This window comes from Gymnogyps californianus, chromosome 17 (assembly GCF_018139145.2).
Source record: "Gymnogyps californianus isolate 813 chromosome 17, ASM1813914v2, whole genome shotgun sequence".
Lineage (NCBI taxonomy): Eukaryota > Metazoa > Chordata > Aves > Accipitriformes > Cathartidae > Gymnogyps > Gymnogyps californianus.
In genome coordinates, this window is record NC_059487.1 from 3,537,629 (window position 1) to 4,114,344 (window position 576,716).

At 40.8% G+C, this 576,716-nt stretch overlaps 1 protein-coding gene across 1 annotated transcript; it reads left to right on the forward strand.

The window, feature by feature from the left end:
- Positions 1-11,203: 11,203 nt before the first annotated feature.
- Positions 11,204-473,444, forward strand: PTPRT (protein tyrosine phosphatase receptor type T). Its single transcript, XM_050907140.1, is given in 36 exon segments — positions 11,204-11,273; positions 136,344-136,469; positions 190,509-190,780; positions 196,394-196,475; positions 199,697-199,768; positions 199,771-199,811; positions 202,102-202,276; positions 246,828-247,121; positions 319,379-319,675; positions 321,033-321,142; positions 355,961-356,162; positions 359,588-359,690; positions 378,486-378,759; positions 387,540-387,576; positions 392,242-392,298; positions 402,246-402,381; positions 409,991-410,020; positions 417,342-417,389; positions 419,611-419,759; positions 426,089-426,166; positions 426,365-426,400; positions 435,701-435,888; positions 441,841-441,928; positions 449,652-449,728; positions 450,636-450,672; positions 452,017-452,114; positions 453,888-454,004; positions 455,325-455,479; positions 457,939-458,074; positions 459,073-459,222; positions 462,174-462,347; positions 465,913-466,044; positions 470,012-470,137; positions 471,555-471,718; positions 472,293-472,428; positions 473,163-473,444. Coding segments are annotated over 36 exon segments (4,521 nt in total). The 3' UTR covers positions 473,217-473,444.
- The last annotated feature ends 103,272 nt before the right edge of the window (positions 473,445-576,716 follow it).

A 576,716-nucleotide genomic window follows, 5' to 3' on the forward strand; every position in this document is an offset into this window, starting at 1 on the left:
GGCTGAAAATGAGGTTAGATGCTTTTATAGAGAACTCTGTAAAATTTTCTTTTCTATTAGGTGGTAAAGCTGATGCTTTTGGGTACAGAGATCCTTGCCATGTTCCCGGTAGGGGACTGATTCTTCACACATCTCTCTGAGTGCATAGCCACTTAGTAACTTCCTAGGCTAAAATGTTTTCTCCAATCAAAAGCTTAGAGCTCTTGTGTTGTTGGTTGTTTTTTATTTTTTTTTTTTTTAAGAGACCCTGTGTAAGTGAGCTGGAAATATCACCAGTAGCTGTTATTCAAGTGAAATTCCTGCTGCTAATTCCACAGGCTTTTTGCTAAAGGTAGTAAATAGAAATCATTCATGGGTCCTTAGAGGCCTCAAAATCATTCAGTATTCATGGTAAATATATTGGGGAGCTTCATAAGAGAATCACTTTAAAACAAAGCCTGGTCAGCTGTTTAATAATTTACTGATAGTGATAGCAAGGAGAATATCTAATAACTAGCAAGATTGGCTTTCAAGTAGAAAATAAATTAGTGTTAGAGGAGTGTTTTTTCAAAGAATCATAATTACTATTAAAGAAACATTTGGTTATTGTGTCAGTTCTTGATTGCTTTACAAGCACTTACCGAGGCAAAGACACTTTATTTGATTATTTAGGAAGCTGCAAAGCCAAATTTATTCACGTGACACTTATCTGAAATGGGCAGCTCTCAACAGTTTTATGAAGTCTAGTCTCAAAATATAAAAATCTTTCATTGGACTGGGTGCAATATCTGATGCCAGTCCATATTCACTGGTCTGCCACGTGAAGGGACGCTCCTTGACTTCGGCCAGCTGTATACAGCTATTTAGCTTTATTTTTAAAAGCTAAATCTAGAATAGCTACAGGAATTCAGCGGGCACTACAGACTTGCACAGAAAGGCAAGTCCTCTCGGTAGGATATCTTGCACCTGCTGATGGTGGTGACTATGGGAAACCCAGATTACAGCCTGCGGAAGAACATTAAGGGGGGAAAAAAAAAAAAAGAAGGAAATGTGAGCAGTCCTTGCCGGCATCCTTCAGGCCTTGGGTCTGTTTTGGTCCAAGTGGCCAAAGCAAGTTGACCACTGAAACGGCAAGACCAGGGTGTTTTGGTAAATTTGGTTGTTACGGAGGGTTTCAGGCCCTCAGATAGGGGAGATCAAGAACCATAATGTAGGGAGGTGGGGGCTTGTGCCCTTGTGCTAGTCTTGAGGATTCCTCTACAATGGTTGGTTGTGTTCATCTAAACAGCTTTAGATGGATTGTGCCGAGGGATAGGATTGTCAAGGAGGAGGTAAAGTGGAATTAATTAGTAAAGGAAAGGGTGGGTGGGGTTTTTGAGTTTCCTACAGGTCTTTTGTCTCTAGCACCATACTGGCACGAGGAAGAAATGGTTCCTTTGTTTCCAAAGCTAATAAAGCTCTGCTGTGTGATACTGTGTTGCTGCCTCTTCTACTAATGACGGCTAATGACGCAGTGCTGTAGCATTGAGAGGAAAATATGGTATTAATGAACCCTGATGAATACTTGTGTCTTATAAAGGGATTAAGTGATATTTTTTGAGGGGGGAAGAGTGAAGATACGGTAATTCTGATTATTTTTTTTATGGTGCTCTATATTTTCCAAATACTTGATAAAGTTTATGCTTAGCTGTGGTGCTGTAGTAAATTCCTAACAAAAAATATTTTCTATCATTATGTTAGCTTATAAATTTCTCTGTAGATTTTATTAGCTGAGCTCCATGAGCAATCCATTAAACATGGGTGCTCTAGAATTTGCAAGTTTTCTGTGTAGTTTTCTGTACACTTCTATGCTTTCCTGAATGAGTGCACAATGGATGCGACTCTTTAGTCACAATTCATTGGCATATTGCTGGGGCTGGTGTTTAGCATGCTGTGCAGGAGGAAAGGCTTACACCTCCTGCAAATACTCAGCTGCTTTCTTTGTGTGGGCTCAAATCCCTCAGGTACAGCTCATAGTTGTATGTGATTAAGTGAACAACTTGTGGTTAACTGTGAGCTAATGCACATAGTCATAAATTTTAACATAACTGGTTTACTTTTAAAATAATTTCTACCTTTCACTAATGTTCTAGGCCTCTTTCTCCTCCTAGAGAAATTCTTACATTGATTGCTTCTGGGGTACGTCCACATAGCGATAGAGATGCTGCTTTTATCTGCAAAATGGAAGTGAAAAACCTGCTGTAGGTTCACATGCATGAAGTGCTGAAGGTTTCTTGCTTTTCTGTTCTGACAAACTGCTTTTGTAAATTTGACGAGTTGGAGCTGTTGAGAGCAGTCTTCGCTGACCTCCATTCTTCACTGATTAACGTAAATGGCCTTTACTGATGTTTGTTTGTTTGTTTTTATCCGAGTCGGGAATTTGTGAAATGTGCCTTGTGGAATCTTAACTTTCAAATTAGGATTCTGCAATTTCTTGGAGGGAAGACAGAGTGAGGCAGTGAAAGAACTGGCTGTGACTTGTCGTACTGAGTTTGACGTATTGGGGGGGGAAATGACTTTCAGATATGCTAGCTAGAGTTAAACTTGCCGTAGTTGTTGATTCTTCCTTCTACCCCTAAAAATCAAGGGAAGACGAGGAAAGGATACCACAGAAGTAGAATTTGTATCAAGATAACTGGAAAATATACATGTACACTGAAGATTAATGGTTACTTTAGTAGTCACAAATTAAACAGACTTGCCTCTGAGTTTGGTGTGATGCAATAAGTCAAGTATTCTTAAGATCATGCTTCATATTTCTGCTTGAGCCTCTCTTGCTTCTGAATAAGCTTTGCCTGCAAAAGCACATAATTTTCTTACTAATCAATTATTTGGCTTGTAAGGAGAAGCTGTTTGGCTTTATTGGTGCAGCAGGATGTGATTTAGAACTGCTAAAGTGAATGCTCGGTAAATTGGGGACACAGGAGATGGTGTTGGTTATGCTGCTCTGTCACCTTCTAGACAGGCCTCACTGTTTAATTATTAATCACATTTATTATAGTCGTTTCTGATGGTCCCATTGCTCTAGGCATTGTATACACAGGGTCTCTGTGCCTGAGAGGTTTCCTTTTCCAGGGCAGGTCTGTGATGAGGTGTAACGAGCATTGTGGCTTGGTTTACCCCAGCCCATCTCCCCATGCCTAATTCGGATGTCATTAGGAGACTGAAACTCCAAGGGTCAATGTGTGGTTGGTGGAGAGGGGGAGAGGCTCTTCCATGGGACAAATCAGTTTGCTTTAAGATCAAAATCATCCCCCATGGGTACTTTTGTTTTCACCAACTTTCCAGTTAGTATGGGGCAACAAGGCTCTTAATTTAGTTGCTTGAACTGGGATGAGCCCTGGTAAGAGTGAACTACAAGATGGCAGTAAGTAGTACGTGAGTTCCCTTATTTTAATTTCCCATTAAAATTCCCAAACTTTAATGAATTTACTTGGGACAGAAAAAATAAAAAGGAGGGGAGAAGGCAGAAGAGTGTATTGAAATGGTGTGGAGGAGCAAAGGAAGAGAGAAATTAGGTAAAGGAACAGGGCTGAGGAAAGAAAATCAGGTTGAAATTCTAGAAAGGGCTCCAAATACTTGGGGTTTTTGTTTCTGTTTTCTGAGGTACTTCTGCTGGCTTCTCTTCTCTTTGCTGAATTGGGTACTTATGTTCAGATACTCAGCTCTTGGAGACCACGGTTTATTCTTTCCCTTATTTACAAGCAGAATACACTTCAGTAGAGAGACAACTTCTTCCTATATTTAGATGTGAAGCTGAAGCACAAGGTCTAGGTTGAGTTTCTACTTTCCTCAAAGAAAAAGATTAATGACAAAGGATAAATCCTATACAGTGTAGAGGGGAAAAAAGACTTTCATCCAGAGGTACTAATGCAGTCACCCTTGTTCTGTCACTTCCTTCTGTTATGGCAGTAAGTGTGCTCTGTCATTACACCTAGAGATGGGGGAAAGCTCCCAAAAGCTGGAAAGTTGTAGCTGAAATTCTCTTTGTGTGTGATCGTTTGCCTGAGTGTAAGTGACCCTGAAGTGCCTTGACCACAAACTTTTAGAAATATTCATTAAAGCAGAGCTCATGCTACTGCCTGCTCCGGAAACTGGCCTTGGAGTAATCTCTAACTGGAATGCAACTACTTGGCCTCTTTTCTTTATAGTTGACAGATTTGATAGCTATTTCTATCCCAAGAGATTGAAATCTACAATGATATAGTATCACTTTCAGATGCTTTTCTGAGGCTTCTTATTGCAATCGGAATCTGTGAGCTGTCTGAGGTAGATAGCAACAAGTTTTCGTCCCCTACCTGGAGAAGCTGTTCCTGTTTCTTGTGACTAATGAAAAGGCCCCTGCTTCCCCATTTAATGGCAGCATCCTTTGGGAAGTTGTGCAGAACACAGGTAACCACCTGCTTGATAATACATATGTAATCCAGATCCCCATTTCGTAGTGTTAATTTAAGAAAATTTTATATCGAGCAAAACTTGCACGGAAGCTTTTAATGAGAAAAGTGAGCAGCATCAAGGGCTAGTGCTTGGAATGTATCATGGTACATAAGTGATGAAACCCAGGTAAAACATGAGTTATACCTGTTCAGTGCTTTGGAAACAGCTAAAAATAATAGAATTAGTGGGAAAATATTCCACGCAGAGAAATGCTCAAGGTACTACTTTAATCAGAAGATGGCAGTAATGACACCAATATCCCTTGTCTTTGTTCTTTACCTTGAAAATAAGTTACAGCTAGCACTGTTAGAATTGCAAACTTTCTAAAATAGTAAAAGCCTAGAGTGGTCTGGAAAATATTGAATAAAAATAAAAGGTTGGCTAAGCAAGTCTCCCCCTGCCCACCCTGTTCCTTCAGGGTCAGCCTTGTCCTTCGGGTTTGCTTCTGTCAAACACCACAGTGGCTTCCTGCAAACGCTGCAGCATCTGTTCTGGGTGCTTAGGAAAAGCCTCTCCTTGTTGCCTCCGAGGCCTGGCTGTGTATCTGCTCCCGCTCTTCTTTGCAGTCTCCCTAGCTGTGCTGCTGCTGCAGGCTCCCTCTTGGCTGGGTCTTTCTCCACTGGGAGAAAGGAGGAGCTTTCTCCACTCGGCATGTTCAGGTGTTTTCCGAAGGGAATATCCTCTCTCCCAGTATGGGGTTTCATCCACCTCGAGTCAGCAGCCAGCATGAAGAGCCAGGTGCTGCCTCTTCTGCTGTTCAGCCTTTTAAAAGTACGATGTATAGACAGGCAAACTAAATATTGTGTATCACAGCTGTCTCTGCAGTTTCATTAGTTTTTATCTATAAATTGAGCTACAACCATGAAAAACTGTGTTTTGTTTTAGAAAGACTCTTATCAGAGTACTCTGACCCTTATTCTATTATACAGGAAGATGAAGCGTTTAAGTTCAAAATTCACTGCTGATGGAGAAGAACTGTCGGGCTGTTTGACATTTTCAGACTACTTCAATGTTGCCACCTTGCTGTACCTCTCTACTTGCTTGTGTCTGCCTACAGTATTAATATATTGCTTTTTGGTGATACAGCGTTGTCAAGGAAAAACTCCTAGATCCCAGGCCTTTTTTTGGCATTTCCTGGAAAGTGTCACTGTGTTCGTGTATAAAGGTGAACTTGTATTTCTAAATAACTGATGGCTGGCAGTTAGGTTTTTTTATTTTCAGAAAAGAAGCAGCTTATTAATGAGGGTGATGCATGAGAGATCAATGCCAATGTGTCTGACATCGATTAATGATTTCATTGTGTAATCAGATTTAAAAAAGCAGCTGGTATCTGTATTTGCGCACAGTTATCTGCAAATGTGCTGATAACGTGGTGGGAGTGGAAAAACAGACAAGGTACCACTTAAAGGGTACAGGCAACTGGGCAGAGGTTTTCTCCCTGATAGTCCCTGAGTTGGCCTACTATTAACTCCTCAGTGTTTAAGGTGATGCGCAGCTGTGGTAAGGGTTTCTTTTTTCTGTAGTCGTGGAGTGTCTGTATGTGCACGTGTACACATGTAAATATGGGTGAGCCCATGTAGAGAATTGAAGCCAATGCTGGAGACAGTTTTATTTTTAATAATAAAAATTGAAATCAGGAAGACCGATGGGTGCAGTTGCAAGTGGTATCAGGAGAATGGCACAAGCTGTTAAGTTTCCTTTCTTTAACCCCCATCTGCCCATCCATGACAACAAAAACTTAACAGATCACATTTTAGACCCAAATTTACAGTGCACGATATAAGGAAGTGGAAACTTTAATCTGTCCTTTGAACTTTGCCTACAACTTTCACCCATGAATCCTGCTAACTAATTTGTAAGGAAGATACTACATAACAGGCAGCTCTGTAATGAAAGCTGCAAACTGTGTGTGTATTTATGTGTAAGTATATACATACTGCTTGCCTGGGGGTGGGGAGGAAATAGTTTACCGTACTGGATTAGACTGATCTTGATGTGTACTGAGCTTCTCAAAGAAAGATGAGGTTCTCTTTATGCACACGTTGGGTGTGTGATGCTGTGTACATGGAACGAAGTTTCTCCTGTATCTCTAGGAATCTGCCTATACCCAGGTCGTTGAGTGGCAGTCATGTTTTGGTGACCTGTGCAACACCAAGGAAGTCTGTAGAACTGCAAAAAGATGTTTTTTCTATCCTTTAAAAAAAGCATATGGGTTGTGGAGTATTCCTCTTATTTTTAAGAAGAGGAACTGTGTTGTTACAGGGGACAGAGGTAGCCTGGCTGCCATCTGTGAGCTGGCTTTCTGCTGGAGGTATGAGAGATGTTGTACACGCTATAGGGGACTGGACGAGTTCTTCCAAGTTTCTGCTCTAGCCTGGCAGCAGGCTTGGATATTTAGAGACTAACTTGTTTGTTAAATACTTCAAAAACATACGTATTGATTCAAGTCCATGAGCTGATTTTTTTTTTTTTTTTTGATAGGTGTTCTTGGTTAAATGCATTTAGTGTCGTAATGTGACAGTGCTTTCAGTTGTTTAGCACTTTGTTTTCCAGGGGCAAGCTGTATCATTTGCGGGTGAGTAAAACTAAGAATTAAATTTTTGTCTCTCATCTGACACAGTGAGGGAACGTTTTTATGGAGTCAAGAAGCCTTAAGCGACAGGCTCAAGAAAACTTCAGAACTTATGTTAATGTTTTCTCTTTTTAAGCCACTTGAGACCTTGCTTGGGTTATTAGTAGCAGCAAAATAAGCTATGATGATATACACCAGGATGGGATCAGACTTAGAACTTTTCTTTTGCCATTTTTATAAAATAATGTTGTATAGGACACACTAGTCCAGAAAGGTAGAGATCTAGCAAGATCATTTTGTAGGGGTTTTAGTTCTTTGTGCTTGCTCAAAGGCCACAGATTATATAAAAGCATATAGTCATGTGTTACTTCTCAGTTAGTGGCAGAGTTTTGGAGCGCAGCTTATCCCTGTCTTGCTCGATGGTTTGTCACTGAACCAATATTACGGCCCTGTTTTGAATTTCAGGGGTTCCCTTGGCTGTAAATGAGTTATACTGATAGTGTGTCTGTTTTTTTAAATTATACATTCCTGATCTGCAGCACGTTTTCTCATTGCCCTTCTCCAGTGGTGCAACTTTTTTAATAGTTGGACTTCATCCCACTGCTATACATCCAGTCCTCAAAGACGTTGTCATTGTCTGGAAGACTATTTCAATCCTCTTGTTATTACAAGTATCTGTTGACTTTGTCATCAGTATATTCCATTAGAAGCCAACCAGTGGCATTAATGTAAAAATTAAACTTTACCAAGACTCTAAAAGTACCTGACTGTTAACCTCATGCCCCTGTGATCTCTGCTTGCAGCCCAGTCTTGTTGCTTTTTTCTTTTTGAGCAGTTCCTTGCTGCGTGTGTTTTCCATAATATTGCCTATTTTCCTGTGCACTGTCAATTGGATGTTCTGGTAAAACATTGGCAGACATGACCTGATCATATTTGTTTCATTTACAAAACTACCTATGTCTTGTGGGGTGGTGGTGGTGTGGTTTTTTGTGTTTTTTTTTTTTTTTAAAAGGTTGGATCTGCTTAATTTCCATTTGAATATCCATGTTGTATTTTAAACTTTTTTTTTTGTTTAGCTCTACAACTTTATTCCTTCATAGTTTCTTCTACCAAAGGCCTTGTACACTGTGGGAAGATAAGTGGCTCCAAAGTTGATACTATGCTTGTTGTTCAGCAGTCAGATTATTACCAGCTCAGTGTTATCATTAACTGAAACATTCACTTCAGGGTTTGGTGTTTTTGTGCTAATATCTGCCTAATTTTAGTTTATCCTGTCCTCACTGCAGTCATCCTGCATCGTATCTTATTCTTTGTTTTCCTTTCTCACAAGAAAGTGTTTTTGAGTTCAGACAATCCTTTATAAGGCTTTAGCCTGATTTAGTTCGGCCTAATGTTTGGCTTTACACTATTTGATGTCTAAGACATAGTTGTCTCTTCTGATCAGTCCTTTTTGCAGATAGTTTGTTTCTAACCTCTTTATCCAGTTAGAGGTAAGGATCTTCTCTTCTACCCTTCTTTGCCTTGCTTACCATGCAGATTTTTTTCTTAGGTTGACACCTTTCCTTGGAAGAAGTATTAAGCTTCTCTGCTTTCTGCTCCCTAAGCTCCTTGGACCTCAGTAAATCACTTAGTTTTTCAAATTTTTGTCATTCTGAACACGAATTCCAGACTTGCTTTTGTTTCTTCCTTTTTATTTAGTTTACACGGAAACAACTGGTGATCACTTGATTTAGGGTTGTTTTTTTACAGCTTGTTCTTTGCTACTGTTTTCTTCACTTCTTACCAGCACCGTCTCTGTGTTTCAAGGCTCTGTGTTATTATTGTCCAAGCAATTTGCATTGATGCAGAATTATTCCAGCAGTTTCTGACTGTGCCTACTGTGCGGGCTGGATCCTTTCTACTACCTAGCAGACTACTTGGTGCTATTTTCTTTCTCCTTGCTGTTCTGTTCTCTGCTTTCCCTTTTTCTCTAACTGTATACTTTTTTGTGACTGTCCTTTTACTCAACAAAAGACAGTGGCATGCCATAATTTTTGAAGTGATGCTGACACTTGAAGAAAGGACCACGTTTCATTGACTGGAGGGCTTTTTTGGACTGGGGGGTGGGGGGTGGTTTTTGAGGGAGATATGTGGACCTCTCAAACTCAGCTCTGGATAGGGATGCTGAATACTACTGAGGGGCGAGTATCAGCTGCAAACTGATGTTGTCTCCATTGGCTAGCAGGGTAGTGCTCACACTTTGCCAGACAAGGGTTGCAATGTGAAATTCTTCAATGGTGACTTCAAAATGTCAAGCTTGGCCCTTCAGTGCCCAAGCCTCCTCACCTGACGAACACCATAGCTTTTTTGGTCTTTTCTACTCATGGAACATGAGCTGGTGAGGGGAGCAGCTAAACCTGCGCTTTGTTTCCAAGCAAATACTCTCCCTCTGCTCCCAGCTGATTGCCCTCTCCCTGCTGCCTTCAGGGTGGCATGGCCGCTGCACAGCCTCCCTCTGCCTGTGCAGTGGCACAGGAGTGGGCCGCTGCGCTTCCACCCGAGGTGCCTTCACAGCGGCAGGAATCTGTCCCAGGTAAGACAGCGTGTCAGGATCGGTCCTGAAGACATCCAGAGCCCTAAAAGAAAACCATCTTCATACTTTGTGTGTGACTATTTTTTTTTTTTAAAGTCTCTGGAGCTCTCACGTATGTCATGTGAAATGCAAACCAGTAGTTTTAAATGCAAATTGGTGTTAATGGTATAGTTCCTCTCCTGGTTTGGGACAGGGCCAAAACAAAACGAGAATTAAAGGCACAGGGGGAGAGCTCTGCCTGCTGGTGAAGAGCTGGTCAGAACTCCGCTAGCCGGGTCCTGCAGTCAGGTCGCCTCAGGGAGGCACCCCCCTCCATTTCCCTCCCTCCCCAAAAGCGGCGGGAGCGGGGCCGTGGAGCCACCGCCGGTGCAACACCCCCCCTGCGGGCCGGCCCCGCTGGTGCCGTCCTCGGCCCGGGCGGGGCGGGAGCGAGCGGGAAACGGGCTGGGGCGGGGGGGGGGGAACTGGAAAGAACCACAGGGAGGGGAGGAGGGGAGGTTAAGTGACACTGAGAGCAGGATTAGATTTAATGAGGAAAGAGCGTTCCATTAAATCTGAAGTACTTCTGAGTAAAAGCGTGCCCAGCGCCGCTGGAATTTCTTTTGGAAGTTGAGCTACTGTCTAAAATAATCCCCTGTTGTGTTGGCGATTGAACAGGTGCTTTATCCGGGTCGTCATCGCTTTCCTTTTCCTGGGCAAATTCGAGCTCAGATGGTTGATCGCTATTGATATGTCTCCTATTTTGTGCCCTTTTTTTTTTTCTTATGAGGCATGCTTTTTTGGTAAAGAAGTTGCCAGTGGAAAGCAATTTTTAGAATTTTGTTCAAGACTGTGTCTCTGCCTGTGTATAAAGCCTAGGAGTGCAGCAGTACACGGTGTGATGAGGTATTTAGCAGTGAACTCTCTCGAAAGTAAAGTGAATAATCATGAAAATTACTATTTTCAGCTGTCAATGCCCGTAAGCTGTCCGTAACGGCCGCCCGAACAAAGGACCCTCTGAAACCTGCCGTTTCTCACCCGCCTGGCTCTAGCAGAGGGTCGCTTCTTCCCTCCCCGTCCCCCTGCCGCGCTCAGCCACGATTCCAGTCCTCCGGTTAACGCAATACCCTGCATTTACTCTCCATCCCCGCTGGAAACAGGGCAGGAGCAGGAAACCTAGATTTGCTGGCAAGATGCTGTACTTCAGCCGCTACCGATAGGAGATTTTTCCGTGTGTGCAGCTGGGCTTGAAGAGGGATTTAAAAAAAAAAAACAAACCAAAAAAACCCAACCCAAAACCCACCCCAAACCAACCCACAGCGCAGCCACTGAGGAAGCCTTTTAATCCGTGGGAGGGGGCGACGCGGGGTGGCTGCCCCTCGCCGCGGCGGGGCAGCGGGGCCGGCTCTGCGCGGGCGCGGCCGGCGCTGGGCTCGGGGGGAGCCTCCCGCCCGCCTCCCGCCCGCTCCCCGCGCCTCCCGCCGCCACTCCGGCGGCTCCTCCGAGCAGCACCGCGGCTCCGGCTGCCGGGGCCGCCGCCGCGCCCGAGCCACCAATGCGGGGGATATTTGCAGGGAGGCAGCGGCACCGCGGCAGCGGGGAGGGCAGGTGAACTCCGGGGAAGGATGACCGGCGTCGCCGCGATCGTCTTTCTCCTGCAGCTCTTGCCCAAGGCGGAGGGACAGGTCTTCGCAGGTGAGTGCCGCCCAGCCCGCCCGCAGCCCCGCCGAGGCTGCCCGCTCCCCCGCGGCGCGGCTCTCCCCTCGCCCGGCTCCCCCTGCTCCCCTCGCCCGGCTTCCCCGGGGCATTCCCCCCCCCCCCCCCCGCTGCGGGGCGTGCGAGCCCCGGGGCAGGCAGCTCTCCCCGGCAGCCTGAACTCCTCGCCTCATCCCTTCCTCCGGCCCCTCGGCCTCGCAGGGGAGCTCCCTGTGCAAGCCCCGGAGCGGGCAGGGATGGAAGCGTCCCTCGGAGGGCGGCTGGTCGGCGAGGGAAGGAGCGGTTTTATTAAAAGTCGGTTTCTAAAGCGAGGCGTGCGAGCTGCCGGAGCCCCGGCAACGCCTCGGTGCCAGGGCTGGGCTGTGGAAGGTTTTGCCGTGGGTGCTCGGCTCTGCGGGGGATCCTACTGGGGCTAATAGCAGTATCTGTATTTCGGACTGGGGAGGCTCGCTCCTCGGAAAGTTGCGTGTGGTGGGAGATGAAAGCATCGCCTTTATTCTTGGCTTCGCGACATTTGAGTCCTTTTTGTAGTAAACTGTCTTTCCGAGTCCAAGGCAGGAGTTAGGTGCTGAAGGATGTGCAGCTCGGGAGGAGTCGCTGCCTTTCTCCTCCAGTCAGGCAAAGGGGTTTGGGGTTGTTCTCAGAAGTTTACTGGCAGCTTTTTCTCCCCTTGCATCTCGCAGCTCAAGTAACTTTCTCGGGGGGCTCAGCTGCTCGGACTGGCTCCTTCCCAGTTGTCCCTTTCTCTGTCACTCTGATGTTAAGGAATACTTTGCTCCCTGGCATGTGTACATTAATAGTAGCCAGCTATTTTCCCCCTCCTACAAGTTCCTTTAGGCATAGTTTGAATTACTTGAAGATGACGGGTGCTCATAGAGCTAGTTTTCTCCTCTTGTGCTATTTTGTAGGTAAACCAAACCGTATGTGTGGTCTTGTTTTTCTCTTGGATCTTGTAATATGACATTAATTTTCTCACTGCAGTTCATATTAAAAAAGAAACAGTTGTAACTTTCTTCTCTCCTGACTTCATGTATCTAGCTTTCTAAGTTTTTTTTTTTAATCAATTTTTTCCCCCTATCTGTATATTTAAGACAAGTAAAAATTCCCTGTGCAACGTTGCTCAGGGTAGGGCTAAATCTCAGTGCTTGTGACTTGGTTTCATACCTTCAACATGCCTAAGTTTAGTTCCTCTCCAACAGTGGAAGATTCTTCTTAGTTAAGAATGAGAGCTCGAGCGACTTTGTCTCGCTTCTTTAAAACAGAAATAATGCGGAGTGTAGGAGATGCTGAGCGTGCAGCCAGAGCACTGTCTATACCTCTAACTGATCTCTTCAGTGCAGTATGGCTCCAAAGAAAGTTTGGGGTGTTGAAGGGCCAGGCGGGCACAGGAGACCCCCGGTCAGCTCGGTGAAGTAGATGTTGTAATCAATCCCGCACGGTTTGACACCACCATGGTATCTTGTTTATATTGCTAGGCAACTGCACAGATCCGCAGATTTATTAGAAAGGCTGGGAAATCTAACCTAGTTAAATAGCTGCTTCGTTGAGTAAGCAAGATGTGGAGCTCTTTCTTTTTTTTTTCTTCTCTCTCTCTTCCAACTGTGTTTTTGTGTTCATCGCCACTTGTCATATCAATTGAGATTAGATCCTCGGCTTTTGATGAATCGCTTAGCCAGGTGCTTAGAAAGAAGTGTGTTCTGTGAAAATGGCGAACTTTTAAGGGGGCAGAAAACACTTTGTATTTGAGGGAAATAACAATATAATATGAGCTAGACACATGCAAATTTAGGGATTAGCCAGATGTTTTCATTATTTTCAGAAAGCCATGAAATATTCTGTTCTAATCAGCAGTTCAGTCAGAATAGTGACCGTGAGATTTTCTAAGCATTAGTATTGCCTTCCACCTCCTTATTTTAATGTGCTTCTTGCCATTCAAGGTAAGAGGAGCTGATCTGAATAATGTTTTCTGAGCTGCTTCTATTATTGAAGTTAAAAGAAAGTTTTCTTCTCTTAAACTATATAGCTGGTGTGAAGTGTAGTGGTCTGGACTCTGTCCACGGAGCTGATATTTTTATGGTAAAAAGCAAAGTTTTTCGGATGCACTTTGTCTCTAGAATTTCAGTGAAGTTTGGAGAGACCAGTTAATGCCTTCGGTGCATTTTCGCATCTTCCATCAGGTGGTGCTGTCTCCATAACTATTAGGATGCAAATACCTCCTGTCTCTTTCCGATTGAATTATTTTTTCAAATCCTAATGCGTTTATTTAGCAGCCTTTTGTTAAACGTCCCGAAAAATCGCTGTGCAAGAAGTTGGCCGGGTTTTTTGATTTATTTTCTTATTATGATAGTTGGGCTAAGAAGTAGAAAGACACCAGACAAAATGGTATTCAGTTCCTACCCAACTTGCCCAGCTGCTGCTGCTTCATATTATCCACAACATAAAATTAGGAATACTACTAAGCGACAGCAGAACGCTGATGGCTTCTTCCTGGAATACCTAGTTTCATATTGTGAGGGAGCTGGTTAACACTTATTTCTTTATGTAATTTCTGTATTGCTCTATTTATAATTCTTCTCCCCAGCAATTACTTTGTTGCCTGCAGTCTCTGTATTTATTTATAACCAGAGGTACGCTTCTGAGGTTCTAAACTTTTTGTTAGCTTTAGGGTCAGCTGCTAATTTAATTCCTCTGCTTTCCCATAACAGAGACAGAAGTGACACCAGGTAATTCTGGTAACTGCCAATTCTTTCAGGATTTCAGAAATTAAGGAACTTTGCTGACGGGGAAGTTTTTTTCCTTGAAGCACATGTGCAATTTTTCTCCCACCAAATATGTGGAGTATTCTTGCAGTTGCTGTGCACTTTGCTACGGTCTGTTTTGCGTGCGTTTTTAGCACAACAGAGCGGAGAATAGAGAGATTAAAGTCATTTGCAGCTGTGAAAAAGCATTCGGGGGAAGTAGGACAGTGGGTTTACATTGGGACTGTTCACCTGAACACCAGATTACTTTGACACTTGTTTTTCTTCCGATGTCAGTGTTTGCTTTAATTTTTTCCCCTACACTGCTGCTTGTTTCAGTATGGCAGAGCTCCTGAATGTCTGGACATGTAGCTGGCTGCTTTCAAAGACTGCTGCCACATCATAAAGTTATGGCAACTGATAGTTCATTACACAGGGTTTCTCCAGGGAAGAGGGAAGATGAAAGGGGAGCAAGGAAGCAAACTGCAAGGAATTTTTGGGGGAAGATTAATTCATTTACTAGGAGTTCATTTACAGATTTTGCTGTCAGTAAATTGGCAAAGAAAAATGGATCATTCTGAGCAAGCTACTCTGTATGGCAATTGTTAACAATGCAGCCATTTAACTCAATAATCACTTTTCACTCCCTCTGGGGAGCTGTTAGCACTACAATTCAACTTTATTTTTCATTCCTGGCTGGCTTGATTTGTTTTCTAATACATAAACAATTAATATTAAAAAGGTGATGTTGTGAAGCTGCCCATTTTGACAGTGGCAAGGAAAGGTCACTGTGTGTATGATGGCATTTGTGAATCTGAGTGATAATCCTTCTCTTTTTTACAAATGCAGAGCCCTTTTTTACCATCCATCCTTCTGAAAGTCCCTTAGCTCTGTTTTCTTGTTTAATTGTACTTTTTAGTCTGTTATGCTCTCTGTGCAGGCCCACGTGCTCTAGTTTTCATTAATATTATGGGAATGATTTGGGACGCTTACTGTAGAATATTATAGTATTTTTTAGAAGGCACCATCATCTGTTACCATGGAAACCCGAATAGTGGTAAAGATGTAGGTCTGAGGCTTTGTGAACCTCGAAAAATATGGACAAGGGTTTTTTCTTATAGGAACAATTACTTTTGTATATAAAATCCAGTTAAGTGGAGAGAAGAAAAGGAAATAAACTGATCTGTTCAGCATTGCACTGACAATCCTTCCTTTGAATAACACTCAGCATAGAAGGATCAGTGTCTCTCCGATTCTATCTCTGTATGTGTATGGGGTTTTTTTAAGCTCATTATTTATCATAACAGTTGTTTTATGCATCTGGTAATTTTAATTGTAATTTTATAAATGAGGTAAACGAACATGTATTGGCAGGTATTGTTCTTTGCTTGAATGGAAAGTGCTGAATATAGAATGGAGAGGAGTGCAACATTAGCACCGGAGCTTAAGTATTTTGGCAATGAACAAATCTGAGACTGACTTAACATGGCCCTAATAAAAAAAAAAAAAAAAAAAGCAGATGTCTGAAATCCACATACCAAAATCTGATTGAGATATATATGGGTTTGCTCACTAATGTGAGCAATAAGAGCAATACACCTATCTGTTTTGCCATAGAAATACTGAAGCCTAGTTAACATTCATAAAAACTCATGATGTTTGGGTGACGAGCAGCAGGAGTGCGTGTGTGTATTGCTATATAAAGCATATGTCCTTTAGAGAGAGATTTCTTAATTTTTTATGGAAACTGCTTCAGTCTGTTTCCTCAGTGTCTTGTAATGCATAGATAAAATATGTAATGAAGCTTCTAAAATGTGCTTGTAGGTACATTCATAGATGAGGCTTTCCTTGCAGATGTTTTAAACAGCAGCAGCATATAGAGGTCACCTGCTGGTATAAACTGACCCAAGTTTGTAGTCCAGATTTCCCACTGCAATGCAAGAAACCTCCTGTGCCTCCCATTGCCTCAGTACCAGAGGGCTCCACTTCCACAAAGAACGGCTTGTGGGTTGATATTTCTTGGCTCTGTTTGTCATTCTTGAGAAGAATATGGTATGCTTGGCTTTTATGGTATTTCTTGAACATTTTATGGAACAGTATTACTTGGCTTATTTAAGCCAGCGTATTTGGCCAAGAGTCACTCTTTTCTGGTACCACTCATGTTTCCTAGTTCTCTAACTTTTCTTCTGATGGTTGTCTCTCTGTTTGTGCTGGCTAGCACTGCTTGGATATCATTTCATTTAGATGATATCTGCTTTTTTGCGGAAATCCTTACCCATCTCTTGACCTATCACCTTCCTGGCCCTGTGTTGCCTCTTACTTTTAAATGCCACTTGCCTCCCATCACCCTGCTCTTTCCAGGCAAACCTGGAGGAAAAGAGCAACCCTACGCACCCCAAAGCAGACACACAAAGAAGGTGAATGTTGTTGATGGCATCAGTAAGGACTTCTTACAGCCTGGCCCTATCTTTCTGTGCACTTGTAGTTACGTAACAAGCAATTGCTTCTAGTGTTCATTATTGCAAGCTCTAAAGATCATATATTTTCATGGTAGAGAAGACAATTACTATGTCTTAATCAGACTATACATCATTTAATCAGACCCACTTGTTTTTTAATATCCGATAAATACATCCTATCTATCATACCATGGTTCAGAGATGTCGGATACTTTGCAAGCAGGATGGCAGGGCATTGCACGTTCCAGAAGAAAATGCTGATAAGTCAGTTAAAGAAAACAAGGACCTCTGGAGAAAGAAGATTGTAAGTGTTGTTTAATGCCACAGTTAAAGATTATGTAATTCTGGGGAGCGCAAGCATATCCACCTGTGAACGAGACCTGGTAAATAGGACAAGAAAGCCCAGGAAGAGTGAGCCTACTTAGTCCTTGGGTCTCCTCTGGCATTCTTGTTTTATTTTAACTAGTGCTTGTAAATCAATCCAAGGCCAGCCACTTGATTTCTTCTTTTCTCCAGCTAGATCTCTCTGGGACTGTGGACTTGGGAATTCAAGCCCACTTGGTGAATTCTGCTGCGGTTTGAAGTGGTACAGCTCATGTAGCTAAGGAATGATTGAGCTGCTTATGAATCTTGGGAGGATGGGACCTGGCTCTTGTTCCTTGATATTTTTGAGTTCATCTTGCAGCAAGGCTGTGGGGTTTGACAGCTGATGATGTTGTGTGGGCACAGATCAGTGCTGCAGCCTGAGCAACCTACAGTTACACAAACCTCTTTATTCAGCTACACTGCTTCCTTTGTACTGGATGGACTCACAGTATCCCATATCTCGTGTTTCGTTAGCTGAAACGTCTTCAGATCCGATGTAACAGAGGAAACGGAGCTTACCATGGGTTTTTTTCACATACATCCTCGTCATAATCTCAGCTTCATTTCTGGGTAGTGACTATGTTAAATCACTGGGAAGCAGCTCTTGGCTGCTAATTCAGCTGTACATTGAGCAAAGGAGGGCTGTTCCACTACTTGTCCTCTGCAATGTTGTAAAGAACAACAATATCAAGAGTATTACAACTTAATCCAGGGTTTAGCCATTTTTATGTTGGGGATCAATCCTTCTCTCTTTGAATTTGAAGAAAATATCATTACCTGCTTGAGCAGAAATAGGGCTTCACGCTGTACTGGGGATGAAATTCTTGAAATGTTGTGCTTTTGACTCCAGTACTGCTGCATTTGTCGCTGTTACTGGAATGACCTTAATCTCTGTGCGTGTGAATCTTCATTCCCTTTGTATCGACTCAAAGGTCAGCCCCTTAATAATGGAGGGGGGAAAAAAAAAGGCCTAAATAGGCAAATACAGCAATTGTGTGCAGTGTGCTTTCAGGTTCTTTTTTTAATGAAAAAGTATGGAGTTGAGAATGGTATTGGTGCCATGTGGTTTTGTTTATTTAAGAAGATAATGAAGATTGGTAAAAGTATTGCTTGGCAGAAAGCGTGTGTGGTTGTGACCACCTAGTAGAAGTAGGGCGTGAAGATGAAGCGGGGGAGGAAGAAGGGAATTAAAGCAATTTGACTGCTATATATAGATGGGTCTTTCTTCCTTTAGAAATACACTTATTGGAATTGCAGCAGTATTTGCAGGATAAGCAGAAGAGCACTTCTGTCAGCAAGATGGGAAGCTGCTGCACTTGATGGTTCATTTCTCCAGAATAGGGATTTTTCTGTCAATGTGCACCCATTTATGTGCTGGCAGCCCAAATCTTGTTCTGCGTTTCTAGGTGTGAATTCAGTGCTCTACTAGAAACAGTTGTTGATGAAACTGTAAAGTGTAATGTATTTCCACCACAACCAGTTGTTTCCCAGGGAAATATTTCACATTTTGATATTTATTTTTTTCAGAGGTGTGTGGCTGAAAGAGGTATAGTTAAAAAAAACAACCAAACAAAAACCCCAAAAACATACACTAAGCCAAGAGGCTGTGTACATGTAACTCCATGCTTGACTGCATTGCGTTGGTGTCAAGAATTTTTACTACTTTTGTTCTCTCTCTTTGTTCTGAAAAACTGAAAAGCACCGATATAAACATTCACGAGCTATTTCTAGTGTTTTCCATGCAAGTCTGCCTGTTTGCAAGAGGTGTATGTACCTGCATTTCTGTTCTAGCAGGGGACCCACTGTCGCTAGCCTTTAGCTTGGGTGTGTTTGTAAGCTGGCTGAGCAGAAGAGCTTGTTACCTTCCTTCTCATTCTGGACTTGATAGGCAATTGTCAGTTTGCAATGGTATCAAGTCATCTCTCCTAGTGAGCATCTTTAATAGAAAGTCTTTTTTCTCTTTATTGTTTATTAAACCTAATGTGATAGCTTTATTGTATAGTAACTTTGAAACATCTGAAGAGCCAACTGTGTTAAATGCTTCAGAGGCACAAATGACTCATTTTTGTACCCTGAAGAACGTTTTCATCTTGCAGTTGTACAAGAGAGAAACAACAGAAGAAACGGGAGCAGCATCGCAGCCAAGCAGCGAGGGTGTCAGCTGACAAGATGCTGGCGTGTTTGGGGGGGTGGGGGGGTTAGTTACGGAGAAGGTGATGGGAAGGCGCGTATGATGAGATTACAGCAGTAGGAAGAGGGAGGGAGCAAGTATGAAAAGAAACATGAAAAGTAAGAGGAGCCTGACAGGATAGAAACAGTGAGGATGCAGACATAAAATAAAGCTCGGAAATTGGCTGCTGTTCCTGACGCTTGCAGACTGGGAGGATGGCTGGCGCTGCCATCATCTGTCATCTCCCTTCCTGCAAGTTAACTGTCAACCAAAGTTATTGCGAGATCGCTTGTTGCTGCAAATTTTGGTCCTTAGGCCAAAGCACGGGCTGCAGTGCCTAGTTTTTATTGTCCCTCCTTAATTTCACAGTGACATTCCCTCAAACTGGTTGAGTGTATCTCTTCGCAAACCAAACTGACAGGAATACTTTGAATTTACTAGCAGCCTATTCTAGGTTTGTTTAGAAAAGTGTCAGAGATTTATATGTTAAATTTGCCAGTCGCTAATATTTTAAGAGCCTAAAACATGATAGAACAACAACAGGGAAAACTGCTTCTAGCTCAAATGATATTTCAGAGATCTGTTCCTGTATTCACACTACAGTTGCACAGTTTATTTTAGTAATGAAAAAGAATAAGTATGTAAAAGGAAAAGACTCTGATATATTTGCCCTTGGAAAAACACTGCTATCCATCCGTGTCCATACCAGAGTAGCTCATCAGGATAGCAACTGTGTCTGGGTACCTTAGTGCATCGCTGGGCCTGGTTCATAGCCTGTGCCAGGCAGCCCAGATGTAGTGCACGGTTTTGCGCAGCAGCCAAACAAAACTAAATGTCCAGAAGTCATTATGTGCATCAGCAAGCTAAAGCCAATTACTCATCTTTTGCTCCTTCCCTTCAAAAAAATTTTTTTTGAACTTCAGTGTTGGTTTGAGGCAGACCTTTTTTGTTGCATTATTGGCTCTGACTAAACAGGGCGTAATCTTTCTGATAAATTTGACTTTCAGATTGGTGGCTTGCAGCTCTCTGTGCTCCTGTGGTCTGGCTGTTCGTGTCCAGCACGGACTCATTCCCTTTAGAGCAAACGGAGCTCTGGGAGGCACCCTGCAGCGCTCTGCTTGCAGACGTCCTGCCTGCAAAAGGCAGGTAAAGAGGCAGCGACGGCCGGTTTGCTTGCCAGCGATCCAGAGAGTTATTTCACGTTACTCCTGCGTACAAACACGTGCGGGTAGTTATTGCCAGGGGTGGTGCTGCCTAGTTGAATTGGACCCGCTATTTAATTTCGGGGGGAGGATGGGGTTTCATTAAGTCTAGGACCAGTTGAAAAGTTTCCACAAACATGGTCTGAAAATCGACTTGTAGGGAAACAGCTGTTCTAAAACAAGCAGTTCCCCTGCAGTTCTTGAGATTCAAACGTTCCAGCATGAATCGGAAAAAAATCCTTATAATCTAGTACAAAATAATAGGTTTCAATAAATCTTGTAGGGAGTCTTATGTGTACTTTTTCAAGGGATTTCTACTATGAAAATGGTAGTCAAAACACTGCTCCGGCTTCCTGAATAAATTATTTTTGTTAGCAATAGGGTCTCCTAGACAAACAGTAAATATATTTTTATGATTAAAAAATGGGAGATGGTGTATATACTAACAGATAGCAGCACGTGGTAGCAATAATCAGAGAAGTGGAAAGCCTGGAAATAAACAAACACACTGTCTCTGTTGGCACAGGGATAACCCTGGAAACTGCCGAGGCCAGAGCCTGCAAAAATAAGAAAGCGTAATTGTCCTTAAATGAACCTACCAAGTAAAAATAACCCTTTTAAAGTAAACTCTCAACTTTGCATCTTTTATTATAAAGCTTTTCCATGTGCTGAAGATTTTAATGTTCTATAATGTGCTTATTAACACTTTTGTGCATGTTTAGTGTAAAGAATTAGCATATGGAGTATAGCTGCATTGGACATCTGTTTTACTCTTGCACTTTGCTTTTCTAGCAATAGTACAAAACTATTTCTCAAAATGGCTGAGAAGTAATGTTTTGGATCAAAGTCTTGGTGGTGTTTGAAGGTCACTCAGCAGCTATCTGTATTAAATCACTCCCTTGGGTTTTTTGAGAGGTTTTCTCTTCCTTCCAGTGGTTCCTATGCCCGTGTTGATGTGAAGAGCTCTCATGGCAAGAAAGCAGAAAAGTGTGATTTCCCCTCACCCTCCTAAAAAGCTCTGTGCTGATGAGCTTCCGTTGCTAAGAGAACGCTCAATAAATGAGAGACTTTCATTAAAAAAGTACTAAATTTCCTTGTGTCACTTAGTATAATTCCCAGTGGTTACTGACTTCAGGGTGACTTGCAGATGTTTGGGATGCAGAACATACAGGAAGCAAAAGAAGCATTATCAATACATGATACAAGTTTGGAGTGTATCCTGCTTGCTAAGTGTAATTCATGTCAAAATTTCTGAAGAGAGTATAGAATGAGCGTTTGGATTATATAGTGTATATATAACAATTTACCCATAACGTGCTTCCTCGTAGTATAGGGGATGGCAGAAAGATTACTCATCGGGATCAGATTTCAGATACAATTTCTGTTAAAGTTCAGGAGAAATTTAGAAGTAGTTCCTTTGTGAGTTTTTCTTAGTGAAGGTAAACTTTAAAGAACTGCGAATTGGAGAAATAATGTCAGAGTTAAGTATCACAGGCAGAAATTTAGCCCCAATCTTGGGAAGTATTGCAATATAGATCCAGAGTAAATGTATACAAAGTTATTTTGAGCGGATGAGAGAAATCTGGGAGCGATTAATGCTGAGATTTTGAGAAGACTGACAATTGACAGCACATTGGCATGCAACTGAATATGAATTTGAAAAGAAGCAAGTACACTAAAGGCAGAGTGTGCCACCTGCTGTGTACGTAGTTTAAAAAAGTGTATGTCTGGGATTTTTTTTTCTGTCTGGAATATTCCCCTCGGCCCTGAACATCATCTTATTCCTGAGAGTGACAAATTAAAGTATTGAGAGTACCTACAAGTGACAGCAGTTTCTTCACTTTTGAACGAAGATTTACAATATCTAAATACATTTAGCTTCTGGACCTGTAACTGAGAATGGAGCTGTGAAAGGGAGAGCAGTTCAGAGGAAAGGAAGGGGAAGAAGGGAGAATTATTTAATGTGCACCAAGAGTAATAGAACGAGATTAAAACAAGAGAATAATTTACTTTGGGCATTAGGAAAATCTTATTGCAGATCAATGAGGTTGTGGAATTGCGTCCCAAAGGAAATGGTGGAAACTCTGTTGCCTGAGTCATTTTAATTTAGACAGGACAAAATAATTGACTGTCTTCTGCAGAGGAAAAAAAAGTACTGCACTCTATGAGAAAACAAATTGAATAATCCACTGCAGGCTTTCTTTCCTCTAAATTTCTAACTTTCTTATAATGCTGTTGAAGAGGGAAGAGAGGAGGAGGTATAGTGAGGAAAAATAGAGGATGCTGTATTTAGCATATAATAAGTGTAAGTGATGTTAACACATGCTAATGCTTCTCAACTGTGTTTTTAAGTCATCTGATTATTAGTTGCTTATCTGTTAAGTATCAGCAGCATTACAGTGAAATCAAGATTGCATGATTGCATCATGTCCCCCTCCAAATTCCTCCTGCGCCGTGCCCCCCCATCTGTATTTAGACTTGACCTAACCTGGGGGCAAACTGGGAGCATAGTGTTTAAAAAAAAACCAACCCAACTATAAGTGCCATGTATGACTTGTAGGTGCTAAAAAAGTACATAATGTACAAGTCGGAGAGAGGAGGAGTGTTAAGCGTGTGATGTCTTATTTCTGCATCAAAGTTCCCAAATGATTCTGGGTGAGTTGTTCAAGCCAAGCTTTGGTGGGTGAGCACTAGCTGTTACCCCGGTGGGCCCTGAGTTGAGGCCCCGGATGTAACATCTGAAAGGGCTTTAGAAGTCACATCTGCAGCTGAAATCAGTGCTGCTGAGTTTCCCATGCGTGGGATTAATGCCGATTTCTGAGGACCCTGAAAATCCCTGGGTGCTTCAGATGGGGAACATGGAGTTAACGTGGGCATCTTCCCTTAATCTCTCCGAGTGCCTAAAATGGGAAAGGTTGAATACAGTGGTGTGAGGTGGGGTGGTGAGTGCATCCGTGAATGTTTGTGAAGGAACAGAAATTCTACAGCTGTAGAGAAATCTGAGAGGAAATTAATAATCCTCTCTGTGGAGATCAGTTTGCATAGCGTGCAGTAAATAATGCATGGGGCCACAGAGCTAACAATAAGAATAAAACAAAATATTGAATAGCTGCTCACTCAGTGAGTACCCTCCATCTTTTGCATGGAACAACAAAACGTCCCATGGCAGAAAAGAGTATGTCATCAGGTAACTTTTTTTTTTAAAGTCAAATCTACAAGAGGATTGATACAGGGTGTCCTGGTTTCAACTGGGACAGAGGGTTGTGGACAACTGCCTGCTAGGGCAATTAATACCCTTCAGAAAGCTTGATTTTTATTGACATTAACAATATTACTTTTTTCTTAGTCTCCATTTGTGATAGGGAAGCCCATCACCAGTAAGAGCTGGACAGTAATTTGGGGGCTTCTCTTTTTGACTGCATGAGTGTACTGGTGGGGGCTTTTGTCTGCTGCTTTGCAATCATGAGCTGGTCTGTGTGTAACTGCAATACCCTGCCTCTTCCCCCCCCCCCCCCCCCCTTCTTGTACAGTATCACCCCAGAATTGATAAAGTAGGCATATGAGCAAAAGTTTGGATACTTGGGCAGAGTGAGCTGTGCAAACAGCTCCTCTGTAAGGTGATTGTGGAGGGTTACAAGGAATTGTATTGTGCCTTAGACTTGACCTGCAAGCAGGTAGTTGGACTATAATGAATTGGGATTTGAGGTTTTATGATTGTTTCTTTATAAATGTGTTTACTATGGGATGTTTCATGGTGCACTCCTACTTCTTGTTTGAATCAAAGTCAGCATTGTGTATGCAATTAAGGTCATCCTGTACTTTGTTCACTTTAACCGAAATAGTAGAAAGCTGGGTGGGGAAACCAGTGCTGTTGCAATTAAATTGAATAACTGATTATTTGAATCCCATTAAAGAAAAAAAAGGAAGTGAGAAAATAGACTGTTATTTATCAGTCAACTTGAGGGAATTCATGCCTTCTGAAAATTAATGTCAATTCTATTCTTTCGTTGTTGTTCTCAGTACTTACATTATTGCAGTGTTAAAGAGAATAAATAATGAGTTTCTTCAAAACTTTCTCCTCTTTCTATATACCCTCAGGACTCCAATTCATTTTCCCCACTCTGCTCTTCCCTTTTGCAAGCCATATATAGTGGCTATTCATTTCTCCTGTGTCCAGTGTTTCCTGTAATGCCCATCAGTGTTGTTAGGTGATGTTCTAGGAATTTATTGTGGTACAACAGCAGGTGTGTGTGCCTGTGTGCTTGCAACATATGCATAATAAATATGCAGATCAGTTTCTGTTCTGAGCTGTAAAGGGGAACGGATTTATTTAGGAATCCTCTCTAAATTCTCCTCTTCACTGCAACAACTCTCTGCTAAGAAGAGTAAAAAGGTAAGAAAAATTCAGCTATTGAAAATGTTTTAGCAGAGCTTTTTCCAAGAGGATTTTTCTTAAAGTCGTGTTTGATAGAGGGAAGACAGCACTGTGGTGGCTTTATGCCATGCTGTTGGTACAAGGAGGGAAGTCCTAGCAAAGGGGATCTTCTAGTGTCATTGGGCTACTATCAGCTCATGGGTTTTGTTTTCCCAAGGCTGGTACTTAAGCTCATCCCAACCAGCCATGAGTGCCTCGCAGACCTGCCAGCTGCTGCTGCGTGTTAAAGCATCTTCTGCTGAGAATGCATGCCAAGGATCTTGAAATATAAAAAATCAGAAATAGTGTGGCCAGCAGGACTAGGGCAGTGATCGTCCCCCTGTACTCAGCACTGGTGAGGCCGCACCTCGAATACTGTGTTCAGTTTTGGGCCTCTTGCTACAAGAAAGACATTGAGGTGCTGGAGCGTGTCCAGAGAAGAGCAACGAAGCTGATGAAGGGTCTAGAGCACAAGTCTTATGAGGAGCAATGAGGGAACTGGGGTTGTTCAGCCCGGAGAAAAGGAGGCTGAGGGGAGACCTTATCGCTCTCTACAACTACCTGAAAGGAGGTTGTAGCGAGGTGGGGGTCGGTCTCTTTTCCCAAGTAGCAAGTGATAGGATGAAAGGAAATGGCCTCAAGTTGCAGCAGGGGAGGTTTAGATTGGATATTAGGAAAAATTTCTTCACTGAAAGGGTTGTCAAGCACTGGAACAGGCTGCCGAGGGAAGTGGTGGAGTCACCATCCCTGGAGGGATTTAAAAGACGTGCAGATGTGGTGCTTAGGCACATGGTTTAGTGGTGGACTTCACAGTGTTAGGTTTATGGTTGGACTTGGTGATCTTAAAGATCTTTTCTAACCCAAAAGATTCTATGATTCTATGTTGTGGAAGAAACTTGTGACTGGTCACAAAAATTTGGGAGAAGCGTGGTGGGATTAATAGATTTCCTTTTTACTGTCATGGATTTAGATTCCCCTGGCACCTAATTCATGCAGGAAGGAAAGGCTGTCATTTTTCAGGATATCTGTCTGTGTCAGAACGGTGACTTAGTTAATTGTTCAGAAATAGATGGCACTTACAGTTTTTCTTTTATGGGAACTCAGGACAAAACAGAAGCCTGGAAACTTAAACTGCAGTTTATTGATAGTACATGTCCATAGGACATAGTAATGAAATAGCACAAGGTAATGGGAGCGGGAATCACATATTCAGGCTGGTATTTATGTAGGACTTGACCTTGACTCTTTCTGCTCCCTTCCACTTTAATGTTTTAAAGAGAAAGTAAATACAGATGAAGAATTATTTGTTGTATTGACTACTGTTCCCCAGGATACCTCTCTTCGGATAATAACTTTGATTCCAAAGATATTAAGGAGGAGGAAAATGTTTACATTGCCATTTTATAGCAAGGCGAATCGAGTACAAGAACATTATCTGTAATGTATGTATAATTACACAAGGGAAATGATTTAAAGAAAATGTATTCTAAGATAAACATGAATCAAGGTCTTCCCCTCCCCCAGTCCTTTATGATACTTTGCTGTTAATTAACTCTTTTAGAAGTAAGTATATTGCAGCCCTCTGCACTCTCTCTGCTCCTGGTTTTCTAGGAGAATTGAAGAGCTCTGACTCACCATGCTTGCATTTTGTGATCTCACAGGTGAAAATGAAACCTTGCCCTTTTCAGCTAACTTTAGCTTTCCTTGATGACAAAGCAGCCTATTGAATGTTGTACTGAAATCATGCAGATTGTGTGAGAAGCACACTCCCTCCATAATACTTTTTATACTCGCAGGAATTTCTGTGTTGAGAGACACTCAGGCGGGGAATAGATGAATATTTTGTAATGTGCTTAGATCAGGGATTTGGGATTTGGAGGCTCAGGTCTTCTGTTCCAAGCTCTGTCCCCATCTTGTTTTATAACCCTGGGCAAGTTAATTTTTCCATGTCTCAAGTCTATTGTAAATGGCATATATGTTCCTTTTCTATCTCACAGGAGTCTGGGGAAGCTTAATTAGCACTTGTGAAATACTTCAAGATCTCCTGATGAAAGGCAATATTGAGTGCAGTGTGTTTTCAGGCTGGCTCCCCTCTCACTCCCAATATTATCAAATGATATCTTCTCTAGAAGGTTTGATAAGATCTTGACTGTCATCCATGAACATGCATTGAATGAAATCAGTAGAGCTACATATTGTTTACCTTCCAAAAGTTTCTTATGAATACTAAGGGGTACACAGCTCTTCCTTGCAGGAAGAGACACCAGTCCTCTACTAATCAGTTGAAATGAGAACTGGTGGTCCCACCACTGTCTGTAAAAAAAACAACAACAAAAAAACCAAACAAAAAACCCACCAAAAAAAAAACCCCAACCCACCACACTGTCAGAACTTGTACACTGAGGCTTGTGTCTTCCAGAATTTGTTTCAGACTCTGGCAGTTTTGTATCTTACTCTTCTGCCCTTGTTGCCTTTCGTAGCCGAAGTGTAGAGGTCAGGGTTAGAAACGAAACTGTGCTTTCTTTGTAGAGGCCTGTGTGCAAGATAGGCAAGGTAAATAATGTTTTACTTTGGGGTTGTTGGGGAAGGCAGTTGTCACTATCTTTGTGGAGCTCCTCTAGGTTAGGGACTGTGTGCAACCTCTTTAACAAAAGAAATTGAAGAAGTTTACTGGAGGATATGGATATCTTGCTCCCCCAGAATGAGTTTTGTTCTTCCTCAGGCAAAAGCAAACTCCTGTGAGTGAGCCCCTGACCCAAGCGCATGCCTGTGTGTGCTTATGCTCCTTTTCTTGTTGCAGCTGGTCAGACTTGTATTATAAACAGCCTTGCATATCGGACTAGCGCCTGAATGAGCAGTGGAGCACAGTCATGTTGCTTTTGCAAGGTAGATGCCTGGGGATGTCTCCATCATAAATGGATTCTGGAACTTGCCTTTTTGGAGGTGCTCTGTGGCAGGTGACAGATGCATTGAGGCAGGGTAGACATTGATTTTCACACAGCTGACAAGTATTCTTTTTAAGAAAGATGGTGTGATAGTAAATACACAAATGCTAGGAAGTGAAAGAGGTTTATTTTTTCATTTGAGAGGTTGTTAAGAATTGATTTTGAGGTGAGACCATCTTTTTCATTTGTGACTGATTTATGTCTATATTGTAGTAAAGAAGAAGTTTAATGCATTTCTTTTGGGCATTGGGGGCACTTGTAATGGACCCAGGTCATTCTTTTTGATTTTGTCATACAATGACAAGTTTGTGAGTGGTGAAGCACAACGCTATTCAGATATGCTGTTGGTTTTTCCTCCTGAGTAAACAAAGCATTTAATCTGACTTCTGAACCTCTCTCCCCACCCCCAAATCAGCAAGAAGTAGTTCCTCTTATCCTTATCGTGTGTTTTATGTGAACAGTGAAGCTGCCTCCAGTTTAAAATGGCCTAAAATGGTACTTTCCACTTTCTTGATCTGTAGTTGCTCAAGTATATGTAGAGAGCTATGCAACTGTTACATTAAATGGCATTGATATTGGAATTGAATTGCAGAATGGTTGAGGTGAGATGGGACCTCTGGAGATGGTCTAGTCCAACCTCCTGCTCCTTGCAGGATCACCACCTCCAGCAGGTTGCTTAGAGCTGAGTCCAGATGGGTTTTGAATATATCTAAAGATGGAGACCCACAGCCTCTCTGGGCAACCTGTTCCAGTGTTTGACCACCTTCACAGTAGAAAGGCTTTTTATTTTCATGTTTAAATGGAATTTCTTGTATTTCAATTAATGCCTTTTGCATCCTGTCCTTTCACTGGATGCCACTGAGAGGAGTCTGGCTCAATCTTCTTTACTCCTTCCCATCAGGTATTTATAGACACTGGTAAGATCCCCATGAGCCTTCCTGAGGCTGAGCTATCTCAGCTTTCCCAGCCTCTCCTTGTATGTCGGGTGCTCCAGTCCCTTAATCGTCTTCATGGCCCTTTGCTGGATTTGCACCAGTACATCCATGTCTGTCTTGTAATACTTGTGTCTGTGCGTGTGCATGCACACACATTTTAACTCTCTCCACACAGAGCGGTGCAACCCTAATGCAATACCTGTTCGGATTTACACATTTTGTCTGCCTGTGTATTTTTACACATATATATATATTTTAGGATTTTCTTTGGAGATAGCTGATACGTAGGGCAGGATTTCCCAGGTGGTTCTTGTTTGATTAAATTTCAATGTGTGCTTCATCAAATATTTGGCTTTGCTGAATAAATTGGTATATTATCTTAGCTCGTCCTGATTTACTGTCTCAGTGCTGTCCACTAGGTACAGAAAGGTAATAATCAGTGTGTCAGTAGCTGTTGTATTTTCATTTAAGGGAAAACATACTAATTCTTTTTTGAGATAATATACCAGAGGGGAGAGAGACTTGCTGGTGAAATACTGACTTATCTAGAATGCTTTCTGCTAGAAGCTGAGACTTTTTCTAAGACATCTTGAACAATTTATTTGGCTCTTTTGGAGACCTGAAAAGGCTTCTAGTGCTTGGACCTCCTTAAGGTCTGGAGGTATCCCTGCTGTCCAGGTGGCTTGGCTTCATAGAACTAAGCTTAGAGTGTCTTTTGAGTTCTGTAAATTGAAAAAACAAAGTCAATTTATTCTCTTTCATGGTATGTTGAATGAGTTGGGGCTGTTCGTGGTTTAACTTATTCACTAAACCCTTTTATTGGGAGTGGCGCTACAAAGCGTAGTGTTGCATATTTGATACCTCCAAAATCCTTTTTCTGCCAGCACTGTTTTTTAAAACCTGTTTTTTGCATTTGTTCACATCTTAAAATAGCATAGCAGTCTTTGCAGGAAAAGGGGAGGGCTTTTTCATTGATGGATTTAAACTTGACTAGAGAAAACTCTCTGTGGAATTAGATTCCTGCTCTGTATTGTGGATACGGGCTGTCTGCCCAAATCCGTCTCAGCTTAATCTGGCCTATGGTTGTTCACTCTTGTAGGTTCATGCCTGGCTCTATTGGTACTTCTAGTTCCCATTACAGGACTGATAGTACTGCTGCTCTGCCTGCTCGGACCAATCTTATTAAATTTAATGATTTGCAAAATATGACTCTGACTACCTGCTTGCAGTAGCCTGTAAACTGCAAGCGCTGCGAGTAGGTCTTGGAAACACATTTAATAGTATTTTAAATGCATGCATTAAATAGGGTAAGAGAAAGCTCCTCAGGGCAGGCCAGGCCTCTGCTCTAAGCTCCTGCTGCTTTAGTGAAGAAAGACACAGGCATTTATGTAGACTTGTACGTGTAACACACAATCAATGGTGTGACTAGTTTAGTACTCTTTTTTCCATGAGTCTGAATGAACTCCTGGTTTAGGATGATTCTTCTCTGGATCAGCTGATTGCCAAGGTTGTACACAGGCTCCTCTCTGGCTGTAGAGAGGCTTTGGTTAGTATCCAAGTGCTCACAAGGTAACAGCCACCACCAGACCAGAGTTGGCCTCAGTAGTGTCTTTAACAGATTGTCTTCTCTTATGTCTCTGATGTCGTCTTTTACGAGAGATCATCTTCTCTTACGTCGTCTTCTCAGATGACAGATGTTCCCCAGTCATAATGTCCCATCTTCTACTCAAAACTGGAGAACTCCACATCATTAGCACCAGCCCTGGGGACTTTGTACCACTCTAGGCAGAGAAGGAAGCAAATCCCCTGTGTTGGCGTAAGATGTGATCCTGGCTAGCATAAGGATCTATAAATGTGTCAACATCTTGCTTCTTCCTTATGGCCCATCACACACCCATCTTGGGGAGCGGGTAACCTATTGGTGCAGGCAGCAGACCTCGTGCCTGAAACCTAGTTTGCTTTTATAGCAGTGATCTTTTGTAGACTTGCACAACTGAGCCTGCTTGTGCTCCGAGCTGGCTGTAAGGCGGCTGGGCAGGCTGCTCAGTATGGCCTTGAGCACAAGGGAACTGGCCGTGTTGCAAAATGCTGAGCTCAGCAGCCTGTTAATGTAGCTGTAGCACTTCAAATTTGACTCGTGGATGGAGCAAACTGTCTCCAGTTTGGGCCATAGACTGAGTTTCCTTCTATATAAGAAAACCTGCAAATGTCTGCATAATGTTATCCTCGCATTAAATTACCAGTAATATTAGCCATTAGTCTTGTTTAGGAGTGATAAAAGGGAAGGAGAGTAGCAAAGAAGTACAAGTTGTAAAGTGCAAGGGAACTTGAGAAGCTCAGGAGGAGGAAGGAGCAAGCAAAGCAAGCCATGAGAGAAATGAGCTGTACTGAGCTCAGGCACTATGCAAGTGGGTGTAAAAAAGGGGTCATATGCCTCCTCTTCAGAGCATCCCAGGCCGTATTCTGTTCTGTATGTGTTCCAAAAAGACCTGTTACCAGCTAGAGGAAGGCGAGGATTTCTTAATCCCTAAGAAACTGTGGGAGGACCTGGGCTGCTGTTAGTCTGCTCAGTGACTTGCTGTTCCACAGATGATTTAAGAGTTCTCCTTGCAAAGACTGCTGCAAGAAGCGTTTTCTCTAGACTTGAAAGAAAATTCCTTTCCTCCGTGGAAGATAGGAGGGGGGGACAAAGGTAGTGCTGAGTAAGTCTCTTTTCTGAACGTGTGTTAAAAGCTACCCTGGTTTTGTACCTTCTGTTTTGAGCACTGTTTGGATGGGAGGTGGATGTCAGTCAGGCTGATAAACAGCCGAGACTGAATTACTTTGTAAAGCCTCTTCAGGGAGTCCTTAGATGTGATGGTTGGTAAGAGGAAGGAGGCAGAAGGAAAATTGGGGCGTTGTAAAAATGACAGGAGTAGGATATGAATGGGAGGAAAACACAATGTGGGGGATGTTTTGGGCTAGCTAAGAATTGGTAACTTTTATTCCTGCCTTTTCTGTGATTCTGGGTATTCTGAGTCATTTGGAGCAAGCCCAGTTCCCTTGGCCCCTACTCCTAGGGCAAGTGTTCCAGTCCTGACCATCCCGACGGCCCTCCACTGGGCTCGCTTTCTCCTGTCCTCTGGTTCATCCCTTACCTGAAGCTGTAATCTCCATTCTAGTTCGGATGGATCCCTGTCAGGATGGCAGATCTGCTGGCAGAGATGCTCTTACCTGCTCTGTCAGATGGATGCTGTCCCTGGCTCATGGTCCTCAGCCCTTGGAGGGTCCTGGGGGCATAAGAGCCAAAGCTTTGCCTGGGACACCAGCCGTGCAGCTCTGTGTTAAATGCAACCTCAACCAATATTTCTGCTCACTGAGATGCTGAAATCTCATTTATGACACTATTCTTGAAAACTAAACACTAAAAAGGAGCTGTGATACCAGGTAATTACAAAAGGCTGTAATTTGTCTTCTCATAAGTTGGTGTTTCAGGGTTCTAGTTGCAAAACCCCTTAAGATACTTTTTTCTGGGTTTTTTCTGTTTTTTTTAATGAGGAATCCAGAGGTGCATTGCCTTGTTTAATGTCCCTACTATAATTTCCCACCACTGAATTTTTAACTAAATATATTTTAAAACTGATTGTTAAATAAGTGCATCCTTCTTTCTTGTCTGCTTTGAAGAATCTTAACAGCTGACCAGGAGCTCTTGGACAGAGCCGTATTCCCTCAGACATGTGGTTATGGTGACAATGAGGTTGATAAACTAGAAACTTTTTGGAGGGAGTGGGAAGAGAGGAAAAAACTGTGACAGTTTTCACTGTATTCTTGGAGCATTGCTTAATTTTTCTGTTGGAAACTTTCAAGTCTTATAGGAGATTGAAATTGAGTTTGTTTTACTGATGAGAAAAATCTTGATCAATACTCAATAAACACTTGTTGAGGAGCTTTCTTTAGCAGAGAATGTGGAAACTTTTTGCTTCGATTCAGAACAAAACATTACTTTGCACTCAACAATTAAAATCTATTGATTTTTAACTTGGAGGTATTAAAGTAAGGAAGTTAATGTCAGCTGCCAAATTGCTTTTTCTTAGTGCTGTTTTGTCATACAGATAAAGCCTTGCATATATAGCGGACTACTTCCCCCCGGCACCTTCCTCCAAGTATCTTAAAATGTCTGTGCTTAGCTGCAGATATGCACAGACTGTTGCTTGTCAGAATTACTAACGGGTGTCTGCATATGCAGAAATATTTCTGAATTTGATAGTAAAAGAAGTGCTTTTGTGAAGCCTCTGCTGGCTTTGGGAATCTGATGAACTTTGAAAGTAAGTCTTGTCATGTTTCTCTGCTCCATATGCATCCCATCCCTGCCATGTGTATTTTCTACCGTGGTGAAAAATACTACGTTGTAAGTTTTATCCCAAATCAGAGGTTGAGTCAAATGATGCTCTTGGGGTTTCTCTTTTAGGTAAAGGATATTAATCTGCACAAAAACTCTCCACACAAGCTAGTGATCCCTGCTGAGCAAACAAAGCTGGGAATAACCCCCCTGCTCCCACAAAGCCATGTGGCCTTCTGCAAATATGTTCTTTTACCATCTCAAAATAAGAAACTATGTGAACAAGTTTTTGGGTTTGGGGTTGATTTTACACACACACACATTTTTAGGGTTTAAAACTTAAAATAATGTAGCTGCTTGTAATTCAAACAGTCTGCACTCTTTTATTTTGATTCTTAACACTGCAGGATTTTCTGTATCTTCATGTTGCAACTACAAAGGTTCAAGAGTGTGTGTGTATACATTTCTGCACGTAGTCCAATGCAGAAGAGGGGACAGAGGCTTATGGGGAGGTCTTGAAGAGAGTTCTTTTAATTCTAACGAAGCTGGGAAGTTGATTAGCAATCCCATAAGTAAACGCTCTGATTTTGTTTTGAATTTCTTTGCTATTAATTATTAAAGGTAAGTTACAGTGCTAAAAAAAAGAGTCTGTAGAAAGATTGTAATTTACATATATGGGCCAAACTGTCTTTTCAGGTATGGTAATTTCCAGTAAAGAGAGAAGGATGCTTAAGAAAAAGCTTGGGGGGGGAGAGTTGGTAGATTAATTTTTAGATTGAAAAATCTGTGTTTCTGATCTATCTTGCTTTCATTGATGCTGCTCACAGATAAAGCATAAGCAGCTGAATTTTGGATATGACTTCAGCCATATAGAGGAGACATGAAGGCGTTCTTTGAATTTATTTAAAGGTTTGCATATTAACGACTGAGCAGCTGTGCTCAAGGGTCTGCTTCAAAGCCCATCAAAATATGTGGAAAAGCTCCTGCTGACTTGTTGGAGTTGACCCACAACCATTCCCTACTTGCAGCTTTGTTGAAACAGATGAGTCCCAGCAATTTTTAAGCCGTCTTTCTTCTTGTGATCTTCTCTTGTGAGCGTGATATCTCTGTTTGCAGACCTTAGACAGGATTATTACCAACGGTTCAGCTGCTAGACCAAGCACTTCTAGGAGGTGAAGGTGCTTAGTTCAAGTTCCAACAGGGACAGAGACCTTATGCTGCTTTGATTGCTAATCCTCACACTCTGTCAATATTTGGTGGTTCTACTGCTCATCTGTTGGAATATTGCCTTTCTCAGAAAAACAAACATTTGCTCTTCCCTCCTTTCAATATTGGGCTGAGAGAGAAAGGTGGTGATTACTACTTCATACCAAGTGCCTAAAATGTGTCTAACTGCTGCTGTTTTTCTTAAATGCCAACTTGTTTTTCTGCTTGAATTACTAAAAATAATGTGTGTGTGTGTGTGTGTAACTGCTCTGTAACATACGCAGATGGAGGCCCTGACTAACTGTGAGGTTTTGGGAGCAGCTTGGCCCAGTATTAAAAGGATTAATCATATATGTGAAGTTATGCATGTAGTTTCACTTTTGCCAAACGTAAAGCTTATCTGGCACCTACAGTATCATATTTGGGCCAATGTCCAAAAATAAAAAATGGTCAATAACGATGGCCAGCTACTCTGGCAAGGAACCAATTATCCCATTCTGTTTCCATCCCTCTATGCACATGTCAATAAATAATCACTCAGCCGTGATCCCAATCAACTCTCTCTGATTAAACATATGTGTCCTGAAAGCTTCTAAACTGTAAGTGGTGGCAAACATCAAAACGCCTTTACTCATTTCTATTTCTTTCGATCTGTTAAAATACCTATTGAGGCCTTAAGTTGTTTGACTACACTTAGAATAGACTATGGAAAAAAAGTTGCACATTGCAGGGACTGATCCATATTGACACAGAAATACCCATGCACTGTATGAACTGTGTAATAGCGCTAGGAAAGTGTGTCAGTACTGGATAATGGGATACTGTGCTGCAAGTAACTGGATTTCTGTCTATTTTAGAGCTGTTCAACTTTGAAAGTTGTACAAAGTGACTTTGTAGTTGTTCTTGTTTGTGAGAAGATTTTATAATAAGCTGTTCTACATGCAAATCATGCATCCTCAAGACTTCAAGATAAATTCAAGATTAAAAGAATTACTTTATAAACGTTAGATACAGTTAGTAGTAGATGTTGATAGAGATAAGTGATTTTCAAGACTGTGGGATGCTTTTTAGTGGTAGTTGTGAAGGCAGCATGTTCCCAGCATTGCCTGTAGATTCCCCAGCCCACGACCATGCTGTGCTCGAAAATAACGATCACTTCAGCACTTTGGTCCATATCAGAACTGCAGCACGCAGCATCAAATTGGTTCTTGGGTTCTGGAAAAGAGAGCGGTTGTGGCTGTGTGACTTCAAAACAAAGGTGGTATTTGTGCTTCTCCATGTGCATGCCCTGTACTGTAGGAAAAAAGCAGTTGTAGAGAAAACGGGAGCGACAACAGTGTGGGTGTTTCTAGGGGCCCCTTGTGTGTTCACCATTGCTGTAAATATCGTGTTATGATGTCAAGTATTGTGCGATGCATCTTTAATTTTGATGACGTGTTTTCCTTTGAGTGTTCAAGAGCAGATGTCCTTTTAGTTTAGGAGCTAACATGTGGATGTTGGAAGAGCTGCTAGAGTAAGAAGCTGAGGTTTTGTAGGCAGAGAATGAAGTTTGCCAGAAGCACAATTTAATGTTAAATGTAAATGTGGGGCTATAGATGGCATCCTCGGGTTTTAAGCATGTGAATTTAAGCTGCTGCTGAGATAGTTTTGACTTGTCTTCCAATGTGGAAAAGCTGAAGCTGCATGAATTGGACCTTGGGTTTTCCTTTGTTTTGAGGAGAACAGATTGCTCATTTTATAACTGACAGCATTTTGCACTGGAAGAAAACAGTTCTCGCAAAGTTACAGGTGCAAGGTGCCTAGGCTGTGACAGATTTTTCTTGTCTTACTGCTTTGTTTATCTAATTCCAGCAATGTTGTATTTCATGCATCAATAATCATTTAATTTGTAACGATCCTCACTTTCATGAACTTTGTGCCTGGTTTTCTACCAAATAAAATTTGTTGGTGTTTTTTTAAAGTGCTGCGTTCTATTGATTCTCCCAGAAAAAAATAAAAAGGGCTACATAGTAGTATTCTACCTATTTGCATTTTAGTTCTTTCAGTTGGATGTGTCTTTTTTTCAGTCCTTGCTCCAAATTGTTGCTGTGCAGTGTTAGCAACCGGTTCACCCCGTCCCATCTGCATTTTAGTACAGTATGAGTTATAACACCATCAATTTTGTAAACCTTTTCTTGGGATGAATAAAAATGTTAACTATAAAAGTTATGACATTTTAATTTGACAATGTCTTGACTCCAGTAAAATCCTTTTCTGTGCTGCACCAAAACCTTAGCTGTTGACGTTTATTTTGCTGTCTTTCCTGGTGCTTATATAAATGAGGTACATCCATATAAATCAATTATTTGAGATTCTGTAATGTAGTAACTACCATGGTTTAAAAACAGAGGAGAAAAAAAAAGATAAGGTTTCTATTGCAGACTTTCTAGCCTAACACCCTTGGATCTACATTGTGCTGTTATTTTGGAAAACATTTGTTTCAATATACAGTTGTGTTTCGACCCTGATCTCAATTTTAAGGTAGTTCAGCTCTTAATAAGATCAGCCTGCTCGACTTCCATAGGAGTGAACTTGAATATATAAATTTTATGCAAAGAAAGTAGTATTTATCAAATGGTTCATTCAGAGATGTTTCTGTGTATAGTGCTTCCTCTGATGCTCTGTTTTGGGGACTTCCCTGTTTCTTCCTCTCTCAATTCACCTGCAGCTCCTGCCTGTGGTAGAATTTGAGGTTATTTGGGCATAATCTGGCTATTTCCAGATGCTCTGCAGACTGGTCAGATCAATAGCTTTAACTGAGTTGCAAGACTTCTTGACCATATATTATACACACAAAATGAGCGTTACCTAGAGCTGCTCAGATACCTTAAACATGTGGCAAAGGTGCTGTTCAAGTAGCATGCCAGTGCACTTGTGAGGCTCTGAACATACTGTTTGTGCACGACACAGCCCAGGTCATGACACACTTGCCTGCTCTTCTGGGAAGCTGCATAACATCAACTTCCATAAAACTTGCATTACTGTGCTGAGAGGATTTTGGAAGGAACCACCTGCTGGATCCATATGAAGGAACCATATTTCCAGCATCTTTGTGCAGTCAAGGCACAGCGGAATTCCATTGAGGAAGAAAGAATGCATTTAAAATATATACTCTTCTAAAGAGTAATGCATTTTCTGCGCCTGAAATCTGAGAACTGGTGTACAAGTTCGACTTCATCACAGTGCACAGTTGTTTCCCCTCTCGTAGAAGGGATGTGTAAGGGCACAGATGTCACGTGACAAGTATTAATGTCTTAATAGACCAAGAACCTATTTAGTTACTATTGTGTCGCTTCCATAGTAGAGAACTTCTATGTAACAGAATTTGAGAAAAATAATTTGTAGAAGTAATTTTTATGGAAGAAGCTAGAGGGGGAGTTGTTTTTGTGGTTTTGTTGTTTAACTCCCTGAAAATAGTTTCATAGATCAACAGGAGTTGTTTTCAAATCAAGGTTGTCTTTGGTTAAGTGAGATGTGTAAATGGTTTTTAAAGCTCTCTCTGTGCTTTATAAAAGCTTAAAGCATCTTTATATATTGTCTGTCAGATCCTGAATTTTGCAAACCAGCTGCTCTTTTTGACTGCTGTGTTTGGGATAGAGTTCACTGGCCATCCTATGAGATTGGGGAAATCTTGTCAACTGCAGTAACTTGTCCCATCTAAATAGGCAGAGGCCACACTAAAAGTGATTCCTGTGTGTAAGAATGCGTGTGTCCAGGGGGTTATGTACAAAATATTCCGGAAGCTTAACTTTTGTTACTTTGGGGCAAGTTAATAGCAGTTGTCACTACACTGAACATGGAAAATTCCATAATGTGAACATACTCTGTGCCAAAGGAAACTTGATGGTGCTGTAGATGACATGATCAATAGAAAAAGAAATATGAACAGATCAATAATTTCAGATGGCTCTTCTGATTTGGAGAGAGGCACAGCATTGATTTGTAAAATAAGAGTATGGATGCAGCAGTTAAAATACGCTGTGTATACATGTATTAGATAATAAAATAATGTGAAATGCCCTCAGCCTCAAAGGCAGATAGTAAATCATTGAACAGTAGCATGCGTCCCCTCTGAAGCAGGAGGCTATGAAGCACGCAAATGAACACTGGAGCCGTGCAGAATGAACTGCCTGTGAGAGAGAAAATAAAACCCAAAGATGATGTTCATCAATCAGGAAGATGAACAGTTCTTGCTCCATATTGTATAGTTGTCCTGCATGATGCCACGTGAGAATTAAAAGTGCCAGAGGATCATAGCAAAGCAAAAAGCAGCATCTGATTTGATTTGCTGCTGTGGACATCTCAAAAGCTTTAGCAAGCAAATTCAGACAACTGTTCTGGGAACTACTTTGATATATCAAAATCAGGAAAATTCAGCTTTCTCTCCTACTGTGTCCTGCTTCTTGCCAACATAGACATACAGAGAGAAGAGCTGCCTTTAACTGGGACTCATTGATGTGCCAGAATTTTTTTGTTTATTTTGTTCTTAGACTCAATTCTGTTTATAGCCTAGGTGGTGCACCCTTTCCTAGCCTCAGTTCCCTAAAATGGGTACCAGTGTTATGGGGACAGATGTTGCATATGATGATTCCACTATTAGTAGTGTATGAAGTGGGGAAATCCAACAAGATTGCAGAAATAGGTAAGGTCCAAATGATGTGTCTGTAGTAAACAGCAGCAAGCCCCTATATCTGGATGAGAAAAAGATGTTGACATTAATCAAATGTTAGTGTTAGAAGAATTGTATTATTAAAAAAAAACAAACCCCAAAACAACCAATCCTGTGTTCTAAGGCACGTCAGTGCCCCTTCCTCACATCCTTGTCCCGCTGTGACTTTCACCATTGCTGTGTTTCTAGATAAGCACATCAGTTTTAACGTGCCATAGGTTATACTACTTCAGGTTTGGGTACATATTAAGCTAAGCTAGATGGGTTTTGTGTGTGATGTGGATGAATATGTGCAAAGGCAAGTTATGAACTGCCTTTAAATTTTCTGCTCTGAACACGTGATTGAAATTGGGTATCTGGGACCCATGTGACAGGGCACATTGTAGAATTGCTCAGAATTGAATATTGATCTGCAGGTTTTCTGGCAGTTTTCATTTCAGGTAGGCAGTGGCAATTAATTATTAAGAACCATACATGCAGTTGTGATGTTTAGTATTAAAGTTTCTTTCTTTCATTTGTGGTTTTGGAAAGTGGGATTTTGTCTTCCTGAACGCCCCTCTGTGTTTTGAGCTGCGTGTATTCATCGCTTGCTTTTGGGAAATTTTATAATATTAGTGAGAATCAAAAGCTGCAACTTTCTAGTTGTCAGATGCCTTTGCTGCAGCAGTGGAGAGAATGACTGTCCTTTAAAGAGCAGATTTTGGGAGTTCTTTATTCTCTGCCAGAAAAGGTGAGTCTAGGTAGCGACTGCAAGTGCGTACACTACGCAGGCGTATGTTCTCTTATGTCTGTGTATTAGAGAGGGTGGGAAAAAAACCTCCAGGTGCCAAAATCATATGGATATGAAGTCTTTCTTGTCCAACCATGTAAGATCAGCCCATACTTAGGTTTAGAAGCTGTACAAGATAAGCACTGTCGTCATGGTTATAACTTAACAAGATAAGCCCCACATTGGGCTGCTGAGTGAGCTCCTCCGTGCAGACAGAGGAGACTTCATAACACTTTGAAAAGGTAGTAAGCAGCCTATTGCTGCAGCCTTTGCAAAGCAGATACCTGTGTGAAGTCCCTGTGAGACTTACCTGAACAGAAACTGTACTTTTGAGGATTTGGAACCTTCTATGCCTATGTTGATATGATTGGGAAAGCTAAAAACAAAATAATCCCTCCAAAACAACTTCCAAATAAGCAGTTTTAGTTTTTCAGCCTTGCTTTGCATCTAAATGATATGTTGTCAAAGATAATGTTGTAGAGAGATGTTGAAGTATTATAAAAATGTTATTGAATTAAAATGCAAGCAAGATCCAGCCCAAGCCATTCTATAAATATCTTATTATGAAAGGCTCAGAGATGTTTCTCTTAGCAAATTTAAAATAATCATTAGAATCCTTCAGCAGATTGCTGTTAATTGGATTGAGAATTAAACAGCTTTGTATGAGTGCAAAGTTAATTAATAGCTCATTACTTTTTAATAAGGCAAATTCATTTGGAAATAAAAGAGAGGCTATGGAGTTTACCACAGATTTGATAGGAGATTGGGAATATCAGCCATTCTTTTTGTGGGAGAAAAGATTTATAATTAAGTTGCAAAGTTTGGCTGGTGGTGGAGGAAATGGAAAGGAATAGAATTGATTTCCAAATCCTCAAAGGGCTCAAGCCCCTGAGATCCCTCGGTGTGCCTTGTGCCGCTGTGGAGCGGCAGGCACTGTCTCCTAACCCCCTCTGCTGCTGGGGACTTTGGTGCTCTAGAAAGGTGAGGCACTGCAGAGCAACAATGGGAATCTCAGAAGCCTGAAAGCATTGCGTAGTTAAGTTAAACATTTGGAAAAAAGGCATTCTTTTTCAAAAATGCCTCCTACATATCAAAATGTTTGTGGTTTTTTTTCCTTTCCTTGGCAAGTATTTACCTTTCCCAATCTCTTCACCAGAACGAGCTCACTTTCTCTATTGCTTCCTCCTTTCTCATCTCCTACATCCTCTGCCTGCTTCTATCTACAGACAGGCTCTTGCTTCTATGACTTTTCCTAGTCCATTCAGTTGTCCATATATCTCTCATGCCTCAATGTACTGGTTTAGCTGTATACCAGCAAACTGGGGAAAAAGGACCTGCACCTCAATCTTTGTTGGGTCTCTAGCTGCTTTTATTTATGCCTCGTAAGCTGTACTGAGGAAACATTTTGTGGCAACAATCCTGAAGGAGGCTTGGAAAGCATCCAGGCTGGCCCTGGTTCCTGAATATCAGCGATTGAGAGGACGTCTTCACCGTGTAGTAGATCTGGAAATGATGCAGTAGCCAGTTCTTGCTCCGTTAGTGTGTGCCATGTTCTTGCAGCAGGCTGGTTGAGCAAGATGTCAAATCACACCAAGTGAAATGCCTTCTGAAAGTTTGAAGTATCTTTTTCAACACTTACCCTTACTTGTATTCAGTAAGTTTTTATGGAAGAGCACATGTTAATCCGTCAAGGCCTGTTATTTCACTCAACATGGGTTTATGGATGAATTGTATTAGTTTTCTTTAATTCTTGCTTGAGTTCTGTATCGGCTGTTCAATTATTTTACCTGAGATTGATGCCAAGTTGACAACTCTATAGTTGCTCAGGTCATTTAATTTGCCCTTTTAAAATATATCAATTAAAAAAACCCCAACTCCACTGCACATCTCTAGGCTGTCATAGTTTTTCCTTTTTACTCAGGAAATAAAAGTAATTCACATAATTTCTTTATCCTATCACCACCCTTCCCCCCCCCACACACACCAGGGGCATTTCTGAACTTCTTGTGTTCTAGAGCTATATTTCTTCTGTTTCCCCATTTGCAGGGGTGACCGTACGTGGTGTAGGTATCTTCCTGTGCAGGAGAAGAATTTAAAAAGGGTCAGTTCTGTGTATGCACAGATCCAGAAATCTGTTTTCTTTCATGTTCTTCTTTTTCTTCCTTGGCTGCAGTTAGCGAAGTGGTTTCCAGTCATATTGAAATATGATTAACACTTTGTACCATTTATTAAAATTGCTTGTTTTTAAAAATGAATTTTTCCCTTTTTTCCCCTCGCAAGTGAAGTCAGGATACGATCACCATCTGCTTTCCTCTCCACCCCTTTTCTCACCTATAAAATACAACTGATGTAAAACTTAGCCAAGTGAAAAGTCTATTACGATGGCTATAAAGAAATCTTTATTGCTTCTTGCTACCTTTGAGGGGAAGGAAATCCCCTTTGTGTTACCTTGCCACAGCCGGCCCTCCCGGCTCGTGCTGAGCAGGATTTGGCCATGCAGCAAGACCAGCCAGTTGGTTAACAAGTTGCTTTTACAAGCAATAACTGGAAATGAATAAAGAGTGCAAGCTCATTAATTTTATGGCTTCTTGAACTATGACTTTTGGGAAGAGGTAGGAGGCTTGAGAACTGGATTAAAATAAAAACAAGATGGTACCAAGTCTGAAAGCTGGGGGGGCCTCACCCAGTATCTTTAGGGAGTGTTACAACTCCAGATAGCTGAGCATTAGCAGTAGCTATTTTTACAGTAAGAACAGGGAAAGTAATTTTAAACATTAAGCAGTTTTGTTCCTGAATCAAATAAAGCTTCATTAGAATCTCCCTGCAAATTGGTGTGTCAGTTAAGGAGCTCCATGAACTGATAAATACCCGACCATGCATTTTTGACTGCCTCCATTGTTTCTAATCCTCAGGACTCGCTGCGCCATGGATATACCTTGCAGATGGACCCATCTGTGCACTGACCTCAGAGGTCTCCAGTGATCAGTGGTTTGTCATTTGAAATCTCTGCTTAAAAAAATTTTCAGATAACACTTAAAGACATATAGCATCCCACCCCTCAGCTTATCTGTTACTAATATTTTGAGAAGCGTATAGAAATCATTGGGTTAGAAGTATAGTTAAGGATTTCAAGTATTACCTGGAGAGAGGGGAGGGGGGAAATACCCCAAACCCCTCTAGGCTCATTTAGAAATAATTAGGTCAGAACAAATGCCTGAACTACCCAGCTGATTTTTCAGCTGTTTCTAGGCTATGTGGACTTATTTCCAGGACAGAGCGCTCTGTTCCTAGGAGTTTTCTAAACTGATTTGGAGCATGCGGGTGAAGTGATGGTCACTGTATCAGTGATCCCAGCCAAAACTTTGTGTTATTAAATGCTTTGAATGGAGGCGTTCCCTAATTGAACCTGCATTGTTGTAGGCAGCTAATCAACTTGACTTAGATGGCAGCAGGATTGGGGGTTTTGCCTTTTAATATCGGGATTTCATCAGCCTGTGCTTGATCTTAGTTTACTCACCAGGGTAAATGCTGTGTGCCTTTACCGTGTAGCACTCTGCAGTACTCATCGCTGCCCGCTTTACAGCTAGAAGAGTTATGCTAAATCCTGCTATGATAATCCACAGGTCTGTAATTGTCATCTAATGCAGTCACTCTTTTACCTATTAACATGTTGTTTTGCTCTGGTGGTAGGGAGAGATGACAGTTCAGAGATCTAGGATTTGCCTTCAGGTATGATTGTGTAATTGGCGCAGGAAGGAGTTGAGGGGTTGAATCTTGGGATTAAAAAAGCAAATGCGACCCTGATTAGCACTGCAGGCAACGGCAGCAGTGCAGGCCCTGAGAAGTTGGTTAATGCAGCTCTTACTGCTTGGGGAAAATAAAAAAGACACTGACTGGGCATCAGTGTCACTTTAGGCTCTCTGAGGCATCAAACCTGGGCTTCCTCTAAGCATATTTTTTTTTTATTTCAAGATATTTTAAAATAAGCTGAAGATGAACTGATATTTTTAATTTGGAGGTTACATTCCAAGTTTCAGTGAAGGAGTGGATTTAAAAGAGCTTGAAATAAGAATGTTTGTATTCTTGTAATATGGCAAACAAAATCACTGGATCTTTAAGTGTACTGAAACAGTTGCCTTAAAGAGCAAGGAAATTTGCTCCATGTAAGAAAACTATTTATTAAATAAAAGCTCATGAAAACTATTCATTTCTGAAGCTATTTGTTATCACTTATTTCTGACTAGTCAGACAAAAATCTTTGTCGACCACTAAGTCATTGTAGAGATTATCTTGCGAATAAAAGGGCTAACAGGGTGGATATTTTCTGTTCTTCTCTGGGTCATATATGACTTGCCTTAAATATCATAGACATTCCCAAATTTTGCCTGACTTTGTGTAGATGCAGTTTAGAGGAGAACTTCGTTACTGTTAGTCTGCTTCGTGCTATCTCAAGTGCTTGGTGTATCCCGGCTGTTTTTTGGAGCACCTTCTCCAACTGGCATGTCTGGGGAGGAGCAGCACTGACCTGGAGAGTGGGGTGAGGGAAGTAGGATGCTGCAGACTTCATCTTCTTGTGGCTAAAATTTCAGAACATTACTTCTGCTGCTCTGGGGAAGCAGTCTTTAATCAAGAATCAGCAAAATAGTTGCGGGTCTTAGTGTTTTCCCTATTAATGGGTTCAACATCTTCACAAAACTGGTGTTTCCTGAAGTCTGCTTGCTCTTTCTTACCTGCTCGCTTGGTGGCATTGGGTGGCTGCAGCCGGCAGGTCAAGCTCTCTGGGTGTTGGCTGAATGGCCCTGTGCAGCTCAGCAGGGCAGCAGGCATCTAGCTAGGACCACCAGAAGCATCACCGCCTCTAACCAAGTCAGGGGTGTGAATGGAGCGGTCATGGGGGCAACAGTGATCCTACTTGCTGTATCACCCCTTTTTTCAGAGAGAAGGTGGCGATGAGGTATGGTCTGTGCTTTGTTTCATGCTCTTTGCTGAGACCTGGAGGGAAGAAGTAGAGGCAGCAAGCTGGCTTTTACCTTAGATAAAAGTTAATTGTGTGTGATCATCAGGAGTGGTGAAAAATAGACATACAGGTGTGAAGCAGTCTGCTCCTGTGCATTGTCTTTGGCAGAACAGCCTGTGATTAAAAAATCCGGGTTGTTATCCAAATCATCTCTCAATTTAGGGGTTGACAAGATCCTTTCCTTGGTGACGTGTTTAAAAACCTGGTAAAAACCCAAACGACTAAAAAGTTGTTTCTTCTCCTTACATGTAGAGTATCTAGTATTTGCTGTAGGATTGGGATTTTCTTGGTTTGTTTTGAAGATGTTTCGTTTCTTTTGTGGTTTTGTGACTTGTTATAAATGTTAAGCTAATGATAAAATTGGGCTTATCTTTGTGCTTCTCAACTTCTTCATTGCAACTCCTACTAATTACAGTAGGAACTTAACCTATGCAAGCTCTCTGAAGAACTTGAGTTGTGTTATTGTAAACTAAAACATTGATCATCCTACAAGCAAATGAATGGAAATTGAAATATCTGATGTTTCTGACAAGGCTGTGGAAGATGATGGCTGAGAGTTGTTTTGATTTTTTTTTAAAGCTCCTATTATTTTTTTATTATATTTTTAAAACATACACAAACCACGAGTTGTGCATGTAAAATGTATTTTGCATTGGTGTGCAGATAGCAACACTGCTTTTATTTACTTTGGTTTTGGAAAATTAAATTCTCTTGAAATGTTTTTCAAGAGGAATCAGTAACAAATTTGTAATATGTCTCTCTGCCCAAAGCAAGTGTCTCTTCAGGTGATGAATAGCTGGAAAGATGAAATTTGCACCTTCTGCAGACTGTTTTCCACCACTTACCTCCAGACACGTATAAATCTTCCAATATTTTCCCCTCCAGCATTGCTGTGAGATGTCTCGGTCTTTTATCTGGCATTTTCACTATGTTTCAGGAATGTTCTAGAGCAATTGTACTTTATATCAGTGAATTTAGCCAGAAGACAGGCATGGTCACTGGTTTCCTCATAAGTTAGCCTTGTCTGCTCTGTATTTCTGATCTTTTTCATAAAATGCCAGCTCTTACTCATTTTAAGACATTTAAATCTGTATTAAGGAAAACTAATTTTCATAGATCCACAGGTCAAACTTCTGCTTATGTTATACGTGGTCAGTCCTAAAGTGATATACCTTGTTGCAAGACCCAGTTATCTCTAGGGAGAGAGATGCAGGTGATGTTGGATGTCAGTTTGACTTGCCCATAGTTTTGGTGGGTTTCGTATCATGGTGCCCCAGTATGTGTGTCATTTCCTACAACTTTTTTTCTTTTTCAGCTTAAAGAAGGTAAAGAATAATAATTAGTGATGAGTGATAATAATGATTGAAGTTGGCACTTAATATGAATTAGAAAACAGGAATTCAAAGGCATAAATGGCTCTTCTGCGCTATAGGAGCCTCGCGGTCAAAGGAAAGCCAAATCTGTGGACATAAGCTGCCGTCTTCCCCTTAGAGCCGAGCAAGTGACCACAAATACCGTGTGGTTGGTATCCAGCTGACGGCCCCTTATAAATCCCATACTGTTCAGGATTGAGCCGCAAGGTGACGTGTAGGGCAAGGCTGAGGAACGATGTAGAGTCAGGAAGTTAAATGAATACTTCTTAAGATCTGTTCTAGCTTCCTATCAACCCCCCTTTCCAGAAGGGGTAAATAAGATGAATGCTGCTTTCAAAGAGAATGATGATACTGAGGAAGAGACGTTTTGCCTCAAGGAAATACATTTGAATAGGTGCTAGCTTAAACAACTGAATAATTTATTTTGAGAATAAGGCATAATTTTATGTATTTCAAGTGTATATTTTTGGTCCTTTTCTTATTTACCCAAATAGTCATAAGGTTTTTTTAAGGAATTAAAGGAAATGTTAGGTTTTGTCCATGTCAGGTAGTTCAGTGCTAGCTCTGTCAAAAGGCTTAATTTATTTCTCCTATATATTTATCAGCTAAGCTTGTTTTCAGACATGGGCGTTTAAAGAAGAAAATATAGCATAGGTACCTACATGCAGTATGAGACTTCAATCCCTGATTTAACCATTTGGCCCAGCCAATGTGACCTTCCTGGCCGGAGTATCGCACCGCTGATGCGGGCGGCTGAATGCTCTCCAGCCATGTGTGTACCTGGAAGTCTTTGTGGGGCTGTCCTCCGACAGCGACGGCTTTCAGTAAGTGCTTGGCTGCCCCGGGCATCTGCTTTTGGGGGAGAAAGGCTCCGTATGTTGTTGTTAATATTCTGACAGTAGCCTTAAGAATGCTTTTTTCTGGTTTGAGAAACTTGTGTCAAACACTTGTGCTTGTGTGTGAAATCTTGGTGTGTTTGGTTTTTGTTTTGGTTTTTTTTTAAAGATGTGCTTTTAAATAAAGTAATAGTTTTCTTGGGTGTGGTTTTTCTTTTTTTGGTGTATATGGAAGGGGCAGAATGCCGGTGATTTGAAAGCTGCACCCAAAGACAAAGAGCAACAGAATCCAGACAACTAGTCAGATTTAAAATCACTGTTTCTTGACATCTCCTGTGCCCTGGGATTTTGGGTGATGCACAGTAGGTGCTTGTGGTTAGCTTTTGTAGGACAGGGGAGGTGTTCAAGTCCCAAGCTGAATAGCTTTGTGAACTAAATTTTGTACAACTAAGTGTTTTTTGTGATGCTTGCAACTGCCACAGGTGCATTTGGTCTCCAGCAGGAACAGAGACAGATTTTTGGGGGAGAATTCTAGGTGGAAATGAACTTTACTTGCGTGCTCGCAGAGCTACCCCTCTGCTGTGTGGCGGCTGTTCGGCTGAGCGGGGCTTCTCGCACTTCGCTTCTGGAACGTGAGCTGTGCGGCGAGCAGCAGCAGCTGCGATACGGGGATGCTTCAGACGGAGCAGCTGTTATTTCTTTTTTATTTTGCTGGGCAGGGCAGATAATTGGTGATTCATGGAATAGAAATGTTGCTCTGAAATTTTAAGGCAGAAATAACGGGAGTCAAGGGGCTTATTGAATTTTGCACCCTTATTGAGTAGAGATGGCTTATAAGAAACTTGCATAACTAAGTTGCTTTTATAAAATAAGGGTTTGCATTCAAAACGTGCAAGGACAAAACAAATGACGTTGCCCAAGTCGTGAAGGATTACCAGTCCTTTCCTGTCTGAATGCATTGTCCAAAATGTGTGCTGACTGATTTAACAAGTCCTTCTGCCTTTCAGTCTCGTAGTCCTCTGCCTCTGTGTGGTGACTTTTTTTCAAGATGCATTTAGGCATTCAAAGCTGAGAACAAAACAGATGCTGATTTATCCCATCTGGAAGGGGAGCTGCCTCCCTCCTCCTCCTCCCTCATTGAGCTCCCCACAGTGCTGGCTCTGCCTGACTGAACATGTCCATTTATACCTATTTAGCACCACTGACAAGATAGCTAACCTGTGTTTGATGGATTTTTGGCACTCCCCGCTCCACAGCATCTTATTTCTTCTCTGTTGAAGCCTTTTGATGGTTTAAGGATTTGATCTACCTTTTCTTTCCACATGGAGCAACTTTATTGCAATTCAGAGCAGGCACAGCTGATGCTCTCTGTGTTCTTCCAAATGGGAACTATGGTGCCAAATGCCACAAATACGCCAGCTGATGCAAGGCATGGGTGGCTGCAGTGGGTTGTGTTTGATAACAGCATCTTACAGAAACACTACTCTATAATAGCAGGCTTGATGATCTCATAATTTTTAAACAGACTGCCTTGGACATACTGCTGCTATGAATCCTCTTGCGTCAGCTTTGTAGCTGCTTTGGGGAGAGGAGCTCTGATGCCAGCTCTGATCTTGCCCTGCAACCCCCCCAAATGCCTCATGTGCTGTGTGCTGGAGGTCACCAAGAAAAGGAGCTGCTGGGCCCTCTCCAGTGGGTGAAGTGGAAGAGACGAGGCCTGCGAGCTGAGCGGGACCTCCAGAAGGGAGGCTCTGGTGTCTGTGGGAGAGTGGGACAGATGCACTGGGCTGCTGGTTTCAGCTGCTCAGGGGCAACAACCACTCTCTTCTCCATCTTAACCTTTAATTATTCTTGGGAACAAAACAAAAGCTCTGCCAGAAGAAACATTTCATCACCGTTTGCTATGGATAATTCGGGAGGGATACTCTGCTGAATGGGCTTGTAATGTTCCTTCCCAAATGCCATTTACTGATTTTTGCTTGCTCTTGGTAAAAGAATCATGAAAAGATTTAACATAGAAAGCTGGCTGGTGTGTATTGGGGGTGGGGATTAAATTAATGATCCCGAATTTAAGGATGTTACTTATCTTTCTGCTTCTATTGCAGTCTTCAAATACATGAAATTCATGAAGTTTATTGGCTTGTAGTTATAAAGCATCAATAACGTTCCCCTTGGCAGGCTTTTGTGTGTGTGTCTGAGTGTGTGTGCGTAGTGAATAGAGGGAAATGTAATCTCCAAGTTATCAAACTGTTTTACAGTGTTCTTCTGAACTGCAGAAACCCTTGGGAATATTTATGCCTCTCCTGGGTCTTATTACCACAAAAATTATATGTGTATTTTATGGGATAGGAAATATATTGTATTTCTTTCTGATAATAAACAAAACAGAAATATGAGCTCTTACCAAAAAAAAAAAATTGTAGTGGATGCTTCTGGGCTTGTTTCAGTTGTTACATCTCTTAGTGGTGTTTTTCCCTTGATTCTTGACACTGCCACCCCTGAGATGGTTCTTGGGTTCATTTGCTTTCTTCCCCTTTGATTACATCGCATGAGCTGGATGCTCCTGCTCATCATAGCTCACCATCCCTCATCAGAGCTGCTCCCTAGGCTGTGCAAGGGCAGGCAGCTGCCCAGGGCCCTCAAAGAAAACTCGTGGGTGAAGGGATAGACAGGGCTGAATGCTGACTTTAATATTTTTCCCCAGATAAATTGGTACAGCACCGTGAGAAGAGTCTGCAGATCACATAGACTTCACTGGGAAGTGAATAGCTTATTGGATTGCAAGATCAAGCACTTCTGCCACGTATTTTTGCTCTGGGCTCTTCCTCAGGTTGTGTATATCCTGCCTCTGCGTATGAAAGGATTGTTTAATGATGTGAGGCTGAACTGTGGACCAGGGTTCACTTGCCTTTTCACAGACTTTTTGCCTAATCTTGGATAACCGAGGTCTCTTGGAGCTATCAGAAATGCATGCCAAGGCACTCTGTGTTTAGGCACCTGCTTATCTTGAAAAATCTGAGCTGTGGTTCTTGTGATTTATTTACAGGTTTACTATCAGAATAAAAGTGTTTTCATGTCCAAGGATCTAGGCAAATTAATAAAAAGACTTGATGTGCCCAGATGCTATGGCCATGGGGGACTACATAATTAATGTAGATGTAACTTACTGTTGGTAAGTGGCTATACACCAGATAATACGTGTTCCCTGTCCCAGACAGTATCCAGTCACAGAGTGACTCTGAGGACTAGAGTTTAGAAGTTTCAATGATGCCAGCATCTCTGAATTTTACCCATGTGAGAGAGTTAAATCAGGTGCAAGGAATAAAGGGCAGTGTGGAATAAACCTATTGGTTCCCCTTAATCTGCTGCAGGTCTTGTTAGGCGTGTGACCATAAAAAGCAGTTTGCTCCACAAGTGACAAATACATGAGCATGTGAAAGGAGTGTTCAAAAACAGTATGCTCTTTTTCATTGTATTTGACATAAAAATCTGCCTTTTATGAAACTTACAGAAATATTTTCTCTTTATTTAAGATCATAATTATCACTTGCTTTCAAGACCATTACATTCACTTGAGGGTTAGGGGGAAGAGAAACATCCTCTACTAGACTATTACTATTTGGGGGACAGAGTTGGGGGAGCAGGAAACTTTAGCTTTTTAGGTGCATGAGCGTGGCCTCTTGTGTTTTGGTTATATATGTAATGCCTGACTTATAAAAACAAAAGTGAGAGTGCCCTGTCCTTAGCTTAAAAATGGAAAGCTGCTACATACCAGATCAGGGAATATAGTGTATTCACCTGCTAGATGTGCTGATGAGTAAGTCTTACTACTGCACCTCGTTGTTGATGTTTCTTCCAATTGACTCTATCTTTTTAAACTGTTTTTTATGGATGCTGAAATCAAAAGGGGGGGGGGGGGGGAGGAACCCAACCCAACAAAAACTGGACCATTCCTTACCAGAATACAAGAACAGCTGAGGGAATTACTTTCTAGCCTGGCCTGTGGCCCTGAGGTCCACTGGTAACACGCATGCACCATTGTGTTTGCTGTAGTGTTGCTAGTGAGGAAGTTGGGATGAGCCCCTTTAGGATGAGGCAAGCTGGCTTTAGATAAACTTTTTATTAAGAAGTTTACTTAGTTTCTGCTATAATATTGTGCTATCACCAGGACTTAAAGGACTGTTCTGGGAGTAGGGGCTGCTCCTTTTTTTTTTTTCCTAGCTCAGGTTCTCTATGAATATTGTTCGAAGGCCTTTCTTCCCAAGAGACCCTAATTATTTTTAGAAATTGCTCAGTATTTTCCGCACTTTTACTATGGAAGTGCAGCTACCCAGAGAGTGAAATACAGTTCTTGCTCTGTCAGTATAGAGCTACTCTGCTTTTGTAGTTCTCACTGGTTTCAGGCTCGCAAGCCAGCTCTGGATTGTTACTTCTGATGTTGAAAGGCGTTGTGCTAGCAATCCTAATTAGGAGTGCCACGAACCGCAGTTAAGAACAGAGCAGCTAACTAGGACAAACAAATGTGCAAGTGACAGTATAATTGAAACTGCAGGGAAACGTAGCAGGAATAGTTTGCAAATGTCAATGAGAAATTCAGCAAGGGCATTGAGGAAAACTATTACTCTTAAAATTTGCAGTAGGAGTTTTCTCAATGACCATAGGCAGTCAGGATGTCTGCTGAGTCTTTCAACCACTTTTAATTAGCGGTTCCCTTCTGATTGATGCCTGCCTCTTGCAACCTCTTCTAACAATCTTCATCCGTCCCAGCTGCTGTATTGGCTGAACTGACCCTTTGGTGTCCCCAGCTGTCCCCATGGCTGCTCTTGCATAGATGCCCTTCTTCTGCAGTCTTGCGAGCTGTGTGGCCCATACATAGTTGTTAGTGTGGGTGAGGTAGATGCAAGTTCTGGAATTCAGTACTAATTAACTTCCTGGACACGAGCTGCTTCACAAACTCCACTTAGAGGATTTGTCTAATTGACTGAGGAAATAGTTTGAAGTGGAAGAACATTTCTTTCCATTAATGTTCAAATGAACTGCAAATTACAGAACTTTGAAGCCTCCATATTTCCTTAAGATAAAAGCTTTTTAAAAAATGGGAATTGAACTTTGTTTTAAATCAGAAACAGATGCATTTATGTGTGGTGGGGGGGATGGGTTTTAAGTAATTTTCTGCATGAATAATTTGAAAGCTGCTGATGACTAGTGAAGATGGGCTGTAACGTTTCTCAGTCTTAGACTGGAGAATTTTTTTTTTTCTTTTTATAGAATGGGAACTGATGAGAGAGAGAAAAGAAATTCCCTAGGCTTAGCAAATGTCTCAGGATCTGAGCTGACTCTGGTGCAGAGTTGTTCCCTTTATGCAGTTGTGGATATTAACTGTATCTAAGATCTACCTTGCTATGATGGTATAGTAGCAGAATTAAGGTGTGGATTGCAGAACACAGATGTGTTCCTTATGTGATGAAATATTGGGGGGGGGTATACAGAGAGGGGGTACTAAGCTCAAAATGGGAAAGAAGGCGCAGGGCTACTAGACAGATGTCTGCTTTCCCTATGACTCTTTGGAGAAGCATACAAGGTCTTCAAAAGTCTTATATGGTCTGTGCAGTTAATTCAAGGTCTGACACCAGTTAAATTAGTGTATGTCACTTGAACTGTGGTGACTGACTCATAGCAAATTCAGGATACTGTTGTATGTCTCTCCTGTGGTAGATCATTAAGCCATGTTTTATCAACTTACATTCTTTGTGAGCTGAGAGTGTTCACACACATCATTACTGTGTGATAGCCAGGTAGGGTAGAATCATAGAATGGTTTGGGTTGAAAGGGACCTTAAAGATCATCTAGTTCCAGCTCCCCTGCCATGGGCAGGAACACCTTCCACTAGACCAGGTTGCTCAAAGCCCCATCCAACCTGGCCTTGAACACTTCCAGGGATGGGGCATCCACAGCCTCTCTGGGCAACCTGTGCCAGTGCCTCACCACCCTCACAGTGAAGATTTTCTTCCTTACATCTAATCTAAATCTACCCTCTTTCAGTTTAAAGCCATTACCCCTTGTCCTATCACTATATGCCCTTATAAAAAGTCCCTCTCTGGCTTTCTTGGAGGCCCCCTTTAGGTACTGGAAGGCTGCTATAAGGCGTCCCCGGAGCCTTCTCTTCTCTAGGCTGAACAACCCCAGCTCTCTCAGCCTGTCTTCACAGGAGAGGTACTCCAGGCCTCTGATCATCTTCATGGCCCTTCTCTGGACTTGCTCCAAGAGGTCCATGTCCTTATGTTGGAGGCCCCAGAGCTGAACACAGTGCTCCAGGTGGCCACTGTGGAGTAGAGGGGGAGAATCACCTCCCTCAACCTGCTGGTCACACTTCTTTTGATGCAGCCCAGGATACAGTTGGCTTTCTGGGCTGCAAATGCATATTGCTCGGTCATGTTGAGCTGCTCATCAACCAACACCCCCAAGTCCTTCTCTGCAGGGCTGCTCTCAATCCATTCTCTGCCCAGCCTGTATTTGTGCTTGGGATTGCCCTGACCCATGTGTAGGACCTTGCACTTGGCCTTGTTGAACTTAACAGGTAAAACAGCTGCCTAGAAATAGATGTGGATGATTCTTTCCTTTCATCTCCTCCAAATCTTTCCCCTGCTAATGTAGACTAATACAAAAATCAGGAAACCGGCAAGTCTCCTGAATGTGAATACTAGCTCTTCTGCTTTTGGGATATGTTGTGTCCACTCTGCACTAATGGCATAGCCATGGGTAAGAGGTAGTGGTCTAAACCTAGTTTGCATATTGTTACCTACTTTTCTTAGGATTCTGCCATTACACATAGCTGGCTGTTTGTGGCCTACAGTGTCTATATGCCACAATATTGTTAGACATTATTAGGCAAGAAAATAAATATTTCACTTAATGGGTTGTCTTGTTAAAGTGTGGTATATATTAATTATCCTGCATATTTAATAGCAACGGACCTTGTACCAACACTTCCACTACACTAGCTATAACAAAGAAAAAAGGGCTTTGGATCAAAGGAACTGTATAAACATATACATGCTTGCAGTAAAAAAAAAAGTGGAGTCAGTACATTAAGGTGGTAACTTGTTTTCTAGAAATATCATTTAAACTGATATTAAGCTGTACATTAGACTTCCGAAAATAGTCTTTGGTCTTGCACTTTTGTGTGTTCCACACTGATGGAAACTAAGAGGTGGTTTTAGTACTAAGAAATTTGTCAGATGTTTCTTCTCTGTGGAGAACTAAACCTTGCTTGTAGAGGGCTGGTTGGTGGTTTGGTTTTTTTTTTTTTTTTTTTTAAAGCTCCTGGGGACTAGATTTTACCAATGTTGATTACAATAGTTGAGCAGTAGGACCTTTAAACAGAAAACTGAGTAGAAGGTGTATGTTTTTGTGGCAGAGACAATGCCAGAGATCATCTCTTGGATAAAACAAGTATTTCTTTTTAAGAGCATCTGTGATGATTAACTTATCTGATGAAAGAGATTGAGGAATGTGTGGATATCTCTCTCCTCCTCTGATCAGCTAGGAGCTCAAGAGGTAATGACGCTTCACTTTTAAGCATTTGGCATGAAAGAACAGGCCAGTGGGTGCTGTAGAAGCACAGTCATGGACTGATGCAAGAGGAGACCGCCATCAGAATGGACTCACTTTTCTGTTCCATGACCCTATTGCATAGTGATGGAGTAACTCTTGAAAAAGGCCACAAAAACTGCTACTATTTTACCATATTCCCTTTTCCTTTTTTATCTAGATTACATATGGAACATTTTAAGTGTAAATGCTGCTGTTCTACTATGAATGATAATTACTAAGATCTAATCTATGTAATTTTTAAATTTCCAGAAACTGCAGTATACTTCTACAATTCACTCCCTACCCTTGTGTAATTATATAAGGAATAGAACTGTTCCATATAATATGGTTTTGTCCTAGTATCATCCTTGTATTGTTTTCCCCCATCTGTTCTGCAGCCATTATATTTTTGTGCAGAGTCGTATATAGGGAAGAGTCTTTACCTACAGCTAATGTGGATAGTCTCAGGGGATATAAATATCATGACACTTTTTCTGGAAAGGGTAACAGATGGCACCTAGCCACTTACACGCTTTGATTTTCTGCGGGCTGTTTTGATGCTATCTCAGGGAAAAAGTTTAGCATGCAACCATTCTTGCTACCCTCAGCAGCCAAAAGTCTTGAGTGAGCCGACCTCTGGTGAACAATGTCAGCGCAGTGAGCAAAGATGACAGGGAAATCTTTGCACATGCTTGTATTTTATGGAAAGAGGATACCCTCAGAGTTCTGGTTCTCAGATGTAAAAGGTTGATGGGTTCTCACAACTACATCAGCTTACCCACATCCTTAAAACAAAGATGAAAGATGTTTCCCAGGGAGAACAATGATGCAATATTTACTCAGAAGATAGAGAGGCAGATAAAAGGAGCCGCTTTGTTCTTTCCCTACACTGTATGATGCTGCTTTGTCTTGAAGAATGTTAAAGGAAACTAGCTGTTCAAAACAAAGCCTAAAGAAAAAAAGGTAATAGGGATTGACTTCTATGAGGCTTATTTAGCTTCATAGCTCTGCATCTCCTTTTTACTATGGAGAAATGATCCCTGGTTTGTGTTAATGTAGATCTATACTGTGTTAGCTTAATTCTATCTATAGCATGTATCTTATCTATCTTTCAAAGTATTTCAGTTCTCTAACTTTTAGAGATTTAGCTTTGTGCTAACAGTTTAGGTTTATAAATTATTTTTAACCCTGGGCCTGGATGTGATGATCATCAATCTTTGACCTAACAGCATTGCTGGGGTGAGCTGTTGCAGCTCTGTTGGTGTCAGTGGAATTGAATACCTGTGTACCATCACTCAGGGAGATTATTGTGTTTACAGAGAAATACAGGCTGTGAGTGTGCATACATAAACTGTATTGCACATGTTAAAGAAATTCTGCACATACCAAAGAAATTCACTCTTTTGGAATATATTTTGAGCATTCCAAGCACCAAGTAATTCCAGGTAACTGCTATTAGTAAAGTTAATTCTCTTTTTCTGTTTCAGTGCCCTTTTGACCATTTCCTACAACAAGCTCTGCCTTCATGCTCAAGACAAGTTCTGTTCAGTTATGTGGCAATTGCAAAGACTTTCAAAAAAGTGCTAGACTCTATAATTAGAACTTGGGATCTCAGAGCCTCAGGAGAAGCCCATCTTCACAACAGCACAGGTTTACTACGGTTAGATTTTATGTATATAGTGTTTAGCAGAGGTAGTTTTAGAGGCTTTCGTCATTTGTCACAGAAGAGTTAGGAAGAAAAAAAAAATCAAGATGAATGGATACTCTCAGAAATTTCTCTGGCTCTGTATAGTGAAGAGGATACATGCAGTGTTCCCTACCACATAGGTTAAACACTTTCTGGAATGTTTCTCCCCAGGGCAAAAATGATCCCAGAATTATGTGGTGGTCTGAGAGAAGTATGTTATTGGCTGTAGTCTGTAGGGCAGAAGCTGTGTGTGAGCAGTGCCTTGTCAAACTGAGTTTCTGAACAGACCCCAAATCGTACACTGGGATCTACAGAGAAGATGCAGCCAGCTTTGGGCACTGGGACAGTGCTTTAGTAGCATCCTGTGCTCCAGCAGCTTTGTGTTGTGTGTTTCAAATCAGTTGTTCCTTAATGCAAACCAGTGTCTAACTCTGCTGAAGACTTTGAATTATGATTTTTTTAGTGCATGCCTGAGGCTTTCTACCAATGCTGTTTCCCCTTCTCTCTGTAAGAGCATTACTTAGTGAAGAACGGATGGCCAAATTTTTTGGTGGTATGAGCTGTGAATGAAAACCCTTGTATGGCTGGGATTTGCAAGAAAATTGCTGTGTGTATCAGAGTGAGGAGGAAAGCAAGATCCTTGAGCCAGAAGCAGACAGTTTCAGCTTGAGGAGGGGATCCTGCCTCTGCACGCTGGGATGGGGCTGAAGTAGATGTACAGCTAACACCCTCAGTGGGGTCAGACCTGGTCCTTGTCAGAGATGGAGAATATCCATCAGCTGGATGAGGTGCTATAGCTCTGGCGTGGAAACTTTTCTTGAAGGCTTTTGGGCAGTTCATACAGCTCCAAAGGTTAGCCATCCAGCTGTAACATAATGTATAGGTAGCATCCTATAGAAAATTAGTTTTCTTCATGTCTAATGTCGCCAGTTCATTCATCTGTTGAAAGGAAATGATTATAATAATAGCTCTAAATGCCTTTAAGAGACTTTTCTTAGTTCCTGTGCAGTCACACACATCTCTCATTTTCCCCTCAAGGCTGCTAAGGAAAAGCCTAAATGATAAATCTGTGGAGACAACTAATGGGAAATGATATTGATTGTTCTTTCAGAGTGTTAACTTTTTATGCAAATGGCCTGTATGTCAGCTGTTCATATTCAGGTTGGGGTTTTTATTTTTTATTTTTATATAAGTTCTGTTATGGGGCCCTAGGGATGTTTGGAGTGATGGCAGGTGGTGCAGGGAGTTGGTAGGAGCTTGTTTTAATTGACTTTAAATTCTGGGTTTCTGAGAAATAGCAGATGATATCCAATTCCTGAGTGTGTCATTTCTATCTATTAAGTACCCTCAGTGTAAGGGCTTTTTCTAGCCCTATGAGGACAACTGTTTAGCACTCCTTATTTCAGCCTTTTATGTTGATGGAAGGAATGTTTTACTGATGAACACCACATAACTGTGGATGCTCCTGCACAGACAAAGCTGTGATATCTATTCATACAGTATAACTGTGCTATGGATTCTGCTGATTTTTCATATCATTGTCTTTTGCATAGTATTGACTCCCGCAGGGTGGAACCAAGTCCCTGTGTGATATTTAGCCTTTGTCAACATTGCCACAGTTCTCTGTGTGCATAATTGGTGTCCAGGACAATTGTAAATGCTGGAAATTGGGCTTTAATGATAGCAAACTTCTGGCTTGCTTATTTGCCAAGGAATGAAAATAAGAGCATATTAAGCCTTTAAAAACCCACTAGATTCCTCCTTAGGATTTTCCAGCTATCACAGCGAGTTTACATTGCCATCTCCAGCAACTATCACGAGCAGTAGGGTACGTTTCTGATGAGAGTAAGCAGCTAAGGTTGACCGCAAGCCTGGCTTGTTTGCAGCAGTGTCGATAAGTAAGTGCAGATGCAGCACTATTACATTGCCCTTACAGCCTCTCCTGAGTGTCTGTTAGGTATTGCCTTCCTCTAAATTCATGTTCAGCAGCCTTGATCTACTTTGGATGCAACCACAATACCAGCAGTAAACGACCCTCTGCTATCTTTTTGTTGCTGCCAATGTTACCAGAAAATCCCTGCTTTTCTCAGCCCTTTATCAGACAGCTTTCTAAACTGTTCAAGAAAACATTGTGCTATTGCACAATTAGCAAAAATGTATATAGATCTCCTGGAATGTAAATGCTATGTCTACTTTCAATGGAATAAAAATGGCTGTTTGTCATGGGCTGCCCAGAAAGAATAAATCTCTTACTGGAACTCCTGAGAAGAGATTGAGTAGCACTTTTTTGTCTCCTTGAAATGTCATCTTTAAAAAATACTGTCACATAACTCTGGATGATGTGCTGTATAGCCACTAACATTGAAAAGTTGGTACTTTTTTGCAATCTCAGATGTTTATCTAGAATGTATGTTGTGAGACTGGAAGAAAAGCCATTGTAGAGAAGAAATAGTCGAGGCTGTTCTGGGTGGGCTGAAGATGTCATCTTGGCTTCACATTTGAAAATGTCGGAAGCGTTGCCTTAGTGTGGGAGAAGTCACAATATTTGGTACAGGGTTTTAAGGGTTTTTATTCCCCTTCAAATCTTTACTCTCTTCACCATATGTTTTTGTGAAAGTGTCAACTGATGTTATTACAGTTGGCATCCTGAACCCTAAGGTTTCTAAAAAAGAAATTTCAAGTGTACAGTTGCTTTCTCTTCAATAAAGCAGACTTTTTGATGTTGTAAGATCTTTAGGGCAGGTACAGCTATGTTTGCACACTGCCTAAACAGGGAGCAGGATACTGCAGCCTTTTCTCAGCTACCACAATATAAATATACCACCACCAGATTATTTTGAAGGGGGAAAAAACCAAAAGAAACTCAGTCCAATCTCATGGCTTTTGATGCACTTGACCTCTGCAGCAGCAGTTTAATCTCCGAGTTTCAGCTTTTTCTTATACTTTGAGATATGGACTCACAGTTTATTCTACTATACACAGCAGTCAGGATGAGGGCTCAGGATTTACATTCACAGTAGCCCTGGGTTTCTGGGACCCTGTTCTCTTGCCTCATACAGGAGATGTTCCCTTTGTGCTGGAATAGGCCAGAATACTCGGTGCAGGTAGTTGAGTGGGGTGGGAAAATGAAATATGAGGCTATAGATATCCATAACCTGTACAAACATAACATGTACAATTTGTGTGCATGTGTATCTCAGTCTTTGCTCATTTACGGCAAAAACTCTGATGTAAAGGCAGAATAGGTTTCAGGGCAACAAATCAGTGAATGTTGAACGTTTGGGGGAAAAAAAAAAAGCAAATAAATCTAATTACCTTAAAATCCAGTGTCTTGAACCCAGGAAATTAAAAGCAAAAGGTGCCCTCAAAGAATTGCGGCATGCAGATGTTATAGGGTGCAATTGCTGCGCTGTAATCTTTAGCCTGCAATTGTCTAGCTTGGAGTTGAGTCTTGCATCAGTATGAAGTGGGATGTGAGCAAGCATGAGAGCCCCAGTGTTTCCTCACCGCGCTGCCCGGACAGTCACGCTGTGTTTCCAGCTCCGGCCGGTGAATGCCAGGATTGTTGCGGAGGAGCGCTGGCAGTGGCAGCTCCCGCTTGCGGGGTGGCACAGGAAACCCGCCCGGGGCTGCGAGAAATACTGGGGGGGCTCCTTTCAGTCCTGTGCATGCAGCTGGAGGGTATTAGGTGCTTCATGCTCTGCCCCGGGGATCGTGTGTGCAGTTTCCACATGCTATTATGTGTTTGTAGGTATACGTACCCATTCTGATTAGATGCAACCTTTGTATTACCAAGGTTTAAGTGTACACTGCGTTTGCTTATGGCCGTTTGGCAGGGATTAGTTTCCTTTTCTCTTGTCTTAAAACCTCATAACCTTGCTTTTTATGGTATGTAGTATCAAAAAATCCTCTTTCATTCAAAACTATAAACATAATAAAGTAATTATAATCTGTGTTTTTCCCATTATAGATTTGTGATTGTTATGGTAATGGTGCAGAATGTACTTTTAATCTCTTGTTTAAAGTTTGAGTTAATCTTTTATTTATACATGTGTAGACTCAAAAACCCTGAACTACTTCCAAAATCACTCTCTCTATAGCAAGTACTATTGCACTTCTTTTTGCATGCGGTGTGTGTAGCTGCATATCTATGTGATCCGATCTGCAAAGCTGCTAAATTACTCAAAGGGGATTTTCTACTTCAGAAACACGAGCTTACCTTGTGTACTAATAGAGAGTGCCTGCCAGTCCTTTCAATTTTTTATGGCTTCTTTGTATAACTGTGGTCACTGAATGTGAGCTAGGTGTTAAACAGTGTTAAACCAATGATAGTGTTAAAACTCGGGCTTTAACTGGTACTTCTCTGTCTGCAAAGGACCAGGTGGTGTGTGCCGTGCCCTTGGGTGAAGGGATTGTTTCAGAAGTTTGGGCTCTGGGGTGCTGTTCTACCTCCTGCTGGGGGATCACTGTGTCACTGTTTCTGTTTATTTCTAGGGGAAACTACGTAAAATAAGAAAGGAAAAAATATATTCAGAATATGTTGGGGAGGGGGAGAGACAAGGAGGGAAGCTTTGAAAGCAAGGAGAGCTTGCAGGGGAGAGAAGTCCAAAAGATTTCCTCCAAAAACTTGGAAGTTAGCAGAGGAATGAGCACTTATGCTGTTGTACATCTATTGCGTTTCTCAGTGAAGTTCAAGAAGAATTAGCGAGCAGGGAAACTGTAGGTGATATTTTTTAGCTGGCTTGTGCAGTCACTGCTTTTATACCCAGGAAAATTTTGGAACCATGAGAGCGCCATGTGACACAAGAATTCATAGCAGAGACTTGAGCCCATGGATGGTTAATCTCGTATCCTTTTAAACTTGAACTTTAAAATTGAAACAAACCATAATAATGCTGAGATTGGGCTCTGCTGAGTTTATAGCCAAAGCAACTTAACGATGTAGTCCTTTTCTGCTTCCTCACCACTGCCCTCATTCCCAGAACACTATAAGTGCCTGTTTTGATTTTTCTTTCAAAATCAAAGACATCCATATCGGGAAGCAGTATGAAGTCTCCATAATAAACAACCACTAATGGATGACATAAAGTCGTTTTCTTTAGTAAGAAAAGTCAAGGTCTATAGTAGCCTTGTGACAAAAGCAAATCTAGCATCAGCTATTCAATTTAGCATCAGCCAGCAAATTGGAAATGTGTAACAAAAAAAGGTGACTAGCTCTGCCAAAGTGTGTTGGGAGTAAAAGAATAAATGGCAAGCGTTATGAATTGCCATATTGACAAGCATACGACGATCTCAGTGTCCGCTGGGGACTGCTTGTGGCAAAGCAGCATGGCTTTGTCCTTGGGTTGCTTTGGAAAGTGATGTTTTCCAAAACTGACTGTCGAGTTGTGGCCAGGATTCATTCCTGGTGGGATCACCAAGTCGGAGGAGGAAAGGAGATGAGAAAGGGGTATTCTGTAGAGTTACCTGACAGAGAAGACTATAGGGATCGGGTTGTTTCCTGATACATTGAGATAGCTCCTGGTTGAAATATTGGTTTGAGTGGAAGTAAATATTTCTGAACAAGAAAATCTTCCTGTCTCAGGGGAATTTATAAAGAGACTTCTCCACTGTAATCAGGTTATTAACATTCGGTGGATCCTGACACATCAAAGGGACTTGTGTGTCTGAATGCATCTTATTGGAAAGCAAAGCCATTCTGAGGAAAACTTAACAGAGGAGTTCTTCAAAAGGGGTAACATAAATCCTGGTCAGCCTGTCAAAAAGCAGACGAGCGCATTACAGCTTTTCCACTTGAGTCTTGGGCTCAAATTTTAAGAACTCCATTTCTCCTCTGGTTCAGTCCCCAGCGATGCTGTCACAAGAGGATAAGTCTGTAATATTAATGATGTCTCCTTAAAAAGTGATTACGCTTTTTTCCCCTCTTTTTTTGGAGCGATTGTGTTGGTTATCTTGGGGTGGCCTGTGTGGGAGCATGCCAGGAGCTGCCCTGGGCTGGCTGCAGCCGACCCCGAGGTGGAGGCTGACCCTCACAGTTGCTGTGTTGGTCTGGAGTCCACCTATTGCAGGCTTTTCCACAAGTTATTTTGTGAGTCTCAGGTGGGAACACTTCATAAGAAGGTTTAATGAGACAAGGGTGGGTGGACAAATGGCCGCTTTTCTGGAAGCGGCTTCTTGGCCGGCCCTGCGCTGCTAGGGAAGGCTTTCCCTGGGGAGCTTGGGAAGTTGGGGGCCAGCGTCTTGCAAAAAATTTTCTTATGATGACTCTGGAGTGGGGAATTGGGGGGAATATCTCACTTTAAGAATGGCTTTATGGTCTTTAGGATAGAAAAAACGGGGCTACAGTCCTTGTGTGGTGGAGTGGGTTTTTGGGGTTTTTTTTGGTGGTTTGTTTTTTTTTTTTTTTAAACAGATGGCATTTCTAGGAGAGTGGTTAACAGAAGATAACGTGATCTTTTTTCTAAGCCAGAGAAATCTCATGTCCCATGCAGAACAAGAGCAAGGAGGATGGACAGAAAGATTTAGAAAAGCTTTCATAGTATTAATGTCTGCTACATCTATTTATTACGCTTATTACCCAAACTTGTCAAATGGCAAACACAGTAAAAATTCTTTATCAAGCATTTACAGCACACCATTAAGTTCTTTAGACCTTGTGAGTATTGTACAGCACCTATAGCAGAGACACTCTGTAAATTACCATAAAAAGAATACATAGTGTTGAGACGGATAATCATGATTATTTAAACAGGAAATAATTTTGGTCAAGTAAAATGCTAACTACTTCTTTTTTTCTTTTAAAGACCACTCTAGAGAATATTCTGTAAAATAACTTGTCTCCTGTATAAATTTAGCGTAGAAGATTATCAGTTAATTTGCCTCTGCTTCATACTCAAGTATGCAAAGCTGCTGAAGACTTTTTGTCTTAAACATCCTTGGGCTTCTTTGTCCTAATTTATTCTGTATTTCCAATTAAGCTGTATGTTGTAAAAAAAAAAAAAAAAAAAGTTACTACTTTTTCCTTTTTTTTTCCTGAAAAATGAATTCCTCTCCTAGTTGAATAAATCCCCAGTGGAAGCCTTCTGCAGCCTTTATTAAGGCAAAATTACAACAGTTTTTCTGGAAGATCAAGATCCACTCCAGAGTAAGAAATACAAGATGGCCCCTGCAGAAGCCAGTCACAGATGAAGACTTGATGTGAATATTATAGCATTCTTTGGCCTGAAAATTCAAATGTGGAACATTTGAAAAGAGGGGAAGCAAAAGAAAATAGCATATTTAGGCTTTAACATTTTGGGGATAATTTCACTGCAGTTAAGCGCAGCTGCAACCATGGATCCTAGTATCAAGTCATTGCAACCATGTGGTCATGATATAGGAGTTCCTCTCATTGGAAATCACAAAGAAGTAATGCCCGTGCACTGTAAGGACAAACTGAAGGGTTGTTTTTAGGCACAGGGTCAGTGCTGGCCCTCAGGTATGATGCTACCGTGCATTATTTCAAGCTCTCGGTTCATTTGGTTTTGGTTGGTTGGTTGGTTTGTTTGTTTTTCTCAACCTGCCATTTACATCACAACTGTGGGAGCTGAGAAGTCACCTTTGAAATATCTTTATTGCTGATCTCTATAGCTGAAGCAGGTGAATGTAAGAGTTAATCCTACATCCATATGATGGAGGAGAACTTTGTGTTGTTCAGGGCTAGGATACCTAGGAGATGGCAGTGGGTGAAGGATAAGGGACGTAGCCATACAAGATCCAGTCGAACACAACACTGGGTCCTCCAGCAGAATGTGTTATGCTTAAACTGAGTAGGTTTACAATACCAGATAATGATGTATTAATGTTCCCCTCTAGGTATAGAGCTTCTTTGATTCCCAGTTATGGGTATTTCCCATAAACCTGTAGTTTTTGATATATATCTAGGAATGGTAAAGCCAAGAAGCTAATCTCTTGCAAGGAAGGAGGAAAATGGCTCTTGTCCTGATTTCAGCTAGGACAGAGTTAATTTTCTTCCTAGTAGCTGGTATAATGCAGTGTTTTGGATTTAGTAGGAAAATAATGTCAATAATACACTGATGTTTTCAGTTGTTGCTAAGTAGTGTTTACACTAAGTCAAGGATTTTTCAGCTTCTCATGCCCAGCCAGCGAGAAGGCTGGAGGGGCACAAGAAGTGGGGAGGGGACACCGCCAGGACAGCTGACCCAAACTGGCCCCAAGAACATTCCATACCATATGACGTCACACCCAGTATACAAACTGGGGGGAGCTGGCCGGGAGGGGTGGATCGCTGCTCAGGAACTAACTGGGCATTGGTCAGCAAGTGGTGAGCAATTGCATTGTGCATCACTGGTTTTGTATATTCTAATTCATCTAGGATTTTTATTGTCATATTATTATCATTATTATTTTCCCTTCCTTTCTGTCCTATTAAACTGTCTTTATCTCAACCCACGAGTTTTACTTTTCTTTGATTCTCTCCCCATCCCACTGGGTGGGGGGAGTGAGCGAGCGGCTGCGTGGTGCCTAGTTGCCGGCTGGGGTTAAACCACGACAGCTCTTTTTTAAGGCAAATTCTGAGGTGGGCCTGTGCTGCCTGGGATGGGAGAAGGCGAGATTGAACCCTTTGCTTCAAGGACTCTGCCACAGAATATTTTCTCGCTTTGGGACTACTCTCTGCTCTGTCCTGATCGCTGTGTAGCCGTGGCAGAAAGCTGTATCGTTCTCAGTATTACCACCCGTACGTGGATGCACGTGGTACTGTGGGGAGCACAGACACAAGAATTTCCCGAGGTAACCAGTACTCCCCTGTGACCGATGACTAAGTACTCGGGTTTTGACACTCTCAGGCTGTGGCTTTTGAGCCTCTTGGCTGTGATGAGAAGTTATTGGGAATAAAATCATTGGAAAACCAGGGCTGCAGTTTCAAGATGTTTGTCAACACTAGCAGACTTTTTTCCTAAAGCCTAGTTCAAAGATGTATAACAAGACATTTTATTTCTGTGTTCATGTGACTTTTTAATGTCGTTGTAAGATGCTGTCAAGAGTGTGACAGTGGATATCTTTTTTTAAATATAGGTAGCAAATACCTTGTGATTTACATAATACTATCAAACATCTATATATACAGAAGAAAATTAATTGCTGCACATAGTACTTACCAGGCAAAGGCAGGGCACTTTCTTGATAATTACAGTATCACTGCAGAGTAAATATATCGGTCTTCAGCTGACAGTGTAATTAATGACATCTATTGAGTGGTTTGACTGCTGTACTTAGTTACTGTTACAAGAACGATTTTTTTTTTCAGTGGTGCTGAGCAGCTGTAGATCCTCATAGCTGCAACTGGAGCTGTTTGCTCAGTGCCCCTGGAAATCACACCAGCTATACCTACAGTTTATGTATTTCTCTTTCTGATTGAGCTATTGAATTCTGAGAGTTGGGATTAAAGCAGACTTTTTTGTAACCCCCCCTGCTTAATCTGAGAGAGAGAAAGAGGGAGAAATCCAGAAATAGAAATCTCTAGTGTGAACTTTTGGTGCCAGATTTTTTTGACAGTTTAGTCATGGAAGTTGTAAATTTGAGCATTCTGGTGAAACCTCTGCTGAGAACCCAGAATTTTAGCCTTTCTGTTCTGACAGGATGTGCTGTGCAGATCAAATTTTGAACGTGTCACTGAAGGAACAAAGACTCTCTCTCCGTTTTGCTCTCCCACCCTCTGTTTTCTGACTGCTGTAATGTCCAGTTTTGCAGCTCCTGAAGCCTTTACTATCTCTGTCCCATTCGTGGTCATTGGCCTTTGGCCGTTAAAATCATGTCAGGACATAGCTTGCTGATTGCCTCTATGCTTAGAACACAAGAAAGGAAGGAGGTGGGGGGGAAATCTAAACAAATAAGACCTTACTGTTGTCTTTCCAGTGGCTCATATGTCTCTGCATTGTTGTCTTCACTGACAAAAGCACTGAGAGTGTCTTGGACAAACTGCCATGTTTCATAATGGTGATGCTTAGGGGGAGTTATTTTGTTTTTAATTTAATTCTCTGCTTTTATAGTCTCCATCTTTCTGCTCCTGTTTGTTGTCAGGGGCATTACTTAAAAAAAAAAAACAACCCACCCCAAAACAAACAAACAAAAAACCCCTAAAAAAACCCCACAACCAAACCCCAAACTAAAAAAACCCCAAAACACACTTTACATGCTTTGTTGGCCAGATCTGTGAAACTTTAAGGCCATGGTAGTATTAATTAATACCATTAAGAGTATATTGCCTCATCATTTTTAACGTTAAGCCTCAGGTAATAGTTAATGGTGCTGCAAAGTATATTAATAAAACTACTGGTAGTAATTAAGGAAGAAATGAGGAGTGTGTAAGGAGCTCAGAGTGGTAGGCTGGGAAGAAATGGGAACGCAGCCCAAGGGGCTTCTGGCTGCTTGTCTCCATCCTCACCACTGCGTGTGGCTGATCATGGGTGGACACGCAGCTTCCAGAGCTGTGTGAGAACATCCTCTGCCCCTCATTCACTGTGATGGGGGACTAGCATTTACAAAAAGGTAACTGAACGATGGATTGACCTGTGAGTGTTAAGTAAGAACAGGATAGATTTAATTCTCTCTTCGTTTACTCCGAAGAATTAGTCATGGATCATTTGCAGTGTTTTTGCTGCTGTAGTGAAGCAGTGTAAAGACTTGAAGATTGATTCCCACTGCTGCTTTGCAGGAAGCATCTCAAGCAGTTGTATTGTCAAAGTATCCTCCAGCTTTGGACAATGGCTGTTATCAACAACTTCTGGCATATAAAGTAACACATGTATGAGCTGAGATGCAAGAGCAAATGAAATTCTGATTTTGAGCAAAGCTGACTACCACTGGTTTATTTTGCTTCCATTCTTCCTTCTGTTCATGTAACTGGGTGCTTGTTTACAGCTAATGGTTAAACTCAAAGGGCTTTTGTTGACCTTATAAAGATTGCCCATCTTGCCAGTCTGTTTGTTTGTTTTCTAGTAGGTGGTTGTAATTGCTTTGCCTATTGCCAAGCTGATCAGCGTGAACCAAGCGTGGGATTTTGCAAAGTAGAGATCAAAAGACACATCTTCTGTCCCATGCTGCTTCCCCTTAGTAAAGCCCAGAGCATTCATTCCCAGCCCTGTGATCATCTCTGCCCGTACAAACACTACTGCATCTGATCATTGTTCATGTCACCTACTTCAACAATTAGAGAGAAGAAAAGGTGATCTCTGTATTTTGCTTTTCTTTCCCTGACTTCAAACTGTGGCACGAACCAGCTTCCTTCAATTAAATGTTATGGTGTAATAGCTGCCAATATTGCATGCTAGAGTGCGTTGTTTGTCAGCAGATCTTTCCTTCAAGGAATAACGTATGCTCAGGGTAAGAGCGTACCGTTGGAGGTGAAGAGGGAGAAGGTGGTTGCCACAAGAAATAGAAAAGGTAAAATATTGCCTTTGGGTCTCTCTTTTGAGAGAAAGAGAGAATTGAATGGTAGTTAATGGCTCGAGATGCTACATGGCCTTTTTTCAATCCCGTGCTATGCATAGTATTGGGCTAATTACCAGAACATCCATGACTGCGATATTTCATGGTCATTCTGGAAGCTTCCTCTCTGTATTTAAATGAATTTGATCTTTCCTCCTGATACAATAGGAAAAGTGAATAAAAGCAGATCTTCCAGACGTTACATGCTTGCTGAATTTCCAAACCATGTTTCTCTGCTCTGGTATTGCTTGTTGGTATTTGTAGCTTCCTCAGATGTTTTTGCTGGCTGCTTCAGAACAGGTAGAAAAGACAAAAAAAAGGCAGTTGGAAGACTAATGACAATTGGAATTAATTGCAGGGGGTGCTTGTGGCCCATCAACCAGTACCCAGCCGTAAAGGAACATTGAGGGGAAGAGAAGCTGCAATGAACAGTTCAAATATGAGTTAATTTACAGGTTTACATAGAAACTGGGAATTATTCATCATAATTATTTTATGGTAGAAAGCGCAATATCTTCAAAGTCAGTTTCTCTGTGGAAGTTTTAAGCCTAGAGTCTTGAAAACAAGTAAGCAACTCTTCCTTCCCCTTTAAAGAAAATAAAAACAAGAATATTTTTTTTATGGCCAGTACAAAAATATTAGTACTTGGACCAAAGCGTCTGAACTGTCTTCCACTGTTTTCCTTTTGAATCGGAAAAATTGTTTGTGGCTTTATTTTGCTGTGAACTCCTTACTGTCTAGGAGTTGTGAAGCTGCCGAGAGCCCAGCTTACAGATAAAAGGCTTGAGCTTCATCTCCTGCAATAATGTTCCAGACTTCTGACGGATCACCAGAGTGCTGTAACGGGGCGTCCATGAAGAGATGGTCCTGCCAGCCTGTAAGGAGATGTGAGCTCTGTGTTGCAGTAGGAAAACATTACTTGATATCAAGCTGACTTGCAGCTTTGAGAACTGAATGAAGTGTTTCAGAAATATCAAAATGTGTCATTCTGATTAAAAAGACTATCAAAACAGAATTTGACAAGTCTTATTTTAGGGGTTAAAAGAAATTCAACTCCTTACTCTGATTTGGGATGCAGAGAAATATTTTCATGTTTGAATTTTTTTCTGGCCCAGAAATTTTGAATTTAATTCAACTTCTTTTATAGCCTGGCAAAAAACTCTAGTGTCTTTGATCCTTCTGTTCATTACAGAGAAATGTTAAATTAAGATGAGAATGTTTTTGGTTTATCCAAATGAGAAATTCTTCATCTAATTTGGGACTAAGAGCAAGCAATCAATGTGAGTGTTTTCCACTATAGATCTATTTCCTCTTCGAAAATGTAGCAAGACCAAAAAAAAAAAAAAAAATCCATGTTGCGTTATCCTTTCACTGGTAGTAGCCTAAAAGAGTATTGTTGTTTAGCAGACAGGAGAGCACCAGATGGAGAGGCTGTGGGCTGTGTATTCAGTTGAGTCCTTGTCTGTCTTGTGGCTTTTGGGCAAATCACTTCTACTTTCTTCATTTGTAAAGTGTGAGTAATTGTACTTAATTCCCAAGAATGCTTAACGTACTAATCTTTCTGCAGACATTTTCTTCTATTGTAGAAATAGAAAAGACAGTAATGCAGAAAGCCAGATTTCATCTTGTTTTCCTTAAGCCTGTCAGTTTAGGGTGAAATTTAAAAAGTACTTGACATGGTCTTAGTTTTTATTCCCTCACGAAAGCCTGTAGCAGTGCTCGTGCCAGCTTCATCCCGACTGGAACTGAACTTTGCTTGTTAAAAATCTCCCACTCTTAATTTTCCCTAGTTACATAAGAAAAAATGGCATTTACCAAGTAAAAAGTAGAAATTAGTTTTCTTTCAATGTTTCTCGTAGTATTATGTAATAGATTTTAAACAATTATTTCTCTAATTTTTTGGGGCTGACTTGGGCAGTAAGTAACAGAGGACGGTCAGTGTGGGTCAGGAGATTGCTGTCCAGGCGTTTTAGGAGCTGATATAATATTCATTGCACTGGTAGCAACATCATACTTCCTGCAGTTAATGCAAGGTAGATGAGAAATCTGGCCCAGACGGTTTCCTCAGAGTCTCTGAGTTAACAGGAATTTGTCAGACTTGTACTTGATGAGATCAGCAGAGATGAATAAAATGATAGGTGTAGCGAATACTGGGATGCTCTCTTGCTCTCTGCTCTGCCCACATCTTGTGACACTGCCACTTACTGGGTATAATAAAGTTTGGGACAAGGCCTTTATTAGGAAGGTTAGAAAAGATGCCAATTAGCTCGGTCTCTCCGAAGTGACAGATACGGATCATAAAGGATGTAAATTAAAAGCATGCTGCTACTGTTCCTGCTGCCACAGCTGCTTTATGTGCAGTATCACTCCGGATGGGAGGTACAGGCTTTTGTCTTTTAAATTCAAAGTTGCAGTTTTGATCCTAGGCTTGATTGGTAACCTCTGAAAGTTACTGCCATCTGACAGCTCTCTTGTGGCCTATGTGGAAATGATTTATCGACTCCTATATTCTGATTTAAAAATAAACGCACCTGTTTAGTGTAATGCTGTTCTGGCTTGCATTCAGTTCAGAGCTGACCTGTGATTTTACCTCTATGTATGGGTTTCTCTGCTTTTTCAAGTATGGGTTGCACCTTAATTTTCTCTTGTTCCTGTTGCTACAGATGGACAGCCGTTTTCAGTCGCAGGCACATTATGCTTTTTTTAACTTCTTGGAAGTGTGTGCCTCTGGTTGCATTCTGTGCCTGCTGCACAGCAGGTGAAAGTCTATTAAAGCTCTGGCCAGGGAGTTTCAGATGACTTTTTGTTGCTGTTTTTCCTTCAGGTAAAACAAAAGCCAGTTCAAGCAGCGAGAAAAGCATTTTTCCTTGTGTACGGAAACCTAATGCAAACAAGTGGCCGTGTCCTAACAGCTAGCAGAAATCATCAGTCTCGGGGAAGAGGTAGTAAGCTGAATGAACCCTGTAGCGTGAACTATGCTGTACATATAGCTTAGATGTGGTTCAAAGTTGAAATATGTCTGCAGTGCACCATAGGAAGCTTCTTGTTGGCAATTTTCAGTTTGTAACTTTTTTCATGGATTGTTTGGAAGAGGACTAGGCCAGTCCCTGCTATTTGCAGCAACTTCTGAGCTCTGAATTCCCCTCAGGAAGAGAAGAGCCTGATACAACCTTGTGTTTGCTTGATAGCACTGTCATGTGCTGAATTCCCCACTCCTCTCCATTACTAGCATCTCACCAGCTGCCATCATGAAAATCAAAGTTTTAGATAAAGGCATGCCAGCTCTATATTCTAAGAACTTCCCTTTTAATGGCCAGTGTGGGCATTGTAAAAGCCATATGCTTATGTAGACTGTCTAAAAGCTTTTGGAGATGTGAGGCGACACTAGTGCGCTAAATTTGGAGCCATTAAACGACGGCTCTTCTCCTGAGAGAAATTTTCTTGAAACAAAAATTATGTTTGATAAAGATGTTCATGTTTGCATTGTGGCTTTCATTCTCTGGAGGGTTATTTCATTAACATGTGACATTCACCGTGGATTTGGAAAGGTGATATTGAAAATGGAGCTAAAGGAAAAATGAAGTTGGGTGGATATAACACTCCCATATCCAATGGGAAGGAATTGGGCATCAAAAGGATGGGATGGAGAGGAGCTTGGGGTTATGGTGAAAGAGAGGTAGCAGTTCATATTTGGAGCCTTCTACATCTTAAAGGCATCTTGAGTCCTTTCCTCTGATTTTGAGAGATTGAGTTGGGAGGAGCTGGTTCCTGAGGGGTCCAAGGTCCTCTCCCTTACTTCCTAGATGGTATTGAATAACAGAACTGTTGAGGTTAGAAGGTGTCTCTAGAGATTCTTCAGTCTAACCACCTTCCTCAAAGCAGAGTCAATTAGAGCAGGTTACCCTGGGCCTTGTCTAGTTTTAAATATCTCCAAGGATGGAAACTCCATAGCTCTTCTGGGCAACCTGTTTTGGTGTTCAATCAGGTTTATTATAAAAGTAAACTAATTCTTAGGTTTAAATGGAAGTTACTGTATTTCAACTTGTTCCTGTTACCTCTTGTCCTTTCACTGGATACCAGTGAGAAGAGGCTGCCCTCCATCGTCTTTATTCCTTCCTACGCATGAGTCAGCTGGAGCAGTTGTACCTGATAAGAACACAACCCTGAAGCTGCTTGTCACAACAGTCCCTTTAGCAGAACTTCACGGTGTCTTCATCCTCTCTTGCCATTCTGCCTAAATCTGGGCTTTTACTTCTCTGTTGTCAAATTCACGGGCTTTCAGGCTTTCTCTCACCACTAGCTGATCTTTGATTTCTTTTACCCTGCTGTTGGCACAGGGTTGAGGTGAGACTCCTGTATCTCCACCATGTGTGTTTGCTTCTTTCCTTTGCGTTAGGCTGCCCAAACCCTCCGAGAGATGCAGGACCCCTTATCGCTTTAAACTGCTATGCGTGGTCTGCAGAGCTGCTCTGACAGTTTGTCCGTGGGTCAGTACAATCACCTAATACCCTTAATGCTGCTGTGTTCTTGCAGCTCCTTCCTGGTGATTATTGCCTTGCTCCTTGTCTTAATTTTCTGTCTTGCAGAAGTGCTGGATGAGCTATGATTTTTGTCAAATTGGTGGTCAAATCTGAAAACAGATTTAAGTAAATCTATGGTAATTGGTATGCTAACAAATTAAAGTGTAGGTATCTGAGGATCGCTGTCACATCTAGGTGAAAATCTTGAGGCAATTTATAGCGTGAATCAAAGGCTATTTAAGTGCTGTAGCAGTAATCAGAGTGATTGTGATACTAAAGCTCATACTTCAGGGAGATAGGAGAAAGTTCCCACAGAACAATTTCTGCTTTATCTTCTCCGCCCTTCCCCAAGATATTTCCCAGATTTTTTTATTAGCATTTATATAAAAAGATTAAAATTACATTTTAAATAATCAAAATTTAAATCTTTATCTCCTTTAAAAGCACTGTCTAAATAAACCTGAGTATTTTAGAGCTGTGACATTACTTAAGAGATTTGGGTGCATTATCCTGGTAACGTTTGTGAGCTGTTATTAACGGAGCTGCAGAGATTCCCAAAGCAGCATTTGCAGTTTGTGGGGGGAGGGTTAGGATGAGGACACAAAATCCAACCAATCTAAACAAATTATAGAGCTCCAACCTCTTAGTCAAAATATGTGGAGATATTTAAAGAGAAATTAGTAAATAAACGCTCAGAATTATTGGGGGTTGGGGGGGAAGCTCTCCAATCCCTATTTTCATTACAAGGTGCAAGATAGGGGGTTTCTTGCATATCACAGCATATCCAAAGCATCTGAGAAAGGGGCATTAACCCTTGCTGTCCCCGGCAGGTCAGAAAGCTAGGATTGTCTTTTGCAGCTTGCAAAGGCAGGTTCACAGCTCTGACCTCCCGGATTTAACCTGAGAAAATGTCCACAAATGGCAGAAGTGACACGCATCTTTAGATCCCTGCCCATGCATTATATAGCTACTTCCTGCAAAATCAGCTTCTGGTCTTCTGTCCTTCACTAGGAGAAATAAGTTGGTGGTAGAGTCATTTTTATTGGCCAGATATGCCCAAACAGCTGGAACTGCCTTGCTGCTGCTATGTCAATGTCTTTCCCACTGGTTCCTCTCCCCGCCCCCCCGCCTTTATTATTTCCATGGTGGCATATTTTTACCTTAATTAGTGGTGGCAGTGCTAATCTGCTGCCTATTGTTTAGTTGGTTGGGTTTTTTTTTTCTTTTTCCTGTCTTGGCATTTAAAGGCTGCAGTACAGATACTGGGAAAGTAATGGGTCTCTTACCAACTTCAGTACAGTTGGCAGTAGGAGAAGATAGCAACCATTTTGAGGAAGGCTGGTAAAATGGGAATCTTCAAGAATCTCAGAATAACATGATAAAAGAAAAAAATCCTCTAAAATAATTTTGAATGTTATATTGAAATCCAAAGAATCAGTAATCCAGGGCATATTTCCACTGCAGAAAAACATTTATATTTGATACAGGTACTAAAGAAACATTGAAACTAACTCTGTAAATCATGCCCCTTGCCTCTCGGGGCAGACTCTTCCTTATATTTTCCAGGTATTGTCTCAGTTGCACATAACCTGTGTGCTTCTGGAGTCAGGAATAGCAAAGTCAGCAGAGTCTAGCTTTAGTAAAATAGGCCTAAATCAAAGACATTGCATTTGCCGTAATGGTTTATAGCAGTTATCTGTCATCTTTAGTGTCTTATTTCTAGCTATGTCCAACACTTGATCCTTAAGAGAAAGGCAATGCTCCTCCCAACAAACACCAAGGTAACCCTTTTGGTAAAATAATCCTGTTGTGATCTGCTTCCTCCAAGAGCAAATCTGAGTGTGATTCTGTACTTTTCTGTCTATATACTATGGGGAAAAAAAATGACATTTATACCATTCTACTTTGTCACAGTGTTAGATGCGACCAATTATTTCAGCTGATGGAGCCACTTGTTATCCAGAAGCTATAGCTAGCTCTTTGATATCTAGTGAAAGTAGTTGCCACTTTCAGTACTTTTACATCTTCAAAGCCCTGTATAAACATTTAATTTAATACAAAACCCACTAGGGATGGTAAATGAATGAAGTTATGTACAAACCTGCACTTACAGGACTAAAAGGCCTTTCACAGAATTGATGGAACGTTATGCTTGCTTTACAGGGCATGTTATTTATGCCAGTGCTGACTTGTCCCTTGCAGGCAATATGTAGGTACATCTTCCCTGATCAGATAAGCATAGATTAAAACCTCTTCCCCCCTCCTTGGCATTATTTGCAGCTATTCCTTTTATCACTGTAAAACACCAAACTTGTTTCCCCATCAAATAAAGCGGATATTCTAGGAAGGAACTTTGCTGGCCCATAAACTGCCAGCTGAACCAAGCAAAAGCCGGAGCTTCATCTTTAAAAAATTTTACTGCAGATCTCGTACCCCATTTCAGCATCCTGAGCAACCGTTACCTTTTGTTTGACAGTACCAAGGTTTCTGGCTCACGACATGCGTGTTTTGTTATCATGCTGAAGGGATCTAATGAAAGGTCTTAGAAGGAGCCTGTGACTTAGTTCCAGTGGATTCCCAGTGTAGAGCAAATACTTTTTCAGAGAGTCTTAGATGTGAGTGCAAGTCCAGGCATCTGTAACAACAGTTGCTTCTCTCCTATGCCTGCTTGCCTCTCCTCTGCGTTAAGTCAATGATGTTAGCCTTTTCTCAACATTGAGTCTGATCTACCCACAAAAGTGTTCTTATTTCAGCTGTTGCTATTGTAACTTCAGCTTCCCGGATTAATCATCGTCATCTGCCTTGCCTGTGAGCAGCACACAGCTACTGTGTGGGGTTTTGGTTAGAGCAGGCTTAGGTGTGGGATGCACGATGCTGCAGCAGTAGCGTGCAGTCGGGCTCACGCAGGCAGCAGGGACTACTGGGGGTTGGTGATAGTCCTGCTGTGTTAATTGCCACTGATTGAAATGCTGGGTTCATTCTTTTTGCCACTGCTGCCGCCCAGTACCATGCTATGTAAAAAGGCGCCGAGTGTTTTGGTGTTACCGAATAAACTGCAGAGCCTAATGAAGTGGAGGGTGATGAGTGAGCTCAATATGTTGCAATTAAAACTGCTGATTTCCAGCCAGTCATGGAGATTGGAAGTGTTAAACTATTTACAAAAGTCATACCACTGACCAACTTTCAAAGTTTCTTTTATCTTAAACCAACCAGAGACGTGGAGAATGCGGTCCGTCCTCCAAGGCATAGGACGTCTTTTTGTGCGGCACTCTTAGCTGTGTTTTACGGCTGGTAATTTGGTGAGCTATTTCTCTTCTATAGCTTCTGGTAAATAGCTATCTATAGAGACACAATTAAAGATGGGGCTTTATGAAGTGTGGTCACTGCTGGCTACCAAAGCTTCAGCACAGATTTCGGTGTGACCTGGGCTGCCCAAGGCGGCACCCAGGGTCCTGCGAGCTGGAACTTGTATCAGTGCTTCTCCATCACTGTCGATGCCCAAAGGCAGCATGCTCTGCCAGCTGCCATTCAAATTTAACTCCCAATAACACAGATGTACTTTAAATCAATGAAAGAGGGTCAAAGCAGGCAACTTTGAGCACATGCCTAACAGACATGATACACGGTATTATATACTTTTTGCTTTATGACATTTGATTCTCAGAGGTGTTTCCATCCTCCTGAAGGTGTTAGATTTGATGTGGTCTAGTAATTAATGCCTCCAGGTAGCTGTTTCCTTGCACTGTGTTGTGAATACCTCATGGGTTTGTTAGTAAAAAATCTAACACAAATTACCTTACTAATCTATCTTTTGTAAATACCACTGCAAAAGAAGCAAACTTTATATTCATGCATCCTTTCATTATTATGGTAATTAATTTCAATTTGTAACTAATTAATGCTGTTCAACATCTAACCTGCCCCTTATTAGCAGTAGTAAGTGGGAATCAGTGAGTGTATGAATTGCAGATGCTGGTCCGTACATTGACAGGAAAGCTACCTGGCAGCAGCTGCTTTGTAAGGAGTCAATCCTGCAACGAGCTGCCACTTCGAGACTGTCACGTTTCCTGCTGCTGTAAACCATGATGGAGATATTGAGCTTTGCATTGCTGTGATGTGTGAGGAGGAAGGTGAGAAGTGGGAATGTCTCGCAATTAAAAGTAACAATTTAGCTGACAGAGTGATCAGAAATACAAACCTGTCTTGTGGAGCAAAGAGAGGGGAGGAGGAAATACAATAATGCTATGCACAGATGCTCTTTGATCTTGGCTATAATTCAGAGCAGCACAGTCCTGCTGCAGGTGGCATTAGATAAGAGGATGTACTCCCTGGATAGATTTTGCTGGCACTCTGAAGCAATTAGCTTTTGCTTGTTTGTAAAGTGAACATAACCAGGTGCTCCCCCCCGCCTGCCCAAAAAAGTATGTTTGAGAGATCCTCATCTCCCGAATGGATTAATTATGGTTTCATTTCCCTCCTGGATCAATTACAGAAGTCTATGCTACTGGGTTTGCTAAGGGGGTTTCTTGTTCCCTTTCTCTCCTTTCCTGGCTGTGCCCCCCCCCACCCCCCCCAAAGGTGCTCTTGAACTGAAATATCTCTTAATGGGTGTAAAGCAAAAGTTCAGAAGCTCTGTAACATTAAAATGAGACCCAGATAGCTTTAGTTCAAGGGCCAGAAAGTTCCTTGTTGGCATGCCCCATGCACTAGCATTTTGAAGGTGGAGAAGGAATGGGGTGAGATGCAAGAGAGAGAGAGAGTACCTTGGGGAAGGAGAGCTGTTCTTCAGGGCAGAGATGCTGCACATCCTGCTTCAGTGATATACCATTATTTTCCAGGCTACCTTTGTTATAGAATACAAACCTGTGTGGCTGCTTTTCTGCTTTGTCTGAACTTTGTGCTAGATGACCCTTGCCAGAAATAACGATGTGCATTAGGAACTGCAGCTGGGCCCACATGGCAGCAGCAGGAGCAGAAAGCTGCTCTGGCTTTGTAGAGCAGGAGAGGCAGGTATGATACTGCTCTGGAAGGTAAACCTGCAGCCCTACAACCCGAGACTAAAGCCTCACCTTAACGGGTATTTTCTTGCTTGCAGTCTATAGATGCCTGGCACTGGGGCTCGGCTGAACACAGCTTTAGAGGTAGACGAGAGCTGCCAGTCAGGAGAGGTGTGCTCATCAGCTGTTAGAGCTGGAGGCAAGCTCCTACTGCAGCTTATAAAATGCACATTTTAAATAAATCTCCTTTCTCCTGTGAAGAAATTCATAGGCAAAGAGATGAGATGGCTCAGGTTACTTTCGTCACCCAGTCCTTACTTTGTATCTTTTTCATCTCAAGGAAGATCCAAGGATCCTTCTGTAGCATCCCCTAGGAAGTGTTGAGATTGCATTTTTAGCCATCGCTTACCCAAGTTCTTACCTCCAGCAATTAGTCTAACAAATCAGCTTTCTCAAGATCCTTAGCCATTTGCTGCCTTACAGCGTAATTGTGCGTGACTGTTCCTCATTAGACAGCAATATTTACCTCTAGGGAATGGGGCTTTTCAGCCTCGGATGAATTAAACTGAAACTTTGGCAAACATCGCTGCTTTTGCCAGGACTGAAATAAATGAGCTGGCTTTGAGCACATGTAACTTCCAGCACCTGGCTATTGTCTTGCTGGATGCTAGTGGGGCAGGTAGTGAAGCTTTGACAAAGCTGCTGCTCTTAAACGCCGCTCCTTTCCCATGGAGCGGGGATACAGAACCTGAGCAATGTTGGAAGGTGTTTTATTGTGCACATTTGGGTCGCACTAGAGACCAATTGGCAGGGAAGCCTTATTCATACCAATGCTGCACAGGCTGCCAAACGTGTTAGCAGTTGTGTTTTAGGATATACACATCTGTGCTTCTGACTTGGATCCAGACTATTAGCCTATTTGTGCATGGATGCAAGAGGTAAATTCCAGCTTTAAGCCTGAAGGTCGTAGTTCTCCCCTGCATTCAGCTCTGCGGGGGCACGATGGGAATTCCCCTTTGTTTAGGGTTTTGACAGAAGCGGGGGGGGAAGTCCTGCTTTGCTCACTTTATCATGTATTATTTTTTCATTTTATTTATCTTTTTTTTTGCCTTCATACAATTCTGCTCCAGACAGTGGATTCTTATCTCCAGGGTCCAAGCACAAGAAGTTAATGAACCGTTTGAACTCCAGTAACACTGATCTCTGTTTAAGCTGAATAATGCAGGCTGCAGCTGTCTGTACTGCTGTAATCGGTGCAGAAGGGGTAGTGATAGCATGGGGGTGGTGGGAGGGAAAGGAGGGATAGGTGAGTTCATAGAAGCGAACTGGCCTGAGATTTTAATTTATTTTCTTTTACCAGTAGTTCATTCTTTAGGGTTGCTGCCTTCCATCAAAGCAGAAAAAAGTAAAAGGAGAAGGGCTCTGCATGAGTTCTTTGCCCCTACAAAATGAATTCGCTTCCTTTGAGCCTGGAGTGAATTTATAAGGAGATGTTAGAATATAGTTGATGCTGCCTGGTGACTGCTTTTACATTTTTCTCTGAAACTGTGGATGCGTCTACATGGATAGGCGAAGGGTCCGAGTTCCCATGCCTCAGCCTGAACGCTCCCTGCCCCTCTGGCACTCGGGCACTCCTGGGAACGCCTGGTGTTGGTGTCTGGCAAACAGAATCGCCATCTTCTAATGGCATAACTTTTTTCAGAGATTACTGTAATTCTCATCTCATTCTCTACTGTCCACTTTTCACTTATCAATATTAAACAGTATATGGATTTTGCCTCACGGACTGTAGGTTTCCAAACATAAAATAGAGCAGACAGATATTTTTGTTCGGATGTCAGGTAGTTCAGCCCATCCTCCCCAGTGGTGGCACTCAGTTCAATGAGGAGCATTTAATCTGGTGTTATGAACTAAATTCATGTGAGGGTTAGATCTTTTGTTTTTTAAAAAAAAAACAAAACAAAAAAAAACCCAAACAAAAAAAAAAACCAACTAAACAACAAACCCAAAAAGTACTGAAGCTAACAGAGCTATGTCAGTTCAGGACGGCTGAGCGAAGGTCTGGTTGTGCAAGAATATGGCTGTTCTAAGAACTGAGCTGGTACTTTTAATGTCTTGGTCAAATTTCAGTGGATGGATAGGGTACGTTGGGCTTCTGAACTGTGAAACATGAAGGGTGAGATTCATCTCGCTTACTTTTAGATGTCTGTATTGTAGACAGCTGCACTGGAGTGAGTCTTCAGCTCCCTTTAGAGCCTGTGGAGAGGAACAGGTGGTTCTCAAGGACGATTCATCTCACCTAGACATCGACATGAGGATGAGATGACATTCAGAATAAAAGTACCAGTTTCTCTTCACTAACTGTAAAGAGAGCAGAGATGATATGGGTGTCTGTTACAAACATCTAAGATCTAGAGAAATTCCACCTGATGTGCTTTCTGTTCCTCTCTGAAGTTGGTAGGATTTCAAAGCATTCGGTTTGATGCAAGGGATGTTCAACATTCACAAAATCAAGCTTGAACTGCTTGTGTGAGACGTGAAAGTTGTTCCACGTTTGTCCTAAACTTCTGTGGGTGGCAAATGTGTTGCTTTTACTTGTCAGGTGGAAAACCATTACTGTTGGATACTGTGATAGTAAGAAAAAAAATAGATGTATTCTTTTGATCTCTGCAATAAAATGTAATATGGAGATTTGGAATGAGCCACTGTCCAGTGACATTTGAGCATAGCTCAGTGTATCAGCTTAAAAGTTGAATATATCCAGATATTCAGAATTTTCAAAGATCTTGCTTTGTTATATTCATTTTAATGCTTTTCTAGGGCAACATAGTTCATTCTCTTCCTCGCATTTCACATGCAAAGCATCCAGTTTAAATACAAATTAGTCTGAAAACAATCCTCTTTTTACTTTAAATTTTTAAAGCTTGGATTTAGCTTTTAGGCTCATTAATATTCACAAATACTGCTTAGTTAAGCTTGCTTTAATTTCTGTGTGTGCTTTGTTAACAGGGATTATAGCGATGTTTGCATTTGCATGTGAGACTTACTATTGTGTAAATTTTGGTCATTATTATGGAAAAAAGAAATGAAAAAAATGTTGAAAATCTACCTCGGTCCCTCCAGTACTTTCTCTAACTCTTGTACTTCTTGATAGCTTTGTGAGAGTGTTTCTTTCCATATTTATTAGGTGGATTTTTCATCTCTCTTTGAAAGATGTTTGAGTGTCTTGGAACCCCAGAGGAGAAGGCAGGCTTTTGGTCTCCAGGTATGCCTTTGGCACACGGCATCGACAAGGGAACATACCCTTTCAAATTCGGAAAGCAAAGACAGCCTTGGAAGACTCCCACAGTTGTACAGTCTTTCACTCAACTGAGACAGTTGTAGGCATTAGTTACCAGCCTCCGTTACCCCGGCCAAATGAGCTGGAAAGCCCAGCAGCATTTTCCTAATGATGTTCCGGAGCCAAAGTCTGCTCACAGCAAAACACCTGTATTTGCAGCCAACGGCTGGCTGGCTGCAGAGGCTGTGAAGTGTTTACAGAAGGATAATCCATAGCTTCTTTTTTTCTGTTTAATTCTAAACGTGTTCAGTGTTCTTGAAAAGTGGCAGATTAATAATTCTGGAAGCTACAGCCTGCTATCTGTCCTGAGAGAACATACAACTTGAACAGCCGCCGGGCTGGTCCAGCATGTAACTCTGAGGCTGTACCACAGATCTGCCCTGCTGAAGATACCAGCATGGCAGAGCTCTTCAGCCTCTGCGTACAGAGGCAGTGAGTGCCCCGTCAGCGGGGCACTGGATTGCTAGAACCAAGACTGATGCTACAAGCTCATCTTAGATGAGCAACCATTGCTGCTGTTGAGTTGGGACGGTTGGGATCACCTTCTGAACAGTGAGATGACTTGACTTAATTTCATTTATTTTTTTCTGAGTCACAGCTTTAATGTAGAAACTTTGGGGGATTTTTTTGTTTAAGTATATCTCAACATTTCCAAGACAGTCATATATAGGTCATTATAGTGACATTTTAATGCTTAGTTTTAAGCTCATTTCAGTTCCCTAAGCCAAGTCTTCCCTTTTGCTAGGTGCCACTGGCACCTTGATCCTGTACTCTTGGTGGGAAGAACAGCTCAAACCAGCTGTTATTTCCTGGGAACCGGATGACAGATAATAGTTTGCAACTGAGGCAGGATCCTGCAACTTCTTGTCCACAGAGTGTGTATTACGCCTGCCCAGGCTGCTAGATGTGACAACCTCGTGACCTGGGGAAAATTCCACCAGTTCTTCGTTAAAATTGTGTCTTTGAGAGTGTCAGTCGGTGAGAGGGAAGACATGTTATACAGAGGGTATGGAGTAATGAATAGATTTGATCTTAAGGCATAAACTTGCTCTTCTGAATCTTGTAGGGTTCTTTGTGTGCATTTTCTTGCATCATAGAACAGTTTATAATTTTCTTCCCCCTGTCTTGCCAGCCTGACTTACAGAAGTACTGTAGCATGGCTTTCATAACTTCCAACCTGTATCTTGTAAAGAAGCAGTTTTTGACAGCAGTTGTCCATAGAGACCTCTACTGCATGTGTTAATGGTATAGACAACTCCTTCAGTCTTTGGAAGACCTCGGGTTATGGGTTTCTTTGTCATGTATTTGCTGGCAGGTATATTTAGGTGCGTGACTGACTAGCATTAACACAGGCTGCTTCTGTCTTGAGCCATAGAGGAAAACAAGTGCCTGTGCAGAGGCTGTGTCCGTGCACCAAGGCAAAGCTTGAGCTGAGCAAATGTGCTCTGCCTCTCAGCTGGGCTTTTTAGCTCGGACTTAGTGCACGTAGCTTCTGGCAAACATGGAAGATGGGGGAAGAAAGAGAGAATAAATGGCCACGTCATATAGGCAACCTCCCTTGCAGATCAAGAGTGAGCAGGATAGAGATCGCTGCACGATGCCATAGATGATCAAGAGGAACAGTTCTTCAGTGTGTGTAACGCAGGATAACTCTGCAAAGGGAGCAGAGGTCTGCTGAGGCATACCAGGAGATAATCTTGCTTCAAATGTTACTGATGCTTGTCTGAACCCTAGATCCAGCGTAGGAGCTCAGAGTGAGTATGCCCTTTCCTCTCCTCCTTCTCTCCCTCCCTAGAATCTCCCAACTCACAAATCAGCAGCCAAAGGAAATTCGTACATCTAGGAACTTCCCATGCAAAGAGAGAGCTTCCTTTTCCCTGACTGTTTTGAATGCATGCATATTGCACCTTCCTTTGGCGTCTTTGACAACATGTCCCCTGTAGTCTGTAACTTCATGCATCCCTGTAATTTATCACTCATACAGTTTTGGCTTATGTAGTGAGAGATGCAGCAGGATCTATAAATCAGATAAAATATTAATGTGCTTGCATAAGAAGTACCACCTATATTTATTTCATGTTATGTCTTCAAAAAATGGTTCTTGGGTGGGTCTTTTGGGGGTGGGGCATGTTAAGGGCCAAAAAATACAATGGAATTCTCTGGTGAACCACCTTTTGCATTTGGACTTGGCAGGAAATTATTCATTAGCTGAGTACCTATTTCAGAGCAAGGGTCTGCCCAGTCCACTTTTCTTCTACTGAGAATGTCTGTTGTCAGGTGCATCACAGGAGCACGTAAGAAACATAGGAGGAAAGTCATGGTGTAACTCTTAAGGATATTCTCTTTCCCACTTCAGCTAGAAAGGTGCAGAGAATTAATACGCCTTAGGATTTGTTTATTTATTTATTGAAGTTCGATCTGATGGATTTAGGGGTTTCCATTATCCATGTTGGTACCCTTTGTTGAATCAGTAGCAGGATGCGGTCTTTGTTTGCTCCCATTTAATAAATCATGGGAAAGGTTGGGGGGGTATAATAGTTCCTGTATTTTGTTGTATTACGGAGTGCTTCATCCAAAGTGCCATTAAACTAACCTGTCCTGCTCAAAAAGAGGTGAGAGCCTGAAGGTAGCCTATGATAAAATCTAAGATAGAAATCAAATAATCCCTTTGTTTATTTAATACATGTACCAATTAAAACTTAGGTTGCATGACAGTTCCGTACATAGTTTTGGGCATCTTTCTGCATTCGTGAAGGAGATGCGCGTATGTTTTTCTTGCTCGTGGCTATTCAACTGCTTTATATAGTCAAGTTGTGATGGCTATTACTCTGGAGAGTCTTGTAAATTTGTGTAATATCTGTCCATGTAAGCGAAGATTGTAGGCTTGGGAAGTGTAGCTTGAAAGCAATATTATCAGTTGTTCTCTGTTAAACTTCTTCACAAGGATTCACTTTTCTACTTTTATTCCATAAAATAATTGTCACTTTTTTCACTGCAGTTAGTGCTGTACCCTGACCCCCAACACTGGTCACAGACACACTGCATTAGGTCTCTGCAGAGCCCTATCAAATGTACTTGTGCAGATGTGCCACATGGAGTGGATTTTGGGTTGGGATTTGTGTATTAAAGAGAATAAACAGATGCAAAACCTGGTTCTCTTCTTGTAGTTCAAATGGTCAGAACTTTTGGGGACAATATTGCACTAAAAATCAATGTTGGCTTTGGCTTTCATGTTACACGTTCTGGCTTTCTGATACTGATTCATTTTGGGTTTTTTTTTTGTTTAGTTTTGTTATTTGAGTAGGTTCCAGCAGAGCAGTGTTTAGAGATCAGTGCTCTAAGAGGTAAAATACTTTATCCTGTCAAACACGCACACATGCGTTGCTTGAGTCCTGTTGATTCAGATCAGAGTGCTTTAGATTACGTAAATGAGTATCAATATAATTTGAAAGATTTGGAATTAAAATAGAGAATTTGCCATAGTTTGCAGAATCTATCACTCCAAGATAAAGTAAAACTGCCACAAAACGATGAAATTTTGAGACTTAGTTTTAAAGTTTAGGAAAATAAGGTTGTTAGAACTGCAAAATCATACAGCATCGCCAACATGGAAGTAATAGCAGAGACAGAATCATTAGATCTTCCACAATTTGCTTTGGTGGCAGTAAGCACTGCCTTACTGAATCCCACTGAAATGAAGGATGTTCTGAGAAAGAGCTGCTGAGGCTATAAAAAGACCCTCTTCAGACGTGCTTCCTTCTCTCTCACTGCACATCTATAAAAGCTGTTGATACACCTTACCTAAATAGAAATTAATCATTAAATAATTGACAGTAATTCTAACTATCATTTATCTAGGACCAGCTAGTATTTACTGTGTATAGCTCTTGTTGTGGTATTTCAGGGTGAAAAAAACACACATAGTCCCAATATTAAGGGATTAATTACCTGAAATTTTACTGCTACAAATATTTTCTTTGTTTTGATTTAAGTGTGTAGGTTGTATCACGGCTTCAAGGTATTATTTGCATCCACAATCTGAGCATGTGAATGACTTTGAGCCTGAGGCTTAAGGTGTGTTTGTGTTTCTGTGTGAAGCTTAATGTAACATCAAGGTTTAAGAATTCTTGTGTATGTGACACATGCATTTATTATTGTGAAAGAAAAGAAGGAATATAAGAAAAAGTGACCAAAGATCCTATAAGAGCCATGCAAACATCCAGTTGCACGGATCTGTAAACTGTAAAGCTTAGCACTGGTAAAGATGAGATTATTGTTTCTGAAAGCATGCTGAAATAATGCACTCTTTGCTTTTGAGACCATGATAATTCCCTTCATATGCTTTCTCATTTTAAGGGATGAAAACTGCTAAGCAACAGAAGATTTTAGCTGTGTACTAGCAAGATTTTTCTGATTACGTAGGAAGGTAATTGCAAAATCACTTCTTTTTTTTTAAAGAAGCAACAGCAAAACATGCTTCCAAAGCAAAATCACCATTTTCTCTACCTAAAAAAAAATAATAATAAAGTTCCAAAGTATTTGTTGAGATAAACCTGAAATAGTTCTCTCTAGCCAAATCTTTCATTGTTTTTTCTGTCTTCAAATTTATAGTGTCCTGTGAAGGGATCAGTGTTGCCAGACCTGTTCTTCTGAACATATTGTAACTGCCTATGAGTTGGTTTTCTCGAGGAAGCTGGGAAAGGTGGCTAGGTTAGGAATATAAACCTTCAAGGCTGGCTGAACTGGAAATGAGACTTGTCTGGATGGTGGTGAAATCAGGAGCTGTGAGATTGAAATTCAGGACATTTGAACCGGTGTACAGAAGACAGAACAGATTAACTAGTTTATTGAATCCTCTTTGCTTTCATGCTCAAGCCATAGCAGCCACTTTTATTTGAAACAAAGGAATAGTTCAAACTCAAGCTATGGCTTATCATGCTATGATAAGAAAATGCTTGTTAAGAATGAAAGAATTATGTTATCTAAAATAAGACTATTTTAACATCCTATGGCTCCATAGGCTTGAAGTCTCAAGTTATTGCCTTAAAATTCTCTCTCTCATAATCCATAAGCTCACTAAAAATGGTTCTTGTTTCAGTTCTCTCAAAAGTGGATGCTCTCTTCTGGTCCACTGAAGCATGTCTCTATCCTAAGGAAAACCTTGTAAAGTATATTATGGAATATGCTATGTCAAACCTCTAGGACCTAATATTTCTAAGGGGTATCAACCCAGCCTTTAAATTTATGCTGTCAGATTTGTACTTCTTGGTTTTTTGGGGGGTGGTGGCAGGGTTATTTTCAGCTTTAAGTCATTTGCACATTTCCCTTCCCCACTCCTCCTTTTGTCATGCATACCAGTTTTGATTTTGGTTTTTTTTTTTTCTGTATTAACCTTTCCAGTTCCTACCCTTCCAAAACTACACTTAAAAACTGTATCTAGGTCATAGACCAGTCCCAGAGAGAATCTCATTGTTAACACCTCATTTTTCCAGCTGATCTTTCTTGGAAACTTTGCCCATACTCTAGAGGTAGAGCATCCTTTTTGTCAGATCTTGCCATTCTTTCAAGGCTATCTCTTCTTACTCTTGCAGTTCTGTTGCTGCTACTCCAATGGTATAAAGGAAGTAGCAGGCACAACAATGTAATAGAATCAATGGGGTTTTGTTTAGTTTTCCTCTAGAAAAAAAACCCTTGGCATGCTAGCATGTAAACAATATTAGCATACGTTTTGGCTAGATTATTCCCAACAATGGTAGTGTTTATTCTCAATAGTGAAGTTATGTTTTCAGCAGCAACTTCACTAGAATATTTTTTTTTTTTTTAAGCCTGCTTGTTACATCTCTGGGGTTTCCTTTTTACCTATTTCTTTAAATCAAAGGGTTGGTTTTTTTCCCTATCAGTCATCTGAAGAATTACTAGTCTGTCTCCTGCTCCTTTCCTTTGCTCTACTGTTTGCCTATTAATTCTCATTGAGCTTCTGCCTTGAATTTTAAAGCTCTTCATCTAACCAATAGACTTCAGTAAATATCTTCCTGTATGAGTTTTCCTAAACTTAGAGTGGCTGCCTCGATTTTTATTGAAATAGTCTTTCCCAGGATGTTTGGCTTCTCTATTATTTTCCGCAAGACAGCAAACTTATTACTTTCCTCCAGTCTGCTATTTTTAAATCGAGGGGCTTTACGTTTTTATTAAGAGTAAAATCACCCAAGGACTTCTCAGTCTCAGCAGTTTCTTCTTGTTCTGTTAAGGTATAGAAAGTTCAGAAGTTTGCAAAATTGTGTGTGAGAATAATCATTAAAACTCATAGATTCACAGGAATTAGGCACAGGAGGGACCATCTAGCAGTACCACATCTTCTGGTAGTCAGGTTACTCATTTTCACTTATTTTCTCTCGCTCAGAGAAACGAACTGTAACTGTTACCAAAGCCTACCTTATATTTTGGCTTCCATGTGTCTTGCAGAACTTTTTCATCTCGTACGTGAAGATATGGAGGATACAGCCCTTCTCTTTGCAGTTTGCAGTAGTGGTTAATCACCCTTACTGTTAAAAATGTGTCCCTTCTTTCTAATTTGAAATTGTCTGAAATCCCTTGCAACAGCAGCTGCGAATCTGACAGAGCAGTGTTTCATGATCTTTCCCTGAAGTGATCTAATAGTATTTAACATCTGTGGACCACTCGGGTTGCCAAGATTTTACAAGCCTGCAGTGAGAAAGTTTGCATTATAAAGGACACCCCACTCTTGTACTGTTTTCATACATGCAATTTTGATGACTTTTTAGAAATCGGCTAACGTCTTGATATCCAGGTAGGTGTGCAGTAGGTTTATTGTGCTTTAGAGTGTTAGTGTAAATGCGCATTTGCCATGTTCCTCATCTTCCATCCCTGCATCCGTTCTGACTCCACGTTCTCTGTGCTGTCCTAGAAAAAAGTATCTTGGACAGAAATAGTAACTAGATTTAGGCAAATGTTGCAAGCGTTTGTCAATCCTAGAAAAGTAAAAATTAAAACCTGGAGTGTGCATGGGTTTGTGCTTGAACTTCAAGGCTGGTTTAAAACAAACAAATCAAATCAAAATAAAACACTATCTTTTGTCACTCTGAAAAAAGATTTGCTTCAAGTATGTTTGTGCTGCTTTATATTGCTTATCATAAATGAGGGGTTTGGTGGTACTCGAAGAAAGAGCTTGTTGTTTACTGAGGGACATGTTATTTGGAGGCAGAATGGAGGATCTGTGCCTGAAGGTTACATGTTGTCTCTTCCTGGGTTTGTGAGGTGCCCCAAAGGGCCTCTGAGGCAGGGATGGCGTGGTGCAGCAAAGCTCCTTCTAGAGGAGAGCAGCTGAGTAGCTCTGGGGAGGCTACGAGAGATGTGAACAGTGTCTGAACTCATCAGGAGGGAAAAAAAAATGTGAGCCCCAGAGGGCTGTCAGTTGTCTGACTGCTTGGAAAAAGACGGGGCCGGGGGAGCAGAAGGGTGTGAGGGGACGCGAGCCGGGTACCTGTGCCTGGTGCAAAGGCAGAACGGATCTGCTGGTTTGCAGTATGTATTAACCATTGTGGTGCTTAGTTCTACTTTTGCAAAGTATTAGATATCAAGGGGGTTTTTTTGGATGACAGCACAGACTGCTTCAGAATGCCCTAAAAAACTAAGAGAGGACAATGTTGCTTGCACTGCAAGCTGCTTAGGGCGAGCACTGTGCTCTCTACTTGCATGTTAAGACTATCTTAAGGTACTGGGATGGTGTTGCAGTCATTCGGGTCTATTGTAGTAAGTGTAGAAATACAGTGAGAAATGGAAATAAGAGAAGGATCCCGGTCCCAGAATTTTACTACTTGAGAAATACAGTATCTTTGCTACTCTTATGATTTCTACTTTCAAATTAATTTCTCCTTAAGCTAACCTCTACACACTTAACTTCTCTAGAGCTTTTGGATCAGTGGCACAGAAACGCTGAGTATTTGTACTGAGATACTAGCGTGTGTGGAGTTGTTGAGTCATTTTTGTCCGACTGGGTGTTGAAGCTACAATCCAGCACTCATCATCTCTTGGCTTCTCCAGGCTTACTGGGAGAAGAACAAATGACCTGGTGGCAGGTAGATGGGTGCCTGAGTGTTGGGTATCTGGATTCAGGTCTTTGATGTCCTCCAGAGGTTTTGTGCAAATTTGATAAAAATTTCAAAGGTGTTAAGGACACAGGAGGTATATAGGAACTCAATGCCAGTTTTAGAAAGGTGTTAAGTGATTAGTTCCTACTGGTTTTCAGTAGGAGTTATATGCCTGGCTGCTGCTTTAAACCTTGCTAATTACCATCATGTAGCTTTAGGTACATTACTACATCTAAAAGCGTGTCCTGTGGTCTTTGTATGACAGTTTCTCTCTCATACAATAGGGATAATGTTTCTTCGTTTCACAATAATGAAAAGGGTGAGCGTATGAAAAATTGTTAGGCTCTCGAATTCTGTGGAATCATGGACTACACGTTTAAACTAATCCTTTGAACAGCACTTGATCATAAGCAGTTCACTGCTCATAACTTTAGTTGCTTGGTTTTCTCAGCAACACCTGAAAGATTTTGTCTTTCATTTGAAAGCTGAGTTTTGTATGACAAAAAAAAGTTTTGTCTTTATCCTGCCTCTGGAGCAATGCCCTATGAGCATAAAACGCTGGGGCAGAGGACATTTTGGAGAACTACAGTTGACACAGAGGATATTGAGAGGGGAGGGGATGCTTGAATTAATTTCATCTTGTTACGGGGTACTTAACAGACTGTGTTCTGCATCACTGCAACCTCACTCTGCTTCCAGTGGCTTTGGAAGGGATGGGATTAGAGGAATAGTGATTAAGATTATCCTTTCTTTTTAATGCTTGTGTTATGTTTATATTGGAATAGTCACTGTGATTATCTGTATACCCTGAGATTGATTTCTTCTTGTCCTCCTAAGATGATGGAGTAGGAGTGTGGCTTTTATGCAAACATGTTGCGAGTGTCGGACAAACTCATTATTGGTTATGAGCTGAGAGGATCTTTCTTTAGGCATTAGTGTGAGATGCAATCTTTTTGTATTTTGCTTTTACATGAAAGATCTGCCTCTGGCCTTCAAACGAAATATTTTGGTCCATTCCTGCTCTTGATCTCCCGTAATGTTTCTCGAAGTGGAATTAGTTTTTTCAGATTTGGAAGTGCTGTTTTGTTGGACACCAGACCATAATGCATTTAACTTCAAATTATGTTATACTAAAGTTCAGTGAAGCTGAATCTCTGGTTTTATTTCTGTGGTGGGTTGACCCTGGCTGGAGGCCAGGTGCCCACCAAAGCCTCTCTATCACTCCCCTTCCACAGCTGGACAGGGGAGAGAAAATATAATGAAAGGCTCGTGGGTCGAGATAAGGACAGGGAGATCACTCAGCAATTACCGTCATGGGCAAAACAGACTCGACTTGGGGAAAATTAATTTAATTTATTACCAATCAAATCTGAGTAGGATAATGAGAAATAAAACCAAATCTTAAAAACACTTCCCCCGACCCCTTCCTTCTTCCTGGGCTCAGCTTTGCTCCCTATTTTCTCTACCTCCTCCCCCCCAGCAGCACAGGGGGACGGGGAATGGGGGCTGCGGTCAGTTCATCACACGTTGTTTCTGCCGCTCCTTCCTCCTCAGGGGGAGGACTCCTCACACTCTTCCCCTGCTCCAGCGTGGGGTCCCTCCCACGGGAGACAGTCCTCCACGAACTTCTCCAATGTGAGTCCTTCCCATGGGCTGCAGTTCTTCACGAACTGCTGCAGTGTGGGTCCCTTCCCCGGGGTGCAGTCCTTCAGGAACAGACTGCTCCAGCGTGGGTCCCCCGTGGGGTCACAAGCCCTGCCAGCAAACCTGCTCCAGCCTGGGCTTCCCACAGGGTCACAGCATCCTTTGGGCATCCCCCTGCTCCGGCGTGGGGTCCTCTATGGGCTGCAGGTGGCTATCTGCTCCACCGTGGACCTCCATGGGCTGCAGGGGAATCTCTGCTCTGGTGCCTGGAGCACCTCCTCCCCCTCCTTCTTCACTGACCTCGGTGTCTGCAGAGTTGTTCCTCTCACATCTTCTCACTCCTCTGTCCGGCTGTAATTGCTGCTGTGCAGTAACTTTTTCCCCTTCTTAAATCTGTTATCCCAGAGGTGCTACCACCGTTGCGGATGGGCTCGGCCTTGGCCAGCGGCGGGTCTGTCTTGGAGCCGGCTGGCATCGGCTCTATCGGACATAGGGGAAGCTTCTGGCAGCTTCTCACAGAAGCCCCCCCTGTAGCCCCCCCGCTACCAAAAGCTTGCGACGCTAAACCCAATACAATTTCTTTGCCAGTAAAATAAATCTCTTTCATCTATTTGTCAATGGGAGGCAGAAGAAGAGAATGGTTTGTGTAGGTGGCAGTGACTTGATTGGCACACATGATAGGAACAAACAGGAGGAGACAAGTTGTTTTCTTTTTTTCATGTTTCTTTGTTTTCAAAGTTCCAGGTTTTCCAGTAGGGTCTTAAGCAGTTCTCAAAATGATGCAATTTCATCTTCTGAGGAACACATGCTCTGTCAATGTATAATTTGTTGTCAGCTACAACAGAAGGCTCTTCCCTAGTGAAATCATTTAGGACCAGTTGCTGCTGCAGGTGTCTGTCTTCCTCATATCATCCCAGTCAGACACAGTTGATTTCTCTGACGACACCTGGATACACACTAAAAAGATAAGTCTTCTTGGAAAGGAAAGCACGAATATGACCAACTACTTAAATCTATTCCTGCTTATAAGAAATGCTAAGAAAGCCTCTTAAATTCTTAAAATGATAGAGTTGTAGGATTTTATTATTGCTCTTTTTGAGTCAATTAAAGCTGAAATACCTCTTTGATAGGCTGTGGAACAGAGAGTAGAAACTAGGATAAAACTGTAAGATAAGTGATGACTACAGTCATAGCACCCAGTGGAAATATTAGTGGAGGTTAAGATTTTCAAAAATGTGCTCCGCGGTGCCCTAACTCTGCTTCCATCAAGGTCAGTGGTGAAAATCTCCCTGGCGTCATTTAGAGCAAATGTAAGCTAATGAAGAACACTTTGACAACTCCACGCTGTAAAGGTTGGCCACCGTAAAACTGCAGGCTGCTTTTTAAGCCCGTCATCTCTACAGTGCTTGTGCTCAACCAGCTCTGGAGTGGCCTGATCTTTAAATTTTAATTTAACATTTCAGTTTCTAATTATGATTGTAAAATGGCAAGCAGGAGGTAGTCTTGCTTTGCTTTTCTACCTGGTTATTTTCCCAGGTAAGATTCTCAATGTATGATAAATCCATTTAAAGGTTAATGCAGGATACATTCTTGGAGATGAGTGTTTTAGTGCTAAGACTGCAATGTAGATATAAGCACTTATTTAAGCAGGTTTACAGGTTAACGTGGATATGCGTTCTTGGTTTTCTGTATGTTTCTATCTGGGTGAATCGCGTGTTGTTTTCATTAGATTTGGTTGTTACTTTTGATTTGTCTATGTGTATTTGAATTGAAATTGGGAAAAAATGGTGTTTCAAGATAATCAGATACATAAAACAATCTTAAACATACTGTCTACAGAAGAAGAAAATAAGTTTTATAAGAATGTTTTACATGAAAATTGATTTATTAAAGTAACTTATTAATATAAAGTTGAATTAGATGTAATATGAGCCACGCAGAAACTTCCACTTACTTGCCTTGAGTGTGACTTACAAGAATTGGGGAGGTTGCTCGCTCTGTGCTTTTGCAGTGTGAGTGGGGGGAAAAGGTCAAGGCATGCAGAAATGAATGAGCAGGGGACTGAAGATTCCTGCGCTGGTGACAGTCCTGCCCAAATGGGTGCAAATCATTACTCTGAATTGAGGAGCTTTATCATGCCCTAAGATCAAGGGCTATTTTCCTTTCAAATTCTTTCTCAAGTTAGTAAGCTTTTTCCTAGCAAACTGTAATACCTTGCTAGTCTTCTTTAAAATGTTCTTTTGGATGAATCCACGCTCCAAATTTTTACTTAATTCCCACATTTGCACTTCTGCTGGCCTCCTGATCACCACAAATCCTCTTTATCCTAGTGAATTGTGAATATGGAAAACTTCTTTTAAGTAATGCTCTGTATGAGCACAAGATAATTATGTTATCTATTTCACGCAAACCCAGCTTTCACATCACATTAAGTCTGAGAAGTCAAGCATTTAGAAAAAGCGGTATTACAGCTGAACAGCAAATCTATGTGCTGTTTTTATTGCCACTTCAGAAGTCTGCTTCTGCCAGTTCTCCCTTTACCTTGTTTCTTCCTGTGATTTTGGTCAGGTTAACCCAAAAGGGCTGGCCCTGAAGACAGTATTTCTTCTACTGGAAATCCGTTTCCTCCACTTGTCCCTTTTCCAGTGCTGCAGAGTAACTTTTGTAGTGGAGAAAGCAATGACCTCTGTAGCTGGTTCCTGTCAAGCAAAGGGAAACCGACTGACGGAGGGAGGAGTGCTGATTTTCACAGCGCAGGAAGTCTGCGCCTATGAAGCTTCCTGCACGGCTGGGATGAAAACTGGTAACTCTCTTTGCTAGCAGTAGCCAAGTTTCTTTCACTTCAGTGTCCAGGAAGGTTGAAAAGTGACTCTTCACATTAGTCGTTGGATTCGCCTGTTGGGGCTTTTTAAGAGCTGAGGAGTGGGGCTTGCTAGCACTTTACTTTCCAAATACGTATTTCTGTCTGACTTAGTTGAAGTTACAGTTGTTCTTTCATTCTGGATAAGTGTAGAGCTTCAGCAGACTTTCAAATAAAACAAAAGTCATCTATTGGTGAACTCAACTACTGATCAGGAACAATAAAGGTGGTATGCATACACTGAAGAAAAAATTAAGATGTAAAGGCCAGACATGTTTTTCAGACAGATACAGCACTATTGATAAACCACTATCGATTCACAAACAGGGGTGCCTTCAAGTTCTGAGATGAGCATCTGGCCTAGGTGTAGCTGTGCCTGACAAAGAGCAGAAGGGTTTTGCCCTTTCGTTGACAAAATATGTCATTAATAACTCAGGCTCACTTCTGTTTCAGAAATCAATCATAAGGCTTTTACTCAGCCCTTTGGTAACTGCCTACTCCTTAACAAGATAGCTAATGCCAGGATTATAAATCTGGATGAGCATCCCTCTGTAACAATGGTCGGTTTCCACCTGCTCCGTGTCATGGTAACTCGTAAAAGTAAATTTTGCTGTGTGTAATACAAACACAAAGTAAAGAGGATCTGTGCCCCACAGTGTTCACAGCATAAACGTAAGGTGAGAGAGAGTACATGGATATAGATGATAGGCAGATGGATATCATGAACCCGTGCTGCTTTTGTGTTATCTTGGAGGGAGGAGTGTGAGGGCAGACACACTGGGTTGCCATCAACAGGTCAAGTTTCTCCTGTTGTCAAGCAAATGCTGTTCTGTGATGAAATGCCTTCAGCAAATGATGCTATGGGGTGCTGTGCAAGAATTCTCCACAAATGGTAACTTTACTATGCACTGGGCAAAAATTTGTGCCTTCTAGAAATTTTTCCCTGTTTTGTACAGATGTTCTTTTAACTGCCAATACTTACTACTTCAGGTTTACGGTCAATTGTAAAATTACAATGAAAACTCTAGGGCTGCTTGTCCTGATGGAATATGTCATTGCTTGCTGTATAGTATATATCTTCACTTGTTGGAACAAACCTGTACAGTATTGGACAGTTTTACCGTACAGTAAGCTTCAAACTTATACTGACAGAAGGACAGAAAACCAATTCCAAGGGAATTCTCATACTTCCCTTAACAAAAGATCTCCTTACTGGGGAGGATAGTCTGTTTGTAACTGCAGCGTTTGTATTCTCTGCCTCGCTGCTGCTTTGTGACTGAAATGTTAGCTCACTGGCTGACGTTCTCTTTGACTCATCGTAGAAATAGAGTTATTTTTTGTCAGCTGCATCTGACGTATCAGTTGAAGCTGACTCAAATCGCTTGGGCAGATTTGTCTCATCTATGAGCTCTCTGGGTCAGATCCATTCTTTAACCAATTTATTATGAAGTTTGAGGCATCAAGGGAAATAGTGTGTTTGCATACCTAGAAAAGAAAGAGTAAGAAGACAGCCAATTAATTATGTTTGGTTTTCTCAACCTTTTCCTTTTTTTGTGTGTGTGCTCTGTTTCCCACTAATGGTTTTTAGATATACTGGCCAACTGAGCCATTTGAAACTGATTTTAAATTCAGTCACTGTGAAAGAGTTGAAGCCTTTTTTTTTTTTTTGTCAGCTCAAGTGCTGTTAGTTAGTAGCTGGGAGAAGACAGAGACCGAAATTTGTGGGTAGCTGCAAGAAAATGCAATGTTGAGCGGTTCTGTATTAGATGGCTGCTGCCTGGCCAGTCCATACGTGCAGAGCTCCAGACTAACCCCGTACGCTGTCCCTGCTGCAGGGAACAGGGCAGGAATGGGAGCTACTGAGAGGAGGATGGAGAGGGAAACAGATCCAGTGAAAACCAGGTTTCATTACAGCTTCTGCAACTTGTTTGGCGCTGCCTTTGCACACCTTTCTCTCCCAAATCATTAAAGCCTCAAGGTTGGCAGCACTACAAAAACATCTGTGATAAAAGTATTTCAGGAACCGGACAAAACTTCTTCTCATGAAATAACCAGCCAAAGTTTAAAACCAGGGCTACGAAAGAGTGGCAGCTGCTGATCCCATCCCGAGAGCTGTAACGCTGCAGAGCTGCGCCCAGTTGAGTTTGTCCAGATCACAGCAGCTGAGGCTGTAGCTCTGCATTCTGCTCTTTGCTCTCTAGGAGAGAGGTGTTGAAGATAGCATCAGTTTTGTGGGTTTGGGACTATAGGCACTAGGGAGACAGGGGATATCCAGCTGGTGTCTTATTTTAGCAGAAAAAAAACCCTTCTGATTACTATGGGCATAGGAGGATCACTGCTGACAGCATGCGTTGGAGCCAAATCCTGCTCTGAAATGTGTTAGTACAGATGTAGAGTTGCTGCTTAGAATAAATGAAGACATCTGGATTTGTGCTGCTGTAACAAAGCAGAATGTTGTCCTCTGGGTATAGTTTCTACATACTGAACAGATAGAGGTTCAAACATTTTAAATATTGAAATCTTATGATTTTTTTTTCAAGGTGCTCATTTAGCAAAAACTAAGCAGGAAAATATGAAGGTAGCTACTGCCTTTTCATGTGCCTCCAAGGGATAGAATCCATTCTCATGCCAGGAGAGCACTCAACACCTCACCTGGAGACTTAGGAGCTCTCTAATGTAGTATGTCCCTTCCCAAGGACTGTATCACACAACTGGGGGAAAAGACTTCCTCTGGACTGGCAGCATGTTTGTAACTCATACTCGTGGAGTTCCAAGGTCTAGGGACTGAGAGCTGTCGGTATTTCTGTGACCTGAAATCTTGCCTCACATTTTGGTTTGATCTGATGCACTTAGTTCTCTTCTCCTCACATATATTGCATTATCAACAAATAAGTAGAGCAGAGTTTGCATAAGTGTTCTTTGTTTGTCTGCTGTTGGGTTTATTGGAATTCATAATGTAAATTGAGTATTAAAAATAATGCTCAATGTTGACACAGCATCTCCTTTTTTAATTTCCTGCCTTTTCCCAGCAACCTCAGCATCAAATAGTTGTTTTTTTCAACCACTGCCACACTAGACTTGACCTGAAGACTATTCCAAATGATGTTCTCTCTGTTCTGCCAAGTCAATATTTTCTGTCTGCTATTCTGTACATACCTCACATTATTAAGTCCCTTCCCTTTATTACACCTCACTGTGCCCTACCTCCTGGGATAGGGCAAATATTTGCCTCCCTGGGATTGCAGTGAGACTCAAATACTAAGAGGCACCACCTAAGTGATTTTTTTCGTGTGCCTAGTTAAGGTGGATATTTGTACATGTTTTTTTTTAAAGCAGCCTAATTAGCCATATCATTCTACACTACTTAAGCCTTCCTCTGTCTAATTGCCTGGCTCATTCCTTTGCTGTTGTGGAGGTGTCCTATTTGTCAGTGCATTCTTTCTGGGTCTTCTCAGTGATATACGTTTCTTGGTTGTGTCTGAGTATTTTAGAAGTATAGCAGCCCTAGAGATAGCACTTTGTCTCAGTTTTTGAGAACGTATGTTTTGTGTGGCACTCCTGGGGTGTATTCCTGTCCTGAAGATGCTGTGAGGATCAGCATGTTCTAGATCATATGATTAAAGTTTGTCGCCTTATATTTCATATGTAGTTTGTGAAGTCAAGGACTTGGACTGTGGTTTTTATTGTATTTCTCAGCCTGTGTTGGTATGTCTGTTGGTAAGTTTAGTTTGATTAAGTTTGTTTGCTTTGTTTGATTTGAAACAATACTTGGGTTACAGGCCTGAACCTTTGGCAGTATCCTAAAGCAGAGATGCTCAGAGCACATCTATGTAATCAAAGCTATAGGATTTCCCTGTGTCTGCTGACATGGAGCTGAGGTCAGGCAACTAGCTTAGAACGGGAAAATGACTTTTTGCTAAGTATTCCATTGATTTTTCTGGAGACTTAGCACTTACGATTTCCTTTAGAATTTTTATTTTTTTTTAAGTGGCAGACAGGGCACCTCTGACAAAATAGCACTGTTCATGAGGCGGACAGCAGGAGAAAAGCAAAGTGTGTTCATGTGGCATTGAATCAGCACGGAGAGAAAAGAACTGCAGGGGAGTTCTGCCGTGCCTTTGTGTTACGGGGATAAGAGTCTGACAAAGGGAAGGTGAATGTGGAGAAACATTAATGAATAAAATGTCACCTATGAAAGTCAGCATTGTCTTCCTTTTCTCTGTATCAAAGAACACACAAGAGTGTTGGATGGATAGCAACACTCCTGTTAAGTGGAGTAGGGAATGGAGGGTTTGTCCTGGCCTTTTATTTATACATAAGAGAGAAAAGTTGTATTGTTACCACTAACTAGAGAAGAGCTTGGGGTTTTGTTTTTTTTTTTTTTCCTCCTTGTTCTTTCTCCAGTGAGGTTGCAGACATCTGTAACTCATAGGTCAATTCTCGTACCTTTTGCTTTTGACTTAAAATCATCTCTTTCTTGCCTGGGCCTGTTCTTGCCATCTTTTTATTACAAATTACTTGAATTAGATAGTCTGTGAGTTTAAAACTCAGAAGACATTGTGTATTTCTTTCAGATATCCATCCTATTTATAGTTACCATTACTCTTATTGTTTTTCCCTTGCTTGAGTACTGGGTATTAGCTGCAGATGTAAACTCCAGCAACAGACCTTCTCCATCCTGAGCCAGTGTGAGGGCTGTTCTTGGTCAGCTCTTCAATACTGAGTTTTAATTAACTTGAGCAATGGGGCTTCTAAACTTTCACTTTAATGGTCTCACATTAAAATATGTATTGTTTGCCTTCTTTAGCTCTCTGGCTCTTTCCTGATACTTATATAAAAAAAAAATGCTGTCCTGCACATAACACACTCCAAGGAGAAGATGAGAAAACAAAGCTCAAGTAACAGATGTTAATCACAGTACTTAATGCTCTCCTGGAAACGCAACACTGATGAGGTCTGGATAAGAACCCACAACTGCTGATGCTCCCCTTTGCATACAGGGACGAATATGTGTACAAGGTAATTAATGTCAGCGGAGTGGCTCTAGGTTTATGCTGATGTTACAGAGTAAAAAACCATGCCCTTGATCATATTTGAAGTCTGGCAAACTGAAAACTTTTCTTCTCACTGATTGCAGTTGCAACATTTAAAGTAAAATTATAAAGCTTTATTACCCCTGCTGCTCTTACTGCCCTGTCCTTTCAGGTTTCTAGGGACCTGAGGGGGCCCCTTTCATCTCCTAATTGAGGTAAAGGGGGATACTTTTTCTGCTGAATTCTGGTTTTGCTTGCTTAAACGCTCTTCCTTCAGGCAAAAGTCTGTGCAACACTCCATTAACACCAAGTGGCCGGGTTTTTCTCCCCCTTCACTTGGGAGAAATCACAGAAAAAAGGGAATTAGCAACTTCTGTAAAACTCTGGAAGTGGATGATAACTTTTCTGTCTTCATCTAAGCATAGTATGTATGTATGAATTTCAGAAAAGCTGGTATTTCTTGTCTAAGTTACAGAGCATGTAACACAGGAGAAAATAAAAGAGATTGAGTTAAACCAATCTTTTACATTTTAGTGAGGTGCACCACCAAGTCTCCTTTAAATTCCTTTGTGAATCTTCCCTTTAACCTTTGGGATTTACGTACCTCACAAAGAATGTAGAATAAACTTAGTAGCTTCTTCTGGAGAAACTGTTTTCCTCTTAAAATCTTTGCCGTTCAGTGAAAGGATGCTGCACTTGTACAGTTAAATTTCTACGTGTTTATATTATAAATACATCTTGTGTCTGTGTTTATGCAACCCATGGCCATCAGCAGTTGGGGAAGAACTTCTCCCTTCCTGCACACCCTCCCTCCGAAGCAACCCCTCCTGCCCCGTTCAGGCAGATGGATCATCAAGGCTCAGCCTTGCAGCGTGCCGTCAGCCTAACAAGAGCCAAGGAAAGTGAATTCTGGAGCTTGAGGCCATCCCCAGGGAGTGGATTGCATTGTGCCCTCGCGTATACATCTGTTTCTCTCCGCTGCTGTGTCTCAGGGCATCAGCAGAGAAACTAAGCAATTTTAGCTATTCCCAGGAGATATCTCTAGTTTTCCTTTTAGCAGACAAAATGCTTCGTTTTTCCTAAAACCCTGGAGCACTGCAGACTTTAATTTACAGAAATTAGTTTCTTAAACTAAAATTAGTTTAAATCCATGAATTTTGCAGAACTTGAGGAAGCCATAGTGCATAAATAAAACAGCACTGAGTTGAAAGAGGTTGAATGTACAGGACCAGCGAGCAGGTTTTCTGCAGAATTGTTTGGGGCTGGTCTTTTTCAAATGGAATAATTTAGCAGCACATAATGCATTTATATTCAGTGCCTTGCACATGTTCCAAGTTACTCCCTGCCAAACCCTTTTGCATTGCTTTGGGAAAGTGCAGAAAACTCTTCTGATGTTATAGATGGGGGAACTGGGTTGCAAAGTGACTTGTTTAAAGCAGTAAGGAACATCTGTACCAGAGATGGTACTAGTATTTGAGAATTCATTGATCTTTGCTTAGATTTCCTGAAACCAAGTCCAATCTGAAGAGACACTGGGCATCCTGTCTTGAATTTTGTTCCAAATGCTATTGTTGATGTCAATGAGTTTTGCATCAGGTCCAAATGACCATGTGATATAATGCATTGAATTTTCATTGGTTTGGGTTTTTTAAACTTATATTTCTGGAGATGCATAAGTGATTTGCGCCTCTATACACAGGAATTTTTATATGTAATATCTTTTTGGAAGTTACCTCAGGTAACATTTGTATTAAGAAACAGCTTGGCTTTGCAGTGCTGATTTTGAAAGCTGTCTGTGCATTTTCTAGCAATTGTAAATGCCTTGGAAACTTATCAATCCTATTTATAAAGGCAAGGAAGATAGAAACGTTGTATATGCCAAGTCTGAAGTGGTAATCAAAAAAATGTATGTAGCTATAGCAAGTGTCGCTTTCCTATTTTTGTGGTATAGTATTGGTTTGTAAATGTAAATGAGTGCCTCTTTCTAATTTATAATGTTTTACTCTTTAATTAAAAGTAAAACTACTAGTGCTAAGCATATAATGTGAATGCTCCATTGCTCTTTGCTGTTGCAGTGGCATAGGCTTTGGTGGGCACCACCCTGTTCCTTTACGCTCAAAGGCATGAACACACTGCAAATAAAAACAGTGGAGTGCAGCAACAGAGATTGTCCTTCGGCTTTGCAAGAAAGGGCGCTTTCCTGAGGATGCTACCTCTGGTCCATCTCTTAGTTCTGCCTGTAAATGAAACAGATGCTATAGGAGCTTTAGTTGTAGTTCTAGTTTTCAGGAATATCTCTCTTTCTTGGTCGTTCACAGCTGAAGTTCTGGCCAATCCTTCCCCATTGTGTGCTGTTTCTGATAAAGCTTAACCAAAACTGTCTCCTAATTCCTTACATTAACTTTGAAGCAGCCTTATCAAAGAAGTGAACTTAACACTAAAATAAGAGTCCGCTGTGCATTTGTAGGATGTTTTTCTATTTCCCCTATATGTGTCTAATAATTGTTTGGAAGATGTGCAAGACAGCAATGGGAGACTATTCACCCTGTGATGAGCACTGCATGTCATTTAAGGTTTTAGTAGCCAGGACATGCTTTTCTGTTTTCTGGTTACAGTTGAAGCAAACTAAATGTATATAAATATAATGAGGAAACTTAGCAGCGGGGTAGGTCACTGAATGAGGCTGGGGTGTAAGTGCAGAGAAGATGGTATACGAGTGGAGACATTTGACAGTCAGCAAATTGCACAGATCAAACCTTGGACATTCATTGTAAGTTGGTTGTTTCCTATTGCCTAAATGTGGGAAATAAGCCAAGGATTTTTTTTTTTTTTTCTGGATGATACTGTGGTGGTGAGCTTTTTCAAACTCCCGAACAATAAAAGCATCTTAGCGCTCTGATATCTTCTTATAACACTGTCTTCATAACTAAACTGAAGATTTCCAGTTGTGTACTACAGATCGTTGTATTTGTTTACTTTTACTGCCTGTTCTGCTGTTCATCATTGTTGGGTTCTGTTCTCATTCTCAGAAAAAGAACTTTTTCATTGTGTCATTTTACGATCCAGTAGAAGGGTCCTTGAATGTTCGGTTCTCTTCAGCATCGCAGCCTTCCTCCGCCCCGGTCTCCCTGCCTACCTCCCCTTGCTCCTTGTGTTCACCGAGCATCCTCTCTACCCTAGTTCTCCTTTCCAAACTAATTTCTTCTGTGTGTTTTTCACTGTGCATTCCATTGATTAACTAATCCAGAATGAAAATACAAATCAGTAATGTTTATTTTTTGTGTATCTTGCTTATAATGCACAAAAATCCATCAGAGAGGAGGCAACATCTGTGCAGTTCTTTGTTAGCAGCTATTTGCCGCTCTTGTAATGTGGGAACAAAGGGACAGCCAAGAAATTTGGAAGGTAGTGTATTTAAAACTGATAAAAAAAGAGCTCACATTTTACTTGTGTCATTCTGTCTTGAGGCATTTCAGGAAAACAACTTAGTAGGCTTGGCAAAAGATTAGACATTTACTTGAAAATCCACAGTTAAATTATGTAGGATGAAGTTCTAGAAGAGATATAAAGCTGCCTGCTTTAGGCCATCAGCCAAGCAGGGTTAGGCACTGCCTTCCTCCCCATGAGCCTTGTTACTGCATATAATGATCTTTTGCCGGTTGCTTATACCTTCCTCCGTAGCTAGCTCCTGTTGGAGGCTGAGTACTGGACAAGATGCTCCATTGTTTTAATCCAATATGTTACTCTTACTTTAGTTTACCTAAGTACACCAATTAATGGGTCATAAAGTTGTTCAGCCTTTTCATTAATAGGGAACGTGAGTGATTTACAACCCACGGGAATAATATATCACATGAACTGTAGAGTTTGGTCTAGCTTCTTTCTGAAAGACTCGGTATAGTTATGCCACTTGCATAGCAAAGAGCTGTGCTGCAGCTATTGGTATTCAAGGACTGCTATCCAAAGTGAATTTTTTAAAAAATAATTATGGTGTTTTATCCTTTTCTTCCCCTCTTTCCTTAGCACTTTGCCTACCTGATGACTTTGACGGAGATGTACGCAGCACAGGGCTCCTTCCCCCTTCTCGATGTACTTAGGCTTATTGTTACTGCAGTGAAGGGAGGCTGTTGCCTTGAAAAGGAAGGAGGTTACCAGATCACAGCCCTCATAAATATCAGATGAAACCAGCGGGAAGGAATTTAGGTTGGGAGTAAATGACACAGAGCCCTGTGTTGGTTTTACACGTGTGTGGGGAAACCTAAACAATCAATCTTTCTGTGCTGACAATTGAATATTTCTTCCCTTTGCTTTACTACGGTATTTCTGTTTCTATGGCAACCAGGGATTTTTGCAGGCTGGCAAACTCTCCCACAGCAAACCCAGGGAAAGAGGTTTTGGCCAAGGCTTTTAGTTTTGCCAGGGATGCTGCAGCTATAGTCTCCAGAGGAGGATTTGGCCCCAAGTCTGTAAGATCCTCCTTGCGAGCGATGCTCTGCCATTGCATCCCATGGGTCAGTGCAGCCCACGATTAGTGTGTTGTCTGTTAAGGATTTAGGCTGAAAATTGAAACAAAGTTATCAGGACTCCAGTTTCAGTGTATAAGTTAAACATACAGAAGGGCTCAGAAAGCCACGACTTATCTTTCATACACACAATTTTGTGGCGGTGCGGTATTTTAAGAAGGTATTGTTTTTTCTTTCACATTAAGTGTGAGTCACTGTGGTTGCAAGCTCGGACACCTCATTACCTTATGTCCTCCAGATTGTTTCATCGATCCAAGTTGTTTCTAATAAGCTGCAGTAATACCCAGCACACATTATCTTTGGATGCTAAGGAGTGTAAAAATTAGTTGGGCTTAATAATTTAGATCCATGAATTGCCACTGGAATAAACAGCATGGGCAAGTAAACTCAGAACTGTGCTATTCTGTTTTTATATATCCTCTGTTAAGAAAGGAAAAGAACTGCAAGCTTTTCTTAATCCTGTCTCTGTAGGCAGCCAGTGAGATGTCTTGCTGACGGTTGTACCAAGGGGAGAGGGAAAACTTCCCATAGGCATGACTTTGTCAGTGCTTGGATGGGTGTAGCGGTCCTGGCAGCTCTGGGCTGACAGTGGGGAGATGTGCTGTCAGATTGGGCTCCCTTTTCCATCCCCCGCGTGGTCTCGGCATCACAGCCGTGTCCTGATGGTTGCTTTTACCGTGAGACGGTATGTTTTTCAGACCATAAAATCAGGCCTGTGAACTTGTATAGCAAAAGGACTTTGGGGTTTCTTTATCTGTGTAGAGAAGGGCTTCCACATTGCTACAACCCACCAGTCACATTGGTAAGGAATTACATTGCGCTTACGCTGTCATTGTAGTATTCTGCTCTCCACATAATTTCCCTACTGCTGGACATGTTGCTGAATGAGGGGGAGGAAGATGGTTGTCTTTCTAAGTGTGTCTGCTTCATTGGTAGCAATGAACAAAGCGTAAAATAGTCACTAAAGAAAAAAGCTGTTTTGGTACAAAATGATATACCCTGTTTTCTTGCTGAGGAAAGAAGGTAAAATAAAACAACTAGAGATTAAAATGAATTGTTTTTATCTGAGCACAACATTCAGTAATATGAAGATGTGAACTGTAAAATATGAACTGGTGTTTGTAATATTCAGGAAAAGCTGGCTACTTGACAGCAGCATGGACTTGCCTCCTCCCATGTGCTATCCAGTCTAATGTGGTTTTGTAAGAGACAGGTGAAATAAAGAAATATTGATACTTAGCAAAGTGCTCAAATTCTTAATGTATACCCAAGTCTCTTCAGACTTGTTCTAGAAATGTCACTGGATATCAGACTACCATGCCGTGGCAGGATTGAAAATGCTCTGAGCAACCCTAATTGCTGAATTTGGATATATCTGTTTCTGCTCCCACGTAGAGTCTGGAGGCAGAGACCAATGTTGGATTTTTGGGGTTTTTTTTGTTGTTGTTTTTGGGGTTTTTTTTAAAGAAAGAAATTGAAGAAATTGGAGCTCTAAGGTGCTTGGTAGCAGCTTAGATGTGAGTGTTCTTCTGTTTCTTCTGTGTTCCTATCTGACTGACAGGAGCCAAATCTTAGAGGTCTCAAAATACCCAAATATAAATGAGCTTTCACTGACAAGCACGTGTAACTGGGGTCTTTATTCAACCCCTGGTAAAATACTTTTTTCTCTCAGTACAGTTCCGGTTTTGAATAGTTTGTATGTTCTGCAGGTCATACTCAGAAAAGCATCCATCTGCAAATAATTCCTTTAAAGCAGTGCATCTATCTATTCACCGTGGTGTCGAAGCAGCATTTATTTCTGCTAGACCTGGAGGACTCCTCTGGGTGAAGTGGCAGGGTAGAAACCACGGTGCTGGGAGCTGAGTTCTTTTAAGCAGAGATGATTTGATTATGATCCTTCTGGATGTTCTCACTCTGCCCGTGCCAGTGAGACAAGGATGAGAACTGAGGGGATGGACGTGGTATTTGTCTGAAACAAGCTCTCAGTGAAGTCCGCATGCCAGCTGAACAAATCAGTAGGGCCTATGATTTCTCCCTACTGAGTAGAAAAGAGATGGATTCAGGTACCGTGCCAGCCACTTATCCTCCTCTTCCAGTCACAAATGTAAAGAAATGGTATTTTGCTCCTTGTACCCCTGCAGAGATTAGAGAGCCCAAGAATTAACCCAGTCTGAGGGCTCAGAGTTGCAGGAGGATTCAGTGCTTGTTTTTGCTGACAAAACCTTGAACTAATCATATAATCACTTGTTGTCTCACTTAGCCATCTGTACAGGGAGGTACTAGGGGTGTTACTAGCACTGAAAACATTTTCAAGTGATCGGGAAAATTAAAGCTGGAAGTTCAGCAAGGCATTTTGTCAGGAACACATTATCCTTCTCTAATTATTGCAGCATTGCTTAATATCTCACTTTTCAGGGGGGCATACAGCAAGCTACAGAGTACTCGGGGCTTTGAGTTTAGGTTGAAAAAGAACATCCTTATTCTCAAGAGCGTAGAGCTCTCTGTGCCTTCTCAAGGCACAGAAGGGATAGAGGCAGAAAAATTTAGAGTTAAATGAAGAATACTTCAGACTGATTCAGAAGATCACAGGTATTCAGCTCTGTTTTCACCTTTTCCTTCACATAACGGGCCTGGTGTGCTCTTTGATCCTCTGGTAGCTAGGAAGTGCAGCCATTGCTGCCTGTTAAAAGTGACATGTTAGTGGAATTACAGGAATTTCATTTCAGTTCTTGGCTGAGAAATAATGAACAGTGAGTTTAGGGAAAACCTGACTACTAAGAGACCTTAAGCAATGTGGGTTTTTAAAGCTATGTTAGGTACCTTTACTCTTTCTGAAGATTATAGGGTGACAGGATTTTCTAGAAATGGGCAGGATTTTTAAAACAGTGTGTGGAGATCAGCTGTGAAATGACTACTTTTATCATAACCCCTCAAAGAGACCTCTCTTTGTGCTCTTGGGAGATAAGCGTAGGTTGTACCTGGGAAGTTATAATAAATGCTAATTGTGTTTAAGAATTACTTCTAAATCTGCTGCTTTTTCTATTTCTAGGGAGGAAAGAAGGGGAAGAGGGTAGAATTTGTGACTCCTTTGAATGGTGACTGAGCTAGTTGACAAAACACGTTATTTGTGTGTGTAAAAATATTTTTCTGTGCTTTGTAATAGATTAGTTTACAGAAAACTCCCTTTGTTTAGAAACAGCCATGGTTGCATGAGAACTTGCCTTGCTCACCCACATGGTTGAAAACACAAATATATTAAGACTGAGGAAAAATGCTACTGTTAATTTTTAGCTGCTTTCGTAATACCTGCTGAGGTACATTTCCTTTGCTTGCAGCAGATAGCAAAAAGCAAACGTGTATCCTGCTGTCGCCCAATATGCACAGATTTTCTTGGTTTATGTAGTGAGTGACACTGCTCTGGCAGTGGGTTGAGATGTTTTCTCACAACTGACAGTGCAGGTTTGCAGGTCTCTCGTGATGGCATCTCATAATTTTCCTGCTTTTTAATCTGGGTCATGGGCAACAAATGTGACTATTCTGGCTGACCAGTTAAGGTTTGGTACCTGCGTAGGTGTGATGAATGGGATATGTAGGATATGTAGACAGCCTTTAAAAAAAGGCACTATAAAGAATAAAAGGTTGGGTCACCTTGTGGCATAGGAGATCAAGGATTAAGAAAATGGCTTGTTCACAAATTCTACCTGTCTAAAAGCTTTACGAGACAGTAGCCTGGCAGACTGGCCTAACTGAGCTGCTTTCTTTCAGCCTGATGTCTTGAACTAGACTTGCCAACACAGTGCCTTTGCTCTCTAGAGAAATGTTTGCTGGTCTTCTGTCTCAGGTTCTTAGCTGTGACAGACTACATCCTGACTTTCCTAGAAGCAAGGCAGGTTTGCCCTTCCCAATAAGTAACAGAGTCTATTCCATCTTTGTGACCCTTGACGTGTTTTGTTGGAGGCATAATCTTTTTGCTCTCTTTTGCTTCCTGTACCTTGTAATTAATTCTGGTCATGAGATATCCAGTGCCACAACAGAGCATGCAAAATGTAGGTTAGTATTAAGCTATTGGGAAATTGGCCCCCCTCCTCTGCTTTTGCAGTCTGGGTGGATGTGATTGCTAGGAACTCTGTGCAAATTCTTTCCTTTGGATTTTGTGTGTGTCCCAGGAGCAGGTTTCACTCCTGTTTGGGCTCTCCCGTCCTGGGCAGAGGGAAGGAAACTGCATACTGAAGCCTACTTTTGATGAAAGGAGCGGTGTCTACAATAGCTAAAAGTTCCCTGTGGGTCTTTACAACTGTCAGGGAAAAAAAGAGTGTGTTTTCTTGTGAAAATTCTGCTTCAGGTATGTGCAACATAAACAGTGCTCCTGCTCCCGTCCCTCCCTTATGTCGTCATGCCATCTGAAGAGCTTAATGAGGCTCAAGTAAGCAGGAGGCTGAGAGATGCGGCTGTCAGTATCCCCATAGGCGGAGCGAGCTCTTCTGCCAGCAGTGACAGCAGGAAAGGAGTGCATTGCCTATTTAACTACCTATTTGATGGTTTAGATGCACATATACTGGGACCAGTAATTTTTTTTTTACTGTAAGTTGCCCATGACACCTTTACTGCAAACATTGTGTAAATGCTGCGAACCTCTCTGCGAGTCTCAGTGTCTCTCCAGGAGCAGCATCGCCTGCTAAAGGTGAGAGCTGGTGCCTGCCTTTGACCTACTTCTGAAACTTGTGTTTATAAATCCATCCCATAGTATTCATTCCCCTGGAGCAGACTTCAAGTAGAACGTCATTACACATGAAACAGCTACTAGGGAAGGGAGAAAATATCGAATAGCTGATGTTAACGCATGATGCAAAGTGCCATGTGCCACAGAAATTTAAGTATTCTGTGTGGGGACTGAACTTTGTGCTTCCAGGCACCCAGTACTCAGGCTGGAGGAGCTAGATTAGTTTGTAAAGAATAATACAGTCTAACCTGTATAGGTAGACTGGAAACTATAAAGAAAAAGCTGATAGTGTTGCAGAGGTTGCAGACTCCTGCTAGTTGGGGAAAGCTTGAATTATGTTTTGTGGGAACAAAGAAAGAACTTCTTAATCCAACAACTTCATTGACCGAAAAATACAGAGGAGGGAAAATGAGAGTCCTGGTCACTTCAGGCCGTGGTGGGGGGAGGAAGAACATTCAAATTGTAGGACAACTTAAAATTGTACCTTTTGAATTTCTGTCATGCAAGGCAGAAGGGTATCTGAAACCCTGCACCAATGACTACTGTTAGTCTGTATACAGGAATGTTGTTTTGATGGGGTCCTCCTTCGTGCAGTTATACCTACTGATTGTCAGCAGTGTCATCAGTTAATTACTACCATGGTATCAAAAGTTTTTACACTTTAAAAAAAGCCATGAAAACCATAACTATTAACCAGTATCTGTTGCAACTTGCAAGTTCTTTGGCGCAGGGAGATTAACCCTGCATGATCCTTTTGGGTTCCATCTTCTGTAGTAAGGTCTCCTTTAAAAAAAAAAAAAAAAAAAGACAGGAGAAAGTTGCAGTCACATGGCATGATGAAACAGCTATGTTTAACTGTTTTTCCCAGTGCAAACTGCTGAAAGAAAAAAAGATTGGAGGTTGTTCACAAGGTGTAATAAACACTTTCTCTTGATGCACTGGGTTAGAGTTTATTTGAGCTTTTTCGTGTCGTTACAATAGAAATCCTGATCAGCCACGTCTCTACAACAGGAAACTACTCATTACAAGCAGGAAAGTACAAATATAGAAGGTAATTTCTCTCAGGTCTTGAGAGAAAGATAAGTGGCTTGCAGGGAATCGGGAGAGAGAGGGCAGTCTATTGGAGGTACAGGTAGGGAGATCTGGCATTCAAAACCTATCTGGTTGATTAAAGAAATATTTTCCTGTTTTTCTTTCCTCCCTGTTCATGTGAAGAAAATAATAGGGCAAAATTCTTCAAATGTAATTGTAGGCAGCTGAGTATGCTCTGTTATACAGAGGACAGTGGCAACTATGGGACCAGAAATGTCATGCTCTTTGAAGCTTATAAACCCTCCAACAGAACTGTTGAGCACAAAAGAAAATTTGAGACCTGTACATACTTGTTTTGGATGCAAGATGTAGAAACAATTTGTAATTTCACACTTTAAAATTCCATACATTTCAAATCACAAGACAATGAGAACCATACCTATATTTTGTACTTACAGCAAACACATGTGAGATCGTATACCAACTCCCACGCTAGGACAGGCAGAACGAGCGGGGAGCTATGCACTGCTTTTCGGTACTTTTTCAGGTTTTAGAGAACTTAGAGCGGCTCTACAGACATTTTTAGCTGGCCAAATCGGTCGTTATCTGTGACCTACTTCTCATCAAGTAAGAAAAGGTTCTTATCTACACGGGTAATAGCCTGTGATCTACACTTATGTTTTCAATATAGCTGCTGCTGCTGAAGCATGGCTGACAGTAATAACGTAAAGTATTTTAAGCCTGAGATTCCTAAACTTCACTTCCATGGCAAGTTACCCTTACCAATGTCGCTCTGTCCCTTTTCCCTGGTAATTTTTGAAGCAAATAACCAGCTTCAGCCAAATTCAAAATAGGAGTTAGTCTTGGGGAAAATTTTGCAAGGCTGGGGTGGAGGGGACAGTAGGTAGGAAGGAGACCCCCAAATTAGCTGGTACTCAGCTCTGTTGGGTTCTGCTCCAGCTGGCTCAGGTCAACAAGCTGCTGTTTTGGGAGGGAGGGGACAGGGAGGTGCTGTAATTAAGTTGCGGGAATGTAAGGAGGTAAAAGGGACAACACTTCAGAAAGCTTACTTCTGCTGAATATCACATCACGGTTTTGGTGATTGGTTGTTCCTGTTGTTGGCATGTTTTAATGATGCTATTAATTCCCTATTAATTAACTTTGCTTCAGACTATTACTTCTAACAGCCCTTTCACTGTGAACCTTTTTGAGAAGCAGTCTCCTGGTTCAGCAGCTGTAGGTGTGTTTGTGCTCTTCTACTGCTGTACGTGTACCATGCTAAAAAGTGGGATGGTATTTGCCCTGTTCTGGTTTGCAGCCTTATGTGGCAAATGCTTTTTTTGCTGCGCTCCAAAAGGTTAAATCTAGCTCTAAAACTACTTTTATGGTTCCTTTCAAATTAGCTCTGTATTTAAGTGCTAAGTTGCACCACACTAAAAATTCAGATATTTGACTTCATCCATGGAGAGGGTTTGAGCAGAGTATACTCATCCTCATGAGGACTGCTACACAAGTGCTCCGAAAGAAGTTCATTTTGGCTGGCACACTTCAGGCTGAAATTGCTGGTTGCGAGTGTGTGGAACCAGCAATTTATAACTGAAGGGCTTTTGAAATCTTCCCAACAGTGGAGACCTCCAGCCTGTCTCTGGCTTCCTGATGAAGTAACGCTTGTCTTGAGGTATGATTCCTTATTTAAGGTCATCAAAGCTAATGCTATGGCTGAATCTTTCATTGCTGCTCTTTCTCTGAAGTCCACTTGGCTCACCTTATTATTTGGCCTCAACCAAATAGGGAAAAAAGGCAATGAAGTCACTGGAGACTTCTGCTTTGGATTATGCTGTGCTATTCAACTCTGATCTTCAACCTGGTGAAGTCGGGTTGAATGTGATATTCTTCCACTGGCTTCAATGAACTGTTGCAAAGGGATTTTCTCTCTCTCTCTTTCTCGTGAGTAGAACTTTTACCTGCTCTTTTAATATTTTTGGGTTTGTATCTCTGTTAGAATGCAGGTCTGCTAATGCTGCTTTTTCTGAGGTATGGCTAGACATGACTCCTTTCTGTGTAAGCCTCTAATAACATTATATGTTTAACCCCCCCCCCCCCCCCCCCCCCCCCCCCCCCCCCCCCCCCCCCCCCCCCCAATCAAACCCCCAAGGCTCTCCTGTTTCCCCTCCAAAAAACCCAAAGAAAGAGTTCCAGGTTGAGTCGAGTGTTATTTGGGTCTCGTTAGCCTTTTGCCTATACGTCTTTTGGGTGTCTGTGGTTAGAGACATTTAAATGAGGAGAGAAGAGCTCTGCTTTGACAGCCATATGCTTTGGAACAAATCTAGTTGTTACTTTTGCCTTTTTAGCCGGAGTTGTCTACAGCCATTGTACTGCTCAGTATTTTTGCTTCAGAATATGTGTATCTGTTTCAAAGCTTGTGCTTATTTGCAATCCTAGATTTGTATACAGTTGATTATTTCCTACCTGAATGAAAATCATCTGAGGCAGTATTACAGATGCAATTTTTATTGCATGACAGCGTGCATCTGTAAACATATTTTCAGTGAATATTTGCACACAGAGTTTAATGTTTTCTTTTTGTGAAGAGAGTGTGCCAGAAATGAATTGTACACCTGGTATCAGTGTGCTTCCTAGTTTTAGAAAGAGTTTTTGCTGTTTGCTAACTTGTTGCTGTGGTGGCATGAGATTTGTTTCTGTAAATTTAGACTGTGCCGCCTTTGTTGTTAAGGCCCTATCAGTACTATATTGGCCACTTAGAGTACAGATTGCTTGAATTGTCATTGTTTAAATAAGCAAGTCTGAAGATCTCGCACATAGAATTGGCAGATAAACGTTTAAGTGGCTTACCAGAAAACTGCTATAGCCATATCCCCAAAACCCAGGAGTTTTAAGTTATTGGTTCCAAATTGTGTTCTTTTTTTTTTATTCACTTTTTTTTTTTTCCCTCCTTCAAACGAGCGAGGGTAACAACCGAAGGTCCTGTCATCCTCTGAAGAGCAGAGACCTGGCTGCAGTATGCTTTCTTCTTATTCTGGGCAAGTGGTAGGCATTAAAGAAAGCAAGAAAGTATTCTCTCCATCCTTTCTATCCTCATCATTTCAGGAGCTGGATCATTTGACTGAAATGGGGCATGTATTTCATGGAGCCCAATCTTCTTCTGGTTATAGCTATTATGGATGAGGTGATGGGGCAACTGAGAAGTTTTGGATGAATTGAACAGCGTGGAATCACAGCAGCGTGAAGCAAACCTGCGCATCTCTGCTTAGCCCTCTGATAAGACATTTAGGCAATTGGATTTGTGACAATGGATGAGGAATGGAAGAGTTTGGCTTTGTGTAAATACTCCAAATGAAGAGTGCTAATTTCTGCATCATTTTTGATGTGCTAATGATAGCTGTGCTTTTTGCTCCATTCTGCTGTTGGTTAAGTCAGGCAATCAAGGTTACTTGGGTTGTCTGGGTGTTCTGCAGTGTTGGAAAAAATTTTCTCCTACCTACTGGCTGTGCCTCGGGGTCTGTTCAGGTCTACAAAACTTGAGGACTTGGGGTTTGGTTTGCTGTTTGGAAAACAGATCAGGAAAATAGCTGATGATACCTGTATGTGGTTGTTGCACTGTTGAATAAAAGACTGACATTTTTAATGAGACCTCCTCTCCTGTGAAGGATGTCTAAACAATACAGCTCACATGAAAGAAATTAATTTTCTTTGCTCAACTGAGGTTGCTTCTTCTTCTCATGTTTGTCTACATGGAGAATGCTACACAGGTGAAAAGGAAAAGATCCAAAGTAACACCTCAGGATTTTTTTGAGCTGCTAGAAGTACCTGGCGCTTCCAGTAAGAGCACTTTTCTAACATTAAGGCTTGCAGCACCCATTTTATAAGTGGGAAAGGAAGGCACAGAAGTCGCAAATGTCATAAGCACCAGAATACTCTTTCTTTCCAAGAGTTAATCCTGCAAATACATATAGTTTGCCTTGTTGATTTAAGACAAACTTCAGGTTTCTCACCTGAGTGTTATATTTTCATTGTCACTCCCCTTCAGCACCTGAACCAGCTGATCCCAATTCCTTCCCTTTGGTTTCCCAATTACTTGCAGCTGCAGGAGGCTTGATGATTTTCTGAATATTGACAAATTCTGCAAGTGTTTCAGGGCAGGGAAACAATAGATTTTGTGACTCGAGTTTAGCAAAGCTTTACTGGCTTAAAGGCTTTGTAAAAATCACTAAGAATTAGGATTTGATCTGCACTTCCATTTGTAGTATGTGTAGGGTTACAGCTGTGAGTACAAAATTGTCAAAGAATGTTCAACGTGTAAAATTTCAGAGCATTCAGCAGCATTATTTACTGTTTGCTGGTTGTTTCTCTCTTGCACTGTTGCTACTTTGTGCATAGTAACAGGATCTCAAGTTGTACTGGGGAGGTCTAAATTGAATGTTAAGAAAAATTTCTTCACCAAAAGGGTTGTCAAGCACTGGAACAGGCTGCCGAGGGAAGTGGTGGAGTCACCATCCCTGAAGGGATTTAAAAGACCTGCAGATGTGGTGCTTAGGGACATGGTTTAGTGGTGGACTTGGCAGTGTTAGGTTTACGGTTGGACTTGGTGATCTTAAGGGTCTCTTCCAACCCAAAAGATTCTATGATTGTCTTTACTACTGGCAATCCCAGCAGCTGGAGAAAGGGCTAAAACCGCAATGGTGCAAGTCAGTGGCGTGTCGGGGCAGTGTGTGCTTCTTGGAGGCAGCTGCTCTGGTGGGGTATGAATCTATCCGCTCCTAGGATACCCCTAGCCCTGACCAACCCTGGCCCTTCATAATCTGCGAAGGGTGTGTGCTGCTCCACAGTCCTGGTGAAGGACATGCCATATTGATACCACAGCTTTTCTTAACCCCTGGGAGAGCAAAGAAGTTTCTTTGCAGAACATGTGTTGTGCAGCTTTGCTCCAAGAGACAATGAAGTTTCCTTATAGTGCTCTGGCACAAGTTACCTATCTGTAAAGCAGAATTTACGTATCCTAAAAACTGAAGTGAATTGACCTGGGCTCTACAAACCAAAAAAAGTACATTACTGGAGATTTTTAGAGATGGAACATAGCATTGCATTTCAAAATGATGACACTGATTTGTGGGAAGCGTTAGAAAAATGGAGACTTTTCCATTTCCATATGATTTGTGGAATTTCTCTGTTCAGCCTGGGAAACAGTGGCTACAGCAGTCACTTTCTGTGATGTAAAGCAGACACATGTCTATCTTAACCTCTGGGGGAACTGAAGCTGTTTAATTTGAAAGACAGTTTAAAATCACTTGTATTCCTCTAGAACAATCAAATCCTCTCTGAGGAATTCTTGAATTGCAAGATCAAGTCATTGCTTGAATGCACTGAGCATGACGACATTCCTTGTGAAGCAAATCTACTTGTATTCCTGCATTGTGTGAAGATAGAAGAAATCCTGGCTCTCCTAATTGCAGCTCAGATAACAGGGGAAGATGACTTGCGTTCCTGACGGCCACAGCTTTTCTGTGCATGTGGCGGCAGGGAAGAGTGCACCAGGCAGGAATGGCTGTGGTTATTTCCCCACGTAGCTTTCTTTTCCAGATGACACTCAAAGCTGCAGGTGGTGGTGGCATGCGGTAAGCTCCTCTGGCAACTGCAACAAACCAAATGACTGTGTTGCTGTCATGCTGTTTCTTTTCCTCCCAGTACCCCACGATGGTCTGTCTCCAGAGTGCTTCTTGCTAACAGCAGCTGCTGGCTGAAATTTTTATCAGGCCTTTGGTATTTTAAATTCAAGAATCTTCAGATATTTAAGATCTGTTTATTAAAAAAAAAAAAAAAAAAGTAGCAGATTCTTAGTGTGGGGTGGGACATGGAGAAAAGAGCATAGCAATTTTAAGTAAGGAAATGCTGTGTATTTAACAAAGGATGGCTCCATCTGAGACACAGCAGTATGAGGCATCTTCAGGAAATTCATGTTTTTTCTGTGTGTTATGTTCCCCTGTAGCCCCAAATGTTTCTATAGTCAGTCCTTAAATGCACAGTAAAGAGGTCTTTGTGGAGTAACTGTGTTCTCAGTAGCTGCTTTGTATTTGTTACTACCAAGTAGGATCAATGTAAGCTTTTGTGGGCAGGTGCACAAGCAAAAAATTTCCAAGTCTGTTCAGGTTTTTGCACTAAAATGAGCTCTGCCATTCTAACTGTGTTGGTGTGAAAGGGTATGGCTGCTCTACCGCGTGCCAAAATCGTGAAAGTGATAAAAATGCCAGGAGATTGCGTAACACTTGCAGAATGGGATGAAATTGAGTTTGGCGCTTCTGGGTTCTGTTTCGTGGAGTTGGCAATTGTCTAATATCTTATTTAGAATGCTGGAAAGCTCTCCATACTTAGCAATTGTTTTTAAAAGCAATGTACAAAGGGATTAAGTGACACTTCTGCTTGTGAAACTGTATTAAAGCTGGGGACTTGCAGGAACTCTTGTGCAAGGCCACAACAGGTTCGAGTCCCAACATCTTACCTACTCTGCTGTATGACAGTAGTTGGAACCAGGAGTCATTTTCTTACACGGTCATGAAAAAAATCACTGTTGTTAGGTTTATTTTGTTTTAGTTTTTTCCCTCCTAAGTTTTTATCATCTCTCAGGAAGATCAGAGTTTTGCTCATCAAAGAAGAAATAGAAGGGAAGGATCTGCACAGGAAAGAGCAGCAAGTGAGCTTTTGGGTCCATGCACAAGCCCACATGAACGCTTGAATGGAACAGCAGCGTAGGTGGGAAGGGTGTTAAAGATGGTAAGAGCTCTGAGATGCTTTGATACGAGTAAGTAGGAAGGGAGGAAGAGGGGAAGCTCACACTGTAGCATGTATTTTGCTTTTTAAATACCAGCTGTCCTTTCCACAGCCCTAGAAGATTTATCAAATTAACTCCTCTCTCTCCCCATGCATAGTTTTAATATATCCACTTGTATTGCAGAAAAAACGCAATTAAACCCTTGCTTTCACTAAGGTGTCTGTACAGTGAGAACATTTGTTCATTTACAGCGGGGGCAAGGCCACTAGCTGCAAACTTATTTCAGTCTAATTTTTCTCTATTCCTGATTCTATAGTTGACTTTTTAACTGAAATTTTCAGCTCTATAAATTAAATTTAAAAGGTGATTTTTTTTTTTTAATTTTTTTTCCCCACATGGGATTGTCAGTTAAAAGGGGAACTGAGGGGGAAAAGCTCAAACATTGCTTTCTGCTACTATTTCTTGATTTGAACTCTGTGTGATGCTGTTAGTATTAGAAAAAAACATGGAAGAGTCTGGAAGGTGAAACCTAGAGCTGTCACTGCTGGTGACAGGTGAAGAGAGGGGGGATGATATAGGTTGTGGTCAGTTTAGCATAGCAGAGAGGGAAAGGAGAGACAATACGCTTGTTTTAGTGGTAGACAGTCCCTTCAAGCAGTATTAATTCAACTCAGAGTTTTAGAAAGTTGTATTAAAATCACTCTTCAGAAAATCCAGTATCAGAGGCCACTTCGGAAGCTAACCCACATTTTCCTAATACACTGTGCAGTTGTCAAAGGAGGTCTTCAAACTGTCTTTTCTCTTCATGTGTATGTCCTGCTCCTAATGTCCTTTGCTACTTTTATTCACTTATTTGTCTAGTTAACTCTTCCTGGTATGTAGTGCTAGGGAGGTTTGCAAACAAGCCCAAATGAAAAGTCTGTCAGTGTTTAAGTTTCTCACAGTTAAGTGAAAAGCACTGCTTTTATTGCAGCATTATCCTTAATGCCAGATAATTCTATGAAAAGGTCTAAAAAGTAACACTTAGAAGACTTGTTCACATAATCTAAACTGATGGCAAGTATTGACCAAAAAACATTGCCTTTTCCAGAAATACTGCTTTTCCCTCTGGAAGACAAATCTGGTTATTCTTCTATTTAGACTTCTCTTCTAAGATAGAATTTGAAGGGGAAATGACTGACCTGCTAATTCATAGATCTTATCCATTATTTTTATGTAGTCACCTAAGGATGCATTTGAATTGTCTGTAGACACGTCTACCCCAGAATTCCACATTATGAAAGTCCTTCCAACATCATTTGGCTTTCAGGAAATTTTAAACCTAAATTATAAGTGAAAGCTTTATAGTCACAGGCACTAAAAGTTTGCCTACTTGTGAATGCAAACATGACAGCAAAGCGTGCATGTGAACACAATCTTACATCAGAAAATAAACTGCCACGTTCTGCAGTTGTACTCTGTATATTAAGTGTAAGCAGAGCTGCATGTTCTACCAAACTGAAGGCTTATCGTTGCCTTGCTGCTGAGCTGTAGAGCAAGGGGGGCATCAAATAAGTTTGGTGCATTAACTGCTAGGAGCTTTTGAGTTTGCAAAAACCCAGAAATGGACAAGGGAACATGTACAGATGGAAATCTATGCTTTCTTTTCTGGTGCAAATGAACCTGTCTGAAGTAAAAGTAAATGAATGATACAGGATCATAGCATTTGATTTATTTGAACACAGTGTTTCATACCTTCGGGAGAAAAAAAAGAAACAATAACTCTTTCCTCAAAAGCAGTATTTGTCTTGAAAATTCCTGTTTGCTGTTGTATGGTGAACATTTGAGATCTCAGAGGAAGTTAGTGTATCCGTTACTTTCTAGTTTTCCAGGAGTAGCAGCGCAGAAAATAGAACATCACTCCTATAACCTGTCTCCCTTCATAGATGGAAAGGTAAAGGTGGTGGTGGTATGAACTTTGTCAGTCAAGCTTTTGCTAAGGCTTTTGAATCTTTCAGGCAGAGCAAGTGTGTTACTTGGGTGAGAACAATACCATGACTGTTTTGAAGTGTAATTAAAATACCTAATGACCTAAATTAGGTAAAGTCTGCATATTTCTATGTGGAGAAAGGAGATACCCAAGTATTAAGACTTGAAGTTAATTTCTTTTTTTTTTCCTAATCTGGAGCTGTCAGTGTCTAGTCTGCCTCCCTGTGCCATGAAATAGTCAAGTCAGAAGCAATCAAAGCAAACACTTGGAGCCTTGTATTTAAAAAACTGTGACACCTTTGTGAATGAGACTGGCTTGCTGATGGGCAGGCAAATTTAAATTGAGTGAATTGATAGCAACTGCTTTTTTACTTGTCTAGAAAGTAGTAGGTATAAACTCGGTGGGTCAGTATTCTAAAATGGGGAATTAAGGTACTAGCCAGGGACTTTGTTGGTAAAAGTATAGTATGCATTACCCCTCTGAATGTATTCCACCAACCTAAATACTACATGTTGGGATTACATATTGGGATGTAACTGCAGAGAAGAGGTGCTCTAGCATTTGCACATAATGCCTGACTGGTTACCAGAGACCTCTTGTCCCGTGGTGCCCTACTGCTGCCTGTATCACCAGGACAGGAATGTAACCTACAAGGGAAATCAAAGATACATTCAAATGGCTTGGGCATCATTTTTGGCCAGTGCAGCTTCTAAACCATGTTTTAGAAACCAAATTATACCAAAAGTAAGATGGTCTATAATCCTTCAACTTTCCTTCTCCAAAGCGTACCTTTCTCATGAGGGCTCCCTGCAGTGGCCCTCTGGTCAGGCACAGGAAACCCAAGTTTTCGCAGGTAAATTAGTGTTATGCCAGCAAAAAATCTTAGACTAGTATTTGGACTCCTAGCATTAATCCTAAACTCTCAGCCTCCCAGCGCATTGCCAGAATCTCATTCATCTAGGGAATCCATTACTGATTCTCACTGTGGACTTCATAGTGTACAGTGTAATACAAATTCCAAAGAAATGAAGGGGTTTAGCACAATAACGTGAATTTGTTCAGATTCTGGCCATCATTTAGGTCTCTGGGGTGCTAAGATAATACAAGTACATAGCAAGTTGCATATTCAGCTGGGTATAGTTTTCATCTCTGGCAAAAAGGAAAAGGATGAATATACATTCTAGGTGACGTTTTTGGAAAAGACCTGTGATTGATTTAGCCAAAAAGATTTAAGACTCTTGGAAAACACTTTATACTTGCCCAAAAAGGCTGGTGCTGAAAGGCAGCAATTTTAATAATTTAAAGATTAAAATAATAATCATTTATAATCTAATGATGTCTCTTTACATGCCTGTGGTGTGGGGGGTTTCAAGCAGATCACACTTCTTTAAAAGTCATACAGAAAAGGAACATAACTTAATTAAAAAAATCTCAATAATAATAAAAAAAGGTAAAGAATGGGTAGTCCAGTAAACTGTTTTGTGTATCTCCTGGCAACCTTTTCAACATATCCTGTGTTAGACAGTGGTTAGTATATATAATAGCTTAAGAGTTCACGGAGGCCACAAAGCTCATTAAAACCAGATGAAGGCTTTTTGGTCTGTTTTAGAAAAATCACATGTTAATGGATAGAATTATGTGACCTTTGTAGGAGCCTAGAAATATTCTAAGCTAACTGAAAAATCATATACTATATTAAATAAACAAAGTAAATCCCCTGGTAGACACTTATTTTCAGGTATGCAAATCTCTTCTTTTTAAGAAAATCTTAAATGACTAAAGGTAACAAAATGATGCGGGTTGGTTTTGGCTGTTTTTCTGAGCAGTCTTATAGGGGGTTTTAAGTTTGCTATCTGGAGTGACAGCTCTCCAGAGCTCAAATATAAACGTGCTGTGGACCAGCAGAGGGAAACAATCATCATGCATGATTTATGTTTCTCATTGACACATCACTGTTCAATTAAGAATAAGTAATTGAAGTCTTGCTTGCACTAGTATAAGTAAATCATATGAAGAAACCTGCAATGTTTTAGTTGTAAGGAGGAAAAGATTGAACTTTTGAGCAGAAGGCTTCATTTCCGATAACAGTTCCCCAAAGATGAGTGTTCTCAGACTTCTGTCTCAAGAATTTAAGTGTAACTCTTTAACTTGGGTGGATCTGCAGTGAAGGATTGTAGGGAAGAAAAAAAAAAAAAGTATTATGATAGTGTGGTCCACTGGGATTTAGCAAAATAATCTTAAAAAGGACTTCAGTTATTTTTCTGTGCTTTACCATTTCTGTTACAGCATATCCCAAAGACCATATAGTGCCACATTATTGTCCTATAAAACAAGGTATATACCTAATGTTTTCAACAAGTTTCTGTGGCTTGCTTCCTAACCAAGCACTCACTTGCTGTCTTCAGTAACTCATCTATTGCCTGCCTTGCATGAAAAACAGAGCAGCAGCTGCTATTTGTATACATGTTTTTTCACACCGTGAAGGAAATGCAACAGCTACTACCAATCCAGGTGTAATGTAGATCAACTTCCTGAATTTTACAGTTGGCAGAAAGAGGATAGGATCTCTTTTACTAGCTATGTGTATGAATATACTTATTTTTATACGTATATAAAAACGTAAACTTTCAAAGCCAGGGTAAGAACCAGCATGCTTTCTACGCATAGTGTGCATCAGCAATATTGTGAAATTCTACCAAGATTCAATGAGGGGAAAAATCTAAGCTTGTAGTAACTAGTAAAGGTACTTACGAGTTACTAATTCTAGATTATTGATGCTTCATGTCAAAACAGTAACTGCAAATTTGAGAAAGTCGAGTGGAAGCTTGTTAAATGAAGGGTTTTAGAGCAAGTATACTTGTTCTTATGTTTCTCATCGTCACTTTCCTATCTGTTAAATACTGTATCAATTTGACAGTACTGGAAATAAGATTCTATTTAATAATTGCCCAATTTAATCAGTACCAGCATGCTAGTCCACTGACTTTATGATATTAAATCACAGTCAACACTTTTAATATCACAAAGTATGGAACTGGATGGATGGAAGATTGGTCCAAGTGGGTACAAATTTTTTCATTTGCTACTGAATCTTGCAATGTTGATTGCTAAAGCTAGAGAGGATTAATTTAAAGTCTAGTTTTTTTTGGAAATGCACTCGCATTGATCCTAAAAGATAGACTTTACAAGGGAATCAGTACCTGGATATGCTTTTTGACTGGATGTTACTGAAAAATTATTTGTGGGTTTGAGATGCAGTGCTAGGGATGGACTGGTTCGGAAAAGGTAGTGTAGCAGATCTAACTCAGGTTTTATAACACTACTATAGAAGAAATGCGTTAAATGGGTAAGTCTAGGAGTAACCTGGGTGCCATTAGCTTTTTTTATACCTTTCTACTGTATCAGACTGGTGGCAGGTTAACTAAAGTTAAAGGATAGTTCTTGAGATCTAAGGCTTTTTTCACTGATGCTCCCAACATAAAAACAAGGAATGTGCTAATATAGGTAGTCAATCACACACAGTTGGAGGAGGATAAAATTATCAGACTGGAGGAATTAGGACTTTGAAATGTGATGACATGAAAAAAATGGGATGTAATTTAGCGTTAGAGTGCAAGGTCATGCATCTCAGGACTAATTAGTTTTTTGCTTTAAGATTAGAAATCAGTTGGAAGTGACAAGAAGCTGTTGGAGCATTAATACTAGGAGATTGAGATCAGTCTCTGAAATTTGCTGCTGAAAAGAGAATGTGTTTCTGTAAGGTGAGATGGTGAAATAAGAATGCTATTATATAGATCAAATATTATTTCATCTGGAGCATTCTGTACAACACAGGTATTCCTTCAGAAGAAAGATTACTTCAGCACATCACAGATGCAAAGAAGGGCTATAAGGATTACTGGCAAAATTGAGAACTGTTCCTATGAGGAGACCGCGAGTGTGTGGCTTGCTTAATCCAGCAAAACAGAGGCTAGGAAGTGCTCCTTACAAAAATACATAGAGATAAGGAAAGGAAAGCAGAGAATGCTGCAGCTACTCCAGGTTAGAAAAAGAATGAATTGGCCAGCCCTTCACTGTCTGTGAAGATCCAGAAATGTCACCATAGGACTTCGTTTCAAAAGAACAAATAATAGAGAGGTGCTGAGGAACAAGAGACAACGGTTTACCTGGCTTGGCACTTTCCACTGGCTAAGGCAACTCAGTATTTTACTTTCTCTTATTGCATAGGTATACGTAAACTTCTTTCTTGCATCCCCAGCGCTCGTGTTCAGCAGAAAACAGTCTGTTGCGTGTTTGCAAGGACCATCCTCACAAATGTGTGTTTTAGATGAGATTTTTCTTTGGTGTGGGAACCTCACTCCAGGACAGTCAAACTTTTGCTAAAGTGAAACTGTGGTTTGCACAAACTCCTTCAGGGTTTTGAAGTATTTTCTTTTCCTAAACAGTAACAAACAGTGTTTCACTTTTACACTATTCTGTCCTCGCCATGGTGTCTTCTAGCCCTCCCAAGCAAGCTGTGATAAGATGATCCCTGGTGATACTGGCAAGAAAATGGCATGTTACCAAGGGATGCCATGTCATTGGTCATAGCTCTCTCGAGTATGCCTAGCTATTTTCTTCATCATTCAATGTAGGTTAAAAGAAAAAAAAAAACAACAGATCATTTAGCTGATTATCTGCTAATAAATGCTGTAATTTTTACTTCAGGCATACAGCTCATGCTGTCATCATGAGTACAGTGTTCCCAGTGGCTGCTGTCAACTCTAAGGAAAGGGAAGGTCACTTTTTAATAGCTCATATTTTCATTTTCTTGTTTTCAGAGTTGAGTGTACTCAAATTCCATGTTTGTGATAATAGTCCATTAAAGAAGTGTTGTGGCAATTAGCTCTACATATATGAGAAACCTCACTGCGAAGATTGCAATGAACTTCTGTGATTTTTGTGAGGAGTGGGATTACTGAAGTGTAACTGTTTTAAAAGTTGTTAGTGTAGCTAAAAGTCAGGTCAAATGTCTTCAATAAGTCAGTGTTCACACCTGTCCTGGAGCTGAATGCTGCCAATGGTTGTATAATCTTTCTTTCTCTGAGGAAAGACTGGAGAGGAAAGGGGAAAGATTTCATTAAAACAAAACCTGACCTATGCAACTCTGGTATAATCTTTATATTTGAAACCAAGTCCACTCACCTTGATTCTTTTTAGTCTTCATGCTAATAAAATTATAACTGCTGGTTAAATACTGCTTTTTTTAAGTCCATATTAATTGTAGTCTCTGTTCTGGGAAATTCTATTAGTTTTTGCCACAGATGAGTGTGTTCAGATGTAGTTAAGTAACCTCTTTATTCCAGCTGGGACCTCATCATCAAGTTTCTATTAATTATCTAATCTCAAAATAATCTTAAACTGCTAGAAATGCTGCAATACAGTCAAGTATGACTATTTTTTTCCTCCTGGTGAGACAGTGCCTTAGAAGAAAAAAAATACTGTTGGTTGATAGCCTAGTGAGAAGTCTGTCTTGTCCCAAAGTGCAGCATGTGATTTAAAGCAGTTCGCCTCCTGGGTACAGCCTGACAGGCACAGTCACTTCCATGGGAAAACAATATCCTGCAATCCCTTTCTCATCACTGGAGTGTCAGTTCAGCACATGTGGCAAATGCTACCTCTGCAAACATTGTGCCCCGTCCTACGTTTGTATGGCCTTGCATAAGGGCAAAAACACCCCCGCCCCCTCTCTGTTTCTAGCTAACCCCGTGAAGGTAATAGCCAGAAGCTCTCAGAGTATGGCTAAGATGCAGAAGTCATCACAGGAGTTTACAGATTCCAGAAGTGCATGTAGATTCTGAAAATGGTTGGGCAGATTAATTGAAAAAGAGCAATGAGTGAGGCTTGTTGGAGGCTGGGAAGGTGTTTCAGGGAAGATTGAATGTGTGCTTGTCCTGCTCTTGCATCTTTTCAAAGTAACATCTAGCAGATGTCCGACATGCTTCAGCCATTCTTCTGTTTTTAAGCTGGCTGTGTGAAATGCTCTGTTGTCTTTTCCTTTGCCAATCCCAGATATGTGCTGGTCAGGTGACTGAGAGGACTCTGGGGTAAAAAAGATGGTCTGATGCCATAATTGTTCTAATAGGCTACAAAGTGTGTAGATAACAAATGGAGATGCCTGACTAGCCTGTCTTATTGTTTTTACCTTACTTCATGCAGCGTGCTAAGGCTTGCACCTGAAGGATTAAAGATTTTTAGATTGCCTCAGCTTAAGAGAAGGACCATAGGGCAAATGCCAAGAAAACATTGTGTTCACTCCATCTCTCTTACATTTTTGGCTGCAGTACCTAATGTGTATTTAACTGAAATATCAATATAATTGCAGTATGGTTCTAATTGGGTAAGTATATTTAATACCTATTCAGTTGATCAGAAACTGAATCTAATTTCTGAATTACTTAATATCATAATCTTTTGAAGCATCATATATTTAATGAATCAGATTCTCGCACAGATATCTTAAAATTACAATGACCTGTATAAAAATGAACAATGAATTTATTAGAAACTTTACACTCAGTTGAACTGCATAGCTGAAATCTTTAGGAGGACACTTGTTTTAAAATCTTTGCTTCTGAGTATCTGCACTTTCACCTGGGGGCTCTGGGAATGCATTACATTTTAATGAAGTTTCCTGTGCTGTTAAATACTGTATGCAGCTATACTCACAAATGCCCTTCCATCTACCAAAATCAAGTGGAAAGGTATTTTATAGGGCTTGATGAGGATGTGGATAAAGCAATATCATACAGAAGGTATTTGTCTAATTTATGGAGACAGTGTCATTCAATTTCTAGTGTAAAGAGAAATCTTTTAAGCAAAGACAATTATCATCTTAAATTGGTGGTAAGACTTTATTTCCAGAAGTAAATGTCCAGCAAATGAGCTTTTTGTGCATCTGAATTGCACTTATGAGCCTAGACTATTTGGGTGTAGGAACAGCAATAGAGAGTTTGTCTACAGTGCTTCCAAAGCGTCTTGTGTTACACTTACGTAGAAGGTGTTAACACAATCCTCCTAGGTTACTAAAAGGAAATATTGTCAGTTAAACTATTTCAAAGCATGTTTCAGATTTAGATTTTTAGAATCTGTCCTTCACTGGGCCATCTCAGCTGCATGTCCGTTTGGACTGCAACATGAAGTGCAGGTGTGTTTGAGGATAAAAAGCTCAGAGTACCTAGTTCACATGTCTTGATGAACCAAGGATTAAATGATGACTGAAACTGTGGCTTATATGACAGACAAGGGTTTCTTGTTAGAATCTGGTCATTCAGTATCCTGAAAAGTGATTGCATTTAAATTCCTTCACCTTGTGCCTTTCAAGTCGTAGGAAGACATGCTTTAAGCATTTAATGCTTCCTGGCAGAGTTCAGGCTTGATGCTATTTTAAAGGCATAAGAACTGGGGAATTCAGAAAATCTTTCTTTGAAAATATTTTCTGTTGGAAATATATTATTCTAAGCTTCAGCCTCAAGCTGGAGATGATCTATCCCAGAGACAGGAAAAAGGCCTTGGATGATGGAAGAGGAATCTTTTTCTGTATGTTTGTTACCAAGCAAGTTTTGTATAACAAAGATAGTACAGCCCAAAACTGTTTTGAAATGAAGTGCACAGTGAACATAAAATGTTGAAAATTAGTCCAGTTTACAGTTTGGAATTCCTCTAAAATCAAGAACCTCAGCAGATATTGAACTGTTCACAACCTGTTATTAGCAAATAATTTCCCTCCATCAGAGGATGGAGGCAAGCTGCCTTGTAGTCACTAAGTGGGACTGCCTCAGCGAAATGTGGCTGATGGTCGTTTTTTGAGATTACCTGTGATTTGTCACTGGCTGCAGGTGGCTAAGGATGTGTCAGAATAACACACTGGGTAGTGAGATGTGCTGTGATGGCCTCCTTTTTAGCAAAATCTGAGCTGTCTTTAGAGATAACTGCATTTGTGTAAATGTTGCCCTAAATTTTCTCTCCTTTCCCCTGCTGTCCCTCTGTAATACAGAGTTTAGAACACTGCAGCTACAGCTCTGCTAAATGCATGTTCTGGGTCAGATATTGTAAGTGGAAGATTCATAGCTGTAATTAGAGAGGCACTTTTGCACATACGCTTACATGCCATAGTAGGAAATTTGGTTAAACAGAAAAGGGAGCTCTCTATATTTTCAAGAACTCACACGTGCTATTAGGCAGGGATCTATTTATTTCTGGCACGTATTTACTATATGTTTTGCTCTTTGGGCAAAGAATTTACACAGAGGAGTCTGGAGGCTAAAAGCAAGCAAATCTTCCCATCATTCCCATGTTTACAATGTGCTGCAGAGGGCAGCAGGGCTTCCAGTGCTCTGTGTTTGCCCCACTTTACTGTGATTCTGAAAAGCATCCTGGATATTGCAATGCAAATGGTACACCCAGGAACATCAAGGGAGAAAATGTGTATGAAAAATGCAGAGATAGAATAAATGAACTAAAAAAAAAAACCAAACCAAAAAACAAAAACCAACAAACTCCTCAGGTAACAGATTATTAAAATATGAATCTCTGGCTGATTGTTAGTGCCTCAACCATCAGTTAACTAATCAAACTTTGCAAGGTCTTTTGCATAGTCCAGCGTTTGCCCGCCTGCCCCCAGTCTGACTCCAGGGCACCTGAAGGCAGCGCAGCTGGCTAACCACTGTCATTGCTGGGGTTGACTTGCTCCTGACACATTGAATGAAGATCACGGTTTAACTGAAAACAATTTAAAATACATATCTTCAGATATCCTTGACAATTGCGCTTTATACGTAATTTGAAACAGTAACTGTCAGCAACAAGTAAAAGGATATTTTGTAAGAGAGAACCTCAATCTGAGAAACGTACAAACTTGTAGCTATAAGAATTGTTAGACCTCAATAAAAGTTATTTATACCGCCACTCCCTGGGAGTAGCTTCCAATAACCACGTTATTAAATTTAACAAGATATACCAATTGCAACACTCATTGCAAGTTATTACCATTGTATTAGCCAATTAGATTTTATTTGTTGATACTCAGTAACAGATGATATCTATTTTTTCAGATAAATTTCTGATATTTAACCAGTATACAGTTGAGCTAGTACATATTAAGTATGCTAGCTCAAATATCAAGGAGCAGTCTTTGGAGACCTGCACAATGCTGGAGCTTTAATTGCATGTGTTCTTCAGAAGAAATTTAAACAAAATATCAGTATTTTTCACCAAGAATCAACCCACCATATTAGTGCCTTCTACAAGAAAACATGTAAACTATTGGTATTTCTTTTTGGAACCGCTTAGAATACAGATGGGGGGTGCGTGTGTATACACACGTATCTCTTTGTCCTTATGCATACTGTGGGTAGTTTTCTGTGAGTGCAAAAGAAACACGTAGTCACTAGACCATGCTAGGTGTTAGTGGGGGGTTAGCTTTGCTAACGTGGTGGTGAAGCTTCAGAGACTGCCAAGTGCAAAGAGCTTTAGAGGCCTTTGCAGACTGCATGGTGGGAACTTCCAAAGAGAACAGGGGACTTTCTGAAGTTCAGCACTAATTTAATTTACTTACTTTGGCTTCATTTGGGAAGACTGTTGAGCTAATGGAATGATTATGAAAATGCCAGCCCAATAAGCGCTTAATTTCTTCTCTAAGAACGATATAAGTCTGTTCTAGTTACGTTTGATGGCAACAAGATCGTGTTTCATTTTATGCCGTGTTCACTGGTGTGGCAATAAACCAGACTTCCTACCCTTATTTAAGCTAGTCTTCATGTTTTCTGACCATGAACTTCAAAGAAAACATCTCAGCTACAAGGAGACCTTGCTCCAAAACAGGAGCCCCAGCAGCACTAAAGGAACAGCAGTATAGGGGAAGGAGAAAAATTAGAAGACTGGTAGATGGTATTGGAATTCCTGAGATTTTATCTTTTGAGACAATATTCATCACCAAGGACAATATGAGTCAGTCAATGACTGCTTCTTGCTTAAAGTTCAAACACATTAATTTGAAGTTTATATAAAAGCTTATTGAGAAAGATAGGCTTACTAGTGGAATATAAAATAAGTGAGAAACAGCTATCTCCAGACAGTTTTTTGCTGCCTTGGTGGATGGTAAAATAAGCACGTAATTTAAATGACTGTGCAGCTTGAATAGGTATTCCATGTGACAGTACAAAATGCTGAAATGAAGCCAGTCAATAGAGAGTTCTGACTGATCAAGACTCCAGTGCAATAGTTGATGTAGAATTTGGTGAATATGCAGCATAAATACAATGTTAGATAATCCTGTTAAGGTACACCGAATAATTAGACCCAAGAATTTTCAGATGCTGGAAGGCAAGAAAAGCAATGTTACTTTTTTTGCAGAAACAATGAATACCCACAAATGGTTTTTACTGACAAATATAGCTAAGCCCATCTTCAACAAACACGGCTAATCATTTAAGATGGATTTCTGGAATACAGAAAGGCATTATTTTAGGAAAAAATTTGGTCCTGTAACTTAAGAAACAAATTCAAGCAAAGTAAGGCTTATCTTACTACTACACGTAGTACAAGAATAAAAGCAGGTAAGTGCTACAAATTTGCATTTTTAAAAAGGAACCTTCATTTCATCATACTATGAATAAAGCAGGAGCCTGTTTCAAAGGTGGAAAGCCACTAAACTAATGAATTAAAAAGATTATTAGCTAGAACCATAAGAAAAGATGATGGGGAATGTCTGTTTAAGCATATTCTATGGTTCTGAAAACCCATGTTAATTTTACAAGTTTCATTACATTGGGATAGGCAAGTCTGCAAACTCTTCACGTAAATCTTGGTGTGTTTCAGGAGACTGAAACTAAACTGAACTTGCAAAGTTAGGGTTCTTTGAAAAGGTGCAGTGTATTAATTGACTTTGTTCCATAGCTTAAAAAAAAAAATCCAGTAAGATTATAGATATGTATATACTTACGCTTAAATAAAGCAATAAAATGTTACTATTGAGCTATTGAAATAGTGATAGCTAAGCTGTCAGAAGAAAAAAAGATATTCTTGGTATTAAATAAAGGACATACATTCTGGCAAGTGAAGTTAGATGAGTCATCCTAGATTTGGACATAAAAATTTAAACAAATGACATTTAGTGTTAGTTTTACTCCTAGGATACTTCAAAGCAATTTCACTGATCCTTGGTGGATTATGAAGTACAGAATTAGTAATGAATATATGAGCTGGTCTAGGGCTCAAATTATGAGACAGGTATGCAAGCTTTTACAAAGAGAAACCTATAATAATGAATTTAAGAACAAAAACTTAGCTTAACCTGACAAGTTCAGGAAATACAGCTTAAATACTTGTTCCATATATATCAGGATCGTAGTCACCATGCTTGTTCTGCGGCAGAGTGGCTCCATGGGATTAGGAGGAAAACAGATAAACTTTGTCAGGCTCTATTGCACATTTGGGACCAATAATTTCTGCAGAGAAGTGCTGGAAGAAAAACTTCTTAGTACTGGGAGGATGCTTTGTCTTCAGGTGTTTCACTAGACAATGCTAGACCTATTTGATCTGTCCCTTTCATAACATTAAGCTATGTTATTGGTGACGTTCATCATGAAGACCATGCATGATCCCTTATGCAGTGTCAGCAATATTTTGATTATAGTAAGGTTTCTGTGCAATGAACATGCAACCATTGATTGTATTCATGCATGTTGTGTGTGTGCGTGCACGCACATGGAAACTGTGCTCATAAGCTGCTTCAAAATATATGGAAATAGATGTGTAATGTTGAACCTGCAAAGATAGCAATTTGACGTGGCATACAAATTTGGAAAAGACTTTCAAAAAATGTATACCTATAGTATGACAGTCTTCCTTTAATAGGCTGATAGCACTTGAAATCACTGTGATACAAAAAATTCTAATCTTGAGCCTACTTTGGGACCATTACAGTTTCCAGTTGAAATGAAGAGCTTTTCTAAGCTGCATTCAGTTTTTTCAAGGATTAACTTGATTTAGGAAAAAAACCCCAAACCTATATTGTATATATTTTAATCCTAAAGTGAAGTGATTTTTATTGCTGCAGTTAAAAACAAACACACACTTTCTGTCCCTCCTCCCCCCCAATCTGAAAGATCTGATTGCCAGGACAGGGAACATGCAAAAGGAATGAAATCTAGTCAAATCTAACAAGAATGATCCATACCTAAGCCAGGCACTTGTTACCAATATCTCAAAGGACTAGCACCTTCCAGTGTAGATAAAACCTTCTCTGCTTACATGTAAATCTAATAATACTATGTTAAGAGTAAGATGGAAAGAAAAGAAATGGAGCTGTCCTGTGGCAGATGAATCATGCCTTGACAATGAGGACTGATACTTGCAGCAGAAACCAAATCACATACAGGAATATGTTTGAGGCACTAGAGAAATCACTGATGTTTACTTCTAAAACCCAGAACATCTGGATACCTTGAGAGAAGCACTTTTGTGAGCATCAGAAGTAGAGAAGCCTGGTTTTCAGTGGATTTGTGTTTCATGGTCGAGTGACTTATCTGAATTTACGCTAGGTCTAAGCTCAGTTCTTAAACAATTGACATCAGAAAAAGACACTATGAATGCTTTACTTTAGAGTTTATACCTTATTACACACTGGGGAATCTATTCCTCAGTTTCTCCTGGTATAGATCCTCTGTTAACTAACAAGGCACAAAAATTGATCAAAGCTTTCTCTGCAGTTTTGAGGAGTCATAGCATCTTTCTCTCCCTTGTAGAGTCTGAGTTTAAATACACAGTGAACGTGTGGTGCCCTTTGACTCAGTAAAGATAAGTCTTTTCTCTTTACAGAAACTATTTCCTTGAAAAGTCTGGGAATATAGAACAAACAGGTGAGTAAGATAATAAAGTACTGATTGAAATTGGCCAGTTACAACAGCAGGTTGGTAATGAGATGGCAGAGGGATGATTTTCTGACAAATGAGATACCCAGTTACCACTGGCCCTTCTGAAGCTTCCTATCCTGTGCTGTGCAGGTACCTAAGGCTACACAAAATGTATTGCTTGTAGGGTGTTACGGTTGAAATTAATGACATCTCAAGTGACAAGTGCCCTCCTCCAATCCCTCCATACTTGTCCTTCTCTTTGGCATGATGTCTGTTGAGAGCGGAGGCTGTTGGACAGTGCTCGTTAGAAATAGGTCTGGTCTTGCAGAATTTGGATCTGCTTTCTTGTTCAGCTTAGCATTTTGGGTTGCTTGTATGCATGTTTCTGATGTCTTCTGTCTTAATCTTTCTGGAAGGAGTAGAAAGCACATAAAGCACAAACTAATCTTCCGGGGCAAGGAAACCCCAATATCCCTTGATTTTATCCCATCTTAAACGAAGCAACTCAGCACAAGCTTTACATGCACATTTTTATTCTCCTCTCCCTCCCACCTCCATAAGAATACATAATAAGATTTCTCAAGGATATACTATGTGAAGTCTACAGTCTGAAAAATTAAGTTATAAATGGAGTTTTATACAATAAATCCCATAACAGAAGTTATCCTAATGAGCTAAATGCATCTGTTACAGCCCTTGTAAACAAGAATGTCTTTGGAAGAGATGAGAATGAATGATCAGAAACAGTGGTGTGTTAATTTCTGGAGTTTTATAGTTCATAAGTACGACCTCATCATAATAGCACTTGTTTCTTCCTCTACTTGCCTCATATTTTGTGAGGCTAAGGTCTAAATTGATGGAGTAAATCTCAGCTCTCAGAGTTTCAAAAGGGATGTTCCACAGAGAAGTATTGCATGCTTGTTTAATTTCTGCCCCCCCCCTTTTTTTTTTAAATAAATAAGGGAGAAAATTAACTACTTATGCCCCAGAAGAAAGGCCTGGAGTGGGACGAATGAGACTGATGCTCTTGCTGTCTCTACCCCCTCCCCACCTTGGGAATGCTGTAAATGCTCGATCAAATTATGTCTGCTGTGCTGTTTTCTGTGTGTATTTAGAAACACAGGATAACCGATGAGGTTTCTCACATCAGTATGTTTCTTTATCCCTCTTAGAAGTATTATGTTTTTTTTAATTTGGTGAGTCCGTGAGAGTTTGACATTGGATGACTTTATAAAACATTCTACTAATTGGATTTGTTAAAATAAATAAATCAAACACTAATTGGAATGTGCCCTGCCATTATTTTTGCTTACTGAATTAGATATAATGGCGTGAAGTTCTTTTTATCATATTTGTGCACTTATTTAAACACCCCCCGGCGCACACTTCTGCAAATTCAATTATGTATTCAAAGGAGGCATTCAATTTATGCAAGGCTGGTTTACATTTAATCCGGGGGCAAGTCTCAGTAACTGATGATAGGTCTGCTCAAGATTAATTAGCATCACTCAGATGAGCAGTGGCATTGTTACAAGCCTGCAGTGTAAAACAAGGGATATTTTATCCTTCCTATGTGAGCCGTTATTTGCCTCAATATGACCCTTTTCAGGAAGGGAAAAGCTTCTTTCTTGTTTAGGTTTCATTTTGTGAAAAAGAGTCAACACCACATGCGTTATCTAACGATATCAAAGTCATCTCCATTTCCTTTTCTTTTGCCCCGCTTAGCAACGGCATTTGTCACTGTTTAATTTTCATCCAACCAGGGGAAAGACTCCAAGATCCCAATTTGCTTCCTAAAAATCCTCATTCTTGTTAACAATTTATGAAGACGTAGAACCCCATTTTGGTGAATGTGTAAATGTTTTCATTTTCCTCAAACAGCTTTGTGATACGGTGGCTAAAATTATAACGTGCAAACCTGGTATCTAAATTCATTGAGTGGTATCTTTTTCTTTCAATTTGAGGATTTTTTTTTCTATGTTCATGAATAGCCCTGCGCTGCTGCCAAGCAGTTATATTTCAACAATGGATGATTTTGTATTAGGATGGATATAATCTCTTTTTCCCCCCCCTCTTTATGTTCCAGCATATTTAGGTGTAGTTCATATTTAGGTATCCACAGAGGTAGCGTGTCTTAGGAAACACTGAGTATTAAGCTTATGCTGACATCAGTGAAAATAATACATCTGCTCATTTTAGCCTGTTGGCCCATTTTGGAATTACTATCCTTACCTAAGAGGATACTTAAAATCTATTAATAAATTTTTAGTTTAAACTGAAATTCATTAGTGGGGAGTAATTGAATTTCTAAGGATCTTGCAGCGAGGCACTTGTGTGGCGAAGTGGATCACTCGATCCCATTAGGTGAGCACGAGGAGCATCTGTGCAAGCGCAATCGGACATCGAGCGTACCTTTTGCCCTGTGTTTCCTCGCTAGCTTGTTTAGGAGCTTGCTGTCCTGAACACACACTTGAACATACGAGCACTTTCATCTCCTGGGTCAACAATATTCCACAGAAAAGGTATTACGCCACGCTTTTTCTCAAACTCTTCCTCCTCGTCCCAGTTTATCCTCCTTCAACAGGGACTAGAGCTTGCAGGGTGTGCTCCGTTCAGCAGGGCCCACCTGAGGACCCCTGACTGCGGTGAGTTCCTGGGGTTCCCAGGTCTGGCACGCTGGCCTCAGCGAGGCTGTGGGCCCCAAAGATGGATGGAGCCCACTCGGTTTGTCTGGCGTGGTGGCAAAGCTGTCGCTGAGGTGGATCCGAGCGTGGCGATGCGGAGTGTCCCTCAGCCCGCCCGGCTCCTCTTCCACGAGAGGGTAGGGGAAACAGAGCCCGCCTCGACCCCGAGGCTGGGTTTGCATTTAGAAGCGGATGTTTTTGTTTGTAAGAGCTGTGTTGGCGCTCCGTGTGCTGGCAGCGGGGGGGGCGGGAGGGGCGGCCTCTGTGAAGAGAGGCCGGGGCTGCCCCGCGCCGGACAGGGCCGGCTCCGGCCGCTTCCTCAAAGGCCGCAGCGTGGGAGGCAGCCGAGCCCCTCTGCGAGGCGGGTGGCGGCTCTGGGAAACGTGTGTAAGAAAGGGCAAAACACCCAGGAAGGGGGGAGAGGAATTGTGTGAGAAGCCGTCCTGCAGACAGCAAGGTCAGTGAAGGAGGAAGAGCGTGGTGGGTCTTGAATTCCTGAGGTGAAGCTGGGTGGAAATTTTACAGCTGCTTTTCTGAATGTGGCTGCCTGTAACTGAGGCTGTAATGCCATGTTTGCCATGTTCTGCGAAAAAGGTAGGACAAAGACCACCTGTGATATACTTGTTTGGCAGGTATGAACACAAACTACTGTGACTATTAGAGTAACCCCAAAATCTGTGATATCCTGGATGTTGTGATTCTTTCCTTCCACTTTCTGAAGTTTCTTTCCCATTCCATAATAAAGTGTACACTGTAATAGTGCGAACAGAGGAGTTGCTGACTCTTCAGCTCACAAGTTAATATGGCTCTGGCTCCCAGCTGAGTGTTTACTTCACTTGTAATTCTGCTCTCTTTTGACACACTACAGCAAGAAGCGGATGGAGGCTTCCCTCCTCTTGGTACCTGAGATTCATGCAGCCAGCCTGCTTGTCTGAGCCCTTAAAATTGACTCCATTTTTTTTCTCCTTGTCCTCATTCCTCGCAAATTCACATCTCCAAATTCCAATTCTGTTGCTTCTAGTAAATTAATCCTTCTGGCTTATTGCCTTGTCACTCTGCGTTTGGGGGTTTCTCCGCTAACCTTTTCATTTGTTAAAATATAGATGTCTTGCTGCTACTTTTAAGGCTCTCCACGGTTTATCCTTTCCTTTCTTATCCAATTGTACTACAAGGTTAGCTTTGACTTTCAGACAAGGCACTTTAAAGCTTCCTCAGGTATTGTCTCTTATCAGTGGAAACTCCCAATTAATTTCCAGAAGTTCTCACTGTATCTGCTTTTCAGCTCCTCTTCCAACTTTACCTACCTCAGCATGTATAAAATAACCTGTTTAGCTGATTATACCAAGATATTGACAATTACATTCCCTGTTAAATGAGGATTGCTACCCTATATTTTGCTACTATCACTTGTTTTGCTTCTGGGACTTTGTAGCAGCACCTGTGCAATTTTCTCTGTGTACATGAGGCCTCGTACAATTGTCTGGCTTGATCAGAGAATTTGTTTACAATCCCTTCAAAGTAATAGCTCAGAGACAGCACTGTTATTGTGCACTGCAGCATGCTGAACAGAGGTTGTGTGGAAAATGGTGTATGTCTGAAGTTGTACTATTAAAGTGAATCTATCAAAATTAGAATGCCCCGCTTGGAGACAGAGAGCAGAGTATTTGATACCGTCTCTCATATGCACTCACTGTGAAAAAGGTGACTTTCAATTGCATTGCATACTCCCACACAATCCAGAACACCTTTATTTTCCCTTAGATGTTTTAATGAGCATGTTTAATATTTTAAATTTGAACTTTTTCACCTAAATTAAATTTTAAAAAATAGGGAAACAGTTTAAGTGTAATCCTGCTCATTTTGACAGCTGGGAAAGCTTCACAAGTACAGTAAATTTAAAGCAAGAATTATTAAAATATTGTAAAATAATGACACTTCAGAAATATTTGCAGAGACTCTGCTGAAAGAGACAGGCAAGCTTGCAAGGGTCACAAAATCTGCTGTAGTCAGATCTATTTATAATGAAAATATAGAATATATCAAATTAAGTGTGGGGTTTTTTTAGGACAAGCTTGATCTTTAAACTTTTCTTTAGCAACGGAGTGTTTTGGGGTGTCAGGTACTCTACCCAACAAATCCTTCTAGTATATACTTAAATAGAAATAATATGTGAGGTTTTGTAGAACAACATAGAAAACCAGTTGCAGTTGGAGTGCACGTAAAGTCCTTTAACAGAATAAAGATTTAATAAGTATTAATGACATGGTATATATTTGTGTTTGTCATTTATGAGGAGTTCCATAGGAACTGAGACAAGTTTGGGCTTTCTTGGGAGCTAGAGAATAGAAAATATAGGTGAAAACTAAAGAAGGCCTTGATGTCCCCAGTGTTGGATAATCCTTATTGCAAAGGAACCACAGATCACTCACGTACCAGCTATTTATTGTGTGTGTGTAGGCAATGCAGCCTGTGGGAAGGAGTAAAGAGTCAGGAACATCTCTGTGCATATAACTCTGATTAGTGTCAAGAGCAATTGGCAGTTTGGCTGGCAGAGCAAGCTAGTGTTGCCTTGAGCATTGCTCAGTCCTTGCAGCTCTGAAGTGTTAGATGTGTCCAGTTGACTTTGGAGGACTAGTGTCTGCAGAGAAAAATTACCCTTGCTTCCCTAAGAGAGAAAACCAAAGCAGTACAGAGACACTGTTGGCATGAACAAGGTCTGACCTCAAGGACCCAGGCTGCCTGATCTAATGGATCCGGTACTGAAATACGTTTGGCAGACTAAGTTGGGTGGATATGAAGAGGAATTTGCCTGAGGTAAGGGACACCAGCGTAGGAATATCCTACCAGGGAATAAACTAGCTTGATTTGTCTGTGTGACGCAAGTTTCAAAGATCTGTGTTGGAATACAAAATTTCATTCCACTGTTCGTGCGTTTCCCTTGATTCACAAGCATTCAGGCAGCTGCCAGGTTATTTATGAAAGTTAACTACTTGCAAGTATTTTAGGAATTGCAGTAGGAAAGATCACTTAGTCAACAGTCTGGACGGTGTGAATGCTAGTTGCTATCTACTTCTTGTTGTCCTCTTGTTGTCAAGAAACCAGGGGGTTGTACTCAAAAGTATTGACTCAGAAGACCTTGAGGAATGGTCATGTGCCACACAGGGCTTCATGTCGTTATGTATAAGAGATGGTTAAAAGGAAGGTTGCACTTTCTGTAGGTGTAACCCAACCTTGTGTAATTCAAGGCTTAAAAGCAGAAAGAAGTGAGGATTCACTGTAGGAACAGTGATGCTGTGCTTGTTTACCACTTGTGTTCCTTCCCCCCCCCTTTTTTTTTTGGATATCTGACTTAGAGGTTTATGTAATTAAGTATCAGTTACTGGGACCCAAACACAAATATTCCTGCACGTGTGCATCATGTGCAATTGTCCTTGAAAATGTAAAGACAATAGGTTGAAATAAAGGGAACTGATCTAAGAAACAGTGGCATGGAGGGAAGAAAACAAAGGCTGCCAATGGATACAAAGTGTGGAAAGTACAAAAATATTTTCTGGATACCTTCTCTGCTGCCTGAAATCTAATATGCCGGAAATTAATTTTATTTTTCCTTTTTTTTTTTCCCCTGTGTAAACTTGGGTACAAAATATTTAAGTAAATGACCTACCATGAAGAGACATAAAGAATTAATACAGAAATTTATTCATTTTTCTTGTTTTTAGGTGGTTGTTCATTTGATGAGCACTACAGTAATTGTGGTTATAGTGTGGCCTTGGGAACCAATGGATTTACCTGGGAGCAAATCAATACCTGGGAAAAGCCAACAATGGATCCTGCTGTCCCAACTGGTAAGTAAGAAGCCTTAGTAACAGTGGGGAGATGATATTCTTTGAGAGAATCAGCTGTTAGCCCTATATGGGTGTGTACTGGGTCTGGTTACCCACAACAATGGGGGTAGGATTTTATTAGTGGTAAAAAGATTACTTTTGTGTTAAAAATAATCTGACAACAGAATTCATAAATGTGAGATGGCTTTTTACAACATTTGCCATTTGATACACTTGCTGAATTGTTTTACATTCCTTATTCCTATTTTATTCCTGCATTTAACAGAGAGGATATGTTTCAGATATAATATTCTAAGGTTTGGCCAGCTTTTTACATGTTTTAGGATCAGAGAGCTGTCTTGTCTGAGGAGATGCATGTTTGAGAGGCGAGAAAAAGTAAAGCTTTGTAATGTCTGGGAATATCGGACCTTCCAGTTACCATTTAGCTCTTAACTGACTGCTTTAAATTCTAATTCTGAGAAAGACAAGAATATTTCTAAAGAATTAACTGTAGTAGCTAGTGCTTGATTGGGCTGGGATTTCAGACAATAAAGTTCTTGTACACAAGAAAAATGTTACCAACAGAGAGAGTTACCAGAATACCTAATTTGCTAACATATTTTGAGCACATCCAATAATAGCATAGTCTTCCATGTGATACTTGGAATATTCTCTGAAGAGCTCACAGTAATGGTAATTTCCAATAGTTTTGTTTCTCATTGGAAGTTACCATTATGGTGTATATGGGAATAAGTTCTCTAGCCTTAATAAAAGTGCTGTGGAATGCTTTGTTCACATTGAAAAAGAACTTGTTTTAAGAAAGCACACTAAAATTTTCTAAAAATCATAGTTTGTCTGTGTTTCTTGCCACCTAAAATAGCAGTGCAAGCCCCTTTAACGGACACAATGGCAAACAGATCTGACCAGCCAGTTAAGACTTTGATTTCCGTCCTAAGAAAGAAGTATTTGTTCTGGTTAGTGCATTGCACTTTGAGAAGCATGAGCTGCATGGCAGAACCAGAATACGATGTTGTTCAAGAGGTATTCTTATGCCTGTAATTATTGGGGTAAGAGACTTGTAATTGCTAGCTGCCTGTTAAGGATACCGTGTAGAGCTGATACAATAGCTCCCTGCCGTACCCATTGATAGACAGCCCAGACTTCATCCCTGTGTGCTTGTTGTCAGTAGAAAACAAGTGCACAAGATACCAGCCTAGCTGTGGTTTCTCCATCACCAAAGGCTAGTTAAGTTGTAGGTTTTTTTATTATTTTATTATTGGAAATTGTTCGGAACAGGATCTTTCAAAGTGTGTAACACCTAGTACCACTTGATTTGGCTGTGGCATCCCCAAAGAAGTTAATTGTGAAAGTTGCAGTTTTCTGGTCTTGTCTGCAAGAATGTATTTCATCATTCTAGATGCTGTTGCTTTTTTATTGATGGCAGTTTTATCTCTACGTTCCTCAGCTTCTACCCTCTTATGTCCTATTTCCTGTCCCTGGTAAAGACCTAGCTAGAGAGACATGACAGATTTTTGAATTAACTGATCCCAGAGCTATCTTAAGGAATAGGAACATCACGGTTTTGATGCAATTTTGAAAGCAAGGAATAAATGGGAGGGATTACGTGGCTTGGACTGGATGAATTCAATATTTTGTCAACTCTAAACTTTAAGGTAAACTTATCTTCCTGGCCTCCATATGAAAGGTGTATTGTCATCTGAAATATGCTGGAACTATGGAGAAATCAATAGACAAACAACAGTCTGGAATGGCATGGTAAAAAAAAAAAAAAAAAACAAAACCAAAAAACAAAAAACAAAAAACCAGAAACAAACCATAAAACCAACCCCAAAACACTACAATGTAATTTTTAACAAGGCTTTCAGAATTATTTCTTTTAAAACTAAATAGAGGTGTGTGTTTTCCCCCTTAGTACATCATTCCATGGTATCTAGTAGCACTAATAAATATATAAAGATATTAGAGCTGCTGCAAATTTAATGAAGGTTAGACATCAAATAAGAAGTGTAGAAAGATGCAAAGGTAAAGCAGCCATCAACTTGGAATGTGCTGATAAATATTATCTAAAGAGATTTTAAGGAGCATAAGGGGAAATTACTCAGTTCCTCATGTTACTAATTGATGACTTAGGACTATTCACACAGAACAAAAGGTAGAATCAGTAGGTAGGAAAAGAAGATCGACCACAGCAAATGTGTACAGAAGGCTCTAGTAACAAAAACATGTTTTCAAGAGCTGTCCAAATCATGCTAACCTTGAAGTAAATTATAGTGGTCAATTAGACTCCCCGAAGCTAGCAGAGACGTTCAGAGCTATTATTGAGAGTCTGTATTGCTGGATAGAATTGTAATGCATGTTGTTTGTATTGGTTACTCATTGAAAATCTGTTTTGTGAGAATAAAAGATGTTTACTTAAAATTCATCTAGTGGCAAAGCCAGGCGAATAAACTGATGAACAGCACGTTCCACTCCTACAAGCAGGGACATCTTTAAAACCAGAGTACTAGAACATTTGGTGATTGACTTTCCATTCCATTTAATTTCTCTACAGCAGCTGAAAGCAGCAGGGTGTAAATCCACTGAGCTGCAGGGTGTAAGAGGTGGTAAGAAAGAGACGTTCGTGGAATAAGCATCTTCTGGTGGCCAGCAGTAGCCAGGAAAGCTCCCTAGCACGAAGAGCGGCAACAGGAGTGCCAGAATGCATAGGGTTCTGAGAACGCAAGCAGTAATGTAGATGTTCTTTATCAGGATGGTATTTTAGACACTGTTTTTGTAGCTGGAAATAGATTAAAATACTACGTTATGGAAATGGTAAAAACAAAACGTGAGCAGGCATTAAGTTGGTTCAATGATAATAAGTGTGGAGCGCAGCTTGCTGGGAGATGTTGGCAAAAAGCGTGGCCTGCCCCCCCCCTCGTCAGCCAGCCTACATTAACATTGCTGTCAGAGCTATTTTCTTCTGTAAAATGTATTGGCTTTCATAAGTACCAGCAGATCCCTTTGAATTCAACCAAGCCACAGAATTCTGTCCTCCTGAATACTAATGATAATATCTAGCACTTCTTACAGTCCTTTTCATCGTTAGATCTCAGAGTGCTCTTCAAAGGAGGTCAGTACCATGAATGAGAGCCTGAGTCTATAGTGCTGTGTAATTCTCTGCTGACACACTGCTGCAAAGGTCTCTGCGCAGGGATGACTTTCTGTTCTTTATTTTTTGAATTAAAATGTCAAAAAAAAAAAAAAAAGGGAGGGGGCAATTAAACTGCTGTATTAGCAATGTAGAAGTTTGTAGGCAATTTGTTTTACTCTATTGCTAGCAAATAAACTGTTTTCCATGAATTCTATGATTAATTCCTTAGGGCTGGAAACAGTGTTAATTGAGGGATTAAGAACCAGATGTTTGTTGTTCTGAATAAATGTTTCAAAAACATGAAAGAAATGAATTGTAGGTATCCAATCCTCAGACTTTGGTGGGACTCTCATTCCATGTCCTTGCATAATAGCAGGAGTGATTATAACAAAGTATTCTTTAACAGATGGGTGTTTACTTAAGCCTGAATACCCTCAGTGATAAGTATTCTACAGCCTTTGGGCTGCTTGTTCCACTCTGAGTTATAAAGGTTCTCAGTCCTTCATTTTCCTTTTTATGGCTTCATCTCATTATTTTTTGTTCCATCTTTGACTAGGGAGAATAATCAGTTGTTGCTCTCTTTTATAACCTCTTTTATATAGTTGCGTGCAGTTAAGTCTTTGTTTTGCAGGACTAAACATGACCCAGTCCTTTTATCCTTTCTTAATTCAGTGTCTCATTTCCTTCCCTCTAACCCTATGCCTTCAGTCATTGCTTTCTTATCTTTTTTGGGTGTTTGCCTAAAGCTGTGTTACCAAGCAGGGATTCAATACTCTGTATGACAGTGCTGGAGGGGCACAAGACTTTAATTCTGTTATAGAAGTTCAAAGTACAGCAAGTAGATTTCTCCTGCTCCTCTTTATTTCCATCTTGTGCAGTTTTCACTCCCATTTTTCTGTAAACATTCAGTCTTTATGTGCTGGCATTAGATGATGTGAAGTGGACATGGCCCTTTAGTTTGTGTTGGATCACAGAAGTTATTTCCTTGGTGGTAAAGTAGGGCCTGAGCTTTTCTGTATTTTTGAGGCAGATACTTCATTAGTACAACAAGGAAATGTGTTGTGTTTAAACTAGCCAGACAAAAGTGCTAGCCTTATTTTTCATGTTACGACACTGTAGTATTCCCAGGACCTTGGACCTGCCTGCTTTTGCAGCAGTTGCAAGAATAATATTAATAATGAAAGTATTTCATGTTTGCATGTTCAAAATATTTTACCATCATTTGCTAACTAACTCCAATGGAGACTTAACCAGGGCTGACTAGACTGAAGTAATTACTTTAATTGTATTAAATAAGATTCTACTCTGAATACAAAGCCATCATGCCATGTGCCTTTCTACAGCAGCATTCCTTGGTATTAGATTTACTGTTCATCTCAAGCTTGCTTTTCTGAAGTTTCCCTGTTCCAAGTTAGCAGATAAGCAATGAGCACACAGAGGCTGAAGATCTGACCCCATCTGCCTGACTGCTCACTTCCTTTCATGTATGTAAATTGACTCTTAGTGTAAGTGTTACTTTACTTTGTGTGTATGTCTGTGTATATATACATAGATATGTATCTAGACACATACTCCATATCACTGCTGTTTCTTGCTGAATTGCTTTCTAAGTAAACATCCTGTTTGTCTAGGAGACAGGAGTTTAGATATAAATTTAGGGATGAACAAAATGTTTGGAACAAATTATCGTATTTAGGTGTATATGTATGTAGAATTAGAGTTTCAACACTTGTATGTTACTTAGCAAGTGCAAATTGCCTCACTTTGCTTGCTTATTCCACAGAGTCCGCAAACTTTCTGCAAAGAGAAATAGGACCTGTTATTGACCAAAGGTGTTTTTCTGGTAGAAATAGATGCATTTTTATTTTTCTAAGAGCTAAGCTTGCTTGCGATGTCTAACTCATGGTTTGGAAAATGCAAAATAGTTGTGGAAAATGCCATTGATACGTAGTTTTACAGATTTTGTGTGTGTATTTCTGTAAAGCTTATCAAGTAGCAGACAACTAGCGTTGCACCAGTGGCACAAGTACACGCATAGTGTCTTTGTGCTTCCTCTGTTTACAGTTGAGCTAAAGGATTCAAACTACTTTATGGTGCTTCAGAAGACTATGGGCAGATTAGTACCAAATGGCTGCTAACTACCCCGTTAGTGTTTATGGCAGTTGCAGCACTGACAGGTCTGGTTCACCCTTCAGAGATGCAGTCAGCATTTGCTCTATGATCTTCCCTCATGAACTTGGAGGAGGAGCCTGTGCTGAATCCTCTTAATGGTGGATATTTTGAGGTAATAGTTGGCAAAGTTAAGGCACAAATGGGTTCTGAGTGCTTTCTTATGTGAGTCTGCATTGTGTGGCCCGATTAAGTGAACACAGCTCGAGAGCTGCTCAGTGTGTGCAACTCATCACTTCCCTTGAATGCGTTGCACCACCTCACTGAAAATTTGTAGCAGAATTTCCTTCTTTTCTCTTGGAGCAGAGATAAGGGATGGGGACTCTTCCCACATCTAACTGGGTGTGTGCTTTTGTTCCAGTAACTGGAGGGCTCTCTGAGCTTCTCACTGAAAGAACAGAAGGGTTATCATCATTAGTGTTGCTTCGTGAACTACTCATTTAGCGGGTGAACATCATAGACATGATGTATATATGAATACCAGATGGCTAAATTCTACTTGGACTCCACTGAACTGAGTAAAGTTTTATGTTAGTCTAATAGGCCAACTGCTTTCCTATGTCACCTTCCTCTTTTTGTTGAGTGGCACCATGGAGTTATAGTGTGAATGAATAATTATGAAACAGCTTTCCTTGAGGAAGGTGATAACTGACCATCTATGCCCACATTGAAGACGGGCAGGATCCTTTAATTTCTTTCAGGAGATTACTGATGTGAAGTTATGTTAACCTCTACAAAGAACAGAGAACCTCTGTGCATAGGTCAGACAATTGTCTTTTTTTTCTTCAGGCTAGAATGAATGCCAGCAGGAGTTAGACTCAACATATGTAAATTTGAAAGGCAATGCAAGAAAATTAACATTTTCCCGTGTCTAAGTGTATTAATTCTTGCTTACAAGAAAATACACAAACTTGTTAAAGGAATAAATTAAAATTCAGCTGTATATACGAGATGAATCATGACTCAATTTTGTCTGAGAGGGAGAAAGAAATTTGGTTTAGCTGGAGCCAGTGTATTTTTTGCAGGGGAAATTACTAAGAATGAGTCAAATATGTTTCTCCCTACTCTTTCTCTTCCATACAAGTAAATAGATTAGTCTGGGGCTAGGTAATGAACTCAAAGTCATTTCTCAGCTTTTAAGGTCTAAGCAGAAAGGGATCTCTGGAAGCTTTCCCCAGTGCATTTTTATTTTGCTGTTTACTATGCAGCTTCATGTCTGTGTGTTGGGGTTCTTTTTTCTAGTTGCAGTTGTAAATAGTTCTTCCCCATTTCCAGAATTTCATCCCTATTTTACGCTAACCTGAGTTTTGGGGGTTGATTGCTTAGTTTGCTGGATTTATTTTAGTGGATGTGCATGAGAATGTTTAGACTATTGGGGAAGTGTACTCTTTTGGCCTATTTATGAATACAGCTTTGGGAGGAATGTAACCTTGCAGGCAACTAAAGAGAACGTTTTCTGCACTGTGGCCTTTAATTGCTCTATTTTACTCTATCCAGTAAGGCCCCCAAAAGCCATTACTATAACTGATGCTGTAATGGCCGCTTGGAGCCCAGCATTCGGATTTAGCTGTCCCTCAGAGCAATGTATTGTCACCCATATTTTTTGACTATCTCCTATCAGGTCTGGATTGTCAGTAACTAAGTCATACCTGCATTAGTATACAATTTTGTGTCTTCAGGCAGGGAAAGCCAGCAATGAAGACCATGAGCAATTGCTCCTTTTACACAGAACTGATTTCAGAAAGGTAATAACTTAAAGCAATTAGTCTTAAGAGCAATTCTTACCAAATATTTGCTTTCTGTCTTATGTTCCTGTGTGCTAACACCAAGTAGAACCTTTCTTTTGCGATTAGGCGTACTGGTTTTGGATGAAATAGTCAGGGACCATTTGACCTAAGTACATGTGAAATTGCAGACCTGTAAATTAAGAATATCACACTTAAAAGCTAAGTAGTTAGCTATTCCATGATGCAAGATGCAAGAAGAGTTGATTTAATTAAGAACATTTACCCCTCTAGAGGCCTTCTGCTGAAGGGAAAATTACATCTCAGTTTTTAATACTTTGTCATTCATATTGTAAATGTGAGATAGAATTTCTTCTTATGTGCCATTGAGAGGGGTCAGCAGAAGCATACTTCTGCTTAGATGTAGATGGTACTTTGGTACTGAAATCAAGCTTAGCAAGGATGTGTAGCCTTCTCTGAACATGCATGGTATAAAGAAATGTTATCAAAGGAATCTGAAAGAATGACTTCTAGGAAGGCCTTTTAATGACCCTGAAGGGATTGCTGTCTGTAGGGAATACATGTAGTTACTGCACCTTGATGTGTTAAATGGTACATTTGAACTGTTGTCAGTCTATTTCTGATCCTTTTCTGTGAAAGCTGTCAGAAACAGAGCTGTTTGTGAACGTCAGGACCTTTCCATTATCACCATTAGTTGAGACCATGACACTTTTAAAGCACTGCCGTAACATCGTTCAGCATCACACTATGAAGAAGGACAAGAAAGCTATTGTACGTGTTTTTCCTCTATGGTTTCAGTACTGAAACATGTTAATTTTTCTCAGCACCTGTTGACTCTAGCAGGAACTGATGCCTTTCAGTGTCTTAGCACACAGTCTGCGTTTTTTGTAATCCGTTATTTTGAGCTCTGTTAGGACATGCTGTCCAGATGCCAGGTAGGTTAAAACTGTTTTTTGTTTGAGAGCCAAGTTAGGGAATTGTTATAGCCACAGCGATGGAAAAACATTTCCATGAAAAACTTTAAAAGCTTCAGGAGTTGGGGGATAGAAGGAAGAGAGGTTTCTTCCAAAAATATGATATCTAGTTTAAATTCTGTTGAAATAAATATGGTTGCATTGAAATAAGGCTAGAATACAAGCTTTGACTAAGATCTTTTGTTTTAAATACTTATTTCTGTAGAAATTCTTTCTATAGCAAGGATCAGATTGATAATTTAATACCCCTTTGCTCATATTAGAAAATTCAGAGCAAGAAGAGAAGCATGCTTAAGGAAGAACAGGAGTAAACAAGGTGCATAGGTAGAATGATGGATGGGGAAGGTCTTTCTGGCGAAGATGGGATGCCAGAATTGACAAATGTGAAGCTAGTGGATATTAAGGAAGAGAGGAAAAGCAGTGACTAAAGCAGGAACAAATGTTTCAGAAGGAATAGGTAGATTCTAGTGATATTGAAGGAACTGACAGGATTAGGGAATATTGCAGGTCTAGTGAGAGCTAAAGCATTTGTCACAACCTTTCAGCAGTGAATTTTTAAGTATACAGAATTCTGAATTTTTTTTCCAAACTGTGAACCTCCTCTCCATGGGGTATTTCTTCTTTATCCTGGAACGTTGGTTAGCAAGCTAGAGATGGAAAAATCTAACAGGAAATAAGTTCCAAGAGAAGAATGACCTGAAAAATCTGCATGGGGCAGATGGCCAAAGTCAAGACAGACCACATTTGAAAAAAGGAAGGAGAAGGTTTTGAACGAACAGACAGATGCTGACAGATGAGGATTTACAAAAGGAAACGCTGAGGAAATCATAGGCAAAGTTAGTCCTCGGAATTGATCCAAGGAAGCAACTGAGGCATTAAATAGGCATTCAAAGCAGAGGCTGGGCAGAATACAGGAAAGGCAAAAAGTATAGTTAAGGTGGTTGCTTAGTCCCTCATGTGCTTTAATAGCAAAGCCTTCCTAAGTCTGTCTGTATGAATTTTCAGCTTTTTGCAGTTGCTTAACATAGTCAGTGGAATTCTCCTGAAGTCCCTTAAGTTCAGTGGGAACTGGGTGTAATCTCTTACAGAGACTGTATACTGCAGTGGATTGTCTGGCTAACACACTACTTTTTTTCCCATTTGTCTTGTTTTTCCCAGTGAACTCTCATTTTTCTCCTTTCTTTCTTTTTTCTTTTTTTCACTTCTATCACAGAACCATTACGCTACTTAACAGGCTCTCAGCATCTGAGTACAAAGCTATGGTACAGTAGCTAAGATTCTATTGTTAAGAATTATTTAACTAATGCTGTTTCTTTACCATAGGCCAGATTCAGTGTATAGTGAAATACCTGGAAGTCTTTCCACCAGCTTCAAAATAAACAGGATGGGGATTCATAATGAGCAGTGTACCCGGTCTAGATTTTCAAATACTTCACTATGTAGTTAGAAGGATACAGATTGTTTGGATGGAATAGTAATAACAATCTCTGTTCACTGCTTCCACTGAGAACTGTTGCTAGTGAGAATTTGTGGGGGGAAAAAAGAGCTCATTTTTTATGCTTAGGAAATATTAGCATTTGCTATTCCCAGTATTAGATATTTAGTGCACGTAATTTGGCACATGAAGAATACTGGCTTTAAATAAGTCTATTTTCCAAAAGTCATTTATACATGCACAAAAGGAAGTTGATGGCAACAATATTAATATATTCTCATGGGGAAAATAATGTATGCATCTCCTGCATAGGCAATCCAACCTCCTCCATATCATTCACCTCTTAGAAGGGAGTGGAAACTGTTGTGGTTGTATTCCTTTGAGATGAAAGTTGTAATATTACAAATTATCACTTGTTTTCAGTATTGACCAGAAAAATAAATGCAATTATGTTTATGAATGTTGAAAATTAAGCAAAATAAAGCAATTGTGTGTGTTTGAGGATCTTTTCAAATGAAAAGCTGTATTCACTGAATTCTCATCGGCTCTTTTTCTCACTGTCATGTTTCATGACGTGAACTCTCAATTGAATGAACAGCTGCAGTAAAAATGGTACCAGCCAAGTCACAGGAATTCACAGGAAATTGAGACATTTCAGGCTGTAACACAAGCCCTTTTGGGCCCTCATTTACCTTGAGAAGTGCTTGCTTTTTATTAGTATAATGTCTATAAATACAGAGAGGTGTCAAGCCCTTATTTTGCAGTACTTACACTTGGTACTTTGGGGTAGGCCTTGTACAAACAGAACAAAGATGCTTCACTGCCACTATAGACAGGGTTTATACTTCTAATTGTGGAAACAGTTTTTTCTTCTGGTTGTCTACTTACAGTGCAAGCATGAAGGTAATATGAAGGAAACGTCAGTGTTGATCAGAAGGATATTTTAAGGAAAGTAGAATAGGAAACCTGCAACATGGCTCAGGTGTCTAAGAGCCTCCTTGGTTCACCTAATTCTTCTAAAACAAGACTATCCTTAACACTAAAGATCTGACCACATCCCTTTGATCTTTGCAAATACCATCTATTGCCTTGTATGGATGTTGGCTGAGTCAGGTGGTAATCTAAATGGATGTGCGATCCAATCTTCCCGCTGTGTCTCTGGCGCACACAGCAGCGTAAGCTGTGTGTGGAAGCATGCTGAAAGAAGAAACTTAGAGGCAGTAAGTGGCCTGCTGTCTTCAAAACCATGAAATAGCAGAGCTGTTTCTCTGATTAATTTTAAGATGCTTTAACAAATGTTTTATGTACTGAAAGTTTATGCCATGCTTCCATGTTTTAATTTACTTCTTTACCACACATCTTTAACGCCCAAGTTGTTACTGACGTTGCTTAAAGGGTTACTGTTTTCACAGGATAACTTAGTGATACCTCCTTATGAGTCACTCTGCCCCATAAACTCAGGCTTAGCTACTCACCATTCAGATACCACAGGAAAATGTAAACCCTTCAGAAGTTCCCTTTCACTCCATCCTTCTTTTGTTTTCCATGTGTATGAGACTTTTCTTGTATTTCTTTTTTCCCGCAATACCATCTCCATCTTATAATCTGCTTCAGTTATGGTAGTGAAGATCAAGCTGTGAAGAATCTTGGCAATAAAACCCAAATCATCTTCTCCCTTACCTCCAGCCTAACTAGGATATAATCAAGGTATTTAAAAAAACAAAACAAAGCAAAACAAAACACCACAAAAAACCCCCACCCCAAACTATAAGCTAAATTAACTTCTTGCTAAATTTGATGCAGTCTAGGGTGACTGAGTGAAGATGTACCATGGATATCACTGTGCGTTCTCATGGCTAGTTTTACTACTCCATCTGTCCATAGCAGACAAATGTCTTTCCCCCTTTCGGTTTTATAGGTTTAAGTTGTTTAGCAGCATAGTTATGGGAATATTCAAAGGAGGAATCATAACCAGAAAAAAGTGTTTTAGCTTAGTTCTCATTAGCTGTTCATCTAGAACAGATTGCATAGGATGGTCTTCTGGAGTGTGTCTAATTGCTGCAGCATGGTAATTTAATGGGGACACATTTTTATAAGCTTGTTTAAGTGCATCTTTGCCAACTGACCTCGCAGCTTGGCGTGCCGTGATTCAGCTCTAGAAACTAGAGTTTAAATATAGGCTCTCATTTGTATGGCTCCCTTTGAACTTCATTCACTGTTATGTATTTGTTTGATTTTTATATGGCATCTGGCATCACTGTGATATCTGAACTAAAACTCTTCACCCTCTATCCCATTTGCAGTCCATAAATGTTTGTTGTTCTTCAGTCCAGCTTTTGAGTCCAAACAAGCCTGTTCCCTACATTTTTACTTTTTTTACTTTTTTCCTTATGTTCTGAGCTTTTCTTCTCATATAACATTTGTGTTCCTTATCTCACTTGGCCTACGAACTTAGTTTTCCTCTTTTACTCAGAAGTGTTTTTACATAGCAACAAACCAAGAAGCTTTCAAAATTCTCTACTCCTGTAGCTCTTACCACACCATTTCCATGTGTCTTTTCTCAAGACCTTGTGTCCGTTTGCTTTTCTCCTTTGTTCCCTTCTTTGGCCTCATTCCTCAGGATTCTCTGTTACTTACAGCCTCAAGTCCAGTGAGACACAGATCTGTAAAACTGTTTCCTTCAGGCTGCCAGGAAAACAGGACATGCACACTCTGTTGCAACTCCGCCGAATTGGTACAGAAAGCATTCCTCAGCCTTGTAGCCTTTAAGTGAGAAACAGGATTTCAAAAGCTAATTTGCTTGTTTTCATAGCACGATCTTAATTCTACAAGGGAGAGAAGATGATCTAATCTAATTTAATTTTGCTCTTTCAGAAGAAGGGAGATCACTTGGCCAGCTGCTGCTCTGAGCAAACACGGAGCATGCAGGCTACAAGATAAGCTTTGAACTTTACCAAGTCTCTTGGCAGTATATGCTAATGTGTGCTGTTGGGAGATTTCTGAAACTTTTGCCTCTGATTGTATTAATTAGTGTGCTGCTCCAAATGAGCTGTAACTCACTGTAAAATAAGTAAGAGTTGTTACACATAGGGCTTTCTCTATCCCTGATGCTTTAGTATTTGGGCACGGTGAACTGTGAGGAGGCGTATTTGGCCTGACTTGTGAAATCACAGTACTGCTGTCTATTTTGATTTCTTTTTAAAACTTTAAGCATAATCTCTTCTATTGAAGCTGTTCATTTGTTAGAAGAGGAAAAAGCGTGTGCTCCAATCCTGTGTTTGAAGAGGAAGCCTTTTTCTCCCCAAATATTTGAACTTCTAACACATAAGGTAAGGAGGCATCTCAGAGCCTCAGTGGTCATACTAAATTTCCCTCTAGATGGTGACAAACTCCCTTGAAAATCAAATCCAATATAATTTATAACCTCAGGGCTTTTAAACGAATATTCCCCTGAGGTGGATTTGTGGTATTCTTAAACCTGAAGTTTCCAGGTGGATTAAGTTTGCTAGTATGTTAAGATGTGGTTTCATGTCTATCACTTTTACAACAGTCTGCAACCTTTCTTCTGCAGGCAGTACCTCAGACCCTCCAAACCTTCAATTAACTGGAGTTTGCCATCTCTGCTTCCATCCATGTTGTTCATCCCCAGTGTGAGATCTGGCTTCCCATGAAATCTATAGAGATGTACTACAAGGTGCATAGTGTTGGCAGATGTATGTTTTGGCCGTGTACAATAATATAGAAGTCATACATATTTTGGAAAAACTTGGAGCTTTGTAGTGATTACTATCTTAGCTCATCTTGCTGATAAGCGCATCAAGCTAAGCTAGTATCTGTGGAATAAGTAGTATGCCCCGTCTCTTTACGTTTCCTGATCTTCTTCCATGCAGTAGGGGTCCAGGCTGCTTGGCGGTGACATGCCTGTCTTCAGAAAAATAAAACTAACTAGGGGTTAAGTTACAGGAATTCTGTACTATATTCTTACATGTACGGTAGAAGTCCATGACCGTTCCAAGAGAAGAGTCAGTGTTACAGTGCTTGAGAGACTTCACTGCTGCCCTGTACTGCAACCTGAATAAGATACAGGGTGAGAACCAATAACCTATAAGATAATACAGAGTGGGGGTCACAGTGTACAGTACATTAAAACTGCTTATCCTGGTTGGGAGGTTATGAATGTATGAAGTTGGTAACTTTAGTCTGTCTCACTCCCTGCATTCCAGACTTTCTTCTGTCTTCACATTTTTGCAAATTTGCAGTCTGTTAGGACAAAAAGCTTAACTTTTTCGTCATTATAGAATCTTAAAGATATTATAATTTCATACATGTGGTTTAAATCAAATAGGTATCTTTCTCATCACCTATTGTGAGATCCTGGCAAGCACAGGTCCAGACTACAGCTTCACATCGAGTTTGTCCCATTGCTAAACTTGATACATCACATGCCTGCAGAGTTTAGGTTCTATTTAGCCCCCTTAGACATCTCTATAAGCAAAGAGATCAAAACATTTAGCTAAAATCTTGGTATTGGCTCAAAGGGAAGTGTGAACTGCTCAGAAATTCTAATTTGGATCCAGACACTGCTCTGAGAGTGCCTTTCCAATACAGGTAATACAGTGAGAATTATTTTGGCTTTCTTATTCTATCAGCTATCTCTTTCGATTTCTTTTTCCCTTTGTCTGAGAGAGACTTAAGAAATAGATGAATCGCCAGCATCCTCCTTCCAAAATAAAGAGTTCATACCTTCCGTATTAAAAACAAAGCATTGCTTCAAGTCCTTCATAAGGACTCCACTCAGTCTCTATCTTTTGTGGAAAAAGAGAAGCCACCAACATTTCTATCTGAAATTAACTGTTTGCACAAATTGAAATCAGCCTAATGATTCTCCCCTACTACTTTTAATTAAAGGAATGTGACCAACACTAGGGTTTTTTTTTTTAGTCACCCTACAGCTCTATGCTCACCTTTTTTTTTTTTTTTTTTTTTTTTTTTTGGTTCTTGAGATAGCAGACTTAATCCTCCCACCTGCTTTTCCTGAATACTTTTTCGTTATTCCAAAAGTAAAGGCAATAAGTATTATCTCACTTGATGATAAATACATTTAAAGCTTTCTTAAATTAAGTTCAGATGTGAAATCTGAGAAGCGTGCATCAGGGTCATAATGTACAAAGTAATGGCCTATACAGAATTCAGTGGGCTGTGGCAAATTTTCTACAAGCACGAATACTATGTTGTGTATTTTATACGTGTACTCCCATACATCTGCTTGAACTTAGAGAAAGTGATAAAAACCTGTCAACCCTAGAGCCTATTCCATGCTTTATTTAATAGGTGTTTTTAGGGCATTGACTTAAGTCTTTTAATTCAGTTTACATACATTTACTCCTGGAAATTCATTGACTGTGTAGGGGTCTCCTTGTTTGAGTTGAGAGATGTAGCTCTTCCCTTTTGTTCCTCTGTCTACCAGGCATGCTTGGACCACAGCTGAGCCTTCTTGTGCATCTATGGTAGAAGTGTAATTCTGTGGTAGAATGATTATAGGGCTGTAGAATGTGTACGCAATTTACAATTAAATGTGTTTTCTGCTATTACCTCATCCGGCAACCTGAGATCCAAACACCAGTCTACATTTCTTCCTTGCTATTTACATCACCATAAATAATAATGTTTTTACAAACCGATTATGTTTTCAAAAATACATGCATAATCACTGTTGCCTTCACTTATTGTCTCTAATTGAAAGTTTGCTACAAAAACTCCAGGACAGTGTAACGATTTCTGTTGTGTTTATTACTTTTAGCTTATATTGTTAAGGCAGTACAACAGTACTGCGGTGGCCACTGCTACACTGATATTGAAGTGACATCAAGAAATCCCTGTACACAATAAGCTATGCAGTCACTTCATACCAACACAGCTGCAGCTGTGCTAAGAGAGGGCAAGTGTTCAGGTGCGTAAGTGAAAGACTGTAGGTTTGGTAGACATCTTTAGTAATTAGTTCAGGCATGTAAGAGAATTCGGCTGATTTTTTGATTAGCTAAAAGTAAATGGAGAGTTTGGTGCAGAAGTGAGGGAAATGGTTCCAGCTTCAGTAAACACACAGTAAATTATCTTTTCTGTAGTCTCTTCACTGTAGCTCTTTACTTCAGAATACTTAACAGTTCAAAGTACTTAACTCTAAAAATCCCGTAATAAACATGAAAACTGTTTTTTTCAGGATACTGGTATAACCGCAGCAAGCAGTCAATCAACACTACAGTAGTGCAATCTTATTGAATTTCTGCCAGGAATGTAAATGAGAAGCCCTTTTTTTTTTTTTTTTTTTTTTTTTTTTAAAAAGCTTCAGCTAATGTAATTAATTGCATTCATTTTCAAGGTGATGTCTTGCTTGTTTGGGGGAATGAGCAATAGGGGATAAAAAAACCGGAAATTTCATCAGTGCTTACAAAAGAGATAGTGATGTACTAATTGCCTTTTGCTGTTTCCTGACAGTTTGTATCTCTTACCAGCGAAACAATCTGCCTCAAGTCACTGAAAACATTTGTGTGTTGCGAGATTAGGATAAATACACTACAAGTAATTGTGAAGTTGTAAATTTGTTGTTAGCTTTCATGGGGAACTAGATTTGTCTCCTGTGTTTTGTAGCAAGAGCAGCCATTTACCCTGTGACCCCTGTCCTTTAGATTAAAATAGGTTCTGAAGACCTTAAGTGAGATTTCAGCAGAGCACAATGTAGTTGGGAGCTATCCTCTCTTGCTGGGTGTGGTGGAACAGAGCCCTGTTGGCACCTGTGCCTGCATGGTTTCAGCTCCAGGAAACATTAAAAAAAGTAGTGATTTACATCAGTTGAACAAAAGGGACTATGGGCTGCTGCAGATTCTGTGTATTTCCCCATGTTGCTGCCTTGTCAAAACTCGGTCTCCCACAAATTAAATGAATGGAATCAGACTTTGTAGTCTCATTCACCTGCTTGATATCTAGTAGGGCAGCAGCTCACCTACTGGGATGACTCCTGGTTCCTTTATTTCTTTACTGCATGAAATTTCATTGCTCAATGACCTGTGCTGGAGACAACATATGATCTGTTCACAGGTGTATAGGCTAAGATTGTGAAGAAGCAGATGTTTACCTTGAAATTAAGGATTATAGAGTGCTGAGCATTTAAGGGAAACACTCCTTTTATATGAATGTAAATGCAGCTGGATCTTCTCCCCTCCAGTTCAAAGCTAGGAACCTAGTTTAAGTTTTACAAGGCAAATTTTTAAAAGAAAAAGCTTCAGAATCAGAGAACCCTGAGAACAGATGTGATAGGACATTCAGGAACGTTTTTTAAAGCTATTTGAGCTTTGATACGAAATATATTTGTACTTCTGACAGTTACACTTATTACTCTTACATTTAAGTGTTATGCATTTCATATCTACAGCAAACTACCTGTGATGTGGCAGACGAAAAGGAAGCCGTGGGATGCTCCAGCAAATCCTCTGTTGCTGAAGCAGAACTGGGGAACCCTTGACTAGAGGGCCAGAGCTGCCAGGCATGCTTAAATGCATACGGATCTCTTAGCAGAAATACAGCTTCTGTGACCAACTACTTCACAATAATTTTAGTTATCTTTCCGCTTATTCTGCAGCAGCAGAAAGATTAAAACTTATCAATTAGAATTTGGAATGATTTTTCCAATCTTTTTGACTTTTTGATTTTTAGGTATTCTAAAAGCAAGTTCACGTGAACTAGAGATAAGCAACTTCTGAGAGTTTTAGCATAGTTAGGAGGGCCTCCTAATGCTTCACCCTTACTAATTAAGAGGGAATAAAAGGTTAGGAAGATTTCTTTAGTTTATCTAAATTAAGTTTTTTGAGAGACAGGAATCAGTTTCCTATTTAAGATCTCATTGCTAATATAGGCCAATTAAAGCAAGTAAATGAGCAATATAAGTCGTTCCTGTTATAGCTGGTAACTGAGGTAAGAAATAAAGTAACTTGCCTTTTACAATTTGTCAGTGTCCTTGACAAAAAATTGTTTGAGAACTGGGGTCAGAACCTACTGCTGAACCTTAAGCACAAAATATTTCCTCCTAACATCCTGAGAGCAAAGCTAAAAAGATGGAGCTCCCCTTCCCCCTTGTACTTCACAGGTGTATTTATTGAGTTTCATGGGTTGCCTGTAATATCAATGTACCATTTGTAAGGTTTAAACAAGTATTAAAGGAAAAGGAAATAAATAACATGTGACAAGAATCTAATCCTCCGTATGTACATGTGAAATTAGTGTCTCTGTTATGATGGGCCTTTCATTCCAGAGCTCTGTGCGCCTGAGCTGGTAGTGGGAAGACAACGATAATCAGTTACGTGACTGCAACTGCACCAATCAGGGCAATAGTTTCTGCAATCTTTCTTCTTGCATTCTGGTATATCCTCACTGACAGCAGGGGAATAACTTGTTAAATTAATCTGTACAATGAGATCTGTTTGATTCTGTTGAATTCTGTAGAAAAACATACTGAATGTATATTGAATCATGGAAGTGAAGGCTCAGACAAGTGTCTGACACGTATGGGTTCCTTCAGGCATTTCTAAATTTCACATACAAATAGAAAAGGTGTCGACTTTGTGATCTGAATGAATTGGCAGATTTGGATCCAGTGAGACAGAGACCCTGCTGATGCGAGCAGTAACCCAGTTCCAGGGTGCTTAACAAACCACAATAGGAGCCTCTAAAAAATCTCAGTAGATAAACAGAAGATATCAGAAGCTGAATAAGCAATAAAGGATTGGACAGCGTATGGAAAAGGATCACAAATGACGCTTGCTGGTTCACTGAGGCTTAAATTATTTCCCTGTAGCCAATTCTATTTGGGAATGAATAAGTAAATACTTTCCTGCAAGACTGGTTGCCTCTCTAGTAAAAACAAGTTGACAGTTGTTATTTTTTCCCTCAAATAGTTTTTTCTAAGTAAAATCAACACAAAAGAGCAGATGAGTCTATAAGTAACAAAGTGTTAAATGAAGTTGCCCTGGACAACTGTATGCCAGGTCTACCTCTCTCACTGTTGTAAAAGTAATATGATTCGACATTTCTGTGATGATTTTGAAATTATCCCGCAGTACTTTGCAAGCTGGCTCTGTTGTAAATTTGCTTCGTCTTCCTTTGGGTTCGTCTGCTATTCTTCTTGAGGGAAAAGTGGGGCAGGAGGGAGTGAAATGGAAGTACTACTTCTGCTTCTTGTGGAGGATCCTTCTCCCTTCCGTTACAAGCTTGTGTGTTGCCTGTGTCACTGTAAGTGGTGGCAGAAATCTGAAACTACTTAGGACACCCGTTAAGCTCTGAATTCAGCACTTACTCTTTTTAATCCCAGTAGTTGTTACTAGCATTTAAAGCCCTTGAGCCCAGTTGAGTTAGCTGTTGTGACTGTCACCCAGTTGTTTTTCTTTCCTGCCCAAATGAGATGTCTCCCCTGAAAATAACATGAGTCTCAGATGCAGGAAGCACAGCTTTCAAATGTTAAACCAGATGGCAATTATCTTGAATTAGTCTCTCATTTGCAATACTCTCAGTTTTTGGAGAGTGGTTTGGGTTTTTTTTGTTGTTGTTGTTTTTTTTTTTTTTTTTTTAAAAGCACTTGTGATTACTGTGGTTTGACATTTAAAGACTTGTTTGCTTTTTAACTGGTTGCTAAAGTCATGTACTGTTTCTTGTACCTTGGAAAGGCAATGGAGTCCTCCTGGGGACAGCACAGTGGCACAGATGTACAGGAGGAACCTGGCTTGCTTCTCATCTGTATGGAGCATTAACGGTCCACTGCATAACAGGAGACTATATGACCTGTTTTCCCATTCAGACAATCTACATTATTTCCCTTTAAATGCCATAGTTGCTATATACCATATTTTTCTGGTTTTGGAGCTTTTTTTTTTTTAAATTGCACTTAGAGCTATAACCTAGAATACAAGTCAGAAAGCAAGAGACTTTCTTAAAGCTTATTTAACTTCCAGTTAATAAAGAAGTTAAGATGGGTTGTGGAGTCTCTAGGCTCTGAAAATGTCCATCAGAAAGCTTTGACCTCTCTCCCTCCTTCTGACAGGAGATACTGTTCTCATAGTAAATTTGAAGATGCAGAACAATTTTGTTCTCATTTTGTAGTGTTTTAAAACAAAATTGTTGTTTGATCAATGAGAAGAGTAATGTGGATTTTTAAAATGTGAATACTGATTTCTGAAATACAAAAATCTGAGGTATTCTTGTATAAGTTCTCTGCAAGGAAGGAAGTCAGCTTGACTGGGTCAGGAAAATGTGGAAGAAAGTTGCTGCCTCCCCAGAATCATTCTGTCTTTCATAGTTGCTTTGTGATCAGCTTGGGGTTTGGACTGCAAAGTGGAAAATAAGCGATGAGGATTGTTTCATTGCAACACCTTCAGGATGATTTTTCCAGTTTGTAAAACTCTCACATATTTCTACGTACGTTCTGATTTGTAAACTCACTTTACTTTTCACGTCCTGGCACAACCCCTGAGAAGATGTTTGAAGAGTAGGGTGGTATCAAGTGATCGTTATTCTGAGAATGTCTGAGGAAGTGGGAGTTTTGTTGCATAGATCCAGGTTTGCTATTCAGATGACTGTTTTGGGGTTTTGGGTTTTTTGGGGTTTTTTTGTTTGTTTGTTTTTAAATCTTCCTAAGAAAAGCTTCCACTATCTCCATTGATTGCCAGGGGTAACTATATTGAGTTTCTTGTTCTATGCAAGGAAATAATCTCTGAAAATTTTGGGACCCACATCTGGCAGGGGAACATTTAAAGTGAGCATTGCCATTTATTATTCAAGGTGATGAGAAATTCTCAGCTTCCTTTTAGTGTCTTGCTAAAAGAAAGGCTGTCAAGCAAAAAAAAGAAAAAAAAAAAAAGTAGCTCCTGAAATAGGAGAACTTGTCTCCATGGTTCATCTAATCTTGTTCCTTTTGAGGACTGGCAAAACTCTCATTTGCTGAAGTAACGTGGGCATCAAACCCAAATTTTTGTAGCTACCACTCCAGAGAGATCTTAGTATCTCTGAGATGTATGTTATCTATCAGGGAGATAAAATATATTTCTTCTTTATCTACCAAAGTGCACTTGATTGTTATTTATATGTTTGCAAAAGAAATCTTGAATAAAAGAATTCTTAAATTAAGAACCCTGTTTCTACCTTCCACCCTTAATTATTTCTTTTAATGATAGACTCAACATTTGCTTTGACTTATGGTGAGGAAAAGGAGATGATAAATAGGAGGGAACAAAATTCCTTTTCAGCTGATATGGAAGCCCACCTCATATATCAGAAATTATTAAAGGACTGATGATAAACATTTGATATTTTTTAAACCTGCATTCCAGTGCTGAATATGCTGAATATATAATAAACAGTTTTGTTTAATGTTTTGAGGCAGTTATGATAATTTTTTCTTTATCAATTTAAAAATCTCATAGTAGAAATTTACAGAGAACTTTCAGCAAGTGCTCAAGGGATTCAGTTACTTAAATCCCGTTTTCACAGATGACTCAATGTTTTGAAATGTAAGTCCTGTTGGTATGCTTTCTTTATATCTCTTAGGTACTTTGGAGAATGTTACATTTAAAGTATTTGTAGCCATAGACTGTTCTAAGTATGTGCAATAAGATACTGCATATTTCTAATATAATTCCTAATCATATCATAAAAGGCCACTGACAGGTTTCCAGGGTCACAATGAATGAGTTGATAACAGGATCAAAATGTTCAAAGATTCAGATCAAAATTTTAAAACAGGAGATTGGAAGTTGTGAAAAGTTTGTACTCTTCTTCCAAATTCTATCCTTATCCAGATGTAAAGTGAGATACTAAGTGCGAGAGGAAATCAGCTGTTGAATTTGCTCTTGAATCTAGTTGGATTGAGTAGGTAACAGAAATAAAAAGTGGAGTAGTTCTTGTGTAAAAGTGGTGATAGAAGAATAATGAGCATAATCTGAAGCAGGGGAAGGAACTGTATCATCCTGTGGAATTGTCATAGGGATTAGAGTAGCTGCAGTAGCGGTCGCCAGAGTTTGAGTAGTCACACTGCTTGTCACTGGGGTTTGAGTAGCTGCAGTGCCTGTTGCCAGAGTTGGAGTAGCTGCAGTTGTGGGAGCTGATCTCTGGGTGGTATTTTTAAATGGTTGTTCAACCCTAGACAATGAATCACATTCAGGAACAGGCTGATTCCTAGCAATAGGACCATACTAAGTTCAACATACTAAGTTCAACATCCCAAGGATATTCAAAATTTACAAACTCCTTCAATGCCATTGCAATTAACCGGGCAGAGAAAGGGAAGATGTGGGAAGATGTCTCTCCAATAGGTTGGCTCCCCGAGGAGAAAAGGTAGAAAGTGCAGTTATTAATATTCTCTAGGAGGTAGCACCCGAAGTACGGAGATCTCTCCTCCATAGATTGGCTCCCAGAGGAGAAAAGGTAAAAGGTACAATTATTAATAGTCTCCCACAGGCAGCTCCCGAAGTATGGAGGTGATAACAATGCCGAGTACAAACACCCGATTAGTTTCACGGCTTGCACTTCTATCATATCATAAACCAGTGTTACAAACAACAACAACGTGATAACTCTAGCCCGGTTCCCACAGATGATAAACAGCACAACAGGGAGCATATACTGCAAGTAGGGCATTGCATAACGCAATTTCAAGAACCACAACACCGACTTGGAGAGCAAAAGAACCCACATTGTAACCAGTAACTATCAAACCAATACAATGAATACTTATAACAAGTTTGTTTTAACACACTCTGATCAGATCTGTCGTTATCTCAACCCTTTGTGCCTCACGTTGGGCGCCAAAAAGGCTGTCGTGGTTTAACCCCAGTCAGCAACTAAGCACCACGCAGTCGCTTCCCCCTCCCCCTCCCAGTGGGGTGAGGAGGAGGAAAGCAAAGGAAAAAAAAAAGTAAAACTCGTGGGTTGAGATAAGAACAGTTTAATAACTAAAGTAAAATGTAATACTAACAATAATAATAATGAAATATAATAATAATAGTAATGAAAAGGAATATAACAAAAAAAGGAAGGGGGAGGGAAGGAAAAAAAAACAGTGATGCACAATGCAGTTGCTCACCACCCGCTGACCGATGCCCAGTTAGTTCCCGAGCCGCGATCCGCACCTCCTGGCCAACTCCCCCCTGTTCATATACTGGGCATGACGTTCCATGGTATGGAATACCCCTTTGGCTAGTTCAGGTCAGCTGCCCTGGCTATGCTCCCTCCCAGCTCCTTGCACACCGGCTTGCTGGCAGAGCATGGGAAACTGAAAAGTCCTTGGCTTAGGATAAGCACTACTTAGCAACTACTAAAACCTCAGAGTGTTATCAACATTATTCTCACACTAAATCCAAAACACAGCACTGTACCAGCTACTAAAAAGAAAGTTAACTCTGTCCCAGCCGGAACCAGGACAGGAATGAAGGCTGATATTTGAATACATTAAAGAAACTAGTTAGAAATATTTATGGAGGAAGAATCCATTGAAGATCTGAAATTGGTGTGTGAGCTGGGCTTAAGTGTGTATTTTACCCCTTTGCTATATAGCAAATTGTGAAAATAACTCCTAGAATTGGCCTGTGGAATTTCTTACAGGGATGTGACTGGGAAGTCTGTAGCAAGATGCTGAAAATACAAATTTAAGGTTTTGTATAAAGGTTATATATAATCAAAGGAATAAAAAAGATTAGAACGTGTTCCAGCCCAGAGGTTAGGACAATATATGATTTGGGAGTTCTACATAAATGTAAGGCAATGAAGCTGTAAAAGCTGAAAACAAAGGGAATATAAGTAATCATACAGTTTTAAAAAAAAAAAAAGATAGTAATAGAAAAAAGGGTTATAAAGGATAAAGCTGATGCCAATAACGCATTACTCGGCAGCATTAAAAGCACAATAAAAAGCAAACAAATTCTGGAATGCATGAGCAGAATGAGTGAAAATTCTAGCTATCTCTTCAGGGCTCCTGGGGTGACTGCATTAAGTGGAGCTCACCCTATTATAGAAAGGCTGTTAGAAAGGAGATGAGGATACAGTAAAGGTCAAACTGGAATGGTCTGGGGTCCTGAGGATCTAAAAGTATTAAGGGAGGTTGGAAAAATATAGGCTTAATAGCCTTTAGAAAATAGAGGTGGGAAAAGCGATTAACAGGGGGTCTCATTGAATTATAAAGACGTTCTGCTGGGAATAAAATGGGCAGATGCTGCAGGAATATCTGAGCTGGTGATACATTTAAGAGCAAGGCATTGTGAACTAGAAGTGAGAAAGGGCTATGCACATTAATCACAATTCCTTGGAATAAAGGGAAATACATCAAATGGAGACTTTCAAGGAGAAGATGGGTAAATGCTCTAAGTACTTCTAAAACATTAGTTAAGCTGTAACTCTCAGTGTGGGGAGGTAGAGGGAAGTGGCTTTCCACCAGCCCTTTACTCTGTAAAAATTTCCTAGACTTTCTTTTCAAAAGTGTTTTACACATCTAAAATCTTCTCACTTAGTTGGGATAGTGTTGGAGAGTGGAGATTTTAAGGTTCCTGTAGCTACTGGGATTGTTAATGAAAATCCAGGCTAAAGAGTAGAAGAAGAGTGGAGAAAGACTCTGAAGTTATACTGAAAAATGAGCATTGCTTTGATGTTGCTGTTAAACTGGACCTTCCCCCGAAAGTTTCGGTGTGGTAGTTCTAGAGATGTAGCATTCTTTACATTTTCTTAGTAGAAGCTTTTCTGAAGACATAGGCATCCCAGTCAAAGTGCTTCATGAACACTCCAGATTGATTGAGCCTTGTTCAATATCTGCAATAAGCACTGGACTTCTGTAACAACTATATGTCATCTTTCTAAAAAGGCTACAGAAGGATTCATTCTCCAGTAGAATAAAAGTGTCTAGAGAAACACACTCCTTTTAATTTAAGATTAATGAGGTTAAAACTGAAACTTTATTGCCTGAAGTTAATTTCCAGCTGTCCTACTCATCAGTCCCAGCTCTTCAGTGAATACGGGTTCACTTGGTGTAGTGACAGTGCTCCAGTATGTGCTTCAGTCCTGTTGTTCTGCTCAACCTTTCCCAGCTACAGAACTTAATTGAGTTTGTTGCTTACATTTCTTTATTAAGGAAATATGATATGCAACACTGCACTAGTGACAAAAATAATATACAGTAGGGCTGAAGGTAAAGAACTGAAACCAAGTTTCCTTTTTGTATGAGTTTACTTCAGTATATATGGTATCATCTGTGGTACTATTGTGTTTTTCTATTCTCTGTTATCTTTTTAATTGACTGCTTTAATTATATATTAAGTGTCCATTTAGACTGCAGTCATAGTCAAAACAATGCGTTTGGTACATTCTGTATATCCTAAACATTATATTTGGCCAGTCTGTGTGTTCTTTCTGAAGTGGAGGAGTATTTCATGGATTTTTGGTGCTAGTTTGACTAAGAGGCATTCTGCTCATTCGCTTGTCTAGATGCTTATTGTTTATATGTCAAATTTTTCAACACTTCACTTGTACAGATGATGTTTTTCAGGCTGTGAAGACATTGCTCTGTCCTGAAGAAATGATAGTTGTTTGTCTTGGATAAGAATTAACATAAGTATCTTGATAAATAGTAAATAGAACAAAGTCATAAATATGGATTCCTTCATTAAAAAACAACTTTATTTTTTAACATGCTTCTAAACTAATTCTTGCAGGCAAAAAGTAAACACTTAAGCATTATTTTTGTTCATGAAACTGTCAGTTTTCCCAGAATGTGTGCTTCAGATTCCCAGGTTGGTTTTGACATCTGTACACAAGAATATAATTACTATACTGTAAAATTGTCTGGTAATATTTGAGAGCAGAGAAAAACCAGTACTGTCTATGACCCTGTTCTTTGTTGGACACTAGTGGCAGGAACGTCCCTCCTTTTCCATCTGTTTGTCCTGACTCACCTGTGTATGTTTGAATATTTTACCAGTTCCCTTGAAATGACTCCAGTGGCAAGTATTGCATCATTTCTCACAGGTGACTCTTTCACAGATTAAGTTGTCTTTGCTTTGAGACAACATTGTGCAATATCCAACATAAATGTTTCTTTGATTAGTTGTATCTCTTTGGAGGATTGTTCTGCTGTAGGAAGAAATGTTAAATTTCCTATAACAGGTGATTTTTTTTCTTAATAATATTGACAAATGTGAGGGATGGCTACCATTATCTAGAGCTGTGTCGTTAACATAAAGTAGTTCTACTGCAGCTAGTTGTACTGCTGTAAAACCCTAGGCTGAAGGACTGTGCTGTTCACCAGTACAATAATAGTAATAGAACATGTATCTCTTCTGAAAGGAATTTGTATGCTCACTGTGGTCCTGCCTGTGGTGAAAACTGAAGTGCTTCCACCCCAGTTTTCGTTTTGGGAAGTCCCTCAGTTTGGGGATGCCTCTTAATCTTTCAGTGTGTTTTCATCTCACCTCCAAAATTGTGTTGTGAGGAGTAATTTGCAGACTGGCCCCATGGAGAGCTGGTTACCGTGGTCCGTTTCATCTTCCAGTAGGAAGTGCTGTTAGGAAAAGTAGAGATGATCATTCAGAAACTCTCAGTCATTGGTAAAGTACTGGCTTTGGTAGGCTTTTGGTGAAATCCAACGTGAATCAAAGTGTGGGTCTTTGGAATAATTTTTAGGGAAGAGATGGGTTGTTTACTGCCATAGGGCAATCTTATCACAAACTTTGTTGTGTCTCTTTGCCAGTTGAGGTCTACCACTTAGGATGAGGTCTTAAATCCTATTAGCAAGGAAAGAACTGCACTTGAGAAATGTTGAAGATGTGTGCTTACTTTATGGTCTTTGCAAGTAACAAAGGCATATGCTAAAATGAAACTAAATGGAGCTTTGTGGGCTTTTCTGGTTGTATGAGGGTTTTGTTTTATGGGTTTCTTGGTTGGTGTGTCATCCCCCCCCCCCTTTCTTTCTCATTCTTAAATTTACCTCTTAAACAACAGGCCACATTCTCACATGGTGGTTTCAGTGTATCTCTTGCATCTCTTGGCTTTCTTGGAGCCTAGCCAGTTTGCAGCAGTTGAGGATTTAATTTTTTTCTTGAAGGGCATGCCTCTATCAACTGCAGTTGTTTTCCCAAGAAAAGAACAGTCATTTTTCCCATTCTGCAACCTGCCTTTCTCATTCATGGTGCCTTTCAAAGGTCATAATATCTTAGCACATTCTAAATGTCACAAAGGATTTGAATAACTTCAACATATGGTATGTATCGTCAGTGAACTCCGCTACAAATACTGAGAGCTGAAAGCAAACTGCATGAGGGAGTCTAGGCAGAAAGTAAATAAGGTAGGGAAAAATTAAAAATGTGGTATTAATGGAACAGTGAGATAAATCAATAAACCTATTTTAAATATTTGGATAAAATAATATGTTTGAAATGCCCAGGAGAAATTACTGGCTTATGTTAAGTCCATGCCCTACATTTATTTAATTTTATGTCTTCTGCCTGTTTGTAATGTACTTAAAAAAAAAAAAAAAAATTAATAACTGTGCACATTTGAGGTAATTTTAAGTAATGACAGAAATGGATACTTGCAATTTAAAAGTAATTGTCTTTATTAATTAAAAGCCAGAAGGCAAGACAGGTTAAACTTGTTTGTGGTCAGAGAAGGTCTGTAGACAACTAGAGAAGGAAGGAGCATTTCATTCATGTCCCCAGAAAACCGTGTCTAAACACAAATTATTTATCAAGAGCACGCAGGTCAGAGAGTTACTTGGTATTTAATGGTATTTTGTGGAATTTGTTTCTTTTCATTGTGGTTATTTCCAGTCGTTGAAGTACTTCATTATGCATGAGTGTACTATGACTTATATATATCAGCATTTTCTGCCAAGGAGGGATGGAACAGGTAGGACTGTATGGGAACTTAATGAATTTCCATGTAGGTTGTTTTGAATTCCGGTTTAACTGTTGACTCTTCCTGTGGGAATGTCTGACTCTAGCTCCCTCAACTGAACTGGTATAATTGGATCGCCAAAATCTACAGTGGCACTCTTAAGGGTGCGGTTGTGCTTCCCCAGTCTGCCTTGGCAAATAGCTGAATGCCTTTTCAGAGTTGGCAAGGAGATTGTTTTGAACACTTGCCCATACCTCAAAAAATGGAAAAAAATAGCTCAAGTGCCCTGGAATGGCATTGAAACTACTTGTGGAGGTAAATGAGTAACTTGTAAGAGGCCAATTCTTCTGTACTTGCAACTTATTCTGCATAGCTAGTTGAGAAATTGATGCTTATTTTACTGTGCCACCTGGCCTCTTTCACTTCATGTGTTCAGTGGAAAAACACTGCACTGTTTGGGGCTTTGTTATCTCATTGTGTGCTTTCTGATGCAGCAGCTCGTGGAGAAAAGATAATGGTAGGGAGTTGTTGTACGGGATTTTTACATTCCAGTGAAAACGCTTTCATTTAACTTGTGACTTTTTCTGTCACTCTGGTCTGAGCAATGTTCACTTGTTCAGTTTTGCGCAAAAGGTAGAAATACTGCATGTAGTCTGTCTTAATCACCTCAGTCTTTGACTTCAGCCCGTTGAAGCAGACCGTCAGAGGCTGAATTTCTCTGACAGCAGCAGGAATTTAGGACCCTTTAGAGGATCATAATTTATCACATGCGTATACAATATATCTTGCTTCACTCAAACTGGACTTTCATAGATTTAATTGAACCATGTTGCTGTTGGGGGGGGGGTTGCTGCTGTTTGGTCTCACTTTACTGGGTATCCAAAACATAGCTGTTAAAAAGCAAAATTAAAGCTGAGTGAAAAACAAAACTGCAGGAGAACAAAATGCTACAGGAGGCACATATCCCTATATGTTTTACAGAAATAGGACTTAATTTGCCAGAGGCATTGTTTGTGACTTTATAGCTGAAGTTGAATTCTCTAGAGCATGTAAAAAACTAAAAAAATGACACAGTATAATGCAAGATTTCGAGATGTAGACAAGCACAGAGCTGTTTGTTTTGTCTGGAAGGGTAGACAGGATCTGTGGTATTTTCGAAAGAAATCACCTTGGATGAGTGACATACATAACTCTAATAGCCTAGTTTTTTTACTCTTCCTCAGCTGTGTTCTCTGTCGAGGCACAGGCTACATCACAGCTCTTAAAATTTAAACAGCTATTTAGAAGTGTGTTAGAATTACAAAAAGTTTCTTGAGAAACTTATGTGTGTTTTAAAACAGCATCTGTAATATATGCTGGCACTTGTTTTCAAATAGCTATTACAGAAAACTTTTGTAAGTGTCTCCATGCTTGGTTGCTCTTTTGTGAGCTGACAACATAAATGTTTTTCATGTCATTATGAGAATGGTGATGGTGGAGACACTTGCAATGTAGACATGCTGTTGTCCAAAATCCCGAAGGATAGCAAGGTGCAGCTACTTGTGATTGTCCCCGTTAGATCTGTTAGAAATAGAGATACTTGTTTTGATGACTTGCAAGCGTATTTGTGTAGGATCTTAGGTTGTTGTAAGCTATTATGTATTACTGCAATGATATTGGGCAACCTTCTTTTCTGTTCATATTCCAGTAAGTAGCAAGAACATGTCTCCTTGGGGGAAAAAATGTGGAGGGTCTTAGCCATCAGGACACTTGTACACCTTTGAGTGATGACATGGGCTACACTGGTGCAAAAGGGTCAGAATAGAATGCAAGGCTAAAGGAGTACTTGAGATGAGCAGCGTGCTCAATAGTATGCTTGAGGCTCCCTGCTAAAACATTCCTTAAAATAAGTTTGGCATTGAGCACTAAATTAAAGATTTGCTATCAGTATTTCAGACCCAAAATCCATTAAAATACAAATACTTTTAAGGTGATTGATAATGTATCTTCCAAATGCAGAACATTTAAAAGCAAAATAAAGCATTAATTTTATTACAATGTTTTTTAATTAAAATTCTTCAAAGGTGTTGTTCACCTAGTACGTTGGAAATATGGGTGCTGTGTCTTTCTTCCCTGTGCATCAGTAGTTATATGTTTTTTCCCAGATTAGGTCTATCGGTAAGACGAAGTCAGTGGTTTTTTTCTGCCACTAAAGGAAGAGATTGGTTCAGAAGTTGGAAAAACAGGTCTTTTCTGCAAATACTGCTCCGGCTCCCAAAGCTGCTACAGTCCATTCAAAATCTGCTGGGGTGCTCTCTCTGGCACTCTTATCAGACCCTGCCTGGGCTGATGATTCTCATGCATTTCTAAGGATGTTCATCTTATTCTCTTGATCAAGGCTAAATATTAGAGAGAGCAAGAGAAATATTGGGAAATTAGTCATAATGTGAGTGGGTTTGGGTTTTTAGGGGATGGGAAGCTCAGAAATTCGGGCAAATGGCTGTTACTGAGAATTCCAGAGCCTGCCTGAAGAAATCGGTATGATATTTGCTATTTGTTGTGGAAGCAGTTGTTCCTTGCTTGTAAAAGGCTCAGTGATCCAATCCAGGAATAGAAACAGTGCTTTTGTTGCTTAGAGGCACGTGTTGTGATGAACAGAAATGAACAGTGAGTAACCCATCAGCTGAAAAATGCCACATACAGGATTCAGACTATTAGAGAGCCCAAACAAATTCATAGGTGTCAAGATAGGTTGGTGAATAATTCATAAATAAGAAAAAGTGTCCATGTTACCAGGTAGACCACTCATACAAGGTTTTGCTCAGCCCCTGCTCATGGTGGTGACTTACGAGCTTGTGTCATTCCCCCCAGGTCCCCACAACAACCTTTTTTGTTTCATTTAACTGAATAGCTGTGTCAGGAATTCAACTGGCATCCATACCCCTCTGCCAGAATTTCACGAGGAGCTGAGGCGCAGACCTCCGTGATCTTTTCTCCAACAGATGGCCTAGCGGGGAAAAAAGAATCTAGTCAATGCTAGGATGGCCACTTACATTACTTCCCCAAGATCCTGCTTCCATATGAGCGGAAAAAGAATAATGCAAAGCGTTTGCTGTCACATTCATTACAAGGGTTTGTAGAGCAGTATGGCATGGAAAGCTGATGCCGCACAGAATGCTGGTGTGAAGGGCTAGGTATTTCTAGCGCTTATACATCTCTCTGTGTTGTTGGTTTTTTTTTTTTTTTTCCCCCTCCCTCTCAGAGATACTTCATACAGGGAAAGTATAAGAATATCAGTGTTTTATTCATTTTGCCGAGCATAGGATCACCCTTGCTGAGATTAAATTTTCCAGGGAGTTACATTTTCATGTTTGTTTGTTTTTTGATGTTGCGGTAGTAAGCAGAAAGACTCTGGCCTTAAGGGGCGAGGAAGGCAGCTGGCATACGAGAGACAGAAGCAGCTGAACCACTCAGATGTTTGAATAATTTCTAATGTATTATCACCTCCTTTTTCATTATTGTATTAGAGTTCATTAAAAAGACTTGGTTCTTTGAACTGGTTGACACAATATTCACTGAAATGTTTTGCTCAGCTCCTGAAACTAGCTTGCATTTTAATAAGTGAAGCTCCAAGTCTGACCCTTGGTTTTGAAATCCTCTGCATCCTCTGGTAGCATGTCAGTACTGGGGAATAAGATTGTAATTGGATTTTTAACAGATATGACTGTGTTTTAAGTCCTCCTAGAACTCTGAATGATACTGATTGAACATACCAGTAAGTAGGGAAGAGGCACGTAAACACAGAATTTGGAGCATAGTGATCACTCTGTATCCCCTAATTTCTGAAGGAATCTCTGGGACGTTCTTCCAGCAAGCACAAATTAGCAAGGTCAGACAGCTGCTGTAAATAATACTGCTGGCCACTTTGAATGAAGAGTCAAGTGAGGCATAAAGATATTCTGGATTTTTTCTATTTCATTATTCAGCATAGAAAATCAATGTGTATGCGTATGCTGCATGCATTACAAGGCATCCAGATGCTACAAATAACACCTTGTTGAGGCAAAAGGCCCAAAGTAAATCACAAATAAAACTTAGGAGTTAGTATGTTGAGATCAGACAATATCAGCCTTCAAAGGCCTTGTTGTGAATGTAAGTAATAGGACTTGGCTATTGTTATCCTAATGACTTATTCATTAAATAGAAGAAAATCTATAAGGACAGAACAAGATAAATCCATGTTTCTTCACAAACATATGCATCAGCACATACTTCAACAAGTACTATAAAAGTATGTACTCTTCCCTAAGCCTGTCATAAAGGACTAAATTATGCTGCTACACTATGTGGTAGGGTAATATATTTGAGCAATTCTGACTTTAGAACACTAAGGATGCATCTCTCCATTAATTAGGGAACTTATTCTGTTGCATCTGCATTTAGTCAGGGAAACTGCACTGGTCGGACACTGAGGAAGAAGGACGACTTGTTTTCCTTGCGCACCTTTTGTATCTGCTTTTGATTTTGGGACATTTGCGGGGTGGGAAGGGGCAAATCCCCGATGAAGTTGAGGTATCAGGACAATAAAACATCAGGAAAGTGTCTCTACTGATTTGTGAAAGAAAGGAAATTCTGAATTTTATGGTGTTGGAGGTGGCCTTAGCTTATTTAAAACTTGTCTTACCAACAAATTTTCTGGTGGCATATCTTCAAGAAGTAGCAAATGTGATTCTCAGTAGCTGAATAGAATTGATTTTTCTTGTGATTTTTCCCTGTATAATAATCCTCAAACATCTTAAGTTTGAAGGTTTCAAAGTTGATAACTAATTACCTAGCCTTAGAAGAATTTCTGTAAATGGTGTTATTCTGCAACTGTTCACTATAAGATTTCTTGTACTATTTTATTTGAAGGCATTACAGGCTAGCTGATTCTAAAAAGAAAATACCAGACTAGTTGCTTATCAATGTGGTATGTCGGTTTCTATATTCTTTATCTGAAGTAAAAAACAGAGTCTAACACTGATGAAATATAAACTAGTAGGACTAATTTCAGGTTGACCTTAATGTTCACTCTGTCTTTGCTTTGAAGGAATGACTGTTCTCTCAATATTTATGTTTATTAGGAAAGTGTTGATTTTTAAGGAGCTGGTGGGAGATTTGCATGAGGAAGCAGCAACAGAATTGATTTCATTGCTTCACTCCTGCATGACCTGTTGGAGTCGCTCCTGGTTGTGGACTGATAGGCTTGAAGCCAAAACCAGTTTGTGGTTTCTTCTGTGGCTACCTTAGCTGTTTTGTCAGCCTGAGCAACGTGAGTGTCGCTTCACATACTCTTGCTGGCTCTGATAACTAAACAGCCATGGCACGAGGAATGAGTCCTAGAAACCCTGCCCTGCCACTGCTACCACCTTGGCATAGGGTGCCTTGGCTCTGGCTTCACTGCAACTTCACATACTGAAAGCTGTGAGTTTTAACAAGGTGCTGGGCATGGTCTGAGCTGTAACAGCTGAGAACAGGCAAATTCAATGTAAAATGTGTTGTTTAAATGCTTGTGAAGACTTTGGGGTTTTTTGGGTGTGTTTGCTGTGGGAAAGATGAGCGAGTGGGCTGAACGGGGATGTTTGCTGACTGCCCAGCAGCTCCTGTGGTAACTTGGTGTCCAGCCCTGCCTTTCCTTGTGTGGATATTCCCATGTCACACTGCACATGATGCTTGATCACACCATGCTGAGGAGGGAAAACTGAAGATTGTAGCTTGACTTTATCTGTAGAACATCTTAGACATCAAAGTACTAATAACATCAAGAGCTTGATGAGTAACTAAAATTCACACTTATTTCAAAGTTGCAAATATGTAGTGCTTCACATTTTAATGCATACTATAAGCATGCTTGAGACTTTTGCTGTAAAATTGTGTGGTTGAGTACGTGAAATCCTCCCATGCAGCAAGCATACACGCTTGAGAATGCAGAAACGGACAAGCAGCAGGCGCTTGAAAACTGTACCTGTAGGGCTGTCGTGGTTTAGGCCCAGCCGGCAACAAAGCACCACGCAGCCGCTCGCTCACTGCTCCCCGGCGGGATGGGGAGGAGAAAATACAACGAAAGGCTCCTGGGTCGAGACAAGGACAGGGAGGGATCACTCACCAATTACAGTCACAGGCAAAACAGACTCGATGTGGGGAAAAAGAAATAAATTTAATTTGCTACCAATCAAATCAGAGTAGAATGATGAGAAATAGAACCATATCTTAAAAACACACCTTCCCCCCTCCCCTCCCTTCTTCCCGGGCTCAGCTTTGCTCCCGATTCCTCTGCCTCCTCCCCCCCAGCGGCACAGGGGGACGGGAATGGGGGCTGTGGTCAGTTCATCACACGCTGTCTCTGCTGCTCCTTCCTCCTCAGGGGGAGGGCTCCTCACACTCTTCCCCTGCTCCAGTGTGGGGTCCCTCTCACAGGGGTCAGTCCTCCATGAGCTTCTCCGACACAAGTCCTTTCCACGGGCTGCAGTCCTCCACGAACTGCTCCAGCGTGGGTTCTCCCACAGAGTCACGGCCCTGTCTGGGCCCAGCCACCTGCCCTGGCGTGGGGTCCTCCATGGGCTGCAGGGGAATCTCTGCTCCACCATTAACCTCCATGGGCTGCAGGGGGACAGCCTGCCCTCTTACCACGGGCTGCAGGGGAATCTCTGCTCCCCCGCACCTCCTCCCTCTCCTTCCTCACTGACCTTGGTGTGTGCATGGTTGTTTCTCTCCTGTCCCACTCCTGGTTGTTTCTCTCGCATCCCACTCCTCTCTCTGCTGCTGCTCTCAGCAGTCTTTTTTTCCCCTTCTTAAATATGTTATCACGGAGGAGGTACCACCATTGCTGATTGACTCGGCCTTGGCCAGAGGCAGGTCCGAGTTGGAGCCAGGGAAGCTTCTAGCAGCTTCTCACAGGAGCCACCCCTGTAGCCCCTGCCCCGCTACCAAACTCCTGCCACACCAAACCCAACCCAAGTACGAAACGTAGTTTAAAGGTGCCTGGAGTTGTAGGGAGTGTGGATGCTGTATCGAAGGAGAGTTAGTGTTTTGCTTTCATTGACATTGCTGCAGTTTGTGGTCAGTGTCCTTAGCCAGTTTTCAGAACTGTCAGAGTGTTGGTCAAAATACTTGGAAACATGCTGTGCTGCTGTTAATGGGGCAGTTTAGCTGTCTAGACTTTTGTTTTACGTTTCTGAAAAACAACAAAATATTTCACAACTTGGTGAAATATGGAATTTTAGCTGCTTCTTGATGTTGGATTTCTAGCATCATTGTGTATGAGAGAGATTTGTTTGATAGTTTCCTAAATAGCAAGTGGTTAAAACAGTCTTGTACACTGATGCATAATGGAAATATATTAGGGAAGAATTAAGTATGTTAATGACCCAGAGAATTCCAGGAAGATTAAGGATATACTCTTTGGAAACACAGCTCTCAGAAAACTGATAGGGAAATGGTTGCATGCTGAGTCTAACCAATTCTGTGAACAGGAAGAAATTACACTCCGCTGTTCTTCCAAATTAGTCCCCTTGATAGAGGCTGTGTGAATACAAAATAGAAACAGATCCAAATGGGGCAAATTATCTTAATTCTTGTTAATTCATTTATGCATTGTCACGAATACACTGACTAAAGAAATCTTGAACTGTTTAAAATTAAAATGGTCTAATACTGGATCAGCTATTGTAAAAGAAAAGAAAAAGAGGATATAATTCTTAAAGATTTTTTTTTTATGGAGGAAGGGTTACACTTAGCATGTGGTATCTACAGCACTGTGAAATCAAAATTTCATAGATATCTATATTGCAAATGTAAACCTAGGGCATGTTACCAGTTTTCTGTGGAATATGCTGAGTCTTTGCCTTACGAGGATGAAACATAATTGCATGTCCTCAGAACACAAGCTGAAGGTGGTATGTGTTCAAAATGGAAAGATGTGTTTTAAGTGGACTGCCTGTAGGTTTGGAAATTGGATTCTTTCTTACAGTATAAGGAAGCAAACCTGCAAAGGAAATTGTCAGGCGGGAGGACTGCTCAAACTCCATTCCTCTGGTGGCTCACATCATGGTGCTCTGTATACTGAAAGTAACAGGGAAGACTAAAAAAAATGGAAAAGAGCTTTGTTTTTTTAAATGTAGTTTTTACATTTGTATGACAATTGGCAGTGGTCCGTCTCAGGAACATTTCTTACTCAGCCACTGAAAATGGTATGTTTATAGAGCCATTTTGAGCAGAGCATTAAGAGGGACTATGTCTTAAGCTATTAACATTTTTACTGTTCTTTTAGACAAAATGTTTGTTTTAATGTAGCATATTCTTCTCTGTGCCTTACAGTCCAGAGCTGGGAAGGGAATAGTTCTGTGTGCGGAACACCACTGGATTTTTCGTGTGTGGTTACAGCACTGCTGTCCTCTGAGTTATCACAGATCACTGACACGAGTAAGATGCTGAACTTGAAGGATTAGTGACATACACAGTATTCAGGTTCTGTGTTCCAGTGCATCTCAGTGCTTTATCAAATGTCACTAGAGAAGGCAGTCTAAATGCCCTTATGTTTTTGTTGTGGGGTTTTTTGGGTTTTTTTGTTTGGGGTTTTTTTTTGTTTGTTTTTAGAAATTTTGATAGCTTGAGAAATACTCAAGCTATCCAGCATCCGATACCATTGTTCTTGATAAATTGATTATCTAGCAATACAGTAGGCTACCTGTACATACACTCTCATGTAAAGGAAAATATTATGGGTTTCATGAGATTACTCAACACAATGAGTTTAATATGGCAGTGTTCCATGTGAATGACAGTCATAAGCAAGTTATGCAAGTTACTCTGATTAAGTGTCAGTAGAAGCTCCGAAGTAAAACATACTGTTGCCTACCTGTCAAAAAGGTTGAGATTGTTTCAACAGTTGTTTTTCAGAGGTATAAACTTTCTAATTTAGTCCTTATTACTCTTCACCTGTGAGTGGAGTGCCATTCTAGTACCTGTGGACGGAGTATGTATGCTGGCCCCGCTGTAGTGCACATGGAGTTAACGCTAGTAGTAGTCGATCAAAGTGAAAGTGTCCTCTAGAAGGGGAGAAGTTGCATAAGATCCATCAGATGTTTTTACTGTTAACACTGCTACATGTTTAAGTAACTGCCTATTTTTTTGACTGTGGTGCAAGCTTAAGTAATGTTAATAAATAAGATTTTGTAGTGATACATTTTATGTTGTATACAATTATTGGAAGAAATATTATTTAATTATGCATTTTGAGACATTTTCTTTTTCCTATGATTTTGTCTCCAAAGCTGTCTGGATGAGTACAATCTGGAAAACAAAAGTGGCACTCAAGTTTTCATTTTGATTTGCCTTTTTAAGCAAAGATGGTTTAGGTTAAAGTATCCTGCTGATTCTTGTGCTACCTGTCTTCTGCACAGATCAGAAAATAGTTCTGAACAGTTATTTGACAAATACTTTAGAGATTTGGGGGATGTATCTGCAAAAGATAAAGTTTTCAGGGTAGTTTTCTTGCATGAAGACATCTGAAAGCTTTAATCACTTTAGGGAAATATCAGCAACTCATAACTGTATGACATGCATAGACACACATGTTTTTCAAGAGAATATGCTGAACTATTTTCTTACAAGCAAGGCATCTCTTTAATACTTAGTTTGATCTTGTGAAGACAGCTGAAGGAGTAAGGGAATAAGTGACACCAAGCAGCGTTTCTAGTGGCAATAGAAGTACAATGAATATCTGTCACAGTGTATGATTTTGATAAAACTAATATACATCTGGAATTGCAATATTATTGTCAGTGGATTAAAAATTCTTGTATCCAGAGCCAGATGGGAACCTGGGGTGTGCGTTTGTGTGCATGCGTATGTGGAGGATGGGATCCAAATTCTCTTCAACTCTTGGTTGGAATTCACAAGTGAAAAGTCAAATGAAAATCATCGCAGTTTGCCAGGAACTCACCTGGCCATTTAAACTGGGTTCTGAAAATGAACAGGATGTGGATGCTAGGGAAATCTCTATCCCAAAATCTGTGTCAGAACAATGTTGACTCTTGGAGCTGTCTACAACACAAATAACTCTTGCAGTAAGAGCAGAATTTGATCTATTAAACTAGGAGGAATAGAAGTGTGATCCTGGACTAGATTTCTGTAGTAGAGTGTCGTGGTTTAACCCCAGCCGGCAGCTAAGCACCACGCAGCCCCCCCACCCCTGGGATGGGGGAGAGAATCAGGAAAAAAACCCTCGTGAGTTGAGATAAAGACAGTTTAATAGGACAGAAAGGAATGAAAAACAATGATAATGATAATAATAATATGACAATAGCAATACTAAAAGAATTAAACTATGCAAAGCAAGTGGTGCACAACGCAATTGCTCACCACTCGTTGACGGATGCCCAGTTAGTTCCTGAGCCACGATCCCCCCTCCCAGCCAGCTCCCCCAGTTTATATACTGGGCATAATGTCATATGGTATGGAATGGCAGTTTGGGTCAGCTGTCCTGGCTGTGTCCCCTCCCAGCTTCTTGTGCCCCTCCAGCCTTCTTGCTGGCTGGGCATGAGAAGCTGAAAAATCCTTGACTTTAATATAAACACTACTTAGCAACAACTAAAAACATCAGTGTGTTATCAACATTATTTTCCTACTAAATCCAAAACACTGCATTATACCAGCTACTAGGAAGAAAATTAACTCTGTCCTAGCCGAAACCAGGACATAGAGATTAATGGGAAAACTGAAAGCTTAATTGCATCCACATGCTTAGAAGGTTAGCCTGTTTTCATGAATTTGTGAAAATTCTAGTTAACTCAGTGTAAATCCTACATAAATGGCTTGTTTGGTTGCAAGGCTGTGAGGAGCAATTATTTTTCAGAGATAGATAATCCTACTGAGAAAATGCTTGTTAATGGTTGGGCACTGATCCTGATCATGCTGAGTTCAGGGAGGAGGTTCATTTGTCTGGTTCATTTAGAACAGGATCAGAACCTGAGAGAACTGCTCAAGTATCTTTTGAGTTCCTTCTACCCAAGGTATTTACAACCTGTTTCAACTGCGAACTCTTGGAATAGTAGGGATAAGCCTTGCCTGTGGAAAAATCTCTGTTCCCTTTTGAGGTTGTGCCAGTACTGAAAACTTCATTCAGGTTCTAATGGGACTGAAGTTTTCACTTTACCTCTTGGCCATCTGAAATGCTCTGCTGTAATTGCCCAACTCTCCAATCAAGTCTCAATACTTTATATTGTTCCAAGACATTTAATTTAGAATTTTAATTTTTATTCCTATTTTATGCCAGGAACATCTCCCAGTATTCGTTGTCTGTTAATGACTAAAATGTGTAATCCCCCCAAAATGTTTCATACCTGCTTAAATTACAACAATTTTAATAAGCAGAATTAGTGAATTGAAAGTGTGTTAGAGCTGCCCTTTTACTGAAGTACATGCATATCTTGCCGTTGGTTTCAGTGGAAGAATTAAGATTGAGGCTGCATGCAGGAAACTATACTGCCATTTGTACTTTAGATCAGGAAGTGTAGCTCATATATTGGAGCAAGTCATTCAACCATTCCTACATTTGGTGGCATATTTGAAGACTGAAAGTATCAACTGAGAGAGACTGCTGGGACTGTGATGACTAGTAAATAAGCGTAAACTTTGAGGATAAAAATGGCATTCTACTTTAAAAAAATGAAAAGGAACCTACTAAGAATAATTTCAAACTGTAGTGTAGACACTTGAAACTGGGGTGAAGAGATAACTTCAGAATAAGATAATAGGAGATACTAGGTTTATTTAAATCTCCTAGTTGCAGGAAACAAGAACTGGTGAGTCAGCTAGAATATCGGTAATTAGCTTCTTCACTTGGTGAAAAATGTACACTTCAGATGGTCTAAATGACTACTTTGCACTAGTCTTAGTTCTAGAAATTATCGTGTCTTTTTTTGGACCTTTCTGCATGGATGTCAGACTAAGGTACTGTTGGGCAAACGACTGGTCGTGGAACAAGTCTTTTTGATAATCTGAGGAAATTGTGGTTGGTTTGCTAATGTGTTTTTTCATAGCTGTTTAATTAGCCACTAAAAAGAAGAGCAGGGAGATTTTCTTTCTTTAAAGAAAAGAAAAAGGGATGATCCTAGAAAGCTTGGAGGTAAAACAATTGAAACAATAACAAATAGATGAATCCACTTAGGGTGAATCCAGCATGGAAGACTAACCAGCAGAGAGTTTGCAGAGGAAAGCTATGACTTTCTTCTGTACAGAAATTACTTCTATGCCAGTGTAATAATGGATTAAAACTGGATTTACCAGGGATTTCAAAGCTTTTGAAATACCTCCAGAGAGTTTATTATATAAAGTAATCCTTGGGGGAACAAAATTCTATGTGGGATTTGAAGACTAGTAGAGACAGAAAATAGTCAAATGTGGCAGAAGGTTAACAGCTGATGGCCCAAAAGTCTTTTCCTAATGATATATTAAATTGCATTCTGTAAGAGGAAATGAGCAATTAAATAAGTAGCGTGGCACTGACAGAAAATTTTGTTGAGAGCTGTGGGGAACTTGAGACGAACTAACAGCTGGCATACTTGGGATAGGTTAGGGGCTGTGTCCCATGTGTAACTTATGATTTCTGGTTAACATTATGAACTCTGTTTACTCTGCAAACTAAAAATCTTTGTGTAAACTCAGTCCTGTATTGTCTGTAATTTTTAGCTCCATCCATTTAAAAAAAGTGCCAAGAGCTGGTGCAAAGTTTGTAAAGTAGTTATATTTACCTTTTATTTATATTAAATGCTCCTAGTCGGTTCAATGCATTTATGACAATATAAACCAGTCATTTTGGTGTGGCAGGTACTACATGCAAGTTACCTAGTGGGGAAGAAGGTAGATTTAGATTGGATCAAGGAACTCACCAGGTACAATATTTGAAGCTTCCATCCAAGCAGTGGTATCAAGTCAGTCTGCCATCACCTGCAGAGCTCAGAATGGGTGTTGTCGTACGCAGCCCTGTTGGTTTTCAGCAGGAAAATCTTGACCAGAAAATGTGATTCAATAGATATCATTAATTTCTAATAAAAATTTAACATGATGCGTATAACATCGTTAGGTTCTAAATGAGCTGCAGTCCACAGGAAATAAATCTATATGTACTTTTGGACAATTTAGTAAAAAATATTTACACAGGCGTCCAACCGGGCTCAAAAAAGCACACAGGAATAATAGCCTTTGTAGATACTGGTAATCCTGTTACTGCCTAATATCAAAAAGACCAAGCAATGAGTCATGATAAAATATTACAAATTATGTGTACGTTAAGTGTACTGAGCATATTTGATTAAAACACGGGGACGTATACAGCAGCTCAAAGGCAACATATTTCAAGCTACTCAAAGAAATGCTTTTATTATTGAGCACAGCTGTCAAGTTATTTGAGTAAAAATATTTGTCAAGTTTCAGTAACTATCAGATGTTTACTTAAATAATGATTAGACTTTTGTGTAATGATGGATCTAGTTTAATAATCTTGAATTGCAACTGCATGGTTTGGGATTTTTTTTAAGCACAAATACTGTCTTGCGTCATGAGCCAGTCACCAAATTAATCATGTTATGGAGAAATATCTTCTATTTGGATTAAATTAGTATTTTAGCATGGAGGCTTAGGCACCTTCTCTGAACGCTAGCACTAGCCACTGTTGGCAACTGAGCTGCTTCAAGGTGGCATTTCCTTTTCTCTTCTTGAAATATAAGTCAGTAACATTCAGCTGGGAAGTGTCCACCCGAACAGTACAATACCCCTGAAAAAGAGGATGCTGGTAGTAACTCCCCTGTTTAGGTTGCTGTAATTATAACAGCAGTTAAGATAGGCAAACAAACATTGCCCGTTTAAAAGAAAAATCTGGTCTAATTTAGTTCCCATGGGAATGAGCAAATGATAGTGCTCACAGCTGGTAAAGATGTGGGTTGGAATGACTGAGGCTCCTTTCTCCTGTGCCAATACGCCTCCACAGTGGTCTGCATCAGCCTCTGCTTTTGCAGTTTTGAGCTGCTCCTTTTGAGAAATTGTTGTGCTGCCATACTGTGTGGTGGCTTGTGAGATGGCCTTAATTATTTTCTGAATTCACTGTGCCAAATTCCATCCTTGGCTATACTGCAGTACATCCTGAATAGCATCACTAACTTCCACAGCACCCAACACTTTGTTGAAACTGAGCTCAGCGAAGTTGAAAATTTGATGCAAAAATAGCTCAGCATATAACCTTTAACATATTCTGCGTTTAGAGCTGAAGTGTTGATTTCTTAAATGTGCAAATAAGTGACCATATGGTTAGAACACAGTTATGTAAAAACAAACTGTTTAAGAAACAATTCCTCTTCCGACATAATTTGCTAAAGTTGCCTTTTGGTGTTTAATATGTGTTTTCTGTCACAAATATAAAAGGTAATAATCCCTCTGCAGTTTCCTAGAAAATGTTACATGTACAAAACATATGGAAGTTTTACACAAGTTGCAGAGATCATAAATGTTGGCTAGTAATGTAGCTGCATGCCTACTAATGAGATATTTAATTCTGGCTGACATGCAAACCACTTCTAATACTCTACAATTATGTAATAAAAAGTATTCAGCTATTTGTCTTTAATGATTAAGCAAACAAAGAGTCCACTATATTGAAAATAAGTATGTGCTTGAACTACATGGAGTTCAGTACTTCCCAGTAAAGTAATGTTTTCACGAAAATACTTCTGGCAGCTGTCTTGCTGATACCAAAGGTGATTCTAGAGTGTCTTTCAGAAAGTCCTCATTGGTTCAACCTTTAGGGTCCAACTGGCCCAGCAATTTAGATTTTATGTCAGTTTTAATTAAACACAACAGCAAGAAGATAAGCATCGTTTATTAACTTATCAAGAACAGGAAGCTACGGATACAGCTGTCTCAACTGATGATCTCATGAGGCATTGGAGACACGCAGTAGGCTTTGTCTGACGCACGCTGTTAGACACAGTAGACTAGTGTCTGAGAACTTTGAACAACACCAGGGTAACTACTTGATAGCGTTCAATCTCAGTGGCCTTAGAGTAACCAAATTAAAACAAGTTAAACTGAACCTTGAGCCATCCATCCACACACCTCTGATAAACGAGGCTGCATCCAGCAGATATCTGTTGCATCCTTGGAAAGGGAGAGGAAAGCATAATGGAGTTTGTAGTCTGTCCCTTTCATCTTTTAAAATGTTGTTAGAGGAGAGAATTAGGCAAAAATGAAAAAATGTGTTCAGAGACAAACCAGAATTGGAAAACAAGATCAACACAAAATAAAAGTAGAGAGCAAAGGATACCCTGGAAAAGGACTGTTGTTAAGTTTTTAATGTTATAATTGGTCAACCATTGTATCTGGATGGTGCAGAATAGTTTATGAGGATAATCATGTGTTACTAGGTTTTTTTGTGTTGACCATTACATATATCAGACGTTCATGGGAAACATAGCTTTTCAAAACAGAAATAAATTTTAATCCTAATTTTGTGCATGCCATGTACACTTAGGCATATCAAATCATGTTTCTGTTCACAGTTTTGATACTGAGAGGTAGCAGACTTTTGACCTTTGTCTTGCTGCCCCCTCCAAGGACAGTTGATGTTGCAGTAGCTGAGCTGTAGTGATTTAATTATTTCATTGCTTGTAGTCCCTAACCTAAAACATGCTTTCCTTGAATCTGGTTCTACCTTGTTGGAGAGATTTTTATTTTTAGCCATTGGGTTTATCAAGATACAGAATTTTATTTTTAAAATAAGTACCATATTTGAACAAAAAGCTGAGGCATGCATAATAAGTAACAATCGCTTTTTCAGGAAAGTCTTTACTGACCACTACCTCTGAACTCCTTTATTGTTGGTATTTCGTCCTAAGAGAGTTCTTTAGCATCTCATTATAAATTATGCTCATTATACACGTAGTTACATGTCTTGAACTTAAAAATTTGATGAGGTTTTTTCCAGAGGGTGTATACAGAGGCTGCGTACTGAAATACTGCCATTTCCATGAGAGAGGCAGGCATTTGGCAGCAGTTTGTGCCACAGGTTAAATCAGGTGAGGAAGATATTTGGTATTCTGCTGAATCCTGAGCCTTCTTGGAATGGCGTTTGCGAGAGGCTTTGAACAGAGACTTACTCATGTCCCTACAACTCATTTCTGTGGGCCTTCTCTTTCAAGACTTAGCTGTAATAAAGCTCTTGGGTGCTAAGAACAAGATCTGCAATGTCTTTAAATGAAGATATTATTTTGAATTATGGCCATTCCCCCTATTTTGTTTATTTGCCCATTTAATAACCTAAACTTTATTAAGTGTTTAAATCAATTGCCTGCATATTTACCGAAGTGTTAAGGTAGTGATTGATAGGATAAATAGTTGTCAGGCTACTGGAATTAAAAAGCAACAAAACCTGTTCAGCCTTCAGGGTTTAGTGTACATTTTCATCAGTTTTAGAAGATGACGATGTAACAAAGAAGGTATAATTAAAATTATAGAGAATTCTCGTCTATTGTTTATAGAGAATTATGTTTATTATTACAAGATTCCTTTACGTGATAGACGGGAGTAGCTCCATTGCTAATGGACCCTTTTTTTTTTTGTAGCACTGCCAAACAATTTATACCATATTTATATATAAGGGAATAAGGACACTCTTGAAGTATAGTACAGTAGTGACCTTAGCAACATTGAATGCTGGCAATGAAGCTATTAAAAAGTTTTTCACTTTTGAGATTTATAGAATTGTTTTTGATACTACAGCGCACACCGTTTTTTGTTTCTCGGTGAACCTAGGCTTACAACTGTGGCAATCAGTCTTTTATTAAAGAAATGGTTATGAAATATGGGAAGAAAATTCTAGAAATAACTGTGGAGCCTAGAGATAAGCATGAGATAGGCAGAGCAGTTGCCAGATGGCTGTAACATTAGAGCAATGGCTCTCTTCTGAGATTTGACGAACAATGATTTCTGCTTTGTAAATAAAAATTTGAGTTGGTTGGTGAAGAGGAAAAGGTGGTTTGACCACTGATGCTCTTCCAGCAGCCATCAGTTGCAAATGTTCTTCAGCTGATTTGTGAGGAGGGAAGGACTGTGCTCTAGAGATACAGGTGGAAAGCAATGCTGGACATCACCTTGCACCACTGAAGTGAGAAATTTTGTCACGAATCTGCATGATAAACTGTGCAGTCCTTATTATAGACTAGAATTGTTAGATGTCAGTGCTTTCAGGAACTGTCTGATCCAACGTTTAGAACAAGCTTTTGGGGCATCTTGAAGCGTAGTTAAGTATCACTGCTGTGTTTGTGTCTATACAGATGTGTATTAACCTTTATGTGCTGATTTTCCACACTGAATCTAACAGGTTCCCATATTGAATACAGGCTTCCAGAGACTGCTCTGGCCTGTAGCTGAGGCCAGAAACTAGCAATACAGAAAAGGCTTTTTTTTTCTTTTCTTTTTTTTTCCTGCCTTGTCATTTCTGTAGTGTTACAGTCAGTTGTCTTGCAGTGCCAGGATTTCTAGCTCAGTGACCATGCCTATGCGAGAAATTTAGACAGTGAGAAGTCCCTCCTGTGCTTAAAAATTTCCTCTTGCCTCTACTGTGTTGGATACTATTGCTTTCCCAAGTGTTTCTTTTCATTGCTATTTTTGTAAGAGTTCTGCATTCACTTTTCAGTTTAATTTTCTTTGGGCCAATGAAAAAAATCCCCATTTGTCACTGAGGAAGTTGTGAAGTCAGAACCTGCATCCTGCATGTTCGCTTTATATTGCAAATATGTCCATCTCTATCATTGACTGTCCTTGGTAAATGCCACAGAATTGTGTGACCAAGAGCTGTACATACATGTTATATTATAAGAAGAATGCTTTTAACAATAGAACAGGGAAGTAGCTATTTTCACTGGATTATTTAAATATTCTTGTAAGGTTAAAAGAGCACTCCTTTAACAAATAGGGTCCTTCCCTATGCATGAAGTGAAAAAAGCAGCATACAGAAGTAACAAAAATGGGCAAACGAATTTTGGGTGGATCGCAATATATGTTGCTGAGACAGCTATAACCCAAAGTGGACCACAAAGCTACTAGACTCTGAATCCCATCTCTTAATGAGACCATCTCTCTGCTGTTAAGAGAACTGGGGTTCTGAAACTTTTGACAAAACATTTAATCCCCAAGTCCCTGCTTCACAGCCTCTTGCAGAAATCCCGTTATCCACCTCAAAGCCCCCTGCTAATTAGGCCCTTGTTGGCTTCCTCAGTCATTTGGTCTGTTCCCATCTGGATTTCGTAGTTGAAGAGGGCTTGTTGACTCTGATCCACCAGCGTGTAAAGTGGCAAGCCACTACAATGTTGTTTTTTTTTTCTTTGTAATCCTTGATATATTTTCATCTTGTTTCTTCTGTCAGGGATAGTTTAATGTTTCCCATTTTGGATGGTAAAGCCCCTGCAGTAGATGCCGCTTACTTCAGCATTTACTTCAGGAGTGAATAAAGGGAAGCTGTCATTTGGCTGGAGGCCATTCCTGGGTTGTTAGAATCTTTCAGTGTCTGTGGGTCACCATGATTCAGACCTTGGAAAACATTTGTAAGAGGAGTGTAGTTTGATAACACCCGTGGTTTACTGGTAACAGTGTCTGGATGCCACTGAAAATGCCAGCAGTCATTTATGGCTCAATCAGTGGAATCAATGAAAAGGTCTGCAGTTTGCAATTATGAAACTGTGGGAAACCTCGTTTCCCTAGTTCTGAGTATTGTCCTATAATTATTTGGTTTTATATAAAGCAAAAGAGTTGCAAACTTCTCCCAAGGACATTTGGAAATGTGCAAACCAGACCCGCTTTTGTTACACACCTAGTCTTTCAGGGAAGATTGGTAAAGCATTTATGCCATAGTCTTCACTTTCTTTAAATAATTACAGCAAATATTTACAGTCACTTAAGTAATATGGGATCAGTCTTGTTCCCAGAGAAGATTTTTCTTACAAAAAGCCCCCGACAACATAATTCTTTTCATGACATTAATTTCCAGAAGAAAAGCTCTTTACAAATAGTAGACTGTCTCTTTAAAAAATACTTTCCTATTATCCGACAATTTCCCAAGTGAATGAATTGTACTCATGAATTATACTGAACTCAACTTGCAGTTTATAGTCATATTTATCTGTGAATCAAACTCTTTTTATTTCACTAGTAGATTAATTCAGTATGACCCACATTTGAGAAACAAAACCCATGAGTCAGATTTTGTCCTAGTACTTGAAAAAGGGATAGCAGCTATGAGATACACCTTGTTTAATTTTGAGTTTGTACAAATGCTGTTGTCTGTAGTACATCAGTCAGAGGGAAGAGATTTCTGAGCCTCGTTCAGTTGTTATACACAAGTATGAAGATTAGGGATATAAAAATGTGGGAAGTGTGAAGCAGGTAGGTAATCATAACTTTTCATAAAATAAGAACTACAGATTAAGTAGCAGTAGCTTAAAGCAAATGCACGGAAATATTTATTTATTTTCCCCAGCACAATTTAGAATTAAACTATAGAGCTTGTTGACAGAGTCTTATTCCTGACTGACTCAACAAAAATTATGGGAGGAAGATCAATCTCTGGCTAATCAATGAAAGGGGTAGATGCAGCTTTTGACTTTAAAAATCTTGATGTAGCTGACTGTCAGAAGCTTGAAATGGTAAATTCTGCCTGACGGTACCCTGACTCTTATGTTCCGTTTAAAGTGGCCACTTTGTCACTGCTGGAAACCAAGTGTTGAGGTAGATGGACTTTTTTCTTACATTGTCCTTAAACATATTTTTTCATACTTAGTGTAGATGCTTTTCAATATCTGTTCTATGGCATTCAGATTGACTTGGCAGTATTATAAATATGTGCTTTACCAGAAGATATGCAAAAACATGGTATGTGGAAACTTTACTAGGAAAGGCGTGAGCTTGCTTAGCTGGCTGACATAGGTGCCTTTTGCTTGATCTGTCCTTCTGTAAAAATACCTGTGGTAAAGGACTTCCAGGTCAGTATATGAGATAGTGAACTGGCTCTGAGCCTACTCCTAGTCCACTGGGAATGAAATACTGGGAAAGAGTCAAAGCACTCTTGCAAAGGAAAGTCACACCTCACAAATCTATTGGAATACTTTGACATTTTAAAAAAAAAAAAAAAAGGCGTAAATTGGATTTTGTTGTTAAACTGACTTTCAAAAACAATACAGTGGATTTCCAAAAGATGTTTGAGAGGCCTCTTCCTTAAGAGAAGTGAGACTGCAGTAGAAGAGACAAGGTGCTTAAAAGGTGAACAGATAAGAGGCAAAGACCAGCAGTAAACTCTCAGTAGGGGAGGTTACCAGAGGGGTCCCCCTAAGATCTGTGCTCTGTAACATACTCATAATAACCTTGAAAGGATGGTGAAAAGTATGGTGAGAAATCATGCCTGTAAGGCTGCCAATGTAATTAATGTTCTGAATAACTTTGTTCTCCTTGACCGTGAACTATCCTTTGTTTTGATATCCATCTGCACAGCCTGCGTGGCAGGTTTTTTGTGTGTATTGGGGATTCATAGTAGTAGACTTTTCTTCTCACGAATCATTTAAAACTGCAAAGATGTATACTCATTCACTTGCATATATAGGTTAAAATTACTGTGGTAAATACTGTGGTTTACTATTCTAATAAGCATCCTTCTTAGAACATTTTGGTTTTGCATGCAATTAGAACAGCTTAATTTCGCCCATATTTTTGATTAAATGTAAAGTTATCAGAGCTCTCTTGGTACTGTATTTGAACTGCAGAAGGGTAAGTCCTATGCGGCTGCTGATATCAGAGGCAGGACAGAGCTTCACGCATTTCCAAGTTAGGGTGTTACGGTCTGGATGGGTGGTGGCAGTTAGATGGGTCAAAGCTGCTTGCATGGCAGCTGTTGATGGTAGCTCTTGTTTGCAGATGGCATCAAACTGGGGGGAACAGTTGATACAATGGGGGCAAGGCCACCATTTAGAGGGACGGACAGCGGCTGGAGGACTGGGCCGATAGGAACATTATGAAATTTGATATGGACCAATACAGCAATACCTGGGAAGACAGCTTGGGGCCTAACTGGCTGGGCAACATCTCTGCCGAGTAGGACCTGAGGATCTTGGCAGATGGCAAGTTGAACATGAGCCAGTGGTGTGCTCTGAAGCAGAGGAGGCTAATGGCATCCTGGGTTGTTTTGACAGGGTCATAGCCAGTAGACAAATGGAAGTGGTCCCCCTTTTATTGTCACTCATTGGATTTCATTGAGCATACTGTGCCCAATTTTGGGTGTCATAATATCAGAGAGACTGATGCACTGGAGCAAGTTCAACGAAGGCCACCAAGTCTGTGGGGCTGGAGCACTTGCCTTGTAAGAAGAGGCTGAGGAGTTACCAGGGATTGTTCAGCCTGGGGCAGGGAAGGCTTTGGGGGGGACCTAGAAGTGGCCCCCAAGTACTTACAAGGAGATTATCAGGAATACCAAGTTAGGATCTTTACTGCAGCGAGTGTCTGGAGGATGAGAGACAAAGGGTATGAGTTGAAACAAGAAGTTTTGGACTAAATATAAGGAAAAACTATGAAGGCAGGCAAGCAATGGAGCAGATTTCCCAGAGGGGATGGTCAGTCCTCCTGGGAGGTTTGTAGGACTTGGTAGGTAAAAGCTCTGAGAAACCTGGTATGGCCTCATAGCTGACCCTGCTTTGAGCAGGAGCTTGGCCTGAGGCCCCTTTCAACCCCGATCATTCTGTGTTGCTTTGTTCTACCTTAACAAGGACAGATGTCAGACTTACTTTCTTGGAGATAGAGTTGTTCTTTGGAAATAAGCAAAACTGTGTCTAAAACATGCTCATGCACCTGATGGAGCTGCTGGAAAACCCATTCCTTTATTTTGGGAAGGAGTTTGCTCTTTAAAAGAACGTTCTGTACCTGATTCTGGTTTTCAAGGTTTTAGAAGTCTCGTTTTGCAGTTGAGCATTTTGACAGCTTTCTTTTCAAGTTTACATTCAGTCTTTAATGGTTGCTGTAATTTCACTTTTAAACAGCACGGTTCTTCAAAGCCAACAGTGAAACAGCGTCGACTCAGGTCTGTCTGGTGATCACGAGGGGTTCTCAGTGGCTCATTTCTTCAGCTGTCATTTGTCAGAACACACTCATGTAATCTTAATGAACAATGTGCAAAGCCATTAAAAACTCAATTACGGCTTTCTTTTTACTGCAGACGTGAGAAAATGCAATCATAAAGTGCTGATGTGTAAACACAATAGCCACCATCTGCTACGGAGTAGCATTTCAGCTCCAAAAAGAGGATATATGTTGCAGATGCATCAATAATAGGACGCTTATCAAGGCATCATTATGCACCAAGCAGGGGAAAAATTGAAATTTATGGCCAGCTAGAGAGCACTTCACGGTTTAATTCCTCAATTTTCAGTGGTATGTTTAATAACTATGAGAGAGTGCCGTTTTATGTTCCTGTTGTTTGAACAGATTTTTAAAAATGAATTTATTTACCATCTTCCCATCCTCCTTGCTTCTGACTGATCCAAACATAACACATTCATTTTTGGTTATTCAGGACAAAACCAGCAAGATAGTAATTAATCTAACCTGTTGATCCAAGAGCACTAAATCTAATTGACCTGATATTAAATCTGCTTTAATGAGCATATACTTCTGTGTCCAAGAAATACAAAAAAGAACTTTTACACAGTATAGGTAATTTTTTTCCCCCAAACTAATTTTTTCAGTTCAGTGTTGACTTTATGGCATTTGAAGTTTCTGGATGGAGGTAAACAAAACGATGAGGCTAAATGATTTTTTTTTTTTTCCTACTGTTATTATTCAAAATTGGATATGCAGTGGTCTAAATAAGAGTTTCTCCAAGATACCTTTTGTTTTATTCAGATTCTTGCCTGGAGACGTCTAAGTGGCTTTTAGTCATCCATTGATCAATAATTTCCATTTGTGACATGTTAATTCATTCCGTAGTTCATTATATGGGTGGAAAATGTGACAAGTGGTTTGTTGGTGCCGACCAGATTGTATCTCTTTTATTTGCACATATAGGCCTATAAATTGAGAATAACTCGCATCAGCTTCAATTCTGTGTTCAGTCTAAAGAAGGCTGTCAGACTCTGAATCACAATATGTCAATTTTTATTAAGGATAATAAGGAAAACCACACTTGTCCTTAAAAGGCAGTCTTGAATTTATTTTTTCTTTTCTGGTGGGAGCAATTTTCATGATCTCTCACCTATCTCTAAGTGATGTATCCTGCCCAGACAAGCTTCACTGGGCATGGGCATTTATAATAGGACAGTGGATCTCAGCTGTTGATCTTGGAGCATGCGGAGCAACCTTTTGAAGGACCTAGAGGACAGGGGACAGGATACCCATTCAAGTTCACACTGTGAAAAGAAAAATGAAAACGTGTACAGATGGGTATATTTGGAGGCTGGTTTATAGAATACAGGGTATAATTTATTCACAGCTGAATTTTATAGATCGGTGTATTCTTGTGTCCAATGTCAATTATAGTCTTGATGAAACTATAAGTTTACACCCCCTACGATGGCCAGGCTTGAGGTGGGGTGCGCTATGCCTTGACTAGTCAGGGGAAGGGTTTGTTGTGGAAGCTGCCACACTAAATCTCTGCAGAAATAAGGAATGTGGTATAGTTAGTAGATGACAAACTGATTTAAACAAGGTATGAGTACTTTCAGAGATGGCACTATAAGTGGAGATTTTTCATCTTTTCCACTGTCATATAAAATAATACCTTTTATCAGGACTTTACTGGAGACAGTTACGTTTTTATAGTGTTTTCTCCTGTATCTCTAGGCATACTGTATTAAAAAAAAAAGCTATAAATAAGAAGCTATGAATAATTTGCATATGACAGTTGTTTGTAAGGCTATTCTTTTAGTAACTAAGACTAATTATTTTGCTAAGTGCTTTTGGTGGATGGATATTTTACTTGCTCATGTTGTCAGTCGGTAGATTCAGGCTCCATACTCTCTCTGGAATTGTCAGTAGTTGCACAAAAGGCCATTGTCATACTGCGAATAGCTTGTGATTCATTTTTTTGTGGGTGGCAAAAAATAAAATTGTAATTACTGCTTTGAACTTTTTATAAAAGCTGATGTTTTTCCTCCCAGAGGAAAGCTCGTTATTTTTATACATGAATCTGTAAAAGTGAAATATTCCCTAACTTTTTCTATCATTGAAACACCTACCCCAGTGCAGTTCAAGACACAGTACAGCTTCAGAGTAGTTTTTTAGGGTAGGAATCCATGTATTATCCAAATTTAAAAAAGATAAAAGTTGAGAAAGATGCCCAGAAGTGAAATGATGTGCCCTACGATCCAATCAATGATGGTACAAAAATCAGTTTTCCTGGGTTCCTACCCAGTGTAGCAGGCATTTGGTTGAAAACCTTGTGGATGCACAGGAGCTCTGCTTTTCTTTACCGAGTGTTTTAATTGACTGTACCATCATCCTCAGGTATGAGATCTGGCAAATGTAGAACTTGTCTTTGTTGTATCTTGTACTGTTTCTCAAAATGGCATTGAAATGCTGCAGGCAGTGTGTTTCACAGCAGCTGCTATACTCCTGTATACTATACTACTGTTACTCAGCAGTTTTACAGTGGCTTTCCTCCCAGATTCTCAGTAGAAGAGTGGTTCTTGCGACTATTCTTGCTTTATTTGTAAGGGAAGGTAAGGCAGACTATGTGTACTGACAGAGATCATGGAAGTGAGTGTCATAACTAGTCTTAGAAACCAGGCTGTCAGGTTTCCAGCCTGCTGTCTTAACTACCAGGCTGTGCTGCCTCTTCAAACCTGTTGGCCGTTGTGCTTTCTGATAATAAATTATCTTGGGTCATAGAAACAGAATCCAAATCTCAGTTTCTCAAACCTTTAGTTTATTTGGGTGGATTTTTGCGAATAGCATATATACAGTACTTGCTGAAGAAGGGGATTTTGTGGTTGACTGGGAGCAGAATTAGATCAACAGTGAACATTTGTCAGGATCCCATCTTACGGACTTTGATTATTAGAGAGAAATTAAAAAGTTTGGATTCAGCTCTTACGTTTCTCAAAGTCCTTGCTGTGAATCTGGAATTTCTTGATTTGGGGCCATTTTGATTTTCAGCATATCAAAATGAAAGATAGGATTGCCAGAGAGCATCTTGCCTATAAATTTTCATATTTCTTAGTACAGCCTCTCCCCCAGCTGTGCTTGCATTGTGCTTGAATTTTCCAAGGTCTCCAGAGTGTGTGATTTTTTTTTTTTTTTTTTTTTTTTTAAAGATTGACTTCCTTCTGCATCCGTGCTTTTCAATCCTTTACAAAATGCATATATATCATATAAACACAGGGGAAAAAATGTTTTTGTGGGAGAAAGTTGCTGGTATCTGTTGATATAAATTTAGAATATATGGCTGTTCACTGCACAGAATTGATCAAAATGTTTATCTGGCTCATCTGAGTGTTACACTGCTACGGCATGGAATAGGGAAAGTCAATAGGTTAGAAGTGAGGCAGGGCTTTTCAGACTCAATCTTCTGTGAACTGCAAGAGGCCAGCAGAGAAATACATTTGTAGCATGCCTTGGCAGCAGCATCAGAACCGAGAGTGTCAGGAGGGCTGCATTTGATTAAAAATTATCATGCCTGGCTGCTGACACACAGATTTCCCCCCCTGCCCCAGTCTTGGTATTTTCTTCAGCTTTTTCTGAGTGTGAGTGTCTGTACACACATAAAGGAGATCCCTTAAACAGAATTGAATCAAATAACTCTCATAATGTTTTTCCTTATTGCTAACATTTGTCACCTTGATGCATCTGTGAAGAGATGAGTCGAGACACAATGTGCTGTAAAATAACTGCTTGATGAATCAAAATACGAGTTCAACATCAAGTGCCACGGTTAATATGATGCAAGCTTGCAGGTTAACAAACTCATAAATTGCCTTAGTATATATTTCCCTTCCTAAATTCAGCCTGTCCTTCCCTCCTAGAAGAATAATTGTCCTTCTTGCATTATTTCTAGTCGAGATGTTGCTGTTATGCTAACAAGCCTAATTCATTTGGGCTCTGAAAATTGGATTTTTCTTAACACATTACAACCTTCAAGAGTTTATAGTGCCAAGATGCAGGGTTCACAGGTATAGATTGGCATGAAGTGGGTAGGGGCCATGTAGGCAAACACCAGCTGAGAATTTGGTCCATTGTTGTAGTTTTTGTATGGAATGTGCCTTTGGGCGACTGTACGTGGTAGGAGAGCCTCGTTGCTGCTTGAAGTGTGAATATGCTTTTGTTTAGAGTGACTGTTTTATCACAAGGTTATAAAATAATAAAAACAAAATAGTGTTTTTACTTTGATTTTTAAGTTATCTAATTGAAGTGGTTCTCGTTGGCCCTGAATCTATTTGTGTATATACCCTGCAATTTTAATATCCTTTCTTTCTGTTACCTAACAACTAGCATAAAATAGCTAGTTTGAGTTCTTCAGATGAATGTTTTGTTTTCTGGCTTCTAAGGGAATCACTGACTTTTCTAGTGGAACTGTTTTTACTGAAAAAGCCAAGCAAAACCACTCTTTTTTTCTCTTTTTGCTTTCCTCTGTAGGCTCCTTCATGATGGTGAACAGCTCTGGGCGGGCATCTGGGCAGAAAGCTCACTTGCTGTTGCCTACGCTGAAGGAAAATGACACACATTGCATCGATTTCCACTATTACTTATCCAGCAGAGACCGTTCGAGTCCTGGCTCTCTGAACGTCTACGTGAAGGTGAATGGAGGACCACAGGGCAATCCCATATGGAACGTCTCGGGGGTTGTTACAGAAGGATGGGTGAAAGCAGAACTTGCCATCAGTACATTCTGGCCACATTTTTATCAGGTATGAGTTTGTAATATTTTTCTCTCTTTTTCCTTTCAAAATTTGGCTACGTGTGAGCTAAGCTACTGTTAACAATAGGTATTCTGAAAATCAAATCCCTGTGTGCCTCCCCCCCCCGACTTTTTCCTATCAGAATGAATTTACATATCGCAGTTTTATAGCAAAAGGGCATCTTGACATATTTCTTCCCGCTTCACCCTTTTTCTTCAGTTGTTAGGTCACAGAGCGATGGATGGATTGCTGGGAGTCAAATTATTGGCAAGTTAAGACCCACTTGTTTATCATGAAATTGGCACATAAACAGACTTGTATTGGCACTTTCCGTGGCACTATGTAAATGTAAATACAAATGAGTGTCTAGATGTGTAGCTGTATCTCTGCATAAATTTGCCTGAACTATTTTTGGACTCACAGACTTCTCGTTAGGTGTTGAAGGCGTGTTTTTGTCTTGTTTTATATTCAAGACAAAAAAAAAAAAGCCTGGGAGGTAATTGCACCCTAAACCTTGCAGGAAAAGCTGATGTACATATGATACTAATAAAAGACATGAGTGAGATAGGAATTACGATAGAATAAACTATGAAAAGGCAGCAGATAGTCTGTGGATAGAAAACAGCAGGTAGAGAAGCTTGCTTTTTTTTATTTTTTTGCTTCTAATAACTGGGCGGGAGGACTATAAAATCTGAGCTGAAATAGAATGCTTTAATGTTCTGCCTCTGAAAAAGAGTTGGGGATATCAGCAGAATACGTAGAGCACATTATGCAGCGTCAGAGGAAGGGATAAAGAGATGCAAATGCGTGGAACGTGGTGTTTTAAGGGCTGTGCGCAACTTACCGCTTGTTCTGAAGTCATACTAAAGTGCTTATACTCCATTCATATTAACATGAACCTGAATTTGCTTCATAGTAGGTGCTCCACAGAGATGATAGAAATGATCTTTCACCCAGATAATCAGTGCTTGAAAAACCTGGAAAAGACAGTCTGATCTCACACTAAGAGAGATCCTACTCTTAGATATACCAATAGTAGACTTCCTGAGCCTGCCTTACTTCTTTTGCAAGTCCTTTTGCAGGTCAAGTTTGCTTTTCCTGAGCAAAAAATCCTTTAAATCAAACAAGAATTTTTCACTGCAGCACAAAAATGAACAGATTGGAACCCAGCAGTAACTGCCTAGGAGTAGTTCCTTCCTAGAAAATGCAAGGGTTTTCTTTTTTACTTTTTGATGAATGGGAGTGATGTTTCCTTCTGTTTATATTTGTATTCTTATTCCTTAAGTGTGGCTTTTAAAATGTGAGATCTGCCCTACTATTATGGGGGTTCTAATAGACTAATCTATCATCAGTCCCTGATTTTATAAACCATCTTTTCTCGATGGTCTGCAATCCTGTGAGTTTCTACATTTAATCAGGGTTAAAAAAAAAAAAGGGAAAAAAAAAGAAAAAAGAAAACTTTAAGCTTGCAAAAGTGAAGAGGAAAATACAATGAAGGACTTAGTCAAAATTATTGTTATTTGGCAGCCTAAAGTAACACTTCTGGCTAAAGGAGTCCAGAGGTGGCAGGATGACAAAAGCTTGGGTGTACTGTTGCCTAGGGAGTGTCTCATTTCACACTCACAATCTAGGATGTGCCATCGGAGTGTTATTTGTCAGCTTTAAATCAAAATGGTATGCCTGGAGAAAGCTTTGTGCGCAAGAGGCCTGAAAGCATGTTCTGTATTTCAAAAGCACCAGATAACACAGGGAAAAATAGCATTTTTCCTAAATAGTGAAATCTGTGTCAGGCAAAATGTGGATTATTCTCTTAATGCACAGAAACCACACCATCTTGGATTGCAATGTGCATCAAAAATTCAGTCAGGCAAAAACTTTGAAACTGTCTGCCATGGGTCTGAGGCTTCGACAAGTACTTTGAGCTTTGGAGATGTGACTAGTGGAAAACTAGTAACCAAGCCAATTGCCAAAGGTCGTGTTTTAGGTCTGGCAGTTCTGTGCAAGGGTCATATGAGTCATCTGGATCCAAAAGCACTCTGCTGAGATATAAACATGGGATGGTGGAGATTTATAATGTCTACCCTAAAGTTACTCGTACTTGGATTCCCAGCCTGCAGATGTTTTTAGTGTAGTGAGAAAAAGCTGTAATACTTCTTGGATAAAGGTAATACATGTAATCTTGAATTACTGCTTGCCATAAGGATGAACTTAGTCCCAGAATGCACCAAGGGCAGCACTAGAGTCTGCCAGGAAGAGTTTTTTTGATGTATAGCAAGGAACATTATTGATCCATGCCTGAAGAAAACTGTTGTACCACAACAGATGAGCCAGACTACGTTGCTAACACAGACATTGTTGGTATATAGCAGCAGTGAAATGTAGGATTGTTTATTGGTAAGGAAACATGAAATGACTTAGTATTTGCAGTTCTCAGGAGCATTTAAGAGTGTTTTTTAAGAGTAAAGCTTTTGTCATCTATATTAATTTCTGAGAAGTTCCTTAAATGTAAAGCATTGTTAAATGCCTATGTCTCAACCATCATACTACATTTCTGACTGAGATTAAAAGGACATGAGAGATATTCAGTGTGAAATTTGCAGAACTGGGCCCCATAAGCATTTATTCCTGCCTTTTCCTCATGTTGGGTCTCAATTCCCTGTTTTCAGGAAAACCTAGGTGCTTCCGTGCTTCTCGCTTTGATAGGGCTGAGATGCTGCAAAATACAGAAAAAGACAACAATGTGGACGTTTGAACTGGGAAATAACAAGAATATCTGAGTGTAAAGCGGAACATATAATAAAATAGTCTGTCAAAACAATATTGTGTGAATTGAGAGGATTCCTCTACTCTTTTCAGTGGATTCTACACCAGTGTGCATGGGTTTTTTAGGAGTTGACTTAAGCCAGTTGTTACTGGCTTAAGTTATATTTTGCTGTATTAAAGACTGTACATGTCAGTAATTAACAGAAGACAGTTCTCTCTGTATCGGTGCTTACTTTTGACACATGCTAATAGCTAATGCCAATCCCTTGGAGAACTTCTGTTTCCGAGTTCTTGGCTTGCAGAAAATTGAGAATTAGTTCATTGTGGCTTATAGCTTCTCACAAATGCAAAACTAAAATAAGATTTTTGTAGCTGTAATATTGCACTTCAGTTCAAGTCTGAAGGGAGCTCCTTACATGACCTTCCCAGTAAGTGTAATTTTTATTGTGAATGACATTTCATTTCTAAGATAATTATAATTTCCATAATAAGGACTTGCATTATACTCTTATTTTATACAGTCCCTAAAAAGTGTATCAAGAACCTTGATAACACAAAACACTTGTTGATGTTTTTTGGATTATTTTATCTTCCAGAGACTTGCTTCCTCCTGTTGCTCCTTGGACAGCCTATTTTTTTGTCCACCCTCCTGGAGTAGAACTTTGTTTTTACATATTGTTAGCACTTGAGCTTTTCTCCATTTATATCTTTGCCTATTAATTTTTGTGTTCTACCTGTTTTTATCATGTCTTTTTTCTAATGAACGTATTTCAGAAGATCTCACATTTGGATGCGTTTTGAATTGAGGGAGCAGATCTTAGGAAATCATGGAAACATGAGTAGAAACTATGTTCTGGAAGCCCAAATGCAAAGGAAAATGATTAACAGTAATTCTGTACTTATGAAGGACACATTGGTTTACTTTCATAGCCAGGGCATGCAGTGATCAGCATTTGGACAGTTGAATCTTTTACTGTATTAGATCTTCTGATGAAGGAGATGAAGAAAAGGCTAAACAGTGGGAGGCTGGGAATACCAGTTTTTATTTAGAATGAAAATAAGTGTTGAAAACTGGCTTTAAGTAGTTAACTTTGTTCTAGTAATGAATTTTAGAGGTTACAAATTACTGAAATACTTTCTCCTATGAAACGAGTAGCTGCACTAGAATACTGCTGTAATAGTAATAACTGTGCCAGCTGAACATGTTAATTAACTCTGTCCTTGAAAACATTATTGTATACTCATGCAAAAATGAGCAATTTAGTACAGTGTGAACATTACTTTAGTAAGAGGGAATGAAACTGGGGACATCCCTTTCAAATACAGAGGACAGCATCCATTACATCTCCACCCATTCATTTTTTTTTTTTTTTTTTTAAGTAGTAAAGAAGGGTAGCACTTCATTCCTTTGGGAAAAGAATCACTAACTTGAGAGGTAGCATTACCAAGATGTTAAATAAGCAGTCTGCTTTTTTCTTTTTTCTGTGGCAGTTTAACATTTCTGAGCTTCCTGTTCCTCATAGAATCATAGAATATCTCGAGTTGGAAGGAACCCATAAGGATCATCAAGTCCAATTCCCTGCTCCTTGCAGGACTACCTAAAACTAAACCATATGGCGAAGAGCATTGTCCAGATGCTTCGTGAACTCTGACAGGCTTGGTGCCCTGACCACTTCCCTGGGGAGCCTGTTCCAGGGACTGACTGCCCTCTCAGTGAAGAACCTTTTCCTAATGTCCAGTCTGAACTTGCCCTGGCGCAGCCTCATTCCATTTTCTCGCGTCCTATTGCTGGTCACCAGAGGGAGGAGATCAGCACCACCCCTCCGCTGCCCGCCTTGAGCAATGTGTAGACTGCGATGAGGTCACAGTCTACAACTCATGTCCTTTAATTGTTGGGCAAACTGCACTGTATTTAATACTATTTTCTTCTGAATTTTTAGGTAGCTTATTTGGCAATAGTTAACTTGGTTATAATGATCTCTCTATCAGTTTTTTAGGTTTTTTTTGGCAGCACTGATTTTCAGATAGCCTGTATATTTTTAGTAACCGGATACTTCGGATTGGGGCAGTTTTCCAGCTAAAATCACAAAGCCATGGGGAAGAATGAGATTTTTTGTTATCTGTAATTGAATATCTGTCTATTCAGACCCAAATTAGTGAAACACTAATTATCCAGATACATAAATAAAATAGAAAGTGCTAGTTAGTGTACCATTAATGTAGAGAAATACTACCTGTGGTTTTTAAGAATGTTCATTCTCAGACCATGTTAGTTCAACCCAGGGAAAGGCAGAAACAACTTTATTATATCTAGGAGAATCTTATTTCAGTCCAGTAACTAGAATCTGGGGTCATCCGTTGCTCATAATTTGCTCTCTAATACTGCAGTGGCATGCATGCCAAATCAAGATTTTCTCCAGATGAATCCATGCAGGGTTATTGATTCAATAAGAGAATTTTATGTCATGTACAGCATTCTCCAACTTTCCCAGGCATACTAAGAACAAGATGTTAAATGACTATCCACTTAATGTTCAAAGTGAACATTGAATGATTATTCACTTAATGTGAATATAGGTGTGTATATACACAGGGTATTTTTTGCTCTTCCAAATGAAAGAAGCACATAGTTGTCTCTAATCCTAATGGATGTTGCTCTAACTTTTTGTTTTCCATATTAAACAGATTTTCAATCTTTGGTATGCATGTACATACTGAATTGCCTTGGTATCCCTTCATTATTAATGATGAAATGCCTTTCATTGGCAGTCATTGGAATAAGAGCAGAATATGGTGACTGGCCAAATGCCTGGTGTATTTATTCTTTTTAAGAAAACTTTTTCTTATTTTGTATTTCAGGTGATATTTGAATCTGTCTCTTTGAAAGGACATCCAGGGTACATAGCTGTGGATGAAGTCAGAGTTCTCGCCCATCCGTGCAGTGAGCATTCTTTGTTTTTCTAACTGTATCAGTGTGTTATATAGCAGGCTTTACAGTCTAAAGGAGTGATTTACCCAATTTGGTCAGCACTAAAATGTCTTCTTGTATCCCTCTGAGACACCTGAAGACAATCAGCCTTGCATAATTATATAACTTTGCAAGTTGTGCAAAAACGCAAAACTGCTCTCAGTCTATAGCTAGTGCCAGGACATCTGTGGAAGTCTCTCTTCCTCTCTTGTTATGAGAACATAAAACTGATTGTTTTATTATTTCTGAATCATATCGCTGTAGAAAATCTAAAAAGCTTCTGATACTATCCTGTGTGGTTAACTTAAGAAGAAACAAACAAATTGTTTCAGTATTTCCTTGGTAAAGGACATATCCCAAAAGTGTGTGTGTCTCAACAAATGTTAAACCCACTCAGCACCCCTGTAAAGATACTAAAAGTCTCATTCAGATAATGCACTTGCACAGGAGTAGAAACTAACACAGGTTCATGATGCTGTTCAAAAATCTTAGTGTTGCATTTCTTCTGTCACAGCCATAATAATAAGCTTAGATGATTTTTTTTTCCCTTTTATTTAAAGAAACCTTGAGCCTCAATCTTTGAGTCTGAACTTATTTGGTTTCTCTATGCATCTACAGTGTGGCTTGAGGACTTTGTGTGTCTATATTGTGTATGTAGTATACAGTTTCTTCTAAAGATCTTTTTTTTTTTTTTAACAGCCTTTAACAGCCCCTCTCACTAGTTCATAGTTTTAGTGAGTGACAGCTGCTCACAAAAAAATCATGGATCACATCGATGGAGTGAAATCAACTGGTTTTCTTGCAATAAGAATTTCAAAGAACAGCTGCCATTCAGTGTGACAGACATGGTTCTGCTCAAGTTTAACAGGACATTTCTGATAACTGCAGTATGGTTAATTGCTGTTTAACTAAATTATATTTGTATTTACCATGTGCTCATTGCGCAGGCCTTTGGGTGCATTTGCTTCATTAAGGAATACTTACAATCTGTATTAACCAGATGTTGCTGATAACTGGCAGCATCCAAACAAATCCCCCAAATGGTCTGCGTGCGTTCCACAGCATGTTGAGTGGTGACTGATCCCTTTACTGGGAAAGAGGCCACTGAACAAACTATGGGGCAAAGCCTAGACAAGAAAGTTACGGGATTTAAAAAAAAAACAAAAGAGACAGGATGCTGTGTTACACCCCTACTTAATGAAGTATTTAAACTGATTTTAAATCTGTTTCTCGAAGTGTATGCAGGTCCCTCTTCAAAATTAAGTGCATTCTTGGTGACTCAAAACTGAAATGATTCAGTTAACTACTCCATTTTGAATCAGTTTGCAACGTGCAGTATAGAGAACTCATTACAAGCTGCAAGTTCTCTACAGTCTTTGTAAATGCTTCTCCTGTCTGATTCCCAGTGTTGCTTTTGTTGTTCAGCAATGACAGCCACCAGGGTAAATGTCACCAGAGTGTGTTCCATTGACTTGTACAGGCTTTGCCCCTCATTCGTTTTACAATTGTTATAACTCAAAACACAGGGACCATGAGGCTCCTGATGACCCTGGAGGTTACTGAAATTATTGATGTTATTTCTTCATTTCTGCTTTACCTTCATAGATGACAGTATAGCAGATAAACCTAAGTATCAGCAAAGACGCAGTGAAATGCCCCTAATGACACAGTAATGGAGAAAAATAATGGAGAAAAATAAATACCTTGCTGGTGTTGCCTTTTTTTTTTTTGTCCTGTGAAGGAATGCGCTGCAGTATCAATTTTCACTATGCTAAAAGCTCATTGACTATGTGTGCACGAGCACTTGCGATCATAGGACAGCCCTATGCTCCAGAAGCTGGGCAGACCTGAGGACTGGGAGTTTTGGGGTTGGTGTGACTGCACTCACCCAGGCTACGCAGCTTCATATTTGGAACTGGCTTATATCTGCCCACCTTAGACTGCAGGCAGAAATTACTAGTATTAGCCTGCAAATATTGTGTAGTATATTCTGACTGTCACCCAGAGGTAGTTTTCCAGTAAACTGTGATGCAAATTGCTGATCCCCAGAAAGCACGATGGTACAGAGTCACTGTCTTTCAGGAGCTGTCAGCAAACTGAGCGTGTGGTGAATGGAATACAGAAGCTAGATAAAAACATTTGGCATAGTGTATAGGCATGCGTTCTCTGCTCATGTGTCTATAGTAGACAAATACTTATATGTCGAGCTTCGTGCACGCACAGATACAGATGCCCGCATCCTTTTGAAGCTATTTGATTCTGATAGAAAAAGATGGGTTGGTATGTCCTCTGAAATTATGTATTTCATTGGTGTCTAATCGTACTAGAAAATGTAAAGATGAAGTTGAAAAAATCTGACCTTTAGAGTCTCATAAGGCTGTTCAGTGTGTCCTACTAAAAGTTTTCAAATGGTGCACAAACTTTCTTCTGAAGCCCAGCAAGAACTAAGTTCATTTAAAAGTGTCAGATTCAGTACTGTAATCTTTTTTATTTTCTTGTACCGAGGTAAATGAGTCTGGTATTTAGTCAAAAGATAATCCTCTGATCTAGTTCCTTTGTGAATAAATGCGATGCCTGCATTTTAATATCAGTGGTTTAATATTGAATTAATACTGAATTTAGTATCAGCAAAACAGATATCAGTGATCTTAAACTAATACAGTGATACAATACTGTCAGTTATATGAATATTTCATTTAATATCTGATTTGATATTAATGACACATTATTATTCTAAAGGTCTAGCAAGTATTTGATGGTCAATAAAATAAAACAGAAAAAAGACCCTTGTGAAAATTTGCTTTGGGTCAGTCATGCTTGACAAGCTCAGAAGCATTTGATTTTTTTTTTGACCTTTTTAGAAACACAGTTTTCTGAAGAAAAGAAATTACTCAATTATTCTTTATAGCAAGCAGTAAGAAATTGTGCTGATGACCATGAACTTGTGTTGTGATTTGATCTAAGTTTTTAGATGTACCAGAGCTCTGTATGATCCCTTAGGCCATCCTCTGTCAGATCGATAATCCACCTCACTCCGCAGTGAGTAGTTAAATACTGAAGGACAGCTTTATTTTGCAAAATCATTTTGTCAAGGATAGGCCCTAATGCTTTGCTGAGTGTTTATATCTGTGTTGGTGTAACACAGTCAATTACTGCCTTGCTCTACCCTTGCAATACTTTTCATCTTTTGTTAGGAAAAGCACCTCATTTCCTACGACTTCAGAACGTGGAGGTTAATGTGGGACAGAATGCGACATTCCAGTGCATTGCGGGGGGAAGTGGTCGCAGCATGACAAACTCTGGCTCCAGGTAAAGTAATGCACTTTTTTTTGTGGTGTTTTTTTTTGTTTGGTTGGTTTTGGTTTGGTTTGTTTACTTTTTAAAGTGAAATAAGTAGATAGAGAAAGACTGGGTGGTGGAGCAAAATCTTTTCATCAAGATCCTTTGAGAACTGCCTTAAATTGTTTCTAGGTGAGAGTTTAAGGTGACAAAGTACAGAGTTATGATACAGAAGATGGAAAAAATGGCCATGGTGACAGCAAAATTTTGATTTCAAACAAATGCCCATGTACCTGTAAGCACTCAGTCGTAAAGCAGAAGAGACAGAACAAGTGGAATAGTTCTTCACTTCTGCTTTATTATGCAATCTGTTTTCCTCTCACCCTCCAAAAATGTCCTCAGCCCAGAGTCAGTGACAGTATGTTAAGAAGGAAACCTACTCTAAGGTCTGAGATTACTACCTGGATGGTGAAAACAGGCAAAACCAGTTTGTACCCACTGTTTTTTTTCCTCCCAGTTTCCCTTGGCTGCATTTGATAGCAGATTGTTCCTTTTAGTCACTCACTAAAAGACCAAAACATTCCCTCTCTTAATATCCATATTTTCACCCTGTTGGTTGGACTTGAAAGACTGGGTCGTGCTATTCAGGTGGGTGTAGTAACAACCTTAAGAATGCATTTTCAGTTCTAGAGTTAGAAAGGGAACATATATCAAACTGAAGATGTGGAGTGCATGTTTCCCGGTGAAGGACAAAATTATTTCTTCTGCCCTTTGAAGTGCTCTAATATGTGGAGTCCCAACATTACCATGCGCTATACATAGAGCTCTTCTAGAAGCCTTTAAAATAGTTGAGCTCTTCGCTTCTTCTGAACTTTTGTGCCATTAAACACCTAACGTCCCAAACAAGTCAAGAGGATTCTCTTGCTGTATGTACTGTGCGTGTACATAGGGCAAACGTAAACTTTCAGAGCGCTTAAGCCAGTCAACAGTTTTTATTCTCAGCTTGGACTGATGTGACTGAGGGCCTGACCACCCCTGAACTTGTAACATCTGAGGCAGACAAGATTGGCCTTTGTCATGGTTGCTATGGCATTTGCAGTCAAGTAATTAACAGATTTACTCAAACTTTTTTATTGACTTCAGACATTTTAATAAACTTTAAAAATAACAGTTTCAAATCTAGTTTAAATACTAGGGGAGGAATCAGTTCACCTAATCATAAAAATGAAAATTAATACTGGGAGAAAGGCTTGAGTTGGTGAGAGAGGTAGTCGGCATTATGTAAAAATGACTTGACGGTCACTTCAATTGTAGTCTCATCACAGCTGTTCTCCTAAAAATTACATTTTTATCTGAAATTTGTTAACCTGTGATGTACTTCTAGCATCCACTAAGATATGTTTTTGGCTTATTCTTTATCTTTTTTGTGTTCTTTCAGTGAAATCTTTCCACAGTTATGACTTAGATGTGTGTAAAAACACTTCTGACCTGAAGCAGTATGAACCTTTTCCTGTGAGAAGCAGGGGTTTGGGAGGAAATCGTTATTGTTGCTAGTAGAAACCTGTTTTCCATTCTCTAAAATTGAAACATTTAATGAAAATAGCCTTGGAAACACCCCCAAAAACTGATTACTGGAAATTGGCAAAACAGCAGTGTGTTTTCCTTTGAAACTCCTAATAAATGAGACCAACTGAGCAAGTTCAGGTGTTTATGCTGTGGAGAACTTCTATTTCTAGCAAATTCTTCATCTGTCCCTTTTCCAGTTGGGAAGATGTAGTCTGGCATTGGTGGAGAGGTTTATTGAGGAATGTTGGACGTATAAGGATGTCTGCTCATCCAACTGGTTTATTTAAATTGGTCCAGAATCAAAGTTTTACATCTGAAAATGCCAAGTTTATAAAATCTGTTCATTTGTAGCGTTTTCCCAGGTGTATACAAACCAGTCAGTTGTCGTATTTTCATATCCTAGCCAGGCCTCTAAATATACTGTGTACAATTGCATAGTCTGAGCTGTCACTCTCTAGCCTTTTCGGTAAATATAACACATCAAATGCCCAAATATGTTTCAAAAATTAAATACAGGTGAAAACTTAAATATATGTGTAAGAATATTTAAGCCCTAGTTCATACAACCCTGTAAATTTTTCAAGGGTATGGCTAGCAGTCTTCTCTTGAGAAATTGTGCTTGTATAAAATCTAGCCTAGTGATGTGAACACGAAGGTCTGAACAATGTTAAGAAGCATAACAAAGAATGAATTACACATGGGTGCATAATCTGTGTGTCTTCATAACTTGCATTATTTTTGTCTGCCTTTACAGCAGTGGAATGGAAGGGACACAGCATTAATGGTCACTCGAGTGGTCAACCATAGACGTTTTTCTGCTACTGTCAGTGTAGCTGACACCTCTCAACGCAGTATCAGCAAGTACCGATGTGTCATTCGTTCAGATGGTGGATCTGGAGTTTCAAATTATGCAGAATTAATAGTGAAAGGTAGGTTGCATTAAAACAGCAGTTTATGCAAGATGAGTATTTCGTCCCAGATGGCAACTACGTATAAAACATGACATCCTATTGGACCTTCTCCTTTCATTCATATTAAGTAAGAAAAAAGGGTAAAAATGACATGAATTTCAATCATTTTCTTAAAACAAATGTTTGAATCAAAACTTTGGATAAAGCCCTCTTCATAAGCTTTTGTAGTAATGCATGGTAGCTATGGATACTTTTACTGTAGTCAGCTAAACAGTTTGGCTGTCAGTCAGCTTCATCTGCCTTCCTTTACGATATTTTTATCAGGCATAAATAATCTTGTGATAGAGCATTTTATGTCAGAAGAGTCTGCTCAAGGCTGCTGGGAGTAAATGATGGGATTGAGTCTGCTGATGTCCTGAAGTACGCAGTAGAAACATCAGTAGTTCTTGAAGGATGCTAGGGTTTTAGCCCTGTTATTTACTGTGATTCAAGAGCTGATACTGTGCCTGACACATGCAAGATGTGTCTTAATCTTGCCTTCATGAGGCATGCGGTAAAGTGCTATTTACTGTGCTGCTACTTTTTTTTTTTTTTTTTTTAAAACTTACCTTGAGCTGCACCACAGGAATGCTCACTGACTCTTAGGTGGAGAGATCAGTGGGTGACTAAGTGGCTCCTGAGACGTTCTGTGTTTAGGGTGGGAGTGATGTGAGGTGGGAGGAATTTGAAGTATGGGTCTGCTCACAGAGTATAATTTTATTGATCTAAATGTTTCACTTTTCTGTGAAAATGGAGGGCTGCTGTAGAAACGAGATCGCTTTTGTCCACTGTCCTAGTTTCTGCCAACTTACTCTGTCATTTGATGATCAGTATACTGATGCCGTTACAATGCCTTAAATATAGTGTTGCGTGGTGCAGATATTCAGACTACACAGATTGTGAAGAGAATGCTCCTATTGCATGCCAAGTGCTTTTAATTCCCACTTGGTGATCTTGCATCTTGTTCAAATTCAGAGGAGTTAATTCATGATTAAAATGGAATTGAGTTGCCAGGAGTAGCATATCTAGTATTGTATCATAGCTAAATAGAGGGAAGGCAATCTTCCAGAGCAACCACATATCAGAATATGCAAAGTTGAGTAGGTGCCTGACACTTTCATGTTCATTGATGTAAAAAGGGAAAAAATAGAAGAATAAGTTATAACCATGAATGGTTGGATGTCCACCAGGAGAGATGTTGATAGATTCATTCCTGGATTACTCAAGCAGACACCTAGCTAGAAGAAATTCTAGGAGAGTAATATTGTTATGGGAAGGTACACTCCTCTGCTCCTTGCTCCTGTTTAGTAAGCAGGTAAGGTTAAGTGGTTCATTTGAGGTTAGTTTGATGCAGCACTGTGACACACTGGGATTGCATGGATGAGTGCTTTCAAACAGTCTGACTAATTTTAGTGTGGATAATAGCAAATCTGTTATGCATGCACACAGGCTGAAATGAAAGCAAATTGGAATTGTTTAATTCTGAAGAGATGTTTATTGAATTGCAATAATGTACTTGGGTATACATTAAATTAGTCTGTAATTGAAGTTTTGCTCAATTGATAGTCCTGCCCCTAAACCCACTAAATCCAAGCTAATACTCTGCTTCTCACATGCTTTCTCTTGATCAGTTGAACATAAAATCATAGGGGATTTCTTCAACAAAGATTAAGGTTTAAAAGTGTATCTTTGTATCTTTTTAATGTAAGGATTCATTTGCTTCCCTATGCATAAGATGTTTTATTGTAATATTGAGAAAGGCAAGAGTAATTTACATTTCTCAATATTGAATGATAATATTTGGCAGATACAGAAAGAGAGGTTTTGCTTTGAAATGCACGTACTTCTTCTACACCCTAAATTGGAACAATAGATACCTATTTCAGCAAATGAAATGATCAATGAAATTAAACACTCACCACCTTCTGCTGCCCCCCCAAGTCCTCCCCTTGCTTGTCTATGTGGACATCTTTACTAAGAAGAGTGTATTATTGTAAAGTAATTACTGGAAATCTTATACAAAAGATCATAACTTTATTAGTTTCAAATTATTACAGTATATTTAGTGGCAGGAGATACCTTTGTAGTACTGTGAAAATGCTATTCTGTAGACAGCTATTTGCTGTATATGCTAATGCTTTTCTGTCTTCTGGCTCTGTTGCAAGGCTTGTATAAATGACAATACGTTTATTCTTCTCTTTGCACTCTAGAATCATCATAGTCAAGCCAGAGAAACCTATCATTTCCGTCTGTACACCTTACCATCCTTTGGTGCTCCAGTGGAAATAGCTCTTCTCTGTTTCTTATCTCTCACTGTTGCACATACAGTAATTTAATACAATTTTGTACAGTGCAGTTTTCAAAAAACCCAGAGATTCTACGTCTTGCTATACTGATCACATATGAATGGAATGCTTGTTGTCTGTAATTTTCTTTTAAGTAAAAGCTGCGTGGCAGTTACTCATATTCTGATCTAAATGTTGGTTTTGCTTGTGTAAAGATTGTTTAAAATACTGTGGAAATTGGCTGGAATCTTATCATTTAAGGTCTGTATTAATGATCGTGTCCTTCCAGGACACCTGTCACATTATGTAAGGTTGTGAATAATGTTTTAAACTCTGTGTGTGTGTGTGTGTATGGAGCTTTGTTTGCAATTGTTTTTTTTTTTTTCCGATCCCTTTCAGATATTCTGGCTGCCTAAATTAATTACTCAGTACATGGTGGGAATCTGTGGAGAGCTGTTAAAGAGGGAATATTACAGCATCTATAACCTATTTTTCATGAGCCAATTTTTCTGATATTTTTCACTCTCCAGGAAGTCCCTCAAAATTATTTTGTTGCTACCTGATGCAAATACTTTTAAAGCTCATGACATTTTCTTAGGGTCTGTTCTGCTGCTACAGAGGTAGGAGTACTCAACAGAGCCCCTCTACAGACCTCCAAGGGTATGTTCTAGTTCTCTTCAGTTTTGTCTTAGTTGATTTTCAAAGTGTTCAGTTAGCCAGCACAGACGAAAAACAGTCTGTCTCTTAACTGAGTGGCTTTCTGTCATCCTTGTGATACTGTGGGACAGTCACTCTTTTCTTGAGGTTTTTAGACGTGAGAAGCTGATGCCTTCAGTGACACCAGAGGGAGAGGTGGTTTCTTTTTCAGAGTTGCTTACTATTTTTTCTCTAGGTCTTTTCTGATGTGATGCTTGTTACTGTAATTGCACCCTCTGTTTATTAACTTACCAGGTACACAGTGGAAACTACTCTTGTGATCTGAGTCTTTTCCTAATAAGTAGGCACTGGAATTTAAAAAAAACCAAAACACAAGCCCCCCCCCCCCGCCCCAAACCACATACACAAACACCAAACAAAAAAACACAACAAAAAAAAACCCTGTCAGGTTATCAGAGTTGAGATACTCAAGCGTGAAAAGCATGCAAAATAATTAGACATTTAAATAAATCTGTATATTTAAGCTTCTCCAGTATTAAATATACTGTTCAAATTCCAGATTCACAAATATAAGGGAGATTCATCAAGGAAAACTTCTACAGGTGTTTTGACTATCTCAGTATTTATTATTGGAGCTGTGTCCAGAATAGTTTCGGTTAATTATTAAATAGCAGGAAGTTCTATTAGAAGACAGAGCTTTCTGGAGCTTAAAAGTAGTAAGAAATAAAACCACTTCTATTCTACAGCTGAGCCTGACCTTGGGCTGGAGCTGGCCCTAGAAATGTTGCATCAGGCCGTCCATAGGTTTCCTTGAATAAAACAAGGGCAGTGTAGGTATGAAAGTACATAATATGGCGTTACACATGTACTCTAGAGTAGAGCTTGTTCCTGGGATGAAAATATAGTTGTCTTCAATGTAATTGTTTAGGATGCCCACAAACTCCAAAGTCTTTCACTTCATATAAAGCAATTACTAAGAGAGGTGGTGGATACGAAAAAGATCCTTTAAAGTTTTTGTTTGTTGGTTTGGTGTGTTTTTTTTTTTTTTTTTTTTTTTTTTTTTTTTTTAAATTTATTTTCATGCCTGATGCACAGATAGTTCTATACCCCAGGATATTCATGCCAAATGTACTCATTAAAACTGGCATAATATATTACCCCATGATGGCAAGGATAACTACTGTTTCCGTGGTGGTACTCAAGTCCCCAGATTTCACTCAGGAGATTGGCGGTGTTGATGTGAAAAGTAGACACTGTGCTGCAACTATCCTCTTTTGCCATCAGGGTGGCTGGAAGACTGAGTCCATTCCCTCCCTTGGAACCATTTAGGAGATAAGCTCAGCTGTGGTATATGTGCGTTTTAGATTTTACTGTTAAAAAAGTATTTTTTCTAGTATGCATTAATAAGTTCAGATAGGAATTTTCATACCTTCCAGCTACTTATCAGACTCATCCAGATTGCAGAAGTTGCTGGGTAGATTTGAATTCATCTGCCTGAGTAATGCACATTAATCAAGGTCCTCGAAGTTATCACCTTGTGAACAGGAGAAAGTCTCTTGCTGGCGCTACCAACAGTGTCAGTAAAGCTGTGATAATGAGGGTTCCCCTCGGGCTGCGTGCTCTCTCTTTCTCTATTTTTTCCAGTTTACACAAATAGATTCAGTCTGCAGAATTTACATGTACTGTACCATGAGAAGTTAAGTATAGGTTTGATAAAGCATGTAATGATGTTGCTCTTTCGAACACTATACCAGCACAGAATGGGTTTTGTGTGTGTGTGCGCATGCGAACCGTTTATGAAGGTTATGCTGCCTTTGAAATTACTGAACAAGGGAGAATGGCTTTGTGATTGTAGGGTGTCTGAAAAAGCCACTTACATTCTTTTTTTTTTTTTTTTTTTTTTTTTTTTTTGCAGTCACAGTGGTGTAGGGAATGTAATACTTCCTTCCTTGGTGTTTGCATCTGGCTGGTAATTACTTGAACTTGTCGTTGCTCTGTTTAATCGTCTAGTTCGGTGTAGTCCAATAGCAGTTGCTTTAACTCAGTTTTAATCATTAGGTGGGTGTGTGGTGAGAAAAGAGGAGGCAAAGAGATTACAAACGCTCATTCACTCTCACCAAGAGCTTTAACTCCACTTTCTTTTCTTTCAGTCCAACTTAGTAGCTTTCCGTGAAGTGGATGGGAGAGATATGAAGACAAAGAGAGTGTTTCATAGAAATCGGCAGTTAGTATGAACCATATGTGTTCTTTCAAAAGGAAACATTTCCTTCTCCTTCTGTTTAACCTCCGAAATAGAACTGGGAAATGAAGCCATTTCCTTGAGAACTGATTAATGTATACTTTATATACAGGATCCAATTTTCAGAATTGCACCGTGCTACACAGACTTGCAGTCATGTTCTAGCATGTGCATTCCTTGTTTCTTATATTTACATTAGTCAACAGGGTATAAATTAGAGTAAGCATATCCAGGAAGAATACAAAGCTACAGCTGGGCTACAAGGAAAGTTCATAAACTAATGGTATATTGACAATTCAATCTTTATTTTTTCCCCAACTTTTTATATCTCTTTCTTCAGTAGCCTCTCTGTTTCTGTGTAAAATGAGCAGGGAGTACTGTCTTAAAACTTTATCTTGATTGTAGCCACTTGGGAAATTATAATGGCTTTCCCATCACACCACTGAGTTGGGTTTCAGGAATTTCTTGAAAGATTAATGGTGTGCATAATTTGTGGGTTTTTGTTTGTTTGTTTTGGGGTTTTTGTTTGTTTGTTTTGGGGTTTTTGTTTGTTTGTTTTGGGGTTTTTGTTTGTTTGTTTTGGGGTTTTTGTTTGTTTGTTTTGGGGTTTTTGTTTGTTTGTTTTGGGGTTTTTGTTTGTTTGTTTTGGGGTTTTTGTTTGTTTGTTTTGGGGTTTTTGTTTGTTTTTCTTTGAGGCAAATGTAAGTCCAAGAGTTCTGGTTTTATTCTGACTGAAATGTCACTTGAGACTGGTAGAGAGGTAGGCATGGGATGAATTTGCTTGGACTTGTTTTTAATGTAGAGATTTCTAAGTCTGATATTGCTGATGTATAAAGGTCTTGACTAAATACAAGATATAAATGCAATAATAAATGGAGAAAGACTGAGGAACAATCTTTTTGAAGCAGAAGGGACTCGAGTAAATATCCTTTAATTTTCCAAGGATGAAGAGTGTTATGGAAAGCTCTTCCTTCCTTCCTTGTCTGTGAAATTGTCTCCAGCCTCCCTGATGCATCTTGGGTACCAGTTGTTGCTGTGGCGTGGTGAGCAGACAGCTCATGTCAACTGCGGTTCTGCTGACTGGAAGTCATGGGGGAAGGAGTCCTCACTGGTCTTACAGAAAGCTCTGATAGCTCACTCTGATAGTAGTGAGGAGGTATCTCAGGGTTATTTTCTTCTCTCTCAAGACTATAAGAAATAGCTTTTCCTTACATGAAGCTGTGATTAACTTGGTAAAAGATGTGCGTTTTTTATTTATCTTTAATTGCAGTTACTTGAACAGAGTTAACTGCAAGATTCCTTGTGGGGAGAAGGGAGCTTTCTTGCTGCTTTGGTTAGTAACTGTCTTTCGTACTTTATGTCATTTTCCTTCTTACCTCCATTCAAAGGGAACAGAGAGAATCTCCAAAGAACAAAAATACTGAAAGGGAAAGCATCACTGGGTGGTAGACCTTCTCCTTTCTCTAGACTCTCTCTGCTTTCCTTGACTTTTCCACGAGTTGATCTTGTAGGCTAGACCTCTATAGAAAAGGATGGTAAGCCTTGTTCTCTCATCTGCAGTTCTGAGGTGCCTTATCCCATCAGACAATATAAAGGAGAAAATGGGCATCAAAGTCTAAATAAGCTGTCTTGTCATAGCATCCTCAATCCTAAAATGTTAAAAATGCTTCAATAATTTATATTAAATTTTGGTCTTCAGATAAAAGACAGGGTCCAAAAATTAGTGGAAATAGAATGTTATTTACTGGTGTGTATTCCAGTAAACCATACCTACCTATTAACTTCCTAGTTAAGAGGAGGCTCCCAACGAACAGTGCAGCTGGCGGAAGCAGGGATTCTGGCAAAACACAAATGAATGTGTTTCAGCCTACCTAGGATTACGCTTGTGTTTGAAAAGTATGGACAAGGTAATTTCACATATTTCATGCTGCCTTACATCTTGCAGAAAGCAGTGATGCGACTTTCTAGTATATTGCTGCTGGGTGTAAAGAGTGTTAACTATTAACTCAAGTTCTTGGGTTTTCAATGCTGGAGGCTTCCATTGTGCTGTAGTATCCATTTGTCAGTCTACAGAGTCTTGCAACTACCAGTACTCATTTATTTATTTTTAAAAGGAAGGGAAGAGTAGCAGTTACTTGGCCAGTATTATTTCTCCTCCCCCTTAGCTTTCTAGCATGTTTTCCAAGTGTAGTCAGAATGCAGAATTAACACTTTATATCACTTTTTCTCCAACCTATGCTGCTGTTTCTAGTAAGGTGTTTTCCTGCTAGATTATCCCTATGGTTTACGTCCTGTAGTTGGAACTCTCAGCCTTCTCTGTTTCTAGTTAAAATTATCAAGAAGGTTTAAGGCAACTGCATGGAAATTAATTCAGGACTGTCGATGCTCAGAAAAGAGCATCAAATGCTAAGGACATATCCCAAATGCCTTTGCTAACTGGAAACTTTCTTGTAGTGGATCGGTTGGTAACTCAGACCACCACGTGTGCCATTGTAAAATGTGTCTGGCAGCTTTTCATTGTTCTTTGTTTCTTTTTAATGTACAAATTTTCATGCAGGTTTATTGCTAATGATGCCTATGTGATGTTACAGTTCAAAATTACACTTTTTTTTGCTTATACCTTAGCTAAAAGATTTAGCAGAAAAGATGACTCGCATTCATTGTTAACTCTCTTCTGCTCATCTTTCTCCTGCCTGTTTAATTGTAGCAAAGTTATTAATGGGCTTCTCCTGGAAAATAGAATCTAAGGCTGTTCTTAATTTATCCACCCTGTGGTTACAATCCTGTTAAATGCTTTTAATTCAAGAGATGTCCCTTGAAGTATCATCTGTCACCGTACTTGGATGTTGGTGAAGAGTCTGGTATGATTTAGGCATACTTGGACACTTGTGAGATACAGTTGTTGGGTATGAGCTGTTATCTCAGCAGGAAAGATTTCCTTTTCACATCAAAATATTACTTCTGTTGCAGCAGAAAAAAACAACCTAAAAAAAGTAGTGCTTAATATGAAATGCAGGCGAGGATGCATCAGATTTCTTAGTATGAAAGGATGAATAAACCGGCAAAACAAAGAGTATATTTACAATACAGAGAGACCTATAAATCCCGTCTGTATCGGAGAAACAAATTGATTTCCAGTGAAGGGATTAGACTGCTTCTGTAGATGCAAATGCCTCAGACCAATGTGATTATTGGAACTTTTAAAGTTTTTGCAGCGCTAGACACAGCGTAAGGAAGCGTAGTTACTGATCTCTTTCAGAAATGCAGTAGTTACTGCAGCTAATAGGGTTTCTGCAAAGGTATTGTATTTGTTTTAGGAAGACTGAACTAAGAAGTTCAAAATCACCTGTGGAAGGGACAATTTCTGTCCTGAGCAAGGTGCTAATGAATTCCCCAGCCATCTTTGCCTTGATTTAAGCTTTACTCTTTGTTGGCAGTTTACTGTGAATCTGCTTAGAGCATGGTTGGGTTTCTTAGGATATGTGAAATGGGTGCCCAGCTTTTATATTTATTTTTATTGTTAAAAAAAAAATACTGCAAAGCAAGATATAGAACAGTTAAAAGCAATATGTTGGTTCCCAGTGATCTGTGCTAAAGACCACCTTACCTTCATTTATTTTACTTAGCTTTTTTCCCTTTGTACATCTTGAACCACCTTTGATTGTGTTGAGGTCTAACCCTTTCTTAAACAATCTCTCTTCATGTACGTACTCAGCCTTCTTACAGACTTCCAGGTCTGTGTGTTATACACACACTTCTACCTCCTTTTCTTTTGAGTGTACCACTACATGTGCTGCAACTGATCTACTGTATGGGCACTTGTTAAACTACTCTGCTGTGTTTGGATGTTGGCATTTACAAGCTGAAGCTCCAATCCTAACATGAAGAAGATTGCAGGTTTCAGAGGAAAGAATGATGGAGCCTTGTAAACACAGAACGGTTGAGTTCAGAGCTAAGGATATTAGGGCAGCTCCAGAATCTTTTTAGCTTCAAAGCTAGGAGATGACAAAAGTCTTTTAAAGTCTGTTAGCGGTGCTGAATGGAGGCCGTTCAGCAAGCTTGTGTTAGGTATTCAGGTGAATGGGATTTTTAAAGTTTGCATAGCATTTACCTCTGAATGATGGGGCTGAACTGCTTTGCTTTCAAAGCCAGTATAACTGAACTCCAGGGAGAAGCTGGGCGTTGGTATGTTTGCATTTGTCCTATCTGAATGAAGAGATTAAAGGGCATGTTTCTGTGTTAAGGAAAGAATGATCATTTTGAAGGTAGTTCCCCATTCAACTGTGAGATTATTTGAGACAAGAAAATAGGCAAAATTGTAGTTTTGAACTGAGATTTTGCAGTCGTCTTCCACTTCTACTCAATTGAAGAATGCTTCCTTTTTCTGAGCAAATAAATACACTTCTCATAGAATCACCACCGTAAAATTTGTTGTGCTGTTTTTTAGCTTTGATCTGATGTGTTAAATACCACCACTTGTTCCCCCCTTTTACTGGTGCTGGGACACTGGTTCAGATCACATCCTCACTGTTACCCCTGTCTTGCTGTGACTTTTAAAAAACGCTTTAGATCTAAGAGCAGAAACCTGCTGAGCAGCAGTTAAATAGGGTGATGATTACAGCAAGCCCTGCCACTATTGTAATCATTAGCCTATGAATTTGAGAAGAAAAAAACATAAGATGACGTTTCCTAGCTCTCTACAGTCCATACTGCCTGCTGAACAGCTATGGTATAACACCTTCAAGGTGGACCTTGTAAAACTCTGGCTTGGCTTCTTCATAGACGTCTCCTAGTGTTGCTGATTTTTCTAACTTTCCTTTTATTATGAATGATTTCAGCTGCAGCATTGTGCTCTGCTATGCTGCACAAATATGTAAAAATCCCTTTCTGAAGAAGTTATTACAGTCCTCTTTCTTCTTTTTTTTTAACCAGCTTTCTCTCCAGTGCATCTCTTGCCTCTCTCTCTTTCTCAGCAGGAAACTTTCCATCAGTACTTGTTTGTATGTGAGGAAGATGCAAATAGCTGCAAGACTTAGGCTCTCTCTCTTTGGATCTTATAAATCAGTCTTTGCATATGCTTTACTGTTCTATTTATTAGCCTGCAGCTAATACTGAATTACATGACAGACTACAGCTTACGAACTGTTTGTTCCCTCAGCAGGATACAGACACAAATTAAAATGGAACAGGTTTGGATTGCTTACTTCCTTAATTTTCTCTTTTCTTTCCTTCATGTTATGCCAAATCCTTCTTTTGTTGCTGCTGCTGCTTGTGAGTTTTTGACTGATCCTTGTGAACACTGCTGACCATATATTTCCTTTTAATCAGCAGTATGGTATTATTCAGTCTTCTGACCCAGGTTGCTCACTAAATAGTGATCTGTCAGTATTTTCCATGATGTTGAGGTTGAAACTCTTAAATATAAGCACTTCTGTGCTTGCTCTTACATTGTTTTCTACCATCTCCCTTCTACTTAACCTTATGTCTGTTAGATACCTTTGCTCTACTTGATGAGTCTTGCAAATGATTTACTTTTGTTTGCCTTGTGTCAAGAATATGGTACTTTAGGGATGATCAAGAATTTTGGTACATTGGTTTTGTTGCCTATTGGTTAGGCCAGTCAGAGCATGCAGCAATCACTTAGCTTGTGGAAAGTTTTATGATTATTGTTGTAGTCACAAACTCATATGCTCTTGACAATTGAAATCTTGTAGTGGACAAGCATTTTGTGTGAATTTCTGTATATCTAACTATGAGAAGTCCTAAGTGTAATACTTTTTCAGTAATTTCTTTTTCAGGATTTAAAATGGGGGATGTTCACTTGATGCCAATATTAAATTATGTATTCAAAGCTCTGAGAGCCTGAGTCTTGATTTTGTAAATGGCCTCTGACAATTGGGTGCTCTGTTTATTTTCTATTACCTACTAAGAAAGGACAGGACTACGTTAAGAGCTGTATGGATCAGGTGACACATGTTGAAGGCAGACAAGGCTTAACTCTGCTATCTAGAATTGAACTGCACACTGACAGTAATTAGGGAAAATACATTCTTTGTCTCCAAGATACAACCTTTTCACCATACGCATGGTCCTCTCCAAAGCTCTGCCAATTGGATATAATTTAGCATTAGTTAATAGTGCGTTTAGTCAAGGAGTCTGAGGAAACTCATTCTGTTATAGAATTATCCTCAAATTCACCGTAATTCCTTTTTATGTCATCTTCTTGGAATCACAGTACTGTTATAGTCTTTGCAGTAGGATTATTGGTTTTTCCTGAGCAAAAAGGAAATTTTAATACTCTTCATTAAAGCTGTGATAGTTTCAGTAGGAACTAGACTATTGTCTCTTCCAAGATTTACATGCAAATTAGAGGATCTGAATTTTCTGCATGCCTCAGCTCCAGGTGTAGCACTTCTATACTCATAAGGAAGTTTTATTGTTTTTCATATATCTCATCTCACTTACAGATGTAATGACAGAAAGAAAAAATGTTTAATCTAATTTGACCTTTTGCAATATGCAAGCCATGGAATTTACAAGTCATTCTTGCATCATGTGCAATACCATATGAATAAAGCAGAATAGTTTTCAAGAGAGATTGATCGTGATTAAAAGTTTTTGAATTATAGAAAATCTCAACAGCCTTAGCTAAGCTCTTTAAATACTTAATTATCTTCACTGCTTAGCGTCTATACCTTATTCCAGTCAAACGTTTCCAGCTTTTGCATCTAACAGTCAGATCTTAAGTCTTTCTGCTAAATATAACAAATCTTGAAGTATTGAATGTTTTGTTGTTCTGTAGGAACTTGTATTGACCACGATCTTGGCTTTGTTTGGTTATCTTATGTAAGTGTCTTAAGTATCTTTGCAAGGTCCCTTATTCTGTTGAAGCGCTGCTATCAGTTCTGGGGAAAGTATCCCAAACTGGACTTTCACATATATTTGTGAAACATTCTCTTTTGTTTCTGCAATGAACGCTTTTACTTACCATGTTTGTTCTCTTTTCTTGCTATGGAATAGGAAACTTCTAAGCACATAGATTTTTATTGTTTTGGGTTTTTTTCCCCCAATTCTAACACAAGCCTTTTCAGCAGTGACAAAGAAAGGAACTATAAACATGTACTACATGCTTAAGAAAAATCACTTTTTCCACACAGAATGTTTCAGATTGTTTCATGTGGCAGGAGATGGTCATTGCCTACGTGATGAATTTCTGGACTCAATACAGTAACAAACAATAAATGTATTAATAAGAAAGTGTAGTGGATGCCTTAAGGAATGGCTAATGGAGACTTGATGGAAGCTGTTGGTTTTCAGTTCAGGTGTGGTAAAACTTAACATTATTTTTTTTATCAGACATCCTTTTGGTGTCAGTCACAAAAAGAAAAAAGAAATGTCTTGAGCCTCCCCCCTCCCCCCCACCAAGGCATTTGTGTCACAGAAAAGCTTTCGTAATTGGGACATGCAAGTATTTGTGTGCACTTGCACCACATTTCTAACGCTGCCTACGTACCATGAAGGCTAAACTTGTTCCATAGTATCAAGATGTGTTCTCTGGCATGTTAGATTTTGGATATTTTGAAGGAATATGGGGGCTCTCGCACGCCTCCTGTCCCTAGCCTTTGGATCAGTGCATGAGTGCCTTGGGAACCGTGTGCTGTTTTATCAACGTTGAACTGGCTAGCAAAAATGTGAGCAAAAGGATAAATGAAGTGATACTGTCTGTGGCCTTCTTGCTCTGATAGCTATGAACTACGTCACTGTCATCTTTGTTTCTCAGCTCCGTAGCATGTGCTGTGGCGATCAGTACCTCATCTAGGAGGTAAATTTTCCAGATTTTTAGTTGGATTTTAGGAAACGTTTTTCAGAATTGCTTGTGTTTCTCTCTGTATTTATGTGCTTTAACCCTGATAGGAATAAAGCACAGAAAGTGTTTTGTGAGCATTGGCAACCAGTCTGTCATCAGCAACTAGGTGAACTGGGTGAACTTGGCCATAATGGAAAATGAAATGCATATGATTCTGGAGTAAATGAGACTCAAATCTTGTTTGGTGCTGGGTCTCCCACCCTTTTCCTTTTTTGCAGGAGTACTGTGTGGTAGTTTCAATCTTCCCCAATTTCTTGCAGGCTCTGGAATGTTTTTTGTGGAAATACCAAGACCTATCACCCATCATTACAGCTATCGTAGTGAACAGCACACCATGCAGCATATTGGAATTTCTAGCATTTATTACTGCGTCAAAATGCATTTTGTGAGAAAAGAGAAAGAATTGATCTTTCAGTGTAATACTTTGGAGTCTCTCATAGGGAACAACCTAAATCAAGAAGTATGTTTCAAGGCTGAGGTTTAAACTGAAAATAAGCAGATATACAGCCGAGGAGAGGTGAAAGGTGGAAGGAGTGTTGTGATCTGCAAGGTATTCTGAAACTCTATGTATAATAAAAACCAAAACCAAAAAGATAACTATTGCGTGTTAAAGAAAGATTCACCTAGTTTTCATGTAACTTAGCAGGTGTTAGCAGATGCTTCTGGTGTGTCTGTGTATTACATCCGTGACATCACCTTACCCGGGGTGGTGATAACGCTATTTGTTGCACTTAATATGGGAGGTGAGGTGGGATTTTTGACACAAATCCTGAAGTTTGCTTCAGCCAAGGTTTGGGGGTATTTTAGGTGGGAAGGGAGAGGGAGAGTTCCCAGCCAGAGTAATACCTTCCTGGTTATCACAGACGTCGTAAGGAGGTCTGCGTTGACTGAATGGTCAGACTAATGGGCTAAAGGTAGTATGATTATGTTCACCTGTCCGAACTAATACAAGGGTTTGACTGCACCACAAACATGTAGGAAAATCTTTATTAAGGTTCATAGTAAGCTTAAAGGGCTTCTGTTGCTAACTACTTAGGGTAAAACTGAGACATATAAGATAGGCAGAATCCAGCCTTGGGTTAGTCTTGGAAAACTTCGGGTTTATATGAAGACTTAAGATGCCGCTTGCTCACTGTAACAGTTAATGGCTAGATTTCTTTACATCTAAAACTTACTGGTGCTTAGCAAAGGTTTTGTTTTTACCAATTAAGTTTTATTTTTGCTGCTCAAATCTCAGTAGGTTGGCAGCCTTAGCTGTGGTTTTTTTTTTTCTTTCAAGTTTGACTTGAAAATTTCAGATAAGTAGACCTACAACCTGACCTTAAATGTGAGGCTTTTTTCTGTGGCTTGCAACGCTACTTGCTGTTAGTTGAGCTAGAACCTTCCTAGCCATTATAGCTAGAAGATAGTCAAATGGAGCGAAACTGGGGGCGAAAAACTGAACATATGTATTTACTTGAAAAATACAACTTGGTGCTCACTATCCAAGCTGGCTTGTCTAGTGAATGGCTTGAATTTTCTGTGGAAACAGCATATGAATTGGCATATGCACGATGTGGAATGCCTGTGACCTCTAAAGGCATGCAAAACACTCCAGAATATTTTTATACGATATACTCATATGATTTGCTTAACTCTATAAAGTCTAAGTAACCTCAGTACCATCTTTATTCAGTGACAGCTGAACTTTCTTTAGGAGCTTGCACCTAACTCCTGGGCTTTTTGGGGTGGGGATTGTTCCTGAGTTTTGGCAGAGGATTGTGTCTCTGCTTCAGAAGCGCTGCAGCAGTAATGAACAGCAGTGATGGATCAGGTTTCTCTGAGATGGAGAAATCAGCATGGAAAAGTCAGCATGGAAAAATAAATAGCGTAGAGGCAAGTACATCAGCAATGGACTAGCTGCTTACCTGAGAAAGGGCTTCTGCAATGACACTGCCAGGAACTACAGGAAAGCAAATTCTCCTACTCAAAGTATGATCTGAAGATCACTTAAGAGCATGAAGAAAATACCCTTCTAAAGTTTAATGCTGTGCAGTTGGTGAGGTACGCTAGATGAAAATTATTTCAGGTGGCTTGTGTACACGAAATTAGCAACTTCCAGTATTTGCTGCATTCACTGGTATATGCTGTATTACCTGCTTCAAAAACTAAAAAAGGGAGGTTTCTGTCCTAGGTAAAAACATTGTACATCTTTGTGTCAGTTCTTACATTTTTGTATGCACCCGTTACTTCTCTTTCTCATTAGCTGCTCTCTAGAGCAGCAATTCAAGTGACAGGCCATAATGTTATCCACTCATCGACATGTCTGTCCACATCAAAATGTTTTGTTGCAGGTGAGGTGATAATTTTCCTTACATAAATCAAAATTTTGTCAGTAAGATCAGACAAATGGCCCTCTGGTTTCTGCAACATATATTTATCCTGTTTCCAATTTGAACAAAGAAGAATACAGTAGGTAATTCTGTTAGAAGTGGATGGAGAAAAGAACTAATAATTGGCCAGTAAGACATTTGAGTTGCTAGGGTTACTCCAAAACAGTAGAGGTTTATTTACAATTACAGCAGTGCAGTTGCTTGTATGGGGACTGCACTATTGATACCCGTTGCTTTATATGTGTTTTTGTAAAAAGCAAAAGAGGAAAGCCAGTTTATTTCAAAACAAGTAATGAGAATATTGTACGCAAAATGTCACTTTTTGAATTTTTGTGTCTCCATTAAACCAGAATTGCTTGGGCATTGCTAAGCAGAATTTGGTGTCAGATACATACAAGTTACAGTCTCTAACGTGTTCTTTCTCTTACCATTGGTGTCTATTGAACAAACTAATATTCCAGGCAGTCGTATCACAAATTGAGAGTAAAAAGAAGTTCAGCTTGTTACTGGATATGTGAGATACTATGTTTCTATCCATGGGGAGAAATGAGCCAACTTTTATGATCCAACTATGATTCAGAAGTGGTTTGCGACAAAACGTATTTGAGTAACAAAAAATTGAAACAAACCCCAAAACTCTATTAGTACAAAGCACAAAAGAATCTAACTTGCAGCACAACTGTTGACTACCTCCATGTTTTCTTCTTGTTCCATTGACCATTGCAGACCCCATCATGACTTGCTCATCTTAGAAGTTCCTTTTAGGGGAAAAAGTCATCTATACCTGCCAAATCTGGACTATGTGGTATACAGATTGGCCAGTGGAGCTATATGCTTGTAAGAGAACAGAACACTTAGCTCTTCTGCTGTTTTCTCCCCAGGTATTACCTACTGGTTATTCGAAAAAGGCATGTAATACTTAGAGATCTAGGTAGTTTTTTGTTTGTTTGTTTTTAACTGTATTTTTTTGATACTTAGCATTCCCTGTCTGGCCTGGGTAGTAGCTCTGATTACAGATATTACTCAAACATTGCTTCAGCGTCACAGTAGTATATGCACCACACGTCAAGAACCTTCTGTGCTTTAAGGCTCCTTAAAGGAAAAAGTCATTCTACAGGCACAGCAGAGAATCAAATTGGGTATTTGCTAGACCTTTGTAAATCGATGGAGACAGGAGACAAAACTCAAAGGCAGTAATTCTGGTGATGTTTGTAATTTTTTGAAGCTTTTGAACAGAAATTTGGTGGTTAGTTTACGATACATGGCATCCAATCTGCCAGAGCTTCAGTACCTAAACCTGAGCAGACCAGATCTTCCTCTTGAGAACTTCAAAGGCATCTGCTTTTCTCAATTAACTGTATAAGCGACTGAGGCACTTGTTCTCTGAGGCCATTTCATTAAACCACTGAAATGAATGCTCAAAATAGCTGTACTAGGTATCACTTAATGTGCATATTACTTCTTATTATTTCTAAAGTGTCTGTAACTGTATGTCATGGTAAGCTTAAAATAGTCTATGTAGTTAGGACAGTGGATGTAGTCATCCAGGAGTACAAGCATAGGTACAGATCTTGCTATGCACTGTATCACATGCGTGAAAGTAAGCATTTACTCTACTGCAAATTTAAGTCTGTATTTGTTAACATTTGTGAAAAACTGAACCCAGGGGACTTAACATGGTATCTAACTAAATGGCTGTGCTTGGGGCCCTGAGGCTAATGGCATAAAATGTGGCAGAGCATTGGGATCACTTACCTGAAATAACACCTCAAACAATTTACATGTTAAATGACTTGTCACATATCTTGGTGTAGGGTCTGCAGCCCGCTTTTCATGATAGATGATGTTATATTCCTGTTTGGAACTATCACTTGGAGAGGAAGAAAAAAGTATTCAGTAAAACCCCGCTGGGTTCAATTTTCAGGAAAATTAACAAATGCAAACTTAATTATAGTAATAAAATCATGAAGGATGGGGTGTGGTTAATATTGCATGAAATACATAACCAAGAAGGAAAGAAAAACAAAATTTTGTAGGACTTAAGGATAACAAATGCACATCCCTAACAAGTGTGCTGTTTGAATCTATGCATGTTGCTCTGCGGTCGTAGAAGTTAATCCAGTGTAGCAGGTATACACATTGACTTTTTGTATGAATACTGCTTAGGCATGCCCCGCCCGTGATAGCACGAAAATTCCCTTTTTCATTTAGTTATATGTGGTTCATTTGCACTGAGGGTTGTTTTGGGATGAGATCTAGATGGATGTCAGAGGACTTGATTGGAGCTTCTCAAACTTCGTTGATAGTGGTCAGCTTCCACCATCTGTAGGAGCATTGGCCATCCCTAGCTCTGTGCAGGACTATATATGCACTTAAATCCACTCCTTGCGTTCTTTTGCATGTCCATCAGAACCAGAGCTTTCCACATTACTTATCCTCCTACTGTGTCTCTCCTCTTGCCCAGTTCTTCCTGCTTCACTTTACTTTGGTCCTATTCCTATATCCTGACCAGGAAACAGGTCTCTGAAGTGCATTCCGGAATAAATGGATGAGACCTGGAGCTGGGAGTCCTTGATGCCCTTAGGAAGGAATTACTCTATTTGGATCTTTGTGTAGTCACACGATGAACTGTATGAAGGAAAAATAAGTTCTTCTCCTGTCCCCAGCCACAACTCTTGCGAAAGTAAGCCATCATAATTTTACTTGAATCAGTTCTATCACACAGTTTCTGTGGAGCGGGAGAGCTAAAAGGAGACATTTTCTAGATAAATATTGCTGCTTGTTGAAGTCACTATATTGTCAAGCCACGGGCTAATACTACTGGCCTGAAAAAGTTTGAATTCTCCATTTTTTCCAAGTGAAAGGCAGGAAGACCATTAGCACTGCACCTGGGATATCTTAACTTCACATCAGTTATAGCCATTTAGTATTTTACTTATCAATTGAAAAAGGAATTTCAAATTTAATTAGTCAACAAAAGCCTTTCCTGTTCTTCAAAGACAGCCTTAGGGAGTGCTGGTTTTACACAGGTTAAAGCTATTTCATTTTTAATATGGTCAGTTTGAATGTTGTAACAAGGTTTATTTTAGTGCAAGACACTTTACTGTTGAACGGTTAAAAAGAAACTTCTTGAAAACAGCTTTTTCTTTGTGTATTTTTGGAAGAAAAGAAACTACAGTAAATACCACTGCCATCTGTTTCATATAGGAAATTTTGGGCTGTGAATGTCCTTGCAAAAGCTGAAAAGCCTGTACGGATTTTTTTAGTAGTTAAAAATGAGTAATTTTAGAATTTTTGTTTAATTTTTCGTTGATTTGATTGCATTGAACCAGATGTTGTTTTTTTCCCTAAGAGCCTGCACCAAATCAGTGTGCATGTGAGATACAAGCTTTGAGAAAATACGTGGCTAGCAAATTTTGAGAGCGTGATCTAGAGATTTGAAGATGCAGTGTCTCGCAAGTTTGTTAACGCTTAAGTATGGAAATAGCTGCAAACCTGCTGTACTACCTATGATGAATGAGCTTATTTGTCCAAACAGATTTTCTATGTATAATGTGCATTTTTGCATCTGTCCACTCCCTTCCCTAGTGTATTCACTGGGAAAGTAAAAACAACTTTGATTCCAGAAAGTCTTTTACTCTCTGCGGGCAGTGTTCATCGCTATTACGTGCCACGTGAATGGAGCAAAAGCTGAGTATTGACTAGAACAAGTAAAACTTCTGCATTGGTTGGAAACTGCAGATATAATCCTGAATGCTTTTATGTATCTGGAAACAGTGTGTTCTTCTAAAAGCTTGCTAATTTTATTTTAAATAGGGAACATAAATATGTGACTCATTCTGTCGTACGTCTGCTGTTCTTCTATAGAAAATGCCTTCACTTCAGTATTCAAGGCATCCAACAATACTTACTCACATGCCAGTTGTCTTTTTAATAACTAAATAAGGATTTCTGAATAAGTACCATTAAACAAATTAGTACAGAGCATAAACATCTACTGTATTATTCCTGATAAAGAAATACCCTGTATTTCCACTCTCTGATTCAGCCCTTTCTTTTATTGATAAATGTCTTCTGAGTGTGTGCTAGCAGATCTGCTTGACCTCTCTAATCTTCTGTACCAAACTGACGTGTAGCACTACTTTGGGAAAGGATTTTAGTTCTTATTCTGTGTGGTGGATTAAATAAGTGTCACTGAGTTTCTGAGTACCTTCTAGGAATTTCCTCTGAGCGAACCTTAAATATTCTGTGTGTCTCTTGAGAACCGCAGCTGGGTGCCATGGTTGCTAGATTTGAACTCGAATTCTCCCAGTTGGAGCCTACTAGTAGCAGTGTTTGGCACTGTGGACTGACCTTCCATTTATATGCATGGTGCATTTCCAGGCATTGTTCCTCTGAGCAGCACCCGTTGGCTCTCCGAAAGCTTTGGACAAAGTGTTCTACATTGTTCCCTCTACAGTTCATCTGATTTGGCTCCTTGGTCTCGTTCCTTTGGTTTTTTTGCCACCAGTTGTCTCCAAGTCTGTTGCTGTCTTTCTTGAACTTCCTTCCCCTTGTTAATGTGAAGAAGTTGCTTGTGGATGGTCCTGAGTTCCCAATGGTTTTACAGTAGATGAGGCCTATTAAGCAATTAATGAACAAATAAGGCCATTTAGCTTGGATTATGGTAGTGATGATTTGCTCATCCTCTGAACTTTGTTGCTGGGGACCGTAAGGCTGGCAGCATCTGTAGACCTGCCAAAGCCTGTGGCTCTATTCCTAAGCCTGCTCCCTGAGCTAGGTTGTACCTTGGCTCTGATTTCTCATCTTCCACCTGCTAAGATGAAAGACCCTAGTGCTATCCATTGGGCAAGATTGCCCGTACTTTGGTCCCTATAGTTGTGCTTAAGGTCATTAACCTGTCTGGCTGTGTGTTGCTGGTCATGCCATCATATTAATCCATACTTGGGGTCTGATGAGTTTGTAAATATATACAGAAAACCATCTTTTTTTATTAAAGCTATATATGTCATTATTTAATATGTATGAAATAATGAAATTTTGGGTACCATCTTGCTGTTATGTAATTTTACCTAAGCGTTGTTGTCTGGGTGTGTTAATAAGGAAAGCACCTGGGTATGGAATAGTTTTCCTCTCTTATCCCAGTGGCAGGGCAATCAGTGCATCTCTGCTGGCCGCTGACTTTGAATCATGCATGGTTATAATGCTTTTATTCACAAGCTGTCACTATTACTCTCTAATCTATCTAGTTCACAGGCAAATAAAGTATGCCATCTTTCAGGATTGCGTTATAGAATGGAAACAAAATAAAAAAGATTTAGTAAAAAAGTAATGCCTAAACAGTAACCTTATTCTTCAGGGAGAAAATAAAATACCTGCTGACAGCTCTTACCTTAATGATGTTCTTGCTTCTGTCAAAACATCAGACGCCCCATCATTTCCATTGGCATTTGCAAGACTCTTTAAAGAGTTGCATAGGAAAGCAGTGTTTTGATGGGTGCTTCTTTTAGTTGGAATCCCTTTCCATAGCCACTGTTTGACTTGAAAAGGATCTTTTTTTCCATTTGTCCCTTCTCAGATTGATTAGAGAAGGGTTTGGGAGCAAGAGGAAGTGAAGGGTAGATAAGATACAAAATTTACCCAAGTCACAAGTTTTTCTCCTGTAATGTAATTAACCTGTGGGAACTGCTGCTACACAATATCATTGTAATGATTACAAAAAGAGATACTTGTAACCTAGACAAGCTGGCAATGAGGAGCTGGGATACTCTGCTAATCCCAGCCACTCCGGTGTCTTTGTGTGTATTTACAAGATACTGAAATTCCTCCTTTGCAGAGGTTTAAGGTGGAGTGGAGAAGGTACGAATGTCCACCTGGAGATAAGTATAATTTTTCAGCATTCAAGATCAGTCCTCGCCTCCTCCCTGCAAGTTCTGGTGCTCTTTATGAGTATTACTGCCCCCGTCCTCGCTGCACATGTCTGTTCTGGCATCTACAGAACAGCGCTGCGCATTGCAGTGTGGACGCCAGTACTCAGCCCTGTGGTACTTCTGATGTGTTGGAAAGCTTGCATGAGGGTGAGCTGCAGCCCATGCTGTAAAATGAGTTGGTTCTTCTCACATAATGTAAAATCTAAGTTCATCTAATTAATATAGGAGAAGAGTGAGGGCTGATGTAATTGGGATTGAGCCCAAGTGGTGGCCTGAGCTGTCATTGAAAGTGAAGGAGGCTCATTGCCTATGGGGAGGGAAAGCCTCAGAAAGCCAATAAGTGGGAAGTTTGGGATCCTAAATTAATTCAAACTCACAGAGCCAGTCTGTGAATTCAGTGGTCTCTGAATTTGATTGTTGGCTGTCAAGGATTTACCATGTGTTAGCTTTTCTCTTAAAACTCTTATGTCAAAGTGTGGTTGAAAGTCTTAAGGTAAGGCAGAGCTCTAAGTCCTGCACTTACAGAGGAGGTAAAAAATGTGAAGAGTGCCATCACGGAGGGGATAGTGGCCCATGTGCTGCCACACTGGAGCAGGGACACTGCTGAGGAAAGAGAGCGGCAGGAGACCAGTAAGCCCAGAGCATCAGGAAGAAGGTGTTACACACCAGCCTCCAGTGCTGCCCATCTCCTCTCTGAAGGAACTGGGAGGGACTGTGGCGAAAACAAGGGAAGTTGATGCTGGAAAGGCTGTAAGAGAAGTTTCTGACTTAAGCTGAGCAAGGGGAAAGGAGAGGAAAGGTGTTTACTTAACTATTTGTGCAATTGTGTATGTTCTCCTTTTTTAACTCAACATTCCAAATCGGAGGTTTGCATCAACTAGTAACAGATTAAATTAAGGAAGAAATCCCAAGTTGAGACTGTTAGACCATCTGTGACAGCAAGCCATCTTTTTGGCTTCCCTTGATTTTTTTTTTTATTTTATTTTTTTTTTATCTGAATCATTGGTCTTGATACAACCTGGAGAGGATACTTTGCACACAGGAGATCTGTCTACTCTGGTGTGGGGTCTTCCACAGGCTGCAGTGTGGATATCTGCTCCACCATGGTCCTCTGTGGGCTGCAGGTGGACAACCTGCTTCACCATGGTCTTCTCCGCGGGCTGCAGGGGAATCTCTGCTCTGACGCCTGGAGCACCTCCTCCTCCTCCTCCTCCTCCTTCACTGACCCTGGTGTCTACAGGATTGTTTCTCTCACGTTTTTCACACTCCTCTCACACACAGCTGCTGTGCAGTGTTTTTTACCCTTTCTTAAATATGTTATCACAGAGGAATCACCAGTGTTGTTGATGGGCTTGGCTTTGGGCAGTGGTGGGTCCATCTTGGAGCTGGCTGAAACTGGCTCTGTCCGATGTGGGGCAGCTCCTGGTCTTTTCTCACAGAAGCCATTCCTGCAGCCCTCCCACTTCCAAAACCTTGCCATGTTAAACCAAATATAACTAGATATGGAGCAACCTCAAATCATCTAGTTAAGAGAAAACAGCATCCAGTGTTGTCATAGCATAACAATTTTTTGTGGCTTGCTTGCTTTGGGGTATAAATTGCTCTAGTGAGTTCAGAGAAGGTTCCCTCTCTTCTTATGTAGAAGTATTAGTGAGTTCAGAGAAGGTTCCCTCCCTTCTTCTATAGAAGTATCATCTAAATAGGAGGTATGGTTATATCTGTCTTTGAGAGTGCCAACAACTAGCCAGTACTGGGGCGGGATACCACACTAGATACACTGCTGATCCGTGATAGCTGGACATTTATGCTTTGTGCCTGGTGCTGATGGAAAGGATGGCAGACTCAAATACAGAGTATATTAAGTAGTAACAAGTTTTACTTCATGTCTTCTTTATCAATAGCAAACGCCCTAGGACACCGATCTTTTTTTTTTTTCTTTTTTTTTTTTTTTGTCCACATCCACTCACAAGGCAGAGTGGATGAAACTATAGAGAAATAGGCATCATGGAGCCTAAGCAGCGAAAACGAGAAAGCGATTCCCTGTCCAATTACGCTTTATCCACACAGTTGTTGTTTGCAATCACTCTGGCTGTGTCGTGCTGACTGGCAGGGAGATGTGGACAGGATAAGAATGAATCCATTGCAAATGGACAGCATTTTCTCTTTTGCAATGTATGTTTAGCAATAAGTTGCTTCTCCCAGAGTTGAATCGGCTTATTCTTTACTTGCAGTTTATTTACATGCCCCCTCAAGTATTCTGGTATTTATTTCATCTCTTGCTGTCCCTTCCTGTTCTCATGACAGAATTTAGGAACTGGAACATTTAAAATAAGTGTGCCATCGAAAGTAGATATATTTTAGCTGACACAGAGAGGGTTCTAATTCTGATTGTGATTCACGTCATGGCTTGTGCTGCTTCCCACACGTAGTATCGCCTTTTTAATTGTCTATCTCTTAGGACTTTCCTGAATCTCTTCTGCAAAATGTCGGACTCTACTGCTCTCAAAAATTAAGATGCTCTCACTGTTCACGTTTCATGGAAAGACCAAGCTCTTAATGTAAAAATGATCTGCTTCTCTGTTCATGGGCAAGTTTTCGGCATTGCGGGGTCCATACAGGGATGTGGTGAACAAATAGTTTGTGACACCGTCACTGGTGAAATAGGATACAATGCAAGACATATGACTCTGATTCACTGAAAGTTTTCACTTAAATTACTGCTTTATGAAAAGTGGTTTTCTCCTTTAACTGTTTCTTACTTTCTTCCTCTATCTCTATCAAGAAAGACCAGATGGAGTAGAATACAAATACAGGCAGCTCTACCTTCATTCTAAGGAGGCTTTTAAAGGAAATAACCGACCATGGGAAATTATATTCTTCCTCATCTCTGCTCTTCAGAACAGATTTAGATTGCCTTATTAGAAGTCTTATTTTATTTACTTTGAGAAGTTCCTTAGAAGCTTTGTTTTCCATTTTATACCTCTACAGTGTGGAAGTTACCTTTCTACTTTCTGGCTTTTTTGTGTATTTTTAACAAGAAAAGTTAATAGGGTTGATCTTTTAGAATTCACAGACAGGAAGTGCGTTTGGGAGGCTACCCTAAATGTAGGAGGCTGTCTAAAATGTAAGCCTTTCTAACACTCTTTCCTTCTCATTGTTGTCATGGAGTAATTTTCAATAGCTGTCCCTTTACTGCAAATTCTGCCAGATTTTGCAACACATCTTAAAAGCTAAAGGTCTTGATCCCTCAGGCCAGTGCCTATGAAAATATTTCTGTGAAAAAGTGTTATCATAACCACAGCTCCAACAGCAGAACCTGTCGTACTATTAAACACTGAAAAGGAACTGTTGCTGCCACATCAAATACATGGTGCTGCTGCTCCTCACTGGTTCATCTGTTGGGTATCTGTTTATCTTATTAAAAGAAATAAAACAAGCAGTCCTTTAAGCCATTATACTGTATGTAAGGGACACTGAACTCTGGCAAGCAACCAGAAAAGATAATGCGCTAAACAAGCTGGCCTTGAAACTGCGTATTACAGGCATAAATCCTGGACTGTTCCTGTCAGTCCTTAATGCCACATGTAGAAAGAAAGGAAGAAGCCATGTTCTTTGTCTGTGATGGGCCTGTGTAGTTCTTTATGGATGCACTCAAGGTTTGTACCAGGTCTTCCTTATTTGATATTTGGAAGTGTCTTGTATGGTGAACACATTTGACATTATGTAATGGGTATATAGCTGGTTATGCGATGAGAAATGCCTAAACTTTGATCATGATATACTTGCCCCCAGCTGTGAAGTGAGTGGGCAGAGGGCAGCACAGAATCTAAGTCACTTGGGAAGAGGGGGCAGAACAGTTCCTGTGGCCCCAAGAATGAATCCCTGTCCATTTTTGAGAATCTTGTAGGAAAAAGAGAATGGGATCATATGTTTAATAGAGGTGGGATGAATCATTTAGTAAGGCTGGATCCACTTGACTGTAAATTGGACACACTGACATGAATTAACTAGAAACTATAAAGACCAGGTAAGTAGGAATGGCAGAACATAGATTTTACCTGTTGTATCTTTTTAGGCTAAAGGACATCACAGGATTTACCACTGACAGTGAGTTTTTGTGCATTACAGTGTATCATCCAATCCTCATGGTGGAAAAAGAAGGGATTGTAAGTGTGTTGCATATTCAGTTTGCAGTTCTTAACTGTTCCATGAGTGGCTTGTCATTTGAACAATCATAAATGATCCATGATCACATTTTCCACTGCCATTTCCAAGAAATGAAGCAATAGTAGTGTATCCTGTAAATCCTATAATACAGGTGATCTTGGGGTAGAGGTAATGAGAAGATATTTTTCCCAGTATGAACCATACTGCAGTTCTTTAGCTTTTTATGTGTCGTATTATGTCTGTACCTTGCCTAGATATGACTGTATTCAACTGTTGTGTTTGTACATCCTTCATCTAGATTTTAAATCTTCTATAGACAGGGCTTGTTAAGTTTGCATTGAAATTGGCTCTGTATAGGAAAGGTGTGGTGTGTAAGTGCTAGTTTGAGTCATTGCGTTTACCTTCTGTATTACACTAGTATGTAGTTAATTCTACTGAATAAGCTGTAGTAACATTCTGAAAGATGTTTTTTAACAAGAAACACAAGAATCCCAGGACTGCCAATTGTCTCCTCATCGTATGCAGCTACTAAGCGTTTTTTCTTGTTTACATATAAGAAAATGATGCCTTTAGATTTATTTCACAACTACTTGTGAGATGCATACGCTATTATTATCCACATAAAATACTTTTCATTGAAAAATCTTGTATGTAAACACAACTGAGTTTAATGTCCAGGCACGTTTTAACTGAACAACGAAAAATGAATAATTCTGATTAAGCTGACATCACATTGGGACAGCTTTCGTTCTCTCTTAATTCCAATGAATTTGAAAACAAGACAGGCTGCTCAGGGACAAGTAAGCTGGTTGTGCTGCTCCTGCCCTACCTTAGCTCAATTGCAGGAGCTTGTTGTCCTGAGAGGGTATTAGGTGTATAGATTTTCATCGCTGGGTCTTTGATGTCTAGTTATTATGACTCATTTAGAAAATGTTGATTCACAGGCTTAGAATCGTAAGTCTGTACTGTGATTTCTGAGGATAGGAATTGGGTGCAATTCAGTGGTAAATTAACCTAGCCAAGTAATTAATCGTATCAGATGAAATTTTTAAAATCTCAGCTTCCATGTGCTTGTGCTCCTTTCATGTGGTTACCTTGGGTCTCTTGAAGGATTCCACTGATTGAAGAGCCAGATACTGCTGTTACTAAATGTGTGAAGGAGGCATTGAACTTACTGAATCAAAGAAATGAAGGGGTTTGTAACATATAATTCAAGTAAAAGGCACTTAAAAGACACTTGAAAAGGCCATGTGGGTCAAGTTAGCTAATTGCAGATATTAACTTGTGGATTGTATTCTTGCCAAATAATATAGGCACAGCTTTGGATACCTGTGGGAGTGTGCCATGGGAACACTGTGTGTGCTGCTTTCTTCGTGATCTGTTACATTGCCTGCTGTCCTTACACAGTTAAAGCTTAGTGAAGGCCTGTGTGTACCTTACATTAGTAAGACAAACTGCACCTCAGTGTAGTTTTATTTCTTCAGAATTTTTTGTTTCCTTGTGTTGAATAATGCAAAGAAATGGTTTCGTTTTGTTTTGGTGTTTTATCTTAATGTTTTCAGGAAGCTGGAGACCTGCTCTTAGTTTTTGCAAGTTCCTTTTGAAAGGTGTTGCAGGCAGATATTTAAAAGTCCAGATCTTTAAAAACCAAAAACCTTGTTTATGCCTGCAGTGAAAACAAGCTTAAACATATAAGTGTAAATTATAGCCGTAATTCTGGTGAACATATACACAAAACCATTATGAAAATTTTGGCTTTCTGATGAAGAAAACCTTTAGTATACTGCAAGCACAAATTGACAGTCTGTGGAACCACCGGCAACTAGCTACAACTGATTTGAACCCTCTCTGGCTTCACTAGGTACAACATTCTTTCTTAGTCCTGAGCTGTTGCAGACTGCTGATGTGTACGTTTCCTTGAAAGTTTGAGTTGTATACGGCATTCTGAGCTGAGTGTGCTCTGCAGAATCCTGAAACCGGTTCCAGTCGTTGTATGTTGTCAATGGTAATAACTGAACGAGCAACGTGTTCGCCAGTTAACATTGAGCTTTGATGAGGTGGTCCTTGAAAATCAGCCAGTTTTGCTGGACCCCTCTTCTGTCCAAGACCCATGGGATTCTTCCAAGCAGAACCCTGAACAGTCCAAAGTCTGCTTTCCTGATGCCTAGGGTTATGATCCTGCTTAATTCCTTGTTCCTGCCTCTCAGGATCATGAATACACCGGAGGGTGTCCAGTTACTGCTACAGCTTTTATAGATGCATTGTGTTGGATTTCCCAGCAAAAGAAATGTTTCTCTCTGTAGCAGGGATGGCAGAAGGCATTGCGTGCTGACCTTTCAGGTGTTCTTGTTCACACTCTGAAATATAAGACTTTACCAGTCATTTCAGCTAATAAGATGGAAGAGGCAGTAGTGTCGTCTCTTTTTCCCTGCTCTTACCTGTTGTGGTAATGTCTCATAAAGAAGCACCTTAAACTCTTGTGGTTAAATTTAATAACTATCTGTAAAAGTCATTTTGGTATTGGAAATCCTTTGCTGTGGAACAGAGCTTATTTGTAGCCTCCTGTGTGTTCTTGTTTCCATTATAAAACATTGAGCGATGTTCCATTGTAAGCGCACCTTATTTGGGAGGTGGTATGAAATGTTAATACTGTGATTTCCACAGGATAACAAGATTGTATAAATAGTAAGCAATGGGCTTTAAGGACTAGAATCCAAAACTGGTGCCACAGGCAGTTAGGAGTTGTAAGTTAAAATTGAAAGGGATTGTGTAATGGATTGGCAGCTAACGCAGTACTTGAAATTCATTTGGCATTTACATGCACGGTAAATTCCAAATGAGCTCCTAAGAACCCTATAAAAACAAAAAAAGTGTGCGTGTGTGTGAAGTGCTTGTTTCTCCCTGTAACGTATATCCTCTTAGTTCTAGATTATAATTTGCCTTTGTATCATTGGGAGTTTTTTTAAATTTATGTAAAGAGGTGATTTACATTGTTGGATAAAGTTCAGGCATTTCCAATAATATAAGAATAAGTGGACCACTGTTATCGTTGCAACTGAAGCTTGTACGTTCTGTGTGAATTCATTTCAATTTTACTGTCCATGCTTCAGGGCAGCTTGCTTTCATGCAATGAATATTGGTAGATCCCAAGAAAATACAGCCACGGATTTTATTAACGATGAAGTGAATGCCTGCCAGTTGCATGGCAGATCACGTTCAAACTGGCAGTTTGTGACAGATGTGTATGTAATGGCTCTAAATCACTGTGCGGATTCACTGTATTCCATATTTTACTCAACTTCCAATAAGAGTTACACAAATAAATTAAAGTGCAGCTGTCAAGATCAGCAGCAGAGTTGAAGGCATATGTGTAATATAACGTATTAAAAAGCCGATGCCTTCTCCTGGAAAACTTTTGAAATATATTTTGCTGAATGAAAGCAGCAGATTTGTTTCCACTGTTTATTTTTCTTCTCTCACATTTAATAATTAAGAACACTTGTAGTCAAGCTGATTCCAGAGGGTTTTGTTACAGTTTTGGGACTGGTTCCTATGTCTGGTCCATTAGTCCCTGTGTACCCTTTTCTGGTTATTTCATCACTTTAACGCTCCTGGAAATGAAATCCTGTAATGCTTTGCTTAGGGTATACAATACCTGTGCATGAACCAACCATGGTTGCTCAGAAGGTCCAGATGGGTTTAGCTCAGTTCTTTCCTTTTATGAAATTAGTGCACACTTCTTAAAATCAGGGTTTTGCGTAATCTTGTCACAAACCATCTACGGACAACTCTAAAATCCTATTACTTTATCTCTGTGCCCTAGAGGGCCAGCTTTGGATATCGTCAGTGTGTGCCTGTCAGTTTGACTAGCTCCCCAGCAATTTCATTTGTCTCTAGTCACTTTTTATCCAGTTGGCATTGCTTGTTTTGACTGTAAGCTGCTGGCTCTGCTTTTCCCAGGATTTGTTAGGGAGTCGAGCCAGACCCTCAGAGGCAGGCTTCACTCCACTGCCTTGCAACAACTGTGTTTGCTGAGCAACGTCCTTTCTTGACTAACTCTCTCATCATCTCCTATTTTCCAATACCCTAGGATCTAATAAAATATTCATTTTGTGGTGAAAAGTATAGGCAGCCATGCAGTGGTTTCTTTTCCCTTGCCCCCACTTTTTGCTCCTGGTCGTTGCAGTGTTTTTGACAGCCATCGGTTAATGGAATTAGGATGGTTGAAATTTGTCTGTACTCAGGTCCATAGACCTATCGTTGTTTAAACAATTCTAGAAAGCATGAAGTATTTATACCTAGCAGACAGTGTTTTTCCTCTCCCTCCAGGCTGGTTATAGCCACCTGTTCAATAGACTAAATTCATCAAGTCATTTTTAATCACGTTCATTGGACTGTGGAGCTGTGCCAGGGTCCTACTAAGCAACAAATGGGTTCAGAGCAGGTTCTCTTAGAAAATAGTTCCCTCTGGTGCTGGTTCTTATCAGCTTGCCTGTGAAGGGTAAGAAATCATCAATGTTTCAGATTACTGGGGAACAAAAGAGCAGAAACTTGGCTTATTTGCATCACAGTGGTAACTCCATTTATTTTGGATCTGTACCAGCATAAACTAGAGAAGAATTAGGCACAAAGCCAAATAATCTTTGTATTTCTTAAATAATTAAGCAAATCTACAAGGAGCTAAGCTGATGAATGGTTAACAAATGATAGTGAAATGATCAGACGCAAGTCATTAAAGCCAAGCATTCCACCATAATCTGTATCTGCCTGTTCTCAACTCAGGAGATGTTCTACTATTTTTAAGGATACCTTGGAAAGAGGAACTCTGAGTGAAGCAAAAGGAATTTGGTTTAAATAGCCTTACCAAGCAGTAGACTTCCCTGGTGCAAGTATTTTGGGTAAGATTTGACCTATAATATTTTTCTCTAGCTCTTCTGAAGGTTGTGATTATGCCTAACAATTCACTTCCAGTGATTTTTATTTGAGCTCCAAGGAGGGAATGTAAATTTACAAGTTTGAGCAATAAATGGTTTTCTGTGGCACTGAAGAAAGATCTCATGAGGTATTAACTGGAGTTTATTTGAACAGTGTAGATTTCTGCTTGTAAAGACAGAAAATAAATAGAAGAAAAAAATGAAGAATGAATACTTTACTATGCAAAATCAGGTCAGGTCCTTTTAGACAATTGTGCAAGACTGTTCTAGATGTTTTGTGTTGCTGTTCTTCCTTATAGTTTCTGTGTTTCAGTGAAACACTGCAATACTGTTCCATGTTGAGATGTGTTAGAAATTGAATGTTTCACCAGGTATCTGACAGGAATTCCTGACAGTATGAAAGGTGAATTTTGACGCCATGCTTAATAATTATGTAGCGAGAAAATCGCTAACACAGACATTCATGATGACATATATGACAGCTTATACAGTGACTTCTCTGCTTAAAATTTTCCGTTGATCTGCATCAGCAGGAATTCCACATATACAAAGTAATGGGATATAAACCCTTATGTGTCCTAACTCCATTTTATGTATGTAGCAAATGCTCAGATAATCAACCTTTGATATTTCGCTTCAATGCGAAAGACGCAGCTCTAGAGTTCAAAACTTAGATTTCCAAACTCTGTGGCATTTCCTTGCTGAACTTGTTTATCCATCAGCGCTTCAAATCACAGAATAATGGAATCGAACACAATGAATTCTCTACTGAGTTAAGAAGTACAGTCCTTGTACAAAGTGATAAACATTCCTTACAAAGGAGGAGAATAATTTTGCAAGTCATGATTTGAAACTCTAATGTAGGAAGAAAACTTTTTGTACCTAATAGTATGTTGGTCATTTTGTATTTCAGTTGCTGATTCTTCAGTTTTACAGGATGACATGTTTTTCAGGCTGCTGCTCATTATGTGCTCGCTATTGTGGTAATTGACATCTCTCAATTTTGTTGTTATGACTACAAAGTACTTGGTAACAGGCTGATAATGCATAAAGACTGCAGCCTGTCTTGCTGGCTGAGACTCATCACTGTTTCTGTTCTGTCTGTCCGCGTGTGCTGAGTTACAAGCTGTTTGGTGTAGAGACTGTTTGTACACTGTACAGTGCTTATCACCACGATGTTAGAGTCATCATGGCAATACAAATACTGCAGGTATGTACATATATAAACACGTATAATCCACTTCTCTCAGTAGTGATCTCAAATCCCACTCTGCAGTAGTGTAGTGCTTAATTAGATTTTGCCTTATGTTTAGGTAGTCCAGTGATCTTGTTTCAGCCAGAAAGTATGGGTGAATTGCTGTTTCTTGATGATTCTTGACCTGTTTGATAGCCATACTTAGGGAATACTGGTATTAGAAATTGGCAGATCGTATATCAAAGCTTGTATACCAGTGTGCGTTGTCCTGAAAGGAGGACCAATCATTATGATCTGAATCCTTTGTACTGTTCTTCATATTGTTAAAAAAAATGTTTCTCCCATGTCTTAGTAGATTTCCTGTCCTCTGTTTTTATTCCCCTGTTTTTAGCCTTTGCAGCACACGCTGAATCTCAGGAACTTACTAAATGTATGCCTGTAGGGGACCAGACTATGTAAGAAACTTTCAGCTGATTAAATTAGTAAATCCAAATTGAATCTGAATCTTCTCAGGAAAGCCCAGGTTCAATTTGCATTGGTTGGGGGAATAATAATATACTGTGAGCAGAAAACTCTGGACAGAAAAGTGTGCTTCAATGAAGAAACTACTAGTAGTAGTATACTTAGTCATATATGCAGATAATGCTTGGATATCTGCAGATTCTGTTTTAGGAAGATTTGTAGCACAGTAAGTACTCTGTCTGCTAGCTCCTTGATAAAACCTTTTAACCTAGCATTTCTACCATTGGAACATACATTTTTATAATAGGGGTTTTCTTGGAAGGAAGCTGATTTGAGGTCTTGGTGGATATGGATAAAACTTGGTATAATGGGAATCAAACATACCTTCTTCTGTAGATGAACAGGTTTCTGTTGCATAAGCTCAAATGCAGGAGGATCCTGTCTGTGCAGGACCCAGGTTGACTTAACACGGGTTTTCAGATACAGGACCCATTAAAAAACACTTCAGTTCTACAGTCTAAACTCTGTAGGCCATGCTGCACTCTTCCAAAGCCTAAATAGGCTCCCAGCTTTTTCTATTAGTAGGAGATCTTGTTTTTATTAACTGTCTCGGGGCAACACAACAGCAAGCAAGGAATATGTATGTAACAAAAGAATTCCTTAACTAACTGCAGACATTCTTGGGAATATTGGGAGACTTATGAAAAAACAGTAAAACTATAACATTCAGGATCCTGGATCTCTGGTGGCCTTCAAGTCTCGGGGAAATATCCTGTTTGCTTTTCCTTAGTTGGGCTATTAGATTTATTGGAGTGGTCTGGCCTCTTGGTTAGGGAATTGCTCCCTGTACTTGGACATTTTTTTCCATTGTGCTGCAGCTGGGGAAATTACCAGCTCTCATTTCCCATCCCCTGTAATTTCTCTGCTATTGGCTGCTCACTTGGTTGGTAGCTCTAAGAATAGATGAGTAGAAATGTCATTGATTGTTCACCACTGTAGATTGCTGTCTTAGGCCTTCACTCTCTTGTCTTTAATGGCTACAAAATAGGTTCTTTCGTACACAAAAGAGATTCTGAAATGTCTCTTCTATGCTGTTTCACAGGGAACGTTGTGATACAGGGTTAAGACTCTTGAAATAAAATGGGGTTTATTAGACATGAAGTTCGTGATGTCAACAGGCATGACTTCTCAACTGTCTGCAGGTACAGTGCGCCATTAAAAGTGTACACTTATTGTATGGGTTCAATCCACATGGATCCCCATGTTCCAAACCAAGCCATGCTTCAAGAATTATTTTTTTAATTTTTTTTTTTGTATGAATGTGATTAATATAAGAAGAAAAAAGAGAGAAGACAGAAAACAAGTTGAATGTAGTTTGCATTGTTTCTACATTAGCAAGGCTTTTAGGTATAACTAGGTAATGTCAGATATTTTTTAACTGTAACATTTTAGTAGGGTGAAGATCACGGTCCAAAGCCCTGTTCAACTTATGTTAAGGTAAAATGGAATAGGCAGAGAAAGTATTTTTTGAAAAAATTCCTCATATTGTTGGAGCATATTGAGGGTTAATAGGATTGACTGTCAGGTATTCTTTTGGTTACATTCAGAAGTAGAAAGTTTGTTTGTTCTTTCAGGAAAAAAATAGTTGGAATACGTAAGTGTTAATGTAGACATTCAGTTTTGGGAGTATGTCTCTGTAGCAGGGAGACTTTCTTCTTTTGTACATGTTTTACACTAGCTGGAGAGACTGGCGTATGACTTAAAGGTGGAAGAGATCCCTTTATGTTCTGGAAATTGCCATGGAACTTCAAGTTGTTCTTCCTGATGTTTATCTTGCTAGACAATATGATTCTTTGTGCCACCAGAAGCAAAGATTCTTCCCATACTGGCATTTTAATAAATGATTAGATTGCTCACATAGCTGTGTAAGCAGCGTGGCCTTAGTGGCAGCAGAACAGTTATTGGCAGCAACTTGGCTCTTTTTCACACTTTGTTGCGTATTTGTTGTCAGTAAAAGTGGAAGGATGATTAATGTCTGTGTTGAATTTCTGGGATGAAAAGTGCTACTTTAGATGTAAACCATAGGACAATTTATGTAGGTGTTATTACTGTGAATGTTTTCGAATCTGCATAAGGAATATTTAAATATCGTTGATATCCAGGTATTCAGGTAGTTTCTTTAGTTTTCCTAGGGTGTACATCTGTGCTTACTCCCAGAGAAAGAAATGAAGAGAGAAAACTTTTAAATTGGAATGAAGCATAGCTCTGATAACAGCAAAGCCTGCTCTTCCCTTGTGCTAACCATATTCCTCACAGCCTGCCCAAGTATGTAATTTCAGTTAAGACGGGAGGAGTGACTTCCTGAAATGAGCACTTAGCGAAGTTCCTTTAAAATTAGTCAATTCTGATTCATCCAAGTTTTGTATGAATACTGAGATCTGAATTGTATTCTTGCTCAGATTAACACCAAGAAGACATGCACTCAGATGGCTATCCACTCTGAGACTTAGTTGCCTGGATAGTTTGTTTGATGCTGCTTCACGTGATACAGGTACGTTGGTTGCAAAGTTCCTAGGGTGCTGCTTTAGTGATATGTCTCCACCATGGTGGCTCCCCGAATCCCTGTTGGCAAGTTTGTTATGTACTATTACAGCATCAGCTCTTTAGAGGCCATGTCAGATTTGACTTGCCTCCTCATGGTCAAATGTGATTAGTGTTTGTCACAGATCTGTCATGGGAAAATAAATGCTTAAATGAGACCATTTTGCTTTATGGGCTGAAAGAGCCTAAATTTGTATGTCAAGCCTGGCATACACTTCTTTGTAGGGGGTCATAAAGTCTGTAGGCTGGAACACAAGACTACATTCAGTCTCTGGCCCTACAGCCATCCATTAATCATTATTTCCAGTTATAAAACAACATACTCATACTTGCTTCACCAGTATGTTGTGAGGATTAACTGAGCAGTTCCTTGAAATGCAGTGCATGTGCACATACCAGTGTCCTCGCTCTTGAAGCTGACCCAGCGCGGGGGTACCTAATGTATTTGTGAGAAGAGAGATGAGTATCAATGGTGCAACAGCAGAGTGGACATCGTTGAGTCTGCATACAAGTCACCGCCATGGTGGCGTCTCATGTTTAAACTGCAGCGTGGCTATTGCCTCAGTTCTCCGTACTGCTCCTCATCTGTTCTGCACATCTCCAGGTGGTGGACAGGGTGGTAAAGGGCAATGGGATGTTTAATTCCCCACTTTGTCTTAAATGAAATGAAGAATCCTGCCTCAGGCTTTTCCTGCAAACCTAGCAGGTTGCTATGGATTAAGCTACTTAATCAATCCAGACAAACCATTCCATGCTGCTTCATAGTAGTCAATACCTCCAGTCACTTGCCATTTCAGCAGCTTAGAGACTAACGATCCTTCATTCTGCAGACAGAGATGTGCCAGAAAGCAAAAGTTGCTAAATAGCCACTGTAGACGAAGCTATAAAATCTTTTTGCCTTCATCCTTTCCCACCATCATAAGCTGGTAGCATAGCAACTGATGAAGCTGCTTGAACTTGAGTTGACCTGAAATTACATGTTTCACGGTTTATGTGTTTATTCCTGCCTTTCTACTTTTTTTGGTGCTTGTTGAGTTTACATTTCCAGTCCCTATGGGAGATTAGCAGCTTGTTCATGCAGAAAGCTGAAATAGATTTAATAACACGTGATAAATGAGCTTAAATAGTCCATGGAGTTAGAAACACAAGAGAGCTAAAGCTGGCCCTGACTACTGGCTGGTGGAGAGGACCTTCTTTTTGATAGGATGTGGATGCAGTTTTCCATATCTTTGTACAGACTTGGTGGAGCCATAAGAAAGAAGAGCCTCCCATAGGCTGATGTTTCAAATTGTAGTGTTACAGAATTGGCTGTTAAAGGAAGCACTGTAGAGTGTAAATATGCATAGATTATAGTAACCCTGGGATTTCTCACACGGGGAAAGAGAGAACTCGGACACAGGTTCAGAAGTAACCTGCAACTTGAATGACTGTTGGTGCATGCACAGTTGCAGAGTTTCTGGAAAGCTCTGGTATTTTCATCTCCCTCATTGAAGGAGAGATGATGCTCAGTTCTCATACTTTGTGATACTTTTGTAATTACTGTATTCAGATATGTTCTTATGTTAAACCTTAACTTGGTTTTTCTTCATAGGTCATTTCAAGACTAATACGAAATGTTAGTCCACATGTATCTGATGTGTCTGTCATCAAGGGCAAGTTCCAAGAAATGAGGAAAGTAGAAAAAAGTAAAACTTACTAATTGTTACGTGAGGAAAATATATCAAGGATGAGTTTGGAGAACAGGACTTGGTTCAAGCCTGCTGGACATCCTCCTGGAGGAGGAAAATGGAGCAGTTAGATACTGGTTAGAGAAAGCCATGGTCTTTTTTTATTTTTACTGTTTTTTTGGTCAAATGAAAACTGAACCTTTTTTCTATGTGTGAGACAGTCTCAACAGATGGGGCTAAGATGCTCCAGCCTCAGAACAGCCTGAGAGAATGAAATTCTTTCTTTGACAAGCACTTTAAGTATTGAATTATTAAATCAAAGGGCATCACTGTCACCAGTGCATGCTCTGGCTGCATATATAAAAGGAAAGTGAGTTGTGCTCATCTTTTCCAGAGAAAAGCATAATCATTTGTCTTCATGTGATGGTTTTAGACTGCAGCACCTGAGTTCTGCTGCCCTGAATGAGGGCATTCAGAGAGCGTACAGGTGCTCAGGATTATTTCTTGCTGAGCAGTTCTTTGCACAGCTTGCTTTGTGGCTTCCCCCTTAATAGTCTAACTGGTCTGATACCTCACTGTATTTCACACTGAAGGCTAGGTGCTGAGAAAATAAGAGTAAGGAGGTAAAATGCATCTCACCTAAATTTTAATGCCAGTCAAAAGAGGGGAGGGATCAGGGAGCAGTTAATTTTATCTGTCTTAGATATGTACCTTAAGATGAGTTGATTTCTCTCCATTTGACTATAAAGGGAACCTGAGATCACTAGTACAGGCTTGAACATATAGAAGCTATGTAGTAAAAGTCAAGGTATTTGTAATGAGCTCATGGATGCCTAACTTCTTAATTCGCAAAAGTCTTTGTGTTGGGCCTCTCATGGTTCATGAAAGATCTCTGTAAACAGAATGACATTCTATAACAATGTCATTCCATAAGCAACAAGAAGCATACTACTGCACTTGTTTGTGATGTCATTTTGTAGCTATTTTGCAGTTGAAAAACTCAGAAAATTACATGCACTTTAAAAATGAGAGTTAATTGTCCATGATTCCCAGCCCTGGGGAGCTTGTCATTCTTAGAGATTGCCTAGAGAGACTGCATGTGCACTGTATAGGGTAGCAGGGTAGCACTCCTATCCATGTGAAGAAAGGTTGCCTTCTAGCACTCTTAGTGCACAAGAGTTATGAATGTGTTTATGCAGTACTGGAGATTCCTACATATCAATACTGAGCCATTAGGGAGCCACGGGAGAGTCTATAGTCACCTTTTTTTCCTCTTTCACAGTACAAATGATGACTCAAAGAGAAGCATTCAGTTCTAATCTATGTGAGTTCTTGTAATAAGCTTTACAATTAGAGCACAGAGTCTTCCATCTAATTCACTTAATTTACGCTGGGAAATGAGATACTGTTCAACTAATCCGATGCTATTTTCTTCTTTATTAGAGAATGAAAGCATCCTCTGAGGCTCTGGTGGGATTCAGGCTAAGCTTCTGAGACACAAATAGTGTGAAATGCTAATGAAATAGTATGCTACTGTAATTCCCACTTGGTATCTGATGCCCCTCTCCTTTAACCTATAACACAATTAGAAGAGTTGGTAGGAGGCAATGGGCCTGTACCAACTCTTTCTGTTCTCAGGGCGACTTTGTACATTTTTGTTTGATCAGATGACGCTAATACAGATGAACTTTCGTCAACCAGGGTTTGTTCTAGCTGTCTTGCATGGTGACTGCAGTGCTTTTAGGAAATGGTTAAGAGGTTTTCTACTGCTTTATAGTAACTCGTGTAAGCATTACTGTGTTCTTCTCTTTAAACCTAGGCAGCCCAGTTGCTTAATTTAGAACATAAGTATTCAAATCACCAAGGAGCATTTCCACTGCTTCTTAAGGGGAAAATACATAGAGAATATGTATTCTTCATTTTCATCAGGCTGCAGCAAGTTCTCCCTTCGTATATAAGTACTACACCTACACTGTTGTGAGATGTAAAGGGAATAGTCTGTAGTCTTTGAATTTGGGGGTTTTGGGAATGTCAGAAGATGAGCATCCTGCCAAATATTGGGTCTCTTGCTCCATTGGCTTTCTTTGGTGATAGCGATTGCTGTCCCCTGAGATCTGCTCGTCTCTTGTTCTTCATTGCTGTTGTGCTGATTCTTTGACCACTTTGCTCATTTCTTTCACATCTTTCTGGATCATTTTTATTTTCTCTTCCACCTCTTGTACATGAAATGTATGGCAAGTCCCTTGTAGACAAGCATTAGCTCTAAAGGGAAAAGCAAGAAGAAAAAAGTGCATGACATGCTGTCGCAAATGAGTATTCTATATCATAGAGTACTAAAGTTACTTATCTGTGTGTTAGTAAATTCTGTGTTGGGAAGAAGCATCATACGGAGAGTACTGACATTAAGTTTGCTAATCCATAGAATAATATAGCAGTGTCTAAATGCAGCCCCCCCACTTACTGCTCTGATGTCCTGGCTCTTTAGCTAAATAACCAACCTGCTGCAAGCTAAAAGGGTAAATTTCCATTTTTGTCTGTCAGTCTTTGATTACTAAGCACGTAAGCATCCTGTGGCTAATGGTTCATGAGGATGAATGCAGTGTTGATCTCAACAGGGGCAAGAGACCTGCATATCCACAGGGCTGCATCACATAGCACGGGAATGCTCACGGAGGATAAGAGGTTAAGCTTTGCCGTGTAAGGGTGAAGTTTGCCTGCTGGGACTGCTCTGTTTCATAATGGGATGCAAAACCAACAGTAAAGGCTTTTGCACCTGTAAAATGTATAAACCTGTGAAACCATTGCCCCTTGTTCTATAGGCTGTAGAAATCCTAAATCTTCCTGTTCTCTCACTGTCCTGGATTTTGGCTTTAGTTAAATATTCAAAATTGTTGATTTCAGAATTGGTCCTGGGCACTTGTCTTTGGGACTAGACAGACTGTATCACTCGCTGGTGCAATTTACCCATCCAGGTGAATTAATGAATCACTTTATTAATGCCGCTGGCACACTCTTCCAACACGGTTGACATGTGCCACTGCTGTCAGCCTGTTACATTACTGTGAGACAGATCTGAATGTGTCTCTTTTAGGCAAAAAACTATTAGTACAGTGTCAGGCCAGTGAAATAGTCTCATGCTAAATATTGTAAAATCCTTGTGCCATTTCTTTGTGCAATAAATGGAACTGGAAGTTTGGACAATCACTGGAAAACAAAATTCAACTGCTGCATTTACTACAGTAGTAGGAAGTGTGCTAATAAGCAATGCCAATATAAATACTTTCATTGAGAGCTCAGACTGCTTATTGCTATGGTGTAAAACTAGAAGGGGTACTCATGGATGCTGCTCAGACAGTCACGTGAATCTCTAATAGCCAGCCGTAAGGTGTGCAAAGGTGACAAATTGTGCCTAAAGGATGGAAGGGCAAAAAATCAGAACAAAGGCGTTTTAACATGAATCCATTTTTTCTTAAAACAGCTGGGTTTGCTTTTTTAAATGCAAATTTAAGTACCTATGCTCGATAGCTTTTAAATTGTGAACAGTCTGTGGCTATTGTGTAGAAAACTATACAAATATGTTTTGTTCTGTACTTTTTGCTTTAAAGAGTTCTGAGAAGCTTGAAATTTGGTTTCCTTGCCTTCCAGTCCCATCCTTATCCATTTGGCAAGCACAGTCCACAGCTGCTCATTTAGGACACTGTGAGAAAAGCTTACAATTCCCATTAGTAGGGGAATAAGCAGTATCATGTTTGAAAACACAGATCCTGCTTGTCAGGCAAATGTCTTTTGATAGCAGCTCCCATCCCCACCTCTTCAATCCCCAAAGAATAAAAAACACTGTGTCTCTTCTGATTTTATTTTTAGAACCTGTGCTGTATGTCATATGCATGTGAAAAACAAAACAGGGCTGTCTGTGTGCACGTTGCAAATATCTTCCTGCTGCTCTGGAGGCCTGGCTATGTATGGGGCATATGCAGCCAATGTTTTGGAAGGACTTACAGGGTCATCAAGCAGTGGGAAAGGTGCAGACTGGATGGCCCAGCGAGACACAAACCTGCTTTCCTCCTCTATTGAACAGGCATGTCAGCCTTTTCTGGGTGCTCTCGGGTTTTGTTTTCTGATTCTTTTCAGTCCTAAGTTGAGAGTTTCTTTCAGTGTTTGAGAGAGTCATGTTAGGAATTTCATGTGTTGGCATGATTGTTCAGTAACAAAGTAAGGGTAAGGGTTAGCACTTCAGAAACAGAATCATTGAACTTTGTGATACACTAGTGTTCTCTAGCGTTAGGGGGTGCTTTTTGTCTGAAATCATCCATAGGCCATCACATGCTAATGAGAGTTCACGGTCACCTTGGCTGTACATTTTATCAGATGGTCTTGTTATGGACAAGGAAGGAATTTTCAAAAAAAATAAAGTTTTATTCATATAAAATCTATAGCTTAAGAGGTTTATCCAACTGTTTTAAGATTACATTTTCTATAATGCCTTTTTCTTATGGATTATTTCACAGAAGACAGTGGTAACAGTTGTTGGGGATTTTTCTCTAATTTTTCAGTCTTCCCAGTTGCATCTGAAGGATTCATGGAGCCCGTTTTTCTTCCATCGTCTAGCCATTGCTTGGAATTGCCTTGCTTAGAAGAATCATATAGGGAAATATTCCAGTAGTAGAGTAGAAACACTGAGGAGCAGTTGCCCAACAGTAAAATACATGTGTTTTCCACAATAGCTGGAAAGCATAGTGTTCATGGCACCAAGCCTGTCAGAGTTCAAGGAGCGTCTGGACGATGCTCTTAGTCATATGGTTTTAGGTAGTCCTGTGAGGAGCAGGGAGTTGGACTCGATGATCCTTATGAGTCCCTTCCAACTCGAGATACTCTATGAATCTATTTGGTCTTTTTTGGTCCTTGATGTTAGTTTTGTTTTCTCACACTCTTTGCACTGCTAAACTTTCTGTCATTTTAAAGCCCTAACAGTGTTCAGCCTTCTCAGCTGTAGTCCACAGCTGTATTTCCTCTTCTAATGGGAGGAGAAAGGCACACCCCAAATTCCTTTCATGTCTGCACAACTGGACCTGCTTTGCACACACAATAAAATCTACCTGTGTTCAATAACTCCCTTTTTTTGAGCTTGTACTGCATAGGTCTTTTGTGTCCTTGAAAGCGGGCGCCCGGGAACCACATTTTTCTGTGTCCTTCCTGAGTCTGGGATTCAGGCTAAATATTGTTCCAGTTGCAGCAATCCAGTTCCAGATGTCCTCGTTGCTGGGGGAGCCTGTGGCTTTCTCCTCTGTGCCCGGAGGAGGAGGGGGAATTCCTGAAAGGGAGTAACAGGCTAGACAAAGCTTGCAATATAAAATACTGTGTGGATCAAATGGGGCTTAAAGTATGGTTGATCACAATTACATGTGTACAAGGCCAATCTGTCACCATGTTTATTTCATCAAGGACACACAGAGATTTTAATTAAAATAGTGAGCTCATAACATCAGGCTGGTCATCTGTAACTGACAAGTGTGTTTAGTTACAAAGGGCAAAAAATGGTCCTTATTTATGTGCTAGTTTTGCTAAATAATGGGTAACGTGTTTAGATCACTTGCAGTAATTTGGCACAGAGAGATACTGAAAAAATTGCTTCTTGTCCAGTTGGTGCCAGTAGGAAAGAGCCCATTATTTTCAGTGAGGTGGGACTCAGCCTTGAATAACTACTGTAACGGCTGCTTATCTTAGTTTCTTAAATTCAGAAAATGGGAGCAACAGTTTAAACTCCTGATTTTCCAATATTCTGCGGCACCTGTTTTTCAAATGGTGCTTAGAAAGGGGAAAATTAACGGGGGGAAAAAGGGAAAACCACCATCACTTGGCGGGGGGAGGAGGTTTAGACTTGGCCTGAAATAGAAAAGACGGTAATGCTGGGTGACTTCTTAATTTAAGTTGGTTTGGCAATAGTAGTTTCTAAACTTGCTAGATGAGACTTTCATGTTTGTTTAGCAGGACAAACTGCTCTATTAATTAAGCTTAGTCCCATAAATCTCTTCTAACTTGCAATCAAATCCCAAAGTAACCTGGATCATGTTGCTATTGAAGTCTGCAGCCCAGGAGAATGGAGTGTAATATTTCATTTGTCTTGTGTTCAGCTATGATGTAACTTGTAAGATGTCATTTTTGCATTGGGAATAAAAATCATTAAGTCTATCTTTTAATTGTCTTGCACCAAGAAACAAGTAATAAACTGTTTGTGACTTATAATAATTTGATTTTTAATGAAAATGTATCTACATGCATTTCTTGAAAACAAATTTCTAGGAGAAATAACCTTACTAAGTCAAAACATAATCAGCCTGACATTTCATATCAGAAAAAGATTCTGGCAGGAGTTAGGGGAACAGTGCAAAATAAAAGCAGAAACAAACATTCCACAAAAAACTTAGCTCATGACACTAGTTTCTGTTCGTGTTGGATACCTGCTACAATTACAATTCAGATTGCTTTTTTTTTTTCAGAGGTACAATGCACAACTACGGCAGTCAATCTCAAGGAGATAGCATGGTTCATTGTAATTTGTTAGCCAGAGGAAATGAAATTAAGTAACATTTCAGTTGATCATTTTGTATAATAATGGTTTCTGTGCGTTTGTTTCTCTTCACTGAGCAGATGTTAAGCTGCAAGACTTCTCCAGAGGGGAAAGTCCCATCTTCCTCCCATCACGTGGTGCTCAGACTCCTTTCTTGCACGTTTCTGTGGGTCCTGGATTCTTCCAGTTCTCTGGGTTCTTTGAGGAATCACCTTTAAGAGGTGTTTAGAATAACTCCCACAGAACTCTAAAATTAATGTCACGCTGTAATATTTATAGGTTTCTTTTTCTGAGACAGAGATGTCCTTTTTGTCACCTTATTTTCACAAGAGAATAGAGTTTGTGTCTTCTGGGCTGAGGGCAAACCACGTTAGAGTGAGACAGAGGGAAAGCTAGATGAGATTAAAGAAATTGCTCATGATCTTGCACAGTTCAGCTCAGGTTTTCAAAACCACAAAGCATACGCTATTCATGCAGTTTCCAATATGCAAGTGTTATTTATACACTGACAGAGAGGGGAAAAAAGATGAAAATCAGGCAGGTAGCCAGAGCCCTGTAGTGGTTTTTTGGTTTTGTTTGTTTGTTTGTTTTGGTAGCTTTCATCAAAGGGTGCTGCTGAGATGTCTTTTATTCTGTGTCCATATCACAGAGGTGATATTCAGCAGCCAGGTTCCTGCCTCCGCATGATGCTTTTCAGACATCTAGGCACTCTTCAAGTCTCATGCAGACTTTGCTTGAGTACCTTTGCTCAGGAAGTTAAACAAACTTTGCAATCAAACGTGACAGGAGGTGTTGATTCACTGTTGCCTTAGAGTTTTTCTTAGTTCTGAGCTACCAAGAGCCCCAGTTCTAGCAGCATCCTGACTACTGATATCATTGACTGTGGGAAGATCCCTAGTGTTTAAATTTGCTAGTATTTTCTCAGACACACAGCCAGTGCTTTGATTAAAAAATGTATCCTATTTTTAACCTTTAGTTTGCTTGGTAAAATCACAAAATGAGCAAGTGATTTGAGTTTTCCATTCATTGCTAATTGTGTCATGTTAAGCATTACACTTTGGCTGAACCACAGTACCATGATCAATGATTGTAATATTCTGCTACGTCGGGTCACAGGGCAGAGGAAGTGCTGTTGTACTGGAGCCTTTTTATACATGGTATATGCTAAGGGCACTCAGTCGTCTTTATTTAAGACTTCTTCCCCCCCTCACCCTGCAATATTATGTTGAGTGCTATTGCTCATATGCTTAAAGGAGGGAATAAGTATAAATCTTCTGATCTTTTAAAAGTCACTTTTGTGTTTTATTTTAAACAGAAGTTGCTTTGTGGTTAGTGTATTTTTGCAGGTGTTTCTGAATTGGTGATACTACCCCCAGTGTAAGGGGGCTGAATTTTTAGCACAAAAAAACCCCAGATTTTTTTCAGTAACAGATTAAATTCTTATGAAAGATCTGGTAAATGATAGGAGAAACTGTGCCTGTGTTACAAAAGATTTTGGGACAGCCTTGCTATACAGATACATAGTGGACATTTGATCCTTTCGTCAAAATTGTCTGAGGCCTCTCATGATTTCTTTTTGTCTACAGAACCCCCAACTCCTATCGCCCCTCCTGAGCTGCTGGCTGTCGGAGCCACGTACCTGTGGATCAAACCCAACGCCAACTCCATCATTGGAGATGGGCCCATCATATTGAAAGAGGTGGAGTATCGGACGACCACTGGGAATTGGGCGGAAACGCACATTGTAGACTCTCCTAATTACAAACTGTGGCATTTGGATCCTGATGTGGAGTATGAGATCAGAGTGCTGCTCACTCGCCCTGGAGAAGGAGGCACAGGACCCCCTGGACCACCACTCACAACGAGAACAAAATGTGCAGGTAGGGTTTCTACTGCTTCGTAGTACAGCACAGATACTTTGGTTCACTTACTAACGTATTAACCAATGGTCCTCCACACATCCTTATTGTAGATGTGCTTTGTCAGTGATCTGAATTGACATGATGAATTTTGATATATCCTGGAATATTTTACTACTTATTCCATAGGCAAATGTTTAAGAAACTGTTGTTCTTATGCATGTAGTGTATTTGCCAAACTTTCCACTGCCGTGTATGGCTGCTTTCTGTTGAAATGGGCAAGCAGATGAGAGTTTTCCAACCAGTTCTCCAGTAGGCAAATTGTTCTTAAGACTAGTCTATTATAAAATTTTCACCCTATAAGTGCGTAACAAAAATATATGTTGTTCTTGGGTAATGGTTCAGCACTGGTTATTAACAAATTGACAGTGCTGTCAATTTGTGAGTGCGGTGTGGTGAAGCAGGAATCAGTTTTTAAAATACATTTTTATATTCCATTTGATGGAACTGATTCTTCTCCGCACTTCTGACAAAGAAACCCATTCAAACACTGTGCAGTGTCTTCCCTTTGTCTTTCATACTGGAACAGATCAATTTTGATCCAGGGACAGGAAAAGTCTGTCTTCTTTCTAAGCTGTATTGGCCTTCCCAGGAAAAACTAAAGGATCATGTTCCTCGTGTTTCAGATATATTGGCTATTCATCCTGTTTTCATACATTAATCATTAGCCATTAGGGGAAATCAAACTCTGTGCCTTGCAAGGGGATGAACAAAGCAGTTTTCTACCTAGCAGTTTTTTTCCACCACACAACTGTCTTCTCAAGGTTTGCTTTTTTGTAATTTTTGCAAGGTCCTTACTGTGGTGTGAACAAAGGACAGAGACTAAAAGGCTGCTCTCTTTTTTCTACAACCTTCCTTCTCTCCCCACAAATCAGTGGTTTACAGCGAGTGGATTTAAGTAGTGGAAAGCTTATACAAAAGCATTCTGGTTCCAGTTATTCTTTCTGACCAGATAGCAAGTCTGAAGCGTAGAGAATGCATCAAGAACAGCCAAATGCCATCCTGGGATGGGATTAAGCAGTGCGATGTTAACGTTCCTCACCCACTGTCACAGCATGAGCATCCCCAGCAGCATCCTCTACCAAGAGAGGTAGCCTAGCAGGCTGAGTGTGTTGTGGGGCAGGGGGGGCACATCCTTACTGCCTTTCCTTTATTATACAGGTTATAAAGCAGTGAACATTTAGCATCTCTTTGAGAAGAATTGGTTAAAAAAAAAAAAATCTGAGCATGAGGATCTGGCATGGTGTTTGCTGTATTCAGCACCTGTCCATTGGTAGAAGACAGATGTTTGGAGGCTTTTCTGCAGCTAGGTGGAAAGCATCAAGTGTCACGGATGATGTCCTAGCCTATTTGGGAAATTGGCACGTGCTCTGCTATTCATCTTTTGGCTGTCTCCACCTTCAGTAGTGTGATCAAATTCTCTAACCCTCAGCAGAAATAACTGCAGGCCTGGCCTGGGACTATGCATTTGCATATGGGAATATGACGTGCTGAGATTTGGTCTGTAGTTCATGCATTGTGACTTTGCAGGCACACTCTGTGCAGCAGCCAAACTTGCAGACTTTTCTATATTACCTGTAGAGAATGCTTGCTTTTGTTTAATTCGGGGGTTAAAAAAAAAAAAAAAAAAAGGATGTTGGCTTTGTGCTTAATGATGTGTTGTACTGGACCCCAAATTGCTGAGTTTCCTTGCTCAGCGTAGATATCGACTGACATCATGAAGGATGACGTAGATAATTTGTTCAAATCGGCTAAGCTGAGCCACTTGCTATTTTCCGTCCTAATTTACTAATGAAAATCTAACTGGAGAAGGTCATGCTGTTAATGTTAGTTGTCATAGCTTGTTGAGATTGATTTAGGGCATTGGGTGGGAGAAATTGTAATGGTCTTGATCTAAGCATGGACTCGAAGGAAGGGAGAGACTTACCCAATATCTAAAGCTGTACAACTTCCACAAAATGCCAACTGAAATGATAGACAAGAAAATGCAACTTATTATTCCAAATTCTACATGTCGTGGAACTCCTTCAAAATACCCTTTTTCAAGGATAATTACACAAAACTTCCATGGTAAAGATTTTCAAAAATGTGCTGAACCAAGAAAACAGCACTACTTCCTTGATTTTTCTTAGAGTACCTAACGAATGACATCAGTGAAAACTGAGGGGTTTTTTAAATAGTTGAGGGATGAGTGATGCTGCTTTTTTCAAGTGAATTTTTTGGTTCTTTTCTTTGTCATTACTTTTTCTTAGCAAGAGGGAAGTACCAAACTCCTACGTATTTGTATGCAGTCAGTAGATGGCTGGAGTAGTCCTGTTTTACTGGACTGTTTAGTGTTGGTACTGTGTTTATTAGGCCCACTAATAAAGATAATAAAATTGACTGCAGAAGTAGTAGTAGAGAATATCACTTATACCGGAGAAGTAGTATTTACTTATTTAAATTGCAAGAAACCAGACTAACCAGAAACAGGTGGTGTTTGCAACCTTTCAACAGTGAGAAGTCAACGTTCCTTTTACTAAATAATCTTCTTAGTGTCTTTTCACATAGACGTTGTATACTTGTGTGCTAGGGAGTCTGAGTAACTGCTGGCATAGCTTTCAATGTAGGCATACCTTGCAATGAGATTCTTATTTTTTATTTTCATCTCTAAATTAGAACAGGATTTGGGAAGGACCATGCTTTTCTTCCACTTCAAATCAAGCGACAGAAGCTCATTTACAAAGTTGCAGTTGTCTGCTGTGAGTTTCTTGACTGTCGGCCTTGCATCAGAGCAAAAGCATGACCAGAATGGCTCAGCATGAGCTTAGAAAGTCATTACACCGTGACGCAACTCTTATCAAGATCATTCATGATTTTCAGATTTTTGATCAGAGTGAATGGAAGTTGTTTACATGGACTTTAAAAAGTTTTTTCATTATGTAAAACCCATAAAAACTAATTATGAAAGGTCTTGCTCTAAATGAGCACAAAGAAGTTTTATTAAACTGGATAATATCTTATCTAAATTTCTATAAACAGTATGTGCCTGGGCATCTGTTATCCCACTGGTGATGCTTTTGGTTTTCTACAGGACAGCATTACAAGACTTTGTTTATATTTGATCTTTAGAAATGATACTGAAAATTAAGTCCCAGCTTGCCTTCTTCCAGGAAAAGCCAACTGCCAGAAAATATGGCAAACCTTGCCTTTGTAAATGAATGATTTTTTGTTGTTGTTGCAGGTTTTGTGGTTTGGGGTTGTTGGTTTTTGTTTGTTTTTTTAATAGGTTGTGACTTGGGACAGGAGAAGATTAAATGACCTTGAGGCATAAAACAGTAAACTGTCAGTGAAAGGGAAGAGTTGCTCAGCATGGAATGGGGAAAAGAGAAAGACTGCTTAAGGCTAAGACCAGACACAGGGTTGAGGGGTGGTTAAAAGAAAGGAAGATATAAAATATTAGGTTTTACCCCCAAAATAATAGATTGGGGGAGATAACAGGATCAGAATAGTATGTTTGAAGACAGTTCCCAGTAGTGCCTCGTAGTTCAGCACTGGTCTTCTGAGTGTGGTTTGTTGTTTTTTTTTTTTTTTTTTAGCCATCCTCAATAGTTAAACAGAGCTCTTTAAAATCCTTGTTTCATGGGCTTCATTCAAGAGTGTGCTTTGGAAAGCTGTGATTTGGGAACCTTGGGGCTTGTTTTCTTCTCTGCTAATTTACTATTCCCCTGCTTTTTTTCTTTCTCCAGTTGCCACAGAAAAGGAGAAATGGGGAAGAGTCCTTTTTTTCCTCTGGTGGATGGGAAAGAGAAGGGAAGACCGTGTAAATGAGGTCATCATTGTGGGGGGGAATCTCATCTGAAAAGTGTTTGCCTTCTAAATGGGACAAACTTGCATGAAAAGCAAGGCCAAAGAGTAACATTTAAATGAATATTAATAAAGGGACAGAGATAAGACTTTCTTGAAAAATAATATTTAGACCTGGTTAAAATACTGTCTGGAAAAGCTATCTTGAACATTAGCTTCTCTGCCTTTTTGGATGATGACAACAGGTGACTCATAAGATGAAGAGGGTTTTTTGACCTTGAGGCTTGGAAGCGGGAAACTTTCCAGTCTGACAGGAGAATTGCTTGGTAAGGAATGGGAGGGGAGAAAAAGTCCTGAGAAACCCCATAATCTCCCCCGCAAAAAAGGTGTGGCAATGATTCTTCATAGAACAAGCTTATGATACTGGGAGGTTTGTCATCATATGAAAAAAATTCACATGGATCACGTGCAACCTCTCTCTTAAGATAAGCTGCTAGAGACTCGGTTATTCAGCAGGAGGATGTGATTTAGCTCCTGGAGAAAGGAGCAGTTGTCAAGATCAATACTCAATTTTTGTTCTTGGCCTAGGGAAATAAAAGTTAGTCTTGAACAATGTGGCTGAATTCAATACTCCTTTTAAAAATAGTCAGAATAAAGTAGCTGATATAAATGCAAATAATCTGTACATTCAGAGTTTGATATGGTATTGCAAAGTAGTTGGAAAACCTTTTCCTTTAGTTATTATTAAAAGGTACTTTGTTGCTATGAAATCTTGCAAAGTTTAGAAGTAGTAAGCAGCTTTTGCCATTTTTTGTTGTTTTTCATATTTTATAGAAATGTTTTTGTCTGCTGCTCTGTTACAAATGTTAGAAAAAGGAGGTAGTTGTGTACTGTTATGAAATGCACAAACTGAACAACCAGAAGGTTACTTTGTTGTGCGCTGAGTTAGTATGAATTGTTAGAACAGGTTCAAAAATATTTCTTTCTGATTTAATTTTAAGGTGATAGCTCCCGTTAAATAGGAAACATTCACATGTTAATGTTGTAAATAAGTTTCGGGGTTGCTTTACTGCTGCCTTCATTTTTTTCAAGCTTGCAAAAAAAACCCAAACCCCACCACTGAAAAAAAAAATCTTATATATGAGTCAAAGCACTACACAAATGGCATATCAAGTGATTTGAAAGAGAGTTCTGTACAACTGATGTGTAGGTATTATTAGAATCACTGATTCACAGACTAATTTAACTTGGAGTTACTCTAAGCCTTGTCCTGAAACATACATTCATTTCCCTATTAATATTAGTTATATTTTAACTCTTAGTTCCACTGTCTTCTATAACGTTAAATGTAGACAACAGGGAGAATAGATGCTTTTTTTAGCAAGATTGCCTACTTTTGAAAAACACTTCCTATAGAATATTAGCAGTGAAGGAAAACCTTACCTGGGTTTCTTGTTTTCTCTATTGGTAAATGCTGTGAGGGACTTTCTTTTCTCAGCTATGATAAGACAAGCTTCTGCAGTGCATGTTCCGCTTGTGTTTGGTTTTGCTCTCTTGCTAAATTCCCTGAAATAAAGGCTTGTGTAGCACAATGAAATGCAGTTGTTCTTCTCTTGATAGTGCCTATTCCCAAGAGCAGTGGAGCGCTGCAGGTGAGCTGTTGAGAATGGCATGATCTTGTGTCTGAGTTTCGGTATGTGGATCCCGCAAAGCCTGTGGGACTGGTACCCATTTTAGTGACTTTGTCCGCTTGGCTTGATGATTGAAACTCTGTTTTCATTCCACCTCAATAGCCTTTGGCATGTCAGCGAGACAGATAAGAGTAGAGTTACAAAAATATGATATTCCTTCTTTTTGATCCTTGATCCCCAATTTGTGCTTGGAAACAGCCTGGTAGCATTGCTGAAAGATAAGGGCTTCATCTGTATCGCATCCGAACGGCTTCAATCCCTTTGCATGTAAGATGATGATTTTCCCTGCCAAATTGATTAAATAGATAATAAACATATCTTGATTTCTGCTTTATTCTTTCCCCCTCCTCACTTAATTTTTGATGGCGTAGAAAGACAGCATCTACCCTTTAAATAACAGCTGAAAGAAAAGATGAAGTATTTCTTGATGATATGCATTTTGTAGCTATGAGCATGTCGGAGTGGTAGGCTTTTCTTGTCTCTCTTTGTGAGGTCTCAGCTTCTGTTTAGTCCATAATGTGTACCTTCAGACCTCTCGGACAATATAGACAATGCTTCAATTGAAACTACAGAACTCTGTAGGAAGCAAAGTGTATTTCTGCTTTCTCTTCAAGTTGCAGAGGTGTGGTTGGTTGCACGTATTAGGGGTGTTCAAGGCAGAAGATGTCTCTCTGAGGAACTATCAATATCAAGTTATGGATGTGTATTGGCTGTAGAAACGTGGTCAAACTGGAAAGATACCTTTCAAAGAGCAGAGGATATGTTAGATCTATGAATTAGTTACTGGAAAAGAATTGCAAAAAGGAGCAGCTATGTTGTCTGGGATGTAACAGTGATGACCTATATGGAACAGAAGGAATGTGGGAGGAGAAGGGGAGGTAATTAAATGGTGAAAGGGGAAGCAGAGTGTTTTGGTGCACTTTGAGTGACTGACTCAGGACTCCTGAAAAGCCAGACTGTTGGAGCTGACAAGATACTTGGTTTGGCATGAGGCCACGGTCCATCCAAAGTTCAGGCGCTAAATTCAGCATGTTGGAAAGCAGCAATGTGGAGAGGAGAGGCTGGGATTTACTGCTGGAGCACATCAGTATGCCATAAATCTGGTGTTTGTTTCTAGCAGTGACCAATGCCTGAAAATTCCCAAGTCTAGCAAAGCATGTCCCCTGTTGCCTTTAACCATGATACATATGGTAAGGAATTTTCTTTATCCTGATCCCTGCAGAAGATTGGCTTTTTGTCCTGAGGCATGTGGATTGATTGCCCTTATCTTAGTCTGCATAAATACAGTTATGAATATAAAGGCAGTCATAATAGTGCTTTGGTCTGGATTTTTTTTCCGGAGGGATTTTGCTTGTGATGGATTTAAATTCTAGGGATTTACTTTTTATCTGCAAAGGCAGTTTGTTATCCAGAAATGTTTTTCATTTTTATTTTGTAGGATGAAGTCTACTTACTCATTTCCACATCACACTGTTTCTGCTTGGTGGTGTTGCTGCTTAATTTAATGGCTTTCTATAATGTGGTTTGAATATAGCATTATTTTCTGAGTGGGCAGGCTGGTCAGTAAGATGACAAATTTCGTAAAGGCATGACGCTTTCATGCCAAGAAGAACAGTTCTCGCTAATGATGGGACCTCACAACTTCTTCCAAAAGAAGTGAACCTGCCTAGCACTTAATTTCACACCAGCTGAATTTAGGACACTGTTCTCTTTTATATTCTTGGCTCCTGAGTTCTGCCCAGGCTTCATCCCAAACAGCCTGAGTATTCCTAATCTGAAGAGGCAAAAATGGAGAGAGAGAGAGGGGAGAAAACAAAACAAAAAGGCCCAAAACAACAACAAAACAACCCATTCTGTTTTGTTGAACTCAGAGAAATCCCTGAGCACTGTTTGACTTAGTGGTATTGTAGATTTGAGGCAGCTAAACATCTGTTGTGTGCACAGTACTTTCCTAAGTAAAAACTGGTTTTGAATGAAATTTTAAGTTAATACAAACCAGTTTGATTTTTCTCTTGTTGCAGTTTTTCCAGGCTGTATTTCTACTTGAAATACACTGGGCACAAGTGAAGGCTATGTACAAGAAGGGCACTGACAGGACAGACAGGCCCACATTAGTGATTTTGGATCTTCTTTACTGAAGCCTGGACACAAGCGGTACGCAGAGAACCTAAAACAAAACTATGTCAGCTTCTGCATTACCAAGCCACCCTGGGTTAATCAGGGAACTGAGTTCTCATCTCTGTGCAGAACACAATGTTGTTGGAATTTTCTTGTATGCATTCAGATAATTGTGATTCCTCTTTCTAGCTCACTTAAAGAAAGTGTAGAGGGAGGGAAGCAAGATAAGCACATATTTGATGTGGTAATAGCTTCTTTGCTCTTTCCTTATGCAGCTTCATTTCAGCATCCTCAATTTAAGGGTGTCTCCAGTGTGGTCCTAAAAATGTGACTTCACAGGACTATATCCTTAGCTTGTGCAAAACTGGCACTGCTTTACCAAAGTCAGCATTTTACACACGTTGAAAATCTGACCCACAATTTGCAAAAATGGGCCAGGCACTCAGTCCCCTGCTAAAAGCAATTTATTTAAATTGCATGGTGTCTTTTAGTCTTCAGTTAAGTGGCATCTTTCATAAAATTTCAACCCTTATTACCATATTATTACTGCTTCTGTTAGTTTTTTGAGGGTGCGATGAGATGATCGTTTCCAGATGTCGCTTTATACGAGTGTGAAAAGCCCAGTTAGTGGGAGGAAACTGGAAAGGATAATGCTATGTGTGTATTCTTGCAGTGCATGTGTTAAGCATTGAACTTCCACTGAGGAGCGACCGAAGGGAGGTGTCTGTTTTCCTTCTCTGTGTAATATATACCATAACTCATCCTGGGAGTGAAATGACAGACCCAGTCTTGCAAAGCATTTATTAAGCTCTATGGATTTGCATAGTCATGATCCTATCTTTGTCCTGGGACAAACACTGCTCACTGCTTCCTGCTTATGTTTCTCTTTTTGCTTTTCCAAAGACAGCTGAAACATAAATGCCTTTCATTTTTAAATGTATTTTTAATGTACACAAGTCTGCATTAAAAAGCACTCAAATAATAAGAGATGTTTAGAGTTTATACACTGAAAGTGCCCAATTTTAAACATTTCAAAGAATAAAATGCACCTTAATTGGCTTTCTTGGAAGCTCTACCATATAATACAAAAGCAAGGCAGGGGCAAAATGGAAGAGAACACTACATTTTTAACCTCATGTTAATAATTTGAACCCCAAGATACTTGTAAGACATTTAGGAACAGTTTTGTTCCTTACATGTTTAGTTGTTTTACATTTTGTCATAAATATTTTACCCTTTTATTTTTCCCCAGTGGACTCTGAAATATTGAGATGAACATGACTTCTTGTTTAACACTTGCCAACTTACCCAGACGGGCAGGGGTGTTGCACAGCTTGGGGCGGGGGGGGAAGCAAAAGCATGTTGATGGCTTAAATACTGCTGCAGAACCAGCAGATGGAGTATGAGAGTACAAAACCGGTTTTGTAGTGGTGTGTATGTCTGTCTGCACAAGTACGCTGCATTTTCATACTGGTTGAGCTTGAAAATGGAATTTTATTTTTTTAACCACCTATACTGTCCATGGACATTTTTGTGACCCGTTATTTTACAGTATCTGAACATCACAAACCCAAGAGTGAACCAGAGATCTCATTCCCCTTTGGGGGATGCAGGGGATCCCTTTGTATCTCAGTTCACGTTACACTGGTGGAGAAGCAAAGACCCCCAATCTTCCCAGGCTTTGGATTGTGATCCAGATGATTGCCGTGGCCATGGGACTGGGTAGGGGTTTATAAACTTAGTCACCATTTTAATTATTTGTTATTCCACTGAGTGCAATGAGGGGGAAAAAAAAGGAAATGCTTTCAACTCCTTTTAACTTATTTTTGCTTTTTAGTTTTATAAGCTAAAAAGCTTAAAAGCTCTTTCTTTTTCTTTTTCTTTTTTTTTTTAAGCTGGGCTTTTTGAAAGTACGAAGCAGTGGAATATTTTATGACTTTAGAAATAGTATTCAAGTAGACCATAGCTGTGACTGTATCAAAGTACTCAAATATTGCTGGAGAGGCATACAGGCCTGAGCATCAAAATCAGACTGACAGTTGTTATTACAGTGTATTTCACTCAAGATCTGCAAATCCTCATTTTAGCTGCCAATAATCCTTCAAATTATTAAACTAAAATCTTGGTGCAGAGACCCTTGGAAGGGGGTTTAAAGCGAGACCACAACTCACAAGATAACAAAATCTGAAAGCCTTAATGTCACAGTTCCCTCCCTATGGCACTTTGAAAAGTTTTCTAGCATTTACTAGAGAACGAAAAAGAAGCAGGAGGGAAGTAAGTCTTGCAAATGGATCCAAACCTCCAGAAGTTGATTTGTCAATTAATGAAGTTTGACGAAAATCTTTGGTGAGCTTGAAAGATTAGATTATATATCAAGGAAGTCTGCCACTTTGAAGATAAAGCCTTGAAGTGATAAATGTATTTAATAATGTTTTTAATAGGAAGATAAACTGTTGACATTAAGTTGTCTTTTTTAACAGAGGAGGGAGTGAGGCAGAGGAATGGGATGCCAAATTTAAGAGAAGGAATACTGCACCAAAGGCAATCTTATGTATGAACTACTGTATGTATAAAACTAGTTCTTCCCAGTTGGCTTTATTCTCCTCAGATGGATTATTTGTTCACCTACTATAGGAGTAAATCTTTCCACCTGCTGTTCTATAGGTCACTTTGCTATAATGTTTATTTTTACATTCATAACACATTCCTCTGTGAAAAGATCCACATGGTTCTTTTTCCTGGGCAGAAAGAATCCCATTGTCACTAAAGAAACTGTGCCTGAAAGCAAGTCTACAACTCCAATGGTTTTTTCTTTCATACAGAATTAAAACTGCGATATGCCAATTCAGACAAAGTGGATACCCTTGCTGCTATAAGAGAGCCCAAATGTCTTTGAGTAGTTGTCCGATACGTGCAATGGATTAAACTCCTTGTGTAAAATGTTGCATGTTGCATCCTATTATGTATAGAAATCACCGTGTTGCATCCTATAATTTGCATTGTGGTGGTGGAAGGGTTTTTGGTTGATAAGCGTTAAGTTTCTTGTAAACACTGATTCCCATCACATCTCAACATAATATATTATCTTTTTCTTCGAAATCACTTTACAATGCACTCATACTAATTTCAGTTATAAGGCTTCCCTTTCGTTTGTGAAAACTCAACTTTTTGATTTTGGTCTCTGTTCTACTCTTCTAAAGAAATCAGGAACCAGAGAGTTAAAAGATGAACTTTGCAATATCTGACATAAAATCCGTGGAGTGAAAATGAGTTTTGTATCTACTTCTGGTGTTCCCGTTTATGTTCTGAAGCTGTTTTCAATAGTAGTTGCTTCCAATTAGTGTTGTGCATGCGAACTCCAGATACGCACCTTCTGCCAGCCTTCTACTGTCTATGGAAGGCAATTTATAGCTTTCCTCTGATCCAGCTGGCACACCAGAGCAAATATTTACTTATTTTCCCACAGAAGCAAATATCTCGGTGTAAAAGAGTTGGAATCGCACTCTGTGCAAACAGGTGCTTCATATAATATCGGTACATCATGCTGCAATCGATCAGGAATTTATATTGAATCTTCCAAGCCTCTCACGCTGCTGGCAGTGCAGTTGGACCGAGGCTCACAGGTTAGTGTCAGCGCTCCCGGGTGATCAGACTTGGTTCATTAGGATGAGTGATAGTTTGTCTATCCTTATTTGTCTCTGCGTATGTCTTAATGTAAAAGATGCTCTTGCTTGTACCAAGAAGTAATCTCCAAACCTGATCATGGTGGCCTGTGCTAAAAGTAATATTATCTTGTTAAAGTACTCTTTAGGCTGTAGAAACGTACCTGTGTGCTGAAGGCATAATCATTATCAGCTTGTTATTCCTGCCTTTTCTCTGTCACAGGGGTGTCCCTTTGCAGTAAAACGCTGAGATGTTTTAAAAATAAGCGCTGTTTATCGCTAGAGGGGAAGGCAGAGCATTGCCTATGATGCAGATGTGTTAATCGAAGGTAACATTGTTAAAAGTACAATGTGAAAACGTAAAAAGAAAGGAGTGGTGGGATATTTTTACTCTGTAGCAAAATAATCTAAAAATTCTTTTCAAACAACGTACTATTTGCTGGGGTGTATGTTTTCTGTTCTGAATTGCTTCAGTGCTGTTGAGTTTCTTTGTTCAGGAAAAGAGGTTTTTTTCTGGTTAGAGCAATTTGCACTAAAATATTTGCACTTCATCACCTTAACTTTGTGCATTTCTTGTAACAACAATAATTCACAATGAAGGAACTTTTGCTCATATGTTAGTTCTTAAACCATAACATTCCAGTAACAATCAGATCCTGTGACCACCTCCTCTCATTTGCAACACACAGTTCTGCAACGTTCACCCTTTGTCTTATTTATTCAGCTTGTTAATGTAGTGTTGGCCATGAAGAATCTATAGGGTGCCTGGCACAGTAGATCCTTTTTTATTTTTATGAGGGGGCACAAGCTTACCTTCTATTTTTCATGCTAGGTGTCTACAGGTTCATCATCCACAACTGTATTCTAGCGTTAGTTCCACTTAGAAGCTGATTCTAGAATGTTCACACCAACAACAAGGCGCCATACTTTTCCAAAATGATGAGAGTTAAGGGGAAGTAGGAGGAGTTGTAGAAACTCAGAGTATGCCTGAATCTCAATTTTAGATGACAGTATAATGAATGAATATTAAAATCTGCATATGTTCTGTGAAACATAATGTTTGTCTAGCAAAAATAACTGAAGGCTATTTGACCTGCTGTCGGCATGGCCATGCTGGGCTTTTGCATATGTGCAAAAGATTGAATTTTCTGCTCAAAAGTCCTTTGCCATGAGGTCAGCACTGGGTGAGGTTGGTGGGGAAGGGACGGGTCTTCATTTCAATATCCTCCAGAGTACTTAGGCTTCAGAAACAGCAATATTTTAAACAATGGGTAGTGAGTTTTGCTTTTTTTCAAATACGCTTCCCTCACTGATAGTATGAAAAAGGACCTTGCAAAATAGTTCAGCATTTCTTTGTGATTGCTGCCGTGTGTCCATGTACCTAATTTCAGATCTGGCAGTGTTGGTCTCTACAGAAGTACTTATGAAATCACAGTTTAAATTAGTGAAATAGAAGAGACTGAGGCGCTACGCTATTCATCTTACAGAAATATTATAATTTTTTTCTTGTACGAGTATTAGAAAGAATAATGTCAGAGCGATATGATGCTATACAACCCACTGGGGAGGAGGCAGCAGAGGTTTCTGCAGTTGCATCTGAGATCTAGAATTGTGTATTAGTTTTTCAAGCCAAAGAAACAGCCCCGCTCTTCCCCTGAGCCAGGGCAGCAGGGCCTCGCAGCCCTGGGGCGGGTGGTCTGTGTTACTGCTGCACAGAAATAGGGTCGTGGCCCAACTGCCCCTGGTACCTGGTGCTGATTGCCCCCCTGCCCTCGGCAGTCTGGTGTTTGGAGTGTGTGACTGCTCAGAGTGCTCAGCTGGGGGAACTCTGGGTTTATAGCTCTTGTGTTGGGAATGGCCCATCGTTCAAAATGTATATGAGAGGGTTTTATAAATTAAATCACATCCGATTGCTGCTATAAAGAGCACAAAGATTTAGACATCCATATACATTTTTTGGCTCCCCGGTCTCTGCCTAATTCTTAAACAGGTTTTGCATGTGAGGCTGTTTCAGCTAACTCAACTCTTCGCTTCAAATGAGGCTTTCTTCCAGTGTCTCAGAGTTCTGAAATCAGGGTCCAAGTTTCCTCCTTCATGACTAAAATCTATAACCTTCAGTCCCTGTAAAACAGCTTTTCCACACTTGGTGATGTATTTCTCTCTTGCTGTAGCATCTGTCCTCTGCTGACCATCCCACTTGGCACAATCAGTTTTATCCGTTTGACCACTTTCAATTAAATTGCTTAGACCTTTGCAGTTGTCAGCAAATATTAACAGTTACTCTCTTAACCCAGACATGCCTACCTAGACATATGCGTTTGTCTGCTGACCACGTATTTCCCATTGCAGGTAAATAACTCTAAAAACAGGTTATCCTCTAGAGGTTAGGTGAAAAAAGCAGGACGAGATTAAATTGCTGCCTGAGTTACAGACTTCATAAACATCATGCAGAAATCTCCTGTATTCACCAGAGGAGGACAAAACCTGCCACACTGTGCATGAGACTTGCACAGGAATCACGAAATGACATTGCCTCTGATCATGTAGTTAAATGTGTTGACAGATAGGAATGCTTTTAAACTCAAATACCTTTAAGACTTTATGAAACAAATCCTACCTTAGGTTGTCCCCAGGGTTAAGGACCAGGGTACTACTGGTATGTCACCTTCAGCATTTTCTTTAAATTTGTCTTCCTTAAAGGAGTCAGGCCGAAATAGCAAATTGTAGCCTGCAGCACTCCATCTGTTCCCTCCTGAGAGCACGAGGACAGTGTGAGATGCTCTGGGCACCCTTCACACCACTGCAGGTTGCCTTGTTGTGTATTCAGAGCACAGAAATAACAATAACATGGTCATATCCTGGGCGGCAAAGCCGAGCGATTCCCACATTGCGTTGACAGGTCTATCCTTAAAAATCCTTTCTGCTTTGCTTTTGCGATATTTATGAGAGTTACAGTACTGTTGGTCCAAAGAGCTCAAAATCCTGAGTCGGAAACCAACTATCTCTTTCCCCACTCCATACCTAGTAGACTCTCACTAAATTTGGTCTGGCTTTTGTTTGGTTTTAAACCTTCCTTTTGCTTATCCTTTCATGAGTATGTGACAGGCACAAATCGCTCGCTCATTCTCTATGCAAAACTGCCGGCATTGACCCCTTGCTTCCAGGCTGCTGTCTATGTTCCTTCTCTCCGCTATGTTGCTCCACCTCAAGATGGGAAACCTTTATGTAGCCAACAGCTTTCCCTGTGATGACCTGGCAGAGGAAAATGGGAGTTCATTTTAGTTGTGTGGTGGGTGCATGTCTAGTTCTGTGAATAAGGAGAGTAAGGTAGCAGGTTGCTAAAACAACTTTATCGGATCTGCTCCCCGTTTGCCCTCATGTCCAGCCCCAAGAGAGTCAACAGATGGTGGGATGCGGAGCCAGAGCTTTGTGCTTGGCTGAGAACCTGGCTGGAAGTGCTGTACTCCAGCCTCAAAAGGCTGCTGAGAAAGCAGATGCCCTCACTACCTACACTTACTCTTTTTGCTGTACTGGAGGGGAGATGGTAGAAGATCTGGTGCCTGTTCCAGAGATCCCCATAGAGCAGCAGGGACGTCTTTGCTGCCGCTGGAAATAAGCGGCACTGTGGCCTCTACTGGTCACAATTAGCTCAAACAATTCCTTTGAGCTTTCTGGGTTTCTTACAATGGTACCCACCAAATAATATAGCTTGCAATAATTTTAGCTTTGCTTACGCTAAAATACTATCCTAGACTATCTAGGGAGCCTTGTTCTGTGTAGTATGTTGTCTGCTTGAAGAGAAGTGTGGGAGCCTCAGGAACTGTGCCAGTCAGTGTGATCTGCAAAGCTTTACATGCCTACATTGCTGAGACAACATATGGGTGGCAAGATGTACCATACTAGAAAGACATTTATAAGGGGAGGTTTGACATGAAGTTTCAGAACAGCATGGCTTCTTGGCAGCCTTTACATTGCATTCTACGAGTTTTTTTGTTTATGGTGGTTTGGGGGGGGGGAGGGTTGTGGTTTGTGGGGTTTTTTTGGTTTTGGTTTGGTTTTTTTTTTTTTTTATACAAAGCTATTATGGGATTAATATGCACCGCTCAGTTTAGAGGGGAGGCACAGTGGATGTCTGGAATGCTGTTGAGTTCACTGTGGATATAGCAGTGCTGGGATGAGTCGTGTTCGACTTCTACATTATAATCTCACACTTCTGTTTCCTTTATTTTCTTTAAATTTTATTATCTCTCTTTCTTTTAGTGAAAAAGAAGTATTTGAATTTCAGAGCTGAGCTGGTGCTTCGTCCTCGTGGGAATAAGAGCTCAGCTTCTCCTCCCTCAAAGCACAGTCTCAGATCTCTGTTTCCTTTAAGTGCTGTGCCAGCTTTCAGCTCTCGAGTGCCTGTTTGCTTTGACTGGTGTGTTAAGTGGGTAGTCAGTCCTGCTGCCTTCAGATTCGAAGTATTGTCCTAGGAGGATGAGGCATTATGGAATAGGTTTTTTTCATCCTGCAGATTGTGTTGTCTGTGTAAGACCTTTGGGTTATAATTAATCTTTTTAGGAACTTGCATGGCATGGTATACAAGGCATTTTCAAATAATTCTTCAACCATTATAATGTTCCTTAGATACAGTTTCACAACTGGAGGGGCAAATTGCCTGAAGACCTGAACTTAAAAAGTTGTGTGTTTGTAGGGAGGGGGAAATAACCTCTGAGTAAAATGTATGGCAATTAAATATCTAAGCAATGTCACTTGCTTAGAAGCAGCTTTGGGGAAGATCTCATTATTTGATACCATATAATGTGTTCTTTATAATAACGTAAGTTGGGGACATTTTGTTTCTGCAGTGTATTGTATAGAGAAACTGATGCCTACTCTGTGTTGTGTGTGCATACCTATATAAGTACTCAATAGAATCTGCCATCTTGTGTGTTTATGCTGTGGGAACCTGATCTTTATCTAGGGCTCATACGTCCTGATACAATACTAATAAAGACAGAAAGAGGCATAAAATGTGGTAAGATCATTGTTCTGTCATTGCATTACAATTTGGCAACTCAATGAATGCACTTTGCCCCTTTTCCATTCTGCATGTGCATACACAAACAAGCAGACACACAACTACCTTTGTGAAAGAAGGAGAGGGTCCAACCCCCAGATTTTGCAATTCACTTCAGTGACATTTCTCCTCCTTGCTTCCTCAGGTAATCACTGTTAAATTTATTTAGACACTGTATAAATATTTATTTATTTATATGCTGAGACAGCTGTCTAAAACTGAAAAAGAAATCTGAAGATTGTTACTGTTTTCAGTGTGGCTGAGGCTGAAGTAGCAGATGAAAGAGGAGGAATCTCCTAATTATTGCCTAATTCTAAGCAATGGTGTTCAAGTATGAAGTGTTAGTAAAGTAACTAAATTGGAGGAGAAGCAATGAAACTTTCCTATTGTCAAAATGTCAAGCTTAACATGTAACGGGGAAAATAGAGAAACTTTCTGTTAAGCTTTCTATGTTAATCAGTACTGAGGAGCTCTCCTCTTTATAATAACATCTGCAAGTATCTATCAATAGCGTGCAAGTGTTGATTGTATGTTACAATACTTCATTTTAATTAGACTCCATAGGAGATAGTTAAAGGGTTGATGGGGAAAGATATTGTAGCAGTAAATATTATGGCACATTTGGAGACGGAGAGGATAAGAACATGTTGGCTTCAACATTTGATATAACTAACACTGCACTCTGGGACACACTTGTCACTGCTTTTGACTGTAGAAACTCCGTGATATATCGCATTTCAGTTTGGTAAATCTTCCTTAGGGGACTAGTTTGTCATTGAAACACCCTGGTGAGGCAGATGCAGCAAGCCTTGCCTGTATTCATCAGCGATTGCTGGGTCACGCTGGCAGATGAGAGATTGTGATGTGGGCCCTTGGTTAGAGAGCAGGTCATACTGAGTTGGATGCTGGGCCCAGGACCAGAAGACGTGAGCGGGGGCCGAGGCTGGTCGGGGCTCAGCAGCCTGTCTCGACTTGCTGTGACTAAGGAGGTTCCTTCCAGAAGGGCTCAGTGACGTGAGGAGCAGTTCAGCAGGCAGGAGGGGACAGAGGGTTGTCTCTGTAAAGGGAAAGATAAGGGCATGCACTCAAATAACTGTCCTTTAGTCCGAGGATCTGGCAGTGGTGCTTTTATTGCCATTTTGCTGTTATTTATTGATTGATTTCTTTTTGGCCTGTAGCCTGTTCAGTGAGTCTTTAGCCCTTTGCGTTGTGCTTTATTGAAATCAGAGTCCTTTTTCTTGCTTTTTGGATGTAACTCATTGCAGGGGCAGCAGGCTGTGGCCTTTATTCATGCTAAATACTGAACAGACTCTAAAGCCTAATTAGAAAACTGAGCACCTTCCTTCCTATCCCTACACATGGTAGGGAAAGTAGTTTCAGTTAAATGAAGTAACCTGGCTTATGTTCTAAAAATAAAGCAATAAATAAAATTTGTGCCAAATGTGGATTTCAGTCTGACTCCTGGCCCAAGCAGTAACTATCACATTTGAAATGCAGTGCAGGTTCTCATCTGGATTCTTAGTTACTGGTTCTGCCATCCCAAGATGAGACAAAATGAGGTTTCGTCTTGTATAGTAGGTGGCAGTTTGAAGCATTAACTGCTGTGGAAGAAGATTTGAAAGGCAATTTCCCTTCTCAATTTTCTCTTAAGTCATTAAAATTCATCTTTGGTTCTTGAAACATCCAAATTTCTGTTCTGCTTAGGTATCTGGATTGGAGATCTTACGATTGTTCACTGTACTGAATATCCCTTAAATTTATGGCAAACTGTTTGACACCATTTTACAAATCGTCCGTGATTCTACAGATTTATCTTTAGAAGTTTAATTTTTTCCCTTGCCAAATCGACGCTAATCTTGCTATGAACTGAGTTTAAAACTACTTAAACCTGAAGCTACTTCTTTGCTTTTTACTTATCAGAGTTTTGCACTGCTAAGGCACTTCCTTGTTATGTGTCTGTCTTCAGGTTGGACATATTCTGACTCCTTAGTCCTTCGGTTTAATATATTGTTCTGTGGTACTAATCACTTTGTCATCAGTAAAGTGAATGGTGTGAGGAACTGGAGTGTGCTGTTTACTCATCTGTGCCTTAAAAGCACCTATTTGGGAAGTGAGGAGACTCAAAGTTTGTCTTAGAAGTGCAGAAGAGTATAAGAATAACTTAATAACTGTGCCACCTTATTTGAATTTAAAATAGTGCTCTCTTAATTCATAAAAGCTCATGGCAGGAGTTGTCAGGCTTTGGGTGTCAGAAAGGTGATGAATTTGTGTGGGAGTGTGGAGGCTATAAGAATACATAGGACTTTCTGTGCCTCTTTAGGAAGCTTGTGGAAGGGGAGTAGCCTTTTGTCATACTTGTGTCGCATTTTATTTTGGTTTAAGGCTGATGAGAGAAGAGAGAAATCTGGCTGTCAAGAGCAGCCTGTCTTTTTTGTTCCTCCGATCCTCAGCTTCTGCTGTTCCTTAGAGTACAGAAGAGGCAAAGCTGTAGCTAATCCAAGCAGAAGCATCTGGGGGGGCTTTTCTTCTGGCCTCTGATGCTAACTGCCCCTGCTCATACCACTGACTTTTACTAATGCAGTGATGTACTCTCGTCTCTGCTTAATATTGGCTCCATGCCACGCTTGTTTTTACTAGTTATGTTTAACTCTACAGCCAGTTTTAGTGTGAGCACTCTCTGATGTGTTAATTCACCTGGGATATGGGAGCTGTGTATGGTTTTTATGTCTAGACAATAACCATATTAAATGATAATTTCAAAAATTTAAGGTTAATCACAACACTCTTTTCAAGATGCTACGATAATATGTTACTAGGAAGTGAAACATGGATATAGACAGTATGTATTTATATCCTTGCCATGACACTTCTCTGTCCTGGAAGAGACTGTTGGCAACTCTTGCTGTCTGTCAAGTACAGTAGAAAAGTGAGGGTATGAGGAGGTTCATCTTGTTCTCTGAAGTTACTTTGTGTTTAAAGGCAGACACTAAAAAAGAAGGTTAAATGAATGGTGAGAACCTCTTCTGTTTTTTCCCTTTATTTTTTTCTTCAATTGTGCCTGTAATTGTGTGCTACTCATTAAATAGCCAAAGGCCTTTTGAAAACTCCTTTCATTCGAGAAAGATGCCAGACAGAGCTGCTTGTGAAATAATTATAGAAAATGAGTGTTGATGCATGTTTTGACTCTGCTGCAGAAGTAATTCTGTCTTCTCTAGCTGAAGTAATTACATTTGTTTCTAAATAGAGGAAAAGAAACGGTAATTGTCAAAAAAAAAAAAGCATAGATCTGAGTTCTACGTTTATGTAGTGGCAGATAGATGAGAAGCAAAAAACTAATTATTAGTGTAGTCATTATTGTGTATTATTCATTGAAGTGAGGTACTGTTATTAAACACATTGAGTCGTGAAAGATTTGTGGGATTTAGAGTCCTTTGCCTGATGTCTACTTTCTTTAGCACTGTGGAGTATAAATATTTTTATAGTATGCTAGGTTAATAATGAATTTAGTGTAGATATCTGCAGGAACTCTCTAGCCATTAATTACTTTGAAATTATTTTTCTTTTCCCAGAGAAAGAAGATTTTTCAGTCATTGTAAACTGGAATCCTCACATAGGGAAGGGACTACAGCTTATATTTCTATGCCTGTGAAGTTTCTTCTTAGTTCAGATGGCCAGAGGGGTAAAATTGTGCTAGCAGCTGTGGTGATGCATTCGCTAGTTTTGGAGTGAGATGGAACTGCCGTGGTTTATGTGGGTCAGGAAACAGTCGTGAGACAGCACCGCTGCTGTTACCCCCAGGCAGCGTGGACCTGGAAGCCCTGTTAGTCAATTCCCATTTCACCCTCCATCTTTTCAAAAGGATCAGAAATATGGTTGCTCACCCTGAGACCAATATCCCTGTGTTTGTGTTGCAGTATCAAATGATGCGAGAGCTTACTGCCTTCGGTGAGGACAAAGGTTAAGTATATGTTAGGGACAAGAATTCAAAAGCACTATGTGGGAAAGCCTAGGTTGCAACTAACTGCTCAGGCTTGCTGATGATGGATACTGTTCATTTTTCTGTTGTGAATGTGGGCCTTGCGAAAAGCACCTGTATTCCTGGTCTGCAAGATAAACTAAAATTCCTAGAAATATAGATGACCCTACAGTGGGCTTGCCGGCAGCCCTGGTAAAAGAAGCCCTTGCCAGAGAATACTGCTCCTTCTATATGAAAACAGTAACGCTGTCTGTCAAAATACAACAGGCAAAGAAAACGTGTTATTGTGCATGTCATAGGTAGCACATCACAGCACTGTGGGAGATCCACATGTCCTTGCAATAACCAGCTGGACAGGCAATTACCTGTAATGATTGCTGCACGGCAGGAGTGGTTTTTCCTGTGTTGGCTTTCTTAAATGTCATTGTGCTTCTGCTGACCACAGTGCTTAGCCAGGCCTTGATGAGCTCTGAGTTGCTTGTGGCTTAATGTGCTGGGCACTGAATTGTCCTTCAGGCCTTGCTGTCGTACTTTGTCGTCTTGATTTTACCTTCAGTCCTTCACAGTCTGGGGATGTAAGGCAGAAATCTGTCCTTCTGGCCCCTGCAATTCTTGTGACTGTAGCTACCTAAGATGTGAAGGTGTATGGAGCGGGATCACGACATGTCAAAGTAGCAGTCTTCATTCCCCTGTGACTATTAGCAATAGTCTTAGCTGCTATTACATGTCTCTGGCAGAACTTGAAGTCCGGGCTGTGTGTAGTAACTACTAGCTAACACACAGACAATGTAAAGAAAAGATTTAAGGAAGTCCTCTTAACATCCAAACAGTAATCTCACTATGTTTTGTGTAATCTTGCAAAGTCTCCATGCCCTTCGTGTAACAATGGCAACCTTTTCCTAGTCATAGGTCAGGAAGGACAAGCTTTTGCTGAAGGCAAAATTGGATATGTTGGTAAAACTGGGCTGGCAAGACCAGATCTGACAATTGCCCCTAAAACAAGAGCTGCAAATATTCATACTTGCCCCTTCCTCGCTGGGGCTTGTTTGTGTGGATGAGCTGTTTCTATGAGGTCTGCATTGGCATATGGCTTTCATACCTACAGATGTGTGCATGAACTGGGGGGATGGTATTCAGGTGTGTGCTCTGTGCATAGAGCTGTAGTAACTCCAGCTTTGTGTGTCCAGGAAGATATAGGTCTGTATATTTGCTGAGCTTCCATTTTGGCTTGACCCTCTTTAAGCATTTTGGTACTTACTTTTGGAGAAACCTTCCCGTGAAAGTGATTTTGCCAAGGAGTGTAGCATTTACTTTGCTTTACTTCCTGGTGCTCTTGCCATGTAAAAGATGAGCTGGTTAGTCAAAAATAATTCTCACCAATTTAATTTCTCCACAAAGTCAGCTGTTCCTACTCATGTCAGATGCCTTTTTTTTTTTCCTGGAAAATCAATTCTTGTAATATAGCTGAAAAGGTGACCTTAACTGGAAACTGGACCTTCGCTGAAAATTGGGATTAAACTTTTTGGAATAAACTTTGGATATGTTTTGGCCCAATGTACTGAAGTCTTATTGGTACATATCTGAAAGTAGAATTAGGCATCCAGAATACATATTGTATGCTTATGTGAGTTGTTTAATGATGGGCTTTTAATTGTTGAGTATATTGTTAAATATAGAAGTTAAAGTGAAAGGAATTAAGTGGAACGATGCTCTAAGTTCTTGATGAGATGCCTGATCCTCTGGTCCATATCAGTTAATTTCCTTGTTTCCTGGAGAGGCTTCTTATCTCTCTGTCTTCCTAATGCTTTTACTCATCTGGCAAGATTCATTTGCATTTCCAGGATTTGATAGTGTGTATTTAACAGGTGTACATCAGTGTGGTATTGTGGACTTCAACGGACATATATTGGTAATGGATTTGACGTAGCACACTCTGCATTTCTGAGATCTGTGATGTCTGGGAAAATTCTGCATCACCCAGTTGGTCACTGATCGTGGAAGACCTGTCAATGTAAAATCACTTAACATGGTTCCAGAATTAATGTTATGAGCTTGCTTTGTGTTTCAGTGTGTTTTCCAAAGAGGACAATGTTCAGTGGCTAACTGCCTTTTGCATGGTGAGCTGAGCAACACAGCAGGCAACAAAGCTCTCTATTCCAGACCACTAGCAAGACACATATTAGGTTTTAAACGAAAATTAAACTCTTTGTTAATTTCAGTGGCCTTTTATCATCCTCTAGGGTTGAATTCTATTTGCAAGGAAATTCTTCTTTCAATTTTTAAGGAAGAGCTGTCAAAAGTGATGTAAGAATCCTCCCTACTTTTTGGAGAGCAAAAGGTCAGTGTCCTAAGAGTTTTGTTTTGGCGTAAAATTTTGATGAGTTACCCAAACCACTGTGCAGACTTGCATACAGATCGCCCCTTAGTGAGTCATGAAATAATACTCCCTTTCCTTTTTTTTTCTCCCCCCTTGCTTGTGCTGGAAAGCTTTGGAAGACACATGATGCTGTCAAGACTGTCAAAACTTCGTGTAGTCAATTTCAGCTCAAAAAAAAAAATACAACTCTGGTGTGAATGGGAACAGGGAGAACCTGGCAAAGTCTCTGACATCAAGGATTGAGGAGGGTGTTGAGAGATTCCCCCTCTCCAAGATCATGAGCAACATATGTTCAACCTGTTTTTTCTTGTTTCTTGGGGAGTAAAAAAAGGCCATCTTTTTCCCCCTCCAATTTCCATGCTTGTGAAAGAAAACAGTATACGCTAAACTTTGGTGCTAGCATAGTTTTAATGGGGAGGAGTGCCTGTCTGTAACTGGCTTCAGGTCATAGTGATAACATTGAGCTATGGACTGGGAGCTGTGAAGTCTATTTGTGGGGTCTCATGGAAGCCTGTGGGTTACTGGAGCTTCTTGGAAATGCTGTTTTCATGCAGAAATTTAATCACCCCAACATCTACTTGGAAGGGCAGCATGGTAGGACACAAGCAATCCAAGAGGTTTTTGGAGTGCAGCATGAATAATTTTAGGTTGCAGGTGCTGGATGAGCCAAAAAAGAGAATTCTCTGTTGAACCTGCTACTCATGAACAGTTTGGGACTCTGAAGGTTAGTGGCAGCTTTGGCTGCTGTGACTGTAAGATGATGGTATTTCAGGTCCTGAGGGAAGTGAGGCAGGTGAGTGGTAGAATAATAGTTGTAAAGAGGGTGGAGCCATATCGTCTTGGAGATGTGCAGTAAGAGAACCAGAATAAATGAATCTGTTCGAATTTCAAAGTTGAATGTAACTTTGAAGTTAGCTGTGCTTTGGGTGGGGAGTTGGACCAATGACTTGCAAATGTCTCCTCTGTGTTTCTGTGATTGATTTTGTTGTTTCTTTGTCATGACCTTTGGTGGGTATATCACAGGTTCTCATCTCCTCCTTTAACAGGAACCTTTAATTTACTGTTCCTCTTACTCAACAAACTTCTGACCAGGAGTATGAGTTCCCTCATCCTTGGTTTTTAATGTTGCAGTGTCAGCCATTAATATGTGTTGGAGGTTGGATGATGAGTGAGGAAGCTGCAGACTAAATCCAAGGACCTGAGGATTTTTAATTGAAGGGTTAAGGAGAAGTGGGGAAGAAAACAGGACTTTACGGTCATCTTCTTAGAGGGTTGTTGTTCCTACTCCAGCCCAACCAAAGCCAGTCCTTCTCCCATAGGTGTTATGAATGAGGAGGGCCATACTGCACGAAGAACTGCTGCAGAGATCTTCATGCAAATATTTTTCTCTACGCTGTTCTTCATGAACCTTCACTGTGTGTTTTTAACTCTGAGGGAATGGCATTTTGTGTTAACTCTGTTATGCAGCCTTCATAAATTGCCTGAGCTACCAGATGGATCACAGACTACCAAAGAGCAGCTGTATGAGGAATGCAGCCATTTTACTCAATGGGGAGTTGCATACACTGGACTTCGCAAGACTCCATTTGCGGGGGGGGGAGAGATCTTCAAAGCCAGCATTTTTCAAGTAAATAACTCTTTAGCTTTGATATGCCTGCTTCATGCTGCCTTGTCAGTCTAGAGGAAAGATGTACCTTAAATCAAAGTGGACAACTGAGAATGAAAGCTAATAAAAGATTAAAATAAAAGAAAGGAATCCCTGTCATAAAAAAATACAAGACATGGTTTTATATCCATTGCAGCAAGCATTCATAGGAGTGAATAGCTAATGTACAATCTGGGCTGAGGTACTTTTGGTGAACTTTTATCATGTACTTAAAGCTCTGCAGAGTGATGTGAAAAATAATAATGGGGGGAAAAAAAATCCCCAGCCACACAGTTCTTCTGTCACCTTGCAGAATTTCATAGTGTTACCATTATCAAAGAAAAATCTCTAATGGGCTGATACTAGTTTTGCTGAGCAGGCGGGTACACAGTGTGTAAGCACATGGATCAGGATTCATTAGCCTCGTATTTTATAACTGAAATCAACATGATTAATATTTAGCAGAGCAGTAGGCCACTGACCCTGAGCAGTCCTGTAGAGGCCATCATTACAGACCAGGGATGGAGGAGGCAATAGCACATTATTATAATTGAGAGCATTTATCGCTTTTAAGGAAGTTTGTTTGAGCTCCTAGACTTGAGTGAGCATTTCAAACTAGTAATCACTGCTGAAAGTAAATTAAGCCAGTTTGGAGTTTAGTGCTCTTTCTCCAAGTACTCCCAAGTTGCTGCTGGTTTGGGGTAGATAGGTGTTTCTAGCTTGAGCATGTTTCCATGTCTAACTCAGCAGTACAGCACAGGGGTGCACGTACATTGATGTAACCCTGAGGCAGAATCTGCCATGTTTTAATGCGTGTGGCCTAGTGGTGTGGCTCCGTGTGGCCCTCAAAGTTGCCGGTTTTTTTGCTAAAGCCTCAGAATGGAGAGAGCAAAGGGGGTTGTCAAGATGTGTCTATTCAAGTACATGGGACACAAGTGGAGAAATGAATCTGCCCTTGTTGCAAGAGTATGAGGTATGTTACAGAGGTGGTGATGTGAGGTACAAGAACAGGATGAACACAAGTCTATCTAAACCTGCTTTTGAAACCTTGCAGTGCATGGAGGACACTTCAGTCTGACCTGTCCTGAGGCCGCTGCCGTATGCTATTTCTAACTCATTGAATAGAAAAAGGGGCAGAAAGTGTCCTCCTTCCCATTTGCATGACTTTGTTCCTTTTCTTCTGAGTTCTGAATGGTTTGTGGGAAGGGAGTGGCTCAGGGAGAGGACTGAGTTGTTGAGAGGCCTGGGAGGATCAGTTTGATAGTGGAAACAGAGTCAATTGCTTTGCTTCATTTTCCCCACGTATAAAAGGAGGATTAGCAACACTTCTGCTTTGCATGATAAGAATGGATATGCTAAGGTTTTGCTTGCTTGTTTTATCTAGTGCAATTGTAGGGACCATGCCATAGCTGTAGCACTTGCCATCCTGTTGTCTTTGGTATGGTAAATAGCAACTGCATGTTACCCCAGAGACCTTGGTGTATTCAGCATTTCCACAGTGTTCTTCCAATGGGTGCTATTTTGGTGTTTGTTCCCTTCCGAATTTGTGTAATATTGTTGCACAGAGGATGTCAGGACAGGCATACATGCAAAAAGAATTAATAGTGTCTGTTGCTGATGGCAATGAAGTTGTTGGGGGAAGGGGGGGAACAGGATGACCAAAACCCCAAACAAAACAAAAAGAGAGAGAGAAGGCAAAGAGAAAGGAAAAGGCTTCTCAGTGGCCAGCTGGAAAGATACGCGATGAAATCCTCCCCCCAGTGCCTCTGCAGTGAAGCTCTATAATACTTTGATATAAGGAACTACGTACTTCTCAGCAGGATCTTCTCAAACTCCCTGTTGGTTGCAACTGCTTGAGTTAGGGTTTGTGCTGGCTGGAGCGTCTTTTGGGCAGGGGGAGGTGTTGCCTGCTGAGCTGAGCTAATGGAAAGCCTTCAGCACGGCGCAGGTTAAGGCACTTGAGACACTGTGTACATGCATGTCCCATGTGGGTTTCCCTCACTGGGGCTGGGTGGTAGGCACCTTGTAATTATGGATTTTCCGCACACTACTTTCCTTGCCAGGAATTCTGTAGGAGAAGGTGGTAGTGTGGAAAAGCCCTTCTTCCAGACAAACACCTTCATGAGTTGACAGGTGAAACTAGATGCCACAATTCTGAAGCAGAAGAGCACGTGGTACTGTGAAGAGTAGGTTTTGGCTGACCCTCAAAATACTGTTGGTAGTTTTATCTTTTGTAGGGAAGGTTTACAACAAGTTTTACCTTTTGTAGGCAAGGGCCCTGCAACAAAGGGAGACTCTGAAAAAGCAATAAAGCGATAGTATCAGCACATCCCTCTCCCACGAATGTCCTGCTGTTTATACACATCCTAGAAAACCATTCTCACAGCGTGGAAAATTGTCAAAGATTTCCAGAGTACTTCATGCTGAACTGCACCAGAACTGTGCTGCACAGTCCTCTGAATGTCATAATGGCTCATTTTGTTTTTATGGTCAATGCAAATGAATTAATAATGGTTTGCCACTTACTATAAATAATGCCCTATTTGCTCCATGTAACTGTGCAGATCCTGCAGAAGATCGTGTTTTTGGCAGAGTGTAGGCCCAACAGAGCTGTTTCTCTAGAGACACTTTGGACTGGTAGAAATTACGTGTGCATGGTTTTAGGCATTGCATAGCTGGGAGCAGCTGGTTTTTAATTCCTTTTCTTCTGTGATCTATCCTACTCCATTAAGAAAACACCCAACAGTCAAGTGACCAAACTATGTTTGACAGAGACTTGGTTCTGGAAAAATTAAAACATTGGAACTTAACCAGGGAGTGAATATCGAATAGAGGCTGGGATTCACTGGGTGGTAGAGGAACAGGTGAGGAGCGGTACAAGGGAGGACAGCTTCATTAGGGAGAAGTAGCAACAAATGCAATATGCTGTATGCAAAATATGTTATTTCATATCAAATATTACTGTTTCTCTGTGTGTCAGTCCTTCAGTAGATTTGCATGAGCATAAACTTGGCATGAACTGAGTTCTGTCCAAGCCTATGGAGCTCCGTTTGAGTCAGATTTACATGATCAGATCCCATTGAAGTTTGAGTTGCAAATCTTCAAGGATGGCACTTAGCAAATTCTGGGGCATCGCATAAATAATTTCAAGACATAGAATATATTATAGGTGGTGCTCATTACCATGCTGCAAAGCAGTACGTAGAAACTACCCAGTATAAAATGTCTCAGGAAATAAACTCTGTCAATGTTGTGCCTCACCAATCATACATGGCTTGTTAAAGCAGTCAGGGAGAAAAAACTCTTCTGTACTAATATGCTCGGCTTAGAGGAACAGCCTGGCTGAGGTATGGAGGTAGCAGCAACACTAGTTAAAGGTGCTTTCATCAAGAGAGATTCGCAGGCTCCTGTATTATCCTTCGAGAGCAATGATTCACTTGTAGTGTAGTCTGCTGTGAACTCTCATTGGGAATCGCATGGGATAACTTGTCCCTGAAATTGCCTTAAGCGCTCCCTAACGCTTTAACCTGGATTTGCAGCGCATAAAGGCTTATTTTGAGAGGGATAAATTCAGTGGCAATTTAGATGTATGGCGTGACCTGATATTTTTAAAATCTGTCATTCTTAGCCTGTAATGATCTTAAACCAAAATATGTTCAGCGCTGCAGTATACTGTGTCCAGTGATATATGAAGAAATGTGTAGGTTGTGAAGTGTTTGTAAATGTTTTACTTTAATTTTAGAAAAAAATGTAGTAGTGAAGAGAAAAATAAGGAAAGAGAGGTTGAAGCAGCTATAATAGTAATCTTTTTTTTTTAATAGAGAACTGACAAGTCTAAATGTCAAGGCCATAATAGCAATTAATTCAAAATGCTTAACTATCATTTTGTATCCAGATTTCCTCTCCACACCACAAAGCCAAATATAAATTACATTGCCTACTGCTGAAACATGACCACTAAGGGACTAAGACATAGTAGGCATTTTACTTGAGGAACATTATATAACAACCAATAATTTTGGTTACAGTGAGGTGGAAACATCTCTTAAGTCTCTATTTTAGTACGCAAAAAGGCAACATCTTGGTGTATCTCACATAACTGTGTTTTGTATCAGCCAGAATGGCTAAAGACTTACCTCAAAATGCTGGATGTTGCACTGGGGATGAATTTTTGTGGTTAGCTACGTTTACAGAGGCATACAAATGCTTCACTGCCTTGGGCTTTATGGTGTGTGTTTTGAGTAAGAGAGTTTGTCAGCAAACAATGCAGCATATTCCAGGAGAGCGGGGAAAGCAATTATCTTCCCTGGCACCCTCAGTTCAAAAACCAGCAATATTGTGGGGCAGGGAGCTAATTGCTCCATCTGTTGCTTTGGGCCTCGCAGAGGGAGAAGAGGTCTGTCTGCCACATTGTCTAGTGCACGACACACCAAACGTGAAGGGTAGTCTGTCCAGACAGGCTGGGACTCGGGAGCAGGCATGAGCAGACTCTCACTGGAAGTTTAAAGTGCAATTTTGCTGTTATTGCATTGGCTTTATTATAACCTTAATGATTTTCAGTACATCATTGCAGTAGCCAGAGTTCGTGTGTGTGTTATCTGTCAGACTGGAATCCATAAGGTTCGTTGTTTTCAATCAAAACTTGTGTTGGATACATTTTTCTGCCTGTTAGTTCAGTATGATCTTGAACAAAGTAAAGCTTTCTGTGTGTGCAAACTGCTGTGCAAAAATCGGTGTCTGCACAAATTGCCGTGGCCCAATATTACATCTACATTTGCAAAATGTACACCAGTTTGTATTGATGGTCTGTTTTACTTTGTGTAAAAAATGTGCATTGGCTTTTCCATCTTCAAACTTGTCCTGCAGTGTCTTTATGTCCTTATACATATATATGATGTTCTGATATATATTAGCGTTGCTTTGTAATCTTACGTTTATGAACTGCTTGGGGATTCTGGAATGGCAATTGCAAAATATTTGTGAATTAAGAATACGGACCAAGCTGTTTACTGGTATATACTTTTTGTTACTGTTCACACTACAACTTAAAAAGTAAAAAGGCCTTAATGCACCTTTCTTTAGCTCACATGCAGGCGGAGCCTGGAGCTTCAGCTTTCGTCCGGTAGCTCAGCACTCCACACAAGGCCTCTGGCAGCTCATATTATGGTTTTAGGTAGCTCAAAATAATAAGAAGAAAATTCAAGCCCTGACAGGGAGCATTTCTGATTATTCAGAGTTTGTACCAATGTCAGTTAATAGCTTTTACTGGTCAGCACCTTCCATTGTTTAAAATGTTTGTGAACATCCTGCTTGTAGACTACGCGGTGTCTTGGGTAGTGCCTGAAAAGCTGTGAAAGAGCTGGATTTGTATCGTCTGAGCCATCTTCCATAACAGCACTGCATTGCATTCTTATTTCTTTCTGGGAGCTTCTTGGTTTAATATAAATTGTAAAACCTAGTTTTAATCTGTCTATAAATGGCTGCTGGCAAGGTTTGTCAGTCATTTGCAGAGTGGAAGCACAGAAAAGGAAGAGAGGGAAGTTACTAATACTCAAATATCATTTGCTGTCTGCATGGCTTTAACGGGACATGAATGTGCGCTGTGGTTACACGTTTCTGGGTGTGTAACCTGGTCACATTCAGCTGAAGAAGTATTTAAGTAGATATGTCCACAAACTATGGTGAGATGGCAGTGGGGTTTCTTTCTCAAAACAAGAATGTCCTTTTGTGGCTATGTATGTAAATATTAGCATTGAACTTGTTAGGGCAGTTTTGTTAGGGAATGTGGTTGAAGGTGAGATCTCATAAGCCTTATCAACATGACCAAGGGATGTGGGAGACAGTTCATTATTCTGTCTCTCATATGAGGAAAAAGAGCTGATGAAGGCTGAAATAGCAGTTATTATAGGTACAGTAGTTTTGAAATAACCAGAGATGGAAGAAGCCTGGAAGGATTGCACTGCTTCTGACAGTGCTGTCTTGTTTAGTGTAGAAATTGTACTCTTCTGTGTTGTGTCCAATCCAGGTTTAGATTACTAAAATGATGGGGTTGTCACAAGGTGCTTGTACAGCTGTGGGTTTTAGTTGCCTTTTGCTTTTGTTGCTTACATTATGCATACCCCCAAAACTTGAGTCAGCTCTGCTGATTAGCTCATCAAACGTGTGAACTCCTCAGCACCAAACTTTGATCTTTGCTGTGTTAGAGATTTAAATGCTAAAGCAAGTCTGTGATTTTCTGTTGAGGAGTCAGAAATAAAAAGCACAAATTTAGAAAGCCCAGGAAGTTTCTTAGTAGTCTAACATTCTATTTATGATACTTTATTTTGCAATATGCTCCACTTAAATCTCTCTCTGTCTCTAAATACCATCATTGAGCCTTCCAGCCAAAGACGCAATGATGTGCTTTGTTTGCTCAGACTCAGGCTGCTGGGGTATATGCAGAGAAAGCAAAACTGAAGCACGAACTTGAAGCTTTCTTCCAGTCTGTCTGGTGCAGGAGATCCAAGGGAGCAGCTCCCTGCCTTCCCAGCTAGTTAAGGGATAACAGGACTTGGCCGTACTGGGAGCCGCTACCACTGTTGTTCTTTGCTGTTCCGCTCCTTCTCAGCCCCTTTGTGGTGGTAGCAGCAGCAATTCAAAGAGTGAAGGCTGCATAGCTCTGTCTTAAAAGTACCACTGTCGGAGGTAAAAAGCACCTTAATACAAGGAGCTGTTACCACCAGCTCCCATTTGTTATATCCTTGTCTGTAGCATGTCCTTCTATCCCTGGAAGAGGGTGAAGATGCCCGTTTGCAAGACTGAATCATTTCCCTGAGCCACATTCAGTGCACAGGTTGTGAACCAGGCCATGGTGAAAAGGTTAGTTTTACTTTATTGACTTCCCAAATTTTTATGTTTTGAGGTTGAGAAAAGGATGAGTTATCTTTCTTATTTGTAAGACTAATTTTTAGAATTTACCGTTTATGTGAGTGTGCTTTTAGATGGATACTGCTCTTTTCAACTGAAACTTAAAAATACAAAGATCAACACTTTAGAGTTGGGAGGGTGGTTCTCAGTTTGAAGTTAAAGATAATTGAACTGGCTACAGGAGAAAAACAAACCCAGGTTTGCATTTAAGGCTGATTGTTGAGGAATTGTTAGCTGTAGTGTAATACTGATTTGGTTTTGGAGATTCAGGAGTTCAGAAAGAGCACTTTTAGTCTTGTGCCTGGTTTTGCAGTTACACATAGGAAAACTGTGAGACTTTTTTTTTCCCCCTCCTATTCTCAATACCCAGGTACATAATTTTGACTAAGCTGTCCAACTAAGTGACATGACTGCAGTATCTTCTTGGCACATGCAATAGTGGTTGCAGCTTATTCTTTTTAAAAGTTTCAAACAACCGTGTTCCCAAGTGGTAGGGGACTTCCTCCAGGTCAGGAATTTGACTTTGTTTAAAATGTAACAAATATGTACTGCTTGAAATACTAAATAGCCTGTAAGAAAATATATTTAAACTAAAAGCAAACAGAGCCAAAAGTCCAGAAGAGTTAAAATATTTAAAACAAGTTTGCAGATACTGAAAAAATTATCTCCCACATTTTTCCCCTACATGAAATGAGTTTCATGATCTTGATACTATTTTTGTTTAAAGACCCCTGAGTATGTGTGTACTTACTGGCTGCTACAGCAGGAGGGTCAGTGGGGAACAAATTCTTGAGGCTGGAGTCGCAGGTGCCTTCCAGTAGAGCTGCATCCAAAGAAAGCTGAAGCATCCCAACAAGGTGCATAGGACGGAGGAGGATTTTTGCCTACCGTTGCTCATGTGCTTGTTTTGTTGACACCAGTTTCTCACAAGAGTCAGAACTGAATCCTCTCATGTCACCTCCACAGATCAGAAGAAAGAAAAATCTGAGGCAATAACAATCCTTGGTTTGATTTTTGTAGCTTAGCATAGAACAAACATGACAGGAACAAGCTTGCTCTCTTTTTTTTAAAACCAAACAAAAACCTTGGGTGCTTGGGCATTCTGTGAAGATTTATTTCATATGCAATAAAACATACAACCTAAGGAAGTAAGGCTTCTTGTAGAGCGTGGCTCACTGAAGAAATAAAATAGACAGACATATGCACAGGCAGGCATACATGTGCATGCATGCATTCACGTGGACTTTAATAGTTCATTTTATATACATGAAAGTCAATGACACGTAGTAAATGTGACCTGACACTTTAAATAACTTTGTGATTTGGTGGTGTTCCATGTTCTGAAACTTGAAAGCATTGCTATAAAGAGATTTTGGAATATAGATGATCTTGGCAGAGCGAACCCTGAGTGTTTGATTGGCTCAGAGAATATTGCGAACTAAGTGATAAGAGGAATTGCATAAAGACCAAGTTTCAGTTCCTGGAAGAAGCTTGGATAATATAAAAGTGCAGATAATTTGACATTTATCTATTTTGAATTTTGATTCATTTCTGTAGTTGTAGATGTTCTGTTGATGGAAGTGTATGTGTGTAATCTGCGTATCAGCCTGTGAGGAGGAACTCATTAATTTGCAAAGCTTTCAGGGAAACTTGAGCATCAGGAAAACAGGAGTAGTACACAGACAGGCAGCTCTAGGGGTGAGCAGATGGGGCTCTTGGCTCTCCTTTCCTCCCATTGTCATGCCCTGCCAGTCTTCATGGGACAAGGACCCTTTCCCCCTGTTTTTTAGCACCTGTGCACATAATTCCATGAATAGCACTTACCTGCAGTGTTAGAGATCCACATCAAGACCTTTTTTTACTTGCTTTACTGTCAAAATTGGTTATTTGAAATCTACTTGGAGCAGGCATTAGATGGAGACTTTCAGATAAAGGCGCTGTATGGAAGCCTCCAAGCATCCTGCATTGACTGCTTGTTGCCCCTTTCTGAGCTGGGGCACCAGCCATTGCCCATGAACAATCAGCAATCGTGGGACTGAAAGGCGAGTTGAAACTTGGTCAGAAGACATGCTGGCAATTCAGGCCACGTGTTTTTTCTGTGCACAGCAGTTGGCAAGAGCTGTGGATCAGTTAAGAGGCAGCACTGGAGGAGTAGCCTGTGCTGTGAAAAGGTAGGTTACCGTCGGGGGAGAGGGGGAAACAGTGTCTTCAGAAACACTCTTTGGTTTGAATTGCATTATTGTCCTGTAACCCCATTGCTAGGTGGTATCCTGCATGCAGCCAGCAACTTTGACTTTTTTTAAGTCTCCATATGCATATAGCTTAAAGAATTAGGCCATATGTGCATCTCAGATCACAGAGGAGGCAGAGCAGAATATAGAAATCCTTTTAACAGCAATATTGTATCTGTTTTGTCATAACCAGACACAGAATAGTAGCTAATCCTCCCTCTTGAAAAGAAAACCCTGAATGATCCTGGGTCAGTGACCCTGAATCAGTGGTTGTTCCTTGAAGTTCAGGATGGGGATTTAAATGGGAAACAAATATGGTGCTAGGTGATACGCAGATAGGTGAAAGAGGAAGAAAAAAATGGCAGAAGGGATAAATTGAATGTGTCAGTACAGGCAAATGTACAACACTGCAGCATTAATATAGTGTAGTGATGGAGCCGTCGGTAATGGGAATCCACAGAAAAACAAAGCTAGAAAACAGCAGAGGTCTTTTTCACTATTAAGCCTATGAACCTTTAGGCTACTCCCTATTAAGGGCATGCAATAAAACATTCTCAGCAGTTTCCAGAACACATTTTGTGGCAGTGACCACAGTAATATAGTGAAAGCATTGGCTGCATTTTATAGAGGCTTCTGGAAGTGTGAGATACTTGAAAAATACATTGGAGAAATGCTTGAAAACACTTTGGGTCTGCCCTCAGGCCACTACTATAATGTTGGGCTGCTTGCTTCTTTTCTGTATTGTTAATCTTTCCTTTTTCTGTGTACTTGATTCCACGCCAGTCCTGCAGTATAGAAAATCAAAATGTCATTAATGACAAAGATGTTTGAAGAGTGAGTCTGTGCTGACAGGGAGCTGGGTGGTGGCCACCCTGCCAGCACCATCCTGTCTCTGTAACGGCAGATTGTTATTAAAATAAAATTTAGCAATACTTTTTCCTAGTTTTTGAGGGTGGCTGAAGGTGAATGTATTTTGATGAAGAAGTTCAACTGAATTGCACTGCCTTGTTCTTTTAAAATACTTCATTAAAGTAAGCAGTTATTTAATTGCCCTTGCAGGTCAGTGTTACAGACTTTTTCTTTCCCATCCATCCCTGGAAGTCATTACTGAGTTTTAAGCAAGGTTTCCCTTTTCCTCTAGTGTTGTCTATTAAATTACGCAACCAATTGTGGTCTATTTCCGTATCTTGTTTTATGATTCTCCTAGCAGTTGCATTTCAAACTGTACATAAATGAAAGGGGTACATCAGTCATTTTCAAAGGAACTCACGTTGGGTGGGAAAAGGATTTGATGCAAGTTCATTGTCTGACAGTTTTAGCCTTTCCTCGCTGGCCTTGTGGTCCTTCAACAAACCCTGTAAATACTCAATTTTTTTTTGTGGCTGAAGGGTCTTCTGCTTCCTAAACGGAAACTGAGTGCTTAGTATGTTTTTTAAATGTTTGGAAATCCAGTGATGTAAAAATTGGAACTTTTTGAGTGCTGCAGCGTGTTCCATGCAAGTAACCACTTGTTTTCCTTTGGCCACAATAATACTGGTTTAAAACTGTTGTTCGTCATGAAAGACAAACACATCACAAATGTGTTCATTTGTGAAACAAAACACAACTAGCCCCTTGTGTTCATGCTATTTATAAAGTACAAAATGTAGGATGACAAATACAATTTCTTAGAGGACCCAAAAAGGATACAATTCAATACATTGTACATGAAAATAACTGAACTGTTCCTGAGCATGCAATAAAATAACTGGCATACAAAGTTCGGTGTTTTTTGTTGTGTCAGCAATGTGTACTCAACGTTTCTCAATAGGAAGTAGTGTCTCAAGTCATGTGGTGGAGAGATGGTGTTCGTTCTGAAATGAATAGCTAATTTCACGTGTTTTTGTAGTGGGTAAAGAAGCTGGAGCTTAACACCAGTGTAGTTGCCCATTTGTAAATAGGCAAAGAATTGAGTGACCCTGAGTAGTTCAACACAAGTTGTCCTACCTCAGAGTTTAAGCATGCTAGAGGTACTGTGGTCCATATCATCTATATGTGTTCAGTGAACCTTTATGAACTATATCTGAAGAATTTATTACGGATGAAAGCAAAGAGGTCCTACAGGAATTACTTTAAAAACCAGTAGAAATTAATAAAGAATTATGTCTACTCCTAAAGATTTTTAAGATGACCCTATAAAATTCTACAGCAGGAATAAAATTAAGTGTTAAGTTCTATACAGTGATATGAAAACACTATATATAGAATGTAATAGAAAATTAAATATTTTGTAAGGTACTTCCTCATAAGGGATAACTAAATATCACTAGTCTGCCTGGACCTTTAATCAATACGAAATTCAATTTGAAAGTGAATAAAAGGGGTAACAACTTCTCTGCAAAGAGAAAATCACAATATATCACAGTCCTGGGGACATATGCAGTTCTAAAGCATAGCAGAAATGTTTCGGCAGCAGAAAATGACAGGGAAAAATGTCCTCTGAATGGTATTTGCACACCAGAAAAGAACCGTTGTCAGAGTGCTCCAGTGTTTCATGGAGGGAGGGAGTGAAGACATCAACGATACAGAATGTAAAATGAGGAAAGGCCAGGCTCCAGGCTTTGTAGTATCAAAGAGAGGTGACTTTATTTTTTTGAAATAGCCTCAATAATGTTTCCGGTGTTCTTTATTCAGTTGCAGAACAGTCACTAGTATTCCACACGACTGCACCCAGACAGACTTGGGGATAGATAATAATTCAGATCACCAGAAACACACAGACTGCAGAGGTGTAAAACCACATTGCAAATGCATCATTATTCTTTGTGGAGAAGAATACTGGTTGGCTATTTTCTGAGGGCTACTGGTCACAAACTGTACTTGTTCAGGTTCTCAGTTACATCTATGAGGTTTTATTTTGTCTGTAATTGCATAAAACCCAGAAACTGTGTTATAAACAACATCCAAGTTCATGATCTGTACTATGTTGAAGGACTTGCAGTTTCAGTGATCCTTACTGTGAAGATGCAGTTCCCTCAAATATTTGCCAACAGGCGGTTTTGGTTTCTTCAGCTGCTTGGTGAAATTATCAAAATCCTCCTACTCCTAGGTTGAAAGACTTAATCATTGTTAGGGCATTTAGGACAAGAAACATTTTTCAGATAGCTGACCTTTTTCAGTTCTGCTTGCTATAAATGCAATGAATGCTGAAGTTTCTTTAGAACTACAATATAAAGAAATGTCAATGGCATGTTATAGCTGATTTGATGCTTTAAAAGAGAGAGATAAGAAAGGAAGAAATAAAGGGAAGAAAACAGACAATTTCATAGGAAAGCGGGTACTTGCAGAGGTGCCTCTTATCTGTACATGTCATTGTAGCACGGTCATACTGATATTTTTGATGTTCTGTTTTGTTTGAATTTCATCATGAATGTGGTAGATGAAATGTATTTTAGTCCAAGATCTCTCAAATCACTTGATCCCATTTTAAGAACTAATTTTTAAAGGTGTTGTGTTGAAATATGACAAAGGTGTGCTAGCGTAAGGGCTCTCAAATGCCCTTGTGCCATATCTTAATAATATCTCACGTTTGCCTCACATCACATTAAAGTCACATAAATCGTTTCTTCCTCCACCCTGTCCTTCTCCCATATCAGAAATGAGATTGCTGTGGTACCTGCAGAATGTTGGTTTTTTTTTTTCTTGGAAAATGAAAGCAGCAGCATTCAGTGGCGAGCATTTCAAATGGAGCTAGTAGCATGGTTTCAAGTAGTTCTTCTAGATTTAAAATAACGTCTGACCAAAATACAGGTTTTTAACATTTAGGCCAGTACTGTGAAGTAGAAAATGGCAGAAGAAAAAAAAATACCTTATTGTTTGGGCTGTGCGTGTAGCTGTAAATATTTTATAAAGCTGTGGCCAGCCAACAAGTAAATATTCAGTCTGCCCATTGTGACTAATTAGGAGGTATCTGAGCTTTCAACTGACACAGTGCCTTCAAACACAAATGGCTAGCAGCATAGCAAAGAAATATTCCTTATTGACTTGTACTGTTTTATGTTTTTACCTTTATGCTGTACTGCTGCAGACAACATTAGATGTCTGTGCTCAAACAGAAATCTAATTGAGCTTCCTGATCTAGTATCTAGTTCTAATAACGTTAGAATGGATGGACTAAAACTTTGTTATCACTCTATATATATTTAAAATTAAACAAACAATGAAAAGTGGGCAAAATATCTGTATTTTATAGCTGTAGCCTTTGGCAAGAGCAGTGTATGCTTCTATAAATTCTGTTTGATAGTGTTGGATCTCTTATGTGACAGCAATGTTGAAATGAAAGAGTATTACTGCAGAGAATCCAGGCATGAGTAACACGCCAGCCTAGTGGTGTTCAGATATGGGAAGGTAGCCGTGTCTTTGAAACCAAGGTGTTTGCTTTGTTTTCCTTTCTCCTTCCTGGAAGACTGGGAAAAATACGTTTGAATGATGCCTATTTACAGCAAGTAACTTGGTTGTTCACGCAACCTTCATTGTTTTTTGTGGTTTTTTTTTTTTTCTCCTTTCTCTACAAATAAATTGCTAGAGGAAAATGTGGCTGAAGAAGATGTTTTTAGATGCCTTTGAAGGTGTAAAAACAGCAAACGGAACCTGCAGTGGCATAAACATCAAAGATCAGCCCAAGGAAAATCAAAGGATTTCTTTGAGTATATCAGCTTGCCCATAAATTGAAATGCTTCAACTGCTGTATGTATCCTCTGTACTGGGCACCTTACTATTGATTTTGATGCCACCCAAACATAAAACGATGTGCAGTACTTAACAACTGTTTATCTGTAGAATTCTGCATCTCAATTCTAAAACAATAGTTTTGCCAAACTTTCTTCCTTAAATCCTGCATTTTTAAAAGTTTGGGGATACAGCCAGCAACCTTCTCACTCAAAACTGTGAAGAAACCAGTCACTGTCGTCCCAGAACTGGTAGTGGGTGTTGCCAGCAACCTTTGACTTTAACATCAGACTGGCTAGTTGAATTATTATTATTGGTCTTAGTACTACAATATTTTGTTATCAAATGTTATATGTCAATATGCTTACATAGAGAGTGTATGATATATAATTAAATAGTTCAGTATTAAATGCATAGTAGTAGTACTTATTAGTTGGCTAATTCTTCTGGGCTCCTAGTTTCTGTTAAGACGTGGAAGGAGATGTGTGCATGGCTTTGCTGAGGCGGGAGGAGGAAAGAAGAATATCTTACTGTGAGTTGGACGTGGATGTCATGGGCAGCATAGATTGCCAGTAGCATGGAAAACCACCGCTAGCTCCTGCATCCCAGTGTTTTCTTTGTCTCCCAGAGACTTACTCCTGTATCAGGGCAGTCAGGGATTAATATTAATGCCAATAGGACATGCACGTTGTATTCTTTTTGTATTATTATGAATGTTTTCCTCTTTATGGCTCTTCAGACTGAAAAAACAAATCGAGCTCTGTGAGTTTGACCTTATATTGGCCACTACTTCAGTCTCTCTCAAACTGAATCTCTCTGTTTTGGGGACAATGATCTTGTAGGGGCAAGTGAAAGATCCTTCTCAGTATAATGCAGAGAGTGAATTCCTTTGTATTGAACCGGAGGTGTTAATAGTGGAGGCATTTGTTTCTTCAAGAAAGAGCGAAATGCTGTTTTGACACAATTTTATGTAATGGTTATCTTTGGATGTGTTCTAAACTACTGGGTATTAGAGGAGGGGTTTTGGTGGGTTGTTGGTTTGATTTTGTTGGTTTGTTTTTTGGTTTTGGGGTCTTGGGGGGGGGGTTGGGGGTTTTTTGTTTTTTAAATTTTGTGAGTTGTGTATTTTATGCGATAGCTACTTCTTGCTATTTATTGCTTATAACACTAGTTTTATTTTTATATGATTCTGTTTCCTAAAAGCAGAGCAGATAAACTAATTTATTGGTTAAACTCTGTTCCTGAAAGTTTTAAACCTGAAAGAGCCTTTACGATCTGTTAGGGAACAGGGGAGGACTTAGAATGGTTAGTCAGGAGAGCAGCCAAGGGAAACGATTTTCTGAGTATTCACTGGGTTGTAGTCCTGCTGTCTGTCTGTGTCTGAAAGATTTCCATCATTAGAGGAGAAACATCTTGAAAACACTTTAATAAATTCTAAATGTATATAGGTTTGATAGAGGGTCTGTTCTCTTGGTGTAGATCCACAATTCCTCTCCTTTTCAGGCACTGCTTGTAGGAATTATGAGCTGTATGCCATAGGGACCTTTTACATACGTGAATGCCACTATGGAATGAGCTCCAGATGACGTCAGCAGTGACTGCAGCTGTAGCTTCTGCATTATGTTTTGTTTGTCTGCTGGAGGTACAGGAGGGGATTTGATCAGCACTTCTTCCTGGAAAATAAAGCTCTTCAGCACCGATACTACCAGCATAAGGAAACAGATTTTCCTTTTGGGGTATAACACTGTTTTGCCAGTTACTGAACAATAGTAACTATTCTGTATTGGACAACAACTGAATAGCCTTTAGTGTTTGCATGTGCCTTGAGAATTTTGGGGCCAGGAGGAGAGAACAAAATGAGACATTTCTGGGTGAAGCCTTTGTTTGGGAACCATGGTTAGGACATGTTGAGAGGCTCTCAGTTTGATGTGTACGTCTAGTGCTGTGGCTGTGCTGCACACCAGCCAGTGATCCTTGACATGAAGCACTGCAGAGTGCTTTTGACGTCTGTACCTCCTGGGCAGGTTGTCCTGGGGACCTGGGAAGTCCTGCTGAACCCCTGCCTTGCACTTAGGAGAATCTCACCCCAAAGCAAGATGTTTGAAAGGAAATCTTAGTTGCTTGAGCTTCAGATACTTTCTGTTGAAATTTTTGTTTCTTTCGATAATTTTCAAATTGCTTTATTCTCTGTGCCTATTGCTCAAGTTTCTGTGCCTCCAGCACCACATAGGCAGTGTCAGGGGAAGTGGTTGATGTTAAACTGATAAAAGAGTGAAAAGAAGAAAAGGAACAGCTTTGACAACTTGACAGTAAAATACCAGTTTAATAGCTGTACGCTGTAAAGCTGTGCTGCTGGCTCTAGCATAGTGTCCCTGCCAGCTTGGCCTACAGAAGCAAAGCGTAGTGTGATCCACTAGTTTTATTTCTTTTATAAATGAGAAAATTCCTGTTATGTTTCCCCACACACACCTTGCCCAGAAGCAGCTCAATCCATGTAACACCTCTCCTTTGACATTAATGGAGTTAGGAAGGTATGATAAATGGAAAGCATTGTTTGCTTCCTTTCTGCTCTTGCAATCACCGAAGATTGGCCCATTACTGTGGGTCCCTTTGTTGGGCATTCGTGTGAATGCTAAAAACCTGTTAGATGCTTGATCTAGTTACCTTTCTCACTGCCTGAATTGAAAACCTTATTTCCTTTTCCTTGACTCACCTCAAAAGCTTTTCTCCTGTCCTCTGAGGATTTTATTGCTTTCAAAGGCTGCAAAGTAATATTCTTGACCACGAGGTCAGAAGTATGTGGGAGTATTTACAAGTGCTTGGTTTGGGAGAAAGAGGAAAGATTGCGTGAGATTGGTTCCTTCTGCCAAGCTAGGTTAGTTGGAAACGTCTTTCCAAATGAGCTGGTACATGTTGGAGCATTGCTGTATGTCTCTCTGCTGCTTAGTGCTGCATGTGTTCTATTTGATAAGTTTTCTGGTACCTTTCTGAGAATTAGTGAAAAATGTTCTCCTATCAGCTGATGCTCATTTAAGCAGGTGGTTCTTCACATTAATGAACAAAGAAGCTACCTGCTGGTTTGAAGCTTTTCTGTTGCATGTAGGTCAAGGCAGAATGCCAAACTAAGGGGTGCTGTCTACAAAGGGACATCTCCAAATGGCTGCAGTGACAGAGAGGATCCTTACTGCTTCCATCCAAGGATTTCTGTAATCCTGCTATGGTGGGGAGCAGGAATTCCCTGTCATCAAACTTCATGTAGGGTTCACAACTTACTTTGGTTTCTATGGATATAACCCTTTGTGTGCAGCAAGTCCCTTTTGTTAGGTTTTTCATGGCCTACTTTTTATCTGTCCTCCTAAACTTGCTTCGATACAGAGATTGTCTCACTAAAACTAGAGACAAAGAAATATGAGGCCACTTTGAAACACCTTTTGTTTCTGAAGGACGAGGTGCTGTATGCTGGTCTTCTCACGTGTTGTATTTTTCCTAGAAGAACTGTAAGTATATAACAAATCTGAGGAACATCTATATTTGACATTACAAAATACTTGATTTTTAGAGTTGTTTATTAAAGACAGAAATGCAATTTTGAAACTACCAGGACTATTCAGACTATATATGGAGAAGCATCATCATTCAAAGTAGATTATTGTGTTGCTGAACCAGTGTTGTATGTGATTTTTTTTCACTCCCTGTGGGATAGGAAGCTAATACAATTATCTAGGTGTATAAACTGAACGTGGGAAAAAATTGCCTCTTTCTTATACAATGCTTTGCTAGAAAAAAAATGCGTGCAGTGTTTTGTTCTGGTGTGAGAAATAAGACATAGAAGTGAGAGGTCTTAAAACAAGAGAGCCTTGAACCATGGTGGTGGACTTGCACATGGATGCAAAGGAGCACCAAACTAAAATCTGTCTCTATACCTCTCAGGAGTCTGTAGTGAAGGATACAGGGTGTTTAGCAAGTTAACATTGTGTGTCAGGTGGTTTTTTAGGAAGATTTCTCTGAAGTGGTTTTGTCCTACAGCAGTGGTACTTTTGCTTTCTCACTTTTTACTTCATACACTTGTATTTGCTTTGCTGAGTGGTCACTGGGATGCTAAATTTAAGTCAGCTGTAATAGCTTTGTCACAGTGAAGTGGAAGGAGCTTCTGACTCTGCTCTTCAGAGACAGGGATGTGAGTATCCACCAAAGAGGAGTGATAGCAGGAGGTGACGACAAGACCACATGAGTGCCCAAGCTGTGGCTGGAACTGAAGCTGTGAAAATACTTGCATTAGATAGAAAATGATGATTTAATTATAAATGGCATAGATTGGTATGATCTTAAAAGGCTCTTGGTAGCGATTAGCTTAAGTTGTTGGTACAACATGAACATCATGAATAATATCTTAGGTAGCACGCAGTGCTAAGGAAGCATTGACTTTTTTTTAATGACATACATCCATAAACTCCTAGTAACTGCCATTCTAATCTAACTTTACAGGCATTCAGAGTCCCCAGGTCTTATGGTTGACTAAAACTTCTCTATAGCTTCATATGCAAGGGTATATTCTGCATTTCTGTGCCTATATGGATGGTAAAGGTTGATGTCAGATTACATAAATGTTAAACTACAATTAAAAAAACTTCTAGACTCCAATTTTATGCCTCATGGCTTGATAGGTTTGGAGAATATGTGTTCGTTTAAAAAAAAAAAAAGCTTTATTGCCTGTTGTTTGTGATATAGTCAGCAGTCTCTGTACAGGAGAGGTCTTTATATTAGGTAGCAGCTGGGCTGCTTCTGAAGTGGGCAAATATATAGCAGGACCCAGTAGAAACTTTTTTCTTTCTTTGAACATTCATGCCTTTTGTCTCTGACCTGGAGGAGGTTGTTTATCGCCAGGTTTCTCTTTTTATTCTCCTCTTTCTTGAGTGGCCTGGAACGTGCTTTTACAAATGAAACATTATTATCTATATAAAAAGTGCCTATCCCTATTAATGCTCACAACAACACTAAATCTAATTCAGGTACTTCTTGGGGAACATACACAGTTCATTCAAGTACTGTTTCAAAGAATGCCCACTGGGTCAAAAACAGCGGAATACACATCCTAAAGCAATACAAGAACTACATGTATGATTGCTGAAAGATCAAACTCACTGTCCTATATGGCAAAGTAAATCATCTGAGCTGTTCAAAGAGTTCCTTTTTTATCCCCCATGCTGACTGCAGGGCTTTGAATGAAAATCTCTTTTAAAAAATGTTTCCCAAGATTACATTTTTTTCACTGTTTTATGTTAAAAAAAGGTGTGTATTGTGTGTTTTGGGAAGAGAGGGATAGAATTAGGATGGAGGCTGGTATTTTAAATGCAAAACTCATGTTGTATGCAGTTCAAGGGGTGCCACAGTTAAACCTCATGTCTCAAAGATCTTGAGCTTATACCTGTATCACTGGAAAATGTTTAGAAACTCAACTATGTGAAAGAGTCCAGGGCTGGTAGCGTGCACTAAAGTTCAGTGGTTTTTCTGCCATGCCTTCACACAGTCTCTGTAATCTACTTTTGCCATTAGGCTGCAGTATCAGATGCTCAGAAATACATGTGGTGCTTCTACTTTAGGCAGAAACAATACTGTTGGTTTTGGGGACTGTTTCTGACTTCTGCTGTACGTTCAGAGGGCTATTTAGTGTAAAACGCTCGTGATCACACAATTAATAAGATAGTACTATTTTTCTTTCCAACACAAATGTGATAGCTCTTGATGCAATTGGCAAAAAAACCCCAGCCCGAAAGACACAAACAGAAAATGGGAATCTACAGATGTCACAGTACCTGGTTTGAGGTGAAAGTTATTGCCTCCAAAGTAACAGCCTCATTTGCAGCTCTGTAGTTCAACTTCCCATAAACTTCAAAGAGGAAATGGCTTTTGCCTCTGCAATAAGAAGCGTGGGCCCTGAAATACTGGGGGAAGAGAAGAAAGGTGTTAAAATGTTGTTCTATGCTTTAGGCAGTTCAGTTCTGTGTAAATTTGGAAGCTTGAAGTGTAGATGGGGAAGATTATCCTTTCAGATAACCTCAGAGGACCTATTGGGTGGTGGTTGCATCAGATTACACATAACATGGAACTGCCCCATTACAGTTCACTGTATCTAGTAGAGAAGTGGTAACTTGAACAAGGGGAAGACTGTATTTTTGCGGTGTAACCTGTACCTGTAGTAGCTATAGGGGCATGAAGAGAGAAGAAGGGGTGGTGCAGAACAACTGCATTAATGTCAGGGGTAGGTCAGTAGCATCCTTCACTGATTAGGTAAACCCGTCATGATTTATCTCCTCTCACCTTAAAGTGCTCCTGCTTGGTCTAGCATGTGAAAATGTGGCTTGCAGTTTTTTCCCCTCATACAGCACTACAGGATATTGGGGTTTTTTTCCTTCCAAATTTATCAGCTTGCCATAGTTTTGAGCAATAAAACATTTGTGTTTCTCTTTTAGTTACAAGGTCGCTGCTCCTTTTTCACTAAATATATCCTGAATCTTGCAAATATGCCGAAGTGGATCCATCAGTATTTTAGCCACCGCAAATTATGAGGGCTGAAGCTCTGCTGTTCTTGCTGCTTTCCTGATATTCTACAAAAACAGTCCCTTCTGACTCATTCAGTGTTGTGGGACTGCCTTGCTCTGTCTTTGATTAAATATGTTAATGAAATATTAACTAAGTGCAAATCTTATTTCTGTGCTGTGACACCTGGGCAGACCTGTCCTTGGAATATGTTCGTTGTTCCACACCTTAAAGTCTAAAACGATCAAACTGAACTCTTGTTCAGGAGAGTGATATATTAACCTGGAAGGAAGAAGATAAGCACAGTGAAAAGCCCCAAAAGCAAAGAACTCGGCACCCAATAGCTACATTTCTGGCTGCATGTATTTTATGGCAGGCTTCTTAGAGCAAACTTTGAGCTCTTCCAGCAGATTTCCTCTCTCCTGCCTAGATACATAACTTGTGTAATAGTTGAAGCAGATCCTGAAGAGACAGCATTACTCACTGTAGACCAGTCTTTGAAGTGCAATGTGAAAACCTGGCCAGCAGGTGTTTTGGGAACAACACAAAATTATAAAAAATTGAGTAAGTATTCCCCCAAGGCTTTCTCCATATCACTGTTACTGTCAGCTGTTGCTTCGAGGCAAACTTCAGGTGCTGCAATCATTGTTTAAGAGGCTGTGGAAGCCTTGCAGTACAACGTGTCTTGGTTTGAATCCGTTTGGAATACGCTGAAACTCTGTCGCCATCATCACCCTTTTTACGCAATAAAAAAATGTTGCCTGTTGTCCTAGCAGCAGGTCTGTCTGAACAGCTACTAGATACCTGCATGCTTGATTATTCTGTCCTTTGTCAAGGTTTTTTTTGTTTGTTTTTGTTTTTCTTTTTGGCGTGAAGCTGTTGAGCAGAGTTTCCCTTAACATAGTTCTCTTTGACTGTAATAAGACTTTAATCAGGTTTCAACTGAAGAACCAGAACCAGTTTTGGACACTGCAAAGTTAGACATGGAAAGCAACAGAAAGAGCCCAGAGGAAAGCAGTAAGAACAATCAGGGGTCTGGAAGGCAAGATTTAATCATTAGAACAATTTTGTCTGGATGATGGCACATAAAGAACATATTATTCTTCAAGAACATAAAAGGAAAGAAGAGAGTAATCTCTTCCACGTGTCTATAGCGGACAGGAATAGAAGTAATTGGCTTAAATAGCAGCAAGAAAGATTCTATTTAGGCTTTAACATTAGGGCTACTGAAGCACTGGACTGGATTGTGTGAGAAGGTTGTACAGATGCCGCATCATTGAAGAAGAATTTAGCCAGCCACCTGTCAGGAGTGACATAGATAAAGATAATTATGGTGTATATAACGTATCAAGGTTCTTTCCCATCTTGTCTTTCTGTATGTCTTCTCACACTGTGCCTTATAGGTAGTTGCAGCCTGCTGATTAATGAAATGATAATACTTCTGCAAAGCAGGTAGTTTTATAGATGCTGATAAACCCTAGGAGGGCACACCGCACCCGTTTGGAGCTGATGTACAGGCCCCCATCATCCCTACTGAGGTCACAACTTGATAAATTGCTTTCTTCAGCATAACCAAGATGAGTGCAGTAGGGCAGGCAGTTTAGAGGAAGGGATTTCCTTCTTGCACCCAGAGAGATTTGGATCCAGTCCACCGGGTGGGGTTGCGATAACCTTGCTTTGGATATGGGTTGACTTCCCAGAAAAGCTGGTTGAGGGCCCTGCAATTTGACCCGACATCAATACATGAAAGCCAAAGCTTAGTATATAATTTCTGCTTCAAGATCCATTTGGCAAAATTAAAAACTATACTCCAAAGTATAATTTAATATCATGCAAGAATGAAACAACAAAAAAAAGATAAATTATATTCTTTAGCTAAGTGAACGTTTTTGGTAGTAATGCTTAGAGATGTGTGTGCTTATAATTAAATGCTCAATTAAATATAAGCATCTCACCTTGATAATTAAGTAATAAAGACACATCAGGCAATGCATTTCTTATAACCTGCCTTGGGTGGTACTATAAGGCATGAGGCCAAAGATTAAGTGGCTTAAACCACCTGAGAAATTCATTAATACCTAGAAGTTTGCTGCCTGGAGTGTTTTGTTGCCATTGAGAACTAGACCTGTACATAAAAACAGGGAAAACAGGTCATTTTATTGGGAATTTTATGTAATGTGGCGAAGATGTGGCTGAAACCTTTAGGGTTCTTGCAACAGTAGGTACATTGAGTGCTATCAGAGGATCATTTCAGGCTTTATTGTACTAATTTAGGAAGACAATCTGAAGAGACAGTGCTGGTTTTAAGGGTCTCCGATGGCTGTAGAATGAAGCATTAGAATGATACTGAAAACACTAATAATTTTTTCTCCCCTTCATCTTGTTCCTGTTGATCCCTTCTTGTACTTCCGTTCACATTTTTTCAAAAACCAAAGAATTATCTATATTTTCCGCCTAATAATATGCTCCTTATATTTAATAACAAAATGTAGGTGAATGCATAGGCATCTTGTTTGCAATTTTTATCTTCAACTCTGTAAGACTTCTCTTAATGTATTCTAAGTTGCTGGATAGCCCCTGTGACTTCACCGAGCTCTGTACACGTGTTAGTGCGTTAACCTTAACTGGATTCTCTGGGTACCACTTTGAGATAAACAGTAGGCAATAAAGCATACTGTGGTTGGTATTAAGCAGAGAAGAGTGCTGAATGTTTAATAGCTTTGTGATTCTACGTGTTCGCTTCATAAAACAACCAACATCAGAGTCTTTTCTCTTGCATCCAGCTTTCCACCAGAGCTCTAACATTAATGGAGTTAGTCTGGATTTACAGGCACGTAGGAAATCTGAAATAATCAAGCCATTGTAGTATATTTTGACAAATCAAACCATTATACATTTTGATGGTTTTTTTCCATTTTGATTTATTCAAGATTTATGTTCTTAATTTCCCTCTGCTCCCATGCACACCTCCAGAATGTCTCTCTAAAATTTTGTTTTCTGATTACTCTGATGTGATGCATTCCTAGACTAGCACAAATACCCATGTACAATTTTGTGTCAGTGCGGACTTGATGAGTGCTATACAGACGATAGTTTTGCCTGTCATCAGGCATCAAAGATGCCTGTCTGTTTATTTTTGGTTGGATGAAATATAATTGCTCTTCCGGCTGACATTGATAAATGGTGTTGACTGGAGTGTGTTCTTCTGATTGCTTCAATGAATGACGTGTACCATGTGCTGATTTTTGACTGTGAAACAAACATCTCATCGGAAGAAAGTAGATTATTAACCTCTTGCAATGACATAAGAATTAGATGCTATAAAAATGGGAGTAAACAAGGGTCTTATGCTCCTTGGTGTTTAGTGAGGATGAAGTTCCATAATGTTATTAGTAAGATCAACAAGAAACAAGCTTAATTCATGCTCCCAGGGTAGGATGCGTGCTTATTTTTTTATGCTAAATATTAGTGAAAGAAATGAAGCTAAGATATTATGTACAATACCACAAGAACTTTTGACTTGAATCAAATTTATTCAGAATCCTATGTTTCACTTTTTTTTAATGCAAAATCTCAGCACAGATGCAATTGCTGTTTCAGAATTGGAACTGAGATTTGGGATGCACTAAATGTCTTTGGTGACATTTTGGCCCAGGTTCTGCTTCATTTGAATAAACAAACTTTGGAAGGGTTTTTGGGTAAGTGATTGAAAGGGAGAGATTAGAATTTCCTTGCCATTTCCAAAAAGAAGTATCTTCCAAGCTCTCCCTGTTTCCACCTGCAGTGTTTGAAACATCTTACCCTTTCTCATGTGGCTCTGCAAATGTTCTGCCTAGGACTCATCTCCTCTCCCTCTGTGTTTGATTTCTAAATTTATTCCCTAATGATTTATTTGTGACATTTTTCTATGCTTACTCATATTCCTAAAATAATGCCTAAATTTGTGCACTAAAATTTGTCTTCAAGTACTTTTTTTTTTCCAGAGAACTTTGTGATTGATTTCAAAATGAGGGCAAAAAGAGGCTTGTAAATGCCTGTTTCCCAACATGAATGGAGTACCTGCTAGCTTCCTTTGGTTTTTCCAGAAATCTTCCTCACACACATCTCCTGTGTGCAAGAATTTCCTGAAAGACAGCAAAAATGCTGCTTGATAAGAATTGAGTCTTCCATTGCTCACTTAACCTCACTTAAATTGTTTTCTGACTTTTCCCAAGTAAGATGATTTCATTTGTTGCATTCATTTTACTTTGCAGGCAGACCACTTAGGGAATACTGCAGATCCTGACATAACTAAAATGTTGGTAATCAGCAAGAGTGTGTTTTTTGCCAGCTGATTTTTTTTTCTTGTCTTTCTTGTGCCACTTGCATTTAGAATGTTTTTTCACATTTACTCACGTAATATTCCAGATATGACTTTTGGACCTACCAATCTTATAAGTTAAGAGGCATATCTAATGTTCTGGTTCAAAGCATGAAGAGAGGTGGAGGAGAGAAACTATGTTCCTGAACATGTTATAATAATAAGTCATTATCTTCGAGATGCTGGAAAACTGGAAGGATTTTAAACAATAGCACTCAAAATGCTCAGGGAAATAGAAGGAGATATTGTGGGCTGTACAGAGGTAATTAGACATACATGTTGTGCCTCTACTGGGCAACATCTGGGCAGAAAGTAAAAAAAAAAGTATATAATTTAGGCATTTGTAAACACTTAGGGGGAAGAAGAATGTAGCATGATACCAAGAATATAGCTATGAATAGGTGAGTGGAAATTAAGAAAGAAAAAAGCAAACTAATTCTATTAAACCTCAGTCTTGGGAAATGTATTAGTATTAGTACCCTCTTTGCCTGGGGCATTTAAGCTTAGAATGGAAATAGTAGTGCCAGATCGTTTCCTACAGTATGCTTTATAAAGGCAGAGGAGATTAACTTAATGATCTGCGGTCCTGAGGCATTTCTAAGTTAAACTTTTTTGTTTGTGTAAACATAACGCTTTGGGAAAACCAAATATTTATCTTCTTCTGTCACCTTTTCTGCTATTTGTTGATATCCAAGACCCAATAGCTATTATGAGTGTTTGTGTTGGCAAGTTAGAAGGATATCACATCAAAAGTTATTTCTTTAGGAATCGTGATTGTGCTTCTGAACCTCTTACATGGAAACCTAATGGATGTGACATATAATTTGAGCAATGTGTGATGGCATGTGCCTTTGCTCATTGTGTAGGTGTACCACACACTTGAGCTTGTTCAGTTTAGAGCAATTTTTGAGTTAAAAGTCTTTGGGTAACAGGTGGCCAAAAAAAAATTCTAAGGAAAAGCTATATTTAAAAGTGTATGTGTTTTGAGGGCTTCCAGTCATGATGTGATTGATCTCATTTGGTACCTTTTCCAAGAATTCCCATCTCTAGTCTTATCCCTTCTGGTCTATGTACGCTATTGATCACAAATTGAAGGTCAGTCACAGGTCAGTAGCTACTAATTTACAAATGTCCTTTCAGTCTCCAGAACTCCTGAAACCTGTAATGAGCGAATCTGTGTGCCTTTAGCTTGATTGCAACAGAGAAATAGCCAAGGCATTCTCCAGGGACCATTGGAAAGCAGCCATGTCAGAGTGCCAGCAAACCGTTCCTTACATTACTGCTTGCATGTACTCTTTAAGGCCCCTTTGAAATAATTTTGAATGTGTTGCTTCCTAACCCTGAGGTTTTTTCTTCTTTGGTCATGTCTCTGAGGTAATGATCAGGGTACTGTCTGCATAGTACACATCTGGGCTACAGAATTTTCTATTACCTTGGGAGAAAAGCGAGAACTTTAGACCTATTTCTTGTTTTAGTTGCTCTATGTATTCTGGCACACGCCTCTTCTATATTGTTTAGTCTGTAGCATAATATGCATACAAGTTCCTATAATTTGAATGCAAAGTAACTTGTGAAAGTAGATAGAAATAAATGCATTCAGTTTGCATTCAAATGCAAAAGGAAACTATTCAAGACAAATGTCGTACTATAAATTGCATACCAGCAAACCAATGCATTCCTGTTTAGTAAGGGAGATTTCAGTGCTTTTGTAACACTGCCTGCCATAGCAGGGCAATTACACAGCAACTAACCACCCACCCCCGAGTCCTCGTTCTGTGAGCCTAAGCATGTAATTGAAAAAGCCACAAGTACATTGAAGAGCCACCTGTTTCCTCTTAGGATTATATAAGGATGTAAATATCTCACTTCAGAAAATCTTAAGAACACACGCAAGTATTTGCTGATTCACGAACAATTTATCTCCAAGGTTACCTACCCTGTGCAGCAGCCATACTAAAACACAATCTAAAATATTTTGTAAGCATCATGGAAACCTCAGAAACTTGACAGTGGCTGTCACTTTGGAGCACATCCTGTGCTCCATCTCACACACAGGCATTTCCTTCTTCAGGTTTTCCTGCTCTGCTCTTCCTTATTGCATATGGAAATCTATAAAGATTGAAGACACCTTAAGGGCACGTTCAAATCTGAAGAGCAGTCAATGGGGGCTGCTGGAGCTGGAGACAATCAACTTTCATTTCTTCTTGAGCAGGCTAAAACAAAATGGTTGCCCTCTGAACCTTAGGGGCAAAGTGGGTTTTCAATGTCAGAAGTTGAAAACTTGGAGAGCAGCTATTTTGAAAGGAGTTTGTCTGCAGACTATTTTATGTACTAGGTTTGTGCTAAAGGGCAAACTTGCATTTTTGACAAATGGGACCATTGTACTTTTTGAATAACGCTTCTGAGAAGAGCCTTTTAAAAAGCTTCCCATTCTATTATAACCATTTAAGATTTTAAATAGGTCAATATAAACACACCAACATCTATGATTATCAGCTGACAAAAGCTTTGCCTGCTATGGACAAAATAACATCTGAATACGAAGTTCAGACCTTCCTATTAAAAATGATGAAAACAAACTAAACAAAAGTTTGCTAAAAATTCAAAGGCAACAAAAAGCAATATGGAAATGCTAAATTAAAAGACTACTGATATATTAATAAAGGGAACATTATGGCTTAATCTCAGAATTCAATGACAAATACAGAAATTTTCAGGGAGTAGCCAGAGGGGGCTGCTCCACAAGGGCCGACGAGCCGGGAGCCAAGGCGGATGGCAGGGCAGGCACAGGCAGTGCTCTCACCAGCAAAGACACAGTCCCACAGCATCTGGACGAGATGAGCTAAGCGTGTCTGGTGATGGTAATCGGGGTCAGGAGACAGCCTAAATTGCCACCAAGTCCATAGCGATGATGCAGGTCTGAGGTAAAGCCAGAAAGTCAAGTTGACAAGAAGGGGTTGGGTCCAGATCAGTGAGGCACAGGCATAGTTGCTACGTGGGTAAAGCATGGACCCAGGGAAAAGGCATGAACTTGGATGCAGATCCGTGGTCACATCTACCACCCGCTGAGGGCTGGCCCTGGGCAGCTGAACTCCAACAAAGCACTGGCAGAAATTAAGCAGCACCTTCACTTCCTATGCAGAATTGCATTTGTAAAAATACCCCTTCGAGGACTGAGACACGACTGAGACACAACAGAGGGAAGCTCCAAATACCAACGTCTGTTAATGTTTATGGTTCTTGTCTACATAGAGGGCTTCAGCTGCCTTTCATGAGCGGGACATGCTCATCAAAGAAAACTCCTTTTATTCCCATTTGATTACTATTGCGGTTTTGGACTAGGCAAAGTTTAGAGATAAAAGCAGACTATCACTAGTGAACGAGAGTTTTTTCCCTCTGGCACTGGTTAGCTATAGATGGATCTCTGTGAGCATTGATACTCAAGTGACAAATTCAATACACAGGCCAGACTTGTTCTGTCATTTCATGCTCCCAAACACAGCTTCTTGTGGCTTAAGTTCTTTCTCAGTGGTGTCTCCTTTATAGGGGCCACTTCATTCCTGCTGTTGCTGTGTAACGTCTAATTTCAGTAACATTCATGAGCTGACCCCATAACCTTTATTGTTAAAATTGGAGTTACTCCAGTATCAAGGTAGAATCCTTAGCTCTTGCATGGTTCAGGGCCTGGACAGGGAGCAGATCCCCATAGATAATCAGTGTATATTCCTACTGCTTCTGATTCAGCAGCAGGGTTTTCCCAAACTGTCTGACCTTTTACAAGACTTCTAGATGAAACAGAAATACCATGAAGTTACAGCAGTCTTGGTGTCAGGGCAAGTTGGAAGCTTCCAAGCATGAAGCAGAATGGCTGTCTCTAATACAATGATTACAATATTTATTGTATCAAAGGGCCAAGCCTTTTTTCCTGCTCAATCTGAGGAGTATTTTTTTCCTACTGGATGTAGGTAGAAATTGAAATCTGAGGCCATTTAAATGTTCCCTTTTCGCATGTCATGCTCACTTAGGGCTACTGATGGATAGCAGACTTAAGATATTTTAGTATTTTCCAGTACTCTATTTTAAAAGTTCTAGGGGAAAAAAAACAGGAAGAGGATTTTTACCTTACCCCCTATTCCAAGAATGAAAGTTGTTCTTCAGAGCATCGGCTTCTGAGCATGCAGCCTCCATCTATGTCTCTTTATGTACAATGCTGTACAACAAATTTGGTGTGTTCTTTTTTATTTCTTTTGAAGCGTGAGGCACAAAATGAGAGAAAAAAATGCAGTTACAGGCTTTTTATCAAATATGTTAGATCTTACATGCCTCTATTCAAAGCACAGACATCAAGTTTCTTAGTTCCTTTTGCAACAGACTCAGTGTATTGTAGGCAAAAATATAGGGGCCTGCCTTTTTCAGAGTACAATTATAGTCTGATCCCAATTACAGCAGTTACCTTCCCAGGAAAACTCTTATATTAACATATTGAAGTAGTTTTGATCCATTTTCTATCTGAATCCTGTGGATCTTTATGCATATATAATGATGACTTGCATAAGAAGATCCATACTGTTCTCGAATCAGGCCTCAACTGCTGAGCAATGCATTTGATCTGCTTCATGATCAAGTTATTCATTATTGATGTATTTAGTATTGGAACTGGCATCTCAGAGGCCTGTCACTTTCAAACTCAATTCAGGATGTACCGCTCCCTCTCCTTCCCAGCTTCTAAGATGGTGACGACTGCCCAGGCACTGTGAGCAGAACAACCTCCCAGCGCGCTGTCGTTTCAGACTCTGAGCAGTCGGATGCAAGCTCCGCTTCTCAGCTGCCCACCCTCTCCGATTAGCAGACCAGGATTAAGTGACAAGTCTGACTTTTCATCACAATGAAGTGTAAGATTGGAAATGCCAAAAATGTATTCTTATGTAAAGGCTGGTATTTCAGCTGATGAGCTAAGTAAGACTGATTTATGGTTATTTCTACCTGGGTATTAATTTCTGCTTATAATAGAAGCACCAGACGTGCTGTCCACTGCAGCTGAATGCAGCTTTATTTCACGTCTCAAAGCCATCTCCTAGGAAGTTGGATTTGTCACATCTTGGATAGGAGGATTATCTTCACAAGAATATTAACCCTGTAGCTGAAAATTTCTGGTTCTTCATTTCTGGTTTTTCTTTCTTCATACGTTACTTATTTTCTGGCGGATGGACTGTACTATTTACAGTATACTATGCTTTTTTTTTTTTTCTCTTTGATACTATTGCCTACTGTTTGTAGAGACGTGGTCAAGTGAGATTTAAACTACCTGTTGGAAGCATATCCCAGAAGAGAACGGGATTCAACAGGAGAAAACAGCCCTGTATTTAATGAATTTATTCAGTGGCATTTGCAGCATATATAGAGTTTCAGTGGCTGCACTACTAAGGATGCACAGTCCATGCGTTTTAAACCTAGGTTGGTATGAGTAAGTAGGTAAGCATACTTGAGAGGTGAGAAGCATGTTGCTTTGCCCCCTCATTCCTGGAGATTAAAATCTCCTTCCTCTAGGAGGGAACAGAAAGGAAGGAACCTTTCTTAATGAGCTATCAGATGTGTGTATGCTTTGACAGTGCGGTACATGATGTAAGGAAATTCTTCATTGCTTTGTAGTTTCTCCAAATTATCACCAAAGACTGTTGCGGTATCAGTGCTTCCTTTTCTTGCCACTTTGCTTTAGGTATAAATGGATTAAGGAATGACATTAATTGAAATGTTTTATGCAGAGGCATGTCAAAGAGGATTTCACACATACCAGCAATATTTCTTGTATCTCATCTGGCACAATGACCTGTTTGGTTTGCGGGGTTGGAGGTTTATCTGTTGGCACTAGGAAGTTCCTGCTTTTATTAAGCTGAGGCCTATAGCCCTTAATGTTGATAGCTTTAAGGAATTTAGCTAGGTGGTAGACCCTGCACAGTGAAAAGGTTATTGTTTTGCTTTCAGTTCTCAAGCTGACACCCTGGGAGTCGTAGCTGGGTGCATTGCCTCTAATGAGACAGCCTGTAAGTGGATACGTTATTCAAACCGACTCTGATTAATTTATTCCAATCAACTGCAAGTCTTGTTGCAGTAATACTTTTGACAAAAATTGAAGTTACAAATTTGAACTGCTATGAGTTGGTATAGAAATCTCCTTATATTCCTCTCTGTATAACATTAACTTTTCTTTTGGTGTACTTCTGTAGCAGTTGCTATGGAAGTATATAAAGAGATTAGTACTGTATGGGTAATCTATAACTTAGAAACTGTTCTCAGGATTTTTTAGTCTCCTTCATTAACCCTTATGTGACCAGTTGGCTTCCTATTAAATATACACTGCTGGAATCATCTTTACCACACCCAGGCAGTGTAGTTGTTGGTACAAAGTGTAGTATGAGAGTAAGAAACATTCAGAAAGATGTCCAGCAAAACTGAAATGATGGTACAGTGATTTTCCTTTTTTGTTTAATACATGATGTTTCAGTTTTGAGCTTGAGTCTAGATGCAAATATGTTCCATCTTCATCTTAATACACATTTTCTTAAATTGATAATCACATCATAGTTACTGTGTGAGGAAGTAGCACCTTTTTTTTGTTCCCAGATAGTTGATGCCTGGCACAGTTATTTAACAAAACTCAGCTTGAGCCTCTTCTGTGTCAGTATAATGGCAAAGGTCATCTTCTGAGCAAAATACATAAATTTTGATTCCCATTTAAAATGAGTGTCTTAGGTCTGATGGTTTCCTCATTGGTATATATGGGGATGGGAGCCTCCATGTTTTACTTTTGAGTTTTGCAGTGGCTTTTACCTAGCAGTATCACAAATCACTGCAAACATAAAAAATGCAGCATTCTAATGTGGAACAAGAAGTCAGAAAAAATTCGTCAGAACTTAGTTTATGCAAAAGGTCTGAGCTGTGTCTGATGGGTCTGCTATGAATTGTAACTTACTTCAAGGTGTTTTCTCAGGTTTTTTTAACATTTTCAGTGCAATTCGTGTAACTGGAAACTGTCTTTGACACTATCAAGTCTCATTGCCTCATATTGCTACCCATTACTATGTAAATTCTTTTTTCATATAATTACTGAGGTCTACTTTAAACCCTAAATAGATTGATTTTTTTTTTTTTTTAAGCAACACTTAAATCAGAACGTTATTTCTCCTGGCATTTGGAAATACAAGAGTGTATTTTTTTTTTATACTTTATTGGTTACTACTGGCCCTTCTTTTTTCAATGGAAATATGAAAATAAAGGTAGATGGGTCTTTCCCCATCTGTCAGCCATCTTCCCCCCAGGATCAAATCACTAGATTACTTAATCATCTTTGCTTTTAGACAAGATGCTTCACCAGCAGTGGTTGATCTGAGTTAATTGCCTGTCAGACCAGCTAAAATTGTGAGAGTATTGGGGAAAGAAAAGAAGTTTATGACTCTTGATGCTGCTCAGTCTTATATACTGTCTGTCTTGTAGATAGAAGGTACCACCACTACTCTCTGACTGTAGGAAAAAAATCTTTCCTGACTGGAATTGCTGGAGGGTAAAACAAACAGAAGACATTAACACAAATGCCATACTGGAGATGAAGGACAGTATGATTCATGGTAAATTATTGGAGATAGCTTGCTGAGTTCATTCACTTTTGTATCTGAAAGCCATCAGTGCCATACATCAGGACTTGCAAACTATTCAGATGAATGCAAGTCATCTTGTGAATGTGTTAAATATGCTTTGTTGCGATAATGGGATGTTAGCCAGGACGGAAGGGATTCGTAGCCTCTAATTTTCTTCAGCGCTTAGCACAGAATCCGCCATGCCATATGTGTGAGTCAAACTGGCATACAAGGATACTCCAGAGCAGAATTTATAACCGAAGAAACTAGGGTTTGCCTATTTTGCATATGGATTCATGCATATATTTGAAAACTTAGCTGAGAAAGAGCACAACGTCAAAAATACGGATGCAAACTATTCCTGTAGACAGACTGCAGTTGGCATGTGCTGTATTTGCCCCTTGTATCTGATGCGTACCCAGCTAGTGAGCAAGCGTTCAGGCACCCGGTGCTGCCTGTGCATGCCTGAAAACATCCCAGGCACTATTTGTAGGGCAGATCACAAATTAAAATCGCAAACCTTGTTTTACTACAGAAAAAAAAAAACCCAAAATGTTCTGCAGTTCATCATCTCGTGAAGCAGATACACATAGTGTGTTGCTTCTTATTTCACCAAAAAGCCTATTTAGTTGCCTAAGTTACAGCATAAAGTTATTCTACATTTTACTGTTTTCTGCTACTTTCTCTTCACATAATTCTGAGTAAAATAATTCCGTTTGGCTGATTGATTCAGGAATTTGACTGTCACATTCGAGGCATGACATTTGAAAATGCATACTAATGGACTTTAAATGTGTTGCTGTAAGTTTTAAAGTGATTTTTTTTTTTTTTAATGTTGAGGTGGAGCACTAATATCTCTTCAGGTAAAATCTATTGCCCCTAGAAACAATATTTTAAAGTTCAGTAATATTCATGACTACATTCCCCTTGTAACTGCATCCCTAAAAGAAAACCAATGTGCTTTACAGGCTGGCGTTGTCTGCAATAGCTTTGCAAAGACCTGATTTTTACAACAGTCTGTTGCAAAAGACAAAAGTAGTGCCAGAGCAGATGAATAGCTCAAATGCAGTAAAAATCCAGCTGCAATGGTCTTGGAACTTCAGTGCTCCATCTCTGCCTGGTCTCAAAGTGGCTTTCTGGTCCAGTCTATAGCTAACCCTGATGCTGCTGCTGTGAATTCAAAGAACAGTCTTACATTTGTGTAGGCAAGCGTATAGGCCACCCTAAGAGAGTGCAGCTAGCAGCTTAATTGCCTTACTGAACTGTTTGTATTATAAAATGGATAGTTCCTCTTAGCGCTGAGGGAACAGGTATTTGTCAAAAATGCAAATTGGGAAGTGCAAGTATTTATTTCAAGTCACTATACTACTGCATATCTACCTTTAACAAAACTCACATTCATGCTGTTAGTGGGTATGTGGCTGCTAGTAAGGTCATCTGTTTGATGAGTTTTAAAATTGAGGGTTGTGATCACTGAGGGTACTGTCTCTAAGTTGAACTATGGTTATAATGTCCCTGCCACATAAAACACAAGAACAGTTCTCCTAGTGCACTATTCATTATAAAATCATCCTACTGGAGTTTCAAGTTTGGAGCGCGTGGATTTTTATATTTGAGGAGCTGAAGCTAGTTTTGTCTGATGACTGCACAGCAAAGCTCACTTCATGCAAATGAAAAGGAGCATCGGTCAACTCCTTGTTGCTTGAGTGAGACAGCAGGATCGTGATTCCAGATGCTGCTTTGGTTGTGATGTGCGCGGCAAAACAAAGATGATGTGAGTCCATGTCCTACAGTGAAAACGGAGGGTTGGCGATTAAAAATATCTAATTTTTTTCTTGCAAGCAGAGCATGAAAAGCTTTTAGTGAAGAATGAACGCAGACCAGCAAAACAACATTTTCATGGTCTCTTGACCACCACCGTGCTTTAAGCTTTTCAATGGTATTACAAGTTAGTACTGAAAAATATATGCTATGTTTGTATTTATAAGTGGTGATAAATTACTAATCATATCAATAATTAGCAAGCAGCTCACCTGATAAAAGGAGATGTAGTCAGATAGCTTCTGCAGACTGTCACTTGCTCAAGGACAGATAATGTGCTTTATAGGAAAGATGCTAGCTTCAGCCAGAATAATTAGAGAAAATGTAGATGAGAGCTGTATGTCTGATGGAGTTACCCTCCACTATTGCTCTCAGAGGGCCCTCTTGAAAATCGGATCTGTAATGGATATTATGCAGATTTGAGAGAAAAATTGAAACATGCGACTTTTTTTATCTGCTTTTGATGTTACATTCAGTTGCTTTCATCTCAGAGGATAAAAGTAATTGAACAATAATCCCAAAGAGAGTCAAATATACAAATCAATAAACTGCTCTCACAGGAGAATTTATTTTGATGACTATACTGGTACCTAGCACTTCCCCAAGCTGTTAGGTTTCCATTAGGTCTTGTACTCTTTAATACAGATTGTGATGTCTAGATTGGAGAACATAGGCAATGAATAAGGCAGATATACTCTCTGAATATCACAAAACAAGAACAGCTTTTTACCTCCTTTGATTGACATGCTAAATCTTAATTGAGTGCTGAGAGGCAGTTTTTGTCTTTTTATTTTTGTGTTCTTTTGGGAAGTACGATGAAAGCAAGGGGCTAGTGCTTCCATTAGACGTAGTAGTAATGTAGGCAGTGGGTAGGCAAGCTTCCTCTGTTGAGTGTTTTCGTATCTTGGCTGTGATGTGCAGAGTAATTTTGGGTCCTTTGTATTCCTTTTCTTGCAGTATATTGGATTTTATATTATTTTTTAATCTATTATTATTTATTTTTTTAACAATTTCATATGCATTCTTTAATAAATGTTTTGATAGTTCCCCTCACCTTTGTGTGAGGTGCTACGATAGGCACATAGAGAAAAGGAATCCGTATTCCAGGTTCTTAAAGTCTAAATATGAAAGCAAGTTGAATGTTACTCTCTTGGATACAGCTTTGACTAGGTTTGACTACGCAGGAGGTTTGCCTCAGGGTATGGATTAAGCCCCTCCCATAACCCGGTCTGCGATGCAAAGAGAAAATACCAGGAAGGGTTGGAGGTGGAGCAGACGGTATGATCTGTTGCCTGAAACTTTTGATGCTCTTGTGTAAGGACCATCTCTTTAGGGCCTGTCAAACTTTGTCATTTTGGCTGAAAAATCTTAAAAAGTAAGCAAACCCCCAGCATGATGAATGCTTTGGAAATCTTCAGCCATTTCCAGGAAGGAGATAAAGGGAACATAAGTCTTGCTCATGCTTATTCAATTTTTAAGCTTAAGCTTACATCTTCTGGGGGAAGCAACTGATGTATCGCTAAGGCTAAGCTTTCCCTCTGGAGTGTGGTGGGTTTTTTGGGAGGTGGTTTTTTTTTGTTTTGGGTCGTGTCGTGTCATGTGTCGTGTGTGTCGTCCCCCCCCCCCCCCCCCCCCCCCATCAACATGAAAACCTACCGCAATCTGTGTGATGGAATTAGTTGAAATGGAAAAGTTGTAGTCCATGTGTACACAGTAGAAAGTTCACAGATGGTAATAGCTAAATTTTCAAAATACTTCAGTTACTCTAAGTTGCTCTTGTCCTGTCCAAGGTTAAATTCAATATTAGAAGTGAAAGGATCCTTAATCCTCTAATGAAAATGGTTTCCCTGCTGTGCTCAGTCAGTCTGGAGGAGGAATCTGCTGAACTTGAACTTAGAGCTGATGAGATGTGTTGGCAGAAGGGAAATGGGGAAGTGGATTTAGAGAGGAATTGGGAGAAGAAGGTGGGGAAGATGATTGTGTAGGGCAGCTGGGCATGAAGAGCAGGAGAGGGAGCTGGGCTGTCTTCTAAGGATGAAGGAGGAACATATAAGCAAGATCTGAGACTGAGACCCAGGGGCTGACAGGGATCAGGAACCCAGTCTGATGAGGAGCTGCAGTCCCTGAAGGAGAGTGGATTGGGATGGACTGGCAACTCAGACTGGAATAAGAAGTCTTAGGAGCAGATGTAGTTGAGGACTTTGAGTATGGAATAAGTGCTGGAGTGGAGAAAAGACTGGGCTGAGGTAGGCAGAAGAAACAGTGATAGTGGGGGGCTATGGAGCAAGGAAGAGCGAAGCAGTAGAAAACAGGTGGTTGTTAGAAAATGTTTTCAACCATAACCAAAATTAAGTCTTGCGATTCTTTTGCTACCTGCTGGCACAGCTGAAGACATAAATGGCTGCAATCTTCTGCTATCTGCTAGTCAGACCATTAGTTAGTTCACTGAATTGACAGGCTGTGTTGACACTTGCATCTGTTTACATAGAGCTAAAGATGTTTTGTGTACTTGGGGGAGGCAGTGCTCCTGTGGGGAAAAATACTATCTCAATGTATAGTAGTCCGTGGGCAAGGGGCACAAAGGTGCTTGGGTTCTGTGACGGTCAGGCCTGAACATGGGGTTTTGTGTGTACGCTTTTACCCTTAAAGGGAGGCTTGGGCTACTGTATGACACCAGGATACTGAAGGGGTTGGATGGGCTGGTTTTGAGTCCCCTGATGCTGTAGCCACTTAAAATTCTCTAAAAGTCCTTGGGCATAGTGCATGGGCACAAAAAATAGAAAATTCACATTGCACATGCAATCTTAATTCTAACTGGACCCAACACTTGATTGCTTTACTCTGTAGCTGTAATGCTCTTGGATTTTAAGTTTCATAGGAGGTTTTCTGAAGATTAAGAGGGAAGAGGAAGTGGTTGCATCTGTAAATCTTGAGAGAGTAGAGCTGAGTGGATGCCAGTTGGAGATCCCTGACATTTCTAATCTTCTGCTTCTTGAGATAAATTATAACCATCTAGGAAGCAAATGCTAACACATCTCCAGCAGGAATATTGTTATTTTAATAGCAAAGCAGTAACTATTTTTTCTCTGCCCTTCTTTCTTGCCCTTTGCTCTGAACAGAAGGAAATAATTAACAGCTGGAGGACAACCAACCATCAAACTGACTTTTTCAGCACTTGTTCTAGGTAGGAATATTAGAGGAAAATGAAATTAGGAACACAGTACTTTCTTTATATAGATTCAGTGGTATGTTAAATGAACAAAAAACGCGTCTCACCATAAATGGTGTTACAACTTGCAGACCTGTGGTGCCAAGCTGTGGCAGTAGTTATTGGAATGTTTCAGTGACATATTAACAGATCTTTTCTTAGAAACTCTTAGCCTTCCTTAACACACTTTCAGCAAATGGATTTCCAATAAGCATCTACCTCCTTTCTCCTCTTTCCATTTCAAAATAAACTCTTTCAGGGCACAGTGGTGCATTTGTGTGGAAATGGCTTTGCTGAGAAATTGAAAGGCAGGATCTGGATCAGTTCCCTGCACGAGCTTTGCAATATCCCTGAAAAGTGTCGTGATCTGTATTTGGCGCCCAGAGCATTGCTTAAGCTAGTGGGGGGAAAACTAATCTCTTGCGCTTTCGTTGGCAGCACTGTCTCATAGACTGATCCTAATGGGGTGGAAATGAGCTCAGCTGCCTAATTCTGTTAAAAACATAGGCTTTTTTTCACACATGAATGCCCATCTACTTCCTTCTAGCCTTATTGTTAAAGCCATGGCAGCAAAGAATCAAGCCATAGTTGCCGAAAACAAAACACACTGCTTTTTTTCCACTTCAGTTCTTCTTTTTTTTTTTTATATGCAGTAAGAAGTGGCCAGTGCAAGAGTCTCAATTCACCCAGAAAAAAACCATTCTAAAGTATAAAGATCTTGATTGGACAAATGAGCTTTTCCCTAACTTTTAGGGCATGACTAACTAACTTGCTCATCAGCATTGTAATTTTAAGTAGTACTGTAAACGTTGTTTTACCAGCTATGTTTCAGAACCCAAAGATGAGGGCAATGCACCCCCAGAACCAGATGTGGCTCTTGGCAATCCAACTTCACTTCAGCTGCGATCCATGTGCAAGCAGATAGTCAGCCCAAGATCTTCCATGGGCTAGTGCGGTTTTGTGTCAGAGTTGTTGGTTGTAGTAACACACAGCTTTTTGGTCATGGTGAATCTAATTTCCTAGCTAGGGGACGACCAGTTCCCTGCTCCTACCTGTGAGATGAAGAAAGTAAGCAGAGCTGTAAATCTGCCTCTACATTTCCTTGTGCCTGTAAATGAGGACATGACCATTTTCTGCCATATAAACAGTCCAGAGCTATGCCTATACCTTTAGATCTATTAGAGTTGACTTTCCTGTGCTCATTAAAACCAGGGCTCAGTTTTCTAGTTCCAGGATAAATGTATCGGTATAGGACTTTGTAGGGAAGCTTAAAAACTGAACACCAACATGCTTTGCATGGATATCGGTCTTTATTACGTCCCTCATCTTTTTTTCTCCTGGAGACTGCAGAAAGTTTTGTCATGGCAGACTCTAGTTTCGTTCTTTGAGCGAGCTATAGATGTTCCTCAGGCAGAACTGGCTGTGTGGAGGGAGGATGTGTGCGTGTGTGTGGGCATATGCACAATGATGTCCCTTGTAAGCGACTTCCATAACTATTAATGAAATTGTGCTAATACTCTTGTAAAACTGTAGCTGGCTGCTAATTGCTTGCTTTGCTATGCAAATGAGCTGAGAAGTGGTTTAAAGGATGTGTCCAGGCCTACACAGCAAATAGGGATTAGGGAATGGGAAGTTACAGCTTTCTCTTAGAAGATAGCATTGAGCAAAACAGAATGGCAATAATTTGATATTCTTTCTGAACAATCCTACTTCTTGGGTGTGTGTTTGTGGGTTTGGGAGGCTTTTTTGTTTGTTTTTTTTAAACAACAAAACCAGAAGTTCCTCAAAGTTTATGAAGCAAGTGATCTGACGTTCCCCTGGGGGATTTTCCTGGATAAAATTAGCTCTATTGTGAGTTTAGTGGAGAATTCTCCAACTCCTTAGCCTTCCTGTAGGAGCAGTACCTTGGCTATTGCAGATTCATGCCTACTGCAGTGCAGAGCATGAAATGGTGAACAAACCCCAGGCATGTCTGATAATAGAAACCTGTAGTCATACAGTGGGGCCATGTGGCAGCAGGGAGATTACAGGTATTAGGAACAATTTGGAATTGTTTAGAATTGAGTCGTTTTCTGAGCAAGCAATTAATCCAGTTGCATTTTTAAAAAAAAGAAGGCTGCTGAGTTTAAAAAGGTATACTTGGGCTAAAAGAAAGACTTGGATTTCAATGAGACTTTTAAAAATGTGTGTTGGGGGTTATTAACAAGGCTGCTGTAATCCTGACACTGTGGCCTGTATGTTCAGATTACACTGAGTCCTAGCTGTGTTAGAAGCTACGCTCTATAGGCTTGACAGTGTTTCTGAAGAACTGGTTTATCTGCATTTTCTTGTACATAATGCCTGTATTGAAATCCTTTAAGAGTATTTTCTTAGTGGCACGCTGATCAGATATAAATGGTCTTAAAGAAGTGCTGGTCCTGCCCCTCATGTTCTGCTCTCCTCACACTTTCTTCTGGCGTAAAGTTATTCTGCTTTATTTTTGTTTGAGCTAAAAGTGCAACTATAACCTAGGAAAAGGGCAATTATTGGGCTAAAGGCAGTGCATTGATTTTGTTCAGAGCAAACTTTTATCTGTCCTCCGCTATCCCAAAGAGTGTCTATAGCATTTGGAAATGAACATTTGTTCAAATATGTACATTCATATAAGAGCTAACCATCCATGACATTAATGGCATTGCATTGCTGACTTCAACACCCTAGTGGAAGGAAGACATGAGCATGAAATTAGAATTAAACAGCTGGTCATAAATTGTATCTAGACCCTTTCTAAAAATGTGTTTCTGGAATACATTGCAACCAGTACTCAGCTGCAGGAATTTGAAAGTGTCTTGGTCTGGTTAAGGGAATAACTGGGAAAAGAAACTGGTTGATACAGAGTGACAGTCTCTGTCCTCTTTTCCACTAGCTGACTTTCCAACCACCCGCTCCTGAGGACTCCCCAGTTGTCTAACCTTATTATTATGGTTGTGACATATTCTGTTTTGCTCTAAGTAATTATCCAATCTCAGCATTCTTAGCAATTGAAAATGTTGTTGGTTTGTTTTTTTTTCTTCTGCTAATATGGCATGCTGTAGAGAGAAAACCCCTTTAGATGTCATCAAGTACAGGGAATCAGCTAGTCCACATCATATAGAGATTCCTCATGTACGACTACCCATAGCTGGTGAAAAAGGGAGTCGCTGCTGCTCCTAAATCTTGAGAAAAATGGACAAGCCTCAAGTGATTTAGGGCAATTAGGATATTTCAGTAGTGCCCACAAAGCCAATTTTTATCAACTGATAGCTCCTTGTGCTAGATCTACAAGTAGAACTGGAAATATTTTTTTTTTAATTTTTGTTTTTGAAAGACAGGATTCTGAAAGAACATGGATAATTTCTCTTGCAGATTGCACAGACATAAAAGGAAGCCACAGTTCCAAATGAGAGAAAGCCAATCTGCAAGAGCAGTGCTTTTCTCTGCTGCTCAGAATAATTCAACAGACCCATGACTGTGTAGAGGAAGCCTCTCTCTTACCTACTATTTTGATTACCTTATTTATTTTTATGGAGATAATTTATGTTTTGTCAGGAACTAGCTTATATGTTATTCTAATCTCTTCCACTTATTCCATTTGAAGATAACAGCAGAAGTACACAGAGGAAGAGGTAATAAAAACAAATGCGTATGCACAATCATAAAACAAATAGTTATGATAAATATTTTATTTATACATAATAAAATAAATTTGTAAAAAACACACATTTTACTTTTGTTTGACAAAAAACAAGTGGTTTACCTGCTTTGTAATCTCACTTTCATTAGCATATTTAATTATGTTTTTGTATTTAATCATCAAAATGCTCGATAATGTACATTTTGTTCCCAGCCATGGAATAGCACTGCTACTTGTATCCATGATAGATGTTTTTAATAAAACCAGTAATTACCTTTTATTGTTGTTTTAAATTACTATTTTTAAGTTTGTTAGGGAACAATAGTTTTAGGTATAAGAGGAAGAAAGCTTTCATTTTACCATTTCATAATATAATGAAAAAAAAAATCCATTTAAACAGATGCTAATAAACCTTTTTTTAAAAAGTAGGGCTTAATTATCTTGAAGTTGTTTACAAGTGCAGATTTGGCAGCTCTGCTCTGGATGGAAGCTAGGGCAAGCACAGGTAGGTAGTGCTGGGGCAGGCGCTGGTAGCAGGCTGCGCGAGCGGGTTGTGGTCCTGCTCTGCGGCAGGCTGTGCTTCTCCTGCGACCTTGGGCACGTGCCAGCCTGGGGACTTCTAGTCTGTGAGCGTGACAGGCACGTTTCGTAACAAATTGAAAGGTCTGCTGAGTTTCTCAAACATCAGCTAGATCTGGGCTCAGTTTAAAGGCATTTAGATGGATTTTTCGTTTTTAGTTTGGTTTTGTTTTGTTTAACAAGGTTGAACTATGAGATCAGAGGATGTTTAATGGGATTTGTAATGTACCAAATATTTTCCTTTTTTTTTTTTTTTTTAAATCTTGGGTTTCTTTCAGTGCAGAATGTAAAGTAAAATTTGTGACTGATATAAAACCAGATCAATCAAAAAAATGAAGATGATGTGCTGTGAACTGAAGTAAAATGATTGTGTTAACTGTTGAGAGAGCTCAGTCCCTGGCTTATCTAAGCACATACTCCATTATCTAACTTATTTCATCTTTCTTTTATAATAGATTCATCTGTATGGCAGGGCTCCTCCTTCCTTGTTGCTCAGAAAATGCCATAAAATAGCCTATTTTAGTTAATCAGCTGTAATGACACCTATTTCTTTGTGTATGACTTGGGGTTTAGTTGATTGTAGGTATCTCAACAAACAGGTTGTTTGTTCTGTGGTGATTTTATTGTATCAGTCTCACTCCTTTTTTCTCTTTTCTCTGTTGCAAGTCTTCTCTCAGAACATGCCTTTCTGTATAATTGCCTGCTTTCAGCTTTGTCTGCACTGTGTTTGGACCAGTGATGATATCCGAACTGATTTAAAAAAAAAAAAAAATTAGATCCAAATATCAGGGAGATGTTCGTTCTGCAGAAAAGGGCAAAGCCAAAACACTTTTACAGTATTGAAAGACTAGTGAACTCAGTTTAATCAGTGTTTTTATCTGTCATGTTTGAGAAGGCATTTATACCGCATTCAGGCTCGGAAGGCATTGACATGTGATGGGCAGCGGCTGAGTTGTGACACTCAGCAAAGGAACTCTGTCACAGAAAGACATGCTGCACTTCAGGGATGGACAGAGTTGTCCGTCATTCTGAAATGTCCACGTGTAGGACGTTGATACGGAAGGTGTTTATGGAACAATTCATCTGTCAGGATCTCTTTGAAGAGATGAACAGCACGCACTGTAGAGTTGGTTGTTTTATCCTGAACCATCACACACGCTTGAACTGTGCATTTAAGGTAAACCGCTTGAATGCTTTTGCTCTGTTTGTCTTGCTACGTTTTTTGATAGCAGGTACGTTTCCCTAGCCTTGTTTCATCCTCTGGAAATTTAAGGAGGAAGAGGAGGAATAGGGAATAAAGGCGAGATAGAGAAGGCTTCAGCTCTAATCTAATTCCTGGAGTAAAATCATTGTCAGACAAATTACTGTTTGGTTTTCCATCTGTAGAACAAGAACAATGTCTTTGAAAACACAAAGGAAACATCTTAACTGCCGATTCACCGTCATTAGGAATTTTGTGACTGCTGCGTGAAAAGTGGCCATTGTCTCAATTTATTGTGAGAGTGAAATACTCTATAAAGTTCTTGACCATTCTGTGATACTACCAAATTTATATTTTGTAAATGAAAATGAATTTAAATATTTTCTGGACTACAGAGAGAGGTCGTACCATGCTGGTAGTTGGGAGAACACAAGTTTTGGTGTTATTATCAACTACCAACGCACCCAGTCTTCTCTTCGTCTCCTCCCAGTCTGCCTAGGAGGAAGGGATGGGGACCTTACTGGGGTGCCCAGATGTTGGTTGGCCTGCTCTGGTTGGAGTGACTGGCTGATGAGCTCAGGTGTGGGTGTGTTGAGGGGAAGGCAGGAATCGGACTCACACCTATTTTCCTTCTCTTTCTGTATCAGAAGGCATCCGTTCCGGACTCACAGAAAGCTGCTGCACCCGTCACGCTCCTTTTTCTTCCCTTTGTGCATTCTCCGTCTCTGTAACCTACTGCTGGGAAACAGAATTTAATCAGTGGACACCTGCACTGCTAATAAACTCTGCCTCCTGCTCACCACAGGGTCAGGAGACATGGGCCTGGGGCCTCAGACAAGTACGGACATCTTCCGCTCGATGTCATGTCTTTACTGACAGCAACAATTTCTTGCAATTAGGCTCCTGCAGCAGGTAGTTAACCTGGGGGCAACAGCTGATTGTCTCTATTTAACTTCACGGCTCAGCTTGAGCTTCGTGTTCAAACCCCAGTGTTTCACCATTGCCTCCTTTCCTCTCTGTTCTTCTCTTGATGGAGGGGTATAGAGCAGAGACAATTGTTATTAATGATCTAAATCAACCTTTGCTTTTCTGCATCTCACCTTGAGCAAGAAGACTACAGTGAACAAAATGAGATCTGTAACATTCAATAAGGCAAGAGCAAAACCAGCCATAAAAGTCAACTTTTCTGTAAAATTGTGATAGCAGAAAATGCAATCTCTGAACCTTGCAAGTCACTGTTGGGGCAAAAATGTCTGCTTACTGGACTAAGGACTGAGAGCACAGCTGAAGGATCACTGGGAGAGTTTGTTTTGTTCGAGCCACTTGTACATCACAAGTGCTTCAGAAAGGTTCCTGGCCTGCTGAGTGTTTGCAGCAGCCTACCAGAGTAATGATAGGTATGGAAGCATCAGTGGGAGATGAGGTATTAAAAAATACTGCAGTCCTTGATTCTGATGTGAACTTTCAAAATGTAATTAATAGTTCAACCAGGCTGAAATAAAAATACAGCATTTGCACAGTGAAATCCCAGAGACTGCAATTTTCTTTGCATGGGTTCAAGACTAGTTTTAATAGATCGGTGGCAGCTGTTTCATTGCTCCTGCCTCTTAAGACTTCCCTTTGGTTTTTCCAGGGTCTCAGGACACTTACAAAATTTTACTTTGGTTTATGCAGGTTACACCAATATCCTTTTATGTATGATCTCTTAAGTATTCAAATTGGGCCAGTCTGTTTCTGTCTTGCTTGGTAGATATTTTTGTACAGCTGAAGTTGAGATACGTATTAGCAGCTTTTTTTACACTAGCCAAGTGCAAGGTTAATAATTTTCAGGTTTTTTCTTGCATTATTTAGAAGCTGTAATTCCAAGAATACAGAGATGGAGAAGTTTGTCCAGTTTCAAATATTCAGCACTACTAGAGGATTGTAGATCAATTACAAACGTTTTTAGTTTTCTTGTTTCTTTTGGGAGAAAATAAGTCATTATGACATTATGGAAAAACAGGTGATGTTAGCCAGTAGAGTCCCAGGGATAGATACTACAGACCTTTTGAGATTGTATACTTACAAAGCTAAAATGTGGAAGGAATTAAATGCAGAAGGTAGTAGGACCACTGTCATTTAAAAACAACAGTACAAAATCTCATCTTTGAAAATGAGTTTCAATGGCTTACGCTGCAGAGGAAATCAGTGTGGCAACAGGAAAACATTTTCAAAATTACATAGTTTCAGTTTTCAGAAAAAGGAGATTGAAACTGAGAGAAGGGAGCCAGAGAGAATATAAAGCTTTCCAGGTCCAGCTTCTATTTGTTGATTTAACTCCAGTTTGGTTTCTTCCTCTCTGAACCTACAGTTTAAATAGTTTTTACTTACTTATTTATTCCCCCTTTGCTCCAGAATCTAGAAGGCCATTAGATGTCAAGTCTCTACACCCGCAGTCGGAGACTTCTCAGGCTATGGGTATTCCCGAAACCTGCATCCCCTTCCTGCTTTCACTATGAACTATACAGCATCATGATCTCGTTTTTTCACTGGACTGAAAAATCTCACATTTTAGGATTATCAGCCTGAGAACAGATAGTTCTTGGGAGAATGTGGTATGTTCTGTGATTGTGTAGTGGGGTCTGGACCGTGTTTGTAATCTGTATTTTAGTTTCTTGCTTTGTAACTCAAAGTCATCTGTGGTTAATAGGCTGGTTACTCTATTGAAAAGATTGTGCTGCAAAACCAAGAAAGGCCTCAGGATGTATCTTAGAGCATTCACAGTAAAATTTTGAGTAGAATTAGAAACTGGTTGATACAAGGCAGCTTCCAAGACTTACAGTTTTGGGTAAGAAAGGAGAGGGCAAATGTGAACAAGATGAGAAAGCAAGCTAAAAATTGCCGGTAATCTTCCATAGTCCAGGTTTTGGACATATGACTTGGTGAGATGATGCTGAATCAGAGTTGTTCCTTACCCACTGATAGTCAGCACATCCGACATCAATAAACCAAACACCCTCTAATTACCCATTCATTCCATAACGTGACTAACTTAAAGAAAATAACTGTAGTATAAAAAACCAGTATAGCATTGACATGGAGGTTAATTGCCATCTTCAGCTGCATCGTTGTCTTGGCATGAAGTGTTTTTGCCATGTCTCAGCCACATTGTGGGTTGGGGTCTGAAGTCGATTACTTGGTGTAGTGGAGAGTTCAGAAGGACAAGTATCTGCATCTGCTCTTGGTTTTCTTTCCTTGTGATGCATCTTGGAATGAGGCTTGTGCTTACCTTTACAGTTTCAGAGGCTGAAAGATTTCACAGAACCATTCTTTTGTTCACCTTATTTATCTATACAATTCATCTATAGAAATGTTCTTTTCATGGGTTTAAAGGAATGATTATCACCTAATGCTAAATATATATGTGTATATTTATGCATACAAACTTCCTAATTTCTAAATTATAATTTTTTTGACACACACAGTACTAAAGAATCTCATTTAAGAGGTGTTTTCTGAATGCTAAGGGATTGACATGACTTACAGAATCTTAAACCAGTTGCTAGCTTTAGACCGCTGGTCCTTTAATATCCATCCTATTTCAAAAGTGGCTGCGTGTGTTTATCTATACGAAGATTCAGAATAGAGTTACTTCAGAAGTAGCTAATTTCCCATTGCCAGTCACTAGGGGTTTTTTTAGAAGTAATACAGAATATGCTGGTTGTTATAGTGTATTTTCTGCTTATGCATTAGTAGATTGAAGTTAGCACGGCTGGTGCATGCTTTACTTTCAAGAATTACTAGAAAGCTTTTTCTCCACTTTAATTACCTTTCAAAGAAGTGTAACTAGTATTCGGGAGTCCTTGTGACTTTTTTTTGTTCCCATGAAAATGTTCTGTTCCTTTCATAGGTTGAAATCACGAGAGAACATGAGAACTGGGCAAAACACTAAATTGTGCTATAAATCAAGAAACCTTATGTGAAATTATGTATTTTCTAATTACCTTGATTAGATATGTATTGAGCAAAAAAGCAAACGAGTTACACAAGTTGAAGAAATGTCAGTTAAACAAACTATGATGTGTAGTATTATTACCATCTGACATATCTCAAACACTGATTTTACTCATCCTTCATTCTTTATATCTGCATGTCTAGTGGTGCATGCGTTTATATTTTATATAAAGGGCAGGGTCTGTAGTCAGAGCATTTGAATTATGCCATTAAAAATAAATTAAGGAACAGCAGGTGAAAATGATTCCTACACATGAATATTCAAACTGTACCTCAGTCAGATACTGTAGAAAGAATAATAAAGAGCAAAGAAACTTCGGTGGGGCCAAGGCGTTGATACGATCTGAAGTAAAAGTTTGATTGGCACAAGGTTGAGATGTCTCAGAAAACTTACTCAAGGAGTGGCATGACCTGCTCGTATGCCCCATTGCCAAAACATTCAAGAGTTTAAAAAATTGAGAGGGCAGTAGCACTGGGATGTCGGAAGTCTAACAGGCTCTTAATCTTGATTCTTACACTCTTGTGCTTTAGTCTCTGAGCAGAATGGGTCTAGGGTTGGCAGGAGGGTGTAGGGGCTACATAGCTAAATTGAAAGCTGAGAAAATTGAGTTCATTCCTTCTCTGGCAGCCATTTCCAATGTATTTGCATCACTTAGGGCTGGACTCACCAAGGTATTTAGGCACTTTCAAGTAGACCATCAACTACCTTTTTCTCTTTTTTTTTTTTTTTGTTGGTTTTTTTTTTTTTGTAAGAATGAAAAAAGTGTGACTTTCACACTACTTAACTGATGGCATCATGCTGCCATTGTTGAATTCAGTGAGGTTTTACAGGAATCAGGAGCATGACGACTGTTCAGGGCCCTGTGACAGGGCATTTTCAGGGAAAACTCAGGAGCCAGAACGCACTTGTGGATCTGACATTCATTTCCCTATCACTTATGCATTGCAAAGACAAGAACATTCAGAACTGTGAAGTACTTAAATACTCTGGCAATATGGAAGGAAGCATATTAATGGATGACTGACTTCTTTTAATGTCAAAAAATTTTTTTTTTTTCTTTCTTTGCTTGCTTCACAGATCCTGTCCATGGACCGCAAAACGTAGAAGTTGTTGATATTCGCTCCCGGCAGCTGACGTTGCAGTGGGAGCCCTTTGGTTATGCGGTGACCCGCTGCCACAGCTACAATCTCACGGTCCAGTACCAGTATGTGTTTAACCAGCAAAAATTTGAGGCAGAGGAACTCATCCAGACTTCTTCCCACTACACCTTGCGAGGTCTTCGGCCCTTCATGACCATCAGGCTGAGGTTAGCCCTCTCTAACCCGGAGGGCAAAATGGAAAGCGAGGAGTTGGTTGTGCAGACTGAGGAAGATGGTAAGTTATGTTGGGTTTGCTTGCTTGCTTGTTTTTTGGGGGAAGACTAATATTTTCAAGTTGTTAATAACAACATAACTCTCTGTCCCATGAGACTTATAAATGGCTTCTCTGGATAGTGTGTGTGTTATGCAAGTAAAATTTGTAGGTGTAAATAATTTCTATTTCACAGTCATGTTCTTGAAAGGGCAGGGATCCCTGAATTGCTTGGAAATGACAAACGCCAGTCAGAGCAGTTACCAAACAGCGGTACGTTTAATTCTATAGAATTCGTGTTCTGAACTACCCAGGACCCACAGAGCAGCTTCCTTTATCGTATGGGCAAATGTAATCCTGGCATTTGATTTTTCTTGTGCCTTCACACCGCTGTCCCAAAAAGAAGTATAATGTCTTCCTTTCCAGAGTGTAGCTTTTCTTAATACTGATTTTCTGGATGTAGTATTTTATATACGTCTCGGAAGCTAAATTCATTTGGTGCTAACTCTTCTGTTCTTGATACAAAAGAACTGTGTTCCGGAAGTACTGATGGAAAGCTTTGAAGTGTTATTATCCCATCTGAGCCATTTCAGACCAAGGACTCTCGTAGACTACAAGCCTCCATTCTGTCTAATGTGTTAAAAAAGAAGCGTTCTTCCTCTGCCAGAGCTGTAAGGAGTTGTGCTATCCTGAGTTTCTGTCAGCTGAAAGTGGCTCTTGCAGTCCAGTATATCATACGGGGGGACATAAGAGGATGGCAGATCTTTTAGAAAAATGAACGGGGTTTTTATCAGACAGGCTTGGGAGTGCATTTAGTTAGTTATCTTCCACAGCATTAAAATTTTGCTTGAGTAGGTGGATTTTTTAGCTGGCCTTGTAGCCATAATGAAATATAAATCTTACATTGTTACTTTACTAAGGAAATCAATCTTTCATATTGGTAAAGGTGTGCAGCCCAGTAGCATCTTTATGCCAAGGTGCAATCTGGATAGAGCTTTGCTGTTGTGTGGGTGGAGAAGGACAAATTAAATTCCCTGCTGCTGCTATGCTGTACTGGAATAAGGACATACTGAAATTAGCTTCATATTTTCATGGATTCTGATTTTATTTATCACTTAGTGGTTAGATTAGGGTATTCTTGTTTGAACCAAAGGCTGAGAATAGGCCTTTTCATATTGATAGTACCTTGGTAATGGTAGTGCCTTGAGGGTTGTTGGTTTGGTTTTTTTTTTTTAAATTATATTATTTTTATTTTTTTTTATTTTCAGCTCAGAACTTCTGGTCTGGTGACCTCTTGGTGTCTTCTTATGTGTGTGCAACTGGAGCTGGTGGTAGCTTCTAACACAGTTTTTTGTTGTTTTTTTTTTTTTTTTCCTTGTAGTTCCTGGACCCGTTCCCTTGGAATCCATCCAGGGAGGACCTTTTGAAGAGAAGATCTATGTTCAGTGGAAGCCTCCAAATGAGACGAATGGCATCATTACACTCTATGAGGTGAGGAGAACAGATTGTTGTCAAGGAATACATGCCACAGGGCCCTTTTCATATGCGTTTAAGCCAATCCTGAGCTCAGAGAGATTTCGGCAGGTGCTAAAAGAAGCCTGATTAAAATAGATAAGAATCCTCAAGATAGTCTGCTGCTATCACTGAAAAAGTTTTCCAGTTCAAAAAAGAGAAAAGATTTCTTTACCAATATTTGTGGCAAAATGAGAGCCATACATTCCCCCGTGTCACGGGTGTTCAGTTCCTGCCCTTTTTTCTTCTGCAGTATCTCCAAGGTCTGTTTTCTTTCCTTTTTTTCTTGGGTAAACTTCTGTTAGGTTTTATACCTAAATACTGCAATTAATTCCTCTCTGCCGTTCCAACAGTCATAACACTTCCTGGCAATCTCAGCAGAATATAGCCATTAAGTCTTATCTTACAGTGTTCTTATTGAATCTTTCAATGATACATCTGTCTAGCCCAACCACTTTCCCCGCCACCAAACAAAATATACAGCAGGTTATAGGATGATCACTGACCATCCTATGCTGGATGAAAAAAAAAAAATTAGATGTGATTCTGGAGTGTATCAGAGGAGATGTTTCTTGTTAAGGTAAGGAAGCGTTACTGTTGTCATGTGCTTCTGGTGAGACTGTATCCATAATGTCATGTACACCTAAATATGCGGAAAAGGAATATAAAAGGAGGACTGCTTTAGAGGATCATGTGAAACGAGAGACAGTCCTACAAGAGAAGGTAAAGGTACTTTTATTAAATAGCGGAGAGCGGTGCACCAGTGCTGGCTGAGCGTATTTCAGTTTGTAGGTTCAGCATTTACCACAGTAAGATTAGAAAAAGTGGAAAAAAAATTTTGCTTTTATGGTGACGTAAAAATCCTCACTGTGGGCTTGTGCAGCATTTTCTGATACAGAGGGGCAAGAACCACTTTTTTGCTTTCTCTTTTATGCTGGGTGAATGTACAAACTTATTTTGGAAAAGGCAGGGGTGCAAGAAGCAACTCTGCCATCACCGATGATGTTCTGCTCCTTTCCTCTTCCCGTCTAGCTTCTCAGTTTGGAACAGCATATCTTATAACGTGTCACTCCTAGATCTCCTTGCTAACACTGGCTGTCTCTATCACAGTGATGGTCAAATGGAAAAAATCAAGCAGGTTTAACATCAATGAGCTTTTACACTACAGCATGAGCAAGAGATGGCAACTTTCTCCTGGGCTTAAACATAACTCCACTTTTAGGTCACCTCTCCAGCTGGCTCACAAAGGGTAGACTGAGTTTGATATGGCAAGACTAAATAAATGAATAGAAGTTCCTCTTGCTAATTTTTTGTCATTTCAGCCAGGCGATAATACGTGACTAAGTAATGAGTCATTTTTTGTTGGTCACTGTTGAGACACTTGTGGAAATCTGTGCAGGTTGCATACCACCTGTCTGTACTAGAATAGAACTAACCCTTGCAATTTCATGTTTTTTAAAGGTGTGCTACAGGCTATCCTGTGTCTGTGTAAGGATTATGCAATAAAGCTGTCTGTATTTTTAAGGAATTAATCTGAATAGAGTCAGTTGCAAATTCATTATTTTTCTGGCAACACAGGTGACCTATAATGGAAGGCATTTAAAATAATCCAAGTCAAATGATGCAAAAATAACTCCTTTTAATTTTAAAGAGGCAGTTTCCTACTAAAATATTGCCTTGGGCTCAGCTCATTGAAAGGACTTCAGCAATCTGAGTAGCTTTTCTGGCTGAGCAGCTGCATAGAGATACTTTAATGCCTCCAGGGTAGTGATGCATTATGACAGTGCCTTTGCCCCTCACGTCATGTCATTGCTCAAGTCTCGGTGGAGGCACAAACAAATTTTTCTTTTCTGATAATGACTCTATGCATGTTTGGCAGCTGAAGCCAAGGTGAATTCAAACTCTTCCTCCTTTTCCTCCTCCCCCTCATCTCCAAAAGAATGAAAATCCAAGTGTTAAAAACACCAGGGGAACCAGAATGCCTGAAGGTTGTCATGAATGGAAATGTTTTCCTTTCCTCTCCCTTCTTACACGTGAAAATTCATACAGAACATTCCCATTCTCCATGGCACCCTGAGACAAGTTCGTCAGCTGGAGATAAAAACACAGATGAGCAGTTACACATAACCTGGAGAGATGGCCAGAGCATTCTCAGGGTAGGTGTCAGGCTGTTAAGTCTGTATCACAAGCAAATATGAGGACCTGTTCCAAGTAACGGGAGATCCTGGTTTTGAAATTGCTCGGTAAATAAAGTACAGGTCTTTGCACAGAAACATCTCATCCTGCTACCTGCAACTGAAGTTTAATCTTCCTAAAAATACTGAGAAACAGCCAGTATTGTCCAGGTAGTTGCATCTTTTGTGTTGCTTGCTTAATCCCTAGCCTACTATAGATACTTAAACCTGCACCTTTGTCTCTACTGGTACTATTTTAAGATTTCATGCCATGTGTCTAGGACCAAAGTAATTCCTCAGTAGCAGTGACCTCCAAAGTGTTGTTTTAGACAGGGTTCAGCCATTTTTCAGTATCATCATGGCCTTACACTGCTTTAACAGGGTTCAGCTGACCTGTTGGTTAAAGAGGAAGAAAAAGCTAGTGGTTAGTCTCTGATAGATTTTCAGATACCCATGGCCTACAGTACCGATCCAGGTAGCAGCAGAAGGCTTTAACGACAACAGAAGCAAAAAGGTCAAACTATGAACTTGTGCAGCACTACTTTAATGAGGTCTCTGTAGGGAGCACAGCTCCTGAAGCCCAGCACCGGCAGTGCTGCTCTGTCACCAGGAGGAGCCGGCAGGCTCAGTGATGTGCTAGCAGATTTGCAGGCATCTAGAAACACTGCAATTGTGTCGCTGTCATTAGGGAGAAACAAACCCAAGAACCTACCAACGTTTATTAAAGAAAAATTCCCTGCAAAGTACAGATCAAGAAATATCACTTTATGAGTTTGAGCTAGTGGTGTCAAGCTCTGCATTACACCTGGAAGTAACTGGCTAGATTCACACATAGGTATCGTGCAAGTGGCGGTCTCTCAAACTCCCTTGGGCACAAACACTCCTAATAAAAACAAATAAAAAACCCTCCTCCTAAGTAATCGTTCCCTCCTTACCATCACCATCAAGATCTGGTTCATTGTATCTGGATACTGTATTTTCTCTCTAGTTCTGTTAAAAAAAAAATTGTTTCTAAGCTCCTAATATGCTTCCAAATAAACACACTTGTCTATTCTACTTATCTCCCACTTGCTTTTGCTTGGGACAGATTTTCTTCTCAGACCCCTAATCATTCTTGCAGTTCCCTGCCAGGCAGGCTTCCATATCGCACAAATTGCCATTGCAGTTTGCACGTGCACTGCTTACATGCCAACTGGGCTGAAATTCAGCAGCACAACCTTTAGCAAGTCATTTGGCAGCCAGAGTCACTAATTTCGTAATGACTGAATACTTCTAAAGAGCCTAAACAAAATGGAAGGACCTTAATGAACCTTTCTGACTTATGCAAGTCTCTTCTGATTGATATTTATCCTTCAAAATGCTATTGTAGTCTTTTAAGAAAGGCGGCAATAGCCTTGCATTTAAAACTGGTTTAAAAAACCCCTGCGTTCAGTTGGAGAATTAATTGTTTCACTGGGTACAGCCACAGCTGGATTTCTAAACAAAGGAACCTTCTAGATCCCCAAATCAGTACGTAATTGCAGTCTGTTTCTAGGGAGCAGAAACCTCTCGTTCAAGGGAACGTGGAAAGCTCCGGGAATTGCAGGTCAGTTAATCAGTATGCTGAAAAGATTAGGATATGAGCCATGTAGAAAGCACGTGACGGTACAGTTCATTCAGGGGGTGTTAGGGGAGCACAGCAAAGCAGTTAATAACACGAGTGTATGCTGAGTTAGTAGGTGGCAGTTGATCTGTCCAGTCAAGTAAGCCATTAGGGAGATGCATAGGCTGCTGTTGCAAGTAAGCCATGCAATGGAGGTAAAGCTTTAAGAGCTCTAGTCAAGTCCCCAGGTAGCTTCAAGGTGTGTAGGTACTTACATGAGACAAGTAGATCAATCTGTGTTCAGAAACACAGCTAAACAGCGATAATGGATTTTGCTGGTACATTGGTTTGGGTAGAATGCTCTACAGAGATGTTTTTGCATGTGACATTCATGAAAGAGGCGTTATTACAGCTGTCTCTCGTAGCAAGCTGTGAGTGGCAGAATCTAATAATATTGTAATAAGTCCTGTCCCCCCTTCAGTCTCCTGGCACACTGAAAGCACCACAGCTTGTTGAATTTTTTTTTTTACCAGTCCTGAAAAGCTGCTATGCTTTAAAATCCCTAATAATCAAATGCTGCTTATTGTGCTTATACCGTGTGGGAGTTCAGCTTTAAAGCCTTTGTGTACAAAGACATGCAACAAAGATTTTTTTTTTTATTTTTTTTTTTATTCTAAGTGTGCGTAAAGTCAAACCACCATCAAACAGTAGAAGGACCTATGCTGTCACTGGCCTGCAGGAACAAGCAATCTAATTTAAGGTCATGGACCAGCTTTGGCACTTAAATTCTCCTGCTTTTAGATGACATGAGGTTGTCTCAAGCGTTTGTTCCATATTCCAAATTCAGGTGCTTCAGATACATGTGTGGACCCAGATGTTTTGTGCAAATGTGCATCTTGAAAGCGTACATAAACAAAACTTACTTATATCTGCATTTCACTGTTCGTTTGGGCAGCTGGAAGCTTACAGGTGCACTCAGTAAGTGATGTTGGCTTTCACCTTTGTAAATACATTTTTCGTGTGTCATCTGTTTCTCAGAATTGTCAGTTTTTAGACTATTTCGCCCTTCAAGGAGAAGAAGAAAAAAAAACCCACCACCTAGCATTCCTGTCTAAAATATTTGGCGCATTACTTGAGGGAAGGCATTGTTACAAGGTATTAGAATCCTAGAAGCATTTAAAGGGTGGCTACAGTATATTCAGCTCCTTGGCTGGAAAAATGACTCTCAGGCTGTTGAAGTCCTTTCGGTGAGCCATGCCTAGAGGCAATGTTTAAACAGTAAGCTGTCTTTTTAGTAAGGTGTAGTCTTGTAATGACTTATGTTCTCATCTTTACGATTATTAAGTCCCATGTGGGTTGCACATGGGTCTTGGGAAAAATAAGGATGCATTTGCAGCTTCTAACTAGCTCATTTTCTCAGTCGCTTTTTCTGAAATGCTGTAAATCTCTATTTAGATGCCAGGAATAATAATATAAGGGACTTTCATACACAATTTCAGCTCTTTAATGGGATGCTTGGAGCCTAGTTCCTCTAATCCCAGTGGATTTGAGTTTAAATTGCACTTCAGAGGTTACAGATCCTCTTAGTTGCCATGTAAAATTGCAGTCTGCACTTCATCATCTCTCCAGTTGCCAATATGCCATTTCTTCTCCATCACTTCACTCACTTTTTCTCTGCAGGAGAGGTCGTTACATGGAAACTGCCTCTTAGAGGGTCACGCATAAGGTCAATATTTGTGGGATGCACTGCCTGCATTTACAATAGGGTGAAAACAAATTTCCACCTTTGACCCCTGAAAGTGCATACTTATAACACAAAGCATGATTATCTGGTGTGATAGCTATCCACTGTATGGATATGCATGCATTTCTATTCATAGCCGGTTTTTAAGCTATTCATGAAACCTGACATTTTTAGGATAAAATCTTCCCTGCTAAAAGGTGTAGCAAAAAAAGGTTTCCTGGAAAAGCTGAAAGGGTTGGGAACTCAACTTGGCTTAGTCATTTGTTTGTTTATTTGAAGGCTTTTTTTGGTTAAGAAGAGTGAAAAATGGCTCCCACAAGAAGGAAAGCAGCAACCACAAAATCTTGCAACCAATTTATATAAAGCTCTACAGTTGAAATAGTAAAAAGATGACAATTCTCGGAAATTGCCTTCAGTGAGAAGTGGCTTTGAATGTTCCCATGAAAATCAATCACGTTACAGCTTCTCAATTGCATTCTGTGGATGCACGATACTCCTGGGATGAAGCTTTCTCACTTTAGCTCACTAAGTGTGCGCTGAAGGAAGTCCATGCTACACACAGCTGGCTGCTGCGTTTAGCTGAACATTAAGAGAACATTAAGGAGACACTGTTAAGTGCTCAAAACCCAGGAAACGATCAATTAAGGATTGTATATTCGGTCGTAGCTTTATCACTCTTCTGTACAGGCATTTGACAATGCAGTCTTCATGCAATTGGATATTACTCTCTGTTCATCTGCAGCACTAATGTTGTTTTCCTTTGACACTGGATTTATACGGTGTCTTGTACTGCAGTATATGGTTTGTCCAGAGCCCATGCAAGTCAATTACACAAAGAATAAGTGTTTTACTGCATTTGTACTATGTTGAATTAGAATTCTTTAATAATCTAAACTAGCAGCGAAACTGTGTGGCCATGTATAATCTGTTTAAGTTTGAAACTCTGTCAGCTCTATAGTAGGCTGCGTCATCCTCTCAATTACATGTAAGGAAAGCTGTGCATATATACCCAGCTAAATTAGTTCTGTAGTTAACGGCTTTTTGCGCAGAATTGCACTGGAAGAGGGCTGGGCTGGCTGAAGAGAAAGTGTTCATTATATGGTTGCTGACTGTAGTATTTACTGAGCACTTGGTGGACATGTTGGTTAGATGCTGCCAATGTTCTGGGCCCCACTTAGGATTCAGGCCAGAATTTGGAAAACGAATGGTGCTGATTGCACTGATTTACTATCTTTTTTTTTTTTTTTTTTTTTTTTGCAATTGAGAAAGCCTATAAATCTGAGCATTGTTCTTTTTCTTAGCAGGTTGGGATGCCGTGTCAGCCACAGACCCTGTTGTTCTGTTTCTGGGACAAGGCAGGGCTTAGTGAGACAGCTTTCTGGTGAAATTTGAGGAGCACAAGGTCATAAGAAATATCTTTCAGTCAGCAGAATCCCACAGAGAGCCCTTTTTCCCCCTTCCATGCTGTTTAATAAAGTAATATGGCTTATAAGCTCCCTGTCAGTCCTAGAATTCTGGTATGTGCTTGAGTGACCCCTCTGCCATACACAGGGCATTTAAGATAGCTTCTCTGATGCTGCAAGGAAAACCTAATTTACCTGTGCACAATAATATAGAAGCCAACATATGCAGCTGCTGTTCTGGTGAAACAGGATGGCTTTCCTCCCCCTACCACATATGGAAACATAAAATGCTGTGGCAGAACTGAAGTCAGTTGGAGCCACGTTGATGTATAGCTGGTGTGGGGGATAACGGGAATTAGGCTCTGCTCTGTCTGGTACGTCCTAGGGCAGTGACTGCTGGCTCTTCCTGCTCCTTGCATCTCAGGAGGGCAGCAGCAGGGAGGATGCACCAGATGCCGGCTGTCTGGCTGCTTACTCAGGTGCTAAACCCTGTCGAAGAGAGCCTGCTGTATCTTTGTTGCTGTTGTTTCTCTCCATCCTGTCCCAGTTATTTTAACACAGCCTTAAACTTAGGAAATGTTTAAATGATTTTCTAATTAGGGATACTTTTCTGAATAAACACCTTAAAGAGCTTTTGAACAAACTTCTTCAAATTGTATAGGATTCTTAATTGTGCGCTACTCACTGTTACTTGCAAGACATACTTAACTTGGAAGCATTTGTTAATGATGCTCTTTTAAATCTTACGGTTTCCAGTAACATCTTGATGAGAAAATGAGAGGATTTTTTGAGAAACTTAGATGTCAGGGTTTTTTTAAATGTATGACAACCTCCAGGTAAATAGCATACTTGTGTTATAAATAGTATGAATCAACTGTTTAAAAAAATTGCTTGATCAAGCTTTCCAGAAATAAAAGCATAATACGGTCCCTTGAGCACAACAATTTCTTTGATTACCTTTTTATTGTTCTTTTGAAGCCAATACACTTGCAGCAATATAAATCCAATGCAAATGAGAAGATATTTGGCTACAACAAAACATTTTTATTTTTTTTTTAAAAGGAAGGAACTGAATTATTTTAGTGTGCATGTTGGGCTCTTTCTTAGCCAAACTAAGTAATAAGAACTGAAAAAAATATAACTTATTATTTCTTATAATGAAGTTCATATCCACAAAAGGATTTTTTTAGTATGTGAACATCTTGTCTTTCTGCTTTCCAATGCTTTATTTTCTTTTCTAGAAAAAATACAATTTTGGTCTATTCTTCTTTCTTTCTTCAGACATGCTGTTTCTCTTTATTGCTCATCCAGGCAAACAGTTGATTCTTAATCCCATTTCCTCCATCTAATCTTTTCAAGTGCTAGTGTACCTGTGCAGTTACGGTGATGTAGATAAAGCTCTTTAACAATTCCATATGCAGATCTTCCAATATCTTGCTTACCAAAATGTAGTCGTTAACTAAGTTGAAAGCAAACTACAGATACATGTTTGTACTCCATTCCTAGATGGTTATTTCCCTTTCATCTTAAGTATTGCTTAATTTAGCAAATAGATGGGATTGAAAAATCCAGAAGTGGTGGCTTTATCCTGTTAATTGGTGCAATAGAGGAACTGTGTAAAAGAGGAAAAGCCAGTCAAGGTGATCATCTCATCACCTTCAAAAGGAGGAGATGCCAGCATTATGGTTCCTTTTGGGAAATTAATCTTATTGCTGTCCTTTGTGCGTGTGTATTAGACCCAGCCTTTAACTATGATCCTGCCATCCAGTGGACAGGACAGGTTTGGGTTTAGGTTTAGTTTCCTGTGCCCTCCTCTCATTACCAACCTCTGTGACTTTGAGTCCCTTGCCTCCCTTTTTGCCTTCTCCTTTTGCCCTCCCTGCTTGCTACTATTTTTTCCTGATTTCTGTTCTCCCCGCTGTCCAGGTGGTATCGCAGACAGCAGGGGTGGGACAGCGTTCAGAAGAATGCTGGTGGCTGCTAGGTTTTAGCACGGGGAGAATGACTGGATTCCTTACTCTTCCCTTTGTTTCTAATTCAACCGCTTTTGTCTGAAATTGTGAAAAGGAACTTGGGGTGAGGCAGACGCTTGACTTGGAAAATAAGCACAAATGGATAGCTTAAGATTCAAGTACTTAAAAATACGTGGTCTTACAATTATCAGCTACAGTAATAGCTAGAACTGATATTTTATCTAGAACTGTGGCAAAAACATTTTGTACGTACGTGGGTCTTGCTTCTGTTACTTTATGGTGTATAGCAAACAGAGCAGCTGTATGTGAGGTTGTTAGCACTCCATTGTGTTGGTCTGGGTTTTTGTTCATTGCCCACAGCTTTTGCTAGCCCAGTGTAGCATGGCAAACCAGCTCTGAGGTATACTAAGCAGTGCTTTCAGCATCGAGAACTAACTGAGGAACAAGTATGGAGATTGAGTAACTGCCTCAATGCTGCAGTCCTATCAAAGCAATTTCTATAGTTGTCATTTTCTGCTATTAAACTGAACAATGAGGCTCTCCAATAAAATCATATGAAATAACAGCTCATTAAAAACTCTCTTTAATATATAGCATGCTAATTAATGTCAGTGGGGTGCAAGCTTGAATGGCAGAATAGACTATAATGTTTAGAAAGTAGGTAAAATAAAAGAAGATATTTTATCATTAATGACCTTTTAGTAAACCTAATGAAATCCTTAATGGCCTGAATACATTACTGAGGCGCTCCCAATTGCTTTGTTACCTACTCCATTCTTCCTCCCTTTCTCATAGACATTAAATTTGGTTTTATTTATAGAAAACAAAAAGCAATAAAGTCCCAAGGAAATATGAACAGGAAGAAGGAATCTGAGCAAGAAGGAGAGTAGATGAGACTTCTCAGCCCTACTATCCCTGTTCCTGGTCAAGAGAAAGGCTGGGTATAGGACCATGTTATATCCTGTCTTGTACGTGTGTTGTCTGTGTTTGTGTTCAGGTTTAACTGACTCCGTGTTTGTGTGACTCACAGTAAATAGGCTAGGGAGCAAATGGGCGTCTTTTATTCATGGGATCTCCCTAGGTTAACTTCCATATTCGTTCCTAGAGCTGCGCTATGGCTTTTTGTACTGTTACCAACCATGCTGTGCTTGTGCTGTGACTAAATTAAAGGACTTTATTCTTCAGGGCTTTTAGTCTTTCACGTGTTGCCGGCCTTTAATATAACTTGCAAAAATGCTGTTTAACTCTCCCTTAACCTTCTCCCAAAAGAAGTAGTACAAGAATGGAAAAATGAAAGGCCTTTGCTTCCTCCCATTTCCTGGATGAAATTTAGTGGGCTGGGGAGGGATGTAAGTGGCAATAATTGCCTGGCTTAAACTGAGTTTTAAGATGGAAAATGCGCCCAATCATCTGATCATAAAACATATTCTTTAGTTCTGAAGTCCAACACTGGAGAAGGATTGTTCACTAACCTGTTCACTAACTCTTTCCTGTTCATGAGAAGATAACTTTCTTCAAATTATTCCTTTTGTGTAACGCTTGGTGCAATTAACTTTAGTCTTGTACCCCAAATGTCTGAAACTTCCTGATAAGATTGAAACTAATGTCTATCCCAGCTGCAATCCAAAGTCACCTGCAGTAGTAATTGTTCCTAAGAAGCACAGGCGGTTGGTGAGTCTTAGAAAAAAGAGCCTATGGCTTGCTGTGTAATCATGTTTCAATCAGCTTTATAGAACCATGAAACTGATTGTCCCCCTGACGTACCATATGCTTTGGAGCAAATACTGTGCTAGGCAAGTGAATTCCTTATTTGGCTCCAAGCACACAAAAGAAGACAGCTTTTTGCTGCCCCTCCCATTCTCACAAACCAAGGAGGAAGGGAGCACGAATCAGCTTGAAATCAGAATTTGAGAGCATAGCAGCATCAGCCAGCCCTGTTTTGTTTTCCTAATCATCCAGTGAAAAGCATGGTGATTTAGGAGAAAGATGCCCAGGCTGTTGGCTGCATACAAGGGAGCTTGGATGAATGACAAAACCAGCGGTGGTGATGACCAGGTAATCAAAGAGCTATAGGAGTCATAAAAGTCTGACAGAAAGGAGAGCTGAGCGAGTGTCTCGTTAATGTGGTGTCCTCTTCGATATTGGAGTCGGCTTCTCTCTTCTTCTGGAGCTGAAAAAAGGGGATGCTCTGAAGATACAGCCTTGAGGCAATGAAGAATATTCCTCTTGAGATACCTGCAAAGGTCTGGCCCTGTCTTCGTAGAATTTAATTCCTGTTTCAAACTCCCTCATTTCAGGAATATTTTGGTCTTTCAACATAAGTGAAACTCCATTCAAAATAAATCAAAAATCAACCCAAGAGTGAAAATTCTAGGACCTCCTTCTTAACCTAAGTCTTGTCTCTGGAAGATTTAACTTTCCAACATTTTTGTATTTTGTGTTGAAATGTTCCCAATTCAGGGTCACTCTTCAGTCTGAAATGCTTCTTCTGCTGGAAGTGGTTCATTAGTCCCTGAGCTTTCATGGGCTAACGCTAAAGTTCACAAGAAGGAATCAAGAAAAGCAAGGTTGTTGCTGTCATCCTTAAAATGCTCCTGCAAGGCCTGTATCTCAGATAGAAGCTCTGAGGGAGGACACAAACTAGAAAATACCAAATAAAAAAAAACCCACACAAAACAAAAAACCCTGCTGAAACAGCAAAAGATGCTTCTATCCAGATTTATGCTGTCTTTTAGAATGAATGATCTTTCTCTAAGGCTCTCTTTGGTGACTTTTTCCAGAGTCAGAAACGTGGTCCCCCGAACTGTTGGGCAAGTTCAGGCCTTTTCTGCTCCATGAGCTCCTGCACAGGACTGCTCCCACGTGTGAGTGGCGGTTGCTCCAACCTGCAGCCCCCAGCTCTTCCTGTAGCTGGAATACTGGCAGCAGAGCAATGTGATGCGGTGGGGGGTTGTTTTTTGTTTGTTTTGTTTTCCTTTGCACAGACCACAAGGGGCTTGTGGCTGCAGAATAATTACTGGTTTGTTTATTGGAGAAGAGAAATAGGAACACAAATCCATGCACACAGAACTCCCGCATATTACTGTCTAGAATGTTTTTTCCGTTTAGTGCTTGATAACATTCCTTTTTCCACTGAGCCAAAAGGTTTTTCTAAACTATTTATCTGTCTCTGTGACAGTGTTAAACTTGTATTAAATTTAGAGGAAAACAAAATAATGCATAGACAGCATTGTTAACTTGCCGTTTTCTTATTTAAGACACAGACAAATTAGAAATTATTCAGGTTATCCAGACAAAAGTTACATCCTCACCTAGGCATCATCCTTACTAAGGATGAACTTTGTGAATTCATTCATGCTGCTGCTGAGCGAACAGTGCTGCTTGGTAGATGTAACTCAATCCTTTTCCTGGATACTGTAATCTTTCTCTTGCCTTATATTTTATAAAATCTGTCTTGTAATGCTCCACATTCCAGAAATATTCTCTCTTCTTTCCAAACTTCTCTATACAGTAGACCAGATTTTCAGCTAAATAAAACCATGGCTCCTGCTTTCAGGAGCGCCAGCCAGAGACCAGTCTGTTGCTCAACTGCCACTGAAGTCTGAACAACCTTGGCTTGGGCAGGAGTAATGAGACACAGCCCTGGGCTATAAATTACATTGACTTGGGAACGAGGGGAATTCATTCTGCTTTGCCTGAGGCAAAGGTCTGCTGTGCTGTCAGCTGAGTTTCTTAGACTCTCAAGTTTCCTCTGTCATGGTAATAAGTACCAAGAAAGCTGCTTATGAAAGAGTTTTGAGGAAATCCCTTGTTACCTGCTACTAGTTTAACTTGTGTAATCTCAGCAGCAGCAGCAGAGGGACATCTATTTCTAGCTGCTTTACTGACAGATTTAAATAAAGACGGTGGACTTTGTGGACCTTTGGAACAGCCTTTCTGGACCATGAGAAATTCTCTGCAGCTACAGTGGTTTGCTGATAGTTGTCATGTGAAGAAATGGTATTGATGAGCTGCAGTTCTGTCTGCTGCATGGAGATCTCGGTGTTTTCCTTTGTTACTCTGAGCTCCTCAGTAGCGTGAGAAGACAATTTTGTCAAAGTGTTTGACATTTCTAATAGGGGAAGCATGGTAGCAATGGCTCGTTTTTCCCCAAACAAATCTGAGATAAAGAGGAAGCCCTAGTGAAGCTTTCGTGCCTAGGAAGAATGAAGATGTGCAGTTTACCCACTGCTTTTTCATGTCATTACATAATTGTTTTAGCAGCTTTACTCCTAAAGGGCTCCACGCACATCTCGGTGACCAAATTATGTGCTGGGATTTAACACAGTGCTGTCTAAACAGAGTATCTGTGAACATAATCCTTAATGATATGCTGGGGGCACACACTGCTTGTGGAAGTCTTGCCTGTGATTAATCAATTAAAAATAAGATAAACTCAACAGTGGTTCCTCTGTTTTGGTAGATGATTCGAAACATGCTGAAGCTGAACATGCATGTGTACTTGTTTGCAGTTCCACATAGGATTTTCAGTGTTGTCTCAAATTAGATAAGCATAAAAATAAAATACTCTGCCAATTGTTGCTGTGCACAGCAGGTCCTTTAAGAATGAGAGCATCTGTTTTTTGGAGAAAGCCTCCTTCTTGTACCAATAGTAATATTTATGGTACAGACTAGGACAGCAATGTTTTTACACTCTTACCAAACAGTCTGTGTGTAGGTCTGTGTGTAGGTGGTTAAGAGAACGTGTTTTATGTTTGCTGATCTATCTGTGTTACTGGGCTGTTTGCAGGTTGAGTCCTGGATAAGATTGGCTGAATTGCCATCTGGTCAGGAGATTCCCAGAGCTTCCACAAGTCTATTACAGGTCTTTTCTGAACTTACATGCTATGTCAGTGTAGATGGGAAAACCGACAGAAACTCTTAACCAATAAAGTGGTACTCTTGTACTATATTGATCTCATGAGGAGACCTGCTAGCTACATGTCTTTACAGCAAAATGCAGACATGTTGTCCCTGAGCACTCAAGTGTTTGCATCGTCTGCAATGCATGTCTCTTACCTCTCTCCCCAAATAAGCAGAGTGAAATAAAATTGCAAAAGCAGTTAACAGCTTTGAATTAATTTTCATGCTCCATATTAACTGATGGAAGAGAAAGGTGGTATTTCAGAAGATAGAGATGCATTTTATTTTTCATTTAGTTACCTTCAGAAAATGTGGGAGCTCCTGCTGATAACGTTTCTGGGACTTCATACTGAAAAAGGACAAGTATTAATTTATGGGAAGAGCACTTTCCTCTGCATCCTCTTCTCACCTAAGGGGATGCAGGATTTGGGCAGTGTAGTCTGACATGTTGCTAAAAGCTGTACTAACCATGTCACAATCTCTAGATTTACTGTTTAGAAATATTTCTGCATATAAACTACTGATTATAAATGTTGCCAGCAGCTAAACACATTGCAGTCTGGTACAACCCGTTCAGCCTTGTCTGCCCCTCAGCCATTATTTTGTTGAAGAAGGTAACAGATGAGGTGACAGAGCTCTTCTCTGAGGTGGCACTTGTTTTTTCTACTTCTTGCCATTGCAAGCAGATATGTCTCTGGATTTAAATTGAGAGGAAGATATGTTGCCTTCTGTTGAACAGCTTTTCCTTTTCACGCTGAAGTCCCTAGAGAGAAATATGCTTCAGTGGATGGGACTATTGCTAGGTATCGTTGCAATCTTCTGCTATTAAATGAAGCTAAACATCACTGCCAAGAACCTGCTACATTAAGGAGCCAATGTCACGCATTCAAGGAAGGGACAAGAGATGACCACCTAAGAGCTGATGGGTTCCTGCCTTCTTTTAAAAATTTGGAAACTCAGTTAATGGCTAGATACAGTTTTGTAGCTCAAGAACCTGAATCTCTTTGCAGATGTCTACGTGAAAAATCTATCTAAATCTGGCTTGAGTCTGATTTCTAGAGAGATTTCTGGGGTTATCACTTTCATTTAGAACAGTTACACTGTAAGAACAGCCTTGGCTATTGAGTTTTTGGGTGCATCTGCATCCAAGTTCTAAGTAATTATGATGATAGACTTATCTAATAGCAGCAGACTTGGAGTATGATCATTGGCTGTGCTTGGCTCTTAACCAAAACTGGCTTTTCTTCCCTTGTTTCCTGGTTTGTAGCTGTGGTCCCTGGTCAGTACCATTCCTTGGAAATGTTACCAATTGTTTAGCCTCTTTTGGGTGTTACAGACACTGCAAAGGGAGAGTCTGTGCGGGGGATCTTATCTTGTATCCAAGCGTAACAAGTGTTTCTAGCAGCCGTGTTCTCAGTTCATTGATTTTTGTCAATATGATAGTAAAAATAAAAGTTACTGTGCTTGAGAGCGAAAAAAGGGTGAACAAAAAGCCCACGTACCTGCCAGTATCTGAAACTAAGCAGGTCCTCGTTGCTGTAAGAGTGGAAAGAGTGCTCTCTCTTTCCTGCAGATGAGTTTTGTGAGCAGCAGGTCATGCAGGCATCAGAGACTATAAAATAATGACTTCATGTCAGTGTAGCTTGTGCTCTTGTACTTGCATTACTTCTCTTCCCACTTAGAGTACTCATTGTACCATACTTCTAACATGATAAACATATCTGGAATGAAAATGCTTAGCTGTATCCTAATTATAGGAGCACCGTTACTCATTTTGGGAGGTATCCTGAGGTTATGATGACATGCTGAATGAATGCAAAGTGGTACTCTTCGAAAGAGTTTCTAAAGAGTAATTCTGGCTTGTCTTGCTTCTGTTAACGTTGTCGGCATTTTGGGGTCAGTCTGCTTCCATGATGGATATGTTTTCACGTTGCATCTTGACTTGTACAATGCTGTCCTAGGCACACTGTGATTAGATCTGTCTCACCATTCTCATTCTAATAGTCACCTGAATATTTGGACCTGCAGAATGCAAGTTATGAATAGTAGCTCTCTATGGATCTCCTAGTGACAGTACGTAGCCTGTACATAGCAGGTGCACGTCATCTGGGAAGGTAGATGCAGTTGTGAGAAATGTCTGTGTAAACTAATACTTGTGGAGGGAGTAGGCCTGTCTTGTTCATGGACATTTTACCTTCATGTTGTGAGGACTAAAAACTTAAGTTGTTAGCCTTACACAACGAGTGCTCTACAGCAGCGTCCTGTGCTTCCCCATGGCTCTTGGTCATGTACTTGTCACATTGGGTTTGTGTGACTCAATTCAAAGAAACAGGGTTTGAAAAAAAGACTCATGGGTCAGATTTGGCCTGCAGAGCCAACATTAGTGAGACATAAGAAGAGTTGGACCCAGCTTGGCACTTAGAGTAAAAAGTGAATTTGTAAGGCTGGCAGCTGGAGAGGTTGGGGCTTCTGCAAAATGACCAGCTCGTACAAACAGCCTGACTCCGCTAACTCCAACTTCAGTAAGGTTTTCCTCTTTACATCAGCTGTGAATTTGGTTCAGTATTTTCTTTGCTAACTTCAATGCATTTGTTTGTTAAATTCAAGCCATTAAGAATGAAAGTCTGCAATACATTTCTAATTTTTAAAAATTGCTTAAAAATAGGATCATAATTAGATCAGCAGGAGACAATTTTTTTAAAATTTATTGCACCGTGAAAACTAATAGAAACTTGATGCAGTAATCAAAGTGCTTGGGTCTGTTTTAAGTTATGCTAGTTTTCTCCAGAAATGGCCCATAAAAATTTATATTATTTTTAGAGCTTTAATTAGCTAAGTATGTAAACTAAAATAAATTTCAGTTTTGGAGACATTCAGAGGGGAAGAAAAGACAATATAAATGTTCATTCTAATTCTTATTTATTTGAAAAGTAATTATGTCCTTTGATGCTAAATCACCTTTTCTTCTTCTCGATCCATGAATTTTCTCTCTGCTAACGGAACCTTGGGATTTTATTCCCAACACTTTGGCCCTGTCATTCAGCTTTATTAAATTGGCAGTTTGTTTGAACACTTCAGTTACTCATTAAATTTTACATTTTCTCTAGCTGTATTAATCACTGCTTTTTACGAACTGGGAATGTAAATGATCCCTTTGCCATCTATGCCGTGTGATAATTTGCTTTTGTAAGAGGCTCCTCAGCATTTCATGCAGTTTTCCTAGTCGTGTAATAAGTGGGTTTTTTCCCTTCACCATGAGATTTACACTGGATCCTGCTTTTTACTATTGTTTTCCACAGAGCAATTCCCCCAAAAGTCAGATTTTCATAAAGCTTACATTCCTGTTTACGTGCTTCTCTGGTACTAAACTGTATGTATGCAAAAGGCAAAATGCAAACTTAGGAGTCTGTTCAAATGAGCCACTCTGTGGCTCGGGGAGAGTAATTGCTTCTATCAAATCCTTGAGCGTTCAGAGCATGTACACGCAAATGGAAACTGGCTTAAGTCCCTTGTGAAAATTTAGCTTACTGAGATCAATAAGTTGCATGCATGCCCCGTATGCTGCACAAATAGCCTGTTCACGGAGACTAATTTTCTGATAAAATTGCTTGTGGTCTGACAGTAGTAATGACAGCAAGGTAATGTGGTGAAGGCAGGTAAATGCGGTGTGCCTTTCTTTTGGTGTTTTACACTCAGTTATTCACAACAAATTTTCTCATAAACATGAATGCTTTGTAGTGAGGAGCTCCAGAAGAAATGGGCTTGTCATCTCAAGAGCTGGGGAAGGGAATCCAGTATTCCAGTAGCTATATCAGGGGAGTTGGTGGTGGTAGGAGCACCTGGGAATCTTGTTCCTTGCCACAGCTGAGGAGGATGAGGAAAGAAATACTGTTCTTTATCACCAGTGCTATGCCCACCTGGTCCCACTGGTACTCCAGTTGAATCCTGGTGTTTGTAGCCCATGGCACTGTCCCTGTAACTGTGGCTGTAGGGAACCTGGCACTGAAAAGGAGCATTTAGGTTAGGAAACGTTGGCGTGTTCATATGTTGAGGTGCACATGAGTGCCCTGGAGATTCTCTAAGACTGCTGTAATTTCTCTAGCATCACAATTTGTCTAGGTTTATCATTGAAGATTCAAACTAGGTTTCAGAAATGCCAAACCTGGAAGACTTGAGCTTGCCCGTGAAGCAATAGGCTTCCCTTGGCAAATGGTTTTGATATAGAAAACGCCAATTTGGGGGGGGGACTGAGACCTACACTCAGATGTCCTCTGTGGTAACCTGATCTCCCTGGGATAGTTCAGATTTGCTCTGTGTTTCCCAGGGCTGAGAGCTGTGCAACAAAGGCACCTCAAATTTCCTGTAAGGACAAAGACAGCTGACGAGGGGCCCTGGGATTCACTGAAGCCGTAGGATGATTAGGTTTCATCGCTTGGGAGGGAGAGAGTGGGTAAGAATGACCAGACTACTCATGATAGATTAAAAGAGGGGAGAGGCTTCTCTTGAAATGCCTAAGGATTTAGTTACCTCAGAGCAAAGTCTTAGGACCAATTGGTTTTATCTTGCTGGACGATCATAAGCTGAAGAGATGACTGCAGAGCAGTATTGCTAGCTAATTCCCTTTGCTAGCTAGCAGAGTGAGTTGCACCGAACAGTCTGTGTGTGTGTGTGTGTGTATGCATAAAATATATCAAAACACACTTAGACTGCTGTGTCTTTAGGCAGTGTCTTTCATGCAAATCATGGCTTTTTTTCAATAAATTACCCTTAATTTGAATCAATATAAAAATCTACCTTTCCATTACTGTGTGATGACTCTCTCCGGCTCCCTAGTGAATTCATAAATCTGTTTCACTTTCAAGCCTCCAAATTATTTTAATAAGAAACAAGGAGAAGGAGTATAAACTAAGTTTTCTGCGTGACTTTTCAGGACCAGGTGCCTGCACTCTAATTTGCCACATTTTGATGCTACCCTACTCATGTTCTAGACTCAGGAGCCTAAGCTGAGCCTCATTCAAATTCGCATTCTCATTATTACTATTCAGAGTCTGAATGCTTGTTGGTAAAAGGCACTAATATTGCAGTAAGTCCAGGAGCCGCTGGTAAGTCTATCTGAATTATACTTTGTAGCCAGCTCTATATAGGATCTTTTTCCTTCTATAAAATGCCCTGATATTTTTTTCAGGGTAAGTTTAGGCAGCAGCCACCTGTAGGTATTTTATTTACCTTTTAGGTATGGCTAAACATAATGTTTCTATGCTTCTCTTTTGAAACCTATTGCCATCTTTCAACTGACGTGCTAGATTTGGAGAACTTGGATAAGGGGTCTGTAAAATCTTGAAATGAGGCTAGAAGGAACCTGGCACAAAATACTGTGTTCACAGCTTTGATATGTTCAAAACCAAGCAATTATTTTTATACTCTTTGGGGCTGAACCACTATAGGCTTTGAGGTTGAAACCATGAATCACTTGAGACTATCAGAAAATATAGGCCTGCACTGATCAAGGGCTTTTTTGTTGAAGTTACAGCTCAAGCTTGACCACAAATAGACATACCTTTTCTAATGTTGTAATTTAGATTTTTGAAGCCTTTTCTGTGAGTCGTACAGGAACGTGTACATACTCGACACATTTTTGATTTGTGGAAGCCCCTGGACTACTTCCTTCTCCTGAAATTTTTTTATGCAGGCACAGACCACTGTACAGCAAATTTAACTATCCTGGCTGGTTTGTTTTTCTTAGTCACTTTTAAAATAGCCTGCAGTGTCAAGCAACCAGAGGAAAAAAATCTGATGTCAGGATTTGGGAAGTGTACTCTGGATGGATGGAGGGGAGGGTGGCATTAGAACGATCTGCTGCATGAATCACTGTGACTAAGTGTCCTTTACTTACTTGCCTGAGGTTGCAAAAGACTGGATTCAGAGCCTGAGGGGGTTCTTGTGCCTTTTGCTCCCATTGCCCTGCTGCAGTCATCTTGCAGTGTGGGAGGCATGGCTTAGGGTTACAGTGTTTGGAAATGTGGGACAGTGTGGGAGAGAGTACTAAAAGAAATGCCTTAAAGACGGAGAAAATATTTTCTTCATCATCAGAGAAAATATCCACCGTTTCTTGTTCTGTGGTCCTCTCATTTTGCTTTATAATTGAAACCTAATGAAGTAAATTTTGAAAAGTCCCTGAGCCTTTCAGGTTTAGTTTTGTTCTGTGATTCCCAGCATGCAAAGTTTAAGCCTACATCTGTGGCAATTAACCTTGCTCACCACCTCACTGTGACAAGTTAAAAACTCTTGACTTCCTCTGGTTGCTCATCAAGGTGCTGCTGCTCTGCCTCTCTGCCACCCACTCCAGCTCTCTGTCCAGCCGTTGACACAGCAGCGATGTTGGCAACATGGCTTTTCTTGGCACTATGTGACTGTGTCAGTGAGAAGCCAAGCTGTTTTCTTCTATTTCTGCCCCCTCAAAACACTTCACGAGTTGGGGGTAGGGAGGAGAAGAACCAAATTGCACCAAATAGAACAGACCTAGTGCAAGTTCCCACTGGTGCTCGTGGCGGCCAGGAAAGATCCTTGCCGAGGTGGAGGGTTCTAACAGGGGGGACCAAAGAGCTGAGGTACAGTTTTTATAGAGATTTTGCTTCTTAGTTATAAAGCAGAGATGGACCTAGTCAGACTTATCTGACAGCTTGGTGCTTGATTTTACAGCTCATTAGTGAAAGGGAAAGAAGAAGCAGAGCTAGATTATCCTAAAGGGGGAGGTGGAACAATAAATTGGCCTATTTTAAACTTCATCTTTTGAGACTCTTTTAACTGTGATGCCTTTTAATGCAACCTAAACCAATCCAAAGAATCTTTGGAGCATCGCATGGAATTTGGTGATTAAAAAGAGGGGTGGAGTGAAGGCTGCTGGGAATATCGCTGCTAGTGTGGAGAACAAAGAGGAGGAGATTGAGCTGATCTAATGGATTATCCAATGAACACAATTTATGGTTGACTATATTCCTACAGATGAAGTAAAAGGAAAATCCAACAGACCGTTAAAAAGGGGAACAGAAATGTATCTCTTTTCATTCTTGTTTTGAATTCAAGAGCAGGCAAATGTAATGGAGTACAGTAAGTGTTTTATGCCAAGAGTTTTGCAAAACATTTAAAAAGTGCAACAGAAGTGTTTTCATGTGGATTGGGTTGATTACAGCACCGTAAAACCAGAATTGGAGTTGAGAGGTATCTAGAGATCTTAACAGTTCACTTTTCATTCATGTGGTCTCCACAATGTGCGTTCAGAAGACAAAATAATACAGCTGAAAAAAACCCTTACAATGTAAAATATACCATAATGCACATAATACAGTTACTTCTGTGCTAGTCAGTGTTTGAGTGAATGCCCATATTTTCTCAAATTGAGTAAAAACCAAAAATCAATGTAACATGGGGTCTAACGCTGGCTTTAGTTTGTCATTGTGCAAACAAAATGAAGCAGACTTCGCTCTGAGTGCTCTATGTGCGTCCGACAGTGATGCAGTTCTCAGACTTGCCCATTTGGACACATATCCCTCTCTTTTGACCAGGCAGTTATATCTGAAGAACACAGGATTTCAGTGTTTGAAAATAAACTGCTTTTGCATTTGCTCTGATCAGGTTTCTCACTGGAGCCGTCCACCCTATGCAGTGATGAACAGAGGCTACACCAAGCTTCAAAATAAATCCGGGATCCTAGTTCAGTAACTCAGAGTGGGTGAGTGAGGTAACAGCACTCAGGAGAGCCAGGGTGACATCTCTGATGGGAAAGAGAAGTATGTGGGCATCATACGATGGTTTTTCTGTTGACTGTCTGGTGGCAATGGAGAGACACGGGCAACAGAAGCGTTTCTGCCCAGAGAAAGCAGCTGCAAATAGAACATCACAGGGAGAGGTGGGTCAGGATACTTTTTTCCACAGTCTTTTAGTGGACAGGAGGCTAGTAGGCACTTGCTTTTTAGGCCTTATCCTCTGAAAAACCCTGTCTGGCCAGTTCTTTCCAGTGTCCTGGGCACAGGGTGAGTGAGCTGCCCCTGCTGATACTGCAGCACTATGAAGGGTTGGGGGGAATGTTGCTTCAGCTTCAGACTCTTGAATATGTTTTCTGCACTTAGGCTACTGCATGTTTTTTTCCCCTCTACAAAGAGTATTTAGTTGTTCAATGAGACATATCTCGCTTTCAGCTAATGGATTGCTCAGAGACACCTTTGTGTGGGAAGTGACTTAAAAAAATTGAAAAATTTTTTTTATAGGAATTTTTAACTTGCTTTATACACCATGCATTTTTACAGCCTCTGGCTTTTGTGAAAATACAGTTCAGGTGAATAAACCAGAACACTTATTGCAGCAAACTTGATTGGAGATGGCCTCTTCTGCAATAGTAATAGGATTTTATTCATGTAGTGCCTAAAGTATCTGCAAAAACTATATCCCAGATATTCGCTCTAAAGCAGTTATGACCTGAGGAACAAGGGATGTTGTTTTTCCAAGGTGATGGGGGATTTCCAGCTCTCTTCTGACTTTGGACTCTCCCCAGGACATTAGAAAATCAGGCCCAGGATTTATTCAAGAGGAAACCAGCAACAGTGACTTTTTTCAGCAAAAGTCGTAAACATCCTGTGCACAAACGAAAGCCCTCTGGATGTAAACACTGTGAAGTCTCTTTAGAGGCCCTGATATATCAGGCACAAGATTCGTTCTTTCTGGTGAAATACTTTGATTAGGGTGGAAAGCAAAATCACAGTGTAAAGTCATATGCCCCTGAGTGATAAAGGGAACAGGAACTTTCCAGCAAGGGTGGGAAGGAGGAGGATGTTATGTGATGATTAGGAATTCATGGTTGTAGGGAGCTGAATGGCTTTTTCAAATGAAAACATAGGACGAGTCCTTCAAGGTTTAGATGATAAGAAATGTGTATAGTTGAGACGTAGAAAGAGTATCAGAAAAGATTTTTGGGACTGAGGGGTGGTAGGCTGTTTAGCCCGCAGGCTCGGCTTCCGCACCGCTCTGAAACAGGGTTTGTGGTGGGGTGGGGTGGGGTGTCCCCGTCTCCTCCACAGGGCCGGTGGTGTGGCACAGCCTGGTCGTCCCACCCGCGCTGAGGCTCTCGTGGGTGTCTCACATCCACGCGTTGCAAAGGCATTTGCAAACGTGGGGGCACATCGCACCCAGGCAAGGGTTGATGCCTCAGCCGTGGTGGTATTTCTTTTTGTTCGTGCAGCTGCAGGGCTTCCTAATGCTCTTCCTAATGCAGCTATCACGAGCTGCTTGGCTCATAGGTGTTCCCTGTTTGGGGTCCTCCCTCCGTTTCAGGGAAGAAGATACTGCATAGAGGGTGGGCTGCGTTCCCGGTGTAACCCTGCTGTGGTCCCAGCTCTACCAGGGCCTGTCCTCCCCTTCTCCATTTCCCCAAATCCACACCTGTGAGATGGGCCTGCGTCTTTAACGTCTTATCGCGCTGTTATAGCAAGATTGGGTGAGCAGGTGAGCTCTTCGCATTACAGCTACAGGAACAGCTAAGTAATATTCATGAGAACTTCAACCTTGCCTACCTTTGCAAAGCTACTCAGGAAAATATGTTCCATCTTGCTATAAATACTAATATGCAAGACAGCATCTTAACCACTAAATTCCAAGCAAATATTTTGCATGTAAAAATTTATTTTCTTCACCTGTTATCTAGCTGCAAAGCTGACCATTTTTCTGCTAGAAAATTGCAGAAGCAACTTGGCTTTTTTGCTGGCTGAAGCAGTTCAAGTGGATTTATTTGCTAGTACTTAGAACATTAAAACAAGGATTTTTACATTGGCTTCAGGAAGAATTTCTTGCCCTCTTATTTATGACGGGTGTGCATTAGCGGGGGGAGCTGGGTTGTCTTCCCTTCTGTTTCGTAAGGCTGAATTAGACTTGCAGCATTTTTCAAAGTCTTTGCAACTGACCAGCCTGTATTTTGGGGAATTACGCTAGACAGGAAGGGTGGATGTTTTAATTTAAAAAATAGAGAAATGGGTTTGGAAGTTGCACAGCCTATTTTCATCCTTCACTTACTCTGTACAGCTGCTCTTTAATGTTTCTGGTGAGAAAAATCCAAAGTTGGGAGAACTTGATGGCATAACTTGAGAAACAGCTGTAAAAACTGCAGTCAGAGTCATTGTTTTAACACACAATGCCAAAAAATGGTCGTACTTTCCATTGTAATGCATTCTGCCTTTCTGGCATGCTATGGCAAACTCATCTTAGTGTATGAAGAGCATGGCGAGGTACAGGCAATCAGATTATTTGATGATTAGCAAAGCATGACAACTTTTACACATTTTGTTCATAGGTATTTGGTGTTTGAGATGCCAGTGTTTTGAGTTCTGCTCTAAGTCTGAAAATTGAAAGATCCAGGAAAAAAAGGAAGGACCAAAAAAATCAACATATAAAAGTAAAGTTCCATTTAGGGATGCTTGTGTCAAAGAGGAAAGACAGGCCAAACATTTGGGTCCTGGATTGTGTCAGAACTGATTTGCAAGTGAGTTGTTATCCTTAGTGCTCTGCGATTCCTTCATTGAAGATGAATTTTTTATTTTTTGTGTGAGTTTTCACAGGTTGATCTTAGGATAAGAATGCAGCTCTGGGCTCGATTCCCTTACCCTCTGCTTTTGAGATGAGCATGTAGACATGCACTTAAAATTCCCTTGGCAGTAAAGGAAGCTAAATGTGTGTTTGAGTGGTTTGCTGGGCTCAAAACATTTGCTTAGGTGCTTCCAGTTGGTGGACTGTATAAAGTATTCTTACTGATGGTAATGCTTTGCTGGTGTGTAATCAGGTGTGTAGCCAGGCTTCTTACGATTTTTGTTCCTTCTGAATATCAAGACCTTTGTAAGACTTTTCACGTGGCCTGGTTTGGGGTTTAAGCTGTGATCTGACCAGTCCATGCTGCTTTTGCTTCTGTGTTAGTCGTCATCTGTGTCTTGCAGGGTTGATCATTTTGTGGAAGCTGTGAATGTGTACCTTATTTGAATTAGCTGATCTGACACCTTTTCCCCCTCCGCCTCCTATGTGATAACCTGTTTCAGTAAGTTGATGAAAAAAGTGCATGTGTTAGTTTGTTTTATGAAATAAATTGAAGCTTTTAACACTTGTTATTGTTTCTAACTGGCGAAGCAAGTGTGTTCCCCAGCATCCCTGGATGGTACAGGGGTTGCTCCCCGCGCATGTGCCTCCGTTTCCATTGCAGCATGCAGTCAGGGCAGGTGGGATGCACGCTGAAAACTGCGCTCCTGCTTTCCTTAGCCTGCATCCAGAAAGATTTGTTTTCTTCTAATGCCTATAGGTATCAGGTTGATTTGACCATATTAGCAGAGGTCACCTCAAGCAATACAGTCTCTAATATTGCATTCTTTAAAAAAGCACAGCGAGCAACAGCTGGAGAGGCATTATAGAGGGATCGTGCCTCTCCTGTTCCCTTCAAGAAAACAAGCAGCTCTGATAATACATGTGGAAAAGAAGGGGTTCCTTATGTTCTTCGTGTCTTATCTTTCACACCCAAGTGAGACTTGTGCTGGAATGTGAAGATAGAGGTAAGCTAGACAAAATATTTGCGTGTTTTGATGTAAAAACACAGAGCTGAGTCCCCACCCTTTCTGACGCTCTCAGCTTTGAACTTGAAATCAAATGTATAGCCCACATCCAGGGCCCTGTCTTTTTATGATTTGCACTCTGCTTGTATCAGCCTTGGAAATATAAGTGGCAAGAGTTACCAGACGGTGATGTCGTGAACAGGAGTGGGGACTGTGCCAGTTTTCATGTGGTTGGGAACCTGGAGCAGAATCTCTATAGCAGGAGGAATAAGCTACTTAAAATCATACAAAACAACAATTATGTTTCACCTTTGGAAAGCAAAAGAAAAGATCTTTAATTGTCTGCTGAAACTGCAGTTTTGCCAAGATTAAATGTAGAATTAATACCAGAAGGTAAAGATTTCTGCAGAAAAATCAAGTGTAACAAAAGTTTGGGCTCTGTCTCATGAATCTGTGCCTGCTCTTTGCTGTTGGGTTTCAGCTGACAGTGATGCTACTTTGTAATTTATTGCCTGTATTGCATCAGCTTCTTAAAACATTTGGTAGTTGTCTGTGCAGTGGTGTTTTACCATGGAAGTGTGGTTCTGAGAATGACCCTGAGCAAGAGGCTGTGGGGAAGAAAAGAGCTGATTTTCATTCTTAAGTAAGCTTCAGGCTGGGAGAAGGTGTTGGATCGTCAGGTTTGAATTCAGCAGTGCTAATTGTCGTTATTCAGCTTAAGCCCTGATCCTAAGAGATGTCACTGAAGAGGAGGGGGCAATTAAATCTTCATTGCTTAGCCTGGTGTGCAGTGACTAGGGAGAAGCCAGATCATGCTCGCAGGTGGTGCTGGGCTGGTCTGTGTAAGGAATATGTATATAATTTTAAGAACATCTTGTTAATCCTCTTGTTAGGTCTAGCTAGAAGGTAGGAAGGGAGAGCTGTTGTTGGGAATGGCTATTCCTTGCTTTTCTTTGCATTGAAATCTGAAGCTGTTGTTGATGTTAGGTATCTTATGAGTGATACACACTCGGGTTCAAAAAGGGCTGTTTCAGAAACTCAGTGTTGACTATGTGAGAGTAATCCAGATGTAGTATGAACTGAGGAGAAGCCTTGCAAAATTTCAGGAAGGTCAGTGGTCCCTGAAATGGTAGCAAGTGAGGTGCTCAGTAAAACACCTTCGCCTTGTACACCCTCTGGACACGCTGAATTCAAAGAAAACATTTCCAGGAGACACCATGAGCTAAAGCTGGTGTCTTTCCACCATGAAAAGTCATTTGCATGGCTAACTCACATTACCCATGGCTTCTTAACACCTGGCTTGGGGAACACTGCTTCCCTGAGGCAGCGACTCAGGAAATGAAGGAAATTTTTGGATGACTTTGAGTTCAAGAGTATTTCTGTCAGACTTTAATGCGTCAGTTTATTTGTGTTTATTTTGGGGGGAAAAATGAAGTTTTCTTATAGGCTTCATTAGAGCCTGGAGTGGAATACGTAAAGCAAGATTAAAAACTAAATAGCCTACTATTTCCCAAGGCATTTTCAGTCGTGAAGCCTTTCAGTTGGTTCGCCCTCCCCTCCATCTGCAATGCTGAAGCCCGTGAAACACATCCAGCGCTTTCCACTGATACCTGACTCCCTTATCTCTGCGCTCTCACAAATTGCATCATGATTTCTAGCCCTGGAAAATCACGCTTTGCCTGTGACAGACTTCTTTCTCATCCATATGTGAAGTTTTGTGCCAACCCTGTTATGAAATTGAAGCAAGTGGTGTAGGAAAGCACAGGGGGGAGGTTACCGTTTTCTGTAGCCTCAGGTGCTGGGCAGGCAGGACCACAGCCTGGCAGTCCAGGAGATGTTCTGCTTTGCGGTGGAGTGTGAATGCACTGGTGCTGGGCTCCAGACAGCTGAGTAGTGAGCTTTTCTAAAGCTGTGCTAAGCAGGACTTAAACACCACTGAGTCTGCCTGGTTGTCTTCTGGTTAAATAGAACGGATTCTAATTCAAGAGAGGATTATGTAGTTGGGTAGTAGCAACGTCTCTCTAGTTAAGTGGTTTTCAAAATGAGGGGCTACTTTAAAAAAGAAAGGAATTAAAGCTGTGATTGATCTGCGGTTTTCATTTTCTGGGATGCCAGCAGCTTTATTTTCTTATTTCAGTAGTTTTTGATATCAGCCTTTTCTATCAGCTAAAGCAGGCCAGCCGGAGGTGGGGCTGGCTGGGATGCGGTGGCAGCATGCAGTTCCCACAGGGTCGGGGAGAGGCGAGCCCAGCACTAGTGCGGGTGCGACTCCAGCTACCGGGCTGTTCTGGTCGGGCGGGCAGGCTGCCCTCCTCGTCTCCCGCTTGCTGAGCGGCGCTGGAGGAGCCGAGACCTGTGACGGTCACTGGGGATCCTTATTCCCGGTGCCCCTTCTGCAGGCAGCCCACCCCCCCGTACCCCTGCATGCAGCATGATACGATAAGAATCAATGGATAAAAAAAAGTCTTGATTCCAGGTCTTGCTTCACAAGACAGGAGTGAGTTCAAAAAACAGCAATAAGTCAGGAAAAGCTTCCTTTTCTTCTGGCTCAGTAAAGTGAGAGACACTAGTTGGGGTGTCCCTGCAGACCCAGCTTCTGACCTTGGCACAGTCACACATATAGTGGCTGTGTAATGGTCCTAGTTCTGGCTCCTCTCTTGTCCGTAGCAAGAGATGGTTTCAGTCTTGAGGCATTACTAACTGAAAAAGGGGGGAAAAAAAAAGAGTATATATATTGCGGCTACCTGTCAGCTCCAAAGCATCCCCAGAAGTTAGGGGTTGTATGTTGTATGAGGGGTATGGAGAGGCAGAATGGGCTGTTTTATAAAGACAGGGACATAAAATGTCAATGGGAACATAGGGGATAATGTAATGGATTTATAGGTTTCAAGTGCCTTCCCCAAACTGCTATGCAGGCTGTCACTAAAATGGAAAATAGATATAAGGTTGCATAATGTATCTACGAAGTAGTGTTTTATTTAACAGCAGTACTTACCATTTGCATTGAAACAGGCTGCAATTGCGAAAATCAGAGGGGAAGCTTAAAGTCCTAATGTTTGATGGCGAATATGGTTGTAGAGAGCAAAATTCTGCTCGCCGTGGTTGATTAATTCTATATGACAAAAGATATAAGATAAAGTGGTGTGTATGCTGAGATCAATTGCTGTGGGAAGAAACACATGAGCATATTTTTTTTGCCTTGACTGGCAAGCTCTCCATCCTGAGACATTAGAGTTTGCTGCCCTCAGTTTTAAGGTTATGAACACATGAAAACCTGACAACTTGGTTATTCATCAGTGAAAGCTTACTCAAATGTATCAAATATATGGGAAGGCTAAATGGATACATCAGCCGTGATTCAAGCAGAATATTCTGTCTTGTTAATTTATTTATTTAAGAGGATTAAAGAGAATCTGAACAGCCATCCAGGGTTCCCAAAGGATTTTAGTAGTGGAGGGCAAGAAGGACCATTACAATGAAGTGATGAGATCTTTATTGCAATTTGTTCTTGTATTAAGCTTAGGGCCTCATGATCGTGCCATAATACATTCTTCCAAAGGAATGTCTAAACTCGAAGGGTAATTTATCACGTCGCTTGATGGTCCGTTTCACTGTTTAATTAGTACATTTTTAACAACACGTACCCTTTTTTCTACAGGGATTTTTTTTTTTTAACCTCCAGTTTTCAACTACACTTACTGATGTTTTTATTAAAAGAAAGCACAGGACAAAGCCCTCCCTGCCTTCACCATGCAAAGATGGAGTAAAATTCACCGGACTTGTGTTATTGTCTGTATTTGCTAAGCATTGTGTAGAGATTCAGCGAGCACCTGGGCACTGGACAGAGGGTAGCTGCTAAAGCGGAGGGTGAACCGCTGAATGTTAATTCAACTTCTTGAGCAGATTGTGAAGTCCTTGCAGAGTTTTGTGCGCTGGTCCATGGCTGATACTCAGGCTGAACAGACATATTCAAGATACGACTGATGGAGCATAATACGTTATATATGTGTATAATATGTTATTGTGTGTATAATAATATATTCCAGTATCACAATCTCCTTTTGCTTGTGTGGCCGCACAGTTGCCCATACACCTGTGGGGTATGGGAAAATCCAAGTGGGTTAAGGGTGGGAGTTTTTTTTAATATGTGTTTTCTTCTGAAGAAAGATTTGCAGTAGAGAATAGCCTTGTGCTTCCTAGTTTAGTTAATACCTCTGCTATGGTCTTTCCCTTCACAATGAAAATTTTATAAGTCCTCATATTGTAATAGAAGTTTTACAGTCACAGATGATGACAGTTAGCAAAGCGTTCACATTTCCCTAGAAAATTGTGTTAAATTAGGCTCTGTGAAGGAGAGAAGAGCTGTGCTTATGCTCTCAATATTATATCTTCATCTTTGTGGTTGTTAACATAGTATTTGCTCATTGATTTCAAGGAATTAATGTTCTGAACTTTTTAAATGGATAAAAAACAGAGGGGAGGATGGAATAAGAGGGGGTGCTTCTGGTTAATGGGGACTGAGAGTGCACTGGCATAGACTGGATGTCTGCTTAAATAACAAGGAGTGAACTCACTAACCATCCCATTTCTTATGCTGATCTGTTCTTATTTTATTCTCCATAGTCTATCACAGCAATTATATATCACTGGACACTTGGAAATTAAATATATAAAGCCTTTTTTGGTAGTTTCCAGTAGAATTGAACTTGTGCTGTTGACCTGGTTTACATTTTACAAAGAATTTGGACTCATGTAGCCAAATTTTGCACAGTTGACCAGGGACTTGAATCAGCTGTGCACCTCCTGAGTAAATCATTCCTGTCCGGGTGGGTGGATGCTGGGCTCAGTGTTTTGTCCCTCCTGTTCTGGTGGGAATGGGGCTATTCTTCATCCTTCTGAGTTCCTGTGCCATCTGCCTTTCTGATTACTTCAAATTTACTGCTGTTGTTGCTTCAGTTTGAGAACCATTTCATTAACTCAGTGAAGGAGATTCCAAGGAAGATTTAGGATTTATTAATGTATATTTCTTGGGTTTGCTGTGTTTTAGCCTGTACCAGTTTTTGCTGTGATTAGAACCACAGCAGTGTTGGCCACTGAAACTTTTCCTTGGGACCATCAAGTTGCCCTGGAGCTGATACGTAAGCTCTACATTACATATGCAAACTCTGGACAGTCATTCCAGTTTGCATAGGAAAGACAACTTTCAACTTAACGACAGCTGCCTGCTGTGCTGCAGATAACCAGGAAGCTGGTTAAAAAACATAGAGTTTCAGTCTTGTGAGAAATTTCCTCATCTTTCTATTTGCATTAATTCTGCATCAGAATAAAAACAAATATTTTCAATATTTTCAATCAGAGTGAAATTCTTAAATATATTTTTGAGTATTTTCTTGTTTGTTTTCTGTCTAGGTTTTTAAACGTTTAAATTAATATTATTGTTTCTTTTTTTTTAGAATACAGAATTATTATATGACATGGCTTGTCTTTAAAATAGATTATTTTAAAATAATTTAGAACAGCTGCTTTCTAGTGATTGAGTCATCTCATTTTCTAGATTAGAATCTCTTGTTTGTTTTGTAATGAAATGGTTTGACACTTGGAAGAAGAAATTAAGATAAATACTCAGCATACCAACTAGAAGAGCAGGTGGTTTTTTTCAGCATCCTTCTTATTCCAGGGAAGTGCCATATTTCTTCTCCAGACGTGTTTCTGTGCATTTGTAAATTACTCCAGAGTTGGAAATTTCCATAGTTTCTTCTTGAAAAATTTTCAGTGTCTGATTCTCTGAAATTTCTCCTGCTTCAGAAATTTTAGTTTAAATCAATTAAGAAGAGTGGTAACTTTGTAGTGTCTTTATTTCACCTGGTTATAATTTGATACACGATACATTTATGCATGAAAACCAACACATAAGTGATATATTACAGCATCTTTTCTTTCTATAGGAGAAATCTTCTGACACAGAGACATGCATACACACAAATGCATACAGTGCAGCACTTTTCAGATATTCCCGTGAGGAGATACCAACAACTTCAGTAAATGGCGATGATCTTGGCTATGAGAAATGTTGCAGAGCTGGATGGGGAGCCTATGGCTTGAGCAGTATGGATGTGTGCCGGGTCAGCGGGGAGCAGCCAGCCAGCGCTCCAGGAGACTGCTGGCAAGAACAGCTATAGCTGTAGCTGAAGGTGCAGCTGCTTTAGCTATACTGGGTGGCCCATAGAGGAATACACTGAGACAGAGCTCTCGGATGTTAATCCACACTTGGGGTAGCACTAATATCTAAGAAACAGCAGATACCTCACTTGGAAGAGAAAAATTGTTCTTTTTTTCCTGAGCTGGAAGAGAATTTGCCTCCTTTTCCAAACAGAGTGCTCTGTTTTCACGGCTACTTCATCTCTTTCACCTGTGGTTTTGCTGCTTAACCATCAGCACTCGCAATTACAGAAATCCATAGAATCCCTCAGCCACAAAAATGTTTGGGTACAGGAGTGTAATAGCCCTCATTTTATAAATGGCAAAATGGAGACTCGGAGAACATCAGCATATCGTGGTCATGACGAAAGTTATCAGCAGAGGTGGGTGCACAGCCCTCCTGGCAGTGTCCGTATATCCTTTCCTCGCTGCTTCAGTCATTCAGAGCTGCTCTTGTGGAAAGCAGGGAAGAGCTTCAGACTAACTCTGGTGAAAGCAATAAGCTGGCAATTAGCTGTATCTGCGGGCACCATTACACTTACCAGTCCCTTAAATGTTTCTGCTTATGGACTGAATGAAACTGGACCACATGCACAATTTTGTACTATTGTTTTCCTGTTCTCTGTGTTGCATCCAGGTACTGTTCGTGTATTAAAGTTAAATGTTATGTTTTGGGGACAGGGATAGCTCTCTCTGAATGTCTGCACATCACCTGGTTTAACAGGGTTCATATCTATTGGAATAGAGAGTCTGCGGCAGAAAAAATAATCTCGTGATTTGGCTATGCCACAAATCTCTCTCTACTGTAGTTTATATATCCTAAAAAAAAAGTTTTGGGAAATATTAAAGTCTGATTTGAGTGAACAGTCTTTCTGAAAATTGACCCACACTACAATCTCAAATCGTGGACGTACTTTCTCTCAAGTATAGTTTTCTCCTTCCCCACTTCTTGTGAGTTGACCCAGGTTGCTTTAAGCTCTCTTGTACTCATATTCTCTGCTATAGTCAACAGAAAAAAGAAAGACTGGTTTTTTTTAAATTGGTGACTTTTTTTTTCCCTCTTGAAAGCTTTTCTAGCTCTCTTTGCCTTAAGGCGATAGTTTTTTTAACAAAGAAAAATAACTCTTTTTGTAGTGATTTTGGAACTGGTGAAGGTAGCCGAATACTTTTATTTCTATGGAGATCAAGGACAAGTGCATCTTCCACTTACATTTGTAGCCTTCTGTATAATATGCTAGAAAATAAATACCACTGATTTCACGTAGGCTGCTACCTGGGCTTCCTGTGAATGTGGTTTTCAGTGGCCCAGCAGTAGGAAGTTCCCTTTCTTTTTCCCAAACTCTTATTTTGCTGATTCCCCTTTGGAATTTTATAGAATTGCTATTTCTCTAGCACTTGATTTGCAAATAGAGCATGCGGATTGCATCGGTTCATTCCTACCTAACAGATTAAATACATTTTTCTTTCTGGATTTGACTATCGCGTTGACTGGGTCATGTCTCTTAATTTAAGGTCTCTGATGCTCACTCTAACTTTGATGGCGTTTCTACGCAGATTCCCTTGCTTTGAAGTACCTTGATGCAATAAGAACTGTCAGAATATTGTCCCGTGCCATGCTGCATTGCATGGTCCTCACCTTGCCTAAGGAAAACAAGTGTAAACATTTCTCCTCCCTGCATTTAATTCTGTTGTTTTAATGACCGTTGTGCTGAGATCTCTCTCTTTCTCAGGTTTCTGGCAAGTAATAAAAATTCAAAACCAGGTTGTAATTCCTGGAAAAATTAGCAGGTTTTCAATGAAATCACCTGCAAGCTGTTTAATTATAATTCCTTTAAGAGTTCTGCTTTTGTAATTTCTTGCTGCTCTGTGGGCCTGGTGTAATTCACAGCCCTTCTCTGTTATGCTGCCGCATCTTGGGTGTCAGCTCTGTCTAAATTGCTCTTCTCTGTCCAAATAATAGGATTCACACGCTCGCACCCTTCTCTGGTGTCAGTAGCATCAGTCTCTATCTCTTTTTTATCCTGTTATTATTAAAGCCCCCCTTTTTAAACATTGTGTATTTATTTTTCCTCAAAATGCAACATTTTCCTCCTGTCATAAAGCAAGCGACTTAAAAATTTTCAAAGGCTCTTTCAGCAAATCTGGGAATTAGATTCTTGTGGAGTCCTTCATAAAAAATTGAAGACTTCATGTATTAACATATATTGATTTATTCATGGTGTTTCGTTACAAATAAGCGAGGATCCCATAATATCAGGAAAGGTTAGGAGAGCAGTGGAGCACGTTATATTATATTGACAGCTCAGTTGAAATTGAGCTGCCTTTGGATTGAATTTGGAACGCAGGCAAGGAACTGGCTGGTAAATAAGTCATGAGTTTTACTTGCAAGTGTCTGTATATCAAGAGGGTTGCCATGGATAAGCATAATGGAGCTCAAGCAGAATTTCAAAGGTGTGCTTTCAGCTTGGATTCCTCTAAAGGTGTGTTAGCACCAGCAACGGGTGTATTCATGAACAGCTCTCCAGGTCTGTAACCCTGCTGACTTATTCTCTCAGGCGAAAACCAGGCATGGTACCACGTGTAAACCTGCAAACGGAGGCTCAAAACAGAGGGAGGGAAATGGTATCAGAAGCTGGCTTACAAGCTCAGAGAAGACGACAAGGGCTTTTGTCTAAAGACCTGATGATATTTATTTCATTTAAACATACCATTTCATTTCGGCGTATTCTCTTTAGCACAGGAAAAGACTTCCAAAGCCTTTGTTGTCAGTAAAAGGCTCCCGTTGTTTTCAGCGACCTTGTGAGAAGACCATTTGCCAGAAGAAAAAAAAAATACTTGATGAAAAATGTATCTGTGTTTGCACCAGAAGTTTTTGTATGCTGTTGGGGATTGTATGGGAAAGTCTCATGAAAATTCTGCCGGTCGTGCTGTGTGCTCTGGTTTGGCTGCAGAAGTTCTGAGACTCAGAACAAAAAGCAATTCTTTGTATCTTTTGTTGTAAATCAGCACATGCTGAGGTTTTAGTGGAGAGAAGAAATTAGTTTTTTCCTAAGTAAAGCCTTGGAAAAATTGTCGTGTTTGTTTGCCAGCATCCAAATACAGAACCGCTCACTAGAGATACTGAAATGATATCGGTCCTTGTATTTTCAATGTCTAGTCTCAAGAGATGGCAAAATAGGGGAGCAGAGAAAGGCCCGGTGCAGAAGGCCCCTTATCACCTTACTTTCCTTGTTCTTCATTTGCAGATTACATACAAGGCCGTTGGATCTCTGGATCCCAGTGCTGACCTGTCCAGCCAAAGAGGGAAAGTCTTCAAACTAAGGAATGAAACGCATCACCTCTTTGTAGGATTATACCCAGGGACTACGTATTCATTCACCATCAAAGCCAGCACAGTCAAGGGCTTTGGGCCACCCATCACAACACGGATTGCAACTAAGATTTCAGGTACTGCTTTGGAGAAGAAGAAAAAAGAACTTTCTAGGGCTTTGTTCTTTAGACCTGCAGCTGATGCATAAAACAATAAAAAGGTATTCAGCTTAGTGTCTCTACAAGTTTCATAGGGCATATTTTTAAAACGGCCACAGTTCAGTATCTGTGTTTCTTCAGGTTACAAATGCAGTGGTTAATTGGTGGATATCTTAAATATCCATGAGTATCTTTGTGGAGCATTTTAAATGAGAACCTTCATTAGTTATACAAATGAACTACCCCTATAATAATTGTTAGTATTATCTGTGTGGCTGGGGAAGCTCCTTCAATAATGTGGCTTTTATTTTCAGAATGCACCAAATTGGATCTAATGAAGTCATTGAATTAATAGTGCAAGGAGACTAAAAATAACGGAGGAAAGCTGTTTTTATGTTTTCTTTCTGAGTAAGGGCAGAGGGAGGGCTTGAGGTAGGCAGACAAGTATATGAAAGGCACTAAAATCAGGAGGCATTGCAAAGAGAAGGCTCATGTGTCTCCAGAGGAAAAAAAAAACCAGAAACTTAGGCTAGCTATCAAAAAAAAAAGATGGATAAAGGGATGGTAGAGATGATATTGGGCAGACATATGTAGACTTTAATTTTATCATTTAATTGATAGCACTAAAATAGGTTCTCTAACAGTTTAAAATTGTCATTTTTTGGAATACCTTAACTTTTTTTTCAATAAAGCTAAAATAAACGTTTGGGATGTTCAGGACACTTGTAATGCTTGAAATTATGGCTGGGTGCCATAGAAAAGAGTGCACGGCAGTGCCTATTTTCCACTGCCCTATTTCAAAATTGGTTAATAAAAATAAGTGGTTAGCAGTAAGTGACAGTGTAAATTTCAAGGAAGGAAAATGTATCCATTCCCGCCACTAACCGTCAGCAGGGTTTGAACCCTTAACATTTAGTGCAAAAGCCCATGTCTCAACCACTTGAAGTAAAGCCATTAACTGTCGTAACAGCTCCGCGGACTGTTAGGGTTTATGCAGCCCTGCTGTGAAGGGAAGGCACGGCATGCACTCTATTCACTTGTGACCAGAGAAATAAAATGGCACAGTAATGGTAGTGCTTTTTCCCTCTGATTCAGTTTCTTTGCATTTTATTATTCGGTGAGTGCTCAAATTGTGCTAGAAGCCTGCATGATTATTAACTGTATGTGGACTGAGCTTGGTTTATTGTCTTTTTTTTCCATCTTCCAAACATCTGGTTCACAACAGGCAGGCATAGACTCCATGCAGGCATTAGGGTAGTCCCTGACATTAGATTATCTCATTGCATGGTGAGTCCTATACATGTAAGTTGGAAATTACTGTGTTAAACTTGCTCTAAGAGGCAGTCGCAAGGTTAGTAGGGAGAAGGATTTTTGCATTGACTGGAATGTCCTTGTAAGACTATATATATTTTAAAATGAAAAGACATCTATGCTGTAGCAATGTGTGAGTGTATATGTTTATATGGGTGGACATGTTTGTTTATGTCTTAATCACAATTAAATGCAGAATTCCTGAGGACTTCTCTTTGGGCAGGACTGGGGTCTTGCAAAATAGGCACTAAATTGATGAGCAGCGCCTGCTATTTTAGAGAGATCACTACCAATTGTAGTTTTTTTGAGGTACTACATGACTGTTCTGTGTCGAGTACCCAAGAAAACTACTATATCTTATTTCAGTGTCTTGTGACTAAGACTCTGATTGCTGAATTATACTCAATACCATTAGCTAGTCCTGCCAAGACCTATGTTTCTTGCATTTACTTCTTAACTATATGGTGTCTGAAAGGGAGATTGTAAATTCTCTGTGGCAGGTGCAGTGTTTTACACAGAAGATAACTAAACAGGTCTCATGCACGGCCAGAAGGAGACATCCAAGCTAGCTAACTTATCAGAAACAATTTAGTGGCACCAGTGCAGCACTGCAGCTGGGCTAGAAGAAGCTGCTTCAAAGGAGGATGATGGAGCCTGCAAAGGCAGAGCCTAGCCTGTTTCTGGTGTCCAAACTGGCCTTGCAACCTTTTTGTAGTACTGCATTGTGCTGTAGCACGATCCCCTCTGGCCAGAGCAGGTGCTGAACAATTCTTGCTGTGGCATCTCCAGCAGCTACGGTCATCTCTGGTATAGAAGACTGCTGGTGACATGCATCTTTAAATGACTTGCGCAGCTTCCCCTTGATGCAGAGCACCTTTTTCAGAGAAATCCTCATTAAGGAATTGGCATTCATTCTGAACTCATTGCCCAGCTTATTGACAGGAAAGTCAGTAGCTGAGCTGATAATAGCAACCACCATTCTTGACAGTTTTCAGGTATTTAGATTAGAATCCTGATTGTAAACAGGATTACAGTGGAAATCACTGTGAGAGGATTAAATATGGGATCCCCCGCAATGCAGCTTGCCCTTGTGAGTTACAGATGAGCTATTTGTGTGAATTCTTCTGTTTGCTTTATACTGTAAAGATATTTGAACAAAACTTGCATCCTTGGAATAAATTTTATGCTGCTCTGATCTTGTGATCTCTTCAGTGCTTCCACAGTAAAATTGTCCCAAACAGATGTCTGCTCTTGGGGAAGGAAGAAGTAATGTAATAAGTAAAATACTTAACTTTTAATACTTTCCTAAGGAAAGCTATCCTACTTTCATGAAATGATCCTAATAGAAGATAACAAAGCAGAAGTAGAAACTAAACCTTGGCTAAGTGTGAATATTGAGTGGTTTTCTATATTGCTTTGGGGAACACGTCAGCAAAGCGATGGGATACCATGGCTGGGTACTGCCCGAGTATGCTGTTGGAAGCCGTGCAGCAGCCTGTTGATTCAACATCACTAAAGCGCTGGGGTAAAATGTCATGTGTTTGAGTGGTAAAGTAACCTGGCTAAATTGTGCTCTTCTCTTTTCATCTTTTGTGCTTCATAACACACCCCCCAGCTAATCAAGGAGACACAGCTTAAGTCTGTGTATTAAAAACTCTAAGATGTGGGACGTCTAATCCAGTGACCAGAACAGTGAACAAGAGCCAGGTTTCCTGGGTGCTGTTCTTAGCTCTGCCACTGATTCACTCATCCTAAGTGGTCTTTTATAATGTCCATGCAGTTTTCTTTCTTAACCTTTAAAACTGAAGGAATGATCCCATCTCAAAGGATTACTAAGTCTTAAAAAGTCAAGACAGGATTTTCAAAGCCAGCTTGAAGATCTGGGTGTCCGATTCCTGCTTAATTTTAATAGGAAAAGAGTGTACAAATATTTAAGCAGTTGTGACAATTTTGGTCATAACATTGGGAAGTATTTTGATGTTTCATTTGAGAAATGTTAAACGGTCTCCAAGAAATGTTAATGTTACGTTGCCATCACTACCAAAGGCAGTAACTGGTGTATAACTAACGTGTGGCTCTTTGTTCTGCTGTAGCGCCGTCAATGCCAGAATACGACACGGACTCCCCCCTGAATGAGACTGACACTACCATCACCGTTATGCTGAAGCCTGCTCAGTCCCGGGGAGCACCTGTCAGGTAGGTGTTTTGTCTTCTCTTTTCACAGTTCTCCCCTCTCCTTCCTCCCCAGGCTTCACTCACACCTCTCTCATTCTCGTCTGATAATGTAGCTGCTGAAAGCGAACGCTGACTAAAAGGCCAACTCTGCTGTTGATTCTGCCTTTCACAGTCTCCTTTTATAAACGCCTCAACCTACTTGCCTCCCACTGTTAACCTCCGGGAAGGATTACTGATAGCATTGCACGGGGTTATTACCCTTTCAGCATCGCTTCAGATGCCTTTGCAGCACTGGAGTACAGCAGTACGTGCAGCTGTGTACTGTGACGCTGGGAACTGAGCGTCGCCATGCAAAGGTGGAGGAGGCTTCAGGCCTCCGTCTCCTGCCTTCTCTTCCATGATGGACAAGGCCTTTTTGTAACTATCGTATGAGCGCCCGAACTATCTTTAATGCTTGCGGATGCATTTGTTCAGATTCGGGATCTAACCACACTCCTCACATCTTTGTGTTACAATCCAGCTATTGCTCCGGGGCTGGTTGTGGAGTGAAGTAGCGATCTAGTTCAGAAAAGATGAACTCTGGCTTAGCAAGGCTTTGCCGGTTGTAGGCAAGCACCGTTTCCGCTGGCAGAGTAGAGGATTTAGGGGCAGGGAGCTGCACAGGCACCTGTGGGATAGAGCGAGGACCTTGCAGAAAACCTCTCTGGCTGTCCCTGAGCTGGATCCCGTTCTTAATGATGAGATGCTGAAATCATAGAATCATTTAGGTTGGAAAAGACCTTTAATATCATCGAGTCCAGCTGTAAACCTAACACTGCCAGGTCCCACTAAACCATGTCCCTAAGTGCCACTCAACTGCAGATCGCTCCCTGACTGTGGAAACACAACTTACAGAGGTCTGTACTGCATTGCTGTCTTCTGTCTAGGCGAAGTTGTACGTGGTGAAAGGCACCAGCAGAGATGAACAAACTTCCCTTCTGAGCCGGCACTGCCTGATCTGTTGCTGGCAGAAATGCCGGTTGGTCATTCATGCTGCCAGTCTCCTCAGCTGAGAGCAGGAATTAGAATCGCCTATGCTGGAAATACTGGGTATTGCTTTGCAGAGGTATCCAGCAGGCATTACCTCCCTGTAGGCTCTTCAGGCTTTTACCTCCAGTTTTCACAAGAGACTTGAAATTTTTCCTATGGGTGGTATTCTAAAAACGCATAGTCTCTTCTTTCAAAGTGACTTGGGTTTCTATGCGCCACTGACAGGTTCTTAGTGCTTTTGAAGGATGTCCTTCTAAGTATTCAGGAGCAAATTGCTCAGATGTATACTACTTGATTTAATGAAATATCCTGTATCAGTTGGTGGTCCACCCTTTGTCACAGCTTTCCCCCAAATGGCATTGATACTCTCAAGCAAAAAATCTGCTCTTTGAGACTTAACACCATCCCTTTTCTAGTTTTTCTGAGTAACGTATTTTAAAGTTTCCCTTTCAATCTCTGGTACTCCATATGAGTGAGTTTAGGAGCCTATTTTCTGAGTCCTTTAGGGATGTTTTTCTGCTGGAAAAGAGCAGTAAAATCACACAGCTCTGTTTTGTTTTATTTCTCTATATGGGGGAACATTCCTGTATCTCGTTTTACCACCTGCTGTCTTAAGAGTGTTGCTATTTTGTCTTTTTATTGAAAAGTTTTGTGATTTTTCTTGAAGTCAATTTACTATGCTTTAACTGCATTCAGTGAATAATGTCTTTTCCAGCAAATGCGTCTGTTATAAAAAAATTGGTAGAGATTTCTATAAATTTTCACTCTGATTTCTTTAATTGCATTGTAGCCTATTATACACACATTTGCAGAGAGTGCAATATTTACGTGCCACCTCTAAGTGATAAGATTACTTCCCATTATGAGCCCATTTCATTGACTTACAGATGTGTGTATGAAGACCAGAAAGGACAGAGGGGGGGTGAGGAGGAGGGGTCTTGGGGAGAATTTTAGCTTTTTATTAACTATGACAGCTTCAGAATGTGTGAATACCTTTCTCTGTATATACCAGCTACTAAGAAGAAAATTAACTCTATCGTAGCCGAAACCAGGACAACCATATAGACTGTTCTTAGTCTAGCCTCAATAAATCCAGTTATTTCAACCTTAGATTTTCCCAACCTCTTCCCTTTTCTTTCAGTCTGTTCTGCACACTCTCCAATTTGTGTAAATTTTCTCAAAATAGCATATCCAAAGGCAGGTAGCATTCCCTCCGAGACCTCAACAGCACCCAGCAGATTAGAAGAACAACATAGTGTGAACTGCTTGTGACACTTAACGCACAAGAATGAGGTGTTTTTTCCTCCTCAGTGTATTTTTTGTGTTCAATCTGAGATCCAGTATATCCTCGTTGTTGTTGTCTGGTTAATTGTTCTACCTTTTGGTTGTGTGTGTTTTATTTCTCCTTCACAAGTAGAGTATTTTCCATTCATCTCTATTAAATATGATAAAATTTATTTTCAAAGTGCTTTAAAACTCTGATACAAACTTAAACAACTTAGAGCCCCTCTTAGTGTGATGCCATCCTCTGTTCAATTACCGAAGGCATTAATGCAAACACAAATTCGAGACAAATGACTGAGAAATCTCCACGGGCAGCAGCGAGGTGGTGCGGAGGTCACTGGAGGGGATCCCGCATGATGCAGCGTGCTGGTAAGATGCCTGTTCTCCTGGCCTCCCTTGTAGACGTGACCGTGCTTTCCTAGATGCCTTCCTTTTTGCACGCTGACCTTTCATATCCCAGCCTGCCTGAGATGGGTCTGAAAAGGTACTTGAAAGTAGTCTGAAACAGATTTTCCTCACACCTTCTTATAAAACCTCTGATATTCAGATCTTTCACTATGCAGGAATAGGTCAACCCCTCATCTCATCAACCTGACAGTTTCTGTTCTGCAGTGCTCCAGGTTTTTGTTATAGTCCTCCCAAACTGTGAAGATGAAAAATAATTACTATACAGTAATTATTCTTAATAGTTCCTCTTATATGCTGGGGATGGTGAGTTGGAGTACGTGTGGGGGTGTGACTGTAAACTAGTATCTGTACATAAGATAGTTATGTGACTTTGTCTTGTGTTATTTCATTCTGGTGTAGTCTGAGCAGCATACAGATGGAGTATGGTCTGCAAGATCACTTTTACAGTAATATTGTAGAATATTTAAAATAAGATTGATTGTATTTCCATTCATCTGAAATGCAGGTACACCAAATCCAAAGTCACTTTCAACATTAAGACATTTCTGATGTTCCCCAGTGCTCATGATAAATAACTTAAATGAGGTTGTTTATAAAACTAATGATCATGAGCTTGACATTGTTAACGATCTATAGATAACAATGAAGACACTTTCATATGAACTAATAGGAATAATATAAACTTAGATATTCTTTGATCTATTTTGTCCTATTGCCAAAAGAAAGATGAAGCCTCGGCAAGCATAAATGTTCTCCCTTGTGGCACAGGCATTTCATTCTTGCCTTTATTTTGCATGGTATAACCTGCAGAGCCTGACTCTACATTGCCCTTTAAAAATAACTTTTAGGTGTTCTTGTATCAATCTAAAACCCATGAATGGTGCTATGATTGATTTGCTGAAGACTGACATTCATCTATAATAGATTCAGAAGAGGAAAGAAGAATGCAAGTGTTCTCAATCTTTACTCCTCAACTCTTTCCTGAAAATCTCCAATGTGATTTTGAGGATAATTCTGCCTTTGAATCTGTTATTGTCAGGAGGGCTGAGTCAGTCCTTCATAGATTATTCACATATGACATCTTTAGACCTCTATTTGAGAATTTATATCCCGTTCACTGCTTGAAAATACCACTATGAGGGATTTTATCTACGTGACATGTCCACTGGGCTGTTTTTTTGTGTGTTGGGTATTTGAAAGTCCATCTGGTTTATTAACATGCAGTTGGTTCTATCAATCTACCTATACTACTATTATGGAGAAAATCAAATTTCCAGAGCATGTATTAGTTTTGAAGATTTCAGAGTTTAAATAAATGCTCCCCTTAGGTGTGATTGCCTTGTCAATATGCTGCTCTGTGTTTTGGAGCTGTAGGACACTGTAGAAGGACGTTAGAAAAGAGTCTGCAATTATTTTGGGGGGTTTCAGACAATGGAGAACTTTTTTCTTGGAAAAAGATGGATTTAATCTCCCTATCTTCCTGCAGTTCTCTCTGGTGTATCAGTAAATAACCTGTGATGTTCTTTTGTGTGTCTGCCAGCACACAGGTACAGGATGGTCTTCAGGCACCTGACCCCTGTACTGTGCTAAAGAACAGTAGTATTAGAACACAGGTATCAATCTTTGCACTTGCCTTTATGCATATAGATATATTTTTGTGGGGGGAGTATATATTAAATACATATATATGCAGTGTAAGTAGCATGTGTAGGTGATCCTGGAGAAATATATTCAGGTTAGAGTCATTTATTGTGTATGCGTGCAACGGTCAGATACTTGTAATCATTCTGATGGTGAGGAAGAATGGGTTAGTTTATTAATGTACATCTTAAAGGAAATAAGTAAATCTAAATAGGAGAATGGGAGTTTAAATATCTTAAATATATTTAGAAGTACTGAGCAAAGGTGAAACAAATACTTTCATATCAACAGCCAGACAGTAGGAGAAATTAATTTATATGGACCAAGCCCCATGTTACTCTTGAGTATTATCATCTGATTCTTGGTCTCCCAAGCATGAAAGAAAGAAAATATTTTTGGTCTACATGATGTTAAACGAATTAAGAGAAAACAGCTATAGTGTTATTTAACAGAACACCTAAGAACAGTGGTTTTTTTCTGGTTTTATGCTCAAGTTACTCTCCAAGCACACAATCCCATATGATGCATCTGTGTACTTATGTATCCCTACATATAGTAACAAATAAAAATTTCCTGTGACAAAGGGGAGTGGTATTGCTTCCATTTTGTGTTGGAGAACTGAGACTTTGACTAGATAAAACCTGCCTTCCATTTCAGGCTGCAACAAAGTAGAAATTGAGAATGTCTGGAGCCATAGGCTATAACTTTAATCTCCAGATAATTCTTTCTTTTTTTGTGATTTCAGGCATCATCTGTTCATCCTGAGCTTACCTTTCCTATATTCCTCTCACTAGCACCCTTATTTTGATTTTGTTTGTAATGCACGGTAGTTCTTTCCTTTCCTTATGAAGGAGAGGTTTGCAAGCCTAGTGACCTTGATTCTGTAGTGGAGGAGGAATGAGACAAGAAGCTATAAACTTGCAAAATTTACTGGAGTTTTTGTTTTGTTTTACAGATGGTGGCTTTGGTGTATAGATCTCCATAGCTATACAGGGAGCAATGCTGTTCAGCTCGCTGCTTTGCAACTTCTTAGTGGCATCACATGAGCTGGCCTCAGGCATTTATGTTGATAATGAATTCATTAATGCCAAGAAAGGGTGGCACTTTCTTGTTCTTAAAACTCCCACGCAGCGTAGCTTGTGTTTGAAAATAAAGACTGGAGTCAAGGATCAGCGAAACAATAAAAAAGGTTCTAATGTTGAAAGCTGTGGGGGGCATAACAAATTATCATGCCCTTGGTAATTCTGAAAGTTCAGTTGCCGTGATAGGCATGTTATAAATACCTGGAAAATAAAACTCCTGGCCTGCTTTTTGTAAAGTCGTATTCAAATGTATGCATCACATGACTTGGTTGATTGAATACAGGGCAAACAGTCATCACATTAGATCTTTTAATTTTGTAGTATCTAATGAGGAATGCGATTATCAATCTAGGCTTCTGATATTATAAGCTAATTATCTGTATTAATTAACATCTCCTATAATATACCTCAGGGATATTGTTCTGAAATCATTCAAGCTGGGTTTCTCCTGCATGGCATTCTGCCTTTAATTTAGGCAAGAGTTTGAAGGTAAATGAGCGAGTTTCTTTCCTTTTAAAGATATATCAGATCTGCTTTTTCTTTAACTATGTGTGAATGTGAGAGAATGAAAACGAGAATTTGGGTGAAAGGCGTGGAATAGTGGCAGCTGCGTAGATCAGCGTGATGTTTATTACACCAAAAAGGAACAGAATAGAGTTGCACAGTAAGCATTTGCAGACTTGACCTCATCAGTGTGTCCAAACCCTGGTGAGCTGACCAGAGCACTGCAGGCCCGAGTATACACTTCCATTTCAGCTGGAGTCATTGAGTGGTGGGTTTAGATCATACATGATGACTTCAGTGGTACTTGAAGTTACTCTGGATCTTAGAAGCGCTTTGCCTACTGTATCAGGAGAGAAGCATAATGGAGATACAGGGATGCACCAGGATGCAAGGTGACAACCATAAGTATCAGGAAGGAATATTTAGTCTTTTATGTAGCATGGCATAATTAGTTGAAGGGGTGTTCCAAGGTTTTTTTTAGTTCTCCCTGAAGAGTCAGGTGTTGGCCCTAAAAAGTGAGGATAAGGGGCATTTTGGGTCAGTTGCCTCGTCTGGTACAGGAAATGCGTTTTCTTACTGGATCAGCATACTGTTCATCTGAGAATACTGTCCCTTAAAAGGTCATAAAACTGCCTTTGCCCATTGATCAGCCATCAGAAACATAGCTGTTCCTCTGAGCCTGGATGACCTGCTGTGTCTTACCATTCCACAGAGAGCTTTGGCAGTAGACAGAAATGGGAGAGGAAAGCCATAAAATTTGCATATATTGTAAAGATAATATTTTAACAATCAAATTACACATAGAGCCAATTCTTTTGTGTCAAGCAGCATTTTATTAGCTCTACAGTGAAGCTTTTGCTAACACTTTTTAGTTTTATGAAGGCCTGAGGATACTGAGAGTGGGGGAGTGAATGTTTTTGCATAAATCTTTTATGCTGTCCCCGTAAACTGTCAGATTAAATTCCAGCAATCAAAAGGTTAATGAAGTCTGAACTTTATGCTGAGAATCACGAGCTGATGGCCATTTTCTCACACCAAGCTGTCAACCAGTACGATGAGGGAACAGGAGAAAATACCCATGGTTGCCAGGTTGAAGATTTCTTTTTCCAAGACATTTCTTTGCTTCACAGCTCCCAGAGCGAATATGCCCCTTCCTTGTTATCACAGAATAAAAGGATAATAGCAAACCGCGTAAAAGATTTTAAAAATTAGAAACTCTGAATTTCTTGAGGCATACTGCCAAGCCTCCTTTTGCCTGGGAGAGCCCTTGGATCAAACCCTTCGATGGGATGAACTGAGCCTGACCACAGCTACTCGGGGCCGGAGCGGCCCCCAGGAAGGAGCTTGGCTCTTTTTGTGGACCACAGAGGATGATTTACCTAATTGAAGCAGCTCCTTAAGGTACTTAAAATGAGATGGGATGAGTCTGGGCACAAGTCCCTGGCAAATGTCCACCCCTCAGCAGCAGTGCACAAGCTTTATCCAGCCGGCAGTCCCTCTACCAGGAGTGAGGATGATGAGTTCAGAGGGCAAGTGGGCTCTTTCCTGTTGCATGTGGCTGGCAATGTTTACGCTAGCAGGTGCCCCTCAATGCGTCTACAATAACACAAAAACGCGATAAAAGGGAAGATGAGTAAGCTCTGCTTTGCTGTTGCAGACTAAGGCATTTCAGAATTTAATTATACTACAGGTATATAAATTCCGGAAACATGTTAATGCTCCCGTGATTAAAATTATAGAGGGCCTAATTGAAAAAGCATAAACCGAATTGAAGAATTCCTAATTATAGTTTGCTTTGAGGTGTTAATTTCCTCCATAATGAATGCATAATTTCTTGGAACTAGAAAAGGGGGTTGCTGCACCAGTGCGTGGGCTGCAGATGGAATGAAGGGATTATCATAAATGCAGCCAGACAATTCAGAAGAATAAACCTCTGCAGCCATGATGCTATTCTGCCTCTCTATAATTTCAGTTCTCCTTGCACAGCGCTTTTCCAAAGCAAAAGGCAGAGGTAGGAGGTGGTGAGGGATTTGCTTACTGTGCAAAAGGAAGGGGAAATAGGATTGGTTTAATTAAAAGTAGTCATGGTGCAAAAGAGGAAGGCGAGGAGAGAGGCAGAGCGCGCAGTATTTCTAGTGGAAAGGTCAAACAGCAAAACAGAAGAGGAGGCAATGCCGACTTCCCTTGTCACCCACCTTGACAGATCCCTAAGTAACTGCAGGAGCTGATGTTGATGCAGGTTGAGGGTTTTTTCTGCCAAAGGATACACCCTATATTTAACGTTTTCTCTTGTATCAAAAATACACTTAGTTTTGAAGGGAGTTGGTGAACTACAGGATTATCAGATACAACCTCCTAATGTTTAAATCTGCCCCATTCCCACTACGGTGGAGGTAAGAGGTGTTTACAGATGATGACAGACTAGCTGCAAATTGCTGCAGAGAAGTCCTTGCCCTTGGGACTTTCCTTCTGCCCGTTCTCCGTCCTCAATTTTCATTCGTTCTGGGGCAGGAGATGTTGTGGTGAAGGTACCATTTAAGACCTCTCCCTGGTGTCAGAAGCATGATTGCTTTGCGCTTTCTGAAAAGCACAAAATGTCCAGAAAAGATGGAGAGAATCTGGCTGATACTCCTGCAGCTTCAGGTGCTGAAAATCAATATTGCCCTTACCCAGGAGAGCTCATCTTTTGTATTGTACATTGATGATCTAACTGTGAGTAGACTGCTACCTGACCATACGGGCCTCGTCTAGTAATGAAGTTTCTCCTGAGGTTAGAAACAGAGCAGGTTTCCCCTTTTTGTCTTGTGTTTTTCTTAGCCTTTTAGTTTAAAAAAAACCAAACACACACAAAACCAACAAAAATATTTTTCCAGTGTTCTCTCTTAAAAAAGATATCAGATTCTTATATGTGAGTTTTTCCGCCACAGTCTGGTAGCTATGGTTGTGGAAAAGGGAGAGAAAGCTTTGAAATCCAAACTAAATCATTTCTGCATCCAAATGGACCTAATTTCATGGAAGCCATTGGAAATACCCAAATTAATTCTGACTGAGAATATATGCAAATATACCCATCCCTTTGGCCAAGCCACCACTTTTATGAAGGACATGGCAGAAGGCACTGGACAGTCCCAGTAAGGGTGTGCCATAGCCTCTCCTCGTCCCGCAGGTTGTTCAAGAACCACTTTGGCTCTTCTTGTCCTTGAAACTTCCTTCTGGTCTTAAACCAGCGATCACTGAGGGTGGCGACAAGACCTCAGTCAGCAATGCCTGTTTAATGCTAAGCGACGTTAACAAAAACAGGGTTGGGTTTTTTTTGTAGATCAAACAGATGGCAGGTGGCTCAGGAGGGAAAAAACACCTCCAAAGCCACTAACATTAGCTCCTGTTGCAGCGAAAGCCGTGTCTGTCTGCACTCATTATCTTTAATCTGCCAGCACAAAATAACATTGAACTGGAGAGATAGGGACTGGGCCTGTTCCACTGGGGAACAGCAGCTATTATGTCTAATCTGTGCTGCAAGCCAGGTCAGGCTTATGGAGATGGTTGAGATAATGGAACACAGAGCTTTGAAATGCCCTCTGGTTCTTTTTTTTTTTTTTTCTTTCTTTTTTTAAATTTTTATTTCCAAGAAGATTAAACTGAGAGAATTTAAAGCATTTAAAAGAATGATGCATATATAATACAAGTAAATAGATGCAGTAGCAGTGTTCTGGTGGTCTGGGGATGGAAAGGAGGTAATTTTGTGAGTGTGGATAGCATCTTTTATTAGACCAAATGATGCAGCTGGGAAAAATGGACTTTTAAGCACACAAATCTTTCTTCTTGGTCGGTAAATACTGACTGTCAATACAGTTGTCTTTCTGACAACGACTTACATTTTGTGCATGTTACCACATTTCTGTTTGCTGTGCACAGACACTGCGGCGATGATTAGACTTGCTCAGAACTATATGGGAATATTTGCGGTTTTAGCTTTCTTTCAGTAGCTGTCCTTCCTTGGAAAGACGTGGTCATTAGTCACTCATAGAAGAGTAACGGTGAGTGGAACATTATGAGGTTGGAAGCACTGATTTTAATATATGTATTTATGTATAGATACACACGTACGTGCACGCACACGGGTATCTAGATGCGCACACGTGCACACAGCTGTTTGCTTAAACCATCATTTACTGCTTAGTGGCACAACGTTGTTACCGGCGTTCATGGAAGTTTGACAATCTGTTGTGTCTTGTGTGTGGTGCAGTTTTAAGAAAGAGTCGGTCTCCAGAACACCTCTCTTTCCCAGCGCTGTCTGCTCCTCCTTCACCTCTGCAGGTCACATCTCAAGTGATGCCCAGAAGTAGCTTTTTTTTTTTTTTTTTTTTTTTTTTGCCTTTTTGAAAGACTTTGTAGGATTAGCTTGTGTTCAGGCTGGAAACTCCAGACTCCATTAGACAGGACATATTGGCTGGTGGGTGGAAGCAGGAATATTGGACAAGAATGTGGGGATTTGTTTACATACAGCTGATGCTGTGTGGTACCGGGCAAGTCACTCATTGCACTTTCTCCGTGCCACTGTGTACAGCTGCAGCGGTGGGGTGGTTATATATTTTACCTCAGAGGTCTGTCAGGATAAAAGTCTGCCCACCTAGCGTCTGAGGCCATGTGACATTACATTTGACATTACATTATCACTTCTTTTTACCACAAAAAACCCACCACCACCAACAACAAACAGAAACAAAACAAAACAAAAAAAGCCCCGAAAAACATAAAACAAACCACAAACCGCTACTTTCTAATAGATTTTTCATTTTTAGTCAGTTGTGGGAATTTTATGTGATGCTGCAGTATGACTGCAAAGAAATGTCAGACAAAGTATTCTGGCCAAAGATAGCATTTGATATAGTGATGCTGGCAGGATGCTTTTCTACAAATACAAGTATTTTGTTTGGTTTTGGTTTTGTTTTTTTTTTAAGCTTGACATAGTGCACAGTTCCTTAATAGATATCACTGCCTGTCCCACAGGTAGCTCATCACAGTTACTGATACTAATTGGGGAGAATATGGGACCATATCTCTTCTCTAGGCAGGGAGCATGCAGTCTTTAAACTTTCTTACTTTTTCTAGAGCCCATTTCAATCACTATAGAAATTTAACAAAGCTTGAAATTTTAGCGATAAAAGAATGCCCATGTGAAAACTCTGACTCCAAATAGTATTTTCCAAGTGTGAAATTGCTGCCCTTTGTTTCATGAATTTCAGGGTACAACATGCCTTGGTAGTAAATCTGGACTACTGAACTGAATACGAGTAGAAGAAAATGTGAAGAGACTCTCTTACCAGCCTTCTTGATTAAATAGATTACATTATTATTGGCAGGTTTTTTTTCATTGCAATGGCAGTAATTACCATCTCTTCTTTCTATGCCATTTTTACAGATTTGGCTGAATTTGGATATTTTGTTGGTATTCTTCAACTTCAGTGAATGTAGTAGAAGGGTTTTTAATTTAAGTGAATGTTAAAAGAACACACAAAAATAACTACAAAATGAAGGATCTGGTGTGAATAACTTTGCAATATGAGAGACTATTTCCTTGAGTAGCATCACTATTATAAGCTTTATTTTTGTGACTGCTTTGCAGATGCGAACAAGCTGATTGATGACAGTGCAGCCCAATATTCATAATGGGCTAGTTTTTCAATCTTTGAAATAGCCAAGCATATTCCAGAAGGTGACATCACAGAACAATCTCTTTTTCTCCTATTTTCTGCATAAAAATGTTTACTGAAAGCTAACCTTAACTTCAGCATATTGTATTCTGCACGGAGCTGTTCCAAAGCATAATGGGAAGAGTAGCAATCTTTAATTGATTTTAATGGGTTTCAAATCGGTTCTTAAATAGACAGAAAATTGCAGAACAGTGCACTGGGTCCTGTATGTACATCCTAGGTGGCTGTGAAACTCAGTTCATTCTGTTTTGTAGATTAGTTGCAGAGCTTCTGATTAAAGGTGCTATTGAAGATACTAAGGGTGACATTTTAGAATATGTGAAGTAGGTAGCTCAATTCTCAGGAATATATCGCCACCTGTTTGAACCCAGAAGACTTTATATACTTGGAAACTGTCTGCGGACTCGATTCTGAATGCCTGAATGTTTGATTACAGGATTGCAGAAGGAGCCTGGTGAGGAAATATTCACCATTATAGCCAAAGAAAGTGGTGCTGTAGATGCAGTGTGTGCTCGGAACAGCGAGTCTCAGCATCAAGCTTTATGGCAGTTATCCATTCAGTTCTTGTAAATTTTAGTAGAATTTATGTTATGTAAATCTCTTTTAGAGTTTAGTGGGTTTTGGTTGCATTTTTTACAAAATTCCTTCTATGCAAGTTCATGGGAGGGCTGGAGACACACTGTAAGAAGGATGTCATTTACTGTTTAATTTCACAATTTTTTAGAGTAAGCTCTATAGAATGCTGATGGGTTTTTATAGGACATTTCTAGCTTCTATCCCTATTATATTTCCTCAAATTTCCCATTATTTTATTTCTTATTGTCTATGTGGCAGAATTCAGGCTTTTATTTCGACACCTTTAAGAAAGAGAAAATAAAGACGTTGATGCTACTCTTCTGTCTCAGTTTGCATCACTGAAATCAACTTGGCCATAAAACAAGCATCTGCACATTCAATAGCTAATCTGAATTCTAAATGTGGGTGTCAGGCAAGACATCAAACCTTCTCCCATTCCAGTATCCTGGGAGGTGGCTCCATGCTGCCAGAATAAAGGTGATGAACCTTCATGGATATAGACAAATATATTTACATTGGCTCAACCAAATTTAATGGGATCATAAGTTAAATGGAAAACCAGATAATAAAGAAGCTAGTGTTAAGTATCTGTAGCCTGGATTCTGTGACTTAACTGTTAACTTAAAAAATGGGCTCTTAAACAAACAAACAAAAAAAAAGCTGGCTGGTATCAGGACTGCCATGTTTAAATAACATCCAGGGAAACTGGTCTGAGGGTGTATTTCCAGTGCACATTTCCAGTGGGCAGGCCTGGTGTTTGATGACTGAAGTTCTATCTGAATTCTGTAGTTTGCTGCAGAGCTCTGCAGTAGGAAATCGGCACTCAGTATCTGGGGCTTCTGTGTGATGCTTGCCAAGGGTGTGAACCAGTATGCTGACCATGCTCTCGTGGTCTTAAGAGCATGCTTCTTAAAAACATTTGCGTTGTAAATAAGAGAAAAGAAGCTAAGTTGGTTGTTGGCCCCTCTAATTATTGTATGTTTGACCCTGTTCGTATGCACCCGATGCCTTTTATTCACCTCTGCGCAGAGTTAACTCTCGTAGATTAGTCAGATAGTATTTGGGTTTGATTTTCATGTTTTTGGATAGCCTTTTCAGAAGTGCTGAATCTGTTAATTGCATAGACTAGGTGCAACAATGGAAATCCAATGTCCAGCTCCATGTCAGCTGCTACATCCCACATGCCTTCAGTCTGAGATGACACAGCTATTGGAAGATGCAAGTCTTTTCCATCCTGACTTCATTTGCCCCTTTTTGTCCTTTATTCTTTGAATTAAGATAACCATTAATAAGGAAACCGCTACCCTTTGGTACTGCCTTATTTCCTGTAGCCTGTCAAACAGTTATTCTGAAAGTAATGTGTTCATTTGAGCTACAAATGAGAAGTTCCTGTTCTCTGTAGGGTGAACTACAAAAGCTGCTCACAATAGTCTGCTAAAAAATGCACTGCAAGATCAAGCTGTACTAATTGCCACTTATTTTTGTTCCCCAGGAAAAAATACTATTGGAAATAATATATGGCTGATAATATATTTATGTGTTAAATATTAAAATTAAATGAAAATATATTAAATCTTTGTATGATACATTTAAGAAAATTTAGTACCAAAATTGGTCCAGAGGGAGTACTAAGCTGCAGAAGCATTGTTTCTTTTAAGCTTTAATAAGTCAGGTGAGGGGATCACTATAAGGTTACAAAGAAATTATATTCCTTTTCATACCCTACCATTATCAGGGGTATAGTGAAGATTTCACGTTGTTGATAAGTACCATGTCGGGATACCAAAGTGCACCGACCAGATGTTGAATGCTTTATGGAAAGCTCTGACTCAGGTTTTCCCCTCCACGTTCATGTGCATCCTACATCCAAAACTTGAGTCTGGTCTAGATACATGGCTAGATTTGTGGACAAGTGCTTCCTCAGTCCATCCTCAAATTGTGCTGCAAGCAGCACAAAAAGAAATCAAGAGCAGGGGAAGGAGAAGTCTAGCAGTGCTCAGAGAGATCTCAGTTGCACAGAAACGGACTGTGATTTGGAATGTTGATTATCCACACTTGTGCTTCCACGCTGAATAGAGAACTCATCATTTAAAAGATTACCTTGTAGATGATAATAAGAGCACATTTTCTTCCTCTGCAGACAACATTTGTGCTGTGGCGACCGTTATGGCTGGTGCTTTTATCAGTGATTTAAATGGAGCTGTCAAAAACTTTAAAAAGCTTCTATTAATGTGGATTTATCTCTCTAAGACCGGTGAAATTTATCAAGGAACCCAGTTTTGGCCTCCTTTTCTGATAAGAGTGTGCAGCTGCACAACAGGGCAGTCAGCTCCCCAGCCTTCTAGGAACTCAGGCATTTGGTTAGTGGCCCAGATTTGAGAATCCCTAGAGAGCTCTCTGGAGAGCAGAGCTTATGGATGTTTGGAAACCGATCCTTTCCTGTCGTTCATGGGGACAGCAGTGTTACTTGGCTGCCCTGAGGTGGGGTGGAGTAGCTTAGCACTAGGAACGCAAGATCCCCGCTTCTGGTGCCCTGCAGCGTGCACATGTGTGGGTTTGATTGCAGTGTTTGCAAATGTGGCTGAATATTAAAAATTGAAATGCAGTAGTTAGTTTTACTGTATCATCTTTCAGTTTATTGGTACTGAAGTTGTTATATAGTGTTGGGAGTTTTAATGCTCTGCTTTTGTTGTCTCTTTTAATATAATTTCAATGTATGACACTGAAACTTTCTTTTATCCAGCTGGGCATTTGCAACTGATGTATTGATTCCTGCTATGAAAGCAGTGTTAGCTGATACTGGCTGGAAGCAGTAGCTTTGAAGCTTGAGACGGAGAGAGCCCCAGGAGATCCATGTTACTGCCTACCTGGTAGCCAGAATAAGAGCTATTAGAATAGTTTGGATATCTCCTCCTCATTTCCATCACCCACTTTTTTTTCCCTTCTCTCTAGCACTTCTTTTTGGAAAACTACTCCTCCTTTCCCTTGCTTGTAATCACACTGCTGTGTATTACAAAATTGTCAGTCGTAACAAGTTGCAAGTGGTTGACCCTGCTCGGCACCGAAACAGAGATGTGATTGCGGCTGAAGTGCTTTTGCAGGCCAAAAGGGCAGATCGTACTCACCGAGTTTATTTTGAGTTAGTGCGCGACTGCAATCTTAGGGGTCATAATGTATCACGGAAAGTTATCATCTTCTGAGTAAAGTTGAATTACTTTTACTCTTTTGAGAATTGTTGTTGTAATGCAGATGGTTTGGCCAAACTTCAGGGTGGGTAATTGCATGCTTGCTACTCAGAATTCCCACAGAATTTTATTTGGATGTAGGATCATTGGCTTTTTGCTCCGATGAAAAGGCAAACAGTTATGAGAGCATCTTAATGCTGATGGTAGCGGGTGTGGAAGCACTTGATGTGCCTTGCAGCACTTCACTGGTTAATGCAGGGAAGTTGATCTCTGAAAACGCCTTAAAGGCAGTCAGGAAAATTCTGCTCCTAGGTAAAAACAGAACATGAGGAAAAGAGCATAACCTGAAAAACGAAGATATGGCAGAAAAGAAGAAAAAAGAAAATGAGACTGTACCAGTCTGTGTACTAGCTAGGAGTGAGCTGTGAATCCTGCACTTCTGGAGGGTCTAGATGGATCAAAGTATCAGAAAGCGAGACCCAGAGTAATCGTTTGATAAGGAAACAATTTCTCAGAGTGATAATCTTCAGTCCAGAGTAATCTTTGAAATCAGCCACGCTCTTGGCCACTCGACCACTTCCTTTGAGAGTGGGCACTTGACCACTACCAAATAACTGAGACTCAGAGAAGAGAGTGAGGCTGAAGGATGACGGTCACCAAGTCAAGCACGTAAAGCACGTAGAGATGAACGTGCTGTGTCAGTCGGTGTGAGCTTGGGGCATAAAGGAAAAAAATGCCAAGAAAGGAGTCAGTCACTCATCCTAAGTTTCACCAGAGTAGGTTTTTTAGACAGAGGGAACAATGACAGCAGCACTAGCTCAGATACTTGTTTCATAGAAAAGGAGACAGTATTTGAGCAGGAGATTAACGGGGTTTTAACTTGAACACAAATGGGATGTCTGTCACATTTCAGTGAATGCTCCTGAACGTACCGTTGTGCTTCCAGAGGCACCTCAATTTATTCCAAAGGAATAAACATTAAAAGTAAAATTTTAGGTCATGAAAAGAGTGAGTTATCCCCGTGAAAGGAAGAAGTGCGTTAATGGCTAAGAAAGAAAGTGAAAATGTGAAAGAATGCAGGCAAAAGTATCTGTTATTAGGTTCTATATGTATCAAAACTCTTGCTCATTATAAAAAAAAAGAGTGCCTCTACTGGTGGAGCATATATTAGAATCGTCAAGGGAGAAACTGAGAATGTCTTCAAAGGTAAATAAGTTCTCTAATAATGAGGGAAAGAGTTCAGTTATCTGGCAATTCATGTCCCTGGGAGCTTCCTCCTCTCCGAAGACAGACAAGTATGTAGGCTCATGGCTTGCAAGTGGGATAACCGAGAGAATGAGTGTCACCCTTTGGACACTGTAGGGCTAGGGAGATGGGAAGAGGGAACCCTTGGCCTCTGTGTAGGCTGAAAGGAGATGAATATATATTTATATGTATCTATTTATGTATATACATAAAGGAAACGTTTTCTATAACCAGAAAATACAAGTGGTTGGGGTCAGATAAAATAGAAACGAAGCATTTTTAGGCATGTGGCAAATGCCCATAAAAATGTCAGCTACAATTTTGCACATTTCTGACAAACAAAATGACAAACTTTCCCAGTAGTGTAGTTTATTATTGCCAGAGAGAAGGATCAGAATAAGAATCTGCAGATAGTCTGTTAGTAAACAATGTCCAAAATGGCAAGCTGAAAGTTTCTGTTGCTAAGCTGAGGAGAAGGTTTAGGTTAAACAGGCTTTTGCTTAAAGCTCCCACTACATCCTCAGTGATAATACTTAAAGTGATGCTGGGAAACCCGTTTATCTTTTTAAAAATCATAGAATAAATATCAGAGAAGGTCTAAAATATTTTATTAAAGCCTCCAGTGAACTGTAGGATTGAGGAAAGTTTTCCGAACTGCTGGCGGGACATCGTTAAAGCTGCAGTCCATATGTCTGGTGGGTGCTCCTGCTGCATTAGCAAATGCTAGTAGCAGCCTGCGTAAGGACAACTTCAGTACTGAGTAATTCATAAATTGGTTGTACTTGTAAAGATTAGTTGGTTTTATGTTTAGCAGTGGGAGCCAAATGATTTCCAAGTGATTCACTGACTGCCTCATTGTTAACAGAGAGTGTGCCAGATACCCGCAGACCTGAAGGAACAGTTAATTCAAAAGCATGAGCTAGGTTTTGTTTCACTCCTGCTTGTTGAAGGTGCCAGAACTTCACTTCCCACAGAAGCATTGATGAGCTATTGCTATGCTAAAAATTTTTCAGACCAATCTTTCTGCAACAATGAGCATCTGAAAGCCAGGAGAATGATACACTGCTGGCTCTTTCCAATCTTTTAATCGATCTCCCCTGTCTCACTAAACAAAGGACCAGTCTCACACAGACAGGTGAGGGCAGCACATGCGAATATCCTGACAAAAAGTAAAATGACTGCAGCAGTATCTTTCTTTGTCAAATGGGTGAGTGGTGTTAAGCAGACAGTAAACCTGCCTCAGCTGTAGCAGAATTGAACTTAAGGGCTTTGTTAACTGCCTGAGGAAGAAAAAAAAAAAGGCAGAGTGCATTTGAATGCCTTGTAACCTCTTTGAGCCTGAAATAGTAAGCTAGAAATAACAAGATTGCTATTACATATCATAGAGGCCAAAAGCTTAGCAGGAATCGAAAAGGATTAACATTTCATAGAGTTGTAAAGAATATGAAGAGTTGTTGTTTCCTGAAACAAAAGTGAATTGGGAGAGCTATAAAGCCACCTGCTCAGTATGTAAGCCAGCCTTTTAGTGATGGGAGGTAGGAGGAGACTTGCTGTCAGGAATTAAAGTTAGAGAACTCTACATCCCAGGATATATCCCAAAAAGAGATGTGAAGGAGGGCCAGAAATAGTTACATTCTCAGAAGATGTGAGAATCTTTTTGATCTAAACTAGTTCTTGCACCCTGAAACTGTTTCAAAAGGGATCTGACACCACTGCCACCTGCTAATGCTCTCCTCTAGCGCAGTCGCCGTTTGGCCCAAGCAAACAGTTCATGTTTCAACTTGGTAGCTGAAGAAGAAAGCATCTGCTTTCTAATATTCAGCACATTAAAAATTCATTATAGACTGGATGTTTTTTTAGTTATTCCTTTTCCCAAAGAGTGACGTGATTGAAATCTATTCTGACATTAACCAAGGTGTATCTTGATTAACTCAACTAAATCAACAGAGCAAGTGGTCAGCATCTTGCCCACATAGTAACTTTCAGTGACCACTACTGCTGTTACTGGTGTGCCAAGAACTGTGTTTGCTGTGATGCCCTAGCTGTGTATTTCTTACTTTGCTTTACTCTTTTCCCTTTATTGTTGGAAACATTCTTGATATTTAAGGCTCTTGGGGCTCTAATCTTACCTTCCTCTTTCCCTCCTAGTGTCTATCAACTTGTTGTCAAGGAGGAGAAGCTGCAGAAAGCACGGAGAGCTGCAGACATCATTGAATGCTTCTCTGTCCCAGTGAGCTACAAGAACGCTTCCAGTCTTGACTCACCACACTACTTTGCCGCTGAGCTGAAACCCATCAACCTGCCCGTCACACAGCCATTCACAGTGGGCGACAACAAAACCTACAATGGCTACTGGAATGCTCCACTTTCTCCTCTGAAAAGCTACAGCATATACTTCCAGGCTCTTAGCAAGGCAAATGGAGTAAGTACAGAGAAAATTGAACTGGATCTGTGCATATGACCACCTCTGTCTATCCTCCTCATTTTTCTCTTTCCTTCTCCATTGGATGCCAGTTTAACTCCTTCTTATTATTACCTTCTTACAGAAATTTGATGAAAACTAAACATGCCATTACTTGTCCTTCACACAAGTCTCTCTCTGATGCCTAAATCCAATGAGAAACCTGTTGGGGAGCCAGACTCTGTAAAGGGACATGGTGGCATGGGATTTACAAAATGAATTGCCTAGAGTTTGGATTTTTTTTTTTCCTTGCATATGCATGAATGTCAGAGTAGGGGCTATTGTGGTTTTAAAAGAAGTAACTGCAATATCCTGATAGTCTCCAGTTCACAGTGCTTGTGATTGTGGAGGAGACGACATGAGATGAGAACTACCCAAAAGCTATGAAGTTGGATTACCTTGTAGCTTGAATTTGGTCACATCATAATGTAGCACTTATGGTTGGGAGTTTCAGCTTGAGTAAGTCGTACTGCAGGGGGGACTATGTGCTTGTCTTTCTTGCTCCTTTTGAATACCCTGGACTGTATTTTTACATCTACTTACTCTGTGATATGTTTAAAGTGGAGACTGCACAGGAAACATAGTCTTCCCTATTCTCAGACTCAAATGACATACACGTAATGCCCCAACAGATCCCGTCGTAGGAAAAGGGAAGGCCTGTTTTCCCTCTTCTGTTCTTCTGTTCCAGCCGAGGATAGTTTGTGACCTTCTCTTTTAGCTCTCCTGTTTCAGGTCCATTCAGCTAACAGTGTACAAGCCAGATCCGGTCTAAGCAGTCATTCACCTTCCTCCCCTTTGACTCCCCTAATTGTTTTTCATTATCACATAACATGATGCAATTTGACACTCTGGCCTCATGAAGAGTCTTAGAGCATTAACGTGGCATCAAGAAGTTGGGTAGCCAAGTCTGTTATTAGCACATTTGCCAGTGCTTTCATGAATCTAACTTTAACATAGATAAATTGTCAAAGACATCACCTCTGAAAGAGCAAAATTAGAAAAATCAATCAAAGGTGAATGGTGCAGGCTTTGGTCTCCACTTGGGATAGTGTTTTACACCCAAAACGCAGCCGCGCATCACAGAGGACTGTACATCGTTTAACAGGCTAGCAATGCCAATGAATGTTCACAGCATATCTTGGTGTTTTACTACCTTCATTTATCACCATTCTCCTGCAGAGTTTCTGCTGTGTGGCTGCCAAGCACAAATCTCTTCGCTACTGTGCTGTTTTTCATCTTGGTTTCCTTTCTAGTCGATACAGTTTCCTTCCAGCACTACTCAATTAATTCAATGTTGGATTTGCCTTTATAAAAGAAATTGTGAAATATATGCATATGTGTCTCTGTGTCTAGTTAGTTCTCCCTTGTGTGATAGTTAATTGCTAGTGAATGGATCCCCAGAGAAGAAAAAACTTTATTTGCTGAAGTACAATATAATATGCCATAAATGGTTTATATGAATGGAAATGCAGGCTTCCCTTGACATTCTGGATTAGGGCAGCACAAATGTGTGGTTCCTGCTTTTTCTGGATCGCTGTAGCTGGCAGGTTGCATCACACTCTGTACATACGAGGTGATAAGGACTCAAAAAAGGATGACTCGCTTGGGCTGTTCTAATAGGAACTCAAGACTGTAAAGGACTTGTTAAGCATAAGTTAGTCAAAAGAGTCTGTATGCAACAATACACAGTTTATGACAGCATGAGAAGTATCATGCCAGACAAAGCAAATTCCTATTTGAGTAAGCAATTGCTTCTTGTGTTAATACTTTATAATGGTACAGTATATGCTTATATATCCTCGAAGTGCAGTGCTATGGGAAAAAATATAGAGGAAAAGTCCAAGAATGGAATATGGATCTTCAGAGGAGTAGCTGTGATACTTCTTGTTTCTTGGTAAAATCCTTAAGCCCCACATTTCAAACATTAGGGTCTGATTTGCATCCAGTCTTTTGCAGCTGTAAATAACAAGTTTTGTTTCATTCCCAGAATTGTTTACAGGTATAATTTCTATTTAAGAGTTCTGGGTTTTCACGTATGACTATAACCTGAGCAGCTTTGACTGGTCTTTGCAAAGCCTACTGATAATTATGAATGCAACATAGCATTTTTGGTAATGCACATCTGCAAAAAATCTGAAACAGTGACAATTTAGCACAATTAAAATATAGCATTATGTTCCCTTGCACATGAAAAACTTGACATTGTCACTCATTTTTTAATTAAGATATTCTATAGTTTCATTAATCACTGACAGTTGTGGAATGATGAAACTTCTTTCCACACCTGGAACCTGCAGTGAGAAACCTTCGTGCGGTGAACCAGAACGTATTCCTTTGGAAATGTAGAACTCTGGGGAGAGCTTAATTTGAAGAAACATTCTGTATTTGGTCAAAAAGCTTGATTAGGAGGAGGTAGAAGTGTTATAGGAGTTCTGCATTGTTTCAGCTCCTCTGTATGTGGAGGGCTGTGCTCATTTGGTGTTCTCGTCTGCTCTGCAACCATTAGCTGTGATTGTTACAGTGAAAGGAACATAATTAACAGCTGGATGCAAAACAAGTGTGGCAGATTGCTGCAAAATCAGATCACGAGCTTTTCTGCCTTCTCTTGTGCAATGTTGTACTTGTTTGAGAGTTTGAATGAGAGAGCTGTCGCTGGCTCAATTCTTTTCTGTGGACAGTTGCGTGAAGTTTGGTCAACGTGGTGTTGCTTCCAGACAGGGGTCTAAATAGAACATGTGTGAAACAGAATGGTTTTCAGCTTTGTCATACAAAATGCTTCCAAATTGTGTGAATTTCCCTCCTAGGGACTGAAAGCCAGATGCTGAGCTCAAATGTGTCAGAGTTTGAAGTAAGAGGGGAAAAAAGAGAAAAAGGAAACAGAAGCTCCAGGTTTTGTAACTGTGGGGATGAGAAGCACCATTAGTTACTGTTTAATTGTTAGAAGGAGTTAGCACAAGAAGTGACACAGGAAGAAGAATGGACAACTGGCTTTGCTCTCCTCTGGCAGGATCTCCACACACGCTGTCGGAGCCATCCAGGTAGTTAACTGATATTTGCTGGTCGTCCTGGTGCCACCTGCTACAGATGGCTGCCTGACAGAGCATGAAGTTTTCCTTCCTGAAAAACCTCCCTGAGCTCAGCCCCCTGAAAACACCAGCCCTTTCGGTGTTTATCCCTCTGAAAGGTGAAGCCAGGGTGGCAACACAGTGTTACTCCTTATTCTCTCTTCCCCTTATACTGACTTAATAAAGTTAAACGTTGCAGGTTTTATTGTCCCCAGGATCTTTATCTGGGTCACTGTAGGTGACAGTCTCTTGTTAGCGATCCAGCGACACGCTCAAATGGGGAGAATTCTTTGGCTGCTGTATGAAACCTGCCTGAATTTTTGAGCAGCTCAGAAACCAGAGATTCCTAAAAATCCTTCCTGGAGTTGCATTTTACCTCATTGAGTTAACATGAAATCTGTAATGGCACAGTTACCATCAATAACTCTTGGCCATTTTTCCTCTAGACGGGAGATGAGGCAGGAGCCTTTGTAAGGCAGCTGGAGGTGAGGTGGGGGACGCTGCCAGCTGCTCCTCCGGCCTGGGGGTCCAACAGCTGAATGATGTTTGCAGGCCAGAATTGTGAAAAGTAGCACCACAGGAATCAATGAGAATATTATTTTGGGGGGAATGACAGACTCTACAGAGATTCTTATTGATTTTTTTTTCCTCTCTAATGACTTGTACTACATGCACAATTGGGCAGTTCATTATTATCAGGGGACTTCAGGCTGGATTTCTAGATGCTGACAGGTCTACTCGCAGTACACAACATTCTTCTTCTGGGATGTTTTGGAGGTATGGATAGAGCTGCCGGCAGAGAGGTGGCATTCATCCCTGTGGAGATGGCCCACAAAAACAACAGTGAGGTACTTCAGTTCAGCATGAGTTGTGTTCTGAAAAATGAAGTGGCACCAAGGCTGCCTGCATTGCTTCTGTGAACTGTTAAACAGCTTTGAGGGGCTCTGTGTTCAGTAGGATTTCGGGTGTACAGTTTTGTTCACTTATGTTTACTCTTCCTTAATCTCAAGTTGGAACTGCTGGGGCAGAAATAAAGCAGCTGTGGAAGCACTTCACTCTTTGTAAACCCATGTTTCCACATCTGGTTGGCCATCTTGGACCAGAGTATGTGGACCTGAGTGTTTTCTGGATAGTAAGTAAAATCCTCCTCCAGTCTCCCGTACGTTTGAGAGGTTGAGAGGCGTGGGTATTCCATTATTAACTATATATCACTGAAATAAATTTCTATTGTAAATAATAAAAGCCCTAACCACTTTGTTTAAACCTCTCTTCTCCAAATGACATGGATACTAAAAGCAGCTGATAATTGGAAAGGCAATACTAGGTTTTGCTCAATCTCTGGGAGAACTAGCAGTTTCCTTAAGCTGGCAATAGAAATTATAGGGGAGTCCATTGACCCTGCGTAGACATATGCACATGATTAATTTTAAAGACAGCAAACAGTTGGCTTCAGTGGGATAAAAAAGAAACACGCGATCTAGAGCTCCTGTGAACTTGGGCACAATTTGTTGAGGACCAAAAAAAATAATTCCTTAAGATGTTCAGTGGACAGAACCACGGTTTCTATCCTGTGTGAAGCAGGGTGCAAACAAGCATGCTCGGTGTATAGCTCTGGGACATGAGGAACTAAAGTTGAAACTGAGTGGGAGATGGGTAATTACTTGTCTTGCCTGTGCACCAGCAAAAGTTAAAACTGCCTGTCCCTGATTTGAGCTGCCTGATGAAACTGTGCCTGTTGCAGGGCAGCCCCGAACGGTACGGCTGGGGACCGCAGGTCTCGCTGGTGCTGGCAGGTGGTTCTTCAGACAAGGCAAGCACTGTTTAACTAATGCAAAGTCATAATAATAGTAAAGGAAAGAAAAGATTGTGGGTGTGAAAACAGATGGATGAAAAAGCTCTGCTGCTTTTATTGTTGTTCGTAGTCTGTAAACAGCAAGCTGTCATTTTAAAAGAAAAGAAAAAAAAAAATCATTTGCCCTTTTAGGTTGTGAAGACGCAGCTGTCACATAAACATATGTCCTGCTGCCCTCATAGCCCTTTTCTGCAGAAAATTGTTCCCATCCAAACACTGAAGAGACAGAGGCAGAACTTGTCTTGTTATCATCCAGTGTACTTCAGTGAAATGTGCGTTTAGGAACCTAAGTAATTAGTAGACAGCATGAGCTCCCTTGCTTCGAAAAAGAAAGAAACAAACTATATTAGAAGAATGTTTAAAAAAAAATCTGAATATTCAGAGGGATGCTAAAACAGGCTCCTGGTGTGTAGTTTCAAGTCTGCGTGCATGAGCTGTATTGGCAGAGGGGGCTTACCCAGCTCCTCAGCACACGCTGTGCTCTCTTCAGAGGGTCTCCAGCTCATTCTAACTGTAGGTCTGGGTCTGCCCTCCAGGAACAGCCTGCCAACGCTCCAAAACACAGTCCTCATGTGGTCTGTGTCCATGGTGTATGGACTTAAAAATTTAGCCAGGGTTCAGCCTTGAGTGAGGGTACCCGGTAGGCATGTTTTATTCATATGGAAGTAAGTTCCAGAAAACAAACTTACGTAAATATGTAGATGGGCTTAATTATGGGGTAAGCTTTCTGAATACGAAGCATGTTGGAAAATGAAGGTTGGATCAAGAGCTGTAGGACGTATTCATGCAGTGTTTTCCTATTGCAGGAGCTTGGTTAAAATACGCCTACATTGTTCTATTACTGTATGGATATAAAATGTCTGCCTTAACCTGGCAGTGATATAGAGCCAAAATAGTGGCGCTAGTGGGATCTTAAAGTAAGTTATTCCTTTGACTTCAGCCATAATATGAAATAGATATTTTATGCTGAATAATAAGATCTTGGGTCATCATTAAGGTTGTTGTAGACATATGAGGCCTTGTAAAACTTCTGTGATATCGTAAAATGGGAATTAGGTATCACAGCGTTTGAAGGAACATTCAGAAACAACACGCAGACAGAAATTTGGGGAAATTATTTTTGGTTTTTTACAACTTTTTAATTATCTCTATTTCATTATTTTTCTTATAATTGCTTTAAGCCGTCTGGATGGATAATTGAGAATTACCTATGTTGTTTATTCGTGCTTTTCTATTGGCTAAACAGAAGCATCTTACTTTACTGTGGGCACTAAAGCACCTTGTCTGAATCAAAAGTAGTATTTTTCAGAAAACAAATGTGATTGTGTGAAAATGGTTTTACTGTTTTTTGGAAAAAAAAGTGTGTTTATTCTGTTTCTTGGTAGAAAGGTTCATAAAAACTCACCATCCTCAGCGTCAATCAAGGAAAAATAGAGTAAATTTAAAGAGATCTCATTTTTATGAGACACCAAAGAGATGAGCAGTGGCTTGATCAATGAGGTGATCAATGGAAATCGATGGAATAATCAGCCCTAATCAGGAATATGGACTAAGTTCAAGTCTTTAAACTTAAGCATCCCTAGTAGCTGGATGTTTGGTGTCTGTGCAGGTTTCTTTTATGTTTTCCTTCTCAGAAAATGCAATTTGAAATGAAGTTCTGAAGTCCAGACGTCTTGTTCCTCTAGTGATTGATTGCCCTTGCTTTTGGCAGTGCCAAATCATGGTCTTCTAATAACTATGATTGTCTGTGCTAAACGCAGGAATTAGTAGATGTAGATGCAAACAGACACACTACATCCTGTCTTCTCAAATTACCCTGTGGGAGGGTAATGTGCAGGAATATGCACATGCTCAAATGAGATCAGTTACAGCATCATTAACAAGATTTCAGTTTTTGTTTTCTCACCTCTTCTTTTCTCAACATTGACTAATTTCTCCAGCTTTTTGTTGCACTTTGAAGCTAGCAGAAAGCAACAAATACACAAGAAAATTTTCCACAATGAAATGTGAGCAAGTGTCCACCTACTTTTAGACTGCAAAAATGCTATCTTGATATTTTTTATTTATTTTATTTTTCATCACTGATTTTCCAGGTCACCTTGTCCTAGATTCTAAACTACAACAGAATCTGTCTGTCTTATAATTCCCAGCATTATGCGCTGAGGCTGTGCTCTGAAAATAAAACCATAGTTTTCCTGCTTCATGTATCATCACTAGTAATAAAGATTTTGGATTTCCAGAATGGCTGGCAATTCGAGCTGATTATACACGAGGCAGAGATGAATGGGGAGCTCTGTTGTACAGCTATGTTGACTTTGTAGTGCTGACGGTTGCACAGGTTGTGTAGAGGAGTTGATTTTTGAGGGAGAAAGAGGGGTCAGTGCAGAGATGGCTCTGGTTTACTGGGATAAACAGTGCTTCAGTCCCACTCTGGGGGCTGTGTGGCTGGGAAAGGATGTCCTTGATAGACATGATTTGTCCTCGGTGATCCAGGAGTTCCTTAAGAGAGTTTGAAGGCAAGATCAACAAAGGGACGGTTTGTCCTGAATATTTTGTTAGTTTTAGACTACACACAGGGTTGCTTATATCCAGACAGTGTGGCTGACTTGTATCTTGAGGAATGCATAGAAAGGGATCAGAGGGAATTGCTCTTGCATTTCCCAGTGTGGATCCTGCAATTGTCCCCTTCCTACGTGCAACGTAAGTGTGAGGAGAAAGGCACGATGGGACCGTGTGTTTCTGCTCAGGCCAAGGAGGGTCTGTCATAGATGGAACAGATTTTCTCCAAGAGCAAATTCAGACTTTCACAGTGTTCATCTTACTGCTTGAGGATGGAATGAGGTGCTCAGTAGTGCATTTGCTAGGCTGTTGTTTCCAGAGCATAGACAGCATCCATATTAATGTAGCATTGTTACACACAGTAATTTATGCAGTATTCGTACAAGAGCATGTAAAGACACAAAGTGCTACGAAAACCCTGCAGCAGATTACTGCCTGACAAAGTCAGCCTTTTAACCAAAGCAACACATTAAGATTTGGACAGCAATCGTGCATTGGACAGAAGCAACCTGTGCCAGTAAGGGCTGTAGAACGAGGAGCTGGGGGTACCAGAAAGGATGTGTTTTCAGCAGAGGTGGCCTGAGGAGGCTGCTGAGTTTGAGCTGTTAGTTAAGCCAAATACAACATTGCTGTTCCGATCCAAACTCCTGTTTACGCGGATCTGCAGGCTCTGAGGTGGATTGAACAAAAGCGTTGGGTTTTATCCCAGCTCTGCAATGAAAAACTGCAGTGGTGTGGGTTGTGTTTGAATAGCTCATTTGGCAGAGCTAGCCATACAGCATGCTGTTTTGCTTCACATACATATTTGAGAGCTGAAATATTCAAATGACTGCTTCGGTGTCTGTTTGCCATGTGTTTAAATAAATACCCAATTTGCAAAATTTGCAGTAATGGTGCATGAAAATCAGATGTACAGTTGCATGTACTTTTGACCCAAGGCTTGTCTGCCTATTACGGATCAGGTCATTTAACTGGTACATTCTATTAGTTAATCAGGCAGTTACGCGGGACCCATCACTCACACATCGAGTGTGGAAAAACATGTTGTCACTCTTAACTTCTCAACAGTTAGAGAAGCAGCTGTAGGCAAGTCCATTAGTATGGAGTGTTTTATGCAACTAAAACTGTTGGTGGTATTTTCAGAGGTGAAGTGTAAGAAAAATGCTTATTTGTTTTAGTACCTTTTGAAAGGAATGTATGTTTATTGTAGATGGGCAAATTACACACCTTGATGTTTTCCTATATTCTTTTTTTTTATTTTTCAGGAAACAAAAATCAACTGTGTCCGGCTGGCAACAAAAGGTATGTGGGTCTCTTTTTCCTGCAAAGCACAATGCCAGTAATGTAAAAGCTGCAGTGGTGACACAACTTGATTACAGTTACTATTCAAAGAAAAAAACCTCTTTCTTTTCTTTTTTTTTTTCTTTTTTTTCCAAGGAAGATTATGAACGCAGAACAACAATTTCCAGAACAACTGCACTATATGTGTGGACTTTGTTATTTTTTTAAGACAGGGTATCTTTCTCTGTCTCTGTGGTTCCTCCTTTCCCTTATTCTGTCGACAGCTTTCCTGTCCTGAGGACTGTTCTTGCTATTGGCAGAACGTCACTGAAAAAGCAACATTAACTTCCTATTAAATTCGTTCTCTCCGCGGCTGTATAAAGTAGATAAGTAAGAGGAGATCTCGAGTAAGCCTAACCTTGAACACAGCGGGGCACAGTTCTTATATCACACCATTTTCATGGTATAATTCAACAAACTAGTAGAGTACATTCCTTATTTCCATTGCCGTTAGTTCAGAATAGACCAAACTGATAGGTCAAATAGACCAGACCGAGCAAACCTGAGACAAATATTGTTAAGATGCAATGCTCCGATCCCCAGGTTGCTTCACAAGGTGTAGCTCTTGAGGGACCAATGATGACAATGTCTGGGTTCCTTCTTGGAGTTTAGAGTTGCTTTTCACAACTCTTCTAAGGACTTAAAAATCACCCCAGGGGCTACTTTGCCAGCAAAGGTGTCAGAAACCAATTTACTTGTAACACAGAGGAGTAGCTGTAAAAAGACTTTGTCAATGCATGTCGTAGTCTCAAAATGAGCTGTAAGGAAATGATAGGGTAATTGCCATGGGCTGTGTTACAGGTAGCTCTCCATTTCCAAAACTTAGGGTTGCCATCTTGTGCTCCTGCTGCTTTGCTGTAATGTGAAATAACTGCATTACTGCCTGTGGAGTCTTTTGAGAGTTAAACGAAATTGGCAGGAACCCATGACTTTTTTTTTTTAATTTGAGGCACTATCCCATTTCTTCCATTCTTTTCACTCCTTTCTGTCTTGTGGCAGTAACAGAAGTTAATTACTTCTAGGTACTTTCTCCTGATTGCTTCTGCATCTCCACTTACAGAGGAGTTGGGAGGGCTCAAAGAAGCCCCAGCTAACAGTTATTGTGTACCAGAAGAGGACTTTTTCCGTCTTCATATGGAGACATCCCCCAGTCTGTTACAGAAAGCCATGCGCTGGGATGGCGGGTGCTGCGCGGAGGTCCCCCTGTGCAGCTGTGTTCACTGCTGGCACCTGATACGCAAACTGGTGGGGCTGTAAGCAGTTGTGTCACCACTGAAAGCCAAGGAGGATGAGCCATTTCTCCCCGTTCTCCTTTTCATCTGTGGCTCTGGTGCTCCCCGTATCCTCTTGTTGCTTTCCTTTTAAAAAGTTCCTCATAAAATCTTTATTTAATTCATTTCTCTGGGTTACAAACATTCTATGTGTCTCAGTCTCCCCTCCTTCCCCCTCAGTTTTTCCAGCTGGTAGTGACGTGACCATTTCGAATACCTTATTTTGGCTTTCTGGTGGTAGAAGGAGAATGAGCGGGACTGGGTAAGATGAGTCTGGGTGAAATGAGTCTCCCCAGGGTTTTCCCAGAGCATGACTAGAGGTCTTTTCATGAGACCAGAGAAACTGGATTAATTCATTTTTGGAAACCTTAGTTTCTTCCGTTTCAGTCGTTCCTTGTTCTGGAGTTGGTGGAAGAATGTTGTCATGCTAGCAGAAAAGATATTTGCTCTGTGACTATTCAAAGAAAAATAAAAACCTACGTAGCTTGACAAGTACCATTCTTGCATGACCTTTTGATTTGCACTGTCTGATTTGGGTACTTTGGAAAAGTGTCACCTAAGTGTTTGACCTTGAGTTGACTTCTGCAAACCGATGTAATTTTCATTAACCTGTTAGGTCACCAGAAAGAGTCAATAAGCTACCCTCATTCTGTTGTTTCTGAATGTCGTCTCTTTTTTTAAAAAGGATCTGTTACTGATATTAGTTTGAGAAGAGATATAAAAGAGAGGGGTAGAGCCTGAGGAAGCCTAGAGCCACTGCTTTTTTGGTGATCTTATTCTTTAGGATTTTTCTTGATTGACATGAATGGAAAAGGACAAGAAATGATAGTAGTTCTAGTGTTTATTCTCACTGTCTCAATGGATATCACTTTTGGATTTATAGGCAGATGTCTTTATTTCTCTAGATGGAGTGTGGAAGTCTCTGTGGAAATTCTTTTTTTCCCCTTCTTTTTTTCCTCTTGTCCTCGCTCTGAGAATTGCAGTGGTGTATGTCGCAGTGCCTCACCATTAGCAAGGACACTGGAATATGCACATCTGTGGCTAATTTTATGCAGTTTTAGCTCTTCAAAGGTAGGGTATTGCCTGCAGCTCACAAGCAAGGCAGCATCACAAGCGAATCTGTAGTCTTGGTAACATTAACAGTGTCTTCCATTGCTGCCATCTGTGAAGTATTAGCAGCTGAGCAATAGCTGAACAATGTGGTTCTGTGGTTTGGAGCTTTCCCATAGTTTCAGATTTCCATATGTTATGAGGCTGAATTCCCACCATACATTAACTCCATATGAATAGAAGGACTTAGACACTCCACATCCCAACCCCTGAAGAGAGCGGTGTCATATCTGCCCTCTCTCTGCTGTGTGGCAGTGGACGGAGACACTCATGAAACTATGGTTACATTGTGACCTGATCAAAGGCTGGTAGCTGGGATGTTCTGGATGACATACTGTGTCTGTGCTGTCTTCTGTCTACTCATTATATTGATTATCTTTAATGGCATTGCCCTGTATTTGCCTTTATTTGCATTGTTGTCTTTCTGAGGATAGAATGAGCGAACCTGTAGTCTGCCTTGGACAAAATCATCAGAGCTGCTAGCAAAGATACCGCTGTGGTGTCTTTGGTAAGAGTCAGGGAAAAAAAAAAACTTTTTTGGAGTCGGGGCTAACCTCAGCATTGACAGCTTAAAAGCTCTGCTTTGAGTTGGTACCAGAGAAAAAGCATATTTTGTTTTGACACCAGAAAATAAATACATACTACTGGTGCCAGACTAAACGTTCATTTTGGGATAAAGGCCTGATTTTTCCATTCGTAGACATTTGACACTATAGTAGCTCCATTAATGTTAGTGAAATGAGTTCTGATTTACACCAATAACAGGAAGATTAGGATCGAGATGTGTTTAAGCAAGGCAAGTATTCTCTTGAAGTACTGGATTAACAAGGGCACTAAATGTGAGTGTGGGAGTAATTAGGCAATAAAATGTGTTAGGCAGTGTGTTACTGGGGGATTATAACACATCTTGGGTGTTGCTGCAAGGCACCTGTTCAGAAGCTGAGTAGCTTGAGTTACTTGAGAGATGCATGAGGCTGTTCCACTGTCGCTACTGCAGCAGGCTGGGAGGCAATTTGCTTTGGATGTCCCATTGCCTCAAAACCAAGAAAATGAAAGCAGACAACTCTTTTAAAAGTGTTCTAGTCCATTAAAGAGAGTTTTGGAGATTTCCCTGTTTTCTCTCCTCCGCTTTTACCAAGAAATAGACTGTTCAGATCGACCCTTTTTCAGTTCAGTTCAGCTCCACACAGGAGCTGCTTCCCACCTCTCCCAGTGGTGCACTCTTCTGCATGGTTTTCTGTGTGCCGCTCCTGTTCAGATGACCTTGATTCTTGTGGTCGCAAGAAAGATCTCCCAAATCTTTGTGTATTGGCTTATTAAATGTCAGGGAGGGTTCAGCATTTCAGAGTACTAGGTCATGACACCAGTAGTGCATCCTCCAAAGCAGAGCTAGGAGATACCCACCTGGGTAAGCAATCTGTTGAGCTCATTTCCTTCCGCCCAGTGTCTCAGTATAAGAGTTGGCTGATGCCGGTGGCAGGGACTTGTCATCAGCCTTTGCTGTGGTGACATTTGACGATCCATCAGAAAGCTCTCTGCATTTGTCCAATCTGTGTAGCCATTTCACATTTTGCCAGCATGTTTTAAATCCACAAGCATTATGAACCTTTTGTATCTACGTATGTATTTATTTTCAAATTCATTGGTCTCGGATTTCTTACCACTTCCAGCCATAAACGTCTCTCCTCACGTGGGCTACTCCTCTTTTTTTTTAAATTACTGGAGTAGTGTCATCTTTCACGGCATTAGTCACTTGGATGTATATCATAGGCATAAAACACTCTTTAAAAATAAGTTTCTAATTAAACCCCGATTTACCAGCTCTCTGCCATTACAATTTTCATTCAGCCAGTTTATTTATTAGTTTTGCCATTTCGTTTCCTTGATAGCATTTGTTTTAATATGTCCCATTCTTTCTGAATTAACTGACTTGTTCTCCGTGTCTTAAAGCAACATATTTATATTGACACTTTATTAGAGAAAATTGCAACCTCTTACCAAGAGAGAGCAATTACCTCTTGTATTCTTAAAGTGCATTAAATTAATTTCACAGTGTAATTGAAACCAAGGCAGAGGGCTCATTAATGGTTCCTTATCTCTTGATACTCATTTCTTCTTTCTTTAAAATGTGAGTTCTTGCAAATGAAAGAATGGAACTTTAATAATCATTATGAGGTACATTTTATTTTTTTCCTTTTTTTTTTTCTTGTGCATGCTGCCTGGGAACGATTTTGCTTGTCCTTAGCAGTAATAGGTAGGCAACAGGTGACCACGCGAAACCCGCCCAGCCTCTTGAGCACAGGTGATTATCAGTTCAGGAAAAGGAAAACTGTTCAAACTTCCAGAAGTCTGAGCAGCTTCAGGACTTCTTGTTTCATATTTGGTTTGCATGGGAAAATACTTTTACAATTATTCTAACTAACAGTATGAAGGGGGCACCCCTTACATGGCACTCCTTGTGCACTGAAGTGAATATACGTCTGTGCAGAGGGTCATCTGGAGGTCCAAACATCACTTAAATCTTCAAAGGAGCACTTGAGCATGACTGAAGAGCCTCATGGATCCCTTGCTGGCCCTCTGCAGAGGCTGAATATCTCCCTGAGCATGCATGGAGATGACCTTGCATTTTTTAATTAAAGTAGCTACGGTATTTTCTGGGGCTGATTATTACACTTACCCTTAGACAGCTGAGTCCTGCTGTCTGTGTTGAAGAAATGATGGCAGGAAAATGAAAACTAGATTCTGTCAGTCGTCTATATAGAAACTTCTGCTGGAATCAGAGACATTGCAGAGTTGAGCCTCAGTAGCACTATGTAAAGTCATTCGCAGATCACTAGTGGGGAGGTTCAGAACTTCTCAAGGCTTTCGCAGTTTCCAGCAGAATGAACTTGCAGGTCTGTGTGTTATAAACTTGCCTCGTTGTGTATAACACTGGGACCAGTACCATCATTTCACTCCAGAAAATTTAAATACAGAGAGGAAATCCCGTCAGCTTGTGGAAGTAGTTTCTTCTAGTTTAGCCTGATGTGCATAGAACGACTTGTGGGGATGTGACAGAGTTACATGTGATGAATACAAAAGGGAGGGGAAAGAAGGGTTGGTTTTTCAGTTTGGGGATGGATTAAATTTTTGTAGGAATGTTCCTCTCCCAGTGCTGCATGGTTATATTCCTATCTAGCTATGACTTCCTCACCTAAGAATTATTTTAACTACGCATCCGGGCAGCTGTAATGATACGGGGCAGAAAGGTACTGGGATTACTGTGAAGTTCAAATGCCTTTGAGAGAAATGGTCCTGCTTTTTGTAGTGCATCAGCACTGAAAAAGGGAACTTCCCGGGAGATGAGTGCTCAACAATCTTGAGGCCTCAGAAATGAACCTGGGTCTGAAAGGTGACCAGTGAAATCATGGGGAGGAGACTGCAAAAAAACAATGGAAAATGAGGAGGAAAAAAATTCCTACTGTTCACACACAGTTTTGGTGCATATGAAAACTGTTCGTTTAATAGGTCTTGCTCCCTCAAATTCATTTAAGAGGGCTCTGTTTTCTGAAATATGTTCTGGTTTTGTAGACAGATAATGTATTTTTTAAACAGATCTAATCCCACTTCAAATCTGTTTGTTATTACATTTTGTCTTCTGATACACTGGAATGTTATTCCTTTGACAGGTTTATTCTGTTTTGTGCTATTTATTTCAGAGGGTTTTATCACACTTTTTAAGTTGAATGCATGAAAATGTTGGGTTTTTTTTCTTTTCCCCTGAACAAATCTCTGTCTTCTAAAAGTTATTTTTTAGCACAAGTTTGTGTATCACCATAATTAATTGTTAATAACAGACACACTTATGTTGCTCTTACTGAAAAATATTCCCTGCTGAGAAGACAACTCAAACTTCCTGGCATGTGGATGCCCGCTTAACCCAGTGAGCATCTTTATTTTCACCAAATTTGGTATCAAGACTTAGAGGGATTAAAAATGTTGACTTTAGGGGCTGCCTTAACCCGGGGAGCTAATGAACCAACTTCGAATTAGTGAAGAACTTGGTGCAAAACTGGATGAGGCCACAAGTGAACTGAGTTTGATCACCTCAGCCCAGTTTCTAGAGGACATTGTCTACTCTAGAGCTCTGCTGCGCTGACAGACCCTAATCTTGGGCTCCCCAGTTAAAATAAGCAGCGGGAGGGGAGAGGCTGGGAGAGGCACAGTGTTTAAGGTAAAATTTGGGATAGATGAGCAACAATAGACTGAAAACATCACCTCTGAAATTCAAAGCATCCACTGCTGGCATACACTGGGTCGCTTCAGAAAAGAAAGGTCTTTTGAAAAAGCAGAATAAAATTGATTATCCCTGTGTGAGCCAAGTCCTCCTGGAATCAAAGCAGGCATGGATTTACCTGGAGTGCTATGGAGGCTGTTGTCACCTTACAACACCCGCCTGGTGTGAAAGGATGCTGCTGGCCATGTGTTGTGGCTGTGGCTGGTAGGTTGTGCAATCCCATTTATTTGTAGATGAACCAGTAGCCAGGCAAAGCAGGGGTGGGGGGGGAAGGCAGTCGTTGGACATTGGACATGAAAGCCAGAAGTGAAGGTCAAATCAGAAAGGATTTGTTTTGGTTTATTTAGTTTTAACGCAAGGAGCAAGGCATGATGGACTCGCTTGTGAAATTCAGAGTTGGGTTTTTTCCCCCCTTTCTTCTGCTTGAATGTTTGCAGGAGGAACTGTCTGAATGTCCCCTGAAGCCTTCTGCACAGGGGCTGAGAGATGGGGCAGAGGAGGCGGCAGCCGCAGGTGGAGAAGCGGAGGAGGGCTGTTACATTTTCGAGGACAGCAGTATTGCGTGTTCCTAACCTTCATACACTTACACCAACTTATTTGGGCAGTCAGTATTTCTTCTCCATTTCCTGGTATCTGGAGATGCTTTCTAAGGTGTATCAGCCGCTGGTCAGGTACTGTGGGTCACTTAAAAAGTTCTTCATAAACAGATTATCGTTGTCAGTGTCCTTAAATAGCACTTCCACAGGCATGACAAACCCACAGCTATTACAAATACATTATGCCTCTCTTTTCTTAAATAGATTTTTCAATGAGCCAATGTTCAGAAACAGGGTTGTTATTAATGCATTAGCTTCTCAGTTTCTTCCAGGAACTGGACATTTAAAAAACTATATGGTAGCGTTAGGATATGTGACAATGTCACAAGAGAGGTAAGTATGAAAGAGACTGTTTCATAATACCACTGTAGAGGAAAAGAAAAATCTTCATTCAAGACGTGCCTAGAAGTGCTGCTTCAACTTGGCAAAGTACAGAAGGTTTCCCAGTATTATATGCAGCACACATAGAGCGTGTATACACAGACTCCCTAATGCATTGGCCATATGACTCCTTTTTTACTGTAAAATGGTGAGTATCCTCCTTTGCATGCTGCTCAGCCGGCTCAAGGGTGAAGTCTTATCGGGCACGGTTTTTGTAGGCCACCGTGGTACTTAAAGCACCTTTGACCAGCCGGGCTCGAAAGGTGGCCTTATTTCAGTATTCATTTTGTACCCACCTCTGGACTTTGCTCACTGGTTTTGTAATGTCTGCAGCTGGTGTGGCTGTGGATTTTTAATGATAACCATGATGAGAGCAGAGTAACTGCTTAGGGGGGACCGGCTGGTGCAAAGGTTAATTAGTTTTTGTTCGTAGGGTGCGACAAGTCTATTATACATCCATAGCATTGTCATGCACTGTAAAGTTTTTGCCTGTATCAGTCAAAAGATTGATCTCCCTGTGTCTGTTTAAGACCATACAAAAATTAAGTCACATCTGTAAATTTGAACTTGTGATAATGGGAATTTTACTTGTTTTCCATTTTTATGATTTCAAGCTAGTTTCTAAATAGCTTTGCAAAAGTGGAGAGTTAAAATGGAAACATGCTATCATCCTCTGAACCATCGCATCACTTGTAGGCATCACAACAGCTGCTCTTTATCTGAGCTCTTCTTTCAAGTAAATGTAATAAACTTTCTCATTCTTGGGCTCCATATATCTGCCTTCAGCACAAATTAAGAGCTTCTGTTCTGAAGAGAGGGGAAGAAAAACAGGAGGAGAAAAGAAAAGCCTTTGTGGTGGATTTGCCTGGAATCTCCAGAATCAATTATTCTCTTACTGCTATTTTTTAATTCTCATTCAGTTTAAGTAATACTAATCTTGATTCCTCACTGTGTGTTTACCCTCATCCTCCTACAGATTCAACCTGTATGCCTGATAATCCCCCATATAAATTCTGGTCTGTCTTTCTCTCCAGGACTGCTTTGTTTTGCTGCTCGCTCTGCGTAGAATATGGTTGAAAGCTTTTGGCTCTCATCATTCTTTCCATTCCTTTTGAGCTTTTTTAAAGAAATGAGAATCTCTCATTGTAGTCTTAAGCCTGTGCTGTTCGCAGTCTTCAATAACTGGAGGCGGAAAATTGGTGTCATGATGTTATGTGTAGTGATACTGTTGGTGGTATTCATTTTTTTTAATGAATTGCAACAAAGAAATAGCCAAAGTGGAATCTATCTTTCAGATTTGATGAGCTATTTCACTTTGTTGGCTTATGATACGCAGAAGCACTGGCATCGTGCATAGCTTTTTTTAGTCCCAGTGCTCTGGTATACACTGCTGAAGGTTGCAAACTGGTCTGTCTTCCACAACTCATGCATGCGGCCAGCTGACGCGGAGGGCTGTTGCTGGGTAGTGCTGGCTAACAGGTATTCCGGATCAAGATGTAAAACGGTGCCCTTCCACCTTTATCTCAACGTTGTCATTCTTAGAGGTACCTGTCTGCCCTTGTGTTTGCGTATTGGAGACTATGTTTCAGACATATAGATATAATCAGGATCGGAAAACATAAAGGAAAACATTTCTACATGCAGAGATGCTTTAATCATTTGTAGGCCACTCGCATAGAAAGCACCATTAAAAAAAAGAAAAATCATGTTTACAAGTGATTTGAGAATAGCTGTCTTTTGAAAGTAAGTCTCTAGGTCTATTAGGAAATTTTACATTCAGCGTGCTGCCTGGCCATTATGTGCTACAAAGAAATTACTCTGAGCAGCTCATTTTAACTCATAATGACTTTGAACCCATTATTTTTCATTAATTTTTCTGGGTTAAATAATGCTTTGAAGTAATTTTTCTGATTGGTTTTTGTTTCAAGAGTGACTTTCTATCTGAAGAAGTCGTATTCTTAGGTGTTACAAATTTGCAACCAAACCCAGTCTTTGCCAGACTGACTTCTCCCCTTTCTGGGTCTTTCCTGTCATCTGGCCGTGGCTGAACCTCCCCTTACTTGTGTTGCTTCTCTCATTTTGTCCCTCCCTCATTTACACTGGTGCTGCCTTTTTCTTGCCCCCGGGTATTCGACCCGGCTGTCCTTAGAGCCATTTTGTTTGCTTTCTCTTCTCCTCCTGTTGTGGTATTGGATGCTTCTCTCTCCTGTGCAGTGACACAGCTACTGATGATTGTGGTACCACTTCCATCACAGGACTTTGTTCTTTATGCCTCGCCAGTTGGAAATCTCGCATAAATACCCGTCTTTTTCTCCTGCCTGTGGCTCTTTTGAATTCTTTTTCCTGTCAGTTACATTTTTTTAATGCAATATTGTAATTGCTGCTTTAAATAAAGAACGTTTCAAATTACAGCTTGTAAAATAGGTTTTCCAGAAGAAACTTGTATTATCAGTCCTGCTTAGCTACATGCACTCAATAATCATTTTTTCCTGGATGTTCTTCAGTGTGCCACCTCCACAGAGAAGGTCACTTTATATCTGGTGGCTTATTGTTTTCAAATAATATATCTGTGCATAAATTGCTGGGTGAAAGATTGCCATGGTATCTTTCACTTAGCTGCCGTTGCTGTTTCTCCCTCCGTCCCTCCCATCCCCAACGTCTGCATCTGAGAGGTTGCGTGGTCGGATGGAATTGTCACAGGATGTCAGTCTAGAAATGTCAGTCCTCAGCTCTGCTGTTGGGTGCCTGTGATGTCAAAGGCATATCCTTAATCTTGCCAGATCTATAAAGTAAATAACATAATTTATTACTTAACTTGCATGAGCATTAAGAGGATTGAAAGTACATATGAATATCGCTCTAGGAGTATATAGTGCTATGTATGAACACTGGCTGGTAAGTGGATGATTTTTCACTTTCTTAGCATTTTGAGAAGGTTCTCCTTTTTAGTTACGACTGGCAAAAACTTGAGTTTAGGCTGTTGGAATCACTTGCAAACCATCTGCCAGCTCAAAGTAGCTAAACACGTCATCTCTTTTTCCTTGTGGACAGAAACACTTTCAGCTGAAGAAATGTTCTGAAAGATTTAACTCTGGAATACAAATGGCAGCCATCTATACTGAAATTAATTTTGAATTTCAAAATTCTTGTCCTTAAGTTATCAGCCACTGCAGGGCCAGCTTTAGCCATGATCTGAAGCAAGGGGGAATTTAAAAGGTTGAAAGCCGCAAGGAGCTGACACAATATGAAACCATGCTTCCAGTAGCTGCACCTTGCTGAACTAGTCTGGGATTTAGGTATCTATGAATCCACAGCTGGATAGCTGGATTAGACCTTAATCAAAACCTTGATGAAACCATCAGTGCTTGATGATCCATAAACCTGACTTCTCTTAGGCTGATGAGGTAGATGACTCTGGGAGATAATCCGTTTCCCCCTGCTCTGCTCTCTTTGCATCTCTGCAGCGTCACCAGAACAGTGTCTCCCATGAATGTGCTGCTTGTAACGTGTTCTGTCTTGCCGCGAGATGCTGGATCTCTGGGAATTTTGAAAGGGATTGAAGAAACAAAGTAAATTAGGTTGGTAGGAAAGGATTAAAATCTTGAAATAGCTATGAATGTAAAATGGAGTGCTGGGTGAATGCTGATGCTTGTTTGAAAGTCGGATTCGTGCCACTGGTCAGGCTTCTGGGACAGTGCATTTTATACAGTACGTAAATGCGTAGCTGTGAAAGTAGTAGCCTGGTCTGGTAGATAATGCACAGATAGGGAGTCAAGGGACCTACAGTCTTCGCTTCTCTGGCACTGTCTTCTACCATTTGCCTTCCTTATTAAGAAAGTAAGCTTAGGACAGAAAATTGTCCTACTTCATGTTAGTACAGTGTAATGGGGTCCTGGCCTTAGTGGGGGCTCTGGGTGCCGCTGAAATACACACAGTAATAACAGTGGTGACCTGTTCTATATCCTGTTATTCCAGTATCCAGCTTCAGTTATGAGGAACAATTTATTCCAGGAAATGTGGTGGAAGTAACCACTAGAAAATATGGTTATAGTTTCTTTTCTTTCTGTTTTAATGTCAGCAGTATATAAACATTGTTTTTCAGGAGGAAAAGGGTGGCCCTTCAAGTACAGTAGTGCAGAGCTTTCCAAGTGTATTTAAAGACATTTGTATGAAATGGCCAACTGAGCAGTTTTAATGGGCTTCTGTGCTCAGAGGATTTCGGATCTGCCTGCGTGTCTATAAAGGAGAGAAGCAAAACTGAATTCTAAAAAAGCATTACTGTCAGGAGCAGCAGAAGTCGTCTTCTCCAAGTACAGTAACAGCTCACAGACCTCCTCCTGCCAGAATAGAAATGTTCTTACCTACAGCTGGTGGTGGGGCGGGTGGGAGTACAAGCAACCATAGTAGATTAAGGCATCCACAAGGAAAATACACCAGAATGGCAGGAAAACAGTGGACTTCTGCAGTAATGTTTCCTTGCAAAGCTTTAAGAATCCAAGACCCGGGAATTTACTGACACTGTCATGTTATCAATTCCTAGGCGCTATTAGCTGAGACAACTTAGAAATGGTTGGACTAGTAGCCTAAAGGAGTTGTTGGCCTTTGCCAAGATAGATAGAGTTACATAGAAGATTCTAGTGAATCAGTCACCACAGCGTGTAGGTGTCAGGATGGATAATAAGCCTTTATTCTCTTTCTAGAACTGCAGTAGTCTACAATGGGATGAGAAATATCAAATAAAAATACACTGACCACACATTGCCTGTAGTAACAAGCAACAGCCTGGCAAAATCAAACCGATCTAGTGGATTAGAGGATGGAGTTGACAGCACATTCTTTTTTTTTTTTTTTTTAATGTGGCTCACAATTCATGAGGGTATTCAGTGGTACAAAAATGACAGGGGTCTGACTGTGCTGTTTGTGGTAGAAAACCATTCTCCAACACCTATTATTTAGGGTCATAGGAGTAACTGCAACTCAGGTGAAGGATAATTTGGAGTACTTCTGAGTTTCACTTCAAACAAATAGTTTTAGCCATTTTCAGGGAAAAATTGTACCTTTATCATTTACTTTGTTGTATGATAGTGTCGGGATTGCCTCTATGATGGTATATAGCTCAACTCTTGGACAGATTTGCTCCAAGATTGTTAGAGATGTTGTCAAATAAAGATGGTAATATGCAACTGATAGGTTATTCTATTTTCACGCTCAGGAGTCCCATTAATGCATTTCAGACATGTGAGCACAGAAGTTACCAGTGAACTCTTAACTGAATGGGAAAATTGGTGGACGCAGCAGAGCAGTAGAGTTGTCAGGGACAAAAAGCTGAAAATTACATGCGTGCTTCAAACAGCCAGCATTTTTGCTTGGTAAATATTGTGCTTTGCTGTGGCAAACTAGATTAACAGCTTAGCTGTAGGAAAAGTGAAATCATACTTTTATCACTACATGTGGTGAGCTTTCTTGTTTTGCATTTATTGTGTCATTGTTCTGTATGTACTCTTCAAGATATGATGAGAGGAGAATATAACACTTTATTCGAGATCAGTTCCTCATCCCTGGAAGTCCATCAGCTAAGGGCCTATTCAGAACATATCAGAAGGCCCTATATTCAGTTATATGATTTGGTCATGTTAACCATTGGGACTCATCCTCGCAGACAGAGATCTTTTAAAGCGTATGCAGTTTAACGTGTGGCAAATCGGCAAAAGAATAACCCAGTGAGGTTTTCTACTGTTTCACCAACATACGGACTTGATTGAATACGATCTCCCCAAGCAACTGACTTCATGAACAGAAGTGATTCAGCTTTTCCTGAAGGTCAGCAACACAGAGTTGTTAAAAGAGCAAAACATTGTGGTCTTCTGATGACAGCACTCTGTTTTCACCTGTGATTCCCTTTTCCTACTGTTTAAGCTGTAGAGGAAGATTTGGCTGACTCCAACAGCAGAGGTGAAGCCCAAAATAAGATTGTGATCTCATGTAACATGAATTCATTTAACTTCCATCAAATGCAATGGTGGTATTTTTAAGAGTAGTTAAATATATCAGGAATATAATAAAGTTAGGGTTATTTAGTCTTTAGAGTAGCCACGAGTCAAATCTTGTGGGGCTTTCTACATCAAGTTCAGTGGTTTAAGCTGTATCTGGAAAAATTCTGTGCAGCAAGTAGTGAAGTCAGCAGAGCTAAGGTCTGTAATAAGCGCTATACAAGTAGTCCCAGCAATAGGGGAGAAGGTAGCATTCTGCAAGGTCCTCAGTTATTGCAGGGGCAAAAGACCCTTAAAGTCAGATCGTGACAAGGAAGTAAAGGAAGAAACGCTGTGCAAATAATATTCCTAAATATGTTTTATTTTTAGGTGTGTAGGCTTTACTCTCAAAAAACAAAAATTTCAAATAGGAATTATGTTGTCCTGCCTGGGCTGGAGAACAACTCATGCGTGGAATACATTAGATGATGTGGAGGGTGCTCTGTGCGTTGGGTTAATGCTTGTTACATGCGTAATTGTAACTGTATGTTTACAAAAGCCAGGCCTCCAGTATAGTGAGAAATACAAATGCATTCTGATTTTAGAAGAAAAAAGTTTCTGCAAGTAGTATTATGGGATATGTTACTGCAAACTTTTACGTTCGTGATTTTGATGGGTAAGGATTGGACCTCCACTTAAGCTATTTGAGATGAAAATTATAAGTGCTATTAATTGTCCTGCTTCTGGGTGTATGCTGAGTGCTTCAGGAGAGTAATTCCCCATTACAGTATACTATGGTAAAATATTAAAGTCAGTTGTGTTACACTGGGATTTTACACCCTATTACTGCTCTGAATTATCTGTCATTAGCCCTTATTAAAGGCAGATTTGGTTAGATGGACAATCGTCTGTTGCAATTTGATTGCAAATATGTTGTTAGGCTTTCAAATTAGTAAAGTGGATCATTGCACAATTTTTCCACAAATTCTCTTTTTATCTTCTCCTTCCTCTCCCTCCATCTTTTAAGGAGCTTCCACCCAGAATTCCAATGCAGTGGAACCAGAAAAACAAGTTGACAGCACAGTGAAAATGGCCGGAGTTATAGCTGGTCTTCTGATGTTTGTTATTATCCTCTTGGGAGCAATGCTTACTATCAAGAGAAGGTAAGTTTCTGCTTTGCTTCCATCTTGGACCTTCTGGCTAGAGTGTTGTTACTTCAAAAAGAAGAATAAATTTGGTAGAGATAAAACATTCCATTTGTGTTACAGAGGGCAGCATTTCATACCTATTTATGTAACGCTGCCACTAAGAAGTTGTAGTCCCAGAAGAAAAGCCTGTTCCGGCAGATACTATATGAGCAACAAAAGAATAGTTGTTACTGCAAAGAGTTAATGATAATTAACTGATAATTAATGAGAAGGGATAGCTCATGAAAAAGCATGGAGAAATACAAAGCAATAATGAGGCAATGGAAGTGGGCATGTGAGCCTGTGCAGGTAGCACAACAGTGGTTGTGCTTCTAATAGAAGACAAGAATTCTTTCTTAACAGTCAAGAAAAACAATGTCTTGAAATAATGTGATCAAGGGTCTTGTTCCCAAGTGAGTCTTGACGAGACTTATTTTCACACAGCAATTTCTTTGCAACCAGTGTTCATCTGGAATATTACATCTTGCTGAGGGTTAGAATCTTTCCAAGAGTTAGCTTTAATTTACAGGGGAACGAAACTTGGAAAAATCATGTATGGTAATGAAATTTGTTCAAACAGTTCATTTTGCGTGATTTTCTTTGGACCGTTTGCACTTACACTTTGAAGTAGATTATTGTAGTTGCTACTATTTGACGAGCTCCACGTTTACAGTGTAATATATTGATTCAGAAAACCACTTAGGCAAGAGGTTTTCTTGAGAAAAGGATGTATTTTGTATATTTTTTTTTACCAGTCCTATTCCTGAAGTGAAGCCTACTTTTCAACAGTAATTTGATTCTAAATAAAACAAGAGCCTAGGTAGCCTGGCAGCCCCTTGTCTAGGGTACAGGTAGCGTTACATGGGAGAGCCTTGATGGTTTTACTTGGTCTGTTGCAGAGAGTGCAGCTTTTCAAACCAAAGCTCTGTTCCTTTGAGATCTCTTATGTCTATGACAAACAGTCACTCATTTCCCGAAAATAAGAACAGCAGTTAAATCTAGATATGATCTCTATCTTAATTCAGAGCACATATGCAAATGGAATAACTCTGTGCTACAGATGCTGGAATGCAGGGCTGCTATTCAGAAAGACCTTGAGAGGCTGGAGAAATGGGCTGGTGGGAACCTCATGAAGTTTAGCGAAGGCAAAGTCCTGCATCTGGGATGGAGTAACCCCATGCAACAGTACAGGCAGGTTTGCAGAAAAGGATCTGGAGGTCTTGGTGGACAAGTCGAACACGAGTCAGCAACGTGCCTTTGCAGCAAAGAAGGTCAACTGCATCCTGGGCGGTGTTAGCAAGAGTATAGCCAGCAGGTTGAGGCAAGTGATTATTCCCTTCTGTTTGCCATCGGTGAGATTGCTCTGGGCATACTGTGTCCAGTTTGGGGATCCTCAGTACAAGAAAGGCACTGATACATTAGAGCAAGTCCAGAGGAGGGTTACCAAGATGGTTTGGAGGTGGAGAATCTCCATCCTTGGAGAAATTAAAAACTTGACTTGGACAAGGCCCTGAGGGACTTGCTGCAAGTGAAACTGGTTTAAGCTAGACTAGATGTCTTTTGAGTAGCCTTTCCAAATGATGTAATTCTACAAAACTGATCGCATATGTACTGACTACTGTGAATTCCTGTTGAATTAACTGAAGGTGTGGGCAATCTAGATTTTTTCATCCAATTTTTATTGTGTGTAAAAATTTCAGATTTTGTGGACAAATGTGTATGTGTTTTGTAGTCACATCTACTGCACTTTTGTTCAATGTTAAGCCCAAACAGTATAGATGTCGCTGATTCCAGTCCCCTGGGAGCTTTTCAGTTCATAAGCAGAACAAAAATCAGATGCCTCCAATGAAAAACAGAAAAAGGGTTTCAGTAAAAATTGAGCTGGGTTTCTGGTTTGGTTAATGCCCAGCCCTCATCCATTCCTGTTACCTTCCTAAAAGCTCTTTAAGAAAAGCTTTTATTTTCAGCTTGAAAGATAAAACTTATTAGGAAAGCTATCAGAGCAATGCCACATCTGAACATCCTGGTGTATTTCACAAGCTATTAAAAGTTGATAGCATTTCTGTCCCATAATATGTTGTTACTATAAATCGTGTATATTACTGGGCAGAAAATAAACAATGATTTTTCATGATGACCAGGAATTCCTTACTTGAGGACAGTTTTTCTGTGGTGTAGCCTGCCAACAGCTAAGTCAGAGAGGTAAGGCTACTCTTATGAGGCAATATACTTAAATATTAAGGAGGTAGTATTTGTAATCTCTGTATTTTCTCAAATATGGAGTTAAAAGTACAAAATGGGAGGTATTTGGATGATTAGCCAGTTTATCAGTGTATGTACACTTACAAATACTTCAGTGGCAATGAAGGAAGACAGTAAAATGCATGATGGTTGTTCCTGTGTGAGAGATGTTTTCAATAGATTCTGATCAAAAAGGAAATTCAAAAGTCAAATCTTCATTGCAGTAGACCATAGGTTCATTTTCAGGATTTTCACAAACAATGCTGACCCCCTGTCTGCATGCCGTAGGTCAGAACTTCCATAGATCTCCATAATTACTGTTTTTATTTTCAGTCAGTTATATGTGTGGTAGAATATCTCACTGCTTTGTTCACCAAAGGCCATTTTTCCCTATTTTCAGATTTCACATCAAACTTGTATTCCCAAACAGTCTACCACATCTTTCAAAATGTAAATGTGGGACTCTTGTTGTTAAACACTGTGATTGCTGCCAATGTATTTTTTGTATAAATTTGAAAACAGTTAGGAAATTTCACAGAGGTAGAATTATGGGCAAGTAATTTTTTTCTCCAAACGCTATGGAAGAAGTCTTCATTGTTCCCATTCTGATGAATGCATAGATGTAGAGATGTCTTGATACATATCGATGATTCAGCATCTTGGCTTAATCTTCTGTCTTCCACTGGAAACTGGAAAACCAGCAAAAGGCCGAGTTACCAATATGTAGGAATCTTTCAAAGAAAAACTACAAATTTACAGTTTATTTAGATTATCAGATTACCTTTTTTTTTTGCTTTTGTTTGTTTTTAAATGGACTCTACATATTTTCTGCATAATATAACCAGCTTTTACTAGAGGTCAGGAGGAAACTTAGAGGCTGTGTTATTGTTTAGTTAGCAGGTATATAAAATCAATGGATTTTAGCTTAATTTTTTTTTTTTCCTGATGGATTTTTAACTCAGGTAAGTAAATGAAGGGGAGATCTATCAAGATCCAGCTTTTTCCAACATTTGATTCTTCTGATGTTTTGGCTGTCATGACTGCTCCAATATAAGTTGATATCTCATAGAGAAACACAGACAAACCCAGAATCAAAAATACTTGTAATGCAGAGCAAGTTCTAGAGGCTGGTGACTGAGGACCCATTTGCTTGATATAAAAATTCCTGAGCTGGTGCTGACCTGAGCTGGCCCCTAACACAGTGCTCATGTTCTTCTGAGGAACTAGCCTGGTCCCAAAAGCAGCAATGTTCAGTGAATTTGGGTGTGAAGTCCCATGGACAGAACTTTGCTGAATCGGGCTTTGCCATAGGCTCTGTTAACCTGGGCATCTTTCTTCAAAATTAAAATTAGAAAGGAGGTGAATGGGAATATTAGAAACATCAATTCTCCCCTTTTTCTTTCTAGAGCTGGAAAACTACGTTTTCCTCTGTGTCGTCTCCCGCCCCAGTGCAAACAGGCAAAATCACTGCAGTCTGTATCTCTCTTTCCCTGTTTGCTGTCATTTGCAATGTTACCCCCTGGAATACACACTATTATAAGAAATAAACTGGCTCATCGACTTTAAAATCTTTTCCCATTTAGAAGCTATAACAGTGCAGAAAGAGGTTTTGGAGGCTTGCTCTCTCTAGGTCTGTGTAGCACACCTCCAGCACTGCTGACAAACCTGCTGATTGCATCGGTTCTGGGTCTCCCTTGAATGGGCACCACCAGTCACGTCCAGTTGAGACTCGGAGCTGCATATGGACAAGTGTTCCCTGAAGATGAACTTAAGCCTGTCAGGCTCATTTCATTTGTAAACTAATGCGGATTGGGACCAGTTTTTATAAAAGAAAAGGCCGCTTTGGAGCACAGATTGATTTGAATTTCTGGAGGAGCTGAAAGCTCGCACTTGTCTGAGAGAACAGTTTAACAACAAAGTTCTCTTTCTGTTTTACAAACAGAAATGTTAGGAGCTTAAGCTCTTGCATTCGATTTTTGCATTAACCTTACTTTAAAAAGAGTTCCCCTTTTCAGTTCACTAAGGCTAATGCCTCAGTGTACAAGACAGTGTAGTCTTGCAAGGCAACAATGCAGAAAAATAATTTAATTAGACAAACTTCAGGCATTTTCTTCAAATGGAGCTGGAAAATATCACAGTGACATTTGTTCATGGTCCAGTGCATCATAGTTCATTGGTAATAGGCACAGTAGTGGATTTCCTGAATGAAGCATTTTGTTAACCAGTGCAAAGAGCAAAGGAAGGAGAGAGATTAGAAGAGACGGAAACACTAAGGGAAGGCAGGCACTGGTTTGAGATTAGGATTAGGCAGATCATCAGAAGCTGCTTTTTGTCTGTGAGATGCACTAAATCAAAATACTTTCTTGAACCTTTCATATACAAGGCATGAGCAAGTGTTACCCAGTTGCTCATAGTTTCAATAGACTATTGCAAAAACTCCAGCGACTTTCTGGGGGCTGCCAATGTTTTATAGGGTTTAGTCAGATATGTGAAGCTAAATTAAGCCAGCCAGAATGTTTATGCAGTGGAAAATTTGGGTTTGACTTTGTTATTTAAAAGGTTTAGTTGAACCCCGGGGTCGCCTAAAGTCTGCTAAAGTTTCTGTATAACTATGTAAAAGTTGTGTGTGTGTATATATAAATTTCTGTTTTAACTATGACTGTCTTACAGTATCTAAAATGAAAACTGTTAACAAAATTTGTTTTTTTGGTTTTGGGAACCCACTAGCTACGTGAGTTACATGTTTGCAGCTCTAGTATCATCATATGTATGTGGACACACAAATTGCTGCAACGTAATTTAGCCTGTTAATTTACAGGCGGTGATCAGTGCCCACATGGGTGCATTTGCCCACGTGAGGCAGTACCGCTTTCTTTCATTAATAGGTACATACCTTGACATACCTCATTTTTATTGTATCAAAACATTGCTAATTCTCTAAGGAGCTTGTTTGTTTGGCCTTAATATTAGTTAAATATTTTTGTGTAATAGAGAATACAGGACCAGTTAGTAAAAACAAGCTGAAACAAGAAAAACAAGACATTAGTAAACTTCCTTTCTGGAGAAAATACCCTTTGACTGTGCCCCCCCAAAGGATTAGATTTTGGTCAGTTCTGATTTCATCTGGACAGTTTTAACTCCGGTGTCATCGTGACTTGCGTTTCCCTGGAGTGAAGAATGTGACACTTCTCAGGCTTTTGCGTTTGAGCGGACAAAGCCTCTACTGACCCCTTTAAGTATAAGACTGAATAAATAGGATCAGACAGCCTGTCATGGGTGCACTGTAAATAAGTTCTTTAAACTGCTGTTGGTAGCAAAAAAGGAGATTTGGGGATATGTAGGGTCTAGGATTAGTTCCTTCTGTGAAAATTCAGCTCCTTATCCTGGATTAGGATTTAGGTTGTTACCTTAAATTAATTAAATAAAACCCAAAAGCCGCTCGAGCAGAACATACCCAAGCTATAAGATAGAATTAACAAAGGGATATTTGCACATTCAGTGACCCGGGTCCCTTCTGTGTCCATATTTAAGGTGGATGACAGGCAGGGTTTTCAGGGTGTGTGATACATTCTAGGATCAGGTCATATTTTCAGTGATCCATAACTCTGACCAATTTCGACAGTTAGTTTTGAAATATTCCTTAGGGAGTCCTTATTTTAGGTTCCATATTTTGGGAGAATTTGAGCCAAAATGGCCTGTCCAATTCCAAAATATAATCCTCCTTTTGTTTGTCTTCCTTTATTTTCTATCCTTGTGGAATAAATCTTTCTGAGCTTTCCTCTGCAACCTTGAGGGATACGCAGCTTTTTAATGAGAACTAAGAGTCTTGTGTGATCACATATGCCTGCTGGCCAAGATATGAGGAAAGCAGAAAGTACAGCAAGATGTTCAACGGAATAATTACAGTTGATGGTGCTGTGTTGAAGCCTGACGCTGGCCTGTCGGAGGGGTTGGGTTAACGGAATCATTTGGGGGATGTAGGGGGTTCAGCTGTGTGGGCTCTCATTTTCCGCATCCTGGTGATTTTTCCCCTTCTTTAGAGGTTCAGAGGAACTTGGAATTTCACAGTGAAGCTCTGTGGCAATCGCTGCACCTTAACTGGTGCATTGCTATGGCATGTAGAATTTCAGGGTTTCAGGAGATAATAGCATTATGTTAAAAATACATTCAGGTGTACTTTGGAATCAGTGTCATTCAAATAACTTGGCATATACTGGGAATCTGCCCGCAATTTCAGGTTTACAGCAAGGGCCACCACCAGGCAAAACACATCATTTCAGAGTAATCCTCTTGAACGTCTGTAAGTCACCGTCCTTTACCCAGTGTGCGCATAGCAAAGAGGGCGATGGTGCACAGAGAGTAACTGCGCTGAATCTGGTTTCCATGTGTGCTTATGAAAGTTGTGTTCAGAGCAGCCATAAAAGTGAACGCTCGAACCCTGCATTTATACTTCAAAGCGCTTCCTAGTATTTGTAGTGTCTTCAAGGATAGGATTTTAAAGTTGTGCAGTAGGTTGAAGTTTGTGTTTCGTTGGTTTTCCCTGTCTTGACCATAGCTGCTGCTTTCGAGGCTCCCTTGTGCCTTGCTGTAAATCTGTAGTAACATGTGCTAGATCTGTTGTGAAACAGCCTTTTCAGAGAAGCCCTTTTCCAGTTATAAAAGGGAAGACATCACCTCTTAAGTTATAACTGATTGCCAAGGCTCGTTTTGTGGCGCTCTTCAAAAAACATATCAAAATGTTCTGAAGTGTATTGCTGAAAAACTGATAGAAGATGCTTAATCACAGTGACACAGAAAGCTAATGCATACCCCCAGTGATCATCTATAAATATATAGTGATGCTTGAATTGTTAATGAACTATTTGCATTTTAGCGTTTGATGAAGCTTGATTTATCATTACACAATTCACTCATTGTCTAAATATTCCAAAATTGTGGTGGTCTTACATTGTTACTTTCCTATTTATTGTTATTTATATTAATAGCTCTTATATATGTCTTTCCATTCCAAAAATCTCAAAGCACTTCACAGGCAAAGGTAAGTCTCATTACCTGTGTTACTGACATGGCAAAATTAAGGAAGAAAGAGGTGAGGGGATTTATTCATGGTGACACAAGGGAGTAGCAGAAGTGGAAACACAACCTGTGTTTCCTGTCTCCAGTTCGGTATCCATTCCTCACTGACATATAGCTTCTGAAAAAAGTGTAGGAGAATAGCACAAGAGGCAGCACAAATACTTTATATATTGAAAAAAATCCTAGAGTTCATATAAATCTAATTATGTGTTTGTCTTTTTTTCTCCTTTTGGATATTTTGTTCATCTGACTGGCCGTCGATATTTAGAAGAAATGCATATTCCTACTCCTATTACTTGTAAGTACTTGGCTGGGGATGACGTTTCTTGAGCGTGCTCACCCTGTGGTAATTTTGTGCTTTGTTGTATTCTTTTACCACTTTTTTTTTTTTTTACCATTCCATTTATCCTTGTCTTTTCCAGCAGCTTGTGTTTTATTTTCTCAGTTTCACACTGTTACATTTTCCCTGTTTTTCCATTGCACCTATAACTGTGCCTGCAAACACATAAATGTCCACAGATATGTCAGTTATGGTTTGTAGTTCTTCAAATGCTAATGGACAAATACAGAGTGTCCCAACAGCACCTTTTTTAGTTGTCCATGGTATTTAGCCAGACTGCAGGGAAATTCACGCCTGAAAGTTATTGCTGGGAATTTCTCAGCCATGGATATAAGCTTTCTAAAAATGTCAGGTTTCTGACAACTAGGACTCGGCGTTATCTCAGCAAACATCCCTGTTCCTGGAGTTGCCAGGTTCTGAGTGTCAGTTTAGACCGTTGGATGCTGAAGTGGTTCAGATATTCAGATCTAAATCACCTGTCCAGTCCTAATGACAATGCTGCATAATTAAGGCAGTTGTTAAGGCGCCTGAAAATGCTTCACACATCAGTACTTCCAGAGCCATCTGTTGTCTAAAGATTGAGGGGCTGGAAAGTAATCAGGGCCAAGCTGTTTCTGCCATGATAATAGTTGTCTGAGGATCAGGAGGAGGAGAGGACCGGATCAATGATCGGAGGAAAGAGTCCTGGAGAATTGAGTTGGATGCCTTTGCTGCCCCCAGAGGGTTGGGAGGGATGGAGAAGGCAACTGTTACTGCTGAGAGAAACAGGTCTCCCCTCTCCGTCTCTCAGAAGCAGCAGCCGTATCGCTGACCTAAACCTTTCCCCCAAAAGCAGCAACCTGCCAGACTTTCCAGGGCTCTGACATCGACAAAGTTGTCAAAAGGGCCGCATCTGCTCTGCTAGCACCTCCTAGTCTGCCATCCCGGCAACCTCCTCCTTTGCCTGTTCCTACAGTTCATCTTTGTCTTGATGTTGTGACTTTGTCCTATGGACACATCTCAAAGGTGTTTAGCAGATCGGCAAAATGAGTGCATTAATATTCTGCCATTTTAGTGGAAGTCGACTTCTTTTCCATATGAGTTGATTTACATCCAAAGAACAAGGCAAAGGAGCTAAGTATGAGGATCCCTGTGTACCACCTCTTGGAGTGATTTTGCTTCTTGATGACCTATAGAAAAACAATTGAAAGAGGAACCTTCCCCACGTGCTAAGTGTGTGCGGAGCCTAAAGACACCATAATGAACCTTGACTTTGCCCAGTTACGTAATTGTAAATGCAGAGTAACTCCATTTCCTCTAGACTTCACACTGGTTCACCAAGAATGGAATTTGACCTTAAGTAGTCAGATTCCAAGAGAAATTTAACTAAGTGCTAAAGTAGGGGACGGTTTTAACGCATAGGTGCTACTAGCTAGTTGCATTTCTTGCTACAACCTTTCCTCTTCTGCATGTTTCTCATGAACTTCAGAAAAGTGCCCTCTGCACTGTTCTGCTGTTTTGGTTTCCTTACAACCAGTCAGCACCGTTGCCTGAAAAATTCAGTCCCCAGTTTTCCATTATAATTTTGTCTTCTTCCAGCAGGCAGTATGTGGTGAGAATGTTCGCTGCTTTATTTTATTTTAAGATTTGTGTATTTAAAAAGATGAATCAACTTCTGAGCCCTATGTGACCCCTTTTTACAACTGCACAACAACATTGCTTTAAGCAGTCAGCTGAGGATTGCTCTGCTACAGAGAAAGTAAGGGTATCATTAACTGGTCTCTTTGCTGTCTTGTAATGGCTTCTGTGGATCAATATACTAGAACTTTTTTCTCAGGGAACAGGAGAGTGACTCGGGAAAAGTGAAGAGACAAACCTCTGGAGGTCACCCAAGCCTGAGGTTGCAATGAGCTTCAGCAGTAGCAGAAGCAAGTGCTTTAATAAGATTTAATAAGGCAGATGTACACCATGCAGCCTACCACAAGAGAGAAAAGCCAGAGGTATCATCAGGCAAGCTTATGTATTCATAGCAGCCCACTGAAGCACTCGATGGAGATTTGAGCTCAGGATGCAGAAATCATGTAACTGTATCTCCCTAGTACTGCACCCAACGTTTTTTGCAGAGAGCTCATTCTTAGCTCTCTGCTTATGGTGTCCCAGGTACTGCGTCAAGCATGAGCTCTGCTAGCTGGAGCATCACAGTGGTAGAAGTAACACATAAATAGTCATCACACAATAAATACTTCCATCATCAGGCTACGCATGTCAGCATTTCGTTTCGGATTAACATTTGGCCTGTTCCCTGATCTGGTAAAACCAAGCTCTGTTTGGTTTTTTTTTTTTTTCCCTGAACGTTCATCAGGGTACGAGGGATGTTCCAATAGTGAGGGAAGAAAGCAGCAGAATCCATGAAGGATCATATGATGAAGTTTTATTGAGTTTCATTTTTCAAGTTTCACATGAAATAGGATGTTTCATTATGATTGCAGATGAAAATCTTAAATTGCTAAGGACTGTGTTCTAAGCCAAAGCTGACAGAAATTGCTACAGCCTCTTATGAGCAGAGAGGTTTGATTTAAGTTTATTTGAAATGTTGTGAAAATAAGAGCAGCAATATGTGTGTGTATATATATATTTTTTAAATAGAATTGGTTTCCATGCTTTGACCTTGTATGAATGTTTTAGTCCTGAAGCAAAATTCAGTTGACTGAGTTACCAGTATTGAAAAGCAGGCTCTCAAATAGATCTGCTGGCAGACCTTTAAATACGACCATATGGACTACATCACTTTATTTTTAGTTTCAGTTTCTGGACTTCAAAGTTGCACTTCTTAGAGTAATTCTCGTCTGCTTTCAGATAATTCCTCTCAACCCTTTGTCATCTACTGTACTGGCATTTCTTCTTGTTAGGGACCAAAATCTCCAAGCCTAACTCTTCTAAACAGTTCTTAATTATAAGTCTATTAAAGTCATGGAGACTTATGTCATGAGTAACTGTTTTTTACAGAGAAGGGCCATAAGCGTTGTGGTAATCTCTAGGCTGGAGTTCTGCCTTCAGCCTGTCTTGTGTTCCGCTGCAATCCAGGACTGTAAAATCTGATTCTGTAAGGTGGTTGAGTACCTGCAGCTTTGGTCAAACCAGTCAAAAATATTCATTTATAGGAGCAGCTCTTTTAGCTAGTTTGTGCATACATAGTTATGGGTAAATAGTTACGGGATTTTTGTATAGCAACACTTCATTAAAAACTTTCTACAACATATAGGAAGGCATGTTATTGTGGCTGAAAGAGAAGGCCATAAAGATCTTTAATGCGCTTTAAGTGGAAGTACAAACCCAGGAGGCCTCTATTCCTAACTTGCTAAGTCACCGTGCAGGATTGACATCAGTTTGTGTACTTCAGTTTACTCATCATTAAAAGTTAGTTGCTTAGGATTTGAGATCCTTGGACAGAACTTGGTTTTGAGATGGGAAGAGAGGGATGCGGAACTAGGAGTTCCTGTCCCAGTGCACTCATTGCTTCCCTGTCGCCAGGGTGATGCATGAACCTTTTCAGAGGAGTTACTCTGTATTTACACCAATACAAATGTTGTCTAAGGTTTGTTTAGAATTGCTAGCTCTGTCACATTGCACTTAAGTTTAATGCGTTGTAAGATACGATGTGCAATGTAAGATAGCAACCCATCCACATCTGAAAGTTTTCGTTTCTTTTCCTAGCTGAAGCTGTAAAACACAGACAGCAATTCATCTGGTTTAAAGGAGGTTTTGCATTTAATGACAGACACCTCTTTTGCAACAGTGTTTTCAACTGCAGCAACCCATATCAAGGCTTTATTATTTCCTCACCAGGAAAAGGAATGGAAATGTTTTCTGTATGTGGGTTGGTTTGTTTTGTTTTGTTTCTTTCTCCTGGGCTGGGTAATGGTTGCAGAATGAAATTTAATCAAGAGTGATATCAGACCAGAGAGGTATTTCTGGAAATATATAGATTCATGTACGTGTTACAAGCAGTCAGTTTAATGTTATTTATAAGAAAAGGGCACTCAATGGCTAATATGTTGTTTTCCTTTTCCCCTGAACTGGCCAGAGTACTGAGGACACGATTGCAGTGTAGGAAGCCCCTTCAGCTCCCATAGTAATTTCATACCAATTTTAATTGTGGTGGTGGTTTCAGCCAGGAGTTTCTTTTCACGGGAGAGGTTCTGTCAAAGGTATTGAGCTAAATTTATACTTGCATTTTCTGAAATAACAGAGTTTGTGCTGAATTTATTTCCACCGTCTGTGGGACATTTGAAAAGAAATAAAACATTATTTTATTTATAGGCATACCTCTGTATAACCATGTACATACAGAAATATCTCCATATATGTCCATGGATGGTGGGATCTGCCTGCACAGGTCAGCTTGCTAAATCAGACTTTTAAGAAGAAACTGGTTTTCTTATTAGATGCTGGAAAAACAGAATCATTAATCAGTGGTTGTGCCAGTCTAATGAAAGCCAATTAAAAAAAAAATGATTAAAATCCAGAAAGTAAGTGAGATTTTATTTAGAACATGTCTGTGTGGTGATTGCAGCCTAAACTTTGCAGGGCAGTGTTTGCTGGCTGTCTATACCAGCCTATACTTATACTGTGGGGCTTTTGGCTTCCCCATGGCAGGCGCTAAAAAAGTGCAAGTAAAGCTGTCTCTGCGCTTGCCTGTAAGTGGAGGATTTGCCCTTATAGCGGCTGTAAGAAGCAGCAAGCTGCCCATGTGCTCGGGCCAGAGAGTGTTTCTCAGCTCTGCTGAGGTTGCGGTCTGCACAAAGGGAGCACGCGATGCAGTGCCGTTCTCGGCAGGCCCCGGGGAGCTCGGCGAGGAGATACCCAACCTGCCAGCCTGCCGGCGGGCTGAGCTGCTTTTAACTTCATTCCTCTTGCTCTCTGTTTAAAGACCTCTAGTGACCGAGATTTCACAGCCCTGCCTACCCTACCTTGAGAGATGGGCAGCTTCTACTGCATATAGTTTTCCCAAAGTTTAAAGTGAACTGCCCTTCACATAGCTTAGCCTCATTACTTTTTCCCCAGCCCCCGTAGACAGGGAGAACAGCTTCCCTGTCGTGTCTTTTCATATATTTGAAGACCTATCAGCCCTATTTGATTTTCTTTTCTCTAGATTAAAGATCCATATTTCCTTTGGCCTTTCTTGTAGGTCATGTTTTCTAGATGTACCTTTCTTGTTCTGCCTTTGTATGTGTCCCTCTGGCACCCATCTTATTTGAAGTGCAGTATCGCAGCAGAGGCCTTTACCGATCCTCGGTCAGAGCAAAAGGATTACCTGTGGCTTGCAGACCATAGTGCCATGTATAATCCCTCCCTTATTTTTACACCAGCATGAAGCTGTTCTTTCGAATTGAGTTTGTGATCTACTACAGGTTTAGGGGACAGAGAACCTTTTCAATAGAACTGCTCTTTAGCCAGTGCTCCTAGTTGGGTATTTGCACTGCTGATTGCTGCCTGCCTTAAATTTGTGCAGATTTCATCATAAATAATAAATATACTCCTAGCAGGCTGCTGCGCACAAATATCTAAAAGGAATTGTATTTTGTAGCTTTCTTAAATTGCTTATTGAATATGAGGGCAATATGCAATTCTTGTCTGTAGGAGGAAATTTCATGTTTAACTTATGTGATCTATACCTAATGTCTAAATTACCTGTGCATGCAAATCTACATTATAGTGTATATAATCCATCCTTGTGAAACATCTAAAATTAAATCTGTCAACGTTACATGTATAAGAGCTCTTTAGGAGTGGCAGTTACAGATTTAACATTCATGCATGTAAAATTGATATAAAAAGTTAGAGAAGAGTTTGAAGCTGCGTTTAAAATGTAATCCCTGAAGTTTATCCAGACGTCTGCAAAACAGGAGTCTGATCCTGCAGATACTGCTAACTGAAAATGTTGCTTGAGCTTTCTGATTAATGCCCATGGCAGTAAATGCTTCGCACTTGATGCTAGGTTTGCATTCCTTGACTGTTAAACTGGAACTCCCACAATTTTAATATAGTGCTTCAGCATTTTATATCTAGTCTCTGATAGGAGCAGAAGTTTCAAAAATAGCGGAATCAAATCTCCATTTATTTTTTTTTTTCCCCCCAAAATTCGCACTTAGTTGAAGTTCACTGCCAATAGTTGTTATCCTTGCTTTAGTTGAGTTAGCTTCAACTGCCTGATTATACAGCTGGTTTCATTTTTTTTTATTCTGCTTTGAGCATCTTTCTGTTTCATCCCTCCTGTGTGTGTATCGTGTCTGTAAACATCATCTCTTCATTTACAAGCCCTCTTGAACTGAAAAGGACAACCCAGTAACCCCCATCCATGGACTCCTGTTTTCTTCTTGGCACGTTTTCCATACACTTAAACATAAAACGGCCATTAATATCGCCTTATTCACATTTTGACGTTTGAACCTCTTCACCCTGTGTTGATTGTATCAGACTCCTCTTCCAAATATCTGCCCGGTCCTTTATTTCTTCCCCTTTTCAGCTGCATAATGCATGAGACGCAAAGTGTCTTCTCAGTGCCTGGTGACAGACTGTGCTGGGAACGCGCCGGCGGCAGCCTGCAGCCAGCCCGTGATTGACACTAATGCACTGATAGCAGTTTCATCTGGGTGTTGCAGTTGTGTTTAGGGGAAGCTGGTCAGTAAGGAGAGCGGGAGCCGTGTCACTGATGCGGCTTGTCAGTGATTCAGAGAGATCCCTTGAAGTGCCCTATTTTTGGAAACAGCATTTCCAGATAAATGCTTTTCCAATTCCAAAGGCATTTTGACATGCTGGGAAATAAACCTCTACCTAGCTGTGGGTTTAAGTCACATCCCTAACATTCTAGAAAGTGCTAGTCATTTGATTTTATAATCCTTTCTATGAATTATAATGATGGTAAGGACCAAATAGGCTTAGTCCTGTGCTGCCACTCTATCCAGACACGTAACGGAGGCAGAAAAGGCACATTTAGAAACCGAGAGCCCCTTGATGTGTCTGGCAAGCTTAGCTCTGAAATCCTCAAAAGAGATCTGTCTTCCTTTTCCCTCTAAATTTAGATGAAGAATTTTTACATTCTTGGAAGAGAGAGGGAGAAAGGTGGAAACTGATAACACGCTGTTGAAAGAAAATTGTAGCGTTTTCAAATGCAGAACAATTTTCTGTGTGGCTTCTCTCTGAACATGCGTAAGCATTAGCTGGTCCACCTGCGAGCAGCCTGGTTTGTGTGTGCGAGTTAGATTGAGAACTTTAAACTCATGTCACCTTTTCTTTTTAGGCATTCAAGCCAATGTTTTAGGGGCCTCTCTGTCTTCTACAGGACCAGGTAGAACTGCTTCGCATAGGGCTTTTGTAAGCAGGCCTTTGGGGACTAATGGGCTTGGGTTTGGGGTTATTTTTTCCTGCCTAGCACATGCAGAAATGTTGTTGCTCGTTCACTGAAAGAGAAAATGAGTTTGCCAGTTCCAGCTCTTTGTAGCTTGTTGGCATCTCTGAAAAGATACCAGGCAATGGGACTTACAGATAATTATTGCCACAAATAATTTAATCTGGATTTAATAAGGAAGTCACCCTTTTTGACTCACCATTTTTAAACATCAGTAGTGGTCGTCTGTAATGGCTCACCCCAGCAGTCCAGAGTGCTTGTTATTAAGGACTTCGGCATTTTGGATTAGTGTTTCCCACTGAGAAATTTTAATTCCTGTTGCCAAAGAATTCACATAGCCATGTATGATTAGCAAATCTAAAGGATGAAAATAACTGCCCAGCAGGGTTAATACACTTCAAGACTATTGTTACCTCAGGTACCACGGCACAAAAAAAGGGGGCTCCCATGGCTGTAGCTCATAGTTAATAAATCTGACTGTGCTAACATTGCTGAACACTGGAAGCAAAGCTTTTAACATCATTAAACACCAGCTTTTTGCTTCATCACTCAAGGACGGTTCCTCTGTTTGCATCTTCATCTGCAGAAGTGGATATACCATGGAGATTTTGTGAGATCTAAAGATGCACTAATTATGTACCCGATTTGAATAGCTATGGGTTTGAATTGAAACCACTAACTGTAAAAGCCTGAACCTCAACTGGTTGAGCAGATGAAACAGATATATTTGTTCAAAAGTTTGCATCAAACATTGGACACTTCTCCATAAATCTGTGCTCTCCTGGTCTGGATTATCAGCTTGCCTTAAAATAGTCATTTCCCACAGACATAGGCAAAGGTTTTAGTCTCTTTGACCCTTCCTTGCAAATGAGTGTAACTGGCTTGGCTGCCCATCTCACGAAGGGCTGGGGCTCAGCTGTGTGCTTGAACTTGCTTGTAAATGCCACTCTGACATGTGCTGTGAGTAAATAAAGCCTGTTGGAATATGTTGCAAGGAATATCCTTTTAAGAATCTAATGAAGTTTAAAAGATGGGTAGTACTTACCATAAGCATGTCATTTTAGTGAAGAAAAACCTCATTGCAAAATGATTTAGTTGTTAGGATTTTTTTTTTAGTTGGAGGAAAAAAGAAAACTAAAGCTCCTTCTTACAGTAACCTGTTTTTCTCCCTTTTATTTTGTTTTAGTTTCTTATCTATGGAAGTTGTGTAAGCAAAGTTCTTTGCCGGTGCTAGGGATTTGTGTGATATTTTTTCAAGGTGTGGGTTGTAGAATGTCACACATTCATTTTTAAACAGTTTTGCTCTCCGATATGAATGAAGCACAGGGCAGTCAAATGTCAATGGAAGCTTAGCAGCTCACTTTTCCTGCTTCTCTCCATTTTCTTATTATTAGCTGTGTTTGCAAAAGAGGAGCCTCTTATGTTCTTGGCTTTGTTAGTGTTTTCAGAGCAGGCAGCGTTTCTGCTTTTGCCAACGTTTTTGACGTCTCCTCAAAATAAGAAAAGACCCCTATTCCCAGAACAGAGGCATATTTGGACATTTCTAAAATAACCTTTAAATTGCCCCACCCTTCGCTGACTGTCGATCCTCAGTGCGGTTTGGGGGTGTGTGTCAAAATTCAGTAGAGGCAGCTGTCCTCATTGCTCTGCTTGGGGCCAGGGCAAAACTCCTGCTCCAGCTCTCAGGTTGCACAGAGTCAGGTCGCACTCCCCCCCGGAGCACTCACAGAAAACCCCCGGAGCAGGTGCCCCCGTGGGACGGATGCAGCCGTCCCATTTACCTCCTAGCGAGCCGTTCTGATCGCTGCCCTCGTCCTGTGCCCTCTGCTCTTCCTGGAGCGGCTGACACCCGCTCCAGGGGCTTTGCCTATGCCACCCTCTTCAAGGATGACGTAGCACTCCTACTGCTGGGGTGATGCAGGTTTGTGCAAGATAAGTTACCGGGAGGGACAGCTAACTCAAAGACTGGTATCGCTATATTTGTTGTGCTCCACAACACTTATATTAAAAAGTTGTGGGGTTTCCTCTCGTGCGGCTTGCCACATGCCCTGCATGTCTGACCAAGTGGGATAATCGTGGTTTTCAAAATATTTTCTCATTGCTTTGTTTTTAATGAGGGAAAACTGACCTTGATTTCTCCCCTCTTCAAAATACCCTAAAGGAAGCTAGCCAAGAAGCAGAAGGAGACTCAGACCAGCACGCAGAGGGAGATGGGTCCCGTGGCTACTTCTGACAAGACCTCTACCAAACTCAGTGCTGTTCACAATGAAGAAGCTTTTTCTTCCAGCTGCCAAGATGTTAATGGATTCAGTAAGTTTAACTTGCTTGCAATGGATATGTCCCCCTTGGAGAGCTCTAGGTTCTTAAAAGGACCTATTCCTATGGGCACAATGTTGAGGAGCTAGGAATGACAGAGATAGAGATCATTGCAAAAGCTTGGTAGAAATCAGTTGTCTGAAATGTCTCTGACACTGCCCCTATTTTAACTGTCAGATAGGTGGAGAGCATTCGTTCTGACTCTAAATCTACTGACAATAATTTATAAAGTCTGTTCTAATAACTATATCAGACAGTCAAAAAGGCACACGTTTATTTGTTCTTCAGAAATATTTTTTCCTTTGTGAGTAGAAGAGTCAAATCAAATCACTTAGCTGACTTGTAGGATGAAATAACATTTTCTGTATGGAATTGTTATGAAAGAAAGCATGGTCTCCTGGTTAGAGAACTGGAATGGAAAGACAGCATTTCTTCTTTTGTCTGTGTCCTCGGCTGTTTATTCACACGGGTTCAGTAAAACTAATCTTAGTTAATACTTGTAAACCACTCAGACCTCTGTAGCTGGAAGAGTTTTGCGGGTAAAGGAGCACAAAGTCATACTCGAGCCTCGCTAGATCCAGATTGGGTGCATGGTGGATTGCATGGTGGATTTGTAAACTTTTTCGTATTAAATAAATTTTAACTTAGACACTATGGGAATGTCACTCCTTCTTTTGACACTTAGCCTCCTAGTTTGAACAGGGAACAGCTCTGAAGCACAATTACATGCTAAAACTCTTTTGTCTGTCTTAAACATCTTTAATGAAGTGTTTTTTCCCCTAATTACTAACATGGAAGTGCTTATGGTACAAAATGTGGTTTATCATTGAAACCTTTCTTTGTAATCTCAGAGTGAGTGGGACAGGCTGAGTGAATTCTTCTTTTCCCTCTATCTGTAGGTCATATCAAATTCCATCTGCATGTGTTGCTACTGCCACTCTGTGTAACATACCTGTGAGATGGATAAATAGGTGTTTGGGATCGTCAAGGCTAGCAGTCAACACTTCTTTCTGATATTAAATTGACTTGAGTCAAGATGTAATTTTCTCAGGTGCTGAGTAGCTATATCTCCTAAAGAGACAGCAAGAGTTGTCAGTGGTTCGTATCTTTGAAAGACAGGATAGCAGAGGACAGCATTGTAACAGACATCCTAGAAACAGCAAAGGTAGCTTGTTTAAAATGTATGGGGAAAATTTTAACACTTTCTTCACAATCTGGATTTTTAGAAGTTTGGGGATTTTTTTTCTGACCAGAAAACAGGAGAAGAGACGAGCTTGAAATGTGACCTCATTTTTTTTTCCCCTTGGTATTTTGAGAGACTAATTAAAACAGCTGAGTCATTTACTGGAAATGGCAACTATAGAAAATATGTTGTATCTAATTTTGTAAAAAAGCATCCCTCCAGGTTTTTTCTTTTTTTTTTAATCAGTTAGTCCTTTGCTTGTCTGACATCACTGCAGATTTTGTCACTGCCTCCTTCTATAACACAGCCTGAGTCGTCATGGGCCGATTCTTTTCTTTTTTTCCTCTTTATATCCATTAGAAACAATTATCAGTAAGCCTTCATGATTTCTCCAAATTTTTTACTGCCAGGTCCAGGGTGCTGAGGTGTTGGAGGTAAGTTCTGTGCAGTAATGTGCACATGCTGATACAGGAATTTCATGGGTAAAAGACTTTCTTTTTAAAAAATTGCCTTAATAGAGTTTAATACTTGAGGGTTTCTGTATGGGCCTACTCTAACTTTTGAATAACATGATAGGATTGCTTCTTAACCTTCCTGCTAACTAATAGAGTTTTACAGGGGGTTATCCATCCTAGATTTTGAAATCAGCTGTCTGTCTTAAGCAGCAGTGAAATTCCTTCTTAAATTGTTCTTTTGCCTCCCAATAGTAAATAGCATTTGCAGATATCTCATGACAGGTAGTTGTCCTCTCCATCTTGACCCTCAGTTACGGGACCCGAGTTGGCTGTAGCAGTGACATGGAAATACCCCTCTCCTTTTTGAAGAAAGTCCACCAAGAGAAGCCAAGTGTTTTCAATCCCAAGATCAACTTGCTAGCTCACAAAAGCAATAGAATAGAACGAGACAACTTGTTAAGTAGGATACCCCACAACTGTTGAATGACTTGCAAACAAGTTTATCTCCAGGTGGCAGTGTCCTTGCAGGGCATGTGTCCTTCCCTCCAGTTTTTCCTTCCTGTCCCAATAATTTTAATGACTTTTCAGATGAAGCAAATTCAATGAGTCCTATAGAAGCTTTTTTTATTCCCATAGTCTCTCCAACTTGGCCACTGGTCTGCTCCTGCTGCAGGAGGACTTTTGCTGTTCTTGGGTGACTCCTGTCTGCCCTCCTGTTGTAGCCTCCCCGTTTGCTGCCGGTCTCGCTGCCTTACAGCACTGTCACCCTGCAGGGAGCTCCCACCCGACAGGTCCAGCAACTGTAAAGGGTGCTGCCTGGCGCTGTGCGTCATGAAGGACAGCAAAAACGAGCAGCTGCCTTTCTGCTTATCAGCCCCTCTTTTCTGAGGAGACGCAGACCTGACCGCTTTTGCAGGCAACTCTGAAAAAAGCACGCAGCGTAGTAACGGTGATTCTTTCGCCGCTAAGAGTTACCGTCCTCCTGTCTCTGCTGTTGGTAAAAATGCAGATTTCTTCGCCTACTCTTTCTCAGTGCTTTAGGGGAAAATGCTTATATTTTCAATATAAACTCATGCAAATGGCGTCATCCGTAAAGTCATACTGTTTGGGTGCAACAGAGTCCTTTGTCGAGGCCAGTGCAGTGCTCAGGACCACACAGTCCTGTTGGCCATTTGTAGTTTTGAATTTTGTCATTTGGCAGAGGTGTTCATTATCAAATGTAATGACATTCTGGAGGATCTGTAGCCTCTGTGCTGGAACAGGGAGACCTCAGGTCTTGCTGAAAAGTGGAAGAGAAATGGGCATTTCTCTTCCTGGCCCAAAGCAAAGCCCCTCATCCCTGTTTCCATTCTACACTGTTAGTTGTTATTCAGGCAGAATTCTTACTGGTACATACATGAGTTTAAACTTGAAGAGTTTTTCTGGACTCAGCCTCTATCTCTGACACCATATGGAATCAGAATAGGTGTTTGCTGAAAGATAGGTTAGTCCATGGCTATTCCAGCTTGTCTGGTTTTACCCAGGGATTATGTGGAGGTGAAGCAGGCTCATCATAGTTGTTCATTTTCTCAAATATCTTGCTTTTTAAAAAATATATCCTAAATCCATTAAAGGTAGATGATGGTACTTGCAGTGTTTGAGCCTGCTCCTCAGTTTGCAGGAACGTTTGGAAAGCAGTGGCGTTTTCCTCTGAGTGGCACAGCACAGTCACGTGTAGGCATTGACTCAGTGCAGGGTTATTTTGAAGTGAGATGACAAACTGGAGACAAAAGGGGCTTAGAATTATCCACCAGTATCTGTGCACTGACCAGAAGAGTGTGCAAGGGGTTGTTATTGCACATAAATTGTGCGCAATTTGGCAGCCCATCCGTGTGATGGGACAAGCAGTAGTATATCATCTCAGCAATGATGCACTAATCATATGTCCTGCACGAAGGAATTGCTCTTCTGGCTTTGCAGTGCTAAAATGCTGTGGATCGGGCTTGTCCAGGAGAATGCTGTGTCACCAGCATAGCTATCTTGACATCCTTGGGAGGTTTCTGGCAGGAACTGTTTGATTCTGAGGATTTAATCTCTTGAAATGCAGCCAGTTTTGCTAGAAACTGATTTATTAGGGTGTGCTTAACTTTTGTGACATCTCAGTTTGGGAGGTGACTGCTTTCCAGACGCCCTTCAGGAGTGAGACTGGTACGGATTAGGTAGGTAGCTTTAATGTTGCAGGCAGAAGCACAGTCTGAAGACAGCATTTTGGAAGCTGTAGGGAACTGAGTTTTGCATTAGTGGGCACTACTGTACAGTTACCAAGTTAGTGTGCTTTTACTAGCGAGAGCAAGGAGATAAGAGGAAGATGTAGGTAAGTGGCACTCAGAGCGTTAAGGATCACTTTTAACCAAGAAACATCTAAATTCACACCTTTCTATATCCTGCATGTTTTTGTGATGAATGAAGTGCAGAGGTCTATAGATTTGCTGTGAGGCACAACAGACAATTACATCAAGATCTAGTTCTTATTCCTACCCCATAGATAATTTTCACTCTTAGTTAGCTTACCTGCTAAATGCAGTCCAAGGACTTGTAGGATCATGACCATGAGATGTTTTCTTTAGCGAAAAATTCTAAAATGAATTTAAAAATAAAAAATAAAGCCAAATTTCATCAAAGGCATAAAAGGAAAAAATACCAAAATCCCTTTTACTGGTTTTCATGGTGGTTTGGGATTTTTGTGGGGTTTGCTCATTCAGAAAATCTTACAAAAAGGGAGAATCATTTTCAGAATAGGAAGGAGCCTCCATCATTCTGCATGACTGGGGGGATCTGTGTGGCCTCACGTGCCACTCCAGGGAGTATAAAGAGAATTTTTAATGAAGTCTTAATCTCTACCCTGATGTGAAATCCTCTCTGGAAGTGTTACCTGTGATTGCACACACTAGTGCTTGTAAGAACCTCTGGTTAGGAAGCAGCACTGTGTACACATCTCTCGTTACACAAGCCACTACCTGACTGATTTTGAGAATGAGCTCTCCGAAGTTTTGGGAAACTTGTTTTTTGGTGGTTTTTCTTCCCCTTTTTCTTCTAAAGAAATAATCTAGAATTTACCTCCCTGTCTTACAAATATGGTTCATTTCATAAACCTCAGTTGGTAGCATTTTTAATCAAACTCACTGAAGTGAGATTTATATCTTCAGCTGCCTAAGTAATTTATCATTAGCAATTCCTGGAAAGGCAGTATGGCCCAATGAGTTCTTTTATACTCCCAAGTTTCAGGAAAATCGAGTCCCGCTCCAAGCCCTGACTGTTGGCTTGCTCTGTGACCCTGGCAAACAAATTACTCTTTTTAGACCTTATTTTACACATCTGCAAAAAAGGCTGTGTTCCAGGTACAGTAAGGGGAGGGTCTGATTTAGGCTGACAGACACAGGGGAGAAAGTATGAGAGGCCCCAAATGAGAGATGCTTTATGGCTTGAAGGCAGCTGGGGCAGAACTCCATCAGACTAAGCTATGAGAAATTTGATTGTTTTAATGTGTTTTCAAGTGGTGTAAGTTTGAAAATATGGCAGGAGAAGGCAGAACGAGAGCGAGTTCATTTACTGGATGATTATATACTGCTTAGGAGGTAATTCTGCAGACTTTATGAAACTCCCTAGACTAGTGACTTCTTTGGTTCACCCCACAGAATAACTTGAAATTTTTAAGTGGTGTTTGCTCTAGAGATACAAAAATTGCTTCTGAAATTACTTTGATGTATTGTGAGTTTTATCTACTTCTATTGGATTATGGAATAGTTTTTCCTGTGTTATCTATTGTCATCTTTCTGATGTAGTGAGATTTGTATTAGCTTGTTTCCCAACATTTTGAGGAGGAGATGAATAAATGCCTGTAACTGTAAGAGTGAATGTAGAATGGTAACAAAAGAATATGCCTTCAGGAATGATGGATTACCATAAGAATGTACATGTATGCTATTGTAGATACAAACCAGCCTCATAAATTTACTATCAAGAAAAGAATCTGCTGTGAAGGTGTTGAGCCCTGCCTCCTTTCCATAAGTATTTGATTAATATGGAAATAATTTGTGGATTCTTGTCCAGAGAAAGCTAATGCTTTAATGGGAGAAAGCAGGGATGCTTGTCCTGCTGAAAGAACCCAACTCACAGGGGAAAGGCTTATAGGATTTGCTATGAACAGGCCTGGGTTGAAGAACAAGTCCCTTGTTATCTTGTATTGTTTTAACAAAAAAATTTGCTACCTTACCTGTGTATTTTTGTGGTAGTAGTGTACATTGTGTTTGAGCAGGCTTATTTTACTGTTAATACTGCATTTGATTCTCTGTATTTTGGGGGTCGTTTTTAAGGATCTTTCTCCCAGAGACAAAAACATAAGTTTGTTCCTTCAGTTAGAAAAAGGATATCTAGAATATAGTCCTATATGTGTATCCTGTATAGGAACACATTGATTTACAGTAATTGTAATACTATATTTGGGGTCTGGAGTGCTTATATTAAAGAAAATCCATCATGATGACAATGTAATAAATGTAATATGCATGTCGAGATGAAAAATATAATTCATTTTGATAAGCCTTGTATATCCCATATTACTGTGTTCTATGAGGAACATTCTCCCTGTTCTCTTTCTCTCTCTAAATATATGTCTAAAGTCTTTTCCTTATGTCTTTCCTACCTAGCATCACCCTCTCCTTGTTCATTTTCTGTCCAAAGCAAAACCCTTCAGAGCAAATCTTTGTTGAATTCCTACTACTCAGGTACTAGTGCCAGACTTTACTTTCATTTCTAAATTTTCTTTGCTTTTGTACGTTTCCCAATATGACCTATAGACTGAATCTTCTGAGTGTGAGATACAGCTAACCTTGTTTTCATTTTTTGTAACTTTTTTTCCTATTGATCTTCTGTTGATTTCCATTGATCCGTGTCGTGTGGGTGAACGGAATTCCATCTCAAAGTATCATCAGACACTGTTCCATCGACCACGCTGTTAGGTAAGAAGACAGGTATGGTGTACGGCACTTAACTGGAGAGCAAACACACTCATTGTATCTTGAAAATAAGTCGGAGAGAGCACTGTTAAGTGGCTGGGCTCCAAAATCATAATTAATCCTGTGGTCATGTGTTGTGTTAATTGGAAAGCCTTTTGTTTTACTCATGCTTTATTATTGCTATTAATTGATTTTTTTTTTTTTTTTTTTTTAAAGGAAAGAACAGTTCAAAAATTAAGGTTTAGGAGTTCTATCAAGTATTTGTTTTTTCTTTTGGTGAATGGGATTTGACATTCTGGGCCAAATTCCCACATGCCGCCTTGCCTTTGGCTTAGTTTTGACTCATGTAGGTGGTTGTGCCTGTGCAGCTGGCATAGAATCATAGAATGGTTTGGGTTGGAAGGGACCTTCAAAGGCCATCTAGTCCAACCCCTGCCCTGCAATGAGCAGGGACATCTTCCACTAGATCAGGTTGCTCAGAGCCCCGTCCGATCTGACCTTGAATGTTTCCAGGGATGGGGCGTCTACCGTCTCTCTGGGCAACCTGTGCCAGTGTTTCACCACCCTCATCGTAAAACATTTCTTCCTTATATCTAGTCTGAATCTACGCTCTTTTAGTTTAAAACCATTACTCCTTGTCCTGGGAGCGAGGCTCAGCTACCTGTGCCTCAAGGCTTGCGGATATAAGTGAGGACTTGCATGTCCAAAGCAGGTGGGAGCCTGCAGTTTTGGACTCACTTGCAAGTATAAAGGTCATTTGGAGAAATTAGAGACTGGGTTTGGGCAAGTGGCCCCACCTCATTCGGTGTATGCTGAGAGTTAAATGCTAAATATTCAAGCAGCCTGGTACAAATTTGAGAGGCTAACAAGAAGGCAGGTTCTGAGAGGCAGAGGCTGTTCTGCGGCTGCTGGTACCTTGAGGGAGGTGTTAGTGTTCAGCATCTCTGAAAATGAGCTTTTCTTGTTTGGATGATAAAGCATACAGTGTGCAGCTCTTAGCTTTTGGATTTTTAAAAATAACATGTTTTTACAGTAAGTTAACAGAGACAACAAAATTGGCAGAAACTGTTAGCTGATAAAAGAAGTTATCCAGAAGCTTACTGGAGGTGTACCCTTGAAAGTGAGTAATAACAGCCTACAACTTCAGGCTCTCCCTGGAGGATGCTGCCTGCGTGTGGAATTTGAAGAAGGCAATCCCTCCGCTATGAATCAGAAGGATGATGTGTGGTTGATCAGAATCTAACCAGTGGTATTTATCAGACCTGTCATTTTGGATTATCTACAGTAAATGTTCGCTTCCAGACACAGTAATCTACCGTGGCTGCTTTAAACGTTACTCTGAGCATGTTGAAGGCCCACAGTTAGACCAGGAAGAAATTACAACCGATCGCTTCAGTGCCTTGGCTTACAGGCTAACAGCCGGGACACAGGGGCTTGGAGGGACTGCCACAATACGCACATTTATCCTGCTATCTATCAAAATGCTGACAGCAATGAATGAGCCCTCTCTTAATGAGGTGGGGAAGGAAAGGAGTCCTTTTTCCAGAAAGTTTGTTCTCGTTTCCCCGAGACTCAGTGTTGTCAATAGAAAAGTCTAAAGGTAGATTTATCTTTTGACTATACATTAGAAACGGCCCAGACCTGCAGTTTGCTGGAAGATGTCAAACTGCTCTCAGTCTGGTACTCAGCATCTGTGAAAACTGGACCCTCATTTGAGGGAGCTGTTTTCCCCCGCTCTGTCCCAATAGTGAGAATTATGATGTGAACTGCACACTTCATAATCTGAAGCTCCAGGAGCAATGGACAGATTCAATCTGTACTTCTCATTGGAAAGCAAAAGCTAAAAAAGCCCCCAAAACTTTCAAAATCCCAAATTTTAGAGAGGAAAAAGAGAAAATGGGAATCAACCGGTCTTGTGCTTATATAATCAAAACTTTTTCAAACCTAACTTCTACTAACCACTGTATCTGAGTAAGGGTTAATATCCCTGTTTTACACATGGGAAGCTAAGTACAGAGCACTTTCAAGATGTGATTTACACAGACTGGTCACCCCCCACCCCCAGTTCCGTCTGAATTTAGCAGCCACAGGTGCTGTGAAACAGCCCTTGGCATTGAAGAAATTTCTGTCTTGTGACTTGAAGACAAATTAAAAACTTGGCGTTCTGGCTTCTTGGACAGATTCACCAGACATTGGATGTTGCTGTATGAGCAAAATAAGTTTAATTTTTGACGTTTATTAATATTCATTCCTGGGAAAGAAAAAGAGATCTTAAAAAGGGCATCAGTCATCCCACTACCAATATCCGTCTTTGGGCACTACCTGCAGTTCAGTGCTATTTGTTCCCATCTGTTATGCCTTCTGCTAATAAATGTTCTGTATCTGCAATAGTGGATGACTCCCTAGGCTTGGCTGTGACATGATTTGTTGATAGTAAGATATAGGGGATTTTGGTTTTGCCGCTACCCTATCCCGTGCTTGATTAATACTGTTTTATGTAATGCATGTTTTTAGCTCTGTAATTTTCTCTTCCAGTTGTAGACAACTCTGGATTTAAATGTTTTGCACAAATGTCTTCATTGAAGAAGTGAATAAGTAATACTAAGAAATAAAGGAGGTAGATTTCACTATTTTTAAAATTTCAGTAAGGCCCACGTGGTACCAGTACTGTAAGGCCTGACAAGGAGGTAGTACAACCTTAGAGGTTGTTTTTGGAGAAAACGTGCATGGCCAGTAGCTCTCGAAGATGTTCAGCAGATGTCATCAGGGCAGTCTCTTCAAGGGAACCAGCATGTCCTTCCCTTGCATCCATTAACATCTGGCGGTATGTAAGGACATTTACCCTTGTTCTCATTGCAACTGCTCAGGAGGATCCTAACAACAAGAGTTGCTACCCTCCAGAGAGGATGAGGACTGTAGCGCCTTGTAGTTCCTTGCAGATGGGCGGAACAGGCAGAGAAAGCTCACTGTCATGAAGTCTCACACAAAAACTGGCTTGTGTTTAGAAAGACATAGAAATTTGCCCTGAATTTCACTCTTCTGTAGCTTGGATGGGCTTTTGCCCACGCCTGATCAGTCTGCTGCGGGTATATCCACAACCTAATGTTTGAAGAACTAAAAAGATACTAAGAAGCTGATATGACTCTAGTGAGTGTCACCATTACTGGCTTTTTAAATTGTGGGGTTAGTTATTTTTTTGCAATGGAAGCTCGAAAATGAGTGGCTTGATCTGTTCAGTTGTATCTGTAGCCTCCCAGGCCGTGTCAGCCTCTAAGGAGCTGTGGGAGAGGCTTTCACATCAGTTCGCTGTGCCTAACGTTGGCCTGCAGCAGAATGAGCAACGGAGGCGCATGCCCTTGTAGGCTCTTACTTGAGCTGAATTTCTCTTGCATTTCTTTCTGCCTGCAGATGATCAGGTGGCTTGGAAAACTCTCTCTTCCAGTCTTTAGTGGCTTCTAGTTTTGTGTGCCATTTTGAAGTTGCCAGTAGTTCTTCAGCTGTAACTAATGAATTGCTCTGTGAGGCAGGTAGATCTGACAACCCCTTTTCACCAAGGAGGCAAAGAGAGATTTCACTTGGTGAGGTCCACGCATTTGAAGAGCTGCACTGTTATGCATGTACCAAATAGTCCGAAGCCTTAGCCCGCCTCACCAACATCTTCCTTACATCTTTAAAGGGATTTTCTTCTATGCTAACTGATGAAAAAAATGCATGCAATAGTTTTTATAAGATTAGAATACACTTGTGTAAGGTGTTTACCAAGCAATTCCTAAAAATCTCTTTAGAATCTAGAGAAAATTACTTTCTCCAGCTTTTTTTTTTTTTTTAATGCACATGTGGCTTCTTCATAGCCTTTGAAATGAAAGATCCTCCACTCTCTGTCAAACCTGGTGTCAGAAGGCTTTTTGTTAAGGAACGTGCCTTTTTATAGCTCCGTTGGTATCATTAGACAAATGATGTTTGACTTTGGTTTGCCATACCACTGTTTGTATTGTATATAGCATATTATAGCTGGGTATTTATCATATAATAAAGCTTTGATGCACACAAAAAAGCAAATTAATTTTAGCAACTTGCACCATATCCCTAGCGTAAGGGGAAGAGATATTAGCCATGCTGTAGTCATCCTTGGAAGATGTCAAATAATTGACAACCCTTACTCTAGTATAGAGAGACTGGATATGTGTGTAATTAAATCCATCACAAACACCACTCAAAATATAATTTATTTTGTGCAAAGGATGTCTTATCGTGTTACACACTTGCCAAGGCTAAGAGAATAAAAATATAAACAGAGATGATAGGCCTGTCATTTCAGACACAGAAGGAATTCGTGGATATTAAAGCAAAAGTTGTGAAAGAAAGTTCTCTGCATACCCAAGATGACGCGTCGGTGCAGCATTACTTTCAGGTGTTTGAGGCATAGGTTAGTTTTCTGGTCAGAAGGCAACATCACACTCTGTGTCCAGGTATCTGTTTCTCAGGCTAACAAAACTATGTTTATGAAACAAGATGACATCTATACAAGGATCTAAAGTTTCGATCCCCAAAGGTGCTCTGGATGAGCGGGTCCCCTCCCACCAGCCTTAATGGGACGTTGCACAGGGGTCTGATCATACGGAGCCACTTCCAGGCTGGGAATCTAATTTCTCAGCTGCTCTTCATCTTATCTGTGACATCTATGGAGGAGTTTATCAGTTTTTCTGTGGAGGCAGACACATTTCTTTTACTTGTCTGGGTAGCAACAGAAGTATATAATACAAGGTGGTGTAGCAGCAGGCAAGCAATAATATCTCACCCTCAGGGTTACTCATCAAATGGAGAAAGATGCCACCAAGCTGGCCTCTGCTTCAGCTTTTCTCTGCATGCTGGACTCCGTTATGTTTCTCTTGGCAGAGTAGGACCTCACAGCATACTTCAGCAAGTTCATGATTATTTCTTCAGCAAAGAAGAGTGTCACAGAAGCAGCATTTCATAAGCAGGGAGAGCTTGTGAATATTAAAAGTGGAGTCAACATTGTTAGATTTGATTATCTGCAGTTATACCCTAAACAGATAAGCTGAGATGCCTGGAGAGTTTCCCAATCAGGCTACTTATGAGAGAGCCAGTGAATCATTAATTTAACATCCTATACAAAATTTCAGGGTATTCTGTAAACTCTTAGGCTGATAATGAAAGTGCCAGCTTCCAGAAATTAAAATATCTGCATTGGCAACGGACATCTTAGTATGGGGAGTAAGAGTGTTGCACTAAAAAGGGTTAACAAACAAGTTGACAACAAATTTTGGTATTGCAAGCCGCTAATATTAGAAATGATCCTCTTATAAACAGCATGTTTCCAGCAACATGCAGTATACCTGTTTTACTTACAGCTGCACAAAAAGAACTGTGGAACATTGGAAATGGTTCTAGGAAGGAACCAGAGCCCTGAACAGCCTGCCCTAATGAGACTTCAGAAGCTCTCAATTGATTTACTTTATCAAAGAGAAACTGAAGAAGTGATTTGATCAGTGCCTGCGTGGGTCAAGATTTCAAGTACTCAGAGGGCTCTTTAATCTAACAGAAGGTATAATAAGATTCAGTGCCTGCAAGTCGAAGCTAAGCAAAATCAAATTGCAATTAAGAAATGTTTAGACAGCAAGGGTAATTAACCGTTGCCACAACTTTTGGGGTCAGAATGGAAGCACCATCTCAGGTTTTAATTTGGATTACTTCTTGGAACTGTATTCCATCTTTGGTATGCAATGAAATATGGGGGTATGTGTTCCTATCAACAAAATGAGGACATATGACTAGAAGTAAGATGTGCATATGAAATCGAATCCAAAAAAACCTGATGCACGATTCTGTATGTTTAGTAGTTTCTGAGTATTAGAGTGAATTATTTCAAGCATCTTTCAAAAAAATCTGTTTTCTTGATTTGCTGTTCTCACTGAAAACTCATAAAAGGCACACATGCTTTAGAGGCACTGCTGAAACTCTAGTGAAAGTCTTGGCCAATTTGTCCTACAAGCTCATCCTCATTTGCAAGAGAATGGGGGCATGTTTGTGAGAAGGGGGCAGAGAGAAGAGACTCTGGAAGATTGCTGTGACTTGCCTTTAGTGCAACAATTAAAGCAGAAGTCTGACTTTGCTGAGGGACTGTTGTCTTTTCCAGTAATAACGGTGGCAAAAGGAATGAGATGTGGTTTATAGCTGCAGCCTGCAGGAAAAGCAAAGCCTGTTTGCAGGCCCTCCAAAGACTCTTTTGGTTGATTGTCCTAGTGAGAGATCAGTTTGCTGCTACCTCCCTTCCTACCTGCATTTGGAATTGTTCACAAAATTGCTGTAAACAGCACATCTTGAGAGAAGGTGTCGTGCCTTGCGTGAGCGCCTCATTAACCATGCTTAGGTTCGGGCTCATGGTGTGATTAGACAGACAAGGAACAATATGTTTCTTGCATCAGGCTTTATTAGCAGAACATATGAACGCGAGGCTCGCCTCCTACGTAGCAATTTGTCTCCATAAAAGCCCCTCCACTCTTTCCTTGGCCCAGATAAAATGCTGGTGGGAATAACTGACAGCCGTCCTGAGCTGGTGCAAGTGTCGGGCTTGGGTTTTCTTTCAGGTAGCTATTCAAGGTGCGTTTGTCACGGACGTCCAGAGGAGGTGATCTTCTGCCTAGTTTCAGCTCTGTGTGTCATAGGGTTGAGAGTAGGATGACCCAGGTTGCATGACACTTTTTTTTTTTAAGCAGAAACACTTGGCTAGGTGAGAGGCACGCAAATGATATGATGCCACGGACCGTGCTGCAAGAGCCGTTACTATAATCAGTAGGTTTTGTACCATTTTTTGTCTGTCTGACCAAAGAGACCAGAAGCACAGTTGTCACTATAAACTCAAAGGCCAGAGTCAGATCCCTCTTTGCTGCTGAGCAGCTTCTTCTGGTTCCAGACGCATAACACAGGCACCTACTTTGAGCGAAGTAATTCCGGAAAGGAGGGGGCACTGCTTTCCTGGCTTTCACCTCTCCCTATGATACTTCTCTCTGAGAAGAGAGCCAAGTATACCAGAATTAAAGGATCTGATGAAGAGAGAAAGTAATAATTGCCTGCAAAGGAGCTGACTGATCTGAGCTACATTTTACAAGTAGCCTGTGCTCTGCATGTGCCCTTACCGTATTAGCACTAGAACCGCACATTAGTTTTAAGACTCCCCCTCGAATAGGGATATCGTAATGCTTTTTAATTGGGGCTGATAAAAATGTGGCATTACTTGCAGGTTTCTCAGAGAAGCCAATTGTGAAATTGGGTTTGTATTAAACCTAATGATGGAAAATTAAGCATAGTACGTCTGTCGGAAATGGTCTGCGATAAAAATCTTCTCCTCTCCATTACAGGAGGTTAATAGGGAATAGGGGAGGAAAGATGCACTGGGAAAGCGAATCCAACTAGGGGAATTAATAAGCCTTGAAATTCCCTCTGTTCAGAGTTCTCGCACTGTCATTAGTCGGAGCATTAGGGATGTTTATACAAATGCTTTGGATGTTACTCTTCCTTAAATCCCAAATTTATTCACATTTTGTATGTGAGGGTTGCTTCGCTAGAGCCATAGCTCTGTAAATCTCTGTGTGTCCTGGGAATGTGACTGTGTTTATGAGAACCTGGGATTCAGACATCCTTAAATTCAGTAGCTTAATCTTCAGAGCAGATGATCACTTTGTGCCAATTTATTTCAGAAGCAGCACGATGCGTTCAGCATCTCTGATAATTCAACCACCAGACTTATTTATCTCTCACTGAAGATCAGCTTGCCCTGCAGCAGTGTCCACTGCTGGCATTCCTTTCTCCTTCTCCTAGTCCTGCAACTTCAAAACAGAGCATATGCCTGTCTTGGTGTCTTCCCCCTAATATAACAGTAAACCAGCTAAAGCATTATTTGTCATGTTTTGTCATGTCGTCGCTTTGCCAGCTGCTGGGCAGGCAATCTAATGCCCTCATCTCTCTGTTCCTACCCACCTTTGCAATGAGGGACGCGGCAGAGATCCTCGCTGCTGCTGATCAAAACTCCATGGCGATTTCTCAAGGACTGCAATGTTTACAATAGCATTCCAGCCATATGTCTGCCTCACAAAAATCACCCTGAAATTGCAATTTGATTTATTTATTCTTTATCCCTTCAAAAACATGACTGTAGTATTGCTGACAAGGGATAGTGTTTAGGCTCTTTGTCAGTAAGCTTTCTGTAAGAGACAAGCCTTGTGTATGCAGTCTTAAGGACGTTTTATGAACAATCTGAGGGAGATATGTTTGCTAATAGGTTGGTTTGGGGTAAGACCAGAAAGAATTGATGCAGACCGTTAAGGCCTGTGTGTGTGAAAGGACCCAAGCATCTCAGATGCCTGTAATCATAGGAAAAACCAATGGTTTATTTGGCCAACTATTTAAATTGGGACAACTCTGATAGATAAGAAACTGAATTTTTCATTTAATCTAAGTTTCTGTTGTTAAAAATAAATATTGTGACAGGCAATTGTTTGGTTATTTAAGTTCTTTTCTATTAGTTCGCTACGAATATTTTGTTGTGTATATAGCGTTTTGCTGGGGATATAAGAGGTTACAATTCCATATGCGTAGTGATAGACATTTTTCTGTTTTATTACTGTTTCTTTCAAAAAGAAACTTTTTCTGTTAAGTTTACGTATCTGAAGTTTAAGTTTCTGCATGCAAGATAACTATATTTTTATGCTGGTTTACTATTTCTGATAATATTACATCTTTGTAATTGACATATAAATTTTAGGCCTGAACTAGCAGAGCAGTTTAATTTGCTTCTAACATCCTGTGTGACTGGTTTGAAATGCTAATAATTTGTTTCCTATTAACTTGGGCCCCTTTCAGTTATCTCATGCTGTACACCCCAAATCCCACTTGAATATCTTGCTCATCTGTATGTATCTTTGGGTCATGTTCTTTGCAGGTTTGTGAAGAAAGGTGTGTAATTCGATTGGAGTTGTTATGCCGAACCCACCCTCACAAAACGTGCTATTTCGCTCTATGTGCTGTAGCCTCGTTAGCCTGATTGGCTGTTTTCTGTGTTCCTATCTCTTTGGGTTTCTCTCCTTGACACACAAAATACTCAAGTGTGATTTAGTCTTTCTAGGCAGCTGTAGGCAGGTGTGTGTTTCCTACTTATTTCTTTACTTTCTTTTGCCTGCACCACCCTATGGGGTGATGGAGAAACAAATAAACAAACGGAGCAAGAATGAGAATGGAAATACCAGGTAGGTGAAAGCTTGTTTTGCCTCCCTGTCTTTAAAACAGACAGTAGCCATGGAGAGATGACCCAGCCAACCCTGACTATCCAGACCCACCCGTACCGGAGCTGCGAGCCGGTGGAAATGTCCTACCCCCGGGGGCAGTTCCAGCCAGCCATCCGAGTGGCCGACCTGCTGCAGCACATCACCCAGATGAAGCGAGGACAGGGCTATGGATTTAAAGAGGAGTATGAGGTGAGAGGAACCTTCGCTCACATGAATGAGTAGAGAAGTTGCACTCGTGAAGGACAGATGCTTGGGAGGGGAGGATAACTGTTTTTAAGAGCTTCTTTTCCTTAATTCACTTACCCTCTTAATCCTTTCCTTTCTCCATCTTATTTCTGTTTATGAGGGTAGGATTTTACAGCGCTAGCAATCTTTGGTGGCCCTCTAGTCCAAAGAAAAGGTGTTTACTGCAGCAGTAAGATAATGACATTGTGCTCATCCGTTAGCATGTGCCCTCTCTCCCATAAAGAGCAGACAGTAAATATTTAACAGGTGCTGAACTCCATGAAGGACTTGGAGTCCCATAGTCCCTCACTTATTGATGTGCTTTCGCTGACAATAGTGCAAGCCAGGCTTTAAGAAAAGGAAGGGTTTTTGCTTGAGCTTTTTGGGAGCTCCAAATACTCTGTAACGATTGATCAAATTAAATCACAGCATAATGACCTGAATGCAGAATTGTAAAGGCAAAGGCAGGAACCTTGCGTAGCTTAAATGAAGGTGGAGTATTCCAGTACGCTCAAACCTCTGGCTTAGAATATGTTTGACTGATGTACTCTTCCAACTCCATGTGAGGAGAGAAGCAAAGAGTAAGCTGCCAAAATGAAAGCAGTCCTCCTGCCCCCCACCTTTTCCCCCCAAGCTGGAATGACCAGGAATGTAATCCAAATGACAAGAAGAAACATGACATTGGGGAGGAGTTGGAAGAGGAATATACATTTAGAGCAGAGAGAACAGAAGAGGGAAATAGCATCAAACATATGCGAGGCTTTGCTCTAGCAAGCGATAATTATAATGAATGTAGTAAGCTTGTGGGAAGGCAATAAGCAATTAATATGCATAGTGGCATTAAAACTACTTAAAAATAACATAACAGCTGTGAAAAATAAGTTACTTAATGAAAACAGCTCCCTTTTCCACCCTGCAAGTAAGAGTCCATGGGGTTTGTATCATTGATGCTGGGTTTTGCTGTAATTGAGAGGCAATCTTTTCCTGGTTGTCACCAGGGAGTATTTTTTTAATCAGATGGCATCAAAGACTGTCATAAATGTTTCTGGTAACTGTGTGTTAACCAGGTCTAGTCACTCATGCCTCACAATCAAGCACGCTAATTAAACTATCAATATAAAGAGCTCTGTTTAATATTGAAAAAGGGCAATAATTCTCTTAGGAGATTTACTTAGCCCCGCCTTGGTCTCCATTTCCATGAACAGTACCCAAAACTACATCCAGCTCAATTACGGATGCCCTAAGATCTGGTTCTTGATGTTCAAGAAGAAAACAGGTGCTGGCATATATGTAATTTTCTGGCACTGGCATTGGTAATTATCAAAATAGCACATTAGCATGAAAAATGTCAATGCAACTTTCAGCTCCACAAGTTCTGCCTTTCCCAGAAAGTGCTATCTACATACGTATATAATGACGATGACATTATGTAGATTTGCATAATTCCTTTCTTTACAAGAAGCAGCTTGGAGAATACCACAAGCTCTCAAATCACGTACGCCGTTCTACCCTTCAATCAGAGGTAATTGCCCAAAGTAGCAGTCATTTTCAATGGTGGGATTTGGTTTTCAGAGCCTGGGGCGCAGGCAGCACTTCACCTCCAAATACCTTTCACCCACCACCGGCAACACCACACACGCGGGGAGGATGTCAAGGAGCGGTAGCAGGTTTCAGTTGGCTGAGAGCGGCGTCTCAGACGGGAATCTGGAGGAACACAAAGCTGCAAAACTGGCTTTGCAAAACGTTGTGCAGAATGGTTGATAAAATCTTTAAAAAGAATTTGATGTCTCTTTTAAAATGTGTTTTCATACACTAGTATCAGTGTCACCTCCAAATATGTTTTTTCTTCTAAGGAGCTGATTTTCTACTTACTTTGCAAATTGATAGCATAAATTACAGCCTATTTAGTGACATGTTACCAAATAATTTTACTCTCATGAAAAACCACTTTGAACGGAGTGTATCAGTCACACATGACAACCTCTTATCTCTGTACATTCTCATCTCTGCTGAGTAACCTGGAAATTGCATTCGATATTTATTTAAAGTATACCTTCACCTACAGACCGTTAGAGCACAGGCAGCATGTTTTACCGAGGGCATCTAGAAGAATATTTCTGGTGCTTGCATCTTGCACGTAACTCCGCGCTGAGATGAAAAGCAGGATGTGATTGCGTAAGTGGTGTCGCTGCTGGTGTGAAATGGATGAGAACTCTGTGTGTGTGTGAACCTGTCAGCTCTTGCCATGTGGGTGTTATTTTGGGTCTGCCTGCTGCACCTGAGGCCAAAGTGTGACTTGGGCCTTTTTGGCTGCTGCTTCTGTTTAGCAATAAAACATGTAGACCACAAGAGAAAAATACATCACTGGCACTGGCTGTAGATAGCACTATTTGGGATTAGGCATAGCCGTAAACATTTAAATGGGACACGTTTAAATGTCACCCGTTCCTTTTTCAGAACCTATCAGCCCTGATTTGTTGTGAGCTGGGGGACCAGTCCCACAGACTCACTGCAAGCACCAATTACTGGCTACGGAGATAATAAGCTTAAGTATCCACACTCATTTTCCAGTATGATTTAGGATGTCACTAAAGTACATTCTCCTGCTGCATTACTGAGACTGTTCAGTTATTTCGGATTTTGTGGCTCCTTCCTCACGCATCTTAGTATCGAGAGTCTTCAGCTTATTGAAGTGACCTCTGGATTTTAACCCTTTCATTTCTGGCTGGCTACACATCTTGTATCTGGTCAAAAGAACAGATCCTGTGGTTCAGGCTATGATGTGACATTGCAAAATGTTTGGCAGCAGGGTGTTACTGTAGATGCTGTCCTTGGACAATGTTGGCTTAAGGCTTTGCTACAAACTGGAATGGGGAGCTGAACTGGCTGAAATATTTCTTTTCAGGTTATCTTTTCTAGCCAAAACAGTTTTTAACCCTGGGTCACAGCAGGGTTGTGGGAACAGTTTTGCCACCACTGTTGAGAAGATAGTGACTGCAGGGAGAGGGCCCGGACTCTGCAGCACGCTTTGAGATGAGCAGCAAGGCTTTTAACGGATGTTGTTGCCTTTGGCAGCAATACTGCAGCATTGGGGTAGATCAGTGCAGATGAATGATTCAAGTTTTCGTATTTAAATTAAAAACAAACAGCGAACTAACTAAATGCATGCATTGGAAATTTAAATTGGCTTGCAATAAGCCTCAATTTAATGTGAACACTTTAGCTATGTTTGGGCCATGGTGCTTAGGAAGCTTGATTGAGGTGAAGCTGACTTTTAGAGATCTATCCTTGTAATTTCAGATAAAAATTAGATCAATTTAGTTTTAAAAGCATCATTGTAACATAAATTCCACTACTGGGAAGATATTTCAGTATAAATTTTACAAAACTCGAAAAGAAGGAAAGTAAGAAAAGCCTAAAAATCCAGTCCAGATTTTTGAACACTGAAATTTTGCTGTTAACAAATCAAAGAAAGAAGGGGGAGCGTTTCCTGTGAAATGCAGATCAAGTGCCAATGCCTGAGTGATCTATCCTGATTTACCATTACTGATAATGCAGAGAGAAACAGAAATATTAACCCTTTTTGCTGTTATAGAGATACTTATTGGACAAACAAAAACTGAAGAAACAAACATTAGGCATGCTCCTCTTTTTCTGGATGCAACCGAATTATAATTGATATTTTTGCCTTTGTATTTCTAATGCAGTTTCGATTCTTGGTGCTGCATTTTTAGTGATCTCACAGAAAAATTATTTGTGCTGTACCACCCGTGTACATGCAGTTACTCCAATTTGTTCATCTGGTGTGTATAAAAGTAGGGATGTAAGGTACACCTCTGCAAAGGCAGTTTGTGTTCCTCACCAACCAGAGCTGTGCCTCCTCCCTTCAGAGATGGATAGGTCTGTGAAAGGCAGAGATTTCTTTGGTATTGAATGAGATGAAAAATCCTGGACTCTTAAATCTTTGGAGGCTATATCAGGCAAATATAAAAACATCAATTTCAATGGAGAATTTCATGTTCAGATCACATGAAAGGATAGGATTTGTTGAAAAGGGAATCGGACCTGAATGTATTTTCGTTGGCCAAGATAGCTTCTCCCACGTGGAAGTCATGAGAGAGAATTTTCTTTTTCTTTTCAGATAGCTATGTTTAGATATCTAATGACTGTTGCCATTCTCTGGTCAATCTGCTCTAATTTGATATTCGTGGAAAAATAAGGCACCTTTTTGCTCAGTCTTTGAAGATGAAAATGAACCTTCGTCACCTCTTTTCTTTTACTCAGGGATTTTTTTTGTTGTGTGTGGGTTTGTTGGTTGGGGTTTTTTTGCTCAGGAGATGAGCTGCTATTTGGAAACAGCTGTCTGTAAAGGAAATATATGTGTGATCAAAGCGCTCACCAATTATAGAGTTATTACTCTTTCCTCTGGGCTTTTGAACAGGAACTCACTGTCCCTGTCTTTTGTCAGCAATGCTCGTGGCAGTGCTGCAGTGCCTGACATTTTCTGTCCTGGAACCCCTTTGGGGGAAATTCACAACGATCTGGTCTGCCGGGGGTTTGCTCATATTAAGTTTAATTGTAATGTCAGTGTTGTAGATCCTAATAATTGTGTGTCTCTGCTATTGCATTCAGGCACTGTAATAGACTTGGATGGCTTGTGAAGATGAATATAAATTCATTTTCTGGCACAGCTGTGTCAAACTACCCGCTGCTAGCTAAGGCAGATACGATTCTACAATGATGGTAGTATAAAAACCCCGTAATTCCCAAGGGACCATAAATAATACAATTTATAATGTTGCTGCTGTTTTTAGTAATGTAGGATCGTGTTAGGGAGTAGATCTTGGAGGAGGCAGATCTTATAGAGGCAATTCAGTGGGAGCTGTTCTTCTCCTCACCTGTGTTTTTGGCACAAGTCAAGACTAGGCTGGCTGCAGCCAACAGCAGAGGTTTGCAGGTCGTGGCTTTCCATCCAGTTGTGATGCCGGCGATACCCAGGGAGCTGATGCCGTCGCTGTGCCGGCAGAAAGCACTGCTGTGCCTGCTGCTTTGATCTGCCTGTACTGACGTTCCCGACCGTCCTGAGACAGGGAGAGGGATCATCCTGCTTACAGGCATTTGGGCCATCTCCCGAGGAAGGCAAGACCGTCCTCCAGCCAGATCCTGTGACAACTGCCGTTTTCTTGGCTCTACCTTGAAAATCCTTCCTGGACGTGTCTCAAGGGGAGAGTGGCTCGTTTGAGTGTGTTCAGAATAGTTGCAGGGCCAAGCTGTAGGGTAGGGTAGCACTGTGTGCTGCCAGTTTCCTTACCCCATCCTTTCTCAACTAAGAGAGCAGATTTTAGGAAAACGACTATTTATTTTGATACTTCATGAGCATGTTTTACCTCCTTTTGCTTCTGTTCCTTATACGTGATCTAAAACCCTGAGCTTTTTTATTTTTCCCCAGAGAAAACCAGCTGGTGGTTTGTATTGCATCGCCCTGTTATTAATATAGAAATAGGTGAAACCACTGTATCTGTTTTCAACTTAAATATGAAAGACTGAGCACTATGTTTCAGCCATCTGGGTTTTCTTAGAAGTGTATGTGTGTGAAATCTCCACAAACCATGTTCTACAGGGGAAATGAGGTTAACCTGTGTCTGCGCAGCCAGAAACAAATTCCCCTGATTCTTTTAGATGTGAAGTAGCAGGAGGAAAATGATTCTTCGCTGGGAGAAGCCAGGAGATGCAAATGGTCTGCACCAAGCTCTGCTTTTTGCGTTAGTGGATGTGCCCTTTCCTCAAGAACAGCTGTTTGCTTCGTTGACTACTGAATTATACAGCGCCTTTATTTTTGCCCTGCTCAGCCATCTTAATCCACCTGAAGGCATTGGCCAGATTTTTATAAACACTCCACTATTGTTTATTTTGCAGGCACTACCCGAGGGGCAGACGGCATCCTGGGATACAGCCAAGGAAGACGAAAACCGCAATAAGAACAGATATGGAAACATAATCTCCTGTAGGTGTAAATTCACATTAAAGTGAGCTTTCTGTAAGATTTTATATGCATCCTGTGGAAAAGGGTGTGTTTGAGAATCTCACTAAAAGCTGCTTTACAGTGCTGGGCATTCAGTAGTTTAGTCTGTTTGTTACAGGCTATGTTTCTATGATTTTTTTATTTTATGTTTTTTTCATTGTTTTACATAAAGTCATTGCATGACGTTATGGTTTTTTACGCATTTTCTATCTACCTTGCTTTGTGCTTAATGTTTGTAATTTAAGGGCTAAATCCTTTTGTCAGATTTTCGCAGTGGGTGATGATGCACATTTTCTGCCCATTTTTACTACATAACCCAGAGCGCTCAGTGCCACGAATGGGAGCACAAAAGGAGATGCAGCTGTATCAGATTTTTAGATTTGGATCAGAGATCAGATTTTCTCCTTCCTTGTGGTCAGTAGCCAGTGGAGCAGTCGCTGCTTGTCCCCAGAGAGCTGGTTTGACGTGTGGGACAAACTTAGCTTCTGCCTCAGAATCGCAATAAGGCAGCTGAAAATGCACTAAAGCTTTTTAGTTTTACTTCTTTCAATAACCAGTTACTGTAGATGTTATAGGAATATTGATACATTGCAGAACTGCAGGGAAGTGAAGGACTCCATAAAACCATTTAGGTTAGCTTTATTCTCCAAGTCAGGACTAGATTCACCTCTGTCATTTTTATCAGGTATTTGTGAAGCCTCTTCCTAATGATCTCCAAAGTTGAGCTTTCCACAGGCTGTCCAAGCAGCTTACCCCAGTGTTTCATTTTTCCTTATAATGACTGGGGAGAGGAGGTGTGAGAAGTAATTCTTTTTAAGGGCTGCTGAGCAGCATCAAGTTGGAGAAGCCAGGCCTGAGACCATCAGAACAAGAAATAAGAATATAAATGAGTGCGCCATAGACTTTCATGACTGGATAAATCTACAGAATGCTGTAAGAGCAAAATTAAGTCATGCTGAGTGATAGATTTAGTACTGTATTTTTTCTCAGTTTAAATATGTATTTCCTGTAGAAGAAACAGACTTTAGTAAAGAACTAAAAAAAAACCTTGGCCACAAAGACAGATAATCTCACACGTAACTACTCCACTCTTTCTTTTAAGTCTTGAAAGAAATGATTCATGTAACAGTTTTGGGGGAATGGCATAGAACAGCTCAGTTCAGGGACCCCATGGTAAAGATGAAGAAATCTGGAAATGAAGATCGGAAGGTCATGAGCCCTGATCTGATCCCACTTCTGCTGCTGGTTTTCTGTGTTGGTTGTGAGCAGGTCACCAGTTCCATCAGTTTCTATTTCTCCATGTGGAAAATGGAAGTGACACTGCTGGAGTATTACAGTTAGCGTAAAAATCATCTCCCTTAACTTCAGCTGCCTAAAAGCTCCACCTCGCTGTTAAGTTTCCTGTGTTCCTAGTGGCAAAGTGCGATACCTCCAGACAGAGGTTCAATTTACCTGTCTATACCATTAACTTAGATTAGATTAGTCTAGGACAGATGAATCGTCCAGCTATAACAACTACACACTGGACTGAAGATGGAAGTGCCATAGTATGATATAAGGAAGGAAACGTGAAAGACTCTTTGTTTCTCTGTATGATTTTGAGGAAGCAGTTGACATGATGTAAAAGTGGAGGTGAAAAGAGACAAGACTGTGTGCAATAGCCACCATCTAATTTATCTTGAAGGTGGTCACAAGGAAAATGTTGAACACCAAGTGAAATGTGAGAAGAAGTTAAGGAAGCAAAATCAAGGAAGATAAATGGGTTATTATCTAAAGGGAAGGTGTTCACAAAGATGAATTGTTGTCTAACGAAGAGTGATGTTAGCCTCTTAGCTATAAATATAAACACAGTAGCAATACAGATAGGAGGTGATGCGCTTGAATAAGGGAATGCAGAGTATAATCAAAGCTAAGGAAGAAGTATCTGCACAGTATAAAACAGCAGAAAAGAAGCTCAAGTTTGAGGGCTGTTGGGAAAGATTTCAGAATGAGGTTGAGAGGGTGGAAAGGCATAGATAAAGAAAAATAAAGAAAGCAAGGTAGTGAAAGAGAGGAAGGATGCTCAAGAGTTGAAGGTAAATAACAAAGTTGAGTGGGTTTTCTTTGCTTCAAATATATATCAGAACAAAGAGTTTGAGGAGGAGACAGCAGCTCTTCTAAAAGACAACAAGGAGAATTTAGTAATGTGCAATAAAGAGTGATAAAATGGAGTGAAATCCTTGCTTCGCTTTGAAGAGGCTAGGGAGAAGGAAGGGAGGATGCCTAAGGAAGGAGCATATCATCCATCAGACGTTTTGTAAAACCATTGCAAAATTATCAGTGGTGTCACTGGCTAAGCCTTGAGCCAGACCCTACTGATCGGCAATGTTGGGCAACTTCCCTGAGTAAAGGCAACGACAGGATCCAGAATAGAGAATTGATAGCAGAGCTGAGAATAGCAGGAGAGTAGTTCCCTCTGGGCAGATCATGAAAACGAATTGTGCTCAGTGGGTACAAACTGTGCAAAAGCCTGAGCAGAGGAGGGGAGGTGGAAAACAATTACACCCTTAGCTCCTTTGTTGTACTAGAATTGTAATTGCTGGTAAAACCCAGAATATGCACTGATTGCTCCTACCGGTTTATTTGGTAAAGGGCTGCAGATGGCCATTAACACTATTTATTTAACCACAGTTGCCATTTCATCGCTCCTGGAACGAGATATCTCATGCCTTTTGGGGAGTGAATTGAAAAGTCAGGTTTTGATCTAACTTTTGTAACTGCTTCAGAGACTTTTGTTAAAATGTGGGTTTGTAAGCTCTTGCAATAAGTAGCATTGCTCAGTGAATCACAGCAGATTAGATCTTGTCTTTATGGCCTTCTGGGTAATAGTACACTTACAGGACTGTTTTACTCGGCTCACTGCTTTCCCAGGGCTGTATTAACATCGTGCCTCTCTACGAAAACCTAGATCTTACTACCAGCCCCAACATCTGCTGTTCTTACATTTGCAAACCAAAACTGCAGATGAGGCTAATCTGTTCATGGAGAGGAGATGCAAGAGAGCTCTAAGCTCTCCCATGCTTCAAACCCCAGCTTTCCAGGGTTCCCTTCAATCTGCAACACTGATATGTTTTTTGGAGACAGGGAAAAGCTGAGGAGTGGATTTGGGGTCTGTGTGACCACAGAAATCCACTGTTGATGGTGGAAAGATGCACTGTAATTGCACAGATTTGCCATGCTGGAGGGAGCTGCCCTACTTGAACTTTTTGTAACACTGGCAGTGTCCGTGAGCTTTACTCCTGCGCTTTGGGTATAAAAGCTGTAAACACAAAGACAGTTGTGGAGATGCGGGATTTTTCTTTCAGGGGCAAGGGTAGGTAGTGGATCCATTTATGTGCTGAAGCAAAATGATTTAAATTCACTTTAGGGCCTAGATATTGAGGCCTTCAAAGTGCATCAGCAAGTGGTTGTTAGGGGAGGGATGTTGAGCTTTTGTGGGTTGAGCTGAACCCATTCCATAGAAGAGAAAACATCCAGAAGCTATATGGGACCTTTGGTTCTATTCTGTTTCTCCCCATCTTCTCCAAATTTAGAGTCATTACGTATCAGAGTGTGAAAGCTCTCAGATGAGAGCTGAGGAAATGAAGACATCAGATTGTGTTTTGCTTTGACTTACAGGAGAGCACTTTCTTTCCCTTTCTTTTCTCCCTTTACTGAGCATAGTATTACAGGAGGAGGTCAGCACTCACAGGGGTGCTCATACCAGTCCTACTTTAAACACATCCTCCCATCTGCAGTGGAGCTCTACCATCTTCCCACTTAGGCACCATGGTTTTAAAGTCTTGTGATGGTCCGTTAAAAACTATTGAGTTGATGACAAAAGACAGTAGAGAAATTTGCTTCTCTTCCTTCATACTCTGACTACCATATGCTTTGAGCTGGAAGACTGTGAATTAATCAGAGAATTTTGTGGTGGAAGACACGAACAACAGAGGGAGATTAACGGAGCTCTCAGCTGAAGCGCAAGTGGAGTGCATTTCCTGGCCACGGACAGGGATAATGCATAAAATAAAAAAACCCCACATCACTATTGGATTTAGAATAGAAGTCTTTCATCTTCCAAGCATGTTTATTCCATGGTTTCTTCTGTAGTGCCTAAACTCTTGCTTGTCTGTGCAATGTCCGTGGTATGTGATCCTGAGAGGATGGGATATATCACACCTTGCTGTTACCCAGTTCTCAAGGCACAGTCCAGGATCAGTGGGGATAGAAAGCGGAGGGCAGTGTGTCCTTGAGAGGGCAAATCATCCTTTCGTACCAGAATTGGGTTGAATCATTTCAAAAGATGTCTGTATTTCTCCATTGACTATGTGGGGAACCTTGACAGCCAGTTTAGACTAGCTGCGTAATATTTAGATGGCGAAAGTTGTGTGAGATTAATCCAGTACCGGTGTCAAAATGAGATGTGGAAAAATTGCAATGATATTTCAAATGATCACTAATGGGAATTTTGACAGAAGTTTGAAACGATAACATTTTTCTGCTAAAATGGGAGCACAATGCTTTTCAGTGAAATTCTTGTCGTTTTTGAGATCTGTTTTAAGACCAATTTTCAGTCAAAGTACTCTTCATACAAATTTAGAGTTCTGCTAACTTGCATATGGACTATAGTAAACAGGGAGAAATAAAATCATTTATACATTTGTTGAAGTATATTTCCGTTTTTTGCAGCCCTAAACGTTACAGACATGAAATTTTTCTTCTGTTTCTCTCTCCATTTTTAAAGTTTCTTATAATCCATTTGTAACACACGGTGATATGATGTCTGATAAATTTACAGAAGAGTTGAGCAACACTTTCATTTCAGTGTGCCAAATATGTAGTCTCCTTGGCTAGTGTAGTCCCGTGGATAGGGTGCAGAATCAGAAATAAATTTTAACTATTGGGAGAAGAGATAGTGAAGACATTTGCTGTTCTTTAAAAAGCCCTTTAAAGTGTGTAGACGACAAAAACTAAGTGCAAGATTGTTACTGCTAATAGCATAATAAGTTGCATTGTTTTTTGCCCCTCTCCACTAAAAAAAAAAGCCAAATTCCAAAGATTGGGGGGGAAAGAGGGATTTACAAGGTAGGTTGTTTCATGAACTTTTATCCAGACTGTGCTCCTAAACTTACAAACAGGATTAAAGACACCATTAACTTGTCATTAATAATTTGTGTGCTTACCATATACACAGGTTTTTTTTTTTCTGCTGCACTGTTCACACTTACAAGAGAAATAAATCTCCCACAGGAATTAATCTCATTTTCGTAAAATATGCAATGAAACATTTTGAATTCTGTCCTCCCAAGGCAAAGTTCAGCTAAAAGTATTTTTCATTTGGTCCCGAAATATAATTGGACCTAAACCTGAATGTCTCCTTTTTTTAAAATATTCATTTCCAATGATCATTTCTTCATCCTTTACTGTTTTCACAAGTAGAATAACCATGTTTGGCTTAAAGGGGAAAAAAACGACAACCAACAACTCTTTTTACAGCTACAGAGATCTTTTCTTTATCCATAATTGTCTTGAATGCATAGACCTCTTCTGCAGTCTGCTTCTCAGGTCTTCCACATCTAGCTCCCTCAGGAGGTATTAGTCCTGTCTGTTTTAAGTTTTTAACTAAAGAGTGGCTCAAAGAGCTGAAACTTAATTTTGGGGTTTGGTTCTGTTAAATGAAGGGAGGCAGATTCTGCCTTGAGGGCTATTCAGAGCACTTCAGTTCCACACTGTGCGTAGACAGTGTCTTTGTCCCACTTAAAAAATCAGCCCGAGATTCTTTTCACCTGTCATTAGGGTCATTTTTGGTCTCATCACTTTTTAGTTCTGTTCTTGCAATAACTTAAGACTTCCATAACGTTGTTATATCGTGGCATCACAAGAGGAGTTAGTACATGTTCCCCTCCCAACCATTAGCTCTAGGGTTTTTTTTGCTTTGCTTTTGTTCTGTGTGATTCGTAGCTAGCTTAGTTTGCTGCCTTGAATTGCAAGTGTGAGATTGTCTACGGGAGATTTTGTGTATTTCATCTGGATGTCTGGTTTAATCAGCTCTTTGTCTGTCTTTGTGAATTGCTCTAAGTATAAATTCTTTTGTTGTCTGTCTAACCACATGATTTACTGCAACTCCTAGTGCCGTTGCCTTGAGCGTAGGTAATTGTCTAGAGTTGGGAACAACATCAGCACTCTGAGAAATATACCTACTTCCACTGCGTCTACAAAGGTTATATTTATTAATACAAATATAACAGAGCTTTTGATGGATTCACTTGCGTAACCTTTTTTGAATGCAAATATAGGATTTGATAAATACAGCAATGTGGTTGTATTTTTCGGGTGTGAAAATCTCACCCAAAGAATGAACGGAGTTATGAGAATCATTGCTTTACATAACCGAATGAATATTTAATATATATCCGAATCTTGGTTTTCAGAACTGCATGCACATCTGTCTTCACAATTATTATCTGAGTCTGTATTTAATTAAGTGATGACTAAAACCCTTTTTGACTGAGTTACTGCAGAATCACACCTCATATTTTTATGTTTCATTGCTATGATTCTTTTTAATTGAATGTAAATCATGCTTAGGCCCGTATTTTGCAAAGTGCTTCTAAACATTAATGCTTTACTGACTGCGAGCTAGGGTCTACAGAGCTGGTGGAGAGGAAATAAACTTAATGGACTCTATATTATACTTCTTTAAATAATCCTTTGCAAATGAGCCCAGCATGGCCAGCAGTGACCTCTGTAACCCAGTAGCCTTTGCCAAGCAACTAGCCCTTAGATAGCAGTTCTGCAACTGATTGCATACCGGTGCTGGGACTGACAGACCAAATCAGCTCAGCAGCCCAGCTCGCGGAGTGTCTCCTGTGACAGAGCCCAGCACCAGCTGTTCCAGAGAAAGATCAAAATATTCCCTTGGTGGAAAATCGTGCCGCGATCTGCCCGCCGGGGTAGTTCCTTTCTGTGTCTGAACTGTAAGAGCATGCTGGGAGATGAAAAGATTGATATCTGTTATTTTATTGCCTTATCTAAAGTAACTTTGAACATCCTCAAAAGCATGAACATTTCTAATTTTTTTTTTTTTTAACACTGCCTTGATGCCGTTTTGGTGCTGTGAGTTCTGTGGGTGGCATAAAGGAACGTTGCTCTGATTTCCTTCGGTATTTCCTTTCAGGTTTCTGGGTTGCCCCATTTCTTATGTGCAGGATTTCATTTGCCATTTTACCCTCCTTAATCTTTTATACCTCTGTCGTGACCTATTTATTTTTATCCTGATCTTAACAGTTTTAGCTCTTGCCTCGGTTTCCATAGATCAGATGAAGCCAGGGAGGCTCTCACTTCCAAGCGTGAAGATGGCTTTTGTAATGGAGATACATCCTGCAAAGATCTGTCCTGAGACCCTGAAACCAAGCAACATTTGTGGTCTGCGTAAAAGCTCTGTAAGGGTTATGGTGACAGCAGTGAATTTAATGAACACAGAGTATGAATGAACACTAACCTAAATGTTACATCTTAAACACAAAAGAAAGGGCTTGTAGGAACAGGAATATGTCTTGATATTCTTTCCTTTTTTATTATTGTAAGTATTCAGTTACCCTCTTGCAGGAATCGGCAGATAAAATGAAGCACTTACAAAGTCCTCTTTATCGTTACTGTCACTTTTTTTCTTTCCTTCTTTCAGATGATCATTCAAGAGTGAGATTGCAACTGCTGGATGGGGACCCTCACTCTGACTACATAAACGCCAATTACATCGACGTAAGCCTCCTAGATGTTCCCACTATGACAAACGCTCCTGCTGACAAGTCTGCTTAGGCATTCGGTGCATCTTACATAGGGACAGACTGTTGATCTGATACAAATGACAGCTGAACATTATACAAACATCGTGTTGTGACAGGGAGAAGGTTCTCAGTCTCCAGTTTATTCTGTCTGACCAGTCTGGACAGATGGAGATTTCCTGTGTTTGACAGATCCACCAACATAAGTGGAATGTGGGCTGAATGACGTATGCAGAAATCAGTATCAGCCCCTCGCAATAGCATTAGAAGATATCTGAGACTTATCGACTTCTTACAAAGTTGCAGTGCAGAAGGCGTGTAAATAGATTGACTTTTTTTTTTTAGTGTTATAAAATAACATTCAGAAAGCAGCCTCCCTCACACACAGAATGATCAAATGAACATGCATTTCTTGTATGCAACTCCTAATTCTTAGGAACTTGACAACGTTCCGAAGAGTTTCTTTAAGGGATGAAAAATACACCTAATAAAGTTACGTAAGACTGATATGCAGCTTTTTCATACAGAGGTAAATGCACACGTTTCTTCTTTTTCAAACAAGAAGGTGCAACTTTTTGCCTATTAGTTTTCAGAGTTGCCCACAGGTTAGTCACAGGACTTGTGTTTCTTTGAGGAAATAGTAAAAACTGCCCCATTCTGTTTTCCCTTTGGCATAATGAGATCTTCTCATTCAGCCTGAGTGAGGTACCATCACTTAAAATACCAAAGGGCCAACCTAGTTGCCTATCTTCACTCATTCGATAACCAGTGTTGGTGCGCTGTTAAGTATGCAGCAGTTGTTGGTGCCTGGAAAGTATAAAATACATGCTGTTGTGCTTTGAACTGTGATCTCACAGACTGTCACGTATTTTCTTTTTTTCCAGGGATACCACCGGCCTCGTCATTACATTGCAACTCAAGGCAAGTTCATTCTTGTATGTCTAAATATTTGTAAAACCACTGCTGTTTTAAACTGTTGCAAGAGCTATTTATAGGGTGACATCTTCTGTTTTGGGGAACGTCTGAGAACTTGGTATAGGGGCACAAAAGGGAAGGATATAGGATGTTACAAGATCTTTAAGGCACTCAAATGCAAAACCTCAGCTACAGGAATAAAAAAATGCTACAGCCTTAGAGGTGGCAGTACAATGTGTACAATCTATAATGTGTCCGTTGTGCATGAAGTATGAGATTAGACCTAAAAGGGACTTTACAGAGCTTGGGTTTACCTTCTGGAGTGAAATTGCTGGGGGGGGGGCAGTATGAGTAAGCCTGTCACTGATGAACTTTTGGTTAGTGGGAACTAGTAGGAAATGCATTTGAACACCACTTTCTGTAAGTTAGTTGATGAGTTTCCTGTGCCTTGGGGGGGAAGAATTAAAAACCAACACAATTCAATGCTGAGGGCTATCCATGTTAGATGACAAACCTCCCTACTCCTGTTCTTTACAATAGGGTGCTGTTTTCCTGCATCACTGGCCAAACTCTTACGCCATACCTGCAAAAGTGATGTTCACGGAAATGACTCTCTTCTTAAATTCTGCTTTACGACTTCATTGCTGGCTTGTCCCTATTGAAAGAATAAAGAAACATATTAGAGTAAAACTGGCATTTGAGGATGGACAGGAATAGGGAATGCAGCAAGGCAGAGAACATGGCGGACGAGTATGGGCAGAGTGGGTGGAAGGAGTCTGTGGGAGGATTTCGCCTACAATGCAGAAGAGAGGAAGGAAGCAAGGTCAGAGAGAGACTCTGGTCTAATAAACCTCTTGTGAGCACTGGCTGTTTGGCTGTTGGAACCTGAAATTTTTCTCCCTGGGGGAACTTCAGAAAAGGGCTAATTTCTGCATGTTTCTTTCCTCCTTCGTAATTAATAAATATTAAAATGTGAAATGGAGGAATTTTAGTGCTGCATCGGATACAAATTTCAATACAACCTTAATTACAGACTCACTATAGGATGCATCCATGTCCCATCACTTACACATGGTTACCTACTGGAACTATCTCCACTATTTACAATAGAGGCATCACCTCTCTTTCCAGGGTGCTAAAACCTTAAATACCCCCTGCGAGGAAGGATAAGGTGCCTGATCTCTCAGAAAGCTCCAGGCTGTTCTGTAACCCTGAATCGCAGAGGGATGCTCTGAAACGGAGAGCAGGATCCTGTGGGAACAGGGCAATGGCTGGGGCACAGCTGAAAAGAGTTGTTGGCATTCGATACACTCTGTTAAAGATGTCCTTTTGTCTTTTCTCTTGCCCCAGGGCCAATGCAAGAGACGGTGAAGGATTTCTGGAGAATGATTTGGCAAGAAAACTCTGCAAGTGTTGTCATGGTCACCAACTTGGTGGAAGTGGGCAGGGTAAGGGTACCACTTTCCCGACATATGAAGCCAAACCAGTGCTGGGTATAACACGGTGCTGCTGTTTAGGCAAGCTCAGCAAGTGAAATGCCTTTTGCTTACTGCAGTAAGGGAATGAATTAAGCCACTCTGGGTTTTTGTCTCAAATGCTAGATTTTGTAATACTTAGCTGCTTCCCTTCTAGACTAATAAGGATCGTGTTCCTGGTGTAAGTCTCAGCTTTAGCAGAGTTATACAAATTTATGCTAGCTGAGAAGCTGTCTCCTTTTTCAGTACAGAAGGAAAAATGTACTTCTGTAATAATTATTCTTTATCTGTATAATTTGAATACTTCTCTACCCACAAAAATCCGGAGAGGCGAGAACGTGCGACTGGTGTTCAGACTATCAAAAGAGCTCTTTAAATGACAGTTTAAAGCCGAGAGTTTCCAATCACTTCAGAAGATCACTGTTCCGTGGTGGTATGAGATTGTGCACAGCTGGATCCTGGGGCCACCCAGCAGCGTTGGCCTCCTCAGCACCCACTGCTTCTCTCTCTTGGACTCAGATGAACCAGAAGGCCCTGTGTCAGCACAAGGCAATTGCCAAAGCCCACGATGGGAGCAAACGTGAATAATTCAAAAGGCGTACGCTAGACTTTAGGGAATAAGAAAAAGGCATGTCTGGGGTGGCTTTCCCCAGCATATTCTTCCCACTCCTGGTGGTCTCTGGTTTAGAGACATTCTCAGCCAGAAACTGGAGCTTTTAAAAATTTTGTCCTGATGTTTGTCACCTTACATTGCTTTGGTACTAAGAAAAATTTAAATGATAGTTTACTCACAGCCATTAGTAATTCAGCTGCTTTGTATTTGATTTCCTTTAGATCTCATGGTTGAATGCCAGCTGGTTCTGTTCATTTATTGTTATTTATTCTATTTCACCTTCTACTGACACTTCAGGTTGAAATAAATGCCTCTGTAAAAAAAATCAACAAACCTACATTAATCATATTTAATATTTATAAAACCCCTTCCGATTATGACTGGAACTGGAACATGAAACCTGCTTCACAGTAGCTAATTGCTTCAGCTTTTAGGTGCTGTTCCGCTCTTCCATGCTAGAGCAGTTAGTAACTTGATAGTCTTTGTTAGCCTAAATATCCCTTCTAGAGCTTCACAGTATTGGCTTTAATTTCTACTATGAGTTTTGCACATGGCTTCTAGAAGCAGCTAAGCTTGGGATATGTTTACGTGGTCAGGAGATTTCTTTCTTGAGCCTTAGCTGAGGCCTGTCACAGCTGGTAAAGTGTCAAATTTGTGTCCACATCTGATAAGGAAAGCTTAGAGTCAATCAAATTTAATGTATCAACAAGTATCTCACAATCCCTATGAACTGAAATTCTTTGGCTAAACAGAGAGAGTTCAGAATTACAGTAGCAATAGCAAGAGCATAGATTTTTCTCAAAGAGGATGGTGGTAGTGACTGCCAGATATTCTGTAAACCTGATATATGGTCAGGCATGTATGGAAATTTAAGGAAGACTGTCTTAAAGAAGAGCTAAATGCATCCTTTTCATTTGTATTCACAATAGAGGAAACTGAAAAAAATCCTCCCTGTGGTTTCTATATACAGTAAAGGAATTATGATCTAATTTATACAGTTAATTTTGACAAAGTCTGTACATCAGAAGAAAGCCCAATTTGCGTTGGCTTCAGCTTGAAAGTGGAGTAAAATGTAGGTCAGCTCTGACTCAACTTGAGCTAGTTCCTCTCAATATTTTCTTTTTTCCCCCCAGGTAAAGTGTGTTCGATACTGGCCAGATGACACAGAGGTCTATGGAGATATCAAAGTCACATTAATTGAGACAGAACCATTGGCAGAGTATGTCATACGCACGTTTACTGTCCAAAAGGTAAGGAAATCTTCAGTCAGCTGAAATTTTGATACAACACTTAATTTGCATTCAGAAATGGGAACTCTGGGAAACATATCCAGAATGCTCTTGGAGATGGGAGCTGTTACTATTTGGACAAGTTTCACTTCAGAAACCTAAATTTTTGACAGAGATTCCAGTTTTGGACAAATGATTTTACATGAACATCTTGATGTAGGCACGAAAGTAGAATCCACAGTGCATGAAGTTTAAATGCATCCAAAAGCCAGCAGATACTTGATGGTATGCCAGGAATAATAACTGTCCTGTTTCACAGTGGCAAATTACAGATGAAAAAAAGAGATCAGTTAAACTGGATGCCAGGTAGGGTCCGCTTTCAACAGAAATAAAAATATAATAAAGGCAAGAGTATAAAAGTTATCCCCAAGTCGGCAGGATTTGGAAGGTTTTTGTTACTTGTAATTAGAAATTGGAAGTCTAAGTGTCAGAGTATTCCAGGTCTGTCCAAATTACTCTCCAAACACTCAGTAAGTGGTTTTAAAGCTTTTGAAAAATTCCTGCTAAATGAACTTCAGCCACACTGGGAATATTGTTCCAGTTTTCTAATACATCAGCTCCATATTTCATTAAATCACTGAAAAACTTGATAAGAAATGCTAATGCCAAAATCTGCCAGGTTAGAGGACCTGCTGCTGGATTCCGCCTACATTTCCTGTACGATGAAATGTCACAGCTCACTGATACTTCTGTCTAACCCTTTGCAGGGCATATAAAAGTGGTGTCAATTTTCATGTGCAATAACTTGGTCTCACCAGAAAAGCCAAGTGATGGGTCTGGGTACCAGTTTCTGCCCTTTTCACCACCAGCTGTAATCTCGAACTGAGATTTTTTGGCAGGAGATGGCAGAAAATCTACCGTTGCCTGGGGCACGTCCACTCTCTAGGTGTTCGTTCCCCAGGCTGTTGCTTCAATGCCTCAAGAAGGATTTAAGAGTGACTTCTTGGTGGTTTATGGCAATAACACCAAAGGAGGCTGGATAAATGCAGCCGTGGTATGCTGAGGCTGAAGTCACCCTGTAAAGTTCCTAATGAGCTGGGTTTGAACTCTAAGACCACAGGTTTGAATTGGGAGCTGGCATTCACCTTCGTAGTCCTCAGTTGTGTGTTACCCACTTCATTTGTAATTGGAGTTCAGCTTGAAATCTCTGAGTGAAAAGCGGCATAGCACACGTTCCCGCATATAACGAGAGCTAAATGCTTGTTCAGCCCTCTGCGTGAGGGAGAGGGGCAGTGATTGCAGTCTGATGGAAGAGAAATAGAGGCTGTGTTGTCTCCTCAGAAAGGCTACCATGAGATCCGAGAGATTCGGCAGTTCCACTTCACCAGCTGGCCGGACCACGGGGTTCCTTGCTATGCCACGGGCCTCCTGGGCTTCGTTCGTCAAGTGAAGTTTCTCAATCCCCCAGAAGCAGGACCTATTGTTGTGCACTGCAGGTATGCGAGTTCTTGTGAGCCTTTCCTCCATCAGCTTTTTCAGCTTTTTTCCTTTTTTCTTCTTGTCTGGCAATAATGAATTATGTTTTGTTTGTTTAAGAGTATAATTTGTGGGCCTCACCAGGAAACAAAGTGGAATTTGGTTTTCTTTTCTAAAGTGGCAGCTCTGGAGCTTAGCTGGCATGAATTGGAGATGACGTAAGTAGGTCAGAGAGGGCCATTCGAATGTAGAAGACTCTCTGGTGACCTATACTCTCTTAGATGCTCATAGCAGAGCTAGGAAAATGGTAAATATCTGGGACAGCCATTCCAGTCGTTATCTACAACAAACCTCACGTGGCAGAAGGGACAATGCCTACAGAAAGACAGGGAATTTTAAAGCAGCTTTGCTTTTCTGTACCCACATGCACTGCAGTTCAGCTTTGTACTGGCATCAATAGTCTTATCTGAAACATTAGTCTGTCTTCCTGGGTCTGGATGCCAGCCGTTGTACATCCTGGCCTTCTCAAAGCCCAGGAGCAGGAATGGGAATGTCAGACTGAAAACCTGCCCAGTGCCTTCCTGCTAGTAAATAAAAGCGGAATGCCTGAGGAAACATCGGTGCTTGGTTTACAGCTGTGAAAATTCAGACTATTCAATCACGTGCTTGCTAACTCTGCTGCGCTGGTGCTGGTGAGGGCTCTCTGCACTGTTTTTCTCCAACTGAGCTTAAAGCCCTACTGTGCAAGGCACTATATGAATATGTAGGAGAGTGTCCCTGACATGAAGAACTAACAGTTTGAGGTATGATCAAGCATGCTGCTGGTGGTGGGAGAGCAGACACACACACACAGACTGGCATCAGAGTTAGATGACTTCAAATGTGAGGAAAGACATTGCTACAAAAACAGAGTGTGGGTTTGTAGCAGCTACTTCTGCAGTGCTCAGGCCACAGCTCAGGGCATGTGTTCTATAAAGGAGACGTGGCTGGAGCACAAGGCTAGAGAGCAGAGCTGGCTATCCCGAAGTCTCACCCCTAATCAATCCACAGGCAGTTACCTCTAAGAGCCATGCTGTGTGATTAGGAAGAAAGAGAGAATACATCCCACAACCACTTTAAAAAGGACAGTCAATTAAATCTTACCTATTTAAAGCGGTTTTGGGTTGAGGGGGTGGGTTTTTTTGTTGGTTGTTCTTAGCAAGCAATGAATCAGTTTTATAATAAAATACAGCTAAGCCTGAGGAGCTGGCAGAAGGGAATTCATTCAGAGCTCAGGGCCTGAATTTGCTACCTTGGTGCCATGACATGGGTCTGGCCCTGGGAGGAGTCTGAACCTGATTCATTGTCACCAAGAAAGCAAGGAGAAATTTTTCATCCTTCACATTTTAATGAATAAATGCCATTTCCTCTCCGTTATTTATCTGCTTTTGAATTTTAATGACTTGCTTTAAGTGGTAATTACCAAATTCTCCCTACCGATGCCTGGCTGGATAATATCGTTGTTCGATATTTATGAAGTGCCAGGATCCTCTAAATATAGAAATGTTATAACTATTTGTTAAAATTCTGAAAAGCTGAGAGATAAAGGGAGAGGAAATGCCACTTATTCATTAAAATTCTGCAAATGAAAAATATCTTCTCTCTATTCAGCAGTTGATTAATCTGGTCCATTAATTTATGGTCATTCATATTGCCTTGCTTTCGGCTCTGCTGGAGTTTTCATGCAACTGAAGTTTCCCTGATTTGAGCTGAGTTTTCTTTCTTCCTTCGGAGTAATGTGAAGAGACGTTCTCCTCTCTCTATCCTTCACACCTAAACAGCTTGGATGATTTCCCAGGAGGGAAGGAAGACACAATGACAACACAGTTTTGCAGGAGATGGTCCAATTCTCGCAAGCAGCGGGGGGCTCTAAACTGAAGGTTTTGAGTAGCTTCAAGCTCCTTTCTCTATAATTTTACAATCCACAACTTGAAATCACCCTCCTCAGACCCAAACGCCTCCGGATTAAAAAGGGAAAAGAAATGTTTGAGGTGGAGGACTGAGCCCCTTTCATCATGCCCGCTTGAGTAAACGTGTGCATGCCTTTTAAAGAGTCCCATGGAAGAAAATTTCTGGAATTGTGTCTATTTGCGACCTGGAGGCTGCTCTCGCACTTCCTATGTGATGAGAGGTGTGCAGGTGAACCAACTTGTAAAATCATAATGATTATTTTCGTAGTTTTTTTGTTGATGTGCAAGAACACAAGGCTTTTTTTCCTGCTACCTGACTCCATTTCCCTTTCAAGAAATATTATTTTACCTCATTCTCTTAAATCCTAAGCTAATTAGGTACACACAAAAATCAGCCCACTAGGGCGAGAGGAGCAGCTTCCACGAGAAGACAGCTGTGTCTGTGATACAGTTATTTTCTCCTCCGTAAAGCCCTGCCCCTCTACGGTCCCTTGATCATGCAGACCCTCATGGTTTTTTCTTTTTTTTAGTGCTGGGGCCGGGAGAACAGGATGCTTTATTGCCATCGACATCATGCTTGACATGGCAGAGAACGAAGGCGTGGTAGATATATTTAACTGCGTGCGAGAGCTGCGATCCCAAAGGGTCAATCTGGTGCAGACGGAGGTAGGTGCCAGCAGGTCTCCTCTTACGATGTACTGCTTTTCTGTCAGCTTCTCTGCTCGACAGGAGCCCAGCAATTCATTAAGTCAACACTTGCTTCCTCTGTGATGTGATTATACAGAACTTTCGGTGGCTAAACATGACCAGATGTGCACTGAATCACATTCACTGGCAGCTACTCAGGGCCTCCAAGACAGGAGGGCAAACCTTGAAGTTTAGGTCTTAGCATTGCTGATTAATTTTATTCTCACTGTAGAAAAAAGCTAGCTCCTGAATCCTCTCATGACTCATTCATAGGTATACTGCAGACTCGAATAGTACCTAGTTTGTATCAGTTGCAAGCTAAACAAATGAAACATCCTTGATTCAAGCTTTGGGTGCCGATTAAGCAAGCTGCTCCATCATGTAGCGTCTAGCAGCTGCACAAACTTCTATGGAACCGTTATCCTGCTACGCAAGTTTTTTTCTATGTGCTTCAATGCCTTCCCCTCCTGAGGGACAGGACAGTAGCCTCGAATAGAGAAGAGCTTTTAACTTTGTTGGACTTCTCATATTTAGTTCAGGGAAGGAACTTTACCCAGAATACCAGGAGTCCAGGAGTTTTGAAGAGACAGAGGGAGCAGACCTGTTAGTACAGCTGTTTCTGCTGGTGTTGTCGTAGGTCCAAAGCACAATCCATTCCTGACCGTTGCCTCGTGATTGTGAACAGAAAAGCTTTACACCCTGATTTCCTCCTCGGCCCACCCCCATTTTGTCCTAGCGTTCCTGAGAGTGGTGACTTCCCATTTTACTTGTAAATTTGAAATGAATACATGAGACCTCACGTTCAATGATGGATGAGATTTGCTTACAAAGCTGTCACATAACACACTGTGTAATTTGTCTCCACATGAAATGGAGCCAAATATGCATATTGGGCATGATTTAAGGAAAAAACCCCGTGATATTTCATGAACTGTATTAAAATACAATTTTAATATCTTATCCCCTCCCCTGTGCAGGAGCAGTATGTATTTGTCCATGATGCCATTTTGGAGGCATGTCTCTGTGGCAACACGGCCATTCCAGTTTGTGAGTTCAGATCCATATATTACAACATCAGCAGACTAGATCCACAGACCAATTCCAGCCAGATAAAAGATGAGTTTCAGGTAATTTCATGTGTCTCAGTCATTGCAGTTGGTGTATTGAAGGTGTTTAATCAATTTCTGTGTGTTATTTTACAATTTCCAACAGAGCAGAGAAGGGGGACACTGAGCCAAGGTCTGATGTCAGCTGATTTTTGTTTTACTACTGGATCAGGCAGAGATTTGGTTTTGACCATGGACTTTTCAGCCTTCGGCAAGGAAAAAATTTCCCCATCACTTCAGTAGAGCAAGGGTACTAATTTTCACACATAATGTTGTACTTCTCATTTCAACAACTATTCTGTTGTTCATTTTCTTCTGTAATTCATGCAGAAACACTTATGCCTCAAGGTCCCTTATTATCCATTCTGGTGGCTCATATGCTGCTTCCGAGTCTTGACAATCAACTTGTTGACATCCTTCCATACGAAGGAGAAAGTGAGCTCAGTGAGCATTACTTTCGCTATTACTGATTTTCAATGAACGGAATCCCTCGGTTCACTATAGATGTTTAACAAGTACCTGGTGACAAGAACTGAAGTGACATACAGTAAAACTCACAAGTGCTGGCGTAGCGCGGTTTCCCTGGGGCAAGGAACAAGATGGGGACGTCTCCACCTTTTGCTATCACCACTGCTTATCCCACCCTAATAAATGGGATTGGGACACACGAGCCACGAGCCCTGTGCAGTTGTACCTCTCGCACAGTAGAGAACTCACCCTGCAGAACACTGAACTAAGTTTTCCAGTCTTATTCCCCATGTATCTGTAAATCCCTTTAGGATTTTCAGCCAACACCAATGTATGGAAAAAACATAATATTGTGGGAAATTTGGGGCAAGGTGAGTTTGATGGGAAAGCGAGACCTCTGCTATTTGTTAAGAGGCCATTCTTCTTAGTCAGCAGTAAAAAGGTGGAGATTCCTTTAATTGTAGGAAATGCCCACCCCCTTTCCCAGCAAAGTATCTTTTGCAGCAAGAGAATGTCTTTTGGGAGCCCCAGTCTGAGTCAGATGGCTCTTTTCCTCCCTCTCTGCGCAAAGGGAGAATGTGTGTTTTTTATCTGAAACCTTACAGGGAATCATCAGGGTTGGTATAGTGAGATAAAGAATGTGGATCCCAATTGATGACAGTTCAATTAAAAAAAGATCTGGTTTTATCAAGTGATATCAGATCTGTAAAAGTGTTTCTGGTTCTGGACGCTTGGCATGAAGGAGCCAAAGCCTAACTTCATCAAATGCTGTTATGCTATTTAAAAAAAAAAGTCACCGCTTGCTGGGCTTGTTTTGTCATGATATGAGACAAGATTTGTCGCCTGCGTGCTTGTTCTTTTCAGCTGCCAGGGGCTGGCAACTCCTGTGGGAAGGAAATGCTCCGCTGTACTTTGCATAAGAGGTTCGTTTTCTGTCTAGTTGTAGAATCTATTTTTACGGGATTTTGGCTCAGAGCATTCTTCAGCCCTAATTGTCTGGATTTAACACAAAAGATGGTATCCTTTGCTACAATCTTTATGAACCAGTTGATCTAACTATAGATCTGTTGGTGCAGTATGTGTTATTTAGGTCCCACTGGCCCTCAGGTAAGGCTGGATGTATTTCTCATGCACTACATGTTGTCTGAACATGCAAAAGCTCGTTCTGGAGAGTTTTTGTAATCTGAGTAAGTACAAAAACAAGGGAGAGAGGGGAAGGGCATAAAATAGGCAGGAGTAAATCACTAACAAGTCACCTGCCTAATTGTCTGCACTGTCAGAGATCTGAGATTTCATGTTGCTTCCCTAGCCAGACTACCTGCTTTCCGTCTCTAGACAAAGGGAATTTTATGTAGAACCTGCATAATTTAGAGGAACTATATTATTTCAAATTTTATAATTGGACACATTCCTTTATCTTGGATTGTTTGACCCTCCTCTTTTCTCCATTTGTAACCTCTCCGTGGCAGAAGTCCAGCTCTTTGTAAGATTTTTTGGCCCCTAAATATTTTGTGTTCCTCTGATGGCTGCAGAGGAGTTCACTGTGTGACTGCGTGGGCTTTGCTGAGGAAGAGGACGCATAACAAGTGAAAGTAGAATAACATCAGATAACCACTGATCCGCCACAACTTAAGCAACAGCGTTAAGATGTGTTCACTTTGATTTGCTATTTTTGGTCCCTGCTGACCAACCTGGACTGGTTTGTCAGGAGGCCTCCACGATGGATAACACAAAAGAAAATTAGATTTAAAGAAATACAGTTTGTCAAGCTGTGGGAAAGACAGATAACAGTCCAAGACTGACAGCAAGACCCCAGAGATAAGGTATGACTATGTAAGTGAAGCATCCTATGTGTCACTCCAAAAGGAAAGTAGCACTCTAAATAATATATGAAACAGATAGACTTTCCTGTTAAAAAACCCCCAACATTTTCTCTTAGGTTTTTAGATGCGTTATTAAGATAAATCAATAGTTTGACTGAGGAATCACCAGAGGATTTGAACCCAGTCTGACCTGCTGCGCAAGCCAGGTCAATACTCAGGGTACTTCTGCACAGGATCCACTTGGAAGAGGGAGAGGGATGCATGCTTCCACCCTAGGGATGGTAGAAACACGAGGACGTTTCACTCTGTGACCAGGTTAAAGCTGCAACTTGTACCTGTGACAGCTATTTCCAACCTCTAGGAAAGAACAGAAATGTTATCTAACTGCTGTGGGGTTTCAGAGCTGGAAATTGTTGGGAGGTGTATAGTGCCCTCAATTTTTGCTGGAGCTTATGGTTTTCGGAAGAGCACCTCAGGACAATGTTCAAAATGCAATGTATTACAACAGCAACAAGCTCCTCAGTGCTCCTTCTTTTTCATTCTCTGGGATCCCAAAGATCTACTAGTCTAAGTACCTTTAAAATAAACGTATTGTGCAGATGGCATCTTTCTTGGAAGCAAATTCAAAGACACTCAGCTTGCTTCTGTCTTTCTTTCACTTCTTTCCTCCCCCCTTCACAGACTCTCAATATTGTGACACCACGTGTTCGGCCAGAAGATTGCAGCATCGGTCTTTTGCCAAGGAACCATGACAAGAACCGCTGCATGGATGTGTTGCCCTTGGACCGGTGCCTGCCCTTCCTCATCTCCGTGGATGGCGAATCAAGTAACTACATCAATGCTGCACTCATGGATGTAAGCAGCATTGCACTGTCCTCACTGATCCTAGTCTGCATTGAGTTTATTCATTCTCAGGATACTTTTCTGGCAGAAAGGGATCCAAAGCAAAAAAACGCTTTTTTGCCTGCAGTTTCTGGGGCTGACATCTCCAAACTGGGCAAAGCCACACAGAAATGTGTCACCTAGACTATGATTATCACACTACCATTGTAGTTCTGCCTCACATTGGCGGAAAATTTTTGACAAGGAAGTTCATGAGCATGCAGCCTGAGGTTGTATCGTAGAAAGGCAGGTGGACAAAGAAGTGGTGGGACAACTCTTCCCCTACGTTGGTTGTGGTATAACTTGGGAGAGAAATGTTTGCCAGGAGCTGCCAGGTCAGCTCTTTGAAAAAAATAGTTTGCAGTGTGGAGCGAGTGATTCATTTGAGCTTATGCAGTTAAGAATATGGGAGTACAGGGACCAGATGTGCAAAATACTTTAAGGCTGAAGGGCATGAGTTAAGCTGATGTGAATCTGTCTGGAGGCATTTTCCCTTGCTTTGTTTATAGGCTAGAATCTCACAGCACAGGTCATTTGTGTAGGGTGAATTATGTTGATGGGGTTTTTTTGCTGTGGTGCCTAACTGCCTTTGGACAGAAATGTCTTTAAAGCCACTAATTATTGCAGCTGGAGTATGTGTAAATATGATCCAGGGTGAAATGTCATCATTTTTTCCCTAGCAATGTTGGGTTCGGTCTTTTTTAATTTTGTCTGTTCTTGCAGTCTTTGGGGAACAGTGATACTACTGCATTTAAGAGGTTAAGTCACATGGTCATAGAATTAATTTTAGATTTTTTTCAGAAAGATTGTGATGTTTTCACTGCAAATATGCCTAAGGAAACTTTTTTTTTCTTTAAAGTGTGCTTTGTGCTTTGGCAAATCTGCAGAAGCACAATCAATTTTTCTGTGGCTTCTTAGGGACTGGGAATGTTTGCACATTTCAGCCCTCATTACCTCAAATCACTTTGCTAATACTTTGTATCCTTCCCCACAAAATTCCTGCTAATTAAAATTTTTGTACAAAGGAATTTTTCACCCGTCATTGAAATTCAGCCACTATGATGTTCCCTGGCTCTCCTTTCTTGTTCCATAGAGGAAATCAGCAGCTTTTGGGGAAAAAAAAAAAAAATCAGAGGGGAGCAGCCAAAATCCCACATTTTCATAGGCATTCCTGTTGAGGACAGACCTTGCAAATTCTTTCTCTTTTCCAGTAGCTTCATGTCTGCAGTCTTGTACTGAGCATGGACTCTTACAAGAGATCATCCATCCCATATTGCCTTGAACTATCATTAGTCCTTTCATTGTGAAGACAGGCACGTGCTGGGGAACGTTTGACAACACAGTTCCAGTGCTGATCATTTTATTTACAGACTCCTCATGTTTCTCTCTTTTTTAAAAACTTCTCCCCAAACCTTATTTGACTTGCATCTTGTTCTGTGTATTATGTAAAAGCTATGATGGAAGAAGTGCTAGAGCAGGAAGGGGTGATGGTACAGCTAGAATGGGTTACAGCCTGAGTTTGGAAGCATGAATTGTCCCAGGAAGGCAATCTGCCAGGCTGCTCTGGACTGTGTTCACCAAAATTAACCTTAGACACAGAATGCCATTTGAACCCTCCCTCAGGGGGTGAAGCACTCAGTCTGGGCTCCTAGCTGAAACTGTGCTGGAGACTGTCTCAGTCTGTTGACTGCAGAGCATTAAAAACCAGCCTCTTCTGCCTTGAGTTAGCTTTTGGGAATGCAGCCACAGGGCTACTGTTGTCCCCAGAGAGGAGGAATTCTCCCCCAGCATATTTTGAGACTCCTGGCCTTTCCTCTTCATGTCCTCTGTCCCTTTCAAGTAAACAGACCTTAGGATCTTTCCTGTGAGAAGCATTGGAGAGCCATGTTTGCATCTGCAAAATGATGTGTTAAGAAGAAAGGAGAAATACTGTCCCTCACTTTCCCCTAAAACAATTGAACATAATCCTTAAGCAAAGGGACTTTAGCCACATCTCTGAGTCAAGCCATACAGAAGTGGCGATAGGTTTGTATTTAATGCATGGCGCTTGGAGAAAGACATGAGTCCACATTGTGTCCCTGTCATCGTCATTCCCCCAAGATCCTACACATGTTCTCGAGTAATTAACATCTCTATGTCACCTTCCCTTTAAAATAGGACAGTGAACCTGGTTCCTCACCTGTAGCAAAGAAAACAGGTGGGGCATGGTTCTTTTTTTCTCCTAAATGGCAAAACCCACAAACACATCTTGCCTTCAGCCAACAGCTTAGCCAATTATGCAATCTGCTATATTGGTACACAATGAAAAAACATAGCAGAAACATTATGAGGTTCTTAACTCTTAATTAAGAGATAAGATTCACTATTTTATTTACCACTCTGTTGCCACCATTGGTCTGGTACGACATAGCTTTTCGCCCGTATTGGTGCTCCTAGGTTTGAAATACAGAGTAGGGAGAAAGAGGAAAATCCATTCCAGACTGGTCATTTCCCAAGAAATCATTTCCTTTTCCTTCTCTCTACCTTACGTCCCATCACCCTTCTCACACGTGCACACGCAGAAGCATGGCGCAGCCACCCTGCAAGCTGGTGCAGAGCATGCACAGCACCTTCTCCCTCTCCCAGCATGGTCTGCTCAGCACTTCCACCCACATCTGACTCATACAGAGGAGAAAAGGAAAGCCCCCACAACTGCCATCTTAATACTTTGGGGGTTTATTTATTTCTTTACTTTAAACCCAAAATCTTAATCTGTTGTTGTTTTTTTTTTTAACCTAGAAATATTGTGCCTTTTGATTCAAGTCTGCTTCACAGATGTACAGCACAAAGGACTGTGCAGTTTGTAGGCTCATCTAAGCATTGTCTGCCATGGTTGGAAAGCGATAAGGTTTTGAGCTTGTACCCTTTCATCTTAAAGTGCCTTGGAAACACTCATTAACACAGCCCCGCAGAGGTTAGGAGCACAGTTCCTCCCCTTCGTGGTTAGGGAGATTGAGGTCAGAGGGCTTTTTTGAGGTGAAAGTATAGCGTCAGAAATTAAATGCCAGTGTCACAGGCTGTGAATATTGCCCCACAAGCTCTTAAAGGATGGCTGGGATCCAAATGTGCCACCTCTGTAGCACTACATCACCAGGGAGCAACAGCAGACGGGGGCTAATCCCTTCTGTAGTTCCTAGAGTCCATTGCAGCAAAAAGGATAGCATTTGCTTCCAGCTGTTTTCTTTCCAATTACTAATATTACTGTTAGTAGTAGTAATAGTAGAATTAGTATTATTTGCTGAGTCTCAAAATATAAATAATTGATTTGGGTAATCTCTGCTCTTGTGACACTTCTTTAATGAAATGTCTTCATTGGGAGCAAAAGAATCCCATTATGAGACATTCATTCATTGCAGAGCGATAACAAGGAGAAGGATATGTGATTTGTATAATCTGGTTAAATGGCTCAGTTTGCCTAGCCATAGCCTCCCGGGTATAATATTCGTTTGAATAAAAGTTGATTGAATTTTTTTTTTAACTAATCTTATTCTTTTGTTAGAGCCACAAGCAACCTGCTGCCTTTATTGTAACCCAACACCCTTTGCCCAACACCATAGCAGACTTCTGGAGGCTGGTGTTTGATTATAACTGCTCCTCTGTCGTGATGCTGAATGAGATGGATGCAGCACAGGTAACTGATTTTTCATCGTTTCTGTCATGTTAACTTTCTTCTCAAATCCAGATGGTTTTAAGAGCGTTTCTGCTGCCATTTTCTTGTGCCCCCCCCCCACCCCAATAAATAAATGAAGGGGAACTGGAAAGTAATAGGTGATGTTTTGGGGTATAATGCAGAATAAGTCCACATGCTTGGCTCCTTCTAAGGCAGCTAATTCTTACTGCAGTTAACAAGGATATCTAAATAAGTTATGTTCGTGGGCCTAAATCTTCCTCCCAAACCTTCTTTCTTCCCTTTCATGTTTTTGTCTGTCTTTGGCTCAGAAAAATGTTCCCTACCACAGCCTCACTGTGCTTCATGCTTGCCTGTTCACATGGCATCTCCAGAAGAATAAAACCAAGAGAGATGCTGAAATCATTCGAAGGATCTTTTCCCTGAGATTTCCAGTGCAACTCTGTAATACTGAGAAGTGTGGTTTGCACAGTTTCTGGAGAAGCACATTGTGCTGTGTATTTTTTTTTTTTTTTTCTTTCTAGTGTCATGTGTAAGTCGGTTTCTTGGCTACTAAACACACCATTATTTTCAGGAGTTGAAGCTTGCCAGGGGAGGAGCTGTTGCAGTTCCTCCTGTACTAGCGTTTCCAGCCACCTTGCTGATGAGTGGCAGAAGATAACAGCTTTCAAAAAGGCATAATCATGCAATTTGTGTGAAGAGTACATTTGGCATGGCTAATTCACCCATTACAGCACTTGTTAAGCAGGAGGAGAGGAACCCTCAAGTAGTTGGTACTTCATGAATTAATTTTTCATTTGTTTCTTCTCTGTCTTCAAAATCTTACCACACTTGAAGGCAGCAAGATTATTAGTCTCTTTTTTTGATGGTAATGAAGAAGCCAATCACCCCGTTCGTTGAGGGGATCTCCCTTCAGGGTGAACTCTATGGGATTCCATTTCCAGCCGCAGTAAGAGCTCTGCTCAGAAGTGGACCCTCTTGGTGACCTGCAGAGTCCCACCACTGTGCGAGGAACTGGAGGTCCTGTGCATTTCCTGCCTCCTATCTGATTCACCCTGCCTGATTCTGCGTCTTGGCGTTGAATCCAGAGGCAAATTTAATCTTTTCCTTTTTTTTCTGACACTTTAAAGAAAAACACAGCTTTTTCTGGAAATTACACACTTTCTCACACTTCGTTCTTGGAAAACACAAACGTATCAGCCTCAGCCAGTGTTATTCTTGCAACTATCTTTCTGCACAAGACTTTACCTGCTTTGTTTTTTTCCTAGCAAAGTTTTGTTTTTATGAGGTAGTCTGTAGGCACAGAAAAGGAGATTTGGCAATGCATAAAGTCACTTTGACGGTTACTCTAGCATAGTGTCACCTAGCTCGAGTCTGCAACCAATGCCAAAACCACTCAGCTAGCCCTGGAAGTTAAGGATGATTTTCAAGTTTGTATCTTATGAGCTTTCAAGGCAAAGTGTGACAGTTCGGTATCATAGAATCGTAGAAACATTTGGCTTGGAAAAGACCCTTAAGATCATCAAGTCCAACTGTAAACTTAATGCTGCCAAGTCCCACTAAACCATGTCCCTAAGCACCACATCTACAGGTCTTTTAAATACCTCCAGGGATGGTGACTCCACCACTTCCCTGGGCAGCCTGTTCCAGTGCTTGACAACCCTTTCAGTGAAGAAATTTTTCCTAGTATCCAATCTAAACCTCCCCTGGCGCAACTTGAGGCCATTTCCTCTCATCCTATCACTTGCTACTTGGGAAAAGAGACCGACCCCCACCTCGCTACAACCTCCTTTCAGGTAGTTGTAGAGAGCGATAAGGTCTCCCCTCAGCCTCCTTTTCTCCGGGCTGAACAACCCCAGTTCCCTCATTGCTCCTCACAGGACTTGTTCTCTAGACCCTTCACCAGCTTCGTTGCCCTTCTCTGGACACGCTCCAGCACCTCAATGTCTTTCTTGTAGCGAGGGCCCAAAACTGAACGCAGTATTCGAGGTGCGGCCTCACCAGTGCTGAGTACAGGGGGACGATCACTGCCCTAGTCCTGCTGGCCACACTATTTCTGACACAAGCCAGGATGCTGTTGGTCTTCTTGGCCACCTGGGCACACTGCTGGCTCATATTCAGCCGGCTGTCAACCAACACCCCCAGGTCCTTCTCCGCCGAGCAGCTTTCCAGCCACTCTTCCCCAAGCCTGTAGCATTGTATGGGGTGGTTGTGACCCAAGTGCAGGACCTGGCACTGAGCCTTGTTGAATCTCATACAATTGGCCTCGGCCCATCGATCCAGCCTGGCCAGATCCCTCTGTAGAGCCTTCCTACCCTCAAGCGGATCAGCAGATAAGTTGTGAAAGTGAGGTTTCTGAAAAGGAAACTTAACAATGTTGTGCTTGCACTGTCATTGTATGACAACGATGTAAGTATCTAGCTGTTCATCATTGCCTAATCCAAGCGCTGTACCATAAGCACTACGGAACTGTTGGTGTACAGTTGCCTGCAGATACCATATTTGTGTGCATGAGCAGGGTGTGTTACCCATGAGTAGAACACAAATACAAAAATTGCTTATATAAAAGCTGTCCCTGAACTGTAGAGAGGAAAAGAGTTAAATAGGTAAGTGAACCTTTAATCCACTGTGCAGGGAAAAGGTGCAAATATAACCATGTGGAGGTCAGAGAACATAACAGACAATTTTAAGCACTGTATATACATATACATATGGGTAGATGGCCATTCACAGACCTGCTTTATGAAGAGCAGATTTTCAATGTTAAGGAAAGGTTTAATCTTTTTCTTCTTTCCCATGCACCTTGAGGTTGTTTCCTAAAGCACCTGCTCAGCTCAGATCTCCTTGCCTGTTGGACAGATGCTTTGAGAGGAGATCTGTAGGCTGCTTGAAAGTCTGAATGAAGAGTAAAGACAACCTTCAAAGGAGGACTTGCGTATGTGGTCTTGGCTGGCTTGCTTAATCTTGAAAAACTAACAAGGGCCAAGGTGCATAAGACTGCATGAATATCCCACCCAACTTCAATCCCATATGATCGAAGGAATAACAGGAATACAGAATTAATGCAGTAGCATGCACGCACTTGACGTTATTACTGGCAATGATTGAACTTGAAAATCTTGAGATCAAGTTCAAATGAGCATCTGGGGGTTTCAAAACTTCTAAAAAATTACACTTGAAAATAGGAAGAAAAAAACAGAAAGAAATACAATCTCAGCAGAAACTGCTAATGAGATCTCATGCAAAATATTTTCTCGCCATGATCTATTTCCAGATGGATTTGAAATACTTAGATTGTAATTTGTGTGGATAGGATTTTTTTTTTGTACTTTGAATTCAGTAATATCAGCATAAGAAAAAAGACTTCCAACCTGCTTCACAAACTTCAGAGATTCAGTTGTGGTTCACCCTGAAATCAGAGTTGCTCTCATTGCTCTCGGAGCAAACTCATTCTCCCTCCCGTGCTCACTGGTAGAGTCAGAAAGCTAAAAAGTTCATCTTACAGAAAAAAGAAGGTCCACTTTACTTGAATTAAGGTTAATTTTCTTGGTGCGTGTACTGTTTCCTTATTAACACCAAACCTCTGTGGTTGCTATTAAATTTACCTACAGACACTAATCTTTTAATGTTCATTTTAAATCTATACCCCTATAGAAGCTTCTTTTGCCAGCCACCTTTTCTACACCTTTAGACCCCAGAATTCAATCAGTTACAAAGTGTGTTCGTACAGAAAAAAAAAAGGGGGGGGGAAGTCAAACTTTTAAAATATATTTCTTTTTTCTTCATGATATAAAAAACTTTTACTGAGCTAGAAGGAGGTCTTCTCTGAGCAAATACATGTAATACATGTAATACATGGATTGGTTATGGATTTTGAGCTGGTTATAAATTTGAAAGGAAAGAAGACTGAACATGTATTTCCTTGTTAAATAGTTAAGGTGCTTTCTGTTTCTTTTGGCGTTTTCTCCAGCTCTGCATGCAGTACTGGCCAGAGAAGACGTCCTGTTGTTATGGCCCAATTCAAGTAGAGTTTGTTTCAGCAGACATCGATGAAGATATCATCAACCGGATATTCCGGATCTGCAACATGGCCAGGGTAAGATCAGTGAAATACTAGGTTTGCTATTTATTCTCAAAAATATATTTTGGCATGAGGAAGAGGCAGAACCAAGACTTGTGATTTGGAGATGCTGAATCTCTCACCTAGGAACAAAATTCCACTGCAGAATTTAGTAGCTACTTCCTTTAATTAACATTTAATTGCATCAGTCTGTATTGGTAAAAGACTCTTGGCTGAAAGTAGAAAGAAGATATGAGCTGAGAATCTGTATTTAAATGGAAAGCATTTTTCTGTGTAAATTTGAGAACAATTAATCACTTACTAGCCAATGTAAAACCATCAGTATCGTAGGAAATAAAATGGGATAGTGTCAGCAGCTCTCCATCTGTCAGCTACTATGCAGTGTCTCTGAAGACAGATGCAACATTTACTGGCTAGACTGGGATTCCCAATTGCCACTGTTTTTCCTATAAATAAGCAACTGCCATTTCTGTAAGCAACTCTTTGTCTGTATCCCTCAGCCCCGGGACAGCTGAAATGATAGAAACAAAGTTTATCAGCACACTGGACCCTGGCAATGCAACTTCAGGGCTGCAGGAAAGGGTTTCAGTAGAGGATTTTTCTCTCATTAGTTGTTTCCCAGATTGATTATGTCTCCTTTTTTGTTCCTTTTTTATTTTTTCTGATCAGAAATGGAAACAGGCTCCATAAATTATATTTCCATGCTGTTTAACACATCAGTCTCTGATTGTATGGTCAGAGCCTGTGCAGCAATTCAGTTGTGGCATTGCAGAGTGAACCTTTTGGTCCAGCTACACAAATTGATAAATCAGTTAGATATTCACCTTCCTATATCCCAGGCCAACTGCCTCTGAACCAGGGACAGCCTTGAAGTCATATAGCTAATAAGACTAAGGCTCTGTGACTCTCAGGATGAAGCTGGCTCATAAATGCATAGCTGGCAGGGTGGATGCTGTGAACTCGCGGCTCTCTGCACCCATCTATGTTCAACACCAATGGCCACCACTAAAATCTTTATGAGTATCCTTTCCTGCCACAGTCCCCAGAGATTTTTTTGAGGGCCTTCTTTGCCTTTAGTTCTTATGGCTCAACTAATCTCCAGCATAGGCAACCAGGAAAGGCACATCTGATCTATTTGATCTGTTCATACAGTTTGATGAGACTTTATTCTCTACCGGATCCAAAAAACCCAAGGGATCCTATGCACCTAGTTTCTGCCTGGCTCTGTAATATCTGAGGTCATCATTGTTATCCAGATCACCGAAAAGTCCTTGTTTCCCCACTGTATCAGGTATCCAGAGTGGAGGATGTTAACATCGATGATATTGGATCTGGAGGCGAAGATGCCGTGTAGCCAGTGCCCCTGCTTTACCCTATCTCTCTGCTTCCTGCCCCGTTCCATTTAGCATCTTGAAAATGCTCTTTGTTTTAGCCTCAAGACGGATATCGCATAGTTCAGCACCTGCAGTACATCGGCTGGCCAGCATACAGGGACACCCCTCCTTCCAAACGCTCCCTCCTGAAGGTGGTCAGAAGGTTGGAGAAGTGGCAGGAACAGTACGATGGGAGAGACGGGCGGACTGTTGTCCACTGCCTGTAAGTAGGACTGGAAAATGTCGGTAACCTCACAAAATGCTGTCTGAAGAGCACCGATTATGGATCTGGCAATTTGGTGGTTTGCCAGGCTTCAGCTGGGGAAAATGAAGTTAAATTACGTTTGTAATACACTTCAAGTTGAATGTTGTGCTACATTATAGCATCCTGGCCCAGAGATTTTACTGATTGCAGTGAGGAGTAGCTGAAAAAGCTCTGCTACTTTCTGTTGCGTGGGTAGGTCTCATGACTGGAGCCAAGACACAACCGAAGCAGCACTGCCACGTGTCCAGCTCTGACCACAGAGCTGCTGTGAGCCCCAGAGCAGTGAGGAGCAGCACTGCAGTCCCTGGGGCTTCCCTCTCCACCGCTGCCAGGGATCGGCTTAGCCCTTCCATCCCTGTCTCCTGCCCTGCAGGTCTCCACTTTCACAAACCCTTGAACGTCCTTAACCAGTCCTTACGTTGCAGACCTTTCTGAGGACGCGTGGTGTGTGAGCTGCTGTGTAAGCAGTGCTCTCCTCCGTTCCCTCAGCCTTACCTGGCTTCATCTGTTGCCTCTTTTCTTCTGCGCCCAGGAACGGTGGGGGACGCAGCGGCACCTTCTGTGCCATCTGCAGCGTGTGTGAAATGATTCAACAGCAAAATATCATCGACGTGTTCCACATAGTGAAAACGTTACGGAATAACAAATCCAACATGGTGGAGTCACTGGTAAGCTTTTTTTCCTGCGCCTTACCCCACCCAGCGTATGCAGGGGGACTTTAGGATAGGTTAAAAAGTTTCATGACTTAGCCCACTATGAATCAAAACGAATCATAACGTGAAGCCATCAGAATTAACATCAGTCCCATTTTAGCACGTGCAATGAATCCTCCGGTCCCACTGCTTCTCTCCGTGAGCAGAGGGGGGGGACGAGCTGCCCTGGCAGTGTGATGAACACTGTCTCCCATGCCCAGCTGCCTCCAGGAGGTTAAACCCCAAGTAGCTGTCACCATGGCTGTGGGGAGGGGGTGGGATTTGTCCTCCTGTGCATGCGTACAGCCCGGTGCTTAATGCTGCGACATGCCTTGAAACCAGGAAGGGAGAACAGTCCGAACCCCAGGCCTTGCTCCCTGCAACCGAAGAGATTAAACTGTCCTGAATTCAGTCTTCTCAATCGATCACACCGAATTCTTTCCTCAAAAGCAAAGCATGCAATGAGGGCTTGAAGCAAATACTGAATAGTCCATGCTGTGGCTGTCTCTTTTGAGTGCTTTCCTTTTCCATTGACGATACCATCTCTTAGTAATGCTTGTTCAGGATCACGTAGAAATGCAATTAATGTTTGCCTGGTCCTGCCAAACAGTATCAGAAAGAGGGAGGAGGCATTTTTTGCAGCTTGTAGAATGAGGCTCTGAAGAATGTACTCACATCCTAATGCCACTGATTTCTGTTCTCTCTTTCAGGAACAGTATAAATTTGTATATGAGGTTGCACTGGAATACTTGAGTTCTTTTTAGCCCAGCGGAGGGAGGGGAGCCTCCGAAATGCCAGACGCCAGTGTCTGGCAGATGCTTCTCCCCTCTCCCACACTGGAAGGCAGTAACAAGTGTGGGAAGGAAAACCTCTCCTTCCCAGAGCAAGAGACTGAGATTGCACAGACCTCGCTGGAAGGAGACGATGCCTGTGTTTGCTGCTGCCTGCTTTCTATCAGAACATCTACTGCTTCTTAAATAACCTACTGTAAAAGTTAGCAACATGGGAGACAGGCTGAAAGACTGGACTTTCTAATCCCCTCTGACTTCTCTCCTCTTTTGGATTCTATTTTTGCTCTCCTTGCTGCAGAGTGGGGAAGGAATGAAACCCTTAGGAAATTCTCTTTTAAATGTCTCCTTTTTAATTTATAATTTTGTTCTCAAATCCCAGTCTTTAATTTTTTAATTTCATGCAGCAGTCATTTGGGAAAAATGAGATAGCCATAGGGGATACATGAAATGTTTCATTACAATTTGTCTACCTTATCTGTTTCCTTTTATTTGTTTTTCCAAATGAAAAGGCCAACACAAAAAAACCAACACTGGAATTCTCTTCCCATATGTAGTCCCTTTTAGCATGAAAAGAGATAGCGGAGATGAGAAGCTGTTCATGGATTCACTGCCTCGGCTTCTACACAAATGTTTCCTCCCAGTTTCTGCTAGACTCCCAAGGCTGCGCATGAACCGGTTACATCTCTCTGGTCTGTGTTTGTTTCGGTGCTGGTGAAGTGCTACCATTAATGAGTTTCCCAGCCACTTGAACCTTAAGGTTAAACATTTGCATCAAACAATTGCATTTGTCTTGCAACTTCGGTAACTTTGTTACCATATTTTTCAAGTATTTGCTGGGGTGCCAGTGTGTCTTTGAAAAACAGGGTATAAAGTAGGTATTATTGATCATATACTATGTATTATTTTTATTTATTATTTGTGTTGCTGTAGAACTTAGGACCCCTAGTCATGACAGGACCCTGCTGAACTAGGCACTGTGCAAACAGAGAACAAAGAAGGTTCCTGCTCAAGAGCTTAAAAACTGAAGGTAATCTTAAGATTGGGTTTGGTCAAGATTTCCTCACTATTTCCAAACTGTTGTACAGTCAGATGTAGTTGAGTGATTTATTCAGATTTCCAGGTCCTACGAGCTTCAAAATGGTAACCCATCCAAGCTGTAGGAAAGGTGATGTACATACACAGAAACCTGTTCTGACGTGTTAAGAAAAGTGTTAGACCAGCACAGCAACTTTCCTCCTTAAGTAAAACAGCTTTTGTTTTATTCTGCAAAAATGCCTGTGCAACTCTTCTTCTTTGAAACAAACACCAGATGTGTTTTGCCATGGTTCTGGATCTCACTCTGACTTCTTAGCAGCTAAGAAATTGCTTTTCTGAAAGAGCATGTTTAAGTAGTTAATCATTAAGGTCTGCAGGGTAATCCTGGAGAAAAAAAAAATTGAATGAACAAGGCCTTACAATATTCAGTATTTCAATTTAGCCATTTATTTATCTTGAGGGTGCGGGGATACAGGTTGCTCTGTTGTGTAAATTAGATTCCGGGAGATGTAGGTTTCTTCAAATACAGACTTGCTAAAAGATAGACTGAAGGTAAGAGTTTAAGGAAACTCCGCTTTCTTACCACCCTGTAGTTTTCCACCCTCAGGTAAATACTCAGAGACTGTGCTGGGAGCTCTGCCATGTCAATGCCTGGCATAGAGCATGCCAGAAGTTTGAACGATTTTGCTAATTCTGTATGTAAATTCAAAAGGCATCTCTGCTTCATGGTTCTTCTTTTTCCAGTAGTCATACCTTTGCCTTGACAATGAAGGATGAAAATTAAATCTGATAAAAGCAACTCTTGACTCAAACATACCAGTATCTAACCAAAAAGTTGTCATCTCTACCAGGACCCGCAGCGGTCTAAGGAAGGATGCTTGGAACAGCAATAATCTTCCTGCTAAGCAGAGGAGGGGCTTCATAGGATGCTGAACCACCTCATATTCTTTCCAAGGAACTTTGGATTCTTGGCTTGTTCCGAGTGAATATCGTGAAGGTCTTAAATGAGCTTGAACCACATTGTCCCTGATGTAGCCAGTGTGCCATAAAGTATCGGTGAGAACCCCCTCGCAGGTACCTCTGCTCTGTTTCTAGTTGGTCCTTTCTGTTGTCTGCAAGAAATCATGAGATCACCTTTAGCTGCTGTTGGGGCTGTAGGTGGATGTCTGGCGTCTCGTGAAACAAACTACTGGTTTTAATTGGTTTTTTTTTCCTTTTGCCGCTAAGCAACACAAACAATTCTGCAGAAAAAAATAGAAGGCAAAGGAAAACTATGAGATAAAAATGAGGAGGAAGGCACAATATTATTGTTTGGATTACAGGTGGCTTGCTGTAACAGTGTAGGTCAGGAGTTGGGAGCAATTAGCAAAGAAGAGGGAATCCCGATCCCAGAATGGGATTTTTCAACAATTGCCCAGGTAGGAAGAAGCTACAGGTCAGCAAAGTGTTCGTGACTTCGCTAACTCCAGAAAGCCAGAGGGAATCACTCCCCATGGATGCTATGGAAATACTAATTAGTATTTAGCATTCTGTTAACTTTACACGGAAACTAGCATAGCGATAGGTCCCCCTCATGAGTTTCTGAAAGACTAGTGCAAGCACTGAGGGTGACAGCCAGGATAAAAGGAATAAAGAGGTAGAAGAAATGGCAATATGACTGAGCTGTGAAGTGTAGGAGGTAATTCAAGGCTTAACAGTAGCATGAAGGAAAGTGGATTAAAAAGCCAGAAGTAAGCCCATAGGAGGGATGTATGCGTGGAGAGAAGGTGTTGGATGAGCAGAATAGCACTTGCAGTGGAGTTGTTTAAGGTCTTGAGGTAGGTTTGAATGTGGTTTATGGTATGAAAAATGCTACTAAAGGGTCAGGTGCATGTGTCAGCTGACCCACAGCAACTTGCTGTGTGCTTTTAGCCCTCTGCAAATGCCAAGTGACTTCAGCATAAACTGCAGGGAAAGATATTTAAGCTAAATTTTACCTTTTATTGGCAAGGAACAAGTTTAATGCAAATGTTGGTTACCACAGCCTGACTGTTAGTCACAGCTTATTATGTGGCAACTCAGCCGTGTGTCTCAACCTTTTTCTAATGTCCAGCCTACAGTCCGTGTCGAAGGATGCTCAGCAAACACTACAGATTATGTTGCCAAACTGTTATATCGTCGTGCAGTTACGTTGTTTTCGGGGGACTGACCCAGCTCCGGTCTGTGTTGGCTCAGGGATCTTTATGCTGTTCCTTATTGCACAACGCATATATGCTGAATGTGAGTTAATGATGGAGGCAATTGTGTGGAAAGAGAAAAGCAGCTCACTTTAAATAACCTTATTACCCTGGGGTTGTTTAAACCCTAGAGAACAGCCTGTAGCAAAATAGGTAATGTGTTTGAAGCAAGATTATGGGTGATGGGTTTGTTTTTGCTGGGAAAGAGAGAAATTATGAGATGAGATAAAGGAGGCTTTCTCACTCCTGAAAGGATTAATAGTCAGGGTGAGCTTTCCAACTTAAGTATCCCCTGCTGTGGGTGGAAAGCAATAATGTATAGTAGAAAAGGTGAATTCCTCAATTTTAGGCTGGAAAGATACGATATTGACAATATTTGAATGGTCATAATGAAGATAAACTTACTCCCATTCAGACATCCTTCAGGGCTGAGGGAGCACTGTTTATTGATAGCATAGTATTGGTCTAAAGCTAATCTGAAATACAAGGAACTAGAAACAGGTAAAGAAGGGTGGTTCAGGAGTGACTATCTCATACAGGGGGTAACTAACATCTTAAATTATTAAGGGATGTAACTGAAGCAATGAATTCCAGAGCTATCTAGGCTGGCTGCTAGAGAAGGAAGACCCTGAGTTGTCTGAAGGAAAGAGATAGACCAAAACCCCTAAAAGGTACAGTAGGTCTTAACAATCTTTTTTTTAGTTTTGTGTGTGTTTGTTTGGTGGTGGTTTGTGGGTTTGGTTTTGTTTAATTAAGATCTCTGCAGGACCTGTGTCCTGTGCTGGCTCTTTGGGGTTTTTTTCCTTCTTCAAATTACCTGTAAGGAAAAAGGCGTTTGACCCTCTGTAAATAGGCTCGAGGTACTTTTTTATTAATGTAAAGAAGAGAGACCATACAAGAGAGTACAGTGTACATGTGAAGGTAACTGAATCAGGACCTCTGGTAGCAAGCAAGCAAATGGGAATTTGGTGGTTTTATTTATGTCTGCACATTGAAATAAGTGGTATTCTCTGATCAGGGAAGTCTTTGGACTATGGTTAGTAGGAGACCTTTCAATTTGTGATTTAAATTCTTCAGCAAGGTTGCACAGAATCATGTCTGCCTTTGCCATTCTCTGGTGGGTCCCTCTTAATTTATTCACATTTTAGCCATTTATGTGAGCTAGAGGTGTCCATTTTGGTCCACAGGCAACAAGCAGTTAGCATTGAAAGGTTTGTGCATGCACTGAAAAGATGTAACTTTTGTGGCCTTTACCCCCAAGTCAAACTGCAGTTCCTGTACCCCGTCCTCCTGCTCAGCCCGTCCCCATGTGCACACACATTTGAAGAACGTCCAGATAACTCCTGAAAGGCAGACAGAGATTTTGGGAAATGCCTGTGACCCCTCATCACTCTGGTCCACGTAACACTGTAGGGCAGAGGAGGGAATCCCAAAGAATAGCTTTTGCCTAGAGCAGCATGTATTTGTGTGTCAGTAGTTTCCAACCTTTCATTCTGGATCTGTGAACTCCCTGTAAAAAACAGTCCAGTAGCAATGTGGACCCCACAGTAGTAGATTTAAGCCTGCAGATGGTAGACTTGTTTTTCCATTTACTTTTCACAGGCCCTTTAGAAGTAGTTTGTGGCATTTCCCTTGGGAATCTCAAGCCAGGGATTGCTGGTCACTGCTCTTGGTGTGCTGTAGAGTCGGAGAAAGGAGCGAGGCTCCTGCAGCAGGTGATTTGGAAGGCAGTTACACCAATTGCCATCTGGAAGAGAAGGAAAGGAGAAGAAATCTCCTTTGGGAGAAACCAAACACTGGAGGAGAAGGCAGATTAAATGGAGTCCTGAATCAAGTAGGAAAGTTGCACCTTGTTCTGCCTCTCATTTTTGCACGGCTGCTCTTACATCTTTCTTACTCTTCTGAGTGCATACCAAGATCATAAAAAACAGGTAATGCCACATTCCATGCTGTGGAGCTCTGTGGAGATGGAGCAGTCAGAGTGTAACAGAGGGAATAAATCCTGAGGGACAAAGATAAAAGGAGGTTTGCTTGAGAGAGGAATCTTCAAATACAAGGTGCCTCTGTCTGTCATACTTGCAGAATTCTTAACAAGTCATCACAGAGTAGCACACAGTCCTGCTGCAGTCCTGGACGTGCAATGCAGTGGAAATATTCCACTCAGAAAACTTCATTGTCCTGTAATAAATTTAAACAATCAACTCCGTTACGTTGGTAGCACAGTTAACTTTTATGATATCTCTAGCCAGTGCAAGGGGCATCTCAAGAACTTGGCGTGAGCCTGCTGTATTTTCATTTGAGATTCTTTCATTTGTCTCAAGTGTACAAACTTCAGTCAACCCCAGTTTCTTAGAAAAATAAAAGGGGCCACGTGGCAAAAGTTATTCAGTATAACCACTGCCTTTGGGTCAAAAATTCAGTATACCTCCTAGGAGACTGTGTAATGGTAGAACAAACTACTGCATCTTCCCTGCACAAACCTTTTCAGGAGTGGAAACGGGGAGCCAGCTAATTAAAGTCAGGGAGATAGAAGTGAGTAATAAGGATTCTGTTAACCCTCCTGCGTTCCTGTTTATTTAGATTGCAGTCTTCTATAGCCATACATACATAATATACAATTTAAATGCAAGTGCTCTTTCTTTCCCTGTTCCCAAAAATACCTACAGCTCTTTTTTCATCGAGGGTGAGCCAACAGCATAGCAAGCAAAGCCCACTTTCTGCAGTTTTGGCAAGGACCACTAGGAAAATCTATCATGTATTATCTGTTCATTGACTTGGAAAAGGTATCAGTCATCTTCCTCATATACATACTTGAAGAATGTACAATTTGCTGTAACTGTCAAGCAAAATCATATGTTTTCATACGTCAAGACCAAATCCTGGTGGTACTGAGTGTGATGGAAAGAAAAAAGAAAAAAAACTTGCTGACTTCCAGTGAACTCTAGTTTATAATCTTTATTTGCTGTGTTAAAATATTTTAAAAGCCTCCCTTGTAAAAAATAAACTATACTCAGAACATCCTACAGTTTCATGTTGGACTAGCATAATTGTGAAAATCTGGCAGCTTTTTCAGTTTGTAAAAACATGAGAGATCTAAATTAGCCTTTCCATCCTCGTCCCAGTGCATGCAGCAGATTTTTCACCACTATTCTGTTTTCAACCTGAGCCTTATAACACAAAATAATGCAGCAGACTGAATGACTGATGCTGGTGTTCCCATAGTGTTTCCTGGTGGGGGGGGGGGGAGGGAAAGAAAAAAACGAAATGGGGAAAAGAACAAACTAAAATGTTTTTCTTGCAACTCAGTTCAGCATGAGCTGTTTCTAACCAGTATAAACATGAGCCAGTCCACGCCACTTTGTCTGGAGTAAGGATTTGCTCGTTGCAAGGTGAAGGTACACTGCAGATGGACCCTTTGGGACCAGTCCTGATATTTCATAAACAGGTATCCAGCAGCATAGTGGTTACTTTAGTGGAGGCGCTTGTTGCAGAATGACAGTGTTTCAGTGGAGACATTTTTCATTGGGAGATCTGGTACCCTGAAACGCTACTATTTGGGGGGACTTTGTGAGATATCTCAAGCGTGTTGGGCTATGGAGATTTATTTCCTTGTGTGAGTACATCATCTTTCAATGGGGACCTCCAGGAAATCTTATTTGTGTGAAATTATGGAAAGGAGTGCATTTTCAGGGATGGAAGTGGGAGTGTGGCCAGCACTTTACAAGCTTTCCTGAATTTAGATACTCTAACAAGACCCCAGGACAAATGATGGTCAGTTGTTTGCATTGCTGAAAGTCTAACCAGACTTCATGTGCTGGACTTCCACGTACCTGGAACAGAACTGGCATTACCGCCTCATCGCCCCTGTAGCCCTTTCTTCCATCTCCAGCACTTGAACACTGTACTTCTATGCCAAAAGTTTGAGCTGTATCCTTAACACATCCTTTAACCCATACTGACTCACCGCATTGACAAATTCACTCCCATATTGATTTAATCTCCTTCACCTCCTTCCCACCCCCCCGCGCCAATCCTGTTGAAATTAAAGTGTACTAGCATCACTTGTTGCCAGACTTGTCACTACGTCACGCAGCAATGCTGTGGCTGCATCTGGATCGGCAGTATCCTATTCCAGCTCCCTGGATGCATTTTGCCAGCAGGGAGGAGTGCTGCATGAGAGCTAGTCTCTGCTGTTGCGATGCCGCCCCCATCTTTCCCCCCCCCCCTTTGGCCTTTATGGATTACTGGTGAAACTCACTTGTACAGTTTGGATGTTTGATAGATAAAGCACGTATGAAAAAAAAAGGAAAAAAATATAAATACAAAAATCTCAACACTGTGCATTCAGTGTCTTTTCTTTCTAGCTTAAAAGAAGGAAGGTAAATAATGTCAAGTCAATGAATATCAGATATATTTTTTGACTGTACATTACAGTGAAGTGTAATCTTTTTTTTACAACTGCGAGTCCATCTTATTTATTCTTGTAAATGTTCCCAGACAATGTTTGTAATATGGGCTGTGTTGCAAATCCATAAAATAAATCTGTGATCCGAGATTAATGTTTTACTAAGAGACTCTTGTGCTTGTGCCTTTTCTTTGCACTTAAGAGGGAACAATGCATTGCGAGTAGTACTGCTAGAAATGATGGTGTGATTGCATGGAAAAGAACAAGACCGGCTTCTCGTCACAGTGATGGGCAGCTGGCTTTGCATCATGGTTATCATTCAGAAGGAGCTCAAGAGCAGCAAAGAGAATTCACCGGGCACTTCAGTCTAGCTGCAGATTTTGAGTCAGTCCTCTCAGAAAGCCTGTGTATGTGAGCTAAGTATTTTTGAAAATTACAGTCTTAGCAGCATGGGTTAGAGCAAAGCATATTTTTGCAACGTTTTCTTTCTAACAGGTATTACTATATTGTTTCCTTGGTATTCAAGTGCTGAATAGAGATTGCTAATACTTTACAGAGATTTTCCTGGTGGTTTTTATAGACAGGCACACAAAGGGGGTTTTTGTGCAGATGTTGCATGCCAAACCCAACCATAGGATCTGGGTGTCAGTAGTGGATATTTTCACACGTTTACCAGCAAGCTGCCGTCTCCTGGTCTTCTTGCTCTCATTTATCAACAGACACGCATGGCAGTGCTTGCCATCCGATTCAGTCAGTGCAAAGGAGTAGACTGTAGGCAAGAAAGTAGACAAAGCTTCCGTGCTCTGAAGACTGCTTTATTCCCAGAATACAAGCAGGAGTGCATCAAGATGCACAGCTTGGAGTGTCAGAACAGGAGAGCCCAGTCGTGCTACGCTCATACAACCCAACTGGTAAGAACTACTCCTTTTGGCATTGTTAATTAGCCTTACTAAAAAAATTCTTAAAATAAGGCATCTTAACAAGGATGATGTAACTCCTGTTTTTCTTAGAGCATAGTAAATCTACCTTGGAAGCGTACTTTCCTTTTCTTTCTGTATGTATTCACTATTTTCTTTTGAAAATACTTTGTTTTAATTCTTCATTGCCATGAACAGAATTCTGTTACTGCATTAGGTATCAGTGTTTGGCTCGTATACGGGTGGTTTTTCATTGGCCTGATGAAGCAAATTCCCCATCTTAATTGTGGTGAGCATTCAGATATAACAACTGTTTATTCAAAGAGTTCATTGTAATGAGGTTAGACTGTATAAAACACCCTTCAGTTACACAGAGTTATTGTTATGGCAGGGAGCCAGTTAGAAGAAGTTGATACCAAAGAAAGCTCCTCACCACAGTGTCAGATTGAGAGGAAATTTTACCCATACAGTCCTAACTGGCTAATAGAGACAGTTGTATATTCATAGTGATTAATTACAATTCATCTTGGCACTTTATCCAGATTTATCCAAAATATTTTGCTGACACTTGATATTAACTACAGGTTGCATTTATGGAAGGTAAACAGCAGAGACAGCTCTGCCATATTCCAGATGGTCTTATAAAGATACACGTTGAGGTGCCAGCACTGAGAAACAGACACAAATTCACCTTCCTGTCCTCCTGTCTGCCCAGTGCAAGGATAGTGGTGGGTTAAAGCTGCTGGGGGAAGACAGATGCAGAAGCCTGAAACCCGCTGGGGTTCAATTGCTTCACACCCTGTTCCTGTTGCCGTGACTGACACGTGCAGAGGTGTGAATCCAGCAGACGTTTTATCCAGGTCAGTCATTGCCTCCAAGTATCAGCTGCTACTTTTCCATCCAGCCCCACGATAACCAGTATCATCATACTGATACTACTGCAAGGTCTGTCGAGTTTGCCAGACACTCGTTGCCTGAGCTGAAGCTCTCGCAGGTTAAACCTTTAAATATCGTATCTCACGGTGAGCTGGCTGTGCAGCGGTTGTTTAACAGCAGACTTCAAAACTGGGACTTATTCAGGCATGGCTGTCTACGTGATACTTGTCCAACTCTAGAGAGGGAACATGGATGACTGTCTTGCTGGTGAGAAAAAGGGCTCTCCAGAGGGTGAGTCTGTCTTGGATAAAGCAGTCTCAGGCAGATGGGTTGGGTTGTCCTCTGGGTGTGCGTGTTTTGCTCCACTGATTGAGTTAGCTGGGTGACCAATACTGACTTGGGCAACTAATTTTGAGATGGTGTCGTGGTTTCACCCGGCAGGCAGCTAAACGCCACGCAGCCGCTCGCTCACTCCCCCCACCCAGTGGGATGGGGGAGAGATTTGGGGGAAAAAAAGTGAAATTCATGGGTTGAGATAAAGACAGTTTAACAGGACAGAAAAGGAAGAGAAAATAATGATAAAAGAATTAGAATATACAAAACAAGTGATGAACAATGCAATTGCTCACCACCCGCCAACCCATGCCCAGCCAGTTCCTGAGCAGCAGCCCCCAGCCAGCTTTCCCCCGAGTTTATATACTGGGCATGACGTCATATGGTATGGGATATCCCTTGGTCAGTTGGGGTCAGCTGTCCTGGCTGTGTCCCCTCCCAGCTTCTTGTGCCCCTCAGCCTACTCGCTGCTGGCATGGGGTGAGAAGCTGAAAAATCCTTCACTTAGTATAAACACTGCTTAGCAACAACTAAGACATCAGTGTGTTATCAACATTATTCTCATCCTAAATCCAAAACACAGCACTATAGCAGCTACTAGGAAGAAAATTAACTCTATCCCAGCCGAAAGCAGGACAGATGGCTGCAATTAGATGAGATTTGTTCCCCCGATTAGTAGATACCTGCAAGCAAATGACCTGTGCCATAAATAAAATGGCATAAAGAGAGAAGGAACAGATTTAATGCTTCTTGCTTAGGCTTGGAAGTTCTTTTTCTGAGCCATCTAGCTTGTCCGTTTCAGGTCCTCTCTTTCTTTTGTCAAGTCCCACATTTGAAAAACACTGAAAAACATTTTTTAAAAAAATACTGTTCTGTGTTAATTTTGCTTTTGTACACTGAGGTATAACTTTAATTTAGAGGAACTAAACCAAATAAAAAGACTTGTACTCTTTCTTGAAATGATCTCGTTTTTTGTGAGTTATTTCTATGTCTATTTGAGAGTATGTCATATTTCTTACTAAGAGTGTGTTTATAAATAGCTTGTAAAAGTTTATCCATAAAGTGTTTGTATATCATGAATCAGTAGCTACAGAGCATTTATGCTACAGGTCAATAGGATTACTTAAAAGTCTGTAACATTTACTGATGTGTTTATAAACACCTATAATGTACTCTTTATGCCAAAAGCAATATAATATTTAGTACTCCTTTATTAATATGTTGTAAATGATATACTGTTAAGATAAACTGTAACCTGATGGAATTTTCAGCAATGTGGTGAAATAGCTTTTTTATTACATATATAAATGGTTCCCTCTAAAACAACTGTGAGAGAAAGCCTGGCTTGCATAGAAAAATCAGTGAAACATGCAGAACCTTATTCTGGAGGTGGATAAAGCCAGAAGTTTCTGGCAATAATCCCCTCAGTAGGCTCACATACAGGATGAATGTGAGCCTTGGTCCATGCAGGATCAAGAGGCTGAAGAGCTTGTACTCAGAATCCTTTTATTTGAAATTTCCAAAGCTGTTCCTGGGAGTATCTTTTCACTTATGTTTCATGACTGAGTATGCTGAGAAGGAAGGAGAGACCACCAGTTACTGCCTGAGCCTGTTATGTAGGAAACAGCTCAGCTCTCAGCTCCACCATGGACTTACCGTCTGTTATTAGGAAAGTTATGTTGTTGGTACTTACAATGCTAAGTTTGTAACGGCCTTCTCTGGTGCAGTGCCTGAGTGTGGGATATCACAAATGGGAGGTGATACCTAGATGGTTCTTTCTTCCAAGTAATACGCTGAATTGTGCTTGAACTGACTCAGACTTTTTCCATCCATAAGATCCATGTGGGGCTTCTAACTCAACGGCAGAGCATGCCAAGAGCACATACAGCAAGAATCTCCGTTCAGGACTGAGATGGTCCGGTTTTGTGCATCACTCTTGCAAATGAACCTGTTGCATCAGCAAAGCAGGGGAGCAATTGTGTGTGCAACTCTGTGTGCAAGTGTGTGTGCGTGTGCTTGCCTGTGTCTTCTGTCACCACCTCCTCCTCCTCCTAAAAGCTGAGCACAAATATACCTCTAAAACAAGAGCGACTGGAAGGCTTTATTGGCGGTGTTTATACAATCCAGAGTGCTGACAATGAAAGAACGGGTTGTCTAGGAGTATGCTGGTGATGTGCAAAGAACCAAAATTATTGTTTATTCTGGTGCCATAGGAACTATCTTGCAAAGAAAAATAGGCTTTGACAAAGGAGGTAATGAGCAACCCCAGTTCTCTGTGCTTGTGTGTACACGCAGTTGAATTATAATTACACCACATGGCTGAATGTGCGAATACACCACTTGTAAGCAGCCAGTTTCCAGCTCATTTGTATAATAAGAGGCATCGCAACATGTGATACGGGTTCCTGCGTCAGTTGGGGTATGAAGGATTAGCTGTGGCTTGAGTCAAAATTAATACCAAAATCCAAAATAAGCACTTGGTTTGTTTTGTTTCTGCTCTGGATCCTAATGAAACTGCTTGTTTTTTTCATAGGTTGTATGTAGAAATTATGTTAGTCTTTACAGCTAACTCCATGCCAATGGTAATGCTCTCTCCATTGCTGCAGACAGAAACTTTGCTTAAGAAACGTGCATGGTATGGGAGAAAGGTTTTGCTGACATTTGAGGAGGGGTTTGTTGCTTCCAGTCATGGAGGTCCTCCACACATCCCTTAACCTGTCTTTTGCACAAAACTCTGAGACCTGTTGCTCAGTCTTGTGTTGCTCAGAGCTGTTTTGTATCCAGGGGAAGAACGAACTAAGTGCCACTATTCTTTTTTAGTAGCATTTTTACACTGAAGTCTAGAGCCTGCAAGCATTTTATAATGAATGGGATCTGTTATGTATGTTCACTGCTTGCTGTGTTACTGGTATATGACCCTTTTCTTTTAATCTGCCTCACTCCAGGTTTCACCGTCTAAAAATGTTCTTGTTCTAGCAGGTGTTGAAGTAAAAACCCCTACCTCCAGAAATTCAAATCCCTCTTGGTGCAGATGTGCTCACCCTGCAGTCGGGTCGGGACTGAAGTGTGAGTCTGGGGCTTGGCCCAAGCTCAGGGTTGGAAAACGCGAAGCAAGTGAGTCTGGGGAGGAGGGCTTTGCCCCTGCTCTGGCTCCCTCCGCACCTCTCACACAAGTCACAGCCTCTCGCCGTCCTCCAACCCTCAACTAGTGTGTAGGGTCCAAGGCAAATAGTCCCCTTCCCGCAGCCTCACGTCCCTTTTTAAACAGAATAGCTTCAAAAACATTCATCGTGCCATGAACAAGTATTAAGTCAAAACTCAGTTTGGGCTGTAAACGTGCAAATAATTCTCTTTGACAAACTCCTGCTGCTGTGGTTGCTTACGGGAATCAGCTTTGCAAGCTCGGAGACTAATTTTTCCAAGTTGCAGCTTGGAAGCGATAGGACCAGGCTAAAAAGACACACTAACGCTGTGGAAATACAAAGCAGATAGTAGCTTGCTGAAAGAGAACGGATCTCTGTCAGTACCAGACGTAACAGGTTTTGGTCTGAAAGCACATTGAATAATGTCAGAATTTTATACGCATTGGTCTGTGGAAAACACTGCCCTTGCTTCAATGCTGCTACTTTTTTGTCTGCTGCTTTTAAAGTAATTTTCCCGCTGTGGACCCTGCCTGAAACTGCTGAAGCAGTGGCAAGCCTTTGCAAGCAGGGACCACAAGGAGATCAGAGAGGAATGTTTATTCCTGGGAATCGTACTGGATTTTTGGGGAGGATAACTCCATCACTTCAGGACGCAATTATTTTCAATTTTCTCGCTCTCTCACAGACTTCTGAAAAAGGGGGAGGCTTCGAAGTTATCAGTCCCAAAGCAAGCTCTGAGGGGTTGATAAGAACATGCTGCACCCTTTGAACCTGAGGGGCAACCTTAAAAAAAAAGTATTGCAGATGGATTTAACCTTTTTGGTAAATGCAGTCACATGGAGCGGAAAGATGAAAATGAAATGTTTTCCTAACGTGTTCCATCCAATTTGAAATGACCTAAGCACTGAAATCACTTTCTGTTGCTTTTTCCTTACCTTGTTTGGTGGTTTTCATTGGAAAGCGATTTTCTTTGGTCATCGTATCTTTGTGCGAAGCTGCCCAAGCCTGCCCGCCTGCCTGCCTAATGGGTAAGGGAACAGCACAGCGTAGGCTGCTCCGGCAGCCTGGGCCTCTGCAAAGGGAGACTCGTGGTCATTTGGATTAAATATCAGTTTGATCTTGCTGGCATTTTGCAGCTTCACTTTTGGGCAATCCGGGCTTATTTTTTCTTACAAGTTGAACTTGTGTAAGTACTGTCTTGTGTCAGGACATACATCTTTATGTCCTATATATCTGTATGTCCTATATATGTATGTAGAGCATATATATACGCAACTTGTAAACACTATTTACATATATATGTGTATATATATGTGTGTGTAAATAGCTTTTATGCTACTCATGTAGCATAACATAGAAACATGCAACTTGTTATATAGCATAACGTATATATACAAGTTGTGAACTGTATTTACACATCTATACATATATATGTGTGTATATGTATGTAAATAGCTTTTATGCTACTTCACGTGAGGTTCTCTAGCAAGCTTGGGGCTGTATATGTTACCTTGGGAAGGTGTTAGCGGGGGAGGATGTGCACTGGAGTGATAGCTGGTGGAAGAGATGGGGCGGGGTTCCTCCATCATCACAAAGGCCACGTTTTGGTGTCTTGGGAATTTCCTCCCAAGCCTTTCCAAACTCTGCTGTTTATTTTGAACATGACTGCTGTTTCCCTTAGCAGGCGCTGTGAGGACATGGCTGATCAGGTGACAATGATTTAGTTGTTCTTACGATCTCACATCTCAGTTCAGTGTGGTAAATTCAGAGGCCTAAAACCCTTTCCTATTTTCTGCTATACCCAGTGCCCAAGCACTTTGCTCAAGCTGAATTGCGTTAGGACTTTACCTTAATTTATATCACTCCTTTTGGAGGAATGTTTGTGCGCTAGGAGGGGGCTGTGTTTGTTCATCAGCATGGTAGGAACTATGTGCTGAGAAGCAGAGGAGGCTACTAGGTGGTAAACAGAGAATTTAAATTTCTGAAAGCTCTCTTAAACCTGTTCAAATCTCTGTGTTGTGTAGATAAGGCCAAGCTGTTGTATGAGCTGACACAGTAGGAACAAACTTCTGGCGTACACGCAGCAGTTACAGCATTAGAATTGTAAAGCACCTTTTTTCTTTTTTTAATCAAGGTAGGAGCAAGTTTGAAAGGATGATTTGTGTTGTGTGTTTTCAGCTACAAACAGAAAAAATCAAGAGGGGTTGGAAAGGAGGTGAGGAATCTGAGCAAACACGAACAGTCTGATCTAATCAAACTGGTTGCCTCAAATGTCATCACTATTTTACCTCAATTACTTTTTAGTCTCAGGATATCACAGATTTTAGTGTCCTTTAAATGAGAAAAAAACCCTCCTCCCTGATGCAATCCTTCCTTCAAGGAAGCAGTAACCTAAAATCTGTGCCTAAACTGGCTTTTACCTTTATCTTGGTGATAAAAATGTACAATGAGATGGAAGCAAGTGGATTTGGTTTTTTTTGCTTAGAGACTTGTTTGGGTTGGTACAAACAGGTGACAGCAGGCAGCCTGGGGTTCTGCCAAACCCCGGCACCCTTCGGTATAAAGGGTTTTGTTTTCTTTGGCTCCACAGCCAAGTAGGAATCTAACAGACTTAAAAACTTTGGAGACTGTGACTTCCACCCAAAGGAGAACATGAGCATATTTTAAAATTGTGACTCTTTCAGGTCTAAAACATATACAAAGCAAACATTACCAAGTCACGGAAGGATGTGTGTGTGTCACTCAGCAAAACACCTCCTAGCAAACTTGCACTCTCTGTCTGTCTCGTTTCCTTCTTCCCTGCCTGCTCTGAGACAGGCTAACTGCAAGGCTCTGAGTTGTGTTTGAAGTGCTGCCTTTAAAATCTGAGTGCTACGGTCTAGCCCTGGTTATAGTAATGCTGCAGGGGGAAAAAAAAAGTATTAATGTATTTTCTGATCGCAAAAGTACTAATTTAACCTGAAACTCAGGTATAGCTATGCTTCTTAAGAAATTTATGAGTCAGAATTTTCTGTTAATGATGTTACAAAAACCACTTGAAAGGGCAAAGGAAAAAACTCTGTGTATAAGGTCAAGTGCATTGCTCTGTGGCTGTATTCTCAAACCAAAATACTGGGATGTTCCCAGAAGGTGCAGAGAGCAGTGCAGGACCTGGAAGTGCTATAAAATGGAGGGAATCAGAGGAAAAGAGTGAAGGGACTCGGAGCAATTTCTTAAAAACCATGCTCCACAAACATAGTAGCAGCCAGATTGTGCAGAAGGCCTCCTTACCCTACTGCACACTGAGCAGACAAAAATCTGGATCCTTTGATACCCGCCTTTGTGGTCCAGCCAGCTGCCGTGTTCAGACCTGCTGCCCATGGCAAGCAAAGCTCTTCCCGTGCTACCTGCTCTTTAAAAAGTGGCTTCAGCTCCTGGGGAAAGGACCAAGTGAGGACCGCTGGGCTCTCCTGGCAAGTCCTGTGGGTGAGAGCTAACAACAACGCTGCAGAGGCAGAGCATCCCTTCAGGCAGCCATTTGAGGGAGGCACCAAATAGGAGCATATATATTTATTAATCTGTGGATACTTTAAAGCACAAATGTGCAATGTCTAATTAGACAGGAGGCGACAAGGAGGCTACTGTGGAGTGCCCAAGTATCTCAGTCCACCCTGTGTGCATGCTGGGTGCTGCCAGTGCCGTTATCACTGATTGCGCTGTGGGTGTTATCCAGCCCATTAGTGTCGAGCGACTACTGTTCGTAGGGTTGAACCTCCTACCTCTGGTCTTGAACTTGGGGGAAATCCTTGAACTAAGTAAAGGAGGGAAGATGCCGACAGCTGCTTTTGTCACACGACTCAGACATCAGCAGAGAAAGAGATGTTAAAAATGAACTAATCAGCTTTGTTAACAACAACAAAACTGCTGCCTCCAGGCAAAATTTTGCCAGCTTCAGTTTTCCTCTCTTTCAGCTCAATATACCGATTAAACTGTGACCAAAGCAGAAAATGTCATAGTTTTATTTTTAAAGAACATAAACAATAGCATTTTATAAATGCAGCAGTTTCCCTTTGTCCAGAAGGAATGAATATTTTGGCTTCCTCCTCGAGGTGCAGTTGCCAAGAGGTGTTCAGCTACTGTCCCAGCTTCATGATCCCCACAGCACATATGCCTAAGAAATATAATCCTCCTGCTATTGTCTGCCTGCGTTCCTTTCTGAATACACTTGCAATTGCAGGCATTAAAAAACAATTGGAGATGGGAACATTTGCTGGCTTTAAAACTTGCTGGATGACAGCTCAGCCTGACTTCCAGCACAAATGATCAGGGGAAGAACTGGTTCTGCCAGAGAATGTGGGGTCCCACATCCACACATGAAGGACTCTGCTGAGCCTTGTGTAGGACTGTCTTTTGTTTTCTGCTGATACTATTTACTCTGCTTGGTTAGCACTGTTCAGGCTCTGCACAAACTTGTTTTTCTTTTGTCCCCTATTGCTCTCACTCTATCCTAAATACAAAAGGACTCTTGGGAAGAACATTCCATTGGGCTGTCACGTTGAACATATCTAGCGTTATATGGGATCAGTGGGCAAGTAAGAATGAGTTTTCAGCACAATTCATTGCTTTAAAGCATTACAAATATTCTGAAATGCCTATTTCTAAAATCATGTCTCCCTTTTAAAATATTGGTGTTTGGTGGTGGTGATGTGTGTGCATTGGAAAGGAAAAGTACTGGTAAAAATCGAACAAAGGTTTCTGCCTTTCCCTTTACTGAAAACCCAGGCTGTTTTCCTTCTATTAATTCTTCTGAAAGTCTATAGCTACCTATTACCTTGGACTGCAATGGCTTCAATGGAGTTTTATAAACCTTTGGCCCTGTCGCTATAAAAACCTTCCATGTTTTTGCCAAACCTCCCTCAGAAAGATTACTTTTGCTTTGAAGATGCCAATAAAGGAAATTGCTTTCGCAAGGAAAGAGCTAGGAAGACAACCCTAGACGCTTCATTTGGATTTCCTCCAATCTTAAATTTATTGGAAATGAAGAGCAATCCCAAATATATTATAAAATGCACCGTGGTCCAAGCAGCGAGGTCTCTCTGGGCAGTGCTTAGTCATGTTTCAGTGCCTCCTGCCCCTTCTTCAGCTTTTGAGCAAAAGCTTCAAAGAAAAAAACAAAAACCTACCCAACCAGCCGAGCTACGACGCATTTGGCACAGGGCTGAGGCTGGCAGTGGGGAGGTGACGAGCCATCCCGCCGCATGGCACGGCCCTTATCAGTCAGCTGCTCCCAGGGATGAAAAATCCCAGATGGTGAGTAGCAGACCTGGGTCTCGTCTCCGTGTGCAGGTGGCCCCGTGCCATTCTCTGCCATCACTGAAAGGAGATTTCTTTCTTTCTTTCTTTATCTGTGGGGGTTTTTTGCTATGTTTTCTTTAACCCCAATCCCTTTGTACAATCTTAAGAGTAGCACATGCTGCTGGACAACCTGGAGGGTGCTGTATCACGGCATAAACCTGAAAAGATGAGGCAGAGAAGGGGCTGTCGTCTTTATCCACAGAGATACGCTGGAGTCTGGTTTAAACTGAAAAACGAACAAACTTGGAAAGTTAGTTGGAGTTCTATTATTAGCCCGGCCAAGCTGAAAAATGAGGCTGCGCAAATGAATGCACGTTCACTCGTACTTCTTGCCCAGATTTCCTAGATGGAGCCTGAAGAGCTCGAACTCACACCGGGAGCTCCAGGGGAGGTGAGAACTGACACAGAAGGCAGCACGGCCGCTACAAGTTGCACATTGCTGCTTCTCCTGCTGCTGCGATTTCTTTAAGTTCTTTCAGCCCTTCAGCAAGCGAGTACGTCACGTCAGCCAGGCAAGTGACAATGTGCGAGTACATCTATCGGCCCTTTAATGAACGTAAGGGAATCTACTGTATGTTGTCGCCGTATCTCCTGCCTGAAGCCAGGTGCAGGGACACTCAGGTCACCCTTGGCTGCCCAACCTCCAGCAGGACCATCCTGTAAAGGTGGCCAAGCCATGGTTGGTCTGATAAACCATCCAAACACAGCCTCGGTGGTGTCACTAGGCAGGCGAGTGAGGAATCAATGCTACACACATACAGATATCTCATCCCAACCTCGTACAGCAAGAAGTGGCCTTAAAATGGCTTGTATCTGCATGGAAAGGGACAGCGAAGCTGGGGCTGGGGAGGCACATGTGAGAAGTCCTTCATCTGTGCAAGGAAGGGAGAAGCTTGGGCAGGAGCATGGGGAAAGTGGGAGGATTATTTGCTAGGGGGAAACAGACTGGCACAGCAAAAGATTAATCCTAATCCGTGTCTCTCCAGGTTTATATCAGTGTGTGGAATAGTAGTCCCTTCTGCCCCTCCCCTGCTCTGCGGATTGGGACAAACAATGAAAGAAAAAGTAATATTGCTTCTCACTAATGAAGCCACCGAATTTTTAATTTTTTTTAGTTTATCTTTTATTTTGGAAGTGTTTGAGTATGCTGGATCACTTGATATTTTAAAATGTTTTGTAGCTATTTGACCAGAAGAAACATTTTGTCAGCAGTATTTTGTGAAGAGGCAGGGGGATTGTTAATACCAGAAAATGGCCCGCTCTCCGGGCAGGCTGAATGCACAATAAAATGTGAGGTTTGGACGCACACTAGCACATCCAGAGCCAAAACAGAGATGTAGCTCAATTGCTTAAGCGAATTATCATGTAGAAATAGGCAGCGTCTTTCTTTCTCTCCTCTTCTCCCCCCTGCTCCAAGGGCAGCTGCCGTGCAGGAGGCTCCCAGCACGCAGAGCCCAGCGGGGTCGTGCTGAGAGCAGTACGGATCTCCCCCGGCTCCTGGGGATTCAGATCTGGGGAAGGAGCTGTTGGAAAAACTGAGCCTGAAACAGCAGGCTCAAGTTCAAGGTGAGATGCTGGGAGCTTGCTGGGTGTGTGGGCTCCTTCAGCCTCGGTGACTTCTCTGTCTGAGCTCATCTAATTTCATCAGGTGATGAGTATCCTCCGACGTATTTAGAAAAAGTTGTGGTTGTCTAAGTATGTGCATGAGACAGGTTTCCCTCCATCTTTCCAAAGCACAGAGTAGTTTAGATTGGAAGGGACCTCTGGAGGTCTTTAGTCCAGGTTTTAATATCTCCACAGATGGAGATTTCACAGACTCTTTGGGGCACAAGTTCCAGTGCTGCCTCACTTTTGTGAACAATTTTTCTCATGTCCAGTTCTTTTGCTGCAACTTGTGACTGTTGCCTCTTACCCTTTCGCTGTGTACATCAGAGAAAAACCTGTCTCTGCCTCCTCTATAACCTCTCTTTAGAACCTCTATAACCTTTAATTAAATCTCTGTATAAATAAATTGTTTTCTTGGGGAGCTGACTCAGTATCTTGATGTTTGGCTCTTCTTATTATCTTCAAAATGCATTCTTGTTATTAACTTGTTACATCAAAGCGGATTTAACGGTTGGACATGCAAAAATATGTGTATCCCTGAGCCTTTGCATCCCTGTGACTTCCCTGATCCCTAGTTAGCGGCTCAGAGAGGTTGTGTGGAGCTGCATGGCTCTGCCTTCAGGGAGCTCTTCCAGAGCTGAGCCCTTCGCTGGTACATTCATCACATCCTGTGTTTTTCTGGTCTGGTTGACCTCTTCTGAGGTCAACTCAATCAAATCACTACTATTCAAAATTTCAGAATGCACCACATAAAACAGGGACCCAATTCTCTTTTGATAACACATTCTTCAGTCATAATGGTGATACTTTGGTTTTCCTTGTAGTTATCAAGATGCTTTTCTTTTCTGTATGCATCAAGGCAGTAATAATTTGACTTGTCTTCCTTGAGTAATGATTTTGTCTTATACTTTTTTCAGTTACATTTATCTTCAAGGCATTGATTTCATTCCTTTTTAAATTTTTTAAAGTTCTTTCTCCTCACACTTATTTTGTAGTGATTCTGAATGGATTATACTGGCTTTGTAATTATTTTAAATAGACACTACTTCTACGTGTAGTGCCCCAAAAAACGTAAAAACCTTAGGCTAAACTATTCTAAGGATAACTTTCCCTGAACCCTCAGAAGGTTTTTTGAAATACTGCTTTGTTAATAGTTTCACTGAATGTATTAACTACAGTAATTGATTGTTTCCTTGCTCTGTGGAATAGTTCCTAACCTTCCTACATACCAGCACTCGCAGGAGACCCTCGAGTTGGTGCCCTCCCTTGCCTGGGGTGGGTGGGAGTGGGTGCCCAGCCCCTTGGCTCCAGCCCACCCCTGTGCAGGATTGATGGGCTCAGAGAGAGTGCACGCACGAGGGAGACTTACTGTAGATCAGCCTGTCCGATTTAGTTTTCCCAGATTTCTGGGTGGAGGATTGAGCCAGCAATTTAGTTTGCCAAGTCCCTGGAAACTGCGGACAGCTCTGTACGCTGCCAGTCAGGGCCTCGCAGAAGGGTGGCAAAGAGGAGAAGGTAGCAGTGGTCCTGTCGGCATGGATTTGCCGTGCAGATGTTGAGCTTGCTTTTGACTCGTCAGAGCAGCAAATTTGCATTCATAGCATACAGCCGATTGTGCATTAAGTCAGTACAATCAGTGGAATAATTTATTTACATAAGTTTGGTTTCCAGGACTGTGTAGCAATGTGAATGTGGCCAGATTAGACGATCTAACTCGGGACTGGAGCTCTGCCTACTGACACGTAGCGTCCTATAGATGGTCAAGATTATTAGCTTGGATATTCAGTGTCACCAGAAGACCAGACCCCACCTCTGGGACCCAGAGTTAGGTGACCTAGAGGCTGTGCATGGTTGCAATGGACCTCCTGGACTTTGAGAGTGGCTCAGGCCATCTATGCAGCTCTAAGCATGGGCTGTAGGAGAAATAGGAACTGTTGCGTGAGGGACAAGCTGCACTGGAGAATGTCCCCAAGTCCTCCTTTTTTTTTTTCCCCCCTTCATTATTTTGTTCTTTCATCCTTTTATGTTTTATGTAATGGTTCTAAATGTTTCATTGTTAGTTCTATTCAAACATAATTTTGCGCAGCGCAACCAGATGACCACAAAATCCCATCATTTGAGATATAATGTTCGCTGTAATAATAGCTACATCATGTAACTTGTGACAGTGATGGTCCTAGCTGTCATATTAGGAGAGACACAGCAATGTGACAGGGACTGGGTTTTTATTCTGGTAAAAGAAAAAGCTATGAAGAAATGTGTGTCATGAATTCACATCCATTTGAGTAATTTCACAGAATTACCAGTGAGAAAATTAACCCATTCAGACCTAGAAAAGAGGTATTTGAAGTAAGACACATATTTGACACCTCAAGACACCTATCTAGACCTCAGAGAATCTAAAATACCAGTTTCAAATTCTGAAGTATAGGTCTTATGTCCAAAAAGGGGCCTGATTATGGAATAAAATTCCAGAGGAAAATGGACAAAGCCAAAGTCTGACCAATTTAGGAAATTGCTGTAACTCCATCCTCTTATGCAGCACTGTAGAAAAATGAAATTTGCTTTCAACCTCACTGGAAATAAGCACACGTGAACTCACTTCACATGGGATTCTGTGTGCACAAAAAATGACAGAGAACCAGAAACCCCCCAGGGACTCAGAGTTCGCTGATCTACTTTACATTTCAGATGTTCTGATACCATGGTGATGGGCAACAGTAGAAAAACCTGAAATAGAGTATAAGTGTTTTCAACAGCTTTCTCTTACTTAAGTGCACTTCATGCTATCATGAGAAAGTCCTCTTGATTTTTTTCCTCTTTCTCCCACTTCAAATAAATTGTCTAGTACCTAAAAGGTCATTTTGAAGAACTTTGCTTTTCTATAAATTACTGGATTTTGTAAAAACACTGAATATAAGGGACAATCTTTGTCTGTCTGTATTTAGTATCTTACTTTTAGACTCCTAAGAGAGAGCCTTTAACAATTTTCTCAAAAAGAATGGCGAGAGGGAGAGAAAGGGAGGGGGAGGATACTGTACTGCATTTTCTTTCTGAATTTTCCATGTATCTTGAACAAGAAAGGAATGAATATCCCGGAATAATTAGTGTAATGATAATAAAGAAGGCTGTGAAAAGCCTTATCTTCTAAAAAAATGTGTTTGTTGTTTCTCTCTGCAGTGTTGTAAATGGCATCCAGTCTGGGGTGTGTGCAGCTTTCCGATAGAGTTGCATTTGAATGGAAAGCGGCGAGTTTTGTGGGATTTTGCTGATCTAATAACTTTTTTCCCCTGTCTTCTGGAGCTAATCTTATGCCTGACTTCAATAATTTTGAAGGTATTTGAGATTTGTCTGTTACTTGATGGGGTTCAGTTTATTAACGCTTCTGTCTACTTAAATCCACTGCATGATCCCAGCGGGGACAAACTGGCAGCCATGGTGATTGCTGGTAATTGAGAAGTGACACTGCACACGTAGCGCTGGCTCTCAACCTGCTCCGGAGAATGGAGCCTCTGTACGGAACAGTGGGGTTTTTAAAGGCTAAATTTAAAGTCAAAACATATCACTTTCTGTTAAAGAGGCATTCTGTGCGTGTAGGATGTGCTAAGCCTCTTGCAGGAGCAAGTCTCCTACCTTTCGTTTCTTTTCATACCTTTCTCTTACCTATTTTCCCTTTACCTTTCAATTTTCCTCTCTGTGCTCTAGATAACTTTCCCTTCCTTTGGTGCCGCTGTGATGCTCAATAGCCCATTCGAATGCAATATTTAGGTGCCTTCTGGCTGTGGTTTAAAAGTTGCTTTAGCATTTTCTGCACTGAAGCAGATTTTTCTTATAGCCCAACAATTCTCAGTTCTTAGCTCCTTAGGCTCCTCTAGTTAAAATTTCCAGAGCCATACCAAAGCCCCAGATCTCAGTGGCTCATAGCCCATTTTCAGCATGCGGTATTTTTATCCGGTAGTATCTTGTCTTTTTGCATCGTTCAGTGTTGTTGGTACTAGTTCCTACTTATTTTTCAAGTGGTAAATGGCAGTAGGAGGCAGATGAGCATTTATATAGAATACTTGCTATATTGCTTTTTTGTATATGTAAGAGAGTGGTGTGAGATTCAGGCTGAGTGTGAGGCAGGCATTTAAAACTGTGCTGGGAGGAGAAGTTGAAAAGACTCTGAGAAAGCCGGAGGATCATTTCTTTTGCTTCTGTTTAACATCTAACAAATCTCCTTGGTTTTCCATCTCCTACTGAGGTCCAGGAAAGAGTAGAATGAGAGCTCTCAATGCCTACTCGAGATTATTCCATTTCAGATGTTGCTAAAGCACTGCATAAATTGCTCCTAAGAAAGCACAGGATCACTTGACCTTTTTGACGCTCACAGCGACTGCTTTGTCATCTACTCTTCATTATAATACCATTTTCAATGGTATGAAGCTTGTAGTATAATCTGCTGCTCCAACATTTGGGGCAGTGCCCTCCTTGCTTTCAGGCCTGTCAGTCTTGGCAGGCGAGGGGAAATCTCTGGGGAAATATTGGAGCTCAGACTTTAATAGACTAATCTGCACCACGATGGAGTCTTTTCATTGCTTTCCAGGGACTTTGCTTCAGGCCTTCAACTGATGCAATTTGTGATTTTAGAAGGTGGGGGATCTGTATAAATTACAGTTTGCATTTCTTGTACACACCCATTCACAGCGTCCCATAACCATGGCAATAAAGTGCCGGTTAAGGATTTATCCATGCCAAACCAGGCAAGGTTGGGGTATATCAGTAACCTATTTCACAGAAAAGGAGGTGAGAAAGATTAAATGATTTCTCCTGATTCATGCATACAGGATAAAGCACTGCTGAAAAATGCAGCTGAGCTGATGTTGATGATGAGCTCATTGCTGCTCGAAGGTATGATCCTTCCCCATCCTTTCTCTCCTTCTGGCTGCCTCCCAGTCCTGCTGAACGCTTGACAAGTCCATTGAGCTTTCTGAGCTGCAGAACACCATTATTTTTCCTTGGTTAGCTTTATGTAGCAAAGGGAGCTGCAGGGTGAGGTGAGGGTTGAATGGGAATGGGCAGGTACCTGGCCAGGGGATGGCCGGGGAGGGCATAACCCCTTTTTCCAGTAGCAGCCACAACCACACCACACCGCAAGCATCAAGAGCTGACCTGTCTTCCCGCCATCCCCTGTCTTGCCCAAAGTTCAGACAGAAAGAATTTCTTTATGAAAGGCATCTGGCTTGAGTGAAGAAATAGGTCAGTACTGAGACCCAGCTCTTTCTCCATCTTGGCATCTTGTGATATGTAAAGTGTCATGCAAAAGCCTCATTAGCTGGTGTCTTGACTTGTTCCTTGAATTACTGCGTTGCCCGCAGAGTAATTGCTATTTACCACTGGTGGAGCAGACCATCTCTCTACGCTGTTGCTGCTGCGGTCACCCAAACCCATGCGGTTGGGTCAGCGTGAGGCACAAGCTCCTGTAGTTTCAGTGCATGGGTGCCTGCAGCGGTGCCTTCCTCCCCAGCTCCTCTCACGCTGCTCGCCTTGCACCCAGCCACAGCAGCATGGGGAAAACCAACACAGCACGCGCGCCGCCCCCCCCATCTCCTTTCCCTTTGTTCCCCAGGGTGCGAGACAGCCCATCTTTCTGGCAGTATATTTCATGAGATGGCATATTTGTAATCGATTAATTCTGCACTGGAAGCACACCCATCATTCTTGGCAACATATGGCAACTAATCTCTCCTTAAGCAGTTAATTAGGCACCATTTGTATGCACACATCGCCCTTTGCACGCTGAAGCGGCTGCGGTTCCTGTAGGAAGCTGTTTGTTCTGGGCTGTCTTTCTCCTTTCTTTGTGTGGAAAAATGAGATGTTTCATACTCGTTTCTTTGCGTATGTTCTTTTTAAAGAACAAAAGTAATGAGGTGCTGCGCTGGGGTGCAAGGCTGGGGTAAAAGAGCGATCCGGTCTTTAAGACACTGGGCACAGGTTGAGACGAGCAGAGGGTCGGCTTTTTGACTCTGTATGTGATGACAGGGGTAATGGTTAATTTGGCAGGAATTGCCCTCCCCGTGCGCTAAGGAGGGGCAGGATTGAGGTGCCCTGGCAGAACCGATCAGGCAAACTTATTCAGAAGGCACTTGTATCTTAAATGGTATTTGCTAGCCAGCATTATTAATTTCTACATTTAAGAGCACTGATCTGCTGTATTTAAAACTTAAAAGATGTTAGTGCTCGGTCTTAACAAAAAAAAGGGAAAAAAAAAATCACATAGTGTGTATTTTGGTACCTGCATGTGTTTTACTGGCCCTTATTAGTTTACTGCTCACATTGCTGAGCATCATCCAGAGTACTATGTGAAGCCATTTTACGGAGGGAGAAATAGGTATTGCTGCAGACTGCAGGTGTCTGAAAACTTTTCAAAAAAAAAAAAAAAAAAAGAAGGGGGGGGAATTGAGCCGTCCATTACAGGACCCAGACTGTGTGACACAGAAATGACAATGCCCTTCACCTGTTATTTACATTTATTGTTTTGTTTTACAATCATTTCTGCAACCCCCAAATCAGAGCTCTTTTATGTTAGGCACGCTCCAGACCATCCCACGAACAAGGTCCTTACTTCACGGTGCTCATAATTGATATCAAAGGCCATGGAAGCTTGGGACTGGAATTGTTCTTGCTTTTCTGTTATGAATGGGGAGGTACAGCAAGGACGAATGAACTTCCAGGGGTAAAAACAGGGTCTGGATTCTTGAATGTCAGATCCAATGCTGCAGCAAAAAGATATCTTTCTTCCCTTGCTGAACTTCTAGTTTAGTATCTTGTGTCTGACATCTGGATGGCATTCTAACAACTTCAGAGGGAAAAATGTGTAATGGACAATCAATAAACTGTTTGTTGGGGAAATTTTCTCCTACTTGAATGATAGAATCAGGAACTGAAAAGGCATGGGAAGACATTTCAGAGCTCTTCATCAATTATCACTGCTATTTAGTTTCTTGAAATTGGAATGGAAAACTCGGTGCCTGAGTTGGTTTGAAGACACAGAAAGTGCATGTTGTTCCATTACCTCCAACTTTGGTAAACTCCTTGTAAGTCTATGACAAATTACTAATCAGTCTGCAATTTTTCATACCTGTCTTGTCTCTATTTTGCCGTGCTTTGGTGTGATCACTGCATATTCTGTCTCACAGCATCTTGTAAATGATATATCAGCCTTATTGAACGTGGTGTTCCCTCCTGCATTTGATGAGCCGAGTCCAAACTTGGGTGCCTGCATGCGGCTGAGTTGAGCACACGCGTGTGAGGGCTGAGCTTTCCCCGCTGCCTCAGTGCAGGAGGCAGGTTGCTGAAGTCAGGCTCATAACTAAAAGGCTCTGAATTCCCCCTAGTAAGCTGGAATTTCTCCCATTCATAATAACAGCAGTTGTACAGTGTTTCAAGTAGCTTCAGACTTTCCTCTAGTGTTTACTGTCTTCTATTAAGTTTAATGTCCTTTTCCTTTAGAAGCAAGTATAAATGCAGTAACTACAAATAATACACAACAAAAGCAATGTTGTAACATGACTGGTTTGCTTAATCTGTCTGTGAATGACTCTTTCCCCCATCACCAGCCTTGTTAACCCAAACTAATTTTTGTTTCTTTCCCACTGTGATTGCTTTTTTGTTGTATACAGCTCATAAATCCCATTCTTTCAATGTAATATATCACAGATTTCTGTATGAATTCTTCAGAATCCTTCTGAGGAAAGCCTGAGGCCCAGGGAGCGGCAAGAGCAGGGGCAGCTGTGAGAGGGCTTTTCATGATTATTACTCCATTGCTACTCACAAGCCCCACCAGGATCCGTGTCCAGTTGAATTGGGCACAGTACACATGTGATGGGAGGGCATTGCCCCCTTCTGCAAAGTCTTTACAGGCAGAGTACCCAAGAGGGTTTTAAGGTGTAGGGAAAGATAAATTGATGGGAAATCCACCAAGGCCAATTACTGTGAAGTTTCTAGAAGAGTGAGTTACAAATAATACGAGAAAAAGCAGCAAGCTACAAACCAGCATTACAAGGCACCTTCATGTACTAGGGACAGATAAATGAGATAGAAAGCTTTTTTTTTTTTTTTTTTTTTACAGCCGTCATTGCAGTGTCTCCTGGCTGCTGTGGGAGCAGCTGACTTACTGCATCAGTTAGCAAATGGGACAGGTTTGCTGCCTTTCGGAGACGAGGGTGTACAGGCATAGCCCCAAGGCTGCACACTTTAACGGGCTCTCTGCTCTCCGAGCAAAGAGGTCCTGTGCGGGACGAACGGGTGATGCTAACAGCCAACAGTTTACTGGTTTGGCTGACTTCCCCTTGGGAATCTGAAGGGATGGGACCATTGTGATGTTGGCTGTGGGGATAAAGCCTTAGAAAGTGAAAGGTGGCAAAAAGGCATGTATTCAAGGAGCAGAAGGTCCTTGAGGCCACAGAGAACAGCACAAACTCAAGACACCCTCAGTCATGGTAGGAGACACTGTACAAAGGAGACTGAGTGATTAAGTAAGTCTTGTTTGCCGCACTCCTGCAGAGATGAAGATGTGTTAGAAGGAGTTTTGAAGTAACCCAGCCTCCCAGTGAAGGAAACAGTCAGATGGGATTAACATAGTGATGGCTATTTGTATCCCAAAGTGACATAAGGATGAAGCTAAAAGGCCAGAAGCTCAAGGGAGAAGTGGACTCTGTGTGTCGGCTGGGAGAAAAAGAAGAGTGAGAAAGAAGAAAGAAGGGAAAAGGTGGCAGGGGCAAGGGAGTTGAGAGGTTGCTACAACTTGAAAAAGGCATTAGAAGTGCTACTATATTAAATGAAGGAGGGCATCAAGGGGGAATAGTTTGCTTTTTCAGAAGTTTTGAAGAAGTGTACTAATAGAGTAAGGTGAGCATGCAAGGTCAAGGAGGCCAAAAATGAGCAATGAGACAGCTTTACTGTTCTGACAGATACATGGCTCTGCACCTGCCATGGCCCAGATGTGGGACAAAGACCTGAAGTAAGAGGCATAAGATAAATAGTGGTGCAGGAAGGCTTTAAATTACAAGGGATCAATTTTTCTGACATAAATAAAGTTTCTTTAACCTCAGTTCCCCCATGAGTCAGCATTTCCGACTGGAAATGATTTACACAAAAAAACAAGAGATATTAGAGACATGATTGCGAGTGGAGAAAGTAAATTTAAGAAAATCAGTACTTAGCTAGGAAGGATGGAATAAGATGCAACAATTCTGTAGTTAAACAGGACTCTATAGTCATTAGCCTGTGAGCAGGGCAAAATTCAGAGTGCGTTGTTCCCCAAATTATGGTTCCAAACTTCCTGACTTCAAGGAGAGTCTCTGCTCATTCTGTTTCTATTAAAGGTAAGATCTGTTTTAAGCCAGGCTCTCAAGGGACTGGACTTTCCCAGACTCACATAGATCTACTTTCCTTTGCAGAAGTGTGGAATGATGACACTTGCCTATTAACCCATGAACTTGGCATGAGCAGGGACTGACCTCCACTGTGCTACCACTTAAGTTATCCAGTTTTATCTCATTTGCACATGTAATTTGCTGCGAAGGTGACATTATCGAGTGCTCATGACAATGAGGACGTTATTTAGGGCAAGGGAAAAAGAATAAACATGGGCTGGAAATCTGAGCTGGAGATAAGGCTGTTTGAAGGGATAATGAAACACAAAACAAAGATGGTTGTAGAGTAGGGCTTCTTCAGTCTCTGGTTGAGATGCCTGTAGGTTGTAGATCCATGTAGGTCAAACTGCTTGTATGATACCCACAGCTTGTTTTCAGAAACCTCCCTACAGGTTTGTTTAGGATTTGTTTTTGCCATGTAGGTGTTGTTTATTTTTTTGGTTGTCTTTTTCCTTGCTGGTTTTTATTCTTCAAAACTGGAAAAGTACCAACACAGCTCCCCCAGGCCACTGGCTGTCCCAGGACCAGTTCAGACTGAGTGTGTAATCAAATTGTTTTTTCTAATACTTGTAATCTAAGACCTTTTTTGCTTAATATTGCAACCATAAAAGCCTTGGCTATTTTGGGTAATCCTTACACATCACCGATTTTCTCATCTTTCTGCTTCTTATAAATCCCACCATAACCTGATCTGGAAATGCTTTCAGCAGCAGTGCTACTCTGCTGCTCAGACAGTCCTAGGGAGCCAGAGGCTGCGGACATCTGAATGTGGCTGTGGTGGCATCATCTCTTATTCATGTATTGAGCAGCAATCTTGCTCAGATGCAGCTCGAGGATGTCTAAAGTGTGAACTGTGCCATAACCAGTACACTGGCTTTCCTCAAGAAGGTGCACAATGGTGCAGCTTGTGTTCTGTAACTCAGACGACCAGATACTGCATCGAAGAGGGTGATACCTGCAGTAGGGTCAGTGACTGGTGAGAAAGGCTCTGAAGCTGGCTCTGCTGAAGCACTGGTTATGACTCTGGGCTTACCTGAGTGGGGAAGGAAAGAGCATGCTATTTCAAGCATTGACCAGCTGATAGCCAAGCTGTGGTAACCCTCCATATCCACCTTCCTAGCCAGTTGTTACTGCAAAGTAAAAGATGCAATTTTACTCTACATCCATTTGTTTTAAAGGCCACATTTTCCTGCTTATAGCGTTTCAACTATATATATATTTTAGTAGCCTTTAGAAACCAAAAACATCTTTCAGCCTTAATGGTCCCAAATGACAGAAAGCTTCAGAGAAATTTATGCTCGCTGCTCAGCCTACCCACGTGCTGCCGTGATTGGGAATGGCAGGAGGCCAAGACAAGCAAACAGGACATGGAGAAGCTCATAGGAACTGTTGGGTTGAACCTCCCAGTGCAGTCTCAAGGTCAGAAATCACAGCTGCTGCTCGCAGCCCTGGTAAGTCCCAGGCACTTCTTCTGGGCAAGCAGTCTCCTGGAAGAGGGAAAAGGGAGGGGACAAGGACCAGAAAGGCTAAGATTGGCCTGCCATTTTTGTATCACTTTGAGCTATAAAAACGAATGGGGGAAAAACGCTATTTTTAAATGCTGAAATAAGTCCCAATAATTTTCTATATTTCTCTTCATTTTACAGCATTAGCTGTGAGTACTTTTAATGAGTCTTTTTATGAAAACCTCTTTTGGTGTGGGGGGAAGTTATTAAGCCTCCTACAAAGGGATTTTATGGTTTTAATTATAAACAGGTAATGGAGTATATGTAAAAATTACCTTTTGACTTTGCAATAAAACCCATTTCCCCCAAGGTAAGAACTCCATAAAGAGAGAATTACACGGCAAGGGAATGGAGAAGTCAGCTCCGAAATCACAAGGTGCATGCATAACAGCAGCTTTCGAGAAGCCCTAGGGATCCATCGACCTTAGTCTGTGCGTCTGTCTGTCTGCTGCAGGCCAAGGAAACCGCAGAGGGCAATGCAAGGTTGCAGGGTTGCCCAGACTGTCTCACTGCGTTGCATTAGAGCATGCAGGCTCTAATTAGAGCCTCAGGAATTTAACTTTGTTAATAGCCACATACGGACCACCCAAAAACCACAGCTGGAGACTGGCGCATAGTGGAGGGATATAACAGCTCTGCTTCTTTCCTTTGAGCTGTGCAGTGAGCTGCCATGGTTGGAAAGACGGACTTTTTTTTTTTTTCCCTGGATAATATTCCTGGACTCATCAAGCCTGGCTTTCTTGCTGGGCTTTGCCCGCTCTGCAGCAGGAATCTCTTGCATCTCAACCATGGAGAAAGTCCCTGTATTGGAAAGACTTTTCTGCTAGCCCTGTTCTGGAGAGGTTGATCAAGGTTTGAGCTGTCAGTACAGCCAAGGCCAGTAACCACGACCATCCTTTACTCTGTCTTGAAGGGAAGATAGTGGTTTGCCTCCTGATGTCAAATGCACGTTTTCCTGATTGTTAGAGGAGGCATTTTCTTGGCACTAAGACCCAGTGCTGGCGTTCAGCGCTGAGCTCAGCCGTGCCGGTCCTGCGGACTTCTTATGACCTTGAGTAAGTCACTTAATTTTCCTTTGCCTTGTCGTTTCTCCCCTCTTCCTTCCTCCTTCTCTTCCTTCCTGTCCACAAGGAGGTCAAGTCTTTGATGAATGGGTTGTCTTTCAGCATAAGGTCAAGTGATCCAAAGAGACCGAGTTACTGTGGCTTAATGAGTTAATTACATCACTTGTCTGTCAGTAAGAACTGACTGTACATGCGTTCTTAGCTGGCTCCTGCTAGGAAATACAGCACATTGTTTTAAAACACCATAAATAGAGTTTCTCAAGCCAAGAGTCTACTGCATTTGAACTTAGGAAATAAGGAAAGGCTCCTGAAAGCAAAGACTCCGAAATAAAAACATTTATAGAAAATGTGAAACCTCTTTTTTCAGAGCACAACCCCGGTGTCCAAACATGCTCATGTCCTGCTTGCAGCAGAGGTCAGCGAGGCAATGACAGGACCCTGTCTTGCAGCAAGACATCTCCTGGGGGACATCAGGTAAGTCATGCACTTGGGCCAGCTGTGCACGAGCAGCAAAACTAGCAAATCCATAATAAAACCAGGCAGGTGGCTGGAAACTGGTTGAGTAGTGACCCTTTCAGAGAGATGAGCCAGCACCGTGCCGATGGGCTGTTGGCAGCGCTGGCTGGCAGGGAGCAGAGGTGTCACCCACGGTCACCATGTGAGTGGCACCATTGCGAGACCTCAGGCTCCTTCCAGGCGTCTGGGTATTACTATAATCCTCTGGTCAAGACCAGCTATCTACACCACCTACTAGAAGTGGCTAGTTATTTGACTAAGTTAATACACAGTTGGTCAATATAAGTTTTAATTGCCTTCTTTGAGCTGGAAGACTGAGAAAGAAAGAGGTGAAGAGGAAAAAAACACAGCACTGGAGACTGTAATTCGCTGTCTTTTAGCTCCCCCTGTATATCATTTATAAGGATATATAGACTGTTATGGCTCATCTGTATCCCTCTAATCATTAATGAGGTGCCTTTCATGCCCTAAAGTTAAAGTCGTAAAAGTAAAGTGTGTTTTCTACTGCAGGTCCATTTTAGTTCTTTATACAAATGTCCTAGTGCCCTTTATAATGTATTTGCTATAAATCTTGACAGCGTTATTTGTTTTGTTTTTCTATCTAAATGCAATGTTGAGTGGAAACAGCCTCATTATCTCCCTATTTCTGAAGAGAATTCACTGTCTTTGAAAGGTGTTATATTAACAGCCCTAGAGATAGAAATCCCTGTACGTACAGAAGAGGCACAGCACAGGCAGGCAAATCGAGCCTCCCCCTTCCTTGCTGTTGTGCTTTAAGTGATGAATGAGTGGTACTTCACTTATCTGTCCCAGACTTGTGGGTTCAGCAGCAAGCAGGCTTATCCACACCTCGTCTTTTCCCTTGCTAAAAGCAGTGCCAGATGAAAGATTTTACCAAATCTAGGGACACAAAAATTTGCTTTTTATAAACTACGTTCCCTTTTTTTTGACTCTGAGACAGTTACCTTGTAACAAGCTGAGCCTTGTTCTCTTATTTGTAATAATCATATTGATCACGGTAGCATCTGAGAGTTAACTGAGTCCCCACTGTAGTAGACTCTTAGATTTTTTGAGGTCTCACTCTGACAGTGTTTTTGTGGCTGTCTCTGAGGCTTCCTTGCTTTCCTGCATTTTGCTTTTAAACTCTTCAGCAAGCTACAATCCCACCAGCCAACATCCATAACCCTGCTGCAACATCAAGGAAATTCTTCAAGTCACATTCTCCAGTTTCTGCATGAGCCAGCCTGCACGGCTGTAGCGTGGCCAGTGCTTCAGTCAGCTGAAGTGTCACTAAAACTGTCTTAAGTCAGGGTGTACAATTTGGTTTCAAGGAGGTTTAACTCAACTCATGTCAGTATTTTAAACAGCGCTAGGAGAGTAAGGTTGGTTACCCAAGATTTATAAGATCTAGCCCAGAATTTAAGTGCCACATGGAGGTCTGTAACCTTTTGCAATACCTTTCCTTCCTTTTTGAGAAGTCTCTCATTACATATGCTGTCAGCCCTGACCCATCTGGATAGCAAACACAACAAGGCAGCCCTGTTCACACCCCCGGTGATGCCTTATGAGATAAAGAAGCAGGATAGTTCACTGAGAAACTCCACTGGGAAGCAGGTGGACATGCAGTTGATTTTCACATCCCAGATTTCTTCATAAAAAACTTTATTTCCTGGTGAGAAAAGGAATCTGCTACCAAAAAAAAGTGTTAGAGAGAGAGAGAATGGGAAAACAGAGAGTAATAACTAAATGGGGTTTAAGGTGTGAGACTATTTTGACTGTCTTTTTCTTCTGCTAAAACCTGCCTTTCTCCAAGACAGGAACGGCTCTGTCAGCCCAGCTGCATCTTCACGGCACAATAAGGATTGCTTTAAGCCCCCGAGCCTCCATAAGGCCTTTCCAGAATTGCTTATGGTCGTCTATTTAGATGGAGCCGATAGCTAATATTCCTACACATACCCACATGCACACACACACAGACGGCCTCTTTCATGATCCTCCGTTTCTTCAGAGACCCTTCATAAGTACATCTCGGGTATCATTCAAAGTCCTTTGAAAGCAAGGAGGGCCTTTCTTTAGGCTTCAGTGGGCTTTGGCTGTGGGGCTTATCCTCATTTTAGAGCAGACTTATTTTTTTCTTAAGAAATTCTCCTGAAGATTCTCAGAAAATTTTAAAATTATGTTTACACCTCAGACCTCTGCCTGGGAGGTACGATACTATCATATATCAGCATCAGTTCCATGTTACAGATGTTTAAAGAGTTAAAAAGTGGCAAGTGATTTTTCCAAAAACTCCTGTAACAAAGTTCAGTTCAACAAACTGCTCATGAATGTGTTTAAATCTTGTTAATCTCACTGGGAACCACTACATGTTTTGCTGAATCGCAGCCAAAGCACAGACCTCCTGGCTCCCACTTACCCACTAGAAAGGGCTGGATTTATTTTCTCTTTCAATGCATTTACCAGAGGTTTTAAAAACTTCGTTGTAAGTGCACAAAGTCTTGAGTCAGAGAGTCATGTAGCTGGAATCCATTTTTAGAAGAGCTCTCCCCTACATGTAGTATATTAAAATCAGTGAATACCCTGTATGCTTTTCCTCTCATTTTCAGTCATCTTTTCTGGTCTGCAAAAGCATTAGCCCTGCGATCCTCTTCGCACAGCTACTTTGGTTCAAAGAAATGCAGAACTTCAGAGGGCCGGGTGAGCAGGCAGGAGGGAAGGCACTTCACCTCTTCCTGGGGGTTGTTTGTACCATCGCGGAGTGCTTCAGCACCTCAGAAAACGTTTTGCACCAGACAATATTTCTGTCACCAAAATGTACTCACCTATTTTGATCTTGGCAATTAAGCATCACAAAGGTTTTGTGTAGGTACCATCAAAAAAATGTATCTCGATGGGGAAAAAATGTTCCAAGTGGATGTTTTCCTTTGTCCTCCGTCTGCCAATCTTCCTGCTGACAGCAACCAAGCTCATCGAGAGTCCTCTCTTTTACAGACAGAGGATGGCCCAGAAACCCTGCTAATAAGGTCTATTCAGAGGCAAATCTCTTTTTTTTTTTTTTTTTGGAATTATGCTGTCTGTCCCTTTCTCTTTGTTATTGTGAAGGAAGCTAACCACATGCATAGAAGTGAAGTAAATAGTTTATCTACTCCAGGGTTTATATCCAGGTGGATCCCCAAGTGAGATTTTTTTTGTCAGACAGGAGGTTGAGTGCTAGGCTTTTTTTCTTAATCTTACTCTTACCTTTCAAATCACCTGATATCCAAAGCAAAACATATCTTTCATAAAAACGGATGTTTACAATTAAGGGGCATAATTTTTAAAACACAGCAATTGGCAGAGACTGCTGAACAGTGCACCAGATATGGAAGTTTTTCACAGCTTTGGAGCTAATGAGTTGTAGACATTGGCAAATACTGACTTTTTAAATTAGAGCTACTATGGTTCAAAAGAGGCAGATGGCTTTATTTATGAAAAGGGATTTAAGGACCACACACAGAAGACTCCACAGAAAGACAACGTGTTGTTGGAGACCATATATCATAAAATGTCATATTTAAAACAGTTAAAATTTCAATTCCCCTTTTCCTCGTTGCCAGCCAGATCTGATGCAGGCGCTTTTTTAAATCCAGGAATATTTGTGCCCCAATTGAAAACAAACACAAAACAAGAGGAAACTTTGAGAAATCACCTTCAGAGCTGGAAATATTGTAGAGTTCACCTCAGGCCTGATTCAAAACCCTTTGAACTCATTTCTGTTAATGCTAGTGTGCTTCTCTTTCTTATCTCTTCCGTTCAGTACCCATCATCTCAAACTTTGGAGACTTAAGTTGAGTGATCAATACCTTGACTTGTTTCCAGGTTCTTCTTATGCAACATTCAAGGTATCTGGAGCACAGAATTCCTTGGTAGAAAGGCTGCAATGACAATTTGTCGGTGTTGTACTTGTCATCACTTTAAAATACAAATTTGATCATAGGTTTAGATGGCCCAGAGTTACTGAGATTCCAGTTGCTGTTTTTCAGCAGAACTCAAAGCAGTAATGGGTAACAATATGTGTTGTTGGGAGCCGAGGAGGAATAAAGCCATTCTTGTTCAGAAGAAGCTGCGCAGTGACATATCACACAGGAGAGATCAGAAAATGGTACAGAATGGCATAGATATTGACAGCTTTTTCATTCATCCACAGAACATCCAGAGGTGCACCAGGCTGGACAGATTCAAATGGGAAAGAGCCCCACTAGAGACACTGCTACGAAAGCTGCTTCCATGTAGAGAGACAGGGGATGAGATAATACAATGATGGGCAGGAGTATAAAACCTGTACTTGATTTCAAATGAGGATCAAATCATAACCCAGAATGGTATATAGCTGTTCGTGCTCTAAGCGGACGAACTCCTCGTAAGGGAAGATATTCCTCTTCTGCTGCTGTTATTTTCTTTCCCAATTTTAAGAACAACTCCAACAATCTCTTTTCTGTCAGCACAGCATATGTCTCTTCTGCTGTTATCTGAACAGAATACAGAATGGAAGCAATTTCCAGAAAGCACAGCAAATATTAAGACATGCAGAAGTGCAGGGCACAGGGAAAAAATATCCCAGCAGTTACTTGGCTCTCCTGAATATAGTGTGGCAGCTCAAATATTCATCACGTCCAGGCTGCTCCAAACAAGGAGGCGAATTCTGAACCTTTAGTTATACAAGGCGAGTTGTTTATTTGTCTTGCAGCCTTCCTATGCCAGTGTTACTTCTACGTTTGCTTGGTTTGGTGCCTACATCTCCTGGAAAGCTGGGCATCCTGCACTGTTGTGTCCATGCATTGGAGTCTCTGGCACTCACATTGCCATTTGAGGCTGTTTGAATAATAAAGATCATTTGTGTAAATTATCTTTTGTTCTCTAGAGTATGGGAACAGCATTGGTGTAGTGGTGTGAGTCCTGCAAAGGACACCAGGGTAGTCAGGAAGTTTTGAAATCTTCATCTGTTGAGACATTCAAATCTCAAGAACTCCCTGAGCAGCATGCACTGATTTGACCTGCTTTGAGCAGGGTGCTGGACCAGGGACCTCCAGAGCTCCCTTCCAGCCCGGGTGCCAATGTGGAAAGCAGTGTATGTCAGTGGCTGAATTTTTGCCAGCCCGCTGTCCTGAACAACATATGCCAACACAAGAAAAGCTGCTACAGTTCTGCTGGTAACCTGTTCTAGATAAGGAGGGATTATTTTCTCATCCTAACCCAACGTACCCCTGTCAGCCAAGCACAGAACTGCCTTAAGCCATCAGTTTACAATGCTGCTTTTCCCATGTCACCTGGCAGATGTGTCTTGAAGAAAGTATCTGTAGAGCAGAGTTTGGAGCCTCTGTGCCAATTGAACCCTCAGTCTCCTAATAGCAAAGGAGCTGTCAATGTCCTGATGGTGACATCTGTGCACCCAGGAGGAGAGGGTGGCCACCACTGCACGTTCACGCAGAACCCTGAGCACCCATTGCATCACCATTGTCTGTAGCTGCATATTCTTCAAGCTGTGGCTGCAGCTGGAGCCACCATCCACAGGCAGTGCCTGAGGCCAAGCAAAGGTCTGGTTCCTATTTTAAAAGAGCTTATTCTTTTAGGCTTACTGGCTGCTCCAATAACGTTTGTATTTGTGGGTTTGAGCTGGAAGATCTTCCTTCTCAAACTCCTGCTGTCCATATAGTTACCGTGATGGAAGGGTTACAGCCACCTTAGGGCAATGACAGACAGACAGACATACCCATAGTGTCTGCTGCTAATTAAAGACCGCTTAGGAATTCCTGGGCTGAATTATTCTGTAAGAAAGCAGAATTAATATGTAGATCTCCCCACTGAAAAACAAGACTCGACACCACAGGGACAGACAACAAGCTGCAAGCTACTGTGAAAGGAAAGGTCTGTTGTGTTTGACATTCTGTAATCTTTAAATAAAGCATGATTTAGTCACTAAATATGAGCTCTTACTGCTTTAACATTAAGACCAATATGACTACTGGCATTCAATGTAGCTAGGGATAAAGGCAGTAATAAGAAATTGCAGGAGAATAGTGTAACACGGTTTAATTTCCAGCAAAACATAAGGGGGGGGGGGAAGCATTTATTTTAGGTTTATGAAATTGCAGTGGGGTTTGGTTTTGTTTTTTTTTAACGAGATTCCAGCAGAAGAGGATAAATGAAGATAAGTGGCTGACTCAGGCATTCTGAAATTAGCGCTGAAGCTTTCTGTTGTAGCCCGTCATTACTCTGTGGACTTGCAAAGCAAGAAAAAATTGAAGTATTAAGTGAAGATGCCATTGAAACAAACTGTTCAGTTATAAGGGCTAAAAACCAGCTTGGTTTTATTGGCCCTTACACATTTTTATTTTGCTACTCATTTCTCGTTATACAAGGCATAGCTCTCCAGAGAGAGAGAAAGTAGACATACGGAGAACCTACTGACCTGTGCCTACTATTTAGACTTTGTACATGCATTACTATGCTACATGGATTTATTATATACTAATAAATAATATAATAATATCTTAGATTTATATAGCACCCTTCTATTCCCAGAGATTCCAAAGCACTTTGAAAACAGCAGGACTTAATTGTCTTCTCACTTTGCTTTTATGCACTCTTGACTTCAGGGGGATTACTCTTGATTTACACTAAAAATATACAAGAATTGGTTATCTTCCCTCTGGACCACAGCTAAGAGGAATCACAGCAATTATGAAAGATCACTTAGAAGCATGATAAGCCATTTAGGACAGAGAATGAAAATGAGTTTTTTTGGCTTAACAGAAAAGAGAGTGCTATAGAAAAACAGAATATTCTAAGCCACAACTGGTATTTGGTTAGGAGCTGTAGCGCAGAACCATTTTGTTCAAAGCATCTCTTAGTCTTACGTGGTCAACCTTGAGTTAACGTTTCATGGCAGAGGGGGCACTTTGGACACAGTACTGGAATATCAGTTTGGTGCTTGCAGTTGCTCACAGTCATCATCTTGTATTCGTGGGGTTTCACTGCAGTCGTCCCTCCCTGTGTGGGTAATGCCTACGTGGGGTTTGGAATTTATAAAGTTCATTTCTAGCTAAAGATAAGTCCCTGTGAAACAGTCTTTGAAAACAATATGACATTTTTTTCATTAATCTATGAAGTGTGTATGATCTAAAATGTGTAGTAGAGAGATCAATGTCCTGTAAAGAGGACAGTACATATTGCAGTACTCGGAACAGTGTCCTCAGCTGGCAAATGAACATTTTTTTTATCAAAACATTTTAAAAAAGCAGATCTCCGTTTTTGCAAAAGCTAATGCTTTAAAAATCTGTGCCAAACTATTCAGTTCATGAAGAATTATTCATTAGAAAAGAAATCAGAATATTCTGATGTTTTAAAATGTTTTACTGTTTTGAACTTTCCCTTAAAGTGATTTTTTTCTCCCGCTTGATCTTTTAAGTGGTTCAGTGCAAATAGCATTCAACCCAAACCAAAATGTCGGGGGGGGGGAGGAATCTAATTGCTCCTTCATATTGTTTAGATTTTCAGGCTTCCTAAAAATTGAATATTTTTGTTTTGATTAGAAACACTTTTATATTTTTAATTCCTAAAAATCCATGATTGTCTCTAATGTGGAAATGCTATTTAAGTTCTTCTGTTTGACCTTCAGAGCCAGGAGGAACTAATTCTTTCCCTCTCTACCAACTCAACTGTGGCAGAGGCACAGGAAAAAAGAGGGAAGTCCTTATAGCTAAGGGGTTTTGCTGAGAAAACACACCGCTGCTGTGGTTTAGAGCCAGATCCGAGCCTTCTGAACCCTGGATACTTACATTCATGAGAAGAACAGAGTGAGGATGAGCGGCAAGTTTCAAGGTCTACAGCTGGTCTCCAGGTTGTCTCTACCATTGCCTCAGTTCTGCTAAGTGGTGTTTTGGTTTTCTAAAGACAGAAATGTAGGCAGCGTGACAAAGATTGTTGAAAATGGATAGATCTGCTAAGGGCCAAGGGGGTAACAGTGTTCCTGTGGGAAGATCCTGCATTTCGTCACTTGCACAGTTTTTGTACCGAGCAGTATTTGTCCTTGAGAGTTTTATTCATTCATAAGCATAGTTTAGTACAGGTACAAACTTCAGAAAAGCTATTTTTTTGCTATTAAAAAAGGATATTAATGCTTTCAGGGCCACCAGGGCTGGATCTGCCCCCTCCCCTGCAGAGAGCTGTTATCAATTACTGCATACACAAAACCTTTTGAGCTGGGCTGTGATAACCACAGCTGGGGTCACCTTGTGTGTCCATGTGGAGAGAGCAATGACTTCAGTTAAGACAGCATCTGTGTTTTTGGCAGTGCCAGTGCCTTGCCGTGTATCAGAAGACGACAACCTGAGGCCAGTCTCCCTGGGCTCCAGGTGGGTAGGATTCACTGAGGTTAGTGGGAGGTACTAGAGACTAAAATTCAAACTCCAGACACAAAATATGGAATCGGCTGAGAAAACTGTAGCTGTCTGCGGTGGCACGGCGAGGGCGTAGGTTGAGGAATCATGAGCACATGACACATCCCCTTAAACTGCAGTGAATGAAGTATATGCCCTATCCCATGAAAAAGTCATTGGCTCCATCCAAGATAATACAGAGGGAAGCATCTTAGGTTTTTCCTATGTGCTAGGTAGCCCTTTGCATCTGAACAGCTTCCTTCTCTTCACCCAACCCCTGCTTTTGCTGTAAGGCCCCAGGTCTTGAAGCAATTTTGTCCAGGCAGCCATAAGTCCAGCAAAGAAACAGAAAAGATTTGAAAGGGGGGATTACATCTTCTCTGAGGAAATTACTAACGATCTGCAAAGTTACAGCGCAACAAATGAAAGCGAGTGGGTGAGGGCAAAGTGCACTGGCTATTTTAAAAATATACTTGTTTGTTCTAAAGGCTGAAGTGGTGCTTTAGAGAGAAATAAAACAAGGCTGAGGAAGCAGTAATAAACCAGGACTGTTGTGCAAGTGAACAGTTGCCTTCCCAAGGGAGCACTTACAAGCCCTACTGATGTGTGACGGTACTCCTTATCACTCAGTGCTACCAGCTACTGTAATAAAAGTGGCCTTGTAATGGCTGGATGGGAGCTCCTGGCTGGGGTAATGACTGCACTCGTTCAGCCCTCCTGGGAGAGGATTTGCCTTGGACCTAGTAGGGTCTTGGTCTAAGTCTGTGTCTTCCCGCTTGCTGTTTATTGATCTCCAAGGAGAAGACTCTACTCAGGGTATCAAGGGTCATTTCTCACTGCCAGCTACTTAAATGGCACAGGGCAAGAGGTAAATATGAACAGAAGAAAGAGGCTTTAATGACTACTTCACACTTGAAATGTGATGGTTCTTCACGAATGAAAGGGATGCGTATCTCAGCTGAATAATTCTTGAACCTCTGGCATTGCACTATTTTGTGTCAGATGTGTTCACAGTATTCAGAAGTGAGTTCTTACAAATGGTCTCGGAAACAAATGGGCTGCAATAGCATCTTTGAAAACAAATTCAACTTAGAGGTAGTATTAAATACAAACTGAACTTGCTCTCAGGAAGCATTTACATGTGAATTCTGCCAAGATTTGTTTCGAGGCACAATAAAGAGTCTAATCTCTTTCTGCGCTGAACATCAGTGTTAAAAGAAATGGTTAGACATAAATATATCGAACATTTCCTGAACATATGTGCTTTCAGTGGGTATCGAATCAAACTGGCTTGTTCCAGGCAACTCAGCCTCCCATGTATTTCACATAGCTGGGAAAGGTAAATTTGTTATATTCTTGCTCAGAGCTCTTATTTTCTCATTTTTGTCACAGGAATGACCTAGAATGGGGAAGAAGTCTTGACGTCCAGAGCCTGCGTGAGAGATGTCTCCAAACCCCAGGTAAGCCCCTGGTCTGGCATCTGCTTCAAGCCAGTTCTCTGATGCTGAGAGAGCATAAGCATGTCCAGGTAGGTGTGTCTCTCCCTCTCCATTAATTGCTGAAGGAGCCTAGGTGACTTAAGCAAACCGTTTAAGTGGCTAACATTATGTGAGATGACTCTGTGCCCTGGGGAGATCTTGATGGCTTTCCTGGGCTTTCGGCCAGGCCTTCAGAAAAAAAATATAACATCCTGGAATATGTTCACAGTTGCTTTTTACTGACAATAGCAATCTGCATTTTGTGTGTAGGGAAAAAAATATTTCCCTATTATCCCTACAACACTGGGTTGAAATCCTGGGATTTCTTTAGCAGTTGTGATGTTATGGAACATTGCCTCCAGATCTGAATGTGCCAGCTAAGTCTGTCTCTAGGTGCCAGGTCATGTTGTAGAAGGAGGTCCAGAAATGCCCATGAGTGATGCTGTAAGAAGAAGGAAAGTTTTGGGTTTTTTTTTTCTTTTTCTAATTTAGAGATATATTGGTGTTCTGCAATAACACCAGCATAGAGAGAACAGAAAGATGGAAAAAAAAGAAAAAAGAAAGGGAAACTGAGGCACGGTGAGCCTGAGTGACTTGTCTCAAGTTATATGAGGATTCTGAGAGAGCTGGAAATTAGTCTCGAGTCCTAGTGTAGCTCCCGAACCACTGAGCCTCCCTCCTATAGCATTTTGGGACAAGGCTATACAGCACTGCATGATTCCTAATAATCTACTGAGACGTCACAATACTTCTCCTTATCCTACTTGCAGAGTGCTCCTCTTGGAAGTGCTTTGGCTGGAATTCAAAGCTAAGATTTTCAGAAGTGACTACCAATTTCTGATACCTTGGAGTTTACAAAACAAATCCAAGAAGTAGCAAACCTAATTCTTTCTCTTCCCCCAGAGGACAGAATACTCCCTTTTCCACAAGTTTCCATTCATTATGGTAGTTAAAGTCTTTATCAAGAAAATAGCTGGGGTGTTCACATGTTTTTCACTCCCCTTGTCTTGCATCCAGGTTGAAGAGGGCATGGATGGAACGTCTCCTCTTTATTGCTGGAGCCTATGAGGAATTAAAACAAATTTTTTTGATCAAGTAATTTTGTAGTATAGAAATGATAATGCTCTTCCTGAAATAATATTACAAGCATAATTAAAAGAACTCCCAGAAGAAGACAGTCAGCAGTTCTGGAAAAAAATCAACCTTATGTAAACGATAATATGAAAGGGCAGGACAGAGACTTTCGAGTGCTTTATTTTGTGTTGTCTCGGTAGTATTTCTGCTTGTAGAAAAAAGATCCTGTAAAACACTGCTTCTCCACTTGCATGCTACACAACTATGCTTTAAATAGTGGAGCATTCAACAGAAAATTGAACAAAACATAGTTTTGTCTCATTCAACCATGGTTAGGAGCATCATATTTCTGCACTGTCTTAAGAAGGTGTAAGCATATCTCTGTGCCCGCTTGCTCCGGAGAAAAAGATGTGTGCATTGTGGTTGCACCACCTGATTACAGCCCTTGGATGTTGCTCCTTATATTGGGCAGGAAGATGAACCTCAGCCATTTCCCCTCTTTGCCTGCCATCAGCTTCACATGTTCACTTATTCACCTGTCCCCATAGCTCACAGATAACACGGAAAGATGTTCTTGTGCATCTCCGATGACGCGGGCCCTAAGCCTGCCTGTATTGCTGCCCACTGGCTTGGGCAAGTGTGTGCTCTCCTGAAGGCACACTGGGGCAATGGGGAAAAGACCAGACCGAGATCCTGGGGGAGTATTTTTATTCACTGAACCTGAAAGCAAAAGTGCCTCGGGAGGAGGATTTATTATCTAGGTTTATATAGTTTCATATAAACAATCACATTTTTAGTCAATCAGATGGATAAGGGATGAAAGCTGTTTTTTTCCCTGAGGAAAACTTACGTGACTTAAACTTTGTGACCGGCAAATCCCCTGCAGAAATGAACTTTGCTCAATCTGCATTCAACTACATGAAACTGGTATAACATAATGGCTCTGCCAATTTATTCATACATCTGATATTTGCTAACGTGCTTTGATTTATTGGCTTTCTCATATCACAGTAAAACTGTATTTTTATATACTTTATTTCCTCCACAATCCCTAGCATGCACAGCTCCTGCTGGGCCTTCACAAATTAATCTGATATTTTTTCCTTGCGTCTCGCACAAGCAGAGGGCACCATCCATCTCATTTTGAAATTGGTTATGCTCCAGCTTTCTGGTTTTCCTTTTTCTCTTTTCTGCTTCCTGTCCCATAGTACTTTCCAGTGGGCACGTGTGTGTGTGTTTACCCCAGCCATTGCTGGCGTCAGTGTGACTCTAATGCACAGGGGGGTGTAGCGATGCACCTCTGAGCATCCACGGTACAGTCGTTTAACATAGCACGCACTAACTGGACTCTCTTCTCTGACTTCTTTTCGTCCTCTCTGTATCTGGCAGGAAAGGCACTGAGCAACAAAGAAAAGAGCTGTCACCTTTCCACTCAAGCAAAACACTTTAATTGACTGTAGCCAGTCTCAGAGAGGATCTTACACAGGAGAAACTAGTCATGCTGTCTGAGACCCCAGGCCAAGCTCGGCTCCCATCAAGATAAGATAGGCATTGGGCAAGCCTACCAGTTTGTGGTTAGAAGGTCCACGTCTTAAACTTCTAGGGCCCTATGCAGGGAATAACATTGGTGGTGCTACCTCATCTTTTTTGGGGGAGCCCCAGACCCGCTATTTGTTTAAATTTGTGTGTCTCGGACTTAGATAGAGATGCATTTTCAGAGGCTGCTCAAAAGGAATTACAACTTGACTGGGGTGCTGAAGATAGATTTAAATTTAGATGTTGTCCTGGTTTCAGCTGGGACAGAGTTAATTTTCTTCCTAGTAGCTGGTACAGTGCTGTGTTTTGATTTAGTGTGAGAATAATGTTGATAACACACTGATGTTTTTAGTCGTTGCTAAGTAGTGTTTATACTAAGTGAAGGACTTTTCAGCTTCTCCTGCCCAGCCAGCGAGTAGGCTGAGGGGCACAAGAAGCTGGGAGGGGACACAGCCAGGACAGCTGACCCCAACTGGCCAAAGGAATATCCCATACCATATGACGTCATGCCCAGTATATACAAAGTGGGGGGAAAGCTGACCAGGGGCCACTGCTCGGGAACTGGCTGGGCATGGGTTGGCACGTGGTGAGCAATTGTGTTATGCATCGCTTGTTTTGTATATTCTAATTTTTTAATTATTATTATTATTTTGTCATTTTTAAATTATTATTGTCATTATCATTATTATTATTTTCTTCTTTTTCTGCCCTATTAAACTGTCTTTATCTCAGCCCACAGGTTTTGCTTTTTTTCGATTCTCTCCCCCATCCCACTGGGTGGGGGGAGTGAGCGAGCGGCTGCGTGGTGCTTAGTTGCCGGCTGAGGTTAAACCATGACAGATGTAATTGTCTCTTTTTGCTTGTACAAAATCTGAGGAATGATAATATCTAGAAAATCGGCATTGCTATCCTTTGTTGCTGCTGCTGTTGTTCTTTTCAAAGACTTTGGTTGTTACACATGAATACAAATACCTAAACCAGGTAATGGACATTGTAAGCCCCATTCTGGATGTCCTAGGAATGGATGAAGGATATATAGAGGCAGCAATAAAAGCTTTAATTTTGTCAACCACGTTTGAAAGCTGGAGTCACAAAATGGTTTAATGGAAGGATTTGGATGCTGGATAACTTTTTCCCAGCCCTTTTAGGTGCACTAACTGAGAGAGGGATAATCAAATTTAAGTGACTCTGCTTAATTCACTGGAAACCATACAATCCACCACTGCGACAGCTCTTTTAAATGGCTTGTTCCATTATCCCAAACAGTTTGAGACCCCTGCTCTACAGACTAGCGCAGAGCCCAGGCAGCGAAAGCCAGCAAGACTATTTCCCAAAGCTGCTGGAATTTTTATGATTGCTGTATTTTAAACTACTTACAAACATACTGTTAATCTGCTCCCAAATACACCTATGTTTTAGAATCAAGATAAGCGCATTTGAATGCAAATGTGGGTAATGCAATGCAAATTGCTTTAATGAAAACGAGGCTGCCTCTTTAAAAGCATTGGCATTACCAAAAGAATACAGGCGAATATAACTTCCCAGAGTACATGGCACCATGAGTTTGCTTTCAGAACTAGACACTCACCAAGGAAGGCGCATAAAATAGAGGAAAGTACAGTGAAAAGGGAATAAAGCTGAGATGAAAGGCAAGAGGAGGAGAGAGCAAAGTGAGAGGGAAAGAGGATGCTACAAGAATCAGCAGAAGATTAAACTTGCATTTGGTCACAAAAGAAAAACGAACTACATTGGTGCAGTCTAGATACAGCAATATATATACATTTAAAGAAGAATGAGGGTGAGAGGGAATGGTTTTAAGCTGACAATGGTTTGGAATGAAAATCCCGAGGCTTGTCCTATCCCAGATCTGATCCTAAGTTGAGTGCAATGGATAGGATTTCCCTTCAGCGTTCACAGGCAGAAAGATCTCTCCCTGGAGTGCTGCATAATGAACTGTGGCTGCTTTGGGAACTTGATCCTCTTTTTAATCTTGTGGCTGATGCCAGGTCTGAAACGTAAATGTGAAGAAAAAGAATCAACACCCCCCCATCCCCCACCCCGAAATCCGGAATGAATCCACTTGACATGAAGTGAACTGGGGTCTTCATAGGAAAGGCAGGAGAGACCTGGTATCGTCACAGGTAAGAACAATATTCTTGTCTCACTGTATCACTACGTAAAGGAGAAACAGAGAGGGGGAGAAGTTTGCTCTAAGGCCTTTGCTGGGGCTCTCGCTCCTGTTCCATGAAGCACTAAAGCTCATGCGTTCATCCCACTGACTTCAGTGAAAAGGATGCAAAATTTTCCTTTTACTTTACCGTTTCAAATCCAGTGATCAAACAAAAAAAAAAAAACACCAAAAAAGTGTGTGTTTGGAAGAAATATATTGGAGAGAAAGAAGGGAGGCACACTCTAATTCCTACTCCAGATGTTTTCTTCCTCCTGCCATTTGGTTTCTGCTCTTCCTAAGCACCACAAGTTAATCGTCTACAGTAAAGTAACAAAAATGAGTGGCAGCTGTTGCCAACACCTCTCTGCACAGCCCTGGAGAAAGAAGTCTGCTCACATGTCTGTAGGGTATCAACGGTGACATCCTGATTTACTGATTCTCGGGTTCCATCTCTTTGAGGGAAAGGGCTTGTCTCTGCCAGCTGCGACAGAGAGGCAGAGGCAGAGACAATGCAAGCTGCGTGGCATCGTTGTGTGGGGTGACATTCTGCTCTACAGCTACATGGAGCTGTGCTGCAGCAAAAAAAAAAGGTTGGATTGCAGCAGGGTTGACTCAGGAAAATAGTGCACAGGACTGGAACTGCGATGAGGTGCCCTTTGGCCCGTCAGAAGTCAAAATGGGAAGAAGCTGAAATATCTTTTCCCTTTTGTATAGAGTGGATAGTAATTATCCAGTCACTATAATGTTGTGTAAGCAGCAGTAAAGGAGATAATATTTTATTCTGACCTGATCAGGTGTCAGGGTGGCAAGCACAGCAGGTATTTAAGTGTCTTCTTTTATGGTTTTTCATTGTGTGACAGAGGAAGACTCTCTCCAACACGCTGCCCACGGGAGCTCCAGCACTAGTGGTGCCCTTGGTCCCTTGCTCTGCCTCTCTGTGGTCCACTGCACCTTCCTGAGGCTTCTGGCCTTTCTTCCTAAAAGCATTAGGCTAGGATACAGCAGTGAGATTAGGGTGTAGCAACAGAGTGGATGCTTAGTGAATCGTCCTGAACTTAAATGATTGATTACATGATTGCCTGGGACTGCCAGGGATGGACTTGAAGACTCAGGTGGTAATTTTCAGACCTGTATCCACTGATCACCCATCTCCTCCACCGATCAGTTTTGTGGTCCATGCCTTCAGTATTGTTCCATATAAAATGGATGCAAAGTGTCCTGATGAAGAGCAGCAATCCCAGAGCTCATGCAACTGATGGGGCTATGCAGAAACCCATGTTCTGTTCTCATTTGATTATGTCCACACAAATCATTTAACTTTCTGCCTCTCTGCCTCAGTGTGCCCATCTGTAACTGAAGGCTATGAGGCGTGCTGCATGGCTCTAACACGCTGCTGGATCCCTGGCTGAAAAGCTCTGTAACGTTCAGGGAAGCATAACTGACATCATGAAGTTTCTTCTCTAATAAACTGTCTTTGGGGCCAGGCTGGTATAAAACACATTTGTGTGAGTCTAGTACTAGACTGTCATTTAAACCTGGGTGGTTTCCCATGGACTGGTGTACTGCAGGTTGAGCAGAGGGCTCTACACGGTCCCAGTGGTTAAAGAACAGTGCTGGTATCAGCAGACGTTTATGCCTTCTCTCAGCTTCCATGGTGATGTATTTTAAGGACATTTTTTGCTTTGTATGTCTGTAAAAGGCGCCTGCATGGGAGTAATGGAAATATGCATTCCTGCCTTTTGTGGCTGACCAATCTGCTTAGGTCAAATGGGAGAAGGAAGACGCGGAGCTGGGAGTGGGGAGTGCCTGCTCCCTGAGGGTAGGAGGGCAGCGAGGTCCCCTCCTCACCCTGCCCTTTCTGCTTTGTCCACTTGGACAGCAGGACAAGACAGGACAGTAGGTTATCATAGCTAGCCGCTTGCAGAGCTATCCCTTAGACAAATAGCAGTAAGCAAAAGGATCAGATTTAGATCGTGACAGACATGTGGACAGATTGGCGGAACACTACTCTGTGCACTCCCACGGTGATTTGCTTAAAGATGCCTCAGCAGTGGATGTATGAAAGAGGCCTGACTGAACCATCACCACCAGCAAAAACGAAAGCCACCACCGAACAGCCACAGCAGCTGTGCCCTGGGACCTTGCTGTGTGTCTCTGCCTCCAAGCTGGACTGATTCTGCTCCCTCAAGTTGAAAGGAGACAAACCGAATCCTGGATGCCTTTGCAGGAGGCTTGGTGCAATCTTGCTGCTTCTCTGTGCCAGGTTAGTGTCAAATCAGTCTTAGTGGATTACACTGGCTTAATAAATGCAACCCCATTTCCTTCAGCTCCAAGGCTACAACCCAGTTATTGAGAGCAACTTCTGTAGCTCAGGATGGAGACACATTTTACTGGCGCTGGGGGTCATAGACTTAGTCCCTGCTATCATTCATCCTGGGCTTCTCAAGCAAGGCGAGGATGCACTGCTTTAACAACTGGCAGCCAGTGCAGCAGTGAGGCTCATGTAGACAGATGCTCTGGCCTTGCATCCCCGACTCGGTGCTTCCCTCTGCTCCCTATCTCATGTACCAGGCCAGGAGCAGTGAGTGAGCACCCAGCACTGCCTTTTGAATGTCAGTGCCAGGGAACAGATGCTTTGTCTGTTGTAAGACACTGAGCCCGCCTTCAGACCTCTCAGCCAGCTCAGGGAGTAATGGCATTTCCAGCCCCTTTCATTCTTCCCCCCCAAAGGCAAGTATGTAGAAGTCAGTGACAACAGCAAGAATAGAGCTGGCTGTCCTGCTCCCAGGATATGCTGCCCCTTCCAGCACTGAATTACCTATAAACTGATTGATGAAGGGAGACTGCACACAGCTTTTTCCAAAGAGTTTGCCTTAAAATGCTGATTACTGAACAGCAAAATGACACAGATTTCTAGCCATCTCTTTTCAGGCCCGTTGCTGCCTAGAGGACACAGCTGGAAAACTTGGGAGTCTAGACCATGATGCTGTGGACTGAGAAGTGTAGCAGGTTAGTGCAGATGGGAACAAGAGCTCCAGCTCTCCCTTCTGCTCTAGCCGGCAGCGTGAGCCACCAGCATGTCCTGCGCGGTGCCTGTGCTGTGGAAGCTGAAAGCTGTGCTCTTGAGTCGTTTATGTGAATCCGCTCCTGCGGGGTCAGAAGTCCTGGAGTGAGATAATCTAGGCTGATATCAGTTTTCTGCTCTGTTGGTTTTCCTTGTAAACCCATTACCAAGGATTGAGATGGATGCTTTCCCGTAAAAGCATTTATATTAAGGCAGATTCCCAATCCATGTTGAGATTTCTGGGTCTAACCCTCCCTGGTTCCCAAATGTCCCAAAGACATTAAGAGCAACACGGGGAATGCAGGAGGAGGAGGGATGAAACTATTGTACTTCTTCTTTCGCGTTGTTGTCAATTAGACAGGATTTATGTCTTATTTCTCTGTTCTGTAATTACCCCCTGGGATTTATTTCAGATAGCTCAAGAAAAAAATATACCTCCAGAACTTGCTGGCTGCTGAGAAGAGTTATTGCTGTACGTCCTCATTGTCTAGCAAAACCCAAATCCCTTCATTACTTGCTTTACCTTACTGAAGCAGAAGAGGGTATCCATTGTAATTTTGTTCCCTTTCAGGAGTGTACATAAAAAAAGGCCCTGAACAAGTCAGGTACAGTGATCCTCTAGGACAAATCACAGAGAGTATTAATTAAACCCTCTGCACATCACGCTGCGAGAGGTCCCCTGTGCTAGCCTGCAGAGTTAGACTTTGCAGCAGAGAAGTTGTCATTAGTGATGAGTGAAGGCCAATCTGTTGTTTCTGATGAAATACTCACTAATGATGGTCTGATGCTACAGGTTTTTTATTTTGTATTCATTTCAATAACAAAAAAGAGATATTTTATTTTTCTACTTACACTTTGAAACATGTGATTGACTGGCACTTTAAGAGGATATGTGGTTGCTTGATTTTTTTGAAAGCTGAGGGGTGGGAAAGGGATTTGTTTGCATTTGAAGGAGGGCTTGACAAAAAAAAAAGAGAGAAATATTGACATAATTTAGGTAACACACACTGTAAACAAGCTGCTAGGTTTTTCTTATAATAATTTACATCCATTCCTCTGCAGAGTGCAGCCTGTGTATTTCTCCTCATTCGAGACAAAGCCAATCATTCTGACTTGCAGGCTCTCTTGCACATATTTCTGCCATATTTGCCCTGAACTTTGGGTTTGATGAAACCCCATATCAAGTCAAGCTCTGCTGAAATCACCAAGAATTTAATACAAGATAACAAATTGGCTTGTTTTATTCATATGTAGCTTTGCTTCATGCAGCTCAGCCTGAGTTTGCGGGGAAGATTTGCTTCCAGCACAGTCACTTGGGATTGCAGGTTAGCTCGAGGTCATGCAGGTCTACTGCTGGAGAAGCCAACACACGCTAGAAAAACATACCCAGTGGGAATGTGTAGCTTCTCCCTACAAATGCAGACAAGGGATTCTGCCTGCAGCCGTTCTACCCACGAAAGACTAGGTGATCATTAATGAAAATGATTCGACAGTCACTTCAAGTAGGGCCATCCAGACATAAAAGCAACTCACACTGCTCTGTTAGGTGATGCTGGACACTCTCATGTATTGAACATGTTTGCCCAGGGGGACACTTAGGCCTCATCACTTTGGACAGGACCTAGATTGGACATGTTGATTCTTCCATCCCTTTAAACGGCAGATGGCTGTGTTGGTCCCAAGGTGGGACTGGTGCATGTACTTTTTACTACGGATGCTGCATTAGTCCTAAGGGAAGAGAAGACAGGTTGTGAGGAGCATCCTTGGAAGAGGCACTAGAACAAATTGTCTTGCTCCTGCCTTTAGATCCAGTGTCCTCCCGCTCGGCAGAAGTACTTCTGCTGTCAAAGGCAGGCTGCAAAGTACTGCTGTGCAGGTAAAACCTCCCTTACTTGCCAGCAGTCATACATTACAATGCATCTCGTTTCTCAAGTTACTTTGCCATAACTTGGGTATGAAAAGCATGATGTAAAACTAAATTATTCTTTTTCTCAACAGTGACTTTCTGTAACAATCAGGCCCTAAATAGGTCCTCCCCAAGGGTTGTCTCCCCAGGCAATATGTCATGAGTCCATGGTGAAGGTCACTATTTGCCTTTTTCTTTCCTGGTTATTCTTCCTCTTCTTTTGTGGCAGTCCCATGTTTTGCTCTCCTTACATCCCTGTGCTGTTGTGTTCTTCCATGTTTTGGAAAGCCACGATCACGTCCCAGAGGGCAGAGAAAAATGTAGATGGCTATGGAGGAAAGAACTTTACCTTCATCAGTGCTTGGGGAGGGTTAAAGCAGTGAGCGAGGATGAGCTTTTGCATTCATTGCAAACTCAGAGGGAGGGAGTCCCACCATTTCTGGCTCTGTTGTTTGTTTCTGTCAGAGGAGTAGCTCTAAAATAAAGTTAGCAGAGTCACTCTTTCTGCCTCCAGAAATTCAACCCTGTGCTGCAACGGTTACTCTTGCTGTTAGAAATGCTAGAAATCAGAGCAGTTGTTGCTAAAGTTTCCTGTTAATTATTCCAGAAGATAATGCTCATATCTGTTTGCCATTCTGAATGGGGCTTCATTCAGAAGTTCTTGTAACAAAAAGTACTGTTTGCTTATTAAAATTAGCTGACTGGTTTGAAAGGTACCTGGGAGCAGCCAGAGAGAGAACAAACATCTTTTTTTTTATTATTTCCAAGTGAAAATGAAAGGTCCAAATTAGACGCTGGCATGTATTTGTTGAAGTCTTCATAAACAGTGCTCACACCACAGCTGAAGTTACAAATACCACATCTGTGAGATCCTTCTTCTGTCATCACTGCAATGTTTGCAATGTTAATGCTTGTTTCTGAAAGTGTTTTTGCTGAGAAGCTTCAGGCATTTTTACTTGTTATTTTCCTGCTAGTGTCAACAAGGTAATAAGTTCTTCTGTTTTTTCACCCTTCTCTCTTTTAAATGTACCTATAAGTAACCGTCAGGCTTTTTGGAAAAAAAAAAATAATCATTAGTATTTTCATCTAAACAAATGAATAATATGCTGGTAGTTTTCAAGTTCCATTTTAAGCCACTGTCTTATACTTTCTTTCATATGGTAACTCCTGAGCCAACTTCAATAGGATCAAGAGCTCTGTACAATGAAACTGTGCAAAGTAAATGGTACCAGAATGACAGTGTCTCACAGTCTATATTACAAACCAATGGGGAAGCTGACACTCTGAAGTGAACTGTTTGCTGAATAGCGAATCGTCAATGGATTGCAATGTAATTTCTCCCCCGTGAAAAAACTCTGTCTTTTGAAGTGAGGTGAAAGAAAGTGTAGTTTCCTTCAAATAATCAGCTGAAGAAAGTAGATTCCCAAGTCCACAACACTCGTATTTCAATGCACATTTGATCTGTAAACAAAAATTGGGCAAATATAGGTAAAGATTTTCAGAACTCTGCTGTATTTGCCCCAGATTCATCCAGGAGTTGTGGGCAAGGACTCCTCACTCAGGTCTGGCGAATGCCTGGGAAAGCTGGTAACTAGAAACAAGAAACATATCACTTGGCAGCCTCATTCTCTATTTCTGTCCTCAGGGTCTATCGGCTGTGAAAATTTCCTCCACTGCTTTGACGTTTGCCTTACTATATACACAGAAACATTCAGGTTTCTGTCTTCACTCCCTATGTCATTCAAATCCATAGAGGGCAGGAATGAACGGGAAGGAAAAACCTCTGTCTGATGCTGGGTAGCTTAGGAACTGCTGGGGAAAGTCATCTGCTCTGCCACTGACTGCTTTACGTGCTGCAGAAGGAGGATGGATTTGACTGGCCTTGCTTCTTATTTGTGTTGTGTAGCCGGTCTAAAACTTGCTCTGTTAACGTCATAGCTTTATAAACAGAGTTGGTGCTGAATATTGGAGAAGTTTGGGCATAGGGAAGAGCACAAAGATGTTCCTATAGACAAGAATGTATAAAAGCGTGAAGGGTGGAAGTGGAAGGAGGCAGACCTGGGGAGCAAGTGGGAAGCTGCAAGGCAGCCCAAGGAGCGGCAGCAGGAGCTGAAGAACCGCAGGCGGAAAAGGCTACACCAGGCAGTGCAGCAAGCAGCTGTAAATCCGGCCGTCACCACTCCATTGGTCTTGCATCCAGACGTTGGTCCCTATGTTTCCAAACTGGTGGTAGCACTTCTCAAAACGTAGCAGACTTAGGGCTCCTTAGGGAAAACAGCACACGTGGTTTTTTCCCCTGTGTCTTTGGGTTCAGCCGGGATCTTAGGCAAATGGTCCTTTCCTACCTCTGCATCCTGTAATCCTCTCATCACCGAGAGAAACTGGAGCAAATCTTGCACTTGATTTCCTCTCTCATATGGTGAATTCCTCTGCTTCATATGCTGGTTGGGTGGTTGGTGAAAAACACCAGGAGGAAAAAAAGCAATTATATCCAGCACAGGCACTCACAGCTAGTATCCCAGCTTTGTATTCAAAGTGATGGTTACAGTACTGCTGGAAAGCCATAACGTTTACAGTTTCCAGTCATGTTAAGCCCTTCGTGGTTAAAGCCACAATGTTGTTTGTCTTCAGAGTTAAACGCCCAGATCTGTGCATTGAGTAACTCTCTGCCCTGAGTCTCTCTGTATGTGCAGGGTAAACCCAGCAGGGAGCGTGGTAGCCGCAGTGTGTATGGCAAGAAAATGTATTTGTGTGGGTTCGTGTGAGGCTCATCTGCTTCAAATATCCCTGCTCACAGGTAATTACCGGCTTCTTTTGAATCTTTCCAGATTCCCTGCTTCTGCCACCCACATTTAATGTGGACAACAGGATTTCTCAGTCTCGGCTGTGCTCGGCTCCCACTTCACATGTTGTCAAATGGCTACTCCAGAAGTAAAAAAGGTACGAAATCTCTGTAGCGTATTAAATTATTGTTAGCAGGTAACTCCAAATTAGACTGTGTAGGTAGGCAAAAGACAAGGAAATCAAACACTTTACAAGTTGCCGTATAAAAAGGTTGGTGACATTCAACATGGGAGTACACACACTTAAAAAAGCATTGCAATCTTGAAATCCATCACTCTTTCTCACCTCCAGATTTGGGGCATTTCTCAAAGCCTGTTGGTTGCTTCCATATTGTCCTGGTTTTGGTTGGGATAGAGTTGGTTTTCTTCTTAGTAGCTGGTACAGTGCTGTGTTTTGGATTTAGTGTGAGAATAATGTTGATAACACACTGATGTTTTAGTTGTTGCTAAGTAGCGCTTATTAGTTAAGGACTTTTCAGTTCCCCATGCTCTGCCAGCAAGCAGGTGTGCAAGAAGCTGGGAGGGAGCATGGCCAGGGCAGCTGACCCTAACTAGCCAAAGGGATATTCCATACCATGGAACGTCATGCTCAGTATGTAAACTGGGGGGAGTTGGCTGGGAGGGGCGGATCGCTGCTGGGGCATCGGTCAGCGGGTGTTGAGCAATTGCATTGTGCATCACTGGTTTTTTGTTTGTGGTTTTTTTTTTTTTGTTATATTCCTTTTCATTACTATTATTATTATATTTCATTATTATTATTGTTAGTATTATATTTTACTTTAGTTATTAAACTTTCTTATCTCAAAAAAACCCCCTCTATCCCAGCTGAAACCAGGACACACATCTTCTCACCCCTCTGCTCTCCCTTCCCCTCTCTCCCATCTCAGCTCAGTGACCTGAATAAGTTAACACTGCCAGTTAAGAAACAGGGGGTGTAAGCAAACACGAAGTAATTTTGGAAGAACACGGACGATATTTTGCAATTTCTTGTAAATCACTTTGGACGTACCTTTGGTAGGTTTGCAGCGTAAGGGATTTCTGCTGAATCGCAGAAGACCTGCACCTGTAGTACCGTTGCCATCAGCAAATGCCCGTAGCCACGGGCCTGATGGGGCTCTGCCCAGGGTTGTGTATGTGATCGTATTCAACTTGATAAAGCCAAGTAGGACCCTACAGCAGTTTGTCAGAAGAGCGGAGCTGGATAGTGGCCTTGTAGCTACAAGGTTAAATAAAGCAGGCCCTGAAATGCATATGTGAGAAATGGGAGTGCTGCCATAGAGGTAAATCAATGAAGATAACGGCAGCAGTGAGAAATACCGCTGCCTACTCCCTTCCTGAAGTCCTGCAAGTTTCCAACTTGCCTTCAACAAAGGCTTGTGTAATAATGGCAGCACAGGCTCTTGGCTTTGGAAAACTTAATTTTAACTGATCAGCAGCAGAGGTGAACCTGGAAAGAGTTCTTCCTTTCCTGGGACGACCAAACTCCAGCGAAGCCACTCTGCTAAAAATATTCGCAGCCTTTCATTTTTCCCCCAGTCCTTCACTTTAACTGCGTGCCTGCATAGTTATTAGGATTGCTCAGCTCTGGGGAGCTTTTTAGCCGGATAGCCTTCAGTGTGTTTCGATGGAGCCTGGTGCGGCTGGCGTGCCACCCGCTGTGCTGGATGTGCCATGCCATAGCACCAGCAGTTGTACCTGCTACGGGGAGTGCCAGGTGGGCTTGAGAAAATGCTTAAATACTTGTGAGTAACAAACAAATCTGAGAATTTGGTGACCTGTTTGTAGACAGTTTATGGGTGGTGAAATGTGAAACTGATCGACCTGTCCATACTAAATGATTAATTCATTTACTTTCCTCTTCTCAAACTCTGGTCTGTGGTGAACAAGGCGACCAAAAAGTCCGCGTATAAGTGCCAGCTACTGGGTCTGATGTTGTCAAGGCTGAGATATTGATCTTCTGCTCCTGACATTTGATGAGTCCCAGCTCCAGGGGGTATCACCAGACTGCAAATCCCTAGGGCTACAGACAGCTTTGGTTTCTACCATCCCGCAAGAAAGGTTGGGCAGCACCAGGATGTTGCACAAAGCCCAGGGAAGGGTGGTTGCTAACCTCCAGGTTTTCTGCTTCAGCTTTCTCTGGAGGAGCATATGGCTATCTAAACCTTGCAACATTAACTTACTCCAGCCCTTCAGCCTGGGAAGGAGGGATTCGTTCACATGCAGGCAAGTGAATTATTAATACAATTTGCAAGAGGTAACCTCACTGAATCACTCACACAGCTGCTTCTTTCCCTGTATGTAGGGCTGCAACTGCGGCAAGGTTAATACAGAGCATCTGTCATTTCCATTAATAGATGGCAGTGCCACGTAGATCTCTTGTGTGGTCTGCCTTTAATTATTTTTTAAGGTGGCCGCTGTATATTTCTTTGCAGTGAAGGCTGAAGTGGAGAATGGAGGTCAGGTCTGTGGACTGACTGATTAAACCTGCCCATCACACCTTCTGTACAGGGATCTTTCCAATGCAAATAATGCCTTGTAGCAGAAGAAATAGGAAAAATGTGTTGGTGCAGCCTGTATTTGTGAGGAAGCAGATTTTGAATAGACTTTTTTTTGGTGGGGTAGAGGGGAAAAGCAGGTTTTTTCCCTCTCCAAAATATAGAGGGAACACTGAGCTGCCTTTTGGGGCTCCAAATCCTAGGTGCACTAAGGATGGAGAGAACAGTGCTACTATAGGTATCCCTTGTTACTGCCCTGTTAGTGGTCAGGACTGCTCTAAATACTTCAATTTAATAATATAGTTTATACTGCACATTGTATTTTTAAAAGGGTGTCTGTCACCTGAGAATGAAATTACATGCAAAGATCTCTGTTGCTTTTATCTGTCCTCTGGGCATCCAATTGACTTCACAAGATTTACACCACATGCACATGAAACACAGAAAGTAACGGGAGTTTACCAGATTATCACACCTTACCTCACATATTTCACAGTAATATTAACATACAATAGTCCATCCAGAACAAATATTTCTTTCTCATGTACTGCTCTGACCAAGAGGGAAATAGTTCATGTGAGGCCTATGTGCATACAGTTACGTATGAAAAAGCAAAAATGAGTATTAAAAGTAGCAGCTAAATAAATTCACCCTACATGCAGCAACCTTATGAATAGCATATAGAGAATGGTAGCAGGAACAGGACCCCTGGCCCAGACAGAAAGAGAAAAGATTTGGGTCCAGGGGAAAAGAACTGAAGGTAAAACTCCAGTTTTTGTGACAAGTCTAGCCCCTGTTGTCACTGATTTACAGTCTCTTCTGTATTTGCCTTTACAATGGTCAGTGAGGTAGGACTGGATCCCCTCTATTATAAATTATGATCATGCCAAGGATGAAAAACAGTGGATGGCTTCAGATTTATTATTGACTCACTTCTTCTGGCACCCAGGGGATCCAAGAGCGTTTGCACTTGTCATCATGAGTGTACATGCCCAACTGTGTGTCTGCTATACAGCCATGGGCTGAGCCTGCATCTCTGCATTGGACTGTAAGGGCTCTTCCATCATGGTCTGGAAAGCAAGAAGAACAGGGTGTATATGAAGACATCCTAGGCAGTCCATCTCTGAACCCGAGCTGCGACTCTGGCAAATCCCTGCCTGATGTCTGTGCGGCCAGCATATCACGACTATCACCAAACCCAGGGTGCTGAAGACATCCCTACTGATACAGGTGCGTAAGATACCTCTGTCTTTAGTCTCTCATCTCTAACTCTGTCTCTGCCTCTCTACATATCTATAAGAAATAGGTTATGAGAGAAATATACGGTTGATAGATATTTGGTGAGAAGTGTTGAATGCTTTCATCACATGATGTACTAAAAATGTAATCCCTTACACTGAAGAGCACTAGGAGCTACTTAGCTTTTATGGCTGGGCCTCTAGTTATCTCCTGGTGTGCTTTAGTTGCTGCAAATTAGCGTGTCATGAAGTATGGAGAAAACTTGTTTGCAGAGTACCTGTCTAATCCATTGTCCTGATCATCCCGGCTCACCAGCTACTTGTACACCACTAAATAATATCCAACCTCAAATGAAAACAAGCTGCTAAGGGGTCATTAAAATTCCTTCTCAGTCCTGATCATTAAACAAACCATACAAGAGGCAGACTCCATACCTGGAAAAAGTGCCACGTTAATGGAGATGCACCCAGCATAATTGCTGTCATCCGTCACCCCTGTCCCGCTGATATTGACGAAGTGCAGCTAAATATTTAAATAAGCCATTTTTCTTCAGAAGGCAAAGGATTAGATGCAGCCAAATTTCTCAGTCTAGTCAGCAAACGATACAAATCCAGGGATTAAACAGGATTTTCTGGAGTGAATGAGAGCTGCTTCTGCATTATGCTTTATGAAAAAATATTCTTTGCTGCCAAGACTGTTGCTTGGGGCGAGAAGGGGAGGAGAGACAATTCTCCTTCTTATTGAAAGCAAGCAAAATAGAATTAGTTCCTCTTTACTCGACGCTCTTGATTTACTTTGAGGGTGTAGTCGAAGGAAAATCTGGCTTTCCCAAGCCCCATTAGACACCTACACTTCTCCTAAAAGCAATACATTTGAAATGAACATGTAGGGGTTACAAGGCTCCATGCATCTGTTTTGCTTCAGGGTCAGCTCCTTGGAAGGCCTGCCAGGTTACTATCAGTAAAATAGAAGAGAAATTCTTGTTGAAGTCATTTTTACTTGGATACATGTTGGCATGCTGCACTTTCCCCACATTTGGTGATGGGTATATTGAATTTATTGGGTAAGATATGAGGTTCTCATTGAAGCACAACAGGTACTTGCAGAGGGAGACAAAAAGGGTTTACAAACAGAAGAAGATATATTTGCTGGGGCTGGTTGGGAGTGTTTTGAACAAAACTTCTTTTCATTTGGAATGTCTCAGTTCATTAAAAGTGAACGAAGTCTTTCACAGAAAAAAATGGTATTGATTTTTTTTTAAATAATCCAAGTGTAAATTTCTAGGCTTTGGTTATTGCTTTTTTGCAGCATAAAATAACTTGATTTTATTCATTTGTCTTTAACCATAATAATATTATGGTTAAAAAAGCAAAACAAAACAGAGGAACAGAGTGAACTGAGCTGATTCAAATTAAATTGAACTGAAATATTTGAAATGACCCAAACCAAGAAAGTTAAAAATCTGCCTTGGAATCTTGAGTTTTCAAAACTGATTTGATGTTTGAAGCTTTATGCTCATTTGAACAGGGGGAGAATGCCAATATCTCCCATCGTTCTTCATGGGATAGGAAAAAATCAGTTCCTGGCCCTTCTTAGGGGTCACCTCAGCATTGTTTGGCAACTAGCAGGAGTGATTTGTAAATTATTTTCTCTGGAAGTGTGAAATCCCCTTAAATACTGCTTTTTCTGATGGCTGTGTGTTGGTAGGGGGAGGAAGAAGAGATTTGCCTTTGCAGTGACAGCAAAAAGTTTGTATGTCTTAGCATTTTTTAGGTAGTGCCCTAGATTTGTTGGTCTGATGGATTTGGAAGCTGAGCAAAAGTCCCGTCCGTTCACTTTAGGCAAGGTATGAATCTCAAGAAGAATTGCAATAAATGAATTGGCCAGAGCTATTCAGTTTATGCAGTATTTGGGAAGACTTTTTCTCCCAGTACTTTATTTCTCTTTGCATATTCACAATAATTTCATGTAGAATCTGAACTCAGATAACATCTGAACAGAACTCTGTTCAAGACTCAAAGTATTACCTCTCTCACTGGTACCTCTGTCCAAGGATTGCATGTGCTCATCTTGTCAGATCAAATGTTACATACTTTTTCCCCTTGAATCAATCAATGTCAGGAATCCAAACCTCATCCCCATCTCTAGGGAAAGACAGCAGCATTTATAAATCATGGAGGAAAAAAAATTAAAATGGCAAGATAAATGTTTTTCAGCTTAGGCTTGCAATGGACTATGGATTGAATATTTTTCCCTAAATGATGAGAAATAAAACTGTTCTACCCTTACATTATGGAGAGCAGGTTTCGGTGGAAATTAAATAGATTATTCCTTATGACTTCATTGAAATTCTACTAAGATGTCTAAAAATGCACAAGCCCGTCGCTTTGCAAGGGAATTCAGTGTGTTTCATCTTTGTGAATTGATAGTGATACATAAATGTCAGCTTTATTGAACATGTCTCCACTGTCTGGCTATCCAAACAGTATTAATTAACTCCCAAAGTCCTGTTCCAGCATGCATTTGGACTCATTTAAAAACTTGCACTAGAGCAGTTGCTAGACAAATGCAGACTAGAAATATGGTGCACATTTTTTAGTGAGAGTAATTAACCACTGAAATAAATTACCCGGCGGCAAGGTGGATTCTCCATCATTTGAAGTCCTTAGCTCCAGGCTAAATGTCTTTGTGAAAGATATGTCATAGCTCCAACGGAAGTTATAAGCTTGAGGATGTGCTGTCTGTAGGACACGTTTCTGTATTTACAGCTTCATTGAGCAGGGTCTGTAGGAGAGTTATTCATGTTCTGCGCACTAGTTACAGAAATTACTGGTGGGACACAGCTCTGCTGCTAGCTGGGAGCAGGACCCAACACTTGCCCACTGCTCAGGAAGATTCTTAGTACCTGCTATCCACAGTGAAATCAGCTGGCCAAAGCATGAGCTTCCTTTGTTCACTATATTTCTCACCAGAGCTGAGCAGAACACTAAAATCTGTTAAATGTCACCAAAATGGAAAACGTTTCAGAAATATCTTAGGCAGATTTTTTTTTTTTTTTTTTTTCTATTCTGTGAGCTCTAATTTTGACTGAAGGAAGTCTGGCAAACCTCAATGGGGGTTAGCCTGCAAATGTTGTGAATCGGTAAAAATAACAAACTTCTCTGGATTTCATCTTCAGGAAGTAATGGGTTTTCACATAAAAACGCACATCTGGAGAGGGATCAGAAACTCTTTTTTGTGAGATACCTGTTCGCTGATGCCCTGTGTCTATCCACCTGGGTGAAAAGGCCGTATCCACACAGGCCAGCTAACTGAAAGGAAGGGAGTAGGTAAAACACAGCAGCCAGATTAGCAATAGAGGGATGCGCATGGTGCAAGCAACCTTCAGGTGCTCAGCCTCACATGGAGACTCCAGAAACATCCTGAAACCAAAGGCTTGGTGAAGCAGCAGCCAGGAGGCAGCTCCGTATGAATCCCCAGCGCAGGTCGATGTCAGATTAGCTTGTCTCAGCCTGGCTGAAAGCTGGCGGATAATGTGATTAAACAATAAGCATTTTGTCACAGTAATGAATCCTGGCATCCGTCTTTCTGATATGATTAAACCAGTCTGGAGACAAATTCTTCATTTCTGACACCAGGTCACTGCACAAGTATGCAGTTTGGGTTTTTTTGGTTTTTTGGGGTTTTTTTATTTAGGTACTTAGTTAAGCAAGGTGCTACAAGCAGTCACGAGGTCACTCAGGATTAATTTCTACCTTGGTAAATGGCAGGGACTGTCGAGCATTTTCAGTTGCTCAGCTGTGGATGTTGAGGAGTCTCTGCCTGGCAAAATGGTGGCTGGTTTCTTTCTCCAGAGAGGGCACTCACCCTGCATGCACACACACCAAGAAATACGTTGTTCCTGTTTGCTCCATGTTCTTCAACTCCACTCATTAATAATATCATGCAAAGCCCAGCGTGACTAGCTGAACAGGATTATGCCATAAGGTACGCAGAAAGCTGTTAAAGGGCCATATAATTATTGTCATTGATGAAAAGTCCCTTTCATGGCAGTTCTGATGCTTGCAGGTTAAAGGCGGCTTTGCAAATACACTATCAGCCATTCACAATTAACTTGGTTATTGATGGCACTCCATAAATGTTTAAAAACACTGAAGAAGTAATAAATGGTTGATTTGTTTTCTTGACTGCAGCTGCTGCAGGCTTGCGCTGTTTGTATATAATTCTTTATTCCACTTAACACCAGTGGATATATCTTCTCTTACCTCCCCCACTTTTAAACCAGGCTAATGAGATATCTTCTGTATTTACTGCAGGATAAAGAAAACTGTCTGCAGTTCAGCCCTGATAAAAAAAAAAAATCCAGCAGGCCAGCACCCAACTTCACCTGTTTGCTTCTCAGAGGTTTAAGGGATTACTCAAATTCCACCTGTGGAAATGTGGACGTGTTTCCCACCTTCCAGCACGTCACTTTTATAAACAGTCCTTTAGCGCAGAAGTTTTTGCCATCTCCTGAAACCTGTTTTCAGGTTCTTCCCTGGCCACTGTGCTTAGCTGGAGGATCTGGGGCAATCCAGAAACTCTTTGCTCTGCCATCCATGGAATGCCTGGCATGCATTTCCATTAACTAGTGCACACATTTATACTTATCCATCCTCTAGATACCTTGTAAATACGAAATCATCTGGTCTTTTCTGCTGATCTAGTCTAGGGCTTCCTTTCATTCATCATTAAGATCTGCAAATACAATTTGCACCCAGGTGCAAGTCTCAGGAGTTTAAATGTTGGTGCATGAATCTTTGTCTTAAATACCTTCTTTCTCTTTGGTAGCCACTGTAGTAATTCACAAGGCACAGATTACAAGTTTGGTTACGGGTTTGAAAAGAGAAAAAAAGTAACTGTGTGATCAACAAGAAATTATAACTTTGGTGCTGTGGAATCAGCAGGCAACACTGCTGCATAGTTTAAAAATAGCTGTCCTTGTTGCATGTCCTTTTTCACTTGCAGCAATAGTTTTTAGACTCTTCTAATCACTCAATTTGCTTTCCTGTGGGCTGGCAGGGGCATCAGCTACTGTAAAAAATAGTCTATTTAGTGGAATATATCTCCTCCAAAGGACAAGATTGTTCTTCTTTTCTCTTCAAAAAAATCTCTGAAAAAGGGAAATGTTTGCTAAAATTCCCTTCAGAGTTGCTGTACGCTTGATTGTGTTTGTATTGGTTTATGGTGTGCTTTCCCCTTCCTCCAGCCCTCGGGGCACTGAAGGCCCCGTGCACTAAAGGCTCCCCACCTCATAGTTAGAAAGGAGAGATCGGTAATAGCCGTAAGCTCTCTGCTTGCAGCTTTCATGCACATCTACTCATAACGCTGAGCTCCTCTTCACTCTTCATTCAGTCTCAGGAAAACCATGGCCCCTTGTGCCCTTGGTGCTGGATGAGCAGTGGGGAAGGCTTGGCGTGAGATATCTGCAACAGCTCCTGGCTACCTGCACCTTTCCCAGGCTGCTTGTTCCTGTGAAGGTCTCGGCTATTTGTGCAGTAAAACACTGAAATGCCACAATCCATGAAGAAGAAACCTGCAGTCAGTTCTGGTTTGCCTAAATAGTCCAAGCTGCAAACGGTGGTGGTTCATCATCTGCTGCCCACACGCACAACGCAGTGCAGGGAGAGCCCTGACGGCAGCAGAAGGGGTTCCTGCGAAAGTGGTGACATTCACATTGCTCACTTCAGCGGTGACAGTCCCCATGCTTGTAGTTAAATACAGCCAGACTTCAGCTGGTGCACCTGGGAAGGAAAACTGCTGGTGGACCCACAGAATGGGAGATTCTTTCTTGGAAGATGGTGGCTCTGGGATGGACTTGGGGGTCATCACAGGCAAAAGCCACAGAGTGAGCTCTCAGCTCTGCAGCAGAAGAGCAACCCTGCGTGTGCATGAAAAGAATCAAGTGGTATTAGGGGAGTAAGCCCACCTCTGTCCTCAGGACTGTAGTGATGGCTACTGGAGGACCACATCTGCTTCTGACATTGCCTCTTCAGGAGCGATGACTAGATCTTACACAGACCTCAAAGGAAAGCTATGAAAATGATTCAGGGGATGGGAAATGAGTTACATGACCTGAAGCACACAAAACTCTATTCATTAGCTTATTAAAAGATGGAGAGGAGATTTTATCGTTCGTTTTAAGAACATGTACATGGAGAGGAGTCTTGAGAGTCAAGGGCCTTTTGACCTTGCAAAATAGAGCCTAACAAGAAGGCTGGAAAATGAGTGTGGAGAAATTCAGCCCTGAAATGAGACAGCATTTCCTAGCAGCCAGACTGAGCAGAGCTGGCTGTGGACTTGCAAGCGGATTGTGTATAATGAGATTCGGTATCTTAAAAGAAAAGAATTTCCATCCAATTTCAGTGAGAACCTCTCTTCCTTGTCTGTTAGCACTGGCAGGAGCCTGGATTGCTGGCATGCTCGTACTGCCGTCGAAGTCTCTGAACTGCAGTCCCGCAGCACCATCCCCTTTCTGCTGCCTTACAGGTTACACTCGCACGTCCCTCCTCCCCAGGGCAAAGAGCAACGCTTGTGCCAGAGTACTGTCACGGCACGAAGGGACCAGAATATTTGAACTCTGCCTTCTTGGCTTTATTGGATGTTTTTTGAACTTTAATTGAGGTGCAATCCTGGGCATTTTAAACAAATTCAAACCTCTCCCTATGTGGTAGCAGCAGCCAGGCAAAAGAAACAGGAAACTATACTCCTCTTTGGAGGCTATTTTTTTCCCAGCTACTTAAGTGTAGGCATGAATGGAGGCACCAGGCATGAATTTAATCCTTTCCCTGGAAGGGGTTTGGTAAATAGCATTAGCAGGTAGAAAATGATAGATGTGACTACTTATCCACAGAAGCCTCACTGCAAAGCGGAAACATCATGTACTGACCTTCTGTCGAAGGGAAACCAGGAAGAGAGACAAGGCAGGTCTTTAGTTTTCAGTTCTTTGTTCTTTTCCCTTTTTTCTGCCATTTCACTTGCCCAACAGCTTAGATCTAAACAAAGTATCAATACATCCCATTGTGTTACACCAGGGACACATTTGACCCATTTATTTTTAAGTGCCCATGCTCTCTTTTTGGTATCTACTCCAATGTGTGTTATAAAAAAAAGCTTCATTAAAGCAAAAGGTATTTGAAAAGGTGCCTATGTGTAAAAGAACGTGTTGGGAGCTAATGGGGGCTTTCAGGGGACTTGACTGTACCAGTGATAATTGAAACAAACAGACCTCAGTGGCCTAAACTAATTCAGTGGAGCTATATTCCTCTTCCTTTTATATTATACATGCAGCAGTTTAGCACTCCCCAGCTCCCCACCGGCATTAAGAGACACTTACAGCTGTTCTCCTCTCCCTAATAACGGCACTCGGTGGAGCTAATGGTGGGCTCCGAGGGCCTGATGAAGTGCCGCGGGGCTCTGACTACGCCAGCCAGAGGACTTGCCATATGCCTGGGGAATTTCACCTCTGTTTAGGCACAATTCAGCTGAAACTCCCAAGGTGAAATTCCATTTAGGTCGGTACATTTCTGCACTAACAACTATAGTTATGTGGTGAGCGCTTTCTTTTATTTCTGCTGGGCTGGTGTCTGTTGTATGTAACCAGATATGCGCTGCCTTCACCCCTGCCGTGGTGACCCCAATTGCAGAAGGAGAAAGGAAATTGAGATTTAAATGGGGAAAAACTTTGGTTCAAACAAAAATAAATAAAGAAAAAAACACGAAAAGCCAAAGGCTTTTTGTGCTGATTTTCTCTGCTGCTGTGCTCGCAGAACAAGGAGGAGTAAAGTAGGAAACCTTTCTGTCTGATACACTCATATCGGTCTAAGGTAACCTATGGAGGATGGTGGATTTATTCTAATTTTATAGAAAAGCAGAAAAATTATATAGACTATATTAGATATATAGAATATATAGATATTCTGTAGCAAGCAGAATTTGCTTTGGTCATAGTCATTACTAAGCATAAGCAACAATGCCCAAATGAATGAAAAAACATCTATGGAAGATGGAGAGATGGTGACATCCCTAATAACTTTTTTACCTGTCTCTGCAGAGCCTTGAAGGGGTGCTCACAGCCCCGTGTGCTCCACAAGCCAGCTGCCGACCCAACGCATGGTGCCTTTGGGCTGGCCCCTGAGGGACTGTCTCTGGTTGTGCTGCCTACGGGGGGACGGGTCCCCCTTTCCTCCCAGGCCCCATTAGCACCCATTTATCCCAGCAGCCAGTGAAGGTCAGGAGCTGTGGAATTTGTTGCTGCCCCCCGGGGGGGCTGCACAGGGAGAGCCCCCGGCGCAGTTACTGCCAGGGCTGCGTCACTGAAATGCTCTGCAGTACCCCAGCCATTCCTTACAGGTAGGTCACATTTTCAAGCTTTCCTTCACAACCACAGAACTACAAACAACTTCTATTCGTTTGCTTGGACTCTTCTTTTGTTGTTTTGCTAATTGTTATGTGTCTGTCAGAACAATGAAGCTCAGGTCTGGATAAAATTATACAAATCCCCATTATCCATAGTTACCTGTGTCCTTAATGAAGCCCTGGATATTGTAAGATTTTCTATACTCCTAACTACCTATCAGTGCAACAAATTTAGCTTAGAAGGTTTTTATTCTTAAAAAAACCAAAACTGTATGTTTTTATTTATAGATGTTTCTCTTGTACACTCTTGGCAGATTGCATTGGAGAAACTGCTTGCTTAATCTGAGGCGAAAGGAAATCTTCCCATCTGTGCTCTGTTGGCCTGCGTCGGAGACCAATCCCGCTTGCACCAGACCTTGTCCTCCCTGTCCTGGTTTCAGCTGGGATAGAGTTACTTTTCTTCCTAGTAGCTGTTATATTTTGGATTTAGTATGAGAATAATGTCGGTAACACACTGATGTTTTCAGTTGTTGCTAAGTAGTGTTTACACTAAGTCAAGGATTTTTCAGCTTCTCGTGCCCAGCCAGCAAGAAGGCTGGAGGGGCACAAGAAGCTGGGAGGGGACACAGCCAGGACAGCTGACCCAAACTGGCCAAAGAGCTATTCCATACCATATGACGTCACACCCAGTATATAAACTGGGGGGAGTTGGCCAGGAGGGGTGGATCGCTGCTCAGGAACTGACTGAGCATCGGTCAGCGAGTGGTAAGCAGTTGCATTGTGCATCACTTGTTTTGTATATTTTAATTCTTTTAGTATTATTATTGTCATTTTATTATTATTATTATTATATTATCATTATTTTTCTTCCTTTCTGTCCTGTTAAACTGTCTTTATCTCAACACATGAGGTTTGTGTTTTGTTTTGGGGTTTTTTTTCTTTTTTTGATTCTCTCCCCCATCCCACTGGGTGGGGGCAGTGAGCGAGCGGCTGCGTGGTGCTCAGTTGCCGGCTGGGGTTAAACCACAACACTCCCATTGCTCCATTTGATGTTCCAGGGGAGCCCAGGATGTCGGGGTTGCAACTCAGGCAGCGTGAGGAGGAGGCAGGGAGGCACGTGTGTACGGAGCCCACCTCCAGCTTGTCCCTACGACTCTCGTGGGCACTGCACAGAGCTGGCAGGTTGGCTGTCATGTCGTGGTGGGCGATGGCAGCCCTAGATCTCCCTGACATGGTGGCTGAGGTGGTGCTTAGAGCAGCTCAGCAGAATCAGGAGGGAGGTGGCTTTGCGGAAAGGAAAGACCTACAGCAGGCTTTAGCCCCTTGAGAAGCTTCACCAGCAGGATTCAGGAGCCTCTGGGACTGGGTATTGTATAGGAATATTGGGTCTGTTGGTGCCATCTTACATCTACCTAGGTCCAGCATGACATTTACAAACCTGAACCCGTTTGTACAGGTTTTAGCTCCTTTCAAATCTGATGCTGTATGCAGCTGCTGTGAGGATGGAAACTTGTCTCTGACCTTTTGAAACTGTAACTTCTATCAGTCATGTCTCTTACTAATTGCTACTGCAGTTCACGGCCCTGGGTGGAAGGAAGAGCGTTACAAAACTGCCCTTGCAAAATATAAATTATTTTAATTACAGTCAACATGCACTTAATGTGAAACACAGTGAAATAAGTTTCCAGCTGGCTTTTTTAACTGCATCTATAAAATGCACAAGCATATCTTGGCTTTGCAAAAGCTGGGTGTGCTTGTGTGGGGGTTTACTGAAGTACCAGTTTGTAGGCTCTGAAGCTCACACGTGTGCACTCCTGTTGCACATGCTTCAGTGAGGATTGTCCTTTCATAGAATAGACAGGCTTGCAGTTTTTGCAGATGCAATTAGGGAATTCTGCTAAAAATGCTATCTAATATTTAGGTATTTAGTTTCCTTTTTTTTTATTCTTTCTTTTTGCATTTGGTAGATGGGTATCAATATCAAATATTTTTCTGCCAAGTAATGAACTTTCCTGCAGGCTCAAGATAAGTCTAGCTTCACACCACAGATACTTTCTTTTTTAAATAATGACTTTCCTCTGTAGCAAGGTTCATCAGGAAAGGTGCAGGTACGAACCTAAAGCAGCTGCTAAAGCCCTGGCTTGTAGTTCATTCCTGTTAAGCAAAGCTCTTAAGCATGTTTCTTTACTGAAAGCCTAAGATATGCGTCAGTCTTTGCTGAATAGGGATTGATTTAAAATTGTGCTTAAATACTTTGTGGAACAGAGGCACATATAAAGAAACATGCAGCTGGAGTTTGTCTTTGTTTGCACTGATACGAATCAGGCATAAATTCACTGAAACCGGTGCTACATGTAGGAGAAGAATTGGGTCCCAGGCATATCAGAAAATAGCTGTGAATATTTCAATTGTCTTACAAAACTAACCCGTATTTTCAGGAAACTAAAACTATCAGCCATAGCTCTGCTTTAAAAATCAACCCCTCAGCTGCCAGCAACATGGCCTGTTAGCTGCTCTGTTAGCCCATATCTCCTTTCCAAAAAGATGTATTTGAATGTTCATGCAATCAAGCTATCTTGTTGGCTGAGCATCCTTCAGAGCTTTCTAATATACAGTAATATGGCTATCACTTTGTGCCTAATGTTTCATAAAAATGCCATATATAATACTACCTTCTTGGCTTCTTATCTTCTTTAATGAAAGGTTGCAGGAGTTTCATTTCCAAATGGTTACTCTACCAATCATAAAAAAGAAAAAAAAAAAAGAGCTAGGATGCTATTATAAAATGCTCTGTAATTGTGACGGTGGGGAGGGAAGTGGGCATCCTATTCCCTATAGTACTCAAAAGCAGGAACATGAGTGTATTATCAGCTATAGTAATCATCACATCTCATTTCTGCAATTATACGTTATATTTGTGTTTATGTTCAGCATTTCTTATGTCTCCCATGTACAAGCATATCAGAGGCGCTGGGATTTGGAAAGTCACAGTAGACACACCAAGCCCTTGACTTTGGGGACATTCCTCCCAGATGTTAATTTATGTAACAGAAATATATGGATATGTAGAAATTGATACAAACAGCTTCCTGAGTAACACACAGATGTGGTGTTTGTTCCTCCCATTACCTAGCTGCCCAGTAACATTGTCCTATGTATTCAAAGAAATTTCTCATGAGTAATTACCTCTCTGTGCTATGCTTCCTGCAGTTCTTGGGAACAAGCTGAACTCTGGTTTCTGAAAAACAGGCTTGTGGGAGATTAATTTTTTCCCCCCAATAATTTCTGATCCCTGCCTCCCTTTTATAGGCTTGGAAAGGCTACAGAGTCATTTATACTCCAACTTTTCCTAGTCGAATATTTTAGGTACCTGACTTTGCCCATCTCTAATAAGTGGGCAGACATCTGAAAAGCTGCTCACCATTTCTGTGGGTTCATTGACATTTTGAAAATGTGCTTCTTTTTATCATCTCCAAAATGTCTTCCCCTACAAACATCATACTTAGAATGATTTATTAGCCTTTCTGGAGATTTCTGCCTTTTAATGCCTGCTGGGGAATTTTCCAGGAGATTGCAAGGATGTAAAAAATTTGCACTGGGATGCATACATATAGATGGGTATATATATGTAGGTATATGTACGCATATACGTGTGTATATGTGTATATATAGCCACACTTGGCTAACAGCAAGATGGATTAACCTAGATTTACGAAGAAAAGGAATATGAAAAGCAAATGGGGCAAGAAAAGGACAAGGAAAAACCTTTTCTTAAGATCTGCAAAGAGGAACTGATTTGAAAATAGATCTTGTTTATGTAGTACAGGGAACGTCCTTATTTTCACATCATCAACACTTGGGTTTGACTTCGTAGACCCAGGTGTGACTAAAGCACTCATAGCTTTTGTGCTGAATTTCTTGTCCCAGGCTCTTACACAGCTGAATCAAGGCAACACAGTGAGTCTCAGCAGCAGCGTGTGGCCTCCCAACAGGGAGTGCAACTCTTCTAGACATACAGGAGCTCTGACTCTTCATCGGTGGAGTTTTGGTCTGAAATACTTGCTCTTTCACCCAACAAAGAGCAAATGCAGTTGACCCTTTGAGCTAAGGATACTACTGTTGAAAATTCAGATGCTTATCTATCAGCGTTGGAAATCTGAAAAACAGTGACTCCCATATGTCTGTCCAGATTTCTTCCCTGTTTCCCAGATGGAAATGCAGATGCTGTGCTACGTTTGCAGAGTCAGCCCACTAAATCCAAAGAAGACATATTTCAAGCCTGTAGAAACCCAATACCTCTGAAAGTATTGGTGCACGTTGTCACAAGATGCACGTGTGCCTGCCCATTTGTCTAGACTGGTCGAGAGCAACGGCTCTGCCTGGGCTATTGGCTGGCTGAAAAGCCAGACAAGTGTCTACCAGAGCAGAAAGGGAGTCAACAACATGCAAAAAGTGTAATTTGTGAGCAAAGGACCAAATGTGGCACACGAGGCCAAGAGAGGGCATTTCGGTGAGTTTCTAGTACAATATTTACCTTTGTCATCAAAGAAAGGGGCAGATTTAACAATTCTCTGCGATAAGTTATGATGTTGGGGTGACACGAAGAGGCAGAGCATGATGGTACAGCTTTTCCCTTTCCACACCTCTCCTGAACTACAGCAGTAATCGTCTGCGTCGCCACTCGTTTCCATGAACGCTACTTGCTTTCTTTAGTCTTAATAGGATTTTCCAAGACTTGAAGCTGTCTGGCAGTCGTCTTCTTGAATCCTTTTTGAGATAATCAGGCTGATGTGCTAATCACATTTGTGCTGTATTTAAAAATAGTGGGATAAAGTCTGAAAAGTGCTGAGCAGCACTATTCACCTGCAGCTTGTTTACAAGCAAAGCAGAATGAAAAGAGGTGGCGGAGAGCATAGCAAATGGGGATGTCCAGATGCTTTGCATTTGAATTAGAAAATAAGCCAAACACCGATTATTCACTGGATTGAGGTTCCTTTGCTGTGGTGGAGGGTGAGCAGGGGAGAATAGTTGTCTCAGCTTGATCACATCTGAGGATAAACACCCCAGGCTGATCCTTCCTCAGCCCTGTGAGCGGTCTCTGATCTGTGGGATTTATGCTACACATGATTAGGTGTGAAATGGAGAGGAAGTTTATTGCGGAACGCTTGGCATGGGTTTGGGGAGTAAATTGATAAAGACGACATGTACATTGTCAAGTTGGGTGTTCTTAATTTATAGAAACCTTGAGAGCCATTACTCAGTTCCACCCGCGCAGTTCACCCCGCCAAATCCTACTGTATTTATAAGAATAAATAAAAAGGAAGAACTGGTTGAAGATGAAGAAGCCACTAACACAGACACGCACACACTTATATAAAATGCTCAGGTTTCAAGGTCTGACAGTCTTTGTTTAAAGAGAGCTCTTACACCAAAACCTAGCCAATGTAGAGATGTGCAAAATGAATTCATTCTCCAGCTTTTTTTCATTCAGAGGATCTCTTGGGTATAATAATAAACCACTCTCTCCAGTCCCATAACTGGGTGCAAAAGTGGAAGGAAAAAGGCAATACACTTAAAATTTCCTAGAACCATTAGAGCATATCATATTCTAAGATGATCAGCCTTGATCTCAGATCTCACAAGTGGGTTAAATCTGTTATTCTGACTTCCAGGTGCATTTTAAACTGCTAGGAGAATAAACAGGTTGCAGATCCCTTTCTGCTGTCCTGGTTCGGAGTGGGCACAAAGAAGGAAAAGGCGCTCTCGCTCTCTGTGATGCACTGCAGTCTCCTGCAGCCACTTTCGCCTGTGGTCTGGGTCTCCTCAACCTCCATGGTGGTAGTATCTTGGGGGTGTTGTCCGTGAGCTGGAGATGAGGGCACTGCACAGGAAAGGGAGAATGTCGGGACAAATCTACGACGTCTCAACTGCCCTGAGCCTCGCCGCAGCAGCGGCTCAAGTCAGAGGAGCTTCAGACATGTTAGTTGCCCTTGGTGAGAAGGCACTGTCCATGTTAGTTTTGGATGTCACTGTTAATGAGTATGATTATTCTCCAGCTCACATGTCTCTTTCCATTAATCGTGGTGTACCGCTGCCTGACACTCTGAACATGTTCTCTTTCTGCTTTGCATCATGCAGCCTGCTGCATAAATCGCAATGCAAATGTTTCCTTGATAATTTTGTCACACCAAATCTGGTCAAATTTATTCGGTGTCGTGCACACACACACACACGCTCAAAGACATTTGCCCTGAGGCATTAAAGCCAAACTCTGCTCTCTTAGTTGAGGAAACCCAGCAGGAAGTTGTCCAGAGTGCTTGTGCATTAAGTGACCTGTTTTAATCAGTTTTATGGGCTGGCTGAGCTTTGTGGCACAAAAGGAAGACACGGTGGTAGTGCTCTTGAAAAAAAGCACTGTCTAGTCGCGCACAGGGAATGGATTTGGGGACCAGCCTTAGCCATAGCCTTGCATAAATCGCTTTGTGGCTCTGTGCCTTGATTTGATAAACCTTCCCTATAGGTTTATTTACTGGAGGCTTAATTAATCTGTTTGCCATGTACTTTCAGATGGGGTGTGCTCAGATAGCGTCAAGACAATAGTAAGAAGAGTCACTTCTTAGTGAAAGGGCATCAGCAGCCATTTCCCAAACTTGAGCTTCCTAATTCCGGCTCTAACACATGGATTCCCTGAGCAAACATGGCAGGTCTTGGGCGGCATCGATTCACAGGCTGAGCACTGCTGGACTTGTTGATGTGACTGCCTTTCTCTAATTCCTTCCCTTTTCAACAGAGAGATCCCTCAAAGGCTTTTTTTGAAGCACAGAGCTATTCCAGACCTTGAGGAATGAAAGCCAGTCGGAGCAAGGTTTTGAGAAGGAGCTATCAGAGTTTGAGCTCAACTGCCAGCTTCTCCTCCTGACATCAAAGCCCATCTATTCTCATTTGCTATGGCCTCCATATTTCAAAGGGTGACTAATTCCACTTTCTCTAGCCTCTTGAGACCTGTAGTTTGCTTCTAGTCTTTTTGATGGTTTGATTTCATATGTACTGCTAGAGAAATAGGTGAAAGCGTGTTGTGCCTGGAGACCGCTGGCAATGTCCAGCTTCATTCAGCCATTGGCCCCCACCTGGAAAGCTGTGACGTGAAATCAGAAGAAATCAAACATCATGCAGGTAAGCAGAAAAAACAGTTTGGCTTCCTATGATATGGGGAACAAAATCCAACTCTTTTTGATGTGCAGAAACAAAAGGATAAAAGCATTCCCTGCTCGGAAGTGATTTTTTTTCTTCTGTTTGACAGCGGATTTAAGTTTGAAATTTCTCTGCAATGTGAGCCCAAGCTCCAGGAGTCTGTGAAAGCCCAGCAGCTGGAGCTGATATGAACAAGGGTTTAGCTGAGACCTCACCCTATGCTGCTGTATTCAATTTAGCGTGGCAGCAGCGATGCTGGAGATAAGCATTGCCCTCCACACCACAGCCAGTGCACAAGAAAAACAGAGCATTAACAGCTGCTCAGTGTATTGCATCTTTATTTCCAAAGCATTTTACGTAAAAAATGAAACATTAGCAGCTGTTTGCGGGTGAATATGTAGCAATTCCTCATTTGGCATAATAGCCCTGAAGGACTAGTAAAACTTTTATCTGTTCCACTCGGTGACGTTACCAGGCTGACACAGATCTGAACAAGGGCAAGGAAGGGAACATTATAATCATGGGCTTATTGATTGCTTTAAAAAATTAAATAAAAGGTTTTATGCAGTGGAAATGCGTCCTTCCTGTTAGCCATTAGATGAGTCAGACTGTGACACAGTTTGGGACTCTTGGTCCTGTAGGAGCCTTGGTGCTGCACCAAGGCAGGAGGCAGCAGAAGGCTGCAGAGAAGATCGCGCTAGGAGTGAATCCCAGAATTTCATGAGCTGTGGGGAAGGGTGGACAGGATAGCTTTGGTGGTCCGACAAGGGTGGCAACACCCAGTGCCCTGGAGGAGTGTGAGATTGTGTGGCTGTGAGGCCCTGGGGAAGCGGGGTGCACCTTCCCCTTTGTCTGCTCCCGTTTTTAGCCTTAGGCATGGATGACTGTCATCCGACCTGGGCAGGGAAGACAGTTAAGCTGCGTATTTCCACCTCAGCCTACCTTGCAGGAGCTATCTGCAGCAAAATATACAAAGCAACTTCACAAGCCTTCAGGTTCCCTAGGGAGAGGAAGCTCATTGGTGGCTCTCAGAGCTATAGAAATAGCTGCTGGCTGACCCTGAGCAGCATCACTGTCTCGGTGGCAAGCTGGTCACATTTTAAGTTTCCCTTGTGTCCATGGGGCTGAGGAACAGGCAAGCCTTTCCAGCCTTTTTAGGTCTCCCGCAGCTCCTGAGTCTGTTTAACCCCATATGAAACAAGTCTTGCTTTTCTCTTGTTAGTGGATGTGTTGATAAACGTTAACGTGCCTGCTCCTCTCTCTTTGTCTTTTTCTGCCTCCTTCATGCCTGTCCATGGGAAATGATGTCCCTTCTTTCCTTTCCTTCCTGCCCTGAGTTCAGAGAATGATGTCTCTCTCTCAGTGCAGAAAGTAGCCCCTAGCTCCTTGATAAAGACCTGGATTAAACAAGTCCCTCACACCATTGTTAGTGATCTGACTCCAAGGAGATCTCATGGATGCTTCACTCAGCTGCTCTCCAAATGACGTGCAACCGTGAGAGTGGTTTCCCATTCTGGAGGTTCAAAGAGGCAGTTTGAGGCAGTTTAGTTCAATGTTTTAGTTCTATTATACCTGAATTCCGCCTCATCCCCAGAGTATTTTAAGCACTGGCAAACTGGTAATTCTGTCAGATCCTAATATGTCTATATAGTGACAGACATCCAGCTCATGTAAATCACTATATGCCACTGAAGGCAAAATTAGGAGCTGGCCAAGTGTTGCATAAGTCTGTGTTAGGCCATTTATTTTTATTTAGTTATTTTTGGAAGTGAATTGTGCATATTCCCTTCTAGAGCCCAGGAGCCGCCCCGTTTCCCATTTTACCTGCTTTTCCTCGACGTTGCTATTGCAGGCAGCGAGAGGGCAGGTTCCCAGGATGATGCTCGCAACCTCTGTGTCCCAGCAGAGCTGAGGAGTGGGAGCCCGGGGGCTCAGCATGCTGGGACGCACTAAAAGGTGGGGATAGAGGTGGTTTAAAAAATACACTGGTAAAAACAGTAATGCTGCAAAAAAGCCGCAGAGCTGCTTTAGGCGATCAGGACTGGGAATATAACATGGAGTCCTCTACTCTACGAGTTGTCCTTGTTAATCATATTTCCTGTTCTGCGCCATTTTATGTACCAATAGGGTATACATTTTTGCTGTTCGTATCCCCATGGAGCTTTCAACGTGGAATACGCATTTCTGCACTAACTGGGAGCCTCTGAATTATGTAAAGTTCTCTGAGCTGCCTCAGCAGGCCTTTTAAGTGGGCTTTTACTTCTTGATCTGATCAGCTGGCACACAGTGGTGGCAGAGCTTAGCTGAGCACAGGCTGTGTGGGTCCCAGTTTTACCTGGCACTTCCACAGCCAAACAAGGGAATGAGAATGAAAAGCCCTGTCTGAACCCTTCTGGGCTCCTGTCTGGCAGTCGACGTTTTGGGGGAGCATGGGGTCAGATCGGGTCAGACTCTGACAGCAGTGGCACAGGGAATTAATGAAAAAATGAGGTTGTAGCAACATCAAAAGATTGCTGCATCAAAGTGTAGTAATTACCAGAACAGGAGAGATTTGAAATATCTGATAGCTCCTTTATGAGATTACCAATTATCAGAAGGAAAAAAAATCAGAATTAAAAAACTCATGTGCAGAAAATTAGGAGAAGGAACAGAAATGGTAACATGGCATTTTGGATCCTGTTCTCAAAAGTAGAGCATCAGTGAGACAAAGCCAGCACTGAAACTGTAATAGAGACATTAGCAATCCTTCCAGACTGGCAGAAGTTCAAGGATTTGTACATGTCTGATGGAAGGATTGTTCACTTAATATCTATTTTTCTATGAGGAGATGATCCTGGCATCAAATCCGATATCATCCTAACCCATCTGAGTATTTCTGTTGATCTGAGCAGGTGGAGGCTGTTTCACGGCTGGAGGACGACCACACTCCCTGTGCACAGTTGCAGCACAGGAGACGACACAGACTTGGCTAAGGAATAAATCCTCCAAAGGAAGATGCAGACACTTAGTGAAACTAGGCAAAGCGTTCAATCCATTTATCAAAGAATATGCAGTTCTCATTTCAAGGCAGGTGAGGCATTGATGATAACTTCCGAGTGCAGAAACTTAATCTACATCCAGAACATTTTTAATTAACGCTCTGCAGCTACCAAAGGCAAAAAATCAGCAGACAACTTGTGAATTTGATGTCGGTTCTTGGATGATACCAGGCTACAGGGCTTTCTTCTGTGGGTTCTTTCACTCCTCTTGACCGCTCCATCAAGCTGTTCTGTGCAAAGTGAAGGGATATAACAGAAGTGAAACTGTTGTCTGTCTGATTTTGCAAGGCACAAATATATTTCCTTCACTAGTTAAGGGGGAAAACACACATGGTGAAAATTGCAGCTGTTACTTCACTATTGTTTCAGCTGCTCTACTGCAATCCCAAGTGCTAAACTTGAACTTTTGTGACTGAGGGGATGACAGTGAGCACGTAATTGCCAAATTTACAAAAAGAGGGGAAAAGATAAAGGGGGGATGGGGTAATATTAAATGATCTCATCCTCCCAAGCCTTCATGGAAATGAATTGAGGCTGCTAGACAGCTCAGGAAGGCAATTACAGGGAAATAATCTGTGGTGTTTAGTGAAGCGGTGATGTGGGGCATGCTGAACATGATGGATCTGGCTGCTATTTCCAGTTAATAATAATGCACTTTAAGAAAAGGCGGTGCTGCACATGTTTGTGCTTTTGTGTCTGTTTGTGTAGCAGAGGAGCCAGGCAATTTTAATTTTTTTTTCCTGCACTGGGAATTGCCTTGAACCCAGTGGCTGGAGTGGCTTGTAGCAGTGCAAGTTTCCCCTCAAGGCAAAGCCTCTGTAAGGTAGTATTTGCTTTCGTGAAGGTCTTGGCCTTCTTTCCAACAGTCCAGCTGCTGGAAAATTGTGGCTGAGGGAGCTGTTATGCTCTTTGAGAGTTGGCATGTACCCTGGTTGATAGCCATCCTTGGCTGCAGTCCCTGATATAGGTCAGAACTAGTCGTTAACAATAAAAAGTGCGTGTGCCTGGAAATAAATGCACTTATTAATAGAATCAAGCAGGGAAAAACTTTTTCTCTTCTTAAACCGTAGGTCGTCCTTTCTGCTACAGGGGTCTAGAGACAGCTGAACAAGGTGTAACAAAAGAGACTCTTAAAACTATCCTGAACTATTGTCGTGGTTTAACCCCAGCCGGCAGCTAAGCACCACGCAGCCGCTCGCTCACTGCCCCCCCACCCCTGGGATGGGGGAGAGAATCAGGAAAAAAAAACTCGTGAGTTGAGATAAAGACAGTTTAATAGGACAGAAAGGAATGAAAAACAATGATAATGATAATAATAATATGACAATAGCAATACTAAAAGAATTAAACTATACAAAGCAAGTGGTGCACAATGCAATTGCTCACCACTCGTTGACCGATGCCCACTTAGTTCCCGAGCCGCGATCCCCCCTCCCAGTTAACTCCCCCCAGTTTATATACTGGGCATGATGTCATATGGTATGGAATAGCTCTTTGGGCCAGTTTGGGTCAGCTGTCCTGGCGGTGTCCCCTCCCAGCTTCTTGTGCCCCTCCAGCCTTCTTGCTGGCTGGGCATGGGAAGCTGAAAAATCCTTGACTTAGTATAAACACTACTTAGCAACAACTAAAAACATCAGTGTGTTATCAACATTCTTTTCCTACTAAATCCAAAACACAGCACTATACCAGCTACTAGAAAGAAAATTAACTCTGTCCTAGCCGAAACCAGGACAACTATTTACTGAGGTTTGAAAAGTTGGTTTAGAGTTTCCTGCACTTGGTCTCACTTGAAAGCAGCAGCACCTGTCACCTGCAAGAAAGGTTGCCTGAAGGAGGACCAGGAGGGGGTGCAGGTCCCACAGCGAAGGATGAGCCTCACTGTTGCGGTTCAGGCGTGGGTGAACCGGGGGGACTGGTTCTCCGTTGCGCTGTGCTTTACCTCTGCCTAGCAATATAAGCAGCCCTGAAACTGGCTTTCAATGAGCATGGGGTGCAAGCGAGCCTTGAGGAAAATGGTAATTGGACCCAATGAGTGTCTGTGCAGTTCCTGTTGGTACAAACAAGCTCTCTCTTTCTTCTGCTTTCTTCCACTGTAGGTCCTAAATCCAGTCTGATGGTTTTTTTAAACACCATGCCTTGTGGAGCTACCGAATGCAATTGCTAGGCATCACTAATTTATTCTGCATTTAGTTTGTGGGCTCTGTCAAGCTGATTCAGACTCCAAAATCATCAGTCTGATTTCCAGGCCAAATATATTACAATAAGCCCAGAGAAATGTAATAAAGACAAACATATTTAAGTATTTATCTGGAATGAACGGAATGAAATTCCAAACTCTTGAGATTTGCTTGTTGCAAATAATTTGCTAATAAGTCAGTCTGATGCAGGCTGACAAGGAAATACTTTTCCCAGTGTGAGGGGCTTGTGTTTTTATCTCATACTGACTGCCTTACAGAAGAGTCTTTTTTACCTGTAGACACCTGGAAGTCAGGTGAGAAGGGAAAGAAAGAATCAACATATGATGCCATAAGAGCATTTCCAGAAGACATTGCAGAAGAGTAAACAGTATTCATGTTTTTATTGTCCAGAGATTTATTTATGAGTAACATTTTGGAAACTCTCCATCTCATTTCAGGTCTGGGACCTGCTTCATTATATCCCAGAAATGGAAAATAAAGATGTATGCTTTCCTGTTTTTCTATAAAGGTATCTGTGAATTTAGTTTAGGTGAAATGTTGCAGCCAATCATGCCTATAGATTCAGGCCCTCTAGTTACCCACACGTTATGCCGAAAGCTTTTGCTGTCTGCTATGTCCGTAGGTCCCGATTCCAACCTAATGGCAGGTCAGCAAGGAGAAGGTCTGTCAGTAGTTCATCCAGTTGACAGTTCTCACGCTCCCACCAAAGGTACCACACATTACTGGCAAAACCTTATACAACATCCATGCATACTGGAAATAGGCATCATTTGCTAGTTGGATCTTCACTGCTCCATAAACAGCTCCGATCTCTATTTACAGAGAAACGTATCAATTGTTCTAAGCTGGGCTCCTCTAGACTTTGATTCCCTCAAGGATGGTTAAGGGTGTTTATAAAGGGAGAAAAACTAGTGTAAGTATGAGGAATGGATGGCTGTTTACAAGGAGTAAATCTGAAAAAACAAACTGAAAATTAGAGGGATGAAATTTACGCACAAAATAGGCTTCAACTCAGTGCATACCTTTGGTGGGGAGGAATAAAGTAGAGGTGTGGATTTTGAGACTGTCATTACTTTTCTTTTTTGTCATTTCAGAATGCAACTTTGCAAGCTCTTTGTTTTAAAATAGCAACCTTTAAAAATTAACCTTCATAGTAAATATTTTTTAAAGTAAAATAACCGGGGAGTAAACTGAAACCAAATTTCTAAAGGAATACTAGATATTGGCTGGCAAAAAAAAAAAGTTTTCATTTTTATTTCATCAAACACAATTCAGTATAAAGTGCACACAGATTTTATGTAACTCTTTTTTTTTTTTCTCCTGCCTTTAGAGCAAACCGTGAGGTCCATTGTCCACCTAGCTCTGACAAGAAATTGGGTTTGAAGATGGCATTTAGTTGATTCTTTAACACCTATATTTTTCTTCTGGTTTGCAAGTGTTAAGGTTGAAAGAATTCATCTTTCATCTGGATATGTTTCTGTGGAGATTTATTTCACACTCAAAAGAAAAGGAAAAGGCAATTATGCTAAAGAAGTGGAGTTCTGAGCCACTGATGGAGAAGGATGTCCAAAGAAGACAGCACAGGGCCCAGACTGGGAGAAGAGACCCTGTCCATGTGCTGGGTGTAGACAGGGAAAAGCCTATGCAGTAATGAAACATCAGAAAGGGAGCTGAAAGCAGGTGAGGAAGTAAAAAGGAAAGAAGCTGGCAGCACCGTTAGGTGTATTCAGAATAAACTGCCCCAGCTCTGTGTTCAGACCAGTCAGAAAATCAGGTATCCCAAAAAGTACGACTTCCCCCGTGGCCACAGGGCACCATAAGTGATGGGGAAGGAAATGTGCTGGAAGGTAATTCCCAGCCGAACGCAAACAGCTCAGATAGATAGATAAAACCTGATGAGGGATGCTCAAGCACCAGGGATGAGGAGTGGCACTGCGTAAAAATGACAATCGCATCAACTTGGATTCCCATCTCAATTCCTTTAGATTTGCCTTTCGACTTCCAATCAGTCCCTTGATCCGCAGACTCTGCCACCAACACCTGCTTTCCCGGAGCATCTGAAAAACGAGCTGCCTGGTGCGAGGCCGGGGACAGGCGCCTTCCCCAGAGCCAGACACACGTTTTACATTGTTTGTAGTCTGCATTTCTGAGCCATTACTCAGTGGTACAAGAGTGCGTGCGTGTGTGGGGAGGGGAGGAATAATTGTGCCATTAATGATTGCTATTTTGATTACAGGATGCAATTGTCACTGCAGTTGGAAGCCAATCAATGTGTTGTGAGTGGGAGCCCGCTGGTACTTTCCAGTGGTCCTTGATTAAAAAGGAAGCTCTTGGCTATCTTCAAGCAGCAGGAGAGGAAACAGCACGGATGAAGGTGAGGCAAGTGCCAGACTCTCACTCCCGATGGATCACAGCTCATTTTCACCGTAGTTTAGTCACGCAATCTGCTTTTTTCGCAATTCTGAGGCCTTCTTCCCCCTTTGCTCCCAACCAGACAATGTCTAGAGCAGCCTCTGCTTTTCGGTGACAAAAATTGTGTGCTCAGATCTTCGCTCTGGTGTTATTTTCCTGCAAATTAAATACGCGGTGTGCCTTCACAATCCATCTTCAGTTTATATATGCTATTCCTTGCCTTTCAACACACCCTTTTTCAACGTAGTTGCAGATAACCAAGTGTGTAACTGGAATCCAGCTCAAAACTAGCAACAATTTACAGGTACACTATTTTAGTACAGCAATAGGGCATTTTTTTAAAAGTGACGGCTGAAGGCGAAAATATACAGTGTTTCTCCCAGATTTTCTGTGGATTTTCAGATAGTGAAATTTCTTCTATCCTGGAAATTTCCTGGCACCAGGTGTGTCAAATCTTTTCCGAAGAAGAAAGGGAAAAAAAAAAAGGGGGGGTTGTTCTCCTGGGGTTTTTTGCTAAAAACAAATGCGAAAAAGTGAGTAAACTCATCTAAATTTCAATATTTTATCTGACTTAAGTCACTTAACCAATAACTCACCAGAGTGTGTTGTGGGGACAGGAAGGGGTGGGGAGAAATTTGGACTGAAACTGTCACAAAGCTTTGAATTGTGTCTCTAAGTCCTATAAATTTAAAATGAGGCACCTAAAATATCACCTCCCCTTTAGATGTTGCGGATGCATACAATCCTTGGTCCAACAAAGCAGTGCTTGTTGCTGAAGAGCACCTGAAATCAGACTGTGTTTTGGTAATTGTGCCTAGGTATTTTTGTATGTTTAATAACTTTGGTCTGTCTCAAGATATTAGGAGATTCATAAAAGAAAAAGCAAGTCACAGGCTCATCCTTGGCTTTCACGCTGCATGACTCACCAGCTGATTGATGTTGACAGGTCTCTGCGAATGTTGTGATGTGAGCCTTGCAATCCACAACGAACACCAGTTAGGCTTATGGGGATGCAGGGATGAAGCTTGAAACTTTACTTAGCACTCTCCCCTCTAAGTAGATATACAGAATAGTATATACAAGATTTGTAGATCAACACTGATATCTTGTTTCTAATAATTCCTGGCAGAAAGGTTGGCTCTCACTCCAACCCACCATAAGAATTTCAATTCTCTGGTGGAAAACACATGGCCTCTAGTACCTGGAGTGTTCCTGTCTGGCTGGAGAGTTACCTGATCTTGTGTTTTGCCATGGTTAAATGAAAGCGGAGATACATTTGGAATTTAAAGGTGTGTGTTCCTGCATAAGCAGTGTTAGCCATTAATATGGAATTGAATCTGCTGCGTGAAAGGGGCCATGTCACCACATAGCCTTTTGCCATGGTGCGTTTGTTACATGATATTAAGCACTGGTAAAAAATGCAGGACAGAAACAGTCACTCAGGCAAACTGCAAGCATCTGTAGCCCGTGCTTTCAGAAAAGTTCACATATCAGCAAAGGGGACTGAAAACTCTATTACACTCTTCTCCCCTTAGAAATCCTGCTAATGCATCCATCTTTTTAGCTTGACAAATATGGGATAATGCTAAAAGGTAAACATTCAGATACAATAGCCGTAGCACAAATAATAAAAAACCCCCAACTTACAAACTCTCTTGATATCAGAAATAATTACATGTCTCCAGTACCAGGTCTCAGGCTGTTTTCTATACCCTTTCATTACCCAACCAATGTGACAAGGCAACCCACCCACTCCTAAATAACTCTGAAAAAGCAGCCTCTTATGGGATGGAGCTGATAACTAGCACACAAAAAGATGGTATCTTTGTTCATTAATAATGTACAAGTGACAACTATCAGGGGAGTGGTTTTCAGCAGATATCAGAAATACATAGAAGCTTTGAAGAAAGCGTCCGAGTTTGATCAGTTTAGCAGCGCTGAGGGGGCGATGGGGAGGAGGGCGTCACATGCCTGTGGGCAGATTGAGTGCAAGAACTAAGCCAGGCTCAGAGAGTGGCAAACAGTTCTTGCCTTTGGTATCTGGGCAGCTGATTTGGATCTGCAATTAATGGCTGGGAAAGACAGCGTAGCACTGCTTCCCTGACAGTTATCTGCCATGGATAATCTTTTCTGGGAACTGAAGCCCAAATGCACGATGCTGCAGAAAAGAGCCCCTTTGACTTCAGTGGTCTTTGAATAGGGGCAAGAGCAGGATGTTTTCTGGATGCCCTTCACAGCCAAGCACCTTCCAAAAAACTCCTAGTCCTCTTACAGTATCAGGAAAGGAAGAGCTGGAACTGAGAGAAGGCAGATTGGAGGCTCACGGTCACAGTGCATCGTCTCTCTTTTTCCTCTTGTTCTTTAGCCCCCATGTCACTCTATTGATAACCATCCTCGGTTTCCCACACTAAATTTGACTCTACCACAGTCTTGTCCTTTCAGCTAAGAACAACCAGGTGGCTTACACCAACGGCTCTATTAAGATGAGGGAAACTTGTTTTTATAGATAGATAGGCAATCTTTTATTAAACTAAACCATTTTTTATATGGTGTTATGTCATATCACTGCAAATAGCTAAAGCAATTCTGGTACAAAGCAAGGTATATTGAAGGTATAAGAAGGCATAATGAATGCAATGTGAGGTATAAATGGCTATAAAATCCAGAATTGTTGTAGGTCTCCTGCCCCTATCCAGAACTGGCTGTGGCCCAGCTCTCCTCCAGGCAGTGTGTCTGCCAGGCAGATTCAGGTGGTGGTTGTGCTATGGGATTACTCACGTGAAAATGGAAGAACTGCTGTACAAGGCTAGATCAAAGACGCATGTAACTCCCTGTCTTGTTCCTGACAGTAGCCGATAGCAGGTTAGCTAGGACGGCATCTACAAGAAAAAGGGAATTTTAAATTGATGATTTTCCCAGCTGCTGGAGTTCAGTGCTTTCTGGGCTTGATAATGTGTATTATGTGCAATAACTACGTGCAACAACAACAACTTATCTCAATGAATCTTTTCCCGATCTGTTCATGGTTTCAGCCACTGAAATATCCTGTGACATAAGCTCTCAAAGTAATTCTTTATTTTGTGCTAAACAAATATATTTTTATTTGTTTTAACCCTGTTGCCAACACTTTTCATTAGCTAGTTCCCTGTTTTCATATTGTAAGAAACTGAATAATCACTTCATGTTCATCTTCTCCACACAATTGATAATTTCATAGGTTTATTTCATCTTTTACCCTTCTTCATGCACCATTGTTGAATAATCACCATCTATTTAACATAGTCCAGACTTCTATAATCTATCCAGTCATAAATTCCCTCCCACTGAATTTCTTCTACCATTTTTATGTGTCATGGGAGCCTTTTACACTTCTTTGAGATAAACTTCAAGTTTGGTTATTGCAAATAATTTTCTATCCTCAGCAATTTACCATATCAGTGTTCATCCCCATTTTGAGGTTATGTAGAACTGTTGAACAAAACAAGTTCTAGCAGACATCCTTTTAAGATCTTGCTGGAAACCAGTAAAAACCATCCCTACCTTTTGTTTCTTATTTTATAACCAATCATTAATCCGCAAAATGAGCAGTTCTTTTATCCCATGGTGGTCTCACTTCTTTAAGACCCCTAGTGAGGAAATTTAATGAGAGTCTTTTGGAAATCCAGCTATGTTATGTTGACCAATCCTTTTTATTTACAAGCTCATAAACACTCTCAAAGAACTCCAGGAGATTTCTGTTCACAATTTGACTTAACAAAAGCACGGTTGACTCATCCTATTTATTCACATACCTACTTACTGTTTTCTATATTATACATCTACAAATTGTCCAGTACAGACAATTGTTTCCCTAATAAAAGAGAAAGAATGGAAGATATTAGTCACCATCCTTTAAATTTAAAGAAGAGTGGTGTCTTCAGGAAAGCACATCTTGATTTAATGCACATTGGTTTTGTGTCTGCCATTCCTGACTTTGAAGAAGTAGGAAGGAGAAGGAGTAGTCAGGACTCCCAGACAGAAATAAAAACAGCGATACAGTTACTTACACCGGCATCATGGAGGTAAAAGTAGGGGAAAAGAGATCTGGAAGGGGAAGATGGTATTTTACAGTCAACTGAAGAGGATCTTCATGGCATGGGCTGAAGTCCTTTAGAAGATTTTATGTATGGTGCTCTGGTGGAGATGATGGTAGTAAAGTCAAAGTTCCTCTGATGTGAAAATGCTTGTTTAACTTTTAATTTTTCTTTAACATTTAACTTTTCTGTTACAGTATATTTATTTCCTGGGTTTAGTTTGCCACCTGCAGACAAAGTGTAAATGAGAGAGCTGTAGCACTTAGCCATATGTGATGGATATTTATAGGTGACACATGTTTTGCAAGGAAAGCAGTTATTGAACTTGAATTTTATTTTTAGCTTTTTACCCAGAAATCAAACCTAACGATAAATGCTGAAGTTCCTTAACTGTCATTGAGTAAATCTGTAAAGGTCTAATAGGACTGGAGGAAGCTTGCCTTGGTTGGAAAATTTAATTTGATAGTTCTTCATGGCTGTAGCAGTAAATATTCCTGGGTAGAAGGTGTCAGAGTGTTTACTCCTATTACGGGAGAGAAAGCACACAAGCAACAACTCTCTGACAGCCCGTACAGACTTTCACCCAAAAGTAGTATCTACTACAACACTGGTGTTGCGAGAGTAATAATAAATCCCAAGCTCAGACTGGTCATTTGGAGCAGATTCCTTTTAAGCCTGTCCTGCTCCTATTAAAGTCAGTGACCATTCTGTGCCCTGTCTTTTTGTCATTGATGCAGAAAATGGCCTTTCTCAGCCTTCAGAGGCGATCTGGTATCCACACTGCCAGATGTACTTTCAGAACTGTGTTTTACTCGGCCTGACTGGTGTACTGTCCTTAAAAATGGGGGCTGTGCAGTGTTGGCAGTGGGTGTTGTTACAGCACCTCCTGCAACAGATTCTTCTAGAAAAAAGGTTAATGTATTGAGTCTTCTGAGCTCCCAAGAATGATGCTGACAGCAGTGGCCAAAGTTCAAGAACAAAAAACAAATAAGAAAAACTGGCTGCTACATAGTTCTGAAATGTGCTGCAGGGACTTGCAAATGCAAAAGCATAGTCAGGTGCCAGAGCTTTAACTCTCTGCTGCCGGCAATTTTGCCGTGTTCATGGATGTTTTCCTGCCACATGAAACCATTAGAATGCCAAAAGCCAATTTACAAGTCCAGAAGTGGAAAAATCTCAAGAGTCCATTTTGATTATTTGTGACATCAGAGGATTCACATGGACGTAAACCATCATTTTGATTTTTAGGTTCAAACATGATGGGAGCAAACAGAAGAACAAATTTGACTTGTTTCACACTAAAACATTGCAAAATAGCAATTTCCATGTGCTTCAAGAGTGTCTTGCAGCAAGGAGCTCCACAGACAGATTACACATGAGCTGAGTGTTTAAGATCTGAGGGGGTCATCCGGACTGAATGACCAAAAGTTATCCTTTCTCCTTAGGAACAGGTACTTACATTGGAAAGACAACCAAGGAAGCTTGTATCAATACCAAAGTCAACCAATCTGCAGCACCCAAATACTCCATTTGTGGGGAGGTATTTATTTTTTTTAACTCTGATATTAATGTTCTATGACAATTAAACCCAAGGAAGTGGTTACACTGGGAGCACAACTGTGAAATTATGGCATGACTAAAGGTACTGGGAGTTTGTCACTGAGCAGTTGCAGTATTTCTCCCTGTCATATATGAACATGTTTTGCCTGCATAAAGAGTGAATTTGGACACCATTGTGATTGGAGAGCTCGTAAAAGAATAGGGGGGGGAAAAAAAAAAGAAAAAGAAACATACTTGTTTATAGGTGGTGTCAGGAAAAGAAATAACCTCTGCAACAGTGTCTGGGTCTCCAGGGCTATGAAGGTGGCACTTTCCACCTGCACAAAATTTACTGGAAACATAAAATCCAACAAGAGGAAATGTATCATTTGTGCTGATAGTCTGCTATAGAGATTCTGCTGGAGAACATTACCTCCCATGACTCTCTTCCTCCTAATGCGGGATCGCCTCTAGTATTTCCATCCAGCAAGACTGGTTAATTAATTAGGGTCCATCATCACACTGTTGGATTATCCTGTTGTCTTCTCATTTGCCACAAGGAATTGGTTTCTTTTCCAGGGTGGAATGAATCAAGATTTACGCAGACGTGAAGAGCAGATTTGTAGACGGACGTTACGATAAGGGAACAATACCCAGTCTCTAACATCTTCTTGGACAAGGCAATTTATCTGAGCAATGGGTGGAAGAACGCAGAGGGTGAGGCTTGGCCAGGACTGCCAGATTCATTTCATCTTCTGTATAGAAGTACATGATTTTAGCTAGATTCAAAGAGGACCATTAAAATATCCAAAATTGTAATAGTTAATCACAAGGGAAGCTTCTGAATGTATTAAGAGTTTCATTGCTCTTCTTTAGAGTTATTTTCTATTACACTAGGGATTTGTTAAATTATTTGCCTGGGTGGCAGGTTTTTGTATTTTCCTATGAAGTTTCTTGTTTGATCTTTTTCTGAGATAAGTCACTAGGTGAAACGGTCACCGATTCTTATCCACGCTGGCGATTGTAATGTTACTCTGAAAGATTTTTGAATAACAGTGTGAGAGAAAATGGTTGTAACACTGACCCACAGCTGTCCTGTCCCAACCTGACTTTGCAGCGCTACTGAAAGGAGCCTGAGCACAAATGAGCTATGCGGCACAGCCCTGTGCCTCCCAGCAAAGAGCTGAAATCCAGCTTTCAAATTCTGTTCTCTCTGTGTTTGAAGACAAAAGGAAACCAAGAGCTGAAAGAGAAAAGTAGAAGGTTACCAGAAAAAAAATCTTACATTAATACAGAAAAGAAAAAAATCTCTGTTTTGGAGAATGCTTATGTTGCTGTATTGATCTTGTTTTGCACTACACTTGCAGGCTCAGTCAGAGCTACAAGCCGTAGGAAAACTCCCTCTCCCACATAGTCCTGTTGCAATTACAGCACTGCTTGGTTTCTTCTGCACGTCATGATCATTCACTACTTGGCAGTTCATTATCTCATTCCTAAATCTCTACACAGATAACCATCTTGATCATTTCAGAACACTTACAGGATGGAGATTTACTGGACAAACCACATCTTGGCCCCTTTGCCTGCACTGTGCCACCTCCTGTCACTTGGGACTACTTCTGAAAGCCTTGTACCCCTGTAGCTTTTAGAGGTCCATCACTGTTGGAAGAGTGAACCTTTCCCAAAGGAAAATCGGTCTTTATTCTTCAAAAATGGAATTCCATGCTCATCTTCTCCACACTCAAATTAATTTGGTCCAAAAAAAGTACGGTTCCCTCTTCTATGTAAAAGCAAAATATTTCTGAGTGGAGGAGATATTGGTGTTGCAGTGGTATGGTTAGAAAAATACAACTGATTAATTTGCACCAGCTCTTGAACAGAGATGATGTTCAGCACCCAGCAGTTTTAGTCTTTCTTTCAAGAAGCTTGTCCAAATGCCAGGATTTGGCTCTCGGAGAACAACTTAGCCCTATGACTCTGCTATGCTTCGAAAGAGTGCGGCAGAAAGCAAGGGTTTTTCCTGCATGAGGCTGCACCATAGGAGTAACACTAGGGCAGCCTCGTTGCAAATGCTGCTCAGCTGTCTTCGCAGAGGAAACACAGAATCCAGTGGAGATGGCAGAAAGACACACTCAGAGGTGCCTGAGGTGGTTTTTAATGCTTAGCAAACAGCAAATGTATATTTGTGCTGTGTAGAAGCTGCTATGGTTGAACCTAAGGATTGTTGAGGCTCTGGCGTTATCTTGAAGGGAGATATAGATAGATAGATAGATAGATACGAATTTAAGTAAAACCTTATTCCCTATCTACGCGTTTTCACAATGTGTTGTAGAAAAAAATAAGAATGTGATAGGGAATGTTTTTTAATTAAAAAATTGGATGTTTCTGATCACCATTACGTCCCACCGTCCACCCCACTAGCCGAAGACTCAAACAGAAATTGACTGTCAGGGCAATAGATTTTTTTTTTTTTTTCTTTTGCTCAGGACAACGTTGTCTATTTATTTCTCTGGCCAGTATTTGTAATTTGTATCAGATATGTCTTTATTGCCCATTCCTAATACATGTTTGTCTGAAAATATCAAAGGTTAAAACCCTAGCCCTTGGAAAGGATGGTTTTGTGATGAAGGCAAGATTCAGGCATCCAAACTGAATTCAGTTCCCGGTGGTGATGCAGGTTTCCCCTGGGGCTATGGGGCACAGCGCTGTAATGTGCAGAGATTCCTGAGCTGGTGGAAGGAGCAGCCAGCACATCTACGGTGTGTGACAGAGCTGGGTCACACACTGTATCTCCTGCAGCACTTCACTCCTGAGCTTAGGTACTTGATGTGCCTTTAATCTCTCTGCATCTCCATTTAACCTCTGTAAAATCAAAACAAGAATTCACTTCTCCTTTTCTAGGTTTGTCCTCCATCTACGGATGGCAAGTCTGTGGTGAACAGACATTCTTGTACCGGGATAGATCCGCGTATGTGCATGCAAGAGTGTGTGTTTAACAGATTAAGTTAAAAACAATCTTTATCGCTTCATTTAACTAAAGCATTTTTCCAGACAAGTTCCTCTGCTCGAATGTTCCTTCTAATTATCATTTTCCCTTTACAATATGTTGTGTCATGCTGCTTAGGAGAAAGCTCATAGCGAGAGAGAGCACTGGGGTTGCGAAGGAAATATGTCCTGGCTATTAGAAAGTTCAATGAAGCGCTGACTTTTATATCATCATGTAGGGATGGGTGAAACAGCCCAGAAAAAAATACCCCCAGCTGAGCAGCAATGTGGGGCTTAAAAAATCTCAGTATCACAATGTTTTTTTAAGGTTTCTCCATCAGTTGCAAGATTATTTTTCTCCCTGTAAGTGTTTTTATCCAAACTGATTGGTCTCAGAGGCAGAGGTTGGGTTAGTATGTGGAATTATAGCCCCGGCCAGGGTGCTTGCCAGGCTGATTGCTTTGTGCCCTGAGCACCAGTGGTTCTGCCCTGGGCTGCGTGGGGGCCTGCTTTGCTCAGAAGGAATGATTTGGAGTCGCGCTCATTTGCTTTTATCCCAGTTCCAAGAGCTGTTTGCAGCTGTTAATTTAACAGTTTAGTGCTTCCATCTTCCATAGGCAGGAGCAACTGCTCCAGTGCCTTAGACATGGAAATTTCATTTCCAGTAACAGGACTTGGAGGACTGGGAGATGGTAGAAAAACGCTTGTGCTCCAGTGAACAGGGACAACATGGTGGCCACATAAGTCAACTGAGAGATATTTTGTAAAATGAGCCTCTGTAAGCTACAGCTCTACAGGGATGAAACAAGAAGAGAAGAGCCATGAAAGCAAGGCCGTCTTGGGAGAGTTTTTCTAGGGCATAGTGTCTCTGCAGTGCCAAGGGAGCTCAATTAGCCGAAACAGCGAAAACATTAGGTATAAAGGATCTCTGCTAATGCAGGCGGGTGCATGTCCCTAAATACATAGGACTTCAGGATTTTTCTCTGCGGGAACACATCAAGCTGAACCTAGGACAGACCCTTTTTCCAAGCAGTAGTTACACCAAAGTGCTGTAGAAGACCTAGTGAAACTGCTATATGGCATCTACTTAGGGAAGAAAATATATTTCCATTTTATATCTTCTGAAGGACTAATAAACTTTATGATCATGAAGCTACATCAAAAACTTCTTACCCAAAGACTGTTCATGAACCAGTATCACTGAAGTCAATAGGAGACTTTAGAGTGATTTCAAAATGAGGTTTTTTTCCCCTTCTTTTATAGAAAAAAAAGATTTTTTTGTTGTTGTTTTCCAGCCCCTGTGTTAACTTGTCAGATCAGTTGTCAGGCTGCAGTAGAAGTTGAAAGCTTAATCATTACAGTTATTATTTTTATTTTGAATTGTATTTATGTACTCTTTGTTTCACAAGGCCTTTTACCTTATGAAGAGGAATTCATCCTCCAACATTGTTGTAAACTTTTTTCTGAAGTCCAAATTTTCCATTTCAAACACCTACGCTTACCACGAGAAGTTCTCCCTTTCAGCACATCTGCTGTCCTGCCCTGTCACCCCTGTGCTCTGATTTGAATTCTAGTACCACTAGGAAAAAAACCCCTGTATCCAGGATTTCAATGTTAATTGTGACTTTTTATTTTGCTTCAGTGCTAAGCCATTCTACAGCACTTGAACAATATTTCACGCAGTGAATTGTTAGCAGCATCAGCTACCAAAAATCAGTAACAGTTGGAAAGATTGTGCAATTTGTGCTGGATACAGTTCAAGGTCTTTTACACAGCCCTGGAAATTGTGCTCATCTTTCTGTTCTAGGGCACTTTGCAGGGTATTTGTACCACGCAACTTCAGACATCTAATTTAATCAATTAAGTTAGCTACCTGATATCCTCTACTTCCCTCTATAATCAATGGGGAGCAGGGAGAGCTCCTCTGGAGTGTGACTTCGAGCAGCTAAATTAGGTTCCTCTTTGAAATGCTGCTTCAGAGCAGGCTGAGTTTCCCCTTTAATTACAGAGAGAGTCAAATTAGACTAGTTAGTCATCTCGGACTGGTTGGTGTGAATTCCTGCCTTTGTACACTTACCTGTGGCATCCAAATGAGAGAAGACTTCAACTCTTAAGTCCTCCTTCCATAAATACATGCCAACTTCCTCCGCGGCTTGCTGTATCGGGCAAAAGCACGAGAGTATGATACTGTGGAAGCCTCTGTTTAACAATGAAGTTATTTTCAAAAAGTCATTGCACATCTCAGTTATGAGAACAGGCTGGTGGGTCTCCACAGATGTCCAGGCCTTTGCAATTCCAAACCCAGCCTTCCAAGAGAAGTAACTTGGTCTTTCCCACTCTTCACATCCACGCTTAGGCCACACTGAGCTACAAACTCCTGAATTTTCACTAATTCAACTAGTTCAGTTCTTGCCCTGTTCTACACTGGAAAACGCCAGCTCAGCATACCTCTACAGTACTTCAAAGCTCAACAAGCATCTCGTAAGCCTCAACTCCTGGTTTTATCTAATGTTTCTGCATTCGTGTATAGACGATGATTTCTAGGCTGTTCATTAAAAAATCCCAATGCCCTTTTCAGAGTCACTGGAATATATGGTTTTGTTCTCTTGGGTAATGCTGCCAGGATTGTTTAGGATCTCAGTGTTAAGAACGTTGGTTTATCCTCTGATGTGCTTGGTAGCTCACTCTGTGCTTTCAATATCGATGTGTTATTTATTGGCAATTCCTTATGCTTCTATAATTCTCCTTTGAATGGTCATTTGCTTTTCTGGCCAGCGTTTAAGTCCTGAGATCAGTGATTTTTCTCATGGCCCATAAAATAAGAAAAGTAATTTCGTACTTTATTTCTGCCTGGTGGAAATCCATACCTGGAAAAGTGGGGTAGGCTCACAATTCATTGGCAGGCACCAGGCAACTTATATAGTATGAAATCAAACTGCAAAATATTTTTTTATGAACAGGTGTGCACATTTTTAAAGAATCCTTGTGATTAGTAGACTCTTCTAGGTTAGGTAAATAATCCCCCAAAACAGAAATGTAATATGGGTATTTTAGGTTCCTCAGTTAGACAGATACAGTTATTATATGAGCTGTGATACCCGATGGGAATTTCGCTATGACTTTATTGATTTAGATTATCTTGGAGTACTAGAGTATTTATAATATCTCACTGACACTCAGATGCAGTGGAATTCAAGCATGAAGCTAAACAGCTTCTCCAATATTATCTATTCATCCATCTGCTTGACAGACAACAGATAACCTTCCAGATTCAAGGACCTGTGTCTGTCTTTTAACACTGCTAAGTGGTAAGTAGCAAGTGTGGTTTTTTCTGAAGTGGGGAACCTGGGGGTCGAAGGAATACTCAGCATCTAAAAGCCTCTCCCAGCAGGAGGAGGAGGTAGGGGACCAGGAGATCTGTGGAGAGAGGGGTCGTCAGAGAGGCTGGGGAGAGTCTGAAGGACCCAGGCGACGGGGAGAAGCAGGCTTGTATGCATCAGCTTATTGTTTTTAATGTAACTTTTCTCTGAAAAGCTTGTATTTTAAATATTTAAATAAACATTTTAAAAGGCTGCGTAGGCAGTCATAGGCTGCTTAAAATTTCCTCCACGTTGACCGTTGTACAGATGAGTGCCTGTCATATGAAGGAAGAGCTGAAAGCCTCCGGTCTGGGTAGGGAAGTGAAAAGAGAGACCTGCAGGGACCAGGGCTGTGGTTGGATTGGGAGCTCAGGTGCTTTTTTGTGTACCTGGACTAATTCTGGGCATTGGGATGACTATTAGACATGCTTGTGGGAAAAAGCTCAGTTTACAGAAATATTCCTAGAAAGGGAATGTTGAAACTGAAATCACGGCCTTTTTCATTTGAAATCTGTTTCTAAGGCTTCTGCTCATCCCAGCAGAGACTGCAGTGGTTCCCGGTGGTCTTCACATCTTATTGAACCAGAGCAAGTACTGAAGATCCTAAACAAACTGCTCGCTGGCAATCTATCAAGTGAGAATTGTTTACTGAGGTTATCCAGCAAATAATTTCAATAGTGAATAAATACAACAAAATCACCATCTGCCTGTGGATAACTGGAGAACAGAACAAGAGGCCAAATTCACAGAGCAGATTATTTCTCTAGCTCTGTTGGGAGTGCTGAATGGGACCCGCTCATGCTATTCTTTCATCTAGACCAAATAATCTTTTGCTTCCGTGAATGCCAAATTCACTCATAAGCGCCTCAGCTGATTACAGACACCTAAAACTGTGTTCTTTAGCTAAACAATGTGTTTACACACCCAGTTGGGTTACTTGTGAGACTTTTTAATTTGTGGACCTTGGAAAAATATTTTTCTTAAGTTTGCTATTCAGTGCTGTTTGCTATTCTGTTGGAGCTTTTGTAACTTTAACTGGTGCAAAAGAGGTAAAAGACAGATGTGCCAATTAGGTGACTAAATTAAACAACTGATTTCTTAATTTAAGTGTTTAAGGTTAAGTCCCTGACTTAAAAGCCTGAGAGTTTTGTTGAAAAACTTAAGCAAATTTTTAACAAATTTACTTGGGTAGACTTCTGCAGAAATTACTGGGGTGAGACGCAGTGCCTCTTTGACCCACCTCTTACAGAAGCGACCCAAAGTAGCAGCTACACTGGTGCTAGGAGTAGGAAAGCCAAGCAGGACTGAAGTTGGTGGGCACAGGTGCTCTCGGTGCTCAGCCAAGCCCTGGAGACTGTAAATTGAGATAATCAGCTTTGGGTGGGTTGAGCTGTAGGCACATGCTAACAAGTACGGTTGAATTAGGACCACAATACCAGTAAACCCAAGTGTTTGGTGCAGTTTCATAATTGGTGCAACTAGCGTAAAGCCAGGGTGCTCACAGCTCTGCATGGTCCTGCCTCTGCCTTCGTGCCAGCGTCAGGATTTGTGTAGCAGGTGGGATTCTCCAGGTCCCCTTTCCCGTACTGGTTTTGACTTTGAGACTTATTCTGGTGGTGAAGTTACGTGCTTTATTTTGTGTGCAAATTAATCTTGACCCAAAGCCCGATAACATCTGTAAAAAAACCCTCCCAGTTTGAGAGGCTTTGCAATTCAAGCTCATAACTAATTTTACTGAAGTTAATAGATTTTGTGAGTACACCTATGACTCAAGTTTCCCTCAAAGCCTGGGTTTGGCATTAAATGATGAGACTCCTGGAAAGAACATTCTGAGTCCTTTTAATGCATCTTTTGATATTATAACCCAAGATGTATATTTTCAAAGCATTTTCTCTTACATCTGAGTCCAAGTTACAGTCTTGATTATTTTTATAGAAGAATAGTGATTCTCATCTCAATCCCAAGACCGCAGAAGCTGTGCTTTTTGGGGAAAAAATCAAAACTTTCACTCTGATAAGGTAAACCAAATACATATTTGATAATAAGGGACTGTAATCAGAAATCTCTTGCCTACCATCAACCAATCTTAAAATTATTTTGACTTGAAATATTTTCCCCCTAAAGGTGAGAAGGCAGGAGGTTATATTCTGGCATCAGGAGCAATGTTGCGTGCCTTAGGAGTCGTACATTTGGCCCTACAACTGAAGGTAACCATTATTTTTATCATTGCTATCATATAATCCCTGTTTGTGTGGCTGTTCTATAGTTGCCATTGCAGTGTAAAAATGAAATAATGGTTTAATAGCGTCTTCAGCTATGGAGACCATATTATGTTATTTATGGATTATACTCATAATATTTTGTCTAAGATAAAAATAAGATTACTGGTCAAAAGAAGCATTAGAGTGACAGACGTTTTCATATTTAGAGGAATGTTACAATTTGGGGCAGCATAAACTGGGAATTCTTGGAAAAAAATATTGGAATATACAAGACACTTTGTCAGATTGCCAGAAAAAAAGAACACATTTCAGTGGTCTGGAAAATGAGGCTGCTTTCTTGAGTTCAGAATTAAGGACTGTGAAAAAAGCCCTACCACTTGATATTTCCCCCCCCCCGTACTTATTCAAGTTTATCACAACAGTGGTGATAATAAACAGAAAGGTAAACATCCCCTTTGCCAGCCAGATGATCAACTATAATAGTTATTTCATTTGATTATTAGTTCTAGTATTTAAGCAAAGAGAAAGACTTTTGCTTTGTCTGTTGTTTCCTTTAACGGTAGTTGTGTTTTGTTTTCTTCCCCTCTTTTTCTTGAATGATATTAAAAAAAAAAAAAAATACAGTAAGAGGTTTCCAGGGTTGCATTTTACATTAAAAACGTAGATTTTTATTTGTTTGTCTAATTTTCTGTTCACTTCCTTTCATTGTCACGAATTGGAAGGTGACAAATGACTTCATGAAGGGGTAAGAAGAAAGAGCTTCCACAGTGACATTTAAATTGGAACCCATGTTTGATGGCATGCAGATGATTTAAATACATGTCACCAATGCACAGCTATAAAGACAGATTTTAAAAATGCTTTTGCTTCCTTTACTGCTGCTTTAACACGCATCTGGAGAGTGCTGTGATCCAATGGAGCCATTGTAAATAAGCTGCAATCGTTGTCTTTCAAAGCCTTTTCTTTACTTGCGTTCCTCAGGTGAGCTGCATTGTGGGGGTTATAAATAATGATTATAATCTTAACGCTTACTATGCAGATAGAATTGGCGGTCTTATAGTCACCTCACAGTGAGCACTCTTGACCCTGTTTCTAGGTTTACTATTCAGCAGCGGGTCATAGCGTGTCAAACTCTCATAATTCAGAACTCCACATCTACTGCCAGCAAACATATTCATCCTTTCTCTAACCGTATGCAGGGGGCAGAGCTGGGATCACCGTCACTGGAAGCAAGTAAATTATCTTCTGCAATCAGCACGTGCCCAATACATGTCTTTGACCTTCTTTCATAGTTCTCAGAAAGGTCTCCATCCTCCGCCAACAGTGAGTACACCACCGTCACGCCTAAATCCGGGAGTGCTCCTTTAATATCCTCTCTTTTTTTGTTAGGCGTAGGTTTGAATTAAATTCAAGCGTACAGGCACCACTGACATTTGGGAACATTTGGATCTCTACCTGACTGGAATAGGTTGTGGCCCATTTGATTTACTGGTGAAGCAGAGGTTCTTTCTTAGGGGTGTGTGCACATGTGTGTGTGTGAATGCTATTATTCACTAGCAGCATAGCCAAAATCAAACTCTTGTGATGTGAAAGAAGACCTCCAAATCCAGGCCTATCGACGCTTAATTGGCATGAAAAACCCCAAGTTCCCTTGTGGTTTATCACATGCTGAAACACTGTGATTTTATTAGATTTGCAGACTCTATTAAACAATCTCTATTAAATAAAGACAAACTCAATGATTAAATGTCTCTCGGTACCTTGCATGAACTTACTGAGACACTAACAGCGTACAATCTGAATATTTCCCATTAAACAACTGATATATAAATATCTGATATGGTGGTGTCTAAAAAGGAATAGTTTAACGCCTTTTTTTTCTAGCTTCTTCCCTTTAGGGAAATGGGAGATGGAAGGGGAAATGGCAATTGTGTATCAGGAGGAACATAGCTGATAGCCGTGCAGCAGCATTTCTGCTCTCCATCCTGTGCTGCCACGTTCAAGTTGTGCTGCATGGTGCCTTGACCCCTGTCTGATAAGTACAAGTCTGGAAAACAAAGAATCTTCAAAATGTTTTTTGGGGGGTTGGATTAAGAGTCAACTTTGCTGTTTTGTCTCATCTTGGCATCTCACTACTCTTCTCTTCTCCCTCACCTGACCCTGACACATCAAACGGCTCGGTTGTCTTGGTGCTAGGGTGGACAGTGATGGTTCCTTATCACACCAGAGCTGTTCTGGAAAGGCAGCAACTTCTTCCTGGGGTGTTTTCATCCTTTTGTTTTGATGGTAGAATATCTGTCTATCTATGTGTACATATGTATTTAAACTGAAACTTGCTACTCATTGGCTGTATTGATCCCTCTTTTACCTCTATTCGCAGTATGAAAAAGTTTATAAGCCACAAAATTACCTCCCATCTTCATTAGATAAGAATTTGCCTTTTCTGTCTTTTTACATTTTTCACCTCTGTCTCCGCTCCCAGACGATCATTTCTATTTTTATTTTCCTTTACTGCTACCATTCTGAATGCATTCATCAGGGTTTTTGCTGCTTATACTTGGTTAGCTCAATCAGGTCTCCAACACAGACCTTTCCAAATCTCTGCTGTCATTCCTACGTCTAGTTTTTATATTTCACAGCCCTTTTATACTCCTATTCCCTCTGTCTCTTCACTCTTGGTGTTATACCTTCAGCCATGCTGCCCCTGCTTTGGACACATTCCGCTCCTTTTCCCCAGGCAGCCTTTTCTCTCCTCCATCAAATCCATCTTTCCGCACGTTCCCTCCAGCAGTCCTTTCCATCTCTTTCCCTTTACCCAGGCTTCCTCACTCCTTCCAACACTCAGCTATTATCTAGCATGCTGGTTTGGCTTGTCTGACTTTGCTGGAAGCTCTGCTGGGCATGGACTCAATCTTATTTCAGATTATTAATGGGGCTGGAAACCCCTGGTGGGAAGATGAATTTCAGGTTTCCAGGGCTGCATTGCAGAAATACAGCGTCACCAGTTGAAGGCTGTGTCTTCTCCCCACTGAGACAACTTAGGACACGTTTCATCGGTCCTGACTTTCGCATATAGCAGCAGAGCGTAGCAAAGATGTGAGCGCAGGAGGCCTGCTGGTGTCCTTTCACAAGAGGGTTATTTATTCTGGAGATGGCTCCACTATGGCATTGCCAAGCCAACCGGAGCCAGCAAAGGCAATCTGGAGCAAGGCTGGAGCAAAATTTGCCAGAATCGCATGGGAAAGGAGTATTGAATCTTTGGGCATCTGGGTCCATGGATGGAGCGAGGACTCGGCGCAGCCAGGAGTCAAGTGGAGCAGCATGTGGTGCAGCAACAACAGATAATTGGGATGAGCCGGCAGCCAGCCAGCCTCGTTGCGTTATAGAGAAATGCTGGTTAACTGGGAAGAGCACGAAATGAAATTGGAAGGGATAAAGGTGGCAGATGAAGGGAAGAGCCTTTTCACGAATGCAGAGCTTGAGATGGCCACTCTGCTTCCCATCTGCTCGGTAAACGTGTGTCGTGAGCTTGGCAGGACCACGTGGTCCATAGCTGCTGAGCGGGGAGAGTCAGACCTGTGGTATCAATAAGGAGAGGCTGAGCCCCGCACATACCGGTGACAAGCACCTGCCCTGTGTCACCGAGTTGGGGCAATTTGAAGCCCGAAGTGCCTCGGTCTGCTCATTGCCACAGGTTTTCTGGCTCCCTGGGTCTGCGCTGGGGGCTCAGAGCAAACAGAAAGAACTGGTGCAGGTGAGTGAGAGGTTATGGAGGTGCTAAAATTCATTTATTTCCCCCTGAAAAATCCATACCTGGTGCGAGACATCTGAATACCACTGAAAATCTGGACCCAAGCATATAAACACAGGGAAGGACAATTTGGGGACAATTGGAAAACACTCAGGAGAAGGATTCATAGACTTGGGGGCCAGAAGGGACCATTATCATCATTTAGTCTGACTTCCTGCATAATACAACTCAGGAAACCTCAGCTAATAATTTCTGCATCAAGACCATAACTTCTATTTGAGTTATAGCATCAATTTTCAAGAGACATCCAGTCTTGATTTAGAGAGGATAAACTTTGGGTTCTTTTTATCTGTCTTCCAGTGTCTGAGCCTTGAGGGTGCACTCACATCTATTTTTGAGCTTTTCTCTGCAAACATAAAGGCTTGATAATAACTTATAAAAAAAAATTAAATTAAAGCTGAATTTTTCACAGTGCCTTTTTCATCCATGACTTGGGGCTTTAAACAGTACACCCCAAAAGTTTGAAGCTTCTGATAACATCCCAACTTCTGGCAAAACAGTTATCTCCTTCCTGGAGATAGACCAGATTTGCAGTTTCAGAAGGCAACCTCTTTTCTGAAGATTTCCATCCAAGAGGAGGTGACCTGACAGGCAGCCCTTGCCCCGTCAAACGGCATAACTTCGCTACGGTGAAATGCAGCTCTCCCATCCCGTCTGAGCTCTGACCGGCTCTTGCCCCAAAGCACCCAGAGCCACCGATTAAAAAGGCATAAAAGGGTCTGAATAAAACGAAGGTTAACAGATGCTGATGTGGGAGTAACCAGGGCTGTCAGGGAGCGATTAAGCTGCCGAATAATCTTCCACCTGGAGCTGTCAGGCCGGTGTCTAATGCTTCATTCAAAGAAGGAGAGCTACATTCCTGATGAGTAAATGACAGAGAAGATTTCAATTAGAGCTGCTCTGTGACTCAAATCCTGACATATCCTGACGGTTTACTTTCAGTTCTCCTGCTGCTCTCGGGGGGACGCCAACCTATTAATAACACATTTTAAGATGTAGATGGGGGGGCACGGCTGCAGTTGATTAGCAGGTAGCCATCAGTGGGTAGGGAGGGTGCGTCTTTCTGGAGCTGTGAATTGCCTTTATTATAGATATTTGGATGGGGCAGGAAAGGAGTTTAAAGCTGCTAATTTGAGGGAGCTGGTCCTGTTATTACATCTGTGCAAGGAGAGGCAGGATCCGCACAAGCAATTACCTGCGGCGCTGTTAATGCACCAGCAGCCTGGCCTCAGACTAGGTGGGGGGGCAGGGGAGGTTCGACCTGCAGTAAGATTTCCCTTCACTTTTCCAAGTAGTTCAAAACCAACACAAAATAGTTTGCAAACTCAACTTGCATTTAGTGCAGAGTGCCCCGGGTGAGGGCAGGAAGGTAAGAAAAACTATTTAGCTAAGTGCAAAACATTTTGCTTGATGATATTTCTTGTTTTGAATCTAGCATGAATTAAGAAATGGTTGGTGTGAAAAAATAATGAAAGCTTTCATTTTGGGTCAAACAGGATGTTGCAGTTGATTGAAGGTGAATATTTGCTCCTTTTCTCTCATTATAGTGGAAAAAATGTTTCAGGTCAACACAAAACAGCTCTGTTTTGTTTTCCAGATGAACTGAAAAATCCATTACGCTCACAGCTGTACCTGCAATATCTCTGCTACTCTGCTCCTCAGGTCCCCTATGGAGCTGTCAGCAAAACACAAGATAGAAGACAGATTAAGCTGTATTTTTTTTTGTGTTTCTTGCTCTTGTAGAGATGAAAGTGAGCCACATCTCACAAACCTGAACCTCCCTCTGGAACCCACTCAGGAATTTTAGAAAACCTTACTCTGACCCTTATCTCTAGAAAGGGTTCAAGTCAAGCATGGGATTTTGCCCTTTATCCCACCTCATACCTGTATTTTTTAATGTAAAATAATATTTGAGGGGACACGGCTTCACCCCTGTTACCGCAGGCCATGGGAAAAACAACTAGCCCAGGTGAGTCCACAGGGCATTTCTGCTCCCTGCCTCTGTCTGCCCTTGGGTCACTCCTCTTAGCTGTGCTCCGATGTACCTTCCTGCTCCCACCAGTCTGTGCATCACCAAGCTGCATCCTGGCATCACTGACTGTCAGACACCACCAATACCCCAATGTGGGGACTGGGTTTTCATGCTGGGACACATGGGATTTCTTTCATGCCTTGGTGGCACAGACTTGTGTTAGGAAGCTCTGATGAGGAAAAGACTGTTTGTGTGCTTTCCGAGTGGCTGGGTTTGAAGAAGACAGCCTTTGGTACAGCTAATTAGGAAGGTTTGTATGGCATGAGCATTTGGATGCCCCTGCAATCTGTGCATGGCATGGGGCAGGGCTTTCCCATGGGGTGTGTTTGTTCAGTTGGAGAGTGGCTGCAGGAGTAAAAAGGTGATTTAATAAAGTAATTCCATGCAAATAATCCACTGTGTCAGAGAAAGAGAGATGATTCACACATATCCATCTCTCTCTGCATTTCAGTGGCTCCTCTACGTCTCCCTGCTCTCCCTTGTGTGTATCGGGAATATTTCAGGCTGCAAAGAAGTCCGAGCGCTCTTTGCCTTTTACAGCCAATTTGCACCCTGCAAAGACTTAGTTTCTCATGCTAATACGTAGCAACATGCTCCTGCATTCGCTGTACAGCAGTGCTCCTATTGCGCTCTCTGTACTGCACTGCCTTGTGCCATCTTCTGGTTAATCCCGCTCCTGCCGGACCGGCTGCCCTGGGGGCTGCTCTGCCTGCCAGATCACTGCAACAGAGGCAATGACTGATTGTCTTGTGAACTCACTGCAAGCTAGGTGAAAATCATTTCCCCACTCTGTTAAACTTGAGAAAAATGGTTCTCAAGCTGTTTTGCTTCTTAGGCAGCAGTCCAGTGTGTTTCTACCATGTTCCCGTTCACCTCAGTGCAAAGTGATAGGAAAGTGGGTGGAAAAACCTGCCAGGTGCAAACCTGTAGATGAAGCCAGTCAAAGTTTACAAAGTGGACATGAAAACAATTTTTTTTTCCTTTGGGCTGTGAGAGCCCAGGCTGGCTGAGAACAGCCTGATTTACATCCATCTCTCTCTTTTCAGCACCCCTTGGTTGCTGAAATGCCCCACCAGTTCCTGCATGCCATAAATCTCAGTGAAGAAGAGTAAGCTTGTGTTTGGGCTTTGCTTTCTTCCTCTTTTGCACTCTGCAAAGGGACACACGTGAAGTGACACCTCTAAGCTGGTCCTGAACCTTGGGAAATGTTGTCAGGACGGAGCATGGTTTTCTGACTTGCTTTTTCCTCTTCACTGGGCTCCGGAGGCTCCGGCACAGATTTACTGCCTTGTTCTCTCTGCTGTCCGTCGGGCTTCACTTTAATGAGTGCTTGGAGGGTCACTCAGCATTACTTTGCTGTGCGAAGGGGCACAACCTCAGTTCAAGATTTAAGACCAGAGCTCCCCTGCTGCAAGGCTTGTCCCTACTATAACTTTGACTCTGTGGATAGCACTTATGTATAAAACCCCTTAAGGAAAGTTAATGTTTTTTTGCTGGCTTGTAATGATGCTGTGCATGTAGGACCAAAACTATTCTGTGAGTTTTTAAGTTCTGTCAGGCCACATTCTTCAGGAGAGAGTAAAATTTGGAGCAAATGTGCAGTGGAGTTTGCCTTGCAACTCCTGAGCC